Below are 474,827 nucleotides of genomic sequence, written 5' to 3'. Positions count from 1 at the left end.
TGACAAAGTAAAGTGCAGATTAATTACAATGCAGATAACAGTAAGCTGAAGGTGTTGATTGATTGCTTTAACAGCACAAGCTCAAGAGGTTTGCGTTGTTTACATTACTAGCTGATGGACAATAAATTTGTGGAATTGTGAATATGCTGAAGCTTTTATGAGGGGACATTACTTTACAAATTTTCAAGGGGCGATTTCTATTGACACAATTTCCCATCATTTTTTCGTCTTACAAGAGAAAGTAAAAAAAAAAAAAAGAAGTAGAAATTGGCTGATTATGTCACTTCTCTTTATAACTTAAACAACTACATTTGGTAACTGTTATGTCACTGCCCAACATGCTTATTGATTCTTTTCCCTTCTTTTACCTGCTGTGTTTTATTCCTTACTCACCTCACAAGATAGTTTAGTTGTAACTTTTGACCAAATCTGTATTTTAACAGTGAATTATATTATGAATGATTAACATTAACGAAACTGTTACTTTTTAAAGTCTCTAGATGTGCACTTGTTTAGTTTAGAGAGAAAGAGTGCTCTGTGGATGCATGCCATGATGTGGATTTTAAAACACAAAGCCAGCAGCCAGTGTCAGCAGTGGAAAGAGCTTTTTGGAAGAAGACTAGTTTACTTTGTTTACTTAGATCTGTTTTTGCAGCATTTTCATGCAGAGATTCTGCAGCTGTTGTTTTAATGCATTTGGCACTAGGTGGGGCTAGTGCTGTAGAAGAGAGCTGCCCGAACTCCACTCAAAGACTCTCACATAGGCCGAAGTCCCTTAAGAAATCATTTTACACTTTGGTAAATGTAACATGGAATGTGGACTTGACCAAAATTTTAAGTGTCAAGGTTCTGTCAAAAGATCCTAAATATGCCTCATTAAAGCAGCCCCCATGGGAGATGTGTTCCCGTAAATTTATGCTTATTCAGACCAGGTGCTTATTCATGGACATATTCATTTTCTCTGCTTGAGCACAAATTCTGCATGGTCAACCCAACCAGGTACAAAACTGACACTTTTTCTGAAATTCCAACACCTGTGCCAATGACTGTAAGAGTGAAATCTCATTTACAGCCTTGGTAAATGGAAAGCAGCATTCAATATATGACCCTGAACTTAACTAATTCTTATGTTTGTTATAGTTTAGTCAGCCAATCACTGGAATCCTGTTGGAAAATAGAGGACCTATTGTGTGGACTATTGAATTCTTCAATAGCTGGTGCAGAAACTGTGGTCATGCCACGATTGCGATCTAAAACCTAAATCCCTGTTCAAAATCCTCGTGCAGAGGCCAGAAGGCTCAGACTGGGCCTGCAGTGTGGCCATTCCTTAAGTGGATCAGTCCATTAAGAAAAAAGAAAAGAAAACGTTGTTGTTTACATCCTCCACATGACCTCACTTCACCTCTTCTTGCTGGCATTCCTGTCATAGTTTTGACATTTAAGCACATGTACAAGAGTTGGACAGGGAAAACATTGCCTAATCACCCCCAAAGGGCACAGGAGATAATAAAACCACCTCTTAACCTGAAAAGTTCATGAACTGATTAAAGGCTTTATATATATATAAATGTATGTATAAAACCCTTGTTTTCTGATTCTGGTTGTTTATCAAAAGTAATTTCCCCTGTTTTACTTTTGCTCTTCTATTCAACAGCATGTGATCACTCGAGATAGCAGGAATAAATCTCAGATCCATTTCTGAGCTCATGTCAACATCACTTAGGCAAGAGTTGAGATCATCTGTGTATGCCTATCAGGCTTGGCTAAGTCAATACTCAAAACAAAGCACAGCTTAAACTAAAAATAACTACTAACCTATAAAATATTAATGTTAATATTCACTTACCTCCAAAAACACACACACACATGCACACCATTTGTTTTCCCTGTGTGGCATGCACACATTTATGGATACTCCAGAATACAAACATTACATGTATCACTGAAGTGCATCATTGTAATTGAAGGCAGTGTTCAGTTACAGCCATGTGAGCTTAGTTTTCTGGACTGCGAGCTTTTTTAAATCAAATATTTTGCTGTTGATGTCTTTATATAATAATGTGTGTAAAGTTGTGTTCTCAAAAGCACTGTATCATGGTGTGTCTGCATGTGTGTATACAAGCACCTGTGTTTGTAGAAAACTGTTATCATCATATGCATAATGTTTGTTTAGCTTACTAGCTGTGAACTTTGCCTTTAGAGAATTGGATAAAAAGGCGTTATGTGTCACAGCCTTGTTTGGAGAACTGTCTTTCCACATGGGCTCAGTTCTACATGGGATCATATTCGTACAAAGTAAAGCAGACATTCAGCACTTCACCACAGACTTCTGTTGATAGAACATGTTCCTGAGACCTTCTGAAATGAAAGCCAATAGGGGTAGTATACAATGATTCTCCACCATATGCCCTGTCCACTTAAATTAGCAGGGTCTTGCATCCAACAGCATCTGTTTCCAATAAGGAGCAAAAAGACGGAAGGGTGGGTACTTGGCTTTTCAGCGGAAAATACAGCCTACTGTACTTTTAAATAACTCACGGGAGACACAGGACGGATGTGGGCCATATCGTCTTATCCCCATATCTGAACTGCCACTTCTTCCTCCTTTGTACGTCAAATGTACAATTACGAAGGAATGCGTGTAACACTCTTTCTCAACAGGGTGGCACTTTGTGACGTGACCGTTTAGTGCGCTGCCCACAGGCCAAACTGACACTGACTCAGATAAAACACATACCATTATTTGAATGCTTACAATTTTTTTTTGTGTTTAAAAAGTTGCTGTGTTCTGTTTGAAGAATTGCTCATCCCTATGACTAAGTGCCAGCAAAGTTGGAGAAATAACTCCCTGCAGATAAGAAGCACCATAGCTCCACCATAATTCAAAGCTTTGCCATAATTCACACTGCACAGCTTTAACTAAGGTGACTGTCTGTTACTGAGGCCAATTGTGTGTTTGTCCTCAAAATTGCTGGTGCAGCAGTGAATCCAAGAAAAAAACAGAGGCTAGCTAACATAATGATGACCTGCTTATATATAGGCGCATACAGGGCTTTTTTATACTGGTTAGATATTCCTGGTTGTCAAATGTCAAATTCAAAGATGCAAGGCATGGCATTAGAATATTCACACAGTCTTCAACAGGAGCCACATTGTGAAGTCTATTTAAACATGTTATTTGCCCAGAGAAAAGAGGAACATTGAGAGTTTTGTTGCCTCTAACAATGTCCAAGGCTTCTTTATTTAAGAACATGCTATTAAGTTGTATATCATTTTGAACACTTAACACCAAAGCACTATCACACACATTTGACTACTAATCTCAGATTTCATAACTGAACAGGAAAAGGGGGTAATTTAATTGTTTTTTTTTACTAATAAATTATTGAAAGAAACCCAATGGACTTAATTATTTCACTATTTTGGAATACCACACTAATCCTTGGGTTTGAAAAAGTACATTCACTTGACTACCTTCAGGTAATCTATACACATGTTTACACAGTTAGCACATAAATACACAAATGGTGAGTTAGTTGCAACAAAAGCTCTTTACATAAAAAATGATTTGTTATCTTATGTATCTCAGGGGGGCTCTGTGAACAGAATGGCCATATTGAGGCATGATCATAAATGCAGTGCTGAAACGGCACTGTGAGGTGGTGTGTGAAACCATCTGGAAGAGATCTGGCATTTTTCAGAATCCATTTTTGTTTAGCCAGCGCAAAGACACACATACAGCTAGCTGCCATGCACTCTCCTAGCTGAATGAATTCCATTTTTCCATTCACGCCAGAGAAGGAGATACTGCGTTAGGCAAAGCAGAATCTGATAAGGCCGATGACAAACCGAGGGGATTGTTGACAGGCTCCTGACGTTTTTGGCACTACTTCCCTGACCTCTTCAGTGTGCTGAAATGTGGATCACTTGAACAGACTCCTCTTAGCTCTGAGATACCGGAGAAATGTGCTAAAGATAATGTTTTAACAGCCAGTGCCATGCTCACCTTGTTCTGGCCAGAGTTGCTTGCTAAAAGGTGTTTGCAAACGTTTTACTGCGGGTCTGATTTCAGCAGGGATTAGATGTACATGCAATGCACACTAGTATCTTTTTCAGTATCAAGCAACAACGATGTGTATGTTTATATTTTTACTGCACTACCGCAAGCCTGTTTCTTCCATTCTAAAGCCATGGTTAGGGCCTGCTAATCCGAATAAACTTTTTACCATTCCAAGTTCATGGTGAGGAAGTCGGGTTTCACACACATGGAAAAGGATTTCAAGCTATCAAAAAATCCTTGGCTGCCCTTGTTTTGAGATGAAATATTTAGATATATATTCTAATGTGCTTGGTGCAGCCCTATAGCAAGGCTCCCCACATGCTCTTGCAGGCTGGCATGCCAAAGCCATTTGTGGTCATTTTCAAACAAACGAGCCCTGCTGGCACACCAATGTATTATTTGAAAATAATGTTTGGTTATTCTATTTAAACCACCATTATTAAAAAGTTGTTATGTTCAAATTTCACCCTCTATATTACATATGGACGTCGAAGGTCAAGAGGATCTGTCAGCAGTGACATGAGGATTATCCCATTGACATTCCATTTCCAAGCTTTCTTTGCTCTGCCTCTACTAAGCAAGGTCTTGCTGTGTGCTGGCAGGCCAGGCATTGAGGAGCAATTACTGTCGCATTAGTGATGATCAAGCCATGTTGCTCAAGTGCACAGAGAAGCTACTGTTTTCTGCTCATTCTTTTTAACTCCCATCCTCCAAACAGCAAAGTTCACACTGCCTTAAAATCCCCTTATGAACTGTTAAGAACAAAGGTGCAGGTGTCCTTCAGCTGAACCATCATAAACGATTTAACACCTCTTGAAACGACACAAGAAATATGGCTACAGTATATTTTGTTTTTGGGATGTTATCTTTGGCTTGTCATAGGGAAATGACTTAATTTTTTCTGTCCACACTGGATCATTTCTTGGTTAATGAATGCTCTTAACTGGTTAATGAATGCTTAAAATAAATCATGACAACATGCCATGATGTCGTTAATTCAAACGAATAACTACTCATTCAGTAAATGGTATATGTCATGCAGAATTATACCAAAACAATAGTTTTAACATCTCTTTTTCTCTAATGAAAGAGTAGAATTCTTCACATTCCTGTTAGAGCCAGAGCAGGTAATGGATCTTAAGTGGGCAGATCTGCTTTGTAGCTGCTTTACTGGGATGGCCTGGTGTAGCTCTCAGCTTACAGGAACCTCTCTGAGAACAGCCTCAGGTGAAGGGATTACCGCTCTTGTGCATGTGGAACAAAGACAGCCTGAGTTCTCTCTCAGCGTTTACTGCCTTACCTGAAATTCTATAGTGGGAGTTTACACTGTTGCCACACGAAGGAGTTCAAAACAATGTAAAAAAATAAAAGCCACCTGACTTTACACCTTCTGGCTGTTGAGTAACTTATATTTTGTCATTTCATATCTAACCAAATAAGTGTTGATCTCTTGTGATATTAGGATATCAGTGAAATGAGGTTTGAGTTTACTTTTCATTGTCATCAAGGAAACAGGCATAGCACAGCATGGTTTAGCATTGGTGATATAACTCTGGGAAAGTAATTCTTAAACTCTGATGTTGGTTATACAGAACGTGTTAATTGGGCATTTGATTAATGGTTTATCCTTTATAGTGCTTTGGGTCTCTGTGGTCAGACTGAGTGTGTGACTTTATAGCAAAGCCTCTTGAAACCATTTCTTTTCACACATGGCAGCAAGGGAGTCTTTGGTAACAATTAAGCTTTTAAAGATTACTAGACCCATCTATGAACACAAATTAAAGCCCATCTCTCACACACACACCAACCAACCCACAGTGTTTGGAGCTGGAGACCCTCACCCCAGCCTTTCATCTCAATTGCTCATCATGTGGAAATTGATTAAAGGCCTTTAAGATTACTTCCTCTTCACAAAAACCTCAGATTGGGGACTAGCTAACTGTTGAATCCCACTTCTTATTTGTGTTTTTTGTTAGAAGCAAATGAAGCGGCTTCCCAGTTTGTCTAGTTCGTCATCAGCCTCCAATACGGGAGCTGCTTGTGTAACATTAGACTGTTCATAAGGCATAGCACACCAGACCTGTGACAGCTCTGAGTGAAGCCAGTCACCCTCCAGACTTTCACACAAAGAGCTTGGGTCACAAAAGGTTCTCTGGACGTCTACTGTTGTATTTAAATGCTTTTGAAGTCACAAACAAGAGGGCTCGGCAAGATAATGGCGCCCCCTCATGACTTTGACCTTTTGGTGACATGATTCCTCTGGTGACTGTAGGACTCCTTCTCACCATCTGCTCATCACTCAAGAGTCATGCTATCCCTTCCGGAGATTATGAGCAAGGTCAGCGGGGGTTAAATGATCAATGCAATTTTTCAGCCATTGATTCTCCAATACCATTGGAAGATAAAGGACATGGAAGTGAGGTAGACATCTCCTATACATGTCACTTGATTAGCTTTACCACAAAGCCAACCTGGGCCTCTGAAACATAAGGATTAAAGAAGTCAACAACATTATAATGGTATATCAATGCTTCAAATTTTGTCACACATTGTCAAAAAGAGGCAAAATGCAGTATCTGTAGAACTATGATATATCATGGTGCTGATATGAGTTGAAAGCGAAGCGGAGCTAGAAAAAAACAGCTGGCAGACACAAAGCATGAAGGTGAAGAAATGAAAAGATAAGAGATGAGACACTTTGATTTTGAGAACACAGGGAAGGTGCTGAGCGTTTGATGCTGTCTTTTGCAAACAGGATGTTTCATGCAGTACCTTCAAATACAGCAGTTATCCAAAACACACAAAACACCTGCTTTATCTGCTTGCACTATCAGTGCAGGAGCACATTTTTCATTCTTGATCATTTGTGTATAGCCACCTCAGTCTATTCATGTCCCACCGCATGAGGTGTCTGAAGACTTGCTGTGGATGAATTGACTCTGAGGCGAGAAAAATGGGGAGTCTACTTGAAGAAAAAATCAACACCAGCCTTATTTTGGCCAACATCAGTAACAGTACATATGTACCTGCAGGTGGTCCCAGACACCCTATCCAAACAGTAGTATTTGATTGAACTGCAGTCTGTTTGGTTGAACATATTGGCTTCTGGTACATTGCTTGCTTTAATGATTAATCTGATAGAGACTGACTTTTATCTTTATGATTCTTCACTGTCCAGAAGCTTGGAGCAAGTAACAACAGGTGCTGTTGTATTTTACACCTTGCACTCCTTCTTCTTCTAGTAACATTGTTTGGACCTGACAACCACGATAATGCACATGGATCTACCCTTAGCAATTTCTGTCTTCTAATGTTCAGTTCATTATGACAAAGTTCTTTCTGGTTAATATTTCACAGTGTAATGCTTAATTTTTTTTCTTACAGAAGCACTGCCATTTAAATACATTGAGTTTTAATCAAGTAAACTTTTAAATAAATCCACACAACTCAATAAGCATGTCATGTAGCACAGTGAGACATTCTCATTCATTTTTGATATGCATTACATATATATATATATATATATATATATATATATATATATATATATATATATATATATATATTCTAAAAACTCACCTGCAAAGTGATTCTGTAGGAAAGCAAATCTTCCTCTGAGGTGGGAGATGGGACTTTCCTCTCCCAAGTGAACCTTTCATCATCGATTCGAACGTCAAAGCAAGAGCGAGCTTTAACGAGGAACCACAGCTTACTATTTGACAGGAGTGAACAAAGCTGGCTTTTGTGCGCCTGTTCTGGGAGGCCAGTAGCTCTTGTCATGTACATATGAAATTAATTATAAGGAAATACTAAAACACTCGGGTGGAAATTGCTTTTCACCAGATGTTCCACATATGAGGATCAATTTAGTATTCTTAGTGTAGTGAAATAGCTCTATAAGTTTGAAGCTGGCCTCTTTGATGAAAGCCAATCTGTCACTCAAGGCACATAAAAAGAAGCTAAAGTTCTATGCTACTGTTTGTTCCACTTTATAGAGCCTTAGGTAACGTGATTACTTAACCAGGTTAAGAAAATAGAATGTTTCATTCTTAGGCAAAATTTGACGTTGTGACAACGAGTCCAGTGTTTCTCAGTGATCCATACATAAACCATGTGAGGGGCATTTTTCAGCTTCTCGGCACTAGTAAGCGGATTGTCAAATGAATCAGAGACGAATCACCTTCATCATTGAAAAAAATCTCATGTTGTGAGTAGGTGTGTGCTGGTGTGTGTGTGTGTGTGTGTGTGGGGGTCAAACGTAAGAAGAAGAAAAAAAGAGAGAAACCTACTCTCTGCTGTCTTGGAAATTTCCCAAGCTCCTCCATATATCCTTATTAACGGTTGTCTCTTTTGTATGTCTACTCTAATTTGGAGTAGCATAGCCAGTTGTGTTATGATACGGGTCCAATGAGAGAACAGTGCTCTTCTTTGACCTAGGCAAGTCATTCATCAAGTTTTAGTATTAGAGAGAAAACATTTCAGTAAACTGATTGCCTCATTTACAAGTGGAAAACAGTATAAATCGAGTGTATGGGATGCAGCAATTCAAAAGTCTTAGCTGATTTGCACTTTATCTAATCTGCCTGGATGTGTTTGGTCTTAAAACTATGATCTTGAGAAACTGCATTACAGTAGCCAGTTATAGTTATATGAGAAATTCAAGAGCAGAACAGATTGAGGGTTGGTCTCTGAACCTGGATCAAAGAGGTGTGCTCTAAGCCATCTGGGGTTTGTTTACGACAACCGTAGTGGCACATCACGGTAATGGAGTGTGTGATGAGAGAGAGAGAGAGAGAGAGAGAGAGAGAGTGAATTACAGGCACACTGTTTACCCATGCAGATGAATGGACATCAGCCTCCATTTGATTCACTAGTGTAATTTAAGGCTGCGTTTGATCGGGCTGATTATTCATTACACTCCTCACTTCTGCGCCAGTTTTAAAGGAGATAAATAGAGGAAACAGTCAATTAAGTCACATGAGTTAAAGACACTTTAGGGTTAGTGAGAACATAGCAATTCACTCAATGCTAATCTCCACTCATGCATCATATGCAGCTTCATGCTTATTGCATGGACACCAAAATTAATACCAACATTTACAAGATGCTTTAAAGGTTTCATTGACTGGGCTGCTTATGAGTGAGAAAATCAGTTATGTGTAGCTCTGGAATCCAATTTGATGAAAACATCACGGTCAAGGGTTAAGTCAATAGCAGAAGAAAGGTGTACACGTGGAGATAAGCGTTGATATGACCACACAATTGCACCAAGCAAAAGACACAGTTCAACAAGAGGATCCCATATCGTGCCACAAGAGGCGTGCTCAGTTAAATGTTTACACAGCTGCTCTGGAGATTATTATTATTGTGAAACCGCACACTTTTAATGTTGCTGTGCAGATGCCAAAACACGTCTACCTCCTTCCAGAGCTCGCACAACTGCTCTTCATCTAACATACAGCTTAAATACAACGCACAATGCCCACGACATATTTTACAATATACTTTTTTTGTTTGTTTGTTTGTTTTTGTTTTTTAAAGCAAGTCTAATTTTACTTAACAGCAGCATATATGAAATATCGTGGGTCAACTTTGACATAATATGCCAAGGTATGAAATGCATCTGCATTGAAGATTTGACTATAAATTGTGTACCTTTTCATAAAATAACACAACCTTTCCACATTAACCCACTTAAATCTGTTTGACTTTCCCTTGAATGCAGTGTTTAGGTTTGGGTGTCTGTGGTATGTATACTGAAGATTGCATCTCAAGTGTAAACCTACGAATCAAGAGATTGAGCTCATTGTGAGTCGCTTCGGAAGAGCATCCTCCACCAACACACTTCCAGGTAGTTAGGCCCGTGTTTAATACATATTTTTGCAGCATCATTAACAACGGACAGAGTCGTTTATTCTGATCTGTTCATATGCACTGTTGAGTAGAACGTTTGTTAGGTAGCTAATAAACTGCCCATTTAGTGTGTATCCACTTGTCAACACTCTGCCTAGAGTAGGCAAGCTTAATATGCATCAAGATATTTCAAGTAATGCTTTAAATATTTAAAGTATAAGCCACCAATTGGGCCTTGTGATACAGTCATTAAGGCCCTTTCTTTAAGCTGACACTTTGATGTATGCTGAATGTTATGACTCTTTCCATGTGTACACGGGTGATCAGCAGCCATGTTTTCCATAATTGACATTTAATTTGACATCGCACCCATTAATCTAAATGAGTCTCTCAGTGTGGAGTCTTTTAGCTCTATGTATAGCAGAGTCTGCTCGTTCTCCAAGGGAAGCTATAAACAGCTGCTTGTGCTTAAGCGGTGAAATGTAAATCTTAACGCGGGATGTTTATGCAGCCCAAGCTTCTAATCATGCAAACGTATAATTCAGTGACATGTGGTGTCTTTACGAGGCTAGTTTGATTCAAAGGGCAGATCCCTGTATTTACCAGTCTCACTCCAAACTAAAACGACATTACATTTCTCATCTCAATCTCTTTATTTGAAATATTTATTTACTCGAAGCACTAACGTTTATTGCAGCAGCACCAGCAGAAGCAGCATCAGCGGCAGCAGCCGCGGCGGCGGCAGGGCATCATTAAAGCAGTTAGGCACTTATTGCTATAATGTTGCAGCCAAATTTACAAAGGAACCCAAATGAAGCTTTTCTAGCCCTCCTAATCCTCTAATTCAACCCAAACCAGTATGTGATGCATGAAGGTTATTGCACTTAAGGGAGAAATATCCAACAATGTTCTTGGCAAAGTAGAGTGGGTCAGACCTTATTGCCCACTGTTAAAATGTCAGGAAAAGCCCCGAGTATAATTTTTCTTCCAAGGGCATATAACTTTTGTTACTCATTATAAAGTATTTGTGTAGGTATGTATGACCGGAGTGACCTGCTGGGTGCAGTGTAAAGGAATCTGAGTTTCAATAAATGACTTCTATTTTGATCTTAACCTTAATTTAGTTAAAACCTCTTTCATATTGGTCTATTTTATTAGTGTTTAAGACAAAAATTGACATTACCCAAAATGCATTTTGACTACCTGCTGATCTTGACTCCCCAGTGGGAAATGGCACTTTCTCTATCTATACCAAAAGTGAGTCTCTGCTGTAAGAGGAGAATTATCATCTATGTCAACTACTTCTATGTTTGTTCTATTTTTATCTGAATATGACTCGGTTCAATATTTCAGTTTTAAAATATTTAATGTTTTTTTAGTCTTGCTTGTAAGAAAAAAAGTTTATTTAGCAGTTTTGCAAAGCTCGCCATTTTCATCATTTTCTTGACCTTGTTTGTAAAACCAACACTAATATAGCTGTCAAAACAAGAACACCTTTGGGTAACCTTACCATCACTGGGGGACCACTAGGAAAGTTGTCCTGGGTTCAGGCCAGGAGGGGGCCAGGGGGTAAGTTGGAATAAGATCATAGTTCATTCCCCATAAATTGTGTTTTTGCTCATATTATACAAAGACAAAATAGATTATGATTCTAACATTATGCAAAGAAAGCTTTTCTGGGCATCTATATGTCATAGTGTACAATTTGTAACAGGTTTCTTGAGGGTTCTTTGAATTGATTAGTTCTGGCTTTCTACAGCAAATATATCAGTAACTTTTCTGAAAGAAAAGTTGTATTAGTCAACATAAAATCTTTAAAGATTTGCCCAGAGAGTCAATCTGATGAGCCAAATTGAGTAACATGAGAAAGAGTGTTTTATGATATTGTTATTATGACAAACTAGGTTATATGAGGACCACAGAGGACCACATAGCATGAATAGACAATTATTTACATATGCTTTATAGCAGTCCATCTTTTGGTCCTGACAAGAATTTGCAAAATATTTATTTTTCCTATATTTGCTGGCCTTGATTAATATTTGCAACACATGTATGGTAATTGCTGCATTCCCCAATGGGACACGAGAGGGAGGTCTGGAGCTGTATTTGACCAAGCAGCAATAACGTACTTGATCATAAGTGGAATTTGTGTGTACCATACAGCCAAACAACTGTTAGCACAGTGTAAGAGGGCTCCGTCTACAGAGTCATCTCCGTGTCTTGTTTCCAGACAGTCGGATGGAATGTGGGCGATGACAGGAACACTACTCAGCCTACTGGAGAATACAACAGAGAAGCAAAGACGCTCTGATAGCAGCACAATAATGCCTACTCTTCATCAGCTACCTGTGCTGTGCAATAAATTGTGGCTTGTTTCAGCCATAGAGACAGATCCTTGCCAAAAGTCTACGTTCTCCGATGACAGGGACTTGGGCTTCAGACAGGAAGGTTTAAAGCTAAAATCACAGGGCTTACATGTGCATAGTTTTGTCCCAAAGTTATGTTGAAATAGCCATGATAATTGCACTCAAAGAAGCCAAAATCTCTTTGTGGTTTTGCCATGGTTTGGTAACAAATTGGCAGCCAACTTGAGGGATTTGTTTTTGAAATCGGGAAGTGAAAAGAAGCAGCCAATAGATGCATCGCAGTGATTCATAGTATGTCTTTATATACCCATGCAGTTTGCGAGTTTTATTTGGTTTGTCTCTAAAAAAAAAAACTGGATTTTTCAACAACTCATGTCTGCTTCTGTCTATCTTTACATAATAATCAGAAACAGAAAATACTTTTGTAAAATGTTCACAGGTGCATCCTCATATTTTTGTTAGGATCAGATATACCTTATTTTCACACTTCAACTTAAGAGAAAACAATATTTATTTTAATGACATACATAAACTTAACATAAAACATTTTTTATTGTTCTATTCAGTCATTGATGTTTAAAATGATGTGAATGTATTAATACTGTTGCCCATTTAAATTCAAAAGATTGATCAGCAATGGCTGTGATCTCTAAAACTCTAAATATCTGAGCTATAGAAGATACCTAAGGCAAAGTATGGGCTCTCAAATAAGAGTTTTTTGACACTCTGTGTCAGTTTCTCAACAGGGTCCTATCCAGGAAAAGAGAAAGGAATTAGCTTTGAACTCGGTGGCCCTAATGCTAACAGCTTGGTGTAAAAGACAATCATAGATGAACCAGATAAGTTTTCATCCCATCAGCAAGTGATCACATCAAGTACATCTGCATTAGATACAACAATTTTACACTTTTTAATGAGTATCAAAGTGCTATTAAATCATATGCACTCACCATATGTACACAACCTCACCCACGCGCATGCGCACACGCACACACACACATGCACACTCTCTCTCTTTTTCTCTCTCTCTCTCCCTATTTATCTATCTCTCTTTCTCTCTGCACAAAGACAGACATGCAAATGCATTGCGGTAGAGCCTGTGAACACATTCTCTACCTAAGGACTCAGGCCCCGCCAGCAGATAATAAAGAGAAGATAAACATTCTTTTCACTCTCCCTAATCCCCTTGTTTTTGGTAATTAAGGCTACTTAACACGTATTGTGAGGTGTTATCCCTAAATCTAAAACACCTTTGGCCGGTGGAGGGTTTAGAGCACCAAGTTCATGACCTGATGTTTTCACAACAACCGGGCAATCAGTAAAAAAAAAGAAAAAAAAGAAAAAAAAAGCCTTGCAGAGAAAGAGATCAGACCAACAACTGAAGTACGCTTCCTGGAAAACTGCTCATGCTATAGTGTGTCGGTAAAACAATACATGCACCCTGATTGAAACATTTTCCTGTATTAGCAAATGGTTGGTCAGTCAGTGCCCAGACCAGCGACTCCCACTAGTAATTTCATTAATTTAGTTCAAAGTGATCAATTGATCAGAGCATTACCTGCTGATTTCTGTGAGACAGTGAGGCTGAGAGTAGCATCACCTCAGGAATGGAATGCATCAGTGTATTTTAATTGCTAAGTGGATGATCCTGGATTATCCCTCATAAGATGTTATTGTCTTGGAAGTAGACAAAGATATCTTTTGATCTCAATGGAGTTTAATCTGCTGCCATCTCTCTCAGCCCAATAGACCAGCTGCTTTTGTCAAAACAAGCCTGCTATCATCACATAATTGAAATGAATACCTATAATCAATGAGGTGTTTTCATATGCTGATTCCCTCAACATAAACATTGTTTACTAAGCACATGTACGTTTTCAATATCAATGGCTTTTCTCCTTTCTAAACCTAAACCTCTTTACTGCGTGCACACACACACACACACACACACACACACACACACACAGAAACACAGAAACACAGAAACACACATATATGCCTTTTACCATGTCACAACCTATATAACAGATTAAAGCATAAATAAATCTAGCTTCCTGGTATAAAAGAAAAGGAAATGTCACAATGTTAATAACAAAGAATACTGCTGATTTTTCGAGGAGTTAAGGGGGTTGGTTTGCAGAGATAATCCTGTCCCCCCTCCCTTCTCTTCTGGATCTTCACTGACAAGAGTATCAAACGTTAACTTATCCACCTCTGTCCTCGAGTTTGCAGTGACAACAGAATGAATTATCAGGGGACTAGAAATGACCGGTCACTAACACCCTTAATCCCCTTAATCCCTAGAACCAAAGGCATTACATTTGCCAGCAATGTGTCAATCAATGTTAATCCAGTTTGAAAACATGATTCCCTTGAACGTAAATTATAGGTCATCAGAATAGTATCCATTGACCACATGTACCTTCGCATTGATCAGAAGTGTATAATTAAACAACAAACATGTAATAAAGCTAAAGCAAGTAGTGGACATGTTTTTTATAGTTGTTTTATTTGCTACCATTTGTATTTGTTGTTAAAATCATACATTTAATCAGCTAGAAACTGGATTTGAACTAAAGACTGAAAAAAAGAAAAAACAAATGTAATTCTATCTAACTCAAAACTTGAACACTGTGTAAATTATTTGAGTTCTGTAAGTCTAAAGGTTGTGCTTTATTTGCCTAAATATATTTCTATAATTTATACGCATTATATTTAGAATTTAAAACGTGATAGTAAGGAGGTTTGCTGATCGCCCATAACCCCCCCCCCCCTTAACACCAATCCTTACAAGTCAATGAATGTGTGAATGATTGAGCGTGTGTGTGTGTGTGTGTGTGTGTGTGCGTGTGCGTGTGCGTGCGTGCGTGCGCGCCCATGATGTCCATCTAGGGTGCTTTAGACCCTGTGTCTGAGAAGCCCTGTCCCCTAAACATTTTGGTGTGGCTGGTTTCATATCTACATCTTTGCATTACCTTCTTGTTCACGAGCTTTTTTCATAAGGAGAAAAAAACTTCCGTCTTTTATAGTTTTTATAGTTGTAAAAAGTTGCAGGAGCGAAAGGGCGCAGCTGAGCTTGAGTACGCACCGAAACCGACACGCTCTCTTGCAGGACACATGACGGATGACAGCGTTCACTAGTGACATCATCCGAAAACAAGAGGTTCGGAGCTGCAATCTTACGTTCCGATGGGGGAGTCAAGCACGACCCTGGACTTAAACACTGCTATGCTAAAAAAAAAGATCTCACCTGGCTGACAGGCTACATCAAATCATGATCGAATAAGAAGGTTTTTAGCCCCCGAATCACCGCTCACGTTTGCGCAGACGCGTGTGTCTGACCTTATAATCACGTTATAATCGCGAGGTCGGACAGCGACTGTGGTGCGGGTTGACGCGCATTTGGCGAGTACGCGCGCGGAGACAAGCCACAGGCCTGCTTTGCGTTCATGTATGATGCAAAACGTGTGTTTTTTTCTGGATTATTGTGAAATTTAAAGGACACCGCCACGGGACAGAGGGGTGACTGATCAATCTTCACAAATAAAGGTTGGGGGGTTCCAAGTTCTTGTGGCATCTAAAGATCACTGAAGGTGGTTTGGACATTCGGGTTTGTCTGTCGTATAGGCGTCTATCACCTGTAGCTTAAAGTCTCTCTCTCTCTCTCTCTCTCTCTCTCTCCAGCTGTAAAACTGGCACGCGCTCTCAGAGCTGCAAGACGTGAAACCGCACCGAGTTTCTTTTTAGCCACTCGGCCCAGAGTTCCCCGTCTCTCTCTCTCTCTCTCTCTCTCTCTCTCTCTCACACACACACACACACACACACACACACACACACACACACACAGACTTTTCCTTTTATGCCTGGCTTGATGTAAAGGTCTGAAGGCAGAGCGTAGTGTAGACATGTCGCATTCAGTGGACACCCCCCACCCAGACCCTCTTATCTCAGTTTAATTGCAGCCTCGATGTCTGCTGTCTTCGCGTCTCCTTTCTTTTCAGTTTCTTTGATTCACCGTCTCTCCTCGTCTTCTGCCATCGCTACTCGTCTTCTGACATCCTTTTTCACGCTTCCACTACAGAAGGTGATCGATCTCGGTGAGGATATTGTTATAGCCCGCGGGCGGGGATAATATCCCTTAACTTTTTTTTTTTTTTTTTTAATTGTTGTTCCTCGGCTTAAATTGCGCCATCTACCTTCAGAACGCCTCCAGATCAGGAGATCACCGGCAAGAGAAAGCGAGAGAGACAGCCATAGAGCGGGCTGGAGGCTGGGCGCTCGCGCGGCTCGGGGTCCATGCGCGGTGTCGCCGCCTGACGCGAGCTCGTCCCGGGAGCTCTGAGGCCTCCTCCTCTGTGCCCTCTCTCTGATAATGGTAGTCGTGCTCCGCTCGGTCCTGGCGCTCATGCTGCTGCTCGGTCAGGTGTGGCTGGGCGCCGCCGCCGGTCTGATACCCGACGTGGAGCGGCGGAGGCACGCGCCCGAGCACTCCGAGCGCTTTTTGCGCGACTTCGAGCTCCGACTACTCAACATGTTCGGCCTCAAGCGGAAACCCACGCCGAGCAAAGGAGCCGTTGTGCCCCAGTACATGCTGGACCTTTATCACATGCACTCGGAGAACGGAGATCAGAAAAGCGTCCGGCGGCCCAGGAGCGTCATGGGGAGGCACGCGGAGCGCGCGGCAAGCAGGGCGAACACAATCCGGAGTTTCAATCACGAAGGTGAGAAACTTCTTTTGCACCAGTCCAGTCCATCTTTTCGGTTTCAACGTATGCATGTATATATATAAAAAAAGAAGATTGATACTATTATGTCCTACTCAGTTGTTGTTATGCAAAACCGTTCTTACATTCCACAAATGATGCTTACTACTAATAAGGATGCAAAAAAGTATCCTGATGGCAACATTAACGAAAATAATTTACAGAGTTAAATATTTTCAAACTGAATGCACATGTGTACTTGTACCAGGTTTTTTTATGTGTATCATGTACCAGGTGTGCGTCAGGAATCTGGTCATTACACTATACAATCATGAGAAAGACGTTGCTTTTCTACATAGACTTTGACATGAACCTTATTGCACAAACCTTTCTGCATACACCCTGTATGTTTTCCTTTATAACCAAAAAAACAGTGACCTGCTTACGTTTAGACTTATCTAGACTTATCTGGTCCCATCTGATTTGTTTGTTTAATTTGTGTATTAATTAACACTGTACTTCTTTATCTGTTCTGTTCTTTTGTTATTTGCTATAGGTCTAATGTCATACGAGTTTTATATACCTTAGTGGCACACTTCGATTAAAGTGCACTGCAAGTCATCTGAGAGCTTTCACAAGTTTGTTTGAAGGAACAGAGCAACTCCATTTGAGTCACAAACTTTTGTCTTGCATGATGTATTCGTGTTTTCTTGTAGAGGGTGCATAATCAGTTTGATTGAGAGTCTGTGGTAAAATAAATGGCACATGGGGGTTTGAAGGAAGTATTCCTGAGTCATCAGGGCCACATGGAGGCTTCAGACAGTGTTATGGATTTGCATGGATGACACCCAGTGGTGGTCCTGACATAGTGCAAACAACAGCTTTGATCATTTGTCAGCATCTTGGCTGGTGGGCTCGAATATTTATACATAACATATTAAAACTGTGTGATTTAATAAATGCATGACACTAATTCTCTTCCATTTATTGTAAATACTGTTAAAACCTTTTATTTCATTACTACACTTGCTTGTGTTTTCGAATGAGTACATTAATCGATGACAGTGAAGTTTATCTTGCTTTAACGATATTAACATTAATAATTTTAAGAACCATTCATTTAGTTGATCTATACATTTATGTAAAGATTCTTCATGAAAAAAATACAGTCAAAATCATACAACTGTGGGTTTTTTTGTGCAATTTATCCCAAATAAATATATCTGGGTATTGGTATTGATATTTTGTTTCTTTCAGGAGGATAGTATCTGTCTGATAGCATCTGTTTCTATAAGCACTAGTGACATGGAGAGCTGCATAGTCTAAAACCTTTGACTTGTCATTAGCTTGTTTAGCCACAAACAGAAATTAGGAATGTTGATACACTCACAACTGGGGTTGACTGCTCCAGGCAGGTCCTAACAAGTTCACAGAGTTACTCCTCCTGTGAAGGGATTGACTAAGAGAGAGAACAGAGAAAGAAGAAAGACAGCAAGAAAGAGAAAAAAGATGGAAAAGGGGGGAAAAGCATGAAAGAAGGACGTGGGCTTTTCCCACATCAAATAAAATATGCTTGTCTTTTTAGATGATTATGGAGCAGATAGGTTGGATTATGAAGAATGGAATTTCCAAAATGTTTCTTTAAAAAAGAGATTAGAGGCTTTTTGTGTAAGATTACCTTTTGATTCGTTAAACCTTCCAAGAAAAAAGTAGCTTTTCATGTGATGATCACAGCCTTTTTATTAAAGGTGTTTGAAGCATCCACATTTGCTTGAATACAACCTCTGAAAATTGCTCCACCACACTTAGCTGCCTAAATGTCTTTAAATGCCTTAACACCTGGTCCAACTATCACTTAGCGCAAGCAAAGACAGCTCTGAGGCAAGCCTAAGAGAAAGATCAGACTTTCAGGTTAAAAGTGTGGATATAGAGAGCAATTCTATTAACATAACATATTCAATATGAAGAAGTGATTTTAACAATGGGTGAAATATTAATTGTCTATTTTAACAATGCATCTTTTTTCTTACAGAGGCTTTAGAAGCCCTGTCAAGCCTGAAAGGAAGGACCACACAGCAGCTGTTTTTCAACCTCACTTCAGTGCCGGCAGAGGAGCTCATCACGGCTGCAGAGCTACGCATCTTCAGAGACCAGGTGCTCAGTGACTATACTCAGAGCAACACCAGCCATGCTGGAGCCTTTCAGCGCATTAATATTTTCGAAGTGTTTAGGCCAGCTAATTCCCCCTCACAGGAGCCTCTCACCAGACTTTTGGACACTCGACTAGTGCAGGACTCACACTCACGCTGGGAGAGCTTTGATGTGAGCTCAGCGGCAGCACGTTGGTCCACACAGCCACACCACAACCACGGACTCATGGTGGAAATTCTGCACCCAGGAGGGGCCAGCGATGGTGAGGAGGCCGAGGCAAGCAGGAGTAGGCATGTGAGAGTGAGCCGGTCCCTGCATTCGGATAATGAATCTTGGGCTCAGGCTCGGCCGCTGCTGGTCACTTACAGCCATGATGGCCAAAGCACTGCAACACTCCACAGAGAAAAGCGTCAGGTGCGGCGCCCACAAAAACAGCGCCGCAAACAGCAGCGAGCCAACTGCCGCCGTCACCCACTTTATGTAGACTTTAGTGATGTGGGCTGGAACGTTTGGATTGTGGCACCCCCGGGCTACCATGCCTTTTACTGCCAAGGCGAGTGCCCCTTCCCACTGTCAGACCACCTGAACTCCACCAACCATGCCATTGTGCAAACCCTTGTGAACTCTGTAAACTCTAATGTACCACGGGCATGTTGCGTACCCACAGAGCTCAGTCCTATCTCGCTGCTCTATCTTGATGAGTATGAGAAGGTTGTCTTAAAGAACTATCAAGACATGGTGGTGGAGGGCTGTGGCTGCCGATGAGAATTAAACTCATCAGAACTTATGAAGACTTTTTATTTATATGAATGAACTTAAAAAGAGTTATTTTGGAAAAGATATATATATATATATATATATATATATATATATATATATATATATATATATATATATATGATTTATATTTATGTCAACTGAAATGGAAAAATAAATATTTTAATGAGTGTTTTGCTTTTCCAGTGGTTTTGAAGATGTCCAATGTACATTTCACATGAAGTATGAAGCTCAGATTTTTAATATGTATTTATTTCATCATAACCACTTTATTTGTAAATGAATTATGTGTATTTATCATAAAAGATATATGATCTCCCATTGTGGCTTTGGGAATATGTTATTTGAAAATGTTTATTTATGTATTTACATGTATTTATATTTTTTACTTATATGCTACGTCAAAAAAAATGGTGCATTGGTTACATTAAGAAATGGACAAGTACTGACTGGGCAGTGGTCCGGTTGCCTGTGAAAAGCTTATGTCTTATACAGTACTAAATTGTTCTCTGAATGGATTTTCCTGAGTGGTATTTGAACACCTTGGTTCTCTTCCTTTTCAGTGGTTTGGATTTTGAAATCTGGCACTGCCCTTTGCTTGGCTTCTCTAAGAGTTAATTTTTTTCCCACACAAATTAATCCTGATCTGGCACTAAATCACAGTGTCACTGGAGGTTCTTTACTGAAAATCCTTTTTAGTCTAAGACTAGGCTTAAGATATGTCTGAGCAGCTGGCCCTACAAACTAACTTGTATAAGCTTTAAATCTACACCCAGTTCATATAGTTTTTAAAGGTTAGATCTATGTAAAATGTGTAATTCAAACATGTCCTGGTGAGAGCGATCCATCATTCAGACAGTTGGAAATGTGAGCAGTTGATAAAGGCAAAGTGGAGGGCCTGAACCCTGCCATAAGTGAGCACTTCATTAATAATCCCAGAAAGAAACAAAGGAGAAGATTGGGCCTGCTGCGATTGTTCATGCAGAGACACAATTGCTATGCCATCCCATGGCAAAATTCCTGTATCATTGTTAAATCATATTGCTGTTGGAACCACCATTATCAGCTTAGCACTGAGTGCATAAAGCACGCTTGATTAATGTGATAAAACAGTGACCATAATTATACACCTTTTATATGCAACTAGGTTGTAAGAATAACGGTTGTAACATTTAACTAGCAAATCCTTTTGTTTTAGAAAAAGAGTCTGAGATGACTTGGTGATCCTAGAGAAAGGTCTGTCTTACCCACTCGGAATCTAACAAATGTAAACTTTTCCAAAATGATAGAAATCGTCATTAAAAACTTTGTTATTATTCTCCCATAGTATGTCTAAGTCATATTGTTTTCTTTAAATGATCCTGAAGCACATATGGTATGGTGTATATATATTTTATATTTTACTGTTCTCCCCAAACGTAATGCATAAAAGATGGTACATGCATTATATTGTTATCGTATAGAACCAACCACTGTACTGCATTGTCTGTGGTCAATGCAGATTAATTTACATCCAGGGGGAACTGTTTTGGTTTAAAACCCTCAAAATGGACGTCTTTAATGAAAATTACATTTCATGCAACAGTAAAAACCTGCGTTTCTTCATGGAACTCTATTTGGGAACCAAGAGGGGAAACATGCTTTGGGAAACTTTTTCGATTTAATGGTTGGCTTTTTACTGCACCGAGTCCATAAAGCTTTAATTGAGTTGTGTGGGAATACGACTCCCCTGCCATGTTTCACATTTAGCATGCATTTCTCCTGCTGCCTTCCCCTGTACTACCACATTAAGCCGCACATTTCCCACCCTCCACACTCTGCGTCCGCTTTTTTCAGAGGGAATGCCATGGAAGAGGTCAAGGTCACCCCAGATAGTCCCAAAGGGCACAGTCCTAAAACCACTCTCTTGTAACATTAGCTGAACTACCACGTCACTTCAATATTATTTTATGAATTCTTCCCAGGGAGAATTTTTATGTGCCACACTGGACATTTAACGTGTCCTTAGTAAGCTAATGACATCTTTATGGTAGGTGGTTGCTGAACAAACAGTGATTTAGTTTACGTTGTGAAAACAAATAAGTGAATTTTACCTTTGTATATTGATGTGCAGGATCACAGTGGCTGCAGCTCAAAGGGTGGGTTTTCTTTTTTAAAACATGAAAAAAAGGCTTGAATGAAATACAACCATAAGGATTTCCACACGTCAGGCTTAACGTTGGTTGGGAGTGATTCAGTTTGGAAAGGAACTGTAATTTGATTCGTCTCAGTAAGTGCAAACCACACTGAAAGTATCTGTAGTTCCTCTAACCAGACTCATACAGCAGCAGAATCAGATTTCCAGCTTTCCAGATTTCTGGCGGTTGATGTTTGGAAAATATGCAGCATGAACCTTTGAAGAAGTGAACCCAGCCTGGGCAGAATATGACTTTTGGCCACACTCCAAGGGGATGCCGGCGTTCGGATCAGGTCTGCGGTTGATCGGAAGGCCTTTGTTATCCCACAGCGGCGTGCTAATTTAAGGTGTGGTTTGCTTGGCCTCTCAGAAAAGCATCCGTGTTATGACGTCCAGCATACTTGGAAATGCGGCATCTGTGAAGTAGTTTAAAACACATCAAAAAGGCTTGTATCCACATTTTGGTAAGAGAGGAAAACACACACAAATTACTTTTCCAGAACGGCCAAAAGACCTACAAGCAAAGGTTCTAATTCTTATATCCGTTTGAACCACCCATTATTTTATTAAATTATTAGTTTTATGGTTTGTGTAAGTGTGTAGATGATTGATGGCAAAGGGGGAAGTCTACCAAGCTGGAGGAAATGTTAGGAAATGATTCAGTATTATTTATGAAGTCTAATGTTTGTTTGTGCTTTTCCACTTCACCCTCTGAAAAAGCAGATTATTCCCTCATTAAGAGTTTACCTAACAAAAACAACCAATGACAGATTCATTGCTTTTAGCTGGGGCAGATGGAGCTGAAACTTCTTTTGATTTGGATGAAATCTTTTACAGTGCCACTGGAAAAATCCCAAATCACCTGCTGCATTTTCTAAATCAGTAGGGGAACACGAGCTGACAGACAACGTGCAAAAAGCAGAAGCCTACATCAATCATGATAAGAATTTATGGCAACTGAATACATCTTCATATATATGTTTTTAAAGATCTGTCTAACCGTTAACATTTTTAAAGCCCAGTGTTTTTCACTCTCTTGTAAGTTCCTCTTAAACAGTTTACACTAAATACCATGGCATCCACTCAGAATAGTAAAGAGTAATTTTGTCTTCCATACGCAGACACGCAAACACACACACTCCTACACCCACAGAGCAGGTGCCTCATTGGAGGTGAGTCAGAGCACTCTCTCAGGCCCTTGTGGTCAAATGCAATGTTTGCTTTGATCTCATTCCAATCCAGTTTGACTCATACCTCTAAATATGTGTTTTTGGGACACAGGCCTTTCTAACTCCCCAATGAACCACATCCCTTATGTTCCCAAGGACCCCATTTAGTCAAGTCTGGTTTCATTTCCTTAAATCCACTGGTGTATGGTCACCATAGCAGCGTAGTGAGTTTGCTGCATGAAAGCAATTTGGACTTTGCTTGTAAAAGCCGTGCCAAGCGTGTCTCTGTTAGGACAGTCAATCTGTAAGAGGGTGCAAACAGATGGCCAGAGCATACAGTCTTTAGGCTGTTTGTTCCTACAGGGCAGCTGGAGAGCAGCGCTGAACATAGTTGGAGGTCTAGCTAGTGTGTCTGTTCTGTGTCTTTAAAAGAGCTTTAGTGATATATGTAGGTTCTCATGAACAAGTAGGTATGGTATTGCCGGCTCTACATATGAGACCATTCATAACATCTTTAAAGCTCTGTGTGTGTATATGTATACACTATGGCAACAAATGAGGATCAGCTGTGGATGTTTTGAGGTTGTTGTGTCATAAGTGAGTTGGGTATGATTCACCTTTTCCCTGTTTACGGTTTTTCGGAAATCAGTGGACATTTTTAGTAATGTATTGATGACCTCTAGTTCTCTCACCTGTAATCATGTGACTCAACCACCTCTAATACTCTAATAGCCGCCTCGTAATTCAAAGTTTTTTTAGTTTGCCCATCAAGTGCTCATCTTACTGGAAAATGTCCTCCACAGATCCTACCAGCAGATGGCATTAACCAGTCTCTCATAGAAAGTGTTTCCATATATATTTTTTTGTGTTACGGGAGCTTTCACACAACTGGTAGAAAGTGTTTTTTTTTTATGGCTTAGTATGAGTTTCAATTATGAACTCTGATATTCATAGTTTAAGACACCAGATAATACAAGTATATACAGCGAATAACGTGGATTCTGTTTTTGTCAGGCGTTTACCAATGTGTCACTGTGTTTAGCAGAAATATTTCACTTTACAGTTTGTGCTGAAATAATCATGTGAGCAGAACGTTTCATTCACTGTCAGTTTGAACATGCTGCTTAGACTTGATTAGCATGAGGTTGCAGGCAGCTGCAAGGCGAAGGAGGGGGTCTATTTTCTTGGGTGGTACAGTGCTAATTTCTTCCCCACACGTTTTTCATTAGTTTAACAGGATTCATATGAAGCACCCAGCGATGTTGGTCAAAGACACACGCCATCCCAGACCTGGCTGATTCATGGCATTTGTCACTGCATGACAGCAGGATTCACATTTCACTAGGCTTCACTATGAGTAAGTAATACTACTGCATATCATGCCATTGGTGAAATGTTACAATGGATCTCCTGGGTCAAAAAAGAAAATTAAATAAAAACATTGGCATAGACATGACCTAAGAGATGTGTGTAAACCTGTAACATGTTAATCATCTTTTTTTATATTCTAAAAGCAGTACAGTCTGTGGATGTTAATTGAATCAAGGTTAATCTGTTAAATTCATTACCTCACAATGATTGCTCTTGAGGGGAAATGAACTAGGAATTTCTGAGAAGTTCTAATGCCTTCTTCAGATCTACTGGACATCAGCACTGAAAGTGTGTTTATATAAGTATGCATCTGCTACACCAGTGTCCACATGCGAGAATGAGTGACTGTCCCTGTGCATGTGTGCGGGGTAAGAGATAGATGGCCACCTGCTTGCCTAACATCACCTTACTTCCTCTTAGTCACTTCCTGTCCTAGGCCCAGAGCACTGTTGTCGTTTGAGTGATGTCATGGCAGCTTTCCACTACTGCCTATGAAATACAAACATCTGGCTATAACATCATAGGCGCACTGAGCTTGGTGCCAGCGCTCTCCTCCAGCCTCCTCAATCAGACCAAATATAACTGAGTGCTACTGCATTCTGCTGCTGAATTTATTGACTTTACACTGAGCGGATGGCTGCCTTGCTCGAAAGAGTGAGACTTTTTTGTTGTAACAGTGAATGGTGCAAAAATACATCAAGAGGTTCTACTGTGTGTGTAGGAACAGTTTAAGCTCAAGAACGCCAAAAATAACACAATAAATAGAAAAGGGAGAAGTTTTTAAACCCACAGGCAAATGAAAATATCCTATGGAAGCAAAATGTACTTTTTCAATATTTTCTCTTCCTTTTTAAGGTTTAAAAGTAGTCATATATTAAATAATACATATTTGCCCCTTTTTTTTTTGGCAGGAACCACTGATAAAGATGATATAATTCATGTCGTAGTTGAACTTGACATGTTTAAGTTGACACTTCAACGGGTATGTTTGTGAGCAGGCAGGAAATGCCAGAGAAAAGCTGTCAGTAAATGAGCAGGAGAGTATCAGTGGGTTAGAGGTCAAAGGTGAACATGAGGGGGCAATGGGTATACTTCAACATTCATTTCCCTTCTACTTCATCCACCGAGCATGGGGAGCATCGTTTTTTCATTTCTCCTCTTTCATTTGGTTCCGCCCCATTTGTCCGCACTGGGCGCCTGTTGACAGCAAGGGCGGCAATAACAGTCTGGTGTGGGAAAGTTAGCATTGTGTCTGGGCCATTCTGCACATTCTGCAATCTATTTGACAGAACTGTTGAAAGATCACATATTCATACCCTGACCTTACAGAAAGAACAAAAATGTTTGGATAGGACTTAGCAGCGTGTCCTCTTTCTCTTAACTTTACTGAAATAGCCAACCTCTTTGCTTTTATGGTTTGGTTAATGGTCATTTTAAACCTTTAAATTAAAATGTAGAACACTGACCAACTCTCTGTGAAGCTGCCATGTTCTGGGAAGGATGGTCACAAATCCTAATAGGTTGTGGTCTCTGGACCTTATGAGTATATGCCATGCTCAGATCAAGAATGCCCACCACGCAAGCAATGTCTCGGTAGGGAAAAAAATATATTTATCTTTAGAGCTATTCATTTATTTTTTTACCCTGAGAAAACAGTGGACTAAATCTCTTCATACACTTTCATTCTTCTTCAGCAGGATGTACCAGGACTTCCCACATCCCATGCAATTGTACATCATGTGCTGAGTAAGGTCCACTTACATTCTTACAAACATTTAGAGCAGATTGACACGCTTGTGTATGGCATTAGAGAACATAAATCCTATAGGTCAATTGAGACCTTCTTGTAAACAACAGAGCTTTATAACAGCAGTGAGTATTTGCAGTGGTTATAAACAATTTTGGCCATCTTGGCCTCAGCCTGTGCCCTCACTGCTCAAACACGTAGCATTTGTTGACTGCGACATAAAATAGTTCTGTTGGGTTTTGGGTTTCCAGAGAGCGAGCAGGGCTTGCGTATATTGACTCCATGTGGGGAGGACGGTTTTAATCGGAACGTTGCCCATATGTCTTCCTGTTTCTAATTTGGAGTTGTGGTGGTTTTGTGCCCTGGCCAGCAGCCTCTCATCCACCGAGTGTCCATTTCCTCTGAAGTGAATAGTAGCAGGTGTGTTGGCACGACTATTGGAGAACAGTGTTCTGAATGGGCTGTGTAATTCTCTCTCTCTTTCTCTCTCTCTCTCTCTCTCTCTCTCTCTCTCTCTCTCTCTCTTTCTCTCTGTCTTCTCCTTTCTTTTCTTTCTTTCTTTCTTTCTTTCTTTCTTTCTTTCTTTCTTTCTTTCTTTCTTTCTTTCTTTCTTAATTAATTATTTTTTTCCTTCCTTCCTTCGTTTCTTTCTTTCTTTCTTTCTTTCTTTCTTTCTTTCTTTCTTTCTTTCTTTCTTTCTCAGAAGTAATTTAAAGACATGGTAAGTTGCAACAACAAAAAGTAAAATGTGAATAGACTCACCATAAACAAATCACTCAAGCTACTTTATGGAGCATTATGTACCTTTTGCTCTTGTCATTTGAAAGAGATTCATTTTGACAGGAACTGCCTGGTGATGACAGATGTAATAAAAGTGCTTCCATTTAGCATCTACACCCACCTCCACCCATCTCCACTCCATGCATGACTTCAGAGCTGGGGAGGAGAACTCATCCACAGTGACAAACAGCCTTGTCATCTTCTTGTTAAGAGGTGAACTCTGCTCAGGAAAAGCAAAACAAATTATAAAATAAATAAACAAAAAAATAATTAAACCTGTTCAAGCTCATTACAGCCAGTAAATTCACACAGATGACTTCATCCAACCTCAGCTCTTCTGTAAGCACTTCACTATTGGTACTCTTGATTAACCAAAGGGAATTAACTTCTGTGACCTTGTTTTTAAACTCTACTATGTTTTCCAAATGCTCAGTCCTATTGATGGACCTCTTTTTGTGGACCACTTGCCATTACTTTTAATCTGGATTCACAGCTGTTGTAGATCCTATTTAGTTACTGCACTGAATCACTTCCTGTATGTCATGGTTATGGTGGTAAAGGATGAGTCTGAGGTGGGTCTAACATCCTATGAAACTATGAAGTTTCCTCTTCGGGGGTTCGCCTGATCAAGGTTAGACAAAACATTTCCTGTTTCATCAGTGATTTTGTATAATTCATCACATATTAAACTTTGCAGTGTGGGAATATTTTGCTGCTTTAAGAAGGGTAAAATCGTTTTGTAGCTGTTTCTTCCAAATGTAGCATAAACAGTGAACTTGTTCCACATTCATTCAATTGAACAAACGAACACACCAGGAGTGATTTAATCTTTCCCATGATTAGTGGTCTGCTTTACTCACAATCTGATAAAGAATTAATTTTGCATGCAGAGTGGGCATCCGGTTCAGCCGTAAACATAGCCAACTTTTCTTTTCATCTCTGAAAGATTCCAGGTTTCCCTTAATGTGTTGAGGCTTAAATCAATAGGGAATATGGAAACACATTAATCTTTCTGCTAGGTATTTCACAGCTTTGAAATTGGAGCTATAAGCAGGACCCTCAGAGGAACCTTATCATGGAGCATTTTCAGGTGCGTTTTAACTAGGCCAGCTTCGATTATAAAGTCCGTATCGGTGTTCTCCTTCACTTGGTCTCCTTCAAAGTAAGTGAATGTGATGAAATAATCTCACTGTTGTTAAACCAAATTCAAGCCATTGCTTAGAATATTTCTTACTAAAGACCCAAATTTTATTCTCCTTTATGGTCATATCAAACAGACAAACTTTGGATACAGTTACTCTATCACTTGCCCTGAGTTCCTCTACTTTCATTCGGCACAAACTAGACCTGGTGGCTGTCTGCTTAATTGTACGGCATTGCCTATTTATTGTTCTCTGATCCCACAGTGAAGAAAGCTTGCGGAAGTTTCATCTGCCACATCACAGGACCCTATTAACCTCTGACCTTTGTTTTCGTGTGTATGGATCCTCACAACGAACCCTGGGCCCATTAACAGGTTGTGGCAGTACAGAAAAAGCTATTTTAATGGACTGTAATTGCTGCTAAGTGACAGTGGACAAAGGTGCTCTTTGTATGTAGGACAGGCAGGGCAAGGCTGAGCACTCTTGTGTTAATATTTTTAAAATATTCTACAGATAGACTTCTGCAACATCACTGCATTAGCACTGGGCCAGGTTTGCCGCAGCAAATGTTTGAAAATGTGAGATAATGAGATGTGGATTTTGGAGGACAGCACACAATTATATGCTCCAGATGGATGTGCTAGGCCATTGTGACACCAGCGCTTTCCCTTTTCAGAGCCTCGATGAAGCCTCCCCTGGGCCGAAAGTGCATAATGAGTTTATGTTAACTACAAAAAGGTCAGGGGCCAATACAGGCTGTGGCATTTTCTTTAAGGCAGAGTGTTGCAGTGCAGGTGCTGCCATGAGGTCATTCAGCCCCGGCCTGCCAGCACTCAGAGTACAGCCCTGTCAGAAAGCTAATGGAAACAAGGCACTGTTTGTTCTCAAAGTGCATCAGACTTGATTGATTCGGTGAACCAGACATGTCATCTTCTTGAGATATTGGCAGCAAGGGAGTAGATATACTTCAGCAGAGCTAAATATATCAGTATGTGTGCATAATCCCCTGTGTTGTTTTCATTTTGTGGTTATGCTGAAATTAAATTCTGAGGTAGACCTCTGTTCCGAAAGGTTTCAAAGGCTTGCGTACAGGATACATTAGGCTTTAAAAATGTCTTTTAAAAAAACTTAAGCTTATTTTTGTTTGAAAAAGTATTCCACCTCATAAAATTCCATCATAATAAGGTTCTGTTCATCACAGGGGGGCCTCAGCAATGTTGGTTCGCCGCTGGGGCTGTTTCCTGTATTTCATAACTGTGTAAACGGGCAAATGATAAGAAGTGAACAACATGAATGCCTTAATATTCCGAATCAACTCACTCATTCAGAATATTAATTTTCAGACTGTGTAGCTGACAAGTTGCTGTCATGTTAATATTTGTACGATTGACGTCAGGGGTGTGTGGCATGAAAGTATTTAATGCAGATTTGTTGCTTTGTGATTATAAGTTTGAAAACAGCCTATCAGAAGCAGAGTGAGTGATGTGGCATAGTCTGGCCCTCTTGCTCTGTTCTTCTCAATAGCTAATGGGAAGCATGTAATGACATCACCACACTTCCTTGTGGAAAATCCTCATTGGCAATAGACAGCAATGGAAAAAACCTCCAATTAATTACGCCTGTACTGTGGAAAACTTTAACTGCACTTTGTTGCTTTTACATAGGCGCAACATAATAGCTATAATGAAACAGAATTTCACATGTTCCCATAATTTAGCTGTTGCGTTTGCTTGAGGTTAGTGGTTAGCCATTAAACAGGAATTTCCTTTTCAAATAACATGTGAAAACTGCTGTGGATATATCCACTCCATCTCTAGGCCTAACCCTAACCCTAACCCTAACCCTAACCCTAACCCTTACCCTATACTGTTTACTCTACTATAAAAAAAAAAACGAGAATTAATACAAGTAGGCTCCTTTACAGGCAAAATTACATTCTCACAAATAAAACACTGTTGTTCAATGATATTCTAACAGGTCATTAAATAATTGTTTTCCAACTGTCCTGTGCTATATAATGAACCTAATTTAATCTTAGATTTAATAGACATTGTGTTAATCATTAGGGCAACACCTGCAGCTTAGTCACAGCAAGTGTCTTTGTTCCCACACTCGGTTGCCTCTCCTGCTCTCATCCTCACAGCATCAAGCTTGTGACTTTGTGGATGAACACCTGCAAAACACTGTGAGATTGTTGGGCAATGAGAGACCTCTGAACCTAGCAGGCGGAGGAGAACCAGGCCCTAGTTTGGCCCTGCTCGGTGTGGTATCACTTTGGTCAATGGGCCTGTTTTTGGCCGTGCTTGCTTACTGTTCCATGAAATGCTCCTCTGGAACTGTGCAAACTGCACTGAAACAGACCGGACACTGTTAGGCAACAGTGCTCCCTTTGTGTAGAATTGTCAAGGCTTGCCTATTCCTGATGTTCCTCCCTTTCTTCTGAACTTCAGCTGTGAGCAAACAAAAGCACACTCCAACACTGTGTGTTGCTATGCAGCTAGCCATTTTGGAATGTATGGCTACAAGAGTTGCCATTTTTACTTGTGTTTTCATTTATGTAAATAAAACTCTGACAGCAAATGAATAGCCCAAGATGACTGGAATGAAAATTATTATTGTTGAAAACAATATATCACCCATTACACCAGATTTAGTTACAGCTCATAGCTTTCAGAGCTCTAATCAAAACATGGTGTATATTCATTGTGTTCAGATATTTCACATTTCAACTTCTCTGAGAATTTTTTTTGTTTAACCATCAAAATGTTGGCCTATTTCCACCATTTTTACCACAATGGGAGCTAACAGCGGAACATGAAATTATTTAAAATCATTGTTCTTTTTTCTATTAAAATTAAAACATACTGTGACTTTAGTGAAGCAGACAACCGCTAACATCTAACTTTAAGAAAAAAAATAAATAAATAAATAAAAATAAATAAATATATATATATATATATATATATATATATATATATATATATATATATATATATATATATATTTATATTTATATATACAACATATAACGTAAATTTAAATATTATACAATGTATTGAATTTTTCCTCTGTGTTTAATCGTATTTAAAATTCACAACAATTTTAAGGTCAAAATTATCAGTATACATGCCGTGATCACAGGTTATAATATGGATTTACTATAGTTACACTACATCTGGTTGGATGACATTTTTTTTTTTTGAATGAAAACCAGTAGCACTTGGTTTTAAACCTCTTTTCACTTTGCATGATGGTTCCTGAGGTTGCTGTTTTTATTTCTTCTTTTTTTATTTCCAAGCACTCAGTGCCAATATAATTCAATTTCTTTATCCAAGTTAAATATTTGCTGCATGGCCTGTGGATCCAAATGCATTTTGAATGTGCACTACTGCACAGAAGACTTTAGCAGCGATGCTTATATTGTGCTGTACGTGACACTTATCTGCTATGGTGTAATTTATTTATTTTTTTATATTTGCTTGCTCGTGTTAAAATTTGTAATATAATAATACATTCATTCATTAGTTTTGGTTGAATAACTACTTACTTTTAAAATTTGGACTGGAAAAACTTGCCTGCAACAGTAATAACTAGTGTTCTCTAGAAATACATGAACACTCACAATAGGATTATTCTAATAATTATTATAATTGAGGTTTTAATGCTCCGGCAGTGAGATTTTAGAAGGTGGCCCATCAAGCTCCATAGATGTTCAAATATATTAGCTTGCATTAACCCACATCTAAGTGTGGGTATATATTAATCAAGCATTATAAAAAAAAAAGAAAATATCAGGTCAGACAAAATGTCCAAACAAGGGTGCAGTTAACAATGATTAAGCAAGAAAAGATGAATCTAACCATAGTGTAACTTGTTATGTAAGAAATAAAATGAGATGCAGTGCACTGTTATTTGTCGGATCATTACCACATTTACTTCCAATAACAGCTCCAAAATGTGTTTATTTCCCTTTAGACCACAGCAGTTTGCCAACAGTTACAACCTTTTACTGATTAACAAATGACACATCATCCATTTTATTTGCTGTTTCCATTTAAAGTTGTTGAAGGTTCACAAAAGAGGTTTGTGACTCATGAAGCTTTCTCTTAAAAGTAACATGACAAACAAAATGCAGATTATTACTGAGAAACTGAAAAACACTTCACCCTGAAGTTTATGAAAAAAAAAACTTCAATGTACAGAATTGTCTGATCGTTGTAAAATGTTTGAACTGGAGACTCCTTTCTTAAATGTTGACTAAATCTCACCATATCAGTGATTACAAACATATTTACTACATTAAATACATTTATGTAAGTTCATCATGCAAGTTTATTTTGATAATATGATGATGAATTACAGTATAATGAGTAGATTAATTTACTGTAAGCCTTGCAGCTGGAATAACAGTGAAAGTCAAGATTTAATACAAAATATATCATTATTCTCAGACCAATCAGAATTTTGTTTAGGTTTGTAGCCTACATATTTATGAAATATATATAATAAGTGAAGCAGTGAAGCAGATTTTCCTATCCCAAAGTAGGTCAGGCAAGCCATGTGGCAGGTGAGAGGGATTCTGTTTGTTTGCTGTTGGTCAGTTGGTCATCTTTTCCATGTAATTACAGGAATTTTACTCCACAGGCCATTACAGAAGCAGCTTTCTGTCACTGAGTTGATGTAAACCTGTGTATTTGTCCTGCTACTTGAACCTGGACTTTAAGCTTGCTGTGGCCTCTTATAGAAAAAAGTGTGCTCTAAACCTGGAAATTCTGACTAAAACATGGGGAACACCTCAGTCGACACACTCCAACTCCCTCCTTGTCTGATTCATAACTGCATCATGAAAATGCAATGAAATGTGTCACACCACAAAATGTCATTTGGAGACATCGTAAAACACTTGGGTAGGAATCACAACACTTGTTACATATAGACGGCTATTTATTAAAAAAAAAGTATATGGCCAATGTACAAGGACATGTTTATAGATGTTTGAGTTTGTTACGGTTAATGCCCTGCACTGTTTTTTTATGATGTTTCCAAGAAACAACTTGCACAATTTCCTAATTATATATGCATGTGTGAAAAAACCAAACCAAAACAAACAAAACATCTGCAATTCAACAGGTGCTTATTGGCATGAAGACTGTTCCATGCCTGAAAAACATCTGCATAGGTGGTCTTTCCCTCTCCATCTCTCTCTCTCTCTCTCTCTCTCTCTCTCTCTCTCTCTCCCTTATCCATCTCTCCAGGGCTGAAGAGAAGGAGCAGTTGATTATAAATACTGTGTGCTTCTCAGAGTTAGGGAAAAAAGACTCATATTTCTGGAGCGGTTTTTACCAGAGCATATTTTTATCATTGAAAGTCAACACAGATAGACCAGGCCTGCACAGCTGTGCCTCTCATTTGTTTAAGAGTGTACAAATAGGCCGACCCACACAAGCCATAAAAAGTGAAAAGAGGTTTTGCTCAACATGGCATTTTTGTCTGACCAGAGAGCAGCAAGACCACATTCCTAAAAGCAAGCACATTTTACCAACAAAGTAATAATAATAATAATAATAATAATAATAATAATAATAATAATAATAATAAACAAAGAAAACAAAAGAATGAAACCATGAGATTGAGAATTTGGATTTTGTTTGTTAAATAATGATGGTATATCATCCGACAACATGTATAAAACAACCTGTTATACATTACATTACAATTTTTTTGTAAATTAGTCTGGTTTCACCTTACCTACATATACAGCCAATAACTCTTTCCTATTCATGTCTTTCTAGATGAGTCACGACCAGGTTTAGCTTAAGTTTCTAGCTTTAAGCATGTAGTATACATCATTTGAGAAATGGACATGAATGACTGATATCTTAACCCTGAATGAGCTGAAATATCTATTTAAACATGAACAATCAATGTGATCCAAGTTGGGTTACTTAATTAAAGATAAAACATTATATTATAAAAAATAATGTATACTACATTATATACAGTTAATACACCACTTCGCTATTACTCGGAACACCTTGTCAGAAAACATTATTAACAGAATTTTATTTACAGAAAATAAATGTTACCAAATTATAAAATTTAGCTTTGCAGATTAAATGCATAGTATGAAACTCGCAAAACTTGTTGATCAGGGTGCAATTCCTGAGTCTGATGTGAGTTTCATACCACATGTGGACTTTTTTCATCTTGATCAGTATTCTGTCATTTGAAAAACATTGCACAATTCATAAGTAATATCACCTTGCATAATGCTAATAAGTTAACACATGCATTTGTTGTTTCTGGCACTAATTGCTGTCATTCAGTGTTTATTGGTTTGCCAAAGAAGCTAATGGACAGGCTGAGGCTTTATCAGAGCACTTCAGCCTGAGCTGTAACAGTTACACACAAGAGAGACACCTATCCTGGGAATATTACACTGGCTTCCAGGCAGAATTTAAAGCTACTAGTTTTTAAACAGATTAGCACTAGCATTTATTATGGATTGTCTCCATACGTTCCAAGCCGTTTATGAAGATCTAGTGCTGCAGGCTTGATCCGTGTATCCAAAGTCAACAAGAAAAAATGTGGCAAAGCAGCAGTCTGCTTCTAGGCAAATTAAAATGGAATGATTTACTAAATGTGATCAGAGAGACATCTATAGTACATACATAATTTGTGTGTGTACTATTTTATTTTTTAATACATGCTTTACGTGTGTGTATGTGTGTGTGTGTGTGTGTGTGTGTGTGTGTGCATGCATACACATGTATATATATATATATATATATATATATATATATATATATATATATATATATATGTTCTTCTTCTTCTTTCAGCTTCTCCCATTAGGGGTCGCCACAGCGGATCATCCTTCTCCATACCACCCTGTCCTCTGCATCTGCCTCATTTTACCCCAACCACCTGCAAGTCTTCCCTCACCACATCCTTAATCCTCCTCTTTGGCTTTCCTCTTTTGGTCCCTCCTCCTGGCTCCATCCTCAGCATTCTCCCATATATATATATATATATATATATATATATATATATATATATATATATATATATATATATAAAGAGAGAGAGAGAGAGAGAGAGAGAGAGAGAGAGAGAGAGAGAGAGAATATCACATGATAAATCAGATGATAAATAGAATATAATAGGTCAGATTTGGCTCTAAGGAGCACTCAGAATGGAAACTCTAAGCATTTGCTTTTCAAAAATCAGGAAACAGGTGCAAACATGTTTAACTCTCTCATTTCTTACCCTCTCTTTCTCTGCTCCCCTTTCCTTTTAAGCTCTTTCTGTCTCTCTTTCACTCTCTTTGCACATTTTTGCTCCTCCCTTCGCTTCAACCTTGAGAGTCATATCACTGCTTTAACCTGCCATTGTATCTAACAACATGTGTAAGTAAGTAAGTAAATAAAATGGAGTTGACTTTTGTAAGAGCTGGACATATATTTTTCAACAAATGTTAGTAATAAATGTAATTTTTTTTTTTTTTGTATTAAGGAATATAGAAATTTGTAATCAGGGTTTGAGGCGATTTTAGACCATTCTTTATTCATCCACCATGTTTTATTTGCTCCTGAGTAATTTGCAGTGGAAATCCCCCTGTCAGTTCTACAGCATAGAGGGTATATGTATATATGTCTAAATGGGGTTTCCCCCATAAGCCTTGTTTAAACGACATGCTTTAAACACTAAACTAGGTGCTAATGAACTGGGTCCTGACAAAGTTTACTTTCCTGGGTTGAGTCCCACTGTACAATGGCTTCATTCACTGGATCTCAGCCGTGGAAAGTGTCTGTAAGGTAATCCCGCAAGAGTTCGTGAGACCTTTCCGAATTCTCAATATGTCTTTCTCCTGACCTCCCTTTTGGTCCGTGCCAAGGATAACACTAATATACCTCAGCTGATACTAGCAGGCCGCATGAAGATTTGCATGCAGGAAAATGGCATCTATTCACGAATAGCTGGCATATTCACCGATGGAGGAAACAAACACCTCCCCTTGTGTGCCCTATTACTCACCCAGTGCACTTACAGCCTAAACATCAGAGTCATTGCCCTGTTAGATGTCTCCCAGGGCACCAGGCCTAAAGTATAATCAAGCAGCTTTTAAGTTTACTTACACATTCAGCCCCTGGGTTCAGAGTCTGGGGATGAATTATCTTAAAGTCTTGTCTTTCAATGAGAGGAACAGCTGTATTGGGATATGCTGTCTGTTTTGGAAATCTGTGTGAATTATGAATAAAATAAAACATGTTGAATGTCATAAGGGTACACAGGTTGTTTTTTCACAGCAGTTTCAGACTGGCTTCAGTCTAGTGGGAGCTGATTCACTAGCCATCTCTAGCTGAAACAATGCATCACCACTCAGGGGAGGTGGTAGCTCAGTGCTTAAGCCTGTTTACTTTGGATTGGAAAGTCACAAGTTTAAATCCCAGCATCACCAAGCTACCACTGTGGGGCCCTTGAGCAAGGCCCTTAACTCTCAACTGCTCAGATTGATAAGGGCATTTGCCAAATGCTTGCCATTAGATCTACTTTTTTTAATATGTAGATTTAATGTTCAGTAAAAAATGACTGAAGTTTCTAAATAGATGCTACTTTGTAAAAATAATGTTATTTTATTATCAGGTTAGTGAATAAAAATCTACACCTAGTTCAGTTATTTCATGAAGTAAAGAAGTGTTAGTGTTTTGTCTTGTAATAGGTCACCCAAAGGGTTATTTTGGTATCAAAACAAACCTTGTATATGAATGAGCAGTTTCTCAAATCATTTCCACATTTCATCTGTGCCATTAATGAAAATAAACACAACAAACAGAACAAAAATACATGCAAAGTCATTTGCTTTTGTGGTCAATTAACAATAAATCAAACAAAAATAACGGAAATTAAAGATGAAATGGTGACAATGCATGATGGGCACTTGTCCGTTATTAGTTACAGCAGATTTAGAAAGCATAACTAAACTGAAAACAAAGACCGTGTTTTGAAGGCTTTTCCTGATGGAGAGCACGTTTTTGCATTTAGGTTTAGCAAAAGACTGAGTTACCAGCTTACTCACATACTTTTTGTTCAATATCAGAATACATAAGAGTAAAATAAGAGTGAACGCTTACACAATTAAGATAAAAAAAAAGAAACAGTATATATTATGAGCTTTTTGCTCTGAGACATTTCATGGAGAAGTAATTTAATAGGTAAGATGATATCTTTATCCTTAAGGACAACTTGAACTTCACCTTTGGTATTACACTGGTTTTGTGTTTAGATGGCATTTCTTCTTTGTAGATACTGGTAAAATAAAACCTCTCCCCTTTCAGCTATCAAGGATTACACCTTGGTACGTCACTAACGCTTTACATGCAGGTGGCTGTTGAGCTTTATCAATGTTGGATGCTTTTGCTTTTCATCAGGATTTATTTTCAGCTCACAGGAAACATATGTAATCCATGGAGAGAGCAAAAAAGAGGGGGAGACCACAAACTATCTGGCAGATGACCTTTATCTAAACACATGAGTCTATTCATCTATATTTTTTATGTGCACGAGTTGTAGAGTGATAAAACACTGAAGCTCATATGTAGAGCTCCACTGTGTAATGGAAGTTGTTATACAGTAGCTGAGCTTCAAAGCATGTGCTATTTCAACATGTGATATCCGGTTCCAGAGGTGCTCTCTGTCTCCTGGAAGGATGTGGAAGGTAAAACTTGGGGTTTGCATATGGCAGTGGCTGTATTAATAGCTATCTAACCTTACAGGCTGCAACTGCTTATTTATATCAGATGTTTCCATGAGAGCAAGAGCTACAGGACTTGGCTGATTTTGATGGAAATTTAAGATCTGCGAGTGAACACGAAGATAATTGAAAATGCATGCTGCTCTTGGTTTTTTCTTACACGTTTTTCTTTCCTCCTTAAACTTTGCATGTCTTTGTGTGAATGTGTGTGTATTTTTTTCAGCATTACCCTTTTCGCCACATAAGTTGGAAACACAAACAAGCAGAAACATGGGTTGCTAAAGGCACCTTTTAAATGTATATACAATAAATACTGGAAATATAAAAGACATTAGTATTGGGGTTGTGTACTGGCACAGATATAGTCAAGTCAAAGGGCTATGTGTCAGACTTACTTTACTTTCTATACATTATATATACACTTCTATTGACACAGTGCAACTATTGCCAATATACTTATTCAGTGAGTCAAGTATTCTTTAAGCTCAAACCAACATGTGTTGCTTTATAGCTCTGGTTTGTGGAAATCTTTTTTAGCATTTAACCAGGCCCCAAATCCTGAGTTTTCTTTGGAAGTGGAGCATCTTATCATCAAAATAAAGCTGCATAGTAAAAAAAAAGGAGCTTGGTCAAAATAAAGCAGCTTGGTTAAGAGTGTTTAAATGTGTAGCTGGTGCAGGATGTGACACACCAGAACTTGAGTTCCGGTCTTTGACCTGAAAAAGCAGTAAAGTGGACCTGCACTCAGGTATGGGATAAGGTCAGATTGGAGCTGCATTCATAAAATAAAGGGAAAGGGGGAAAACAGCGGCCCGGCTTTTATGAATGGAGCATTGTGATGTGTAGCAGTCTTGTCGGTAAATGTTTTCAATTGCATTTGATCCTGTAGTGGGGCTGCTAATTGGTGAAGCATGTTTCCCAGGTCAGCATGGGGTTTTGTCCTCCTCATACACACACTCCTGTGTAGATGGCTTTAATAGTGTAGCCTAATAGGCAGCAATTCAGACTTTTACTGTACATTATTCAATCTCAGCTGGACAGCTATAGATTAGACATTGACTTTCTGAGGTAAGTCTTACTCATTGAAATACATTTGCAACTTAGCGTTACTATGAAAAGCTAATTTGTTGTGTTCTTGAGGTTATCGTTTACAGGATACAGCCAGTTAAATCAATACCTGTACCTAACCTCTTCTAAGACACCAGTCTTTATTTTTAGAGCCCTTCCGGTGCTTTTCTAAAGGGGTAAACACACAGATATAGTAAATCACTGTTTCAACAGCCCCTCTCTGAAAATGCACACACTGCACATACTTTTTCATCCACAATCAGGAAGTAGGAAATATTCTTATTAGTACCTTTAAGTGTTCTAATTATCACTCAGCTGAACACATACATCGACGTGTGTATAAGTTTAAAGACATCCTTTAAGTAGACTTCAATAAGGCTTGTTGTTCGGTCCAGCCTCACCCACAGATCTATACCTCCATCGTGTGGTTTCACCATGAATAACATCCAAGCATCACATTTAAAATATTCTGAACTCAGCATTTACACTTTTCTAGGAGCAATAGTAACAGATACTGCAGATACAGAAAGCTGTCAACTATTTAAGTCCTTCCATGTCACCCAATTTCTGAATTCTGTCCACTGTCTTCCTGTAGCTGACCACATCAAATTTAAGAAACTCATGCATGCCTATACAGCTAAAATGTGTCAATTATCACATTATACCCTACACCACCAGTTTTAGCATCGTGCAACTGGACCATTTCTAGGTTACGTATGTTAGCCTGGTTTCCTGAGGAAACGAGTCGCTGCATCAACAACGCTTTTGGAACGCTTCCACGTTGTCCACGCTCTGAATCACGTGTGTTATCAGTCCAATGGAAAGTGCTGCGTCACCGACAAGGTGGCGTCACAACCAGGAAGCTATAAACGCACATGGAGTGAAACTGGCGCTAGCTTCTAAAAACATGAAGACGCAGCGGCATGGATGGGCACAGCTAGGTTGAAGGACTGAGAGGCCAGGAGTGCCACTAAAGTCAAGGCTATAAACCTCATAAAGGTCAGTGGGGTGGACCAGCCCGCAGCGTTGCAGATGTCTTGGACATAAACAGAAAGATGGGGGGGCAGTGCGTTGTCTCTCGAGTTGCAAACAGAGACGCTATTTCCCGGTCCTCGTCCCTTGTCTCAAGAGGGTGTCTGCTTCCTCGTTTAAGTGGCCTGGGATATATGCTGCCCTCAAGGAGAGCAGCTTCCCCTGGGCCCACAGGAGGATCTGACATAACAGCTTGTACAGGAGGTAAGATTGCACATCCCCCTGGTGGTTAAAGTAGGAAACCATTGGCGCGCTGTCCAGACGAACACATGGTGGCCCTCGAGGTCTAGAAGGAAATGCTTCCATGCATGAAGCACGGCCAGCATCTCTAGGCAAATGATATGCCATGTGTGATGGGGCCTTCCCCAGAGAGCTTAGGCGGAGTTGCCACTCATGACCGCTCCCCAGCCCATGAGGGACACATCTGTCGTAAGTGTCATCGATTTAGCCAGTATCAAACAAATGTTGATATAATTTAGAATGTGGGTGCCCTGAAGTCTCAGCTGGGTCAAGAGTTTTATTCTATTTATATGTATACTGAGGTGCACAGTGCCCCTTCCTGGGGGAGTCCCCAGATAGCCTTGTATCAGGACATTTTTGCCGAAGCTCCTCTATTGTGGATAAAGGTCCCCAGACCTGTCAGATCACAGGGCTTTGGGTTTGAAAAGCAGAGCATTGCGACTTGCATTCCCCCCAATAGGGATCCTGTGTGACGCAATGCTTTTTTTTTGCACCTCACGATGCCAGAGGTGCAGGGTTGTGGATGTGGTTGGGGCTGTGCAGCCAATGAGAATCACCTGGGAGATACCAGGTGACTTTCAGTAGACACAAGAGTGGCTATGGACCGGCTAATTTGTCGTAGCAGTCTCTTTAGCTGCCATTAAAGCTAAGTCTGTGGCACAGCAAAGCTCTGGCTTCCTGACCACCCGTCGGTCTCTCATGTCTAACTCCCGTAGCGGGTCAGCCTGATAGCCCTGCAGCACAGCCATAGTGTGCAGACAGCCTGAGACTTGACTTGCTGAGGCATAAGTCTTGCCCACCATCGCCGAGGTAGTTTGCAGAGACTTTGTCCTTTATTTCTTAGGAGCTTGGTGGGCAGTGCCGAGGCCTGAGTGCTCTCTGCGAGTGGAGCATATGCGATAGCCGACTGAGCATGCTCTGCTCCCAAGCTAGTGACACACAAACTGTTCTTGCTTTTCATTCATAACAAATTTTAACCCCACCTTACCTTTTCCTTAGAACAGACACACACAAAGCGCTTCCTGAACAAACAAAAGCTAGCGATGGTTTCACTCCATATGCGTTTATAACCATGCATTCCATTGGACTGATTACCCACGTGATTCAGGGCGTGGACAGCGCGGAAGTGTCCATGTAAGGGAACCACCTTCCATCAAGACAGAAGAAAGACATCCATCAAGACTCTTCTCTGTTCACTGACCCCAAAGTGGTGAAATAAACTTCCCCTTGCTGTGCAAACAGCTTAGTCACTGGTGGAGTTCAAATGAGGTATTTAAACCTCTTCTTCACCAAACAGTTGTTTTGAGTTTCCAGTTATATTGACTACCCTCATTCAACAGTATTTTGGAAAAGTCTCTGAACAGGGGTGTCTACTAAAAGCTATTAATTTAAATTTTGCATTAATGTGAATATTAGCCAGTACAAAAAACACAAAGATAAATCCAAAAATCCCAAATGACCCCTTATCAAATGATTCCAATTTAAATGTAAATGTAAATTGTTTATTATAGTTTAATCAGTAATATTTTCACATTATTATAACAATAACAATTTTACCTTTGTGTAGATTATTAACTTAACTGGCTAATTTCTGTTTATTTTTTTATTTATTTTTTTAAGACAGGTGGACATAGAGGGTAAACCTGTGGAGCTTATTGTGGCCAAAGACCTCATACTTAGAAATAGAAATATAAACAATCACAGGCCTTATGCTTTAACCTGTTCGTAAAAATGTGATGTCATTTTTACTCACCATATAAATTCTTTGTTTGCTATTGAAAAGTCAATAAGATTACAAGCTTGTAAATTTGCACAGGAAACCTCAAACATTGGCAAGAGATCTGAGACTAAAACAGGACCACCCTGCATTTATATGTTTAAACCTTTATATCTTTCTGATGTTTTTCTTTTGTTCTGTTAAATTAATTGATCCTCACTATTTACATTGGCTTGAAGATGTGTAGCACAGCTTCATATCTGGAAAAAGGTCAGTACTGCTTGTGTATTATTTCAACCAATGCTTCTGCATGTTGTCTATATTTAAAAAGCCCACATCCACATAGATCCCATTTCTGTTTTGACTTTCAGGCCTCTGATATCTTTTAAGGTAAAAATAAAAAAAAAGGTAAAAAATATTTGCTGAATGCCCTTGAATGCTGAATGAATACTTACAGGTGAGTGCTCCACATCATGCATTTTTTTCTTTTCTGAGCCAGACTATTTTGTGTGTGTGTGTGTGTGTGTGTGTGTGTGTGTGTGTGTGTGTGTGTGTCTATATATATATATATATATATATATATATATATATATATATATATATATATATATATATATATATGGGAGAATGCTGAGGATCTAAAATGTTTTTATATTTTATCAGTATTAAAACATTAGTACTATTTAACAAATTTAGTTTTATAGCTAAAAAATAAATATCTTTAACAAGAATGCATTGCTACTAGTTATACAGTAGATGGCGGTAAATCATTATATAAGTTACAATTTAGGTTTCATACAAGGGTGAAATGCAGAAAGTATTACTCCAAAGAGAAATACGTTATAAAGTGACCCATTCCCAATAATACACTATATGCAATCACTTTTATCACTCTTTAATCTTTAGGATGGACCCGGCAACCCTGCAGCTTTGCGGTGATATTCAGATGTTTACATTCATTAATAAGGATTACAATCTTCTATTAGTAAAAATAATTAAAATCAGTACATTATGATGCTTTAATAGTTGTGTGTATTGCCCAATTTGCATATACAACAAATTAATCCAGATGGGTTTTTTCTTGGCCTCAAGGGTAACGGCTGTGTATAGAAATAATTAAACTTTCTATGCAGGATTGGTTTTATTGATTACATGTCAATGCCAGAATAATCTATTGGAGCTTTTTAAACATTCAGTCAGTCAGTCTGTCAGACAGCCAGATATGATAATACATCCCTTTTTGAAGAAAGGAAAAGCATAATATTTGAACTCTGACAGCTATGATACCACATAAATCCATGACAGTTGTGTTATTGAAATGGTAATGGGAAGTACTATAGAGATTATTATTACAACTGTAATTTAAGAAATAAACATGATAACTAACCAGACAGTTAAATAGATTATCTTAGTGAATATATTGAAGTAAATTTCATCAGCCTTAATCAAACTGATCAAGTCTGGACAATTCCATTCTGGAAATACTGGCTAGGTAAGAAACAGACGTGTTTTTTTAAGGTTATGTCTGATCAACAGAAAGAATCATCAGACAGAAAAAGAAGTAAACATGAGAAACATAAAGTGAATTGCATTTGAAATATTACCTAATTTCATGAGAATTGCAGAGAGCTTACCAACATTAATCATTAAAAATTCTCTTATTTAGGCTTTTTACCACTTTTGTACATTTTCCCTGAAATTACCACCTCTGCGTAGGTATCATTTGTGTAGTGGTCTATTGTTAAGTAGTGGATGGTTCTAGCATAAATGTAGCACATGCAGCAGCATTTTAGGCTTCTGAGTATTGTATACATATACTGACATTTTACTAATAAACAATTAGGAACCATGTAGCCCAGGATTTCTCTTCTCTTCTCTTTTAATATATAAAATTTATTTTATAAGTGTAAAAATAATTCAATCAATGAATGCAGTGTCATCATTAATACTGTGACATTAACTGATTGAATTACTCATGGTTCCTTTAATGACATACAAGTGAACAAGTGAACTAAATAATTTTTCATGCCTAAAAGCTTTCTTCATTAGAGTTTCTTAAAAGCATTTAAAATGTACAGACAAGAAAATGTACAGACAAGAATATCACAAGAATAAATTAATAAATACATGCAATGCAGGAAATTGTATGTTTTGTATGTACAGTGAGGAATTTGTAATACTTTGTTTATGTCTTTAACAGTGACTAGGCCCGACCTTTTTCTCCAAGTGTCTACTCTGTGGGAAAGAGCATTCTAACAATAGTATTACATCAGCTTTTTTTAGAAGACATTTTTTTAAACTAAACTTGAAAATGGGGCCATAAAAAAAAACAAGGCAGATTAAAATAGTAACAGAAGTTGTAAATGAGCAAAACAACCCTTTTTAACAACAGACAAAAGATTCACGTATTGTTAATTACCGCTTAACGATTCCTGGAGTAGAAATGGTTTAGCTAACACAAAGGTTGTGAATGCCTGCTTTAGTGTTTTATCAGTGACCAGTTACACCACTGGTTGGTTGGATGTTTTCAAATTGTGGACCCACATGCTATTATGTCAGTGTCACCACCACCACAAAATCAATATCTGGTCAGCAGTGGTCCTGAGATTTCTTTTCTTTTTACAAGGGGTGACAAACTGCATAGAAAAAAGATGGGCTACAGTCAGTAACTGTACTCTTCAAGATACTTACAATCCACACTTTCATAGTAGGTTTATGTTATAAACTGGCCACAAGGTCTATAAAATATACAGATTCCCACAAAACCTTTCTAATGAAGTATGCCCAGAGCACATACTGAACAATTTAGGATTTTTACATGATTAAATTAATAAATAAAAATATTTACCCAATTATATACATACAATAATGTTCATTCATTCATTCTTCAGTAACTAATTCATCCTAGACAAAGTGGATCAAGCATCTGTTTTAGGACACTCGCTGGATGGTGGGAGAATTCAAATGATGATTTGGACTTGTTTTACAGAAACAGAACCTAAGCACCTTGCAGTCATTGAGTTGACCATTAACTCCCCTCTATACCAATGTATTTTAGAGTCAAACATAAGGCCACCTGTTCAACAGCTAAAGCTTGACAGTGTCCCAAGCAGACTAGCAAATCTACAACAAAATGGCCGAAGAAGTACAAAATCAATGTGTTCCAAAAGCCCAGTCAAAGTCCAGAGCTCAACTTTTGAACTGAGATAAAATGAAATGTTGTGGTGGGACCTTAAGAGAGCTGCGGATAAACAAGTGCCCCAAAATCTCAATAAACTGAACTACAAGGATGTAAATTTGAATATTGTATATTTCAAGTATACAGTAGGTTTACTGGTCGGCGCTATCTTGTGTTATGTGTATTGTCTTGTGTTGTCTGTCTGTCTGTACTGTTGTCTGTCTGTTTGTACAGTTTTTCGTCTGCACTGTTTGCACTAGGTTGCACTTGATGCACTTTATGTAGCTTTGTGTTGTGTTGTAGCTCTGTGTTGTTTAGTGTAGCACCAGGGTTCTGGAGGAGCATTGTCTCATTTTTACTGTGTACCACTGTGTATAGTAGAAATGACAATAAAAGCCTCTTAACTTGACTTGACTTGACTTGAGAAGAGTGAGTAAATTTCCTTCACAACAATTGTGAGACACTGAGAAAGTCATAGAGTGCACGATTATTGAACTTTATTGCTGCAAAAGGTGGTGCTACAACCTATGGTTTTTCACACATGGGCTTGATTTTTGTAAAGAAATAAACAAAGACAAGGTTTAATATGTCATGTGTTGTTCATCTGAGGTAGTATTGACCTAATTCTTATACCTGATAAGGACCAAATGATTATGTCCTACAACAGAGAATTCAAAGAGGATGTACTTTCATTTTCACACGACTGTCTAAAAATAAAATACAAAAAAAAAAAAAAAATTATACAAAACATATTTTACACATTAACGCCAAAACATTAACCTGTGTAACATTGAAAGAAATCAATACCAAATAAAAAAATATATATTTGCTGGTTATTTGTATCAACCCAAATCTGGACCTGCATGAATATCTGTAGGACCGGGATGCGCTCGTTCTCACGCGGGGCGGCGCCACATCCCAGAGCGCGCGAGCCATGCGACGTTGCCTCTTCATAAATGGAAGCGCGCGCACATGCACTCACTCTCTCAATTGCTTCAGTTCAGCTCTCGGAGCTCGAGACAGCGTGCGAACCCCCCTGTCCAGCAGACCTGCGCACGAACCTGATGCATTATGGACACTAACGCGCTTCGGTTTCACAAGACTTGGCATTCAAACCCACTTTTTGTAATGCCTTAAGAGTTTTCGGGTGTTTTTTTTTTTTTTTTCCAGTGGACGATTAACTGACAGCTGTGCTTTTGCTGTAAGTGTCGGCGTAATCAGATGGCGGGTCCACAGCCGGGGGTTCACGCGCTCCAGCTCAAACCTGTGGCCGTACCGGAGTGTTTGAGGAAAGGAAACAAATTCATGAAATGGGAGGATGTAAGTACAAGCCACAGACGAATGCTTGGCAGTCTGAATACACTCTCATCTGTTGCACTCACATCTGTACGAGTTGTGCCAGTGTTCTCTGTAGGCAGATCATGCAGGCTGAGAGTTGGGGTAACTCAAACATTTTGCAACTTTAAGCATATTTGAGAGTAGATGCATTTAAAAAAAATTTGTAGTATGTCAAAACCTTTATAGTAGTACAAGTTGCTCAGCTGCTGGGTAAGAGCTGGAGGGTGTTCATCAGACTTTTGTATTTTGTTTTACCTGATGTGTGTTCATTTATTAGTTTGTGCACAAAAAAGCGTGTGTCAGTTTATTCAATGTCAATACATCACATCTGGGATTGAAAAAAAAGCATTTATGCAACCAGAATATGTTTTATATTATTATTCATAGTATTATTATTCCCCTGTTGTCATGCTGCAGCTGTAGAATTTGGGAATATTTTATGATCATCGTATCAAAATCGATATATGACATGCCTTCCTTTTACAGATGTGTTCACTGCATTAATCTAAGTATAAAGTCAGGGTTACAGGAAGAGTTGTGGTTCAGAAACACATTTACTGGACTGATTTGTGTTTTACTGAATGGAGGGACTTATTTTCCCATCACTTCCTTCCTAAAGCGACGATAAATCAGGTTGGAACAGTGCTTTCCTGTTTCCTCCCACTGGTATCCCTACAAGTCTGACTGGTTGCTCAAATTCACTGTCTGTTGAAGGATAAAATACTATCCATTCGAAGAGCTGTGAGGTGAGGACACACTCACAGAGAATAGTGATCCATCATGATTCGTTTGTGCTGTCTAATTGATAGTTATACAAAAGGCCAGTATCTGCAGATGTGTAAAATCAGGAGAGTCAGCAAATTCTGGAGAACTGAAAATAAAGATATGGAGATGCAGCATCATGTCATTCATAGGTTGAGTTGTGTGGTCAGTCTGCAGCAGTGTCTCAAGATTAGATTTCGGTGGCGCAGTTTGACATTAATAAGGACAAACAAAATTGAGTTGGGAGGCTATGCTTTCATTTTTGATGACGCTAAGATACTTCTTAAGTTATCCTCTATTAGGGTAACAAACAGTACAACCATCCAGCATACAGTCCAGCAATGACTTTTGTACAGTTTTAGATGTACAGCAGGTGCATTTCTTATCATTACCAAGGAACACACGGAAGAGCTAATATCATAAACCGTGGTTGCCAGGTTTCAACACATGATCTAGCCCAACTACATCACTAAAGGTCCTAAAACTAACCAAAAAAAGTCAGGGGGTCAAGTGAGACATCCAGAATGTTCTTTTTCTGATTCTTCTAAGTTTTTGCAAGGGAAACAAGGTCAAAGTGGGGAACACACATTTCTGATGTACAGATATTTTCCAATCCTTAATCCCTATAATTACCTCTTGCAATCTATGCAATATAGTAATTCAGTAACCAATTCATGCTCTTGAATCAGATCTTACAGATTTTAAAGATAATACCGCATAACGGAGGGGACGTCAGTCCAATCACAAGGCACCATGCACAAACACATGCACATATTGACACCTAAGTTTAATTTAGTGTGGTCAACCCAGTTCATTTTACATGGAGGTAAAATGGTAAAGAGAAAACCATTACTATTTCCAATAGGAATCTTTTTGCAATACAACTTACTATTGAAATGGTTCTTACAATCACTGAAACACTGTCTGCATTTTGCTTGTTCATACAGCTTATTTAATATGAAAAATAATCTTGGGTTGAAAAAAAGGTCCTATCATGGCAACCCAGTTTTCAGTAATCCCACATGCACTGGGGCAGCCTGATTCCTTTCTCAATGGGCTATTACATCTCTTGTTGCAGTTTTCATTCTTTACAATGAAGTTAAGTGGATCATAAAACATGATTGTGTAAACTCTAGAAAGAAGAACAGATCAAGAAAGCACCAGCTTATATTTGTCAATTAGAAGGAAGTTGTTATAGGCTTAAAAGAGGTCGTTAGTATTGTAGCAGAATTTTAAATATATGGATTTGTAAATGTGGTCGTTATGAAAATCAAAATTTAACAATCGATAACAAATGCTTACCATTGCAACCAATACAACCATTGGTTGTGTTTGTGTTGGTTTTTTGTCTCTCCAGTCAGTGTGTCTATAGAAAGGTTTATTATTACCATGTCGCTCTGCTAGGAGAGAAAAAATATGACAGAATCAACAAAGCACATAGCATCAATCAAACAGACAGACAGACAAACGAGACAAACCATGAACCTCCTAACTTAGGAAGGGATGAATTTGTTTGCTGATTTTGGTTCATGAACACAAATAAAATAAAAAATAAATTTTTACGTGATTTTAAATTGTCATTTTAATTCTTAAAATGACGCAAACACATTTGCCCTGGGGAATGACGGCTCAGTATCTGCAACCATATTTCTTTTGTTTGAATAGAAATCTGATAGAAATGTGGTTTTATTTTCGAGGTCAGAATAGCAGTCTGGCTTCACCTAAACATTTCCTTTCCTATTAATATTGGCTTGAGCTTTCTCAAAGCTCTTTGAGCAATGTTGCCAAGTTCTGCATATAATTTAGCAATATATTACAAATATGCAAATCAGAAATGCACTTCTGTTCACATGTTCCCACAAAACGACTGTGAAAGAAGAAATAGATTTTTTTAAATATGCTTTTGGATAATTTAAGTTATTTTTTGAGTTTGAGTGTGTTTGTTGTAGTGGGGAATATGTTGTAAACCTGGCAACCCACTCTATAAGCATTAACATAACAGCAAAATACTTGCGCAAGTGCTTTTTTGGCTTAGTTTCATTGTTTATTTTGTTTTAGTCTGGTGTGATCTTACTTTCCAAATCGGGCAGTTTTTAAAAAAAACAAAACAGAAGCTAACAGAATACTCGTCCTACTGAAAATATTTATGTTCATCATTTTTGGTTCAATATGAATTGTTCTTGTACAAACATAGTCATATATATTATAGACTTCTTCAATAAATGGCAAATAAGCATCAAATCACAGGAAGATTTACACTATCGAATGTTTTTCATTTTTATTAATTAAATAACTTTTTTGTGTTTATTGTTATAGTCAATGTAAGTCATTCAGCATCTGAATTGTTGTTACTATAAGCAAAATGTATCAGAATACATGTATTATTATATATGTATATTAAAAAATACGTTGTTTGAGTTTCAGTCAGAACTACCAATTAGAGTTTCTGTTAAAGAAAATAAATCAGCATCTTCTAAACAGTCATATATAACACTGGTGTAACAGTGTTTATACAACAGTTAGTTCTGGTCCACTGATTTGATTGGTCGAGCAGTGTTCCGAGAGGGATTATCTTTAGTAGCACTGCACTGAGAGGTTTCTTTGTGTGTACGACTCCTCTTGTCTGTTTTCTTTGCGTAAATTTCCATTTTAGCAGCAGTCCCACTGAAAAGGTTACTACAGTGGCGTTAGTGACATCATCATCATCAGACAAGGCGAACAATGCATTTTACACAAATATAACCTGTAATTAAAATATGAACGCTAGTCACATAAAGATGCAATGGAGGAAGGGAAGCTAAATTGACCAGATGCACCTTTAATGAGAATAAAGGTTTGTGAGCTAACCACCTGGCTAGTTCTTAAACCAACAATGAGTGTGGACCCTATTTTCTTAGCAAAAGAGACAAATTATATACATATATAAACTATATACCTATTCTGAAAATCTGCATTACTGGGTTACCTGTGCCCTAATCATAGCTGTGAAGATACTCTATTCTAGCAAGGTTGGTAATAAGCTAATAAAAGCTTAGCTGCTAAGAAAATGGATTTAACTTTTGATGGTCAAGGACACAATTGTTACACAGGTAAGGTTGCTGTCCTACAACTTCAGAATTACTGGATCAATCTTGAGCTTGGGTTACAGACAATCCTGAGCTTAGCTTTGTATCCTCATGGATTTCTTCCTAGTTCTCTGGTTTCCTCGTCTCCAAAAACATGCTGGTAGGTGGAACGAATACTCTTGTTTGCTTTCTCTGGAACCCTCATGGGAGGAGTGAATGAATAAGGCAGGTCTTAAACACTATCAGGAGGTTTCATAGTTGGTGAATTTGAAGAGGATGTTATAATGCTGCATCTTGTAACTGTTAGAGCATTTTTTTATCTCATGCCCCCTAGAGTTTTTATAGTTCTGTGGGTTTTCATGTGTATGATATATTTTTTACATTTCCTCTGTAAAATGCTAGGAGGATATTTCGTTTTTGACCGAAATAGAAATCATTCAAAAGGAAAATTGTGCATTCATGTTCTTTTCTTTTTTAGTGTGTGTATCTTTGTACATGTGTGTATGTGGAGCTAGGTGTGTGTGTGTGTGTGTGTAGATCTGTCCATCATTTGATGGAGCTCGAGTGATAGAACGGCATTGGCTTGTTTTGAACCTTGGCAATCGGCTCTTTCCCTTGTTTTCCCATTATGCCATGGGTGTGGGCCCTCAAATGGCACCAATCCAAACCACATATCCAGCTACTTTTACAAAAATTTCCCCCTATTCAAATGTTTGTCCTGTGCACTTTTTCCTTCTTTGTTTTTTCATTGATCAATGATTAAGTTTTTATTTTTGCCTATTTGGTATGTGAAAGGTGCGTTTGCTAGATTTTGTTAGCTGTACCTGTAGTGTCACATGTTGCTTCATGTCCAGTGGAATGAAGCACATAAAATGATTAATAGTGGTAAAATAATTGGGTGATAATAAGTTATTCATTAGGACAATTGCAATGCGGTATAAATTTTCATAATGTAATTGCGTTTGTTTTGGAGATTTCTCAGCCAGAACAGGTAGTTTTTTATAAATATGTGAGCCGACAGTAATGCCAGAGGCTGCTTGACATGCATCATGGAGTGTGTCATCTTATAATCGGAGGATGTTAATAATTGTCCTACACATCCCATTTCAGTCTGTTCCCAAGGGAGTGATTATTCATTGCACTATGACGTCTCTGGGGCTTTGGATATTCAGTGCCACCCCAATAAGAAGCAGCCATTCTAATTGCCTAGTGCTTGGATTTCAGATAGAAAGATTGATTTTCTATATGGCTGCCTACATATTGGAACCCCTCTAGCGAAAACAACTGCAGCTTGCCTCTTTGAATTCCCACACTGTATCAGAAGGATCAGTTAACTCGACACTCTCTCCGTCGCCAACTTTATCTCTCCCTCCCTTGTCTCATTATGGATGTGTGTAAGTGAACCGTGCTACCCAAAATAGAATCATTCAGTCATTGTTATCTGTATTTTAATGCAGGAAATTAAAAGTGAAAAAAGCTTGAGTTGGAAATCTGCTTAGTCTACTTACTTGCCTGCTTAGTTACTCTGGTGAATAGAGCATACCAGTAAACATTAGCGTACCTCTCAATGATCCCCTGTTTTTCATTAAATAAATATTGTAGAGAAAACATTGTAAGTACAGATGAATTTTACAACCACAAATCTCGTTTAGATACAGTTTTTTACAGCAAGAGCTCAGTGCTGTTAACTATTCTCTGTTTTGTTCCAGCAGATAGATTTTTCTGTCTGTCAGTAACCAGAATATTAGCATCACATTAGCATCACATTGTTAATGGCTAAACCCTGTTACTAATTTTGGAACCCAGAAAATGAAAAGAAGTGTTCATTTTTTTATGGAAACATTCAATAATATTTTTGGATGCCATTTAATCATGTTCAAGCTAGTAAAGCAGTGTGGTATGTCTTAAAGTAAGATCTTAGCTCTGATGTAGGTTTCATAGGCTGGCAGAAGATAAAGGTCACACTAGGATGATTCATTTTATTTAAAACATGCTTCCTAGCACTTTATTCCAAGCTTCTCTCTCAGTGTATTCCTACTTATAATGATTCACATACAAACTGGTTTATTTCCTTTGTCTTTCTAAGATTACTTAATAGCAATGAAGTCAACTATAACTTAATAATAATAATAATAATAATAATAATAATAATTCCTTTTATTGTAGAATAATATGTTATTGTAATTGTGGTTCTGTCAAAAAAGGCTCTTCATTTTTATGTTCACTCTGGAATTCAGATTCTATGGATATTGAATAATAAGCGTATAATTATACGTATCTATTATAAATGTATAATCACAGACTGCACTATTAACATCTACACATTTACATTTTTTATGTCAAGGATAATTGCATTGCTGTAATTTGCATATATTGGTACTTATATTTCATGGCACAAGAAAACTTTTCTGTCACAAGGTAAATGCAGACTTCAATAGAAAATCTAAATATTGTCCAATAAGACGGGTAGACATCACATTTCTTTAAAACATGCAAGAAAGTTGGTGCAGAATTGCTTCGATTATTACTTCGAATTGTTTGATTTCTTAATTAATGACCCTGCTTATCCTTAAAACTTACTGTTTTCTCTCTGGGCTTATAGGACTCTACCACTGTGACTCCTGTGACACTACGGGTAGACCCCAAAGGCTACTTCTTGTACTGGACTGATCAGAATAAGGTAAAAGTATAAAAATTACATTAGCTTTGTATGATTTGCACATAGTTGTAGCTCACAACTATCCATTGATAAAACCAACCTGCCTTCACTAATACAGTTAATTACCTGTACATTTCTGAGTATCATTGTCACTGGTGATAAGCAGAGAAGATAGTTCTAGGCCTTATCTGAAATTCACTGTTTCACAAGCCACTAAATCTGACTGTCCTGTTTCTCTTGACAAGAGTCTGATCGTTTAGGCTATTCATCTCTCTAGAGGTAGTAATAGGACAGGTTGCACTAGATGATCAGGTTGCTGAAGCAGAGACCAAATACAAGGTGAAAATTTGCTAATAGAAAGGGCTTTGTAAAATCGTGTTTACAATCCATCATAACAGACAAATGTGTAAACCAGCTTTATTCATCCACCTGTTTGTTCTTTGCTATAAGCAGTGACTGGCTGGGAGAAAGACTAATTTGTTGACAGTGTAAATTAATACTGTACTGTCATCAATATAATCATGTTTATGAGAAATTATTTGTGAATCAACACACAATGCCAATGTTTCTGAATATCTGGTGGTACCACTGGAGGGCTTTCTAACTGTAATTATTGCACTGTTGTTGTACAGGTTTTTTTTTAGCAAATTACATATTGACGTTCCAAATATACATATGTATTTACATTAACATATACTATGTTTTATATTTATAATTTTTAGCTGTTTACTTATTTAGGTATACCTGATTCCAATTATGAGTTAATTTGTATTTTTTAGACATTTAAAAAAATTTGTGAACTAAAGCTGAGCAGCTGTATTCTGGAGGAACTGTAGTCATTGTTTTACTTGAAACTCAAGGTGCTGGATCACAGAGCTAGAATAATAAGATTGTCCGTGTGAAGATATTTTTGAACTGCACATTATGTATTCTGATCAAAATAATGATGTGCATTTGCTTTCAAAGAGGCATGGCATGCTGTGTGTGGTTATCGCAGAGATATGGATACTAAAAAATGGGGAGAGAGAGCAAGAGAGAAAGCAGAGAGAGAGAGAGAGAGAAAGAAAGAGAGAGAGACAGAGAGAGAGGACAGTAACATAGTGCACTCTAAGACAATGAAGAGGCTGCTAATGGTTTTAATGCTACGTGGTTTACTCTTTATTTCGACAAGAAATACTTTAATAAGTAAATAAGTAAATACAACATGCTGTATACATAATGACATACAATATATAAGACAATGCCTTCTAATCATAAGGTTGTAAGTTCAAACCTCAGTAACACCAGGCCTTAAGCAAGGCCCTTATTCCTTAACTGTTCATTTGTATAAATAAGCAAAAAGAGCTTTTTATGAGATTAATTTAGCTGTTGCAGCATTTCTAATTAACTGTGTTTGATTTAAACTCTGCATCACAGTCAAAGCACCAGTGGAATCCAGTTGGCAATAGTCTGAAAAGGTGGAACCATCTGGAAATACAGACTCCAGGCCAGAAAAAGAAATCACGTTTTAATCAATTGTTTATGGTTATTTCTCTGTTTGTTTACAACTTCACTATCCAAAGAAGTTTGTAAATACAGGAAACCTCAATTCTTTTAAACATATTTTGTCATATTTTTGCTATTTGTCATCTCTTAGACTTATTTTACTTTAACATTAGGATCTTTTATCTTTAAACTGTTCTGCGTTTGAGCTGCACTGCACATTTCTGTTTGAATGTTAGCATTAGCATCAGTCAGCTATAGATCAGATATTTGGCAAAACTTTCTTTCACTCACAGTCACATCTTTCATTAGACAACATTTCAGATTTTGGTAAATTGGCGAACATACAGATTTGCACTACCTACAATTGCATACTGTTTGGAACAATAGCGATTGCCACCAAAAATATGTTATACAAACAAAATCATTATTTAAATTTTTTCAAGTTTTTTTTTGCCATTTTCATTCAAGAGCTACACAGTTTATTTTTGGAGTTTCATTCAGTCGCTTTTAGCCTGTCAGGGTTGCGATGAATCCAGATGTTATCATGGTAGCGCTGGGTTAAATGGTGGTGTAATCACCCCTTATGCACACGATGTATACGCACTTTTAAACTTTAATTTACACCTGAAAGAAAATTAGCTGCTTTCATGCTCTACTAAACACTATGCATGTGCAAAATGATTGACAGGTCTATATTGATGTTCCATCCCACTGTAACAACACACCAGGTTCCTTTTTTTTATGTTTACATACTGTAGGTTTCTTACTGTTTAATCTTCACCAATTCCAACCTGCTATATGAGCTTTTTTTTTTTTTTGCTTGACACCTGCTTATCTGGTATTGGTAAAGGCAAGAACTATTCTGTGTTTTATAGTGTTATTCTGTTAAACCTTGTGTGATTAGCTATAATTACTCTGATGAAAAGTGCAGAAAAACTGCAATCCCACTGACAGATGACAAATGGTAAAATATAGCATTTGTCCCTGTTGTCTTGTAAAAATCTGAGTTCTTGTTTACTCATCATATCGCACAACTGTGAATCATTTTCAACAAAAACTGTTCAAAGTTACTAGTGATCATCAGTTTGTTTACGTGGATCCGGCTGGACTGAAGTCAATCCAAGCCATTTAGATCACAAACTTTCAACATTCCGGAGGATTAAGTTAGAAATGTATAATTGTATTCCTAGATTGTAAAGCAGATTCCATGTTATTCTGGGCTCCTGAAGGCTGTGATATCATTGGAAAATAATATGTAAAGAACAAGGGATAGTAACAGTGATTTTTAAATCACATTTTTGAATCACCTTTAATAGCTGTATAAATTGTAAGTCTTTAACACAATTCATTTAAAATAACATAATGCAGCTTTGCTGGCATAAGTGTAATAAACAGACTTTGATGATTTGGCCCAGAATTAAGGGCAGTGTGTCAACAAGCAGTGAAGAAACATGCATTTCTTGCCATTTTTCATTTCTATATGTGTGTATATATGTATATCTATATATCTGTGTATGCATATATTTGTATGTGTTTATATGTGTGTGTGTGTGCACACATGTAAAGCAGTACTATAGCCTTCAATGCAACTACATACCACAGATTCCTCAGAAGCAGGGCTCAGTTCCATGCTCTCTAGGGTGTTCTCTAGGCTCTGGCCTGGATAGCCCAATCACATTGCACTTTTAACAGCCACAGCATGAATGTCCTAAAAAACACTGCTCTGACTAACATTTAGTCATGACTCTGTGGAAATGACTAACCTCGCATTTTAAATGGAAAGGAAATGTTGGGGTACTAATAGAGTAGATGTGTAAAAATGGTGCTAAAATGGAGCAGATTTGTTGAGTATATGATAAAAAAGAATAATAAATCAACAAACTAGCAACCAACCAAAAAAAAAATAAATATGCTAACAAATCTTCTATATGTGATTTGAGAATCTTGTGTAACTAAGGTGGTCCGGGCATGCTGCTGGTCACTAAAAACAGCATGGTGGTGTGTTAACAGCATGGTGGCATGTGTTTGAGCTGGAATGATTGAAAATGTTTTATGACACTATCAGCAAGCTGCAAAGCAATGCCTCATAAACACTCGTAAGGCGACTTCCAAATTTAAGCTACTGACGACTGCAACTAATTATGTATCCAATTTAAGCATTTTAATTTAGAGTGCATAGTGATGTAAGTGTACTATAGTACAGCCAAACTATTTAATGATTCATCCCTAAGGCTGTAGAATCAATTAAATATTAATCAAAATTACAATTTGGTCCTTATGTAATCACTGAATCCTCAGTGCATTTGGTGCATAGTTGTATTTTCACTACATCCCATGAGCTGTGATTGTATTGCTGGAAACACTACTCCCAGAAATCCATGAAGTGTTGTTAGTCCTGCTTTTGCTTAAAGAGTTTGTTGTGGTAGGTTAATGCAGTTTTCCTGCATCTCTGGGTCTCATTCGTTTTACCTGTAAATGTTCAGAGAAGTCTGTACTCTTAATAGTACAAAATCTGCCAGTATAATTTACAAGTGCAAATTCTTAATAGTTTGCCTGTGTTTGTTATTTAGTTACTTGCATAAAGCAGACAGAACTTCCATTTTGCTTAAAACTATTATCAAGAGTATTTTGCATGAATTATTTGCATAATGCCAAAACCACAGACAGATAACTGGAGCAACAACCAAAAAAAGTCAATAGATGCTTGTTCAAAAACAAAAGGTTCCTACTACTTAAATTTACTTAAATAGCAGTGAGCAGGCCAGAGGCTACATCTGCAAAAGAAAGTGCGGAACTTAATGGGCAGAAAGCAGTATAATTATTTGTTAATAATAATGTAATTACCAGGTCAGTACCTTATAGCCTGAGCTGATATGCTAGCAACGGTGTTCACTGATATATTCAACCTTTTCTCAACATGGTCAGTAATCTTCACATACATGTTATCGTTCCTGTCCCAAAGAAACTTCTACCTGTGTGCTGAATTACCGTCACCCAATAGTCCTGAAATGCTTTACCCATTACAATGCACATACTGTCCAAATCACTCTATTGATGTCCATTACATATCTCCTACAGTCTGGAGCCATCTAGACAGCAAGAAAGGAAGTGATGTTACCCTGCTCTGTTGACTACAATTCAGAATTTAAAACTATAATTCCATCCAAACTCATCGCCAATTTGGATCACCTGGAACAGTCACAGTGTTTGTGCATCTCCAACCTGTCATTGTCTGATTACAGTCTGAACTAGGTCCATTAACATCTTTACCCCTTTGGACAATTAAGGGATTTTAAACTGCTTCATAATGTGTTAAGAATCTTTTACGTTTGCCACCCAAGAAATATTTCCTTGGACCTTGTGTTAAAAACAAACAATAGAAAACAGATATTTTTATGTTTTCCACTATAAAAACTATTACAAATCATCAGAGAAAGAAACAATTTTAGAAACTTTTTTTACTGCTGCATTTAAATCTGAGCTGTCACATTAATGACATATTTTATATTATGTCTGCTCTCTGTCGCCTAAAAAATAGAGTAGCCCAATTGACAGGCTTCATGAAGTGTAAATGTTAAATTTTTGTTTGGTTAAGTGAACTGGTATAATCACAATATGATATTCTTATTAATCAATTCAGTTACTCATCCTAAGTGATTTAATATACGAGTATGATGGAACTTTTCTAAGATGCCCAAAGCAAAATGAAGTTAATAGACTAAAAGAGCTGTGAGTAAAGTAATGAGTTTGATCTGAACTAAGCACATAAACCCAACAGTTGGATGAAGAGCAGAAAGTGTTTCGAAGTGCTGCTCAACACTTAATGCCTCTTATACATGACAAGAAATTGGACATGAGCCTCCTTTAACTTCTTAGAACTAATGAGTGTGCCCCAGCATCCTCCTCCGCTTCCTCCTTTCGTTTCTTGGCCAGCAGTTGAAAGTGTTGCATTTGCCCAGCTCTGCACTTTTTTCACTCAGCATTATTTAAGTGGACAAAGTGTAAGTCCTTAGCCAATCTCTTTAACTTGAAATGCATTCTGTGCCAAGCCAGGGCTGGTGGTCACCTTTCCATTAATAGAAAAGGAGGGATTGAGGAGGAATATCTACTCAACAGGCTTTGGATTAGACAGAAGAGTGAGAAAGAAAGAAAGAAAGAAAGAAAGAAAGAAAGAAAGAAAGAAAGAAAGAAAGAAAGAAAGAAAGAAGGAAAGAAGAAAGAAAGAAAGAAAAAAGAAAGAAAGAACAGATTTATCTCTTTATACTAGTTCCGTTCCATTTCCTCTCCGATGCCTTAGTCACCAGATGTGTCATGGTTCATTTGTTAAATGAAACCATCACACTGCATTACTTCAGCTGATGAATGAAAGGCACTGTGTTTTGATTGCTTTCTGAAATCTGACCTTTCTCCACAGCTGATTGTGGTGATCAGACAACATTAATAGAACGTTTGATTGTTCACTTGATTTCAGTCAACTCAGGTGAGATGAGGACAGGTATGATAAAAAAAAGCTACTGCTTATGACATTGAGACTGGACAAGTGTAGCAGCATCATAGCATGCTTTATTTCAGCGTCAGAAAGTAGATTGGCTGGATATAAATATTTTCAAGCTGGAAAGCTTCAATGTTGACAAGGTTCCAAACAAGTCTTTTCTTTCTAGAGAGCTTAACTCATTAGTCAATCTGAACACCAACCCTATGAAAGATTTTATTCTGCCCCTTTCTCTGGCTCAAGGCAATGAATTTAGTGAGTTACTTGGCTTCCAACTTGCACTGGGCACTTGGGTATGGGCAAATGTGTTTAAAATGCAAGACACCACTTTAAACCAGACTCTTCCTGTGAAGTTCAATGAAATGGATTATAAATAATTCTATTAAAAGCCATGTCCATATCTGAACTGTACTCTTGTTTGTGTTTGAAGTCTGTATCCACCAATCACAAATCATGCTTAAGTTCCTCTGATTAATGTGAAGCTGAAAAGTGTTGTCCTGAAAGGTGAGAGATATTCACGATTTCCTCATTCATGATTATTCAGATCAGGCCACATGGAACACAATGTCTTCTGTTTTTTTTTTGCTCTGAAAACTAATGCCATGCCCCAATCATGAAAAAAGGAAAGAGAAACCGGAACGTGAATACAGCTCTGGTGTCAAATTACGCACTACACCCTTATCCAGTCTGGGTCTTCAGGTTAGAGTTTCACGCAGCATAACAAACCCTAGAAGTTTCTTTTGGCATGTTCAATAAAGCACCTAGCAGAGCACTGTAATAAATTGAATGTTAATTTTTGTGTATTGGGAGCCAATGGGGAATATTGCAAAAAGGAGATCATCATCTTATTTATCTGAGTAAGAAAATGTTTAGATGCTTTTGCAAGGAAATAAATCAGCATTTAAAGATGCCACAGGGACATACAGTGTATGTGCTGCATTTGTCTATTGGCCAAAGCCTTGTCAAGTGATTGCTTATTTTGAGCCTCAGTTAACTCAATTTAGCAAAATCTTTAAAATCATAGTGTTTAATATATGTTTACATCCTCAATGGCTTCTTCCTGGTACAACATTTGCTGTACATTTAAACTACAAAATGTTTCTGTTGTTTTCTAAAATTAGTCAGAAGAAAACAATGGATGACTGGCAAGCAATCTGTCACAAATGACTTGTTGATATAGATGTTGTTCCAAGGTAGGGAAATTGCACTGAACTCTATGAAAGCTGACAATGCTCTGTTTTTATATGCTCAAGTCAATTTCAAACCTCTTTATGGGCTGTCAGTTTTACACTGTGTTTCAGAAATGTCACTCATTAATGCCTTTTTAAGAACTGAAATAATTATTGATGCACTTTCATATGCTGAATGCCTGGTGTGATGAAAATGTGATGTCTGGGGGCTTGAAAAGGAAGCTTAGTGTATATCTGTATGGAACAGACTGTCGATGTATACGCCTCATCTACCATGGTCTTGTCAGACTCTTCCCCTGAGGCTACAGCTGTGTGAGTGAGTGTGTGAAGATGCATGCATGTGTAATACTTCACAGATGTTTATAAGGATAACAGGATTATTCTGGCAATTTTTTACCATTTCATTGCATAATCTAGCTTCCTTTAATTCACATTTTGATTCAGTTTGATCAATGTCTTGAAAATTGCAAGAAATGAATTAAAGGAAACTTAATTCATTTTCAGTGCATACTCACAGGGGACTTTGATAGGAATTGGAATAGGAACACTTGTACAATCTTATAAGTCATGCAGATCCAGGTAAAAAGCTTCAGTTAATGTTCACCTCAAACATCAGACTTGGGAAAAATGTGATCTCAGTGACTGACCTGTTTAAATTGTTTCACCAATTGCTGATCGCCTATGAGTTTCATGCAAAAGATTTTCTAGTGTTTTATACAGAATGGTTAAAAAAAAGCAAAAACATACACAAAACCAATTACAAAAGGATGCTGTGTAAACTGTAAAAAAAACCCCAACATACAAGGATTGCAAATCTGGTAAACCCATGTTTTATTACATAGAAATTTATAATTTCAAGGAAAAAAACAAGGTATTTTAAATCGAATGGCTGCAACAAGCCTAAATGAGACCTGTTGCTGGAGAGAATGTCATTCCATTTGTTTCTGATAGAGGATTCTACCTGCTCAACAGTCCTGAGTCTCCTTTGTCGTATTTTTCCTTTTCATAATGCACCAAAGGTTTTCCAGCCATCAGAGATACAGGCTTTTGAACTGGGTGCTGATGATAAGTCAAATGGTCCCTCTCCTCTTTAGTATGGATGACTATGAACATTTTTTATTTGATTTTACCATAAAACAGTTTTCCTTGTTGCTTTAGTCCATTTTAAATGAGCTTTTGCCCAAAGAAGACAGCAATTTTTCTGGAAAATTTTCACACATGGCTTCTTTTTTGAAAGACACTAACCTGCAATTGTGGATGGCATGGCGAACAGTCAGTGATTTTCATTACAGAAGTATGTCTATTTTTATTGCAGTGCTGCCTGAGGGCCCACATATTACAGGCATCCAATGTTAATTATTGCGCTTGTCCCTGGCAAATGAAGATTTTTTTTTTTCAAAGTCTTCACAATTCTATTCTATAACATTATTCTTAAGCTGTTCCACAATTTGTAGATGTGTTTTTCTTACATATTGGTGAACCATTTATTTCTATGAGACTTTTCCTCTCTCTCTCTCTCTCTCTCTCTCTCTCTCTCTCTCTCACTGCCTCCTTATACCCAATCATGGTACTACCCTGTTGTCAATTAACCTTATCAGTTTCAAAATGTTCCTTCAGCTGTTCCTTTTTGTAATGCTTACTTTCCAGCCATTTGTTGCCCCTGTTCCAAATTTTTTCTTTAAAATGGTACATTTCCTCAGTTTAAACATTTGATGTTTTCTATGCTCTATTGTGAATAAAATATCAGTTTATGACACTTACAAATGATCTGTTTGTTTTTCATATTTTACACATCGTACAAACTTTCTTTGGCGCCTTGATGATAAAAGAGCATAACAAATACACAGTAATACACTGATGTTGCAGATAAAGTTGAATGGAGCATCTCAGTGTTGATGTCTGATACTGCTTTGGAAACACAAAGCTTTACTTATAAAACAGTTCTCAATTTCAATAGATGCAAATGTGTACATCAGTAAACAGAAAGTGGCAAACACAGATTTGCATATCATGCATGCTGCTGGCAGGTGCTATGCTTGTTTGTTGATTAATGTAATGATTAGCATTCTACAGTTACATATCACCACAGTAGCAAGGAAAACAAAACCATATAAGAGCATCAAGATACACAGCCACATTACCTTCATGCAAAGGTTGCAGGGAACATGTAACATTAAATAATACATGGCAACATTTAACAGCAACCCAGCAGCATTTATCAAATACACACGATTGCAAATATGCTGAAATAATAATTATTTTTTCGCTGTAATTAGTGATAGCGAGCTGATGTAGACAATATTGGCTTTGAACTAGTACATCAATATAAAAAATACTAGAAATCTTATCTAGACATTTATACCACTACCTGGAAAATATGTCTATATAATACGAGGTGTTATCAAAAAAGTCTAGTTTTGTAACATGCCAAAAGATGGTCTTTGTTGGATATGATGGAACAAGCATATTCCAAAGTTGACAATAAAAGGACCGATTAGACTGATTGTCAAAGGGTGGTTTAGAGAGCATTAGGCATTTTTAGTCCAGACCTTAACCCCATTTAGACTCTGTGATGTACTGGAGAAGCTTTCTAACTCTGCCATCGTCAGTATTAGATCCTGCTGAAAAATTAATGCAACTCCGGACAAAAATAAATGTAGTGAAACTGCATAAGGTTGTCAAAACTATGCCATGACGAATTTGCTGTTAACCTGTCAAATTGAATGGTTTAAAGTGTTTAATTTCTGAATTCTTCTAAAAACAACTCTATAAATGAATAGAGAGTATTATATTATGGACAGTCAAATTAGCATATGTTCAGATAATTCAGTTAGGATGTGTGACTGCAGAAAAGCTACTTGAGCTACTTTTATACAGCTGGTTTTAAAGGCTATATTGGTTAACAAAGGACCTTGTGGCAGGCAGAATTGTTTTAACTGTTGTCACTAGGACAGAGTGACTCCCTTTCATGTTTAAATATTGATATCCAACACATTGGTTATCTATAGACTTGTGAATGAGAAACCACAGCTTTGTACAAATGTATAGTGAGATTAGCACCCATTGGGATTTAGCCAAAACAGCAAAGATGTCTTTCAAAAGCCTTTTCTGTTAAAGTGTTGATTTTGTATGAAAATGTGCCCTTGCATATAAATTTAACTACTATCATAACTATCAGCTGTAGTAATTTAATCATTTTCTCAGCAGCTTTTAGAAAGTGAAAGGTGACCTTGTTATTTTATAACAGACTGTCGGCGTCAGGAGAGAAGCATTAGCACCTTCGGTAGGAGGGATAATTATGAACAAGGCATGCAGAACACTGACACTCTTGGAACAATGCCTGCAGAGGGATGGGGGATCAATGCCTTTTTACTGACTGAATTGTGAAGGAACACTGTAGGAAAGAAATTATATCTGGTATTTTTCTTGGACAGAGAGCTACTGGTTAGGAATTTATGAACATAAGCCATAGACAGCAGCAAAAAATATATATTTAGCAGATTGATTTCATGTTTAATGCTGTTTATTTCACATCAATAAGAGTTTTTCTGACAACCAAATGTTGCCATTTTACTAAAAGCTAATACAATTTTCATTCTGACCTGCCTGTACAAGATCTACACTAAGTATGAGGTCTTAATGTACATTTAATAAACTAAATGGGCTCTTCCTTTTTGGGAACCTGCCTAGAAAAACAGCTGCTTGTAACAGCAGGATGTTGCTGTCAATGTGTGTATGGGTCTTCTTTTTTATCCTGCGTAATAGTGTACGACTTGCTTGTGTTCTTCCGATGTTGAGTCATCATTTAGCCTGCTCTGAGACATATTTTATGTCACACAGCTCTATCTATGCTGCCATGACGAACAGACTCACTGTAGTTCTTAGCATTGATGACAGTTCATCCACAACGCCTTGAGATGAATAATGAATTAATTAAGGATTTGAATTTTAAAATGTGGACAGCAATTTATGCAATTACAGTTCAAATCTGTGAAATACAAACACATTGATGGTACTGGTAAGTGTATTTAAAATGTTCAGCCAGCTTTAGCTCTATGTTTTAAAATTCAAAACTGGACCAACTGAAAGCTAGTGCAATAGAAGGAGGTTTCTGAATTGACTGGCAACATGCTTCACATGCCTACATCTTCTGTTTGCTTTTTGGGAGAGCAGGAATTCACAGACAGGCTTTATTTTATGCATTTTAATGCATTTAACAGCTATTCAACATGCAACATGCTTTATGAATACATAGATTGTTTGAGTAATGAGCAATAATGCTGGGTGCTTAAAATTCATTAATACATAAGTATAAGAATTATATGTCAAGTGTCACACATCAGACCTAACTGTTGAATTAATTATGAATCTGAAATTTTTAATGAATCACTGATCCTGTCTAATTGTCTAAGAAATATAATTTTATGGGTTGTGGGTCCTGGTCACATGGGTATTTCCTTTCACATTGAAATTCATAAAACCTACTGAGATTGAAACTGCACAGTGGCATGGCTCAGTTTTTCTGTTTCCCAGGGCTGTAAAGTCTTTAGTTTCTCAGCATGTTTCACAAGCACCTTGTTTAATTTAAACAAGCAAAGAAAGAAATGGATTTATTGCCCCTAATAAAATGGGCAATGGGCAAAACAGTAAATGGCTAAACCTGTATGGATATATTCAGTTTTTTAAAGAGTTGGAAAATTAATGCCATTTTTTTTTTTCCACTAGTAAATCTGTGCTTCTTATGTAATGATTAAGGTTGATGTAAGTGTTGTGTTTTGTCCATCTCTGCATCCCCTGCTTGTTCTGCTTCTCAGCTCCATTTCTGCCTTCACTATTAAGTGTGTCAGAGATGTAGGTCACTTGTCTTTTTTTCTGTCTTCAGCCAATTCAATTTTGGTAAAATGATAAAACAGTATCAAATTTAAACGCCGCTGAAGTGCTTTGAGGCAAGAAGGAGACACAGGAGTCTGCCATACTTAAAATACCGGCTCCCTCGGGTCAATGTTCCTCGAGAGAGAGAGAGAGAGAGAGAGGTAGATCAAGAAAAAAAAAAAAGAACAGGAAGTACAAATAGGTTGCTGATAGATTAGAACAGTGGAGAAGGAAAGTTTGCTGACTGTATGTTAAATTTTGAAAATTATTGATGACATCATGCCATGTTATGTTACATGAAAGTGGTAGCAATTTTCTTTTCCTGGATTTATACTCTCTAATTTATAATCTCATAAGACGACCAGTAAAGAAAGGCCAGCTATAATGAACAAAAAATTGACATTTAAAATTACTTTGGTTAAACTGAACATATGTCTACATTATTGAATAGATCATCATTATAACAACATATATTGAGTACATGCTAAAACTTTCTAAAACCCTCTACATTGCTATGCTTCATCTCAAAAGTTTAATTATGGTGCATCATGAACATTGGGTTGATAAAACTGTAAACCTTTGGGGATTTTTTTCAGCTTTTTATCTATTATTGTTCAAAGGAGTAAGCTCTCTGTGTTGAAAGTGATTTTCATATACGACTTTGATTTGATTTTTATTGTAGCAGTGAACTGAACAGTCTGTGAAATTACTTTCTAGTCCCTTGTTATTGTCCTAGTTTCCAAAGACCCCTGGATATGAATATCATTAAAAAGGAAACCTGGATAGTTTATTTGATGGAACACGCTGCATGCTCCTTTCATCCAAAAGTACAGTTGGAATTTTGTACCCTTTGGTTAATTTACTGTTCATTTGTACTTGATAAATGTGTGATGTCTACAAGCGTTCTATCTTCTGCTTTCACAAATATTTAATGCCATTTTATAAATGATTTCAGAAAGATCTGTTGGAAGTGTGGTTTAATCACTCTGTCCTGCTTAATCCTATCTCCATTTAAAGGTTAATAAGCTTCAATTTTCATTTACTATTTTCAAGTTTAACCTCTGCAAGTGAATTTGAATACAAATGTCTGCTAACTACCACAAATGCAAATCCTATTGCATGCATCATCACAATTGTGGTGTACAGATGGACCAGAAAAATTAAGTATGCATTCATATTATGTAGATCATTCATAGAGGCCCTGACCTAAGGGAAAAGATTACTTATCTCTGTTGGCAAGGGAATAAAAAAGTGATGTCTCTCCTAGGCATCAAGGCTAAACTGGAAGATTGGTCTACAAAATGAAGTACCTGTCCCCAAGGAAGAGCCAGGCAGAGCAAATGACTGATAAGGACACGCTCTCCCTGAGAAGGAAGACCACTTCTAGAAGCTTCTCACCTCTGGGGAATTTCTGGCATGGATGTATGATCTCAAGGCCTCATATTTGTGCTGAGCTTATTGTTAGCTTAATAAAAGCAAGATTCATCTGTAGACATCTATCATTTGGAGAGGTATGCCATAGGACAAGTCCATACACTCTTTGAGTGATGATCGTATGTAATTGCACCATCAGTCGTCTGCATCACAAGACTGTTGTCCAATCCTCCTATCTTTTGCTCCTGTCTGCAATGGGAGACATTGCCACGAAACTCTTATATGTCACAGGAAATACACAGAACTTGACACAAAATACACAAAATGGCTATTGAACTGCAACCATGGCATGACTGCTCTTTTTATAAGAACTACAGTGGAGAACCTGAGATTAGTTGCTTGATTTTACAACAAAGCAATATATATATATATATATATATATATATATATATATATATATATATATGAATTATATCATGTTCACCCTTCAGCTTTTGACGTGGCTTGTGACTCTTAGGAAAGAAAATCTGAGTGCATGCCTTCAATAACGTTCTGAACTGCATGAAGTCTACTGCATCAGTGTCCCAGATTTGTGTGATATACCAATTGATTTACTGATGTAACAGATGGAAGATGTCACCTCATCCAGAGAGAATAAGACTGTAAATAGTTATTGTGTAAACAAACATTTGCACTGTTCATAAGCTAACTTAGCTTGATGCCTTCTTTGGGTTTATTCTTGTTTATATTATGTATGTAAGTATATCTGGAATTTGTTTTTCTTTATGTTTTTGAGGAAAAGCAATATAAGTATAAAGTCATCTCTATTTCTCGCTCTCTCTCTCTCTCTCTCTCTCTCTCTCTCTCTCTCTCTCTCTCTTTCTCAAAACATGTTATGGGGAGAGGCCTAGTGTACATGATACCCTGTTTGACAAGGTTTATTTTGGACCTCTAAAGGGTGAGGATCAGGGCCATATGTCATACCTTTCTAGCCTAATATAGACTTTGATACATGGACACGTCTGCTTTCTTTCTGTCTCAGACCAAACCCATCCTCACTCCAAGACACTCGTGAACTACATTTGTTAATTCTGTTACATAACAAGTCGGGGTTCCAGTAAAGTCTGGTTTGTGCTTCACTAGAAACACTTCAACTGGAAGAAACAAACTTTTTTAAAACATAGAACATCGGTGGTCTTTTAGAACAGTAAACATTTCTGTGCCATTTGCACCATTTGCGGACTGTGCATTAAATAAGCAAATCATGTAGTTAAAGTGGGTTTTTACAAGTTAAATGCATGCTTAGTTAGGAGGCAAGGAGGTTCTGGGATCCCATCCAGGGTGTATTCTCAACTCATGCACAACGTTTCCAAGATAGGGGATTCACTATAACGCTCATCAGCAGATACTAAAAATTAGTAAATGAGACATTTTGATGTGTCATCATTTGCAGATGATGATATAGAATAAGACTGTCATGCTAAAGTTAGGGCAACTACTTTAAATATGTGGTTAGTCAAGTTAAAAGCTGCTACAAATGTACGGTATGCCCAACAGATGCATATAAACATGTAACTTAAAGGGTTAAAAATATTAAGTAACACATTTTGAAAATGAAATATGTAGTATAATTCTATTCAATATTTTTTTTTTTACAAATTACAAATTTTTAGGGGTTAAAATATTTCCTTAATTTTTACAAATGCACTTTAACAGCCCAAAGTCTTGAATCGGACAACAGCCAGGTCAAACGAACCACCAAAAACTCTCTCCATACATGTTTATCCTTGAAGGTCCCCTGGTGGTCTAGTGGTTAAGACGCAGTGCTCCCACCGCTGCGACCCGGGTTCGATTCCCGGTCAGGGAACCATCCCCAGCCACTCTCAGCGGTCCCATGCCCGGATAAATTGGGGAGGGTTGCGTTAGGAAGGGCATCCAGCATAAAAACATGTGCCAAATCAAACGTGCGGAGGATCCGCTGTGGCGCCCCCTAACGGGAGAAGCCGAAAGAAAGTTATACATGTTTATCCTTGAGGCCATGTGCATGTATTGCATCTGTTTGTAATGAGAACGGTACTATAAATAGACATTGACATTGATAAAGCAGTTCATGACCATTTAACTACTACTATAATAGTAAATACTGCTCTTGCTCCTGCTGACTCAGTCTTGCTATTGAGTGTATCCTCCCTGGTGGGCAATGATAGATAGTGGTGATAATGAATCTAAATTGATTTACAGTAAGGTGGAGCACTGCTGGAATGTACAAAGCTTATGGTTCAATTTTGGGCCAGACATAAGCATTTATTTACTTTACTTGCTAAATAGTTTGGAAAGCATAAAGATGATCCATGGCAGCTGGTATAGATGGACCAGCAGGGCTAACAGGGTTAAACAACTCTTCCAACTTCCTTGCAACCACCCCACCCCCATCTTTGTATGTAATATTTAAGAGAAACACACTTGGTACTCATTGGATACTACAATCAGATGCAAAAACTGTATGATACAGCAGTTTTTTTCCGTGCTGCAGTTAGCCTCACATTATATGCCATTGACTTTTCACATTTGTTTTATTAAGTGACACTCAACAGTGACATGAATTTTATAAAGAGCTGAAAGTAAATGTGAAAGAACTTCTCAGTTATGAAACATAAAGCCAAAATGCTAATGTATTTGTTGTTGATTTCATCTGGAGTCTGATCTGTACAGCAAGTCAGCACTAATGATTATAGATGCACAAACCAGCAGTAACGAGGTTGTTGGTTTAAATGCAGTACATGTCTACGCTAATGAGGGGCAGCATGTGATCCACAAAGTGAGTGATTAGTGCCAGAGGGGTACAGGCCTCACTGTGCTGCTCTTTCCTGAGGCTTCGTAGCTCTCGCTTCACACAGTGTGGCATCTCTTTATACGCACACATCAAAGAGCAGCTTTTATATTGGAGCTGGAAATGCTAACCTTTGACTCAAAGCATCTCACTCTGCAAACAGGGAGTGTTAAATTGATTCCAGGAAAGAAAGAAAGCTACATATTTTTAAATAAAGCTCTTAAATGAATTCTCCTTTTGCAATGTAATCTCTAACACCTATCAGCACCATATATCTCATTGCCAAAATTAAGAATATAGACACATTTTTTTGTACTGAGAAATAATGGGAAATTCCACAAGCATTTTTATTTCTTTTTTTAAGTTTTGTTAATTGTTAAAGTTACACGTTAAAGTAAATTGTTGTTAACATTCAAACATCAACACAGATATAAATAAAATAAAGGATACTGATTATCTGCCTGTTTCTTATAATGCCCTGGATATCGCACTCAGTCATGCAGTAACATCTCATGGGCTATTTGAATTAGCGAGATGTCGTGCTTAATATAAAACTACTGACTGATGAAGTCGTGACAGTACCTTAAAAGCTTCTGCTCAAATGTTTATTGTTGCCCTAACAGCTTACATTAGACTTCTGTTAACTCAAATCAATCACATCAATAGTCTTATTTTATTTCATGTACATACTGTGTCTAAGTGGAAGACTTGCACATATGTCATATGGTGCTAGGAGAAAATCTCTCTCTCTTTCTCTTTTCTCTCCTCCTTTCTCTTTTAAGACCACAGACCACATATAGTGATGGCAAGCAGCTTGGCCAATACTGAGCTCAAGAACTGTGACAGGTTAATCATTAACATTATGCTTTAATTACTGAACTTAAAATGCTTGTTAATACACAGCTGGATTGTATGTCTATGTCAGTTTGGCTCTTCAACACAGATAAAATAAACAAAATGTAAAAAATGTGTTTAAAAAGTAAATATTGTGTTACTAGGATGCTGAAATGTGGCTTGAGTTATAGCAGTTAGTTTCCTGCCCTAATAACTAAGTGTTATTTTTCAGTCTAATGTTCTAATAGATGTAAGATCTTTTTGTCCATGCAAGAGTCATAGTGTGAGAATACACACTACAAGAGTGTGGGAATACACACTAAGCAGCCATCTCACTGAACCATATGTTCTGTCCTGTGCAGCATTACTCACACATTTTAGTGAGAGATCTGTTATGTAATGGAGATTATGTTTATGTAAACATTTTCTGCACCTTCTGATGATTTATTAACTTAAAAACAACTTGGGGAACTTGTGGTGTGTCAGCAACTATTTTGCTAAATATAACTTGTTTATTTTAAAAGTAAAAATGCAATTTCAAAAACTAGCTTTGGGTATCACTGTACACCTTACAGCTCCAGGGTCATGATTTAATCCAGAGCATGAGTTACTGTCATTGTGATTAGTTTACTCTGGGTTTTCTGGTTTCCTCTTGTTTACACAAAAAATAGCTAGTAGGTGGTTTGGATAAGTATGAATGAGTTAGATGTAAGGGTGTGAGTGTTCATAGCAAGTGTGCATTCCTTCTTCATGCCTTGAGTTTTCATGTAAGGCTCTGGATCTACTGTCCTCCAAACCAGGATAAAACGCTTTCTAAAGAGGAACGAATGAATGAAAAGTAAGCATTTCCACTCAGCTCTCAACCCACAGTTTACTTGGTCCATGAACCATTAAAATGCCATGTTCTTTTCAAGACTCACAACAGGATTCATTCACCCATGAAACAACTGGAGCTTAGCAAATGATTTAACTTTCTTAGCGTGAATGTTTAAAATACTTTCAGGACTCTATACTATGAGAAAATGCAGACACAGTACATAAATGTACGACTAGTGTGGACAAATGTGAACATTTGTCTAATGTGTAAGTAGGCCTGCTTAATGTTCTTAGTGGGATAAACATGTACACTGTTACAGCTGCAAGATGTGAAATATAATTAGAAGCAGGTTACTTTGTATCTACTTTTATTACCATTTCATCGCTTTTTGTCATCTAATTCCTCAAACTTTATCATCACTGCTTATTCATAGCTGCCACATTTATCAAGGTGACCAAGAATCATAGGGTTACAACTGACAACCAGCTTGGCATAACAGACCACATCACTGATTTTGCAGGTTTGCTCTTAGCTCTCTCTTGGCTTAGCTGCCAGTTTGGATGTTGAACTACCACAATTGAAATACAACTTTGCTGATAACTATTGGCTTCTAATAATCAGGGTTTGTTATTGCTTGTGGCTGACATTTTTGTCAAACTGTAATTTTACCATAGACACGCAAAACTAGTTGTGTTCCCATTTATATGGCTAGTGTTTAATAATAAAATGGTTTTCAAGGAATGTGACACGGGAACATTCCTTGAAAACCAATTTATTATTAAACACTATAACTATATTCTTCATAGGTTAATTGATTGCACCGTGACCAACGTTTGTCACATAAATCCAGGTATGGTGTGTTTAGCTGATAGATCAGTTTCTCAACACTTGGTGTAACTTCTGCAGTGGTTGAATTGCTGTTTATTTCTGTAATGGCTAGTTGCCTAGATTACACATTGGGCCACTTGTAATTTACTTTGGATAAAAGCATCAACCAAATGCATAAATGTAAATTTGAACCACACAGAAAACTAATTAAAGTCTCCAATACATTTCTTCCTCTGTCTCTCACTGTCCCGCATTAGTGTTTTAAAATTATTTACTGTCGGGAGAAGCCGAAAGAAACACCACCACCACCACTGTATACTGTGGTGTGATCTACCATTTGGAGTCACATTGGAATTTAGAAATTGGCTTTAGTAGTGCCTTGTTTGGCCAGAACTCCAGCTATATTATCTTAAGATAACATCCTGCCATTGCACACTAATGCAGATTTTTTTTTTTACTTCTCCTGTTTCTCTGAATTTCCACTCATTAGTGTTATGCTATGCTTATTTTCAGTCAACTCTTGTCCCCAGTATGCGCCATGTTAATTATTTTCTTAAAAAAATAAAGATTTTCTGTGTCATTAAAATTGTATTTCTTTTTAATTTTCAGGAGACAGATCTTCTGGACATTACTTATATCAAGGATGCTAGAACTGGTAAATTTTCCAGGATACCCAAGGTAAGATGAAGTTTTAATCTTGTGTGGTTGAAATTTCAGTTTCTCAGACTTTTACATCTCTACAAACACTAACTTTACTGCTTTCCTGATGGAAACGCCTTATGATTTTTTTTGAAAGTCAACAGACCTCTATGCTCAGTAGTAAAACAAATATTCTTGTAATTTTTTTCTAGACAGGAACATTTTGAGAAAAACCCACAACTGTTATATCTGCCAGGAAATTTTTACTACCTCCACAAATTCATTCGCAACTCTCACCTTCTAGTGAGCCATGATAAAGTTCAACATTGTGATTTACACAGAGAGATCCTTCTTTGGACAGATGAATCCTAATAAAATAAACAAGCTGCACTCATGGTATGTGGTGTGAGTGTTGTTGAAAGCAAACAAAGTTAGAGTAAGCATAAATTATTAACACTAACATTTGTTACTGGACCGAATGCTCTTTTTCCTGTTATATGAGGTTATGTCAGCTCTTAAATCATACTTTTTGGAAGCCAAGGAGATCAGATAGAGGAACCTAAACTTGAATAGTATATTATCTACTCTGAAACGATTTCTCAATATATAACATTTAAATGTGGAAGTATTATAATAAAGAGCAGAGGCTTGGGATCAGCTGTGCTTTTCATGTTGAAGGCTATTAAGAGAAGATGAAACCAGACCTTGCAGAACAAGCAGCAATAATGTCCCAGTCAACTACAGTTTTCAAAAAGAGGGCTGGCAAAAAAGCACATTATTTGACATGGCATGGTTTCATTATTTTGGATATGCAAAAGCTGTGCTGCTTTTCTTATGCTGCACACCTGTTCTCTGAAGCAATATAAGAAATCAGCCTTCTGCTAAGCACCGACTGAACACAGCAGGCAGAATGTTTAAAGGCATGCTTGCTCCAAAGGCCAGAGAGACAGACATGCCAAATGACTAACAGTATCCATAAACACAACTTAATCCATTTAATAAAACCAGCGAGTCGCAACTAAACATCGTTTTAGCTTTAAATATAATGTCACAGATACACTTCAAACTTTATTAAAAGTAATCTAATCATCAGAAAATATAATACCAATGCAAACAGAATGCATAAAATATTAATAATATGTATATGAGCTCAACAAGATATTTAAATAAAATTGTCACTTACTCATGTTGTATATTTATTTACAATGAGTGGCTTTGTTTTCAAACAACATTGCATGTCAATCCTGAACCTACAGCTTTTACCTCTTGTAGAAGCTGTTATTCTTACTTTTCTTGTTTGTGACTTCATTAGAATACTACTGGACTTTGTAAAAGCCAGTGGTTGTATTAGTTCAAATTAGTACCCATGCAAGTAACGACTACAGGAGCAGAATGACAGTATCAATGTTCAGCACAACGGTATCATAGAAAACAATTACAATAATCAAGAAATAAATCGAAATCTCTATAATCTAAAATAGGTCAAAGGTAAATCTTGTGAACCTTCAGTTGGCAACAGAGCAAAGCACAGAATTACAATTTTATGAAAATTACTGAACATCCAAGAAACAAACACTTATACATAATATATACTGTCTGGTCTCATGCAATCAATATAAATCAAATATGCAATCAAAGAAATAAATTTGTGCTGTTAAAATTCATAGATGCCATACAGAAGAAATTCAACTTATATCAACGTATTTTCGATCATTGTAACACAAACCGTAGTTAATTTCAGGAAAAACTGGAACTGTCTGACTAAACATTTGGACGACTTGTCAATGTAATGGCAGTGAGATGTTTATTGACACAAATACTTACTTTTGAGAGATGAACTTAAGATTTTGAGAAAAGTACATTATTTTGCAGTAAAATATAAAGAATGATTCAAGAAATGCTCCAAAGCAACTAAGAAAAACAGTAATGTAACATTTATGGAAGCAGTCTCCAGTGCTGGGAAAATTAGAGATAGAGAGATAGATGGATGGATGGATGGATGGATGGATGGATGGATGGATGGATAGAAAGTCCTACTGACTTTCATTCCCCTTCTCTCCAGCACGTACCTCCACCTCTCAAGGCTCTTCTCAACCTGCTCACTACTCTCACCACAAATCACAATATCATCCGTAGACATCATAGTCCACGGAGACTCCTGTCTGACCCCGTCTGTCAACCTGTCCATCACCACTGCAAATTGGAAAGGGCTCAGAGCCGATCCTTGATACAGTCCAACCTCTACCTTGAACCAGTCTGTCGTTCCTACTGCATACTTCACCCTGCACCACCCTAACATACTTCTCTGACATACCAGACTTCCTCATACAATACCACAACTCCTCTCTTGGCACTCTGTTGTACACTTTCTCCACAAACACACAATGCAACACCTTCTGACCTTCTCTATACTTCTCCATCAACATTCTTAAATCAAAAAATGTGTCTGTAGTGCTCTTCCTCAGCATAAAACAATACTGTTGCTCACAGATGGTCACCTCTTCCCTCAGCCTGGCTTCCACTACTCTTTCCCATATCTTCATGGTGTGACTGATCAACTTAATTCCCCTGTAGTTACTGCAGGTCTGCACATCTCCCTTATTCTTAAAGATCGGTACCAGCACACTCCTTCTCCATTCCTCAGGCATCCTCTCACCTTCCAAAATCTTGTTAAACAACTTGGTTAAAAACTCCACTGCCATCTCTCCTAAACATCTGTATGTCATCTGGTCCAACCGACTTTCCACTCTTCATCCTCTTAATCTCTGCTCTCACTTCCTCCTTACTTATCCCATCCACTTCCTGCTTCACCATCTCCACATCATCCAACCTTCTCTCTCTCTTATTTTCCTCATTTATCATCTGCTCAAAATACTCCCTCCATCTTCTCAACACACCCTCCTCACTAGTCAACACATTTCCATCTCCATCCTTTATTGCACTAACTTATAGCACATCCTTCCCAGCTCGGTCCCTTTGCCTGGCCAATCGGTAAAAATCCTTTTCTCCTTCTTATAGCAACAGACCCTTTTATATTCTTTACATAATACCCAGCTTGGACATTTTAAACTTTTGCATTTTACACTTTTAATGAACCAGTGCATTGTTCTAAAAGGATATTCAGAGACTTAGGGAATTAGGGAAATTACAAAAGAACACAAGTCCCTTCTGTCCTTAATCTTGTCCATTTTTGCCATATCATTTAGCATATGTCCTTCCACTCCTATTTTATGGTAATTAGATGTATCCCTTATGAGAGTGCTGCATACCCTTTAAATTAATTATCCTAGTACGTGTCAGGTGTGCAAAACAATCATGGAATAACCATCTGGATCTGCATATTTGTTTGTGTGTGTATCTGGTTGTTGAATTTCAGGTTTTTTGTTTTTTTTTGAGTCATTGATCATATTAGCATCTCTGTGTTTGCATTATCTTGTGCTTGTATTTACTGTCACAAAGTTCATTAAATCTGCTGCATTTTTGGTAATAATATTGGATTTGCATTGAGGCAAATTCCTGCATTTTCCCCCATAATTAGTTTTTACTGGGCCACTGTCTCCTAAAATGTTCACAGTTCCAGCTACTTCTTACATTTACAGACAGACCACTGTTTTTTTTGTTCTCATTAACCCCATTCGTTCTACCCATTGTTAAAAGGTAAAGAAAATTACCAGTTAAATGCAGCCGGCAAGGCTCCGTGTAACAAGGAATTAGATACCAAATTACATTTAGTATGGTACATACAGGCATGTGATTTAACATGAAAAAAGCCAGATCAAGCAAAATAACTGCAATATAATGTTCTTAAATATAAAGAAGGATACTGTTATTACATTTGGAGTGCAGAATGACGGTGCTTAACAAGATACAATGAAGATAATCCAGATACGGATGTTCAAGACTCTTTTTATGATTTGCAAACACTGTAATACTGTAATTTCCGGACTATAAAGCGCATATATAAGCCGCACCCACTGAATTTATTTTTATTTTGAACATAAATAAGCCGCAGGTGTCTACACTGAAACTAATTAACTTTACACAGGCTTTAACGAAAGACAGTGTCTGTTGCACGGTGTAACGGGTGAAATATGTTGTGGCTCCTTTAAGAGCAGATCGGCATTTGGTGAATAGCCTGCCACCGCATTTTTCCGGTATCACTGCATGTGTGCAAGACCGAGGAATATGTCCTTATTATTTTCTTATGCTCATTTCTAAGTTTCTTTGACTAACCCGTAATGCTGTTGCCAAGAAAAATAAAAGAGCACAAGTTTTGGAAACCTGTCTGTGCTAATATGATTTCTGTTGCAACTGGAGTTCCCATGACCCAGACTCAACGTGTTACAACGTCTTGTATCTAAACAGTAGCCTACCAAGAAAGTCATTGTTCACTGTCTTCTCCTTCCATGGAAGTTTTTTCTTCTGATGCCGTGCAGCTCAGAACACAGGTGAGGTGTGTTTTTTCGTTTCCGTTCGGAAATTTCATTATTCTAATGTTATGTATCTCAATTTTTTGGCTTGAAGTTTGTGAAACCGGGATAAACCCAGGAAAAATCCATAAATTAGCCGATTCGTTGTTTAAGCCGCGTTGTTTAAGCCGCGGGGTAGTCCGAAAAATATGGTATATAAAAATAAAAATAATAATCACATTTTTAGTAAACACCTTGTAAATAAACAATATGAAAAAAGGGGGTTCATTTATGACCACTATGACCATAGGTTGGTGCGCACCTGACCATCACACTTCTATGCGAATCTAATAGACATAAGCATGCTCCAGCATGACAATGTGTCTGTGCACAAAATTGTGTTCTTTATGATTTGCCAAGGTTGTTTTAGAGGAAATTGAATGGTCTGCACAGAGCCTTGACCTCAACCCCACTGAACACTTGAAGCACTGTATGCACCCGAGGACTCTTCACCCAACATCTGTGCTTGACCTGCAGTAGTGGCTAAGTGAACAGGTTATTATACTAGTAAAAATGATTCTACATCTGAAATGTGATGCTAACCCTAACCATAACACTAACCTTCGGCCATATAACCTCTTCTAATAATAATAATCTCTTCTTTTAGCTGCTCCCATTAGTGGTCACCACAGCTGATCATCTGTTTCCATACCACTCTGTCCTCTACATCTTCCCTTTTTCAAAGCAACTACCTGCATGTCTTCCCTCACCACATCCATAAACCTTCTCCTTGGCCTTCCTCTTTTCCTCCTTCCTGGTGGTTCCACCCTCAGCATACAGTACTTCTATAGATATACCCCATGTCCCTCCTCTGCACATGTCCAAACCATCTCAATCGGGCCTCTCTCACTTTGTCCCGAAAATGTCTTACATGCGTGGTCCCTCTAATAAGATCATTTTTAATCCTGTCCATTCTCGTTATTCCCATTAAAAATCTCGGCATCTTCAACTCTGCTACCTCCAGCTCCTCCTCCTGTCTTTTACTCAATGTCATTGTTTCTAAACCATACAACATCGCAGGTCTCGCCACAGTCCTATAAACTTTACCTTTCACTCCTGCAGATACCCTTCTATCACAAATCACTCCTGTCACTTTTCTCCACCCATTCCACCCTACCTGCACTCTTTTCTTCACTTCTCTAACACACTCTCCATTACTTTGCACTGTTTTTTCCTTCTTTAGTGTACAACTTCTCATACAACTCCTCTAACCCTAACCCTAACCCTAACCCTCGTATGCCTTTTCATCCATCACCTCTTTACCACCATCTTTTGACTTCTTCCCTGAATCTCACCCTACAGGCTTCCTATCTCAGTTCCAACCATCTTATCATTTTTTCAGTCTTCACTCTCCTCCTCTTCTTCTTTACCTCCAATGCCATTATTCAGTCCACCATCCGATGCTGTTTAGTTACACTGCCAACACCTTACAGTCCCCAATCTCCTTCAGGTTGCATCTCCTTCATAGAACATAGTCCACCTGTGTGCACCTTCCTCCACTCTTATACGTCACCCTATGCTCCTCCTTCTTCTTAAAATAAGTATTCACCACTGCCATTTCCATCCTTTTAGCAAAATCATCTGCCGTTTCACATTCCTCTCCTTGAGGCTATACCTACCCATAATCTCCTCATCACCTCTGTTCCCTTCACCTACATGGCCATTGAAATCTGCCCCAATCACTATTCTTTCATTCTTAGGTACACCATCTACCACTTTATCTAACTTCATCTACAACTCACTTGTGAAGCATAGACACTGATGACATTTATCATCACCCTTTCAAGTCCAGCTTCACTTTACTCTTACTGTACTATTCCTACACAATTTCTCTTTCTATCCACATCATGATAGAACAGTTTGAACCAACCTTCAATGTTCCTGGCCTTACTCCCTTTCCACTTGGTCTCCTGAACACACAACATATCTACCTCTCTCCTCTTCATCATATCAGCTACCTCTCTTTTTGTACCAGTCATAGTGGTAACATTTAAAGTACCAACCCGAACCTCCACTCTTCTCCACTTCTCCTTTCCTTGCTGTCTCTGTAGATGTCTTCCTCCACTCTTTCTCCTCCTTTAGCCAGCAGTAGACCAATTTCCACCAGTACCCCGTTGGCTAACAATACCTGTGGCGGTCAGTGGTAACCCAGGACTCGACTGATCTGGTATACAATTCTGCTTTGTGTTCCGCATATTTGATTTGGCACATGTTTTTCGCTGAATGCCCTTCCTAATGCAACCCTGCTCATGTATTCAGGCTTGGGACCCTAGTGGCTGGGTTGATAATAACAACAACAACAAAAATAATAATAATAATAATAATAATAATAATAATAATAATAATAATAATAACAAAACAGCAAAGAAATAATTGAGAGATGTCAATTATCACCAGATGGGTAGCAATGGTTAAACCTTATTTAAAACATTCTATTCTAAAGACATATGACATAATTCAGTCTGATATAAAGAGTTGTGTAAAAAGGGAGAAAATAATTACTGACTTCAAAAGAGGTGTTAATCATGTTATGTATTGCAATGCTGAATTAAACCCCTGCATTGAAGTTGTTAGAGCAATGTGATCACAAGCATGCTTGTGTGGATATCTGATCTCATTTTCTTCGAGCAGTCAATCAGTTTAATTGCACCTTATCTGTGTCAGACTGAGCATCCAGGCTCACTCTAATGTCTTATCAAGGCAGAAAACCAGTGGCAGCAGATATAGCAGGACACCAGAGAGGGCTTCTAACCATGCTCTTCACCGGGCTTATCTGGATGCAAATCTTTCCTCACATTCCACACAATACAGTAGACCCTTGTTCAGGTGCTGTCTGTTTGTGATAGATTGTGTAACCTTAGAAAGGGTATATGCTGCTTCTAAAATAAAAGTTAGTAGAAGTTTGGATTACATGTGTTCTCTGGTGCTTTGGCTTCCATCTCTGTTTTGGAATTCGTGTACTTAATTTCTGCAGCATTGAGATGTGATCAGGGAAGGTTCTGTCATCTTTCTAGTGAGTAATGTGTGAAAGCAAAGTTAACCAAAGTGAAACACAGTAATATAAGACATTTAAGTTATACAGTAACATGTAAAACATTTAAATAAGAACCCTAGAAACTCATTTTGCATTTCATTATAAAATCTAAAATTCCAGATGCTTAAAAGTACAGTAAAAAAATCACATCCTAATTGAAAGCACCAATTGCCAAGTTGTTTAGTATAGACAACTTTACTTGATATTTCCCCTACTTTTATGGTGGGATACATTTTTCAGCCAATCAACCAGAAAAGAAAATCACATGCTGTAGTGATTTTAATGTAAATAGCATTAATTCAATAGATAGCTTTTATGTCTGACTTTCATCTTCACTGTCACTTGCCAAATTTCTACATGATTTAACTTGTATCTTGACTTGTAACATGTAATGTAGTTACATGTTCAGCAAATTTCTACATGATCTAATGTCTGTGTTACATTAATGCAACTGCATGATCACTCTTTGCTGCAAACATTAAATTAGATTAGATTAGATTCAGCTTTATTGTCATTTTGCAAGGTACATGTACAGAGCCAATGAAATGCTGTTAGCATCTAACCAAAAGTGCATAAGTGGCCAATGTACAGTAAATAGCAGTATGTTAAATAAGGGTATGGGTTCGATATGTACAGGGGTGAGAGTGAATAATGTACAAAAGGGGAAGTAGGTAATAAGATATGGGATATAAAGTAATATACAATATATCTATGCAAAAGTGATAACATGCTTAAATGACATGATATAGATATGTACATGTATGAGTGTATGTATTTTACAGTAGATATAGAATAAATATGGGTGGAATATTCAATAGTGCAATGATAGCATTAGTCATGGATAGTACAAAAATGCATAGTGGATAAAGCAGTGCAGTACAGACAAAAAAGTGACAATGCAGTAGTATATTTGTGTCATTAAATGATCAGCTGTTTGGTGCAGTAACAGCCACAGGAAAAAAGCTACTCTTCAGTCTGTTTGTGCGTGCTCTGAGGCACCTGTAACATCTGCCCAAAGGGAGTAGGGTGAATAGTCCATGATTAGGGTGACAGGTATCTTTGATAATTCCCCTTGCCATTTGCTAACAGCATTTCTGGTAAATGTCCTTCCAGGTGGGTAGCTGAGTGAGAATGATTTATTGGGCGGTTTCACCCCCCTCTGAAGGGTGAAGCAGTGTAGCTGCTGTAACACACTGAAATGGAGTATGTGAGGATGCTCTCAATGGTACAGCGGTAAAAGTTTTCCAGTATCCTGTTGCAAAGATGGGACTTTTTAGTCTCCACAGGAAATACAGGTGCTGTTGTGCCTTTCTGGTCAGGAGAGAAGAGTACAGCGACCAGGTGAGATTCTCAAAAATGTACTCCATTCTTCGCACACTCAACAGCAGCTCCACTTATGTGAATGGGTGTATGTGTGATTGCCAGCTCGTCAAAATCCACAATGACCTCCTTTGTCTTGGTGTTCCAACATGTACTGTACCATGTTTTTCTCACTATGTTTTAATAGTGTATATTCATAAAATATAAAAAAATAAAATAAAATAAATACTGGTCAGATGGCTTTGCTATATGATTTCAAGGTGTGTAAATGCATGTGTACATTGTACCCTAAAATGGACTAGCATTCTGTGTCCTAGTCAGTGTTGCACACATAGTGTCCACATGTTTCTGGTCACTAAAAAAGCAATTAGTGAAGGCGACTGAATAAAAGAATAGATAGATTAATACAAATCCAGTCAATTTTATAACCTGGCATTATTGTAACAGCAGGGTAATACTTCCTTCTTCAAAATGTGTGAAATTGACTAATGTTTCTTGGTAACCAAAACATGGTACTAAGTGCTGGATTCTTCACTGAGTTGTGTTTTTTTATAATTGATGATCAACTCCTGATACATGTTAAAAGTGTCTTAACACATGTTAACAGTTGCTACTGGGTATTTATATGCTAAGTGCTCTAAATTATTTGATTAAGTGATTTTTTTTTTTGTGTCCTTGCAAAGCATTTTATTTTCTTCATGCATTAATTTCATTTATTTAATTCATATGATCATATTTAGCATCAGATATCATAAACTTCAAGCAACAAGTAAGAATAACTGATTTGCCCCTGCTGAAAATGATGATTTTTTTCTGAATCCAGCATGACACATCAAATGATGGTGCTTTACACTCAACCCACCCAAAGCACTTTCTCCTGAAATTGCCTGTAGCTTACGGCTTATTAGAGCCAGTCCACCTCGACTATTAATTCATTTATTTTCAGCACACCATATTTCACAGGGAGAGAGTTAACTGTGAGATGGTCGAACTGCTGTATTGGTGTAATGAAGGCAGAAGCATGACCTTTCACCTTTTTCCATTCTTCTATCAAGCTCACTGAAGCAGAGCAGCTAGCCATTGCCTTAATTCAATTCCAGTCATAAATCTCACAGGGCAAAAAGGAAGAATAGGCACTCAGAGAAATGGCCACAATTCTGACTGAATCAAACATCAGCCTGGACCTCTTTCTACTGGGCTGCACTCACCATTTTGATAAACTAGTATTTTTTGTTAACAGGTGGGAATTCTCAGCCGAGAAATAAAAAACAGCACAATAGTGCAGTTTGAAACATCCTGGGTTCAATGCATAAATCAGTTAATCATTAGTGGTGCTTTTACGTGTTCTCCTAGTATTCATTTGTCTTTCATCTGGGTTCTTCACTTTCCCCTTGCTTTCCAAAATATGCAGGTATGCAGATTATGAATTGCCCCTAGGTATGAACATACTCATACCTTGTGACCAATGTTACTAGAACCAATTCTAAATGAACACTGACAAATTATAGTGATTAGTGAATATTCTTATTCATGATATTTGTAGAAAGCTTAAAACTTTTATTAAGTTTAATAAAAAAATATTGTTAATAAAAACTACATAATGTCCATATATTATGGATAAATATTTGTTTTTTTAATGTGGATGTAACAAAGTAGAATATAGGTAGAAAAACAATAGCTGCGAATATAAATGATGTTCTGTGGGGACCAGGGACAATCCACCATTGTTTAACACTTGGATATGGTCTTACATCTGTGTAGTTATAAAGAAGTATGACTCCCTGTGAGAGCTGGAGCATTTTTTCAGCATTTTGCAATGTCATCTGTGTTCAGGATTTTTTTCCCATATAAGACCCATTGTTGGTTTCATAGGAAATAAGCTGTTTTAGAATGTGAACACACGTCACACTATGGACCAGAGCACATGTTTCTGACCTTTCTGCTGCCATATGAAAAAAAAAAAGATAGATTGAGCCTCACAGTACAAATTGTGTGTAGTCATATCTCTAAACAAACTTAAAATTCTTGGAACGTACATTGCTGCTAAATTGAGGGAAGGCAACAAGCTCAGCAGAGCTGAGCTTTACATAGATTTGAATATAAGATGGGGGAATAACATCCGTCACCTCTCTACATTCAATTTATCTTGCTCTCTAAATCCTTCAGTACTCTATGTACATCCAACGCATTTGCAAATCTGAAAGCTAGGCAGTTGTTTATGGGCCAGTAATAGAGTTCAATGAATGTGCAGACCAGGGTTTAAAAAACTACTTTGCAATACTTGTCAAGCTACAAGCAACTTGTAAGCAAAGCTAGAGCCAAACTACATTTTCACTAAATTATTAGGCTGCACAAGAATCTATCAAAACACCCAACCACACTGTTTTTTTGACAAACTGAGGCGAAACAAAATTGCTGTCATTTGTGCAGAGAATCTATGGAAACCTATAGACTGAATTTTGCTTTTCTTTTTCTAAAATCTTTGGTAGAAAGAAGCGGATAGCATTAATTATCTGTACAAACAAACTATAATACAAAATGACATTATATACATTTTTGTTTTTACATTTTATATAATATATTCTTCTTCTTTTTCATCTTCTTCTTCTATTATTATTATTATTATTATTATTATTATTATTATTATTATTATTATTATATAGAAGTGCTATACCCATCCTAATGTGTCTACATAAAATCAGTGCCTTTTGTAATATAAAAATAAGTTATATTCCTCTTTGCGTGTTACAGCAAATGTGTGCCAATTAATGTGTTTAGCTTTTACATTCATTAATAATGATAAGTGTTACAATAGAAATTATTATTCCTTTGGTTTCTGATGGATACAGTACACATTTTGCAATATGTTACAAACTGATTCCAAAAACAACATTGAGCTGGTTTTGTTAAAAATGAAAGTTAGGGTTGTAGTATGACCATAATGAATTATAAAATAAAATGTACTTCTCTACCTATTAATATTTATCCAGCTCAATTTCCAGCTCGATTTATTTCTCATGATCACACTAGGACAGTTTGCTACCAATAGTTATTTATTGACAAATTTGCTGATGAGATATATCATCCCATATGTTGCATCTGCACCTCAGTTTTATTTGCAAGATCAGTTTCTTTTGGTCTTTTTTTTCACAGATAATTAGTTCACTGAATGACTATGATCACAAAGGCTCAAAGAGAGACTGTCATCAGGCACAAGTTCACACACACACACACACACACACACACACACACACACACACACAGATGTCCCATCAAGTCATATTCAACGTTCATATGTGTGAAGCTGGCATGTCATACTCACAGATGGATGTTCTCTCTCAGAACAGACGGGTTGCTAGATTATTAGAGCTAATAAATATGACAAAATGATAAAAGTCATCAAAAAATAACCTTGAAAATTTACATTTTGGGTTTGGATTTAATTGTACCATATATCAATTAATCATGGTTTAATGAAAAGCATAATGAAAAAGTGGCTGAATTTTTATTACACTTTGGGGGAACTAATAATGGTTCTGTAACCCTTTGGTCAATGCAGTACAGATTGTTCCGCATTTGGAAGGGTTTCAAACAAAGTGCCCTTAACTGTCCACCGAACCCATGAGAAACATTGCTATTCTTAAAGTGTATATATATTAAATATAAGTAGGAAATGTTTATGATAATGCATGTCTGCTTTTTGTGTCAGTTTTTAGTCTCACTTCTTGCTTGCATTTTAGCAAAGGTCATGACTTCCAAATTCCGGCATTCAGCTTTAAGGTTTTTCTCTCCGAATGACAGCAAATTTATCACAGTCCAAAAAGCACACGAAGGTTTTTGTTTGTTTTTAAATTCATTTCCAGCTTCTCCTTTAAAAATTTCTGTTTATACAGGAGGTGGGTTTAATAGCTATCCTTAGTAGTAAAAAGATTTTGAGCAGCAGCAGTCGTCCTCTTTATTGTGATATTATCCAGTTCTTGCATGTTATTCTGTATCTGTTTCCTGTTTTTATCCATTTCTTCCTGAAAGAATTTCTCAAATAAACCACAGTCATTTCCAAAATCATTTAAACTATCTCCTGAGGCTGGAGTCTGTAACAAATCTCAGTAAGTATTTGGATCTGTTTTATCTTTTGCTGAGCAAAAATAGTGTGTTGGGGGGGTTGGTGTCAGCTGTTCACAGTGAAACTACTGTACATAAATGATTTCTCCTTCAGTTTCTTCTACAGATTTGAAATAGCCACCAGGTATCACATTAGAGGACACATTACAACCTTACTCTCTTGGATATTGGCAGTGGTTTAGTTTTCAACAAAGCAACTAATTAATACTCTGTAGCTAATGTACTTTCCTGCCACAAATTTAGGTATTATTATCCTACGCAAGTTTTGGGGTTACATCCTAGTTGTTTTGCAAACAAAATACTGTTAGACTAGCAGTCACAGGTTAAGGCAGTTTGTAAAGATTCAGGTAGACAAATCCTACACGTTAAGCAGATTCAAACTCACGACATTAGCATTATTCAGAAGATCAGTATTGACAAGACTGCAGGCAAATAACGTAAAGCAAAACAGGTCCAAACCGAACAAATATGCTGATAACAGGCTTGGTGTTCTCAGGTGCACAAGTACTAAACAGCGTATACTTTTTAAAGAATGTATGAATGAGAGTCTATTTATAATGAGTGTCTGTTTATGTTATTGTGGAATGAAGTTAGATGATTGCAGGCGCTGAGTGTGTGTGAGGTCTGGGGACTGTAGTGTATGGTGTCCATGTTTGACAGCTGCAGTGTCTGCTGGTTAGTTTGTGGAGTCGGTGTTGTATTTTGACCTGAGAGCAAACTGTAAAATATGCAGACAGTTAGCTGGACAATAAACATTGTATGAGAGTAAAAAATTTGCTAAGTAAATAATAATAATAATAATAATAATAACATTTTAGTGAGTCTTGTTCACTGAACATAACTTTTTCAAACAGGGCTTAATAGAAAGAGAGAGAAACATGTTTTCATAACCATAACATTATAAGTTTATTGTTATTGTTATTTATTAATTGGTTATTGGCCTTATAGTTACAGAATAGTTAAGGACACTGTGCAGTATGATTAGCAAGTAAGTACTGTGGGGCTGAAATGTGTGACTTTGTAAGAAAAAGCTCTGCCCTTGCTGCAGGCTTCACTAGCAATCTAAGGTACCAACAAATAGCCTGCACCTTTTACAAGAAGTAATCATGGTAGATCGTAATTGACCAAAAGTTTGCTCAGGTACTGAGGCATGAGATTATTTAATGCTGTATACTGTATGTAGTAGTCGTAAGTAGTATTTTCAAATGTTTTAATCAATGTGAGAACTGAATGGAAGCCAATATAGAGTGGATTAGGGTGATGTAGTCATATTTTCTGGTTCTGGTAAGGACTCTTGCTGCTGCATTCTGGACTGAATTTTATTTATGCACTTACTGGAACATCCAGACAGCAAGGCATTGCAGTAGTCCAACCTAAATGTAACAAAAGCCTGATCTAGTTTCTCTGCATCATGTAACATCATATTTCTTATTTTAGCAATATTTCTGAGATGAGTCTGATTTTTTGTAAAGGTCTAAGTGTGGCATTTGCAGTTGGAATCTGTTGCTGTTAACTCTCAATATGACGTCTTAAGAGCTGTCTCTGCCAGTAAAGAAAGCCATCATTAGTCAAAAAAATGAACAAACTCATTATAGAGAAAGAGATATATATTAACTACTACCAATTATTTGATGCATTCTACAAAAGAAATAGCAGATGTGACAAGTTCAGGGACAGCAAAAAGATAAGAAGACCATGGAAAAAGACATAATAGATGACAACAAAATAAAGTAGTCTTCACCAGAGTAAATACAGAGGTTTACGCACAAGATGCAAGCATTAAAGCCACAAAGTGCAGATTTGAGTTGCTTACAATATTTAAAACAAAAGAAAAGTTTGTACAGTTCTTGAACAGCATCCGATGAACAGATAAATATATCAACTTGTTGAAGAATGACGGGAAGAGAAGAATATGGAGAAGGGTAGGAACTGAACATGTTATCTTTGGAATGGGCATTTATGACTGCTAGTTAAACCGAGCTTTTTTCTATTTTTAGAGGAATTATGGAATATGTTCATGTTCAAGGTTTTTTGAACAGTGGAATTTTCTGCATTGTTAAAGACAAATACCTGATATGTATTAAATTAGCCATGCATTTCAAATGCTGAAGGTGAAACTAAAGACAAAAGAGACCAAAAACAAACAGTAACAGAGGACAGCTATAACAAAGGCCAAGTGTAGCCTAACCAATAAAGAAGTACACCATCTGGTGATGTCTATAACTATCAAACACAAAGGATTTGCATTCATTGATTATGAAAGACAATTTAGTTAATGGTTATATTTATTCGTCTGGTTACTACATACAAACATAGAAAGAATGATTTGATTTCAAGTGTCCACTTTTTCTATAACATTTTCTATAACTGCAGCTTTCATTTTATGTCTGCCTTCAAAGCAAATCACAGGTAAATCATTTCTATTGTGACAACAACTTTTTTTCTGTATATTGATTACATTGATTGTGTTTATAGTGGTTATAATGTAAGTCATAACAATAACTTGTTTTGCAGACATTCCACAACATTAAAAATCCAAATTAAAATCGATTGGGCAATGTACAAATTTAAAACTGGCTCTGTTGGCCATTGCTGTGGTACAAGAGGAACAACAATTTTTTTAGGGTATGCTGATACTGAAATCCTTTTTTTTTCCCCCTTGTAACAGCATTTCCTGTTGTGTTGTAATTCTTACATAGTCAGATGGATAATTTATTTTGTAGGTCCAGAGCAAACAGGGTTATGACTTGGCATAGGACCAGGCTGCTCACTGTAGGAGATGTTCTAGCATGGTGTCCTGAGGACTGAGTTCAGCATTAGCCACTGCTGATGCTGCATGGTTAATGATCAGTCAGCACATTGCCCTCTCATGGGTCTGGCATTTTTCCATAGTTTTCTCTGTTGGGATGAGTTTTCTCACCTCTACCTTTTTTAACACATTTTATCTTCTACCTTTCCCATCACCCTAATATTGTTTAGTCACTGTATGGCACCATATAATACACTTTTTACTCACAGGCTAGCAAGCACTGGTGACAAGATTCATTACTAGCGCATAGGTTATCTGCAGTGCTCATTTGGACATATAGGGTACTGCCGCAGTGTGCATTCTTCCTAGCATAATCACACTAAGTATACCCACTATGTCCACTAAGTATACAGATTTTATGTACTGAATTTAATTTGGCCTGGTCTTCTGCCTCTAGCTTAAAGTTTATTATGTTTAGTGAAGTTAGTCTAAGTACTACTTCCAGGATGAAATCCTCTTTCAAGCAAGTGACTTATTAAAGACCCGTAGTATTAAACACTTAAACATTCTAAATAGAAATTGATGTGACAGTTCTACCAAAATTGTATTAGACTGCAGTTAATTGCACAGACATGCATAACAAGAAGTTTCCATGCATACAGATTTTTCTCAATACACACCCTCATCTTCTCCTGGCAAACCTGCATTTCCATAATGGTGCATTATATCCTTATTTTAATGACAATAAAATTAGTATTAAAATTAGACAATAAATTTTTTTGGAGCTTTCAAAACCGTCATTCATCATTCAGAAAGAGGCATGTTTTATTGGCACTTACAAAATTACAGCTTTAGATAGAAAGATACTTTTGTCTGTAATTTTTAAAGAATGGTTACAGCAGTGGTAATTGGAATGATTTATAGATAGCTATGATTTTGGTGAAAAACTGTTGCTTCAGTATACTTCAGGTGTGTAGCATATAGATTTTTTTTAACACTCTCTAACTATCTCAGTGATGCCTATGCCAAAAAGAAGGGTTAGTTTTTTAGTGTTCTTTTAATTATTTCACTAGAGACTTTCACCCAGAGACTGGAAATATACTGGTAATGGATCTGCAGTTTGTCAAAATTAGAAATGTATCATGAAAATTACTAATTTGAGGTTGAGGTTAAATTGAAGCAATGTTAATAAGTTTTTCAAAAGCAATAGATCACCACCTTTAAACACATGTACTCACCTATATACTGTCACTTACAAACAGCAAAAAAAAAGGCAGGGAAATATATCTAATAGCATATTGCTGAAAGAATAGTGCCAGAATTATCACTGCAATTTATTTACTTGTGCATGAAACTTAATGAAGCCAGGAGTTACTAAATCAAACTCATGAAACTGTAATATGTGTATGGGGTATATCTTTTTATTTATGCTTTTAATTGGCTTTTTAAGTCATCACTTGTTCATGATTTTATAACTTTTTTCCTCTCTTGTAAATAAAATTTACTGATGGTTGGAAGGATAAGCTGACTGAGAACTCTAAGCTTTAAAATAGACAACTAACATGGATAAAAGTTCATTCATACTGTAACTTCACCCAGAAGACATTAAGTGTAATTAAGAGAGCAGTGTCTGTCATAAAGATAATGTTAAATAGGAGTCATATTTGTGTATTTAATATTGGCTTCAAAAGGCAATCTATTTTTTAATAAATTCTTTATAGTGCCCATACTATACATTTTTGTGGGGTATATTGTGGTGTCATCATACAATCAGACAGTGATGTTGGACTGGAAACCCGATATGCAGAATGCACAGAAAATGTATATTAAATCTCCACTGTGCATATTTAACTCAACTCTGGCTATAACCTCAGGTGCATAGAAGTGTAGTGCATGGTTTTCCAGGCAAATGCTAATGACTTTGTGTCAGACATCTTGCTCAACGCAAATGTTTGGATTATATTTTGTAAAATTTGGATTATAAGATACTTTGAGTTACTAAATGCAATTGATTACTAATTTATAATCTTATATATGAATCTTTGCTTTTACTATCAAAACAAATGTTTAATGGGTTGCATGAAGCAACTATTCATGTGCATAATTTCTTAGGCTTCTAGCCACAACCCTCAGTTTAATTAAACATTTTAAATGAAGAACACGACTGAGAAATCCTTAAGCTATCATTGCCTCCCAACTTGCTCCTTGGTCAGTAAAGCTTCAGCTGACAGATAACCAATAAAGATTTGACCTTTTCCGCAGTGCTGCAGAAACTGGCCGTGTGCACTGTGATGCTTTTTCGCCACACTGCCAAACTGATTAATGCATAAAGAGCAGGTCATATGGTCAGCAAATGGCATTCAACAGAGGCGGAAAAAAAAATGCTTTCATGTGTGCTCACCTTTAAAGCTTGTACCTTAGAGCAGTTTGAAAAACTGCTAATTATTTCCATGCAATAAAAAAAATTAGCTACCTTGGCTTGAAACTAATTTTGTTACATGTGTTGGTTTTTAAAACAAGGGTCCAAACAATATACTTTAGATTTGATGCATTTTGTCTGCACAAAAAAAGGATTTAGGTGGATACATTTATAATCACATTTGTATAAAATACCTTCTGATTGTGGGTTGTAAATGTTAATATAATGGATAAAGGAATTACAGCTGGAAAAAGATCGGCTGATATTTTGTGATCTTTTTTTGGTGTCTGTGATTCAGATGGTGGAAAATTGTCTCCATCTGTGCACTATTATTGGTTTAGTTAAAACATATTTGGAAACAGAAGAATATTTTAGGCTTTTATTGAAAGTACTGTAAAAAAAATAAAAATAAATAATTGACAGTCATGCTATTACATGGCTATAATGGAATAGAATAATAGAGTAGATTCAACTTAAATGCTAAAACTGAATTTAAATCATCTAAAATGGAAAGATGTGATTCTTTCATGACACCATGTCCTTTGTTTTATACTGTGTCATATAAAGTATGCAAGTTATTAGAGCAAGAATTTGGGTTGTGGAGTCATCCTTAATTGGCATTTAATGTAATGTTTAATGATGTCATAGTAAATGCTAATCTATAAAAACATGCCTGATTTAGAAGTGCAATCTGCTGGAGGGACTGATCCAAAATGAGGGAATGGATCGTGAGCTTTCACCAAAATCTTTGCGCTCACTTTCTCTGCAGGGCTCTAATAACTTTCTGTAACTCCCTTGTAGATGTAATAACATGATATAAATTATGTAAATATGTGATGCAGAAAGTAATGATGATGTTGTGGTGGAGTCTGGTGAAATGGCGGATACTCCACTGTTAGTTCTAATATAAAGTCACGATTCTAGGACCCAAATTATTACTTGAAGACAGTATATAAAATAGTATTTTCTTTACCATGTTTCATACACAGTGTAGAGGGTTACTCTTTGAATGCTATTACATGTGATGTTTTGTGTTTGTGTGACCTGCTGTAGTAACTGAGTAAGCAATTTGCTTAAGCAAAGCAGCAAATCAGCTGTTTGGAGCACAAGTAAGCACCAGTGTCCCTTGTCCACTCTAAAGATTACACACTTGACTCATTTGGGGTAATAATTAAATCTATACACATTTGATGAACTGAGTGACTCTGTCAAAGGGGGGCGGGTTGTATTGTGTGTGTGTGGGGGTTACACTAAAGTACTAAAATATTCCAATAAAATGTATCTTTCACAATTAAAAAATGAATAAAAATTAAAATGACTTTTTAAATAGTAGAGTAATACGTTTACTACCAAAAGACAAAAGTTGAATTAAAGCCAGCACTATTTTCTAACACTTCAGGACTTTGGAATTGTATATATAAAAAAATCATTAACATCATACAGTATAATCAGTAACATCATATAATCATATCATATACATAGATTTAACCCTAATGTTAACCTCGAAAGCATGGTCAGTCTTTGAAGCATAAACAGAATTTTTTACCAAATGTTTTTTTTTTGCTACAAAACCACAGAGCCAGAGAGTGCCTGTACTGCTATAACCAGAGTATTTTCTAATGAGATCTGCTATTAGGGCAGTGACAAAAATTTATAGACATGAGCAGTCAGGCATGATGCCGCGGGTTTACTCACATATTTCCTTCCTTGCCTCACAGTCATAGACAAATCAATAAAAAAAAATTTTTGTGAAATGCTAATGCAGAGGAAGAAGCAGTATGCTCATGGTGGTTTTGAGCAGCACTGCTCAGAATCCTTCCATTAGCAATAAATAAGTGGTAATTTTTTTCATGTTTTTTGCTCTTTGTGGGTTTTGATTATTATCTACTGGAAATATCATTTCTGGCAGCCACTCCCATTCTTTTTCTCTCTCTCTTTAATGAATTTGTTTTGATCTTCTTTTCAAGGCAGAAATTGATGTGAATCCAATTTTTTTAGTACAAAATTATGTGATTTATTGGCATATAAATCATTAGCTTGTTCTTTATTGATTAGGCATCTAATACCTGCTAATTTTTACATTCTGTCAGGTTATAAGCTGAGGCTTTGCAGCACAGCTCTGCTAGCAATGTTTCTAGTATGCAAATGAAGCTTGGTTCTGCATCAAAACCTCTGCAGTGCCCTGCTCTGAGATGTACCATCAAATCTATTAAAGCTAAGCTATATTCGTCTTCTAAGTTTGATTTACATATAATTACAAGGGTTGAGAAGCCACTGCCACCCAAGTGTTCAAAACCTCATGTTCAGATTAAAGTCATTGTTTGAGGAATTGTTGAAATGTGCATTCAGTGTGTTCTGTAGTGTTTCATTAATAATTAACAATTTATTATGGACCATTAATACTGACACACCACCCACTAAACTTTGGTGCAATCTATATTGGTAAACACAGAAGACTCTGCAGAATAAAAAATAGAGGAAAGGGGAGAAAACAGGGAGGGGTGAGGAGAAGATTCATATGGAACCCACATAAAAAAAATGTTTGCCTAAATCCAACTTTTTCATAATAAATCAAATCAAATCAAATTTATTTGTCACATACACATACATACAGAGTACGACAAGCAGTGAAATGTTTTTTTTTTTTTTTGAATTCTGGTTTTATTTCTCGCATTTCCGACTTTTCCCCCGTAATTCCTCTTTTTTAGCCAATCGGGCAGCGTCACCCCCTCTGTTGTGCCAGAAAGATTTACACATTGAAAATTAAAAGGCTATAATCAATAGTATCGTATGGTATCAAACTAAGCCTCAGAACCCTGGAGAGAATTCTGTCTAACAATCAGCTCTTGAGGAAGCATAACAAGACAGATGAAGCAGATGAGCCTTGGAATCAGAAGCAGAGATTCAGATTCAGGCCAAAAAAAATAGAAAAAAAAGTTTGGGATCATTTCAAACTAAAGGTGAAAAAAAAAAAAAAAACGTACAGTACGTTTAATTTTTTTTTTTTATAATCTGAAATGTATTTTAAAAAAGATAATTGTAATTGTAATTAAGTTATATACAGTGGAACCCGGTTATGCGATGTCCTAGGGGGTTGCCAAAAAGCATCGAGATAACCGATGATCGGATAAAAGAAAATCAAAATGGCGGCAATATATTAACGTGCTTGAAATTTCTTTATGTACATGATGTGCGTTAATAAATGAGAATGTGCATGCACGTGTTTTTGGAGGTTTTTTTTACACAACAGCGTTGCCGCGATTTGTTTGATGAAGGCATGCTATAAAAATACATACAGTACATGTTTGTTAACTGTCAGGAATCCACCTGCCACGCCCCCTTCGGCGCCCCCTTCGGTGTGGCAGGTGCTTTCTCGGCCGCTGTCTCTGAAGCTCCGCTTCAATCGCGCACATATGGTGCTCGTTTAGCATCATCACCAGCTCCTATTTAAACTTCCACACTATCACTGTCCGTTATTGTTGGTATATGTTGGTTCACGGCGGTCGTTGTTATTGCGCATGCGTATCCCGGTACGTGTCTTCCACCGGCACTCTCTCAATGGCTGCTCTTTTCTTCCCAAAGCGCATTGCGGATTCCCCACGTTCTTCTGCGGCTGCACCGAGATAACCGACGCTAAATGGCAAATTTTTCCCCCCTTGTGCTCGAGATATCAGGGTTCGGCGACATAAAAGAATCGACATAACCGATAAAAAATGCTTAGACAAAGCGAGAATTTGGCGGTTCCACTTCAAAAACGTCAACTTAATAGGGTTGTCGAGTTAACCGAGGTCGAGATAAGTGGGTTCCACTGTATTTGTATTTGCATTTTGATGTAATATGGCAATTAAAAGTTGTTAGTTTTCTACAGATATTCTTGCATGCAACAACAACAACAACAAAAAATGGCATGCATATTTCTGTTTGATCATTTATATAAAAAATATAAATAAATAAATAAATAAATATGAGGTCAAATTAAAACTTCCAACGCAAAACACATTTATTCACAACTTTCTTTCTTTACTCAGATATATAAAAATAGAAACTCTGAATAAAAAATAAAAGAATTCACAAAACATTTGTTTTACTGATGCGTCAAGTCTCAACTCAATCACCAAAATTCGCTGTGATGCGCACATCCGACAAATTAAAGCGTCGTGTGGAAACATAGCAAAATGTTCCGTTTGGTCTCCTGATGATTTACGTAATTTAACACACCATAATCACTTTAAAACATTTACAAGAATTTTTTGTCTTTATGCTCTATGTTGAGTTTGGTTTTTACTAATAATAAACATAGATTTGCATAAAGTGTCCATTTTTATCCATGGCCATGTTGATTAGAGTATTAAGAATGTGAAAAGTATTAATTTAAGGTACTATTAGAACAGATAAAAAAGGAGGTTAATAAACCAGCATAAAGGTGTGGATGTTGAATGGGATGTTCAAAAAGCAAAAAACAAATCAAATGTTCACAAACTACAATGCTAAAAAAGTTTGGATTCTAGTTTAGAAGTTTGGAATCACACCTGAGACCTTGAAAGTGAGAAAAAGAAAACTAAATAATCTCCACCTGCATAAAGTTCATGCTAATATAACAGTGTGCCTTGAAGCTAAAGGCTGACGTGATTGGGGGCACACAGAGGACATTTATCACTATGGCACAGCACATCAACGCTCTTTGTTTGATTAAGAAAATTAGTCAGAGCTAATTTGCTTCTACTCCTGAATCCTTCTCCGTTTTTTTTTTTTTTTTTTTTGCGTGTGTTGATTAACACAAGAATTATTGAGTATGCTCCATGGACACAGTTCAAGACAGAGGACAAAAAGGAGAGGCAATGTTATAGAAAACAAAAGAAAACAAAAACTATACATATTAATTTTTTTCTGGCAGTTCAGTATGACTTTGTTTTTATTTCTTTTATTACTCTGTCATATTGGATTTCATTTCACAAGTAACAAGTCAGGCACAACTAAATTCCAAACTCATCATTACGCTTATTAAGACATTCACATTCATTTCGTATCCTCGGATTTAAAAGTAGGCCTGGTGTCTGAAAGATGGACCACGCATTAGATGTGTCTAATGGTATTAAATGGCTCATCACTTGGTCATAGAAAAAAAAAGTCGCTGTCTGTATTCATTACCTTTCCCAATGAGAAGTATCATATAAGTCTATGGAGGAAAGAATGTTTATTACAAGAGAGAAAAATATATAGTGATTATATGACAATAGGCAGTTTTGTTTAACTCACTTGTAAATTCTCTTATAGTGGCATATGCACGCATAAATAATAAATATTTTCAAGACTTTATGTTTCTTACCTTGATATCTATTTATTTAAAGAACTTTTAATTCAATCATTATTCATCATGTCTATAATTCTGTTATTATTATTAGTAGTAGTAGTATTTTTTATTATTATTTCCTAAACATTATGTTTCTGCTGTTTTGATTAGAAAATTTTCACTCTCCAACACACACTTCAATTAAGGGGGGAAATGTACCAATCACTAAGCAAGCTCTGTAAGTTTTCACCAGCTTTGACATGCTCTACTTAATATATTTGAGTCCCTCATTAAGATGTCAGAGCACATTAACATTGTAAAGTGCAGCCTGGTTCAAACTCTCAAGGAATTCTCAGTGACACAACACCTAAAACTGAAAGTATTTCCCCTTCGTAGGACTAAAGAAGCATACAGTAAGATTATCAGTGACAAACATAATTGGAATGTGGCAGAAGCACACCTACAAAAGACAACCACTGCAGAACTGATGAAACTGCAAGAACCATCAGCAAAACAAAGAGCATATGACCTAAAGAAGCCATTAGAGGCAACTGCCATTACAGAAGGTCAAAATTAATTTTTATAATACATTTTCTTTTGCTGTTTTTTTATTAACATCATAACATACACTCTTTGAACAATTCTTGTTCATTAAGATAATGAATGAAACTATAAAATTGTTGGTTTCATTATTGTGTGCAAAACCTTTACACTGAACTACGTGTATGATTCAGTTTGTTCTGTTTTACAGGATGCTAAAGTGCGGGAGCAGCTAGGGGTGTCCGGGGTGGCGGGAAAGTTTGAGAACAGAATTCTCACAGTGGTAACTGGTCCAGATATGGTCAACATCACCTACCTGAACTTCATGGCATTTCAGGATGAGGTGGCTAAGGTAAGCATTGCATAACCAAGTTACATGTAAATGCGCACAAATGGTTTTTATTATTTATATGTTTTTATGATATCTCTATGTTTTATTGACATTCATGAAACTTTTGCAAGGGTACTGAATCAGATCATGTGAAAAACTTCTAAGTTAGCAATTCATGTTTGTGCCTCAAAACATAAAGTCTCTGGGAAGTGTTTTGTTTATCTGCTGTAGTGTTTTCTTTTTGAATTCAGTAAAAAAGTTATACATTTTTCTGAGAGACATCTTTTTTTCCTCAATATAAGTAGTAGTAAATGTTGTTCTATAGTGGGAGATTTATCTCTAGGCTTTTCCTTAGATATTATTTTGCTCACTGTGGTCTGCATTTCCTCATATCTGTGTGCTCCTGATTCTGAAAAGGTTGCGTGTAATCTGTGCAACCTCACTGCACAACTTAATGTCATCCATGCAACCCAAACAACATAGTAAATCTTGATGTGTGTAAAGCAGCAGGCTGGATTTACAGCATCTTAGTTCATAGTTATAGTATTTCACCATGATCATCACACCACAAATATATGCATTTGCATATGCATATATAACAAAAGTAAAAGAAAACTTTGTTTTTGTTAAAGTCAGTAGTGAATTAAATTTTCTCTTTCTTTAGTTGTTATATGAAAGAGGTAAAAATTAAAACAACAATGAAAAAATCATAACCCAGTCATGAAATCTGCTTGTCTGAGGGGTCTTGTTTACTGATTGTTGTGTTAATATAAAAGAGTGTTTTACATGTATAATAATTAATAGAATAACAAAATTTATACTATTCAAGACTTCTGTAGTAACAGGGAATAAACTGATTGCTAACAGTGTTTTGTTTAACGTGTGAAAGTAATTGTTACAGATACAGAACTGTTCAATGCTAAACATACTGTTGTACACCAACATAAGTTTTATGTCTTATATGTAGGAGTGGTCAGACAAACTCTTCAGCTTGTCCTCTAATCTCCTGATACAAAACTCATCCCGGGAGTCCTGTCTAGAAAAAGTGTAAGTGTACCAGTTTCATTAACTAATTTTCCTATCTCTCTATAATAATTATAATAATTATTTTTAACCAATATTATAGAGAAGCACCTGTAAAAATTAAATGTTGGCAGTTAAAATAAGCTTTATTGCCCCCTTTGCATCTGTCTAAAATGATGTGCAAAAAATTGTGGTTGCTTTTCTGGAAATCTATTATTAGGACAGAAATATAAGGGGATTCATGCCTGTGTTAAATGCTCAGACTTGTGGGGAACATTTAAGCAGAAATGCTGACGGGCTCCAGCTGATAAGAAGAATAGGGTTAACTTAAATAACCGCAACTGTGTTGAACAGAAACGGATCTCAGAATGAAAAATACACTGAATTTTGAGACAGTGGGGCTACAAATCAGGTTCTGCCCCAGTCAAAATGTATTCTGTTCTTTAATTGATTAGTTTCGATATGCCTTTGCCCACTGTAGCCTGATATTCCTAATGGCTAGGTAGTGCTTGTAACCCTCTGCTCAGTACCTTGCTACATTTAAGTCTGTTTACATAAATCACAATTACACTGATGTCCAGTAAGTATAGTAGTGAAAAAGAAAGTCACTGGGGCCTGAATAGACTTTAAGTTATTAGCTTGTGTTTTAAACTGTCCATGCTTTTTTCCAACGTATTCATCTGTAGAACCAAGCCAAAAATATTTGCATTCTAGAATAACCAGTGCAGGAAATTCCAGTGGGTGTCTTGGAGAAAATGTGAATAAACATAACAATGCCAGATGTCTAGCAAAGTTTTTAATGACTAACATGTGTACATAACGGATGGACCATATATGTAATAAACAATGTATGATGAGATTTAACAACAATAGATTCCAAGAACAGATCAGCTACCACTGCCATTTTCCAAAATGGATAATTGAAGGAACCTGTCCAGTTCTGAAATCTTTTTAGTCTTTACCTTCATTCCAAAGTGTAACACATCTGTGAAACATGTGGGAAGGGTAAAAGTTTTTGTATACATGACAGACTCTAGGCCAACCTCACCTTTTGTGCATTTAGTTTGTATAATCAACTATATGTTTGAGTAAATTTAAAGTGCCCCTAAACCAAAAGCCTTAAAACTTATTAATTATTTCTGTTAGTAACAGCAAACAGACAACTCTAGCAATAAAATACTATTTTCTAAGTTAAAAGAGGAAGATTCCTTAATGTCAAGTGAACACCTCATATAAATTCAATTGTGTGTGCATTTTGCACTCTGATGAAAAAGAAAGTCTGAATAAATAGAAAGGATTGAAGAGCAAAAGCTGTAACACTGATGTGGAATACCACACATGTACAGTACAAACGTACGTGACTGTTTATCAAAGTACTTTTTACTATCATAAAATGAAAATATGTAAAATGTGCTGAGACAAAAAATGGCTATGAAAACTAATCTTATAAGCATTTTTTATTGTTTTTACTTAATAACAATGCGAAACAGAAACATCGCATTGTATTTTTGCACACATATGTGTGTGTGTGTCTCTGTGTGTGTGTGTGTGTGTGTGTGTGTGTGTGTGTCTGTGTGTGTGTGTATTTATACTGTACATATGTAATGCTTATAAATGCTACTTATCTATTTACCTAAGACACTTTTTCTTCCCTTTACAATTCTCATCACTGAAATATTCACAGAGCCACAGCAAAAGCTCATCTGTTGTCAAGATCATCTGTTGAAGTCCATGCAGAAGCAGTTTGTGATGTTCTTGTGCTGTTGGCTAGATTCATCATGTAGTGTGTGACCAGGGTTGGGGTTTGACAAAACTTTGAGTTCAGAACCTTCTTGGTTAACTAATACCAGCAAGACTTTTGCAGTATTTAACACTATCATAGGCAGCTGCATAATGGTCATTAATAATTTGCAAAGAAAAAAGTTTATAAAACCTATTGTCCATAACAATAGCTCAAGATGCATGTAGGCTATTTTTAGTGTGCCCTTGTGGTCCAATGCTGATGCAGAGCATCCTGCTCTAAGTGCATAAAAATGTAAATACCTGCAGTGTGGACACACATACACACACACACACACACACACACACACACACACACACACACACACACACACACACTTTCACACTGGCTATAATTAGAAACACGTGGGGATGTTTATGCACTGCTGCACACACAAAAACAAACTCTGACAGAAGGCTTGTTGAGGTTAGGCAAATGAGGCTGGCTGATATTCATGCACATGGATATACAAAATGTCAGTAATATTTATATAGTGAAGCAACACATGCCTCTGCAACTTTTTGCTTTTGTTCAATGGATAGGACAGTTTGGGATTTGCATAAAGTGAGAGATTCTGAAAGGAATTCATTTCCTTTTACAGGTATACTAGACTAGTGCTGCAGGTCACTCCTGAAGGATCTATTCCTGTGAAGAAGTAAGTAACACAACCCAAACTAGGTAGCTAATATACAATAACTAACACAACCTGCTTGGGTGTCTGTTTACGGTTGATGCTCACTTACTGAATCTTTAACTAATTTAAATGCAGTTGATAATCTTTTATTTAGATATCCATCTGTGTACAAACTTGGAAATAATGTCACATTTTAACAGTTAAAAAATAACCAAGTAGAAAGTTCAGACATGGTCTTTGCTGAAAGCCTAGGCACAATAAATAGAAATGTATAAGGGTCAATACACTGTATGCTATTAGCATTAAAAAAAAGATAAGATAATTTGGTAAAAATCAGATTTTTTTTAATGTTACTTTTGGCTCTTTGCCAGAACATCATCATCCAACATGTTTCCTCAGACTACATCATATATAATATTGCCTGAAATAAGAATAGCATAAGTATAGTATACATATATATATATATATATATATATATATATATATATATATATATATATATATATATATATACATATACACTGCTTTATTCAGATAGATGTAGATTGATGGAATATGTTGCCATGTTTTACACTTCCCTAAGAGTTCCCTGTGTGTTCTGTTCTAGCATCTTCCGTGTGTTTTCGGCAGACAGGAAGCGAGTTGAGAATGCACTGGAGATCTGTGGTCTTCCGTCTGGGAGAGTAAGCCCTTATTTATGTCTGTCAATGATCCTAAGTTTGTTTACTGGCATTGAGATAATGTAATGTTTAAATGTGTAATTATATAATTAGAATGTTCAGCTTTTATTATGCAGACACATTATCAGATTATGTTCAGTTTGTAGTTAAAGTTGCAAATGACACAAAAAAACTAATAGCGCAATAAAACTTAATTAATTCATCAAATATGTCTAAAGATTTAAATCATTTTGTTTGAAATTAGATTTCCTCATAAAGCCTTTTAAAATGGTTTATTTGTGATGTTGTCATAAATTTTGTAGGAGAGCCAAAATCATACATTTAAAATATGTAAAATAAGTAAAACAAACAAACAAACAAAAAACCCTGTAAACACTTTTATGGTTAAACTATAATGGGTTGCTTAACAAGAATTCATGCCAAGGAGATATATATATATATGTATATATATATATATATATATATATATATATATATATATGTGTGTGTGTGTGTGTGTGTGTGTGTGTGTGTGTGTGTGTGTGTGTGTGTGTGTGTGTGTGTGTGTGTGTGTGTGTGTGGTTCCTTCAGAACTATACGATACGATACGCATGTATCCCATATGCAACAACTCTAAATTAATATAAAGCCTGGGTGTATACATAAACACACAATCTATCTAATAATCTAATATCTCTCTCAAATAGAGTAGTGCATTGTGTTAGAGGCTGACTAGGATTGTTATTATTTGTTTGTGTTTGCTGTGGTTGTTGTTATTGTAATTTTGAGTTAATTAGCGCTAAATGTCAGCAGTGCTAATCCCTCTGCACTGTCTTTAACCCTGCCGTCTGTATGTGTTTGTATCCGTGCATCTGCTTTTGCTCTGATAAAACCTTGCATGGCTGCATCATCATATAAACAGTTTATAAGTCCTTCAGTACATTCTCCAAAATAAAAGAAGGTACTATTTTACAATGAGTAAAGCAATTGATGGTTACAACCTAATTCTGTAGATTCCATTAAGTTATAGTTTTAGTCTAGTGTGAACCAGCTTTATTTAGTTTAACTGCAGTGCTAAAAATGTAGTGTTCTTTTAGACTCTTAATGAGTCAGACAGAGGAGATGGTGAGAGTTGCAAGTTAAGTTCCTTTATTATAACACTGCAAAAGAAATCCAAATAGAGAAACAATGCAAAGGTCAGACATTGTGCAAACAGAGTCGCTTGAGCAAGAGACAAAGACATAAACCAGAAACTAGGAACCTAGTCACCATAAACACAACAGTGCAAAAATGGGCTTGGTATAGCCAGGTACATGACACTGAGCGTTACTTCACAGAATACTAGTGGCATTGGGGTTGGTGTTATTTTTCTCAGCACCCATAATTTGTAGGCATCCCTGGGTTACATGATCTGGACCTGACGTGACAAAAAATGCTACTAAATAAAAACTACAAAACAATTTTATATACCGTTCATGTGGCAATGTAAGCAATGGCAATGCTAATATAATCTATCTATCTATCTATCTATCTATCTGTCTGTCTGTCTGTCTGTCTGTCTGTCTGTCTGTCTGTCTGTCTGTCTGCCTGTCTGTCCGTCCGTCCGTCCGTCCGTCTGTCTGTGTGACAGTACAGTGGCTTTGAGAATTTAAATGCAAATATAACATTTATTTAAATTTTCTGTTCTTCACAATGGTTAAATTCTATCATATTGGGAATATAAATCTTTTTTTTATTAATTCCACTCATGCTGCTCTAGAAATTGCATGTACGTGCATTTATGATCTCTTTTCTTCTTCAGAATGATTTAATGTCCCAGGAACAGTTCACTTCAGATATTTTCAGAGTTTTCCTCAATAACATTTGTCCCCGGAAGGACATCGATACCATCTTCTCTGAAATGTAAGCCTATTTTCATGTTTCATGCTGAGTCCAGTTTTATTGATATGTCCCTCGAAATTGGGATGTATAGTCAGCTGGGAGGCTGCAGTAGCCCAAGAAAGAAATGCAGAAACTCCCATCAGTCTGAACAGAGCAAGCTTGCAAATTAAACTCATATATCAAATTGAGCATTGGATGAAAGATATGATATGAATGAAAGTAATGCGTAAGATTGCATGACTAATTAGAGGTGGCAAAGACCATCCCGTCTATCTGATATCCTGCTTGGAATCAGTTATTGCTTATAAGCAGCTACAAGGGAACATGCTGAATGGTGAATTAGCTATTCTACAATTTCCCTTGGTATGAATTACTGTGCAAGGAAGTGAACAATGTTTCTAGTCAAGGCCCACCATGACTCTGACAGGAGAACAATCGCTGATAAGTCACTGTTTACCACCACAAAGTTTACTTTGCAATGTCCTCATGTTCCATAGTGTCTTCATCTTATACATTAGCACTTTACAACTACAATTAAAAAATTGAATTTACTAATGCACAAAATTTACCATTTATTGTTACATTGTGTATTGTGGATCTCTCAAAGGAGTAACTTCCTGATATCACTTGTTACAACAAATATAAGTCATTCACTAAAAATTCACTCTTTTTGAGATAGAAAAATGAAAAGTTACAGCAAAACCAGAAAGCAGAGTAGAGTCATTTGTCCTGAAATACTCTACATTACTTTATAAAGTCATACACTGGGGAACGGATAATACAGAAAACCTCACCATATCAGAAATAACACATATATAAACCATTTATTAATAGTTATGTGGGGAAATTGCCATACAAGTTCATCTTAATAGGCTGTTGTTAAAATGATAGCATATCAAAATTAATAGAATATCCTATGAAACTATTATTTAAACTGCATCTATGACAAACTAGTCAACATATTCTTAGTAAACTGAATGGTACATTTCAGACTAATGTGACATAAAATCTAAATTTTAAATCCCTTTTTTTTCTTCTTGAGCAGCATTTTGTCTGACTGTGTTTCATCATCTCTATTGACAGCTCTCTGTTGGTACTCTGCTGTACTTCAGGCACTTTGTATTACTTACAGTATCACTCTACCACTTATTCTATCTCTGTAGTGGTGCTAAGAGTAGGCCATACCTCACAGTAGATCAGATGACTGACTTCATCAACAACAAGCAGCGGGACCCTCGGTTGAACGAGATCCTGTACCCTCCCCTGAAGCCCGAGCAAGTGCAGGCTCTGGTGGAGAAGTATGAACCGGACACCATGCTCTATCAAAGAGGTTAGAGTTGCCACCTGAAATAATAGTATACCCCAGAAATACTTTCATGATATAATAAATATCTGCCACTAGGTATAAGGCAACATTTATTAATAATATTTTGTAACACACTAAAACTCAGACACAAACATAAATGATCACCTGTTGAGAAATCATATCCTAGTAAAGAAAATTAATTTAGCACACACTAACACCACATACAGTAAATAAGAAGAATCTTTTTAAATAAACTGGGTTTTTCCACATTGCTCTTTCCATATATATATATATATATATATATATATATATATATATATATATATATATATATATATATATATATATATATATATATATATATATATATATATATATATATATATATATATATATATATATATATATATAAAACATTTTATTTTTTATTATTTTTTTTATTGTGTTGTATTTTTTATGTAGTAAACAGTGAAAGGTAGGTCTGAGAAAATACTGAGTCTGAGTAGCTGAGAACCTACTCATCAGCCATCAGATGACTGTCTAGGCAACACCACCTGAAATGACTTGCCTTTTAGATCTTTTCAGATAATCCACCATTTTCAACCATGTTCTTTTTGGTTTTGGTTGGTGTAATGACTAGTATCTTTATGTTCTCTAATGTTATGTAAAATGATGCATGGATTAAATTTGTATAAACATTTGTGAACTTTTTTAACATGTACAAGGGCCAAAACTATTTAGAGCATGCATCTGATTTTATTCTAAGTAGCTGCCAAATCCAAAGTTTATTTTACATAAATGCAAACCCATGGAAAATATTGTAAAATATTGAATATAATAATGAAGAATATTGTAAACAAAACTTTCTGGTTAACACAATCAGTTTTTGGCCAGAACTACATCACTCACGATGCACAGAACTGTCTGAAGCCTGTTTGCATGTTTTGCTCCTAGAGGCACTGCAGCTGCCATCTCTGTAACATTGTTCTACATGCTTGTCTTAAATTCCTGTTAACTCTTTAATGAGCTGGTACTTTTATCCATACCTTTGGAAGAAGCGTTTGTAAAACTTGTGTTCACATAGCACATAGATGAAAGAGTGCAAGTAAGGAAAAAGGAAAGATGTAAGGAAGAAAAGGAAATATGCACGAGTATTCTTTATTAGTTTTTGACCAGACCTGAAGATTGGTCAACCATAAAGCTTATGATAACATGAGCGGACGACAGTTGGAAGTAACATTTTATTAACCTCCTCTTCTTCTTCTAATGGCTGCTCCCATCTAAACCATACAACATAGCAGATCTCACCACAATCTTATAAACTTTACCTTTCACTCTTGCAAATATTGCGTCCTTAGTGCTCTTCCTTGGCATGAAACCATTCTGTTGCTGATAGAAACCTCTTCTCTCAGCCTAGCCTTCACTGCTTTTTCCCATAACTTCATGGTGTGACTGATCAACTTTATTTCCCTAAAGGCGAATCGTTACCAGCACAACTTTCTCTTTTCCTCTCACCCTTCAAAAAAATTATCTTACCTTCTAAAATATTGTTGAACAATCTAGTTATAAAATTCCACTGCCATCTCCTTCTAAACATCTCCATGCTTCTACCAGTATGTCATCTGGTCCTACCAACTTTCCACTCTTCATCCTCTTAATCGCTGCTCTCCTAATCCTGTCCACTTCCTGCTTCACCATCTCCACATCATCCAACCTTCTCTCTCTCATTTTCCTCATTCATCAGCTGCTCAAAATACTCCCTCCATCTTCTCAACACACTCTCCTCACTAGTCAACACATTTCCATCTCCATCCTTTATTACTCTTACTTGCAGCACATCCTTCCCAGCTCGGTCCCTCTGCCTGGCCAGTCAGTCTTCTCCTACCTTAGTGTCCAACTTCTCATACAGCTCCTCATATGCTGTTTCCTTTGCTTTTGGCACATCCCTCTTTACTGGTTGATACATCTTCTCATACTCTACTTATACATATTCTCATTTCTTTCGCCAACCTCTTTCTCCTTATGCTTTCCTGCATTTCCTCATTGAAACACCACATCTCTCTGTCTTCCTTTCTCTTCCCAAATGTCACACCAAGTATCTTTCTAGCAGTCTCCCTTATCACTTCTGCAGTAGTTGTCCAATCACAAAGCACCTCTTTACCACCACCAAACCCGTCTGACCTCTTCCGTGAATCTCAGACTAGTCTTCCTCCTTCAGTTTCCACCATCTTATTCTTTTTCTGTTCTTACTCTTCTCCTTTTCTTCTTCACCTCCAAAGCCATCCTACAGACCACCATCCGATGCTGTTTAGCTACACTGTTACCTGCCAACACCTTACAGTCCCCAATCTCTTTCAGGTTATATATACTACACATCAACATATGTACCCTGTAGATGTCTTCCTCCTCTCTTTCTCCACCTTTGGCTAACAGTAGCCCAATTTCCACTGGTACCCTGTTGGCTAACAATACCTGTGGCGGTTGTTGGTAAACCGGGCCACAACCAATCCGGTATGGTATTATTTTACAATTTAGGATTGTGATCCGCATATTTAATTTGTTACATGTTTTACGCTGGATGTCCTTCCTAACGCAACCCTTCCTATTTATCCGGGCTTAGGATCAGCACTCTGGCTTGTGCAACCTTAACTGCATTGTTGTTAAATTTAACTAAGCAAATCAAATGAATTTGTTCCTTGAATGTTCCTAATTTTGTAAAAAAAAAAAAAAAAAAAAGATTTATTAAGTAAAAATGAGTAAAAGACACAATTTTGGACACAAAATAGACATATATCCTGTTAATTTTTGCTTACCAGCAGAAATAAATTATAAATTATTTTTTATTTACATTCATATTTAATGGTTTACAAAACTACTAAACTAATTACAATGAATTCAAATTCACTATTGGCCTCTCAAGCCAGGCCTTTAACCTTTAGATCCATCTGGATAAAAATCACACACAACAAAAAGTGACTCTCTCTGTGTGATCTACATCCTCGCCTTTTACTCTCACAAGGCTAAAAAGGTGATGTTCTTCTGAGATGAAAGTCATCCCCTATTGTCTCATTATTGAGACTGTGTTCATATGTCAGAGGAAAAACTTTGTTAATTAGGCTGTGGAAGTCTTCCTGAGTGCATGGCACCATTAATTAGTGTGAAGTGGCCAAAGGGACTAAGGAGATCTCCCATACACTGGAACTCTACCTGGAGAAACTTGAAGGTGAGAGATGTTGAGAACCAGCTGCTTTTTTCTTCCCGGGAGCTGTCACTGGCTGTCACTGACCATCACACTAATTGGTCTATTACTTGTGTTAGATTTCTGCTAAGTTGCTTTTGAAGTGTTATCAGGTTGTGATTTAAGTATCGAGTGGAAACTAAACTTTTTCTTTCCTTAATTATTTGAAAGTACAAGACGTTTTGTCATTGTTAGGTTATTATAAAGTACATGATGCCAGCTTCCATTTGTGTTCATACAAAGTGAAGGATCTAGAAATCACAACTATTTTATATAACGTCCCATCATTTCTCACCAGTCCAGTCAGGTATTCTTGTCAAAATGATTAGACCAAAGATAATGCTGCCTTTATATCAGAAACATGTTGCATGTAAGATTGTCATTGGACTTGACTCTCTTGTCTTGATAATTTGATATTAGCTACGATAGCTGGATGCATTCTGAGATGGTTTATAATTCCTTATGTTGATCTTCTTTTTGGAAACTAATCAAGAACTGAGAACTTACTTTTAAAGTATTTGTTAAGCATCTTACAATATTATCAAATTTGGAATGTTCTTTGTGAGCTGAAAGCAAAAAAAAATGGCTACTAAAATTAATCCAGATATTAATATGAAATACTACTAAATACTACTAAATTAAAGTTCTGCACATGAGCTACACTGATTTTAATAGTTATTTTGTTGCAGATAGTGTTGTAATAGAGTAAGTAAAATTGTTGCTTTGTTTCTCAGGGCAGATCTCTGTGGAGGGTTTTGCCAGGTATCTAAATGGAGAAGAGAACAGCATCATCCCTCTTGAAAAATTGGACCAAAGTGAGGACATGACACTTCCTTTGTCTCACTATTTCATCAACTCCTCACACAACACTTACCTCACAGGTCAGTGAAGCAGACTATGTGAATCTCTAGCTTGTCTCTCATTCTCTTATTTCTATTACAGGACTGAATCATAAACCTTTTAAGCCCAGTAAGCAGTACAGGATACATGCTAAACAACATACAACTAAATTGCATTTAAATAATACTATGGGTATTATAGATCAGTGAACATTCACAAATGGTTTATACTGTATTGAATCTTATTTCATTTTCATTTTAGGTTTCTTTCTAATTGCAACAACTTTATTGTTTCATTGTAACAGCTTATTTGCAGAGTCATTAAAATCATACAAATTGAATTTGTCCCGTTTTGTAATGAAAGTAGTTATAATAATAGTAGTAAACATTAGTAAACAATAATTAGACAGTAATTACACAGAAGTATGATTAAATTAAAAGCTGGACATATTGGCCTAGTGTGTGATTAAATAATGGTCATAATATCTTAAAATTGTAACAATTTTAAAAGATCAAAACGTTTATTGTATTTACAGGTAAAATAATCCAAAAATTACTTAAGTACATAAATAGGTGAAAAATGTTCCTGAAGCTAATTTTAAAAATGATAATTTTCCTTCTCTTACATTTAATAGAGTAATAATAGAAAACATAAATGCCCTCTTTTGACTTTATGTTTTGCCAGAAATATTTGTAGCGGAACGTCGAGTTGTGGGCGTTAAATTTGATTTTCCATGACATTAAAATGACTTGACCAGAGCTAAGATAAGTTTTTAACTGTGTCTAGGCCACATCCCTAAAACTGACACAAATAAATCATTACAAAAGCAAATCACATTTCATGCATGGAAATGGACAGCTAAACATTAAACATTTTATAATACATTATTTTATATTTGCAAAGATTTTTATGTGTTTTAGATTTTGTATATGTAATATAGATATCTACAAGATAATAATATACAGAATATGTGTTTTAGATCTTTATAGGAAATATAGCTATAGAGGGAATAATATAACTAGAAATGAAAAAAAAAAAAAATGAGCTAACAGATAATATTCAACAAATGATTTTTCTAATGGACTGAGTCGTTAAATACTTCATCTGATTGCCCTAATGGACTGATTTTTTTTCCAGATAAAGACATTAAAAGAATGTGCACTTGCAAGCAGTTATTAGGGGATAATGTAGATCAAACATTACTTGAAACGATGGAATGTGTTTTCCGAGGAAAAGGAAAAAATACTAATAGGCTTTTGCCTGAAAAATGACCTAATATCTCTCTTAGGCTTCATCTTCTCTGCTGAAGTGTTTTGCTTCTAATCGGGAAATAATTGCTTTGCTTACGATGATAATGTGGCTCCATTACTTCCATTCTTTTTACGAATTGTAGCATATAGTCTATTTGATTGAAAATTATAGACATTCTACTTCTTCATAGCAAATAAAATTGAATTTGAATTTACAAACTCAGCTAACTTAACCAAGCCATTTCAAAATTCTTACAATGTTATCTGCAATGTATAGCCCTGCATATTAAACTTAATGGTATTTCTTTTAACAAATTGCATATTTCCCTCAGAAATGATTTTTCTTGTAATAAATTGAATCAGTCTTGCATACAGGTGCTATAATGTTACACTTAATATGTGCTCCGGTGGCTTTGCTGGGTTCTGAGTGTCAGTGTGATTTATGCAGCGGGGCAGTTGGCAGGAAACTCCTCAGTGGAGATGTACAGGCAGGTGCTGCTGTCAGGCTGCCGCTGTGTGGAGCTGGACTGCTGGAAAGGACGCACGGCCGAGGAGGAACCCATTATCACCCACGGCTTCACCATGACCACCGAGATCTCCTTTAAGGTGAATTAACATTAGCAGTGAAGGTGGGGACACAAACCATATGGTTAAAGCTTGTGAGACAGTAAGTGAGGTAAAAGGAAGGTGCATTTTTGTGCTGGGATATTGGGACAAACGGCAGAGAGTATGCCACTATGGCACTTATTGGACTAGAGGATATGTAATCAAAAATAGGTCTGACATGCGAGAAATAACCCCCAATATATTCAGTTGAGCGCAAACATTTTCCTACACTTAATCTGTTTTACACCAACCAGATCTTCAATGTTTTAAATAACAATTCTATAATAGCTTATAGACTAACATTATAGCTGACTTCAATGTCTTTTGTTTACTCTGAGCACCTCTTTTTTTTATATATTGCCTTTTCAGTCCAATTTTTCAACTACCAGTAATGTGGGTTTTAAGGTTTAAACAAATTTAATGGATATCAGTCAGCAAAACATCACAAATGAATTTGTTGACCATAGAGTGTATGTTCTTGCATTATTTTGTTTAGAAATGCTAGTTTAATACATACACAATTTATATTCAACCAGATATTAATTGATGTTTTACCATATCTGTACGAAACCCACCTTGTTGCTCGGGATGACTATATATATATATATATATATATATATATATATATATATATATATATATATATATATATATATATATATGTGTGTATATATATATATATATATATAGTATAGCCATATTGAATACAATATATGAGTTAAAAAAATCAAGCAATACAGTGGCAAAGAGGAGAGTATTGAGAATGATGGGGAAAAAATTGTTTGAGCACATTCAAACCCGGCAAAAGCAAAGGTTTGGGGGGGGCTTTGAGATCATTTGCATTCTCTTATTAGGTCATCATAGCTAAACTCCTTCTTCTGATTAGACAGCTAAAGCATTAAAGATTGACTTGTAATAAGAATGCATTTCCATCTGGAGTGGCATTAGAAATATCTTGTTATCAGCATTCATCATTGCAGTACTGGGTCCATGGTTGGTCTGGAAAGGGTTTTGCGGCTTGATGATGATTGTGCAATGCCACGTCTTTTTCAGGAAGTGATTGAGGCCATTGCTGAGACTGCTTTCAAGACATCTCCTTTTCCTGTCATTCTTTCATTTGAGAACCATGTAGACTCGTAAGTATAAGGCACTCCCACCACTAAGGCTACACAATTCTCATTTTCTCAGACCATGATGTTCCTCTGAAATCATTTGATAAGGCACAAGTAAGCAATTAGTAATGATTTCATTGATGCGACTATGGTGCACATAGTTTTCCAGGTCAGAGTTACATAGAAAATATATAAAAGATTAAATTGTTATAGAAGACAGGTGCACTGGTCATGGGATGCAATTTTGAGAGCAGATGTATAGCAGACGTAAGTTTTGTCTTGTCAAGGTAAACAAATTGAATTGTCTTTTGTCAGAAAGCGGGAAGTTAATGTAAATGTATGTGAGGTCATGGCTGTGTTGTCTTGTTTTCACAGCCCCAAGCAGCAAGGTAAGATGGCTGAGTACTGCAGATCAATATTTGGAGATGCTCTGCTTACAGAGCCACTGGAGAAATATGCAGTGAGTTCACAACTTTAAATTTACTTAACGGATGAATTTGGAATTTGTATTCATTCTAGAAGTTGTCTTGATGCACACTTATTTCATCTATTACCAAATTGGCCACCATACTTGCATAAAATGCCTTAATAGCTTTTCTCTCAGTTCATACTATGTATCTAAATGCATAAATGAATGTTTAAATCTTCAAAATCACGAAACAGAAATCATGACATTTATTTTAGATCTGTTTTCTTTTCCAACCAATCATACACTCCCTGGAATCAGTGTACTCAATCAGCCACACGGTTATCACAGTGCAGTGGACTGTTTGCTTGGTGCAGATTAAATGGAAATATGCCACTAGCTGATCTAAATGCTAGTGCTTGGCGAACCTTTATCTATACCCATCCCACCCCTCCCACAGTTGTCATAGTGACCAGTCAAAAGCTTGCTTTGTGCTCCTGTAGAGGAACTCTAAGCCCCCGTCACTTGTCCTTACGTAACTGCTTTCCTCTTTTCATCCCCATTCTTTCTCTCGTTAGAGAAGGTTGTGAATGACTTGCGGTAATACACTCATTGTGCTGGTAGATTTATAGCAGTAGGAACGGCCTGTATCTTGGCTGCACTGTCACTGTGGCCTTTGTGTAAGAGAACATGTGAAGTTCGCTTGGTCTGCCAGAGCCAAGCCAACTGTCCAACTGTGAAAAGCGTATTGGGCTTTAGATCTAAGTTATTTTCCTTTTGCCAAGAGCAAATGGAAAGGCACAAACAGCATTTTGTAAAATCTGAACTGAACTGAAGAGACAGACATTTGTACCTGATTATTCCCTTAGAAAACAACACAGAATGATCTGGGAATAGGATAAAGTTAATTGCTTTGAGTCTCCCCTTACACACACCTCTTAAAATCCTCTCTCTCTCTCTCTCTCTCTCTCTCTCTCTCTGTGTCTGTTTTATTATACTATAAATGAAGTTAAACAAAAATGTCATTTAAATGTGAATTTATTTACTACTGTGTCCAAAATACAGACCTTTTTCATAGTAACATATCTAAACTCAACTATACAGTGCCCTGTGTCCTATACCTTGTTATATATATATATTAACCTTGTTAAGACTTGCAGCCCAAAGTCTTGGGCTTTGAACCCTTTCAAAATGCTAAAAATGAATGATTTATTTTATGTATATTGAAAAAGCAAACATATTAATGAATAATTAGGCTAAATGGAAAAAAAGGTTCTTGGTCAATGAATTGAACAGATTTTCGCTGTTATGTGGTAATAAAAAGAACTAACGAGCCTGTCAAAGATTCAAATGAGTTCATACATTGATGTAATATGATGTATAAACTGCTAGACTATAATTGTTAGATTGTACATCTATTGCTTGTTAATTATAGAATAGTTAGTTAGAATAGTCAATAACATTCAGTAAGTCTTACACACCTCTGTTTTCAGCTGGAACCAGGAAATCCTTTGCCGAGTCCAATGGACCTCTTAGGGAAAATTCTCATCAAGAACAAAAAGAACTCCCACAAAGATGAGGGCAGCGCAAAGAAGAAGCTCTGTGAGCAGACCTCTAATACCTACAGCGATTCATCTAGTGTGTGTGAGCCGTCATCTCCAAGCGCAGGTATTTATACTTTTTATTCCAGTTCACCTTAAGACCTACCTTTAGCTAATGGGCTGATGACATAATGGCATCTTTAATACTGGAACAGCTATATAGGTTTTACATGTGAAAATATAATGGCTGCTTTGTGAAACTGTTCTGTAAAACAGGACAGAAATCTTATTCTGAATACCATAGATCTAAACAGAACCTAGGTGAGTTGCTCCACACTCTTGTAGTTAGGTTATCTGTATTTTGGCTTCCTCAATAGAAAAAGCCTGTAATTACTTTTTAGCAATGCATTTTGCTTCTTATCCTCAAAGGGTGAGTAATAGCAGGCATGTTGGTCGATATTTTCACCGTTAGCTTTCAGCCACAATCACAAAGATCTATCAGCAGCATCGATGAAACTCATCATCTGCTACACTAAAGTGATACTGCCCTCTGCTGGACAGACAGCTTTAACACATAACCAAGAAGCATCCACTCAGATGGAATAAGAGTCTCTTAAGTATTTCAGTATGCACTAATTAAAGCCTTCCACTGACTTTAGTTAGAAGAAGATCAGTCTAGTTTGTAGACTGATTTACATTGTGGGTTTTTTAATGTTTTCCATACTCTTTTCTCTCTCTTTTAGTTGCTTTATTTTACATTTACATTTGCGGCATTTAGCAGACGCCCTTGTCCAGAGCGACGTACAAAAATGACTTGAGTCTCTAACATATAAAAGTATAATGCATATAAAGCAGCATATAAAAGACTCTTCTGAGTCTCTCTTGAGTCTCTTTAAGTCTTTAATAGTGCAATGTCTACTTATGTATTTGTTTGTTTACTTGTTTTGTAATTTATTCATTTATCCTTTTTTGGTTTCTTCCTTTTCTTTTTCACTCTCTCTTTGGATTGAAATTAATAAAATAGTAAAATTTAAAAAAAAAATTAAAAAATGTACACCATGAGCATGTACAACTGCCTGCAGAAGTTATATCCCCAAAAAAGCAATTCTTTCCTAATTTTACCAGTGATATGACCAGTTAATTTTATGTAACAACATATGATGATTTAGAGATAAAAAAAATAAAGGAATAAAGTTTATAAAATCTATCCTACAGGAAACATTAGCAGTATTCTAAGGGAAAGGGTTTGGCTTTTTGGAAAGGTTTTGGTCTTTGCATTGGGAATGACCTGGAATTTTTTTTATAGGCTCTACAAATCATGACATGCCGGACTCCAGTCAGCCAAACTCTGAGACAGGCAGTGACAGCAGACTACAGGGGAGAAAATATATTGGTGAGTAAACATTAGTCTACAAAGAGGACCAACACACATGAAAATAGCTATACTAAGAAGAGTTCTCTAGAAATTGCATTATTGAACATTTTGCCTTTGGAGTTCATTAAAAAACACAAGCTTCATATACTTATATAATTTATACAGATATAAGGTTTATTAGAAGGGTCGGACACTGTGATACATACAGTAAGCACTAGAAATCAAAAAGCCATTTGTTATTAAAATTTATGAAGGTTTGCAAAGGTTTCAGTCACCATGTATACAATTTATGGTGGTGGTCTGTTTGCATCAGGATATTATTATAATATGCAACTTATACAACTTTAACACAAAGTTAAATCGTATTTTTTGAAAAAAACTGCACACCTGCTGTGAATTATGTCAGGACTCTATATGTCATCTGAATAAATAAGAAATGAAAATAATACTATAATTATATATATTAGCATTCTCAAGCAACATACCAGTAATGATCATTTACATTCTTTCTCTTTTTTCATGCTGCACTTCTAAAAGCTTAGAAATAATTTATTAGGACGCTGTGTTGGTACAATGCAAATCAACCTATGGGTGAATGTATTTAGTTTAAAGTTTAAAGTTTAGGATTGATGTGTGAAAATATTTGTTTTTTTTAAGCTGTAATTTAGCGTTATGATATGCATGACATTCAGATCACAAATAAATGTTAACGTTTAAATTCATTTGTCATCAGGTGAGGTTGATGCAGAAAGTGATGATGAAGATGACGAAGATGATGACTGTAAAAAGTCCATTGATGAGGTAGACACCGCTGTCTGTGTATTTAAATAGCTTACTAAAGATCTTAACATGTTAAGATGCAATATGTACTAAAAATGTTACTGTTGTAAACAAACTGTATACTATTACAAACAATACCCTCTCCTGTCACTCCCAATTATCTGACAACTCACGCACTTAATAGGGGATATTCATGCACTCAGCAGTCTTTTGTAAACATGGATTAGCTGTGTCAGTATTAGGCAATATAGGAGCGCACTGCTAATATGCATCTTCTTTAGGGGACAGCGGGAAGTGAAGCATTTGCCACAGAGGAGATGTCCAATTTAGTCAACTATGTCCAGCCAGTCAAGTTCAGCTCATTTGAAGCTTCTAAAAGTAAGTTGATTATTAAGTTGATATTAAGATAATAATCGAATATACTTAGTATTGTACATCATGTGCTATATCAGGCACACAACAGGCTTCATGCTGCAAATGAACTGTGTCATAAGCCTAATATACTATCTTATTTTACAGAGTCGAATAAAAGTTATCACATGTCATCATTTGTGGAGACAAAGGCACTAGAGCAGCTGACGAAGTCTCCAGTGGAATTTGTGGAGTATCCTTTTTGCAGTTTGATTACAATTTATTTTATTCATTTACCAATATGAATTAATATTTATTTATTAATGCATTTATATTTTGTGACTGCGGATGTCAAGCTGCTGCTTCACATTTCTAGCATCATGGATGGCATAAAGCATGCGATAAAAACTAAACAGAATGTGTAGTTACAGGAAAATGATTATTGACAAAGTGCTCTAATGCTGTATATAGTTACATTCTTTGTTATGGAATGTCCAGGGAAAAAGTTATCACTTGTGTTTTACTGTATTTCTTAAGAAATCTGTTTCTGCTTAAATTAGTCTACGAAAATCTGTAGCTGCTGGGCTTTATGTTGCACATTGGACACAAAAAATTGAAACACTTATCAGTCAAATTTGTGATTTTAAGAAAAATGGCATAATAAAAATGAGTCATTTAAGAATTTAATGCTTGCTGTTCCTTAACTTAGATCACACAGGTATAACAAACTACAGCTTAGTCGAATCTACCCCAAAGGCACAAGAGTGGACTCCTCCAACTACATGCCTCAGGTGTTCTGGAATGCTGGATGTCAACTTGTGGCACTGAACTTCCAGACAATAGGTACATTAACTGTAAAAGTAAGCAAATAGCATTCAGGGCTTTACTAAGGTTATAGTAACAGAATGCTCCTAATTCAGTTAAAGTTTCTTTTTCTTTTAGAGTCAGCCAATGTAAATGTAAATGTTTATAAAATAATATTACACATCAGATAAGTAGAGAGGCTTTTTCTTGCCCCATATATATTAAAACACAGCGAAATTCTTTCTTCACATAACCTAGTTTGTTAGGACGCTGGGGTCAGACCGTAGGGTCAGCTATGATAGAGTGCCACTGGAGCAGAGAGGGTTAAAGGGCTTGCTCAAGAGCCCAACAGTGACAACTTAAATAATGCGCTTGAAATTAAATGTGCTTGTAATTTAAACATGTTAATTGTGAGCAAAAATAAAATATGTGCCTTGGGGCAATAAGGATTTTTTTTAATAATAACATTGTTTGGCATAATTTTCTCTGAATATAAGCAGGTTACCAGCTCCTTAAATTTTTTTATGTAAGGTTTACATTTTGCTTTACAGTAATTCCTCGATATAGTTGATCAAGCAACACTCCATCATTATTATTACATGAAAATTGTATATGCATTTACATTTACATTTATGCCATTTTTATACAGAACGACTTACAATTAACTCATGTTTATATACTGAGCAAATGAGGATCAAGGGCCCAGACACCCAGCAGTGATCTTCTGGTCCAAAGTCTAACACCTTAACCACTTTCCTTTATTCAAATAGCATGCAAAGGGTTTGTGTATTTATGTATGTACAGTTATGTCAAACATAAAATGTTATAATCAATTATTAGGGGTCATATTTTTGTGGTAACTTATTAGTGGGTGTCACAAACTTTGCTGTATGTGTGAGCATAGTTTTAGATCTTGGATAACAGTCCCTGTGCCAATTTATTTCCCCTCAAGCCTGGGATAAACTTTACTGACTTTTATGATCTTATTCCAGATAGGGCACAATCTGTGAGAAAATGTGAGTCCAGTTGGAAATATGTCATGGCTCCTTATTCTCTTCTGTTACTTGATAGATCTGGCCATGCAGCTGAACCTGGGCATGTATGAGTACAATGGAAAATGTGGCTACAGGCTAAAACCCGAGTTTATGAGGAGGCCTGATAAAAACTTTGACCCCTTCACTGAGAGCACAGTGGATGGAATTGTAGCTCACACACTTTCAGTAAAGGTAATACTTTAAATGGTTGTAGAACAGAGCATGCTGTGTTGTATACTTTTTCTGATTTCACTACTGATATCAGCTTTCCTGGAGTTTATGCTGCTCTGATAAACTGCTCTGATATAAACTTTTCATATCATATTGTTCACATCAACTCATCTGTTTTGGGTTGGTAAGATAGATGCTTACAGGAAACTTGGATTTCCCAGCAGGCACATAACTTTAAAAATATCAATGAAATGTTTGGATGTAGTGTAGAAAAGTGGATGCATGTGTGCTATAATTGCCCACTATTTCTTCTTGCACTGACAGGAAGAAACAGAACATTTGCAGGATTATTAAATAATCTTTCTAAACATGAACTAAATTAATATTTTAATTAATGAATTGAACTATATATCTTCATGTGTTTAGTGACCATTCAAGAAATTCTTAAACAAATAGGAACTTAAAGGCCTGGAACATACCACTGTCTCTTGTTCTTATGTTGTATTGCATGGGCATCCATATTACTATGAAATTATAGAATTTCACCTCAGAAGTATGAGCTCTTGACAAACTTTTTTGGGGGAAATTTGATTTGAAGGGACATTAAGAAGGACTTTTCCAAGACAGACTTCAGAAACTGGAAAACCCATTTCCTATTAAAATGATTGCATGACTGCATGATTTAATAACAATATTTGTTGTGATAAAACTGTTCTTACTTAATAAGTCAAAGATGAAGAAACCATAAGGTAGATTCCCTGAGGTATTAAGTGCAAATATAAGACATGCAACTAGACAGACATTATATCATGAGTGTCTCACAATGTATCTAACAGATCATATCAGGACAGTTTCTGTCTGATAAAAAAGTTGGCACCTATGTGGAGGTGGAAATGTTTGGCCTCCCAGTGGACACTAAAAGGAAAGCATTTCGGACAAAGACATCTCCTGGCAATGCTGTTAACCCTGTGTGGGATGAGGAGCCCATAGTCTTTAAGAAGGTAAATCAAAAGCCTGTTGATGTTTACACACTTTTATTTTTAGTTCCTAGATATATAAACATTTTTCAAATCTGTTCACTATTTTGTGCTTGCTGGTTTCTTCAAGGTGGTTCTTCCCACACTTGCGTCTTTGAGAATAGCTGTCTATGAAGACAATGGGAAGATTATTGGGCATCGCATCATCCCGGTGAACGCCATCAGGCCTGGCATGTAGCTTTGTTTTTTGCTTTAATTCTGCTCTGCTTATCAGGCATGATTAATCTTAGGCTATCACTGTTTTAAAAGTTTTTAGTATTGTTATTAATAGTAAATAGCAGGGATAAACAGTCTGTCTCCTTGCTCTCACTCTCTCCCACTCTTGTTTCAGGTTACCATTACATAGGGCTACGGAATGAGAAGAACCAGACACTAACACTACCTGCTGTCTTTGTCTACACTGAAGTTAAAGACTATGTCCCTGACACCTTCGCAGGTATGAGTTCAGGCTGAAACTCTGCATTGTTTGCTTTCCTAAAAATCCAAAGCTTTTTTTAAACATCAGCTGTCCTCAAGCTTTAAATCACGGTCTGATATTGCCCAAACAGATGTTATTGAGGCGCTGTCCAATCCTATCCGCTACATCAACCTGATGGAGCAGAGAGCCAATCAACTCGCAGCTCTCACTGAGGAGGAAGGAGGGCAAGATGTGAACAACAAAGTGGTGTGTACTGTTTAAATGTGATTAGGTTTATGTGGCTGTGTCTCTGTTATACTGTGTGTGTGTGTGTGTGTGTGTGTGTGTGTGTGTGTGTGTGTGTGTGTATAAGCCATTCCATCTATTTCTCCAGTCACCAAATAGTTGTCAGCACTCACTCACTGAAGTGTAAGCTGATTGCTTGACCTGCGGGATCTCTTCGTCCTGCCCTTCCGTCTAATCAAGCTGATGTAGCAGTGGAAGAGCCAATTAATGGTTACCCCGAGCTATTGCTATGGCAACAGTTTTAAAGGAAGTTGTAGTATTCCCTCAGTCGTTTAAGCCATACCAGTTGCAGTTCAAACAAACAACAACCACAGCAGAGTAAAGCCAATGAGACAGGATTAAGGACTAAAAGTTGAAAACTATTCAGGCTTTTCAGGCTTACAATTAAGAATGATAAGATTGGGGTACCAGCGCTATATCTACAAAGTCTGCTCTGGGATGGAGGTAGTTTGAGTTTTGATATAATATCTTCAGGGATGTAGCACATTTCAATGTTCTAAATATGTTATAAGGAGCAACTTCTATTTAGTATTTTTTGGTAATATAAAAAGCTTTCAATTGGCCAGATGACTAAAAAACAGGTTGTTTTTTCCTGAAGCTTGCCAAGATGTCTGATTTCTTTGATTTTCTTTGTCTTTTGCAGATAGATGCATGTGGGGAGCTTGTATCAGAGTCAAACTGCGAGGCCCAGCCTCCTCCAGCCGAGAATGGAACGAGCCATACTCCTCTCATCTCCCCTAAACCACCTTCACTGGTCAGCCATCATGCTCACTCCACAGGTATACATTCTGTCTTAAAAGCTTTATTCAGTTATTTAAATTAAGAAATAAATGTTCACTTGTATTTTATAAAAGGCTCTATTTTATGACATGTTTTTGTTCAAGTTGTAACTTGTTCAAAAGTACAATTAGAAGAATGAAATTATTAAGTGGTTTGGTTAAACATTAAATCTAATTTAATTTAAATGTGCCATTGACAGTGACATTTTACATGGTTACATTTTACCTATAGATCTTATAGAGGATTTAGTAGGAGGTGCATTATTTAAACGCACTTCAGAGTGTTCACTATACAGTATGTGCATCACCTAATTCCTTGATGGCAATAAATTTTGTATGTTAGACATTTTATTGATTCCGTTCATGATTTTTTTGCATAATGCAGTGTCAGCCTTCACATTTATCAGACAGTAGTGAGTGGTATATTCTTGTTACCAATAAAAAAAATTATTCAGTCAGACATGTGTATAATATTTAATAAGATAAGAGTACTTGTATAATATGATAAGGTCGCAAAAGGCAGTCAATTCAAGAAGTTTTGGACTACCTTGTTGCCTCACTACTGTATAACATCAGTACTGATGTGTTTCATCTATTCACAAAATTGTCATGGCTCATTATAAAAATGTTAGCGTTAGCAATTACTAATATGCCAGTGTGCATTTTAGCAGCATTTTCATGTGTGTGTATATACAGTTTGTGTGTGAGTGTGAGTGTAAGTGTGAGTGAGAGAGAGAGAGAGAGAGAGAGAGAGAGAGAGAGAGAGAGAGAGAGATTTAAATTTTTATGTGATATTTATTCCAGGATCTGTTAAACCAGCCGTTAAGAATGAAGATGTGATTCAGAGTGTTTTGACAGGTACCATAGCTAACAAATTCTCTCAGAAAATGTAACAGTTTTCTGCAACATTTTGTAATTAATAAAAATATGCTGTGTGTGTGTGTGTGTGTGTGTGTGTGTGTGTGTGTGTGTGTGTGTGTGTGTGTGGTAGAGCTGGAAGGTCAGACACTGGAGGAACTAAAGCAACAGAAGGCTTTTGTGCGTGAGCAGAAGAAACAATATAAAGAGCTGAAGGAGCTGGTGAAGAAACACCATAAGAAAACCACAGACCTGATCAAAGATCACACAGCCAGACAAAATGAGCTGCAGAGTGAATATCAGCGCCGCCACAAGAGCGCCAAACGAGACGGTAAGAAAAGGTAGGTTCCCCTTTACTAACTCTTTCTCTCCCACTTTTTCTCTCTTTCACTCTGCAGTCTTGTTTTTTTCTTGTATTACTTACTCTTTAAATTTCTGCATAGGATTATTATCATAATATTTCCTTATGATATCTTTATTACAGTATGTGTTCCGTATTTTTAGTTTTGAGAATGTGTAGTTTTGAATATTTCAGAATTCAGTATGAAGTAACTCAGATTGTGTGTGTAGTAGATCTGGTTCAGAGCAAGCTCTGTCTGCTGTGGATCAGGAGCTGGTGTCACTGGAGGAGGAGAACACGCAGAGACTAAGTGAACTGAAGGAGCAACAGCAGCATCAGTTGCTTACTCTCAGACAAGACCAGTACTACAGTGAACAGTACCTCAAAGGCAAACACATTAAACAGGTACATACAATAACCTTTACCCATCACTGCCTCCACACATAGCACAGGACTGACAAACTCATATTTTATGCTATTGTCATTTAGAAAATAGAGCTAGCTTGCAAAAAGAAGCTAAACAACAGCTTACCAAGTAATAGACACAACACCTTAATCTGTGGTATTTGCATCTTAGATCTTACATCACAACTACATCCCATAAAATATGTATAGTAAAATTCAAATGCTCAGATACATTTATATGGAGAAGTTTCCACACTGTCACTTGTCCACAGTTATTCAATTGTTATTATACATTTTTACCATTGCTATATACCATTGTGGAAAATATATAACATTTAGTGTAACTTGCTAGAGATTGCTTACAAGCTGGGCAAAGCTGAAGTGAAGCTAATTATCACTTTCAGCTTTATTGTTGAAAAAAAATCTATAGCAAAAAATCTATAGCAATGGTAAAAATGTGTGACAATGTGAAACTTCTCCATATAAATGTATCTGAGCATTTGAATTTTACTATACATATTTTATGGGATGTAGTTGTGATGTAAGATCTAAGATGCAAATACCACAGATTAAGGTGATGTGTCTATTACTTTTGTAATTTTTCCCATGTGCTTAAATACAGTTCCAGTATTTAACATTGGCCACTTTCCAACCACAATGGACATAATGTTCCACAAAAAAAAAAAACAATCCCAACTGCAAGACAAGCTTATCATATTTTTTGGATAAAAGCTTGTTGAACTAAGCAGTGCAATATATTCTGCTTCACAGCTGAGCAACTATTGCCGTATGTGTGTGACTCACACAGTCACACAGGGACTGACTCAGCCTTTTAACCAGGTCTTCCGTATGATATGTGATTTTACATTTATTCCTCTATAGGCTTATGATCAGTTATTTATGTACTGTATTTATTTGGTAAGAGCAGAAACATCAATACATTTTGTCAATAACAGCAGCAGTCTCACTTCATTTCCTTATTAAGAGCTGAGAGAGTCCCAAACTAATGAATGTCCTTAAGCACCAGGCCTGGAAAGTGCAACAAGCAGTCAGGCTGGACAGCTAAAACTTGGATTACTATTACATGAAATGTATTGCTTGTGTATGACTCACTTTCCTCATCTCTCTCTCCCTCTCTCGCGTTTTCTCTCTCTCTCTTTCTCTCTCTCTCTCTCACACACACACACACATACACACACACACACATACTCTCTCTCTGTCTCTTTCTGTGTGTGTGCGCATGTGTGTGTGTGTGTGTGTTTTATGTTTCTGAACTATGTCTCTTCCAGCTGGTGGAGAAGCTGACCACTGTAGCTGAGGAATGTCAGAGTAACCAGCTGAAAAAAATTAAGGAGTTGTGTGAGAAGTAAGCTTTGCACAATTAATAGATACAAATAAATGGATGCATCAAAGTTGTAGTAGTTTATATTGTATCATTATTGCATATCCCCTGTGCAACACTTTTCTGTGTTTTATCTGTAGAGAAAAGAAAGATCTAAAGAAAAGGATGGACAAGAAGAGGCAGGAGAGGATACATGAGGCAAAAGCAAAACAGAAGAATTTAACAGAGGAGTAAGTCATGCACTGTGTTTGAAAAAGATCTCTACTACAGTATTACAATGGTCCTTTGAGACATACAGTACAGTGCAGTTAAAGTAATAAGGCCCTGACCTATTTTTTTGTTGTTGTTTTGGTTCTCTACTCCAGCAACAGTTTACGTTGCAATACATTTGTTTTCTATCCAATCTCATTGTTCCCTATTCCCAACTTCTCAACTTTTTGTATAAAAAGGTAACATGTAGCTATAAAGATGACAAAAACTATTAGGGTGTTAAAAAAGAGAACGTACACTATTAAATACTGTATATTAGATTAGTTTAGATTCAACTTAATATATATATATATATATATATATATATATATATATATATATATATATATATATATATATATACTGTATATAATTTCATTTATGATTTACAGTATTTATTTACTATCAAAACTAGTCATTGACAGAGATATGGAAAAATAGCAGTCACTCACTCACATCCACTTGAGTACCAATAAATACATTATTTTAAAAAATTTAAACAATATGACATAACCAACACTTGCCCAGAGAAAGTCCACTAAGTCAGTAAACAGATTTAAATGGTAAAAAGAGTAGCAGTCATCAGAAAATCCAAAAACTAAATGACTTAAAAAACATTAAAATATTCCCTTTTTATATTCCATTTTTAAAGCTGCATCTACAATTATATTAACATTTCCCAGTATTTAAAATAGGATTAGTTTCATAGTTACTCATAAAGTTGTTGCATGGTGCTTTAATACATGTTGTGTTTTAAATAGTATTGTGTCTGTTACAGAGAGAAGTTAGAAATCAACAGATCACATGTGAATGAGGTTGTTCAGTATATTAAAAGGGTAAGTTAAAGAACATTATGACACAATGCACAGGCTTCAAACAGAACAGGAATTTTAAACACATGGTGTGCGATTAGCTTCATCTTCTCCCTATTGTTTTTATTTTCTTTAAGCTGGAAGACGCTCAAAGCAAAAGGCACGAGAAGCTGATCGAGGCACACAAACTTATTCGACAGCAAATCCTGGAGGAGAAGCCGAAGGTAGGAGAGATTCTGTTTTTCTTAACCATAACAATAAACGCGCCATGAAATCGCTCTGCATGTCACCCAAAGCACACACACAGACAGTGTGTGTATCACTTCATTGTCACTGTTATTTTAGGATGACTGTTCGCAGGATGGAGAAGGTAAGACGCTTTGCATCCAAGCATAGAATAAATAAAAACTTTAATACTAAATGCAATCCTACCAAAGCCTGCACTGCTTCCTAGGCTCAAAATGAGTGGAGGTTTTCAGTTTGTTTGAAGTAAACAAAATGCCAATTCCACTAGCTAACATCTAGCAGTAGTTTCACATTAACCCAGTGATGAAAACTCTGCTCTGTTAGGAAGCCATTCTCTAAAATGCTTGGCTATAGCACATCTGTGACATCTGGGTGCTGCCATTAGCTGGGCTGTGTCTGTGTGGTGCTGGTATGTATGTGTGTTGGGTTAATCTGGGTTATATAAATATCCTGTAACATACTAACGTACAGGCATATTTAGATTATAGATAATCTAGAGTGCTTGTTTTGAAACTTTCTGCAAGACCAGTATTTGTCCACTGATGAGTTTAACCTTTAATTTGTCTTCTTTTTTTATCTATTGGTTCCCTGACTGTAACATTATTGACTAACCAAAGCAAGGTGAGTTTCATGATATCATGTGCTCCTGCTGGCTAAATTCTCCATCGCTTGTCTCGTATGGATTGTCTAAAGTCATTTTAGTGTATTTTTTATGGAGTATTTATAGTTAAGTCACCATGTTTAGTTTAATACTTGGTGCATATTATGTTAGAACTCTATTTTCATGCAGCCATGATTTATGGTATAACTTGATAATTTGGCTGCACATATGTGAATTTCGGTAACACTTTTGCTATGAAGCCCATATTCATAAATCTTTATAACAGTGCTTATACTTTTTCTTCCAAGCATTCTGACAAACCCTATCAAAGGCTCATAAAGCTGTAATAATGTGCTATAAATAATAAAAAAAAAAAAGAATGTGAGCATTCATTATAATGCCAAATACAAGCAATGTCAAATATGTAACAGTAAGTTAACACCATATATAAATAATTTGTTGATATGTGAAATTAGGACAGGTACATCCTAATGCACTGAATCTACAGAAGTTACAGAGTGACTTTACATGAGTACCTGAATATAACCGGGTTCATGTCAACACTTGCATTACAATAGCATTATAAGTTATCAAGGAATTATTTTTAGCCATAAATTAAATAATTACTTATAAGATTTACATAGTCTATATTTGTAAAATTATAGCTAATGAATATTGGCTTCATATAAATTTTAATAATTTATTATTTCTTCCTTCTTTTCATCCTCTTGTTATTTTTGTGGACACAAATAAAAAAGTACCTTGTGTTAACCTAGGTGGAGCATCACAGTAAGAGCTTTTGGCATTTGACATCTGTGACCACAGTTGCATTTTCCAGTCCACTCTGGTCTAAAATTGAGCTTCCGCGTAATCTCTGCCTAAAGTATAAATAGGCTATTTTACTCGATTATGGCTCGGTTATGTGACGCAGATGATGTGTCATTTTGTACAGAACATGCAATTAACAGACTGAACAAAATGTCTAGCAAAATGAATTCATATTAGGCTTGCCAAATCTATCATAATAAGGACAAAAAATATCTGAACACTGAATATATAAACACTGTGACTTATGACTGAACAACTAGTGCACACAAGAGGACAGAATGTATTTGTTGTGTTGGGACAGCAACCATAAAAAAAAAAAAAAATCTGGATTCATTATGACATTGAACAAATGTCAGTCACTAAGTTGATGGCACAGTTTTTAAGAGAAGTTGTTGATTGCACATTGCAGCTACATGTCCAACCACACATTTTCTGCAACTTCACAATGGTTACCACATGTTCAGGAGTTCATGAAAATACTAATATGTCTGGCAAAGTTTACATGCGCTAATACCATCATTATTTGCTTGAAATGTCATTAAAATAGGGCTGTTCATTGCCAATTAGGTTTTCTTTGGCTCATCTTAAGCTGCAGTATTTCAGCATCTAGTGCTTTTACACTGCATTCTAAAGGAAAAGATGAGGGCCAGTAATAATGTCAGCAAGCTCAAGAGGGCACCACAATACAGCGTTGGTGCTAAAGCTTCTCTTCCTCCTTTCCACAAGGCATCAACACCTTCCAGCAGTGTTTTAGCAACTGAAATACTGCACAAGAGCAGGCTTTTAGACTAGTATCCTCTGATTTTACATGCAACTGTGATTCCCCATCTTCTGATTAAATGTGGAAATATTATTAAATATTAATAAAATATTATTCACATTCACTCAGGTTTAAAGTAGCTCCTTTTTTGTTTTTACAGCAGAAGCTTGTCACCACAGGTTTTGCATGACTGAATGACATAACAGATTACGTAGACATTTAAGAGCAACCTCATAACAGTCATTTGGGAGCAGACAAAATATAGTATAATCATCTAGCATCCTACATTTGTTTAATAAAGTATAGCAGGTGTGTTTCTCATTGCTATGTCACAGTGATTAAAAGACTGGAAACTACTAAAGATTTATCAACAGAGATGTACGGTTATATTACATTCGATAATTCCTTTGCACTCTCTCAGTCTTTGCAATACACAGTATGTTACAATAGAAATGGTTCTGTACTTTACAGATACACAGTCACCGACACTTAGATTTTGCCTTTGTCTGCAGAAATGCATTAGTTTTCAGTCCAATTATTTGCTGTAAAACTTGACCTTCATAATGACTATCATTACCTGTCTTGTCTGCTGCTCCTACTCATAGAGTGAGCATGGGAGAGATGATTCCTTCTACATTGAGCCTCAATAAGTGCTCGTGTATTTCCATTTCCATATATTCTGTTATCTAGTGGTTTTGCTTTATGGCAATTCATCTATGTACAGTTTGAAAACTTGGGGCAGTATATCTTTAGCGAATAGGGGGGAAAATATTTATTTGTAGTTGAACCCCACATCAGCAGGCAGAGATAGATGGGGTAAAAAATTAATCAGGGCAAAGCTAATATCCTAAAGAGAGATATACGTTCTGTGTGTGTGTGTGTGTGTGTGTGTGTGTGTGTGTGTGTAAGGGGAGAGCGAGAGAGATAGAAGTAGTCCCGACCCATTTTCATGCCTCAGAGAAGCCACTAATGGACAGCTATAAGCATCCCGGGGTCTTTGGAGACATGCTGGAGAACGGTCTCTGGACTCTGCTTGCCTTGAGCTCACCAAGGAAAGCATATATGAAGGAGTAGAAGAGGTTGGAAATGCGGGTTTTAATTGGGCTTTAGAGAAACTGCACACTGCAAATTCTTCAAAAGCATCTTACAGATCAATTATATGTTCGCGTTTGAATCTCTACACCCGTTATCACACCTTTAACCATGTGGTTGCGGGTATTGCTCAGTGCTCTGACAGAGTAAACGAAGAGGAGGAATGGGGACCGCAGATGAATGTTGTCACACCTCGGTGTGTGTGCACACAGGTGACAGTGTCCTGCTAACGTTCCAATCAAAATGGCCACCAGGGCTCCCAGCTGCACAGCATGCAGCATAAACTAATGAGCAACGACCTTCAGCGCCACTTTGAAAATTTGAAAGTGACAAGGGCAGGTTGCGACAAGCTGAGCATTTTGATCCTCATTAAAATAAGACAGTTCAACTTACAAACAAATTAATCGGATCCCAGGGATTATTAAGCAGATGTCATCTCTTTATTGGTGAGCTAGAGCGCTGACTTGTCATTTTCTATTATTTTACAAAACATGACTTCCCAAATGAGCATTATTGGAATATTTGACTAATAAATTAGCCCCAGATTTACTTCTAAATATGAAATAAAATTTCATACATTTGACTGAATTTTTCCTTGGGATGTCTTTCTCACGAAATACATAAAGTATGTTCTCTGTTCTGGTTTGTTGGTTTGTTTAATGGGCAATTAAAGTTCTCCTGAGTGTGATATGTCACACCACCAAGACTTGTTTCTTTTTTAATGCCATGGTCCTCTCAGCCCTATTCTGTAAATCAGAGGCAAGACACAAATACAAAACCTGATACAAAATGGTTGTGCGTCTTCACACACAGCAGCTCTGTGCCATCTCCATGGCAACACTCATCCTGGCCCCGAACCCCTCTTCACTCAGCAGCTTGGCTTCTAGGACAAGTTACCACACACCATGACCTAAGTTGGAGATAGAGGGTAGAGACAGCCCGTACATGGACAGATAGAACTATACACAGATTAAGTCGTAGTAGACGAATACCGAATAATACACAGGATAACACATAGATAACCATGAAGACATACAGCCTAACAAAGATAGATCAGCTGAGCACAAACACAGCAGGATACAGTGCAGACAGATATAGACTAGTACACATACTGAGCTCAACACACAAATACAGAAAATCACATCATTCCAGCCCAAACAAATAAAATTAATGCACCCATATATAAGTAACCCATTACAGTGTTTAGAACTGCTGAACTTCAAATCCATATACAGAGTAGAAAAGGAGTGTGTTTCAATATGAATAAAAAACTAAAAATCACAGACCAAAAGCACATTAGCAGTAATAATAAAAAAAAAAAAAAAACGGTTTTTTTGTAAACATGCAAATTAAGTGAAGCTGTAGTTTTATTTAATTTTTCAATGGTCAGTATTTTACCTGTTTATCCATATTCATACAGGCTAATGAAGAACTCTTTATTTCATTTTCCCTGTTTTTCTTGCTATTTTTCTTGCTGGTTATCTATTAGTCACTCTTTATCAGATTAAACAAATAGTGTAAGGATCTGCATTCCAGTGAACTTTCAGTGCTTTATAACCTAAAAAAAACAAAACAAGTTTGTACAGGAGTGGCATAGGTGTTTACAAGTACAAAACAGTACAAAAATAACCAGGCTGAAAACAATATACATAATATATAAAATACATAATGACAACCATTCGGTTATAGTTTAAATTAATAAAAGCTACTGGTATTTAAATTAGAAACCATTACAATTTCTTTAAAGGTTTTTATTGATTTAGATTTTTTTCAGGAGGATGATCAGTATCAAAATAGATTTTACCATGTTTGTTTTAACCTAAGAGAAGAACATGTCAGGACATGTTAAATCCCATCTAAAGCACGGATAAATTCACTTTAATTTCTTAAGTTCTGTAAAGCTGCTTTAAAACAATGTCCATTGTGAAAAGCGATAAAGAAATACACTTGAATTTGATATTTGTTCTGCATCAAGAGACATTGGATTAATACACAGATATGGCTTATATGGATATCGAGATAATCAGATCTCCCTAATATAGGGAAATCATGTGTGGAATTTTTATGGCATGACAGTAGCAAGATAGACAGATGGAGTGTACTCTCACTGCACAGACATGGACACAGAACAGCTTGTGACCCCTTGCATTTCATTGTACATCCAGAAAAACAAAAATAAAGACTGGCACACACTTCATATGATTTCCATAGGCCACACAGATTTTCTGGCTAGCAGCTAAAGTCTTCTGTACTGCCTCGACCATGCTTTTCCTCAGTGGTGCTCACCAGGCTTGTTTCATGTGAGCTGGTTAGCATTAATAATGCACATGGCCTACCATCCTCCTCACACCGGGGGAACCGCTGTCATTCGATAGATACCAGCAGAACCAAACCCTTGTGCCAACCATGATTGGCATTCCCACAGAGAGAGAGAGAGAGAGAGAGAGAGAGAGAGAGCTCTGGAAATAATTTGCTTTCATTCCATTGCTTGTGAGGCGAGCACTCAATCCCTTCCTTTTGTAGAGAGGATTTTCTGCCAAGACTCAAGTGGATATTTATTTGAAAGAAAGATAGGAATTGACATAAGGATCTAGACTGAATTTTTTTCCCCCATTTATTTTCATATCAAAGACTTTTAAGTTTTAACCTAGTCTTATGTTGGATGTTCTCACATGTGGTCATTCCAATATACAGTCCATGGATTTATATGAACATCTCCCTCTGCTGTGTTGGGATCAGCACGAAGTGAGAGAACGTATAAAGGCATGAAGGCTGTTGATTTAGAAGGGAATAATACACAATTTGCATACATATCATCAAATCAATCCAGATTGCTTGCACATGCAGCTTATTTGCATAGCAATAGCTGTAAATGTGGTTGCACTTGAGGTTTAGTTGACAGAGCTTAATGAGTGCCTTGAAACTTTGAAGAGGATAATTCAAAAAAATCATCTAGTCTGATGTAAAATAAGAAATGTTTGTCAATCATTTTCATACACTATATTTGACAGAAAAAGTATGACGTTCACACAAAATATGCGCTTTTATAACATCCAGACTTAATTCTCCTTTACTATTACAACAACCTCCATTTTTTTTGGTAGAAGGATTTCTACTAGATTTAGCTGTCTGGTTGTAGGGATTTTCCTATTCAACCACAATTTTAATAGGTTCAGGAACTGATGTCAACTGAATAGGTCTGGGGTGCAGTCAGTATTTCAGTTAATGAAAAGGTGTACAGTGGGATTGAGGTCATGACTCTGTGCAAGCCATTCAGGTTTTTCCAAATTAAACTTGGTGTACCATGTTTTTTTTATTGATTTTGCTTTGCACACAGTCATTGTCATGTAGTGCATCCAAAGACATTCCAGACTCTTACAGGCATCTATTTTTTGTGGCAACAAATTAGTGCTGTTGTCAGCATTTTTTTATATATCTTTAGGCTACCAGTAATTAATAAAGAAATAAACCATCAGTCTTTTTCTTTGAAGGCCTTATTTAAGGCCTGCTCCTGTGCACTGTCATAACTCAGACCCCATGTCCAAGTAGACATAACAATTAAGTGGCTAAATACTCAAATTAGTTTTAGCTATTCACTAATCAATTACCAATAAGTTTCAAAACTTTAAATAATGCATGAACAAACCAAATGAAGACATCTTCCAGTCACGAATGAGAAGGAGCAAATCAGCTTTATTGCAGTCAATTCAGACCTGTCCCATGAAGCTCTCGGGAGAGAATTTACATGTACAAAAATATCTTGATAATGACCTTTTTTTTTTTTAAATCTTGCACTTTTGCACATAACAATGCAACAGATCATCCACCACAATATTCCCCCCTTTTCTAAAAATCTCATCTGGGTTTTTTTCCTGTGTCTGCAAATCATCCTTTGTTTTGTTTTGTGTACACTTTTCTAGTTTTATAAATCAGGGCTTTAGTTTTAACACACCAGCTCTGTTCTCCAAATGCTTTTCCTATTTTTCATAGCTCCCGTGTTTTACTTTATTATCTGACGATGTGTTGTGCCTATTACCCTATTCTCAGTTTTTATTTGTATATGATTTTTTCACTTAAGTTTCTTCGTGTGCTTTGAATATATATATATATATATATATATATATATATATATATATATATATATATATATATATATATATATATATATATGTGTGTGTGTGTGTGCTGTTTGAGTATAATTAAGGCATTTTGCCTGCTTGCTTATTTTACTATTTTATTAAAAGTGCTGTTTTTTTCTAATCCCTAACCTAGTCCATCATTCTTATCTGCTCACTCACCTTTATAACATGTATTACCATTTTGATTATATGCTGTATGCTAAACTTTATATATGATCAACGTTACTCTAAAGCATGATTATTTAGTTTTGTGAATTCTCTTTATACACGAGTTCTCTGCAAAGCTGAGTACTATACTATAATATTGCTGAGTAAAGTTTATATGCATTAAGCTTGGAATAATATTTAAACTAATATAAGCAATGTTATATGTTTTCTGAAGCATATTGCTAAATTATATAATATAATACTAGATTCTACTACTGATAGCTGAAGCTGGCCTAAGCTAAGAACTTTATGCACCCTATGATGCAAGATGAGTCAAGAGTTCATGCGGTCTCTCTGTTTTCTCCGCTTAGCCAAGGTGTTTAACCACATAGGCAGCAGATGTGTATCAATATCTTTGTCTGTCATTTACTGAAATCTTCTAGTATGTTCCATACATGACTTCTGACTGAATTTTGCACAGTGCATGATGCACCTGCACATGCACAGCACAAAGCATGCTCATTTAAGATAAGGGTTGCAGTGGAAGATCTCAAGTGGCCTGCTCTAGAACTCGGACCTTAACCCTTATTAAAATCTATGGGATAAATTGGAACTCTGACTGCACCCCAGGCCTAATTACCCTATATCAGTACCTGACTTTACTAGTACCCTCGTAGCTGAATGAGTGCAAATCTCCACAAACACACACTTAAATCCAGTGGAACTTCTTGTTAGCAGAGTCACAGGTATTATAATATCCAGTTGGGACTAAATGTGGAATGAGATGTTCAAAAAACACATACAAACCTTGGTCAAGTGTCCACAAACTTGTCCATATAGAGTAGTGTATGTGATGTAGTACAATAATATGATTTTAAATTCAGCCATATACAAACAGCTTTCAGTTGTTGCCAAATTTTTTTTTAGGATAACTGATTCATAATAAAAACAAAAAAATAAGCAATGCTATTAGTGACGAATGATTTTTAACCATAAAATGTGTTTTGAGGTACATTTTATGGTATTTGCAAATCTATTAGTCCATTTACTTGTTGTGAATCAAAGGGAAAAAAAAGCTTTTTCTTGGGTTAGGGTTAGGGTTTTTCTTATTATTTGGTGCTGTGCTAGGGATTTCTTAGAAAGAATACGAGGACCTTTCATCAGGTGGACTGGTTATTTTAGATCACACCCGCATTTTTGAGAGTTTTAATGTCTTTGCTAGAATAGTCCCATGACAAAAGTCAGTGAATTCAGCTGCAGTTTAGTGTAGTAGCCGTTTTTCACTTACTGGTATCTTAGAATTAGGACAGATGTTGAAGAAGGTCATTTTCCTCTCAAAGTATTTTAAGCGATATGAAGAATTGGATCTGAGGCTGGTTAGTTGACAGATGACAAGTCTTTTGAGGGAAGACATATTTAACATCCCCTACTCAAGAGGGAGTGGAAACTAGACTGTGTCACGCTTTCATCGCTCGAGATCACTTTAGGTGAGCCAGTTAATTTGGTGCACCCTGTCCAGAACACAGCACCCTGCAGACTGCTGTCTCAGCGCTGGGCTTTTTACCCATTGGCTGCTATTTAACAGCTGCTGTTTCAGGATAGAACTTTTTATTCATTCATGTGACCATGAAATGTTCATTACACTGTAGGAATACAATAAGAGCATGCAAACATATCAATTATAGAAACCTGTCCAAATCTAAATGCTTTGGCTTAAGACTTTTTCAGGGAAGTAAAGTCCAAACCCACTTTGAGCTTTCTGTAAATATGAAACAGGTGGACGATCTGTTCTGTGTTTATCTAATGACTACATGGATACATAGGCTAACTTTCAACTTAATGCATATTTAAACTGAATCGTTGTTAAAACATTTTCCTTCAAGCACCCTGGCTTATATGAAATGTTTTTATTGTAGTTATTATTCATATCAAGAATTTTCACATTAAATTTAAACAGGGCATTTGTGGTTCTTGTGACTCATAAATCCCCAACACAGTTATACTCTTATGTGAGGTCACTTTACACTTGTGTAATTCTGTTTGAATTATTGATGGTTTTGAAGCTGATTGCTACCTGTTGTGTGATGTAGTTCTATGTTGTTTTATGTAGCAACAGGGTTCTGGAGAAATGTTGTCTCATTTCATTGTGTTCTGCGTCAGCTTTGTATGGTTGAAATGACAATAAAAGCTTCTTGACTTGATTCGACTTACCTCACCAGTATTGACATATTGTGCATTGTATTTTTTTAAGTATAAAAAGTGAATACACAATGCTTTTTAACTACTTATAGTTACTGCATTTTAATTAAATGTCCACAAATGGAAAGTCCTCTGTCTTGAACATTCACATGTGGTGGAAAACCTACTGACTGTGAAAAGTGATGTCATTATTTAGATAAAAGTCTCTTCACTTATTTTACTTGTAAGGAACAAATTGTCTAAACGTGTTTATTACTAGGCTTAGATTCCACAACATGAAATGTAACTAGATAATTTTTTATCTTAACCTTTAATTAAAAAAAAAAAACTAATTGTAAGCAAATTGCTGTGGTTTATTATTAATTATGGACTTTGGAACTTAATGTTTTTCATTGTGTTCTGCGTCAGCTTTGTATGGTTGAAATGACAATAAAAGCTTCTTGACTTGATTCGACTTACCTCACCAGTATTGACATATTGTGCATTGTATTTTTTTAAGTATAGAAGTGTGCAAAGTAGAAGTAGATTAGCAAAAAAAATAAGCAATTTAAGTATAAAAATGTTGTTGTGACGAAGAGTTTGTACCATGGCATTTATAACATAGATCACTTCTTTCCCATGCACGCTTCCAACATGGTTGTGAACCTTTCACCTTACTCTGGAGTTTTAAGTACCTCTGCTGTCACACAACCTTCCCAGGCGATAAAGAGGTGGCATGTACACACATACACACAAACACACACACACACACACACACACACACACACACACACAGGTACATGCAAACGCAAAGTCTGCCATGGACAGCCAAGCCTGCAGGTGACTCAGCTTACCGTCAAACACAGTTGGCATCCTGGCAGTCAGTTGTTTCACTCTGTTCCCTTTCTTCACACAGGCACATCTCATGCATGCACACACATATGCACACACACTAAGGAGTGGATAAAAGCAATGAGGTGGCATTTTTAATCTGAGAGTCCTTGTGCCCAGGCCGGCAGGGGGACAGCAGATGTCCCTCACCTAAGTAGGTCACTCTTTGTGCGGGATGTCTATGTGGAAGCTATCTACAGCCATCTGGATGCTCCTGTCATTGTCAGCTGTGTGAAAATATGATTTCCTACAATGCAGCTTGAGCCATAAAGGGGCCTTTGAGGATGAGAGACCAATTGATGCACATTCGGTGGTCAATATTGTAATCATTTCTAAAAGCATAACATTTTATAGCTTTGTACAGTATATAATACATTATATAGGGGGTAAAACACAACAGACCATGCTGTTATAGACAAATAATCAACAATGATGGGTTTGTGATGTAGCCTAACATTAACGGTATGTTACCTCCTTGAAGTGAGGCTTTGTTCCTGTTATATCTTGTTCCAAAATGTTTTATTCTTTTTTTATCGCATCCATTTGAAACAAAAATATTTTGTTATTGTCTACACAATGCTTTTTAACTACTTATAGTTATTGCATTTTAATTAAATGTCCACAAATGGAAAGTCCTCTGTCTTGAACATTCACATGTGGTGGAAAACCTACTGACTGTGAAAAGTGATGTCATTATTTAGATAAAAGTCTCTTCACTTATTTTACTTGTAAGGAACAAATTGTCTAAACGTGTTTATTACTAGGCTTAGATTCCACAACATGAAATGTAACTAGATAATTTTTTATCTTAACCTTTAATTAAAAAAACCTAATTGTAAGCAAATTGCTGTGGTTTAATATTAATTATGGACTTTGGAACTTAATGTTTTTAATAAATTATCATTATGGTTTGTCTCAGGCTGTATAAGACCACCCCATTGTTGATCATTTTTGCTATTACATCATGCACTGTTTATTCTTAACATAAGTAGTGTTCATAGAGAAGCTCAGCTGCAGCTCCTCACTCTTAGTTGGTGAAAAATGTAAATTTCTTAGGTTCATTGGGTAAAGAATTATTGAACAACTAAGCTACATTAACTATATAATAACTGTAATTATTGCAACTACTAACAACTGTCTAGTTTGTGACTTGATAAATGTATTTTAAATGATATCTTTGGAAATACTGTGGTAAAAATAAAGCGTAATGGTTTAAAGCATCACTTAAATAGAACACAGAAACTCATGTTAGAAGTTATTACAGTTAATTCCTCAGCAATCTACACTTTTAGATGATTTCAATAAATATTGTTGGATGATGCTTGCAAAAATGTACATCAATCGTTATTAAGTGGTTTGAAACAGACAGGTCTGCACTTAGTATGTCTACAGTTAAACACAATGTATTGGACAAACCAGGTTTCTTTCATGTAGAATGACATGATGTCTCCTGAAAATTGCATTTATCATAATTGATAAAGTTATAAAATGTACTATTGATAATTATCAGCTACACAATTTCTACATTATTTCTACATAATTACACAGTTGATTACTGAAAGTGCTTTTTTATACAGACACATACATAAAAATGAGAACATGTGAAAACCTTAGAAAACCTTTTTTTTTTCTTTGATGAAGTTTTAAAGAGCAATAAGCACAGTAGTAGCTCCACATTCGCCTGAAATTTCAACTGAAACATCATTTAAGATTTGCTGATGCTGACGACATTCTGAAAAAGCTAAAAGAACAGTGAGTGTGCTTCACAGTGACTGCCGCTGACACAATTCGTTTTTGGTGCTGTTCTTTAATTACAATGCTCCCAGAAGACTGAACAGGGTAGTTAACTAGTTGAATAAGCATTAACACAATTATTGGGTCAGAATGAATACAATTTCGTCATGTTTAATCATTAGGGGAGTTTATGACTGGGAGAAAAAAAAAAGATTTTGCAGAAGTGAATTTGGCACAGGATAGAGAGATATAGTGACACAACATCATTAATTCAATTCAGTTTGATTTCTGCAGCTCTCTCAGTGCTCTCCAGGAGGATGCCTACAGAACCCAGGCACCTTTTGTGCTGTGTAACTATTAAACTGCTAAATCAGCCCAACGATGCTGTTAGACACCATTTATAAAGCTTTTAACGTTTTGCTTCATGCTCTCTGGGGATGCTTAAAAACCCACTCAGGGTGAGTTAATCTGAGTTAAAGATGTATTTCACACTGTATGGATTAGGTTACAGAGAGTGAGTGTAATCGTCTGCAGGAAATGAATAGCGTCCTATAGTCTCAAATCGTGTTCTGGTTATTTCCACAGCTTCAAAACGAGCTGGACAAGGAATACCAGGACAAGTTCAGACGACTCCCATTGGAGATCCAAGAGTTTGTCCAGGAAAGTGCTAAAGGTAAACTAAGTAACGAATGGGACTCGAGCTGCCTTAGCACGTCATCCACCGCCGAGAACCTCAACCGCAAAGCAGGCCAGTCGGAGGAGGAAACAGAAGAGGATTTTGCAGAGAAGGTGTTTGACACTTCTCTCTGAACTACACGCTGGGTTTCACATCAGCATGTGCAAAGATTTTATTCCTAAAATCTGTGTTTTCTGGTGTTGGTTCTTATTTCTTATCTTTGCACCGGTCTGTAAAGTTTTCTGACTTTATTAACAAAGTTCTCTTTGTCATTTATTCTTTATGCAGATAGTGCTTTATAATACTACGCTATACATTGGACAGAATGTTGAGATAACTTACTTGAACAACAGCAAGAGCACTTCTGGCTTTTTAATGAAATGGTTTACTGTAAACTGACAAATTGGATTACGCTGCTGTTTGGGTTTAGTTAAATATTAGGGCTTATGTCGAAAGTTTCATTAATAGTGAGCCCCAATCTGGGCAATTATTTGCAAAGTGAACTATGAAAATCATTTCAGAGTATGTCTGTATATAAATTGCTTTAAACTGTAGAGGCTTTGAGAGCTTTGTTTCATATTCACTACAGCACTACAATATCTGCTACTGTTTCTTTTAAATTAGTAACAATAGTCACCAATGTGTTTTCCAAAATGAAGTTTAATATTTTATTAGTTATTTTTTTCTTTTCTCTTTTTCTACTTATAAATAGAACCACAAACACCTGTTATTGTAATCCTGGTCAGTTGCATGATTTTGTACACTTGTAAATGTTACTTATGTAGCACAGAGACTGAAAAAAATGCATACTCATAATGTAAATATTCCTGCATTTTATTAGCTATAAAAGAACAGAAAGACAGTTATGTTAATGTGACCACAGTGATAAGAAGATCATTTGTTTGCACCTTGCGCTTGGATAGAGTGTACTGTAAAAGATCATTTTGCTTCAGTTTATAATTTTTACAAGAGATTTGCTTTAAACATGATGTTCTCTGGTCTGCATCAGATAAGCATATAGTGTTGATCCTCTGTTAGTCATCAGAAAGCACAAAAAAAACTGGCAAATGGTAGAGTAAACAGGTTGTGATGATCTTTACTTACAGTGCTTTTTGGAAACTCAGCCCAGGTCACCTTCACAAGCATGGACAAAATAGAGGTTGAAATGCTTCCTTTTTGTGGTAACATGTTTGTGCCAAACAAAGATAACCCCGCTATATTCCCTCTGTGTGTGTGTGTGTGTGTGTGTGTGTGTGTGTGTGTGTGTGTGTGTGTGTGTGTGTGTGTGTGTGTTTGTGTGTGAGACTAGAAGTCTTACAAACATATTTGTTAAATGTAACTTTGCATTGAATGTTGTTATGACTTAAACTGTACTCTGGTCTATAATCACTGTTTATATATAATGTTATTACCACTGCAAAACACATGCTCTGAGAGGCAAATTGCATGCCCATGCCCCTGAAAATCTTCAGGAAATCTTGAAAAAGAAGGAAATATGTGATATCATTTAAACTTTCTCCTGTACAATATACAATGCACAATTCTTTTATATATACACATAACAGTTGTTATGACATGTCGATCTGTCAAATACAGATAACTTGGAGTAAGTTCAGCATGACCATGTATATTAGTATATTTAATACTAATTTATAATTTATATTTATTAGTAAATTTAAACCGAAAGCATTACTAGTAATAAAAAATGTTATGATTATAATTTGACATGACTCATGTATTCAGTCTGAATCATGACAAGGTTGATCATGACTAATTGACAAGGCTGAACTGCTTGATTTTTTTTTTTTTTTTTAAAGCTAACCTTATCCTTAAAATTGATCTTCATATCTTGTTATATGACTTGAGTCACACATATTGTTTAGGCTCTGCAAGTGAAAGGTCTATCTGATGTCAGATACTGTCGGTACTGATGTCAATGCTATAATTGTCCTTTCATTTGCAATTTAAATTGAATCTTTCAGGATTATTAGGCAAAATATATATAATCACTTTATCTTAGTTCATTTATAAAAAAATACATATTCAGTTTCTTGAGAGGTACACAAGAATACACACAAAAATAAATCAACATGTGTATCATTAGTTGGATTCCCAAAACAACATTTCAGATGCTCTGTAGTTATTAATCTGTATGATTAATAATTGTTATACTATCCCCCAGGAAGTCTTTTGTCTTCCTAATATAGAGTAATAGCCTGTTGTGACAAAACACATTTTATAAAGTTTGAAACATTTAATATACTTGAAATTACTTAACGAGTGTACAATAATGATTTTATTTTTTATTAATATTATAAATTACTTTTGAGAGATTATTGCCATGATGTGAGTCCTGTGCTTTTCTATATATGTTGACCTAGTTGAATGAGTGAAATGCATCGTGTAATGTCTTTATAAGGACTGTGTTGTTGTGTGTCTGTATATCAACTGCTAAATAGATTATGTGCACTTTGTAGTACCATAAACACTACTGAGTAAAGTTTGTGACTAGCAGTATTCCAGAGGAATGTTCTATACTTAATGTGGTGGACTTTTGTTTTGTCTATGCTACCCATTTCTTGTATTAGACATTAAGGTACTGGACATACTGTATACATTTGGAAAATGTGAGCAGAAAAATACATGTTACAAAATGTTCAAATGACAAAAGTAGAGGGGAAATGCTTGTAAATAAAATAAATGTTGGTTCAATATGTAAATATATAGTTTTGTACTTGTTTTTCATTGAAAATTGAAAATTTACACATTCCTAAAAAGTCAAACTTTTTAAATTAAACTAGTATGAAATTGATTTAGACTTCTTGTCACTGCATTAGTGAGAATATATATGGAGGACTATGATCAGGGAGTTCAGTTTAGCTGCTCTGTCCTATCAGCCATAAATCTGTAAATGAGGTGAGCCAGAACTAATCCCTTTGTTTGGCAATCAGACATATACACCAGGTTTTTATTAAGAAAGTGCTGGCGCTGTTGCAGCTGACCTTGATATGTTAGTGAAGCTGAAATGGGACATTCTCTTACCAATAAATCATACAGTCATATTTCAGATTGCCTTGTCAACGTTAAGGTGAGAAAAGTTAATTGTCTATGTGTGGCCTGTAAATATCCTCTATGGATCATTGCTTTTAATCTCAAGTGTTGTCTACTTTTCTTATGAGGAATGGGTTATTTTGACTGCATGACCTATTTTGTCTAATTTTATATACCGTATCTCACAAAAGTGAGTGCACCTCTCACATTTCAGCAATTATTTTAGTATATCTTCTCAACAGACAATACTATAGAAATTAAACTCAAATATATTTTAGAGTAGTCAATGTGCAGCTTGTATAGCAGTACAGATTTACTGTCAGCAATAACTCAGAAATTATGAGTAAGTACACCCTAAGTGAACATGTCAAAACTGTGTCCAAAGTATAAATATTTTGTGTGAGCACCACTGTTATCCAGCTTTGCCTTAATCCCACTGGGCATCGAATTCACCAGAGCTGCACAGTTTGTTGCTGGGATTATCTTCCACTCCTCCATAATGGAGCTTTTCCACCTGCCGCTTGAGGATGCCCCACAAAAGGGTTCAGATCTGGAGACACACTTGGTCACCCATCACCTTCAGCTTTCTCAGTTGTCATCTTGGCAATGTGTTTGGGGTCGTTATTGTGTTTGATAATGACAGTTCTGAAGGAAGGGCATCATGTGTGGTTGATGTGTGCAGAATGTCACAGTACATGTTCCATGTTTCCCTCAATGAACCACAGCTACCCAGTACTAGCAGCACTCATGCAGCCCCAGACCATGATGCTACCACCACCATGCTGGACACAATCTGAGCCAAACAAGTTTATCTTAGTCTCATCAGACCTATTGACATGGTTCCAGTAATTCATGCTCTTAGACAGGTTGATTTCAGCAAACTATTTTTGGGCTTTCTTGTGAACCAGCTTCAGAAGAGGCTTTTTGTCTGGGACCACAGCCATGCAAACCGACATGTTGCAGTGTGCGCCATATGGTCTGAGCAATGACAAGCAGACCTTCTGCTTCTGCAACCTCTACAGCAATGCTGTCAGCACTGAAGCATCTGGTTTTTTTTGAGCAGCTTCTGCACCTGACGCACATCACAAAGACTCATGTTCTTTGATGGACCCTTGCGAGGCCTGATCTTGGAAAACCTCTATATGACCCTGGCCACTGTACAGTAACTCAGTTTCAGGGTGCTACCGATCTTCTTATTGCCTAGGCATCAAAGCATGTACTCAAAGCACCAAATTTTAACTGCTCTAATACAAGATACACAAATTTGTATGGTCCCATCAAGCAGACAAAAATATGAACATGATGAATAGGACATGTGGCTTTGCATGGTTAAACTACATAGAGCTATTATCACTTAGAGTGTACTCACTTTTGTTGCAAGCTATTTTGACATGAATGTCTGTATGTTAAATTATTTTTTACAGGACTGTAAATCTGTACTGATATACAAGCCTCACATTGACTGCTCTAAAATATATCCAGGTTTAATTTCTGTAGCATTGTCCTTAAGAAAATATACTAAAATGGTTGCTGAAATGTGAGGGATGTACTGACATTTGTGATATACTGTCTATATATATATATATATATATATATATATATATATATATATATATATATATATATATATATGAGACCAGAAACTTTCATCCAGTCATTAGGAAGTTATAATTGGCTGTCATACAGAATTTATGTAATGTGTAATTATAATCACATCCTGAACTGTTAATCCAAGCACCTGACATTAGTGATTTAAGAGGCTGTGGATGTACGGTGAAAGCAAAGACCTGAAAAATGATAGCTAGAAAAAGAAGGGATGTAGGGAGACATAGAGACACAGCACACATGAAAGAGAATAATTCAAAGCGAAAGCCGGCTGTGATCACTGTTCGGCTTTGGCCTTTTGCTCTGATATGTATCAAAGCTCAAACCGCATGCGTCTATCCACTAGAGGTGAATTCTCTGTTGCTTACATACAGTACTGTTTTTTTTTATGTTGCAATAGTTTTCCTTGTATTTGTTTTTTTTTTCTGCAATGCAAGGATAATCAAGCTTGGACAGAAAATAGCATGATTACCCTAGTTTCCGTCAGATGGTCTTTCATGATTTCTTGGAATGTGAAGATAAACTGTGTAGTCACTGTGATACTGTATGGTGTTGAGCCTTAAGGCATTTTGGCGTTGGGTCTAAATGAAGAAAATAAACTGGAGCACTGAATACTACAGGTTTTGTGTTGTGTGTAATCTTTGTTGAGGGTTATGTGTATGCACAGGTGTGTATCTTCTTTTTTTTGGCAACTTTCTGTCATTAGATAAGGCTTTAAACTGAGGAGAAGCAGACAATGTCCAAGGCTTCATGCATTCCAGCAATCAGGAAGTGGGCTAATTAACTCTGAGCTGTACTCAGAGAAGATATTCTTTTAATATCTATCACCCTGGAAGTTACACAAGCCGTGGCCATGCCTCCTTCTCTTTCCTGGGAATATTTTGCTTGCATTAGTTTAGCAGAGACAGGAGGTGTTAGATAACTGCTCTAATGAATCCTATCTTCGTAAGGTGATGGTGAGATAGTGTTATGTTAATATTTGCAAAGACAATATACAGCTGGTCTCTTTTTCCATTTTTACAGGCAATAGACATCCGGGTAGTAGCCGACTAAACTCTCAACAAGGTTTTGAAGGGCCATTAATTAGAAAGCATATTTTAGGCAGTGGAGGTCCCAACAGGTCCATATTTGGAATCACTTCTTAACTAGGCTAAAGATTTCACTGCAATGATGATTACTGTATTGAGCAGTGGAAATATATATATACATAAATACATATGTTAAAAATGTGTTTGTTTTTATTTGGTAGATTTGACAGTTTGCCTACAGCTAATTACACTGCCACTTTTACACCCACACTGTTGTAATCACATCTGCTGTGTTGGCTGCAGTCTCTCACTCTAGAGAACATGAAAAAAGAAGAGAGAAAAAAAATAATAATGTAACATTATTACATGTAGCATCAAGTTAAATGACATGCATTCTAACAATCAAAGCATAAATCTTCTTGTTATATTATGTTTGTTGTACAATATTTTCTTCAACTTATTGGACTAGGTTGTTAAATAAAAGCATATAATTTAGTAACTACTTTACCTTAATCTTGAGCTACTTATGAATGGAAAGGAAAAAGAGAAAATTGTAATACAAGTACTGCTCAAAATTAACAAAATGCTACTTTTATCCCCATTGTTTTTTAACCCTAACCCTAACCCTAATCTAACCCTAGATTTCTTTAACTCATCTCCAGGAAATAATACCTTTATGTGACTTATAAATTAATTTTGGTTATTCACGTACTGGGGGAAATCTAGCAGCTAACTGAAGATTTAATAAAAGCTTACAAAGATCCATCACTTGGTGAAAAGTTTTTTAATGTCACATATACATTACAGCACAGTAAAAAATAATTTTCTCATACTTCAGTGATATCAGGAAGGTAGGGTCAGCCATGATACAACATCCATGGAGCACAAAGAGTTAAGGGCCATGCTCAAGAGACCAAGAGTGGCAGCTTGGCTATGCTGGGGGTTTAAACCCTGACTTACCTCTCAGTAACCCTATGCCAAAGAACTGAGCTAGCACTTCCCATTTATTACTTATACAGTATTCCATAAGCCCAGGAAGAGTATTTCAGAGATAAACAGTGCCACCCCTGCCTGCATTTGATTATTATTATTATTATTATTATTGTTGTTGTTGTTTTGTAACAGTAGCAGTTACAGTAACTGCAGCAGTGCAGTTTGTAAATTGAACAAGCATGTATAGCTACCTTTCTAATGGTACTTATATTGTATGCATGCATTTTATGTTAGCCCATATACATGTATAGATGACTGTAGCTACAGTATATGATTTTAGATGAAGATTAATACAGTGTTTATAAGGTACACCTGTGCCTCCATGCAGTTGTTAAATTAGGAATGCAAAAATGTATGCAGAAACAGTTCAAGAGCTTCAGTTAATCAAATCACATCAAACATCCGTGCAAGAAGAAAATGTGATCTCCACAACTTAGGCATGAAAGTTGGTGCCAGATGGGCTGGTTTGAGTATTTTAGAAAATCTCCTGGGAATTTCACATGCCACAGTTTACACAGAATGGACTTACGCATTGTACTGCTGTTACATGATCTAATGATTAGGTAACTGCATAAATATTCTGAATATAATGTATAATAAATATAATTTCCTAATAAAGTGAACCATAAGTGTATTCTACCCCACTTTAAATTGACAAAGCGGGTATCCCTGGCCAGCCATTGTAAAAAGTAGAGGGTCTGGATTTGGTCTATAAGGGGAGAAGGCGATGTTCAAGCTCAGAAAGAGCCGTTGCAGTAACATGACATAAATGTGACATAACCCAGTTTCTGTCACATGGCTTTAACTGAGTTCTTGGAAAAAGCAGGCTTGCAGCTGATTAGTCGACAGCATTCAATCTTTAAGTTCGTCTGTTTGATAGGTTTCGGTGAATCCTTGCTTTTTACTTGTGTTTTTGAGTTGCTGGAATAGCTGCATTGGAGGGCATAGAGGATATATACTTCAGCATACTGTTGATTTTTTTTCCCTCCTCCTTCTCCTCTTCCTCCTCATCCTCCTCCTCTTTAATTGCTGTAGTTGCTGGAGGAAGGGCATTTGTGCATGACTCACTCCCCCTGCTAACCTTTCATTCATTCAGCAGAGAAGGAGAGAGAGAGAGAGAGAGAGAGAGAGAGAGAGAGAGACAGACAGAGTGAGAGTGTGTGTGAGAGAGAGGGGGGGGTTTCTGTAGCGGCTCTCCACTGGAGGGCGAGAGGTAACGCAGGAGTGGGCAGCATTATCAGGAGGCAGGGACACACAGACAGTACAGCAGCTGGACAAAATCCGGCCCGGGGATCTGACCAGCTCCGGATTTACAGCAGCTCCTGAAATCAGCAGTTCACGTAAGAAACAGTGATGTGTGTGTGTGTGTGTGTGTGTGTGTGTGTGTGTGTGTCATTTATGTGCTGGTGCCTGAGCAGATTTTTTTCCTCTTCATTTTTTGGTGGTGTGTCCTAGATGTTGCTGGTTGACTCGGGAGGTCCGAGATCGAGTGAAGGGAAAATCGGTGGTGTGTGTGTGTGTGCATGCGTGCGTGCGTTTAGGAGACGACGGCGGAAAGGAGAGCCCTGGATAATTAGAAACACACTGTCTTCATCAGACGTGTGTTTCTTTGTTTGTATGTTTGAAGTGGCTTCCAGTAGCCAAGGGTACTAGCTGGAGTCGTTTGGCACTGGATTTGTAGGGATGAGGGCAGGAGAAGGGGGAAATAGTGCAGGGCGCAGCTGCAGCGCCTCGTTTTGATCCCGTTGCACAACGCGACACAACACAACGCGCGCGTGCTCACGTGCTATTTAGGTCTAATTTGCATCGGTTATTGCATTCAAATAAATGCTGTGGATGGTGTTTGCTGCTAGCTTCTCGCCTAGCTTTCTGGCTGTCAGCTAGCACTTACAGGAGCACCCGAAAGCAAAGCCGGGCACATACATTACAGACTCAGCCTCATCCTGCCAATGTCACACTTATCCTCCATAATAATGTGCTTCCCCACTATTATTTGTTCTGCTTGTGTTTTGGTTTAACCAGTTCGAAGTTGATAACAACCTATTAAAGATAAACTACACACGAAAACCAGGAAGCAAAATAAATGCATTAGTTGTCTGAATATTTATTAAAGTAATTCATCTTTATACAGTATATATCTACGCCATTTATGTCTTATAGAGCTGCATAATAGAAGTAAATGTAACATAATAAAGGAAATGTTACACAATGTTTGTTTGTTTGTTTATTAGTGCAACATACTGTAACATTAGTGCATGTTTTCACAATAATAATTAGACCTACTGTATGCAGTGTTCACTTGTCACTTCAGGTTTTAAACATACAAGAATTCAGTTTAAAAGTTACAGTGGATTCAACTGTGTGTTGTGCCAAATTATCGTGCATTTCTGTGTGTCCTATAGTCATGGTATCGTTTCATAAGAATTACAAACTCAGTTGAAAATACAAGTGCATTGCATTCACTGGTTTTGAAGCCTTTTTTATTAGATCAGATGGCCAACATGAATCATAGGGACTAGTATCAAACTCTTTAGGTTGCACCTGGACTGGTATATTTACTGTATAGTAAGATTGATGTTATTCATAACATATATTTTAGAATTCTCTTTGCAATTATGAATTAGTGAAAAAATAACAGGTGGCACATTTTTTCCAGGGAACTTGATCTCTTTTTTTTTTGTGATCAGATGAGTGATAACACTCGTCCTATTGTTTAGTGATTCGTGGTCAACCCTTTCAGTTATTATTGTAAATTATTAAGTAAAGACAGTGACACTAATAGGAAAAGTGTCTCATTAGAGTAAAGAATGCATGTCTGACTGTCATTGAAACATGGATTGCAGTATTGACAGCACAGCCTTTGCGTTCTATTGGATAAATATACTCTCATATTTCCGAACTGAAGATGATGTCATTAATCTGCATAAAAGATGTGTAAAAAAATGTGACACATACTCTTGTTTCTATTGTCAGATTAGAATGATCTTAGGTGATCTTACAGCCTGAGGTCTTTGCTCAGCAAGTTGACCTATGGTTTATGGACACCTTATTTCAGGGGTCCCTAAATTACAGCTTGCGGGCCAAATACTGCTCGCCCCCACATAAGTAACCCCATCTGAACAATGCCCGAGACATATTTTTAAAATTTCATTTTAAATCTATGTTTTATATCACATCTGTATTTGATAATAAAAATTGGCTTGTGCTGTTTGGTTTTACACAAGAGACTGTGCGCTGCACAGAGAGCGCTATATTATATTTATTATTTATAATGTATTCATTATATAAATATATTAATGAATTAATATATTCATATTTTTTCTCTTTAGCATATTTTCATGATTTAGTACTTTTTTTGTAAATGTTTTTTTTTTTAAACTTCTGTACTATTTTACATGGAGTGTTATGTTTGTTTTGATCAAGTATCCATATTAAAAACTTCCGGTTGCTTAATCGGTTATTAGCCAGTGTGATTCAGCTCAGCTACCGGGTATCGGTTGACCTCTAGTTATTAACATAGCCTAATTATTTGTTAGATTCACCCATTAACTTTATGCATATGCATAAGTAAATGTTTTGATTTCAATAGCAATGAATTTGAAAAATGTCTTTATGAAAGTAATAATGCTCTTTTGGTGCATAAGAAAATAATAAACTAATCTAGCATTAGGAGGCATAATGAATACATTTAAAATCATAAAATCTCCACAATAATACTGGTAGTTGAAGTCCAGCCCATGTCATTGTCTGTTAAAGACGGACCCGGCCCCCTAATAAAGAAAAGAAAAATGATGTGACCCTCATAGAACAAAGTTTGGGGACCCCTGCTATATATAAGCAAACGTATTATTAACAAAATAATGAAGGTGAAGCAGATATTATGAAAAGTGCGAAAACGAGCGTCTACACAGTCATGCAAACAGTGACAAAAGTGATAACTGCACTCTGTTTTCTAGGTTACTGAGCACAGCTTTACCAGTTCTACAACATTCAGGTTTCTATTTGCATCTTAGATCTTTGTGAAGTGGCTGCAAGTCCTAACACATTTATCTGTTTACCAAAATAAAATGGGAACAGAATGCTTTAGACAAGGCCTTGATAAACACTGTAAGGGTATTTTTTTATGTGATAGATGAAAACAGGGTGGCTCTCAGTGTTTCTTGGTGTCGTTGTCACAGACAGATGTTTATGTAAATGACTCTCGATACAGTCATTTTCTGCCTATTGTTCTTGGATGAAAAGCAATCCAAATATAATTTCATTTAAAGCTTATTGATTATAAAAATGAAATCTTCACCTTTTTTTAGTTTGAAATTGTTTTTTGGTTTATTTGAATTTTTTTCTTGCTTTATTTAGATTATGTTTTTAAGATTAAAAAATGTATAACCTTTAATAAATGAATCTATTATTTATTTATTTTCCACAGGACAAGATATGCTGTTGTCCTGGTGAAACACTAGATGCAGCACTGGTGAGTTTGTTATTTTCTTTCTTTAGTTTTCATAAATGTAGCCTTTGCCCCATAGAATGTGTGAAAACGGGAGAGAAAATGAAATATATTTCCAAGTGCTTATCTTTGTTTTGTAATATAGAGGTCCAACAGGTATCCATGTGTGTCAAGTAAAACTTTCACTGATGTTGGTTCCTACGAAGAAACTGGAAGAACTCTGTAGAAGCAAACCAAAGAACGCTTTAGGATGCCAAATGTGACACTTATTGTCCGAAGGGTCTGCAAAGTAATATTAATTTTATAAGTAGAGTAAGAACCAGTCAGTAAAAATAAAAAAAAATAAAAAATAAAATAAAAATCATCATCTATGAGTAAGAATTCTATGCTATACAATCCTGCATTTATCTCAGTGAGCATACAGCATTTATATAAACTTAAAAAACGTGCTTTTTCCTTTTTTGTATGTGCTTACATCCAGACAAACTAAAAATAGACCTCGCATAGGTGATTTTCAACACAACATGAAGGTTTTAATTGAATGGGTTATGCAAGGTGACATGGCTTTTAATCTGTCCAACAGTTCTTTAATATATTTACTACTTCTGCAGCAGCTCTTTGTTGGTTTCCTATCCTTTTTTTGGGGGATTGGTTAATGCAAAAGCACTAAAACGCTGCTGATAGATTGTGTGCAGGTGTCTCCTGTTCTCCTGTCTTACTTTATGACTAAACGCAAGCCTTGCTCTAATGCTTGTTAAAGGCTTGGTGTTGCATACCAATCGCAAGGCCTGGGCTGTCGTGGGCTCAGTGCGTTTAAGATGCTGCTGTAAAATGTGTCAGCTGCAGGGTTGCTGAATGTAATGTGCGGGTTTTGCATGTTGTATGAGACCTTGTTAGTCGAAATGACAAACTGGCTTACATTAAACTGCTTGTGTTAAATTTATAGCTTTGCAAGGCTAAGTTAAAGGCCATTTCTGTTCGCTTTCTGTTAGTAGTAAAAGTGTTGTAGTATGGTCAGACAAATTGGATATTTATTCAAATGCAGTTTATATATATTGATACATATACATAAATATAAATATACATACATATATTTTTATAGACCTTCTTGTTTTTCCAGTATTGGGGAGTGGGTTAAAACCCAGTCTTTTTAAATGTCCAGAAAAATTAGCAAATTATACAACAATACAAAAGGGTACAATTAATATAATATCTTGCTGACATTGGTGGATTGATTTTTACTACTCTAAATAAAAAATATCGGGAGCAGAGCTGCGCTTCACTTATCCACTGATTTAACAGCAGGAATTAAATTAACAGTTCATTCATTCATTGTATCTCTAGTAACCATTTTATTCTGTCTGATCAGGGTCTAAGTGATCTGGAGGCTATCACTTTTACAAAATGGATGAATTTACCTTTGTTGGGATGCCAGTCCACCACAGAGCATTGTGGGCATTTACACACTTATTCACACATAGGGCCAGTTTTCTGTAGCCAGTCCAGAAAAACAGAGAACCCAGAAGAAATCCTTATAAAACACAAGGAGAACCTGTGAAACTCCACACAGACAATAGTCTATCTCAAGATTGAACCGTAGAGTGTGGAGATGTGAGGCAGCAACGCCATTATGTCATCCCTTACTTAATTAAGTGTTGATTTCATCAAATTGCTCATCAAGTCGACATTTGACTTGTTTTGTATAAAATTAAAATGTTTAATAAATTTTGAAAGAAGAGAACGGTCAACAGGTCTGAAAGTGCTTTTGTTTATTTTATGGTACTTTAATTTCCCCAATGATCTCTGACCTGGAATACCCTCCATCGTACCAGTACATAGTGTTCAGGACTCATCCCTATTAGGGAACATTAAAATCTACCAAACGAATTCCGTTCCTGGACTGCATATGTGAGTCTAAAAATACTTAGGAACAGTGCAAACCAAAAGCTATTATCTGCTCTTTCTAATTCCATCCCCCACTGGAAACACATCCCTCTGTTCACATTCACTCAACCTGGGCCTCAAATCACTGGTGGCAAGGCTGCATGTGAACGTAATTTGCACTTTCAATTAAACTGTTGACCTTTGTTTCATAACACAAAACGTGACTACCTTAGATCTTTACTTCTGTATCCACTCATTTTTGAGACTAACACAGTGAGCTCTTGGTGTTATTTTCGTAATTTTGTAAAAATTTGAGAGTAGGCTGAGCTTGTTTAGACAGGAAATGAAATATATGAGAATCTTTTCTGTTCAATAGCAGGGTTTGAACATCCAAGGCTGTTCACAGGTGCATAAAAGACAGATTATATAACCAATTATCTGCTTTTTTCTGAATCCATACACACAAATGTATACATTAATAACATTTATGGACTTTAGAACTCTCAGAGTTTCTCACACATAGTTTAACAAGACTCATAGCCATACTCAAAAACTCTCCCTCAATTTACTGCATTATTTAGGCAATCATGGGTTGAACATTCCCTGGGGTGAAATTAATAGAAAACAACACGTACCCCAGGTGTGCTGCAGAAACCTCCTAGGTCCCCAGTTTGATCCTGATCTTGGGTTAATGTCTGTGTTACTGTTGTTTATAGATTTTTTTGGGTTTCTTCCAAGTTTCCTCCCAATTCCCATTAACAGGCTTGTAGGTGGATTGGCTACACTAAATTTCCCCTGCATATGAATGTATGAGTGTGTTGGTCCCCTGGCATGGGTGTATTTTTTGATTCATGCCTAATAGTCCGGGAAATGGCTGCATGACTGTGATCAACATAAAGCACTTAGTGTAGATAACTGAATTTTTTAGTAACATTTCACCTAAAACAGCATTAGGGTAGAGGTTCATGCACAAATATAAGTGCTGATTTAATTTACCTAAATTACTCAAATGGTTGTATCTGCATTAGAGCTGTAGCTATCGAATATTTTAGTAATCGGGTATTCTAGCTATTAGTCAATTGATTAATCGAGTAATCGGATAAGAAGTACTTTTTGTTTATTAAATAGCAATACTAATTATACAAGACAGAATAAGACATGAACAAGTAATTTGTTTCCTTTTTAGAAAATTTTACATTTTATTTTGCATACAAGAATATCTGAGAAAACTAAACTCATTAAGTGCATTTCATTGCCATTTTACATCAAAATGCAAATACAAATATGTAAATAAAAAACATAAATAAAAATACATTTCAGATTATACTCTAAAAAAAAAAAAGTAATCGCACGTACAGTGTTTTCTTTATGTTTTGGTTTGAAATGATCCCAAACTTTGGAAATTTTTGTCGTTTTCTTTGGCCTGAATCTATGGAAGCCTATTTCCACATAAACAAAAAGTTTGCCTAATTCTGACTTTTTTTTCTCACAATTGCGACTTTATTTCTCGTAAACATCCAACATTTCTGGTGAATCCACTGTTAACCATGTTGTCGGCCTGTTTGCAGTTTGAAGCTGTTGGTGTATAAACGAGGCCTCCTCTGCTTCATCTGTCTTCTCCTCCAGAGCTAATTGTTAGAGTTCTCTACAGCAATCGAAGACTTAGCTTGAAACCATGCGATTCTATTGATTGTAGCCTTTCTAATTTTCAATGTGTAAAGCTTTACACATGGCTAAAAAAAAGTTTGAATTGCGAGAAAAAAGACGGAATTAGGCAAAAATATTTGTGGCGTAAACAGGCTTCCATATGAATCCTCTCCTCGCCCCTCGCTGTTTTCTTCCGTTTCTCAATTTTTTTTAATTCTGCAGCGTCTTCTGAGTTACCTGTCCAGAGCGCTCTGGAGTTTAGTGGGTGGTGTGTCAGTAATATTGGTCTGTGGGGAAACATAATGCTTTGTCTGTGGTTAAGTAGAAGTAATTAGTCTTGATGATTTTCTTTTTGTATTTGAATTACTTGAGTAACTTGAGGACTCTTTTCAGCCCCAATCTGCAGTCTTATTGGTTACTGCATTAAATAGCATGAAACAGAGTGAAAACAATGACCTCAGGAACTCCACAAGAAAATCACCATCTCTATTTCTGCTTCATTTCCTGAGTTCATGTCCACGCTAATACACAGACATTTGGACTTCCTTCTTCCAATCTTGTGATCATTGGGAAATTGTTGTGGTATAGAGGAATAAAAATAAGGAATACCTGACTCTTGGTATAAAGATATTTTGTGAACTACATATAAATACTGGCTGTCTTAATGATGCTGTTGTATCATAGAAATATATCATAAGAATAATTGTATATATGTATTTATAATAAATCCATAGAGCCATCATTAGTGCTGTACCATTGTGCAATTGGATTTTAAAATGGTGACTTTAGGCTGACATCATATTAACACTACTGTGGCTTGGCTGTACGTGGCAGAAAAGCTGCAGTCAATAGGGGGTGTGCATTCTATGAATGTGAAATTCATAGATAAGAAAACCACATGACATGAGGACCACATGACATTACTTGTAGGCAAATCACATTGCTTGTTAAATTTTGCTGTGCTGATGGAAACTTCATGACGCATTTCACAGACTGGGCTATTTCAGTAGTCTGCTATCACACCATTTATTATAGAGCAAAGTATGCATGGCTGTGCTGCAGAATCAAGTGAAAGGCACCTACCTGCCACACAGTGATGTGTGAAACCATTCATAAACGTATGATTGTCTAAGCACAGAAGAGAAGGTTTTTTTCCATCATCACTACTGCTCAAAAACTGATGTACCCTGTGTGCATGGAGTTGTACAGCATAAATATCATTTGGGTTAACATTTAGCTAGGTAGTGTTTATATTCATACTGAAAAGTACTTCCCTCTCCATAACAATTTATTCTGTTTTGCACTTGAAAGTGATTTCTTAAGTCCATTTGCTTTGTGCATATTGTGGGTTGTTTTTAACCTATCCACACTTTAACATTACATTATGTAAATTTAGAGTAGAACGTTCTGCAGACATGTATGCTGTGGAATTTAAAGAAAGTGCCACTTCTTGTCCCTGCATCTAGTATTCACTGCAGAAAAGCATCAGAAAAAGTAAAATAAAAGAAAAAACACACCCTTTAACTTTTTAATAAAGTGTCTTATTAAATGTAGTTTTATTGTTTTCATGTGATATTTGTGTGTCTGAAACAAAATGCAAATTTTGATTATTGCAATTACCTGCACATTTGTATTATTTTTATTATTGTTGTTGTTATTATTATTTATTAATTAGAAAACTATCTGTATTGTTTTGAATCTTAAAGGTAATAGTGTGCAGTTTGGAACATCCTTTTCTGTTAGTTGCGTATATACAGTATATATAAAACTGGTATTGAACCTATATTAAACTACTGATTAGCTGTCAGGGCTCAATTTAAGCTCACAGTAAACTATTTAAAATGCTTCTTGTCATGCACTGCACTCAACGTCCTTACATGTTAATTAAAGCCATGAACCAGTTGCATTGAGTTTTTCGAGTGTATCTTGATTCGTGCATTTGAACACTATTTAAAGGTCGGTGTAGTTTTTTTGTCTCTGAACTGAAGACTTAGGAACAGATTTCACATTCTTTCACATGGTTTGTCATTTTCAATCATTCTACATGCAAAACTATTTTAGGAAACTGAATTGAGGAAAGGGAGACTACATTACATGGGTTTGCTCATCACTCTGCAACAGCAGTCACATTCCATCACATAAAAACTCACTATTCACATTTATCACATTATACACCAATATCAAGTCCAAGGAGAAAAAGTAACCAAGTATAAACTGCAAACACACACAAACATCATGAAAAAGAAATGACAAATCGATTTACTACTGTATGAGGACAAAAGTACTGCTATCTTAGCTCTTTGTGTTTTAGTCAAGGTGAGAAAGATTTAAACCAGACAGTGCAGGATGTTATGGGTTTTCTATTACCAATAAATAATGTATATGCTACCTATAGCAGTACATTGATTGCACTAGGTATTTTCCACTGTGTTTTCAGATGCAACAGCAAATGGAACATGATTTTAGATAAAGTGTCAATACTGTATTTCTGCAAACTTCTTAAAATCAACAAAAAAGTCTGTCTGAAGTTTTTAATTTTCCAATAACACGATGTACATATTATTCTTTATGTAATAGGTACATCGTGTAATTGGTAAATTTAAAACCTCAGACACATACCACCTATTTATAGATTATTTCAATAACTAGTGCAACCAGTATGTTTATGCCTCCTATACCACGGAAATTTGCCAATAATTGCAATATTGGATTTATTAATGAACTACACTTTGTTGTAGAACTTTCACGAGACTTACGTTTATAATATCTTCTCATTCTTTATTACCTGTTATAGTGTTGTTCCTTTATTCCTTGCACAAGACAAATAGAAATTGTGCATTTGTAATGATAAAGAGATTGCAAATATTGATGCCCTCTCTCTCCTTTTAAAACGGCTTTTTTTTTGGTAAAGAAATATACTTTTTTTAAATCTCTCTATTAGAAGCTTTCAATTATTGTGGAATGTCTGTCCTTTGTGTTAGTACCCAGGTAGCAAAGACTTCTGGCTCTATAATGGCATTCAGTCGGCACTGGCATATGGCATGTGAACCAAACATTGGTGGAAATGGAACCATTTTTAAGGTGGCAAACAAGATATGGGCCAGTTGTTAAGTGTCTTATTTAGCCAAGAGGTAAAATCTAGAACTGTGGGCCTGATATGTGTGACCAGTCTCAGCCCATAGTTAAAATGTAATTTTAGATATTTCAGATAGTAAGGTTATAATATTTTCATACACACAGCTGTTTCCTCTATTCCTGTTTGCAATGTGGGTTTATTGCTCTCTATCAACAAGGTTTCATCAAACAAATAATTTTGGTAAGTTTAGATAGAAAAATGTATGGTAATTTAATTATAAAACTCTTTATAATCTATAATAACATTAAACTTATTTCATATTTTCTCTAAACCCTTTCATGTACAAGGCAAGGCCAATGTTCACACATATTTTTTCTCTCCCAAAATGTCCTATTATGGCAAAAAAATAAAATAAAATAAAAAAATCGAACAATTAAGTCGCATCTAGAAAAGCACAATGGTTTTGCAATCAGGTTTTCACCTGATTGTAGTGTCACACACTTGTAAATTTGTCTTTTTGTTCTATTTTCAAGTGTTTTTTCTTTAGTTGAAAGTGTATAATCTTGCGATTTAGCTGGTTGGTTTGGTTAATGGTTTAGGACGCTTTAACCAAGATCAAAAAAGAAAATGAGAAAACTACTTTCGGAACTGTTAAAGAAGAGGGTGGACATTAATGCACTCTTGAGGCTGCACTTCACTAACGGTTGTGGCCTTCTTAACTCTGGAGCAGAGCGTGCAAAGTTTGGTAAATGATCATTGAAATTTTATATATACTGTATGTATATATATATATATATATATATATATATATATATATATATATATATATATATATATATATATATATATATATTAGTTTGACATTTGTTTTTTGGGGTATAGAGTTAGTACAGTATATGTTAACAACGTTGGAAAGTAAATGTTACATGTATGCTTCAGTGGCTGTAAGGCGTAACCACCTGACATTTGCGGCCACAGAAAAAGAAATCAATTACACCAGTAAAAGATGGCTATATTTGGCCCCAGATAGGGACAGTGGCAGAACAGAGAGGATTAAGAGAAAAAAGCGTCAGGAGAATACAACAGGCTAACAGACTTGTGGCTGGTTTGGATGTTGTATTGTGTTGTGTTGACTTGTGTACACACTGCTGCTTGTTCATTACCTGAAACAGATGTTCAAGAGCTTTTTGAAACACCACATTGACATTCAAGCATTATAATTTTTTTCTTTTGTTAAAATGTAAAATGTTTTGTTTAAATGTAAAACAATAAATAATTGTTTCAGAATCCTGTGGTTGTTTAGGCATTTTTCATCTGGGCCAATATATCTGTGTATAAAGTGGCTAGAACACCTATTGACCAAAAAGATTCGAGAGACATATTACAGCATTATGGTCTAACTGCTATTGTTTTAGTTAGTTTAGTTTGATTAGTTAATAGGAAAGCATGAAGGAATCCCCACAGAATAAGATTATTATTTTAGGCAAACATGAGTAGTTTTAGAATGAGCCCTGTATCACTATAGCAAATTGATAATAACATTTGGATAGCTTGAATATTTTGCTTTTTCTTTAAAAAAAAAGGAAGATACTAATACATTTTAATTCCTCATTCGTGTCTACACAGCATCCCTCAACAAACACAGAAGGACACACAGATTGATAGTGGTTATGCCTGGGCTTAGTCACGTGTGCTGGCGTGTGTGAGCAGAAATAATTGCCACTGAAGCTGGCCCTTAACGGCACGCTTCCACCTGTCTAATGAAATTTGCTAATTAGGCGGTGGGGGAACGGAGGTGTGTGGTGTGGTAAGATTGAAAAAGGCACCAATGCAGATTTAGACAGCGAGCAACAGACCTCATTTCTGCTGCACAAGGGACGTACATAGTGACGCAAGCACCCGGAGAGCTTGAACCTTTCTGTTTCATACACTCAGTTGTGTTCAGACATTCTCTCTTGCATCCAAAGTCCATCCTGTTGTTTCTGTTCCTCATGAGCTCTGGTGTTCCCTCAAAACATCAAGCTGTGTACCGAGGTTAGAATTCACCTCATGATTACTAAATGGGGGGTTAGACCCAAATAATTTTTGGAGTCCTGTGTTGAATTTTTTATTATTATTTGTATTATTTGGTTTCCTGGGTTTAATCACTGTATCATACAGCATTCATACTTGTACATAACTATGTCATGTCATTTGAGCATGTTATCTCCCAACATCTATGCACAATCTTTGCACAGAATATGGTATATTACTATATATACAGTACATATATTATTGCCTACTGCACCTTCTGTACGTTATCACGCTCACCCCTGTGAATATGGACCCCATACCCTTATTTATCACATGCTATTTATTTATTGTAAATAGGCCACTTGTGCACATCTGGTTAGATGCTAACTGCATTTCATTGGCTATGTACATGTACCTTGCACAATGACAATAAAGTTAAATCTAATCTTATCTGATCAAAAATGATGTAAGCAAAGCCCAAGTTACTTTTATGAATACGTCCACAGTTTTAAAGTTTTACCTACCTATCAGCTGCACAGTGCTAATAAACTTCGAATGGAATCGTCTTAAGTCGTCTTTCTGGTCTCAGTAGCGTGATGAATATGAAGGTGGCTTTGGCAACACATCTTTCAGGAAACATCATTCACTATACAATTACTCCCACTACTACTTCTATAAGTGCAGCAGCTTTTCTGCCCCCATGCTATTTTAAGAACTCTGTTTGATATTTGTATTTATTATGCCTGGAAACAGCAGATGGTTTTAACTTTGGTAATACCTAAACCTGGTCAGGGATACACTGCCATGCTAATATCAATTTGAGAAGTTGATGGTGGTGTATTTTTCATGTTGACTGTGTTTTGTGAATGTATAAGTTTCAACTCCAGTGGTTAAGGATTGCAGCATATTGCATCAACTAATCAAATTAGGGGAATATTTGTGGCCACATACAGTGTTTCCTAACACAATCATTTCTGGCTAAAAATAAACACAACTCATTAATGTTATTTGCATGCTGTCAGGTGGATAAAAACATTTACAACTGAAGACTCATTCAGATCATTTAGACTATAAATCCTTGCTTAAATCCGTGCTTGCTTTGATAGTCTGTGGACTATAAAATTATCAAGGAGTTTAATGTTCTTTCTGTGTCTCATTAGAATCCACCAAAAATTCTGCTAGAATGGCATTTAACACTTGAGACATTTTTATCAGATATTCTTAAATCCAAGCATATGCATAACATGGTCATGCGATATTCTTATTTACTTACTTTTTATTTCATTGATGATCAAACTTTTTGTCTTTGTTTACAGAACATCCTCACCCGTTGTCCTCAGTCGTCCATCTTTCCCTGACACAACTCTAACATCTTTCTGGTAAGACTGAAATTATTATGTCTTTGAATTCATTTTCAGAATTAATTTGGGGAGGCCAAACCACTCACACAATCTATTAAAAATGTGGAAGGATACACTTACCATGAGTGGAATTCCTAATCGTCTGACATTCTTGAATATGTGCTGATGCATGCCTCCTGCATTTCCTTTTGTCTCATGTCTAGACTTTTTTTTCTATGGGTATATACACAAAATTTGTTCATTTGTACAGTAATTATACCAGATTAATAAAGCAAATAAAAGTAAATTAAACCCAATACTGTATAAGTACAATGATTATTGTACATAAGTCGTGTTTTTCATTTGTAATTTTACTGCATTTTATACCCGGGCATATTTAATGAAACTCCCCTTGAGCAACATATAATTAGCTGACTGCAGTGTGTAATGCCATTCCAGCATCAATTCACATCAATCTTCACCACATACTGCTGTAGGCCACTAATCAGTTTGCCATTTTGGGATAGAGTAAGCTGTGCTTGCAGAACTGAGACAAAATTGTTCAGTGAATAAAAAAATATTCATAGCTATCCATGAAAAATATCCAAAAAAATTAAAAGTTACTAAAGTTTGTGTTTTGTGGAAGGTCTGTAAAACAAATTAGATTTTTGTCACTTTTAACAATACACCTTTTTTGTCAGATTTATTTTATATGGATCATCCCTTATATAAACCCATGTTATTGAATTCTAATGAAATCGACAACATATTTGGAGGGCTTTAATATGAATCTAAAATGTATATATATTATTCTTTCTAAAATGTATCCTTACAGCCTATACTATGTTCAGCAGTGGTCTTATACAAAAAATAAATCAACACAGTTTTTTAATCAGATTTGAACATTCAACAGTTATTATTATGTAGGTTACAAGTAATTATTTATATCCAGCATAATTATTTATATGCCTTATTTTTCTACAGTTTATAGCTGTAAGCATGTTGATTAAAATCACAAGGCACATTATAAACAATATGTCATGCATTCGTTTACACAGATATGCGTAGTTAGTGCAATTTGTTGTCCTAATCGTGTAATTGACGGATGTACATGCTGGGGTTTATATTGACGTTATTGAGCGCCATTTTCATGGTGTAAATGCATTTGCTCTCACTACTCCACACTTTCCTACTGCTGCTGATCATCCTTGAAAGTTACAGTATTTTAAACAGAACAATAAGACATTGGGAGATTTGATTATAGTTATGCTTCATGGAAGTAAAACCCTCAGGTGGCTAAACACGGGCACACACTGGGATCCCATTTGGACAGTAAAGTGCTACCAGGAGACGAGTGCAGCAAGTCACGGTGCGTTGATGCAACAGAGCGCTGGCTATTACGGCCAAGCAGTCCCCTGGAATAGGGTTGCCATGGAGATGGACGATGTCAGAGCCGAGCAACATCTGTGTTGTGTTTGTTTGTCAAGAAAGGTTTTCTCTCTCTAATAAGATAAAAGAGAGAAAGGAGGAGCAAGCCAATCAAATGAAAGAGATCACAGCTCACCCCTGTTGCAGCATCCACCTTTTCTTTGCATTAGGCCTTCTTAGAAGTACTTTCTGAAAATTACAGCTTGTTCTTTTTTCCCTGCAAACAGCTTTTATAGAATGGGTATTAAATGAATCACATTAACATTAAGTTACCGTTTAGACTATCTGACTGATTTGGAAATGGAAGGATTAAATAAATAAATACCTCTCCAATATAATCTGAATAATGGAGATGTCTACAGCATCTGCTACCTATGCATGCTACCTGTTAAAGAGCATATGTAGTTTTTATTTAAATCGTGTTTTGTCCAGATATGTGACTGTGCCTCATATTATTGCTCGCTTCATGGGAAGTCTGGGGATTTGTGCAACCCCTGCTGCCCTCTGTTTCCCTGCCGCTCTATAAGGCAGTGTTCTATTTCAGTGAATCTGGAAAATATGCTCACTAATTTTCCTGCTGCCTTATCTGTCAGGATTAGAGAGACAGAAGCTATAAATTGCTGAAGCTTTCCTTATACAGGTAGGTACTTATTTCAGGACTTGTGGAGATTTCCCCTGTTTCTGGTCATGCTTGTGCCTTGCTTTGTCTGGCTATGCCTCTGTCTGTCTCATTGCCCTCCTCTTCATAAAAGCTCACAATCAACTCGGAAATGAGGGAAAGAAATTGGATGAACCTGCGATTGGTCAAAACATTCCAGGCTATTATTAGCTGCCACAATAATATTCTCTCCTAATATTGCATTCCCTTAATGTTTTTGCTGAAGGGCACACGATTCTCCAACTGTCTCTCCATAATTGATCTCCTGATTACATTTGTACTTTGCTGGGTTGTTTCTAGATAGTTTTAGGCTAGCAGTACAGTGAGCCATGCCAGCTGCTCCATCTCTTGAGTTTTTGACCATGTTTGGTTAAACCTGGGCTGGTAGAACTCGAGGCCATTTGAAAAAGACTAAATTTATCCTTTTGTCCTGCAAACCTTCAGTACAAATCAATTCTGGGAAGTGGTTCAGCAAATAAACCTTACACAAACTTTAATTATATTCTGTACACAGCATAAATGATATACAGTAGACATGTTGACTAGGCAACAGGGATTGACCTGACTAGCTGCAAGGCTTGCATTATGTCAATAAGATGTTTGTTCTTAGGTCAGTGTCTTAAGCGTCATTCTTTAGAATTTTTCGTTGTTTAGTAATCGAGAAGTTTCTGGAATTATCAATGCACTACTGATAAAGTCAGTGTCCTTCAAACTGTGACAACTGTGTTAGTGTTACAGAACAGCAAAGCACCATTGAACATGTGATTTTACTATAATACTAAGTACAAGGCCATTAAGAGGCCAGTCGCACCCAACCCACAATATAATACTCTCTTTTAGCATGGTGAATATGGTGAAACCTAAACACTATTGGCTATTACACAGTTATACTGTAGTTCCTCTTTCTAGACCAGCCTAATTATAAATGAACTTGTGGATTCACAGAGACAGCTGTTTTCATCCATAATAAATAGACCTGCATTTGAGTTGGACAATATGCCAATGTATTGTTAATGGCACAATAAATAGTACCACCATGTTCTGAACTGGTTACTGGTGTTGTTTCTATTACAGGAATCAGATGTTTAATTAAAAAAGGAAAGCCTGTTGCCAGCAAATGACTTGTATCTCACTGATTGCATAGAAACAAGTAGCTCATCAGATGTTAACCCATTATGCCAATAGTTTGATTTTATGCCAGTGCTAGCCCGTTATGCCAATTTGATTTAATGCCAGTCTTGGCCTATGATGCCAGTCTAATTCTATGCCAGTGTTAGCTCACTGTGCCAGTTGTTCATATCTGTGATATCATATTACCCACCCCTACTTTCTATTCAAAACCAAAAAGGGTGGACGTGTAAATTTGGAGCTGTTAGTCTATTCAAATTTAATGTCTTCCCTCATTGATACTATGCAAATGAGCAATATGTTTTACTTAGTCCAGGGACATGACATCAGTAAACAGCAAAAAAAAAAAAAAAAAAAATATATATATATATATATATATATATATATATATATATATATATATATATATATATATATATATATATATGTGTGTACCTCTGCAGTGATTGCGTAAGTACTGTAGGTTATGGAAAAATAATCGTTTAATGAAACTAATAATTATTCTCACTTGTGTTTATTTATTAAATCTCGCACAGTATCGTGATGTGGTTTTTGTTTTTTTTGTTTCCAGAAAATCTGCAATATTTTTTATGAACTTGATCCATGTATTTATTGGCAGCTAAAAACATGCTCCGCTACTCTGCTCTACACCGCTTTTTGACCGAACTGTATATAAATAAAAATAAAATATAACAATCAATTTCAAATGACTAAAAATAGTATAAATACATATATATACTAAAACTTACTAAAAGTGCTGTGCTATCAGTATACATTAGCAGTGTTTACATAGCACTTTAGTGAGTTTATAATTCCTTGGGCTTCATTTGTCTCTCCAGCATCTTAATACGTGTGTGGTTTTTTCAGTCTGAAGACATCCCATATGTATCGAGGGAGTATGTTTGCCTGAGCGACAGCTGAAGCCTCATATGACAAAGTCAAACAGTGGACAGTTTCGTTCAGTAGAAATATTTTGTTTACTTGCCAGCTTCTGTTTTTTTCTCACATGCCAAACTGGCTCATCTCACGAGTAGCAAGGATGCCAGTGCTGATGGCTATGACACACATGGTTTGTGGAAGCTCTAAACCTAATACAGCATCTTGATGCATGCAAAAAACTATGTACTCTGGAGCTTGTTCATTCACAGTGAGAGCAGCCTTTCAATCTTGTCAGTTTGTCTGCTTATCTGTTTGTCGGCCTCTCTCAACCATGGACACTCACTTTGATCAAACAGAAATTAGTATCTTGGGTCATTTATTAGAGACTCCTGAATGTGATTTTAGCAAGTTTGAACACAGAGATTATGTACCTGTGCTACTGGTCATTGTTGTCAGGAAATAGGTGTGCTGCTTTTTTGTGGCGTTAGTGTGTTCTCATCTAATTGAGTTTTCGTGACCCCGAATGTCATCATTATACTATGCATTGAGCTGTATGGTTCTTATTTGTCTCACTCACACACTTGTGTTTGCTTGGGCTTGTATGCACATGTATATATTTACATTACAATGTCACACAGAAAAAAATAATACTATGTGCACTTTAGTAGGGTGTAGTTTGTGTGTGTGTGTGTGTGTGTGTGTGTGTGTGTGTGTGTGTGTGTGTGTGTGTATGTATATATATATATATATGTATTTGTATTTATATATATTTGTTTGTCAGTTTGTTACCTTTTAAATTTTTCAGGTTAGCTAGCTAGCTAAGATTGAAGGTACTGCAGATCTTGATGTTGTCACATTGTGATGAATTAGATATTGGAGGTTCAAGCCACTAAATTCATTTCCTGAAGTTAATATTTTATAGAGGTTCATGAATACTTGTTTAGTTTAAATATAAAATGTATTGCATTGCATTTAGTTTTGACCCAAACACAAATGTACATGTACAAATGTAGCGTTTGAGCTGTAGGACTGGCCTGTGATTATTCTCACCAGAATATTTATAACATGGATTGCATGCAATAAATGCCATGAATAAATAAACCAATAGTGTTTTTGGGTTGCAGGTTAGATTTTCAAAATGCATGCTAATTGCACTGCAAACATTATAAAAATTATTAACACGTTATACTGTACATTTAACAACCCTACCATCTGGTTTATATTTGTTGAAATATTAGTGAAATATTAAGGTTTTGCCTTAAAACAAGTGTTAGTCATTAATAAAATTATATTATCTTGTAACATAAAAAGTGATTCTTTCAATGCACTACTTCTCACAAAAATTTACTTTGACTGTGCATAGTTCTGTGTGTGTGGTGTGTATTTGAGTGTTTGTGTGTTTTACAAGAGGTTACAGCAATAAAAACAAGGATGTGTAATCTTATTGACAAGGATACTTAAGGTGTGTCATGTTTGCAGTTTTAAGGTATATATACACACACACACACACACACACACACACATACACACACACACACACACACACACACACACACACACACACACACACACACACACACACACAAACTGCATCTGTGTTAATCCAGATCTGCAGGGTAAACTAGCACTGTTTACTCGTGCAAAGTGTATAACTATGTCATAGTTAGTTTGATCATTTCTTATTATGTAAAGACCATATAAGGAAGGTTAGCAATGATTGAGATCGTTTTAGTGACATCCACTTGGTCTTGATGTCTGTTTACAGTGAGTCAGCATAATTATATAGTAGATTACAGAGTTTATAGAAAATCATTTTTGCTGTTGGCTGCTGTTTAAGACTCGATGGGCTGTCACGAGGCATGTATTGAAGAATTTGGCAAGTTTATTGTGTATACTGTACATAGATATAATTTCCAACAAGCACTATAAATTGCCACAAAACTCTGGATTGAATGCTTTGCATTTCTATTGTCCCTTTCATGAAAATGCCACGTGGAAAAGTCTTAATTGCATGGGTGAGTGTACTTGAAAGCAACATTGTTAAAAGCCTAAATGGTAATTTATATACAGTTTGCACACAAATATCTGAACTAGGCTTGGCTGATAATGATTGTTTTGATGATTGATTGTAGCAAACAATATCAGATAAAGTGAGGATGGGAGGGCATGATATTTATATGTATGATTTATATGTGTATTGTTTGAATTTTTAAGGTCAGAAACTGGTTTTTTTTCTTTCTTTTTTTTTTTTTTTTCACCGAACTGCTCAGTAAAAATCTTACAACTAATGTTAACTATGTTCTTGTCCAGTGTTAGCAAAGCGACCATACACTCATAAATTATACCTTATGCCTTATCTTAACAGAAAGTGTTGTATGCGGTAAATTGAGAGCATGTGCGATGGTGAAGGGAGGGGGTTTTCCAGGTGGTAAAAACATGAAAATAGTATTGCAGATTTTTATGCCTCAATCAACATTTTACTTGTAAATGGCAGGGTTGCGAATAACCTATAGTATATATTGCGACAGTATAATGTGTAAGATTAATTAGAATAATCCATACAGCTTGCAAAGTGTTTGCTAGATAGTTTACTTTTGCGATCACCTGCTAGTTAATATTAACTACTTGGTTTTTACTTGGTTTTTTGTCTTTTGTCTAGTCTTGTGTTGTCTTGTGTTGTCTGTCTGCACTGTCTGTCTGTACTGATTTTTGTTTGCTCTGTTTGCACCAGGTTGCACTCGATGCACTTTATGTTTGTGTTGTAGCTCTATGCTGTTGTTGTTTTGTTGTTTAGTATAGCACCAGGGTTCCGGAGGAACGTTGTTTTGTTTTTACTGTGTACTGTGTACCACTGTGTATAGTAAAAAATGACAATAAAAGCCTCTTGACTTGAGTTCTATACAGCTTTATTACAAGATATTCCCCTCAGTGATTTATTCAATTTTTTTCAAACGCTTGCTATTAAAAAAGGCATTCCATTTGACATAATCTCTGATTTTGAAGCTACTGTTTAGTTTGGTAGTTCAACCTTCTAAAATGAATAAAAGTGTAGGAAATAGTTTCCTTGTTTCACTGGTAATGGGTAAATAGCACATCATATTTAATGCAATGGGAAATTTTAACTGTCAAGAAGTAGCAATATTTGAAAATAACAATACTATTGCCCTGGACATGAACTTCATCTGCTTGAAATAGGTGAGTTCGGAGCCCAAAGAGCCTGACCTGAAGCAGTCGATCAGTGTGGATATGTTCTACCATTAAATTAGAATTAGACCTTTCGGGCAAGCATTGAGTTCAAATGAAAGTCAGGCATGAAATGAATGGAATGAATGTCAGGCACTCAGTTTCACAGTGCAAGTGCACTGCATACAGAAATTATAATCAGGCCTAATATGTGATTTTTATATTTTTCATAAAGGGAGTTTTTTTTTTGCTTTTATGCTGTGTGTACATTGTGGTTACTGATGTTTTGATAACTGTAATTGATAGAGTCTGACTGACTGAGGAAATGAACGAAATGAACACAGTCTAAACATAATTATATTAAATCAAAAATTTGTTTGTTTTAGGTAATTGAGTTAAATGGCAAGTGCCTTGCATTTGAATGATGATAGTCTTGAAATATGTGTTTTTTTAGGGATGGCGATTCTCAGCATAATGAAATAAAAATATAATTAAAGCCATGATATGAATCTTCAGGAGAGCTAATGTGAGCTGGGTCTTAGAGATGGCATGGCTATTAGAGATGGTCAAAGAGTCTATAAGTGCATTTTAGGTTTATTTTTTGTTCTGTTAATTAATATTTTAGAATAAATAATAATAAATAATTAAAAATGAATTAATATTTACTAATGTAAAGTGTTTTTGTCATTTATATAAGGATTAAAACAAAAAAGCATGCTGTTATTAAATATTTTTTTTCAACATTTGAAAAAAAAAAGAATTAATCTTTTATTCATTAATGTTGGGCCATTTGTGGTACATTAAACAGAAACCCAGATCATTTCCTTCAGGATATGATGCTGTGATCCTTGAGCATTTCAGATATGCCAGTTATGGACTAGAGCTGTGTTTTTGCTTAGAGCTTCCAATTGAGCCTTTCTGTCATTCAATTGCAAGATATGATGAAGCCAGGAGGGCTGGATATTACCCTAGAGACAGTTTTAAATAGCACACACCAGGGGACTATGATGTGCAGCCTCAACTATGCTGTGTTGTTGCATTGCATGTGTTTGAACAAAACAGGATAATTTTAATGAACTCCTTTTTCCTTCACTTCTTCTTTTCTTAACTTCTTTGAGCTACTTAATATAACTATTGATAGGTCCAGACATTACATTTCTCTTCATTAAAAAAAGCCTTCTCCTGCTGCATGTTAAGCAGAATGCATCGGCCATCTTATAATACATATTTAGAATCCAACTCTTATTACATGTGTATGACTGAATATTGAGATTTTGTTCCTTACTGCCTATGTGTTCTTCTGAGAGCAACAGTAATTTCCTCTCAGTGTTCTTTGATGGCACTGTTTGTGTCGGGGTAAATATCATGTTGTGTCTCTTGCTGTCTCACATTCTATGTTGTGCTATGTCTGGTTGTATCAGTCTGTCTCTAAATAGAGGCACATCAGAGACTAGCCAGGTGCTGGTGGCATGTGAAATCTGGAAGGATTTTATTTTCAATTACAGATGATCGGTAGTGTCTGATCCTGGATACCCCCTTACAACTGAGCTCGGATATAAAAACAGGATGCATCAAAGAACACAGTGTCACTATCCATTAAAATCAAGGCCGTATTATGCACCAAGTTAAATTATTCAAGCAGCTGAGTGTCTATATTACACTATTTGTTGAAATTATGCAATGGGCACTCAAAGAACAAAAGAGTTTTACATATAGGAGTAGCTAGATGGAGTTGATTAAAACATATATATGTATTGTCTTTTTTCCTCATGGTGCTTTTCACAAAGTACGTATAGATAGATTGGTAAATACTTTATTCATCCCAATAGGAAATGTGAAATTTTCAGCTTATAAGTATGTGTTTAGAACTAAAAGCTTCACAGTTTAAATATGCAAGGTGTCTCAGTACAATAGTCAGATTGATGGAATGGAGAACTGAAGTTGTTTATACCAACGACTTAGTGAAAAGACTAAGGCTTTCTGTTTTGTCCTAAAAGGTTTTTATCAGTTCACAAAAGACACAGAAGTATGTGAAAAATTATAGACAAAAGGGCAGTTAATGAATCCATTTTGAATGTGTGACTTCTTCTTATGTCAACCTTAACATTGAAGAGGAAGAGAACAAGAAAGAAAAACGACTCATTCTGACACATTTGTGCTTTGATTTATTTTAAAGCAATTAGAGGAAGTTATCTATTAAATATGAGTGCTGCTGTCATGCAAAACAGGATGGATAGGATTCTTATTTTATGTAAATGGAAATCAATTTCCTCTACCAGGTTGCTGGACTTTTTCACCCCAGTGTATTGAAGAAAGGAGATTCCGCTTTGCTTGACTGGTATTGTGATAGTTGCTTTTTAGTTTAGAATCTTGCTATTTAATTTAAGGCTATTAATAACAAGATAAATAAAACATCATTTTTAAATGTAAAAGCAAAACATAATCCATCAATAATCAATTATAATAATAAACAATGGCAAATGTTATTGAAAATTAATAGTTGTGTGGTAATGAATCACACCATTACATTGGTTATATTTTTGTATTATATAATGTTTTATATGAAAGTAGAGGCTGAAGTGGTTAGCTTTTTTTTAAGGCACTGACAGGCAAAACAAAACATAACTTAGGATACATAAACAGCGACCAGGCAGAGGTCAGCCAATCAGCAAACAACTGTAGTACTGACTATCCTAATACAAAACAACAGAGATTAGAACCGGATTAAAAAAATATAATGTAGCAACACAGAATAAAGGCTTGGTAAAACCATGCATGTTTACATTGAGCGTTTACTTTATAATCAGTGTAGGTGTGTGAGTCCAGTATACAATGCCGGCTGTGATTAATGACAGGTGTGCACGATCAAAATCTGGTGACTGAGAACGTGATAATAAATGTGTGCTTTGGGAAGTGAAGTCAGAGTGGCCATGGTTGTAGGCTGCAGTGTGTTTAGGAAACAGATTTTGTTGCTGGTAACTGGGTTGGATTGACATTGTTACATTTTGCCCACATTTATGTTTCAGTTTGTGCATTTTACCAACCAGCTATTACATCGACATTATTATAAGTTTTTAAATCTGCGTTCAGTGTCTATTGTAGAAAAGCGTGCAATATGAGAAGTGTTCTTTGATCAGATTTCAGAAGACAAGGAATAAACAGCTTAGCAGTAGAGCATTGGTTGTGCAAATGTAATAGCCAGTTAACATGCCCAAGAAAACTTGCAACACAAAAACTAGGGTAAAATGTTGTTGTGACTGAGAAGAAATTGCTGAGACTGAGTAGATAGACCTTATGTTGTCTTGCAATTCACGTTTGCCAAATGTATCAATTTTTCAAACTGTCATTCTCATTGTAATTGTTGTCTACCCTAATACTTTGTTACATCTCTTCCATATGTCAACTTCTTTCTTTTATTCTAGATTTGTGAGCAGCCATGACGAAGTCATATGAATTCAACTGGCAGAAGCATGTCCCCGGTTTCCTGCAGGAAGGCGCCGTATTTGACCGAATTGATGAGGTAAACCAGCATGCCCCTCTCTGTTGTCAGAGCACCAGCAGTGTTCCTTACTTTTTTGCCAATGCAGACAAAATAAATTCTCAGTTTTTACCCACCAGGTCCAAAAGCAGATGGTTCATCCTGTCTGCATGCATCAGAGATAATTTAGGTTAGATGCCTGATTACTGCCTTGAGTTTGTGCGTATTAGAAAATCACACCAGACTTTGTCAAATCTTGTTATTTAATAGCATTTCCTAGTTACTGCATTGCTTATTTGCACTCTGGGGCATTAAAAGCTTCATTGGCTTACAGACATGAGGCACACATCTCCAGGGATAAGTGCCTCCCGTGTCCCCCTCCCACGGCCTTTCCTCATTTCCCCAGCTAACTCAATCAGGCCACATAAAAAGGCTGAAATGGGATTGGGCGTTGCTCTGCGCTATCCCAAGGACAAGAGTAACATAAACATCCAAAGACAGATACTCATCATCCGAGTAGGGGATTCCAGCTCAGCAGCCAGGCACAAAATACAAACATTTTTAGATGCAACAGGAGGATTACATCTTTTTATTTCTTGAAGTAAAGATTTACTTAGTTCTATCTGTGTCAGTGAGGAATCAAGCAGAAATAATGTTCCACTTGGAAAACATATCCAGCATTAAATCTATATTTATCTGGGGTACTTCAGAAAACTCTCACACACGCCAGCAGGTCTTGCACTCTTGAGGCCAGTAGAATATCCTTGCACCCTGTTCTGCACACATATCAGACACCAGTCATTTCCAGGTGATTAATTACATGCTGAGTTAAATAGCACCGCAAGCAGGCTGACACAAACTGGAGTCTGCTCTGTTAGCTGAACAGAGCTCATTTCTGTATCTCAAAATAAATGAAATCTCTGAAATGTGGAAGAATAATAAAAGCCGTGTCTCATTACCAGAAATGCCCTGCAGGGTATGAGTCTCTTGATTAACACACAGATGCCTAGCCCAGGAATGAGGATGTAAATAAGACCAGGATCTCGTGAAAAGCAGTTACTGTTCATCCTGTTCCCACAGGGCAGCAGACGGTGAAGCTATGGAACCGGCCACCATTTTGGCTCTGGCTGTTGCCTTAAAGGGCATTCACAGCGTGGTTATTATCCTTGCTCATGGGTGTCACGTCACTTTAATGATACTTGAGTTTATTAGCACATAGGTAAATAATAATTTCAAGTGATCATTGTGTGTCATTTTTATCAGCAAAGAAGTTCACCTGGACAAATGACACACTAAAGAGTGAGGCGGCCTGGTGTCCTAGAGCAGTGAGCATTAGCAGAAGCAGCATTGCAGTGGCACAGAGTGTGTAAAGTGCCTCAAAGGTGAAGGAAGAGCAGGCCTGGATTCTTTTTCTCCACATACCTCTCCTGGCACTGGCTCATCTAATTTGCTTTCATCAGGAGGAGTATTCCAGAGCGCAGGAGAGAGGGACTATCCACTAGTTTAGTGTCTTTCTGGATGAAGAATTATAGACTCTTCTTCCTGTTCCTGTTCTTGGTCTGTTACTGAGAGAATTAGACACACATTCATAATATGCGCAAGTTGTGCAGTATCACTAGAATAGTTCTCCCGCTCAGATCCATCACCCTCTCTTTTCCCTCTGGGGAATCCTATGAAGAAGTGACAGCATGAGGTGTTCTTTGTAATCTCACTCAGCTCATTTAGACTCTGTCTGTCTGTGCACCCCCCAAGCAATCTTCTTTGTACAGCTTTATCACTCCTCCCTACTCAAGGCTGTGAAAAACTAAACTAAACTAAAAGCTGGTAAAATAATTAGACAAACTTCTTATTTAAATTGCAGCTGCTAAAATATGACCTCTATCTGTTTCTCTCTTTCTTTTTCTCTCTCTTTTCCCTTAACTTTTCACTCGGACTCTACATGCTGTGCATTAAAACAACTTTTGGTTTCGCCGTAAAGCTAAAATGTGCATCTTGAGCAGTACAGTCAGTTCAACAATTATTGACAAGAAAACATTATCCTTTATGTGAAGTATTAACAAGATTTTTTTTTTTTACTTAGTAAAACATGTTATAGCTATTTGCTATAGCTATTAGCTATTTGAAGTGCCATTTCTCCAAAATCAATGAATCACATAAAATCTTTAAAAACGCCAGTCGTAAGTCTTCTTTTATCAACAAACAGACCTAAACTTTTATTTGCTAATTTCTTCTTTTTGCTTTTGTTTGGCTCTAATGAAAATTTGAATGGAACTGGCTTGTATGGTCTAATGATCATCAAATCAAATCCACTGTAATTGTAAAATGGTTAAATAAACACTGAATCAGGCTTTTGACATGGCTATTCAAGTTGACCAAACCCTGCAGGGCTGAGCTAAAGAAAGAATCTCAGGACATGAAGGATCTAAGAGTAAGATCTGTGTATTAAGGAATTGCCTCAGTTTCCTTGCTCTATATTTCCCCTTGAAAACAGGAGTTAAAGGTGTGCCACATGGGTTTCAAAATCTTTATCTTAATCATAATCATAATGGTTCTATTAATTTTGGAGATGACTATACATGGCTAGTTTGCCTTAGTCCTATTTTAAAGGGAAGCCTAAAAAGGCTGAGAGGGAAACGTGTTTAAACGTAAAACTCTGGAAAATCTGCATGTGTAACCCAGCTTTTAAATAGGAATACATTTATCAACCTTGGCCAAAGTGAAATCAAATGCGACCCACTTCTGCAGCTCCACAGCCAACTGCTTTCATGCCACTGGGATAATCAGCTACCTATACTGCCTGTAAATAGACCAAACACTAAACATTGCCACCTCAGTGGCTGAGCATGTGGATAATGTGGATAGTATAAATATGTCAAGGCAAATCGATTGTTGACTAATAGAATTACAGTATATTTATAAAGCCAAATTGGTGTTAGGTGTACTTCTGCTGGCTTGACCTCACCTTAGGTTCTGTACAATGCTGCAGATAACACAACCTTGATCATTCAGATCGCCATATAGCCAGAGTGCTCTGCCAAAATTTGCCTTTATCTGTGGAAATCAATCCATAGCCATAATAGAGGTCCAAAGAGGCATGTATTTAGGGCCATTTTACAGGCAATGAGTGAAGAGATGCCCTCTCTCCAGTGGCACTTAACCCTCCAAATCATTCTGCTCCTCATATTTTTGGATCTCTTATCACACATCAGTGCTCTGTTGCCATGCCACGTAATATAATCCTGATCTTCTGTCCTGCTGCAAATAGCATTAGGAGTTCAAGGTGACCCTGGTATTCTTCCAAAAATGAGCAAATAAAATGAAGAGCAGTTTGACTTTAGAACTGCAACTGATTCATTTGTGCTGATTTTAAAGGCAAATTGTTGTTTCAGGTGCTTTTCAGATATAAAGCAGGGTTACAGTATGTATATTTTAGCAAAGATTTATTTTAGTGTAAAAAAAAAATCCCCTTAACCACATTTTTCTTTTAGTTTTATTTATTTGTGAAAATAAAACAACACTAAGCTAGACAAATACATGTTGTTTTCCCATTGGAGCCAAAACGAATTCTTTAATTCTTACACTTTTTCCTAAAAACCCATATGTGGTTCTTTCTCAAACTGTTACCATAAAGTTGATAGCACACAATTCTTAACATGCCTTTGGATGTGGTAGCATTAAATTTTCCATTCACTTAAACTAGGAGGCCCAAACCTGTTGCTCCATGAAAATATAGTTTATATGGGTCGGAGTGGAAGATCTAGAGTGGCCTGCTATAGAGCTCTTACCTCTGCCACTGACCCTGCTGAACCCTATTGGGATGAATTGGAAATTGGAAAACTTTTGTCCATTTAAAGTGTATTACATTTTTTGCACTTAAATCATAGGATTAGTTTTGGTTGTTACAAATACTTTGCAACAGTCTAAACCAAAGGCACCAAGAACATGGGCTAAAAATAAATGCTTCACTGCAGTAAATATCATTGTCTCTGCACTTTGAGAAAACTGAAGTATGTATGCATGTACATTAAATAGCCATATTCACTTATGCCGTCTATGTTAAATCTTACATTTTTTTGCAGCTTAAAAACAAGCAAAAACAAAAAATGTTATGTTAAATTAGAGATCTCTGCAAATGGGAAAAATGGGATTTTTTTTCTCCTCTTCTCATATATGGCATGGTGGGCCAAATGAAGGGTCACCACGGGCCTACTTTGGACAGTGGGCTCTTGCTCGGACATTTCTGGTTTAAATAGTATGGTTGGAAATAAAAGCCATACACCAAAAAGGCACTACATTTGGTTGTAACTAAAAATCTGTATAACAACTTCATCAGCTCTTGTTTTTTTCCCTCATTACTACAGGGACATAAAAAAGAACTTCATCACATTACATATTCTTGTATTATATTGGTAATAAAGAAATATGCATCTAGGAACCTTTAACATTTATACCAATATGTGTTTGCTTTGCGTTTGACTTCTGTTTATCACAAGCTAAAAAAATAGGATGAGCTTATGTGTCTGAATATAAAGACTGAGCTGTTCCAATTTTCACCTACAAAGCCCTGTGATACACATCAGTGTTGGTGTTTTTGTTCTATAGACCATCAAGTATTTAATTACCCTTTCTGTTCTGCAGGATCCATTTGTCTTTGAATCCAGCTGCCTTATCAAAGTTGATGAATTTGGATTCTTTCTCACATGGAAAAGTGATGGCAAGGTACAAGGGTTTTTTTCTTTTGTATGAATGCTTGCATTTGTTTTTAAGAGACGTGACTTGCCGCATGCAAACCTCAGGCCCTCTTACTATCATTAATTGATAATGGGTATGAACCATTTGTCATTCAGATCTGCTTAACAGCACATATTGTTTTCAAAATAACATATGACAATGCTATGAGCACAATATATGAACTGTTACTGCACAGCTGGCACTAATATTACAGCCTGAGCTGTAATCTATGCTAATGTATAACAGGATGAATCTTCTCACAAATCTAGATGTTTTTCATTCTGCGTTAAAATGTCCCTTCTTTTTATTTGTCTTCTCTCTTTTTTCTTCCTTCAGGAGGGCCAAGTCCTAGAATGTTCTCTCATAAACAGTGTCCGCACTGGTTCAGTGCCAAAGGTGAGTCTTAAAAGAAGTGATTTCATTATGAACTTGTCCTGAAGAGCTCATCTTAGCCATAAAAAAATGTCTTTATTACTTATAGATGATAGAAAATGTTTCTCTGGAAGAACAATCACAAGAGTTGTCTTTTAAACTGATGAGAACCCTAAAGGTAGCTGGAACAGCTTTTCACCGGTTGCTTTAATACATCAGTGTTGCTGCTGTCAACGGGAGCTGTATCTTTATTATATTCTGGCTATCACCCAGAATTACGTGCATTCATTTTAATCCTTTTATTCAAGAACCGTAAAAATAATACGTTGGATTATTTTGTTCTGCAGACAGTAAACACGTCCCTGTTCAAAGGAAAAGGGAATTAGGTCCAGTTCTGTTTGTTCTGGCACTCCCAGCTAATGTTATCATCCATCAATGATCCTGTGATCTCCTCTGAGCTGCAAATATTGACCTATCCCAGGCATTGGCCCTTCCTACTTCTCTCTAGCATTTGACCCTTTTTTTTTAAGGTCTGATTAATGGAAAGTACCTAAAAGAAAGAGAACTAAAATCAGATGTGTACCCTAGAAGCCATTAAACAGTGTTTGGGTGTCAGTGCAAGTGTGCGTGCATATGGGCGTGTGTTGACTTGCAAATATAGACCAGGACGTGGCATATGTCATGCTTGCAGAGAGGGAAGTGTTCTGTTTTACTATCATCTGTCAATCATTTGGATACATGTTGTGTGTCTGGCTGTAACAGCTCATAAACAGCAGAGCAAAGGCAGATCAGAAGCGATTGTCTGTCATTGGACATGACTGCACTGCTCAGCAGGTCTCTATTGTAGTCCTAAGTAGATTAAACTTTTATGAAGCTCTATTGTTCTATTGTTCATCAACCAGCAGTACAGAATTAGAGTTGAACGCTTAAGTTTTTGACTCACAGTCGTAGGCGCTTAGCCATTGTTACTTGAACAGTTTTGTGTGCTGAGTTTTTGAACATGCTATTAAATGAATTTGATACAAATAAGTTTTCATTATTTTAGCCAAAGTAATTGTGGTAACACGATGGCTCAATATGCACAACACTATTAATTTGAACAAACAATAAATGTTATTTTAAAGTATGTGCCAGTGTAGCAACAAAGACATTTTTAAGCCACTAATTTATATGTGTATAAAATATGTGTGTGTGTATATATATATATGTATATATATATATATATATATATATATATATATATATATATATATATATATATATATATATATACTGTATGTGTGTGTGTGTGTGTGTGTGCGCGCGTGTGTGTGTGTGTACTACCGCTCAAAAGTTTGGGATTACTTATAAATTTTATTGTTTTTATTTTGTTTTTGTCAATTTTTCTAAATAATCTGATGAGATTTCACCCCATGCTTCCTGGAGCATCTCCCATAAGATGAATTGGCTTGATGGAGTCTTCCTCTCTACTATACTATAACTGCTCCCACAACAGCTCAATAGGGTTCAGCTCCGGAGACTGTGCTGGTCATTTCATTACAGTCAGAATTCCAGCTGACTGCTTATTCTTTAAATATTGCTGACACATTTTGGAGGTGTGTTTTGGGGAATTATCCTGTTGTAGGATGAAATTGGACCCAATCAAGTGCCGTCCCCAGGGTATGGCATGGCGTTGCAAAATCTTGTGATAGCTTTCCTTCAACAAGGTACTTTCCACTTAGTACAAATCTCCTAAGCACCCCCAGACCATCACGCTGCCTCCACCATGCTTGACTGAAGGTATTAAGCACTATTCTAGCATCATCTTATTTGTTCTTTGTCTCACAAATGTTCTTCTGTTTGATCTGAAGACCTCAAGCTGTCCACAACACCTTCTTCCAGTCTTCCAGTGGACCAATGTCTGTGTTCTTTTGCCCATCTCAGTCTTCTGTTTTTCTTGGCAAAGTCCAGCATCCTGAAGTCTCCTCTTCACTGTTGATGCTGACACTGGTGTTTGATGGGTACTATTTAGTGCAGATGCCAGTTAAGGACCTGTAAAGCATCTTTGTCTTAAACTGCACACTCTCAGATATTTGTCTTTGTGATTAACTTGAATTAGCAGCCATACCAGGAGATTGATACAGATGACTGACAATTGTTAATAATCGGCCTCTATGCAAAAATGTAAATCATTCTTTAAAAATCATCTGACTAACTTTGTTTGTGAAATAGATCAAATTGTTTGTGAATTGCATGTATATGTGTTTGTCTTTGAAAAAACAAAGAAATTTGCAAGTGATCCCAAACTTTTTAGTGTGTGTGTGTGTGTATGTGTGTGTGTGTGTGTATATATATATATATATATATATATATATATATATATATATATATATATATATATATATATATATATTAAACAAAATTAGAAATGCAACACTTTTGTTTTTGCCCCCATTTTTATGATCTAAGACTTTTTCTATGTACACAAAAGGCCTATTTCTCTCAAATGTTGTTCACAAATCTGTCTAAATCTGTGTTAGTGATCACTTCTCCTTTGCCAAGATAATCCTTCCACCTCACAGGTGTGGCATATCAAGATGCTGATTAGACAGCATGAAATATTGCACAGGTTGTTGATCAAGTGAATGTTAATCCACTCCTCTTTAATGGCTGTGCGAAGTTGCTGGATATTGGGAGGAACTGCACCACGCTGTCATATACGCCGATCTAGAGCATACCAAACATGCTCAAATGGTGACATGTCCGGTGAGTATGCTGGCCATGCAAGAACTGGGATGTTTTCAGCTTCCAGGAATTGTGTACGGATCCTTGCAACATGGGCCGTGCATTATCATGCCGCAACATAAAGTGATAGTCGTGGATGAATGGCACAACAATGGGCCTCAGGATCTCATCACAGAATCTCTGTGCATTGAAAATGGAATCAATAAAATGTACGTGTTCGTTGTCCATAACATATGCCTGTCTATACCAGAACCCCACCGCCATCATGGGCCACTGGACCCACAACGTTGACATCAGCAAACCGCTCACCCATACACGCTGTCTGCCATCTGCCCTTTACAGTAAAAACCAGAGAACACCTCTCCAAAGTGCCAGATGCCATCAAATGTAAGCATTTGCCAACTCAAGTCGGTTACGACGACGAACTGCAGTCAGGTCGAGACCCTGATGAGGATGACGAGCATGCAGATGAGCTTCCCTGAGACGGTTTCTGACAGTTTGAGCAGAAATTCTTTGGTTATGCAAAACCGATTCTCTGGGTAGCTGGTTTCAGGCAATCTCAGAGGTGAAGATGCTGGATATGGTGGTCCTGGGCTGGTGTGGATACATGTGGTCTGCAGTTGTGAGGCCTGTTGGATGTACTGCCAAATTCTCTGAAATGTCTATGGAGATGGCTTATGGTAAAGTAATGAACATTCAATTAACGGGCAACAGCTCTGGTGACAATCCTGCAGTCAGCATGCCAATTGCACTTGTGGCATCTGTGGCATTGTGCTGTCTGATAAAACTGCACATTTTAGTGTGGCCTTTTATTGTGGCCAGCCTAAGGCACACCTGTGCAATAATTATGCTGTCTAATCAGCATCCTGATATGCCACACCTGTGAGGTGGAAGGATTATGTTATGATTAAGGAGAAGTGATCATTAACACAGATTTAGACAGATTTGTGAACAATATTTGAGAGAAATAGGCCTTTTGTGTACATAGAAAAAGTCTTAGATCTTTAAATTCAGCTCATGAAAAATAGGGGCAAAAACAAAAGTGTTTATATATATATATAACACAGCATGTGCAATTCACTGACAAAACACAGTGAAAACATTTAATAACATACTACTGGTGCTCTATTGTTAATCATTATATCTAAATCCCTCTTACCCTACCAGCACCCATGAGCTTCAATTAAAAACATCCCTAAATCTATGCTTAAGTAATAACCGGTAGCAAATTATTAGAGAGATAAACGCTAGAAAAAGGTAATTTTATCAGGCACAATAAAGATGAAGAACTCCAGTAGGGTGCGTTTTATTGTGGTCATAACAAGTCTATTTCACACTTTTATTTTAGGAGAGGTGAGCAATAAACTAAAAGGACAGTGGTGAGAGAGTGTCCCTGTCTGTGGCTAGAGAATGTTGATGTGTGTGTGTGTGTGTGTGTGTGTGTGTGTGTGTGTGTGTGTGTGTGTGTGTGTGTTCGCTTTTTTGATGGTCAGGACCCAAAGATCACTGCATCTTTGGAGGCAGCGGGGAGGAGTGAGGCTGATCTGGAAGGCTGTGTCATCTGTGTGTGCAGTGGCCCCGACCTGGTCAACCTCAGTTGCATGTACATGGTGGCTGACAGCGCCGACACCGCCAAGGTAACCCTTATCACTGGATATCGCTATGGAAATCTGAGCTGTAACTTGCCCAGTGTGTAAACACAGGCTGATTTAATACCAGTGTGCTAGACAAAGCAATAAAGCAACAGAAACGTTGCTATGATTTACTATTAAGCACTAAAAGGCTTGGTCAATTATAACATTAATAATAACCTTTATATAGTCAAGTGCAAAAGTTTTCATAACCAGATTTTGCTTTATATAAGTTCCTGATGTGTGTAATTTGTTTGATTACATCAGAACTTTGAGATCTTATGTTTTACATGTCTAGTGTCTAATTTTCTCATGATTTCATCTTTTGTCTGGATTGTTGTTTTAAAATACAGCTTTTCACTTTTTATTTCCATACTTTGCAAAAAGGTTATATTTTGTCAGCAAAAATAATATAAATAAAAATACTAAATCCTTTTGTATGCTTAGGGATTCTCCTGATGGTAACCTTCAACCAGGAGATGAAGGTCATGTGACAGGAATTAAAACTGTTTTTCAGCAGCGGCCATAGTTTCAAACTGTGTTCCAAATTGAAAAAAACTTTTTAAATTATTCGAGACAAGATGTTTTACAAAAAGTAAAAAAAAAAAACTGAGCATAGTGTGTTGTATAAAAATTATTGTAAGAAAATAATTCATTAACAAGTTTTGCAAAATAAAAATGTTATATTTGGTACCATGTTATACCATGTTTAGTAAATAAAAAAAATATTTAAAAAAGGATTCACACAAAAACAAACAGCAGTTTAAGGTACTTTAAACAAAAAGAGCTGATGGACTGATAATTAATTTCTGTATACGGTTAGTCTCTGGAGGAGCCCTTTCCACACACACGCACACACACACACACACACACACACACACACACAAACACACACACAGGAAATCCAAGCCTTTCTTTATGCTGTTTGCAGTGTGTGTAGAAGCAATCCTGCTTTAGCACTGACAGGCCTGTTGCAGGGCCACAGGCATCCTCAGAGAACAGAGAAAGGGCTTTCACCAGTGTAGCCTGGAGTCAGTGTGGCACACACAAGGAAAAGCTTTCTCTGCAATCCTGCTCCAATTCTGATCCGATTGATGCCTGTTATGGCGAATCTGGGGCACAGTGCCATCTTGTGGCTACTGATCAAGGCAGAGTGGTTTTTGTATTTTTGCACACCTTGCTTAATGGATGGAAACATGATTGTGTTTTGTTACATTATAAAGCGTTTTTCATAGAGATGAACTGCAAAACAACCCTAAGGTCCTAAACAACATATTATCCTTCAGCCGGCTGCATACATAACACAAAAGTTTTATTTGTGTCATTTATTTTGGTGCCGTTATTATATCAAAAGAATAAGTGCTGTTCATTCACTATATTACCATTTGAAGCACTATTATTTAGAAAATGTGAACACATTTTAACTGCAGAAATGTTTGAATTTAAGTGGCTTATAGAAGAGCGTGTTAGTTATTGTGCTCCCTCAGATGCACAAACATTTGTTCAAGGGCATTCAGTCGTCCTTCACACAGCCAAAGGCTCAGACTACCCAAGCCTTCGGTAAACACTAATGCTAGCCACATGGTCTTAGTTCATTTCTCCCCTTGCTAACAGAATGTCTGTTCTGTACTGTTTGCGTTTGTTTTTGTTATTGGCGGCCACTAATCAGCGCTTACATCACTCGTGGTTAGCGTCCTGTGTAATACCTGCTTCTGTTTGCTTGCTTTTTCTCACAGAAATGGATGGACGGGCTGAAATCAGTCATTCATAACTTCAAGGCAAACAATGTGTGTCCAATGACTTGCCTTAAGAAGCAGTAAGTAGATGTTTAGCAAAACACACACACACACACACACACACACACACACACACACACAAATTTCTATAACCTGGCCAAGAGCAGATCATTTTCAATATAATCAAAATTTTATTCTGCAAAGTAAACATGTACAAGGAGTATGCCACAAATTCACAGCATAGACGTACGCTGTATGTTGTACACAATAAATAATGCATTACGCTACACAATAACACAACGCAGAAACAATTGAGTTCTATTATCAACAGGCAGTGACTCTGACAGTATGTTTGTTACTTCAGCTCTTCACACATAATATTCTCATGTGTAACGCTTTAGTTTATTTATTTTATAGGGAACGAAAATAAAAAATTCCTCGTGCAATAGCTATTCTGTTATTTAAGATTGAACTGTTATTAAAATTGTTTTACTTTTCTTAACATTTAAGATCAGCACCTATCTATGACATATAAACAGTTATTAATGGGAAAATCCACTGTACATAGCCTTCAATGGCATTCAAGATTTATTTTTCTAATGAAATAGAGTTAGCCTTTCATCTGTGTTCATTCTTTTGGCCTTGGTTTTTTGTTTTAGAAGCTAACAGAGAGACCTGACCTTGACTGGCATAATTGACATTGTTTTATTTAATTTTTTTTAACTTTGGTAAAAATGTCCTCTTGTGCTGACAAAGTGACAGACAACTGCTAAACTTTTACAGGCATAATGAAAGTATGACACCAGCCAATAAACATTCGCTCAAACTCTATGTACATAACAATTGGTATATATATATATATATATATATATATATATATAATGTGTTTTAGGGTGGATCTTTATTAAATAAAACATTACTAAGGGATAAAGGGTACTCTAAACCTTGTTCTGAGAAGTTTATGGTATGTACCTACTATTGTGCAGTTGGATAAAGATCTAATTTTAGCCGCTTTAGGAATAACAATGAGCTTTCCCCAGACTGCAGACAGTCACTAATTTCATCAGATCATCTCGAGATGAGACAAATGTGAAGACCATTAATGTCTTTCCATTCAGACAGCGGAGCAAAATTGGATAAAAGCTTTTAAGCTTTAAATGAACACCTAACTACATAAATTAGACAAGATGTACCCACTGAGTCATGACATTTTTTTTAAATTCCTTTTTTAGTTGGATGAAACTGAGCTTTCTGACCAACATCAATGGGAAAATCCCAGTTCGAGGGTAAGTCCTTATAGACATACATCTGTGTGCTACAGACCGGCTCGTTCAACTCCACTGATTGTGTTTATATAACAGCAGTTTTAGTCACTAAAAAGATAAAGCAAATGAAAAAGTCTGTGGACCTTGTCCATGTTTTTCCCTCCTGCAGCATCACAAGGACTTTTGGCTCAGGCAAAACCGAGAAAGGAATATTCCAGGCCTTGAAAGAGCTCGGCCTCCCCAGTGGGAAGGTAGTTTTTCTTCTTTATCGCCTTTTAACAAATGACTGCTGACTGTTCCACATCTACAGACTGTTTATCAATGTACAGTTTCTCTATTGTGTTATAGACCCAAACTTAATGGAGCTTTATTATTTCTCTTAAGATGGTGATCAATACAGGATTGTCTTTTTCTCCCCCCTAAACAGAATGACGAAATTGACCATTCTGTGTTCACCTTTGACGTCTTCTATGCGCTCACTCAGAAAATATGCCCGCGCACAGATATCGAGGAGCTCTTCAAAAAGATGTAGGTCAAAAAAAATTAAATAGAACCTTGTGGCGGTTTGTGTAGATTCTCATTGCCAAGTCAAATATGTTCCCCCTTATTTACATTAAAGTGTCAGTTTGTATTAATGCTTGTGATGTTCATGTGAACATGTTCTAATTACACTTCTCTGTATTTAGCATTAAACATTAGGCATTAAGGGTTGAATGTCTTTGCTGTGCTAACTTTCTTAAAGGAACCTAACCTGCTTCAACAGTTTGACATTAATCTTTAATGTTTTAACTTATGTAACGTGAAAAAAAAAAAAAACACACATTCAAAATCAAGTATCAGTGCTCTAAAATCTATGAATATATAGTGCATTGTGATGACTAATCCTTTCTTCATTCATTGTTCATTTTATTGTAAACAATTGTCTTTTAATTAATTTCTTTGCAGCAATGGGGACAAAAGTGATTATTTAACAGTAGACCAGTTAGTCAGCTTTCTGAATGAAGTAAGCTCTTTATCATTCATTAACTTCTCTGTGTGCTCGCTTTTGCAGCTTTCCTTGCTTCCTCATTTCCTCCCCGCCAATCCGTCAACTTGTCTTATGTAGCCATGGCTACCGTCAGGGCTGGACTGCTCCATTGTTCCAGATGCTGCCTTTGCTTTCTGTCTCAGTGTTTGCTTACTCCCTGGCTGTGCATGCATGCATTTTTTTCTATCCATGTTTCTGCAAACGCATTAGCCCTTCTACCCCTAAATGTCCTTGAAATGGGTTACCTTAGATCATGGGTCACTGGCAATGCTCAATTCGCTCTAAGTAGTACTGTATAACCTGATGTGCTTTTCCAATACTGTACCTGTGTTAAGTGTTGGCACTACTTTTCCAAACCAAACACCACCCAAAGTTCCTGTACCAGTATCCATCTGATAAATCTAGCTTTCCAATTAGGTAGAATATTTATGCCATTCTAGTAGTGTGTATATAAGTAGCTTGAAGGTTGTAAATCAGTTTAATGGCTCATAAAGCAGGCTATGAGACGTCCTCACGCTTGAGGAGGCAATCGTAATAAGACTGCACTATTCTGTATGTAGAACCAGCGGGACCCTCGGCTGAACGAGATCTTATTCCCCTTCTACGACCCCAAACGAGTCATGCAGATCATCGAGAAGTACGAGAGAGACGAGGACCTAAAGAAGAAAGGTGACTGTTTTAAACAGAGAAAGGCTGAGAGAACCTCTTGAAGAAAAAAAAAATGAAAAAAAAATGATACATACATTAACTGTGCGTCTAATGAACTTAATATGAAATTGATAATATGCTGCCACCTTGTGGTAAACTAAAGTATTAGAAACAGACCACATGCAAGTGTGTGCAGTGGTGAAGAGGCAAAGTAATGAAATCTAATAAATGTAGATCAGTTAAACAATTAAGCCTTTTTTCGTTTTTGAATGCCTCGCCTCCTACAGGTCGGATGTCCAGCGATGGTTTCTGCCGGTACCTGATGTCAGATGAGAATGCACCTGTGTTTCTGGACCGCCTAGACCTGTGTCAGGACATGGATCAGTCTCTAGCACACTACTTCATCAGCTCCTCACACAACACATACCTGACTGGCAGACAGTTTGGGGGCAAATCATCTGTGGAAATGTACAGACAGGTGCTGCTCTCAGGATGCAGGTAGACATCAGTGTCAGAGTTGCATTATTCAGACATTTATTTTTAGAAGAGGACTTCAAATTTCATTACACAATTTATAACTTCTAGGATTAATCGATACATTTTTTCTTAGTTAAAATAAAAGCAGATTTTTTTCCTTAAATTTAGCTTAAAAAAATTAATTAGTTAGTTATTTAGGTTTTGTTAAAATCAAAATACAGAACATATGCAAATAAGCATATTAACAAACCAGTTTGTCCAATCCTCTCAGATCTTTAATCATGTATTAGGCAGTCTGGTTTGTTCTGATCACCTTATGGCATAGTGTGTCACAGTATAGGGGACAGTATCATGGGACGACAATTTTTTTTTTTAAAGGCTCCATTTGATTTCATAAAGGTGCTTTCATCCAACTTGTGGAGTCAAAGTACTTCTGAGTTATTTGTGCTTTAGTTTGGTTTGGTTTGAACTGCACATTATTAACTGAACCAATTAATACCAGTGTACCATGTACAGCTGATAACATCCTCATAAAACTCACAAAACAAACCAATTAAAAAGTGCAAATAGAAATTGCTGCACACTTCTAATTTCACTCCTCATGGCTACCTTCTCACTGCAAAGCTTCAAGACAGACAGAGCACCAGTTCATTCTCAGGCTAATCAGTGGTAGTGACTCTCATGCAGTGTCCATAGTAACAGTAACATCTGGCTTAAAGATGTTTGAGATGTTTTTATAATAAATCATAAGCAAAGGGTGCAGTATTGTGTAATGTTTTATGTAATCTCTTTAATATTTGTGTGTGCTCAGGTGTGTGGAGCTAGACTGCTGGGATGGTAAAGGAGAGGATCAAGAACCCATTATTACCCATGGGAAGGCCATGTGTACTGACATTCTGTTTAAAGTGAGAACATACGCACCACACACATCGCAACCTTTAAACAATGCATGATGTAACTACTTAGCAGTAGTTATTAATATAGAAACCAAATGGCATACTTATTTATCATAATTTAGTGATGAGCAAGAACAGGGGTAATATACAAGACAAATACTGTATAGTTGTGTTTGGTGACGTATGAGGTGGTACTACATCAGATTTATTGCTTACTACAAATAAAGGGGCATCCAGGTGTGGCCTGATCATATTCCGTGTGAATAAATAAAGGATAATAAATGCTTTGGGTACTTCACCTTGCCTTTTGTATTATTTACAGGATGTAATTCAGGCTATTAAAGATACAGCTTTTGTGACATCGGACTTTCCTGTTATTCTTTCATTTGAAAACCACTGCAGGTAAGTTATGCCCAGTGACTTCAGCCAAAATAATTATTTTCAGGTTAATTATGTAAGCTAAGTATAACTTTGAGTGGAAAAGTATAGCTTTTTAATGAACTGAGCAGGGAATGATATGTTAAACCGAAATTTTCTGTCTGTCACATGACCTGTTGTGATGTTTCAGTAAAACCCAGCAGTATAAGATGGCAAAATACTGTGAGGATATCTTTGGAGACCTGTTACTCAAGCAGCCACTGGAGGGCTTCCCAGTACGTGATCTTCTGAATCAGAATTCACACACGATCTATCAAAGAACTAGAGTGTGTGCAATGGTACATTTATAGAACATTTATTAGGGCTCTACAATGGAGGTATAATCGTGAAACAAAATTGTATTTAGAATTCGCATTTCTTTTTAAAGTAACGTTTATTTTGCTTTCTAAAATGAAAATCATTGTAGATTTTTTTTTTTATATATACAATTTTGAGTTTTTTTTGTTTTTTTATTTTAATCATTTTAATTTAGCCAAAATGGCTGAAGACTTCGAGTTTTCTGCAGGGGCCTTTCTATCAAATTGAGTATAATGGATATTAGGTCTCTTACTGGAATCTTTCCTCTATGGACATTTTAATATTTTGAATTTGTCATGTTTGTCTGAATGTGCAAAATTAAGATGACCATGTCTACAAAATAAATTAATTTTCTGTTCTTGCATTTTTAGATTGAGGCTGGGCGCGCCCTACCTTCACCAAACGACCTTAAAAGAAAAATCCTCATTAAAAACAAACGCTTAAAGCCAGAAGTGGAACAGAGTATGTACCAGTGTGCTTTTAATGCTTGTATTATGACATGTTTAGTGATTTTTCTGTAAAAGCTTCTTATCTTAGAATCCTACCATCCAAAATAATTTACATGTCTGTAGTAAAAACAACTTTCCCACTTTATATCTTTCCACATGTTTGTGTTAATGGTAACAGAGCAACTGGAATCATTTAAGAGACACATGGAGGCAGGGGAGATAAGTGTACAGGCAGGAGAGGATGACAATGAAGAAGACTTAGAGAACGGTCAGCTTCTGCACTATTCAACACTCTGTTATTTTGAACTGGAATTTATATTTACACACACCTCAGAATGCCAACATTTTATATTCTATAATTTTTGGCTTTATAGTAATGCATTATGCAAGTAATACATGTGTTTTGATGTTAATTGCATGTTGATTACATAACAAGAATACTATGACCAAACGTTTTATTCTGCTTGAACCATATATTACTTTGTATCTGATTGTATATTTAATTGTATTAAATATGAGTGCATGTTAGAGAAGCAATAAACAGACTGTTTTTTTTTGTGTGTGGGGAAAACAATGTTACAGGTTTACTCGTGACATTACAAACCATTGACATTGAAAACTTCTTTCAGAAATGATAAAAAAATAATAATCTCCTCCCACAAAATTTAGCTATAGTCAGTGATTACACACAGATTTTTAATCCAATTATATGAAGCATCTAGTGCAAGTTGCTAAACAGTAACATCAGAACGAGCATAATGATAAAGCTCAGTTTGAAACTACAGACAGAACTCCTATCTAAACTACTGTTATCTTCTGGCAAATAAGACTTGACAATGAAGCGGTGCTGTGGTTTAATGCCATTTACTGTGGAAATCTTAATAAACTGTATACTCAGTTAAATGAGATCTTACACTTTCTCAAAACCAGACAGTAAAACAGACTCAGATACAAAAACCCGCAACAACATCTCCTCAGAAGAGCCTAGTGAAAAAGACACACAAGAAAACAGTGTCAAGAAGTATAAGGTGAGCTTCTTTCTGGCCATCCTCACCTAAGTATTGTGCAGGTGAACCTTATTTTATGAATTCTGACTTTATACTTAATGGTCTTTCCGCAGATTTCTGATGACGAGACCACAGAGGTTTCGGAGGCAACAGAAGCAGATGTTACTGATGTGTCAGAGGCTTTAGAGCTCGATAACAAGAAGAAGGTTGAACTTTTTCCATTTTCCTGGCTGTTTATGGATTAAAATATATACTGACATGATACCATTTTGCTTAGAGGCAATGTTTATAGGGCTGCAGGGACTTGTCTTGGATGTTAAAAAACACTGACTGTGTGTGTGTGTGTGTGTGTGTGTGTGTGTGTGTGTGTGTGTGTGTGTGTGTGAACTAGCATTCCTAGTACTAGCACTTATTCCTGCTCTTACATTGTGCTGTGTTACTTCATCCTACTACTGTGGTTTTGGGTAAACTTCTGTTCTCAGATTGCATTCTGCTTCAAAGTCACTTTGTCAGAAAAACATCCGCTGAATAAATAAATGTAAATGACTTTTGCCTCAGGGTGTGGATACAGCAGAGGATGCGGATGCTGAGCAGCAACTAATTGCCTCATATAAGTATGAAGGAGCCACAACCAACATCCACCCTTATCTGTCTGCCATGGTAAACTACGCCCAGCCGGTCAAGTTCCAGAGCTTCGAGATCGCAGAGGGTAAAAATTAACACAAAGCTAAAAAAAAAACTTTTGTCATAAAAAATCGCTCTTCTCATTTTTAAATCTCTTATGTTTTTTTCAGAGAAAAATATCCATCACAACATGTCTTCCTTTAATGAGTCTGTTGGTCTTGGCTACTTGAAAACCAATGCCATAGAGTTTGTGAAGTATCCTTTTTGTTTCTACAAGGATCAACTGTACCTCATTTTTCTTAAGCTTTTTTCCAATACAAACTTATGTTTTCACATTTGATTACTACACAATTATTTATTTTCGATAGAAACGAGACAGCAAAATAATTAAATTATTTGCATCAATTTACATCCCTGTTTTTGTCTTCTAAGGCCATTTTAGTTCTTTCTCCAGCCAAGCAAGTCAAATAGGCTGTTTTTTTTTGGGTTTTGTTTTTACCCATATTTATATCCATAAGGCCTCTCTTTAAAGCTTTTTTTTTTTTTTTAAACAAGCTTGTTCTCTAGCCGCCAATCTCTCCATTGGGAATACTGCTCAGGCCCCTGTTGTTCTGGATTATAAATAACTCTTCTGCCCATTTGCATGCACCTCCCTATGTGTCTTTTTCTCATCGGCCAATGTACAGCTACAACAAGCGGCAGATGAGCCGGATCTACCCCAAAGGAGGCCGTGTGGACTCCAGTAATTACATGCCTCAGATCTTTTGGAACGCTGGGTGCCAGATGGTGTCTCTGAACTTTCAGACTCCAGGTACGGCTCTGTCCTGGGGCTTTTCCACCGCACCCCCACTACTGAAGATGCAGCATGAACATAACACATACATTATGTAACACAGACAGTGAATTTGTATGCTTTAACTAAATATACAAATACACTATCTCAGATATTTGTGAAATATAAGAGATCAAATGCAGTATGCACACACTTTTAATATATTCATACAGTACATTTTAAAATATAATAGGTTCAGTGGTTCATTTGTATTACTTGGACATGCATAAAGAAAGTAAACAAATCTGTTGGCAGTCTAGCCTAAGGCATTACACTTGATGCATAACACAGAAGGCAGCTTGCATTGTTTACATTTTTATCAGTGCATTTTGTCCATCTGGAGGATTGCAGGAAACTTTAGAATTATTAGCATCTTAAGTAAAATGTGTTGTGGGGGAAAAATGGCAGTTGTTTACTAGTTTTATCTCCTTTTGAAAATACAAAACATCTAATGTGAAGTAAATAAAAAAAATCAAATCTATAGTTTTTAACAAGCTCACTGTTTCTTCCTTGGACAACTTTTGATAGATATTGACAACTACAGACCGCAAACACCCAAAATGTGCTGCAGTTTTGGAGATGCTCTGACCCACTCATCTAGCCATCACAATTTGGCCCTTGTAAAACTCACTCAAATCCTTACCTTTTGCTTTGCATGTGATTGGCATTCTGTCAGCCTCATGAGGTAGTCACTTGGAATGGTTTTCCAACAATCTTGAGGAGTTCGCAGAGGTTTTGAGTGCATGTTTGCTGCTTTTTCTTATAGCTTCTTTTCCCAAATAGCTCCTGCATAAGCTACTAAGTGCAAACCTGATGGGATAACATTTCACTGCAAAATGCTGTGGTAGCCATGCTGATTCAATTTTGAAGTGTACTTACAGTACACTTCCTCCTCCCTTTACTTCACAGAGGGAACCAAACATACAGGAACTGTACATTCACCCTTTCTACGTCTAACAAAGACACAATGTATAAAACCAAAAATATAAAATATGGACTAATCAGACTAAAGGAATGTTTCCATATATCTATATAAATCTATTTCCTATATATATATATATATATATATATATATATATATATATATATATATATATATATATATATAAAGGAAATTTATAACCCAGCCATTAGGGTTGCACAAGCCAGTGCACTCTTAGTGCCGGTCCCAAGCCCGGATAAATGGGGAGGGTTGCATTAGGAAGGGCATCCAGCATAAAACATGTGCCAAATCAAATATGCGGATCACAGACCTGAATTTCATACCGGATCGGTCGAGGCCCGGGTTACCAACGATCACCACAGTTATTGTTAGCCAACAGGGTACCGGAAATTGGGCTACTGTTAGCCGAAGGAGGAGAAGGGGAGGAGGAAGATGTCTACAGGGACAGCAGGGAAAGGAGAAGCGGAGGAGAGTGGAGGTTAGGGTGGGCACTTAAAATGTTGACACTATGACTGGTAAAGCAAAAGAGTTAGCTGATATGATGGAAAGGAGAAAGGTAGATATGTTGTGTAAGGGAGTAAGGCCAGGAATATTTAAGGTGGGTTCAAACTCTTCTCTAATGGTGTGGATGGAAAGAGAAATGGTGTAGGATGATTCTAAAGGAAGAGTAAAGTAAGAGTGTAGTGGAGGTGAAGAAAGTTTCTGATAGGGTGATAAACATGAAGCCTTTAAGTTGAAGGGGTGATGATAAATATCAACAGTGCTAATGCTCCACAAGTGGGTTGTGAGATGGAGGCAAAGGAGTTAGATGACATGAGTGAGTTAGATGAAGTGGTAGAAGGTGTACCTAGGAATGAAAGATTGGTGATTGGGACAGACTTTAATGGGCTTGTAGGTGAAGGGAACAGAGGTGATGAGGAGGTGATGGGTAGGTATGGTTTTAAGGAGAGGAATGTGAAAGGGCAGATGGTGGTAGATTTTGCCAAAAGGATGGAAATGGCAGTGGTGAATACATTTGTTAAAAAGAAGAATGAGCATAGGGTGACATATAAGAGTGGAGAAAGGTGCATACAGGTGGACTATATACTATGAAGGAGATACAACCTGAAAGAGATTGCAGACTGTAAGGTGGTGGCAGGGAACAGTGTAGATAGACAGTGTTGGATGTTGGTCTGTAAGATGGTTTTGGCGGTAAAGAAGAAGAGGAGGAGAGTGACGACTGAAAAAAAAATAAGATGGTAGAAACTGAAGGAGGAAGACTGTAGTGTGAGATTCAGGGAAGAGGTCAGACAGGGGCTCTGTGGTGGTGAAAAGGTGCTGGATGATTGGGCAACTACTGCAGAAGTGATAAGGGAGACTGCTAGGAAGTTACTTGGTGTGACATCTAGAAAGAGAAAGGAAGACAAAGAGACATGGTGGTGGAATGAGGAAAGCATAAAGAGAAACAGAATTGGGATTGACAGAGTGATGGGAAAAGTAGACAGGAGTACAAGGAGATGTGACAGCAGGTAAAGAGGGATGTAGCAAAAGCTAATGAAAAGGCATGTGAGGAGCTATATGGGAAGTTGGACACTAAGGAAGGAGAAAATTATTTATACTGATTGGCCTGGCAGAGGGACCGAGCTGGGAAGGATGTGCTACAAGTTAGAGCAATAAAGGATGCAGATGGAAATGTGACTAGTGAGGAGAGTGTGTTGAGAAGATGGAGGAAGTATTTTGAGCAGCTGATAAATGAAGAAAAGGATAGAGAGAAGGGTGGATGATGTGAAGATGGAAAAGTGGAGGTGGATAGGATTATTAAGGAGGAAGTGAGAGCAGCTATTAAGACGATGATGAGTCGGTTTGACCAGATGACATGCCAGTGGAAGCATGGAGATATCTAGAAGAGATGACAGTGGATTTTTAACAAGATTGGTTAACAAGATTTTGAAAGGTGAGAGGAACTGCATCAAGGATCGGCTCTGAGCCAATTTCTGTTTGCAGTGCTGATATACAGGTTGACAGACGAGGTCAGACAGCAGTCCCCATAGACTATGTCTGCAGATGATATTGTGATTTGTGGTGAGAGTATGGAGCAGGTTGAGAAGAGCCTAGAGAGGTGGAGGTACACGCTGGAGAGAAGAGGAATAAAAGTCAGTAGGATGAGACAGAGTACATGTGTGTGAATGAGAGGAGGGCAGTGGAGTGGTGCGGTTGCAGGGAGAGGAGGTGATAAAGTTGGATGAGTTTAAGTACCTGGGGTCAACAGTGCAAAGTAATGGAGTGTGTGTTAGAGAAGTGAAGAAAAGAGTGCAGGCAGAATGGAGTGGGTGGAGAAGAGTGGCAGGAGTGATTTGTGATAGAAGGGTATCTGCAAGAGTGAAAGGGAAAGTTTATAGGGCTGTGGTGAGACCTGAGATGTTGTATGGTTTAAAAACAGTGGCATTGACTAAAAGACAAGAGGTGAAGCTGGAGGTAGCAGAGCTGAAGATGCTGAGATTTTTATTGGAAGTGACGATGATAGACAGGATTAGAAATGATTTTAGGGACAAGGTGAGGGAGGATCGATTGAGATGGCTTAGACATGTGACGAGGAGGAACATGGGGTAAATTGATAAAAGAATGCTAAGGATGGAGCAGCCAGGAAGGAGGACAATGACAGCTATAAGAAAATGCAGCTATCAATATAGTGGTATAATTGATACAAGAATAAACACACAGCTGGCCATAGCATGCCAAAAAACATCACAAATGAGGAAGCATGTTTTTTCAGCAGATGCTGCCCTGTGGAAGGACATACAGCTCCTGTAAAGCTGCTGTACTGACAAAGAAAGAAATTATGAAAGGGCCACCAAGAGAAAAATACTAGGAAAAACACTAATCTCCATTTAAGTCACAGAGAGCAGGCAGTGCCTGTGGGAACTAACATTTTGCATACGTCCAATAGTATTTCTTGGATCTAAGAAGACTTTTTTATTACAGGAGGTTATCACATGGTTTTGTTATTCATGCAGGCGTGGTAATTCGACATTACTAAATTTATGCTACAGTTAGGTGCACAGATAGAAATTTGGTAAATACAGCTTTTCTGTTTTGGATGCTTATTAAAATATATTCACAAAAAAACCTTTCAAATGAAGTCCCATTGATGGCTTGTTGTACAATTGCTAATTAAATAATAATTTTGACACATTAAACAACAGAGTATTAAATGACGGTCTTATCTCTACACTGCTGTTGAATACCAGAACTAGAAAATTTGTATGTAGAGAAGTATGTAGAGAATGCTTATTTTGCTATTTTTAATTTCTATATCTGCAGATTTGGCTATGCAGCTGAACCAGGGGAAGTTCGAGTACAACGGTGCGTGTGGGTGAGTGTAGCGCCCTCGGCCTGGCAAAACTCATCAATTAAAGTGTGTCACATACCATTAGCTGTAGCCAAGGGCAGACCATATCCACAATCCGCATTAGCACAAATGAGCACTTTCTAAATGTTGGGCCTCACACACATCTGGCCATTCACTGCGCTGAGATCCTCCATTTACAGTAGCTGCCTGGGGGAACAATACTCTCACGGTATTACAGCCCACTCTGTGGCAGAGTTACATGCTGTTCTCGTGGGCCCCATTTTCCTCTGCACTGCAGAAATGTTGAGAAAAGCACCCAGCATTGGGAACAAGGATACTGTCAACATGATTATTTTGTGTGTGTGTTTGTTCTTGTGTTTGATTCACGGGGTTTATAATTGGAAAATCTGTAATCATTAATCTTCTCCATCCAAATAATTCATCTGCCAAATAATTACCACCAGCCTTAATGGTTGTTCAGCTTGTCATTCCTGTAAACAGTGTAGCTTTGATTTGTGCTTTACATTTATGTGGATTTAATTGTATATATGTTTATTCTATGCTCGAAATTCTTTTGTACAATATATATATTTGTTAGATTTTCTTAAACAAAGTAATGGTCTACATCAGGATTTTTCTAATCTTTAAGACCACAGACAATTTTTTACTTTTTTACTTTTTTTACTCACTTTTGCCTCACCGCTTTCCTTTTCCTCAAACTCACACAGAGACACACACGACAATGCTGTGTACACACACACACACACACACACACACACACACACACACACACACATAATTTCTAGCCTTTTGGAACTCTGGGCAGAATTCTTATTGTCACCCCCTCATGGCTCCGAACTCCCACCACAATGCTCCACTCCAACACCATAAAAAACACATTTAATAATAATGATTGCAAAATTGCCTGAATTCAAGAATGTAAACATACACTGTATTTTAAACTTTAGCAGATAAACAGGTAAATAATTTAAATGGGCGCAGGGCAGTGGCAGGGCTTTCCCTGTATATTTGGACAAATGTTTCAAATATCTTACTTTTGTGAAAGTGTTTATTTGTTGTTTTATTTAATTTAGCTGTACTTTTATGTAAAAAATGTTAAATAATTGCAAAAAATTCTTTATTTTGGAAAAAATTATGATCAAAACCTTTATAGTTTCACAAATACACATTTCAGCATTCTCATCATTATTATTATCAGCATTTCCTTGATAACTAATGAAATGGACTCATAAAACCGTTTATTGTATCGCAATCGCATATCGCAATATTGACCACCGTAATCGCAACATGACATTTCCCCCAAATCATGCAGAACCTAATATAAGGGCACTTTCATTAGAAACATTATACTAATATTATGTAAAGCCTCCCTTTGCTCTTAAACCAGATTCCATGAATTCCACAAGATGTTGGCAAAATTCTTTTTGAAAGTCTGTTAATCGCCCGTTCTACCACATCTCAAAAATGTTCTATTAAATTCAGATCTGATTCCTGAAAAACTATTTAATAACACTTACTGTCATGTTAATGAAACCAGTTTGTGACTTTTACTTTGTGACATTATCAAGCTTGAAGTATCTATTAGAAGATGTGTAAATTGTGGGTATGAAGAGGTTTACATGGCTGAATGCCACAGCCTATATTTGAGCAACTGCATGCAATGATTGATTAGTACTGGATGAAAGACCTACATCATTTTATGCATTACACTACTGCCACAAATTTGTCTGATAATTGCATGAATGAGTATTTGGGAGACTTGTTTAAAGTATTTAAGTGCTCTGTGAGTGTTGTCCTATATGAAACTAGTTTTATTTAATAATGAAGTTATATATGAAATTACATTAATTAAATACTTGAAGCTACCAAATAAATAACATAACATGACATAATAAACATATTCCAATTTAAACTATTAATGAGTTAGTGTGAAATGTAGGTGAAATGGCTAAAAGTGTGGTAAGAATACTTTTTAGCTAGAGCTAGTGTTTATATGTGTTTGTTTGTGGGAACAGTAGCAGTAAAGGATGTTTTTGCTATGTGTTCATATTTAACACAGGTACCTATTGAAGCCAGATTTCATGCGCCGCTCTGACAGGATGTTTGACCCGTTCTCTGAGACACCAGTGGATGGTGTCATTGCTGCCACCTGCAGTGTTCAGGTGAAACCTTATGGCCTATAGAGGGTGCTATACACTTACAGTAAACTTAGAGGCAATAGATCACTCCTTTTTTGAGCTCCTTAAATGTCTACAAATATGTTCATGTTTCAGTTCTTGGATCAGACGTTAGATCTTGTATGCATTCCAAATTCTGCTAACTGTTGTATATTTTGCATATCTGCCTCTCTCAGGTATTCTCAGGTCAGTTTTTATCTGATAAGAAGATTGGCACTTACGTAGAAGTGGATATGTACGGCCTTCCCACTGACACCATCCGCAAAGAGTTTCGTACGCGTATGGTGATGAACAACGGCCTAAACCCGGCTTACAACGAAGAGCCTTTTGTTTTCAGAAAGGTAGGCTGACCGCACACCCACTGTTACAGGGAGACAGACTCAGCAATATGTAATTTTCCCAAAATTCAATTAGTGTTACATAATCTAATTAAGCATCTCTTTTGTCGAGGGGTTGGAGAGTGTTTACTCACAGGGCCTCTTAATAGCTGTATTTACAACTCAGATGTAAAAAAGAAAAGAAAAATCACACTACAGCATTTTTGGTAGGATAATGATTCTGATTATATATTCTAAAAGTTTGTTTCTATCCCACATTTTGTCAATAAGGTTTTAAGATAATATATTATTACCTTTATTCATCCCACTGTGGTGAAATTTCTGTGTTACAGCAATGAAAATTTAAAAAAGTTGAGACATTATTCAAGTATATACATTACAGTGTATAAATACAAAAGAAAAGAAAAATCACACTACAGCATTTTTGGTAGGATAATGATTCTGATTATATATTCTAAAAGTTTGTTTCTATCCCACATTTTGTCAATAAGGTTTTAAGATAATATATTATTACCTTTATTCATCCCACTGTGGTGAAATTTCTGTGTTACAGCAAAGAAAATCTAAAAAAAGTTGAGACATTATTCAAGTATATACATTACAGTGTATAAATACAAAAGAAAAGAAAAATCACACTACAGCATTTTTGGTAGGATAATGATTCTGATTATATATTCTAAAAGTTTGTTTCTATCCCACATTTTGTCAATAAGGTTTTAAGATAATATATTATTACCTTTATTCATCCCACTGTGGTGAAATTTCTGTGTTACAGCAAAGAAAATCTAAAAAAGTTGAGACATTATTCAAGTATATACATTACAGTGTATAAATACAAAAGAAAAGAAAAATCACACTACAGCATTTTTGGTAGGATAATGATTCTGATTATATATTCTAAAAGTTTGTTTCTATCCCACATTTTGTCAATAAGGTTTTAAGATAATATATTATTACCTTTATTCATCCCACTGTGGTGAAATTTCTGTGTTACAGCAAAGAAAATCTAAAAAAGTTGAGACATTATTCAAGTATATACATTACAGTGTATAAATACAAAAGAAAAGAAAAATCACACTACAGCATTTTTGGCAGTGTATGTGACCAACCTTTGCTAGGATAATGATTCTGATTATATATTCTAAAAGTTTGTTTCTATCCCACATTTTTCCCACATATTATTACCTTTATTCATCCCACTGTGGTGAAATTTCTGTGTTACAGCAAAGAAAATCTAAAAAAAGTTGAGACATTATTCAAGTATATACATTACAGTGTATAAATACAAAAGAAAAAGAAAAAGAGATCACCAATAAGTAGTTACGCTTTTAGATATCTTTAAAGTTTTAAAGTGCATCACATCCCATTAGCTGTAGCCAAGGGCAGACCATATGCACATTAGCCCAAGCATTTGCATGAACTCTTGCTAACTGTCAGCCCTCAAACACACAAGACCGTCCACTGTATGAAGATCCTCCATCTCACCATCAGTAGCTGCCTGGGGGAACAACGCTTTCTTGGGATTATAGCCAGTTGTGTGTCAGAGTTACATGCTGTTCAAAATGCATTGATTAGACTTGTTTGTTTCACTATGGCATGCAGCTATTAAAAAACATGATCAAATAATGAGAAAAATAAACATAGAGAAAGGGTTTTGTCATCTTTAGGCAGACTTTCTCCTTACCCACTGTGATTTTCAGACATCAAGTAATGTTGGAAAATAAATGAAAACATTTCTGTTAAAATGTTTGTAAAAATTTATGTTAGAGCTGTCATAGTATATACCATTAGCAGAAAAACTCATTTAGATTTTTAGACTTATTTAGAAATGTATATATGTTATTCATTTGATAAGAATTCAGCGGTGGTGACTTCTCAAGGTTTTTCTTAATTGTTCTCTTGCTATGTGCTGCATAATTTTGCAGACTAGTCTTACTAATAAAATCAGCTTATGTGCTTATTCATTTGGGTTTTCTTCTTGTAGTTTCTTTGGGCAAGTTTTCCTTTTGTCTTGGTAGCCGAGAATGCAGGAATGCGAATAGAACTACACGGGCTTCAATTTTTGAGGATCGTATAAAAAAAAAAGCAACTGTTGTTCATTGACTTACAAGCAAGCAAATGAAAATGGATCCTTTTGTGTAATGCTTCTTTTTTTTTGTCATATGAGGAGCATAGCCAGAGCAGTATGAAGTGACAGAATAGAGAATGTGAAGATTGGAGAAGAAACAAAGCAGTAAAACACAGGAGTGTAAGAGCAGGAAGCTGGTAAAATTAAATATATGCTGTTTTAACCAATAAATATAATTTGGTGATGATTCAGAACCGCAAGTTGTTGTAAACATTACCATTGTAGCATGATGTTTCGGTCAGTAATTGTTTTATAAGCATTTTTATTGCTTGTAGGAAATAGGCTGCGAATGAACAAGGGATAGAGAGAAAGCAAGGCTATTATGCTGAGAGCAGCAAAAAGGCAGAATCTCCTCAACCATGACACTGAGACTCCAGCACAGGCCATAAATCACTGCTGCCGCAGTGCTGCCCCCTCTCTCTCTCTCTCTCTCTCTCTCTCTCTCTCTCTCTCTCTTACTCACACACACACACACACACACACACACACACACACACACACACACACACACACACACACACACACACAGAGACTGCTGTGATTGCTCTGCACACATAGCCACACATGCACACCCACGCACACCTATACAAACCATCAGCACTGCTAATATTTTCAGAATACACTACTGGATTTAACACACACACATACACATACACACACACACACACACACACACACACACACACACACACACACACACATTATTTCCATTATCCCACCATACACGTGTTCAACCAACATTGCCACAAAACAGCTAAAAGGTTGAACACAGATACACAGATCAAACACCTCAGATATGCTTTAATAGCACACTCAGTAATATTTACTTGAACCTATAAACACACACACACACACACACACACACACACACACATTCAAACATCTCCCTTCCACATGCACTTTCCTATTAATACTCTTGTAATCAACACTATGACTTGCACCTAGATTAAAGGAGGTCATTCGGGATATACATGTATAAAAGTAATGCATATTGAGGTGTAGCAGTGGATTAAATATTTGTAATCTAACTAAGGGATCTTATAAATTACCCACTACCAAAGCCCTTTGCCTTGATTAGTAGCATGTGATCTCTGTTCTTCAGTCTTTGAAGATTGTTGAAGCCATTAGCCATAAATGACATGGAAATCGTGTATATTGTTCATTTACCCTGCGCTGGTCTGTTTAAAGATGGTTGGATAGAGAAATATATATTTATTCTTTCAGGTTAAAATACAAAATTATTGTGCTCATAATTCATAGCACTAGTGAGTAGTATTGTCTTATTTATAGAAATCATTATTAATTGTTTAGCATGAACAAGGGATTGTCTTTTTACAATCTTGTTTGTTGCTTAACTGGACATTAATTAATTTTATTTAGAAACTGATCACAGTCAAAAACCAGCCAGATCAGCTGTGTAATGTAACTGAACAGTCTACCTGATATTTTAGCTCCGTCTCAAGAATTTAATAATAAAGCTCAGAGTGTAGCACAAATCTTTTTTTTTCTTTTCTTATATTATTAAAATAGATTTAGGATAATTCCTCTTTTGAGGATAGACAAATTGAATCTGAAATTCTATCTGTTATACAGATTTTTTTCAATATTTGTTGGCACATAAAACACTGGATTTAAGCTTTCTGGACCCCACTAAACATCTGTATATTAGAACACCATGCAAAAACGAAATCGAAATGGTGTCAGGATGGATATTTAAGCTACAATATCAGTTTTTGGTTTATACAGTAGTCTTCTTGGAGAACAGAGAATAGCGTTTTCGCTGACTGTTACAAAGTGCTTGCACAAGGTGGCCTTTTAGAAATTTTACACAAACCTATTATGTGGTAAAACATGCACATGCTTTTATTGACGGTTTTATTTAGTTCATGTGGTGATCGTATTTTACAGGTTGTTAAGCTGCTATTCAAACATTAATTAAATATTGGATTATGCTAAATGCAAGAGCATTTGTATACATCTACAATTTGAATTACAGCCAAAAGTCATGCCAGAGATACTGTTACACACAATTAGTCAATACCTTCTGACCATTCAGAATAGTTAAAAAAATCATTAGTGCTGTGTTATATTCCATTCATAGCACATTTTTTATCTGAAAATCTTTAATTGGCTTTGGCCCATCAGTCACTGTTGCCATCCTGTTTCTCAGTACAACTAAAGCCATAAACATTTAGACCAATTCCTTTGTCTCTGTTTCAGTGTGACTCTGATAAATGACCGATCAACACCATTCACAATCTCAGCTATATCCATATCCTTTCCTTACCTCTTATTTTATTATCTATACCTTTTTCCTCTGCCATCTATTACTAACAATGTCCTCTTATCTGTCAACAGTTTGTACTGTGTACATATCTGCAACAGTGTAATTTTATTGCACTTGTCCTTGGCCTGCGAGTTACTAGTTAGGAAGAGGAGAACGCATTGTTGAGTGGATGTGTTGAGTGGAACAGTGGATGTTTGGATAAGGGGGCTGTGATCCTGAGAAGAATTACTGTTTAGCTGCAGATAATATTCAAGTATAACTATTTTGTTAGAGTATAAGGGCCAGTGTTTACTCTAGATTTTAAGTACAGGCACTTACTCTCATTGTCAGTTAATTAAAACCCTAGAATTAAAACTACATTGCATGCATCAGGTTTTCTTGTTGCATTTTTAATGCAAGACAAATTATCCACCAGTATTAACATCCTTACAGCATGAGGGTTTACGGCATGCATTTATGTTTATTTGTCTCAGACCTAGTGGTTACAGTGTTCTTCAATTTATAATCCATTTAAAATGCTTCAGTGGTGCATTTACACCTGCATTATGCAGATTATTCCAATTCATACATAATCATGATACTCAGGCTGAAGGAAGCAGTCAAATGTAAACAAGCTGTCTTACACTGGGATTTTCCTGTAAGATATCTTGCATCCATGAGCCATGGGCAACATGACTTGGGCACCTCACACAACATAGTCCTATATTACTAGCTCCTATACTAAGGCTGGTGTCTTTCATTTTCACATCACAAATAATGTTAACATGCTGTTTTTGTAATAATGAATGTCATTTATGTTTTTTTCTTTGGTCTGGCCCAGGTCATTCTGCCTGAACTGGCTGTGCTGAGAATGGCAGTGTATGATGATAACAATAAGCTGATTGGTCAGAGGATCCTGCCACTGGATGGCCTGCAGGCTGGCTATAGACACATCTCTTTGAGAAACGAGGGTAACAAGCCGCTCTCCCTACCCACAATCTTCTGCAATATTGTCCTTAAAACCTACGTGCCTGATGGCTTTGGAGGTGAGGAGGCACATAATGCACACACAAACACACATGCACACACGCACGCACACACACACACACACACACACACACACACACACACACACACACATCATAGTAGAGATAGATGGCTCAAACACTGCCTTCTACATTTTGTTTAAAAGTTACACTATAGTACATGGACAAAAGTTTTTTGACCTTCAGATTTGTATGTGCTTTTCGAACATCACAATTCACAATTAGTCCCTGTTTGCTGTTATAATAACATTCACTGTGAAGATGCTCCACAATATTTTGGAGATAATATGTCAGGTACTGATGTAGTTTGTTGAGGCCTGGGATGCAGTTAGCATTCCAGTAAATCTCAAAAGTGTTCAGTTGGGTTGTGGTCAAAGGTCTATAGCAGGCCACTCAAGATCTTACATTCCAAACCATGTAAACCGTATCTTCAGGAATGACATCGTTTACAGTTGTTTGGGAATGAACAATGTATTGCTGGAAAGTCAGTGTCCCAATACTTTTGTCCATATAGAGGTTTTTGTTTACATTTGATAAAAAATATGAAAAAAAAAATAAAAACAATAAAAACAATATTCTTCCAAAAATGGAGCCTGATCTTACATAGAGTTTTGTAAGTCAACATGGATCACTGGCAGACACTGAAGCTGTAGAAAAGCTGTATTAGTGTCTTTAATGCAGTTATAAGATAAGATAAGATAAGATAAGATAAGATAAGATAAGATAAGATAAGATAAGATAAACCTTTATTCATCCCACAGTGGGGAAATTTCTTTGTTACAGCAGCAGGAAAAAAAATAAATAAATAAATGCAAATATATAAAAGAATAGACGAATAAGACATACTATAATATTACAATTATGTACACAACACAATATATAAATACAGATGAGGGAAAGTACGTATTGCAGGTTGTATTGCACACAGGTGGTATTGCACGTATTGCAGGTAATATTGCAGGTATTTCAGGTGATATTGCACATATTGCGGGTAATATTGCACACAGTAGTATTATTAAATAGTAAAACAGTAAGAACAGTAACTATTACACCATTGAACAGTAATAGCAGTGTGTATTTTGGTTAATGGTTTCACTGGGAGCAGCTTTTATTGTACAGTCTAATAGCAGCAGGGAGAAAAGACCTTCTGTATCGCTCCTTCAGACACTTAGGATGTAACAGTCTGTCACTGAAGGAGCTGCTCAACGAGGTAACAGTTTCATACAGGGGGTGGGAGGCGTTCTGCAGTAATGATGATAGTTTTGCTACCATCCTTCTTTCTCCCACCTCCTGTACAGTGTCCAGGGGAATCCCCAGGACTGAGATGGCCTTCCTGATCAGCTTGTCTAGTCTCTTCCTGTCTGCAGTAGAGATGCTGCTACCCCAGCAGACCACTCCATAGAATATGGCTGATGCCACAACAGAGTCAAAAAAGGTCTTCAGTAGCTCTCCCTGCACTCCAAAAGACCTTAGTCTCCTCAGCAGAAAGAGTCTGCTCTGCCCTTTCTTATAGATTGCCTCAGTGTTGTCTGTCCAGTCCAGTTTGTTGTTTAGGTGAACACCCAGGTATCTGTAAGAGTTCACTCTCACAATGTCCTTTCCCTGAATGTTTACCAATGGAAGTGATGAAGTGTGTTTGTGCCACCAGTTCTTTGGTTTTCCCCGCGTTTATCTGGAGGCAGCTCCGTTGGCACCAGTCCACAAAGTTCTGTATAAGTCCTCTGTACTCTCTGTCATCATCATTCGTGATCAGACCGACGATGGCAGAGTCATCAGAGAACTTCTGTAGGTGACAGGTTGCTGAGCTAAACATGAAGTCTGCAGTGTAGATGGTGAAGAGAAACGGGGCAAGAACCGTTCCCTGCGGGGCTCCAGTGTTGCAGACAATCATGTCAGACTCACAGTCACGAGTCCTCACATACTGTGGTCGGTCTGTGAGGTAGTCCAGTATCCAGGCTGACAGATGATGGTCCACTCCCATGTACACCATCTTATCCCTCAGGAGCACAGGTTGGATGGTGTTAAAAGCACTAGAGAAGTCAAAAAACATGACTCTCACAGTGCTCCCAGCCTTTTCCAGGTGTGAAGTAGCCCGATTTAGGAGGAAGATGACTGCGTCTTCCACTCCAATGCCAGGTTGGTAGGCAAACTGAAGTGGATCCATTGATGGGCTCACCAGAGGTCGGAGATGAGTGAGCACCAGCCTCTCCAATGTCTTCATCAGATGGGAGGTCAGTGCTACTGGTCGGTAGTCCCCAAAGTCTTTTGGGCGCGACGTCTTTGGAACAGGCACCATGCAGGATGTTTTCCATAGCTGTGGCACCTTCCCCAGCTTCAGGCTCAGGTCAAACATGTACAGCAGTATGCCGCACAGCTGGTCTGCACAGGTCTTTAGTAGCCTGGAACTGATGCCGTCTGGGCCCATAGCCTTCCTCGCTTTGATCTTCCTGAGCTCCATTCTCACCTGGGCTTCTGTAAGGGGCAGTGTGTATTGGATGGAGTGTTGGCTGGAGGGAATCAGCTGGGGGAAGTTAGGTGTGTTGTGAAATGACTGTGAGCTGATAGCTGTGCAGAGAGAGGTGGGGCTGGAGCTGCTTGCTGTGAAAGCAGAGAAGGGGGATTGCAGCAGGGGGGACTGGATGGGGGCAGGGGAGGGTAGCTGATCAAATCTGTTAAAGTATAGATTAAGATCATTCACCCACTGCTGGTCACCCTCAGCCTGAGAGCTGGACTCCTTATGACCAGTGATGGTTTTGAGCCCCTTCCACACACCGCTGACGTTGTTCTGCTGCAGCTGATCCTCCATCTTCCTCCTGTAGCATGCTTTTCCTTCCCTGATCTTCTTTCTAAGTTCTCTCTGGAGGGTTTTCTTCCTTGTTTCCCGATTTAAAAACCCTCTTCTACTGTATATATCAAATAGTTGTACAATAGTACAATGTACCATTGTCAAATACAAAAGCAAATATTGTATGCAGTATAATCACATTTATGCACACACATCTGCAAGCCCAAATGTAAATTTTTTCTTAGATTATCAGCTCAACCAAAAATGTGGTGCATTTATTCAGGTCTTAATTTTAACTGAGATTTTTGCTTAGTATTGACAAATGCGTTCAAAACAGTGTTTCAAACTCATGGAAAACTCAACTGCTATATCGATAGATAAAATCAAATTCTACTTTAAAGCACAATTTAGAAATATCTTTTCTGCCTGAGTCAAACAATAAAAAGGATTAAATAAAGGAAAACTGGAAATCTTTTGCACCAATGTTACCTAATCATTATATATAAATTCTTCATTTACTATAAAGATAATTTAACACTTTTGCTTCTTTCTGCATTAATTGTATCTAATTCATATTTGACAATGCACATTTTTTCCAGCACCCCATCTCATAAATTACATCATTAGTGTCCTTGAGTAATCTATTCAAATTCTGTACTGGGTACTCGAAAAGGCCAATAATAACCAAAAATAACCAAAAAAGTGTACATAGATTACAAACTTCCAACCAATAAGGAATTGAAAGGGAATCCATTAGAATTAAAAAAAATTATTTGACTTGAGAACATAACATTAGAGAGCAAACTCATGAGAGTGTGTGTTTGTGTTTTGTGTATTCAAAAAAGCTAGCTTCAAATTATTATTATTATTTTAAATAAGAGAATTGCTGATTACACCTTTTAATTTGTTTACTCTGAGGAAATAAAAATAATTATACTCTATAACCAGGAGCCCCCTCTGGCATTTGGTTGATACACTACATGTCCAGTCTGCACTCAGAGCACATCTTTGCCGTGTAGCAGTGACCTAGATCTTCTGTGTTTGAGAGCCAGGCATCTCTGTAGACTTCCTCTCACCCCCTAGTGCCCTTCCGTCCTTCTGAGCACCTGCTCAGTGTGTGATCTTTTACCAGAATAAATGGTTTGGGAGTTTTTTTTTAATGTTTAATACATGTAGAAAACTTCAGGAGGGAGATACATTTACACGGGGGAACTTGTACGTATTAGTGACATAGTATTTTGTCAGGGAATGTGTAAGAAATTTATTGGCAAAACTGTGACATATTTTATTGCAGGTCATTTATTGCATGTTTCAACTACATGCACTTGCACATATTATAAAAAGAACTTTGAATGTGATTTTAAGTAAAGTTCAGTTTGTCAAATAATAGGGAAATTATTTATTTTATTGGGGGGGGGGATTAAATTCTTGTATTTCTTGTCACTTATCACTCTTAAACTTGATATTTGACATGCTTTTGCTTCATATTTATTTGATTATTAAATTAATTACAAAATTAGCTGTTGTATGTTGAGCTTTAAAGTGTATGCTTTACACTATTTCACTTGTAAAATAAAGCGAATCGTTCATCATTTGCCTTTTAAAAGGCCAAAGAGAATATGTAACTACTGTCCCATTCTTGGATTTTCCTCTTTGTTCTTCCAGCCAACAGCAGATTGGGTGTTGGAGGTTCATGATCTCGCCTCTCCTTTGAGATGTTTTAATAAGATGCATGAATATGTGTGTTTGATTAGCATGTGCTGAAAGGCAAGTGAGTCCTCTTTCTCTTCTGTTTGTTGGAAGAGGCTTATTGCGTGTGTATTTTTGTGTGTATTTTGTGTGTGTGTGTGTGTGTGTGTGTGTGTGTGTGTGTGTGTGTGTGTGTGTGTGTGTGCTTATGGTTATTTTTCTTTCACCTGGAGCCTTTGTGCTGCTGGTCTCTAATGAACAGCACAATTTATTCATGGAGGTGCTGGCTGAAGACAAGAGAAGGCAATAAACTGCAATAATAACAATAAACATCAGTGACATTAGAGCAAAGCTCCATATTTGTTCATTTTCAGATTGAATTATTTTTGGGTATTTAGGACATACTGTCAGAAATAAGACCCATGAGATGTTTTTTTGCTCACCCCACTGTACTTTCTGTGACTGTCCTGTTTCTAGCTATTGTGGATGCTCTCTCAGACCCAAAGAAGTTCCTTTCCATAGCAGAGAAACGCGCAGATCAAATGAGAGCTCTTGGCATTGAAACGGTATGCTCATTATATATACACTTTGGCTGACTACTTTTAATGGTGCTGCTGTCTGTACTGTATGAGTTACAGAAAACTGTATGTAGTTCTAATTAATGTTGTCTTGATGTAGAGTGACATTGCAGATGTGCCAAATGAAATGTCCAAGAATGATAAGAAGGGCAAAGTGAATCAGGTGAAGGCAAACGTGACACCTCAGACCAGTTCAGACATGGGACAGACCTTCAGCAACACGCAAAATAACAGCTCTGAAAACAAGAAAGGTGAGACTGTGTGCCAATAACATGCCAAAATTTCATATAATGTCATCAAATGCTAACACACGTGTCTGATGTCATCCGGTGTTAATGCTGTCCAGACAATAAAAAAAAATAATCCCACATAATCCAGAAAAGAAACTGTACATTGTATTGCATGTACGATGTTAAGGTCTGTTATGTTGGTAATAAAGTACATTTTGACATATTCTCATAGATCCTGCTCTGGTGAACCAGGTGACAATTGAGGACCTGAAACAGATGAAGGTACAGTAAAACTTACTGCTTCAGCACATTGTTGTAAATATGTGGATTTTACTACTATTACTACTACCACCACTAATAATAATAATAATAATAATAATAATAATAATAATAAATGACGATAATAATCATAATATGTAAAAGTAGCTAGAAGCAGTAATTAAGGGGGATAAGCACTTTCTTGTCCACAGACAAGCCACAGAGGAAGACTAAGTGATTATACTAAATTTTAAAGCAAAACATTAAGTTATTGTTGAGCTTTTTCATGACCTCTTGCTTTTAGTAGCTTTCCCAAGTTGCAAATGAATTTTAAGCTTTTTATATAGCTTAATTTGTAATATGTGCTTCTCTTCTCAGACCTATGTAAAACTGATAAAGAAGCAGCAGAAAGAACTAAACACTTTGAAGAAAAGACATGCAAAGGTTAGTATTTTGTTTTTTTCACTCTATGATTATAGACAGACTTCACAAGACAGCATCCCATTAATTTCAGCAAAGAGCTTGCATCCATGCATTGCCAATCAAACAAAAGCTTGAAGCATGTCCATGTGTATAAATGTAATAGGATATACACATATCCAAAAGGTGCTTGGTCACTTGTTTTTTTTTTTTTTTGTTTGGTTTTTTTTGTTGTTCTAGTGCTGTTTGTAGTGTTTTTCAGAAGGCTGTTATAAAGGGATGATAAATGTTTATCAAATACTGAAACGCTTTTAATTAAACCTTGTGTCTATATATAGATGACCTATATTAGACCTATTGTTTTTATTATTTGACCTAAATGACCTTGTATAGCATGTCAGTGTAAAAACAAGCCTGCAATGATGATGCAACAAAAGTGCATTGGTCAGTTCTCTTCTACTAACACGCTTCTTCATAACACCTACTTTTAGTTTTTTCAATGAAAAAAATACACCTTTGTTAGTTGACCAGAAACATATAAAAGTCCATCTTTGATCCCATGTTTTGCAGTTGACATTCATTAGAATTGGTAAGTTGCTAGCTCTGTCAGTGTGTGGGGGTGGGGGAGCAGGGTGAATGGGAGTCTGTGGATAGAGAATATATTGCTGTTAATGCAGCAGCTTATATATTCCAGTTATACTCTGCCCCGCTCTTTTTCAGGCTTCTTGTGAGACTTTGAATTGTTGGAGCTTGTTGTTTTAAATAATAAGTCCTCTTAATAAAATGTATACAACTATATATACATATATACTCTTTTTTTTTTTCTTTTTTTTTTTTTAGGACCACAATGCCATGCAGAAATCACATTGCACCCAAGTGGACAAGATGGTCGCTCAGCATGACAAAGAGAAATTTACGCTGGAGAAGCTTTTAGAGAAAGCAATCAAGAAAAGAGGGTAATTAAACTTACTTAATGAAAAATACTGGGAAATATGGGAAATGCCTTATTCATACAGATACACTTATTTATTTTCCTGTTTTTATCACCACAGAGAAAACAATTGCTCTGAGTTAAAGAAAGAGATTGCAGTAAAAGTGGAGACCCTAACATCAGACCACAAAGCAAAGGTATCTAAGCAAAGTTATACATATTGTCAGAATTATTTGTCACACAATATTACACACAATAGTTTGTAATAGTGAAGTGCAGGGCAGAGGTGGCAAAAGTACACACCACACATTCATTTAAGTAGAAGTACAGATACTCATGGTTTAAAAGACTCTGGTAAAAGTTGAAGTACTGACTATTTCTAAATTCTAGGAACGATTGGGTTAGATTTCAATAAAATCTAAAAGAGAGAATTTATATATATATATATATATATATATATATATATATATATATATATATATATATATATATACACATACTTTAAAGGAGTTATAGGAGAATTATTGGAAATGATTTTAAGTATGGTTCCAGTGTAAAAAAGAGTGCAACCAGTGTGTTGTCCTACAGGTCAAGGATATCGTAGCCCAGCAGACGAAGGAGTGGTCAGAGATGATCGACTCTCACAGCACAGAGGAGCAGGAGATGAAGGATGCACATGTGACACAGCAATGTGAGCATCTGAAGAAACTACTGTCTACCGTCCAGGAGCAGCAAACCATGCATCTCAAACTAATCCATGAAAGGTTAGTGTGTGACAGTTTGTGTATGTTGGCGCATGTGCCAACTCAATACAACTTGCCGTTTTTGATTTGAAGTGGTGAATTATTGGTTTACTGGAAAGCTATATCTCTTTACAACTTTTTTATTGGAAAACAAAACAACACTGAAATGTATGTAACTACGAGCATGCACTTGTGTCCAATGTGTTTAGGGGCTTATTTTTATTGTGTTCCTTTACAGTTTCTAAAGCAACAATTATTTAATCATTAGCACTGCCTTTATTACTTTAACTAAATACATTGTGCCCCTGATTTACAATGAGCTTTAGACATATTGTGGTTTCTGGCAAACGTCCAGCAATGCTAAATAGGCAATATAAACCGACAGTGACATATTTGGCACAGATTCTACACATCCACAACTTATTCCCTTTACGGTTGTTTTGATGATGTGGTGGTGCTGAGCGCTGTTCAACAAATCATTTAAATTCCTCAAAGTTGTTCAAGAGGATTGATGTCTGGTGACTGTGAAGACCATAAGTTACATTTACAGCAATGAACCCACTTAAAGTCAGTTAAATCTGTAACACTGCCATTGATCCAGAATTGAGGCCAACTGCGCCTGCTCAGCATTTCTATATGTGTCACAGTGCACGATATGATGGTAATTTGTATATTACTCCATTCTTTCTTCAGGTTTTCACATTGATTATTCATACACTACAACTGTTTTTAAACATTCTGTGATACCTTCATTTATTAGCATAATTTATAAATCCAAAGAGATGATAAATATATTATTGAGGGAGATATCCTTTAGCAAATGATTGATTTTGGTCTTCTCTTTTTCCTTACACAGACAAAGCAAAGAAATGAAGGGTAATCAGGCTAAGACATCCATGGAAAACAGTAAAGCCATCAGCCAGGACAAGAGTATTAAAAACAAGGCTGAGAGGGAAAGGTACATGCTAAATACAGTGTGTGTGTGATTAAGTACACAAATACAAGTCAGAAATGTGGTCATGGGTTTTCTGATATCCGTTTCTATTTATTTTTTTATAGGAGGGTGCGGGAATTGAACAGCAGTAACACGAAAAAGTTCCTTGAGGAGCGAAAACGGGTTGGTTGTCTCTCTGATATTTACAAAAAATATATTATTTTATATATTATCAATGATATATAATCACTTGTGCTGTACAAACTGATACCGGCAGATATAACAATAATTCAATTTGAGAATGAGAAACTAAATACTATACATTTTGGGGACCTCTAATGTCCCTCATTTTGAAACGAGTTGTGTCTTTAACCCTGCAGTTGGCTATGAAGCACTCCAAAGAAATGGAACAGTTGAAGAAATCACAGCGTGAGCAGCTGGACAAACTTGAGAAATTCAACGAGCAGGTATGGAGGTTTTTTAATAGTACAGTAAGACCACCTAGACAGATGTATATGCTTAAGTCTCTTTCAAATAAAACACCCTCATCATTTCATTTGTTTTGCTTTCTGTTTGTGTTCCATTGCACACATGTTCTGCTCCCATCCGTTTACATACAATTTACTTTTTTTTACACAGCTTTTGAAATCACACCATGCAAACTCTCAGAGTCAAGGTAGGCTCACACATTACTCCATTCTCTTAAAACATGAGCTGTAACATCTGTTACGCCACTGTTACTCCAATTTCACACTTTTACTTTCTGATTTGTTACTTGTCTGAATCTTTTTTAAGTCCTTAACTGAGGCTGTTTCTGTGTGAAAATAGTTTAATAGATCAGATATTTTTCATCCTAGCGCTGAAGGACACGGTACTACCCTAAAAACAAACCTGATATCAGCAGTTAGACATTGAAAATCCCTTGCTCAATTAGTCCTCACCCACCTCAGTCCACATACATTTGTAATCGTGTTTGCAAATAATACAAAGATAGAAGGACTTTCTTTCGTCTTTTGAGAAAAACAAGAGGGTCCTATTTAGTGAAATCTGTGCTGTGATTATTTTTCAGTGATGAGGAGGAAGTTATATAATTGATAAATAGAGGACTCAGAAAACCCCATAGATTAGTTTTGAATATATATCCATTTACTCATTTCACTCCTAGTGACCAAATTTTGCACTTTTCACTTCCACCCAGCTCCCATCTCTCCTTTAATAAAATGTAAGGCACATCAAGCAGCTGTCTGAACTTCATTTATTTCATATGGTTTGTCTAAAAGCTTTTATACTCTTTGTGCTTTTTTGAGGATGAGTTTTGCATGGCATGGAACAAGTATGATTGTTGTGCAGTTCAGTGCTTATTGTTTTCTGTGTAACTGTGAATCCTTTTTTTTTTTCTTTTTTTTTTGTACGTTTTTCTGCAGTTCTTTTAGAGTGACCCTCTCTTACCTGTCTTATCATTAGTCTGAGAGCACATTGTTACAGGTGTATGCTACACCTGCCAGGGAGGATTCATTGTTGTTCCATCAATTTTCCACCTGCATATTATCAAATCAACTGTACTGACAGGGCTGTTTATGATCTTTGCTGCTTTTGCTCTATGTCTCTCCATTGGAATGGATAAAAATGTTGTCGCTGCGAACCAGGATATTTCCTCTACTTTCACCATGATTGCCCCTTGTTTTGTGAAATCTTTTACAACCAGTGGCAGGATATATTATTATTCACCAGGTGCAGTTTTGCTAAACATTTCTTTATTTATGCATATGAATACATACACTATATGAACAAAAGTATTTGGGCAACTGACTGTTCCAGCCGTATGTGTTTATTTGCTTACCTGTTGTATATTATGCCTTCGGATGCGGTGGAATTTGGGCCAATTAATAGAACAGCATATTCAAGTTGGAGATTAGAAATTAAGTATATTACACCTATAATATGTGTTACACACATGTATTTTGCTGTAGAGTACACCATGCAGTGACCTTTTTTTAAAGAGATATTGTGTGTCCATGTGACCCTTCCAGGCCAAGGACATGCAGCAGATGGTGAAGCTGGAGGCGGAGATGGACCGCAGACCAGCCACAGTAGTTTAGCTGCTCCATCCATCAACTGAGTAAAAGAGAGAGACTCCTTCTCTACACAACTGTCCTGAAATTCCTGGTTCTGTAAATTCTATAAACTCTGAACACTTTTTCTTCTACTCCTCATAGTCCTCGATTGCTCTGAGCCTCCTGCTACATTTTGTGGATTTGTAGGGACTCCATCAGGCATGGAACAAGAAATATGGCTCCACCGATAATAAAATTTCCTCCCTTTTGCTCAGCTCCTCCCTGCTGCCAATATACAGCCACCCCTCTAACATCGACCTCTGTTTGTAGTCCGTCCTTGCTGCTGAGGTGCTCCTTCTGCTAACTCTTTGCAGGATCTAGGCCAATGCTGGACACCCACACCCACACACAGAACAGTGTTTTTTGGCCATTGCAAGTGCTCACAGTATCAACCTGAGTGCAGTTCTGACCTGGGGCCTCAAGGTGGACATAATTCAAAGGTTTTTTTTAAAAGCCTTTTAAATTATGTCTCTGTGGTACTAGATTATAGTAGCAGCAGACATATGAAGGCATAACTGAAAAGATTTTAGTTGTTTTTTTGTCAGCACAAATTTGTGAAAACAAGTTGAAAATAATATCCTGAGCACTTTATATGTGTTAGGCTGTCAAAAAAAATTGTAGCAGTGTAGCTGTTATACCTGTGCTAAGAATAAACAGTTATATGTCCAAACACTGTATTGAGGACGAAAAGGTCTGAAGTGAATGAAACCAAACAAAGCAGGAAACAAAGTAGTTCTTACACATTTTTTTCTTATGAAATGCATTGCTTTTGTTTTTACGACTTAATTCTGTTTGATTAAATTCATCAGGTAAAGCTATTTTTCAGGTAAAGATTTGTTTTTGCAGTGTTTGGTCTGAAATACCACTATGTTTTTTTATTTGCCGATATATATTTTAACACTGTACTGTACTTGTTACACTGTTTGTTCACATGTTTATATCTAATGATCGTTATGGTGTTGACATTCCATGATGGACCTGAATACCCATGTGATCCGAGTAATAAGGGACAAAAAAGGATTCCATGCACTACAGGAAATTTGCTTGGAAATCATCCATTTGCTCCCAGCATTCAACAATCACAATTTTATTGGGCAACAATTATTGAAATTGGCTGAGTGCAATAACAATTCAGTGTTTTTTAGGAAGAGGTACTAGATGGCAAAAGCTTTTACTTTTAGTACTTGGGCTGTAATTTTATAGTCCAGTCATGTAACTTGGTTCCTCATGGATGAAAAAAGGCAGCTCCTGCTTTGGGTTTAGAAGCAGGTGACACAACAGTCACTTACTGAAACATAAAAATGTTTGCCTTCAGCAATAGAATAGGCCTCTGCAGTGAAATATAATGGCACTATTTGTTGCTCTTAATAAACAATTTCCTGTTAAAAATCAGATAGTAAAGACTGTACGTAGTGGAAAATATGAATGTAGTTCAATTAACAGAGGGTTTAAAAGTACGCTTATTAAACAAGGGCTCTGGGATAGTGTGTACATGTTAGTTATTGGAATGTGACCTAAAAAAGTTATTTTCTGTGCAGTTTTTCCAATCTTTAAAATCCAGAATGCTACCTATATTGTGCTTTCACTACATATCTATTATGGAATAATGAGCAAAGTGCTTTTAATCTTAAATCCATTGCTTACAAATGTGCCACTCGATGTCTGTTAGGATGTTTAAATTATTTTACAAATGGAAAAATGCCAAAATAAGGGGTTATTTATATACAGATATAAATATATAAATATACATATTAAAAACATAGTGTGTAGTTTAAGAATATATTTCATGTTAGAGGCTATTTGCACTAGTTGGCTGTTCCGTGATTTTAAATTTATTCTTTTTTTTTTTTTTTGCTATACATTTTGCAGAGAAAAGAATATATTTTGCAGATTAACGTTGCTTTGAAATTCATCTGTTTGTACTATTTTTTGTTGTTTTGTTTTTTGTTATATTGTTATATTTGTTATATTGTTTTTTTTGTTTGTTTGTTTGTTTTTTTAGCTATCTGCAGCTAGTCAATGGACCATGTGGGTGTTTTTGTATTTATATTGTATTTGTCAAACTTTTAGAAATGGGAACTACTAAAAAAAAATACTGTTATCCTGCTACTTTAATACTGTTTTATAGTATGTGTACCAATAAACCATACAGGTGTTAAATGAAACCCAGTTTGTGGCTGAACTTATTCTGTGAAGGCAATCAGAAGGTTAGAGTGAAAAGTTCTCATGTTATTCTCTTATTGTATGAAAGTGAATGTACAGCGTTGCTTAATTAGGAATTGAAATGGTGCATATCTGAGTAATGCATGAGCTGAATATGTTAAATCCCTGGCCATCTGTTTCTCATTTGATATTTTTTCCCACGTTTCCATGGCTTCCAAATGTCTTGCAGCTCATAAGCACGTTTACATGCCAAATGTATTCAGGTTCTCTCTGAAGCCCTTTTGCTAATTACCGCATTAATGCCCGCGTTTCCAAACTACAAAGTCCGCAGATGGTGTCGTCGTCTCCGTGGCAACGGCACCACGCCGCGGTTATAAAAAGGAGCGTGAAGATGCCCTGATCTGGAGGTAAGAACTTTCTTTCCTTCGACCCGCTGCTTGGTTTCGCCTCCTTCTTTCAAAACAAACGCGCCATGCTGAAGTTGTCTGAGAAGTCGGACACAAAAACCGACACCAAAATCCTCCTAGACGCCATCTCAAAGGACAAAATGCACCTGGCAAGATTTATCCTGGACGCTCTGGACGGTAAGATCGTGGACTCAAAGAGCGACGGCGAGCTCACGCCACTCATCTCGTCCGTGTTTTTGCCGGATTCGCGCGCCAGGGCCAAGTTCATGAACCTGCTGCTGCAGAGAGGCGCTAACGTGAACCAGCAGGACGAGTGTGGGCGCACAGCGCTTAGTTACGCGTGCGAGAAAGGCTACCTGGATGCCGTGAAGATGCTGGTGAAGAACAACGCCGATCCGGAGATGGTGGACACATGGGGTAACACCGCGCTCATGTACGCTGCCGTCGCTGGCCATTCGTTGGTCGTGGAGTTCCTAGTGAGGGCCTTCAAACGTCTGGGGCTCCAAATCGACCGCCAAAACAAAGTGGGAAACTCAGCATTAGAGGTGGCAAAGCACCTGGGCCACACCGAGTGTTTATCCGCGTTAATGTGCAACTCCAGAAAAACGCAGGAGCAAGACGCTTTAGATGAAAGATTTGCGCTTTTGCGCGCCAGTGATGGCGAGGACACACACACCGAAAAGGTACTTTCAGACATGCACCAGAGCAAAAGCTCGAGCAGGCGGAAATATCCTAATTTATGGAGCAGAATGATGTCCATGGACTCAATCGAGGAGCTGGAGAGAGAAAGTGAATGCGAGAAGGATAGACGGCCATCATCTCCACACGGCTGCGCTTTCTCCACTGTGCTTACTCCAAAACCGCTTCAGCGATGCCGCGTTTCGCAAACTTTAAAGCAAGCAGAGGAAAGCTGCCTGAACAGCCTATCACCATTACCCCGAGGGGCAGAGCCCCCCAGTCCGGTTCCACCCAGGACCCCCCAAATCCTCCTGCACACATCCGGCGGTCTTTCCAGCGCTCTCGACATCTTACTCACACCTATTAGAAAAGGAAACAGATCGGATTTAGATAAAGAGGCTGTAACCGCGATGAGCTTTAATGACAGTTATTACCGGAAGCGGTGCAGTTTGCCCACCAGCGCCCTCGGACCAACACCACCTGAGCGATCACTGCTGAAACCTGCGCGTAAGAGCAAACCTGCTTCTAAAGCTATCGTGACTTCGCCACCGCATGTCGAGACTGCGGACTTTTCATCCACTGCATTTTCCGTGCTGGGCAACAGGTTGCTGAGGCGCTTCACTTTGCCCGAGTTAAAAAAGGCTGGAAAGGAAACGAGAGAAAACGGCGGCGCACATGGATGTGAAACGGAAGCACGGGGCATACCGAGGTCCGAGACCTTCCCTCTGAGCACCAACCACCCGCAAGTAGGAAGCAAGCCGAGTATAGACAGCATCAGCGCAGTGAAGTGCGAATTTGACTTTCAGCTTCAAGACAACTTTTGACCGCGCTGCTGCGTTTGCAAGGAATCACGTGATGCGCCAGAGGACATCATTTGCTAACGCCGGGGATCCGCGTGGTGGACGTGTGCAAGCTTCGCGTCTGAGAAGGCGTGTTAGAAACTGCTCTCATCAACGCCCTTTGTGTCGTTGTATTGTCTATAGGCCAAATATAGACTCAGTTAGACTCAATAGATAAAAATCCTTCTATAACCTGGCTGTTTTATTTTACACTATAGTGTATGACTTGTCAATGATTAGTAAATTAAATAATAAAAAAAACCGTTTACGAGTGTCATGTTTATAACGCTTCGTTGCGCACGGCTGAGCAGTTTAACACTTTTGCGTATCCTTTAATTTGCTCGTTTTTCTGTGATGCAGTTCCACTAGGGATGTGTGTGTGTGCATGGACCTATACACACTTTGTCAGCTTTGTCCTCGCACAACTGAGTTCCCATATTTACAACCCCGACACACACACACACACACACACACACACACACACACACACACACACAGAGACGCAGGATAGCAGCTGCAATCTTGCTTCATAGATGTAGTGAGGAGGGAGGGGAGAGTAAAGGAAGAGGTGCAGCGATTTCCTCCAGCTCCCCAACTGGAAGCCAGATATGAAAATAGCAGCATTGCGGGAGTAGTAGTGCGTCCTCACCTGGCCAACTTACCGGAACTGATTCATTCTCTCTTTTTTTGGTAATATATGTAGTGTAGACTACATTTGTAGCACTTTATATATATTTAGATTTTTTTTTCTTTTTAATGGTTTTAAGATCTCTTTCCTTAATGCGCTGCGTTTAGAATACCCCTATTAAGCGAGTTGGTGCGCGCAGTGACCGGATGCTACCTCACTCAGGAGACACCCGGATTTTGCTGCATCCGCAATGATCTGAGTGTTACTCCAGAAAGTCGTGCAGCGTGTCCGCGGTTCGTGTTTCCACCCAAATCTTCAGTTTTATCTGTCAAACACTGTGTGCGTGTGTCAGCATGGAGTCGCTGAGGTTCAGCACCCTGGTCAGCGCCGGGTTTTTTCTCTGTCTCATAGGTAAGTAGCGCCTAAACTGCAGTTGCGTCCCCAAACTCACATTTCCATAGAATTGTGTGTGTGTGTGTGTGTGTGTGTGTGTGTGTGTGTGTGTGTGTGTGTGTGTGTGTGTGCAAAATATATAATAAATATGCTATGAACGGTTCAACAGCGCACTAAATTTTTTATTGTGCTTGGAGATTTTTTTTTCATGGATCGTTTTTAATACCTAGTCTGCGTTTCTTTAGAGTGCTTCGTTCACACTCAGATAAAGTACAGGTAAAATGTCCTCTTAGAGATACAGCTCCTCATAGTCAAATGTGTCTTAATGATGTCCCTTTACAATTATGTGCCTTCAACTAAAGTCACCCCTGATGTCTATACCCTACTCCTGAGCGTTTGTAGATCCAAAAGTCCCACTTTCGTTACCTATTTGCATGCATAGTGTGATTTTTTTAGAAAAGAAAAGAAAAGAAAAGAAAAGAAAAGAAAAGAAAAAGAGTGATAGTTTTGGTGCTGTTTAGAGATCAGTAACGTGAACATGCTGAACTGCAGGCGCTCTGTCGTGGGTTTCGGTTGTGGCAGAGCAGGAAGTGGAGAATCTGTCCGGTCTGTCTCCAAACCCAGACAAAGACATTTTTGTTGTGCGGGAAAACGGGACGACTTGTTTGATGGCAGAGTTCGCCGTGAAATTCGTGATTCCCTACGACGTCATCGCGCTGAACGGAATAGACGTAAGTTTCCTCATTTATTAAACACGCCATGTGATTTTTTTTTCTCTCTCATTTTTACAAGCTGGTTTGGCAATAATAAGAGTTTATAAAAGCACGTGCCATTGTGAGCAGCTTCTTCAATGACCGTGTGGTTGATCCGCAGCTGATCACGGAGCAGGCGTCTCTCTCTCTCCCTCGCGGTGCGCAGATCGCAGGCACGTGCGGAAGCAGTGAGGCAGAGCTGCACGTGTCCTGGAGCAATAACGCCTACACATTCCGCCTGTACTTCAGCAAGGTGTGCAAATCCGACCTGCGTGTTTGTGTGTCGTAAATAAAGGACGTTTCATTTACATTATCACCACTCTCTCACTCGGGGGTGTAGATTACAAAGTCATTTAGATATGCGCCATGGGAGTTGCGCCCATAGTGTGCGCGCGCGTTTGTGCGCGTTCACGGGCATGTTTTTGGATTTGGATCATAATGAGCTAATGATACATGTCCATCATGGAAACTGTGATAATAATTGGCCGGTTCTCGCAAAAAGAAAAAAAGAAAACAAACATGAAAAACAGGTTGGGGTTAAATAGGGTTAAAGGGGAAGGTACAACGATAGTACAGTGTGTGTGTGTGTGTGTGTGTGTGTGTGTGTGTGTGTGTGTTTAGGAGAAACGCACCGTGAGAAGAGATGGGAAAACGAAGGAGAGTGAAGTGTGGAAGATAAGCAAGGTTCAGCTGATTTATGACACCTCTGAGACAACACACTTCATCAACGCGTACAACCGTGAGACAACCTTTTTTCCCCAATGTGTCATCAGTCTCTGTTTTTAATTGTTTATGGAAAAAAAACTATGAATATTATAAGAATATAAGTAAAAAATAACAATACTAATTATTATTGTTATTATTATTGTTATTATTATCTTTCTACCTCTTCTTCATCCACAAATCTTTTATGCGTATCATGCGACATGATGCGCAACTTTGCTGTGAGCACTTTTTCCAAATCCCTTTTGGACAGTAAATGCATTTATGGTCTGTGGACTCTCTATTTTAAAATTCTGTAACCTTCAGCATTTTAGATTTACATTTTAGAGTTATTATTATTATTATTATTATTATTATTATTATTATTATTATTATATATATATATATTTTAATTATTTGTATTTTTTTAAGTGATCCAACGAGTTCTGCTCAGTGTTCTTACTGCAGTGCACTGCGCCATTCCTGTGCATCTGTGTGTGATGTGTCATTAATTGTCGACTCTTTTTCTCACATAATGAGTCCACACCCTTCATATAAAACGATATATATTTGAACATTTATTTGTTTTGGTTTTTTATGCTTACTTTTGGTTTTTATTTGTATGCAGGGTTATTTTGAGTGCCATGCTGAAATCTTATAATCTCTATAAGACTATATACAAGTTTTATACAGGGTTAAAGAGCATGCACACATAGGTGCTACAAATACAGTCCAAATTTAAGATGAATCAGGAAAAAAAAATACACACACACACACACACACACACACACACACACACACATATATATATATATATATATATATATATATATATATATATATATATATATATATATATATAGGACTGTAATCACAGCACCTAAGTGTGCATGCTATTTAACCCTGTATAAAACTTGTATATAGTCTTATGCAGAATAGATGAACGTAGTCGTATGTAGTAATGAGTACTGCAACACTGCTACATTTAATAGACATCGTATTGAAATGACTGGTGTATAAATGTAAATTAGAAATTCAGTTGGAGACTCACCCACACAATATAAAAATATATATATATATTATCTATTTATCTCCTTGTGGGACCAGATGTTCCCATGATGGCAGGATTACATGAACATTTTGATATTGTGTGACATTTGTCTGCTTCCTATGCAGATTTGTATACATTGTTTTACAAAGGATGCAGCTTATTAGATATAAATACCACGGAGATGTGTGTCTACCTGCAGCTGGGAAACACACTGCCAGCACCCATCATCTCTCTGCCCTGGTGACGCCAGCAGGCCACTCATACATGTGCACAGCTCAGCAGACCCTCACCCTCATCTCCAGTGACCACCAGAAAGGCATCACAGTCTCCATGTCTGAAATCCAGATCCAACCTTTCGACATCAAAAGCGATTTTGTGTTCAGCGAATGTAAGAACCCCACACACACCCACACACACACACACACACACACACACACACACACACACACACACACACATGCAAACAGAGGTTTTTTTAAGCATGAACATGAAGAAACTTTTTTGACAACAGACAAATTATTTATAAAATATATATATAATATCATAAAATATCATATTTTATAGATTTATATGTAATTTATAAACAATACATGCAAATGTGACATATTTCTCTCTGCAGGTAGTCATGAATTCCTAATAAACCTCTTTTCCCTCACTTGCTTGATAAATCAACTTTACAAGCAAACTAAATCTAATCTGTAGATTTGCAGGGAGCACTTACTGTATAGAAAAAGTTGTCAAATAAAACATTCTATTTCTCCAAAGTGCTTTTTAAACCAGCAGTTGAATATATTTTTTTTAAACGTCAGCATTTCATCATCTCATGGGAAACTAGGGAGTTGTGGAAGAAAAGCTCCCTCTTCACCTTGCAGTGTAATAGCAAGAGGAGATTAGCCGAGTGTGAAGAGCAGGACTGTAGCATGAGGTCATTGGAAATGTATCGTCATTTCCATCTTCTTCAGTTAATGAGACCGTCAGCTTTGTCCCCTTTCCGCTCGCATGATTTACAAGCCTAGTAAAAAAACCTGGTGAACCAAGCCACCTTGTGCTGATCATGCACAATGCGGATGTGAGCGTGGCAGAACTAGCTGCTGATGTTTTCTCTTTTGGTATTTCTGTGTGTGTGTTTGTGTGTAAGAGAGAGAGGGAGGGAGAGAGTAACACATCTTACACAGACGCATTATTCATTCAGAGGTCAATGAGCCGTTTCAGATTAGGCCCTTAATTGCTTACAGGATGACTTGTGCAGTGCAGTAATCCTCTGTATGCACAAGCAGAGCTGTTGTAAAGGTAATCCTCTTACCACAGAGATCACAGAGGGGTCTAAACGGGAGGAATTTTCTGGACTTCACCTCAAAAGGCAAGGGGCGCTATTTAAAGATGGTTTCCGAAGCTCCACTGAAGGGTGAAGATGTGAATAATGGGATAGGTGTAAACGTTGGAGTTTAGAATTAACCAGCAGGAGCAAGAACTTAAAGAGAAACACACAATTTTACACAATAGACTTCTGTGGTATTTTTATGCAGTGTCAAAAGTCTACAGTTATTCATTAAAAGTGATTATAAAGAGATTTTTTTTAAATATACAAAAACAAGAGATAAATGGAAACAATAAGTCTACAATCTTGATAATATAATAAATAAATGCATTAACTTTTAATTTAATTAAATGTTTGTTCATCTTTAAAATACTGATAGACATGAAAAACAAAAAAAACTGAGATGATCAAGCTAAACAGGTACAGATTTTTGTATTATTATTATTATTAATTTTTTTTTTGTTTTCAGAAAGGGTGGGTTTCAAGAGATCTTAGGAATTAATAGCAGGCTTGTCTCAGCCTATAATATATTTTTTTAAAGTGATGCATTATGCATTTATATGCATTCTAAGCAAATACAAAAATATTATAGCTTGAAAACACATTATAATTGAAGAGTATCATTGTTCTAGATACGCTTCAGAGAATAATCTTTCTGCTTTACTAACGTACTTATTCATTCATAACTGTGCACTAACGAGTGGTAACATTTTCTTCTACTGCAGCGTATAAGTGCCTCACAGACCAGCGTGAGCGGCTTGAGGAGACTCTGCCGCTGGTGCTGGGGCTCATCCTGGGCTTTATCATCGTCATCACCATCACTATTTACCATTTCCACCTCAAAATGACAGCTCAACAACCCCAGCTCCCCTGTGACCGCTCCCTCTACAAGCACATGTAGAGACTCTTTATGCACTGTGACCAAAGCCTGCCACTGGGGGGAACAGAGCAATATCTGCAAACATTTTGCTCAATGCTTGTGGAAAAACTTGATGAGTTTTTCCATCATTAATGTCCGCTGCCTAATAGTCTGATCCCTCGCATTTGAGATTCGTTCATTTTTTGATTATTATGATGATGTTGATGATAATGTTATCTAAAAAAGATATATTTGGCACATTGTTCAAAGATCTCATGTCATGCCATGTTGTATCATTTGGTGTGTGTATAGTGGGCTAAACTGAAGGTATTTCTGTTCTGGTGAAGTCACAGCAAATACATAAAGATATTGTAAGATTATATGGATTATATGATATATGTTAATATTGGTAAAAAAAAAAAAGTTGAATCATGCAAAACTACTGGGTGCAAAATTCAATTGAAAAATAAACTATTTTGTGTGTCCAGTTTTCTGGTTTTGATTTTGTGATGTTGCAGTTACATGCGTTTACACAACCTCTTTTACTACCATTCATATTTCTTCAGAATTTAAAAGGAACAGAAACTATTTATTTAAATATATGTTCTAATGAATGACTAAATCTATTAAACAAAATAACTAAAGTGACAACATTAAATAGTGTTTCAAACGTCGTGTGGAATGAAAGGAGTGACCAGTGCAGGATTTTGAGGTTAGAGGAAATGGAGTATTGATCTGACTCTTTGGCTCTCATGTAAAGAAAGTTAATGAAAATAGATAGATGATGACGTGTTTTTGCTGCATGAGCTATAGCACCATCACTCATCTTAACTACACCATATGCATTACAAACCGTCTCTATCCACTGTTTAAAAAAAACATAACTGAATTTCAGTGTTTACTGTAAATAAAATAATTACGGTATATAATATATAGCTTTGTAGCAATAAGAAAACAGGAAACTAAATATAAGAGTTGTTTATGTAAGAGTAGTGTATTATTTCATTTATATAAAGACAATGTTGTGCTCATCCCAAGACTCCTATTTACAATATCCCCATACTGAACAATATTTTAACACGTGAATTATGATTGTGCCCCTCTAATATTGTTTCAGGGAGTTGTGCCACTGCTGCCTCTAGTTTGCACATTAAAGACCTAAATCTACATCTGTATTTCTATAAAAGCTGCTTTTTGACTATCATCGAAAGAACCAAGCTAATAAAATTGAATTGAATCTACACTCTCTAAAGCTCGCTTGAATTAATTTCTGGCTGTTTAAAGCATAAACTGATTGTGCCTTTTTTTGTGACTCACTGCTGTGCATAATAATTTGACATGCTAGAGCTGATTTAAAATAAACACGTCGTTTTCAATAGTGCTCTAAAGAATGCTGCGGATATTTCTGTTTTCCTTTTTTTTATTGAAACCAGCTTTACTGATGACACACATGCAAGATCACTGTACAAAGCGGCACGACAGTTAGATGTACTCATTCAAGTCCGACCATTCATCAGGCTTTGCCAGAAGCAGACACACCGTTCATATTTACAGATCACAGTGAGTAATGGGAATAGAAACAGGATTGCAGGCTGAGTCAAAGATACCATGAGCCACTTACAGGAAAGATCATTGCTGAGATGAAAACGTGTCAAGAATTGAAGTATTGCTAGGAGTTTAAATGACTGCTTCTTGGATGAGCATCAGTTCTTAAAGGTAGTAGCATTGTGTCAGAGCTTTAAGGAGGAAGAGTTTAATAGTAATGTTTTTGTTTCTCAAGTAAGAAACAGTTGCATGATCAGTGAAAAAATAACTGGTGATTATTGCTTGTCTGATACAGCCTGCTTTCATGATATAGCCAACATCGCTTTTTATAAGTATTCAAAAATGTGAAGAAAAAACAAAGCAAAAAGGCCACACTACTGAAAAATAAAGCTTCAGTTCAAAAATAAATAATACTTTAAAACCGCATACAAAATTCTGGCAAGACCTCTCCCCACACACTCTGGAAGTTCTGTCTATAAATGTAGGGTAAATAAATATATTTAGGTTTCTTTGACAGATAAGGGTGAGTTTAGTGTGGATATCTACAGTTCTTAGTCAAAAATGGATTATAAACAGTAGGAAAGATCTTTTGCAGAAACTCTTTAATTCTATTCAATACTGCCCATATCACAACGGTTACATCACCATAAAATACTGAAGATTATCAAAACTGTACAGAGAAATCTTACAAGTCCTCTAAGAGACATGAAAAAGAAGATGCTTGTCCCTCAATAGTGTAACAGCCCTATTTCCTCTACATCTTTAGTGCTTTTGCATTCAGGGCCAGAAGCCGGTGATCGGCCGTTGGTCGCTAAACAGTCACTCAGCTTAACAGCTTCGCTGTTTCTTCCCACTGCATGAACTTAAGTCTGCAGCTACTACAGTACAACTCTCAACAGGGAGTCAGGACACACAGCACACACATCACTCTCACAGACTGTTCACTAGCTCTCTAATAAAGGTCCAGACACCCACCACTAAAGCCAGTGGCACTACTAATGGCCATGATATTCACTTTCATGTGGTGTTCATTTATTTATTTTGTATTAATAGATAGCGTTCTTGTTCGTGTTTTCTAATCTACAAACGGTTACAAGTGTCAGTGTGGTTTTTCCACAGGTTACATATGACTGGGTAAATAGTATTGTACTGCATGTGTTGGTCAGCGATGGCGGTAGTGCCTCATCAGAGGTACAATGCAAGAGGGAGGGCCTGAGAGCTTAAGGAATGGGTGCTGGAGGAGCTCCTGTGCTGTGGCCCGCTGTGAAGGTTCTCTCACCAGCATCAGGTCCAAAAAGGCTCTGAGCACTGATGATACCTGAAAAAGCAATGACAAATGTTACGCACTGACTATCACCACATTATCTGCTTTGAGACAATGTTTATTGTTAAAAGCACTGTACAAATAAAAATGAATTGAATTGAATATTTATGTTCTACTTTGTTCGATATAATATGTGTTACTTCTTTTATGTACAATATATACAAAAAATTACAGTTTATAGTTAGGCTGTTTTAGTAAAAGATAAAGTTTATGTTTTAGTAAAAAGCTGTTTATATAATGCATTTTAATCAAACATGCATAAAGTATGTTATACAGATTGTGGTCAGGTTGCATCTATGATTTGTGAAATGTGCTGTATCATCCGTCACATTTCCCCTAATCATTTATTTACACACAGTATAATGTGAACACCCAAAATCTCCAAACATATAAATAAAGACGCACTGTGCATTTTAAAATACATATAATTAAATACAATTATTTTATACCAAGTAAATAATCTGTTAAACATAATAATGCTCTTCTAAATGTAAAAGAAATCATCTGAAATTTATATTTGTAATTGTTATATTATATTTATAAAGTGCTATGCAAATTAAACTGGAAGAGAAATATCACATTAGCTGGTGGAATTCAGTTTAAAATAGAAAGGGCTCTAGATCATCTAAATAGTATCCTCTTGAAATATAAGAACTTCTACACTATTCAGTTTTCACTTACATTTTGATCATTTATAAAGAGAGCATTACATTACATACTCCAAAATTTGACAGAATCTACAAATACAAACCCAAAACACGTGGAATTCAGAAGGAATTCGCTTTAAGCGAACCTGTAGTATATTTCCCAACTACAGTGGTACCTTGACCTACAAGTGCATTAATGTACGAGTATTCCGAGGTACATGCGGTCACTCGGTCGATTTTTTGCTTTGTTACTCGAGCAAAAAATTGAGATACGAGCTCGAGACGCCGCTGCTAGATGGCGAAGTGAAGCCAGAAAGCGAAGATTGTGACGAAAATTAAGATAAGCAAAGAAGAAAAAGTAAAAAATGTAAAGTTTAGGGATACGTAGTGTACAGGAGTGATAGTAAAAAATGAGTTTTCCCTCCTCCTCCACTTATCGCCTCTACCATACCCCCGACCCCCCCCTCCACCCGCGTTTTCGTTAGCTCAAGTCGTCTCAAGGTAAATACAATGCATGAAACCTTATTTTGAGGGTTGGAACGGATTAATGCCATTTTAAATATTTTTAATGGGGAAAATTGATTTGATGTGCGAGCAAATTAAGATACGAGCTCGACTAGATACGATTTAAACTCGTAGGTCAAGGCACCACTGTATTCTATTTAGCATTAAGTCTGCTATGGGTTCACCTTATGTGATTCTTTTAGCCGAGGAGGAAGGTTGTCTCGGATTCTCCTCATGGCCTGCAGTGGAGGCTCATTGAAGTAGGGTGGCTCCCCATCCACCATCTCAATCACCATGATCCCTAGCGACCAAATATCAACCTAGAACACAGAATTAAACATTAGTCACAGAAAAATGAAAAACCCATCAACTACATGAAGCTATTTTGGCTTTTAGCAGTATGTACAGTAGGTTCATTAATGTTTAGTATAAATATAGCACAGAATTATGAGAAACAGATTTTCCATCACTAATTACCTCAGTGCCATATGGTAGCCTGGAGATGACCTCGGGTGCCATCCAGTATGGCGTGCCAACCAAGGACTTCCGCCTAGGCACATCTTTTGAGACTTGAGCACAGAATCCAAAGTCAGAGAGCTTTATCTAAAAAGTGGGAAAGAGAATAATAGCTATATTTACTGAATGTAAATATTGTGCACTAATAAGTGCGCTATTGTGCAGTGTTACTATCTTTTTTAGATAGCTTGATAGAAACTTTCATTGGGAAAACTCATTGGGCACAGAGTCACACAACATGCAACATGTCACGATTGAACGATTTTTAATTTTAAGGCTCTGGAGAATGACACATTCATTTAAGATACATCTTTTGCTCCACATAACCCACACAGTCCACATATTTCTGCTGTAGTCTCAACAAACTAATTATATAATTCATTACAAAATATTACCTTGTAACAATATGTTTAATATATGTTACATAGTTTTTATAAATGCTCCACTGATATTAAATAATAAAAAAATGGTGTTAATAGAAATATCATGCAAGATTGATATAAATAAATGCAGTTTTCTGATATTTCAGCAATGCAACAAATCCATAAACTAAAGATACTTAAGCACTTCCTTGATTTGCAGAAGACTCTGTTATTAAGAAAGATCACAGTGAAGTAGCTGAGAAACTGTACAGGATTAAAAATTGAATCAAATAATGTTCTGCAAATTGCTAGGAGGAAGCACAGTGATAGGGTTCACATACCACTGTATTCATATTAAACCAGAAATCACCACACACGTTTTTAACAAATGTATTTAAATCAAATACATATATAGACATTTTTAGCACCAAACTCATAGAGATATTGGATAATTAAATGCAAAATTATAAGGTTCCAATTTATGAAAGTACAATTACAGAGCATGTTTGATAATTGAGGTCACATACAAGGCACAATTCACCAAATTATTAGCACATAATCACTCATGGTTTTATATCCTTTCCACTAATTAGGTGCAAAGTGACAATATTTAATTACTCTAGTAAGAATTAGTCTTGATTATGTTTCCTCTGTCACTAAAAGGAAGACACTGAATAGACAAAATAATCGGTTCTACTGTAGCTCTCTTTAACAAGTTATACACTATCTCAATGATCAACATCTGCTGGTTTCTTCACTTGTCTGAGAATGGGGCTTCTCCCAAACACTCCTAAAGTAATCATCTTCCCACAAAAGCTTTAGTTGTTGTTAGTTATAATTAATAAAAGAGAAAATTTAGTATTTATGGCAAGATTCATTTTCAAGTCTAAAATTCATCAATTTCTATACATGTTTTTCTTTCATTACTATTAAAAATAACTATTATTATTATTATTATTATTATTATTATTATTATTAGCAGTTGTACTATTACTATGGTAATAATAATAGTAATAGTAGCAGTAATAGTGGTAGTAATAGTAGCAATAGTACTAGTAATAGTGGTAGTAGTGGTGTTATTAATAGTAGTAGTAATTTTAATAATAATAATAATACTAGAGGTAGTAGTAGTAGTAGTAGTAATAATAGTGTTAGTAATAGTAGTTGTAGTAATAATAGTGGTAGTAGCAGCAGAAGTAGTAGTTATAGTAGAATGGCACTGTGCAGCCAGGGCTGAGAACAAAGTGATATCTGAGAAATGCTGCTGAAAACATAAACTCACCCTGCCATCACTTGTAAGTAGGATAGAGTCACTTTTTATGTCTCTGTGGATGACACCCTGCGTGTGCAGATATGAGAGGGCTTTCAACACTGACAGACACACTGTAGCAATCTGCTCCTCATTCATCCTGCCAGGAAAACACAGTAAACCCCATGAGTTTCCATCTTCACAGCAAACAAAAATAACCCACTAAAAGTTCAACATTACAGTGTACACACATCTAAAAACATACTCATAAAAAAATACTCATAAATATAAATGTCTGGCAATATGTGTAAAAATATAGAATATCGTATTTTGAAAATATAGAAATACATTTGGTATTTGGACAAAGCACATGTGGCTATTTCATGTATGGTAATTTTGGTAATGTTCAAGGTGGCTGAGAGCCAGTGCTAATACTATTTTCTGTGCAGAGATAGAAAATCCATTGGTGGGCTGTACTAAATCATAAACTCCTCCACCTTACTCACTAGAGTCAACCTCACTTACTAGCATCCAGTTTACTCCCTAACATTGACCATAGTAATTAGCATCCAGCTTTCTTAAAAAGCCTCTATTCTTTTTATGGACTGTTGGCAAACTGGAGCTTTTTTTTTTTTTTTTTTTACAAAGAACAACAAAGGATGCCAAATTTAGAGCTGTTCTCAATTATTTAATTCAAATTTGTTCATTTTAGAGTAAATAACACAAGCATCTTATACAAATTACCTACCAATTATTACAAGAAAAAAAACACAATGTATTTTGTAATTTGTATTTCAGAAGATGCATTTAATTTGCATCAGAAATACACACACCCACACACACACCACACACACACACACACACACACACCTGCAGGAAGCAATGTATTTTTCAAACCTTATCATTAACAAAACATTTACAGCACAATAACACAAAGACAATAGCAGTCCTGTTCAGGCTGCAGTTGTTCAGATGCAGCACGTCTGATTGAGCAGCACATTGGCTGTAAGAGCATGAACATGAGGGCCAGCTGTCAGGGCGGCTCCCTTGTTCACGTCTTCTCCCTGCCAGCAGCGTTCCCACTGCATTGAAGGGGAACAGTTTGTCATACATTTGTTTGTTGACGCCCCCACACTTTGAAGAAACCCACTCCCTCTCACAGATGAGGGGTTCAATGATCTACAGATTTAATGTATGTGCATGTAATTACATTTCCTGCATAGACAGTGGTCACGAGGATGTATCTGTAGGCGAATCTATTGTCAAGGACAAACCCTAATTATTAGTTCGGTAAATGTGCAAATGTGCATAAGAAACAAAAAACGAGCCACTGCAGAGAATTAAAAAAAAACTCTTTTTTTTCGCAATCCTTCAATTTGTTCTCTGGCTCAGACTCACATACAAACATTACAATTTATCGCCCACCTGTGCAAAATCTACTGCTGTCACGAGTTTTATTTCAGCCTGGGTTTAATTGGTATCTGGGTGCTGTTTGAACATCCTACACAGTCACGCAGTTTGGCAATGTGCACTCTGTCTTGGCAGCACTAGCAAACGGTGTAGAAAACAGCTGGAAAGAGCAGCACACCTCCAAACAGAAAAAAAATCTCAGCATGTTTCCCTGTGGCCATAGTCATCAGATCTAAAATGTGCTTCAATTTTCATTTCAATGCCACTTTTTCATATAAACCCATAATGTAATGTAGCAGCACTGTGAACCCTGAATGAAACTGACGTGGTAAAAATGCACTGGACCAATGCTTCTGTAAGAGAGAACTTTCAATGCAGAGAACCTTCATGTATTTTATGTTACTCACTGTAATAAAGGATTAATCCAAGTGTACTGTTCACCTACTTCGAATGCTCATATTTCTTTCTTTGTAGGCGCTTTTGTTAACCCTGCCTCAATTGTGAAAGAGTTCACATTAGCATTACACTCACAGAAACCACAGGCTTTTTCTCCACAGCTTTCCATTACCAAGTCAAACAGCACGTGATGCATCGAAACAAAGAGACTTTAAATTGAAAGCAGCCGAGCTAACACCTCCTCTATGACTAATGAAGAGCCTGCTAGTGATCTCAGGACTTCACGCCGACGAGGGCACCCACCCTCCTGAAAGCCTGCAATTAGATCTCAACACCGTGCCACATGAGACTGATGTACACCAATGACTGTAATTATGAATAAACTCCAAGTGGGTGTAAACACACAGCGTGTTTAAAACCCAAACTCAGCAAAAGCACACTTTGAAAAAATATTTAGTTTGTATGTAAAAATGTGCACCTTACTTTCACAAACTAATTGTTGCAGTTGAGGGTCTTCACAACTAGGGGTAATTCTGCAAAACCAATCCACCTACCAGCATGTTATAGAGAGGTAGGAGCAAACCAGAGCATATTCAAATGGACATGAAAAGAGCATGTGCAAACCACAGGTCACTGGATACACCTGAGTATTTTACATGATAAACAAATGCAAATTAAACTGGAACAGTTAAATGTGAACGCAATCAACTGGGATAAGGTCTGGTATGCTGTACCATGTGCATTTGAGATGACACTTTTTGAGATGTTTTGGATTTAAACATTAGCATATCGAAACAACAACAGGAGAAATCATTCATTACCTGGTGTGCGTGACAATATCGGTTAAAGCCCCGCCTTCCAGAAACTCCATCACAACCCAGAGTTCATCTCCAACCAGGTAGCTGTTATACATGTCCACCACATTTTCATGGTGGTAGTCCCTCATAATCACCACCTGCGGTAGTGATCAATAAATTTGCAAAACAGGACTGTTTAAGACTGTATTAAAATTTATATATATATATATATATATATATATATATATATATATATATAGATTATAAAACTATGTGATTTACTAAGCATAGCAATGAACATAATTATGTTCATATGTATTCTATATAATGCAGGATTTGGACAGTAACACTAAAGTTATTCATTTTAAGTGCAATATGAAATATTTCAAGCGGTGTAATTACATTAGAAAAAAAACCAGGATAAAAAGAGAAACATTTATATATTTTGAGTAGATGCTCAGAAGATATAAATGTAAACATAGTCAAGATTCTTTGAAAATTAAATTCATATTTTAGGTTCAGTAATCCCTGTTTCTATTAAGACCTAATTTGTAAAAAAAAAAAAACATGAATGGTTAACAGTGGTTATAGTTTATGCATTTGAAACATTTTATTAATCTGAGGTTAAGTAGCAGCCAGGTGCTGCTAATCAAATGTCTTGATTAATTGATCATCAGCAAGTGTGACCACCTTTATGAAAAGCACACGTTTTAGTGTTATTTGCTGATAAGAGCAGTATACAAGAAGGAAAGACATCAGCAATTATCTTAGAAAAGCAACTGTTCAAACTGAGGTATGGATTAAATTAACTATTTTCCTCACAATTCTACAAGCAATACCCCATAACGACAACGTGAAAAAGTTTGTTTGAAATCTTTGCAAATTTATAAAATAAAATTATAATAATCACATGTACATAAGTATTCACAGCCTTTACTCAATACTTTGTTAAAGCACCTTTGGCACCAATTTAAGCCTAAAGTCTTTTTAAATGCCGGTGCACAACCATTTTCAGATCTCTCCAGAGATGTTTAATCGGGTTTAAGTCTGGGCTCTGGCCACTCAAGGACATTCACAAAGTCGTCCAGTTGCAACTTCTTTGTTATCTTGGCTGTGTGCTTAGGGTCGTTGTCCTGTTAAAAGATGAACCGTTGCCTGCTCTGAAGCAGGTTTTCATCAAGGTTGTTTTTGCTGCATTCATCTTTCCCTCGATCCTGACTAGTATCCTAGTTCATGCCACTAAAATACATCCCCACAGCATGATGCTGCCACCACCATGCTTCACTGTAGGGGTGGTATTGGCCAGGTGATGAACGGTGCCTGGTTTAATCCAGACATGATAGCGGCACCTCCGAGTAACCCGCTCTAGGAAGAGTGCTGTTGGTTCCAAACTTCTTCCATTTACGGATGATGGAAGCCAATGTGCACTTTGAGATCTTCAATGCTGCAGAAATGTTTCTGTACCCTCCCCCATATCAGTGCCTCAATACAATCCTGTTTCAGAGAACTACAAACAATTACTTGGACTTCATGGCTTGGTCTGTGCTCTGATATGCACTGTCATGTCTAATCAACTGGATTTTCCACAGGTGGACTCCAATCAAGTTGTAGAAACATCTCGAGGATGATCAGTTGAAACAGGATACAACTGAGCTCAATTTTGAGTGTCATGGCAAAGGCAGTGAATACTTATGTACATGTAATTTTGAACATTTCTGCAAAGATTTCTTTCACGTTGTCATTATGTCATTATTGTCATTGTTTGTAAAATTATAAGTAAAATAATTAATTTAATCTATTTTGGAATAAGGCTGCAATATAACCAAATGTGGAAATATTGAAGCCCTATGAATACTTTCTGGATGCACTATACTTAGTTTTTCACACATGGGTTCCCCATTTAAACTTTATTTTCATAACATAAATAACAGCACAATAAAATGTGTTGTTGTTCAACTGAGCTTGTATTTTCCTAATTCTGGGGCCTACTAAGGACCAGATGATTTTAATTGTTATACTGTACATAAAAAAATTATACCATTTATTATTTTGCTAAAAAACGAATTACATGGGATTTTAACTGTCCTGTTCCCAAGTAAAAAAAGCTATAAATGAATTATGGCAGCCATTTTTTTTCATTCTTCCTCACCTCATTGAAGAGCAGCTCACGCCGCTGCTGTTTTCTTAGGTCCATCTTTTTGACGGCCACCTGCTTGCCACTGTGCTTCTCCGTGGCAATGCACACAATGCCCGTGGAGCCCTCACCAATCTTTAGGAAGTTATCCAGGTACTCCCGTGGGTCGCCTGGGTTTACTACAAGCTGCAGCGCAGCACGGAACTGCTCGTGAGAAACACGTGAGGGTGGTGGAGGCTCGCAGGCTGAGCCCCAGTATCCCGGGGATGTAGGGTGAGGAGGGCTGGGAGTGAGCCCCCTGAGGGGTGTATGGAGGACTAGGCTGAGATGGAGGGTGGTGGTATGGAGATGGCTTATAGTGGAAAGGAGGTGGGTACTGAAAGTTTGGTGGATAGCCCATCTTGGCATGACTCTGAGGTAGTTTGAAGGGGCCACGCGGGTACGTCTCGGCTCCTGGCACCTGCGGGCTTCCATCCCGTGACATCCTGTCATAGTCACCCTGCTCAAGAGAATAGCAAACACAGAACATTTTTAATAGATCTATCAACTATATTTGGCCACATATAACAGAAAAAGACTGTTTTTCAAATGTTTTATATTTAAAATTACTTAAAAAATGTTTAGTACATAAACTTAGTAAAATCCAGAGCGAAGAAATTTTACTTTCTGCTGTAATGTTATATTACTATAATCATAATTATTATTCAAATAGAGGATATACCAAAATATATTGTATGATAAATATGATATATGATGTATGATATGATGGTAAATATCTTATATAATTATGTTAATGTGAGGGAATAAAAACCCCCTGAGAGTTTATGCAGGAATACACTGATTCTGACATATCACATCACAGTACACACACACACACACACACACACACACACGGCAAATCCCACAAGACCCTTTTTCCTGCCTCGGTGAGGTCAGGATGGACGAGAAATTAAATTATATTAAATGTGTCAACCCCACACCAGAACACACATTTAGGAGGACAGGAGGGGGACTCCTTCAAGAATCCTGTTATGCTGTGTAATTATGGCCATTCAGCCAATCACATTTTGCTGATATGCTCACGGGATGAAGGAGCCCCGAGACCCCCTCATATGGTGCTGCATTCATTTCCCGGCTGGCTGTCAGCCAGGGCTCTCCTCACCCATGTTCGTTAAACGCACATTAATCTGAATTTGGCAGTATAATCAACAGCCCAACTGGACTGTGAAATTGAATTCTGTGGTGGAACATCACACGGGCCGTTTTTACGCAAAGGCTGCAGAAAACGACTGTGCCACAACGTCAGCCTGTCACAATGAGCCCCCCAGTGTGTGTGTGTGTGTGTGTGTGTGTGTGTGTGTGTGTGTGTGTCTGTAAGAGTGTATTTCCCCAAGCTCTTCATTATTAAACAGTGGTCCACAACAGCAGGAAAACACTGCATTGCCTGCTGAAATGTCTAAGCCTGAGTCAGAAGACTAAAATGGCTTTTTTCTAAAGCATCTGATTAAATGGTCAAAAATGTTCTACTGCAAATCTTGAAATGTACAATAGTGAATCCTTTTCACAATGCTACTCATAAATCCTTTATAGCAGTTAGAGTTTATTCATCTTTAATAACTCCTTTATGCATGAACAGCCTGAATTGGAGGTATCACAGCCGTCTGCTGTATCACCGTACCACCCCAAACTGCCGTAGTCCTTTACAGCAAAGATGGCACAGTTAATGGCACAGGTTAAGACCACTAGTAAACAGATGATTTAGACATAATTTGAATTAGTGAATTCAGATCAAAATGAGTGCCAACTGAATTCAATCCAATTTTATTTGTATAGTGATTTTAACAATAGACATTGTCCCAAAGCAGCTTTATAGAATTAAATAGAATGTGATTATAAATTCTGTTACATTTAATTTAGATTTAAAAATATAAATTTCTATATGTTTGTTGCTAATGAGCATGCCAGTGACAACAGCAGCAAGAAAAAACTCCCACAGATGGTATAAGCAAGAGGCCTTGAAAGGAACCAGGCTCAAAAGGGAACTTATCCTCATCTGGATTGTCTATTCAAATGTCTATTCATTACAGTTCCATCATTGTTGAGGTTATCAGCTATTTACTGATGGACACTTGAAAAGAGGTACCTAAAGGTAATGTATTGGTATTTAGCCTAAACATATTAAAAGCACCTAAAACTAAAATAAAAACAAATTTGCTATTTTTTGCTTTTAAACACTATTCTAGAGGGACCACAAAAAAAAGCTCTACCGCCAACTGTTTTTCTGCCTCAGCAGAGAAAACTGGATCGCATGTAATGGTTCAAGAAATCAGCAAAATGATGATGATCAGCAACAACAACAACAATAATAGTAATAATAATAATAATAATAATTATAATGATAATATGTACAGCATATGCACTTAAATTTTTTCTAAGCGACAAATTCAATTACAGAGCCACAAAAAACGAAGCTCAGTTATATGTGTTTAAAGCCTTCCAAGCAATGTGTAGCCTTTTCTCAAGTGTCTCAGATGAATCGCTGTTATCTGTGAGGCTACTGGTGTTCCATTAATTGATTTCTGCACTGCACTCCTAAAAGTAATTGTGTGTCTATGGCAACCCAGTACCCAAGTAGATTAAGCTGTGACATGAAATCCATCACCCACACGGTATGTTAAAGAACATAGGCATCATAGGCATGATTTGGCTATCTACAGCACTTTAACAACATCACAGTGAGTGGGAAGAGTGACACTGACTCATCACAGTGTCAATACCAATTTTAGTTTTCTGTAATAATAAGAGTTGAAGATTAAAATACCAACAGATTTAATTGCCTGACAGACCGAACATTTAATCACAAGATAATGGCGGCCCTGCGGGCTCTTCTCAAAAGCTCTAACGTTTTAGTCATGCACACAAATGTATTGTTTTATTTGGGATTTGTATAGAAGCCCTGATTTGTCATGTTTTTCCCTAAAACTATCACTATAAATAACCATCTGGAACGTTCTTATTCAACTTGGAATGTTCCAAACTTTCTGCTGCTGTCACTGGTCCTTAACGATTCATCCTTATTCTACTAATAAAAATCTCACCTTTACAGTGTAAATGTATGATTTCTACAAAATTATGGGGTGTAAACTTAAACTGCCCTGTACTAGCCATTATTTATATGATCAAGCTGAATGCATAGGTTAACTTTCAGAACCTTGATTTCCCTTTCAGGAACTGGAGCTGCATCGAAACGCTTTTTAGGAACGCCCCTGAGTGTTCACGCTCTGAAATAATGTGTAATTAGTCAAAAATGATAATGATAATAAGTGTTATTTTCGGGGGGTGTGACCTGTGCTGTGTATGGCATTTTCGGGGGTTGTGACCTGTGCTGTGACTGTAGCCAAGCTATATAACTTGGCTGACTTATGAGCAGAAGTCCCTCCATCCAGTAAGCTGGACAAGCGCTCTCTGACACCAGGTCGCAACCTCCATGTCGAGGTCTCCCGTTCTTTCCAGACCTGCATACTGCGGTGTCATGGTCATGGGCCCCTTCAGGCCCTTCAACGTTGTATTCACACGTCATGGGGTGGAAAGTACATGGGTATGGAGCGATGCAGCGGGTTGAAGAGACGCTTGCAAGCTATCTCTCGCCCAGGATCGCCTCCTCCCACAAGACCCCGACATTTTCCACGAAAACCCTGCTTAATACGTGAGCATTCGTTGGTAAGGCTTATGCCTCAGCAGGTTAAGCCGCTGCGTCCCTGCACACCATGGCGGTCCTGTAAGGCATATCAGGCTGAACTGCTGCATTAACTGGATGTGGAGGTGCCCTGGGCAGCCAGTTCATGAGCTTCGCCGGAAGGCCCTCAAAACCACTAAAGAGACCGCTAGGGCCATTGGCCAGTCCATGGCCGTACTCGTCTCGACAAAGAGGCACCTCTGGCTTACTCTCTTGGATATGTACGAAAGAGATAGGGCAGTGCTGCTGGATGCCCCACTTACTCCTTTAGGAGTAAGAAATAGGCGGCGGCATTCCAGCAGTACCTCCCATGCCTTTCTCATGGGGCTGCTTGGCTGCCCAACCCCAACCTGTCATCTACAATAAGAGGACTATAAGAGGACTGTCATCTTCAATAATTTTCTGTCTTCAAAAATAATTTTTCCAGCTATGGCGAAAAAGTCCTGACATAGGACGTTCAGGGGATCTGACCGTGAAGGAGTGCACTGCACTGCCCTGTCCCGGCCCCCTCAGGGACCTGGTCCATTAACCCTGCGACTGTATGTGCTTCAGGCCACGGCCAGCTTCAGCGAGCATCCTCCTCTCTCTCCACCCAATCTTGTAGTGGTCCAGGAGAACTCGCCGCCTTCTAGAGTCGCTTCAGGGCACTGCCCCGGCTCTAGGCACACCAGAGGTCAGTCTCGAGGGACTAATGCCCCTAAGAGACTTCCTGGCAGAGTTCTCTGGTCTCCCCGCTCCATTCGGGGTCAGAGTTTACTCCACCCGGAGTGTGGCTGCCTCAAAGGCTTAGTCCTCTGATGTACCCCTCCAAGACATTTGCAACGCTGCGGGCTGGTCCACCCCGCTGACCTTCGTCTGGTTCTACAACCTGGACCGCAGTGCCACTCCTGGGACACTCGTTCCCAAAGCGTTTTGACGCAGCTCGAGTTCCTGAAAGGGAACGTCTCTAGGTTATGTTTGTAACCCTAGTTTAACTGCATCTCTGATCGCTTCCTTCTTCCTTACAGAAGCTGGCGCTCGCACTTACTGTGCGTTTTATACTTCCTGGTCGTGATGCCACCCCGCCAATGATGACCAGCATCCAATTTTTGACTGATTACACACATTATTTCAGAGCGTGAACACTCAGGTGCGTTCCCAAAGCGGTTTGATGCAGCCTCTCGGTCCCCCTGGGAACTAGGGTTACATACATAACCTAGAGACGTTCTACTTGATGTTTCAGAGAGTTTTTCTCTTCCAATGTCACCTCTGGCTTGTTCATGAAAAATTTAATTCAATACCCAGACCTCCACAAAGCTGTTCAATGAAACAATAAGTTGAAAAATTATATATATTCCACAAGATTCAGCTATCATTTTCCATTAATATTTAGCTTCTTGGACATGTAATCCACATACATATTTATGGCTTTGATGTCTATGCTAATGGTGGAAAATTATACTTACCAGTTCATTAAATTCATCAACACACTTATGAAAATCAAAAAGAGTAACCTAAAAGCTTAAAAATATAGAATTTATCTACATTTTAATTAAACTAAATTGCTGATGCTGAAGTTAACAGAAAAACTGTTCACATCAGCAAATCAAATCAGCAACCTCTTTGTCCTTAAGTTAAAATTAGATTTGATTCCCATGTTAGTAGCATATGTAAAAATGCTTTTTGAAAAACACATGCTTTCTCCACATGAAACTAAAATATGAGAGCTTGCTTTCTTGATACTGGACATTTGCAGTGAGTAAGTCCTGCATCTTTACCAAGAATAAAGACTATTAATAACAATATTATATACTTCTCGTCTATAAATGATTGAATTTCAATGCAAAAACTTATATTTAACAATTTAAGGTACAATATAAGAATCTAAGAAAAACATAAAGATGACTATATTTGAGTGTATTACCTTGCCAATGATCTGGGAGGCTGAGGTGTTTTCAGAAAGGCGAGGGTAAGTATAGGAGCTGTAGGGGCCGTGCGGTGCAGCCTTGAAGGCACTGATGCCATAGGGCAGACTGGGCTCCTGTAAGCCAGAGCCTGATCTGGAGCGCTGCCGAATGGCTGGTTGGGGGCTTGTCTGACAAATGTATGATGACTTTGGCCTCTTTTCATATTCATCTCTCAATGCTGCAGTATAAATTCCTCCCCCCCAGTCACCATCCGGGTAGTTGATCTGCTCACTGTGTAGGGAGACCCGTGATGGCGTTCCTAATGGCTGCTCACGGTAATCCTGACTGGATCCTCCCAGAGAGGCCCTGTAATAGTTCCTAGTAGCACCTGAAGCCATCTCATCCGTGGACAGGCGCACTTTGCTCTCCAAGTAGGCATGGTAGTCTGGCGGCATCTTGGCATATTCCGAGGACTTTTGAGGCATGGCATCTGGATAGAAAGGGCTGCGAATGGCATGGCCGTTCTGTTTGAAAGAGAAACGATAATGGCGCCCCACAGCCCAATCTCCATCATATGCACCTTTGTCCCGCTCCAGTGGGAAGTCCCTGCTGCTGTCCAGATCACAGGAGTATCGGGCAAAGTAGTGGCTGAAGCCGTTCTCTTCCGGGCCACTGCTGCTGGCGTTAGCCGAGGCTATGGACAGCTGCTTGACTGAACTGGCCTGGTGGGCTCCTGGTGGGCTCTCTTTGCGCAGAGAGTTGGAGCGTGTCACAGAAATGTTGTCAAATTCTTCAAGTAGTCCATTGATGGAAGCATCTTTGGGTGGCTTGCTCCCCCTCACAATGGTCTAAAAATGGAAAGGTTGAAAAGAGTAAGTGACCCACTGGAGTAATCCCTGGACTTAGATGGTGCAATGATCACAACCTTAACAGAAGGACAAAGATGCTTCTGTCATCCAACAATAAAAAGAATTTCATCACACAGCACTACAGGGTGCTCGCTGCAATTTGACCCAGAAAATTTACCATAAATATCAGTGGGAGTCTGACAAGAACATGCTATAGTTATATATCTCAGAATTCGGCACACTGCGGCTTTGAGCAGAACAGCTTTCATACTAAACAAATGGAGCCTCAGCTCATCCCATTCCACCCCTACCGAAGAGCATTTAACAGCTATGACTCATACTAAGCTCTTTTACTCTCAGTGTAGGACAATTAAACAGTGAAAAAAAACAATTTTACCTTATCAGGAGCCAAATTTGTACAAAAGACAAAGAGTAGAAAAAAGTGCAGACTTGATATGACATGAGTCAACATACATTCTTTGTGAACCAAACAGCTCTTTGGATACTACTGCAAATGGTAGTGTCCTGCAGATCAAGAGGTACATTTCACAATCTCATAATTACATACCCTGAGTGTTTGGCACAATTATTATTAAAAATATTTTAATAATCCATGGTCAATTTTCATTTAACTAAAACATACTGCAAAAAGGAACAGAGCAGCTCTATAGTGCAAGCCGAGGCATCAAAACTCTGGTGTCAGATGTTGGTCAAGTGGAACTGATGGTGTAACAACCGACCGAACACACATAATTTAAGTTCAGGGGAAAGACATTGAGACCAGCAAAGTTAAACTGCCTGTGGGATCCTTATCCAACAATATCAACACACAGTCATATAGTGTAATAAATGTTTGCCTTTTTGTTTTATCTTTTTAATTCACTAGACATAAAATACAATTGTATATAACATGACATATCTGTTGTTGTTCACGAAGCACTGTACTAACAATTTGTACTTTAGAAAAATGTAAAAGCACAGTAGCAGACAGCCAAATCATTTAAATAAAGGATCCATTAAATATTTATTGAATGCTGTAACTCAGCTGGTATGGCTGATATGCTCCAAGTGTTGATTTTAAGGCAGGAGTTTATAAATCTCTAAGACAGGCCCGTCACATCACAACAGTGTCATTAAACCAAGTCCTATCCATCTCTATAATGCAGTTGTCACTAAAAGATGGGGTCACACACCAACCCAAGCCTTAGGCTTTAGATCAACAACAAGCTCACATTATCAGAACAGAGTCAGTCGACTACTGCAATCGACTACAACAGCACTTCTGTCTGAAACAGGACCTCATTAGCATATCTATCCTTCCCCATCCATCACTGTCACTCTTGCTAATTTACATACATTTTCATTAACCAATAATAATAGGATTTTTTTCTTACTGTAAATTCTGAACTTACTATAAAACAAACATCACATTAAATAGCGGCAAAAACGTTGACATAAATTGTGTAAAAGCACATTGTGTTGGTAATGAAATACTTTAAAGTCTTCTTAATAAAATAATTGATCATTGGTAACCAGCTTTTAAAGATGGAAATACAATGTGTGTTTGTTTCCCCTGAGAAAGTGCAGCAGGTCCTATAAAAACCATTAAGAATTGTACCAAACAAATATGAACATGAATTGTAACATTATCTGCTTAATTCACCTGACACTAAGCAAGAGAAGATGGAGTGTTTAATACTGAAGAGAAAAGAAACTAGGTCTGGAGTGAAAATCAATAAGCACAAAGAAGCACAAAAGAGGAGAAAGAAAAGGGTGAGTGTGTGAGAAAGAGAGGAAGGCAAAGGGAGGAGGTAAAGTGAGGTTAATTGTGTGCCAAATCAATGTCAAGCTCCACAATCAAACTTAGTTTTTGAAAACTGCCTATTCATTTAAATTAGGTGTCTGATAATGGTGGAGCGCCAAGTACTACTTCCACATACCACTCTCTCTCTCTCTCTCTCTCTCTCTCTCTCTCTCTCTCCTCCTTTTTTAGCGAGAGTGGTAAATTCAGCACTGTACTCTCTTCCTCTCTGCTGGCTGCTGTGACAGGAGCCATATTTTACCTGGGCTCTGTCTCTGGCCTGTCCTGCTGTGATAAGGTGTAATAGATCCACTCTCGGCCCGACACTGCTGTCGTCTCAAGGTAAGTGAGGGAACGAAATGAGGGAACATGAGAGCAATGAACAGGTGGAGGAGGAGTGTGAGAAAGAATGGGCTCGCCAGAAGATAAGCAAGGGATTAACCTTGAATGTAATAAAGTGTGTGTGTGTGTGTGTGTGTGTGTGTGTGTGTGTGTGTGTGTGTGTGTGTGTGTGTGTGCCCAAGGGGGGTGTAATTAATGACACTGCCTCTAGCAGACCTCAGCATTAGTACCTTTTCTCAAAACACTCAGTTGAGGCCCATAGATGAAGGCAATGTGTAGGTCAAAAGCAGTGCACACTAACAAAGTCACATTCCTAATTGAGCAAATTCATGTTGGGTTTCCCCTCATGGTGCTGTTTCATAATAAACAATCAACTACTGATGAGGAGTCCAGTCCCAATAACTGAATTGTGTAAAATTTGTCATTAGGTTAAAAAAACTGAAACACAGCTAGTGTTTAATTATTATGTCATTACAACACAATCTTACAGCATTTCGTGATATAGTCACGAACTTTAATCTATTGATCCGTGTTCATGGACACGAATTTCCGTCTTTTTCCTTGTCACCAAACACAACTGCTAAGGATCATGGGTAATGCTGACAGAAATGTCAAAATTTTTTTTATAGAATAAGGCAGAAAATATACAGTAAGGTTAGTGTTAGGATAAGGGGTTATACTGTAATAAATGTGTGTCTCAAATTAACGCAGTCTCCTTAATGAATGGGAGAATATATTTACTGTATTTTGACTGTAAGGAATCACTGAAGCACCAGAAATACTTCCTATTAAATCACATTACATAGAAAGTCATCCTCAGTGACACGAAAAAAAAGAGAGAAATTTGTGTCTATGAACACGAATTAATATATTATATTTCGTGACTATATCATGAAATGGTGTAAGACTGTGCTAGTCATTATGTAATAGCAAGACTGTGGCCACTATATCAATACCTCATATACTCATTTCATTAAAGTATTGCCTATAAAAAAAGAAACAAAAGCAAAAAATTAAAAAATTCAAGCCCAGCTTACAAGCAGATTGCACAATAACAGAAAGTCGCAGGAGTGTTGACTTTAAACTAGAACTCTGGCTCCACCTCCTGGTGAACAGCTTTTGTGCTGATCAAGAGAGTTTTTTTTCACTCAGTATTTCTAGCTGAGCAAAACCCTGTTTAAAAAAAATATTTTACAACACAAGTGAATTGTGGGATTCAAGCTTTGACATTTGCACGATAAGATTATTAAATTCAACCTTAATGATGTGCTTAAATAAGTAACCTTTAAAGGTCAGTTGCAATGGGCTTTAAAGCCCCCTGAAGTGTGACAGTGAAGATAGAGTTCTTCTTAGCAATACATCAAAAACTCATCTTGAATCATGTACTGCAGAACTCCAGGAGGAGAGTAACTCATGCAGCACATATGCACTCTGGAGTTTATGACTCCAGAAAAAACTGAAAGCAAATGGGCACCAGAAGCACAATTATGTTTCTGACCCAATGGGAGTACAGATTGACCTTTACACTTCAGTAATAGTAGGATCCCGTGGCCTTAATAAATTAAAAACATAGGTCAAAGATAAGAGTACAAAATATAAGAAATACTACCAGAACTGAGAGGTTATTTTCAGGGACACCAAGTTTTTTTTCCACACAAAATCTGACCAAGACTGGAGATAAGTCTAGATGTAACGAACAAAGTGATTTAGTTCACAGAATCTGTATTTGCATGATTACAGACTACCACATGACTGACTGTCAGGTCAGCTGCAAGTTTAAGCCATAAGAAGGAAGATGCTGTAGTTTATCCTCTTGGTACCTCCTGGTATTCACAGAACAGTTTACTCATTAGCAACTCTAAGCTGATATCAGATCATGGAGCCTCTATTACATGTACAAATTCAAGCACAATACATACATGATACGTGATTAGTATTGGTACTAATGCAACCATTTCAACTGTAACATTATTTACTTACATACTCATTATTTCTTCTGATAGAAGTGTATGGGCAGACAGGCTATTAATAGTTAAAGTGATTGGGATGGCCACTTTGTCACCTATGGTTTATGTTCATTTGAAGAATGTCCAAGAAATCAATTTAAGTATCTTTAAAAAAAAAAAAAATGAACAAACAAATACATACATTATATACATTAAATACATAAAATAAACTGCTATACAGTACTCCTATTGTGATGTCATGAATTTTTTTTTTTTTTTTTTTTTGTAAAACAGACTGAAGAGTTTCTTTAGAGAATATGTGGCAAACTTTGTTGACAATTTAATCTCTGTGCTGTCTGCTTTGTTCATTCATGCAGAATTAACCCACAAATATGTGTGAGGTAACTATGTCACCAACATGCAGAGATGAAGTGAATGTAAATTAGAAGGATTACAGAATGTTAGAAACCAAACCTATTTCAGAGACATTTATACTGGCCAGCAGATGGCACCATTCTACTAATATGTTCTTGATTATACACACATACCACCAATGTAAATACACCAATGAAGACAAATATGCTTTTAAGGTAAGGTGATGCTTGCACATATATAGATAGTTTTTGCTTTTATTTGTGTTTTTCCTATTTCTTAATGATAATTTTAGATAATTGGGGATTTTATGAATAATGTTTTTTGTCTTTTGGGTATAAATACAGCTACAGTATATTCTAGAAATGTATTTAACATTGTAGTGATCTATTCAACAGCAACTTTTCAAACAGCAGCAATATTACAAAATATTCATTCTGCACTAATGTGCCTGCATTGAAGTACAGTATGTTTTTTTATTTTTGCAAAATGACACAACCTTCAGTTCAAATTGAAAGGTCCAAACACTATATGCCTATTTCGAAGGCTTAAAGGTCCTGTCCTAAATCTTACACCAGTTTTGTGGATATTTATACTTACCCCTCTCATCCTTAAAAATAGATACTGATTGAATTATTTAACCAATAAGTGCTTCTAATTGTGCATCTCATGTAACATAACACATAGCTGTTTGCTGAATCCATGACTGGTTAATGTAATGCACTCATCTATCCTGCTGCATTTTATTAACTACCATGTGCTGTTTAAAAAAAAAAAAGATTAAAATCTTATAGCAATTTTTTTAATATTTATATTTTATATTTATTTTATATTTATATTTTATATTAAGTACCTTAAGTATTTATTGTTTTTGAGAAAATTGGACAGTGAGTGACTGGAAGAAAGTTCTGTGGATAGATAGAGTCTATAGATAGAGTCAAAATGTAAAAAGATTTAACAGAAAAACTTATGTAAGACAGAAAACAGGAGAGAATATATATTACCAGACTGCCTCTCACCCACAGTCAAACATGGAAGCTAATTGTTGGGGGTTGTTTTGGAGCAGGGAAAGTTGGAGACATTTCAGGAAACCTGAAAAAACATGGCTACTATTCGATATTTCTACAACAGGCAATTCCATCTGGACTGTGGCTAATTGGAACCAACTTCATAATACAGCAAGATAATGAACTAAAGCATACATCCAAGTAATGTAAATGTTATTTAAAGAACAAACATTCTACTGGAGTGTTGTCTATCATAAAATGGCATGCTCATTTACTGCACCTGAATCCTATTGAACTGCTTTTAGATGAACTGGATCGCAATTTCAGAAAGAAATCTCCAACTAGTAAAGAATAACTTTGGCAAGTTTTGCAAGAGGCATGGCAAAGTATTTTAGCTGAATATTTTGAGAGAAAAACTATCCAGATGCCAAAAGTGTGTAAAGTTGTGAATCATGCTAAGGGAGGATTTTTCAATTAAAATAAAGTTTAACATCTGTACATATATATATTATTATATACAGTATATATTATAGGGATGCACCGAAATTAAAATTCTTGGCTGAAACCGAAAAAGAGGAAAGCAAGGCCGAAAACCGAAAACCGAAAACCGAAACACTGAAAGAACTTATGCCAATTATTATTACCATTGCATTTATGGCTATGACTGTGTACTAACCTTACTAAAATCAAGGCATTTCTATTGCATACATTAATATTAAAGTCTCAAAGAATTAATCAATTACAAATTATGAAAATATTTATTTATAGCACATTGCAACAATGCACAGGATAAAATAAATTAAAATTCAAACTTAAATGTTTAACTTAAATGCACTCATGTGTACATTAAATAATAATGTACAGGCCCTCTGGCCTGCTGAAAGGTTGTAAAATTAAATATGTTCTTTCATAAAAACAAAGTGCATTCAGAACAAGTGCAACTGCTTAAAGATACAACAATACAACAGTATCACTGGGAAACTTCCTGCCTTTTCAAAAACGTCCGCCACAGACGGAGTGCGCGTGCTCGGAGGGGTTTTACTTTTCTGTGCCGTGTTCCTCTCATATTCAGCATAGCGATCGGGATGTTTGGATTTCAGATGATAAATTAAACCCGACGTGGAGAAAGTGTTTGCAGACGCACCCCCTCTTGAAATTTCGGCATTACATGTTTGCAAATCGCTATCCGGGGGTCTTTCTCAGATATACTGAAATACGTCCACAACGCAGACATGTTGCTTTAGACAAGCACGTGCAGGCAGCGGTTTCTGTTTGCGTCATCACAACAAACTGTTTTGGCCATGTTTTTTTGGTGATCAAAGTCTTTCGCCCGAAAACCAAAAATGCACTTTTGGGCCATTTTTGGCCGAAAATTTTCGGCGGCCGAATATTCGGTGCATCCCTAATATATTATATACAGATTATATTATATCTGTTTGGTCAAAGTGCATCTAAGGTTAAAATACCTCGTTTTTTATCAAATATATAAAAAGAAACATGCATGTGTCTCTTAAAAAATTGAAAGACAAGGTGTTTCCAAACTTTTGACAGGCACTTTATATATTTTTATAAATATTAGACCCCAGACAGTACTCCTGTTCAGCACATGGGGCTGCTCAAGTCCCATTACTGACATACTGAGTGGTTTGATGGTGAGCTTGTGTTTTCTCCTGAGTCATGGTGTTTGGCTGCTTTGTTTATGCTTTACACTCTCACAGTCCCAGCCATACTGCCGTAATAACATGTACACACACACAAGCTGCGCTGCACAGCTTTCAAGGACAGCAGCACATCAATCAAGAGCCAGAGGTTGAACGCTTTCATAAAGGTTATGTGATGCAAGAGACAATATGATGAATGTGTGTGATTATACTTGCTATTCCACTTAAACAAAAATGTTAGGCGTTTTTGGTTGTTTTTGAAAGATCTATTCCAATCAGAGACAGCTGAGAGATGGAGAATAGTTTGGAGATTTTGGAATGACATCCTGAGGTACAAGAGCTGATGAGAGAGGAAGCGAGAGAGAGAGACAGGGAGAGGGAGAGAGAGAGATAGAGAGAGAGAGAGAGAGAGAGAGAGAGAGAGAGGCAAGCAATCAGAGATGGAAGCTGACTTCAATTGCTGTCTCTGATGACCTTGACTACAGCAAGCACCATTTATATTCCTTAAAATCAAACATGAGAGAAATACGTCAAGCAATTGCCTGTGTACAGTCTTTTTTGTGTAACGTTAAGCTGATTCATAGTGACATAGCACAAATGTGAATGGAAAATCAAATAAACTATCTATTTTCTAACAAATAAAACACAGTAATTTTGTGGCAGTAAATAAGGATTAACAGTGGGATGTGATGTGGGTTACTGTTACTATACTACAATCATAAATGGAATTTTAAATAGATGTTATCTGTTTTTTTTTTTTTTATGCTTTAAATATCCATTTATATTTATCTTGCAGAAGGTCAAGTTAGTTCCTGTTATCAAATTCATTCTATTAGCAATAAACAGTCATTTACTGACCTTCTCTCTAATAGTTAATAAAAATAAAATACAGCTTGTTAATGAAGAACCATGAATGCACAATGTCTGCTCAAGCTGACCAGAACTTTACTGACCAAGACAAAGTGCTGACAATTGGAAAAAGATCATCTACAAAACATCTTAAACAAAGCTTCATTAGATCATTAATAGAATAATGTGGAACATCCACCACACAAATCGCTCTGAATCATCTGTTTCAAGGACGTTTAATATACATGGTCTGAACTGAGAACTTAGCAGCATTGTGGTATAAATAGCACAAGAGTGGTAATGAAAGTATTAATTAATGTATAAGTGATGTTTCCCTAAAAAAACAGTGAGTGCTGCTATATAAAGCAAGACCCATACACTATGCCAGTCAGCAAAGCCAAGGAACACTAACCCAGTGACCAGAAAATTTATGTCACACTTAGCTTCCAGATTCTGAGCACTCACACACACACACACACACACACACACACACACACACACACACACACACACACACACACACATACACACACACACACACACTGGCTGCCTAAAATAACTCTATCCTCTGTGGAGATAAAGCTAAAAAAGCACCACTGCTGCAACCTGAAAGTTGTGCATTAACAATTACAGCCTTTACATTAATATCACTGCATAATTACATACGAACCAGAACAAAGCAGGCCAGATTTAACCTTCTCTAATATAGTGTGTGTGTGAGAGAGAGAGAGAGAGAGAGAGAGAGAGAGAGAGAAAGAGAGAAAGAGAGAGAGAATGAGAGGAATCACTGATCTCTGTGAATAACACACCTGTGTGGCTTTGGCTTTTTTCCCCCTTCCCCTGAATTCAGCCTCCGCCAGTTCAAGCAACTGGCCTTGCTCCGTCTGCCTGGCCCAAGTCAAGAGTCTCTGCACCTGCTGCTTTTCGCTGCTTCTCTCTCTCTCTCTCTCTTTCGCTCTCTCTCCCTGGCACTCCTTCATTTGCCTGCATTAGCTCCATCTGCTCACATCATATGTACTGTAACCTCATGCAGCTGCCATCCCATCCATACTGTGTTGGGAACAGAGGCCTACTATCAGATTTCCCTCAAATCACGTGACAGGTGTGGTTGCCCTGCTATTACTGAATCACTGGCTAGGAGTGCTCTGTATTACAGAGAGTAAAGTGCTGCTGTGGCACTAATCATGCTGGTACATGGACGAAAAACTCTAAATTACCACTTGGTGTGAATGAGCATGTGAGCACATGTCTGTGATGCACTGTGATGGACTGGTGTCCCAGTTACGGTGTCTTCCTAACTCATCTACAGTGTTCTAGGGACACACTCCACCATGACTCTGAATAGGATAAAGTGCTTTCTGAAGAATGAATTAATTAATAATATAGTTTCAGTTTTAGGTTTAGTAATTTGAGACAGTCAAGTTGGTATAATTTTCCCTACTGACACTGGTGCCAGGTTATTATTAGAATACAGGGAGAGTATATAGAAAACCCACTAAACTGTTTGGACTTAAGTGTTTAGAAAAGACAGAAAAATTGGGGTTTTAAATATAATATTGCATTTGATCGATTATACAGAGTTCATGAAGATGTTACAGTTTTTATTAATCATAGATTTGGTTATTCATAAACTACTTCTAGCAACACTCTAAGATATAACTCGATTGTGGCTTGAAAAGGTACATCCGTTAGTCACACGCTGCATGTGGTAATCCAGAGCGCTCTGTTCATTTCATCTCAAACATAAAACGGCACGATTTAATGGGCCGTATTCGTAGTGGAGTTGCACATGTAATGAGGATTTACTTATCAAGTGAGACTGTATACAGTTTTTCTTACCTTGCTGATGAAGATGAGCAACAAATCAATATGTAAAAATCTCTCCAAAGCAAAAGGCCAGCAGTGCGGGTAAAACAGGTTGTGAAATCTGTTCATCAAGCATCACACTTTCTCTAGCATGCAAAAACCCTCATTAAATAAAAAGACCAGTACTTGGAATATTCTCCTCTAAAAATTCATTACCGTTCTATTGCTCTTAAGTATAAAATGGACCAAATGCTACGCAGTTCACTAAATTCGCTGAAGATCAATTTGCCAGCCGCTATATTAATAAACAAACAAAGAAGCTTATAACTTATAACAAAGTAATTCAAAGCTTATAGTGTAGTATCAAAGATCAGATAAGGGTAAAACAAATAAATCTTGATACAGCAATTTTATTTTAAAGTATTTCTCTATTAACTAGGTTCTTAGGCTAAATCTGTCTATCAAACTGACATCACGCCTACATAAAGTTAGAGTTCTGCCAGGAACCTGGTTTACCATGAGCTCTAGAGACTCTGATAAGTGCATACATTGAAGCACACTCACCTTAGCAATCATATGACAGGGAAAGTGAATTATGTGCTATGTCACCTGCAGCACAATAGAGGAAAACACAACTAAACAATGGAAGTTCAGACAAAAATGGAAAGCCCAAAGGCCACAACTATTAAAAAGGTAAATTAAAAAAGGGTACTGAGCACATCAGGGGTGATTTGCCGATAGAATTGATCTTTCCATGAGAACATGATGAACACTCACGAGATGGACACTGTTTTCCCTGACATTCTCTTTACTTCCTTATTACCCCAGGAACGGTGGACAGACAAGTCTGCCAACTGCAGGAATGAGCACATCATTTATGTGTCACTTCAGTGAGTGGAAAAAGATGGGTGGGGGTGGAGGGTTAGCTGAGCCTTTCTAATATTATACACAGCTTAAACCCAGAGACTTATTCCATACTCCTGAGAAGTGCTTCAATCACACGCATGGAATTAATACTGATGTATGCATGGTTCTTTCTTTTTGAAAGGTTTGTCATTTAAAAATATGTCACATAGAGAAATATTAATGTAATGAGAAAAAAGCTACAAAGCTTATTTTTCAGGAAAAAGCTTTAAGAAGAACTCACTACCAAATTAGAACTATTACATAACCAAGAGGGAACACTTTTTATTTCAACACCATACAGCTGTAAGCTTGTTTTAAACTTTACTTAAAATGTTATTTAACAAATATTTTAAAAGGGTCTTTTTGGAATTTTGTGAAAGCACACAAAATGGTATAAATTGAGGCTGTCGGTTAGACGTAATTAGTCCAGCCAATCAGTGATAGCTGGTAAACAAAGAGTGGTATGCCGCCTATATTAGCTCCATTTAGGAGAATATCTCTTTATCTGTTTTGGTGATGTTTCCATTAAGCATTATCAGCCATCAGTGTTATGAACACACAAGGTACAAAGTGAATTATTTACTCTGCATTCCCATTTCACCAATAGAAATTTATAGATTATTGCTATTATTACTACACTAGTTTAATTGTTATCCTATTGATAAAAATTTTACTTTAGACCTCCTTTATAATTATCCTCTAGCTGTAGACAATTTAGCAGCTGCCACTGAACTTATATTGAGAGAATATTTAGGTATTACTTAATTACAAACATCTTTAGGCTAGTACTTCCTGATCATAAGCTACATTTTCTGTGGCCTTCAGTTCTTCTTTTCATACTTCTAATGCTAATAGTGGTTTCAGACTGAGAATAAGTTAGACATAGTGTACTAATAAAACCCAGTGTCACATTAGAGATGCAACCGCAGTTAAAGGAGTCTTAAAAATCAAGGCAGACAGATCCATAATGTGGAACAAGATCAAAGTCATGTGAAAGGCAAGCAGTACAAATGGCACAGGAAGCAGAATATAATGAGCAGGAAGCAAAGAACTTTCAAAAACCAGGATAAGTGACAATGAACAAAAGCAATGCTAAGTTCAGGTAAGGCACACTGAGTTTTTGATGACTGAATTGAATGTCAAGGTCTGTTAATACACACTATGGGTGTAACAGGTGTGTATGATTAAAACTAAGGAGATGAACCTGCTAAGTTGAGTGTTGTGCTGGGGACTGCAGTCCACTGCAGCCATGTTTGTATGCTGTGGTGTTAAAACCGAGAAGAAAAAAACACTTTTGACCTTTTAGTGGTAGCGTGCTCCAGCTTCAACAGAAAAGGGAACCAAAAAGTGTTGATGCAATTGTGCTTTAGTGAGACATTAAGTGAGACAGTAAGTGTTTTTGAGTTCATGTAATGAAAGAAATACTGTTCAAACCAAAATCTTATTCTATATATTTAAAAACATCACATCATTTGATTGGAAAACAGTGTGGTCCTGGAGTTTACCTGTCCTGAAAATTTGCTTGCTTTCACCTGTTCTAATATAACAATATACTGTACAAGCAGGATTTATTCAGATTTATTCAGAACCATTGCTATAGGTAACCATTTACATATTTTAAATCTTTAATTTTTATTTTCATTCTTTTTTGTAATATGGCTTGCTATAGCAAAGCATGCACAATAAAACAAGCTTAAAAACTTAAAAAACAAAATGGTCCATGCCACAAGAAGAACTTGTCATGATGTTTATCATCGCAAAGTTTCATCATGTGACATGATTATAGCAAGCCATATATTATTATGAAGCATTCAATGAGAGGGGGTTATAATTCCATAATAAGGTACAATACATAAAATGTTGCTACACATTTCATGAGCTTAAATATGCGACTACATAAATTGAAGAGCATGCATTTTAGTTTCCGCTAGTGTATAAAGTGGTTCCTCAGGCCTCTCTGGTCACATATATTTTAACAGTTCAGCACAATCATGTAAAAACTAGATCTACCCAAAATGCATGTGGCCAAGCAGTCAAAAAAACAACAGAAAAATAAACAATTGGAGGAATAGTGTAGCCAAAGGAGATAAAATAAAAAGGATCAAATAGGGTAGGAAAAAAGGCATACTTTTCGCAACGGTGATTCAGATGACCGGACAATCTTGGGAGATGTCTGTGAAGAGATCAAGAGAATTAATATCTTGTTGACTGCTCTTCAGAGATATCTCCTATGGTACTCAAGTCGATTACAAGTGTCAGTTCATTTTCATTGTGGTTTTTCTTTTTACCCGGCCTATATTCTCGCAGGTTTCTGACAGGCTCAAAGCCATGTGTAGCCATCCTCAGTCCTCATTCTTTGCCTTACATCCTGCACCATATTTAGCACACAATTAGGTACTGAAAAATGAAACGCAAGTTATCGGCTATGCATTTTTGATTAAAGTTCACTTGCTTTTTTTTTTTTGCAGGATGTTTTTATAAAAAGCACTTGATTGATTCTTTTCCTGGACCATGTCCTTGGTCTTCATGAGGCATGTTCTTTAACAAAATTTTGTGCCTGAACAGGTCAATTTATTTTAACTTCAGGTGACACGTTAATTGCACACGGGTGAACTCAAAACCGTGGATATCAACAGCTTATACTATAAATAATTTAATTTGGTTTCAGAACAAAAAAAGTAAATACTGGAAACTACACTGTCCATCCATCTTGCCACACATATCCTGAGCTAATTTGGTCATATTCAAGACATGCAATAATAAAAATCTTTTTCTTTTTTTTTTGTGGTGAGTAAATACATATGAAGTCACTTTATTACACTAAATAACATCTGTATTATGTACAAAATTGAATACAGGTATATCTAATCCATTATTGACACAGTATTCATAGAGAGTTTTACCATTGCTATTTGAACATTGTTGGACAGAAAGACAAAAAAAATGCGTACAGGCACAGGACAAAAGGCAAAGCTGCAGGACAGACTGCAGAGACAGACATTAGAGACAGCGGAAAGGGGTTAAGAGATGATGGCTAAACTGATACTGCCTATGAAAACACATTAGAACAATGACAGTATATGTATGTACTAAAGGCCTATACAATCCCCTGTGCTGAAATTCAGAACACATGTAAATACTGACATTCAATATACAAGAGAAGCAGGAAGGAAATATAAGGTAGAGAAATTCTCCTTTTGGACATTCATACAAGCTTATTCTGAAATTCCAAATGTTGCTTTTTACAAGAAAAAAAGGTTATAATAAATAATGTACACATACAGGAAAGAAAGCAGAGTAAAAAGAAAGATTTACAAAGCACTAGATTTATCATATACCTTCATAGGGGCCAGCTGAATGGGTGTAATGTAGGACGGGTCCACCATCGGTTTGGGTCGGTTGGCCGTGTCTGCCAGGAGACTCTGCCATTGCTGAGGAAGCCCGGTAAACTTCTGTTCATGGGGGTCAAACCCTGTGTGAACACGATGCTCAAAGTTCGAGGGGGCCGAGATTTCCAGCCTTTTCTTCTTCTTTCCAAACATGTTGGAAAAGCTGGACAGACCTAGAAGTACAAAAGGCGGAATGTTAAAATACGATGTATATTGCCGACTCCCTTGCATTTCAAATGTTCCATTGAGTTACTTAAATTCAGTATAAAACTAAATGTTATAATATGTTCTGATTGCTCTTTCTGTGTTTATTCATACCATGGGGTGCAAAATTACACTGTTAACTCAATTTAGCCACATAAGTTCTTATGCAACTACCCAAAATATTATATATACTATATTTAAACCAAAGACCTTGTATCTCTGAAAAGACACAAACTACAATTAAACATCTTTTTAACTTCCAGAATAACAACATAACCATATCATTCCAGTTATGGAGACATATAAATACAGAAATCTATGCTTGTATTTATAATATATTAACAAAAACAATTGAGTAAAAAGTATATTTGCATCATCTGAATAAACAGTATTAGTATGTATCTTTAGTATGGGAATGAATTTGTAATTAAGATGTGGATCAGAAACTTTTAAAATGGAATAGAGCATTCAGGCCACTTATCAATCCCTTTGTGTTTCTACTGCTAAATAAATCTTAGTTTATCACGACCATGCTTCACTTTTGTTGTTCTGTGTCATTCAGGGACACAATAGCATCCTTTTAGCCAGACACTGAGCTGTACACCGTGCCTGGCTGACCTATGCGCTGCCAGTTGGGCTGCCAACATGTGCACATGGACAAAGGGACAGGCGGCATGTGTATGTCTGAATGTGTTTGAGAAAGAAGGTTGTGAATAAAACCGGCTAGGTAAACACTACTACATCATATGTAAATACAGCGTGGGCAGAACTCATGTTTTACAGTAAAAAAATAAATTCAGTTTTTCTAAATCAGGACTGATCTGAAAAGCAGCTGAGATTCAGATGGTGTACTTAAACCAACAGTGTTATTTGCATGAATGAAGAGCTCTGTCTCCCGGCAACAACCAAGAGCATCGAATGAAAAATAACATAGATGATCATAGCGCTAATTAATGGGATCATTCTCATTCAATTTCCTTATTTTAGCTCCAGAAGAAAGAGAGAGAACTACTGAGAAAGATGGGCATTCTAAACAGGAACAAGTTACAATCCAGAGACAAGATGACAGAATGATCAATCAATGTTCAAGTTTAGATATACAGTTAAATGTTAGAATTATTGTCAACTTTTATTACAATAAAATCAATATAGTCTAGTAAAATAGGACACTAACAGCAGCAGTGGGATGCCTTCACCAGCAAGTCTAATCTTTTCACATATTTGACTTTGTAGTGACCTTGATTATTTTCGGATAAAAAAATAAAAATAAATAAAAAATCAATTAATATGCTGATTCCAATGCTATGTATATTTCCATATCAATCCTTAAAATATTATTTCAGCGTTCCAGAGATATGGACCCACTAAGAATTGTGGACAGACATAATGACAAACATTGGGATATTTTACATTTCATTTTGAAATTTTACATTTCAAATTTTTATAAATAAATATTTTTGTTACATTATGTACAAACCAAAAAAGAAATACTGTTCTACTACCCAGCCCTACAACCCAGTGTTCTAATTGATAATAATCAAATATTTCAGGCACTGTCAACTTAGACTTTGTAACAAGGAACTCCAGCACTTGGATTGACACTTGACCCATGGGTCTATTCCACTATTAAGGAAGTGCCATCCTATCAGACAATTTGAAATTGTGCAGATTGAGAGACCACTTGTGTCTGCACTATGGGGCTTTTACAGAGGCCTCGCTGTCATAAAACGCCCTGCTCTACCATGCTAACTAAGTAAGTGCCAACACAGAGAGAAAAGTCCAAATCCCCTAGCATATTTACACCTCTCAGTGGTCTATAGCAAAGCCAAGTCAAATTACCACCAGCCAAGAGTCTGTGCTTTCTATCCTGATGCCTTTCACCACTGAGGCAGAGCCTTCTTTCAGAGAAAAGAAAAATGAAGTGTCAGTTAGGCCTTCACCTTTATATTGACTATATTGAATTTAATGCAAGTATAGGTGTCCCTTGCCACTAGTTCCCTCTCTCATAATATCCATGAATATCTAGTCATTAGGTATGGATTGATCAATAATTCTTTTATTGCCCAAACCAATATCAGTGACACACTGACATTTCTGAATCGTTTTATTTTTTATATGTATTTATTATTGTACCAACAGACCAATATCATATAAAACGTTTATCAAGTTTGTCTCTACTCTCCTCAAGAATTTAATGTTAATCTAGATAAATGTTTCACCCGCCATCCACAGCCTTCCTGAGGCACACCCTTGATTGTTAGGAGCTCAAGATGAATGAAGCCAATTTCAATGCACTCACAGAAAGGCCACTATCCTGCGTAGTAAGTTTCAAAAATTGGATTTTTCTGTTTGAAGACATGTAGTGTTTGTATACAGGTAGTGTGATTATGTGAACAGGGATGAGATGTGGTCATAGCTGCATTTTTTCCTGATGAGCTGTTGACTCTTCATTGTTTATAGAGAGATCATTTAAAGTATGCCTACTTTTGTCTCGATCTTTGTACATGCTTCATCTGCTGAAAATAATTATCCTGTGCACAACATTGCATTCCTACATCTAAATCAACATATTGATTGCTTTTCTGCTGACTTGTCAATGAGCTCACAATATCCCCTATGCAATATAGGCATGCCAACATTCCTTTTCACTTTAGGTCTCATGCCCACTAATGTTTATTGGCGGAATATGTCTGTGTGTATCGCTGTTGCTATTTGAAGTTACTGTCAAACACAAAAGCAAAGCACACCAGTGAATGTGAATAAAATGCCTATTTGAGTGTAAGTGATTTTGAAAGAAGGTCATTCTGTGCAGGTTGCACTCTTCAGAGGCTTTGGATCCTCTTTAATCCAAGGCTACAGAGTAAATTATCAGACCAGACTATCCTCCTCCCACTGTAATTTAGTTAATGGACAGATGAAGGACTGAATGAGTGCATGAGTGGTCTATTACCTGATTTATCAGGACACAAACAAGCAATTTTTTGATTTATTATTACAGAGCAGAGCTTGCATAACATATAAAAGGAAAAACAGAACACATGGACTTAAGAATAAAGTCTAGGTGACCCTCTGCTCTATGTGTGAGAATCGGTATTTATCTTTCTCTCATTGAGCAGAGAACACTGAACAATGTGTTTATGAGTTTAGGCATACAAGAGTGCACATTAGCGTTTTTCTCCAAGTACAATAAGCTTATCTGTAATGGTTTATGAGCAGCAGACTGAAATGATCCACAGCAGAGCTGTAGATGTCTCAAAGGAAGCACACCTCCCAAATGGATGGTGCTATGTTATCTGTAAAACTAGCCATTAAGTGGAAAAATTAGAAGAAAATTGAGAATTGAATCTACTAGCATCCAACCAATCTGGACAAAAAGCCCTGTGCACTCCCCTGCAATCCTACCCACCAGCCACCCTTCCCCCAATGATCGTTTGAAATCTTTAAAGCGCATTATAGCAGCCCTGTCAATCATTCGGAATGTCGGAAAGTCAAAGGCATGATCTCAACATTGACAAATCTCTACATACTGCATTCTTATATCATGGTATTAACAGTGGGCCTTGCACTGTTCTGTATGTGCGCCTTCTCACGTCTCAAAACTGAGGAATTGGGCTGGATATCAGGCAGTGAGTGAAGGGGCTGTTAACAGTCGAGCTCTATTTGAAACCTAGATGATTGGGAATGTCTTTCAAATAAGATTACTTAGACTGCTTAGGGCTTAAGACATTCTGGGGGGAAAAAAGGGAAATGTGGTGCAGAGAGAGTGCAGCTGTGGCCTTTTCATGAAGTTACTAAAACCGTACTGAAAATCTAATTACATATGATCAATTTGTATGTGATATAAATTAAAGAATATTCATCCAGCATGGGTTTAATTGAAAAATTCTTTAAAGTTTTTGCATGAAGTGTAAAACTGTAAACTATTCATGAAAAAAAGGTATATATGTAAAAAAAGGTAAATATGTAAAAAAAAAAGACCTTCTGAAATGAATAAATTGTGATGTCACCTTACGTGTGCACTGTACACCAGCACTCTTACAATACTGGCCACTAGTTTGTGCCAGTTCTGATCTGTGATTTGTGTTTGTCTATGTGCATGTGATAATGCAATTAAACAGTTAAACATGTACATATATATATATATGGTTCTACCTATGATATGCATTATCAGGAAAAAAATATTAAGTGCATACAGCAGTAGCCCCAGGGACTGATGAAATCAGGGGCCATGGCAATGAAAGAAGAACGCTTGCACTCGACCTGAAGCTCTGTTTGTCCCTGAACCATCTGTCACCATCTGAGGGACGGCATGCATTTCCCGCCCGGAGCAGTGCAGTGGCAACATGGGGCAGAGCGAGGCCTGGCCTTTCCCCAGAAGCCCTGCTACCAAAACAGAACCAAGCGCTATTTCAGGCCCTTGTACACATGTGCTGTTAAGTTACTCTTTGCAAAGCCAACTGGCTGTAGAACCCCTGCGGCATGGGGCTTAGGGGCATTTTTTATACATAGCACAATTAACTGACTTATGACAAGCATCTTGTACAGGCAGGATGTTCTTCGTGTTAGTAAAGCAAGACAGTAGAAAGAAAAAATTGGAACAGCATAGTATGCTTCTTTGATTTGGAAGTAGATTTCTTATTCGGCCCCTAAATTAGAGTTACAAAGCAATGGTAACAACATATATCATGTTTCTACAACACTATGTGTATGGTCACTCACTCACAGTTCACTCTAAATGAGAGTGAGACGTGTCCCTCTATACAGTGTGAAGGAGCGTATGGACATGTTATATGCAAACACAGTTACATTGAATTATTTTAATTAAATCAGTTTTTAATAAGTCCCTTTTGGGAATCCCTTGGGTTATTTTAACACACTAAATGTTGAAGCTGATTCTATTTAATTTCTAGAAGGCAGGCAGGAGGACAGAAATTTCACCCAAATACAGATCGAAACAATCAAGCATGCTATGCATTGAGACAGAGAGATTTTTCTTTATTGGATATCTGGATGTAAAAGACAGAACCAGACAGAACATGAAAAAGAAAGGAAAGGTAGGAAAATGAAAGGAAATCAAAGGAAAGCTTTGCTGACCAATGAATAAAATATTATAAAGTTTTCAGCCCCATCCATTGGTTTATTAATGCTATAGGAAACCAAATCAAATGAATGCCTAATAAACCTAAGGTCAATTTTAGAAAAGACTGTTCATTGGAATCAACTGAGTGTGGTTAAGTTTGAATCATATCATTAGAGACTAGCTCTCTCTAACTCCAGGGTACGGATTTTCCATTATTAACAAACTATGGTAACTGAACAAGGACGGCAATCTAAATTGAATCACAGTAAATGTAGCATTGATTTTAAATTTAGCTCATCTTCTATTTAAAAATAAAAAGACACTTGATATTTCAGAAATAAAAACAATTTTGTGGTTTTGCTAAACAACAATGTAAACTCTTTTGCTCTCTGTAAAGAGTAAATATATTTACACAAAAGCACTCTGGTGTAATAATTCCAGCTTACCTGGTATAAAATTCATTCGTCCTTTTTCATTAAATACCAACTCAAAATTTTCATAATATTCCCTTCTATAAAAAAAGTCCATTAGAGTATGTAATGTTGAAAGCACATTCCTCAGCGCTTCACTGTGGCTGTAACAGAGGCCTCGCCTTGGGCTCATCCATTCACAGTCCTGTAATGACCAAAGAAACACTGTGCCAAAAAAAATGCCAACGATAGCAACCTAATGCAGACAGGCTAAACCCGGGGCATTGGGATGCGGGACAGCAGAGACTGTCCCAGGCTGACACCATCCTCCTGTGTGTGCTCTGAATTCCTACTCCAGCACTGCCTCTCATCTCTTTGCACACTGTGTCACCTTGTCTCGACTAATTGACACACAAACAGGCACACACAACATCCGTAGTGTGACCACCGGCTGCCATGGACAGAAGAATCAAGGTCTATCACATTGTGTAAGTGTGAATGAAAGTGTGAGTGTGCAGTCGGAGGCACCCAACTGGGAAGGAAGAGTGAGAGAGAGATAAAGATAGAGAGAGAAGCAGTGCTCACAGCTGTTACAAGTGGTGAGTACATAGCCTGTGTCATACACACAAACATAAACAGACAGCACTAAGATAAAATACCTAGTTTGGAAGTTATTTATTTCACTGAATTGCTCATCCACCACCCCAGGGTCAGAAACACTTCTCAATGAAACATGCTGACATAACTCACTATGTCTTTCAGGAGGAAGTGAAGAAACTACCAGAGCCTCAGGAGCTGAGTGTGAAGCTTGTAGAAGCACCACACCCCATTCACTCCACACACTATTTTTACCCACATCTCCAGCCCTAGTGTGGCATGCTTATTAGGGTGAGGGCTGCAGGGGCATCTGGTCTACCAGTGCAGATAACACTGTGGTCCACAGCTCCAACATAGAAACACACCAGATCAGTCAGAAACTTGAGAACAGCCATCTTAAACATCTGAAGTATTTTTGCCTGGTACTTTTCACTTTCTCCTGTGCTTAAGCTTCACTCTGAAAGGCATCTCTCGACTCCAGTTTTTGACTCATGGTTTTGTATTACTCAGTGTTTAATAATACTACAATTCATTGTCATCTCCTGCATTTTTCATTATTACCAAATAATATGTTGGTTTCTTTTTAATATACGTACATTTCAGTTGCTTTTAAGGCGTAGGAACTAATTTACCAAATATTTTGTTAAGTAAAAATCATTGCATAAAAAAAAAACATTAAAAAAGGGTTTCATTCTTTTGTCAGTTTAGCACTGATTGCGCACATCAGTCACTGCACTGTGCATCTTGAAAGTATTCACAGCGCTTCCCGTTTTTTCACATTTTGTTATGTTCCAGCTTTATTCCAAAATTCTTTAAATTACATTATTTACCTCAAAATGTTACAAACAATACAATATAATGATAACATGAAAAACGTTTGTTTAAAATCTTCGCAAATTTATAAAAAAAAATTAATAAAAACTAAAATATTACATGTATGTAAGTATTCACAGCCTTTGCTCAATGTTTTGTTGAGTGTTACGGAAAAGTCCATGAATACTGGTGTACATGTGTATATATATATATATATATATATATATATATATATATATATATATATATATATATATAATAAATTAGCAGATTTGAAAATAATGATTTTAATCCATTTTGGAATAATAAAAAAAAATAATAATATAGAAAAAGCGAAGCGCTATGAATACCTTCCGGATGCACTGTACACCACACAGCACACCTTAACCTAATTTAAGCAGAATAAGCACCAGTATGTACATCAAGATTGTACAGCACTTCTTTTTCAGTCATGATGTTAACTTGTGTATATATTATATAAAATATTCCAAGATCTCATTTGACTCCAAGCAATATTTCAATATCAGCCATTATTAAAAATTCTGCCAAATGGGATATTGTGAAAGCCTGTTTCTTAACAGGGAAAAAAGAATTCCAGTAAGTCTGAATACTGATTATTTATTAAAAAAATATGTATTTTTTGCCCTATAATGACTTATTTTTGGTTTTGTACAAATCACTTTTTACCTCTTACTTATTAAATAAGGTGCAATAAAACAAAAAAGTATATTGACATTGAGCGAATATTAGAGAAAATAATATACTATAGCATATCATAAATGTATTTATCAAGGAGGCTTTTACTTCTAACAAAATGTACAAAATGCTTACTGTTGATGAAAATTAATAGGGCATACATATTTTTTGCTTTGTATGCAAACCTACCATTACATTTAGTAGTTGCACATTTTCATGCAATATTTACATTTTTTCTATACATCTCACTGTTTGTAATCACCATTAAACTTTGACTATAGTTTTAGTTTGATTGAGTCTGTTTGAGATACCAGTGCATAGCAGCCTTTCGAACAAATTACACACACAAACATTTAACATTTTCTTTACTGTTCATAATACAGTTATATTAAATCTGAGGTCTTAGTCACTTGGAGCTGGACTGTAAATGTAGACACAAAGTGCTTTGCTTCACTGTGTAGTTTCCTCAGGCTCTGCTCATAACTGTTACACTATGTAACAATGAGAACCTTCATTCAGGCCTTATAAAAGAATCAAACACTTCCTCACAGCATACCCAGCAGAGATGGAAAGTTAACTTTATTGAAACTCTAAGACACTTTCAAATTGCCTTTGTCATAGCCCATATGGAGTGTGTTACTTTGCCTAGAGGGAGACATCTGTACACTGTCACTGTGGCTGATGGGTAGAACAGCAGTACTTTACTCTCATGAATGAAGGGCTAAGCTTTCTGAGTCAGCACTATGTTTTCAGAAATGAGAACTGAAAATCTCTGGCCATGTCTGACCTCTGAACATCTGAGTCATTGCCCAAGGATACACCCAGTAATGCTGCAAGCAGTAATGCACCATCTGACAAAATGTCTGTTGGCTGAGGGCTATTAACACCACTACACAAGAGACAAACATTCTAGCAAGCACAAGCATTGCTGTATTTTCTTTTAAATTATTTTCATGATTCATGTTCGGAGAGACCAAATCCTTATGTCTCAAGGCAATCCTTGTATGCTGACATTTTTTGTACTACTATTACCCTTGGCGAACACAGTGCACAAGCAAATGTACTGTCAGATTACCAATACACCTGACTATTTGCTGTTATAATAACCTACACTCCACTGGGAAGATGTTTCACTATATAGGACTTGTACAGACTTGTAGAGATTTGTGCTTCGGCCACAACGTTTTTGGTAAAGTCAGATACTGATATAGGGTGAGGAGGCCTGGTGTGCAGTCAGTGTTTTAACTCATCCCGAAGGTGTTCAGTATGGTTTAGGTCAGAGCTCTTTAGCAGGCCACTTCAGGATCTTGGGGTTTCCTAGCTAAAGTTAATATATTATTTTATATTAAAGAAAATCCTCATTTTTTTATGTCACAATGACATCTTGCATGCCATGTAGGCACACACAATATAAAAGATAATTGAGCACTAATCACGTGCTACAGGGCTGCAGTTTAAGATTTAATCATACCCTGTCAGTCCATTATTAAGCTTTCAGTGTGAGACAGAGGTGTTCTGGGCAGTGAAGTTAAATTACAGTCTATCTGACTGCTGAGCAGCTGAACACACTTGCAAACTCACTCACACACATATACATGCTCACACTCACACATCCAATGCACACATACATTATTCACTCAAATATGTAGACACTTCCGAGCACACACACACACAGACAGCAGCACAAACAGCATAGATTAACCTACTGCTGTAGCTTTTTGGTCTCAAAGTGCACTCTTGCCTCTATGACCCTGTTTCAATCGCCTTGTGTGTGCAAGAGAGCACTTTGCAGGATCCTGTGAGAATCCTGACGAAATCCCTGCACATGAATCATTTAGCAGACACCACACAACACACAGCCGACTGCTGGATTAGCAGAACACGCATTTATTTATTGCTGAGTGTGTGAACAAGACTTTCTCTTAATGTTTTACATAATCACAATGTGTCTTTGAAATGGAATTTAAATTCACTTAGACCCACCCCATATTTTAGATTTGTTATCATGTCATTTATCTACATTTCTATTCTCATCAGAAACGCTTGTTGTTGTGACACAGCTTGTTTAAGTATTCCAGAAACTGCTGATCTCTTGGGATTTACACCCAAAACTACAACAACAGTCTCTAGAGTTTACACAGAACAGTGTGAAAATTGGCAAAAAAAAATAAAATTAAAGTGTTAGCTCTATAGGCTAAAACACCTTGTTGAGGTCCAGACTGATTAGAATTTGCTCAAATAATTATTTTTTACAACCAATCAACAATAATGTTTTCCTTTTTCTGATGACTGATGAAAGGATTAAGCTCTTGACCTTTATCTGTATGAGTTTATGAAATAGTGAGAAATGAGATTGGCTGAAGGTGTTAATACAAAAGTAAACAGCGAGTAAATTTTTTTAAAATTACAAAACTACATATAATAATGTTCAATACACAAATTCCGTTTACCATAGTTGTAAAAAGAGATTATTTGAGCTAATCAAACCAGTCTGGACATTCTTTTATGACCTTGGCGTTGGTCCACTGAGTTTTATCGGGTAAAAGGTCAGCTCAGCTGTCTATGAGGAAGTTTTAGAGCACTTCATGCTTCCCTCTGCTGACCAGCTTTATGGAGATGCTAATTTGATTTTCCAGCAGGACTTGGCATCTGCCCACACTGCCAAAAGCACTAATACCTAGTTCATGGACCATGGTATCCCTGTGTTTGATTGGTCAGCAAATTTGCCTGACCTAAACCCCATAGAGAATCTGTGGGGTATTGTGAAGAGGAAAATGCGAGACACCAGACCCAACAATGCAGAAGAGCTGAAGGCTGCTATCAGAGCAACCTGGGCTTCCATAAACCCTTAGCAGTGCCACAGACTGATCGCCTCCATGCCACGCCACCTTGCTGCAATAATTCATGCAAAGGGAGCCCAGACCAAGTATTGAGTGCTGTATATTTTCACATTTTTCAGCAGTCCAACATTTCTGTGTTCAAATATTTAAGTAATATTCAAATGTTTTGAGATACTGAATATTTCATCAGCTGTAAGCCATATTCATAAAAATTCTAATAAATAAACACTTGAAATATATTAGTTTGTGTGTAATAAATCTATATGATGAGTTTCACTTTTTAAATGGAATTACTGAAATAAATCAACTTCTCAAGCACCTGTATATATTGTGAGTTTTATGGTATATCACCTGCTCCATTCTATAAGTTCAGCTCTGTTGTTTACATCAGTCCTATTTATTAACAGATTTGGGCAAGAGGTTTCCAATATGCTATCTACTAGAACTTTACATGTCTGAGCACATAATTTTACATTGGAGTTTGCAATTTCCGCCTCTGCATTTCGGACATCGGCCAGATCTTAATGGCAGCTTCCCAAAGACATTATGCAACTTAAAAACAGGGTTCTGTATAACAGCAGGTCAGCAGCCTACACACAGCAGACAGACAGGCAGACAAATATACAGACAGACAGAGAGAGAGAGAGAGAGAGAGAGAGAGAGAGAGAGAGAGAGAGAGGGGACTGCTGAGGTAAATAGATGACACAGTTGACATCATCTTTGCAAAGTATATGATTTGGCTGGTGATAATTAGAGGTGTCCAGCTCTATGAGTGCAGCTTTTGAGAATGTAAGCTGATCTAACAACTAAAAAATGTCTCGATCTCTGTAGTGCATCTCCTAAAACTTAATCATTTGGAGCTGATAAAATGAAAAAGAGTGCCCAGATACACTGTTCACTCACTACACAGTTTTTTTTAATAAGATTGCCTGCTATATTTAACTAGTTAGTAAAAGAGAAATGAAGGTCCAAACAATGAAATAAACTTACGTATCAGTACAAATCAAGGTGGATGTTAGACAATGGCATGGTCTCTCTCCAGGGTCCCCAGTTTAATCCTGAGCATGAATTACAGTCTATTTGTAACCATTGCATACCCCCTCATATCCATTGGTGAATTGTCTACACTAAACTGCCTTTATTTATGAACAAATGTGTAAATGTAATTTACTGGAGTCCGGGGTATATCCTGCATCAAGCCAAGGCTAGAATAAAACAGTTATCTAAAAAATGAATGAATGAATGCATGAAGGATCAGATTAAATACAGTTCCACTTTCATACGCTTACTGTGACATTTACAGTGGCATTTCCATCTCTACTGTTAGACCACTGAGATATGATGCTTTGCTGTTGAGGTCTTTAAGCCAACATTAGCAACAAATACATTCATACAAACACATCCAACAATTAGATACAGAAAATGTGTGCACCAAAGATTAAAGCAACAAAAATACATGGTTTAATGAAATATGTTTAATAAGAACTAGGTAACTGGTACCTTTTGTAATAATTTTATAATAGTGTCAAAAAAACAACCTTGGAACATGCTTTCACATTTAGTCCCCATTTGCTGTATAATAGTACAATTAATTATTATTGTGAAGTTGTAAATCTTAAAGTTGTTAGGTAGTGTTGAAATCAGAGCTCTATACTCAAGATCTTCCACCCCAATATATGTATCTTCAGACCTGGCTTTGTGCACAGGGGCATCATCATGCTGGAACAGGTTTGGGCCTAGCTCTAGTGAAAGGGAAATGTAAAGCAATTATGTGCATCAAACTTCGTGATAACAGTTCAGAGAACAACATATGTCTAAAAAGCTGTTAAATATAAAGCATATTAGTTCACTACAATGTATTTACCAAGTGTAGAGTAGATGAGATTACAGAGCAGAAACAAACAATACGGAGGACAGATAATAAGCATACAAAAAATATTATTTATTATTATCATCATTAATAATTATTATGTAATTTTCTCTTTTATTATCCACAGACCATATTAACACGTACTCATTAAGAATAGCAGTTTATAACTAAACTTCTCATACAGATGCAGAATCTGACCTGTGTATGACAAAGAAACCTTCATAGGGTGTTGTTTCATCTGTGAAATCTGCATTCCTGTCTGTCAAATGTTATGGTATTGCTTTAATTAATGAGCTCGTGTGCATCATTCAAAATATAAGACTAGTAGAAACAAACAAAGAACACAATTAAACCTAAACTGCTTCTCAATGACAATGGAGAGAGCAGACGCAGATTCTTCTTGTTCTGGCTTGGAACCACACAACAAGGATCTGATTATTTCTCCTCACAGGTTTAAGCTTGACAGAGAACATCACATGGCAATTGCCTAGAACAGTGCTGTCATTTAATTAAACCTTAACTGTTTATGCGTATTTTTAATGGAATAAAATAGAGATGCACACAGAGCACTGTGTTTCCCAACGGACTGTTATTACTGATGCACTAAACTGTGGAGTGCTCTGAGTTTAGTTATTCAGTAATGGAGGAACAGGGAGAAAACAGTGAGAGGCAAGGAGAAGATTCAGGACAACAAAAGAAAATACATTTTTATATTTTTACTCATATACAGTGCGTTCAAATAGTCCCTTCACGGTGACTGTTATATACACACACACACACACACACACACACACACACACACACACACACACACACACACACACATAAGCAATTATATGGGTTTTTTTTGCAAATCAATGGAATACTACAAAAATTTGATTGAATTCAAGAATATAACAGGGCTATTCAGGTGTGAATGCAATCGATGGTCAGCTTGTAAGTCATTACACTCTAGTCTCCTTTATCATGTCGGAAACAAGTTAAAAGGTAAACTGGGGTTGAATTGTAAATCCGTGTGGCTGCTTCTCTGAGTGAATTTATGCTAGGACTGAACAATTCATTTGAATTTGTGATAATATTGTGATATAAAAAAACAAGATTTTTCCACCGCAGAGGCTGCGATTACACTCTCTGTAAAAGTAAATCAGTCAAGTTGGCATCCTACATTGCACCTTGATTCGTTGTTCAATAGTACTCAAGTAAAAGTCGAAATACACAAGGTAAAATATTACATCAGCAAAAGTAAAAGTGCTCTTTATAAACCTCCACTTGAGTAAGAGTACAAAAGTATTTGCCAGATGTACTTAAGTATCCAAGTACTATGATTTATTATGGCTATAACTTTCCTATTATAATTTTTATAACGAGACACCAATCCGTTAATAAAATGATATTAATGAGACAAAATCTGATTGATAGCTAATAAATTATTATGAGAACAAAACCTTTTTACCGGCTTAAAAAAAATCGCACAATTAAGGACATAAGTGTTGTGGCAAGTTAGAATTAGGTATTCCTTCCAACATTTATTCCTCTCAAAATGTTCTGCTTGATGTTGAACTGACACTGAACGATATGTTTGTGCTACGTAGATACCACCAACCGGCGGTTCCAGCTTGAATGAGGCCCTGGGTGAACTAAACCATGACCCAACGTCTTCCCCATTGATTAGTTTCAGCTTTGAAAAGCTCCTCTCTGCTTCAGCTGCCGTCACTGGATGAGTAAGACATATTCTTACAGTTCACAAATTTGGATGCATTTCTGAGAGCTCCATTAAATTTATAAATATCACCCTAAATGCAGTAAATGCACAATTAAGTACACGTGACATTGTGCACAATTTATCAAACTCTCAGAACCAAGTACCAAACAACACCTTGGCTAATTGTAGCAATAAGATACATACAACATCTGTATCCTTATAATATATGCCCGGAGATTCCCCTTTACTAAACTTTTCAGTACAATCACAGAAAACCTTTATGACATCACTCTTAATTAAAGGTAAACTACATACTATAAATTATAATGTTATGCAAGCTAAAAGTAATACTATTACTCTATGAGTATTTTGTATTTTGCACGTTTTCCCCCTACTTCTTTCGTCTTTTTTTCTAAATTGGGCTCCTGAGCGTTTACACCTTTTTAATCATCCATAATTTTAATTTGGCTTCAGCTCACCTTACTGACTTACCAACTTCCGCCTCTCCTTTTTAAGTGAATGACTGAGGGAACTTCTCTGAACGATGGTCGCAAACTCCAAATCCTGAACAGGTTCATTGACTGTTAAAGTATTTTATCAACTCATAATTAAAAAGGAACGACTGATTTCGCTAAATGTAGTTAAGAAAAAAGTATGATATTTGAGAGAGTACCTGTGCATATTTGCAAGAGTTCTCACAAGGTCAAGAAAATATGACCATATAACCCCAATCTTATCGTTCCTGCACTGGCTTCCTGTTAAGTTTTGAATAGAGTTCAAACTATTGCTTCTTACTTATAAAGCACTAAATGGTTTGGCTCCCATGTATCTCTCCCGTCTTTTAACACGCTACAATCCGCCACGCTCCCTGAGATCTCAAAACTCTGGGCTTCTATTAGTTCCTAGAATAGCAAAGTCCACTAAAGGCGGTAGATCATTCTCACATTTAGCTCCTAAACTTTGGAATAGTCTTCCTGACAGTGTTCGGGGCTCAGACACACTCACCCAGTTTAAGTGAAGATTAAAAACATATCTTTTTAGCAAAACTTACACATAACACACATCACATATCATAACCTTGTGCTCCAGAACATCTGATCACATGCACATTATCAACTTGTGCTGTTAATATCATGAACAGCAGCTACGCTAATTTCTCTCCACTGCTTCTCTTTCTCTCCTCATCCGGAAGCATCCTGAGGTTTGGCCAGCTCCAGTCACGTCCCACCTCATGAAGATTATGGACCTTTGAGGAAGTAGATGCTAAACTCGCAAACATCCCAAACCATCTAGAGACGTACCAGTGCCAATCAGATCCCACTACATGTGTGGTTTTGACATTGGACCTCCTGGAGTGTTTAAAGGCTCTGGCATAGAGAAGCTGATGCTGGATCTGTGATAATCACAAATGTTGAGCTCAGTAGCTACTAGTTTTATAACCATAATGACTGTGTAAGACTGTTGAAAGAACATTACTTATAATCTTATACTCCAGTGCTCATGTTAGTTCTCACTCTCCAGTGTTCTGTATTGTTAAAAGATTTATGATCAAACCCTTGATGTCACCCAAATGAGGATGGGTTCCCCTTTTGAGTCTGGTTCCTCTCAAGGTTTCTTCCTCATAACAGTTAAGGGAGTTTTTCCTTGCCACATTCGCCACGACTTGCTCATCAGGGATAAATGCACACCGTTTACCTTGACTGTTGATTTTGGTAAAGCTGCTTTGAGACAATGTTTGTTGTGAAAAGCGCTATAGAAATAAACTTGACTTGACTTGAAGTTAAAGTAAAAGTCTCCCAAACAGAAATACTTGAATAACAGATACATGAAAAAAAGACCTAAGTGCAGTAACGATTTACATTTACTTTGTTACTGTCCACCACTGGGCTTGACATAACCTGACATTGCAGAAACCTTACTGTCAAAGAGGAACAGTACGTTGTGTTGAACTATTTTGGCTTTAAAAAACGATGCTGCTGCTCAGAATCAGGTATTGTGCAAAATCTGCCTTGCTAAGGTTGCAACCTCAAGGGGCAACACTACTGATTCAGCACTTAAACACCACAAAGCCATGAATGATAGTTGCATAAAACTTGAACACCAATGTGTCAAGTAAACCAAATAGCACCCGACAGGGATCACTGACCAAAATGTTTGAAATTATAACTCCATATGAATGTACTTCAACACATGGAAATTACTTAAGCAGTAATGTGAAATATATGATGCTGTTTAGGTTGGTGGCCAAGCCTGGGTTTGCCAGCTTTGATAAATACACTGTATAACATGTAGTGTTAACTGTATAACATGCCCTCCCATATTTTAGCCAGGTCTCCATACACACAAAATGCTAACAGAGAGTCGCACTGGAGCTGAAAACAGCGTTTTCCACTGCTACACATGACATGATAAAGTTTACCGCAGATTTTTAAAGAGATACAGGCAGATATTTGTTCTCCTTCATTTTTCTGCACTTTGTGTGTTACATTACTCACTGGAGAAAGATTTGTGATCAACATTTGAACAGTTTACATTTTTAAAACAACTGAATTAAAATTGTTGTTATTATTGTAATTAAAACATTTTAATTAAATAGTTTACATTTGTAAGACCCCATTTGGGTAATACAGATGTGTATGTAAGTTTTTGTGTGTGTGTGTTTTGTGTGTGTGTGTGTGTGTGTGTGTGTGTGTGTGTGTGTGTGTTTTACATTTAATATTACATTTTCTAAAGATATGTTCTACTTAACTGTTCCACTCTTTTTGTACCATATTTTAACAAATGTCTTCATTCCATCGATCCGTCATTCATTCACTCCCTCGATATGTGGAATTTAAGATAAATTCTTGAAGCTGGACATAAAACACAAAACAATCTATAGCGCTAGCCACTTCCTGATTAGCAGCTAACGCTAGCGTTGTGGATACTTTAGCGTTTTCATGCATGAGCAATACAAGAGTTTCTTTATTTATGATTTTTTTTTATTTTATCCCTGGCATTGTTGTGTATGTTTTCAAGTTTAAGAAGAAGACTTGCGGTCCAGCACTTAAAGAATTTCATTCGGTATTCGTGTACCAAACCGAAAGCCCTGTACCGAAGAATTTCGGTACAAAAACGTGTACCATTACACCACTAATATAACATATATTTGATTATTTATTTGAAGACTGTCTAGTAAAGTTCCCAAACAGTGTTGAAAAAGTGCAATCAACATGTTTACATATCATGTTTATTGCAGTGACTTTGAATTACCTAAATAGTGAGTGTGGTAAAAGCACAGATTAGATTTTTTATTTCTGCAATCTATACTTTATTTTGTGTGATTTGCTACTAATTTCCAAATTAATGTTTACACCAGGCTAATTTGTAAGTGCCTTATGTTGTCATAATTATTATGACATGCTTACAAGTCTCAAATTATTCAAAATACTACTGTGATTGTACTTATTAAATAAAAATGTCATTTATATCAGTTCATACATCACCAAATTTCATCGTAACATATAGGTCTGGCCAACAGAAAAGAAAAATGTTTCCTTAATACAGTATATCTAATATTATGTTGATAATTTACTGCTTGTCTTTGTTGAATAATACAGAATATAAAAATAGCTGTATATTAAAATCGAAATCGCAATATTGGTTAAAAACAAATCGCACTTAGATTATTTTTCTAGATCGTTCAGCCTTAATTCATGCTATTTCATACCTCCATTCTCCATCATAAACACCTAGTTTACAAACTTGTATTAATTCAGACCAGAATGATAATGTGGTTGCAAATCCTCACACACTAAACTAGCATTACTGTAGTGTTATCTTTGGAGTTCAGTGCAGTGATGATAATAATGGCCCTCCCCATGCATGGCTGTGCTCTCTGCTCTAACCCATCACTCAACAGAGGGACTAATCTCGCTGATGGTAAAGCAGAAAGAGCCTTACATTAGGCCAGTGTTTTTATATCAGAGACATCTAGCCAAGCGTTAATAAGACCACCTCAGAGCAAAATGGGGACGTGCCAATGACTTGTATCGAGAGCTCAGCATTGTGCTCAGTATTACAAGCGCGGGAATATGAATAAATATCACAGGATCTGTGTCCAAGAACAACAGTCAACTATTACATAACTGTTAAATCCTGCCCTTCTTACATGCTTACATAAATGTTTTGGTTGCATAAATAATGGTACTTATTCAAGATAAACGTAGATGATATGATAGACCTAGATGCTGTATTTCAAATACAGGCACTTTATATACAAGTTACAGACATACGTCATATAAAAAGCACAAACAAATCATTGATATTTCATGGATATGTTATAGATATGTAACAGATACATTATATTATGTCAAACATAAATATAGACAGTAGGCTAAATGTGAATTTTTGCCAGGTTTTTTTTACATTTTTAAAAATGGCAATGAAATATTTAATTGTCCAAAACCAACTGCCTAAAAAAAAAGAAAGCAAGCCTTTTCACCATTTTAGGTTAGAGAGTGTGATAAGATTGCCAGCTGTGATATCGGAAACTGAACGCTGGCATTAGAAGAGCACAAACGGCACATTTATTCATGTTTTAACTGTCATCAGTCACATGTCTTAGAAAGCTGGGTTTATGTAATCAAAAACTTCATCCATCTTTCTAAAAAACAATAGCACTGAATACAATTGGCCAAAACTTTTCAATGGAATCAGTAACAAATAGAAACCTACCTGATGTTAAAAAGAATCATGTATGGTTCTACAATTTAAAGATAAAATAAGGTAATATATAATATAATCAGAGTGAACAGCACTGGATTTCATTGCAGTGTAGTATTGTGTATAGCACAAATAGCACAAGCCTTATTATAAGATATTAATGATGTGTATAAAGCTGAGACATCATACAGTCTCTTTGCATCATAGAAATTTACAACCTATTTAATAAAAATAAAAACCAGCTGCTAGACCAAGTGTTGGTGAACTGGCAATTTTATACTATATATTTTTATATATTTATAAGTAAAGAGGCTAAAGAGATCCAGACTTTGATCCACATCAATATAACAATTTTATAAATCTTTAAAGCAGCAGGCTAGAAGGAAGGTCGTTTTTTCAGTGCCAGTTTAATAACAGCATGAAACAAAAATCTTAATGTAAGTATCTACTGTGGTGTGATATTTTGCGAGTGACACCGGCTCAGCATTTTCCCTCGAAGATAGCTGTGAAGGGTGAGCCGAAACATGACAAGATATTATTAGCACTGTTTCTCCCTGCCAGTATATTATGTCTCTTCTTTTTTGCATGTTAAGATGAAATAAAAATGGCAACAAACTATACTATTATTATGATTATATTATGAACAACATTCATTTGTCACTATCTTAAGGGACATTTTTACATTCAAATGTGGCGCACATTCCATATGTGGATGTGACTATAAAAAAGGTTTAGAATTTTTTTTTTGAGAAACTCTTTATTGTGTGTATGTTGCTACATATACTCAAAGGCTTTGACAAAAAAAAAATGTATATATATACAATTTATTGATTGAGTTACTGTATGTTTGTTTATGTATTCTGTACAATTGAGTTGATCCCAATTAGCTCAAATAATCATGATCATCTTAAATAACTGCAAGAGGGCTGGCTTGTTTTCGGTCCATATGTACTCAATTTGCTGATTAATAAAAGCTATATAATATTATTTATGTCTATCTTTGATTTTTGCTCCATCTTTAATTAGTGGCTCTGTTCTTTTGGAAATTATATTTTATGTCATAGAACTAGTGATAGCTGGTCTCGATGAAAGCTAATATCTATCACAACACAGAAACTATTAAGATTAAGTAATGCACTGTGTTAGAAGAAGACAGACACACACATACACACACACACACACACACACACACACACACACACACACACACACATACAAACACACACACAAACACACACAAATATGCAGCTGCCTTTTCAAAAGCTGCCTTTCTCTTAACAAACAAAAGATGTGACCATTTATTTAAATTTAAAACTATCTATAAACTTGTAGTTTGTGAACTGAGTATGGACAACATGGGCTTAGTATATATGCTTTTAATGTCTCCTAAGGTAAAGAGAAGAAAGTTTGGGAAGAAAGTATGATGGAGTAAAAAATCCACTTCATTTCCATTCATTACAACCATAACCATAGTTCATTTGCATTTTGTCAGTCCCTTCTAAAATGCAGTGTCTAAATGCATCAGCAGAATGTGCAGAAAGAAATATCACTCAAATGGAGATCATTTAAGGGGGAGGTTACAGTCACACTGTTTAATCATTTGATGAATCTACAGTCTGGGCTGGAAAGAATCGAGCCTGTGGGTGCTTTTTTACACCATTCTCTTTCCTTTATTTAGGACCAATAGATTTGCAATAGATTTTTACATTTTCTTTCTTATAGTACTTCCACACTGGTTTATCTTCCTACCCTTAATACAAATGAACAATGATGACATGTAAGATCTCCATTTGCAATAGGGCCGAACCGATTCAGCTCAGGACTGTGCAAAGATTACATATCATACCTCTTCTTAGAAGCAAGTTTGACTCAAGCAAGTCACTGTTATGTGTTAATTGTAAATAAGAGATTACAACCATTTGCTATGGAACTGTCCTGTAATCAGAGTTTATTGGTCAGAAGTTGTTGTTCGCATGAGCCGTACGTTTGGGCTTGAGCTACAGACACTTTATCTTGATTTTGGGTCTTCCAGTTGGACTATTGTGGAACAAATTTAATAGCTGTCTATTTGATATTCTTGCTTTTGGTTCCCTGGTGGTCTAGTGGTTAGGCTGCGGCGCTCTCACCGCTGCGGCCCGGGTTCGATTCCCGGTCAGGGAACCGAACCCAGCCATTAGGGTTGCACAATCCAGTGCACTCTTAGTGCCGGTCCCAAGCCCGGATAAATTGGGAGGGCTGCGTTAGGAAGGGCATCCAGCGTAAAAACGTGCCAAATCGAACATGCGGATCATGAATACGGATGATCCGCTGTGGCGACCCCTAATGGGAGAAGCCGAAAGAAAGTTTTATTTGATATTCTTGCTTTTGCTGCCAGGAAACACTATATTTTTAACGTGGATCAGTGAGAAACCCTCATTTTTGAGACGATGGAACAAGATTATTAGGGAAATTATTCCCTTTGAATTTTTAACTTGTGTTAAATATGTTTTAACACCTGTCTACTGAAGCTTTTCGTCAAGTCTGGTCTCCGTAGCTGGATTTTATTGATGTCTCCCTCTAAGCAATATTTTGAGTTTTGGTATGAAAAATGCACATGTATGTGTTTTTTTTTTCCTCTAGCTCATAAGCATTATAAAAGATGGGCTTTGTTTGTTGGTTGGTTTGTCTAGGTTTGTTATAAGTGGTTAAAATGTTTATAAAAAAAGATGCAATAACTAATAATTAAAGGAGAAATATAGGATATGATAAGAACAAACGAGCAGTCCATGAAAATATCAATTTGTTACCTATGGCAGTGAATCAGACATCAGGACAAATCTGTAGGAGTGATTGAGAGCTTTCTACAAACACCATTACCCTTAGAGATACTGGATTAAGATTGCCAAAGCATGATGAGTGACATGGAAATTACGCCATTGCTGACTCATCGCTTCCAGAGCGTTTATTGGATAAAAAACGAGGAGGAGAATTGAATGAAATAGGGCAGAAGGACCAAACAGGATTTGAAAGATCAAGTGGTGCAAGATGTTTCTCGCTGATGAATATCTATGCCAAACACTGATCCAGTTATTGTTTGCAAACCTATTTTATCTTAATAGCGTATTTCAGTCAACTAGCTTCAGAATGAGAGGCATTATTGAATTCAAGCTTTTGTTTATAGTGTGCTTCAGGTGCCAGACCCTGAGGCATAAGAGGAGAGATGAGATCTGGGATCTGGGTATCTAGGTCTCTAAAATCTAAATCTGTCCTTAGAGTGGGAATGTTAGCGACATGTGTGCAACCTTCTAAAGCTATGTTTGAATCAGAATTTAGAAAAGAAGGGTGCTTTGACCCTAATATGCAATCTGTTGTGAGAGTGTAGTCTGTAGCACTGTTCTTCACAGGCCACATTTTTAGAACAAGTTTCATATTGTAAAGGGAAATGAAGCAGTAAATTACAGCAAATAGTACAAAGAACTGTACCTTCTCCATACTGTTGTTAATGGCTGTAATTTTACAGTATGTAATTTAGTAGTAAGTGTATCTTTATTAAATATGTATATTTCTTTGCAATGTTTTTCTGGTATATTTTAAAAAATGGCTTCTGTGATTGTATATTGTGAATGTATGTTGACATTTTTATTTTGAAACAGGGAGACAGAGAAATGGCGTGTTAAACAGCCAATATCCTTAAACCAATGTGACACGCCCCACATTGAATATAATTTTTTATTTTAAAGCTAATTTTAATATGTTTATATTGTTATTATTATTATAATTATTAAGAATATATTCATGAATTGATCACCAGATTAGTTTAGTGAATAACATTAATTATTTAATTACTAACTCATTCATCACTGAATTTTATTATTAGGTAATTATTATGTTTTAAAACTACAACAGTATCGCTGGCAGTTTGTATGCAAACCAATATATTGTGATGTGTATGATTATAGTGTGTTGTTGAAGTGTCCTTGAGAATTGTGGTGTGATATTTTTGTCATACCGCCCACCCATAATCCAGAGCCAATCCAGAGCCAATCCAGAGACACCAATCCACATAATAGCATGTGAAAGGAAACCAGAGAACCCGGAGCAAATCCACATTAACACGTAGAGATCGTGCAAAACTCCACGCAGACAGAAACCTGAGCTCAAAATTGAATCAGGGACCCTGGAGCTGAAAGGCAGCAACATTAAACTATGCCGCTCGATATATTGGGTTTTAGATTAACTTTATGCTTCTTTGAGCATATAATTATTATTATGGTTGGCATATACCAAAACCTTTAAAATGTTCAGTAAATATTAAACAGTCTAACTGATACACAGAAAACACCTATTCTCAAATACACTGGATAGATCATTCCGAGCACAGGGTGAAGCCACATTAATGCATAATCTACATAATATTCTACATCTTCACCTCAGCAGTGAATAAGAGTTTGAAATTAAACCCACATCTATGGGTGTGGTTCATTTCACACTATGCATCACACCCACTATTACAGTGGCCTACATTCTAATGAATACAGCAACATAATGAACTTGACATGTGGCTTTGGGATTTGGGCAGCCTGAAAAAAAAACAAAGTCAAGAAGCACAATGTAGAGCCAAATAGAATAATCTAGTACACAACCAACACTGATGTTTAGGACATGCTAAAATAATAAGACCCTAGTGCTTTTAGGTCTGTTTCTTATTCCCTAAAATGTCATTGACATCAAAAGCAAACATTTGAAGCATGTTTTAGTACTGAGAGAACACTTCCTATGCTATCAGTTGGAGTGTAAGAGCGAAACAAGTTATTTTTAACATTTGGGATGTTCAAAATGTTAAACCTGGAATAAACAGTGAGCGTGAGGTGAACTTAGGAAGAAAAAAAAGATAAGCTTAAAATTTAGAATTAAGAAATATCAATTATTGCAAATTATAAAGAAAAGATATATTGTGATATATTGTTTTTGCTACATGCCCATTCCTATTATCCTGGACTGCAAATTTCCTATATTAATTTTGTTAAGATTAACATTAATGTCCTTTTTTATTTGTTAAATTATTTGGAGAAAATTTTTGCACAATTAATTTTATTTCTAGCAACAATGTCAAAAGTAATACTCATAAATGTTGTCTCCTCCTACTAACTTCTAGTTCAGAATGCAAAAATAGACAAAGTTGTTTTCATATATGTTTAATAGAAAATTAATTTCAAATAATATCACAATTGCCTTAAATATTCAACACGTTCTATATAAAATTCTCCTTGTAAAATAAACATCTGTACACTAAACACTGACCCTCGATTGGATCCTGATTTGAAGGCAGTGCATCATCATATTATAGTATGCACCCTCTTAAAAGCTACAAATCCTCACCACCACCACCACCACCACCACCACCCCTTTCCCACACATCAGTCAGTGAGCTCGCTATGTTAATCATAAAATAAACACACCACAACCAGTGGCCTGAAACAAATCAGTAGCCAACCATGTCTTTTTGCCCCTACTGTTATTTTAATACATCTGTCATTGTACTGATGCAGCACTACAGCTCATACTGTCCCTCTGGTGGGCTTCCCTCCTCATTAATATGTTTGGTGGCTTTAATAAGGGTGACCCTGATCGATCTGTCAGAGTCAGGTCACATTAAAGTCTCTAAATGGAGTAGAACAAGTGGAGAAATAAGGAAAAAAGGGATGTTTGCTTAGTGGGAAATATGCAATAAATGTGTGCATAGTTCAAAATCTGTTGAAATGTTCTTAAAATGATTTCACAAGACACTTCATGCTGTCTTGATGAAGCTAAAATTTGGATCTAGTCTAATATACATGTGCACATTAAAAAAAAATGCATATTACAAACATTTTGAGGTTCTGCAGCTTAATAGAAAAGCATTATAAAGTTAAAAAGCTAAGACACTGTCAGTCTTGAAATCTTTTTTGAAAATATTGTATACCGTAATATAAGCATCTTTCCTTCTCTTACTACCATCTCACACACCTACATACTCTCTCTCTCTCTCTCTCTCTCTCTCTCTTCTGATTGGCTGCTAGCTCACATATCCTGTTACATTGTAGTCAGATTTCTTTTCGTTCACGTTGAGACATGATGACGTGCTGTTTCTGAGACGGCGTGTGATATACTGATACAAATGTCCAACCACTTCCAACCCACCAGCCATTGTGATTTACACATTACATGATTGTCAGTTACTCTGAAGACGTTACTTAGAAACTAATCATCATGATATATTTTTTTCTTCATATTTTTCAACATTTGTGTTTATTTATTGTAAATATAAAAATGCACATACACTGCAATGTTACCGTAAAAAAAGATACATTTCACATACATATGCCCTGCTACATGACACCAGATCATTGTGCATCTGGAGTGAAAACATTTCCAATCTCAGTTGCTTAGGTAGCGCCATATAGTAACAAGGACACTAAGTTATTATGAACATCCTCATTGTTGATATCATGTGATCGATGCTGGTCGTTTTGCCTTATTGCCTTTTGTTTGCACACTAAAACTGTAGCGCACAGCTATAAAGCGCCATGCATGTGCATGTGCATGTGCAATGACATGCCTAAGTACATGCAAGAAAATCAATGTTTACTTCCCATGAAAGGCAACAGTGTTTCTCCTTGGTGGAAACTGCCAGCCATGATGACACTCCATTTCTCTTCCTAACGCTTTGCAATCAACCACAAGCACAAGGACACCTGCAGCAGCATCTAATCAGAGGATCATCCAAATATATCAGATATAACGCTTGTGACATCCTCGACATTCAGCCAGGAACCGGGGAACCGGCCTGAGATGTGATGTTCTGCTCTTCATTGATTCATTGATGGCGCTATTGTAACACCATATTTGTGCACGATGTCTTCACTCTATTTAGACATTCAGGACACAAATCCGAGGTCATGATGTCAGGGACATGTGTTCATTTCAGTCTGCAGTGTTAGGGGTGAAGCTCTCTGTGAGTGGAGCGTTTCTGGGTTACAGTGCTGAAACACCGCGTCACGCGACGGCCTGTCGCTAGGCAGAGACTACAATAACACTCCGCTTACCTGCACCCTTCCGACAGCCTGCTCACATTTCCCGTGTCCCTGCGCGGTGCTTGTTTACCGGGAACGATGCACCAGCGCCATGTTCCCTCCGCTCGCCGCGGGTCCGATCAGGTCCGGTCCTGATGCGAAGACGGATGGCAGCCTACATTACAGGCTGTTGCTACGCAGCGCGAGCGCGCGGGGGAAGCGGAGCACCTGAAGACGCGCACGGTAACACAAATAAATAAATCAATCAATCAATTAAACAAATCACGCCTCCTGCACGGCAACGCGCAATCCCGATCTCACGGGGGGAATCGGGCTGCCTCGTGGAGCTATCGCTAAGTCACGGTCACGGTCACCCACACCGCGAGACACGGACAGCTGTAACCACGGCATCATTGGCAGGTGGGGCTGTGTGCGTGAGGCCACGCCCATCGGTCGTTACAGTCACGCCCACAACCACAGCCAACCAAGACTACAGGCCATGTCACATCATACAGAATGATCTTTTAATGTGGGTTTTTTTCCTGTGGGTTTCAATCATTTTATTCAGTCATTCTAGCTACTATTTAATACTATTTATACGTGTCATACCCTTTAGCAACTCTGTCTGGTTTACTAAATGTGAGTAAATTAGTAAGGCCTGCCCATAATAACACTATAGTACTAGCTTTTGTGTACATCTCAGTACAGTAGTATATACAGTAAGGCTTATAATAGGCAGTGCAATAAACAAGTAGCCACACGTTGCTTATTTTCCTATTTATATTATTATTTCTATTAGTATGCAATATTTAGTGAATCCAGGTTACTGGGTAATTAAAAAACATTTAACCCAGCAGCAGCAGTTCCTGTCATTTACATGTGAGTATGATTGTAGCCACTGTGGGGCAGTACACACAAATCTGTCCAAAGCAGATGTTTGTTAAAGGTGTAGGATCCTAAACATTAAAAATGCCTTGGCAGATGGGTGATTCCAAAATAGCATCAAATATATATATATATATATATATATATAAAAGAAACATCTACAGAACTTAACAAATTTTTGCATGTATGCAGCGTTATAACTGCATTTATTTATCCTGTGTTATCATATCTTACCTAAACACATTTTTTTTTTTTTTATAAATTGCTTAAATGAAATGGTTAATTGAAAGTTTCACTGTCTGAATTTACCGAAGAAGGAATTCGTTCTTTTACTCTTATTTATGTACGAATGTATATTCTACAGAAAACTAGTGGTTTCTCAGCATACAGAAGCTTTAAAGTTGACAACCACCAGCCTACCATTCTCTCTATATGCCTGACAGGATCCCTTCCTTTGTTACCCTGTAATGAGACATAACCGGCTAGAAATGTTTTTATACATTAATATCAATAAACCAACACATTACTTACTGGATGTCTGGCACTCAGTACATATGCATAAGTAAATTTCTTTCCTATTCTTATGTAATAGCTACTTGAAATGTCATACATTATATAACTAACTGTTGACATATGAGCACAAAGCTTATTCGCATCTGTCAGGTTTGAAACAACTACAGACATGCTTCATACTTAGATATGCTTTTCTGAAAAAAAAAAGATGTTAAAAAAAAGTTTTTAAATCATGATGGTTAGAGCTAGTCTAAGTTTCATTTTAGGTGCTCAAGAGCAGCCATAAATCTCTCATTGTCAGATTTAGGAATATTCTTTAATATAGAAATTTAGAGCATGCATTTTAAGTAATAAGGTACAGAATTACTGGCTTACAGAAATACCCCAGTGTTATTTAATCAAATATCTAGGCATCACATGAACAAGTACTGTATCTTATCTACATTTTCTCACATTTGTTTATGTATTCTTTGTGTATACTCATGATCTGCATTAAATATGGCATGTATGAAATATGAGATAAAAGATATTTAAAATTGTAAAAAAAAAAATGTATGTAATGTGGCATGTACAGAATCAATCTTAATCTGTTCTTTCTAAGAAATCATAGCAATTTGGTGTTTTTTGTCACATTTATATAAAAATCAGCACAACAGTGTAGTGTTTTTGTGCATGTAGCCCACTTCCATTAAAGAAACATAACCATGACACCTTTCAGCAAGTTAATTTATATACAATCAAATCACCTTCTGGTTTGTTGTTAAATGTTAAGGTTTCCATGGATGGGTGAAATGGGCTCAGGCCGGATAACAGATTTTTAGATAGTATCCAACAAATCTGTCCAATTCATAGCAGACGTTATTCCTGCTGGTCAATATGAGAATGTAGGTAGTCAGGGCTCAGTTTCTGAGTTTCTGTCTTGCTACACGGTGACTTACTCCTGCTTGCGGGAAAGGTTACAGGAGAGACAAGGACTGTCAAACCACCCAACATAAGCTGACATAGATAAGGCTCAAAATAGAAGCTCACCTTCTCCTCACAGCTGCATTTCACATAACACACATACCTTAGAGAATCAAACAGCCGGAATAGACATAACAGACAATATAATTGACATGGGTTTAAGATTGTAAATTCAGCATGTAAACATAAAAGCTTTTTTTTTTTCTTCAAATGAGGTTCCAAGTGGCAAGAGACCAAATCTTTTTTTAAACATACTTAATGTTTTTCCCAATATTTAGTAGTTGAATCAAACTAAAAAGTTGTTCAATAGGCAGAGTTACAAGTCAAAGCTTGCAATTTGCTAAAAACCCTGAAAAATGAGTGGCTTAAATTAATCTATGAATCGATTTCTATTAAAACTCTCACTTTGTTTGAGATTTCTCTTTTTTGACTGCTCATAATCCAGAAGCAAAATTATTTACAGTATATTGAATCATACATGTCTTATACCTTGTGTGGCTTTACTAAGATCCATTATACCACAGGAAATAGATAACATTGTTATATAGGAAATGTCTTTTATACAAGAAAAAAGCATGTGTTATAAAAAGTTGCACTAATTTAAAGATCATTTACAGTTAAGAAATTGGCAGAGAATTAGTGCAGTTTTAGCAGCTAGATGATGTGTTTTAAAGGATTTAGGAATCCTACATAAATCCTACATATATAAATCCTACATAAAACCTAAATAAATACATAAATCCACTGGCAGCCCAAATACAAATGTTTACTAAGCTATTCGTTGAGATGTTTACCACAATTGTAACCAAAAATAATTATTTGAATTAGCATAGCTTCTGTCCAGCTCAAACTAACTTTGGCAGTCTCATCTGACCTCTTTTGTGAACAAGCTATTTTTGCCTGTAGAACTGATATTTACTTGATGCTTCTTTTTATTCCCCACTACTCCATGCAAATTTTACAGAAATTTAAATCTCATGAGTTTCTGAAATTTTTAAATGCCATCAAAAATCATACCACTGGGATCAGATTTTTTCCCTATTTACATGTATGATCTGAATCTTAACTGAGATTTTTGACCTGTAGCTGCTTTATTTTCTTCAATGCACTGTTCAAGTCAGGTCAAGTCAAGAAGCTTTTATTGTCATTTCAACCATATATAGCTGGCGCAGTACACAACGTTCCTCCAGAACCCTGGTGCTACATAAAGCTGCAAAAGACTGTTGCCACATGATTGGCTGATTGGATATTTTATTAAATGCATTCCTAATAAAGTGTCCAATGAGTGTATATGTATTAGTAAGGCTGTAGGTTCAGTGCACCTTAGCACAGGTTTTACAAATGTCTGGACCTCTACTGGATAAATAAGTACCATTTTAGCTTTGATTGAGTTGGTGGTTAAATCGGATAACTGTGAACACAATGGCATATGATTTACATGATTTTCATAGTCATCAAACACTCAGGTAATCCTAATGCTTTGTACATTCTAGAAAGTTTACGATAAATGATAACGGTGAACATTAATAAATACACAAATATATATTTGTGTTGCTACTCTCTTTTACGATAGCAAATAGATCCAAAGCATATTGATGTTGTTCCCTGGGTCTGGGATTAAACTCAAACCTCCACTCATTACTCAAAAAAATAAATACAATTTAAACACAATTATAAGTAATACAGATGTGTGTGGGGGGAAAAAACCTAGATATATATATTTTAAAAAACGATAGTGGAAATGTGCTGTAGGAATTTTAGAGTGTCATTATATTTAACATTATATTAATATTTCACACTTAAGTCAAGTCAAGTCAAGTTTATTTGTATAGCGCTTTTCACAACAGACATTGTCTCAAAGCAGCTTTACAGAAATCAGCAGTTAAGGTGAATGGTGTGCATTTATCCCTGATGAGCAAGTCGTGGCGACTGTGGCAAGGAAAAACTCCCTTAGATGTTATGAGGAAGAAACCTTGAGAGGAACCAGACTCAAAAGGGGAACCCATCCTCATTTGGGTGACATCAAGAGTGTGATCATAAATTTTTCAACAGTACAGAACACTGGAGAGAGAGAACTAACATGAGTACTGAAGTATAAGATTATGAGTAAGTCTTGTACAGTCATTTGTGGTTATAAAATTAGGAGCTACTGAGCAACTCATAAAATAGCTCAACATTTGAGATCATCACAGAGCCAACACCAGCTTCTCTATGCCAAAGAAGTCCAATGACCAAATTCCACATGAAGTGGAATCCAATTGGCGCTGAACAGAGTGCCATTAAATAGTCTCTATATTGCAGTGGTCACTGTTATCCATTGTACTGAATAACAGCTTTAATAGAGATGGCAAGGTCCTACCCAGGTCTCATTGTAGTCACATGCATTCACACACATAAACACACACACATACTTAATAATAGCCCAGTAAAGCAGATCTTTGTGTGATAATAGAGCTGTGAGTGATCCACAACCCATCCACATTCTGTATTGTCCACTTATGACAATAATATCATTCTTCAATTGGCTTGGCTTCAAAACTATAACCTATAAGAAAAGGGGGAAAGTTTACCTTGTCCCAAAATTTTGATGTCGATAAATAAGACACTTGTTGAGCCACATAATATTATGTAATAAAATATGCATGAGAGCAGGTGACATTGTAGCCTCACAGCTCCAGGGTCCTAACCTGGATAAAGATATGTAAAAAAAAAATGAATGAATGATTAAATTATGCATGTTTGGTTACATGAACTAAATTATGCACACAAATTTCATACAGAGAGATTATATAATACATCATGACAAGTTTTCTTGAATTCTCCTGCCTCCAGCATGTTTGAATGTTATGTACAGTATTCATGTAGCAAGTATTTGATCCTATGATCCTATGAAACATAGCAAAATTTCTGTTTGGTGTCCTGATGATTTACGTAATTTATAACATCATAATTACTTTCAAACTTTTCCTGAATATTTTGTTTTCAAGCTCCATGTTGAGTTTGGTTTCACTAATAATAAACATACATTTGCATAAAGTATCCATATTTAGCTAATTAATAATTAGCTAATGCTAATAGGGAAAATCGTAGTCGGGTATGTAACAAGAACCAATAGACAAAATGGCCCACTGTTAACAATCAACCATTAACCATTGCTGTTGTTCTCACGGCTTTTTACAAAAAGGAAACTCAGTAGACATTAGATATTTTTTTATTTTACAACTAAATTTTAAAGAAATCATTCATAAAAAAAAATGTAGTGACGAATCCTGTAAACTAAACTGTTTCTTATGCTTTGCTTCTCCATTAAATATGTGTGGAGAAAAAAAAAGATGATTATTTAAATACCTACCTACTTTCTATAACCATGGATACTCCAAATTAGTTTGCTGAAAGTTGACTTCTTTAAAATCAGAGGATAGCAATGAAATATTAATCATTTGTTATATTTTCTTCTGTTCTATTTTCTTTTGAGAATTCTTTTGAGACTAAGTATAAGTATAAAACCATTTATTTTAAACCTATAAAGATTTTCTTTTTTTTTATTAATTTATATAAATGAACTTTAGCTGGTTGTGACTTAACCTGACCATTGACCTCAGGTATGTAAAACAAGAAGATTATTTTAATGACTAAACTGTTTTGCTTTTTAAATGCTACGCTATTGTGAGATATTTGTCTATCCCAAGTGCCTTTCCTTTCCCAACCTAAACAACAGGGCTTTATAGAGCACCCATGTTGACAACAGCTTAGCTGTGCCACAGTTATTGCATTATTTCACTCCTGACTACTCAAGCACATTTTAAACAATTAGCATGAGTCTCATGACTGCTCACAATAATGCAGTATCATTTACTCAGGTACTGCATGTATCACCCTGTAAATGGTTTGCCCTAAATCCGTTTATAATAAAGCCTTGTTTAACTATACTGAGGAGAATTGTGACTTTCCTTTAACGGGTGTGGTTTTCCCCAAAGATTTGCAAACTGAGAAGGGGGAGTGGCCAGAGTACAACGTATGTACATATATGCATGTAGATATGCCAGGATTTTTCACATCCTGCCTGAGACCTTTTGCAGTTGTGTGTCTTTGCACTTTGTCAGGTATGTTTATGTTGTATTTATTTCTTGAGTTGTGTGGAAATGCATGTGTGATAATCCCAATTTAAATAAAATGTGTTTTTAATGTACCATGTCTTCCATTTATTAAATGTCAAAGAGGATATAAATGTCTGCATTGCAAGAAATTACAGAATATAAAAAAAGTGAAATTATGGGTGGCAATTTAATGCTCTAAAAACACCCATTAAACCATATGAATAAATGTAATAAATTATTCACTAAAATATACTCATTCATTTTGTTACTATATGATTGGACATGATTAAAGCATTTTGTATGTTTGACATAATATTTTGTAGCATCTGGGCTGTTATATTAAACACAATGACTTAACCTGAAATAGATAGTGTTAACCTTGCAGCTCACATTGCATGTTTAGATGTGTAAGTATGTCACCACTTCTATATGCTGTTTGTCTATATTTTATTGTAAAAAAACCAACAACCTCCCACAATCAACAATTTCCAATATTTTCTCCTGATCCACAGCTTCCAGATATGATGAACAGCTCATCATCTGGACCCCAGGACAACTGTACATGGCCTTGCCAGAGCACTCAGCAACCAGGGGCCCCAGTGTGGCCCAGCCAGCCATACCAACCTTGCTGGCCCTATCAGCCCAACCAGGCTAACTGGCCTGGGATGCAGCCCACTGTACCGAACTGGCCAGGTTACCAGCCAGCACCACCCACCCAGCCACTTTGGCCAAGTCCTCCATCCATGGTACCTAGCCAACCAAACCAACCAATTTTGCCAAGTCAGCCTAACCAGCCGTTTTCCCCTAACCAACCAATCCCACCAAGCCAACCAATCCAACCCATCTCACCTAGCCAACCAATCCCATCAAGTCAGCCAAGCCAACCAATCCCATCAAGCCAAGCAATCCCACCAACTTGGCCGTCACAGACCCCCAACTCCATTCCCTCATCATGGCATGGAAACCCTGGGCAGCCAGGATGGCCTAATCAGAGCCCCAAAGGAGTTCAACAACATTCATGGCCACCTGTCCCACCCACAGGGCCTGTGGTATGTCACTAGACTTTGTAGTAAATACTTATGTTTCAGTAAAATATAAACCATATACTTCAAAGAGTATATTCATAATTACATGACAATGTTAAAGATTTCAAAATGATCAAATGTTGTTCAATTCACTGTTTAACAAAATGCAACCCTGAACTGTTTCAATTTGTTTTGACCTTAGTCAGTGCCTTTTAACATGAATTTTCCACGTGGCATCTATGATAAGATGATGCTTACAATAAGAGGACAGGTGAAGCCTGATGCAAAAATGTAAGTGGACATGACAAGGTCCAGATATTTTAAACAATGTGTTAAAAAAAACAAATATGGTATATACTGTAGTTTTAAATAAATACAAATGACTGATTAAGATTTGAAGTAGCCGTTGTAGCACTTTTATATATTCTAACATTCATTTGGTCTCTGGTTTACCAGGTTTACTGTTAATTTTCTGCGTGGCAATGATATCGCCTTTCATGTCAACCCACGATTCAATGAGCAAGGAAAGCAGGTCCTTGTTCGCAACCACAAGCTAGGGGACCAGTGGGGACCAGAAGAGAGAATTCTCCTAGCACCATTTCCCTTTGTGGCAGGACAGTACTTTGAGGTAAGAGACTATGCAACCAGGAAAGACCATAAAAGTTAAAAGCTGTTAAAAGGTCATCACAAATAGAGGTTTATGCCATTATATTAAAAAAAAAAAAAAAAAAATGAGTAACCCTTGAAAATTGATTAACCCTTGTTGAATGCAGACTTGAGCTCTGCATATATTTACAGGATCTCCTCTTCCTCTATAGATGAAGATTCTCTGTACAATCAATGAATTCAAAGTGGCAGTCAATAACACAGCTGTGTTTGAGTTCAATCATCGCATCAGAGAGGTGAACCAGATCGATCGTCTCAACATTCTCCATGACGTCAGTCTTATATCGGTCAATGTGGACACGGTTTCTTGAGATAAACTGGTCTCCATGTCTTACCCCATCAACCCTCCATGCAGACAATACTCAGGAACTAACATTAATTCTGCTGTCCCTTAACACAGTGTTAATTAATTTAGGTTGCAATGCAAATATTTCACTATAGATGTGTAAATCCACAGAATGTTTGACACATATACTTGCCATTCTTCAGTTCAAAGTGGTCTTCAAATTAAGACCATCTGAAGGGCTTTTTGTATCTCTTTCTTACACACACATTTTTTTCCTTAATAAAGTACACAGTGATGTGGTCTTAAGATAATCTATACAATTGTTATTCTAGTATGTAGTCTATGTAACTATGCAACAAAACTGATGTAAAATGACTACAGTACAGTATTTAACCACTCATTTTATTTTAAGACCATAAGCAACAGCATGTGAAATTAACTCTGCAGTACAGAAGTTACAACCAAAAACACATCAATAAACACACAAACTCACCCTAGTTTCTTAAAAACACTTAAAAACTCTCGTGCTCATAACATTCTCCCTTATAATTTGAATTGAGTATGTGGAGTGTATACGATGTTTAAAACTTTATTAAAATAAAAATATATGGCCAGCATGTATTAAAAAACAAATAGATATACATAGAAAACAAAGACATGTACAATACATTATATATTTGTATAAACCTCTCATGTCAAAACACACTAAAACTTGGTTCATTTTAAAACAGTGTTCGGTAAGTGAAGAATGAACACTAAAAATAAAAAAACCTTCATTTTATGTATAAAATGTTGACAGTTCACAGACAAATCTGCAAAACTTGAATTTACTCCCTTCACTGCTTATGTCATCTTTGTGGTTCAATATTCAGTGCATACTTCCCATCTCCACTACCACATACTATATTAATGATGTCAGGATATTAGTCTCATGTAGATCTGGAACCTAGATTTTGTGTTCAAGCCTCTTCTCTACAGACTGCAATAGAAGCTGAGAGTACTGCTCCAGCAGAGCCAGTGTCTTCTCTTCACCTTCACCAGATACAGTCTTCCCTGACACAGGAACGAGTCCTGGAACGGCCTCCAGCTCAGAGTGCGTCATGAACAATGCCTTCATCAGCACATGTGCCATCTTCTGATGCTCCAAATCCATATTTATAACAGAGGAGCTCACCTAGTCCCACAAACACACACACACACACACACACACACACACACACACACACACACATACATGCTTAAATCATCTCAAACACTTGGACACCCACACACACACACAAAAAATAGGCATGTGTGCGCACACTCACCATGCTGTAGAGCTGAGTGACTTTCTTCACACTATTGTACAGCTCTGAAGCAGCTTGTCTGCAAGTCTCCAGGTTCATCAGGGGCTCTGCTAGAGAACAGCAAATCGAGAGATTTGTCCAGGGGATGTGTATTTGAAATAGAAAATCCTTTCCAAGGTTGACCTCTATAATGGAACAATTTACAGCGGTGGCATGGACGATATGGACCAAGAAGAAAACACGGACACTACATTGCTACACATAGTGGTTGTGACTGGTAGGCTTTTAGAAGTTATGAGCTTTTCTGTAACAAATTCCTTGCTGATGTTAAAATCGGGTATCGACATTTGATTAAAACATACTCAAAAACTAATGTATGCTGTCTACAATATGTGTTATGCTGCCTTAGTAGATCTGGGTGATTTTGCAATAACAATATACTCTGAGAAACATATAATTTTTTCAGAGTATTGCTGGAATTGCTGGTACTTTAACAAGACTGACATTTCTCATAGCAAATTAGGTGAAATTATTAATGACGTTTTATAAGCTACTGTGGCATGGATGTTCTATTAACAATAATTTAAATATTATTATATATACTGCATATCCTGTAAAACAAGAAGGGGAGAAAAAAAAAAGCTGAATCTTTCTAGAATAATTAAATGTTACATACAGTACATAAAAAAAAAAAAGAATGAAACAAGGGATAATGATAAAAGTAAACAGTGCAAATACCAGAATAATGAGGAAACAACTCAAACCTTGATCAGACCGACTCATGCATGTCACATTGTAGGCCTGAGTATCCACTAGGGGGCGTTGTGGGGTGTGGGATGAAGTTTTTGCTCCCAAAGTGTCTTCTACAGACACAGACGAAAAGATAGGAGACGCAGACTTTGTAAGTTCCACGTGTCCCTTTGTATAGGATTTATCAACATGCTGAGCTCCAATCTTAGCAAACGTGTTTGTGACTGCAGCAGAGTTTGTACTGGGAGTAAGAGTGGACCTGCTGGGATACTCAGACAGTGGGTTACTCATCCTTGCTGAGGCACGAGCCTTGGTGATTTTAGCAGTAGTGTTTGGAGGACATCCATCAAGGCTCAATCTTGATTCTGCTTGGTTGCATGAACCAGAGAGAGGAGCAGACAGAGATGGTAATAGTGGTGTGCTGACACGTGATGGACTGCTAGGTGATGACCCTGAGCAAGGAAATGTTTGACAACTTGAAAGGTTCAGGTGGAGACCTTCTTTGAGAGACATTGAGCGACTGACTTTAGCTCTGGAGCTGGTGGTGGGACTCATGTATGAGCGAACTTTAAAACGTCTGATAGTGTTTGGGCTTTCCCGTGGCTGGGGAGATGTTGAGCCTGTTGGAGACGGGTGCTGGAAAATCAAATCATTCCTGTCTGCGAGAAGCTCAGGTGTGGAAGGTCTAGACGCTTGCTTCAAAAGGGACGTAGTTACACATTTTTGACCTTTAAAGAAAAAAAAGTAAGTGTTTTTAACCTTTGAATGAACAAGTATAACCATTTTAATAAACGAATAAACATACTATTAGCTGTAAAGCTGAGTGCCGACATGGGTTTTAGTAGTGGCATGTCTACAGAGTTGAACACTCTGGAAGTGTTTGTTGGGCTGGTCACATTCTGCAGCTTGCAAATTTTCCTCCTCTTGGAGGCAGAATGTATCTGCTCAGAACTGCATTTATCTGCTCTCTCCTCCAAGTCAGTCCCATGAGCATTGTCTTTCTGCAAGGGATGTACTGTGGACACTAGGGGTTTGAATACAGCACATTTTTCAGACTTCTTGTCAGTCTTGGAGAGGAATTGGGAACGCCTCCTACAAACAAACGCATACTGTGAACATTAAATATGTGCTAAATCATCAGGTATGCAGGTAAGCTAGTGTGTAATGTCAGTCATACCTGGGGTCAAGGAAGCAGTCAGACATTCTTCTTGGAGGTTTGGTTTCATTACATGCTCCTTACACAAAACAGTAAGAGCATTTACTTAAAATTACTGGCAAAACACAAAAGCATCCTAATTTACACACATTCAAAAAAGTAAGAATTTCTACCAGTGGTTTTGGAGTCAGACATTGTCTCACAATGCTTCATAAAGAAACACTCCTGTTCAGGGCTCTCTGGTTTGTGAAATGGCCTTCCTCTTGCTGACTCCTCATTGTCCTCATCAGTGCTAAGAAGCTCCAGATCACCTGAGCCTGAGTGCATGAGGAAACAAAATCAGTTTTTTACAAATGCACTAAGCACTACAAAATACAAGTAATAGAGGTTCACTCATTTAGTTTTATGGACAGTCACTATTACATTAAAAAAAAATCCCCCTAACTGAATTTTATACATAATATCTATAGCATATTATTCAGCCAGCTTTTAAAACATTGCAGCCAAAACAAAAGTTTTTGTACTTGTCACTACTTGATGCTGTATGTGGTCTATTCAAATAGAAATCCTGTGCACAATCACAGGACTGATGCCGAAAGATAAACTTTCTAAATTAATTTGAGAATGTTCTAGAGAAATCTGAGAATAAGGAACACACATTGGCTTTTTGGTAAGAAGTATATGCAAAACTTTCACAATATTCTAGTGCAGAAAAAATACACGGCCAAAATAAATACAAGTTTCTTTGACTAACCACACTTCATACAAATCCAACAGAAAACCTGGTTCTTTTTAACCATTTCTTTAATGCCATAATGTTTATTTTGGTAAGCAAAGCTCTGGACATCTGCTGTGTATAAGGACAGAATAAATATCTACAAAGAGCTCGCAGTTTTGCTTTGTGACATATGGTAGCTAATAACAGGGTGTCTAGAAGGTGGTTGCGTGAGTGGTGTTTTAATGTACAAGTTTCTTATTACTTCTGTGTTTTTTCTTTGTAGTTGGGATTCTGACCTTCATGGCCCAGTTCTGGACTGGATCCTCCACTGGCATAACCCATGGAGCTGCCTCTATCGGGGCTGTGACTCTGCTGGCACTGCCTTTTCCCCTCCTGTAACTGGTATGTTACAGGATAACTGCCCGTGCATGGGCAAAGTTCTGAGCTCTGCACTATACCCTCAAGTTCAGGAGAAGAGGCAGGTGTCGACCAAGAAGAGTCAGGAGGAGTCTGCTGCTTCTCACTCAGCTTCTGTGTTAGTGAGGAAAGCTATTATTAGTTACATATACATAGCTCTCTCTAGTAAATCAGACTATTCAGTTCTACAGAGTTGGTGTTCTACATGTCTTTACATCCTCAGCCCTAGCGAGAGATTAAATATTTTATTAAACATTCCCTCATCCTCAAAAACCCATACACACTCCATTCTCTTTATTAGGAATGCATGTACACATGCAGACTAATGCAGAAATATAATGCTGACACTTAAAGCTTCAATTAAAGTTCACATTAAACGCCTGAATAGGGAAAGATCTGATCTCATGGTTGTTGATGTCAGAAGGGCTGGTGGAAGTACATCAGACATTGTTGATCATAGATTTTTACACACAAAGGTCTCTACATTACAGTGTGTGTGTGTGTGTGTGTATATATATATATATATATATATATATATATATATATATATATATATATATATATATATATATATATATATATACACACACACACACACACACACACACACACACACACACACACACACACACACACACAAATAAAAAGAATCATATCTGTGAATTAATGGACAGTTTAACAGTTAAGATGTGTCCACCATGACAGCCTTACAATTTATATATGTACTATTAATAACAACATTTTTTTTAATAAAATCTAGCACTGGATTTTGGAAGCAATACTATAGTGCACTCACAGTGTCTTTGGGCAGGCTGGCAGTGCTACCACAGGCCTGGTTTTTGAGCTCAACCATGGACCCCCTTCGAGAAGACCCGGGCTTGGGACAGGAGTCAAACTGCCGAAGTTCCAGCATGGACTTCACCATCAGCTCGAAAGAGCCCATCCTACAGTTCCAGCGTTTTCTCCTCCGTGGAATTTCGGGCAAAGATGTCTCAGATGCAAATGACCCTGTAGATGACTCCTGCAACTATAATCATACAAATCAATAGAAACGGAACAACAAATAATCAGTGTACTGAAGCTGATTTTCCGAGTCTTTTATTCCTTTTCATCAATTTGTAGGTTCTTTAGTAAATTGATTTGTTAGGAGAAACGCAAAAATTATCATGACACTTGACAAAATAATATCACAGTAATAAGGTTTTCTAATAACGTGACAGAAACAAAGTGGTCACATTTAATAACAAAAAAAAAAAAAAAAAAAAAAGTCAGACCTCATTGGAGTCCAAGTCATTCGCATCATCGGAAGCACCTGTGACAGATCAAATCACTAAGAATCACTAATATTGAAAGACAGCATTTAAATATACAGTGTCGGTTTAAAGCTTGAATGTATTACCCTGATCCTCTTCTAATGATGTTTGGTACATGTGGTCATCTGGGGTCTGGATATCCTCGGATCTTTCATCATCATCTAATTCACTCTCTGAGGAACAGGTTAGTAGAGACAGGGTGCTGTGCATCTCTAAGCTACTTGTAGAGGCCCGTCTGAAATGTACCAAGGTTGTAAGCCACAAAGATCCAAGATCAAGCTTATTCCTGTTCGATTAAAACCTGTATTGTGTACCTGATCATGGAATCTTTAAAAACCTGGCTGCGCTGATGGTTCGTGAACCGATCCAGCCGTTCTCTCATTTTAAAAGTCAACTCAGGAGCAAGGCGCCAGATAAAGATACACCTATAACACACAGCATACATCAAATCTGGCACACACATGAAGAGGCAAATTGTAGATGAAAGATAGCCACCAAACCCGCTGTCCTACCCATCTCCTGAAGCTGAGATCAAATGCCTGCAGTCACTTGTGAATTTGATGCTCGTTATGATTTCTGCAAGCAGACATGTGGACAAAACATTACACACTTTGATTACAATTTTAAGATTGCAACAAAGCAAAGGGAAAAAAAAAAAAAAGCACGCTAAATCGGAAAATCTAATTAAAATCTGATAATCCTTTCAACCTACATTTAGTCATACAGCCCATTTTGCTACTTTGGCTAATTCCAAAGTAATATTATAATACTAGAAAAACTCAGTTACATGGGAATGGAAAATTGCATATATTTCTACTAAATTGTTACAGAAGACAACTCATAAAATTAGTCCACCAATTAGTCACAGATTTGCAAAAAAAAAAAAAATAATAATTCAAAGCAACCATAAAGGTTAAACTGCTAATCTGGTCTTTACCTGAGTGGCCATACATGGTAGCCAGACATTCTCCGGTTTGGAAGTCAAACAGGCTGAGATTCTTATCTGAGCAGCTGGTTGCCATGTACAAGCCGGAGGGATCCAACTGAACCTAAAACACATACTAAATTAATAATCTCAAATTTCAAAAGTAAGTAAACTGAGTGATGTGGTGAAGGCAAACATACCCTAAGAAGGCTGCCATCCTCAGCCTGAGAGCCCTTAAAGCACTTTTTCTGTTTCCCACTGCTTATGTTAAACACTCTGCCAGATGAAATCACATTTGGATTGAATGCCCAGATTATAGGTAAAGACCAAATGTTACAACATGCTATAAAATGTCAATAGAAGCAGATTTTTCATTAAGGGAAAAAAAAGTATAAATAAACTAATTTACCTGACGTTTCGGTCCTGACAGCCTACAGCTGCATACTTGCAGGTGGGATCTACAGCCATGTCATGAAGAGTGCTCTTTCTCACCACGTGGTGTGTGCGTTTAAAATGTACTTCTCTGAAAGTCTGTTTGTGGAGGAAAGAAGTGACAAATGCAGGCAATACATTTTCCAAATAATTGATTAAATTGTGTCAAGTGTTTGTCAAGTGTTTATTGGCCTAGACTGATCATATAATTCTATAAATATTTAGAAAATAAGTATAGTGCATAATGTCCTCAGAATGATTAGACCTTTTGGTTAATACCATTTAAAGGAAAATATTTAAAATTGAAACAATTTGGCAGTATTACAGCCTTAAAATAAATACATAAATAAATAAATCCCCAAAAAACAGGAGGACTTCTGGAAATGGAACAAGAACTGAAAAATCTGCATTTACTAATTAAATATCTCAGCAGGCTACAAACTACTGTTAAGACAAAGTCCACTCACCCAGTGGGCAGTGCGAAAGTATACACTTTTATCAGCTCCACAGCTGATCATCCTCACTTTCCCCTCACTGGCTGCAGAGGTCAAAAAGCACAATAAGAAAATAATGAGAAATTGAGCTAGACTCATAATAATACTTGCTTGAATCATTATAGACAAAGGTCTTTGGGCACATGTCTTTTCCAACCAAATGTGGTTCTTTCCCAAACTGTGGTCAAAGTTGGAGACAATTATATAGGATTTATTAGGTGCTGTAGCATTATATTTTACTAGAGTTACTTTTTACTAATGCACTTTTGTCTGAATGACCACAAAATCTCCAATATCACACTCCGAAATCTAGTGGAACATGATCCCAGAATACAGGAGGTTATTCTAACAGCAAATGAGGACTAAATGTGAAATAAGATGTTCAAAAAACACACGATTTACGATAGTCAGTCCACAAGCTTTTTTCCCTAAAGTGTACATCTTTAATAGAGTATTTATAAGAAAATGAAAAATCCTGAGCAAATTTAACTCCTGATTTAAAGTCAACAATATATGACAAATATAATTGCCTCACCAGCAAAGCGGACAGCTGTGATGGAAGACGAGTGCTCATCCAGGGTCTGCAGTAGACTATAGTCTCTCTCAACATCAAGTATATGAATCAGGCGATCTCGACCTGCTGTCGCCAACAGTTTCATTCCTAACACATCCCAAACACACACAGGTCAATCCTAGTGATACTCAACACTGCATTGTAGTGTACACCCAAACACAACCACCACCATATGCATATAGACCTGTCTCAGGTTTGGAGTACTCCAGGCACAGGATCTCAGAGTCATGCACTTCTGCCTTTAGGGTTTCCTCCATAGTGTTAAGCTCATGAATTCTACAAGTCACAAAATGCTTGATTTTAAAAAGGAACAAAGTGTAATAAGGATTTGTTATGTAATGCAATTTAGAGTAGGTCTTTCAAAATCTCATTAGGGGTCGCCACAGCGGATCATCCGTCTCCACATCACCCTGTCCTCTACGTCTGCTTCCTTCAAACCAACTACCTGCATGTCTTCCCTCACCACATCCATAAACCTCCTTCTTGGCCTTCCTCCTTTCCTTCTTCCTGGTGGCTCCATCCTCAGCATTCTCCTACAGGTATACCCCATGTCCCTCCTCTGCACATGTCCAAACCATCTCAATCTAGCCGCTCCCACTTTGTCTCCAAAACATCCTACATGCGCGGTCCCACTAATAAACTCATGACTAATCCTGTCCATCCTCGTCACTCCCAACGAAAATCTCAACATCTTCAGCTCTGCTACCTCCAGCTCCACCTCCTGCCTTTTACTCAATGCCACTGTCTCTAAACCATACAACATCGCAGGTCTCACCACAGTCCTATAAACTTTCCCTTTCACTCTTGCAGACACTCATCACAAATCACTCCTGCTCTTACTCTTCTCCACCCACTCCACCCTGCCTGCACTCTTTTCTTTACTTCCCTAAGACACTCTCCATTACTTTGCACTGTTGACCCCAGGTACCTAAACCCCTTCACCTTCTCCACCTCTTCTCCCTGCAACCGCACCACTCCACTGCCCTCCCTCTCACTCACACACATGTACTCTGTCTTACTCTTTCTGACTTTCATTTCGCTTCTCTCCAGCGCATACCTTCACCACTCCAGGCTCTTCTCAACCTGCTCCCTACTCTCACCACAAATCACAATATCATCTGCAAACATCATAGTCTATGGAGACTCTTGTCTGACCTCGTCTGTTAACCTGTCCATCACCACTGCAAACAGGAAAGGGCTCAGAGCCGATCCTTGATGCAGTCCAACCTCCACCTTGAACCAGTCCATCATTCCTACTGCATACTTCACAGCTGTCACACTGTCCTCATACATGTCCTGCACCACCCTTACATACTTCTCTGCCACACCAGACTTCCTCATTCAATACCACAACTCCTCTCGTACCCTGTCGTACGCTTTCTGTAAGTTCACAAAACACGCAATGCAACTCCTTCTGACCTTCTCTATACTTCTCCATCAACATTTTCAAAGCAAATAATGCGTATGTGGTGCTCTTCCTCAGCATGAAACTATACTGTTGCTCACAGCATTCACAATGGATGAAAATGAACTTTAAAATGCAGAAGCAGTCATTAATCAAAAGACAATTTTTCTGTGATTGCATTTTGACATTTTAAATGAAACCAATATCAAACTGGGAGACCTACTCCTGTCAACCAATGGAAATTTGATGACCAGAACTAAAATGATGTTAAGTTCACTACCTTAGTGTGCCATTCCGGTCTCCCGAGGCCAGATGTTTGCCATTTGGACTCACACAGATGGTTCTAATGCCTGTTCGGCTCTCTACTGGCTGCTCTTCTGGCTTCTCTGAGCAGCTGGTGCCTGTTTCTTCTGTGTCCAGCAGGCATGCACTGTTACTGGTTGTATAAATCACCTTCCGTAGATCCTATTTTACAGGAAGACAGTGTCACACATGAGAATTTTAAAAACATTTGGCAGTCACTGACCATTACAGGACAATAGAAAACCTGTTTGTGTATACGCTTATACCTAAAAAAATGCTGTCCCACTTTCAGCAAAACTATGGAAAGTGTAAGAAAATAAGATTCCACAATTCATTGTTTTAAAGCTATAGCACCACCTTCTGGACAAAAACACTGTTGAAAAACATTTGTTACAGGTACACAGTGAATTACAGGACTAAACAGCAGACTCACATTACTGAGAAGATTGCTATTGGCTGGGTTGATGTGTGGCTCTGTGCTCCATATACGAACTGTGCTGTCCGAGGAGCAGCTGAAAAACAGGCCTGAAGAAGAAAGTCCTGTCAGAGGTTCCTCTTTAGCTCCAGGGAATATCTGAAGAACAGAATTGCCACATCATTCACACATGACCAGAACTTACAATGTTGATAAGCCACACGGCACATACTGTATGTTTTAGTTCGCATTGCATTTAAACCAAGCAAGCACCCTAACATCTTAATGAACAGTGGACTACAGGTTTAGACCACTGTTCAAAAATGTACCTGCACATCCCACACACAGGCAGAGTGGTAAAGACCAGAGTACACTTTTCCCACTCTCTGCAGATCTTGAACATCCCACACATACAGGCTGTGGTCATTATACACACACGACAGCCTGAAGTTAACAGGGTCATAGGTCACCGCTACTGAGTCAGGGTAACGGGCATCTGGTTTGTTGAAAAAAAAGTGACTGAAAAATAGAGAGAAAAACAGACATTTAATCTTTCTTTAAAATTGAAATTTATTCATTCATTCATTTTTTGTATCCTGGCCTTATACAGTGTTGGATTTAACACTAAAGGTGCATTATATTGATGAAGCTTAAGAAGCTATCCCATTTTCCCAGGTTTGTTTGCAAAAGCCATGAGAAATAACGGTAAAAACGTGGCATCAGACAATACGATCTATTGCAGTATGATATATATATGCAGTGATTTCATGGGCTAAGAAAAATATTTTTATATTTGTAAATGACATTTACATACAAGACCCATGCAATATTGCCATAAGATTATTTTTTTTATGTCTATTTACATGTACCATGTATAAATTACTGCATATTTTGCTAGATTTAAAAAATCCAAGCTGATAAACAAATGTATTTTCCACTGCAATGATTGTACTCTGCTCCCTGTAAGCTAATTGTGCTTAAATGTTTCATTTTCATTGTAGTATTGAATCATTTATTACTATTTAGCTATTCAGAATTTACTATGCTTTTTGGATCACCAGTTAACAAAAGAAACGCGTCACATTTTCTTCTTACGTTCCCCAATGTGAGCATTAAAGCGGCTGTATGCAACCAATTTTGTTTACATAGGAATATATGAACAAAGCAGATGCTCCTGGTATTTCTTTCGCATGACAGCAGAAAATGGCAAATAATCTCTACAACATCATGGTTAATATTTAATAAGAAGTCTCCCTGATAAGACTGTCGGATCTAACCTGTCCTGTGTGACAGCAGAAATGTCGATGCCCAGGTGATGAGGTTGAGGCAGTGTGCAGATGAAGTGCAGGTCAGTTGGGCTGAACACACGTACAGTTCCCTCAGCACATGCACAGAAGATCAGTTCCTCTGTGACACATAGAGCACTCGCAGTAATGGTCTAAAGAGTCCAATAAATAAAAGAGGGAGATCACCGTGAGGTAATTAGACATTCGGATGAAGATTTTCCATAAATTCATTTGCAGTTGAACAACTAAAACTTTAACAACAGGCTCATATGTGCAGCATGTACTTTTGACAATCTTGATAAGAGTTATTTATTAGTAACTTTGAAATTAGCATTAATTTGATATGAGCACTAAACTTGAACAGCCATTTAATTCTAAAAAAGTCTCTTGTGCACAAGAAAACAATTTAAGTAATCCTAATGAGAAGCATAGAAATGCTGTTTGGAGGAAGAAAAAAAAAAAAAAAAAAAAAAAAAAAAAAAAAAGTGGTACTTTTTTTTTTGAAATAACAAAAAATAAAGTCGTGGAAACAGCAGATACATTTTAGTATTTAATGTCAATTAAGTCCTCTTTTTATAAAGCTGCATATAGAAACAGCAAACGGATTAAAAAAAACAACAACGAATGAATTATTGACAGAGTTACTGATCTCTGTAGGGAAAATAGAAAAAGGTTTTTCTGGCACACACTTACCCGTAGGTCTACCCACTTATCCAGCATCCTCTTCTCGTTGAACTCACAGAGCAGCCCTGAAGAGGTGATGCAGTAGGTACTCTTAGACTTCTCACCCCGGCCACAGGCTACGTCGCAGAAATTGTTGTTCTGTAACTCCCCCAAGAGGCCCGAACGGCCAAGCAGTGGAACAGGGGCTGTGAGCTGCTGTGAGGGCGCAAAGTGGAGAAATAAACAATTGGGCACAGAAAATGAAGAAAATACATAATTATGGTATGATGATACATGTGTTGGCTTGGTGACTGAACTGTACATCTGGAGCAACAGGAAAAGTGTAAACATTTGGTAGCAAGCAATAAAATGTGTAAATCAGGATTAAGGGGAAAGTGTTACAATGCAATAAAATGTAATGTGGCAACTCTCAGGAATGGAACGAAGGCCACTTAAACATTACCCTTCAAATTAAAGAGGTTGAATATAATGAATTAAAGATTTAAAAAAAGTACATTGTAAAATCTGTACTAATATAGTATATGAATATTTTCATTAACATTTTTTCCTTAATGTTGATGTGTTAGTAGCGGGAAAAATGGGCACACGTAAGGATTTGAGTGAGTTTGACAAGGGCCTAATTGTGATTGTTAGACGACTGGGTCAGAGCATCTCCAAAACTACAGCTTTTGTGGGCTGTTCCTGGTCTTCAGTGGTCAGTATCTATAAAAAAGTGGTCCAAGGAAGGAACAGTGGTGAACTGGTGACAGGGTCATGGGCGGCCGAGGCTCATTAATGCACGAGGGGAGCGAAGGTTGGCCCGTGTGTTTCGATCCAACAGACGAAGAAGTTAACGATGTTAATGCTCTATGGGTCAGGACTATTTTTAGCAGCAAGGGGGACCAACCATGGGAAGGATATTGCACATTGATAAATAAGGGTGAAGTTAAAAATGTCAAGGCTTTTATTATAGACATACAGAGGAATCGAAATACTGTAAGAATCGAAGTGTACTGTAGTACATTTACATTTTATAGCAACAGGACATAAGACAGTTTTAAAGAAGTCAGTCTGTAAAAGCCATGAGGAACTGGAGAAGGGACTGAAAAAGGGAATGGAAAGGTAATCAGGGGGCTAAATGTGTGAAGAAGCAGCTGAACTTTTGTCTGTTTGTATGGGGCCTGGTGCCATTGTACCTCTTGCCAGGCAGCTAAGGGGCATATTTTCTGTTTCTTGGGTGGGTGGAGTGGTTGATTATAGTGATCAGAGTAATGATTTAGAAATTCTATGAGTAAGGGGGATAGCTGTATAAATTTGGATTCAGGGGAAGTGTCTAGGCTGGAATACATAAATTCAGTGCAAGATGAAAGTGTGTACATTTTGGATTAAGAAAAGCGTGTAAATGTAGGAACTGATGATTTAATGGACTTAACAGACTCTTTCAACCTCATATACACACACACACACACACACACACACACACACACACACACACACACACACACACACACACACACACACACACACACCTAGCCGATAGAAAAATACAAAAAGCACATTTCATGGCAGTACAATTCTCCAACCAGATGCAATCAGTAAACTATACCTTGTTGGATCTGCAGGGTTCCAGATACCAGTATCTGACATGTCTGTTCCCAGATGTCACAAAGTAGGAGCTGTCCTCGGAAAAAGACACCGCCGTCACCTTGCTGGACACCTTGTTAGCAGCTACCAACATGTTTTTCTAAAGAGAGACACATCAAGCACAGCCTGCAATTATCTGAGCTCTTCTCTGCCATTTTGCAGAGCTTGAACACAGCTGTTTTGCAGAGCTAGTCATTTGTTTTTACCTTCCAGGCCCACACGTTAACATGCTGGTAGCCAATGCTAACTATGTATTTGTTGTTCGGAGAGAAGGCCACACAGGTCACCCCATACTTGTGCTCATGTAGCTCTGCCACCTGAGAGCCATCGGCCACATCCCAAACCCGCACAGCAGGCAGGTGACCATACTGATGAGAAGAAAGAAACGACTGTGAAAATGCTGTTTCAGTGATTTTCTCTTGGAAGTCATGGCCTGTTCATGTTTTGAGACCAATAATAATCATCATTTCAAAGAAGCTTTCTTAAAACTGGGACTCAACACCAATAAAAGTGTTTCAGATAGGACTGTTATAATGTGCCTCTTCTCTACCAGTACACAACCCAAATCCTCACACAGCTTTACAGCCATGCCGGATTATTACTTAAAGGATACGAGCACATCAAAGATTAGGTCATTACAATGAGATTGTCTCAAAGTTTACCATTTTCAATGTGCAAATATTTACAATGTTATCTGGATTAAGATAAGTTACCTCTCCCGTAACAAGATATTTGCCATCTGTTGAAAAGGCTAAAGCAGTTATAGTTTTCCTGTGGAAAAAGAAAAACACATTCTTCATGTAGAAGTCATCATTGTTGATCATATCATCATTCAATCACTGTGTAAGTTCATTACCTGGATGTGTTGATTATGTGTTTGTGTCTGTTCTTTGTGGGGTTCAGCAGCACTATTACACACCTGAAGAGAACACACACACACACACACACACACACACACACACACACACACACACACACACACACACACACACACACACTATCAGCAGACTCGCTGTTTCTTTGTCATTAATAGAGCGCGGTGTGGCAGTGTGTCATTTTGAACAAAGCTTTTCCATTTTCTTTCAGTAGCTTATTTAGGAAAAACAATCATATTGTGGCTAAGCTTTGTGATTATGATAAAGCTTGAATGTGTAAGTGACTGCCATGCAATATTTCAGCCGACACTCCATTCTGTGGAATTTGAAGAAAAAAAAAAAAAAAAAAAATTCCTTCCAATATAAAGTCTTACACTTACCCGGCTGGATAGGCAACAACCCCAGAGCAAGGATCACATGTTAATCCACTACTTCCTGAAGTCGTGATACCGAGTACTCTCTCCAAAGTTAACTGTAACAGCAGGAAAACAAACTGTAAATAAACCTGCCAGGATCATAAACATAATAGAAACAAAACTGATATTTCACTTGGTATGAGGATATTTTTACATGTGATGCCCAAACTACTTTTAATTAATGTTTCTTACTGTTACAAACATTATAAAAAACAATAAATAAGGTTTAATCAGTTGCCATATAGTAGCATTAAAATAAATAGCACTTTACACATAACACCATTTACAGTGATCACTATGATTAGTGATCAATCACACAAGCAAATGTGTTGGTGAACCATAAAAGCAACTGATCAAAGTGATGATAACATTAATAGACTGAGGGGGATGTTTGCACAACACATTAGCACTGCTCCTCATGTATATATGCTCGAATTTCAGTGAATTTGGGGGTTTTTTTCTGTCTGTTTTTCAATCAAGGCAAAGCAACAGTCATTACTCTTGACTGGTTGATAAAAAAGACCAGAAGTGCTGAAATCATTTATCAGCACTGAGCAATCAATGCCATTGATCATGTACTCAGTGAGCATTTTCAACAGAGGTACTAGGTCTCCTAATGCTTTTAGCATGTTGCTCGGTAATTTGTACCGTTACTTGGTTTTGAAGATGCGTTTATGCTTTTATATTACAGACAACGCTTATATCACGCATGCAGGGTAAACACAGGGACAGCCCTCATCAGTCCTCATGCTCCAAGTGGACTCGTGCTGATCTCATGCACAAATATATGAGTAGTATCAAATACACAGTATAGTATAATTATATTCAAATTTTTTTTAACAAAATCAATAATTGTGATATTGTTTGTGAAGACCGAATCAAAATAATGGCAGGTGTATATAACAAAAAAAAAATCAAAACATCTGGATGACAATAACGGTTAACTATGTTCTCACACCAGGATACAACCAACACTACTAACTTTATGGAAAACACTAAAGTACATGTTCTGCAGGAACAAAAAATGTTTTATTAATGAATTTTCTCAACACAACCTCAGATATAAAATTTTTTCAATTGTACAGTCCTTATCTCTAAGACTTAAGACTATTGTTTTAAAACACTTATATTATTCATCTGTAAAATCTAGCTGAACTTTATTTACTTCAGGAACGAGGCATAACTATAAAATGACAGCAACATTTTTTATCCTACTTTACTAAAAATGTTTTGACAGAAAAGTATGCAACCGTTTCTTTTGGATGGTGGTTTAATAAAGAGGTGCCATTTAGTACTTATACATCTGAAATTTTACTTTATTTTCCATTCAGTCAACATTAAGTTTCAGAAAACATAATTATGAAGAAAATATAGCATCTCAGCCAACAAGAGAGTTTTGTCAGTTTTCTTTGCAGGCAGCAATGTTGTACTTTCAAAGCAACTTCCTCGATATAGATATCACAAACCAGAACACAAAATAAACAAACAAAACAATAAACTAAATAAAAATAAACAAAATAAAGCAAAATGTTAGAGACAACAAACTTTTCTTCTTCAGATGATCTTCAGATGATTTACACAATGCAATTTGCTGGTGAATATGTGAATTTTGAATAATCCATATGTTTTAAATGGCTGAATGTGTTGATGTATTTAGGGGACATGTTTGTTTGGATTTTGAGATGAAATAACAATGCACAAGTCATGGAAAAGGATGTTTTCAAGAATGAGAGATTAAATAGACATTAATACAAAACAAAATCATGGGTGGGTGTGTATATATATATATATATATATATATATATATATATATATATATATATATATATATATGAAGATAGGGTTTAGTGAGTATATAGTGTTGTGATGTGCTGGAATGGTTTTCTTCACTTTCCTATTTACAAATATAATAAATGAGACAAAAGAACCCAATAAGGCTTTTGTTTTTCATGATTTAAAACAAAGCCAATTGATGCAACCTGGATTGAATAAACTGTCTGCATTCCTAAATAAATAGCGACTGACCCTGATTTATCTAAATGATAATCATTATCAGGTATTGATAATGAAAATACTATAAAAAGATATACCTTGGTAGTCAGGTTGTCTTTGTCCACACGCCGATTCTTCTTCAGCTTCACAGACGGCGACCGCAGGAGATTTTTAATTCTGTGTTTAAGTGTCGAGTTCTCCATGATATATGTATATCAGCTGTCTACAACTGATCTCACATTATCTTGCAGCAACTCAAACAAACAAGAGCGTGTGTTTCTGCAACTCTCTGAGAACCTTCTGAAAACGCATCCAGCATGCAGCACGCTGAAGTGTGAACTGATTGGCGATGAGGAGCAGCGCGTATAGACTGCCGGTTCAGGGAATCACGTGACTGTAAAGCTTTGATGTATTCTTTTCACCTGGGAGGTACCATAAAAACTCACGAAAGGGGGCGGGGCCTGATGATGGGGCGGGGTCTGCTGATAGAGCGTCACTTTTCTCACGTGCAGCAAGGAGAGGCAGTGCCCTAGCTGTTATATTCCAATAAAAGGTCCATGTAATAAAATGTGCATTATGTACAATTATATGTAAAATTATAGTTTTAGGGTTTTTTTTTATCTCTTTGATCTATGTTATAAATTCCATTCACTTATTATTATTGTCGTTTTAATTGTCAAAATCGCCGAGTTGTGTTCCCTACCATGCACAATACAGTACACAGAGTTTTGCCTCACGGATTGAGCAATTGATTCACACTAGATGAACGAGTCTTTAATGTGACTCAGAAGAACGAGTGATTCGTTCATGTTCTACTGGACGCGCATGAGCAAAGTATCGCTAAATCCCTGTAGGTTTGGTACCGGAAACAGAATTCTGTAGTTCATCTCTCGACTCTTCAAGTCAAAGTCGTGTGTTCGGTTATCACGTGACTCCCACATACGCTAGTCAATGCATTACACAGGCAACAGAATTTAGTAAGTCACATGACTCCCACATGAAGGTGATTAAAGTGAAATAAAAAAAAACTCAGAAAAAATGCAAAGAACCAACTAACTTAAAATGATCTTCCCAACACTAATTCATCCTGAGCACGTGGAATAAGCGTTGTGTAAATGTCATCAATATCCTGTTTGTAGACTGTTTATTTGCACGTCATCGCCTTCTACAGTGTAGCTAACATATCAGATATCTGTGGAAAAGATATCTAGGCTTGTTGCATAGATTAAACTGCAATGAAAAAAAAAGTAGCATGAGAGGTAGCCATTACCCCTGCCGCATGGAGGCGTGTCAGAGCCCGTTTACTGATTGTGTAACACCAGAGTAAAACTACCTAATTAAACCAAGTTATTGAGAATTTATTTAGGGTTTGTATATGTGTAAATCTGTCTGTCCAGAGCCTCACTGCACCACACTGCACTGTACTCACTGTGATGACAGGAGAAAGCGTTCGACATCCCTCTCCCCCAAAATACATGAAACAAGGACCCCCAGCCACGAAAGTTTGTGGCATAGTTGAGAATCAAACTTTTGATCTCGGTATAAAAATATAGGTACTTGGGCTGTTCTTTGAAATTTGATCATTATATTAAACTGGACATTCTTGAGTTAAAAAAATGCATTCAGTTGAAAAAGATTAAACAAATTGAAGAAAAACATCCACACAAGAATGCTTTCGTTAAAATGTTTTTATATATTTAATGTCATTTTTATACACTGACAGTCCCATATACTGATGACAGTCATCTCCTCACAATCTGTTGGTCATGAGTAATTTATACCGGCAGATATTAAGCAATATTTTTGTGACCCAACAGGATTAGCTTAAAAAAAAAAAAAAAAAGGCATGATTGAAAAAACCTCACACATTGGGAATTCATTTTTTAAACCTCACTAGCAAATAAAAATTCATGTAAATTGAATATACCAAAATTAAATGCAGATTAGTAACTTTACCCCAATATGGGTCTCCTAGGAAATGATAACCGGCAATAACCATACATTAATTTAATGATTTCATTTAAATGATACTGTATTCTTGACAATTTTGAGTCTGGGCACAAGCATATACCGTATTTGCACTGCCCTCAAAAGACATAAAAATGAAAAGCAGTCACTTCTAACAGGTTGGATCAAATGTAGCAGGCAATCATAAAATAAGAGGTATAACTTTTCTCCTCTACGTCCTTGAGTTCTGTGCAGATGCTGTGCAACTACAGTTTCTTTCAAATCCTGTTTCTTTAGAAATAAAAAAAAAAAAAGGAAAATCAAAGGCACATTATTTATGAATGGAAAAAGTGAATACACTGGAGTGTCAAAACAACACATCTAAATAATCCTTCTTCTTCTTTTTTTTATACTCCCCCATGTGGCCCCTCCAACTACAGGTGTTCTTTGTCTTAGCTGTCTGGGTCCTAAGACCTCAGAGTTGGATAAATCCTCGTCTATGACCACATCACACTTTGCTCTTTTTTTTCTCCTTACTTTCACTTCTGCTACAGACACTTGTTCGTCCTTTTTCAGCTCCCATGAGGTCGTTTTGACGCCACTCTCGATGATTGCTGAGGTTAAAATTGGACTCTCTTTGTTCGAGTGCTCAGATACTGGAGTATTCAATACATTAGCATCTCTTGTTGCATTACATTTTTCTGCTTCTTTGTTTTGGTTTTGCAAATCCAAATTACAATCCTTTATCAGTTCCGCAGGGTCGGAGACTTCAGTAGAACTTGGTCTAGGTGTCCGTATGTCATGCATGAGCTTTACAGCATCAGTATTGCCGAATGACTGCAACACAATCTTCGGTAATGATCCCATTCCTAAAAAGGCAGCCAAAGTCAATATGTTGTGATGTTGTTAACAGTGAACAGTTGCGATGTTCAAAATTGTTTTATAGAAATAGAGCTTGAGGAAACTCTAGTTGTTACAGTACTATACAACAGTGATTAGTAACAAAACATTTGAGGGTCATACCCTGAGACATCTCGATTTAACCACACATTTTGGATAATTTGCTAATTCAAAAAAACACCATTTGTAACTATTAAAAAAAATAAATCACTGCAAAAACAAACTGCAATAAGTCAGAAAACCTTCTTGTAGAAGTCCAAGATCCACTAGCACATACAAAACAAATTGTCATTGGTCACATACTGCTGTTTACAAAGGACATTGATAAATCCCCTCGCATTGTAAATACCGTAATTCCGGACTATTAAACGCACCCAAATATAAGCCGCACCCACTGAATTTGACAAATATTTTTATTTTGAACATAAATAAGAAACTAATGAACTTTACACAGGCTTTAATGAAAGTCTGTTACACGGCTTGTATCTAAACAGTAGCCTACCGAGAAAGTCATTGTTCACTGTCTTCCTCCTTCCTTTCACAACTATTTCTCTCGGGAGTTTATCTTTTGGCATCGTCGTGCGTTTAAAAATCACCATCGGTGAATCTTTTCTCCCAATGCCGTGCAGCTCAGAACACAGGTGAAGTGTGTTTTTTCATGCCCGGTTGTTTTCAGCGTGACGAATGATTCACATTTCCTGTTTACAGTCTGAGTGAGCGGCAGGTCAAACGTCAGCGGAACCTCATCCATATTTATGATGTGGTGCGGCCCGATTCAGTGGGAGCGCATCTGATTTAATATAAAGAGTTTCATTGGTTCACCTGAACCCGTTCCGCAATTTCATTGGTCTAATGTTATGGAGCTCAGTTTTTTGGCTTGAAGTTTGTGAAACCGGGAGAAAAACAGGAAAAATCTATAAATTAGCCGCTTCATTGTTTAAGCTGCGGGGTTCAAAGTGTGGGGAAAAAGTAGCGGCTTATAGTTCGGGAAATATGGTACCTATGTCCCTGGATGGTTACATACATTTACATACTAAAAACACACAAAATAGCCACTATATTTAATAAACAACTTCCCTTGAAAAGAGAATGGGCCTGTGGCTAGAAAAAACATCTCTCAAAATAAAAAAATATATATTTATATTGAATGACGAGTCACTCATAACTTTCAGCAGTGTCTCTAAAAACACAATTCATCCATATATTTCAAACCCTCAAGCAAAGCTTCAGCCTAATCAATATTTAAAGTGGTCAGAAACTACTTTGCCAATTATGCTGAAATGAATGACTAGGTGGGATGAGGGCTTCTAATAATCACTTAACACTTGATTACACTTTCAATTCAGATTTAAAAACCGCAGAACACAAAAATATAACTGGATCGGACACACACCTGTTTTTTTAAGTCTCTAAGAGACTTTTCTGTTGAGGGGTTTTGCATAATGAAGGTAGACAAGTGGGGTTCTGTGCAGTAAGTGTCCATACTAAGTTTTCTAAAAGATTTCATACAGAATATATATATTTGAAGACAAATCTAGTAGGGGTGTAATGCCACTTCATTAAGAAAGACATTATCCTTGTACATATGTAGTATACTTAGCAAACAAAAGCAGGTTATACTCTGTATTTACCTGTTTTATCCAAGGGCAAGGGTCTGCTCACAGTTTGGCTGCCTTGCGTATCTGGACTTAGAGGCGAGTCTAAATTCTTATCTGCAACCACTGTAAAAATCCCATGAGCATAGTAAATTTCAGAGAATACATCATGTGTATAATAAAATTGCTAGCAAGGGTTTAGAAAACCACTGTAATTATTGTACTCATTCTGAAATCATTGTGTTGTTACTGGCTAAGGAATTAAAAATAAGCAGTTTTTGCACTTTTTCCATTTTAGGCACTCTGTATGATAATAGACCAGTATATCCAGCCCCAGAAATATCAACTAGGGTTAAATTAGGTTAAAAAAGTTGAGTAAAGGTCTCACACTTGATTTCATTAGTAATTAATTGGAGACTCAGTGATCACTGAGGTTTGGGTGAGTCGACTTGAATGGCAATGGCTTGATTCTGTGAACACAAATATTTTTTGTGTGGAATTGAAAATCTGCTTTTGATAAATCCTGCTTGACACTCCAACCATGAATTGGGTGCACATTCTTGGCAGGAGCAGTCAAATATTATTTTTATTTTCTGGTACAGTATGTAGCATTTGGAGGAAAATTTTCTGTAACAATCTGTACAAGTTTCTGTAAAACTATCTGTATTACTATATATCATATCCTATTATACTTTACTATAAACCTATCTTAATTGTAATTGTAAATGTAGAGACTTGGCAACCCCATGCTTCCATCTTTTACAAATCTTCAAATACAATCCCAAGAAAATAAATGTTTTCCCATTTAACAATTCTTCTTAATTATTGCCCTAACAATGCATATGGGCATTTTTATGCATTCAGCTATTTTTATAGATGATTTATAAAGTTCAACAAACCTTTCTCTTATTTCATTTGAGAGTCCCTTATATTCTGTTTATAGATTCCTGACAATTCAGAATCACATTAACAGCTTCAACATGTTTTTAAATGAAATTGCTACTTTCCCATTTTTTAACCAACCGCTAATAAAACAATTTTGCACACATTTTCCCACAAAACTCAACAGTATTTTGTGTTGAAGTTATGTTAAAGCCACTGTATATAAAATTGAATATGACTTTTTCTGTTCATGTGTTAAACATTCACCTCCTCACCAAAATTCTAGGTGGAGAACATATCCAAAAACATGTCTTTGTAATAAATTTTCTGTCAAGCTTTGGCCTATCCCATATTGTAATTAATTCCAGACTGACACACCTTTTAAACACTGGCCTGATTCATACCAAAAGGCTAACTAGACACCATGCTTATCTACAGTACTGTGATTCCACCAACTTTTAGGTGAACACTGACTAGTTGGCAAAGAGCCGTGTTTTGTTGCATACCCTTCCTTCTGTTGGAATCAGAGCAATACGGTTCTAAAAACCCTCTAGTTTAAACAATACAATTTAAACAGTAAAGTGCAAACTATAGCATATTTAATGCTCTGTATCTTCTTACTGAAGGCTATAAACATGCTTTTGCTGCCCATCTGTTATTTTAATGTGAACTCCTGTTAAAAATCTGCCACATAGTAGACTGCAGATATTTTGCAGAGAAGACATATATAAACTTTCAGGCACATTGAATTTCTTAGGCCCAAAATGCACTACTTCTTATTCTGGATAGTTGCTAGCCACAGAAACAATGGATGTAAGTGTGTAATACTAACCTGTAGTGGTAACAGAAGGCTGCAGTAAAGCCTTTCTGGCTCTTTTGCGTATGTAATTAGGGGCTTTCCAGCATCCAAGACGAGGCGGGAGTCTGTTGCCATCACTGTCTAGTCGTCGAAGGTTTACCAAAGGACCTGGAGCCGAGCTTTGCAGACTGTGTGTGGACTCTGACCACGTTTGCTGTTTGCAGTTTATTTCAAAGCATGCACTGTCTTTACCACTACCACTCTTTTCTCCTGGAATGAGGAAGAGGACATCCATTAACCTTTTGCAAGTTTGGAGCCATGTTAAAACTTCAGTCCTATAAAAGGTATGATGATTTGCATTTTTATTTTATATGCATGGAAGAACTTTGTGTGATTGGACTTGTGCTTAAAAGAAAGCCAAATAATAGTTATGTATAAATAAACTAACAACTGGAGGCACAGTCCAAATACAACTGGCACACATTAAGGAACAACTGCTGATGTCTTAAGTGATGCTGCCACATGTCTTACCAGATAAGAGTAAAATCCTGCTGAGATAGGCAGACTGTCTCTGATGTAGGATTTTTTTCTTATTCTCCAAGTAATGGCCCCGATTCTCAAGAGCCCGGATCACAAGTCGAGCCTGCAAAGTCAAATATGGTAATATATATATATAAAAAAAAAAAAAAATCAGTAATAAAAATAATGTCTTTGCTGAGGTGAGGTCTTTGAGGTGAGATTTCCAAGTCTAAATTAAATATATTTTTTAATTATAACCCCTGAATATGCTTCCATGACACCACTGGAACATAAATACCCTAGTCCAGAGTTGGGAAGTAATAAAGTACAAATACTTTGTTACTGTACTTAAGTAGATTTTTTTTTTATATCAGTACTTTACTTCGCAATTTATTTTCTGACAACTTTCACGCATTCCTTTTTTTTTTTTACACAAATGTGTACTTCTTACATTTTTAAACCAGACTCGTTACTTATCTCACGCCGTTTTCAGCCAATCAATCTAATTCTTTTTATTGCGCTGCTTTTTCAACCTAATACTGGTGTTTCATTTCCTATCCCTCACAAACCACAGACGTAAACTAGCCTACGAAGCAAACAACGAGTAAAGGCAGAAGGCAACAAGAAGTATAGTTAACAAGGATGAGACAGAGAGAGTCAGTGATGTAAACATGACTGCGAACAGAGACATTTCTGATCACCTGATCATCACCTTGTCTCTACTTGTGTTCTATATGGTGGATGTTCAGCTTGGATGCAATCTTTAGATAATAAAATGTAAAATACTTTAGTATTATATTAATATGATGTGAGGTCCAATTACCAGCGTGACACTAAAACAGGTAGTAGTTAATGGCTACTTTGTATTTAAGTACATGTTAGAGCGCAAACTTATTTACTTTAACTTTAAAAAAAGTGTAGTCAGTATTTTAACTTTTTCCAGTCTTTTTAAAACACGAGTATGTGTACTTCTACTTGGGTGAAGGATGTGTGTGCTTTTGCCATCTCTGCCCTAGTCAAATAAAAGCATAAAGACTTAGAGAATACAAATGCACAAAGAATAACAGTCAGTTTGATTGTAATATTTTAACTTCTTACTGTATTACTAGCTTTATTCCCCTTACAGCATTATGTCGATATTACAACCAAACCTCAATGCATGTTACTAACCTGATTTAAAATGTCATGCTTGCACATTCTGACTCGTCCGTCAACATTTAGTGCCTTTTCAAGTGCACTAAATTGCTGACGCATTTCACTGCGGCGAACACGCTCTTTTTCTGTGTGATTTTGCCGTTTTTCTTGCTCACATATTGATGTGCTAAAGACGCTCGTACAATGCTTAAAAACAAAATAAAATAAAAAAAAGACCAAGAAAAGATTAATTGCTATTCGTCAAATTGTAACATGTGAATAACTCAGCAGACATAGTCTTAATATTAAAACAACTGGCAACTAAAACTTTAAGCTTAAATATATGGAACTATATATATGAACTTAGTTTGAGGATCTTTTGTATGGGTAAGCTTACCTGTTCTGTTAATTTAGCTGTTGTCCTTTTGTCTCTGTGTGAATATTTTGTACATAGAGCAATTATAAAATCATCACAAAGCTTTTCATTATATCGCAAAATATAAGCTGTATTAAATATAACAGTGGGAGTATTTAAGAGAAAAATCTGAAAACTGAAAATAAAGTTCAAACTAAGGTCTTACATTTTATGTCTGGTTTGGCTTTTCATCGTGTTTATGATCTTTACGTCACTGTCCTCAAATGATTCAATGTCAATATCATCTTCACTAGACACACCCACCTAGGAATTAGGAAGGAGAAAGTATATTTCAATTTTTTTTACAGTTACACACAGCTAGAACATAGCATCATGAGATCTGTAAGCAAATAGTATATTCTTTTATTATTTTTACACCTGGGCCACTTACAGTGTCACTGTCACTGGTGGAGACACTACTGGAATCCTCTTTATCACTGTCTGAGTCCTCCTCGCTATCATCACTTGAAGTGTCCGTGTCTCGGTCAAACTTGTCAGTTGGACCTTCATCTTCATTTTCACTCACGTTTATCACATCCACAACAATGTCTTCATCATCAGACAACTCTCGCAATTCTGTATTAGACTTAAACCGCTCGGTCCTAATTGTCATTTCCCGCTTTTCCTCTTTTAAATCCTGCTTTGTATTTAACAGATGTGTTGTAGATGGAGTGTTCATCACAGGTGTCTGACTATTCAGTAAGGGGCATAGAGCAATGTCAATATTCTCTTGACTGTCTCCAGCATGCAGTGAAGCCAAGGTCTTGACAGGACTATAATTTTCCTTATGATTTCGAATTTGAAAACTATTTTTAGAGCCCAAACCTTGCTTCTTTAGGTCACTGGAAAATTCTTCCATTCTCTGACTTATACTGGTCTCTTCCTTATTCATAATAGGTAAAATATCCTCTGAGCCAATATGGTGCTTAGTGACCTCATCATGAGAGAAAAGCTTTTGATCCTTGGTAAGAAAGTGATCGAGAAGTGTATTCTTTCCTGCTTGTTTGCTGTACGCTTCTATTTTACCAATACATAAAGTGCGATGTCCTACTTGGTCTTGGTTCTTGAAGTCAAGCTTGTTAACGGACATATCCATCTCTGGTGGTTCACTGTATGGCTCATTTTTAATGTCAACTGGAGGACAATTCATTCCTTGAATCATATCTTGTTCTACCATTTTAGAAGAGCCAAAGGATATATGTGATAGTTTAGTATTGGCAACTGTTTTATTGTAGGTTTGCTCATGTTTGTTAATATTTGCAGTGTTCAAGTTGTTTTTAGCATTTACATTCAGAGCACAGGCGTTTTCTAGGTCATGATTTGACATGCTAGACTGACTTTGGTCAACATCAGAGCTTTTAGAACAAGCGTCTTCACTTGGATCCTCTGCTGCTGAACTTTTAGGAGCAACATTCAAATTCTTTGGCTCTTTATTCAAGCCGTTATTCTCTTCTTCATCATCAGAGTCTATCCACAAGATTCGCTCTGTTTCATTTTGTGGCCAATCATCCGTAGGTTCCGATTTACTGATGTTTTTGTGCACCATCTCAGCATCTTCAGATACCCAGTCATACTTGCCTGAAGGCTCTAAATGTACTGATTCAGAGAAGTGTTCCACAGGCTCATCTTTATTAGCAATTTCTAATGGAAAGTCATTGCTGCTCTGGCTTATTTCAGCTGTAGGCTGTGGTGCAGAATTACAATTTGATGGGAGAAATGTACTGCTAATGCTTTCTGAGACTTGACAGTTTTGTTCACGGCTCGAGGAGAAATTCTGTGAGAGAGATTTCGTCATACTGTCGTGGTTCTGTGGTAATTCGGTACGATGAGAAGCAGCTGAAGTGACTTTTGCAGGAACAGCTGGGGGAAACAGTTTTATCAAGGTAAAACCTCCAGGAAGTGCCAGAGTAGGACTGTAAACAGAAGCGTCGGGAGGCTTACCATCATGCTCCGATCCGACAGATTTAACCTCACTAGTAGGGGGACATATTCGAAAAGAGAACATCCCTGTTTTTCCTGGAAAACTTGACTGTAAATTAAAAGCTGGTGTGCCACTGGCAATGTTTATGCCACTTTTTGCTGACAAAGAAAGCACTTTGGGTGGAATGACAGGGAAGTGGTTGGGTAACATTTGTGTCAAAGGATTTTGAAGAGATTTGGTTTCTTTTGGCAGAGATGTATTAGCTGTTTGTATAATCTGTGAAGTACTATCTACACAGCCGTTGCAGGAGAACAGAGGGGTGGGAGAAAAAAATATATATTTTTAGAAAACAGATTGGAACAAACACTATTACAATAACAATCTATACCTGCCAATCAATGTGAAACCACTGCCTCCATTAAATACATATTCAATAAATCAACTACTCTTTATTTAAAATATATAAAAAAATCTTCAAGCACGTTTTCACAGGACTGCTAACCACTAATTGGTTATTTTATTGGTTATGTAATGAATAGTTTATTTTACCACCTAATTCATACTTCCCATTTTTTCTTATTTTCACTTTTAAAAATACTATACAACTGAAAAGTACATAAAGCACACTGACCTTCACTGACAGAACTGGGCTGAGCAACAGGCCCAGAGCTGAGAGGCTTTAGTTGGATCATTTGGCCATTGTACTGACATATAAAGTGTGACCCCGGCATTCCAGGTGCAGGCTGTAGAACCACTTGCTGACCAGGTGGAAGGGTGGAACTATTAGCAGTTTCTGATGAAGGAGCAGGTACAAAGTTGGAAGGTGATATTGGTACAAGTAGAAATCTTGAGCCATCAGGCACAACGGGAGGTTTACCTAAAGAGACCAAATAAATTGTTTCTTTCAAAAGGTGTCATGTGTTCTTAAGGAAAAATAAATATGATTTATAAGCAAATTACAGATTTGGCAAACTAAATTTGTTAGTACATCAAAGCATACTGAATAAGTATTAACAATTCCATACTACAGTGGACCTTCTGAAGTCAAGTAAGCATACATAGTATTGAGAGCACGATGTATCATTTTAAATGATGTCATATGCATGAAAAGGTGTCATATTTCTGACTAGGAAAATAAAGCTTTTCTACAAATCAGCTATTTGGCCCTATAAAATAGAGAAACATTACATTCTATTATTTGTGTTGTTCCATACAACTTTACTTACCAACTAGTTTTGGAGTCGCATTCAAGGGAGTTTTGATTGCTCCTTTGTTCTTGGAAGCATGGTTAGGTCCAGGTGCATTAGCTAAAGGAGGTCTGCCTACAACACGATTTGAAGGTGTTTGATTTGAAACATTTCCCACTTTCGTTAAGAGGCTTGGCTTGCGAGGGGCTTTGGGAGGACAGGCTTTGCCTTTTTCATCTACAATTTTATCTTGATCTTGAGGTACAGACAGGTGCCTACCAGTGACAAAAGCTGCAAAGCGATTCACTGGATGTAATGCTCCCAACTGGCCCAGCAGGAGTTTTGCTCTATTGTATGTTTTGCCATTTACCTGAAATTAAGACAGAGTACTGCACTTAAAACACAATTTAATCAGCAAACAGTCAAACATCTCAATACTGTAAAGATTTTTTTGTTACCTTAATTAGACCTTTGGTGTGTATTCCTGGTTTGCTTTTAACTGCCCTGAGATGGCCATCATGAGCAATATGGGTGAGGGAAGGTACATCCCGTAATAACCTCTTATGGGGTGACGGTTTTTGTTGTTGTGTTTCCACCAAAGCACTTCTTATCTGCCCAGAACCAGTGTCAGCTGTGCAAGAAGTAACCAACATCAACATCATTTACCAAAATCACATAAGTTCAAACAGTCATTATTTAATTATAGACAATGGAAGCTTTATGTTAACCACAATACTTTCCATATTGGCATAAGAACTGTCACCTTTTTGAGTTTGCGTTTCACAGATTTTTGAAACTTTGTTTTTAAAACCTTTTTTTAAACATTGGTTTCTCGAGGTCTTCTTCACTTGCGGCTGCAAGTCGTTGGTCATCTCTTTTTCATCTGCCCGGGAGATGCACACCTTGTACATAATTGTAAAGCACCTGTCTGCTCCTTTGACAGTAGTAGAAAGAAGTCGTATTTTGTACATTCCAAAGCAGAAAGGTTCATAAAGGAGGTCGCTGTTCATGTGCCGGAACAGTGCATTTAGCACCAGATTCCGATGAGGTTCCCAGTTACACTCAGACAGGATTTCCAGCAGTTTAATGGGTTTAGGCTCAGCTGGATTTCTTTCTAAGTGAGGACAAAATTGTATGAAAATATGAAGAACATTTTCCTTTTCGCCAACTGATCTACAATTCACATCGACTTATTAAAGTTTCCTCTTGTTAGAATTGTATGGTGTTCATATAGTACTTTTTATGTGTTCTATTGAGCAATTCTAGTTCTGTCAGTATTGGTACATGCTTATTTAATTTACATCATTAACAATATTGGCTAAATAAATACGGTCACTGGAAATTAATATCGGCTTAATTTTGCTCAAGGCTAATTTTACAAATACAATGTGAACCCACAGATACCAACCTGGTGTTGTTTGAGATGGTGGTTTATTTGCATCAGCAATTTCATTCTAAAAACAAAAAAGCACAATGTCATTTTGAATCTTAATGCAAGCATCGGGGAAAGTGTGGAAAATTGAAAGAATGATAAAACCCATTTATTTAAATTTCATATAGCCTAATACTTACAAGCTGTTCAGGTTCTTTTATTTCCTTTTTGGTTGGGAACATGTGAATCTGAGGTGGTGGATTACTGTTGTACTCTCTCACCCGAGCGCATGTCATCATACTCTCAAAATACAGATACACAAAACCTTTATCTTCCTCTTGCACCTAAAACAAACCAGGCAGACTGTCTTAAACAGGAGATCACATTCCAGCAAAAAATACACCCATTAAAACTACAGGACTTTATTGATGATCCTGTTAACTTTTCCTTCAAATTCAACTTGTTTTCAATAGAGCACAAATCATTCAGAAACCACAATCATTAGCCAGATTTAGTATTCACCTGACGAGACACATTTTTAGAAAAAATGGGGGAGGCTGGAACAAATAATGGTTCCGGGTCATCATTTCCTTCAGTTCTTTTCCATAAGGTTGTGATACTGGGTGGTGGTGGTGGTCTAAATTCCCTCTCTGGGTCTGCAATTGCTTTTGGGAATTAAATGATTCATGTTATTAATTTTCACTTGGAAGATAAAAAAAATTAAATCTTTCACACTCCATCTGTTGTATTCAACCAAAAGTTTAACTTCAACTATGTACTGATAATCACCAGTAGTGACTTGCATTGGCCATAATTTGCCAAAGTGTACAAGAGGACTTACGAAAAGCCAGTACTGCTCTCTTCCTTCCCCGCTGAATATTTGCTGTCTCTTTTGGAGGGTGGAGCAGAAGAACTTTGTGCTTAAAACAGCTGCAGTCAAACATGCACTCAACTCTCCGACAGTGTGTAGGCCCTCGGATTTCCCTGGCCAAGCTATCACATATGCAGCCCAAAAGACAGACATCCTTAGGACATGCATTCTTTTCTTTATAGTAAAACGGGAACCTCCTTCTACGCGGCTTCTAGAGAAAGAAAAAAAAATAAAATTACAGCACAGAGCAGAACTCATTTACACGTACTAATGATGTATCGATTTAGTAGCAATATATGGCAACATTTGGTTACAAGTATAACTTACCTGGAAATTAAACAGAGAAGTAAGAGCAAAGTTTGCTCTCTTGGTAGTGACGTGTGTACGAACTTTACCGAGAAAGATTGCTTCTTCCTCGATCCTCTGAAGCATCGTGCCTTTTTTTGCAGATATCACACGACTCTGCACACTATTGAGGTGGCGTCCTGTCCCTGCACTGGAGTTCCATGTCAGCTGAGATTTGCCAGGTTGTTTCCTCATACTACTTTTAGAAACAAACCTTGTGGATCTCCTGCCTGGCAATTTAGACACTACATGTTGATGTGCTTGATATGAATGCACAAACTTTCTTCCTTTTTCTCGGCTTCCGTGTAACTTCTGTTGAAACCCTGCTGAAGACAAAGGTACAGCGGTGCTTGGAGACCTTTTAAGTGGAGATTTGGGCAGGATTTCGCCTGTCGGTTTGCTGTACACCTTGTTCGCCGAAATAGATCGATTCTTAAGTAAACTATCCAGGGTGACCACATAACTGCTGCTTTTTGAAGGAAGCTGGTACGATACTGGCGATGCAGAACATTTGGAAAACACAGCCAAACGATCGCTGATCTGCTGGGCCTCGTTTTTAAGATACTCATCCAGCATTTCACTGCAGAATGCTGAACTGTTTTTAAAGCCTACTGAGGGGAAAAAATATGAATCAAAACTGTACCGCTCACCAGAAACATACTGTTATTAAAATACATGACTTCCTTACTTTCTTGTGCATTCTGTACTGTGTTATCCTGAAATTTCTCTCTCCAACCTTTTATCTTTGTTGGATCGTTTGTCTTTCCAGTCCGAGACACAAAACATCCAGCTGCATCTAAACAAGAACAAGCATTGTCAATATTTGCTGTATTTGTATTAATAATTATTATAATAGTTTTGACATAACTCGTATCTAAACATTAGTTTTTCCCTAATGCTTTGGACCAACACTAAAGGAAAATGGCCTAGAAATATTCTTTTTATATTTTTTTCTGCACGACGACACTTTAATCAATTTAATCTCTGGACTTGCACGGCACAGTGCACTTTATACCACACCATACCGCACACGGTCACTTTAAAGACAATCACATCAACCACCTTAAATTTTTACTGTTTTACTGTTTACTGTCATGAGCATCCTGTATATACACTTTTTTCCTCATATATATCTTTATATATTTTATAATTTATATAGTATATACTCTTTATTTATCTGCCTTCTTTTTTTTTCTTGGTTTATTTTTCTCCCCATCCTATTCCCTCATGCCGGACCGTCGTAAAAAGCATTTCACTGCATGTCGTACTCTGTATGTATGTGCATGTGACATAAAATTTGATTTGATTTGATGTGTTGGCAAAATGGGCCAACAGAGTAATCACAGTAAAAATAGACAATATTCAGTCCAAACTTTGTAAGAGCAAAGTTTTGCCCAACAGCAGTCTCCCTGCACAAGTTTAATGACAACATGAAAAACGTTAACAGCAGAGTATGTTGTCTAGAGCAAAATTTCCTAAATGTACAATGTTTGCCTCTCATGTGCAACCCCTTGCATGATGCATATATAAGACGAGTTTCCTTGTACTACCTGGTTTTAAAAAAGGGTATGCAAATAAACAATCTTTTTAAAATACTTTATTTCAAAATACATTTATCTAGAGTCTCACTTGAATAAAGAAAGTTAATTATTTAATAAAATACTTGCAACACAAGTTTACACACTGTGCAGTGACAGTATGTAGTGTATAGCAATTCACACTTTTGTCCAAAACTTGTTTTTTTTTTTAACCTGATTCAAATACACTCGGCCAGGTAAAGTTTAAGAATATAAATCCATTTGTTATTTTAAAATAGTGTGAAATCAATTATTTGTTCTGAAATGACTTCAAGTACACAACTCCACCACTCAAAATGTTCATCCCTAGAATCACTTATCCTACAGAAACATGCGTTAACAATTGACATCGCAAACTAATATTTCACTTACCAGGAGAAGATGAAAGTTTCATAGGATTAATTTGATCGAAATCCTCATGAATAGGCGGAGGAAGGGGTAAGTGCACACCAAGGTACTGCAAGTCTATCACTGAATTCAGATCCAGAAGGCTCAACTTCATGCCAACTGCAAACATAAATACAAAATCTTCACATTTTAGAACATTAATCCAAAAGCCCTTAATACTAGACACATATTCTCTACACACCATCTTGAAGGCATGGGTGGATGACCTGTCTATGCTTTTGCTGTTTTAGATGACACAGTAAACTTTTCTCCAGCGTGGCAATTTTTTCATTCACAGAAAAACTGACATCTATAGAAACAAAAGAAATAGAAAACACAAAAACTTGTTTTGTGAATTATATTTTGAACTTTCATGTAAATAGGAGACCAGACTACTTATCTTGCTGTAATGAACAAAATTGAATTCAAAAGGTGCAGATCTGCTTACCTTCACTTTCATGATTTTCCGACTGGTCATGTGTTGGACACAGTAGAGGTGGAGCTTGTTCACTTTCTTCTCTGTTTTCAACAGGAATATTTAAAGCTTCCTTTGGAATAAGAAACAAGGAAGCACATTGTCACAAATATAATCAAACCAAATATATTCGCTCACACAACTATATACACACACACACACACACACACACACACACACACACACACACACACACATATTACGGCTGTCAATTTACGCAAATTAATTTTTATTAACAAGTGATTAATGCAGTGCACATTTCTGTTTGAACATTTTTGTTAAAAATATAAATTAACAAATATAAAAGAAGCGAAATTAAAACCTTCAACATAACAGACATTTATTCACGTCTTTTTTCCTCTTTATATTTGATTTACTGATGTGCCAAGTTTTAACTCAAGCAACAAAATCTGTGTGTAAATCATGATTCACACATCTGGCAATTAAAAAAACGTCCGTATGGAAACATGGCAAAAATTTCCGTTCGGTGTCCTGATGATTTACAGAATTTAAAACACCATAATTACTTTAAAAGATTTACATGAATATTTTGTCTTGATGCTCTATGTTAAGTATGGTTTCACTAACAATAAACATATATTTGCATAAAGTATCCATATTTGTCCATGCCTTTGTTCATTACAGCAGTAAAAACTTGAAAATCATTAATGTAAGGTATAATTAGAACAGATATAAATGTGCGATTAAGTTGCAATTAATCATGAGTTAACTCATGACAATCATGCGATTAACTATTTTGATTGATTGATAGCCGTCTATATGAACATACACACACACACACACACACACACACACACACACACACACACACTCATATATACATACATACACACACATTTTCAACTAATAAAATAAAATTAAATGAACATAAAATCATTTTTTGGTACAACTCTTTGGCTTTCAAATATTATTATAGCATTTTGTATACTTGAAGTCAGGGGTTGTGTACGATTAACTAATTATACCAAGCAGGTGCTAATGATCATCAATTTCATATGTAGGTTCAAGCAAAGTCATTAAATGAAACAGAAACAGCTGTGTAGGAGGATTAAAACAGCATGAGGAACAGCCAAATTGTGCTACTAAAGTGAGGCTGTTGAAGACAGTTTTGTGTCACTGGTCATACACTGTGGCAAGACTGCACAGCAACAAGACACAAAGTAGTTACACTGCATCAGCAAGCTCTCTTCCAGGCAAAGATTTCAAAGGAAAGTGGGGTTTCAAGATGTGCTGTTCAAGCTTGGTCTTTTTGTAACAGAACAAAGAAAAGGACAATTTAAGGAAAGGAGTTCCAGTGGTTGGCCAAGGAAACTTAATACAGTAGATGAAAGACACATCAAGCTTACTTCCCTTCGACATCGAAAGATGTCCAGCAGTGCCATTAGCAAAGAACTGGCAGAAACCAGTGAGACTCAGGTACACCCTTTTCCTGTCTTGAGAAGTCTGGGCAAGAAATGGACTTTAGAGAAGATCTGCTGCCAAATAACCTCTGAAGTGAAAACAAGACTAAGCAAATCAAAAAGTATATAATAATGAGTGTCTGCAGGCAACAGTGAAGCATGGTGGAAGTTTCTTTCAAAGTATGGGGGCTGCATTTCTGCAAATTGAGTTTGAGATTTGGTCAGGACTAATGGTGTATTCAATACTGAGAAATACACCAAATATTCATTTGATTTGGATTTCTGTTCTGTTCTGTTCAACTGATAAAAACAAATTGACAATTTTTAAAACATTCTCATTTTACAGCATAAAATGGTACCAATCATCATACCTTTGCAACAAAAGACACAAACAACATTCCTTCCACATCTTCAAGGTCTGGCTGCAATGGAGCTTTAAGTGGCACAACTGCAGGGAGGGGTTTTGCATACTTTGTTTTTGACCACCATTTGGCTTTAGCTTTTCTTCTCCTACGATTATATTTACGTCTACACAGATGGCCCGGTTTATGCACCTGTACATGACTATCATTAAGGTAAGGTGATCTGGGCGGGGAACCTGCATCATTCATTTCAGGCACAGAAAAATGTGTAGGTGATTCGCTGTGTGTGTCATTTATTTGAGTGTTAACAGCATCCTCAAAAGTCTGAGAAATATTTGGATTTTCAGTGCTGCTTATAGAAGGTAATGGCTCATCAGTGCTTGACAAGGTTTCTTCTAAAGTCTCAGTCACACATGGTTCCACATCCAAGGGTGCCATGTGCACATTATTCTTATTGTAATCAGTATTCTCTTGGCACAAAGGTATATTATTTGGGCAATTTAATTTAGTGTCATTTCTTATTTTTGTAAAGATCCCCTCTCCCTCTTCAAGAGATACCGATCCTGGATAAAGATCTCTTTTTCTGAAAGGAGAGAAAGAGGAAGGAAAGAAAAGGAAAGAAGAAATATTCAAATATCAATTAAAACTGTTTAATCCAACACTATACTTAACATTTACTTAAAAAAAAACTTCTAATCAGGTTTCAAAAGAAATTTCTTGTTTGTTTAAAAAAAGTAATGTAATTTATTATTATATAATTTTTTTACTACCTGTTGTTCTGAATACAGGTTGAGGCTGTGCTCTTCACTGCACCCTCTTTTCGCTTTAAGCCGAGACCCCGGGCCAAACTTAGAAGAGGAGATTGGAAGGGTGAACCCACAGAAGAGCAAAGCCCAAGTTTGTCTTTCAGCAGACGAATGCTCTGGGTGTCTTCTCTAAAGGCCATTGCAAAAGGGTTACAGTCAATTTTAAGCTGAGTGATCTGGGGATTCTGGTAGCTGGTGACTGCATAAAACTCCGTTTGGGGAAAGCTGAAGATCTTAACATTTGGACCATTGAGTGCAACAGTCTTTTCAGATTCCGGATCCACAGGAACAATATGCAGTCGTGGTAAGTATCGGCGCATTGGACGCAAAAGCACACAGTCCTCTTGGTCAATGGAATCACTGGTCAGCTTTACCTTGTAAAAGGACACAGGACTATCCATCCATTGCTGGCCCAGGGCTGGGGACTCCGGGTGAACACTTATCTGAGCCAGCACATTTGGTACATCCACTGCAACCGGCTCCCATCTCTTTCCATTCCATTTGTGCGTAAAATCATCTAAAGGCATGATCTCCATAACCAGAAAGTACTTTTTTTGTAGATCTAATCCACTCAGTCTAAAACGACAGCAGGGGAACATGCGCCGACCCTGTTTTGTGAGGATCATCTCTGTGCCCAAGCTGTGAAACCGACTCCAAACCGATTCATTCTCCAGAGTAACTTGAACGTTACTGCTCGTGTAGTTGTCCTGGGTAGAGATTATGGTTGGTGTAACAGAGGACACTGTAACTTGTTGGTTTGCCTGATTGATGCCACACTCATTCATTTTAAATGGCTTCAAAACCACAGACACCGAGTGTGAAATGGAGGTTAGACTAGCCTTTTCGGTCAATTTCTCCATTTCTAGCATCAGGTCCTTTCAATCTGCCTCCCAGGTGTAAGCAATATTAGGCAACGATCAATCTTGTAAAACAGTCAAATTCCCGTACCCTGGAGCCAGAGATTTTGCTGGACATCATACTGAAAAAAGATTAAAAACAAAAAACCATTATGATTAAGGAAAGGCTTATCAACAACAACTAAACAAATAAACAATGTCAAACAATATCTGTCCCCTGGTGGAAGGTTTTTGTCCAATAATTTAGGCTGAAATTTAAAGATTGCATATACTAAAAGTATTTAATTTGTCAAATGTGTTGAGAACAAACGCTTAACTAAAATCCCACAGGTGACAGCAGTTCCACATTCAAAAAAACAATTAAGGCTGGAGCATGATTAATGATGTATGATGAATTAAAAAGTCATACAAAGTGACTATGAATGCTTTCTGAATTGTGTTTAGTTCACAATACAGCCTGGACTATGCTGTACTTGACAGTACACGTCAAGCAATCGATCTCTGGAATAGGAAACTTCAGATTCGAGGATGCATTTGATAGATGATATGTTGAAAAATAATGTCACAGTTTTTGCAGCATGCTAGTTTACAAAAACACAACGGCTAACATGTGCATTACAGACAAACTCTATACACATGTCTGGACCTCTGTTAGATGTGTTCCAAATCATGTGATCTGCATGTTATAGTATGCATTCAAGTCGTTTGGACTTTTTCAATTATTTGATTTTATGTGCATAAAATAAGAGAAAGACAGCACACACTAAAAAACATACATACATAGAAATCCAACCTACATCAGACTCTTGGCATGCTTTTGAATGAAGACTTTACAACTAATCTCTGTGCAAAGCAATCTAAAGTCGATCGTATTCAACTTGGGGTTGATTCTGCGATTAATACAATAGGCAGAACCACAGACATTCCCTGTGTACAGTTCTGCGTTAGTGTTTTGGTAACACTAGACATGTGAATCAACACACAAACAACTTCCGGTACAAACACAAACTGACGATCCCTGCATTAGAAACGGAAACAAACAAACAAACACGAATTCATTGTACACCGCGGCAGTGTAGCTAAATACACTATATAATACGGATTTGAATCCGCATTCTTTATCGACCTAAACTCCATCAAAGAACTAGTTTTAGCTCCATGGTGAGTTAGTTAGCGAGATAAATAAACACATAGCTACCGCTAATTAGCACCGATAGCTAGCTGCTCTTCGCGAAAACAAACAGACCTTTGCGCACAGCTACATGCAAATAACACAACTTCTATAAATTTGCCATATTTTCACTTTTTTTGTGTGCCAGTAAATGAACCGAGCGAAACCCCCGTGTTATCGTGCAAGTAGCGCAAAACCGAGCAACTTCGACGAAGAATCCAGACTCACCAATGGTGGCTCGTTCGCAGCGATAGACCGCACGGGCTCTGGAGAGAGCGCACTGCGCATGCGCGGAAAAGGAAAAGGACGCCGCGTGCTTCCTGCACCGGCTTTTGAGTCGAGGCGGGAGTCGGGCGGTCCCGCGCTTTGGAGACGGAGGAGACGGCGCGCGTGAAATAACGTCTACTTTCCGTCTGAGCGCGCGCGGGTCTCGGCTACAGCTCACGCGCCTTTTCGTCGTTTGCATTGCTCTTGTGTTAAAAAGCCGCGGCCCGGCATCATTTTCTCTCGTAGTACCGAACTGGTCCGTGCATCGTTTGCCGTAACACACACACACACACACACACACACACACACACACACACACACACACACACACACGTGCGCTGCCTACAGGCGTGACGTCAGCGGAACCATGGCGGCTCTCACGACCGCACATGATCCCAGAGGAACATATGCGCTTTAATCAATTCGCATTATTTCTTTTTTTTTGTTTCCAGAACATCCAGAAGTTCATTTATGAACGTGTGACATTCACTATGATGAGAACTTACTGTAAGACTTCTGTCTACATAGCGAACTATGTATTGAGACTACATTTTAGGTTTTCAGCTCACCATTATTTATTATTCTTCATTAATTTTTTTATTTTATTTTTTGCTTTTATTCCTTCAAACACAAGAAAAGCATGTAGAGTTTTTTATGTAACCAATACATTTTATGTATATTTTAAGACAAACTACACCATAACTACACTACAACTATTTTAAAATATATAGAAATACCATCTCTGGATATTAGGCTAGTGTTTTTGTTTTTATCTTTGCTATCTTCATTAAATAAATGCATATAGGAGGTTTCAGCCTAAAGTATCTTCAAGCACATAAGAAGACATTACTTTCCAAAGTCTATTACTCCCAGTTAATATGGAGTTAGTCCCTTTTTGTCACCATGAAAGCCTTTATTGTTTTTCCATTAGATTTTGGACCCTAGCTGCAGCAATGAATATGCTAAGATCTGCTGAAGCAAATAGTTGTATTTTGGACAGCTGTTGCATGACTGTTGCACTGTGTACCGGGATTTCTTATATCGGTTCATCTCTTGGGTTGTTCAAGCTATAAGTACCAAATCTGTACTTTATTAGTCTGCTCATGTTTGATTTTCAGCCACTGTGATTAAATAATTTGCCATGGCCGAATAGCACTGCATTTTAGTCCGTGCTTGGGTTTGGCTTCCCAAAATCGCATGTAGTTAGGATTTTCCTGTACACACATCCTTATTATCCAATATCCTTATATCCATTTATTGAGTACACTTGAATGATGCAAAACTATCCAATATTTCAGTAGAATGAGAAGGTTTATTTTATATGGTTAATTAATTCATTCAATTTTAACTTAAATTTTGTTGTGTAGCCTGCTGTTGTTCACATTTTTACATCTGATGTTAAGTAAATAATCAGTAATTTTACTGTACAGCATCACTAGTAAGCCATATCCTGATCGTTGAATCAAAGCTAACAGATCATTTGTGTCTTGCTGTTGTAAAATGAAAACATACATACGTTATCAATAGTAATAAAACTGTGCTAGCAAAATCTGTATTATATACACTATAGTATAAATAATAGCTCAGGTGTATCATGATTGAGGTCTCAGTGACATTCTGAGTGTTGAATACGTTGAGTCTCATGGGAAAAACAAGCGCATCAATTGCTTTGATCATCTCATGTTAGGATGAGAAAGCTCCAAGGCATCAATTATATGACTACCAGTCCTCTATAGGTTTTTCAGCTTTTCCTCAAGTCCCAATTACCAGTCAGCAGCCAGTAAGTTTCTGAAAGTCTCCTGACATCAAGCTCTCTGATTCATTGAGGCAGAAAAACAAGCAGAGAAGGCAAAAGAACTAATTGTGCTGCTTCACTCTGTAGTTACAGACCAGAGACTGACAGGGATTTGTTAGCACATTCCTCTAACACAGTAATCGAATGGATCCGAGTGTTTTTGCTTTGTTTTTGCTGAGGATTATTATTTCTGCATTTGGTGTAGTAGGAAACGGGATCTTGATCATATCAATACTCCACTTGAAACGAATGAAGACATTCGAAGTGTTCCTGCTTGGACTGGCTATCGCCAACTTTGGTGAGATTATGCATGTTGACATCTATGACGCCATTGTGCAATCTAGGCAGACCCTAAGCATTTGGTATTGTGTTGTTTTAAAATTTTTAAACATCTGTGGAGAAAATACCAGCATTTTTTTCACAGTGCTTATCAGCATCTACCGCTATCAGAAGATACACAACGCTGCCTTGAGGATAATCACACCTATCTTTATGGACAGTAGGGAAGCTGCAATTGTTTTTAGTCTGGGATGCGTTTTGGCAGCTGTCCTTTTAGGCTTGCCGACTTACTTCATAAATCAGAACACTTGGCGTATGGGAAATTCAACCGCAGAAGACTGTCCGACAGATTTTTTTCAGTGTTCAGAAGGTCATTGTCCAACTATAAATGGCATTTACAAGTACCTTTTTATCATCATCTGCCATGTTTTGCCTCTCATGATTGTCACATGGACAAGTGTCTTAATTATCAAGATTTTAATTGTTCAGCAGAAGGCGGTGGATGCACATCATGAGTCAGAGCCACGTGCCACAGTTGACCACCATCACGAGCATGATCTGTTCCATCGGAGCACCATTGGAATCCTAGCTGCAATGTCCCTCTTCCAAGTGGACTGCATTTTGTATTTGATTCTTCACTTGGCGTTTAGCCCATATGACTTTCCTGCTTGGTCAGAGCTGGAGTTCTTTATTACAACGTTTTATACAGGTATCATCCCTTATATCTACGGTACAGGACATAACTTCTTCAGCATGAAGCATTTCTTGAAAGAGTAACCCTCCCTGCAGGTCTCAAAATAGAAACTGCCAAGTATAATAAAAAATGCGACAATTGTAATGTATTATTTAAACATTCTGCTATTACACTTACATTTAAGTAAAGTTAGTTAATAACAAATTAGTTGTTTTCAGGTATTTTAGTCCAATATCAAGGAAAATTTAGATAGTATATTGCATATATGTGTGTATGTATATATATATATATATATATATATATATATATATATATATATATATACAAGGGACAACACTATAGAAATAAAACTTGGATATATGTAGTCAATGTGCAGCTTGTATAGCATCGCAGATTTACTGTCCTCTAAAAGTAACTGAACATACAGCCATTATTGTCAAAATAAAAAGCCATTATTGCCGGCAAAAATGTGAGTTATGACTTACAGCTTTACATCATGTAACCATGCAAAGCCACATGTCCTATTTGTCATGTTCATGTTTTTGTCTGTTTGACAGGACAATACAAATATTTTTTATTTTGTATCAGAGCATTTACAATTTGGTGCTTTGAGTACAGTTATCTCATACTGAACACTGGATGTCCAACATGGCACCTCATAGCAAAGAACTCTCTGAGGATTTGAGAATTGGAATTGCTGCTCTCCACAAAGATGGTCTAGGCAATAAGAAGATCGGTAACACCCTGATACTGAGTTACTGTACAGTGGCCAGGGTCATACAGAGGTTTTCCAAGATAGGTTTCTCTCGGATCAGGCCTCGCAAGGGTCCATCAAAAAAGTTTAGTCCTTGTGTTGTGCGCCAGGTGCAGAAGCTGCTTCAAAAAACAGATGCATGAGTGCTGCCAGCATTACTTTAAAGGTTGCAGAAGTGGAAGGTCGCTAGTCAGTGCTTAGACCATACTTCACACACTGCAACAACCAGTTCTGTATTGTTAAAAGATTTAAAATCTCACTCTTGATGTCACCCAAATGGGGATGGGTTCCCGTTTGAGCCTGGTTCCTTTCAAGGTTTCTTCCTCATAACATCTAAGGGAGTTTTTCCTTGCCACAGTCACCATGGCTGCTCATCAAGGATAAATGCACACCATTCACTCAACTCTGTTTAAATCTGTAAAGCTGCTTTAAAACAATGCCTGTTGTGAAAAGCGCAATAGAAATAAACTTGACTTGACTTGAAACAAGTTGGTTTGCATAGCTGTCGTCCCAGAAGGAAGCCTCTTCTGAAGCTGGCTCACAAGAAACCTTGCAAATAGTTTTCTGTAGATAACCTACAGTGAGGAAAATAAGTATTTGAACACCCTGCTATTTTGCAAGTTCTCCCACTTAGAAATCATGGAGGGGTCTGAAATTGTCATCGTAGGTGCATGTCCACTGTGAGAGACATAATTTAAAAAAATCCAGAAATCACAATATATGATTTTTAAACTATATTTTTTTTATTTGTATGATACAGCTGCAAATAAGTATTTGAACACCTGTCTATCAGCTAGAATTCTGACCCTCAAAGACCTGTTAGTCTGCCTTTAAAATGTCCACCTCCACTACATTTATTATCCTAAATTAGATGCACCTGTTTGAGGTCGTTAGCTGCATAAAGACACCTGTCCACCCCATACAATCAGTAAGAATCCAACTACTAACATGGCCAAGACCAAAGAGCTGTCCAAAGACACTAGCGACAAAATTTTACACCTCCACAAGGCTGGAAAGGGCTACGGGGAAATTGCCAAGCAGCTTGGTGAAAAAAAGTCCACTGTTGGAGCAATCATTAGAAAATGGAAGAAGCTAAACATGACTGTCAATCACCCTCGTACTGGGGCTCCATGCAAGATCTCACCTCGTGGGGTCTCAATGATCCTAAGGAAGGTGAGAAATCAGCACAGAACTACACGGGAGGAGCTGGTCAATGACCTGAAAAGAGCTGGGACCACCGTTTCCAAGGTTACTGTTGGTAATACACTAAGACGTCATGGTTTGAAATCATGCACGGCATGGAAGGTTCCCCTGCTTAAACCAGCACATGTCTAGGCATGTATTAAGTTTGCCAATGACCATTTGGATGATCCAGAGGAGTATGGGGGTGGTAGCATCATGTTTTGGGGGTGTTTTTCTGCACATGGGACAGGGCGACTGCACTGTTTTAAGAGAGGATGACCGGGGCCATGTATTGCGAGATTTTGGGGAACAACCTCCTTCCCTCAGTTAGAGCATTGAAGATGGGTCCTGCAGTGGGTGCAAACCTGGTGAAAAACTACAGGAAACGTTTGACCTCTGTAATTGCAAACTAAGGCTACTGTACCAAATATTAACATTGACTTTCTCAGGTGTTTAAATACTTATTTGCAGCTGTATCATACAAATAAATAGTTAAAAAATCATACATTGTGATTTCTGGATTTTTTTTTTTTAGATTATGTCTCTCACAGTGGACATGCACCTACGATGACAATTTCAGACCCCTCCATGATTTCTAAGTGGGAGAACTTGCAAAATAGCAGGGTGTTCAAATACTTATTTTCCTCACTGTATATAAGAGCATGAATTACTGGAACCATGTCCTGTGGTCTGAAGAGACAAAGAATAGATGGCTCAGGTGGTGTCCAGCATGTGTGGCAAAGCCCTGGTGAGGAGTACCAAAAAAATTGTTTCTTGCCTTCAGTCAAGCATGGTGGTGGTTGCATCATAGTCTGGGGCGGCTTAAGTACTGCTGGTACTGGGGAGCTGTGGTCTATTTAGGGAAACATGGATTCCAACATGTACTGTGACATTCTGAAGCAAGATATATACTGAACAGAAACTAGGCCGAACAGCAGTTTTCCAACATAATAATGACCCCAAACACACTGCCAAGATGGTAACTGCCTTTCTGAAGGTGTAGGTAATGGAGTGGCCAAGTATGTCTCCAGAGCTGAACTCTATTGAGCACCTGTAGGGCATCCTTAAGCGGAAGAAGGAGAAGTGCCATCTGTCTAACATTCAGCAGCTATGTGATGTCAATATGGAGGAGTGGAAGAGGATCCCAGCAACAACCTGTGAGGCTCTGGTAAATTCCATGCCCAGGAGGATTAAGGCAGTGCAAGATAAAAAAAATGGTGCTCACACAAAATATTCACACTTTGGACACAGTTCTGCCACTTTCAATTGATGTACTAAATTTTGTAAGATAATATATATATATATATATATATATATATATATATATATATATATATATATATATATATATACAGTATATATATATATATATATATATATATATATATATATATATATATATATACACACACACACACACACACACACACACCGATTTTATTAGTTTTTCTTATGCACAATATTGCATGTTATTATTTTTAGCTTATTTTGTTTGTTTGTTTGTTTGAGCATGATGTCTTTTTTCGTGAATTAATAACTGTCAATTTTCTTGGTTGCATAAGTGTATGTGTGTGTGTGTGTGTGTGTGTGTGTGTGTGTGTGTGCGCATGACGTACATGTGCGCAGACATGTATATATATATATATATATATATATATATATATATATATATATATATATATATATATATATATATATATATATATATATATATATATACATGTCTGTGTGTGCATAGTACCTTTTTATAAACTTGTGTTTCATTTATGGTGTATTTCTGCCTTATAACCATTGTTCCTAAAAATGGCTACAGATCCACCACAAACCTGACTATGTTAAATTACTTACTAAAGATGAATAAAAATTAAAAAGGATTATTTGTGATAATAAATAATCAGTCTTTATCAAAATATTGATGATTTTCCCTAAAGTTAATAACCATTGTATTAACTGTAATAACAATATTTTGCCCTTTCTCATCTTTCTCGTTCTTTAATTAGAAAAATAATAAATTAAATTAATTTCCTGCCTGAATGTATTGTGTGTGCTTTCATGTTTCAATGCCAAACCTTTTAGTCTTAACTTGTAAGAAATAATTTTACCATGCATAATAAGGTTCAATGTCATAGGATTATTATAGATGGTAAATCGTGACACTTTCTTTCTCCAAATGCCACCTTGTGAAATATTCCAAGTAATGCTGGTTACTTGGAATTGAAATAAACCTGCTTAGCTCTAAAATGGTGGGTTGTTGGTGCTCAACTGCTAGCTCACGGATTTGAAATCTTAAAGCTTATCATCGACAGGCTTTTCATTACCATAGTCTTTAAACAAGTGGAGGCTCTGTTTTATGAGTTGCTTACATAAACATCTCAAAACCAAGATGCATGGTGTTATAATGCATAGTGTTATAAGGCTTTCATAGCTGCCCTAGACAAAACAAATAATATAACAGAGACGTGCTGTTGCCTGCTGTACTCCATCATTAAATACAACGTTGTCAAGAAAAAAAGTTAGGATAAGTGGCAGATGAAAAAAATTACTTGTTTGCGAGAATTTAATGAAAGACTTACAGTTTTGCTGACACCAAAGATAAGTGCAAAGTAAACAAGGCAGTATTTATGGTATATGGAAAATTTGAAAGATAAAAAAGCATAAATGGTTCTCAAATCTCCAGTAATCTTGCTTTAGAAGATGCTGAGCTTTTTACAGTCTTTAAATGGCACTCTTTGCAATGAATGTGTATTTGTAGAGATTTTTTTTTCAGCGAATCAATTAAAAGGGACCACTTTTCTATGTTCTATACTCAACACAGGAATGACATTGCCATGGTATTAACATGATACTGTGCTGCAAGGTTACGATTATTCTGTGAAACAGCCCAGAGCAATTTTTGAGAATGATTCCAGCATTTTTGGGATGGTCCTAAAGTCAGCATCTTTTAATGCCAGTGAACTTTTAGAAAAAAAACAATAAATAAAGCAGCCCCACACCTCCAGGGTTCCTGGTTTAACTGTGTGTTTGAATCACCTACTGTCTAAAATTCAACCTGTATCCACATTGCTTTGTTAACCCTGACCAGGATTACTAAAACTATTTCTAAACACTAAAATATACTTCCATGGATCATCAGAAGTCTTTTTTTAAACTTCCACAAATTTTATACTTTTAGAAAATATTTTTAGCTGAGAGCTCATTTAAATCCAGAGTATTCTGATCAGCCACCAGGTATATTTCTTTGCCACCTTTTATATGCTGGAGAGAAAAAAATAAATAATTATAATTATATTTTCAAAAAGGATCTCAATATTTTTTGGTTAAACAGTAAGGAAGCTCAAAAACCAGCCTGGCATGTGTTTTCGGAACCTACTAACTAATCAGACCAAACTTGAACCCCTTTAATGTTTAAGAGTGAACCTTACTAGGGTGTTTCTCCTTCCCTGGATTTCAAGAAGAACGCATTTTTGAAAGGTGGAAACCTGTAATGATACCCACTAAGTACCCAATAAGAGAACACTTTATTTCCTATAAAGTATCCACACACATTTAATGTTCAATACAGCACAGGAAGACAGTTTGAAAGAATGGCATAAAGGTTTTAAAACAGAAACGACCTATTATGAATAAAATCTCTAACTTATATGTAGGTGTTGTTATAGGATGAAGTAAAAGAGACTGAAAGCCAATCGGAAACGTAGAAAAGAGCTTTAGGGAAATGAATTTCATTTTTCAAAACCACCAGCCTGCCTTCTGTGTGATTATGGTTATTAGGATTATGCAGCATGTCAACTTTGGTCTAGGTTTGACCTTTATATTAGAAAATATGAGATGAGCTGCACTTAGTAACTACACCTGCCAAGAACATTTTCACCAAACAATCGTGGTCGAACTGAACTAGTTAAGAGTAACAGATTTTTATTACATTTTATGAACTTGTGTCAAGGCTTTACATTGGAACCACGTGGTCACGGAGTGTCTGGGTGTTGAACATAGGAACTGTGTCCTCTGGGCGGTGCGAGTCTTTTAAGTTATTTGGAAATTGCGTTCTACACTATACCGTGGTTGATCTTTAGAACTTGAGAAGACACAAGTATGATCATTTGTTAGGTTTTTTCCCCCTCCCGCAAACTCAGTCGTGTCCCTTTAAGGAACATGTGATCGGACATCGGCTTCGGGGTGATGCGGTTATGAAAAATAGTAGGCTGAAAAATGCGTCGGGTTTCCAGCGTCAGGAAAGACCTTTAACGCGTATTATACAGTTTGCAGGATAAATACACTCCAGGATCAGTGATCTGCTGCTCTTCTTCAGTCTTCAGCCACTGCTGGAAGGTAAGAGAACGAGAGCTACTGCTGATCTTCTAAGCTGCCATGGGTTGGATCTACTGATCTTGACTTCTGGAGAATCACTATGATCACTAGTCTCCAGCTCATCTTAAAAAAAATGTTTTAATGTGTACCAGTATTTGTGTTTCAGCTCTGATCAGGGATGTTCTTAAAGGGCTGTTGAGTTGGGGTTTTTTTTGGTTGCTGAATTATTTGGAGGCTTTAACGGGGGCAGAGCGGAAGACGCCTGAACACATTGCACACACCGACGCAAGTGTGTTAGACTGGGGTACAGTAATAGTCTATTAAAACGCATTTGTATACACATGACCCACCCCGACCCCCGGCTTTTATTACACAAACTACTTACTTCGATCATTTCAATTATCTCATCTGTAAGATTTTATTTTTATTTTTAATGCATGCATTTAGTTCATTTATATTGGATTTCAGATGCTTGAATTATAACTAGTAATCGGTCGGATTATTTAAGGCTCGTGCCCTATATGTCATGTGTCAGCGTGTGTATGGGGAAAGTGGGAATGTGACAGCTGATCGGTGGAAAAGGGGCTTTGCAACCCACTGCAAATGAGTTCCAGAGAAGAATTTTCGCGCTTGTGGTTTCGTTGTTTACAATGACTGTGTAAATGTTTCCATTCGTGCTTTAAAAACACACGTGCCACACGTTTCACGATAGCACGCGCGCATAACGCGTGTGTGTGCACACGGCACGCGCAGGGCGCAGGGGAGGGGGCGCGTGGTGTAAAAGAAAACACCCGTCTACCTCGACACACGTATCTGAAGCTTCGAAAGTATGGAGCAGAAATTGGGCAATGTTTCTATGCGGTCCTGAGTGCCTCTGTCTACACCTGTAATAGTGCATGTGGAAATGTATTTACCATGCAATAGGTCTCTGGTGACGTCATTGCTGGTCAGACAGTGGGCGCCTGCGTGCTGACTCATAAAATCTATTTATGCTTTGAGAACACCATCTATTGTTTAAGCAAGTTGGAGCTGTGCAATGTTTTGTAATGTTTGGTCAAATAAACTTTTCAGACCACCATCCTCCAAACAATCATTCTACTGATTGATAATAAATGATGTATAATATTGTGTATTAGGGACTGTTATCTTAACAGATGGACTGGACTTTTCTTTCAATTGTAGTTTAATTAAAGGAAGCAAGTACTTTTAGTCCTAGGCTTTCGGTGGTGTTTTACATGAATCAATCCACCTCTCGATAACATGATTGCGATACCACGAGTATAGAAACTATCAACTTGACAGAAATGCTAATGGAGTGCTGCATAACAGAAAGGTATCTCGTGCAGCGTGCATGTGTACCATTACTAAAGTGAGAAACCCAATGAACATAATTCAACAAGTCTTCTTTCACTTCAGTCACAGCTGTGCCACAATAATCATCTCTAGCAGAAGTATTCATATTAACCTCATAAAATGACAGTTTTTTGACCACGGAAATCTCATGCAATACGTTTTTTGGGGGGTATTTGAAATTAAGGCAAACTGTGTGTTTTTGTGCAAATACTATAAGAAAGAAAAACACAAAGCTATTAATGCTATATAAACTGTTCTGAACTGCTTTGTCTGACCTATTCTCACTAAGCTTTTCTTGAAAAGTCAGTCTTAAAAATGGCATTGTACTTATATCTGTTTAATCAGTTTCTTCTCCTCTGTCAGCCATTGTAGAAAGAAAAACAGCTATTGCGTGAGTAGTGTGCTCTCTGAACATTTAATGAAAGGATGGGAAAATGCTGACATTATTGTATGCATGCTAGATGGCCCTGGTGTCATCAACAGAGAACAGAACATAACATAACAGAACAGAACAGAACAGAACAGAACAGAGCAGAACAGAACAGAACAGAACAGAACAGAACAGAACAGAGCAGAACAGAACAGAACAGAACAGAACAGAGCAGAGCAGAACAGCTCAAAGTCTGATTGTTTAAAAAACGTGCTTAAAGCTATGGCACTGTTGATTTTGAAGGCCTCCTTCTTTATTTTCTGAGAACATAGTCTATTGTTAAGTTGGAAGTGTATAATATTTTGTCATATTTGGTAAAACAAACGTTTTGGACCACCATCCTACAATGAGTCATTTTATCACATAGACAACTTTGCATCTGAAGCAGGAGGAAAATCAGCTGATGTCTGCTCTTACATGCTTGATTCTTTAGCATGTGGGCCCTGGGCCCCTATACTCAGGAACCCTTATGTTGATGGCATTTAGCAGGTGACCTTATTCAGAGTGGTCCCCCCCCCCCACTTAACAAGGAATCAATGCAGGGAGGACGGACAACACATCAACAATTCAACTGCCCCCAAAACCACCCATCTATTCAACCCAAGTAAAATGGTATGGACACCTGATTATTACACCTATATGTAGTCATGCCCAAAATTGATTGGCTTTCTTTTGACTAAATGGGCTAATCCTACATGCCAAAATCTAGCAATGTTCCCAGAACAGTGGAGGTTGTTATATAGAAGCAAAGGATGCAGTTTGTGTGGTTGTTTACTTATTGTTTATTATATCCACAAAAAGAGCACAATCGGCCATTACTACTCAATGTCAATGCTCATAGATTTGGAATATTCATCAAACACATGAGTGTGATAGTCAGGTGTTCATATCCGCTTATATTCACACACCATGTTTTATACAGTATACATTGAACTTCCATTATGAATATTTAATTGGCCTCATACAGAATGCTTATCTAAGGTGACCTGTTTTTTTTTTGTTACCTGCTTTTTTACCTTGCAAACTCATCTAACCAACTCCAAGTCAGGAGCCAGCTAGTCGTGTGAGTTTATGAATATCCATGGTATCTGGCTGCCGCCACATCTGTGATGAATTCCTCCACCTTATATTCAGTGTTTCTGAGACAGGCTCTGCATCCACTGACTCTTTTTGCCAAAGTAATCTGCATTTCTTATATTTTGATAATATACATACAATCATCATTCAAAGCAAATCTTATGAATATTTGATTCATTTGCCACAGCCTAACACATCAGAGCCAGTTCTAGTGGGAATGGTAATGTGTTTGCCTCTCTTTGGCAGCATGAAGCTCTGACTGCACTGCTGTTTTTTTATAACTGATATATAATATAGTGCATCAGGGCGGAGACCTGTTATTGTAATAACATATGAACTGGAATTGTCTTTAAATTGTAGTTTATTGAAAGTAAAGAAGCACTTCAGAACACATTGTTGGTTTTCTAATAATTGTAAGAGATTTGTTACAAAAAATGCAATGCCTTATATAATGAGTTAATCATGGCAGAATGATGTTTTATTGAACATTTAAACATTAAAATGCACTTTGTGTTAGGGAAAAATTTGCTATTTGTATTGACTCAGTGATGAGAGATGACATTCTTATCACTACTCTGGCAATGATTTCTCGCCTAGCGTCACCAAAGTCGCTCTATGTTCCTCATTAGTGTGTATGTCTAATCTGAAATACTGCTGATCGCCCTGCTTCCTGTGTTCAAAATCTTCTGGCAGGTTGCATACAAACTTTAGACTGGAAGCCTAAATTTAAAGCTTTTACAATTCAAACATTAATTTTAATAGGAAAACCAGTAAGTATTAATGCTCAATAAAAGTCTAGTACATAGGTATTAGATTTGATCATTAGTTTGTTTAGCCAAGGTAGCAGAATTTCTCAGTTTCTATAATTGAGCTATAGTGCTGCATGTCAGGATAGTGAACAGAAATAAAATAAAATAAAATAAAAAAATAAATGTGTCTTATCTGAATGAGACTCCCAGTAACATTTTAAAATATAAGCACACAACATCCTGCTTTGATATTTTAAATATTCATTTATAAAACAAATTATGATTCCCTGTGTCCTTTTTCACACCCCATATGTAAATCGAGCCAATCAAACCCCCTCGTTTGTGAACCCCCTGGATTATGTTAAAATGGGCTGTTGTGTGTTCTGTGTATTACTGCAGAATCACTTAAAAATCCACCATCCGGCAGTTTTTGTGATTGCAACAGCTCCTGCCTGCACAGTTGGGAGAATTATTAAACTCCAATTTAAGCTTTTTTAAGCAAAAATGCCAAAAGTGCTTGTTTCCGTGTCCTTTTTAGTTTACCGGCCCTGGTTTTTTATTTTAAATGAGAAAACAGCCATATTGAAAAACTGTCAAATGACAACTGTCAATGCTAGGGAAAATCTATATTGTAACTTGTACCTCTTGCAGGGTGTCGGTATGAACATATTGAGAAGACAGTGTTGTAAAGATAAATGCATGGATACAAGCTTTTCTAGATATCTAATTTATACTTCCCTCTTTGTTTTAAATTATATAAAGGATTTTTTTCCTTATGTTTCCAATTCGGAGGAGATAACATCAATTTTTAATTTAAAATGTATTCTTTATATACAGTATAAATCTATAAAACATCTCCCTGGGCTTACAGATGGAGCACCAGTTTGTTGTAGATTGTTATGCAAAATTATTTTCAAGAAAAGAAATGTAAGCAGAGAAAGTGAAACATTTCCTTAATGATTCTGTTGAAAGACTTCTGTGTGTTTTAATTAACTGATTTAATTTCCTTTTCATAGTAGTGTTTCAAGGTTTTGTTGTAAATACCCAAGCCATAAATAATATAGTATAAAATATCTATTTAGGTGACTATATGCACATTTGAGGCTGCACAGATATAAGCTCTACTACACAATAAGTGCTACAACATGATTACAAATGTGACTTTTTAGTAAGCAGGTCATAGGTAATAACAATAAAATGGACGAAAGTGATATATATAGAAAGTAAGGGTAAAATCTAAATTATTCCAGAGACAATGGCTCACCACACATGTAGTACCAGATATCCCAGACTTGTGGATATTTCTGTTTCTCCTGCAAAACATTTGACTCAAAAAAGCAAACTTAGTTATAATCTACAGTAGATATTAGAAGTAAACATTAGATTAGTTTATTAATCTTTTTTTTAAATATTATTATTTTTTGCAGCATATGTCCTAGAGTGAACCAGGAACATTCTTGTTGGAAAGCATTACCTGGTTTGGCTAGTCCTACGTATAAAATGATCTTGTTATTTACAAATGCAAAACAAATGTGCACAATAGCGTTGCCGATTATCTGGTTGCAAAAGCACTGAGCAGCCATTTCCCAAACACTCCCTTCAAAACCAGTGAACATGATACAAATGTTTAACTGGTTAATACTGGCTAGGGAAAAGTTGCGCAAACATCTGCCATTGCATGTATTCATTTAGCTCTGGGTGTTTTCTTACTGCCCTTTTAACAACCACTTTTGCAGTTTTCAGGCTGGAAAGAGAGATCATGATGTTAATGTTAAAAAATGCCAGTCGTGACATTTTTATCAACGTGCCTGAATTCTACAGTTTTTGTTTTTTTCAATAGTTTGAAGGATATGTTTTGCATGCTTTTCTAAATAGAATACATTGGTTTACCATACATTTCACTCAGTTAGAGTTTTTATCCAAAGTAATTTCTGATAGAGCTGCATAAATCAAGATCACAGGTGCCGAGAGTGACAGCTTACTCACAGCCTGCTAAACTCCGGCCTAAGGCATTAACCGCTGAACCACAGCTGCCTTAATTATCTGTAGTTTAATGGCTTTATTGTAAATAATAATAATAATTAAATAAATCAGTAACTGTACACCATGCTTACTACTTCATAGCATTAAGGTGAAGTTACACACCTTCTTTTGTTGAGGGCTGAATGTATGTATAATCCCTTAGACAAGTAGCAAAACACACATCATTAGTCAGATTCAGATCTTTTAAGAAAGATTTTAGGTAGGAGAATGTTGCCAAAAACATATTTTGCTGACTCAGATGTCCATGACCTGGACTGTACTCCATAGTGTGTTTCACAATATTTATATATTTTTCATTCAAATATTTGCAGGCCATAAATATATAGTAATCCCATTTAAGCCAATTGAAATCAACAAATCATGTGTGTGTGTGTGTGTGTGTGTGTGTGTGTGTGTGTGTGTGTGTGTGTTCATTTTCCATTAAAAATCTTTGTATAAAGGAAAACTATACAAGTGAATTTCCCTGTTTCTTTCCTTCCCCCAAACACTGCAGCCAAAGTAAATGGCAGCACTGGCAAACCTCAGCAGAGCATTTATATCATTTATTTGTACTAATTTTCTAGAGATTTGTTAAAGCTTCATACTTGGCATCCATTTAGGGCCAATTTCTTTAGCCTGTAGTGTATTTTAATATTGATTTCGATTCAATGGAGGTGTGTGACTGTATAACCCACTGGGACTTGAACAGGTTTGAGTGCTGTTATGTGTTAAAAAGTGATAAACCGAAAGACTGTAAAAACTGGAAGTACATATTTTTAGTTGGTATGCTTGATTTTACTCATGAAAAGAGCTTTAAAACTCAGAAATAAAGACATTATGAGGTAATTAAGCAATCAATCAAGGAAAGTATTCATTTATTTCAATCTCCTGAGAATTCCTGGGATGTTTAAACATTCAGATCCGACCCTTTCCTGGACGATTTCCAAACTCATGATGTTATATGTTGTGCATTATTTACAAATAGTTCTAGCTTGGAAACAACAGCTGGCGCCGCTCCTGATTGGATGCTGAAAGTGTCAGGCTGCGCGCGCCTCCGCTGTCATTGGTGCGGCTGAAGTTGCGAGCAGCTCTCGCTCGTGCCGAAGCAGGAAGAGGACAGCGGGCAAGCCAGCATAGCGTCCCTCCGACACATCAGCCCTCTGCCTGGCCTTTTAACCACAAATCTTAACCTAATATACACATCAGCGTTCAGCGGGATCGTGTCTGTACCTGTGAGTATGACGTTCGAGGCAAAACTCGACTTGAAACCATTCGTATCTGTGTGTTGCTTTTTTTTCTTTTCGTGAACTGCACGCGACCCTTCTCGGGACGAATTGGTTTTCTGTTTCGGTGTAACAGCGCGAGCAGGGCGGATTTGGCTGCGTGCTGGTGTTATTGTGCTTCACCCCCACCACCACCACCCCCCCTCTTGGTATAAGGCGTGTTTCTTTGGCCATGCTGGACCGCGGTGCACTGATCAGCTCGGTTTGCACCGAGGAACATCGCGGCTGCTATTTTATTTCTCCTCCTGATGGAGGCTGACGTCAAGAGAACCGTGTGTCAGCGCGCGACGCAGCGCAAACGCCGTCCTCCTCTTCCTCCTCCACCATTGGTTTTAACTTTAGTTTGCAAAGATGTATCATTAGAGCCGAGCTAATGGTGGCATTCAGAGAGAAAACAAACCAAGATGATCGCAAGACGTCGAGGCGCCGCGTGGGGCTCTGCTTCAGCGTGTGTGTTGTGTGTTTTTTTTTTGTTACATTTTTTTTCCCCTTTTTTCTTTTGCTCCGAAGTTCGCGCGCGCGCTGCGCTGCGTGTCGGAAGCTCGCGCGCGCGATCGGCCTCATTAACGCCGAGCGCGAGCTCACACGGGTCAGGTGCAATAGCGCGGCTTTTGCTCCGCTAATGATGATGATGGATTGTAACGCGGCGATTGCTGTGGCGGCTCGAAATCATTAGATGAAAGCTTATTTAATGCATGCATGAGCCCAGAAGGCGGAAAAGCCAGACACTTGACAATTTACACTTCATTAAACTCCAAGTGTTTTTTACTTCTGACGATTTTTTTTTGCAGCCCGCAATCTGGCAAGAGATTAGAGGAGTTTAAATGCAGTGTGAAGTCTGCAGAAACGGGACAGGACAGTTATTCAATATGCACAGGGCTTTATTATTATTATTATTATTATTATTATTATTATTATTATTGTCGTAACAACACAATTATCTAATTTCACCCGATGTATGCATTGGTTGTCAGTGATTTATATCGTCTGTATGTAGTGATACAGTGTGAAATATTAATTGTGAAACTGATATTCTGGTTTTGCTGTCTTCGGAAATTTCTATGACAAAGTACATTTGGATTTTTTGTTTATTTTATAGGACACTTTGTCATTTTGAAAGCCCTTCTGTTGGCAGGCAAGGTATATATATTTTTTGAAAAGAATTGTAGAATTGTTCCCTTTTCAGCCTGGTTCCTCTCAAAGTTTCTTCCTCATACCATCTCAGGGAATGTTTTTCCTTGCCACTGTCGCCATCGGCTTGCTCGGGGATAAACCAAAAAGGGATCAATTTCTAGACACTAACACAAGTTCACACCGTATAACTTATTTAACTCTGTGAAGCCGCTTGGGGACAATGTCCATTGTTAAAAGCGCTATACAAATTAAACTGAATTGAATTTTCACTTTGTAACTGTTTTTTCTGCAAATGCTATTATACAAAATGTATTTGCAATCAGGAGAGAATACAATGAAAGAGTGAGACTTCATGATGAATGCTCTACACAGAACCAAAATGTTAATGTACAAAGTTCAGTGCAGTTCAGTCAGAGCAGCGCAGAGCCTTAACCACTGAGCACCACTGCCAGAGCCTTGCCATTTTCCCTCAACCAACAGTTACGATCTAATTGATAGTTGGTAATAATAGTTGTTTACTTCTGCTCACAGAAACACTAAAAGAACAAAGGTGAAGAGTGGGAGCGGAGCACATTTCAGGGCTGGACATTTTTAAATATTTTTTACTTTACTGTTAATGTATATTGAAAGCTTTACAGTTAAAGGTAGGTACAATGCAGTTACAGTCCTGGAAATAAAAAGGCCACCCTTCATTACTTATATGTTTGTGTTTATTATTAATATTATCTTAAGATAACAGTTAATTGATCTTCCCTAACATCTATAAACAAACAAACAAAAAGAAAAAATAAACCCCTGGTGACAAATAATTTCAACAAAAACTGTCATTTTTGGCAAAAGGTAATCCAACATTAAGAAACCAGTTGGGGAAATATAATACATCATTTCTAGTTTCACAGTCAAAGTAATTAGCAACTGGGTGTTAAATATGAAATTCTCAGGATTAGTTATTGATCAAGATCTTTTGCTATATTGGTGTTCTGGAGCAGTCAGGTGTACGTCTACATCATTCCAAGATTAAAAAAACTTGATCTCTGAGATGTAACTGTTGCTTAATAGTTAATTTATTTAATAATAGGTAAAGGGTAATAATAATAATCGGGTTAGGGTTATGAGGTGGTGTAAGGGTGATGATTTGGGCTTGTTTTGTACTTCTAGGTTCTGTGAAATGTGAAGTCATTAAAACAGTAATGAACTCAATTGAACACTTCTAACAAAGGACATTGTCCCAAAGCATCTTAACAGAATTAAATAGGCTAGAAATATAACTTTTTATGTATAAATCAGTCCATATAAGTTTATCTCTGCTGTTTAAAGAAATATATTTAATACAAATGTAAGGTCATTTGTCCAGCAGCTTAAGATGGCTTAAATTTGGTTGTGTGACAGGACAGTAATCACGAGCAGCTTTAAATTTATCTCAATGACTGAAGAAGCAAAAAAAGTAAAAAAAATAATAAAAAAAAAGTAAGAAAAAACAAGAAAAATTAAAAGGTATCGAATAACTTTTTGGAGTTTTCATTATTATAATACTTGAGGCATTACCCTAAAAATTTTAACTACAACTGTAACATCTGTATATTGTATCACTATATTAACATTTCTATATTTGGTATCTACTACATATTAATTAATAGTTTGTTATTTAGTTGTGTATGTACATTCTCTTATTTAAAAGTTAAATGAATGTTTGTTAAATAAGGGTTTCACACTAATCTATTATTACATGCCCTAAATATCTGAGCAGTAAATTGTTAGTCAGTAGTTTGTTATATAAACAAGCTCAAATATTTGCAATGCCATTGACACATTCTAGTTAATTTATCCAAATAGACCTCATCAAGGTGTTTATTGACCTAAAACAGTCACAGATCAATTTAGAACTTGCTATGCCTCAGTCAGGCTCAACAACAAGGCTAAACCCAAGAGCCAGTGGTATCTGAAGAACAGCCCTCAAAAAACATAATACATTGTGTAAGAACACAAGAAAAGTCTTGTTGGCTTTTTAATTATGTATAGAATATTTATCTCTAAAATGTACGTAAGTGAAAGAACGGATTTAGAAGGACTATCATTTTAAAAAGTAGGAGTGGGATTTCGCTTATGTGGGTGTTTTTACTTTTCCTCTTAATCATAATCTTATGATTAGCAGTCATAAGACATGTAAAGTCAGAGACCTGAACAAACAGATCATGTCTTTTTATTATTTCATTTCTGGTTCATATTAAACTAAATATTTAATATATGCAGTATGCAATAATACATATTGCAGGATTTCACTACCAGTAAATAAGTTGTTTGGGGAAGTAGATCAATGACAATCCAGAGCACAATTATCTGAAAAAAAAAAAAAATGTGTTTAATATGCTTTGACATTCTGGCTGCTAAATTTATATTAATCTGTCTTTTTTGAATGCAATGCTGTCCTTTTTAATTGTAATTTTAATGTTATTCAAAACATAGTGTAAATATTATTTCATATGCGGAATGTTGGGGTTCTTGCTGTTAAGAGACACATTTTTAAAATGTATGCATCTATTATTTATTATTATCCAGTCAGGTGCTTACTTGAGTAACTGCCTGCAGTCCAAGTGTCACAATTATCCTTTGAATGGAGAATTCCTATGAAATGCTATGATTACAGTGTGGCCTTGTGTTGTAAGAGCATGGTAAAGCCTGGATGGTTATAAACCATCCAAATATGCAGTGGGAAGAGCCAAATAACTAAATATAGTACTTAGCAGCTGTATTTAGCAATTGTGTTTTACAGGTTTTTGCAAATAATTTTATGAAATCCTGTTTTAGGATTTGAATAAGCAATCTTTATTTTATAAATTCTTGTTCTTTTATTACATTTTGTATATGATTTTGTTCTTAATTCTTAAACAGATTTACTGATATAGACAGATATACAGTATTTTACAATAAACGTAACTACGATCGATCTGTTTCGCAAAATTTATAAACTATTTATAAACAATAAGCAGTTTTAAACACAGTGACTTTACCCAGGAACAAGCATTTACTGAAAATGAGTGCAGAAATGTTCCACTAAAGGAACCCACAGCATACAGATTTCAGCAATGTTAATCAACATGACCTTTCCTTGCCTACATGAGAGTAAATCTTGCCTGCTTTTGTGCCTTTTTGGTGGGTTCTGTGGGATCTCAGTCTGAGTACACCCTTTAGTGTGAACACATATCGGGTGTTAAGCAAACAGTCTAGCCACAGTGACAATACCCTGAATACTTTATGTGGCTTGTTACAGCTTGATAAATTTTTCTAAAATAACGTTTATATTTCTGACCCATTTAGATTCTCTTGGAAAGCATGTAATGAGCCAAGCTCAGAAAACGGTCTTCCTCAGCCAGAGCTGTGGCAAGGACTGTAACCATGTAGATGGTTGTCCCCATGGTAAAACCATGGGTAAAGCTTGGACTGATCATTTTCTGAAGGAGGCCAAGGCACTAAAACATACAACCTGTAGAGGCAAGCAAAAGAAACAACCCATGGAAGGATGGTTCTATGAAGGATGTAAGACAGGAGCCAAGTTAAAGAAGGGTGGGACTTTGAAGGTTGTGGCCATAAAAGGGAAAGCAAAATTGTCCAAGAAATTGAGGGAAGAATATAAGCGGAAGCTTTACCCACTACGACAGAGAAGTAAGAAATCAAAACCTGAGGACATAAGTTGCCATGTCCTGCTTACCCGCCTGGAGGAGAAGGCCTTTGAACAGGACGGTGAATTACACGAGGAAAAGCCAAACGCAATTTCAAAAAGAAGTCAGCAGAAAAAGAGAAGCAAAGCCAACCAAAAGCTAATAAACACCAATAAATTATCACATATACCACCTAAAATTAAATATGAAGCAAATACTAACACAATTGTAGCTCAGGAGCCACGTAAACGCAGACTGGCCTCTCTTAATGCCGAAGCTGTCAACAGCGTGCTGCTGGAGAAAGCAGATGTACCCCTAAGCAAACTCCTCAAGAAACAGCACCAGGAGACGACACCTGTTTCAAATGAAACAGATAATGCAAAAATGTGCTCCCTGTCTAAAACTGCTGCTCAAGCCCACACGACTGAAATGTGCCAAAACCACAAGAAGGCCAAGAAAAGCAGGTCGGAAGAAAAAGACGACAACGATTTAAGTCTGTACACTCCTACTCCTAGACGCCTTGCCGGTCTCAATGCTGCTGCTCTGCTGAAGCTTACAAGCTCCTCTACAGGATGTAAGCAGCGAGTAAAGGCAGACAGTAAAGGTATATGTGCTGCAGGGAAGCCGAACACGTGCTCTAAATCCTGGGTGCAACAGCCTAAAAAGCAAAGACTCAAGCAGACTTTACCTCAGGGGGGTGGTACAGCAAGTAAGATCCAGGGAAGTGAGTCTAAACTGAAGTGGAATGGACCTGCTGACTATCACTGCTTAGCCAAACCAGGGTATCATTCTCATGGCATGATGGGATATCCCATTAAAGTGGTAAAAGAAGAGCAGGTGGAAACTGAGCTTGGTCCTTGCTACTGCTGTTCTGCAGAAGGTTCAATGGAATACTGTCACAGTTTGGCACTGTATCTGAGCCAGAAGTCCTGTAGTGAGACAGACGAGCACCCTGTGGCCTCAGTGAAACACGAATGCCTGGTTGCCCCATCTGCACTGGCCCACCCAGCCCTCACCCTCAGTGCCCATCCTTGCCTGTGTGCAGACCCCTGCTACTCTAGTTACTATGTTCACTTTGCAAACCACAGGCCTCGTTCAGTTTGTCTAAGTACGCAGCCACTACCTTGTGCACACAGCTCCATGTGTCCCAACAGGGTCCCTGCATCAACGCTGCTGTCCTCCTCTGTTTCCCACACCTCAGGAATCTCACACCCTGCCTTTTGCAGTTCAGTGCGCTCTTCATGCTGCAATGAGGGCTGCAGAGTTGGCAATTACACTTTCAGCACTATGCAGCCTGTCACCAGCAGGGCGTGCTCGTATGGCGCAGGCTTTTCCAACTGTAGCCATCAAATCAAAACAGGTAATATTTAAGGAAAACTTTATTGTTGTGGCAGAATCATTTTGGGGTTCTTTGGCATTATCTTTTTAGTCATACCTTTTAGTTTTTAGTTGTAAGGATTTGTGGGGTATATATATATATATATATATTTTTAATTGTCTGAAGGGCTTAATCAGTTATGACGTTATTTTATTACATTTTCCTCTGAGGAAAAACGTTTCGTGTAGCACCTTAAAAGTGTTTTTTGGTTTCGCCTCATGAAAAACACTTATTGTGTGTACTTTTCAAAACACTAAAGTTAAACATTTGGTAGAATATATTTAGGTTATAAATGTCAGTGTTGTAAAGGGCAATTTAGTGCTGAAAAAGGTATAAGGGGAGATCACAGAACAGCATGACTTGTTTAGCATTACAACTGAATGTGTTTAATAAATGGATGCTAGAATTTCCTTATTTATGTACTCTTTGTAATGTTTTTAGGTTATTGTTGGTAAATTACTAATCATACCAATAATGTAACTACTGCATTTTGGTTGTGCAGAAGGCTACACTTCACCTCAAGGGGATCAAAGTTCCTCTCTGCTTGTTCCACCAGCCCTGCCCCTTTCTGGCTGCCCATTGCCTAGGCTAAGCCCATCCTCCACAGTTCTGCCACGTCTTCTATCCACTTTTGCAGACAAAAGACAGACAGGGGTCAGACTTCGAGGGCCAAGAGAATGCCCTCAAAAGACCAAACCACCAAATGGCTCTATTGGTGCAAGACCAACAAAACTGTCTCAGAAACAGCCAGTGCCCAGCCTAGCAAGTGCCAAACAGCAGAAAAAAGTACATCGCCATCGCACCACAAATGGTTGGTGCCCTTTTGGAGAACCCACAGAGAAAGAGGTCTTTATTGCGGTGAGTTTTGTTTCTCTGGTTTGTTAGTGGTTTGTCCAACAAGAGCTTTGCCATTGAAAGTGCATTGTTTTGCAGGGGGAGGACATGACGGCACTTCGAAAGTGTTATGAAGGTGTAGAGCGAGATGGAGAGGTGATTCGGGTCAGAGACACAGTACTTTTGCGCTCCGGACCACGAAAGAAATCCTTACCTTATGTGGCCAAGATATCAGCTTTGTGGGATGACCCTAAAACAGGTGAGAAAACGTTTGAAAACTATGATTAAGTGCTTTCATTCTTTTAAATACAAATATTTGCAGGCAGTTTGCAAAGAAAGTTCAATTATGCCTCTAGACATATGATATAAGATAGAAATGAAAACTAAAACTTGCTTCCTGATAAATATGTTCCTGTTTAGCAGTTTTGTTTTTTACAAAACATTAACTGTAGCAGAAGACTCCATTCTTCAGCTCTGCTTGATATTTATGATTCATGTTCTTAGTAGTCGAATAGTGAATTTTGCTTATTCAGGCTCCTTAATGCATGTGGATTCCTTCATATGTGTGTTTATACCTTTACACATGTGGCTGTGTTTTTAGGTTTGTATTTTATTTTTAATGCCATTAAGTTTAACTTAATATTATTTAATACTTAGTAGTTTTTATTACGAGTGGCTCATTCATACATGAAATGTTTAATCGAGGGCTGTTAAAATTAACGTGTTAATAATGATGAGGACAACGAAGATCGTAATGAAGATTTAGCCTTTAAATGTACATTAGGATCAGGAAATAAGTAAAGTCCACATGTCTGGGTGATACTACTATCGAGATGGAGGTCAGCAGGTGGTAATCACCGGTATTTAAATTCTTGCTGGTGCTGCCCCCCCCAGCAGGTCGGGCAAGGGTACTGTTTCAATGATAATCATGGTCTCGGACACCTTTTGGTAATGAGATGGTCCTTGATGGCTTGCTGCCTCTCCTAGACTGATTAAATTAAGACTATGATTAAGATGAATTCAACTGAAATTCTGATCAAACTACATAATTACTACTAATATTTAAGCCTTTTTGTGGATGAGCTTATTCTAAAACATCTCGGGGTGGAATGTTTCAAAAATTCTTACAATGCAAATTCATTTTATCGCCACAAATTTTATTAATGCAGCATGCATTTCTGTTTGACCATTTGTATTAAAACTATAAATAAATACATATAAAAGAGCCAAATTTAAAACCTTCAACGCAACACACGTTTATTCATGATGTCTTTTCTTTACTCTTTTCTTAAACGAGTCATTGGATAAGAACTTTTTCTTTAAATATACAAGAGAATAAAAGACATGTCTCTTAAAATGAACAAGTAATTTGTTTCCTATATAGAAACATTTACATTTTATTGCTAAAATTGCCTAGTAGAATATCTGTGAAAACGAAACCTATTAAGTGCATTTAATTGCTATATTACATCAAAATGCAAATACAAATATATAACTAAAAATAAAGTAAAAATACATTTCAGATTACTATATAAAAAAAAGTAAACGCAAATTTTTTTATTTTATTTTATTTTTTGTAATTATCCCAAACTTTGGAATTCTCTATCGTTTTCTTTGGCCGGAATCATATGAAAGCCCGTTTCCACCACTTAAAAAAAAAGATTTGTCTAATTCCGACTTTATTTCTCGCAATTCTGACTATATTTCTCATAATTCAGCCTTTTTTTTAGCCAGTTGGGCAGCGTCACTCCCTCTGTAGTGCCAGAAAGCTTTACACATTCAAAATGAAATTGGCTAAAATCAGTAGAATCACATGGTATCAAACTGAGCCTCCGAACCCTGTCTAAACCTGTCTAACACTTAGCTCTAGAGCAGATGGAACAAGACAGATGAAGCAGAGGATCCTCGTTCATATACCAACAGCTTCAAACTTCAGGCCCACAACATGGTTACAGGTGGATGCACCAGTAATGTTACGAGAAATAAAGTCAGAATTGCGAGAAATAAAGTCGGAATCTTCTCTTCGCCCCTTACTGTTTTCTTCCTGTTCCTCCATTTTTTTTGTCTTCTCTAATACCCTTCCATAGCGCTTCAGAGTTTATCGGGTGGTGCGTCAATAATAATTGTCCGCGGGAACCACAATATGTGTGGGGAACACAATGTGATTTTTTTACATTCGAATTACTCAAGTTACTTAAGGAATCATTTCAGCCCTAACCAAAAAATAGTTTTTAATCACTAAACATTTGCACCAAGTCTTAAATCAAGCACCAAAATCCGCCATTATCCACACATCCGGCAATTAAAATAGTCCGTGTGGAAACAGAGCATAAGTTCTGTTTGGTGACTTTATTAATTACGTTTCACTAATAATAAACATACATGCGCAGAAAGCATCCATATTTGTCTATGACAATGTTGTTTAGAGTATTGAAAACTTAAAAGTATTATTTTAAGGTGCATTTAGAACAGATATAAATGTGCGATTAAGCACGAGTTAACTCATGACAATCGTGCAATTAATCTCGCATAGATATTTTATTCGATTGACAGCCCTGGTTTATTTAAGTATGTGATAAAACTGTATATGAAATACCAGCAGCAAATTTGTTTGGGGATTTTTCTTTTTTGCTTAGTTTGTGTCTAATTTATATTCTTTTTCATGTGTAAATTTGACAACTGTGTCATTCCAAACATATCATTCAGGAGAGCTGATGATGAGCCTGTTTTGGTACTATCGACCAGAACACACACAGGGTGGCAGAGATCCCAGCATGCACTGTGAGGTGAGACATTCACTTATCCCAGACAGCTCTGATGGGCAGCTTACTAATGTTTCCTTTTTAGTGTGTAGTAAGCCACAATTCTTTTGCATTCAGATTTGTATTGTAGTTAAACTAATTACTAACTATTTACACTTAAAGTAGTTGTTTTCAAGGAACTATATAGAAATTTGCACCCCCTCACCACCACCTTTACTCCCACCACCAACACCACCACCTAAAATCAAATCAAATTTGGTACTCATTATCCCTACCTTCAAATTAGTTTAAATGAAATTATCCCACAAAAATATAAATGATTTGGGAATGACTAAATGCAGTAGTTTATACTTTGTCATGAGTCCCTCAGGTGGTATCTGGTCTATTAGCGATTATCTGCTTTGAACAGTTAGAATACACATTTTCAGAAAGAATGTGGGTAAACATCAAAGCAAATCATGGACTTTTTATATCAGAAAGGGAGAAATCTAAAATGTAATTGATTTAGAATCAAACACAAACGTTGTAACACTTTTTTCGACAAAAGTTTCTTACTTGTATGAAGAAATGTCAATGAAACTTAACACAATAAATGTCTTGTTTGTATTCAAACATATTGTATTGTTTAAGGGATTGCAAACTATTACAACCCCAATAAAAAGTCACTGTGTAAAATCTAAATAAAAACAGAATGCAATAATTTTTGACTTATAAATAGAATATGGACTTATGCATAAGTCCATATTTAATTTACAATAAAACAAAAACATCAAATGTTTAAACTGAGAATATATACCATTTTAGGGAAAAATAAGGTAATCTTTAATTTGATGGCTGCAACAGGTCTAAAAAAAAGTTGGGACAGGGTCATGTTTACCTTTCACAGAGTGGTAAGGCTCTGCACATCTTTACTTTTAAAAGACTTCGACTCTTTATGATACACTATTTATGCTCAATCATTTTACTGACCTGTTGTCAATTAACCTGATTAGTTTCAAAATGTTTTTCCAACTGTTTAATTTTAATAACAGTACAGTGGAACCTCGCATAACGAGCATAATTAGTTTCAGAATCTTACTCGTAATGCGAAACAATTCTTCCCATATAAAATAATGTAAAATACGATAATGCGTTACATGCCGAAAAAAAAAAAACATTTTATATGTAACGTTTCAAAAAATAAATTACTTAGAAATTGTTAAAGAGCGTAAATCATCTTCATCTTTTCTTCTATCGCGGAACGAACCACGAAACAAAACTAGACCAAAAAAAATCTAAATAATTAGTTTATTTATGAATTTATGACACATTACCTAATTCTCTTTTATTAGAAAGCTGTCTAGAAGCATTTGTTTTTGCCGACGCTTCCAAATTTGGTAAAAATGTGACAGCATTATCAGTGAATCAATTTGTAGCCATCGTCTTATTAGGTTGATGCTTCTCAATGTATGATGCAACAGTTTCTCATGCTTTCAGCATTTGTCTTCTTGTGGCTTTTTCTTTGGGGACATTTTTTGCAAGGGTTATTAAACTTTGCACAAAAAAAATCACAAATAATTTCATACAAAAAAGTATGATCAACATGCTAGCGGAACGAGTGCTAAACACAGACTTATAGCACTGTCGCGGAAAGTCGCAGCGCACAAGCGAGTGACGTAACAAGGGGACTTCCCCTTTCCGCATCACTCGTTATGCGAAAAGTCGCTCGTTATGGGAGCCATTTTTTTTTACAAATCATTTTGCTCGTTATGCGAATTACTCGTTAAGCGAGATTCCACTGTACCTTTTTTCCAGACTTTTGTTGCAACGTCCCACCTTCTTGTTTTTTGAGATGTGTTGCAGGCATAAAAACAACTACATTTTATGTTTTATATGTTTAAAATCTTCTGTTGTCAATAAAATACGGGTTTGTGAGATTCACAAATCATTGCATACTGTTTTTAATTTGCATTTTACACAGTCCCCCAACTTTATTTTTTGGAATTGTGTTGTATAATCGAAAATTAAGCAATGGTTTTGCAGTAAAGCACACAATTTTAGGCAGAAAGACTTTGGAAGAGTTTCATATTTTGGTCACAGTGGAACTTTTGACACTGGTGTGGCTGTTTTTTTGGATTGTTCCAGAATGAAATATTCGCCTCTCGGCATCAAGATGAAAACAGCGTGGCCTGTATTGAGGACAGATGCTATGTTTTACCTTTAGCACAGTACTGTAGGTAAGATATTTTACTATTTTCTAAAGCCTTAATCCAAGGCATTATTAGAGGATCTCCACTTGAAGCCTCAAAGAATATTAGACTGTTAGTGATAATGTTTTCTGTCATTATGTTCTAGATTTTGTGCCTTGGTAAAGCGCCGCTCAGAGGGGGTGCCTGACAGCGTCCCCATGGTGCCCCGGCCCTCTGACAGTGCTGTCCCCACTCACCGACTTGTGCCCGATGACGTTGATCCCGAACTGGTTTACTTATGCCGCCACGTCTACGACTTCCGTTATGGCCGCATACTAAAGAACCTGCAGTAAAGGTGCAAGCCTGCGTGCAGTGCGTACACACACACACACACACACCTGCACCTCACTAATGATAAAAAGCCTTCATACTAAAAAGATCCCTGTGCAACCTACTGGCCTTTTTGTTCTGAAAATCTTGATTTATGGTCAAAAACATAAATGATCTGTTTTTTCTTATTATTCACTCAGGAGGGTAGACCTCAGGGAGATCTGGGGCTTTTTGGATTTATTTTTAACTCGTCTTCACATTCCCAGAGTGGCATCATGTAAAACGAGTGCTATGGAAGAGTTTTGAAATTTGACAGCTTTATTTAGTTTTTTTTGTTTCAATTACATAAGAATTGCCTTTAGAAAAAACAGTTTAGAAACAGTTTTTTATTTATCTTTCCATTAAGAATTGGAAGGGGTTTATGTTTCTCTTCGGTGATTTGTCTTCTACACTGGAGTTAGTCGCTGGCCGAGGAAATTAAATACAGCTGTTTTTTTAGATTTAGAGTAATCAAATAAAAATGTTTGCAATTTTTTTTCTAAATCGTATGCAAGTTTTTAAGATGATATAGCACTCCTTTTAATGAGAGTCTGGCTATTTGGATGAAAAGACACATTTTCTTTATAGTGTTGAAGCAAATGCTTGTTTTCTTTTTTCTTTTTTTTCTTAAGTGTAGCAAAAAGAATGGGCATGTGTCTCTTTAGTCCACTGTTGAAATGTCTGAAAGAGCAGATGCGTGTCTTTTTCGTTTTCTTATTTTGCTGTGTTGCATGCAGGTGACTCTGTAATGTTTGTCTTTTTGTTTTTTCTCGGCTTGCTTTGTAACACGTAGGTCACTCAGTTGGCAGCTAGTTTTGACCGAAACCTTGAAGAATTTAACTCCTGAACTAAAACCAAAGGTCAATTTAGCTAATCTGTGTTTTGATTAACTAAGCCCCCAGAATCTGTGCCCTATAATTTCACAGGTAGGAGAAGCTGACACACGTTTTTTAACTAAAGATGTTTAATCATGTATTGCGTGCAAGATAATTAATTTATTTGACAAGTATAATTATTTGCCCATAATTTATTTGATCAATTATTTCCCTTGCTTCTAGTCACCCGATTTAAATTGCACTAAACCATTTTCTTTCTTCCTCTGCTGCTATTTTCATTTCGGTCTACCTTTTTTATTCTGTCAACTCTCTACGTGGTAGTGATTTGGTCAGCAAAAGAAGTGCACAGAAAGGAAGTCTTTACAGAACATTCTTATTCATAGAAGAATAAAAGAATAAACAGTTAGATAATTGTAACAAAAGGAAAGGCACAGTATTTTTGCAGTTCTCTTTGACTCTATGTCGGCTTGTTAACAAAAAATGTGACAACCTTAATTGAATCATGTTTGAAATTGACACTGTAGGTTTCTCTTGTAATTTGTTTTGGTTTGCATTCACACTACACATAACTAAACAAAGCAAATAGCAAAATAAATCAAAAACCATGCGCTGAACGGTAGGCTTGTGCGATATCGAATTATCCCCGAAAGCGATTTTATGTTTAACAATAGATTAAATAGAGACAAAATTAGTTTGGATTGAAGTAGAATAGGGGATTCGCAATAATACAATCTTTGTTGTATTGTCATAAAATTGCTGTACAATCAGAAGCATTACAGCACTCACAAAAACTCAGGTAGACGGTGGATCTTTAAGCGATTCTGCATTAAATCATAGTATAGAGTTAAAAAAAAAATACCATAACAGCACTTTTTTACTCTTTTTGCCAAAATATTAAAAAACCTATCTGGTTTATTTTTTCAGTCAAAACCTTACTAATGGCATCTTTAGTAAATATAGAATATTATATAGTCAAATATACAGTGCACTTGTGTTGTTGATGATCGAGGAATTCAGTGCAGATTCACACAATCTTTCAGTTTTTTGGGGAGAAATCTAATAGTGTTAACATTTGTGCTCCTGGGAACCTCTGTTTTCTGAGAGAGCTAGGGTACATCAAACTTCTGCCATTTTGGGGTCATTTCCATATTTTTAATGTATACATGTGGCAGTATATTCCACAGACAAAAACGAAAGTAAAATACACAACAAAAATCTGTAATACTTTATACTGTCTTACATTGTAATACCCACGATGCAGTGAATTTAAACATTAACCTTTTACTATCTAACACTAGCATACAGCTATGCATATGGCATGTCTTTGGAGAGCACCTATGCAAATTGTGTTACACCTGGTAATGTAATAACATATAGTATAGTATAATACAATATATTATAATATGCTTGGATATTATGGGCATGTAACATTGAGGTGGGATGATAATATCATTATATCGCACAAGCCTACTGAAAAGTGTGTAAGGCTAAAAATGCTTTCATTCATTGGGCAGAAATATGGCAACAAAAAAAGTGAAACAAATTCTCACCAGGTGTGTGTATTTATAACAGGAATCATATGAACATGGAGAAAGCAGGGTCAGTGATTATTCGATTATTCATTAATTATATAAATAAATCATTTCAATCTTTTTTTTTTTTTTACATTAAGCATCAATTTTTCCTTTTCATCAGTGCAAACATCCATAATACATGGCATTTCTGCCATTTCTACAGCTCTGTCTTTTTGGCTTTTGACTGTCTGCATAGCTTTTGTCATCTAAACCTGAATTCTAATGACTATGTGAATCTGATTAATTGTGTTGGTCGAATCAGACTTATGTGCTTATAGATAAATCTCTTAATTATAAATAGTACCAGTAGTGACCTCTAAGCTTTTGAACAAAAATTTGCCCTTTTTTTTTAGATCGCTAGTTTATCTGAAAAGTAGTTTTCAGTGTTTGAGATGCTTAAAATTAGGACCGCTTTTCATTTGCATTGCTTTAAACATAAACCATATCCATGCTCATAGATGATGACATGTTGAACTGTTGTACAGTGGGACCAGAATTTCTTCTGTAAGGTAGCTTAGATGGCTTTCCAGCATTATTATATATATATATATATAAGTGTATGTTCAATGTGTATAAAATACCCAAAAGCTGTTTTGTTCCACTGTATCACTGGCACAGATTTTGCTGCGAATATACCTTGCTCAGCAGGTCTTCTTCAAAATAACAGTAGATATAGTAGTAAGAACAATAATGTTGTGGTTAAAATGGAATTAATTTTTTGATCCCATGTTCGTTAAAAAAAAAAAAAAAAAAAAAAAGGTTCTCTGTTTTTCAATTTCTTCTGCAAACATGAGATATTTTATTATGGCTATTTCTTAAGGTAGAATATGCAATATATTTTTGGGACTATTTTCGGAGTGTCTATTTAAATCAAGTTACTTATATTGTTTTAAAATGATTTGTCATTTCTTTTGACGTGAATTATAAAATTGAAACTAATAATAATAATAATAATAATAATAATAATAACCAAATAGGCATAAGCTAGAACATTGACAGTGTTTCATTTTGTGTTGGATTGAATTCAAAGGTATGGGACTACTTGAGAGCCATTCATGTGGAAGAAATCAAATGTACATATCTTGATTATAGAAGAAATCACCCAGTCTTGTTTCGATTTAAAAAAAGGTTTTAAAAAATTGTTGCACAATACATTTTTATTACTTATGAGTAACTATTTAAAGATGTTATTTAACATAGAAATGATATAGATATCTATATTTCAAGTGAACAAGTCATTTTAGTTTAAAAGTGTTTTGAAGTGCTGTTGCAATACTTGTCAGTGAATGCCATTCCTTTTTTTTTTTTTTTTTTTGCCTTTTTATAAATTATAAAGTCTTTGGAAAACGAGTAAAAACTGAAACTGTCGTATTTAATGTTGTACTGGGCATCAAGGGTTGAAGACCAAAGCACATTCTTAAACTGGTGTCCCTTTGTGTATATTGCATCTATGTGGGGTTTCCCTGTACAACACTGCAGAACATTTTTGTCACCAAATCAGACAGGTACTTGAATGATCAGTTTTTGTAGTCGCTTATAATATTCATTTTACATGTGGCCTTTGTCTATTTACTACAAGTTGTCTTGGTTTGATTCACAGGAAACAGGCCAAATACAACTTAATTACACTCGTAAAGTGAACTACAATTTGTTACAAACATGGCAGGTCAATAAACTTGAGAATGCTGTACTCTGAATACATTGTGAGCAAGAACAGCAAGTGACAACACTGTCATGCCACTGTTTATTTGGTCATTGTAAGATGTTTTTGTGTTTTTTTTTTCCTTGACTTTAATTTTCATCAGAATGCCTGTGCTGCTTGAGGTCTCCTGAAAATCAGATAACGAGCCTGTGGCAGGAAGGCCTTACGAGCACAAGGGTTTCTCATGAAAGCCTCTACAGCAAGTTTTTCATCACAGTAGTTCACAAATTTGGATTAAACTTTTTTTTTATATACCTTATATATAAGTTTATATAAGGAGAATGGAAGTTGGAAATAGGTTTTTGTTTCTAAATTGACAATTTTATGTAAGTCACTCTGACTGACTGCTTTGTTGCAGTAAAAATTGCTGATATGCTTTTCTACTGTTCAGAATTATTTTTAAACACAGTGACCAAAAAAACATTCTTTTTAATTCCTTACCCTGTCCAATACTAAACTTAATGTTTGTTTCTGTGTTGCTAGCTCAATGCTTACTGCTAACATATATTTTGATAGAATAGAACTGTGGTTAAACAGAGGTTATTTTTAAATGGAGCTGGAGGATGTGTTTTTATCAGTGTCGCTAGGTCATGCACTTTTTTTAATGACAACAAGAATCCCTGCTGATTATTGTCAAATAAAAGAGTATTTATAAAGATCTTTTGTTAAAACCTGTTTGAAGTGTTTTATTGCTTTTTTCACCATGACAGTGATACGTGGTTAAACTTTAAATGTCTTGGTTTCATAACCTTCTTGGTATGGACAAAAGTTTGTGTGCACCTGACTATAAGATTTGTATGTGCTTTTTGAACATCTCGTTTCCCATTTGCTGTTAATAATAACCTCCACTCTTCTGGGAAGATGTTGCACAAAATGTTGGAGATCTTTATTTGGAGATAAAGATATGGTTTCCTGTGTAAAGTATATCTTTATGGAGCGGGTTTTGTTCATAGGGGCATTATAATGCTGAAACAGGTTTGGGTGTCATAGTTCAAGTGAAGGGAAAATGTAATTCTACCGTATCCCAAGACATCCTATACAGTTGCGTGCTTTAACTTTTTGCCAACAGTCTGGGTAAGAAACATATGGCCGAAAAATTTGAGTGTCCGAATATCTTTGTGCCTATAGTGCAGATTGTGTATATATTAAAATGTTATCTTATTAACCATTAATATTACTTGTTAAGCCTTGCTAGTTACAATATAGAGGCAAAACTCTATCTATATAAAACAATCTAATTTTATAGTAAATGTTGGAGAGTAGCTAAAACACTGTTAAGATTTTTTTTCATCCCGTCCAGTGTGTTCCAGTAGTATACAGTACATAAAGACAATACACAAATATTAAAATATACAGAAAATAATTATTTAATTACATTGTTATCCATAGATGAGATGCTTGCAATAGCTGTATTGTATTTAGTGCAGATAATGCTTTAATGTACAATGATGCATGGATAGAAAAGACCACTGGAAGAAATGAGTGCTTCCAAAAAGTGTTCACCTGCATAACAAGAGCAATCCTCTTAATATACACCGTATCGCAGTGGATAAAGCTCTTGATTACTAGAAGTGATGGAAGTTTGGGGGTTTAAGCCCCAGTATCGCCAAGCTGCCACACTTGGGGCCCTTGAATCAGGGATGACTCTGTGCTCTAACCCTTCGTAACATTGCTGGGATATGAAAAGAAAGAACTTCACTGTGCTCTAAAGTACATGGAAAAAGTACGAAGCATCTTTCTTTCTTTCAACACCTTGTCTTTAGATTTTTATGGTTAATGTCCTTTACAGACATTAAATATAACACTAGACACCACCAACTCATTGGAATTTCTCATCATCCAGCCATTCACACTAAAAATCCTCAGCCTCTTTAGAGAGTAGTATAGCCTCAGACCCTTCCCATTTTATTAAAATCCACAAACCAATAAAGACCCAGGTACTTGTAGAGGTTTACTACCTTAAAGGTTTTACTTTGGATATTAAAGGTTGCTGGATGGCACTTCAAATCCACTACAAGCTCTTTGGTGTTCCTGATTTTAAAGATGGTTGTGCTGACACCAGTCCACAAAGCTGTTCAGCCACAAGAACATTACTGAGGTCAGGTACTACTTGTTGGGTAAAGAGGCCTGAGGTGGAAAGATGAAGTGGAAGAACAGAGTTGTCCTGCACAGAGCTCTGACTTCAACCTCACTGAACGTCTCAGTGAAGGGAAATTGTAACGCTACAGCATCAAACTATGTGGCAACAGTTTAAAGAAGAATGGCGTCCACAAAGTTGTATGTCAGCCACAACCACATGTATGAAGAATTATACATGAAAATATTTATAACTCGATATTAACAATTTATTCATTTCAATTTTAGCACCTTTTTGAAAATATGCTAAGTATGCTAATATGCCTAAGTAACTGCAGCACAAACTAGTGCCATTTTCACCGTCAATGCAAGACTGTTTTAACCAGTAGAGGTCAGCAGTAGCCTGAAATATCTCTAAAAAATCGTGTGTGTGTGTGTGTGTGTGTGTGTGTGTGTGTGTGTGTGTGTGTGTGTGTGTGTGTGTGTGTGCATGTAGACTGATGTGATTATTTTGTGGTGAGCCTATTGGTGTATTTTCTCTTTCAGATGTTTAATGTTCTTGGCATAGTTTCGCACTGCTCACAAAGCTCTTTGTTGCACTTTCTGCTTGTGGTATGGCAGAGAACTGTGTAACCTGTGTGTTTGAAAGAACATTCAAATCACATGTCTCGTGTCACAACAAACGTCCTTGTGTGTTGCCCTGTAGCTGGATTCAGCTTTGGACTCTGATCCTCTTTAAAGATATTAGTGGTGTGGAGCTGTAAAGAGATACCAGTGTTGACTCGTTTAAAATGTGAGGCCCTGAGCACACAAAACCTTAAAATGTGTGTGTTTAGAAACTCAAGATGACTCAATGATGTTATTCCACACAGTCATTTATCACAGAACCTTCAAAACGCAAGATCGAATAGAATGGTTTGCAACTATAGAGAATATTACCAAATTTAGAATATTTTTTATGAATACGAATATTTATATCCTTTTCACTAGTAATAAATTATTATTATAAGACTAAAAACATTGTGGGAAATATGGCCTGGGTAGCTGAGTAAGTATGAGTATTGTTATAGGGATGATCTATACAGGTCAATAATTGCTCTTGAAAGCTTTAATTGCAGGGTCTGATATCTTGCGGTTCTTTGGCTGTCCAGTGCATGAACTTGGACAAGCATCAGAACAGTTTTTATTTTTGTCTTTCATTACTGTAAGTATCATGACATTCCATATAGTGATGCCTTTTTCGATTTAGTGTGGATGGAAGAAAGTGGATAAAATGATACTGATGTGAATTTAATGTTTCGAAAACAGTTAAAAATGAAGGTTAAAAAAAAAAAGAACATTTTCACTGAAATTAGAAATTGGGCCATTTTTCTCTCACATGCAATTTTCTATGATTATATGTTGTAGTGTTTGTATTGTTGTTTTCTTGAAATAGTATTTGTATTAAAGTTATTGAAATCCAGCGACCTTGTCCTTGCTTGTGTGAATTTTTCATGAGATCAGGTTATTTGTTTTCATTCATCTTTATCTATAGCTTTTACAAGGTCATGCTTGCTGTGGATCTGGCACCTATTAATGGAATACTAGATGTGGAGTGAGATCCTCGCAGGACATTAGGGTTAATTTAGACTTGACAGTGTCTTGGGATGTAGGAGAAATCCAGCATTAGCTAATTAAGTGTTAACTAATAAATGGGTTCTTCTAAATTACAATATACCTTAATACATACATATACATTATACATAAATTGATTTCTCAGGGACTTTGTGACTGTAACCCCATGATTATTATGATACTAGATTTGTGGTGTGATGAGTTTGATGCAATTGTGATTTGATATATTTTCTAAAATCCATTAGTTTATTCATCAGTGCCATGTTTCCCTCCAACATACACAGGCAAAGCAAATCCACATTTATATGATTAAAATAAATAGTTATCACCCAGCCCTCAATATCCAAAACACACACAGACGTGCACGTAGACAGCTCATGTTTGCTCTTGAGATGGCTTACCAGAGCCAGTAATCTGGTGGCAATGACATCATTCATCTCAAATTGTGTGTATCCGAGGATTAAGAAGGTCACAAGAGAGGAGGAGTGTACTGTTGTGTGGCCTGTTAGGCTGTTTTAGTGGACCATTTCCAACAATTAGACACACACACACACACACACACACACACAGTCACACAGTCACACAATCACTAAGCAGACATTCACATTGTGGAAGGCATGGACGCAGCAACAATGGCAGACACACACATGGAGGAACTGGTGGAGCGATCTGGAGCAGCTGAAGATAGAGAAGCTCAGCTGAGAGAACTGTATCATGATGGTCCTCTAGTAGGACCTGAACCAGACTTCATAGCAGGTCAGTACTGCTGAGAGTTCTGCCCATTCATTACATTTCATTAAATTATATGAAAGCACAGCATTTGTGGAACTAGTTGAAGAATGTGTTTTAGAATTTGTCTACGTTTTTAATGTAATACTCTAATCAACATGTCAATGTTTTCCAGTTTAGAATGATATCAGTTGATTATGCTAATGACAATGATCTGACAAGGAATTGAAAAATAAAACATTTGATTAAATGAAATAATTCGAGAGCTACAGTAACTCTCAGATACTACAGATACCACTGTGGATTGTTTACTGTATCATTGTTTCACTGGTGCATTATTACCTTTCAATTTGTATTTCTGCTTCCAAGTTTGTGAGTGTAATTCTTCTCCATCAGAATGCAGTCTCACTAATTCCCTAAATGCTTGGGATTAAGCACTATTTCAGCCCCGATCTCCATATGTGTCCTCTCAAAATAACAAGTGTCTGTTGGATTAATCATGAGATGAAGGAAGCACAAGACACAAATAATTATCTAATCTCTGTGGTGCTAATACCTTATTATAGTAGACATCTGTTAAGCATTAAAATAGTTGATACAAGTGTGAAAAAATGCATTATGTTTACCAGAATTTAAGGAGAAAACTGTAATTGATGTCTCTGAAGGGCTGTTGTTTAATTTTGTGAATACATTTTAAATATGCAATTTATTTTACATTTTTAGTAGGATACAAATATGAGAGGTCTTATTAGCATGGTTTTAATGAGGTTGCACCCAGACTGTAATCTTATACGATTAAAATGTAATTTTAGTAATGCATAACTACAATTTTATTCTGTCAAATCTAATACAGTCTCTTAAAGAACTTATTTTCTTTTTGTTTTAAGAATACATTTGAATGCTCTACAGAATATAGAGTATGTAGATCTGTCCTTTGTGTAATGAGCAGATGAGCATTGCTCAGCACACAGTAACATGGAGGTGACAGACAGGCTCATGTACCTGGAGCAGCGCCTCCAGATGCAGGAGGATGAGGTGCAGCTGCTCAAGATAACTCTGGCTGATGTGCTCAAGAGACTCAACATCTCAAAGACACAAACTGCTGCTCTCACCAAGAGAGGGCCTGTTAAAGGTACCAAACTCTTTCACATATGCACTGTTTAAACAGCAACTACATTCAATGGATTCTAGGATTTTTTTTAAAAGGGTGGCAGAGGGGGGACCAAGAACCAGTCAGGGGGGCCCATGGGAAAAGTCATGTGCCCCAATACAAGTGGGACGACATAAAAAATCGCACTGCACAAGTGCCTGGACAACGCATCTCTCTTTTTATAAATAAAAAAACATTGAACAGACAATAATTGTTCTCAACTGCACTCTACATATTTTTGTCATGGTTTCTTTAAATGTATTGCTGCTGTAGCTGACTTTGTCCCCTTTCCATTTTTTCCCACAAAATCCTGTCTAAAAATAAACAAACCTTTAACTTAATCATCAGTATTACACAAATAGTATATTTAATAGCCATGTTTTCATCTGATTAAAGATAAAATAATTTAAAAGTGAAGCTGTTCTTGGACATAGCAAACAAAAATAAAGAATACAAGACTACCATGCAAAAATGGTTGTTTATTCAATACAAACAGGTATTTACTATTCTACATCTTAAAATTCCAAGTCTCAGATCAATAACATTGTAAAAAGCCCACATTTTAGCATTTATTATGTTACTGCAGATTATTTGGGAAAGTGATTGTCGGAGGTGACAAAAGACACATTCTTTATTTAAGTAGAAGTACAGATACTCATGTTTTAAAAGACTCTGGTAAAAGTTGAAGTACTGAATATCCTTTTTTACTCAAGTTAAAGTAAAGAAGTTTGGGCTCTGACATGTACTTAATTTAAGAAAAAGTAGCCACTACTACTACCTGTTTTAGTGTCACCGTGGTAACTGGACCTCACATTATATTAATAATAGGGCTGTCAATTGATTAACATATTTAATCGTGATTAATCGCATGATTGTCGTGAGTTAACTTACGATTAGTCACAAATTAATAGCACATTTTTATCTGTTTTAAATGTACCTTAACTTAATACTTTTACATTTTTTAACACTCTTATTAACATGGACATAGACAAACATGGATGCTTTATGCAAATGTATTTTTATTATTAGTAAAACCAAACTCAACATAGAGCATGAAGACAAAATATTCTTGTAAATGCTTAAATGTTATTATTTTTATTTATGGGTACATAAATGATCAGAACACCAAGCATGACTGTGCTATGTTTCCACACGGACGGTTAATGAGGCGATACCGAAAAAACTGTACCTCTTCTAACATTCATAACGGATTACATAATCAGTGAATATTTTTATTCAATGTGAATTAGTTTATTTAAAAAAATAGACATTTCAAGCTTTCTATTAATATAATAATTATGTCTGTGAGGCAAGTATTATATCACTGAGATTCAGGTTTGCTTTCTTTATTTTTAAAAAGCACAGCATTCTGTTGGTATTGTGTGTATAAAAATAAAAGTAGACTCTTTACAGATTCGAATGATGTATTGCTTTTATCTGTACGATCAAAAAATTAAGAGCAAGTTTGTTTCGACATTATGATAAAAAATGGCACAAAGAGGGATAACTGTGCGCATCAGGGGGGATTTTGGTGCTGATTTGAGACTTGGTGCATCAGTAATACAAATGTTTGGTGGGCCGGTGCCACCCTTTAACACACACACACACACACACACACACACACACACACACACACACACACACACACACCCACCACCACCACTCCTTTAGACATGTCCCTGCTGTTATGCAAAATTACTCAACACAGCATGACTACAAAGATTTGTGTATTGAACATCCCTACAGTGTAATATAATATAATATAATATAATATAATATAATATAATATAATATAATATGTTCAATCTAATTATATTATATTAAACATTTCAAACAAATCAAACATTTTAACTTCCTGAACCTCACACTTTAGAGCGGCTGTATCCTCGAGTGAGACTGGAAGGTTGGGTTCTGTTATGTGATTAGCTGATACTTTCATTAGTGCAATTCATTCAGACTTGTGCAGGGTTTAAACCAACATGTACAGGTTTCATAAAAACCTTATACATAAATGTATTTATATAATCAGAATGTTTACAGAAGTAAATGCTATTTTTTCAGCATCAAGGCCTGTGTCTTCGGCCCTGCCACCCAGAACAAACAGCAACACAGCCAACTTCCTGAAAAAGAGCTCCAGCTCTGCACTGCCCTCTTCCTCATCCTGTAAGAATTACAGCCCTTTGCCGACCAGCAAAAGGTACATGGTGTTGTTAATGAAATTTGACACAGCCCCACTATGACATAAAACGCAGTCCATATTTTATTCCTTTTTTTTTTTTACTTCAAGTAATGTAATGAATTATTTCCCACATGCCTGGTTTAGAAGTCCAGCAAGCAATACAAAAGGCAGTTCAAGTGTTCAAAGCAGTGCTCTAACAACCAGCACCGCCACAACCCCCTGTAAGAAACTTCAGGAGAGGTTAGACTTGTCATATTAATACATGGTGCAGGTAATGGTCATAATTCTGCATGGACTCTGACACTTCTGAATACTAAACATGATTTGAAATTGTTTGTTCATCCAGCAGCAAACCAAAGGAGACCATCACCAGTGTTGTAGGTAAAAAAAAACTATTTAAAACACATTAAAATATAACATTTATTTTCTCCTTGGGTAATATAATCTGCTTTACTAGCAAAACGATTTGGTATAGAATATTCTTTTATTCGTACACATTTGTAAATATACAAAAAATCTATTATTTATATCTTTCATTATGGCTGTTACACTACCCCATCATTTTTGTCCTATAACAGCACACCCTGTCATGTCCTTCATTCACCTTGAAATACTTATGCAACTGTCTGCAGCTTAATGGAACCTTTGTTCAAACAACGAGACACAAATATCACACGTGTAACCCCCCAAAAAATACAGAACTGCTGTATAACTGTGGAGGTCTATTGAGAAATTTGATCTTATTCTTTTCTCCTTTTTTTTCTTTTTTTAGGAACCCGCCATGTAACTCACTGCAAAGGTAGGCCTTATGCCACACTTTACACACACTTGACATTTTCATACAAGGAGGTATCAAATAGTTCAGACTAGCTCTGCTTACCAGAAAGTACTTTATTTATCTATGTTTATGCACTATCACCTTCAAAATAGTCTCCTTGCACAGTAGTACATTACTCCCAGCCACTTCTGGAATGTGTCCTGGCAGTGATCTTTTCGAAGTGTATCAAGCACCTTCTGTGATTCGCTCAGTGCCAAATTGGTGACCTTTGAGCTGGATCTTCAGCTTTCCAGAAGTGGGTTCACCCTCTTCTGGAAAAAAAAAAAAACAGTTTGATACCACCTCGTATCTCATTTTCTATGAGAGTGACAGATATCATGAAAATAACGCTCTGGAAACTGTGGGATAACTATTCTTATGAATCTTTGTTATTGCTTTATTTTTTATCCTTTTTCTTCCACTTTCTTCTATTTTTTATCACACTTCCACCCTTGTCTGGTTTTCCAATCCCCACCGTCCTGCACCCTACACTTAGTGACTATGCAGATCTATCTGAGCCACCCAGCAAAAAAGACTGGGCCTACTGAGAATGCAGTTGATACAGCCATGCAGCCGAGTGTGTGCACACCTGTGAGTGGGCCACCACCAGAAAAAGCAGCTTCAGACAAGAGGAAAGTAGGAGCTGGGAAGAAGCCTCCCTGTACACTATCTCTGCACAGGAGCAGATGTCAGAGCCCCTTTTCCCCTGCTAAAAGCCCCCTTTACAAGAGTCCCATCAAGTCCCCTAGCCAGTATTTCCAGATTTGTTACTAAACCCACAAAGTAGTGCAACCTGGACAATGTATCTAGTGTTCATAAGTTACTAAATAAAAGCTGTGGATGTGAATTGTTCATGTGAATTGATTATCTAATTCATTCGGAATTGAGAAAAATATCTTTGATTCTAAGAATTTTCTCAGAGTTCTTATCTAAAGCAATGAATCATTTGTGTAAGTGTATTCTATTGCATAAAACATATTTATACAAATGAATTATTATATTTGACTGTGAGATTATCTGATGGTTATCGCAGAAGACATTAATTACAATAAAAGTGCTTTGATGGTAATGACATACAGTACAGACCAAAAGTTTGGACACACCTGCTCATTCAAAGAGTTTTCTTTATTTTTATGACTATGAAAATTGTAGATTCACACTGAAGGCATCAAAACTACGAATTAACACATGTGGAATTATATACATAACAAAAAAGTGAACTGAAAATATGTCATATTGTAGGTTCTTTAAAGTAGGCATCAAGAGAATGCCAAGAGTGTGCAAAGCAGTAATCTAAGCAAAAGGTGGCTACTTTGAAGAACCTACAATATGACATATTTTCAGTTGTTTCACACTTTTTTGTTATGTATATAATTCCACATGTGTTAATTCGTAGTTTTGATGCCTTCAGTGTGACTCTACAATTTTCATAGTCATGAAAATAAAGAAAACTCTTTGAATGAGAAGGTGTGTCCAAACTTTTGGTCTGTACTGTATATTGTGCCGCACTGCTGATATCAGAAGTTACTATCTGCGTTCGAAAAAATGATACGATACGATACGAATAACGATAAACTGCACTTGGGACCATTATCATGAATCTTTATGAGCTGGATTTAATGTTTTTCTCTGTAATATAGTGAGTGTAAAAGGGATGTCAGGGAAACTCTTGCTAATGCTTACGCTAATGCTTTGTGTTCATGGGTGGGGGAAAAATGCAGCAGGCTCTTTATTAAGTTCCACCTACCAGTATAGATCTATAATCTTGGCATTTTGTGAACAATCCTACCTAATCCCATTTTAAAAGGAACCAATATATAGAATGGAAAATAATTGTAGACGGCTTGAGTAAAAGTTTGAAGGTCTAAACTTAGAAGCCAGATATTTTTATGCCTGTAAAATACAGTATAATCCCATAACATCTATCTGTGTTTCTTGTTTAAATACTGAGCTGTGGTCTAACCGTTAAGTAAATAGATTTTCTGTATTTTCAGGTGTATTTTTGTTTTGTAGTTTTGGAACAAAATCAATCTTTCATGGACAGTGCACTGTTTAAGAAAGTGACTACCAGTGGAAAGTATTATGGATGGTTTTTAATAAATCCTAAAATGGCATCCTTACTGATGAATACTAGCTTAAGTAGGATATGTCTGAATTAGTGGTTCTTAATGCGATGTCGAAAGACCCTCAGTGGTCCATGTCAGATATGCAGCAGATGTATAATTTCATCATATTTATAACAGAAAAATATTTAGAGATTTTTATTTTGCTCACAGAAATGTATTTGATTTTCTGTAGATGTCCGGTCAGCTTGAATCAGTTTAAAGATTCTCTGTCCTTTTTTTATCAACACCTTAAAGAAATGTTTTCCACTGGGCATCTTCTGGTTTTTTGCACCATTATGTGTAAACTTTAGAGATGACTACATTGTAAAAATCACTGGAGATCAGCAGTTTTTGAAATACAAAATGTACAAACATGACAAACTCAAAAATTATATTTCTTTCTTCTTCACTGCAGGATGGGACCTGATTTAGAATTCACAACTTAGTTTACAATAAAAGTCTGATTGAAGAATGCCTGCAGTATCATATACGCAATGCCCAGTTGTAGCAAATACCCTCAGGATCTGGTTTCAATTCAGACAGTGTTTTGGTTTTAGAGACTTCTCTTTAGCCGGCCCTATATGCAAGAACCACCTATTCCTCCCAGGTCAACTGGACTCAGTTTTCAGTCAGTGGCAACATTCGGGTCTTGTCAGATTTAGTGATCTTTTTATAGAGAATGTTTTTGCCTCGCTCTCAACTCTTTCTTCAAAATACGGTCTGCCAGGATCACACTTGTTTAGATATTTTCAAGTTCGTCATCTAATCCAAAGCCACTGTCCCACATATCCCTCCGTTCCTCCTAGTGCGGGAATGGATACAGTTCCAAATATTTCAATAAACTTGAGGGGAGTAATTTCTAATGTGTATGACATTTTAATGTCAGTAAAAAATATAGATCTGAACAAAATCCATGCGGAATGGACAAGGGATTTGGGAGTGGACATATCAGAGGAAACCTGGAAAAATGCATTATTCAGGGTGAATGGGACGACCTCCTGCACTCGTTTAGGCTTGATTCAGTTCAAGGTCCTTCACAGACTTCATTACAGCAAGGTTAAGCTGTCCAAAATATACACCAATGTAACTGACGCGTGTGAGCGTTGTCGCTCTGCTGGGGCAGATTTGGCTCATATGTTTTGGACTTGCCCCAGACTGTTTAATTACTGGACAACTATATTTAAAATCTTGTCTGAGGCGTATATTAGGGATATTAAGCCTAGTTTTGAAATGGCAATTTTTGGAGTACCTGAGCAAGGTACAGTCATGCCCAGGAAGTGTCAGGATGCTTGTGCTTTTGCGTGTCTTCTGGCTCGGAGAAGAATATTGCTTGATTGGAAATCAAGTAAACCACCTTTAGTCTCACTCTGGCTTAAAGATTTGATGCTATTTTTGAAATTGGAAAAAATTAAATACTCTCTTAGAGGATCCACCAAACTTTTCTATTTAGTATGGACTCCAATGATCTCATATTTTGGAAAGGGTGCAGCTCTTCCCCCAAACTGAGTTGGAAGGCTTGTGCACATTGTAACAGGTAATGCCGTCAGGTGCAATGGGCTAACAATGTTGTTCAGTATTTCCTCATTGTTTGTAATGTCATAACTGTGGTTTTTTATTTTTTATTTATTTATTTATTTAATTAATTTTTTGGGATTCGGTGGGGGGGTTGTTGAAAAATTGTGGGGGAGAAGAAAAAGGAAAAGGGGAGGAAATGTGGAAAATACTGTTGATTATCTGTCGCCTAATGTTATTGTTGTTTGTTATTGTGCTTTCCTCTGTTCCTTCCTCAATAAAAATAATAATAATAAAAAAAAAGAATGCCTGCAGTAGTTGAACAGAGCCTGACACCAATATAAAGTATGATTTATATAGACAGATGTTGACAGATCCGAGGTGAATCACCCATCAGCAGGATATTACAGCACAGCAAACTGCTCCCTCTCCCTCACTCTCTCTCCTCTGCCTTTCTCTCTCCATCTCCCTCTCTTTCTTGCTCTATATTTGTCTTCCTCTTTCTCTCTTTCTCTCTATTGCCCTCCTCCTCCTCTGTCTGTCTATCTCTCTATCTCTTTTCTCTCTCTCCGTCTTTCCTCCTCTCCTCCCACTCTCTCTCTCTCTCTCTGTCTTTCTCTCTCCATCTTCCTCTCTTTCTTGCTCTCCATCTGTCGCCCTCTTTCTCTCTCTCTCTACCTCCTCCTCCTCCTCTGTCTATCTCCCCTCTATTTCTCCCTCTCCTCTGTCTTTCCTCCTCTCTCTCTCTCTCTCTCTCTCTCTCTCTCTCCTCTGTCTGTCTCTCCATCTCTCTTTCTCTCTCTTTCAATCTGTCTCTCCTCCTCTCTCTCTCTCTCTCTCCTCTTCTGTCTGTCTATTTCTCATTCTCTCTCTCTCTCTCTCTCTCTCTCTCTCTCTCTCTCTCTCTCTCTCTCTCTCCTCTCTCTCTCTCTCTCTCTGGTGCTGGAGATGGAAAGATGGCATCTCCGAGGCTGTTGTCTCTCCACACATTGACTCACTCCACAGAGACAGCAGTGGCGGTCGATGTGAAATGGAAGTGAGGGAGCGATCGGAGGAGCGCAGACGTCCAGAAACAATCGGAAGAGCGTCTCGCGCCTTGGACGCGACACCAGGCCAGTCGCAGCAGCGGCGCGCAGCATCCGTGCGTCCCCGGCAACCTGCCACACCGCCGGCGTGTTAACGGAGAGCCGCGTGTGCTTGAAGGATAAGAGATTTAAAACAGAGGCGTGGGTGAAACGGATCCAGGGAGAGAGAAGAGGCCGGGGAGCGGTTTTTGCGCAGTCCTCCAGGCGGAGGGGAGAGGAGAAGGATGAGGTAAGCAAAATCACGCGCTCGCCCTGACACACGGTGCCGTTATCCTGCACAACGAACAGCGCGGAGCCGCTACTGCATCCGCCGCGTTTCACTGGCTTTTACACCTGAGCTCAGGGGCCACAGCTGTCTGGCAGTCGTGCCTTTACTTTTACTTCGAGTTGTCAATTAATTCAGTAATAATCAGGTGTGTGTGCGTGTGTGTGTCCCTGATGTGGTAAGGCCTTGAGGTGGGGTCTCCACACACCACACATCACTATCCTGGGTTTTTCCGTCTACAACAGATAATTTTTTCAAGGTTATGAATGCAAATAAACATAATTATTTTGTAGCACCATAAATCACCATTGTATGCTAGTGCCGAAAAGCTGCATAGAAAGATACAATGAAATTAAAACTGTTATAAACTATAATGAATGGACATTAGGTGCCACCCAGATGAGGATTGTTTCCCTTTTGAGTCTGGATGCTCTCAAGGTTTCTTCCTCATACCATCTCAGGGAGTTTTTTCCTTGCCACTATCACCACTTGCTTGTGTATTAGGGGGTAAACTTATAGGCACTAACATCTAAATTCACATTTTATAACCTATTTACGGTATATCTGTAAAGATATAAAGATATAAAGATGTATTTTGGCTAGTAGGACATTGGACAAAACTTTTCTATCCATATGTGGTCCTTTCATAAACTGTTACCACAAAGTTAAAGGCATACAATTGTTTCGGATGCAATTGAATGTGGTAGCATTCAGTTTTCCCTTCATTTGAACTAGGAGGCCTAAACCTGTTCCCTCCTGGCAGTGCCCCTGAGCACAAAGTGAGCTTCATGAAGATATGGTTTTCATGGATTGGAGTTGAAAATGTTAACTGGCCTACTATAGAGCTCTGACCTCAATATTTAGAAAGTACAGATAAATCTTTTGGTCAGGTGTCCACAAACTTTTGCCCATATAGTGCATGTTCTTCCATCATGGAGCAGGTCAACTTGTGGATGTTCAAGCTATTTGCATGAATTATAGCTTACTGTCTCACAGTGACAGTCCATAGTACCAAAACTCATACACAATTAATTGTTATGCTGCACAATCAGAATTGAGTAGTCACTATGCATGGTAGAGTATCAGTTGCTGCTGAGGATCAATACCTATACAAATTTAGGAAATTGTATAAAACTGTGGAAAAAAATCAACTTCAGAATAAACCGTAAATACCGCAGTATACTCACTTAGGATGCCTCCTTCAATTTCTGACAGGCTGTTCCTCAAAAACACATGTGGCAAATGGTGACCCATTGTGACAATTTATCAAGAAACTGAAATTAAGGGCAGTTGATTTTTTTGGTTCTGTGACAACACCATATGCTGGTCCATTTGAAATGTCTTGGCCACATCACTAGAGAAACTTGTGATTGAACCTGGAATATTTGTCCTAGGTCATATCTATACCTTTTTTTATGCAGTCTGTTGGTTGTTCCCCTAAAGAAGAGCCTGAGTCTTCATTGCTATGTACAGCACACACAGTGGCATTATTTGAACAGGACATTGATGTTTCAACCAAAAAACCAACTCTTATAGGACCACCTTTAAAGAAGAAAGAAGTGAGGGTGTCTCTTATTAAAACAAAGACTTACTAGGTGGTGAACATCATCACCTTACCCTAGAGGTGGATTTGAAGCTCCTACCATTAATTGCTAATCTACAAGGACCGTCTCCTCCTCATAGGCATTACTTAGAGGCATGTGACTCCAGAAAGCCTGGACGGCTGCTATCTAGAATATCAGCATATAACTCAACTTTCTACAACTTTAACATTCAGAAGTTTCTCCTATTTGCATGTTAGTTTCATTTACAGTTAGTTTTAAAGTAGGTTGTTTTTTTTCATGATATTCTGACATATTATTCTGGAGGTAGAAAGGGATGACATTGGCTTGTTAATTATGTCACTTTAAGGGTTCCCTATAATTGTAAATAAAAATATATTAAATACTACATAACATTGTCCTTTTTGTGACTGTTCAAGATCTTTGCATGCATGCACACATATTCAAGAGGGTTAAACAAAGTCAAAATTTTCTTGATGCTAATTAGGGCATGTATCTGTGTGTGACGTAGTTGAGACTTCAGTATATTAGTAAATGATTGTCTCTCTATGTATATGTTTTGTCTGCCACATACAATATAGGGAATTTGATATGCTGGGTGTCCTCGAGGAGCTACCGATTGCAGAGTCAGATTTCAGTCGGTCAATGTGGACTTTAATATATGTTGGTTTGGAGGTGTTGAGCGAGTTTTCTGACTATGCTACAACAATACCCCCTTATTTAGTGAATGGTCTTCTCACATATAATATATAACGTATAATATTTCCAAAACCATTTCTGGCATGTAGTTAGGAAATAATACAGTCAGGAATGGAAGCAAAAGTTTGAGTAAAATTGTAATTGAAATCTGCATAAAGTTTTCATAAAACATAAAATAATTATTACATTTACAAGGTACTTAACAAGAACCTAATGTTTCTTTCAAAATGGTACATCTAACAAAATCTAAGGGCATTAGCAGCATGTGCATTTTACTGACCTCGTTTAAAACCAGTGGGATTCGCAATTAAGCTTTCTGATATAACTTTGCTGTAGAGCAGCCAGACTAAGCAGTTACAGACCTATTTTAATTCCTCTTTAAGTCGCTGAGTCAGAATATCTTTTGATCCCTCACATATACAGATTCAGGTACTGTAAAATCTGTCTTATATTAAAAAGGTCAGATGTGTTCAAGTAGCACAGGTGGGTGGGATTGTAAAGAATCACAGTTATATGCTTGTAGTGAACACAATATTGGGTTTTTATATAAAAAAAAAAAACACAAGTAGTGTTTAGCCAAGTGGTAAAAAAACAGATTAAACAGAAAATTAAAAATGGACATGGTTTACCTTTATAGTGGAAGAAAATATGACACAGAATGCTGTGTTCATTTTCAGCAACTGTTTTATCCTGTTTTTCACTGAATAGAAATCCTATCTTGGGAACAATGTGCAGGAGGCAGGATCTAGCTATCCCATTCTCAAATCAAAGAGCATGGTGAATGCTCTTCAATTCTTAGTTCACTTGGGGCAACACCAGGAAGTCACAGTACGACCTGGGATGGGGTAGGTGTAAATTAATGGCACCACACAAATATATATAATTTCAGGGCTTTCTTTTAGATTACAAATGAACACAGGAAATATTTTGGGAGTTTCAGAACTAAAATCTAAGGCACTATAGTAAATGTATCTACATTCTGGTCAATATTGATTCTGTTATGGATCTTCCTAATAGTGTTTGCTTCGATGGCCCATATATGAGTTTAAAATAGAATAGCTTGTTCTGAATTCTTCTCCAGATCTGCTGAGATGCATTTAAAGGCAAAGGGACATGCTTACCAATGTCTTCTGAGTAAATACAGTGTGGCATTAGTGTCACACTGCAATTATTCTCTCAAGTGTAAAATATCCATCTGCTTCTGAAGGAAGTAAATAGCATTCTGTTTGGATTGATGAATACTGAGATTTCTGTTACCTCAGGTTTGTCATAGATGCACATAACAGATACATTATGTGCAAAGTAATAAAGCAAGCTTAAAAGTGACAAATCTAAGATTTATTGAAATTAATTCTATTCTTATTCTAATTCTAGTAAAATATAGTCACATTAAACAATATATATATATATATATATATATATATATATATATATATATATATATATATATATATATATACACCTCCATACATTGTTTGTCAAAGGGGTCTCATAAAATGAGTCAGAAACATTTATCTTTCACGTATTCTGCTTACAGTGCAGGTTTTTAACAATCAAGTTTATTTAAAGGTGTGATTTGCACAGTATAATGTTTAATTAGTTGCTTAATATAACTGTGTGAATTGAAATGAGAAAAATTATACTATGCAGCAATTTGATTACAGTGCATATTTAGCATGTGCATGTTTAAGTATAGTGTAGTGTAGACTGAGTTATAGTGCTTTTTAAGCCTAGTCCCTTATGACATACAGTATACATACCATATAATCCACTTTCCCTAATGGAAAACCATGGCCACAAATGTCTAAGAAAACTGATCTAATTCTGAGCCAGCTGTCCATCTCCATACGTCCAACCTTCTTGTCTCTCTGTTTAATCTGACTTTCACTGTAAGCCGTTTAGCTTTTTGTCTATGTTATATATCATTGCACACTCTGCTGTGCCATACCAACCACATCGAAACAGGCACATGGGAATTTTGTTTGTTGGCTACCACTTCATTCACACATTTATATGCGTCATTTCATTAACTTTTTCTTTCTTCATTTCATTAGCTTTTATACCCACATCCTCAACCCCCCTCACCCTCTGTGGTCATATACTTCATCATGGGTGGCTTTGCCATGTGTCTGGCTGGGCGTCTAACAGAAAGCCATGGCCCCTGTGGTGTGCTAATGGCTGTGCAGGTTACAGTTGACTCTTGGCTGAGCTCCACTTAAAGGGGCGTGTTTCCCTTTAAGGATTAAAATGCAGTCTGCAGCCATGCAGGAACCTGCTGAAGGGGATGATGATGGGGGAAGGGCAGCATGCTGCTTCCACATAAGCAGCCTCTGCTCTTTCTTTATATATGTCTATATCAAGCATCATGATAAATGCCTTCATTGACCAGGTCATTATGGTATTATATACCAAAGCATGATGTTCCTGATAGTAGCATTTACACTTTTGTTATTTTAACCTCAATAAGAAGGATTTTCATTGTCTAGCATACTGTCTCTTGCTTTTTTCCCCATATTATTGTGGAAGCCTACATATATGCATAACATATCATGAACAGTTTTTTAGGAATGGGTGCAGTGGATGGACTGCATATGTTATTATAGAGGTTGCATGCAAATTGAATGAATACTAACCAAATTCCACACATTGAATTGGCCTTATTAGACAGATAAACAGCAATAAATTGCATTGAAAGAAGGTTGGCTCTGTATTCTGAAAGTCTTACATTTGAGTGTCTGGGCTGGTTTACATTAAGTGAGTGTCCATTTGCAGGTTTTGTTCTGAAGACAGAAACAAATGTTATTCAACTGATAATAGCAGAATTAAACAATATTTTGAGACTGTTTTTGCTGATTTAATGGAGAGGAGAAGAATGATTTCTGAAAATAGTAGAAATGTTTAAAAATGTACTAAAGGTTTAGAAAGATGTAACATGATGGAAGTAGATAATCTGAATTAATTAGGCCTGTTGCAAACTATAATAAGCAAACAAAATGACACATTTTCCTGTAATAAAAAGTTACAGGTTCGTAACTCATTCGTAACGCATAAAAACATGTAAAATGCTGTACCTTTGCACAGATAGTCAACAAATTGCAGGAAATGTTAGTAATGGAGCATTCACAGTGCTTTAAATGGTCTTAGTATCATTTTATGTAATACAGGCATGTGTTATCAGTACCCAATTATCACTCGATACTTGAGCATGTCAGAATAAATGAGAACATGGGAATGGTGGTGATGATGGTGGTTTATTGGAGCTTCTGGTGACTTCATTCTTAAGCTTTGATTAAAAAAGGGCAATTTTCTGTGAGTATTTACAATAAAGGCAAATGCATTAGTGTCCGCACTGTGTGGATTGTCCTGTGGCATAGAAGATACACATCCAGCAAGTCAGAAAGAGAGAGAATGATAGGTCAAATATTGAGAGGTGAAAAAGAATTAAGGTAGAAGATAGAAGATAGGAAAAAAATACCAAGCAACAGTAGTAGAGTAATGATGAATTGGGGTCTGTAAGCTTTTTTTTTTTTATCACAGCTGAACGGAGGGAGGGTCTGAGAGATGGAGGGTTGTGGGAGGGAACTAATCTAACAGATGACGCGAGAAGCATTCTGAGGGTGATGCTTCATATGGAATAACTCTCCGTTCCATTCTCTCAGAGGAGAGGGTTTTTATTTCTCTTTTCCATGTGACTCTGTAGTGTGTTATACTTTCAGGATTGATTCAATGAGGATTTAATTGCTCATTGTCTTCCCACCTAAAAAAGACATTTAAATTATTTCATTCCATATTTCCTAAGCAAATTCCTTTCCTGGGTCATTGTTCAGCTGAGTGTCTTCTCCATCAACGTGTGATGGCAGGGGAGGTGAGATCAGACAGCTTGCTCTGCCCTTTGTGCAACTCCTGCTTGGATGAGATGCAGTTGCTCTTTCAGTCTTTGAACCGCTAACGAATCCTATTTTGATTGGAGGAAGAACGCAGCTTACAGCACACTGAACGATTCACAAGTGAACAAGAGCACCAGTTTCTCTGCTATGACCCAAAACAATGGATATTAATCTGCAGTCACATCTCATCTACTTCCCCCAGATCTACTGTGATGCCAGCACTCAGGTCATTGAGTATAAGCTCAGGTAGGTGTGTCCTCTATCCAGCTGCCCCTTGTGGTCTCTCTAAAATATTGAGATTAATTCTAATTAAGTGGTTTTGATGGGGAAAAAATGAGACTAGAGGTTGAGTTACTCTTTGCACTGTAGCTCGGAAAGCTGTTGTGACTGGCAGTGGAATGCTGTTCATGAGAAGAAAGTACACGACGATGAGTCTTTTGTTCTTTCTGCTTTGTCGGTGTTTCTACAGGATGCCTTGTGGGGCCATGTCAATGAGATTGCATTGAAATTTTTGGCCTTACACATCTTTAACTTATATGAGAGTGTTCCATGTTAATTGACTTGCTGAGCCTGAATAAGAAATGGGCTATTTTTTAAATACATGTAGTATGTAGATATAAATTTCATATCTCCAGACCACAGACTGTATATATATATATATATATATATATATATATATATATATATATATATATATATATATATATATACAGTTTAATAGCTCAGATAGGAAATATGTACACAGTGCAATGTTATTTTTATATTTCTCCAGGCTTATCAAAGAACTGAGCTTTTACAACGAGGATCACATTTTATATATTACCAGCCAATATAAACCATATACATCTATTTTCACACTCATTCATTGTTTCAAATCTACCCCTATAATCTTCTTAATTCCCCCCTTGCACAGTTATAGCTGATTTAAAGACCCAGTGAGTATTATTATACTAATCAGATTTTACTACTGTGATGTTTGTGACCTTCCTACTGAGCTGTAGAAGAACTTATAGTATACAAAGCTGCCAGTGGTGCTTAATGTGCTTAACTGGTGTATGTGTGTGTTCTGATTTAAGGAAATAGTTCTTTCATATGTGTTTAATTTGGACCTAGAGGAAGTGCTTGTTCATGCATCATGAGGATTGTATTTCTGGCTCTGCATCTGATTCAATGTCCTCTCCTGAGAGCAGAGATATTGTTTTAGCACATTCTGTCCATCTAATCCAGTTAAGATTTGTAAAAAAAAGTTATGCAGTTAAATTTTTGTAGTTGGAAAAGGGTCGGATGCTTTGTAATGCATACAGAAAAACATGATGTTCCATAGTGTTTTTAATCTGACATAAAGGTATTCATTGTAGAGTTGACTGAATTCTTAATGTGTTATTGTATCCGGGTTGTTTTTAGATGTGGTGGTTTGGGGTTTGCACTTCTTTTAATACAGTTGTGAGGTTTGTGGTCTTGGTGTACTGACTGTTTCCACTAAATGTGACTGAGATAATAGAGATCAACTGGACTGAGTGAGAAAAGCAAAGCTTCAGGATCAGGCTACAGATACAATGGCTTACATTATGATCAATAATATGGTTTGTAGGGCAAATGGGCAAGGACAGAGGAAGAAAAAGGCACAAAGAGAAAAGGGTTAAGAGAGAGGTGAAGGCCAGAACGGTTGATGGATAAGAGGAAAATAGTCAGTAATTAAAGAAAGCAGAATGAAATGAAAAAAGGTAAGCAAGCAACACATGTAAAATAGAATGGCAAACTGAATCAGATAAGAATTCATATGTGTGTGTGTGTGTGTGTGTGTGTGTGTGAAAGAAGACAATGTAAGGAAATGCATGCTACAGAATAGCTTTGTACCGCAGTAGGGATTCTGGATACCATGGAGACGTGGTGCTTCCCAGCATCCCATAATACAATTATCCAATACTCCATGGCAACCACACCTCAGAAGAGCACTCAGTGTATCCTGTCTCCTCAGACTGTGAGAGGCAAAGGGACCAACCATTTTTTTTTCTTTGTGTTTCTGCAATTTCTGCATTTATGATTTTCTATTACGTACAGAGATGCTTTTACAAAATAAATCAACCATATCTCACTTAACAATTTCTGATGCCATAGATGCCCAAGAAGAAATAAAAAAAAAAAAAAAAAGAGTGAAAACATAAAGATAAAAATAGCTGACTGAATGCTTACATGCTTTAGGGTATTTGTACCATCTGGTACTAAATTAGCTATGGCTTCAAGACTTTAGTGCTCACATGGAACATGGAATGTGGAAAATGTAGTCTAAAAGAAAATGTAGTCTGTCCTTTGACCGTTCCTATAATTTAGATATGCTGTGCCATAATAACTTTTCTGTGACATGTATTTGTGTCTGTCTGAACAACAAATAATGTTGTATTGAAACTGCATGTCTCCAAGCTTTTGTACTGGACTGCCTATATTCATGAATAGCTTCCAAATGATAATTGTTTTAGTCAAAATAATTGTTTTAATTTTTGTAGAAAATAAAAATGTATGGTAACTGCTCACATGCCGGTGAATCCTTGTAGAACTGATGACAATATGAAATGCAAACTGTAAAACAGGCTCATTGTTGTGAAACAAGTCCTTATAATATAATAATGTATTTTAATTGATTGCTACTGATCAACAACAAAGAACAAAAAAGCTAGATTTTTTTTCATCTTTCATCTTTCCATCTTAAAAAAAAAAGAGGCCTAATGCAGTTTATACATGTAATTAGCTTGAAATGTGGTTATAAGTCAATAAATGATGCAATGTGCATCCTGCTTTTCCAATGAACTGTGCACATCGTCGTATTATTCTTTCTTTGTGAAATGTAGCCTTGTGTGGTGTTGATAGATATTTACACACCAACAGAAGGGGGCTTGCTTTTTTATTTTTTCTTATGGTGTAATTCCTGGGCTTATAACAAAGCCTTTGAAAATTGTTCTTATATTAGAAAAGTGTATTTTTCTCATTTGCAGTTGTAATGGTTTCAGCTTATGTAGGCTGTAAGCAGATATTATAAGCCATCAGTGATGCATTTCGAGGGCATTATTTACTTGTTTGGAAAAGCTGGTTGAATGCAAGTGTACATTAGATTAGTTTATTCTAAATAATCATGATTATTGCCAACCCAGCCATTAGGGTTGCACAAGCCAGTGCTCTCTTAGTGCTGGTCCCAAGCCTGGATAAATGGGGAGGGTTGCATTAGGAAGGGCATCCAGGATAAAACATGTGCATGAGAGGAATGTGGAAGGGCAGATGGTGGTAGATTTTGCTAAAAGGATGGAAATGGCAGTGGTGAACACTTATTTTAAGAAGAAGGAGAATCATAGGCTGACATAAGAGTGAAGGAAGGTGCTCACAGGTGGACTATGGTATATGTAGGAGATCCAACCTGAAGGAGATTGGAGACTGAAGGTGTTGACAGGGGATAGTGTAACTACACAGCATCAGATGGTGGTCTGTAGGATGGTTTTGGAGGTGAAGAAGAAGAGGAGGAGAGTGAACACTGAAAGAAGAATAAGATGGTAAAAACTGAAGGAGTAAGAGTGTAGTGAGATTTAGGGAAAAGGTCAGACAGGGGCTCGGTGGTGGTGCAGAGGTGCTGCATGATTGGGCAACTACTGCAGAAGTGATTAGGGAGGCAGCTAGAAAAGTACTTGGTGTGACATCTGGAAATAGAAAGGAAGACAAAGAGACATGGTGGTGGAATGAGGAAGTGCAGGAGAGCATAAGGAGAAAGAGGTTGGCAAAACAGAATTGGGATCGACAGAGTGATGAGAAAAGTAGGCAGGAGTACAAGGAGATGCGGCAGCAGGTAAAGAGGGATGTGGCGAAAGCCAAGGAAAAGGCAATAGATGAGCTGTATGAGAGGTCGGACACTAAGAAAGGAGAAAAGGATTTGTACCAATTGGCCAGGCAGAGGGACCGAGCTGGGAAGGATGTGCTGCAAGTTAGAGCAATAAAGGATGGAGAGGAAATGTGTTGACTAGTGAGGAGAGTGTGTTGAGAAGATGGAGGGTGTATTTTGAGCAGCTGATGAACGAGGAAAATGAGAGAGAGAGAAGGTTGGATGATGTGGAGTTGGTGAAGCAGGAAATGGATGGTATTAGTAAGGAGGAAGTGAGAGCAGAGATTAAGAGGATGAAGACTGGAAAATCGGCAGGACCAGATGATATATATGTAGAAGCATGGAGATGTTTAGGACAGAAGGCAGTGGCGTTTTTAACAAGATTGTTTAACAGGATTTTGGAAGGTGAGAGGATGCCTGAGGAATGGAGAAGGAGTGTGCTGGTACCGATCTTTAAGAACAAGGGAGATGTGCAGACCTGCAGTAACTACAGGGGAATTAAGTTGATCAGTCACACCATGAAGTTATGGGAAAGAGTAGTGGAAGCCAGGCTGAGAGAAGAGGTGACCATCTGTGAGCAACAGTATGGTTTTATGCTGAGGAAGAGCAACACAGATGCCTTATTTGCTTTGAGAATGGTAAAGAAGAAGTATAGAGAAGGTCAGAAGGTGTTGCATTGTGTGTTTGTGGATTTAGAGAAAGCGTACGACAGAGTGCCGAGAGAGGAGTTGTGGTACTGTTTGAGAAAGTCAGGTGTGTCAGAGAAGTATGTGCGGGTGGTGCAGGACATGTATGCGGACAGTGTGACAGCAGTGAAGTGTGCAGTAGGAACAACAGACTGGTTCAAGGTGGAGGTTGGACTGCATCAAAGATCGGCTCTGAGCCCTTTCCTGTTTGCAGTTGTGATGGACAGGTTGACAGACGAGGTCAGACAGGAGTCTCCATGTGTACACTTTGATGTTCGCGGATGATATGGTGATTTGTGGTGAGAGTAGGGAGCAGGTTGAGAAGAGCCTGGAGGTGGAGGTATGTGCTGGAGAGAAGCGGAATGAAAGTCAGTAGGAGTAAGACAGAGTACATGTGTGTGAATGAGAGGGAGGGCAGTGGAGTGGTGTGGTTGCAAGGAAAAGAGGTGGAGAAGGTGGAGGAGGTTAGGTACCTGGGGTCAACAGTGCAAAGTAATAGAGAATATATTAGAGAAGTGAAGAAAAAAGTGCAGGCAAATGTCTACAAGCACACACCAAAATCTAGTGAAACATCTTTTTAGTAGAGAGGGAATTATAAGAGCAAATTGGGATTAAATGTGGACTGCAAAGCTCAAAAACCACATCCCATACTTATGACCAGGTGCCCACAAACCTTTGGCAATATACTGTATTAGTTGATTAGAGTGATTGACTGAAACCAAGTTGTTTTGTTCTAGATCACACCATAAAGCTCATTTGTTATTTTTGCTATAGCCATCTTTATATTGTTGATGCATATTCCACTCCAGCTGCCATGCCAACAGATTAATGTGCTTTTGCTATACTTTATATAATGAACTGGGTTAGATCAAATCCATCCTATTAATAACATCATTCAAATTCGAAATGATTCCGCAGTATTTTTAAATGCTTTTTATTCTTCTAGACAGACTCTCAAGCACACAAATGTGTTTTTTTTTTAGCTCCTTCACTGCCACCAAACCTCAACCGCAGGCCAGCAAACCTCTTATGTAACACCCAAAGGAAACCCATGATCATCTTCTGTGGCAAGATCACCCACTACACTATGCTTTTAAAAAATATTGCACGAGTGGTGATGTATTGTTTTGATAATAACAGTGTGCCATCGTAAATAATGCTGACTCTCCTGTGTTGGCTTCATTACATCTTTGAAGCAACTTTGCGTTATTTGATTTACGCGGATCTGCTCAGACGCCCTTGTAGACAATATACACGTCTGTTATCATCCTCTCCGAGCACATCATCTCTTGATAAAAACAGCCGCTCTATGAATCACATGCTTTATCACAACTGCATGAGTCATTGTTCATTGCAGTAGAGAATTGGATAATGCCTGTTTTACTTGTTCTGATTATAAATCATGGCAAAGCATGAAAAGAAGAAAGATGCAAGAGATTAAACAGAAATGGCATCCTTAGAGATGCACACCTGTGACCAGTGTCTATAGTCATGTATGTACTGATGTGCTGAAAATCAAGAAAAATATAAAAAAGCTTAAGCCTCATGAAGATCAGTCTGCAGAAGAATTAGACAACTGATGGTAAATCATTGACCAGGTGGGAGAGGGTTCATTACAAAGCCTTTTCTGCTTAACCCAGATCATGATGTTAATGATTGTAATGCCTGTGTTACAAATAAAGCATCTAGTGCTCAGTCAGCTGTAATTTTAACTGAGAAAAAGAAATACTGATGCTTCAGTGCATTTGAATTAACACAGGTGTAAACTGAATATACACACACTTGCCTTTGATACCAATGTATAGTTACTGTAATAACAGAACATGCTTGTGCTGTGTAATACTCAGGAACAACAATACAGTACTCTAAGCATTACTATAATAAGGCCTTGATGTGGTGGCACATTTACCCAACACCAACGCAAACACCCTGCATTGTGCTCTCTGGTGAGTAAATAGTTTTTCATTTAGTCCTGTTATATTGAGTTGGGATGATTCCAAATGCCTAAACCGCATGAACCTGTTGTATAAGAGAGAGTCATTGAAAACAACATGAAGAAGCAGAGATGAGATTCAAGCAGTGTTACCAAGTCCACTCAGGCCCTAGTGACATCTTACATTCCTTATATTCTTCTATCTGTTTTTGCAAGTGCAAACAGTGTCTCTCCTGTTAGCTTTGTGTTAGTCATGTATAATTCAAAGTATTTCCTGAAAAATATGCATGAATAATACATTGCAAACTGATCCCAAGCTATCACCAATCCTAATAATTCCCAAGGTAATCAAAAAAGACTTGACTTATATAATAATAAACAATATTTTGTTGGTCATGTATATTGACTTATGTGTTAGAAATTGTTTTGGCTGGAAAATCCTTTAGGTATAAAATGTTTTCTACTATGCATATAGTTCAGGAAAGGAGTTTTTGGTGCCTCAATTAAAAATTGTAGCATTTTTCAAACGAGAAAACACAAATAATACAAACAAATATAGCTCAGGCAGACTTCTTGGGTGACTTTTGGGTCAAACTTGAACACTTCTTTGGTCAAATGTATTTAATGATCTTTGTAAATATGAGTCTTGACAAAAATATACAAATACACAGAAAAGAAATGTTTTAAATCTACTGGGTTTTAAAAATTATATGTCCAATTTAGCATTTCTGAGCCTTCCAAGCCTTTGTTCTGTATGTAAGTTTTTTTTTTTTTTTTATTCTGGTTTTGGTGTTTACTCCAATTCTCGTCCATTCCACGCTTGCTCTCTCTTTGCCAATTACTTGACCTTTTGTCTGTTGTTTGAACTACACATTTGGAATTGCCCTTTGAATTTTTTGCCTCTGGTGTTTTCTTGAAGGAAATCCAGCATCTGTATTCAACTTTACCTTTATAGCTTTATATCCAGCATGTGGGGAACAAAAATGACTTATTAAACCTGCAGTGTGGGGAAAGTAGGTGATGAAGAGGGAACTGGTGATGATGGGTAGATGAGATGTGTGCACTGAAACACAGCTGAATTATCCATGAGAGGTTCAGAGACGAGGCTGAACCAACTTGAGATCTTTAGTGGGATGAACAGTCTGCCTCACACAGCCACAATCCACACATACAAACACACTAAAGAAACACACTCAGTACTGACACTGCTTGCTGGCTGTTTGTTTTTTCTTTCTCTCTCTCTCTCTCTCTCTCTCTCTCTCTCTCTCTCTCTCTCTCTCTCTCTCTCTCACACACACACACACACACACACACACACACACACAGAAATGTGGGGCAATGTTACATTTTTATGCAATTTTTAAGAGAAAGTTGATCATCTGAAATATACAGTATATGACATGAGAGACATGAGAGTATTTTTATAAAGGTTACTGTAGATTAAGTTGTGTGTACCACTGTACAGTCCTGGTAGATGAGAGGAGGGGATCTCATGTATAAAATCCATCCAGTCAGATTTTCTGTTTCTGTTTTATGTTTAAAAATAATTTATTAATTTCTCAGAGAACTGTGTGTGTGTGTGTGTGTGTGTGTGTGTGTGTGTGTGTGTGTGTGTGTGTGTGTATTTTCGAATTTCTAAACGATGATAGTGTGCTGTCTCATGAGATAAATCTCACCTAATTTTGAGAATGAAAATCGCAAAAAAAAAAAACTGGCTACCAAGTCCACTTATTTATAATAATAATTATATTACAGAATTCAGCAATTACTTACTGTTATGTGATTAGTCCCTTTGCTTTTTCATAATGATTGACATGACAAACTATGGAGCTGGATTTATAGAGTAAAATGTTCCAAGTGTGACTCGCTGTCATTGAACTACCTCTGTAATGTGTAGTGTAATTTACATAGACACACTTAGTAATTTCACTTGGATGGCTGTATTACACCTTTAATAAAATTCTAGTAGCTAGTTTTTCTGAAGTGCACCATTTACTGTCTCAAAATGTATCACCACTTACTAGTTAACAGGTTTAGGAATACAAATGAATGGTCAGATGGAAACTCACACAATTAAAGTCAGATGATACCTTTGTTTTTTAACTGGATCTATGTTGGCCTTAAATGTGAATATATAATGTTGGAGGGCCGTATATGTTTTGAGACCTTCAGCCATTTCTGTCCACTTCCTACATAAATTCTGGTATATTAAGCAATGCAATGATTGTTTAATGATTAAGTGGAATTTTTGAGGTAAATCAGCTGTATCATGATAAACTCTCTATTTCTTTTGTTGTAGTGAGCAGAGTATTTGCCAGGCCCGTGCCTCTGTGATGGTCTACGATGACACCAGCAAGAAGTGGGTGCCCATCAAACCAGGCCAACAAGGCTTCAGTCGCATTAATATCTACCACAACACTGCCAACAACACTTTTCGTGTGGTGGGGGTCAAACTGCAGGATCAGCAGGTCAGTGCACCTTTTTTTACATAGGTAAATTCATCTTAATTCTATTTTATATCTATATTGCTTTTAACAACAGTGTCACAAAGTGTATTTTTAGGAATCTGGCTGTAAATCATAACGATCAAGTTAGTGGCAATTAAAAACTCCCAGAGATGAAACAAGGGAGAAACCTTCAGAGGAACCAGGCTCATAGAGAACCCAGCCTGATTTAGGATTATAAGTAATAACAAAATATAGGTGTAGAAGAGTAAAGGCAAGCAGTACTATGTTAAAAAATTGATCGCAGTATTACAGATTTACAGTAAGCAGATATTTGGTAAATGCAGTGGTAGTCTTGTGATACTATTCACAGCTTCAGATGTTGAGTCAGATGTACAGAAAACTACAAACAGGGCGTTAATAGGGCATTATTAAGATGCGCCGTTCAGGCATAACATTATGACCACCTGCCTAATATTGTGTTAGTCCCCCTTTTGCTGCCAAAACAGTGCTGACCCATCGAACATTAAAATCATCTGTTGGATCAGACCACACGGACCAGCCTTCGCTCCCCACGTGCATCAATGAGCCTCGGCCACCCATGACCCTGTCGCCGGTTCTCTATTGTTCCTTCCTTGAAGCACTTTTGATAGATACTGACCACTGCAGACATTCCACAAGAGCTGCAGTTTTGGAGATACTCTGACCCAGACATCTAGCTATCACAATCTGACCCACATTTAACACATCAACTCTGAGGACAAAATGTTTACATGCTGCCTAATGTATCCCACCTACTAACAGGTGACTTGATGAAGAAATATTTAGTGTTATTCACTTCACTGGTCATGTTATAAAGTTATTATGTTTTGCTTGACCGGCGTAAATCAGGTCCAGAGTGCAAAGTCAGTCACAGCAGTGTAAGTGTATGAGCAACTGGCAATGGCATAACATCAAGCTTTTCTAAACCTTATTACTCTAGTCTTGTTTATTGATTTACTGGAAAACACTAACTAATTTCCCTGTAGACAAGGCTGTTAATGTGTGTCTAAATAAATTTAGAAATAGAAAATGTAATTTTCACTTCAGGCCACATGAAAGTCATAGCCCCCACATTGTTTATCTCTGAAAGCCACTCTGGCTTTCATCAGTTGCTGAAAACACATTTTAAGAACTTTATATTTTACATGATGAATGTAGTCCAATTCAAAGCTCATTTCAATTATTCATTTGTTGAACCTTTCACTTATGTTTCAGGTTGTCATTAACTACTCCATTGTAAAGGGGCTGAAGTATAATCAGGCAACTCCTACATTTCATCAATGGCGTGATGCTAGGCAGGTGTATGGACTCAACTTTGCCAGTAAGGAGGAGGCCACCACCTTCTCCAATGCCATGCTGTTTGCTCTTAATGTGCTCAGCACACAGGATGGAGGTGAGACTACCTAGAGGACAACACACAGGACTGCAGCATCTTACAGCATTTAATATTGTCAGTGAAAACCAAAAGCACTTTTACTAGGTAGTATTCTTTAGTTACTCAGCTAGTTCATGCACTGCTTAGCTTAGCAGATTATATGCACTATAGTACAACTATAACTATAGCACTGAAAGCTAAATTTTTTTTAAATGATGAATGAGCACCTACACAATATTTCACTAATCTTTTTAAAAAGTTGAGCTAACATTAGTGTTAGTGTTACAATATTTTATTGTTTAAAAAAAATAAACAAACTTAATTTTAATTTTGGAAAATGCAGAGCCACACAAAGGCTGACTGGTGCATCTGTAGGGAATAATCAGGAGTGGGAGGAGTCAGGATGAATATCAGATAGAGGGGATTTGTTTGAAGGATTGCCTTTCCAGGAATAGCCAAATTATTTTGACCCAGCAACATGCTCTACATATAGACATTGGATGCACTATAAACCCAATGTAATGCAAAGTTAGATGTATTTTTATTATTGTTGTTATTATGCATTTGGGTTTTATTTTAGTGGTTTTGCTGAATTCTGGTTGATAACAAAGCCAAATGAGAGAGATTCGTCTTTTAAGGATTATGCTTGTGCATATGCACCCACACACAATGTACAAAAATTGAAATTAAGTCTGTTCGGTGACGATTAATTTGAATCTATTCAGTGAAATGTTTAAAGTGAATCGTTCAGTGATTGATGATGCATGTTGTGTTTAGATGTACAACCTGATCATGTTGCCATCTATAGCAGACAATAAACATCTTATTGTAGAAAACATCTTAATTTAGAAATAAATAGCTGATTACTCATATGCTTTAAAAAAAATTATTGATGATTGAGGAGGTGCAAATATGTTTAGCATACACACATCTGCAAATTCATGTGGCAGATACATATATAAAATAGTTCTGTGTAAAATGTACGCTTGATTTAGTGATTCTAGTCAGTCAATCTTGGGTCCACAATGTGTAATTGCAATTTGCGGTTGCAAAGCCAGTCAGAAGCAACTGAACAAAACAAATAAGTCAGTGCAATTTAGTGAATGAGCCTGATTGTTTTTATTCATTCATTCATAATTACACAGCCAGTAGCAAATTAAATATGTTTACAGGCACATTAAACACATGCACTAAATCTCACTAGCGCTCTAATGTAACTACAGTCATATAACTGCATATAAACTCTAACATCAACTATACAATGAGTAGCCCTGGTATTTATTATATATATACATATACAAAAAACTATAAAATGGCTATATATAATATAGTTTGTATAATTTTTAACACTTAAATTACAGAATAAACATAAGAATTGGGCAAAAATTGATTAAACCTTCCTGTAATGGCTGCATGTACTGACAGACTGTAAGACTTTGGATCAGATTAAATAATTACACATCCATACATTTTCTGGACCCTTAGTTATACTTGATGTCATTGATGTCAGTGTGACTGTTTTCATAGATAATGTTCTTTCAGCTCTGGAAGGGCTCTGGTAAATTTTATGGATTTTACAAATGACACACAAACATTTGCAACAGACGTTGGTCTTATTAGCACATGCTGATGTTCATCTGTGGCAACTCAAGCGTTCTACTGAGGTGATATGTGGCAGGGAGCCTGCATGGCCCTGTGAGTATCAGGAGGCCCTCTAATGGTGTTCACTGTCATTACAGCACAGGTGGCTGTTAAAGATTTACTGCAGAGGAAGAGCTTAAGCGCTGAGGTAAAATGTTATTGGTAGACACATAGCATAAGGGTTCGATGTGTCTATTGTCACTAAAAATGTATAATGGGTTCGGAAAACCGTTCGCTTGCTATTATATAAGCAGTGTTTACATTAACATACAATCATTTACATACTACAGGTTTACTTTTGTTTAAAATCCCTTGGTTGAAATTTTTTTGTGTGTTTACACTAATGAGTGAAAAGCCGAACATTGATTTTCAAAATAAATCAGACCTCCATAATGTCCATTTGTTCTGCATTAACATGTAATTTCTTTTATTTCGTTTATTAAACTGGCAGACATTCAAAGTATGAACTCAATGTGGCGACAATAATGAGCATGAATGATGTGTATAGGGAGATACATTTGAATTAGGGCTGCTAAGTTATTAACTGAGAAGTATTTTCCCAGTACAGTGCTAATCTTAATTAAACCAAGTGGCTGTGCTGCGTTCCCCTGGGTTCAGTAGTAGAGTGTGTCTTTGTGCTTTTTCTTTCTATTGTTGAGACAAAATGACAGAGAGAAATAAAGAGTGTGAAGTGGAATGAGAACAAACTGCTTCCTTTGTGAAAATAATAAATGTTGTTGAGTGTAATAAGTTTTTGGGAAGATAAGAACACATAAGAAGCCCGTTTTTATATCATAGTCTCCAGGTTACCTAAATTTGTCCTGTTATGCACTGAATAAGCACTGAAAACTGAGGACTGAAAATTAGAGGGGAAGAAAGCCATGTCTCTCACATTTATTTCTGGTGATTCACACCATTTTAATAGATGTTCAATCATTTCAAAAGAGGGCCAGAGCCAATGTGACTAAAATGTAATTAAAAATACAAATTTTGAAAATAAAGCATAAAAAGGAGTTTATGCAATATATCATATTTCAAGTTAATACTGAAGCATCTATTTTTCTTTATATTGCCTGCTACACTTTTATTAGTTTACATGAAATACGTCTTACAATGTGTGGATGTGTCCATTGTTTGTGCCAAGTCTAAACTCAATGCGAAAAAATCTAATAATAGATATAAAAAAATAATAATTTAGAGCCAAAAATCCCTAATGCCCATGGGGAGAACAGTAAACTGTAAGGTGGCTGTAAAGTATCCACTGCACAACTATTCATAAAAGTATAAACAAATTTGTCATTTAAAACCACCCTAACTATTAAAAATAACAGGATTGAATGCACACAGTAACTGTGTCTCACAGTGGTGTGTGATTACACAGGACACTTTTCATGCAAGCCCCAAACTCCATATGATCACTTACTCACAATTGCATTAACATAAAACCCACATGACCCTGTAAGAATTGGTTGTGCCTGTATTACAATGTTCTTGAAAATGGACCCCGCAATTTCTGCCACAGTATTCATTTATACTGTCCTTTAATAACCTATGCTATTCTATATAATTTTATTGTAGTAATACATTACTATTTTATATATACTGTATATATAAAATCTTATTCTTCATCTTATTCATATAAAAATATGATCAGGTACATTGTTCTACTTCAAATAAATTACACTGTTAAGTTATTCATGAGAATATCAGCACTCTCTCTACACTGTCTTATTTACATCCAAAATGTGAGTAATCCCACAATTTCCTTGTAGCCGCAGTGCTCTCTGTTGGTTTGACCGTGTCTGTGGTCATGCATGCAGCTGTCCAGGGTGCTTTAGAGAAATGTGAGCTGTTCAGTGCTCGCTAGCCGGCTGCTACACTGCAGGTGTGAGGTTACCCTGTAGAGAAACAGGAGACCTGAAGCAAGGAGTGTAGAGGAGACAGACAGGAGAAGGAGGAGGAAAGAGAAAGAGAAGAGATGAATTGCTCGAGTGCACTATGATCAGCAGCGAGTTGGTCTGTGGGTGTCTGTGTATCTGCCAAGGCCGGCTCTTCTTCTTCAAGATGTCCTGTAGGTACTGCTTGCTCTCTGTCCATCTTCTGTCTTCATTTTTCTAATCAGGATGGTTTGGAGGACTAAGACATGTTGGAAAGGCATTAGATCCTGTATGGGAAGTCGAGACATATATTAATATGCTGTAAATATATAAATATAGTCACAAAATGTATTTTATATGTTGAAAAGAAAACTAGAATATTGAAATTTCTAAATAGTAACACTCTTAACCAGTCTAATGAAGATTTAATAAAGACAATGTATTGATAGACTGAATTACATGTCAAATATCACTGAAAATATCCACCAGACTCATACCCAGTGATGGTGTGTGTAAAGGCCAGCAGGATCGCTGTATGTTAGACAAGAATACAGGTTAATGTTAAAGGTCAATGTAAACATGTAATCTCACAACAACAGACAAAGAAACACAATAGCTGATCACTTTATCTAGAGCCTGTGTTTTTGCTGAATGATATAGACATCTAGATATAATACAAATTAAATACAGACCTAATTTAGTTAATTAACCTAATTGATTAATTTGTATTACTTGCAATATTTTGCTATATTGTGTCACATGATTGTCAGGGTTTTCCAATGAAAAATGAGTCAGTGCTGGTGTCAGGTTCTAAAAGACCAGATCAGGTTCTGTTGTGGTTTATTTGTTGGGTTAAAGGTGAGTTTTGATCGTAAGGAATGAATGGCATTTGTCCTTTACAGACAATATAGTTGCCAATTACCATAATTACCAATTACTCTATCAAAAGGTTTCCATGTTTCTATTTCCCTTTTCTTTTTTTTACTAAGTTTACAGTAGGTGCAGAAAGTATGCCTTTGCATGTTCATTGTTGTCTTACTATTTATTTAGTTTTGAAAGAAACCTGTGTGCTTCCATCTGTTGACCAACACTACAGCTGAATCTGGCGGACAATTTATGCCTTGTTTTTCTTTAATCAATTGTGCTAATATTCTTATTTCATCAAGAAAAAATACATATTAAAATACAAAAATACAGCACCATTTTTATGGACAGATGGCAGTCCACCATTTGTATTCATGTTATTGTTATTGGGTTTTTTTCGTCCCAGACATGCAGACATGAAACAGACTGAAGCTTTAATCTCCTGATGAATTTCTGCCAAGCCTAGATCATTATCGTAAAACACAGTGTGACAGCCAGAGGGCACTGCACCATCTGCAGGAATCGGAAATAAAATACTAATCTTGTTTGAGTCTGGTAGGGTACACAACAGGGCCATGAGCATAAAACACAAAAGCAAATAACCACAAAACTAATTATACAGTTGAACACTTCATTAAAACACATAAACATCTACTGTGTGTGTGTGTGTGTGTGTGTGTGTGTGTGTGTGTGTGTGTGTGTGTGTGTACACATTATATGTGCATGTGTTGTCAAATACAGTCAGGTTTTGAACACCCTATACGTCAAAGTTCTGTGCGACAATAATCATGATTATATTGAATACAAGAGAATCTAGGGTTATATATATATATATATATATATATATATATATATATATATATATATATATATATATATATATATATATTGTATATTATATACTGCTCTTGTAACAACAACAATATATTTTATAATTTGTCTTTTCCAATTTCACAGATACAATACAAATACAGTGGGAATTTTAAATTAATTTTTTCTGTACACATCATTTTTTTCTGTACATCATTATAGTCAAGTAAAGTAAGTAAAAGTGACAGGTATATTGCCCACATTTAGGCAATGAGTTTAGTTAATATACGGTAAATGCATTGTCTTTCCCTGGAGTGTTCAAACATTTGCAAAAGCACACAAGAAGACAGAAAGCACATTGCTGTAGTGCTAGCCCACTGGAATGTTTTATAGTGACAGCCAGTATATATTCCTACTGCAAAAATATTGACGAGATGCCTACACATAGGGTTCATTATTATGAAAAGTTTGAATTGAGTGGGCTGCCGGAGTACTGCATTAAAGGGAATTAAAGGAGCTGGTCTGAATACATATCAAAGTATATACATTCTTTTACATGCAGTAGATATTGCAAAGCCAAAAGTCATGCTCAAATGACACATTTTAGCTTAGTTTAAAAAATGTGAACTTGTTTTATAATATTCAATTTGAGAAGAAGGAGAAGAGAAAGGCCAAGGATGTGTGATGAAGGAAGACATGCAGGTAGTTGTTGTGAAAGAGGCAGATGTAGAGGACGGGGGTATGGAGACGGATAATCCGCAGTGGCGACCCCTAATGGGAGAAGCCGAAAGAAGATTATTTAATTTCTTTATCTTTAAATTTTTTTTTTATTTTTTTTTTATGTCAGACCAGTCATTAAAAGCATTTTACTACATGTCACATTAAATATGATTATGTATCATATTTAAAATTAAAATGTAATTTTAATTTTAATTTGATTTATAACTTTCAAAAGATTACATATTGATGAATAACTTCCATACCTAAAATGAAACTAAAAAAGAAAGTATGGTGATTATAGAGGAATGAAAGTTTGGGCAGATCATGGCAATTTGTAGATTAATTAAACCCTACAATTACCTTTTTTTTCCAGGTCCAGCAGTTCAGCGCCAGGTACAGAACGGTCCCACAGCAGAAGAACTGGAGGTCCAGAGAAGGTGGGATCCTATTATAACTTCTTCTTCTTAGGGGTTGCCACAGCAGATCATCCAACCCCATACCACCCTGTCCTCTACATCTGCCTCTTTCACACCAACTACCAGCATGTCTTCCCTCACCACATCCATGAACCTCCTCCTTGGCCTTCCTCTTTTCCTCCTTCCTGGTAAAGAGGAAGGCCAAGGAGGAGGTTTATGGATGTGGTGAGGGAAGACATGCTGGTAGTTGGTGTGAAAGAGGCAGATGTAGATGGGATCCTATTATAACTACAGTGTGGTTATGTGAGGCCCACAACGAGATGTGAGTGTCATGGCTCATGCAAAATAAGGGACATCGTTCTCCCTGATGCTTGTTTAACGGGCAGAACAGTTTATTTATTCACATTCAGTGGATGACACAGTCAGATTTAATGAGAAACACCAGAATAGAACATGTGTGGGTGACAGATCTGGAAGATTATACCGAAAGACTGAATATTGAAGTCCGAAGATAGAACAATGAAAGTGGGGCATAGAAAAAGGTATTCATTTAGCACCCTAAAGTATTTGGCATTAAAGAGGAACCTTTAATGGTTCTGTGTAGAACCCTATAACTGAGGCTTAGCATTTTAATAAGGATGACGGGTAGAACAGCCAAAATCCATCAATGTAAATGTAAATACGTAGCAGTGTGAACCACTTAAATGGTCCTTGGCAATCACTGTATTTATCTATTATATAACATATTCATGTGTACGTTTAAAAGGTCTTGCTTTTTTCACGGCCTCATGTTGCATTACACATTCATATTTACAGTCATTTAAATGTATACAATCTGCAATCACTGGTATTTGTGAATGTAATAGGATTCTTCACTGTTTTCTACAGCTCTAATTATAACAACTATTTTATTCAACCTACATAATTGCATTTTTTTTAATACATTCTATAATCTTTTCTTTCTGATTATCTTCTAATGAACAGATTATGGAGATCATGTGAACTATCCCTTGTAAATGTATAAGAAGTGATTGCAAAGCATCTATTTTTTGTGATTGCCAGAAGCCATGTCTATCTCAATGGTTCTGATGGTTCAAGCATTAAAAAGCAGGAATTGGTAGAAGATCTGGTGGTATGGTTGCACAGGCAGTCTAGGGTCTTGAGTTTGATCTTGGGTTACACTCAGTGTGAAGTTTTGCATGTTTTCCTTGTGTTTCTGTGGGTTTACTTTGGTTTCTTTGGTTTCCTCTCTCCTACTAAGTGCGGTGTGTAGGCTTTTAGATGTTTAAATGTTATGCTTAGATGTTATTCAAAAAGTGTGCCTGGTGCTCTGCAGCGGATGAGCAAAACCAACCTGGGTGTATTTTTTCTTGCCATTTTCCAGGATAGGTTCTAAATTAACTATGACTATCGAGGACAGAGCAGTTATTGACAATGAAGTAATAAATTCAAGTTTAGTCAAGTCAAGAGGCTTTTATTTTCATTTCTACTATACACAGTGGTACACAGTAAAATGAGACAACGTTCCTCCAGAACCCTGGTGCTACACTAAACAACATAGAGCTACAACACAACACAAAGCTGCATAAAGTGCATCGAGTGCAATCTAGTGCAAACAGTGCAGACGAAAAACAGTACAGACAGACAGTGCAGGCAGACAGTGCAGGCAGACAGACAGACAACACAAGACAATGCCAACCAGTAAACCTACTGTTTACTCTGGATATACAGAACTGTACAGTTAATTTTTATCAAGAGACAAAAACAGACAGATATGGAGGAACTGAAATCCCAATGTACCATGAGATACAATTACTCCAGATCCCTATGTAAATGGAATTCTGAACAGACCCTTACTCTTCATTGCAGAGTGAGAAACTGTGAGGTCTTATTGCATGACAGTAATTGCATAGTACTGAGCTGATTGTAATGCAGATTATATGCTCTGCTCTCTGACTCTATAAATCGCATGTGTGCTCTGCAGGCAGATGGAGATGCAGCAACAGCAGCAAATGCAGGCACATATTGAGAGAGAGCGACGCTCATCCAACTCAGGTAGGAAAATATAGGAGAGATAAGTGGATTTTAATGTGTGGTAGTATTGGGTAGTATTTAGTAACAATCACATTTCTTGCCTTCATTTGCTGCTTCTTCTCTTTTTATGTTTTCCTTATTGTGTTACACTTTTTAATGTTTTATATATTTTTCCGTTTTTGGCAGGCTCTCCATTTCAGGGACATCCCGCATTGCTCTCGGTGGCACCCCCAAGTATAGTGCCACCCGTCATGTCAATTGGAGGTCCGTGCTTGCCTCCACCTCCTCCTCCTGCACCTCCCGGGCCTCCACCTCCAACAGCAGGAGCCCCTCCTCCTCCACCACCCCCTTTACCTCTGGGAGGAGGTGGATATGGAGGTCATCCTCATCCTCATCATCATCACGAGGATCCGCACGCATCCACTGGCCTCGCCGCCATGATCGCCGGGGCCAAACTGCGCCGAGTGCAGAGGGTCTGTTTGATCTTTGAGCTATGTAAATTGCAACATGCTATATAGTCTGCTGCATTGATTTATATAAAAACCTAGCAATTTGTTTATTTTGTATTAGCACTGAAACTATTAATACAACAACAGCAGAATGCTCAGGATGATCCCTGATTCCTAAAGTCTGTTAATAGGTTCTGGTAACATTAAATGTCAGGTGTTTAAACTTAAATGGCCTTTGTGAAACCTGTGTGCACACAGTATGGTGGAAGTGCTGTGTATACTGAGGTTAGGCTGTATAATTTGCGACTGCCCTGTTTGTTTACAGTCTGATGAAAATTCAGGAGCCAAAAACGATGCCAATCGGACAAGCGGAGGGAGTGGGGGCTTGATGGAGGAGATGAACGCCCTGCTTGCACGAAGGTCAGGACCAATTCCATTCTTAAGCACAACCAGATGTGGGTTTATTTATTTTTTTGTTTTGTTTAAAAAGTAGTTCTGAAATATCTTGTTTTTATTTGTGCAATTCTAGACGGAAAGCTGCAAACCAGTCAGAGAAAGAAGGAGACTGCTTTAATGTGAGTACTTAGGTTATAGTTTGGTACTGTAGTATTACTGTATTAAATAAATAAATAATAGAAATAAATAATAAAAAAAAAAAAATTATCAATGATTTACACTGAAAGTAATTGTCTATCACCTGGGTTTTGTTTTCAAATTCCTCTACAATAACAATTCATATATTCAGTTAAATGCCTAATTATTAGGAACCTTTCATACAACTTTGCATTATTGCAGGATGATGCAAATTCCTCTCCAATGTCTAGAGGACAGAACGCAGGTATGAGTTACATAACCATGATTTGTATTATTTTTTTTAACTCCTGGAAGAGCAGATTAAAAACATCCATTTGGCCAAATCTAACAGCTGAATCATGTTCTTTATTAGTATGATTTTAATTGAATAAGGTGCAAAAGGAGGGATTACTGCTGTTAAGAAGCCTATAATCTTTTTTATTCCGGCCTGCAGATGGTGCAAAGAAGCCATGGGATCGAGCCAACTCTGCAGAGAGAGCATCACTGGTATCAAGGTGAATAATGAATAAAAGCTATAATTGCCTCATTCAAATCGATTTCCTTTTATTGACTCATTTAAATGGATTTGCTCATCAGTGATGAAAAAAAGTTTCTTGTCATGCTTAAAAAGCATATTGTACATTTACATTGGCTTTAGATAATTTCCTGCTCTTCAATTACCTGAAGTAAATCATATTATTCAGTTACTGCAACAAACTGTTTAGTAGCTACAGTAAAATTAATAAGACAATTATGTAATGATAATAAAGAATGTATTCCTTTCTGATCACGAATCTGTATGTGCGTGTGTTTGTGCTCTGTTCAGAGTTCGGCCCGTAGGCAGTAGCACTGACACAGACGCCTTAGACTTGGATAGAATGAAACAAGTAGGAGTTTATAATTACATTTTTTTTTTTTTACTGTTTATTACTATTTTTGATTTGTTTCACATGTGCTGTTTATTTTCTCTGTAGGAAATCTTAGAAGAAGTTGTTCGGGAATTGCACAAGGTGAAAGATGAAATCATTGATGGTATGTTCATGTTAAATGAATTATGATACAATTAGACCTTCCTTATAAATCTTGAATAATGAATCATGAATTAGTTTATAACTTGTGTTTTTATTTTATTTCAGCCATCAGACATGAACTTAGTAGAATTAGTACGACATAATCTCCCAGCCTCATGTGATCCCTCGTTTATGAGCCCTGACCCGTGGCAGGAACTGCTGTAGCTGATGACGGGACGACACCTAGCAGCGTTACCGCCATATTAAAGCAAATGTATCAGTTTGCTTCAATATGTAGTCTACATTGTGGTACACCTCAGATATAAAAACAAATGGAAGACACTTGCACTGACCTCTCTGTTTATATTTGGCAAAGACCTTTTCAAGTGGTTAATGTCTTTATAGGAATTTGTTCTAGATTTTTCTTCTCTTTTTAATTGCTATAATTATTATTATTATTATTATTATTATTATTGGTGGTGGTGGTAGCAGTGTTTATTTTGGTGGTATTGTGTATTTATTTACAGACATTAATAATAATAATAATAATAATAATAATATGTCTATGTCAGCCTTTTTACATTGTTTGACTTATTTTCCTTTGCTCACATTAACAATATTTGTTTCTCACCATGATTTTGTAAAAAAAAAAAAAAAGAAAGAAAAAGATTTTTTTAACTCCTTTTGGCAACAGAGATGTGTAACCACTAACAGCAAGGTGGAACATGACACTGAGGGACAGGAGACAAACTTTCTTTTTGGATATTGCAATCTTGCAAAAAAAATAAACCAACAAAAACAAAAACACTACACCAGAGTATTTGTGATCATGTTGTTAATAAAATGTTTATTGGCTAAAATGATACAGAGAGAGATATTGTTTGTTTTGAACCCCCCCCCCCCCCTCCTTTTTTATTACTTGCTTTCAGGTACATAAGATAAAATTGTGAGAATGTTTTGCATAGATTAAATAGTATGATCAGTTTGTGAGATTTGTACAGGAGTTGACCTCAACAGCGTCCCCTAGAGGCAATAACACTCCTTGCCACAAACTCTGAAGACTCAAAGAATCTGAATGGGTTTTTGAATGAGGTTTTATTCGTCGCTTATTGTGCTTTGTATTTCATTTTCACTTATCTGACAGAGTGACAGTTCAAGAGAAAATGAATTGATTCTCTAAATATCCTTTAAATGAATAAGAAATAAAAAAACCTAATATTCTGAGGTTTTGTGATAGATCTTTTCTGACATAATTGTGCGTTAAGTATTAAAAGGGCTTATTTATTATATTGCTCACCCTCCATCCGTCATAAATTGGCTGTCTGAAATCTCGCGAGACTTGAAAGTAGAGCGGCGAGGCGCCGTGATCTCGCCGAGAGGCGAAGTGGAGATATTTGTATTGCCGACGAGAGGAGGGAAGCGATCGTTTCGCTGAGGGGGTGTGTATGTGTATGTAAGTGTGTGTAAGTTAGTGGGGCAACAAGCGCTGCGCGCGCATATGTATATGTGTGTGCAAGTAAGTAAGCAAGCAAGCTGGCGGAATTTAACATGGCATCCGGCGAAACGCTGTATATTGAGACGGACGGCTCGGAGATGCCGGCTGAAATAGTGGAACTTCACGAGATCGAAGTGGAGACCATCCCGGTGGAAACGATAGAGACAACCGTGGTCGGAGGCGACGACGACGAGGATGAGGAGGACGATGAGGATGAGGATGACGAGCACCAGCCCATGATCGCCCTGCAGCCGCTGGTAACAGATGACCCGAGTCAGGTCCACCATCAGGAGGTGATCCTGGTGCAGACCCGGGAGGAGGTGGTTGGAGGGGACGAGTCCGATCTGCGGACAGACGACGGGTTTGAGGACCAGATCCTCATCCCGGTGCCTGCTCCAGGGTCTGAGGAGGAGTACATCGGACAGACTCTGGTCACGGTAGCCGGGAAGAGTTCCGTGGGCCGTATGAAGAAAGGGGGAAGCAGTGGGAAGAAAGCGAGTAAAAAGTCGTACCTGAGCGCCAGCGAGGCCACCGGGAGAAAATGGGAGCAAAAACAGGTGCAGATAAAGACACTGGAAGGGGAATTCTCCGTGACGATGTGGGCGTCGGGTAAGTTGTGTCTGCGTTCAATGTGGAAGTTTCTCCGCTCGCTGGTTTAGTGTTGTACAAAGCGCGGCCTTGCAGGGCGTTGTCTGATTGCATGCTCTATTTTTCACCGTCTGTTCCTCACGAGTCGAGGCCTTAGTCTCCCCTTTTTTCCCCTCAGTCTCCTGTGCGCGAACACGCCGAGAGTTCGACTCTCGTGTTTTTGTTTTGAAGGGAAGCCATGTTTTTGAATGTTGCTGGGCGCCGCCATGTTCCCCGAGTCCAGTATGGCGGCCCGAAAACATGGCGACGGCGCGCCCGAACGAAGATGGCGGCGGCTGGCTGGCGCGAGCGCGCTGCTCGTCCGTGCTGTAGGCCTCTAACGGCAGGCTGGATGGTTAGCATGGGGTATATAAAAACGCAAGTAAGGAAGGAAAGCAGGCTTTGATTACTTAGGTATTTACATAATAATAATAATAATAATAATAATATGGCTCAATTCTATGAGACGGTTAAAAAAAACGACCATACTGCATTATTATTGTTTTTTCCTCTCAGTCATTTGCATTTCCGTTAGCTAGCATTGTATGTAGCTAGCTGGCTAAGCCGAATAGGTTTTCCCCTTATATAGCCGGCTAACTAAATTAGCAACAGCAGCTGTCGGACTGTAGATACACTACATAGTTTGCGGTTGGATTAAACGCGTGATTTACCAAATGAGCGATAAAAATTCACTTTTTAATGCTTTCTATCACAGTCATGTGTCCGTATACTGTAACACAGAGTGATCAGACAGGCTGTGTTTTGTCCTGTCTTACTAGTTTTCAGCATTTTCTATAAACAGTTTTACGACTTCATTTCTATTTCAGAATCATAATAAAAAAAGCAAAGCCCGTGCATCATTAAAATCCGACATGCACGACGACGTGTATAAACAGTCCAAAGAGAAAACCCGTCATATTGGTGTCATCTTTTCCATTGTTATTGCTGAAACGTTTGGTTTGAGTATTTAGGGAAACTTCTGAATCTGCAGATTTCTCACACAGCAGTGTTTTGAGTCGTCTGTCTTGTGATTGGACGGTCTGCAGGTTGAATGAGCTCTGGATGAGCTTGCTTATGAGAGAAATCAGAGGAGAATGACCACAATGGTCTGAGCTGTCGGGGGAATCTAGCTTGCATAAGCACCGTTTACAACTGTGGTGAGAAAAAAAGGCATCTCGGCATGCAGAAAACGTCTAAGATTGAGGTGGATGTGGTAGAACAGCAGATGATCTTATCAGGTTTCAGGAACAGATCAGTCGAGAACACAATTCTGAGGCTGTCATGTAACCAGGCTTGTGCAAACTGCACAACTGAGAGATGGAAAGCGGCCAGGTGACTCCCCCACCGTCCTTATCTTCAACTAATCTCTTTTCACAAACATCCTGGTAACAGTTACAAATCACGGAGATCACATTTTCTACATTCTGATGTCTTTTGTTGGCAATGCTGCCACTGCATGAATTGACAGGTTTTCCTAATAAAGTGGACAGTAAGTGTGTAGTGATTTGCACAGGACAAGGCACCCTGTTGAAATGTGACTAGTCATAAAGATCACTAGATCAAATCTTTTGTTTGATTTGGCTTTTTGTCAGTGCAGAATAATTTGAGAAATTCCTGCTTTTTTCATAGATAGATAGATAGATAGATAGATAGATAGATAGTAAGAAAGTAAGAAAGTAAGTCAGTAAGTAGGGATGCACCGAAATAAAAATTCTGGGCCAAAACCGAAAAAGAGGAAAGCAAGGCCGAAACACCGAAAGAAATTATGCCAATTATTATTACCATTGCATTTATGGCTATGACTGTGTACTAACCTTACTAAAATCAAGGCATTTCAATTGCATAAATTAATATTAAAGTTTTAATGAATAAATCAATTACAAATTATGAAAATATTTATTTATAGCACATTGCAACAATGCACAGGATAAAATAAATTAAATTTCAAACTTAAATGTTTAACTTAAATGCACTCATGTGTACATTAAATAATAATGTACAGGCCCTCTGGCCTGCTGAAAGGTTGTAAAATTAAATATGTTCTTTCATAAAAACAAAGTGCATTCAGAACAAGTGCAACTGCTTAAAGATACAACAATACAACACTATCACTGGGAAACTTCCTGCCTTTTCAAAAACGTCCGCCACAGACGGAGTGCGCATGCTCGGAGGGGTTTTACTTTTCTGTGCCGTGTTCCTCTCATATTCAGCATAGCGATCGGATGTTTGGATTTCAGGTGATAAATTAAACCCGACGTGGAGAAAGTCTTTGCAGATGAAATTTCGGCATTACATGTTTTGCAAATCGCTATCCGTGGGTCTTTCTCGGATATACTGAAACACGTCCACACCGCAGACATGTTGTTTCAGACATGCACGTGCAGGCCGCGTTTTCTGTTTGCATCATCACAACAAACTGTTTCAGCCGCGTTTTTTTCGGTGATCAAAGTCTTTCGGCCAAAAACCGAAAATGCACTTTTGGGCCATTTTCGGCCGAAAATTTTCGGTGGCCGAATATTCGGTGCATCCCAGATAGATAGATAGATAGATAGATAGATAGATAGATTGATAGATTGATAGATCTAACGAACGAACAAGCGAACTTTATTGTCCTTGCATTGTACAGGTACACAGCAACGAAATGCAGTTTGGCATCTACCAAAGTGCAAAATGTAGCAATCGTGCAAAAGTGCAGATAAATATGTAGCATATTTACAGCATGTGATATATATGTAAGCATATGTTCAGTGAATAAATATAAAGGCTATAGCAGTGCAGAGATTTGTGTGGACATCGTTAAGAAGTACAGATAAATGGTTCTAAGGCTATGGCATTGAAGGGAATGTGCAGAAGTGAAAGGTTACAAGATTATTGCATTTAAGAAGTTAGCAAGCTGAATAAACAGTCTACTATAGAATAAACACTAAACAGTCTACTATAGAATGTCTACTATAGAATAAACACTTAACAGCCAACTATAGAATAAACACTAAACAGTCTACTATAGAATAAACACCAAACAGTCTACTATAGAATGTCTACTATAGAATAAACACTTAACAGTCCAACTATAGAATAAACACTAACAGCCAACTATAGAATAAACACTAAACAGTCTACTATAGAATAAACACTAAACAGTCTACTATAGAATGTCTACTATAGAATAAACACTTAACAGCCAACTATAGAATAAACACTAAACAGTCTACTATAGAATAAACACCAAACAGTCTACTATAGAATGTCTACTATAGAATAAACACTTAACAGTCTACTATAGAATAAACACTAAACAGTCTACTATAGAATAAACACTAAACAGTCTACTATAGAATAAACACTAAACAGTCTACTATAGAATGTCTACTATAGAATAAACACTAAACAGTCTACTATAGAATAAACACTAAACAGTCTACTATAGAATAAACACTAAACAGTCTACTATAGAATAAACACTAAACAGTCTACTATAGAATAAACACTAAACAGTCTACTATAGAATGTCTACTATAGAATAAACAGTTAACAGCCAACTATAGAATAAACACTAACAGCCAACTATAGAATAAACACTGAACAGTCTACTATAGAATAAACACTAAACAGTCTACTATAGAATAAACACTAAACAGTCTACTATAGAATGTCTACTATAGAATAAACACTTAACAGCCAACTATAGAATAAACACTAAACAGTCTACTATAGAATAAACACTAAACAGTCTACTATAGAATAAACACTAAACAGTCTACTATAGAATAAACACTAAACAGTCTACTATAGAATAAACACTAAACAGTCTACTATAGAATAAACACTAAACAGTCTACTATAGAATGTCCACTATAGAATAAACACTAAACAGTCTACTATAGAATAAACACTAAACAGTCTACTATAGAATAAACACTAAACAGTCTACTATAGAATAAACACTAAACAGTCTACTATAGAATGTCTACTATAGAATAAACACTAACAGCCAACTATAGAATAAACACTGAACAGTCTACTATAGAATAAACACCAAACAGTCTACTATAGAATGTCTACTATAGAATAAACACTAACAGCCAACTATAGAATAAACACTTAACAGTCTACTATAGAATAAACACTAAACAGTCTACTATAGAATAAACACTAAACAGTCTACTATAGAATAAACACTAAACAGTCTACTATAGAATAAACACTAAACAGTCTACTATAGAATAAACACCAAACAGTCTACTATAGAATGTCTACTATAGAATAAACACTTAACAGCCAACTATAGAATAAACACTTAACAGCCAACTATAGAATAAACACTAAACAGTCTACTATAGAATAAACACTAAACAGTCTACTATAGAATGTCTACTATAGAATAAACACTTAACAGCCAACTATAGAATAAACACTAAACAGTCTACTATAGAATAAACACCAAACAGTCTACTATAGAATATACGATCAGTTTCCACTTATTTGCAACATGTAAAATTCCACTTCCCCGCTGCTTCTCACTTCTTATTGTTTGCACTTCGGTGTGTCAGTTTACTACACACCAGGCTCACAGTTTTCATTCTTGCTGAATGCACTAATGCAAGTCAGAGACCTGTGTACATTTAGCAGAAAACGGATGCATAATCATCTGTATTTGCTCGGTATTTCTTAGTTCAACAGTTTTTGCAATAGCACATGGAAGCACTTGAACCAGTCTAAAGCCTTTGTTTGGATAGCTTAACGCCACTGTTGCGTTTGGAGACGAGGCAAATTTTTTTTTTATGCAAATGTTATTTGAACAGACATTTGATGTGGAATGCGTATTTGTTCATCTGTGTATCGTCAGCAAAATTTGCTTACAGTGGCAGTTTTTTTTTTTCTTTTAGAAACGGTCAGCATGAACAATAAGCATAATAAGTTTTAGTGTTGTTTTATGCAGTGTGCTGAATATCAGAGGAGTGTTTTGGGCATTGCGGTATTCATTTGTGTTAATCGAAGCGAAATGATGGTGTTGTGACTGAAATGTGTTTGAGTGATAAAACAAGCCATAACTAGTTACACGGATGTTGCACGATTTAGACAAGATTGTCATTAAAAAAAAAAAAAAAAGGTTTTATTTACTTGTCTATTAAATTCTAGTATAAAATTTGGTTTTATTTCAGATGATAAAAAGGACATTGACCATGAAACAGTGGTGGAGGAGCAGATTATTGGCGAGAACTCGCCTCCAGATTACTCTGAATACATGACTGGAAAAAAGCTTCCTCCTGGTGGCATCCCGGGCATCGACCTGTCTGACCCCAAACAGCTTGCAGAATTTGCCAGGTGAGACACGGATGAACACACACATATACTTAAGTACTCGGTGACTGAAGTTAGCTACTGTACATGATTGGGCACTTAGTTTTTCAGAATGAATCACACTTAAAAAGGTCATTGCAACCTTACAGTAATGTGTGTTTGAATGAGGACTGACCTGTCAGACACCTCTGAGCAACATATCATTTGGATAATAAGCTGTCTGCTGTTACAGAGAAAAAATGTTTGTGTGTGGTAGTCAGTAGTTTAGGTCAGGTGTTTTTCTGTCTTGGTCCAAGGCTCTGTTCTTTGTATGTGGGCTTGCGAAGTGGTTCGCTTTGTTGCTGAGTATTGCGAGTTCAATAATGAAAGCTTTCTATGTTTTGGATAATTTCTTCTTTTTTTTCCCCCTCAAAGTTCTCTTATAAAGAGAGAAAAAAAATACCCTCAGTGTGAACAAACAGAACAGTTTAATGTTTCTACTATAAAGGCTTATGCCCATGGATAGCAATTACGCTTTTTTTGATACATTGCTTTGGTGATATGCAAGACACTTTAAAACCTGTGATTTTCTGCTTTCTTGGCTAAAGCAAAGTGCACACTTATCTAAAAGGAAGCTCACTGTGGCTACACTAATCATGTTCTTGGATGTGTTTGAAGAACTGGTACATGGACCCTAATGTATGAAGACCCAAGTGTTTCTTGCTAAAATGTATTAATAAGCCTGAGCCAGACTTAACTGGTTGTTAGAGAATGGAAAAAGATATGCAAGATGGTACTCCTGTAGCAGGATTGAAAAACCTTGGGTAATAGGGGTCTGTGCGATTGACATTGTGAGGTCAAATCGGCTCAAAGTCTCATCAGGGGTCTTAGAAACCACTTTGCTGAGAGTGATCAGTGGGGTTTTTTATGCGATTTCATTTGCTCGCTGCAATTTCAGTTGATCTATATCTTTTTAGAGATTTGAACTCTGCGTTATCGAATAATGACTGGTTTTCCATGCATTTGTATTCTTTGCTGTGGAAAACATGTCGAACTATGGCAGCAAATACACGACAAAGGTAATGACATTTTCATACCATTGCATGTTTTCTGAACGTAATAAGAACAGCAGCACTCGGACATGAAGCCAGAAACAAAACGTACATGTATATTTCTTTCACAAATCACTCAAAATAATGAAACGAATCGTTTTTGTAATCTCTGCATTCTGCACCAGTATCATGCCTCCGTTGATCGTGTGGACTCTTTGCCATGCTCTGTGTCATGAGCAACTAGCAATATCCTAAGCAGGATACTGGGCTTTTTAAATGGATGCTTCTCACTATATGTGGTTATTTGGGGGCGTAAGTTTATGCAGATGAGGTTGGTCGTGCATGAACAAAGCAATTTGGAATGCACTGGAACCATCATTTATCATCCATTGTGTACAGCAGTGCACACACACGTGATAAATGCCAGTTTTCGCACTTCTTAGGCAGAAATTTCGAACTGGATAAATCAAGATCAATTTGATAATTCAGACCCCAGGGACTTAAAAACCACTCTGCAGCCCATATGTGTTCTTATAAAAACATTGGTGAAACGAAAGGCTGTAGTACAATGTAACCCATCATGTTCACCATATTAAATTTCTTAGTATGTTCTTTCTATTGTACGCTCCTAAACATTGCACTTGCTGTTCTGGTCTGTCATGTGGTGAAAGTGGTCAGCATTGCTATTGAATGTTCTGACAAACGATTGTTCGGCTGCTCAGCACATTGACTGGCGAATGCGCTGCGACTTGAAATTAATCACTCTGTAAATGCACTCTGGTTGGAGGTTTTTAAAAGGATTTGTCACAAACTAGAAATCCCGTTAGCAGCTAATTACCGATCAGCGCGCTGTGTGGAACTCTTAGGAAATCAAGACTAAAGAAATTAATACAAAGGATTTTCCCTTCAGCTTGAGCCCATTGTGCGGTTTTAAACATCAATTACAGCTCCAGAGTGAAAATCATTTAATGAATTTATATAGATTTTAGTTTAAAATATGTTGTTTTTTGTTTTTTTTGTTTTTTTTTTTAACCACCGAAGTAATTTCTACTTGAAATGTTTTGTGTGATTCATAATGTGTAAAGGCTTATTTTCAGCTGGAATAGTGATGCCCTTAGTGCATGAACTTCAGTGTAGGGCTGCTGCTAGCGATTCTTTTAGTGGATTATTCTATCGAGTAATCGGGTGAGAAGTACTTTTTCTTTATTGAAGAGCAATAAGAAATTAGAAAGAGAAAATAAGGTGGGTCTCTTAATATTAACACGTCTTTTCTTTTTAGAAAAATGTAAATGTTATCGCTGAAATTGCATATAATATCTGTGAAAACTAGTCCCGTTTAGTGCCTTTTAATTGCCATATTACATCAAAATGCAAATCCAGTGCGTTTAGAAAGTCCCTCTGCAGTGACCGTGTAGAGCAGGTTATGGGAAACTATTCGTTTAATGAAACTCGTAATTATTCTCACTCGTGATTATTTATTAAATCTCACACAGTATTGTGATGTGGTTTTCTTGTCTCTGGAAAGCTGCTTTAAATTTTCCACACACTAAATCAGTGTGTTTATCGCCAGCTTTAAAAACGTGCTCCGCTACTCTGCTCTACTCGGCCACTGCCCAGGGACTTTTAGACCGAACTGTATATAAATAAAAATATAAAAATCGATTTCAAATGACTTTAAAAACAGTAACCGCACTGTACAGTGTTTTCTTTGTTTTAGTTTGAAATTATCCCAAAGTTTGGATCTTTCTGGTGTTTTCTTTGTCCTGAATCTTCACTGTTATCTCCCCGTTCTTTCATTTTTCATTCTGCAGAGTCTTGTGTTTATCTGTCCAGTGCGCTCCAGAGTTTAGCGGGTGGTGCATCAGTTATAATGGTCCGTGGGGAAACAGTGCTCCATCTTTAGTTGAATTGACTAAACGAAGCATTTGCCTTGATACATTTTTGTACTCGAGTTATTCGAGGAATGGTTTCAGCCCAACTGCAATAAAATAAAATAAAATCATAGGTTATATTTAATTATACATGGTTAGTAAATAAGTATTAACTGAGGTCTTTTCTTACAGTTACAATAGCGGCTCTTTGGGTCGCGCCCCAGTACGGTAAGACACGGACCTGTGACCTGTCAGTCATACTGGTGTCGGAGCTTGTGTAATTCTCAATGGGTCTATAAAGGGCTAAAATCTTTACTGTTCACAAGGGTCACTGATGGTATAACTATAGAAATCACACAGCTATTATGGTCTTGGTGAATGTGCATTGCAATGATGTGTGCACATTAGATACACAGAGTTTTTATTATGAGCCATAAGTTCAGTAATATTCAGTTTTCATTCAGCTCATCAGGTTTTTTTTATTTATTTTTTTTTTTTTTCTCTCAGAATGAAACCACGAAAGGTCAAAGAGGACGACGCACCCAGAACGATAGCCTGCCCCCACAAAGTAAGTGTGTCATTTTTCAATATTTTTGTATTTAATCTTAATTTTTTTTTTTCATTTGGATGATTAAAAGCTTTGCTAATACATTATTCACAATCCACTTGCAACACAGTTCACAGGTTTATATAAATTTATTTTAATGAATAAAATAATTCTTATAAAACATTGCACTTATAGGTTTTTGGTAGCAAGCTTTAATTTGGTCCAGGAGTAACCTTGTGACATTTCTTTCAGGGATGCACGAAGATGTTCAGGGATAACTCTGCAATGAGAAAGCACCTCCACACCCACGGGCCCCGGGTCCATGTGTGTGCAGAGTGCGGGAAAGCCTTCGTAGAGAGTTCAAAACTAAAGCGCCACCAACTTGTTCACACCGGAGAAAAACCTTTTCAGGTTAGTATCCCCTCTGTCGAACTCAGAATCCCACTTTTTATGAAACATTGAAAGACCAGACAAAAAGGTGCTGCATGTTCAGTTACTTATTTGGGAAAAATAAATGTAATTGATTCACACCAGTAACTCGGCTCTGTAATTAGAATTTTCGTGTCTCTTGGGGGGGGGGCACAAACCATGATTTTAAAGGATTAATTTCTTTCAGGGATTTAGTTTAATCGCTTTTTATTGCCTACCAGCTGCTATGATTAGAAACAGGATTAACCAATCAGGATCATGAACAGTCGCCGTTTCTGTTTAAACGCTATTAGCCGGAGAGTTACACTGTAATCATAGGGATCTAGGGCGCTGGGAGGCGTACGAGCGGTAAGAGGAGAAAAAGAGACCGGGATTTATAAGGTGTTATTTTCCCAATTTCTTTCCAACTACTTTAAAAATCTTCAGTATGTCTGTCATACAGCTACTTTATGGCAATGTTATCAATACGGCAAAAATGGGTTCCGGTAAATTGTGGTTTCAGTGATTAAATATCACCACTTGTACTACTGTTAGTTGTGTGGGCATACCCTTTTTTTTTCTTCTTCTTCTTCTTTTTTTTTTTTTAAACCAGTTTCATTGTGCAGATCATGAAAACTCTAATAATTTAATTTTATATATTTTCAAATTACACTGAAATGCATCTCTGGGTATGCCATTACCAACACCCGTCAATTTTCTGAATCGTTTTTGGATACTGATTAAAATCAACACGTGTGAGATGTGAGCTTGTGAGCTTCACAGTGGCTATACTACAGATATGTGTGAATTCCAGATATAGTAGAATCATTGACTAGAAGGGTACTTAGAGTTGTTTATATATTTTTATTTTTCCAAGTTCATACATACAGAATAAAATGTGACAGCAGGCTGTATTTCGCCTGTGGGCTTTGTGTGTGATGTGTGGTATAAACATTTGGCCAAACTCGGGTTTAAACTGTGACACGGAGTGCTTTTTCTCCACGGCACATTTAAAACAAGAACACGTTCGAACAGGAGCTAATAGAGCACGAGGTTATAGTCTTAGCAAATTTCTCGCCAGCTGTGATGACAGTAAAATCACTTGCATTTCCATTGGGTGGAAAATAGACGTGAATGGAAGAAATGCTTAGTTTTCACTTGGTTCCTTTAATCTCATTGATTAATCTGTTTGTTTAACTAGCTTATATTGGCTGAAATGAAGTTACTGATGAAAAGGCTTATTGATTAAATGTTTTTCAATTTTCTCTCTGTCCCTATTCGGAGTGATTTAATTGCACACAGTGAGGTCGGGTAATGAAAGGTTTACAGGCGTATCTTGGGATTTGAATCCTGTCTGAATCTGTCATGTCAGTAATTTTTATGGGCTGTGTGCTCCTCTATATGAGATTACATTCTTATACACTCTCTATAAAAGATAGGAATATCTCCAGATAATATGCACCCACAGAGTAGAAGTGAAGGTAATGTTCGCTTTGTACCTGGTATAAAAAGAGTGTTTGTGCTTTAAGTACTTAGTTTTTTGTTATTGAAGAGAAATACTAAATAAAAGACCTGCTTAGTGCATTTAATTGCCATATTACATCAAAATGCAAATCCAGTGCGTTCAGAAAGTCCCTCTGCAGTGACCGTGTAGAGCAGGTTATGGGAAACTATTCGTTTAATGAAACTCGTAATTATTCTCACTCGTGATTATTTATTAAATCTCACACAGTATTGTGATGTGGTTTTCTTGTCTCCGGAAAGCTGCTTGAAATTTTCCACACACTAAATCAGTGTGTTTATCGCCAGCTTTAAAAATGTGCTCCGCTACTCTGCTCTACTCGGCCACTGCCCAGGGACTTTTAGACCGAACTGTATATAAATAAAAATATAAAAATCGATTTCAAATGACTTTAAAAACAGTAACCGCACTGTACAGTGTTTTCTTTGTTTTAGTTTGAAATGATCCCAAACTTTGGAATCTTTCTGGTGTTTTCTTTGGCCTGAATCTTCACTGTTTTCTCCCCGTTCTTTCATTTTTCATTCTGCAGCGTTAGTTTAGCGGGTGGTGCGTCAGTTATAATGGTCCGTGGGGGAAACACGGTGCTCCGTGTTTAGTTAAATGGACTAAACAAAATAATTTTCCTCGATTTTTATTTAAAAAACAATGCTAATATCTAAAACAAATAAGGAAGACATGCACCAATATAAGCTGTAATGCATCAATAATGACTGTATAACATGTTATTTTGGTTGTGGACCTATGCCCAATGGAAATAAGTTTTTCCTGCAGTTGTATTCTTCTAATAATATGTTTATCTCTCTTGCCTAGTGTACTTTTGAGGGCTGCGGGAAACGTTTCTCCCTGGACTTTAACCTCCGCACACATGTGCGAATTCACACCGGAGACCGCCCATACGTCTGTCCTTTCGACGGCTGCAATAAAAAATTTGCTCAGTCTACCAATCTTAAGTCTCACATCCTGACACATGCAAAAGCCAAAAACAACCAATGAGCAGCTCTGTTCTGGATTGTTTTTTTCTTTCACACCTGAATCCAGCCTCAACGTGACAGCATCTTAAAACACTGGAGGAATGAACTGTGCGCTTCTGTAGTTCTCCTAAGGAGTGCGGAAACGACGACCCAATGGATTTGCGGTTTAATCATGGCATATTGTAAAAGACACAAAGTGAAACATTGGAAACCCCTGTTTCTGAGCGTGTATCCCTTACCGAGGAGCAGAGCACGGCCGTGTCCGGCCCAGCTGCTCGTCCCACGCTGTGATGGTTTACCGCAGCCAGCAGAATGATGGCTCTCCTGGACACTCATCTGTAGACGTTGCTATTTACCACAGTAAGGAACAAGAACATTTTGGCAGTTGCTTCATTTCTTTTCACTATTACATACATTTCACCAGTCTGCATAGATATAGCTTTTAATTTTGTATTTTTCTCAAGTGTGCATATTGTACACTTATTTTTGGAATGTACTTAGTATTGCAACCATGTGATTATTCTTTATCCCTGAGGACTTAAGGTTTTGCTTAGGGTGTGTTCTTGAAAGGGTGGTTATAGTTACTGTAAGACAATACTTCAAAAGTATTTTATGTAAAAAGATATCTTTTTGTTTGTTTCATTTTGTCTTTGGTTGTAATCTAACCATTGAATAACCTTGTATATGTGTATTGTATGGATGTATGAAGATCTTGTAGAAATGGGCAGCAGTGTGATTTCAAGTGCTTTAAAGCATTGTCATCAGTTGCTTTCTTCTTTTGTTACACCGTCTCACATGGCAAAGAAACCTTCATTCACTTTTAAACCCATATATTGAACCACAATCTCACAATAAACCACAATGTGAGAGTTCATTTCTTTTTGTTTTGTAATGTATTATAAATCATGAAATATTCTTTGTTAATAATTACATTGTCATGTATTTCAGTCAACAATTAAACATCAATGTCTCAAAGTTTCCTCTGTATAAATATTATTCAAAAAGCAGTGCGGTTCTGTACGCCATCCTCTTAATGCCTTCTGTCTATCTGGCGTGACCCTGAAGTGTGTTTTCTTGCTCACTTTGGAAAATGTGCTGACCTCTTGTGGTCAAGGTATGAAGAGGTGAGTCATGCCCTTGTTTTTGTTAATGACTTCATTATTCTTAAAAAAGAAATTGTGTTCATTTGACTGGGATGGGAATTGAGTAACTGCTCTTCATTGTGAGCTGTTTCAGTGCCATTGCTTAACATTGCGGCTTGAGCCTGCTTTTGTATATTAACACGCTATCATTAAATTCATAAAGGCAGAGTGATCTTTTGATTTCAACATCAAGTCCATCCATCTCTTGTAATAGCCCGAGTCTTATTAATGCACTGTCCATGGTCCTGACCTACGGATGATTCATTCGCTGATTATATAAAATAACGCATGATACTGAGTGGGTGGTGCGATGTTGCAGTAGGAAGCATTGCCGGGTTACAGTCTGTGCAGAGTTTCACGTTCTCCCTGTATGCAGATTTCCTTTGGGTTCTTCAGTTTCCTCCCTCTGTCCAAAAAGACCCAGGTAAGAAGATTGGAACACTATATTGGCCACTTGTATGAATGTTTATGTGCAGGTTGCCTGGTTGTGGCCATTCGGGTGAATTCTCCTGCCTTGAGCCGGGGTTTCAGAGAAAAAGCTCTGTATCCACCACAAAACAGTTTAGTATAAAGTTGTGCCTGAGGATGAACGAATATGCATGCATGATATAATACAAAATAAAGCCCAAATAGTCAAGTCTAAAAGACTAACTACACCTTATTGCCTTCATAGAATATGATGCTAAATAGCAGCCAGGTGCTGCTAATTAAATGCCCTTGAGTAATTGATCATCAGCAAGTGTGATCGCCTCTAAAAAAAAAAAAAAAAACAAGTTTTAGCAGTTTGTTGGTTTGGATCATTTAGGAGTGTGTTACCACAATGTCATAGAGGCAACGCATCAACAATGAGGAGAGAAATTGTTGCAGTGCAAATTTCCAATATCCATCCGGGAAAGGTTATAAGGCATTTGGATAGATGAGACCAAATGACAGCACTTTTGGCAAAAAGCAAACATAGAATATCAGTATTAACACCTCATACAGTACCACTTGTCATGCACGTTGATGGAAGGGTGATGATTTCAGCCACAAGATCATTGAGTTGAACAGGAACTCGTTGTATACCAAGTTATTCTAGAATCATTTGTGAGGCCATCTGTCTGACAGCTAAAGTTTGGTTGAAATTGGGTAATTAAATACAAAGCTACAACTGGATGTCTGAAAAAGAACGGAATCAATATGTTGCAACGACCCAGTCAAAGTCCAGACTTCAACTCGCTTAAAATACTGTGGCAGGATCTTAAGGAAGCTGTGTATAAACAAGTGTCTGCAAATTTGTATACTTACAAAGAGGGTGTTTCATTTTCACATGACTGTATACTACATCAATACCATTGTTCCCTTAATTCAAATTATACAACCATTTCTATTCAGTATTTTTCACAAGCACATTAATGACTATGGAGACTTTTGTTATCCAGTGTTTGTTCCTGTTACATGAACTATACACATATTAAAACCAATGGCACTTATACTATCAATCATATGGATTTGTATAAATTATTAACTGTGTGCAAATGTCTCGCCTGATTGAAAAGGCACAGTTTCATCACTGTTGGCATCACCACAAAATTTCATTGTGATAAGGATTTTTGAGACGTCTTAAAAGCATATAAGAGGGTAGACAGAAATCTGAATATTCAATGTGAGTTTTAAATATGTGACAATGTATGAATCTTTTTTAAATTAAATTTTGTCTATCCCAGAACTTCATTGTAAGTCATCATATACCCACATACATTACACTCATTACACTAATTGCAATTTATTATTTCCAATCTACCTATCAGCATGTTTTTTTGGAGCTGGGAAAATGACAACTAAGGAACAAAAATTTTGTTGTTTAACTCAGGGTTTTTTTAAACCATTTTTTTGATTTCAGTTTTAATTTCAATAATTAAATAATCAAATGATTTAAATTTGTACAATAAGTATTACTATTGGTTGATACTATTTTTTGGAACTTTCTACTCACATTTGATTACCATTTATCAGCATCATTGTGAATTTATTACCGTATTTTTCGGACTATAAGCCGATACTTTTTTCCCATGTTTTGAACCCCGCGGCTTAAACAACAATGCGGCTAATTTATTAATTTCCCTGGGTTTTTCCCAGTTTCACAAACTTCAAGCCAAAAAACTGAGCGACATAACATTAGACCAATGAAATTTTCGAACGGAAACGAAAAAACGCACCTCACCTGTGTTCTGAGCTGCACGCATTCGGGAGAAAAACGTTTTTTTTTACGCACGACGATGCCAAAAGATAAACTCCCAAGAGAAATAGTTGTGAAAGGAAGGAGAAAGACAGTGAACAATGACTTACTTGGTCGGCTACTGTTTAGATACAAGCCGTTGTAACGCATTGAGTCAGGATTAATAGAGAGCTCACTAACTCCAGTTGCAGCAGAAATCATATTAGCACAGACAGGTTTCCAAAACTCGTGCTTTTTTATTTTTCTTGGCAACAGCGTTACGGGTTAGTCAAAGAAACTTAGAAATGAGCATCAGAAAATAAAAAGGACATATTCCTCGGTCTTGCACACATGCAGTAATACCGATGCGGCGGCAGCCTATTCCCAAAATGCCGCTCTGCTCTTAAAGGAGCCACAACATATTTCACCCGTTACACCGTGCAACAGACACTGTCTTTCATTAAAGCCTGTTTAAAGTTCATTAGTTTCAGTGTAGTGTCAAAATAAAAATCTTTGTCAAATTCAGTGGGTGCGGCTTATATATGGGTGCGCTTTATAGTCCTAAAATTATAGTACTTGAATTAATTTGGTGCTTTATTGAGATTTGGGTTACATTTAAAGAGCCAGTCAAACAGGCTACCAGTAATAAAAAAAATAAAAATACAGATATTTTCCTAACTCCTCTTGGTTGTTCTTTTTTCTGTGATATTGTATTTGTTATGAACAAAATATTTTTCATAGTTGAACATAAGCATATAGGAGCACACTTGTACATTTTGCACAAGGCTGGACTAAGTAGAAATATAAGGAGACCTTCTAAATAAGACCACTGTTCTGTCACATATTTGTTGCTCACCAAATAGGAACACTGCTCAGGCATATTATTATGATGGGCATGGGGACCCTGACTGGTCTGCGGCTATGTGTATTCTGACACCTTTAAGAACCAGCATTAGTTCTTCAGCAATTTGAGCTACAGGATCTCGTCTGTTGGATCGGAACACACGGACAAGAGTGCAGCCGTCGCATCAGTGATCCTGTCGCCGGTTTACCACTGTACCTTCCTTAAACCACTTTTAATAGATACTGACCACTGCAGACCGGGAACATCGTACAAGAGCTGCAGTTTTGGAGACACTCCGACCCAGTCGTCTAGACATCACAATTTGTCCCATGTCAAATCCTTACGCTTGTCCATTTTTCCTGCTTCTAACACATCAACTTTGAGAACAAAATGTTCAAATGTTCAAAAAATCGCTCCCACTAACAGGTGCCATGATGAAGAGATAATCACTGTTATTCACTTCACCTGTTGGTGGTTGTAATGTTATGCTTGGTCTGTGTATACTATCTGCTTGTGTTTGATCTTGAGCAAGGATGAAAATAGGACAATGCAGTGAATAGCTTGTAGTTTTATGATTCTTTAAGATGCTAAAGACATATATGCAAATATGCAATAACATATTAGCGCATAATTGCTGGTATACATTTGTAGTGGCTTGTGAAACCTAAAATTGATTTGTTTGTATTGTCTATTTAAACACTAGACAAACTAATGGATACTTTATTGTGTGTTCGACAGAGTGAAAAGATTAAATCTGTTGCGTTACATTACATTATCAATAGAGACTCTTTTATTAAACTCCCTTTTCTTCTGCAAACAGGCTTATTAGAAAAATGGGAAATGTTAAATTATACGAGAAGAAATGTCCATGATCAATCCATTAACCAGCGATTGTGGCCTACCCACCATATTGATTCTCATCTTCTTTTGTTTTCCGCTGTTGTGCCTGAAGGAAAGAAAGCACTGATATCTTTGGACTACATGACTGGAATGATGAATAATGATAGTAGTGCAGAAAGTTCATATTTATTTATGCACCTAATAATTCACACATAGTTGTTTGAAAGCCTATTAGTTTTGTGGATGTGAACTTGGATTCTGACAGTAAATCCTTCATGTGAAATCCACTGCAACAGGAATTTCCAATTGTCTCTGAAAAGGAGCTGCCAACAGCGAATGCCTTGTCTGCAGAGAAGGGAAGCATGTTTATGTGTCATGCATGTGTGCAGAATTTACAATTTAATACTGAGAGCAGTCGACTTCTTGTGTGTGTGTGTGTGTGTGTGTGTGTGTGTGTGTGTGTGTGTGTGTGTGTGTGTGTGTGTGTGTTTAGGTTCGAAGGGATGTTGCAATTGTTAAAAGGTGGTGGAGAGCAAATGCTCTACTTTTTATGCAGTCAAGCTTCCAGTCCAGACTAAACACCTGAAACATGGGTGTTTTCTGCCTGTTTACTATGCATTTCCCCTCAAACCAAATCATCCACATGCTTCATCGTGTTTCTGGGCATATGCCACCACAATTTGTCACCATAATGAAATGGAAAAGTGGATTTAGACAGAGCTGTTTGTTTGCCTTCATACACTAATAGACATGCTATGTTATTTAGTCTCTTCATCATAGCTGCATTATTCATTTATAAAACGTGAATGATTTATTTAGAAGCACTCACGTGGATCTACATACAAAGAAAAGTACTGCATGTATGGGTCTCTTTGGATTTGCATGTTTACGTGCATATGGATTTGTATGTACACGCATCTGTTACTGTTGGTGTGATAACAGCAGGTGATGCGATATCAGAGAATTCTAGACATGAAGAATCCTGGGTGTCTTTGCAGCAAGCAAAGCCTGCATTTCACATATAGTTATGCAGAAATATGTTGCCAAGGTAACAAAGTCATGAAGGGCTGTGTGCAGATCCCCTTGAATTCCACGGAGGTGGTGAGAGAGCGGAATAAAATCATGCATGTGCCCGTGATTGATTAATGCATTGATAAGAGGATGATTGTGTATACTTTAGCTGTTGGACTGACTGAGGAGCCATGCTTTGCTGAACGTTTATTTTAGTGTGATTATTGAAATTTATTCTAATGTCAAGCATTTAGAAAAGGCATAATGTATCCAAAGCTCATTATCATCAGGTTACAGGCCATTGTAGTGTGTTAAGTATCAGGAATTCCTAATGTCGAGGTAAGATTAAAAAACAGCTCATTTGGCTACTGAGAACCATAATTAAAATGTGAGGTATAAGGTCTTAAATTACTAATATTGTACATAAATTAATGTTTAAGACTGAACCGTTTGCTATAATCTTAAACGTTTTGTATCAAAGGAAAAAAAAAAAGGAATGGCACTGAGGTAGTGCACCACAGCAGCATTAGTTGTAAACAGTGAATGTTATAATATATTGAAAGTCAATTCACAGCTGCAGTAATGCACATAAAAGATATTTTACATCAGATATTGCAGCATTTTAGTTTTACCTGAGTTTCAGGTAAGCAGGCCATTTTGGTCTAGTCTTGAGTGTTCGCACAGCTTTACCGTTTCAATTACTCTACTGTATTCTAGACAGCACTTTCCCAGAAGGAGTAATCACATTCAATATTAACAAGGATGTTCATTCAGAGCACATTTTCCTGCATTAATAATGCATATGCTTGAAATTGCCTCTGCATATATTATAATTCTGTTTATAATCCTCCTCCATAGGTATGCAATGTCCAGTCACTGGGCACATCAAAACCATTTATTTTCTGCCCCCACTGTAGACATTTAATTGGATAATCAATAATGTAAGGAAAACAAAGTTAATGCTTTTTTTATGTGACAAAATATGATCACATCCTTGGTGTGTTTACACATTTAATGTGGCGAGGGTTCGCTTGTACTTACCCTACCCTACATCTAAGACTCTTTGGTAGTTCCATAAATGATCCTAAAACTTGCTACTTATAAGTATTTTTTAACAAAGTGCTGATAGAATGAAATTGACATTGACCCGTTAGCTGATTGTATCTCTTTAAGTTAATATTGCTTTTTTCTGTCCAGGAAAGTTGCAGCAAAGAAAGACAGAAAGCTTTCAGTCGAGTGTATCTTAAGTGGTTGACTTCTTTCTATATGAGGGTAATTAAACTGAAACTCTCATTACCTTGGCCTCGGTAGATCAGTGCTAAAGTGGCAGTGCAGCATATGGTAGGAGTAGTAATTACTGACCCTTTACGAACAGGATGAGCTCTGTTTATATGCAGCTGACTGAATCATAGCCCAAGAGCTAAGGAGCTCCTTGTCGGATTTCAAGTGAGGCTCTCGCCACTGATACTCATGTTTTATTTATGAGCCCTTACGGGACCACTTTGAGACTGTCACACAGTGTGCTAAAGTTTGCAGCATTTTAATACTGATAATGAGCAGAAGGAACAACGACCTGCCCTCCTCATGTGCTTGAATTAATCAGTCCTTAATTGACATCATAGCTTCCAGCATTCATCTTAATACCCCAATCTGTTCAACACCATACTCCATGGTTGCATTTATTGTTCCATAGGCTTCATTTAAATGTATTCCTTTAAATATGATACCTGGCATTTATCTCTCCCGAGGCACATCTAGCTAAATTGGAAGACACCATTCTTCTTACTGCTGAGGCAAATTATTGCCAATTTAAACCCATTTGTCCTTTAACAGTCAATTAACGTGATGTTTTGTACTCGGCGCTATGGTGGATGCAGGCTCGCTTGCCTGTGTGAAATTTAAGGGCTGCTTGTATAAGGATGAGCACTAGTGGGAAAGGGAGGGGAGCAGCATCTCCTGGGACTAGAATGGCCTCTTTCATAGCCTTCTTGCCATTCCTTTGAACAAACAGAAGACCTCAGAGAGCCTATGCTTGCGTGAGATCCCCTCTCCTACTCAGTGCTGCCATGGGAGCTGAAGATTAACACTTCTAAAAATAATTACCACACAACCTTCACTGCTGCAGGCTTATTCAGCCATGAAATATATTACCTCCACCTAGCCAGAGAAAACATGAGCTCATCTCTCCATACTGTAGATAGCATCAGAATGAAATAGTATTGACAACACAGCTTTCTGATCACCTCTTTGTTAGACTCCATGATGTATCGATGCCTGTCTTCTAGTCTGTTACCTCGAGTCTTGCCAACTGGTCTCATGTGACACATAGTCCAGTAACATAAATATCACTGAATAAACGGCTGTTAACATAATTTATTAGAGTGCGAAAAATATCTTTGCAACTGATGATGTTTTGAATAAAAGGCAGAATCTATTATGATTAATCTTATAACTATTCATCTAAAATAAAGAGAAAAATATTTTACATTTGCCTATAATTTAAATATTTTCAGAGATTCTTTTTTTTTTGCATTATACAGACTGAAATCACAAAGTTTTTTCCTTCCAACTGGTCTAGTTTTGTGCATTGTGCATTTTAATTGTGCCTCGGCTGTTAAACAAAATCTGTGCTGGCATGGCAAGATTTGGGTGGATTTTAAGAATTATTGCTTAATTATAAATCTAAATCTGCTCTCCACACCCAATTAGCCAATTACCAATATTCCATATGATTTATTCACATTTTTATTAGGATTGCCACACCCCATGAATTGTGCAATATTAAAACTCATTACAAGAACTTGAAGGTTCAATGTGCAGTTAATAAACAGTCCTGGCACCTGCCTACTATTAAATAAGACAATTCCAGCTGTACAGTGTACATTTCTGTAGAATTATTCAGGGATTAAAGCTGTCATATCATGTTTGGATGGCTTCAGAACAATTATTGGACAGAACACTGACAATGGAGTGTAAACAGGAGCAATATTGATTACAGGGTGATGTTTAGCAAATAAATATTTATATTCACTAAATGCATTGCCAATTACTGATCACATCTCAAATTAGTTTTATTGGCAATCTTTACTGTTTAAATATCAGATAAAAACAAAGGGCTTTTTACATTTTATTTTACACAACATAACATGTTTATACAGGATGTACTGTATGGATTACTCCATATAGCAAAGTAATATACATGTCAACTGCATTATTAAGTATATGCAGAAAATGGTATTTTGTTTTAAAAAAAATCAAAATCAAAATCAAAATAAAACATTGATAAGTCTGTTGCCTTTTTTCCCCACTAGGTAAGAGTGCCATGTCCAAGACAAAAAACAGATACTTTTAAAATATTTGAGTTTTTTACTGACCTATGATAATAAAATGGTCTGTAAGTCTACCAAAAACCAGTGTGATAAGGTTATAAAAAACCTCATTAAAGTGTGCTTTCTAGAACCCATTCTGACCTGGACAGTGAGTCTTTTCCATGGATTTTGGCTGAAACGTCCAGCTGCGGAAGATCTCCACCGCTCATGGACAGGCTACGTTTTGAGCGAAGGCTGCCAGTCTGCAGCGGGAGACTCCCATAGCTGGTCTGCTTACAGGAGTCTACATTTAAAGAGTGTCTGCGACTCACTCTCATACACCCTACTGGAACAGTCATGTAACGTGAGTGCTCGGGCTGTGGCCTTCTGGATATTGGTACCACTGTGGTAGAGTAGGCTCGTATTTGGGCAGATTTGGGACGAGCTTTGGCAGAATTGTTTTTGTTGGTGTTGTCAAGTTCCACACTTATTTGTGGGTCTTGTTTTTGAGGGCCTGCAGGTTTGTGTGAGGCAGCATGCATGGGACGTTGGGAGTTGGGAGAGGCAGGATGCCAGCTGTGACTGGCAGCAGAGGTAGTAACGGTGCAGTCAGGAAGGGCAGGTTTAGAGGGCCAAGGCCCAGGTGTAGAACCTAATGTGGGCATTGACTCCAGCTGTGGTGAAACCTTCCGAATTGCGTCCTTCTCCACACCCAGAACCTGCTTGGACATGGACTTGATGATTCCGCAGACCTGCAGCTGCTCACTCCTGGATTGAGAATGAATTTCTCCTAGCTCTACTCCTTTGTCTTCACCCTCCTGGTTGCACACTCGATAACGTACAATAAGGAAGATGATGAAAGACAAGACTGAGGCCACGATGATACCTCCAATGATGACAACAATGGTACCTCCAAGGAACTGTGATTGCATGAAGTGACACCGGAGATATTGGGGCTCTGTTGCAAAGTGAACACACCCTACCACACGGGTAGCTGTGAGAGTGGTCATTGCATCATCATAAATTGCAAGCACACAGAGATCATACGATGTCCCAGCTGCCAAGTTGTTCACCAGGATGCTCTTACTAGTTGGAGGGATCATTCTGTAAGTACATATGATTTAAAAGATCAGCAAAAGCTGAACATGGGGGAGAAATTGGAAATAATAATAAAATAGCCTGAGAGTCTTTTGCTGGAGATGTCATACACCTGAATTTACTTTCATGAACCAGTTACTATAAAATATTTTGCTGAGTTATCCATCATCTGAACACTATTTAAATGGAAAAAGAATAATTGTTTATGTTTGTTTATGGCATGTGAATAATTGCTTGAAATTGTAATTAACTCTTTGTCCTTGAAAACATCATTCTTGCATATGTCTTGTTCATGTCCTACACCATTTGCTGTTTCCAAAATGCCCTTATGTAGCACTTAAATTACAAACACACGGTATATATCTATTTGTATGCATAATAATACTTATTGTAAAACTTAAGTTCTTACCTGTAGACTAGCGAGTCATCATAGGTGCCATTGTATTGGATTTGGAACATTCGAATTCCTGGTATATTTCGTTGTAAATTAAATTTCACCAAAGCAGCAGAGGATGTAATTTCAGAAATCAATACACGTTTCTCCTGCCCAGATTTGGTGTTGCTAATGGCAGTGCCTCCATCTCCACCTGATTTGGTGGATGTAGCAATATCTGAGGAGCCAGGATCTGGTTCCTGTACCAAACTTGTGTCATTAGTGAAATGTGGCAGTTTAATTATAAATAGCTGAACAGTCTGCTGTGCTTCTCCAGAAGGGTTGGATGCCACACATGTGAACGATCCAGAATCTTTGACTGTGCTGATAATGATATCTAGTGTCCCATCAGTGTGCACCACTGTTCGAGTTGAGTTGGATACCAGTCTACCATCAGGGGCAATCCAGTGAATAACAGGATCTGGGTCACCCCGTGCTTTACAGCGTAGGGTAATATGTTGGCCTTCTAATGCCCGGGTCTCTTGGGAATGCCGTGTGATTAGAGGAGGCTCACACAAGAACTCCTCTTCAGAGACCGTCCAGAAGTATCTTCCCGAAAGGTGCTGTGGAGCAGCGCAGGTCTCCAGGTCATCCTCACGCCGTAGTCTCCTCAACCACAGCAACTCACAGTTGCAGCGTAATGGGTTCCCCCCAAAGCTCAACGCAAATGAAGATGGACCCAGAACACCAGATGTGGCCAGAACACCTGCACGCTGGAAGACTGGATCAGGTGGAAGCTTCTGAAGCTTGTTGGAAGTGACATCCAGACGTTTGAGTTTCATGAGGCCTGAAAATGTCCCCTCAGGTATATAGTCTATCATGTTGTGGTCCAGACTTAATGTGTGCAGGCTAGTCATGTGCTGGATGGCTACCCATGGGGCACTCTCTAGATTGTTGTAGGAGAGATCAAGCTCTTCGAGGGCCAAAAGGTCGTTAAAGGCTCCTATATGAATATACGTGAGCTGGTTGTTGTTCAGAATAAGATGATGGAGCTTGGACATGCCACTAAATGTGTCGTTTGTGATTCGTGTCAGACGGTTGCTGTCCAAGTGGAGGGCACGCAAGTTCTCCAGATCATTGAAAGCGTGAGGTGTGATAGAGCCTATTGTATTTCTGGAGAGTGTCAAGTCTACAAGCTTGGTCATGTTAGCAAAGTCCTTCCGTTTGACAGTTGTGATAAAGTTGTCACCAAGTCGCAGTTCAACTGTGTGTCTGTCAATGTCTGGGGGAACAAAAAGCAACCCCTTTTTGTCACATAACGTGGCTAGGTTGGGAGGCAAAACTTGACAAATGCAACGTTTGGGACATATTTGGATCTTCTGGGCTTTTACTGCCATAATCATGACCATCAAATAAACAATTAGGGTCTCCATCTGGTTTTGCAGTTATAATGCCACCCCTGTGAAGACAAATTAACCAGAGTAATTCAGGTCTGTATAGTAGCCAAAACATTGCATAACAATACATACAGTATAATTCTGAGGTACAAAACATTTCCTATTATCTTATAACTGAGCTCAAGCTATGATTAAGAATGTACTACAGCTAAATATTCTTCTTATAAATAATTAGTGTCAAAAATTACACAAGAAATACACAAGGAAATACACAAAAGTGGGCCAGGGGCAGATAAACTGAAACCCCTACTGCACTGATTCAGGTTTTTGGTATGATAATGCTTAGCCTTTCATCTTTGTATATTAATGGATGAAAGACTTCTCTGGCCATCCAGTTACTCACTGGAATTAGGCTTATGTCTCCAAAGATCATTTGAAGACAAAGAGAAGGGATCAGCAGAGATGCCACATCATGAGAGAGACATGGCTCTGCTCGTATTGATTTTCCATAGTGCTTTACTGCTGCTCAAGTTTCTGACAATACAAATGTGAGGAGGTATAAAGTATATATTTAATTACTCTTGCCAAGGATATAACCTTGACAAGGATATAATATTTAATACAACTTAAAATTATGAATGGTAAAAATTATGGACTGTTTACAAGCCCATGGTAGAACACGTGCATTATAAAGGTATATTATCTCTTCTTAGGTACCATAGTAAAACATACAGAGTGCGTTTAGTAGCTTTAGTAGTTTCAACACTATTGCTGTATACATTTTCTTTCAATTCGGATTTCCTTGATGTGCTATCGAAGAAAAACAGGGACATATCAGATCACATTGTAGCTATTAATCTGTAAAATCAGTCACAAAGCAGAACTATTCTGATTAAGACTAAAAAAAAGATTTTGTATGATAAAATGTCCTCTACAAGCCACTGTTTAAACCGTTCTGTTTCAGCTAAAGAGCTACTACTTTGCATTCCCTCGAATACATGTGACATTTTGCTACATTATGTGACCTGTAATAAATATTACAGTTCACATGAACTGAGTTGTGATGTAATTGCTCAATGAGCTGACTATTAACACTGTTTTAGCATGTCAAATGCCCTTCACATTATGCCATTTTATTAACCAACTGCCGCTGGTACTGCAGGCCAACCAGCTGGCTGCTTTAGCTGGCAGAGCTTCTGTCTGCTTGCTGGGCTGAAGTGGAGCTGCTATTACCCCCCACTGAAACACTGCATCGACTTGCTCAGAGCACAGATTTTTTTTTTTTTCATTCAGGAGAAAGACATCAAATGTAAAAAGGACAGCATCTTAAATGCATCTTTTAAATTAAACATAAGTGCTTTTCACAAGGGATGAATACCCAGAAAGAGAACAGAGAAAATGAAAAGGAGATGGGGAAATATCTGCCAAATATACACCACACTTTGCAGATTATCAACACAACGTCGGATTGCCGACAATACCTGATATATCCAACCCCTGCTTCTAAAAATACTCATAAATCAAGGGTTTTATATCTTACTTTCTGGCCCACCTTTTAGACAGCATCTGCCCTGCACCATATTGTGTGTGTACCAGGGTCATCTGGGATCAGATTTAAGGCTGCAGTAGTCAGATGATTTGGATTAGGGCTGCAAATTTATTATTTTTCACTTTCATTTATTGTGTACTTATCTATAAACCAAAAAAAATATCAAGGATCCAGCTGGATATTCTAAATGTGAGAATATTATTGTGTATTGACCTACTACACCCACCTACAAGCTAGCGGCTTGTGTGTTCAGTGACAGAAACATGTCTGCCCAGCTTCATGCTTAAAAGCCATTTCCATGACTTGTCTGGTCGCTCAGGCAGCGGACGGATACCGCTAATGGAGCAGTGGTGACTACTTGCACACTATCCCTGTCACTAAAATCAGGTCAGTAAAATCGCCAGCCCATGTATTTATCGCTCCCTGTTAGTTTCACTGCTTTTTTTTTTGCTGCACCTATACAATCAGATAAATTGTATTTCAGCCTATTTTACAATGAACGACAGGTAATTCATTCAAACACCCTGTAAATTAAGATGACCCACATGCAGATGACATCACCATAATCAGCTAGGTCTAATGCAATCTTAAATGAGATCTTACTGCTGATATGACCCATGTAACTGGAGAGCTGAAGTGAAATCAGGGTAGTATCTTGCTCTCATCTTTCTGAGGGAGTTTCGTCTCTCTCACAGCCATGGTCTCTCACGTGAGCAAGACCTGATTCTCCAGCCTTCATTATTCCCCCTTATAGTTTATAAACCCACTAATGGTTGATAAGACAGCAGTTTAGAAGGTCGATATGAGCCTTAAGGATTGTTATAGCATGACTAAGTTCGTGTATAAGAATAGATGCATATCTTCATTTGCTACATAACAAATGGAAAGAAATACGCACAGAAAAAACAATAGGATGCCTTAATGATGATCAGTGCCGTAGTGTATTAAGAAGGTAGAGGAACACCAAGGTTAGGTTGGAAGCCATGCATAATTGGTTACCACATAGCTAATGCATTCACAATGAGGCTACAAGACGATTATTGTCGGGTAGGAAAACGACTTTGCAAAGCAATCCTAGATTTCAGCTGCGATTGCAGGAATTCTGTGACCTTGCAATGTACTATCTACACTACCAGGCTGGAATCTTCTTTAGATCCGATTTCAAACAATCGACCATCCCTGGTCAAATAAATAAATAAATATGCAAGTTTCCTTTGCGTTTTCTTATTAGCGCAATGGAAGCGGCGTGCAGAAGGAAAGCGCCCGGGTGCAACGCCTTTTCTAAAAGAATTACCTTGTGTAGATATGAGGCTTTGGCTTCGTGCGGCACACCGCCCCTCTTCCCTACCGAATCCTGTTATTCCCCCCGATACAGCATGATCGCCCAGTCTCTCTGAGGACCGCTCCTTTAGGGTTGACCGAAATAGCCGAGCGGAGAACGACGCCTAAATAAAACAATACGAACGGGATCCCATGTCCACCGGAGTAACAGACGTCCAGCTACGAGGAGCCTCTGCTGCGCGAGCCTCACTTGCGCGCGATGCTTCTTCGCGTCTCTCTCTCTCCGCGCGTGTCCGCATTACGGCTGCACGCGCGCCGCTTCAGCCGAGAAAACCCGTCTCAATGGCCGCAGACTGTTGAACTCGGATCGCGACTCAGCAGGTCGGCCCAGATGTTTTCCGACTGTCTTGGCTTTACCCGCCCCAAATATGGCCTCCGGTAGTGTAAGTGTGGAGCGGCGGAGCAGGTGTCACATCCGCTGTGTTCTCCGCGCGCCGCCGCTCTCTGACATGATGACGGCGCAACGCAAGCCGCAGCTGGACGTGAGCGGCTTCACACTGGAGATCTCCGACAAATCCGTGCTGGAGAAGATGTTTCTCCCCCCACCCCTGTTAATTGTTGCTGTCGGCAGTGTGGCTAATCCACAATATTGCTGAGCAGCTTTACAGGAGGTCATGTCATTAGTCATGTATCCTCTATAGGTCTTAACACTAATGGGACCACTTAAGAATATTTAGCTGAGCTGAATCAACTGCACTGAGAACAGATTAATGTCACTATCAGGCTCTTAATCCATGCATTAAGCAGGTTAATGACAATATTAATGAATCTGAATCGCCTTATGTATTTATTAACGTTCGACTCGAAGCAAACTTATATTAGACACACACACACACACACACACACACACACACACACACACACACAAGATGATTAATACAATCTTCGTCTTTACTAAATGATCATAAAAGCCTTCTTTAAATAAAAGCATCCAACGATAAACAGTAGAGATCCACTGGTGTCATCAGAACCATCCTGTCCTTCTGCCAGTTTATGTTGCAAAACATCAGCCATAACAATAAAACCACTGACAGGTGCCATGAATAACATTATCTTGTTATTATGCCTCCTGTCATTGGGTAAGATATAGTAGGCAGCAAGTGAACAGTCTGTTCTCGAAGTTCATGTGTTGAAAGCAGGAAAAAAAATGAGCAAGTGTAAGGATTTGAGACACTTCAACATGGCCCAAGTTGTGAGGTTCGGAAAATGGTGGAAAAACTGGTGAACCGTTGACAGGGTCAGGGGTCAATGCTGACCACTGTTTATAAACAAAATAGGTATATGAGCATCAGAAGTGAAACCAAGTAGTGGAAGAAGGTGGCCTGGTCTGTTGAAGCATGTTTTCTTTTATATCATGTTGAAGGCTAGGTGCATGTGCATCGCATGGGGAGGAGAATACACCGGAATGAACTATGGCAAGAGGGAAGAAGGAAGGAGTGGAGACAGTGTGTGGGCAAATGTTCTGCTAGAAAGCCTTGGGTCCTGGCATTCGTGTAGAACTTTCTTTGAGACGTACCACCTACCCAAACATATTCTGTAATGGCAGTCAGCCCTTTTTTTGCAGGATACTCTACCCTGTCATACTCCAAAAAATGTTAAAGGAATGGTTTGAAATATGTGAAGTTCAAGTTGTTGAATAGGTCTCTAAATTCCACAGATTTCATTTCAATCAAGCATCTTTGGGACGTGTTGAACAAAAAAGTTACAACTTGCAATACTTTAAAAATCTGCCATTGATGTTTTTGTGCACAACACAGAACACCTTCAAAGGTTTTTGGAAGTTCATTTTCTCGATAGGTCAGGGCTGTTTTGATGGCACAAGGAGGAACCTGCACAATATTAGGCAGGTGGTTTAAATGTTGGCTAACAGTGTTTGTAGAATGCTAATGTGCTTCAAAACGGGTTCTATCCTGCATCTCTGAACAAGTTCTGTGATATGTGGTCAACATAATGTACACTCCTGCCATAAAAATGGGTTGCTGAATCTTGGAAAATGTTTCCAATCAAATGCCATTGCAGTGGTTTCATACCAGTATTGACCGACACTAATAAATGTCAAAGCCAATCATTATCATATAGGTGCATTCCTAGGAACCTATACATTTTTATCCACTGGTGGATGAAGAATTATTCCCAATGACACAGTATGTATTTCAGTTTAATAACTACTACAATAATGAAAAAGGATTAGGCCAAATGAGCCCAAGTTCACTACAGTCCAAATTTAACTTTAAATAGCTTCCATTAAAAAAGCTTCCACTAAATAGCAGTGTAAAACACTTAAGACAAAGAATGCTTAAATTATAAAGACAGAGCCAAGTTGTTTGTGAAACAGTAAATGTAATAAAGCTACTTAGGCAAATCTGTAAAGCTAATTAGAATTAAAAGTAAAGCTTTAATGTCTTTGGGCTTTTGCTTTATTGAACTTCATAAGTTGCTTATACTATAATCTTGCTTTCTACTTCTTCCTGTTATTGAGGAATTCCGCATAGGTAAGGGAATCAGCTTTTTTCCAGTCCTGCTTTTGACTTCCAAATACATCCCCATATCATCTCGTGGAGGATCTACAATACTGCGACTCCACAATGGCTCAGTAATGCCAAGTAGCACCCGGACATGTGCTGAGATCTCCTGCAAAAGAAACAAAGCTGTAACTGATCTCCATTTTCCTTTTAAATCTTATAGTTCTTCTACAGGCTTTTCATTTATTTCCATAGTCTGTCATGTACAGCTGATATACCACCATTTAACTGGGCACAAATATACCTTACACAAGGATATCATTAAACTCTGAAGTATTTATCACGATTACTCGTGTAATAGTTCTAACAAGACTAATGAAGTGTGGCACATGTTTGAGTTTGACTTTTAAATGCACCAGTGATCTTCAAAAGATTTAATTTTCAAGTCAGCCGACCCAGCATGCTTCATCACAGTGTGATGAATGTGGTGGGCTGTTTTATTACTAATGACAAGTACACTTTCATTTAGCCAGAGCAGACCTTGTCCTCAACTAACTGACATGTCATATAGAGTGAGTGGAAAAAAAGTGGAAAATTGCTTGTAATTCTGTATGTGGGGAGAACGCTGAGAACTTCAGGTGATTCTGGGCAGATTTGTGCCAGATATTCAAGCTCCCCCTGGGCATGATTTGACGAATAGTAGAGAGGAAACAGGGCATTAGGCACATTAACCTAATAATAAGTACGGAAACATACAGATGGGAATTATTTAAGAAGGGAAATATGAAGAATTTGGAGCTTTATGTGTGGTCTTTTTTCCTAACTTCATTTATTTAATTATTTTCCAAGTAACATCACTTGCATCCTTATAAAAACATAAATGTGATTTTTTTTTTCTGGATCGATGTTTTAGGCTTATAATTTGCATGTTGTGGTAGATGCTGCATTCTTACCTGCATGTGTCTGAAGTCTGTGATTCCTAATCGTGGCAAATTACAGCAGTTTACGTAAATCAGCTTTCTCCCTGTGATGAAGTTCTCAGTAAAACATGCCTGTGAGCAATTATGTACATAATTACATTACAATATAAAAACATGGTCTTATATAGGTTATTGCTTCAATTCATCAAATGTAAGGCTCATTCTCAAAGTAATAAGGAGCGTATTTATGTGCTCATCCGTAGCCAACCCGTGTATTTAAGATGTTTGCCTTGTAATGCAATGTCTTTGTTTTTCAGTGTATTCAATTGGTAAAAGAAAAAACACACTGCTGATGTTTTAAGAAAATATAAAGCCTGTTTTCCATGTGATGCTGGCAAAGCACAAGTGGGTATTGATGACAAAGCGTTATTATAGTTGAAATGACAAAAAAAGCTTCTTGACTTGACTTCTAAAGCTTAGAAGCTCAGACTCGAAACACAAAGCTATGGCCTTTGAAAATCACAATAGACTTACCATACTGTAGATTAATTTTATAATATAGTCCATAGAAAATGTAAAATATCTTCACTAACTCTTTGGTAAAAATCTATTTTATAGCATCTTACAGGCCTAGGTTGCGTCTCTGCTCAGTATAGACCCTTATTGTATTTTCAGGAGCTAGACTATAGGTCTAGACTAGTCAATGTCTTCAGCAATATTCACAATTCTCTGGATGAGACGTTTATAAAATAGAGCAGGGACCATTTGCTAGATTTTTACCGTGTATTGGGGAAATCCGATGGATTCTATCCACTTTGCCACGTCCTGGCAGCTCCACTGAAGGAACGCCATTTCTTTTTTGGTTGAGGTTTGTCGTGTTGCCATGGCAACACTTCGTCCAATGAAAAGTATTGCGTGCCTGTGAGAGAGAGAGAGAGAGAGAGAGAGAGAGAGAGAGAGACATTATTAGCGGTATGACTTGAGTAATGCTACAATAATTCTGAAATAATATAATAAAACCCTAGACTGTGCATGCTTTTTCATAAAGTATTGTCCATCAGCGGAAGTAACAGCACTCCCCCCCACCTAGCTGTGTTGTGGAGTCATGTTGCGCTCGCGCTTTAATTGCCTTCATGCATCACATGCCCGACAGCCTGTGGTCCGATTCATCTAACCCACATTTATAGGTAGTTATTGATTTTAGGGAATTAAAAACAAGGTTTAGTTTATATTTATATAGATCTTCTAAATGAATTCTAAATTAATATAATCAAGTCATTAGGCGTCGAAGTGACGTTAGCTGCATCAATCAGCATCAGTCAGCCAGATCAGACCAGATCAGATCTCAGTGCAGCTTTTAGTGAATCTATAGAGCAGAGAATCCATCATATAAACTGAAATTACCTTCATAATTACAGTATATGCATGAATGCATTATTATTATTATTATTATTATTATTATTATTATTATTGTTGTTGTTGTTGTTGTTGTTGTTGGTGGTGGTGTTGGTGTTGTTACTATTATTATTATTATTGTTGTTGTTGTTGTTGTTGTTACTTCTATTATTATTATTACTATTATTATTGTTGTTGTTGTTGTTGTTGTTACTACTACCATTATTATTATTATTATTATTATTATTATTATTATTATTATTATTATTATTATTTGCCTGCAGTTTATTATCTGTGTGGTTTATTTGCTTGAGTGTTTATGAACCTTACAACACTAGGTCAATGGACATACTAGAAAACATGCAGAGAAAAATCCAGAGAAAGATAATAATTCTCAACATGTTTTTTTATCGTTTTTTTTTTTTTTTTGCTTTGCTTTGCTTTTTTCTTTTGCACTTGTCCACAATATAGTTTTGTTTGTTTTACAAATTTTGTTCTGTTTCTTAAAATACAATCAAACTATAAACAGTAACCCCGTCCAGGCAGATTCTAAGAATAAATGAATGTATCATGGATCCTGATAGAAACAAAAATGTGAAATGTCATTTAATGATTATGGTCGTTGTTTGTATCACAAGTTTTATATCCCCCTTTTTTGCTTGTGTCCTGATTCTCACAATCTGTTTTTGATTTAAAATTATGAACTAAATATACTGTATATTGAACAAGAAAGGTTGTATAGCGCATTTAATATATGACATTGTGTGTATTTTATGGACAAGAAGCCAAATATGTTTATACTATTAAGTTAACACACTGTTAAGTTAATCATACATACATAAACATGCATTAATATGATTTAATATGATACATTTTAGATTGGGTTTTCAAATAATTACAGCATTTAGCAAATTACAGCTTGGAAATGGCTGGTAATTAGGTACTCAGCATCATCTGAGTGGTAAAGTAAAATATATGCTAAGCGATATCTGAACCCCTAGTGTTTTTTTATGCTTGAAATTATAGCTGTTGAAAGATGGTTGCATATCCTATTCTAGATCCTCGTCTCATTTCACACCAGATTTTATAGCAAAAATGCTCAGTCTATAGTGATCACAAGAGTTTAAATTAGTCCTTAGATTGATGCTAGATTCATATTACAATGATAGAGGCACTAGAAGTGTCCATTTATGTTGTTTTTTGTTTACCTTCTGTTTTACATCAAGAGCATTACATCACATGCTATCTTTTCATACATAGTGTTACTATGTCAACCATGAAACTCTTATAGAGCCACTTACAGAGACAATGTCTGTATTATACTGTATTGGTGTGTAATTTAGATAATTCTTTATAAATATAGTTTTGCAGACAGCTCTTCAAATCAGGAAAAGCAGTTAATCTCTAATGATCCATATAGGCATAAATTAATCATATTTATGGACCTGAGGGTACCAGTTTGCAGGTCTTGTACAAGACATTTGGTGTATACATATCTTATCTTGATGAATCTATTTCATTAATTTTGTGACTGAAACGACTGAGCAATTACTAGACCTCTGAGCGTGAAATGAACTGTTAGACAAATCATCACTTCTGAAAAGGATCAGAGTTATTTAATGATTATATAATGTTAATGTAGGATAAAATGCATATATGGCTCTTTTGATTAACTTTTGTATATTCATTAACATGTTATGTGTTTGGACAACTATGGGCAGCTTTGGGATGAGGATTAATCAAAGTGATTTATGGATTTATTTCTTTTAATATTAATTACAGTTGCTGCTGAAAATATCGTGTTCTTAGGTCTGGGAACTGTGTAGGCCAGGGCTTCCAATTATTTTTGTTAGCTGAAGCCCTTTAACCAAAATTATTCAACTTACATCCCCCCTGAGGTCCATTAGCCAAAGTCAAGTAAGAACCTTTGTAATGCATGGGACTTTAAGCAGATTCCTTTTCACTTTGTAAAATATAATTGTTATTAACATTATGAATATGTAATGTAATGTGACATTGACATAAAGCAAATCTCATGAACCCTCTTTTTATGCAAACCATTAAAGGTTCAAGGAATTAGAGTGTGTAACACTAATAACCCTCAGCTGCACACTTGTATCCTATTTAATTTGCTTTACATAAATCTAATATATCAGTGATTATACTGTGCAATTGTAACCTGTCTGTGAATGCATTGGATGAATGAGTCTCATCTCTCTTTAAGAAAATATACATATATCATTTAAATAGTTTTCAAACATTTTCATTTGTATTATTATCTGACATAGTTGTATTGGATAAAGTCTTCAAGGAGGATACTGGATTCAGACAGCCAACCTAGTAGTGGCATAGTACAAATAAATATTAAGACCATAGACCAGGGCAGCACTGTAGCTCAGGAAGAAGCTTTGGTACCTCACAGCTCCAAGGTTCCTCACAATTCTTTTTTTTTTTTTTTTTTTGAACAAATAAAAATTGTCAATAGGTGGACTGGCTTTGCTAAATTACCCTTAGGTTTGAATCCGGGAGCAAATAAAAGGAATAAATACACCCTGGCTGGATAAATCTGTTGATCCTGAGCACCACACACTTTTACTCTGTTGTCTCTCGGGTGCTACAGTTCATCCAACCAGGGTGTTGTTATTTCCTCTATTCAGCAAGTGTTCTTGGGAAATGTATCTGTATCTACCATGACCCTGACCAAGATAAAACATTTACTGGATATAAACGATGATACACTACAAGCAAAAACTGATATTTATTTATTTATTTATTTATTTATTTTTTTTTTTATTTTTTTTTTTTGAAGAGGGAGAAGGGAACAGGAGAAGACAGGAGAAAGGAAGAATATTTTATAACCCTCAGCAGGAAGGGACGGGACTCACACACACGTTTACACGTTTACATGTACAATATAAATACATTTACACTAAGACACCACTACTGGTGCAGTGTCTCAGTGTCTCCTGTTGTTCATTTTGCAACCCCATTAGTTGTGTATAGTTTTGTGTTTTGTTACTTTGTGTTAATTTATGTTGTTTTATGTAAAAGCTCCATTGCACTGTGTGCTGTTCTGTATATAGTTGGAATGACAATAAAAGCCTATTTGAATTGACATGACTCGTGAACATCATTTCCCATAAGTCCATTGGGTTTTTTTAGACGCCATGTTTTCGTCGACTTATTCGTTGTTGTTTATCAAATCGTTATTTTTTTATTGAAATTACAAAACACCATCCATTAGTAAGGTAAACATGTGTTCATAGTAAACCAATAATATATAATAACCGAAATAAGGAATGATTACAGTAGATTGGGCTGGATGAGTGGGCGGGGTTACGCTTGTTATCGCGTTCAGCTGTAACTGTCAATCAAAGCGATGAGTGGGCGGAGTTTTCGGTGTCGGTTTTGTGTGTCTGTGGCGCTAAAATTATCCACGAACACACGGAGTCAGCCACTTCTATCTTATTACCGGGATTGTAGACGGCAACGTGTCGTATATTAGAAAAGAGCGGCTTGTAATGATGCCCGAGCTCTCCATGTCATAGTTGCGCTTGATAATGTTTATAGTCAATAAACTGCAGTACACAGACCCATGATGTTTTGGTCAGTGTAATACAACACGACATTTATAAACCACTCCTTGTTCATGGTTTCGGATGACATATAATCCAGTTTGGATCGAGTTCTTGTCAACCAGTGCGATACACACTTCTTAGGAGAGTTTCCGTGTCGATAGTTTGTGTCTTAAGTGTTTGCAAATTAAACCGGAAATGCTGCGCGAGCCGGGAGACGCGAGACGCCATGCCCGGGACATCTCGGGGTCAAGTCAAGTGCACATGTCTACATCATTGTTTCACAGATTATGAGGATTACACACGGGTAAGTGCACAAAAACACAGTGAAGTATTCACTTTTCCCACTTCTTCATATGCACAGGGTTATCTCATCAATATATAGAATAGAATAGAATTGAATTGAATTGAATTCCATTAGTAGCATCATCATCATCATCATCTCTCTCTGAAAAATAAAACTACTTCAAATGCAAAGTAACAAACAGTTCCTTCTTACCAGTAAACACACTAGAAACACAGCTATGCGTTAAGGGCATGTCCCTCATTATTCATAAATCAGAATGAATCTTAAAGTTGTACATAATGTTTAAAATCTTTACTGTATCTGTCATTAATTAATTTTATAGTCATTACCCGGTTTAACTTGCTTCAAACAAGTTAGCTGGATAAATAATGTCATACTTTTGAAAGTTATAAAGCAATAAAATAAATGTATGAAAAAAATGATGCAGACTGTTTTTTTACCAGTTAAAAATATAATAAAGGAAGTTGATGTGTCTATTAGTATGATTCAGTTTGTCCCTTCATTCCACATCAGAGTTGTTCCTCTTCAGGAAAAACCCACTTTTTTTGAATGTTAAATAAAATGTAATTGGCAATAAAATCATGTTTGTTGGTTATACTCAATGGTTTATACACTATAGTTTGTGGACACCTGACTAAGATTCATATGTGCTTTTTGAACATCTCTTTCCACGTTCAGTCCCCATTTGCTGTTCTAATAACCTCTACTCTTCTGGAGAGATATTGCACCAGATTTTGTATTGTGGTTGTGGAGATTTGTGCTCATTCATCCACAAGGACATTAATAAAGTCATGTATTGATGTAGGGTGAGGAGACCTGCGATTCAGTCAGCATTCCAATTCATTCCAAAGGTGTTTAATAGGATTGAGTCTCTATAGCAGGATCCAAACCATGTAAACCATATCCTCATGCAGCTCACTTTGTGCATTGGGGCATTGCCATGCTGAAATAAGTTTGTCTGCTAGTTCAAGTTAAGGGAAATTTTAATGCTACCGCACCCAAAGACATCCTATACAATTGTGTTTGTGGTAACAGTTTAGTTAAGAACCACAAACAGAATGGCTGGAAAGTGTGGTGTCCAAATGCTTTTGTTCATAAAGTGTGACTTTTCTAACAGTGTAGGAAAGCATTCCCCTTCAGTTGTATTTTCACGCTTCACCGTTAGAGGAAGATTCACAGTTTACCATTCATGATAAGTTACCTCTGTGACATCACAGTGTATCACCTTCGACTGAGTGCTAAAAAGGCCAGAACACTGAGCCAGATAGCGATCCTTCCTCACATTTGGTCCTTCGAGCCAGATAGTAAACTTCCTAACATTTGATCCTTCGAGCCAGATAGTAAAACTTCCTAACACATACTGTTTGGTAAATTAAAAAACACAAAATGAATTATTTTTCAGAACTCAATGGTCGTCATCTTGTATTTTTGCTATTTGTTAGAGCCCTAATGTTAAATTGTCAGATGTCTAACCTAAATTAGTTTTAAATCAGTCAATTAAATGTTTCACCAATTAACCATTGCTCTACTAAACTAAATTCTTAGTAGAGATGCTCTGTGTGTTTCTGTGTTTGATTACATAATACTCAGTGACACCTTTGTGGGCGTGACTTTGTGTTCTTCTATAAGCAGCATTATACCCCGTGTGCTTGACTGCTCTATTTTCTTTCTAAAAGCTTCCCTAGAAAGAGAGTTTGCTGAAGGATTTTGGCGAGCATGTCTCGTGTGCTTCAATTGCTCCTTCTATGGCTCTTGGTGAGGGTTTCAGAGTCCCAGGGCTATGTGGGCAGTGGACTGGATCTTGTGGCAGGCATTAAAAAGGTTTTGCCCTCTGTTACTCATCGTGCCAACGCTAGCCAAATTTTCTATGGAATCATGTGTGATGCTGGGAGCACTGGAACACGGATCCATATCTACACCTTCGTTCAAAATAAGCCGAGTGAGAAGTTTATCAGTTTTCTTTGTATATTAGCTGGACTGTAAGAGAATATTAATTCTAAACTGTCATATGTTTTTTTAATGGTTTGTTTTGTTCTGTTGGCTTTGTAGACCAACTCCCATTTTAGATAATGAAATGTTCCAGTCTGTGAAGCCTGGACTCTCTGCCTATGCAGACATGCCAGAAAAAGTAAGTAAACCCTTGATGTTATGAGCTTTGTTGACTTGTTTTTTCTACTCTGTCAGGTTAGTGAAGTGAAAGTTTCAGGTGAATGAACCAAAATGTTTCTTTTGCAGTCTTAAGCAGTTATAAAAGAAATAATGCAGTGTGTGCTGTCGCACAAAAATAATACACACCTGTGGGGTGATTCAGCACAAAGTGGAAAATTCCCCGACAAAAAAATATTTGTAAAACAGCACAGTCTGAAGTATATTGTTCTGTTTATTTCACACCAATTTGGCAAAAATGTCAATGTTTAATGTATTTAATCTTTTGGATTTTGGATCTGCAAGTTAACTCCACTCTTCACCTGCTTTATAGCAGCAGTCCGAGCGTTCATTTATTATTAGTTACACGGAGTGTCCGCTGTACAAGTCACTGTGTTCGAGCTGTTAAAAACAATAATATACATGCATTAATATTAACCTTTTCAATTACAGCCAAATCATACCTGTACTGTTATGCAGAAATAAGGCACACCTTTTGACCAATTGAAATGAAAGTAATCAACCATACTGTAGTATAAAGCATAATAAAATCTGTTTACCACAAAATTGGAAATAAAGGAGTAAATATCATTTAAAGATTTGATTAAAATTTTAATGAAAGACACCAACAGACTGCCTAAAGCAAAGGCTATAAATTGATTCGGTTGCATTTCATTTAACAGCTAATAAATACAATTGTGAAAAACAAATAAATAAATATGAGCATGAAAAAAAATGTCTAACTATTTTTAGCCTGTATTTGTAGATGCATTTGTTGTGAGCTCTGGAAAAAAAATCATAGGCAGGCTCGAGTTTTTATTAAAATCTTTAAATCTGGTTTAGACACACGAACCTTAATTTTGTCACAGCCCAAGTTTTTTATTCTGTCGGTATTCGTATTCAATTGGTTTTTCCAAGACCACCACATATATTTGAAGCCAGTTGCATGACTCTCGGCCTGAGGTACACAATTTCTTATAGTAATATTGGGTTCCCTGGTCTGTTCTTCAGCTACTCAGTGGCTGATTTTTAAAGCAACAGTAGTTTTCTTGATCTGGTATAGTTAGGGATTTTCTGGTTTTACTGTTCTTTACAGCTCTTTCAAATTATTTTGCAAAGATTCATTAAAAACAGAATTAACAAATGTTATTGTATACAACAGAAAAATACATTTATTTATACACACACACACACACACACACACACACACACACACACACACACACACACACACACACACACACACACACACACACACATATATATATATATATATATATATATATATATATATATATATATATGTATTACTTTATAGGCTTTATGAACTCCTTTGACTGGCAACAAATAAACTTCTCACAGCATTTTACAGTTAATTAAAACATGACTAGTAAAGGCAGCGCACTTTTTTGTAGGTTGTGATTTGTGATCATTTCACATTTACATTTAACATCATTTTATTTATTGTAAGTGATGGTGAGTTATGAAGCCCAAGTCTCTAAAGATTAGTCAGCTTCTGTACTTCACTTCTTATAACGTGTAGGTGTGTTTTTGTGAGTCTATAAGTGACTGTTCATAAGTGACTGCCGTCCTGTTTATTTCTGGTGTAAGGATGTTGGTAGATGTGAGTCACTCATAGATGACCTTCACTGAGCAACGGCCGTCATGCATATGAGTTTTGGGGAATGACTGGAATGATTGCGTTAGTAGTGGAAAAGCCTATTTATAAATATAAACGTCTTTTACCAAAAAAAAAAAAAAAGTACCTATCAGGTGTGTCTGTGTGTCTGTATGTGTGAAGGCCAGGGCCTCGGTGAAGAAGTTGCTGGAGGTTGCGAAAAGCACAGTGCCTCGTGTGGAGTGGGAACGAACCCCAGTGATGCTGAAGGCTACAGCAGGACTGAGGATGCTGCCGCTTGACAAAGCTCATGCTCTTTTACAGGAGGTAAAGAAGGAACGCTGTGCTGTACTTATCGGTTAATGCACTGTGGTTCTATCTGTTCTTCTGACTTTGAATAAAAGGGACTGAGACTGTGTTTTTTCCACCATCTTGTACTCTGTGTTTTCTATCAGGTTGAAGATGTGTTTGATGACTCTCCATTCTATGTGCCTGCTGATAGTGTAAGCATAATGGATGGAACAAGTGAAGGTATGTTAACTCTTTGCACAACATTTTGTTTACAATCTTCACTCCTGTATTCACTTCTCTTTTACACACCGCAGTGTGTAATATACAACAGGTTTACTGGCGGCGCTATTTTGTGTTTTGTGTATTTGTCCCACACTGTCTGGTGTTGTCTGCACTGTTTACACCAGGTTGCACAAGAGGAACGTTATTTCGTTTCACTGTGTGCTGCGTCAGCTATATCTGGTTAAAATGACAATAAAAGCTTCTTGACTTGACCCAAACAGATTAGCTGTTAGAGTTTAAATGTGTGTTGTAGATGACTGATTAGAAAGGTTTTGTCAGCAAAACAAACTTGAGCATCTAATTAAATTGTTACAACAGGCTTTGCTCATGGATAAATCCTGAACATCAGCATTGATGTCATGAATACATGTCTCAGGTTTGGATTATCTGAATTGCGGTATATTATTGTTTGGAGAGCAGTTTGAAAATAACTATTAAAGTTATTGAACATTGTCTGGTTGCAACACTGCTATTATGTAAACTGGCATAGTAAGCTGTGGTTTCTGTGGCCAGAACACATGACATCTACACAGATGACATATAGTGTGATTTAATAAGTAAAGCAAGTCAGGTAAACAACTCATCTCTCTCGTAGCAGGATGTGAAATATAGATAACAATTAAAGCACAAATTAACATGAAACATCTTTCCTCTTTTTTTGCAGGAGTTTTGGCCTGGGTGACTGTAAACTTTTTGACAGGTAGCTTTCTTTCTGTAGACTCCAAAACCCTTACTGTTCACTGTAATCAAACTTCAGAGCAATCGCAGCAAAAGTGGCCATTTTTTACATATCACATTGATCTTCATCAAATGAGACAAAATACAACAAAGATTTTATGTAAAAATAGGGAATAACACACTTCCGACTGTGCTGTTATACAAAAATAATATATGAAATTGATGCCATAAAATGCTAGCTAGTGTTTCTAAATTATCACTTACATTATAAGAATAATAAAAACGAATTTCTTACGTGCACCGCAACCTTTACGTCATTACATACCATTACACATTTACACACTTGAGACCCCCCTTCCATAAATATCATCATTTTCCAACATAAAACTGCTTTGTTATACAACACTTTAGTCTTGGATCATCTGATGCGTACACCACGCACGTCCCTCTGTGTAAGCTGTTACTACAGAAACGCTAATGTATTAGGATTAGTGCATCATATAAACCTGTTCTTGTTACAGCTAGAACGACTCTTTGTGCCATAATGTAATATAAAATTAATCCACACCTGAACAATCAAATTAAAAAGATTTGACACCATTTTGCTAGAATAAAACTTGCCACAGAATGAATAGCATTAAATTATATTCATTAAAAAAATTAATTAATCTTCAGCTTTATAGACTTGAATTCCATTAAAGTCCAGCATCTACTGCTCATCGGGACCTACGTCACACCAGAGACAAGTATAAACATTTAACCCACTGAGCCATCAATGCTGATTGTATCTCAGTTGGTTGAATTTGAGCACTGGAATGCATAGGACTGGTTATGCTAAAATGTATTAAGGTACAAGTGCATGTTTTTCATGGTGCCTTGATGTGGACTGGCATCCAGTGTAGGGTGAATTTCCATTTAGTTGCTACTGATTGGAAGTAAATAATTGAATCAAATAAATGGATGCTACTCTCTGAACACTAAAATAAAATGGCCAGTTCAAAACTAAAAAATACAAATGTCATTTGAAGTAAGTATTTTATTTTATTATTGTATTAAATGGTGTTTTACTTTGAAACTGTAATTAGTTTTTCTTTTTATTACATTATGCCTCACTTTTTAAATAAGAATCAAGTACATTTTCTTTCAGGTCAGCTTTTCCCCAACACAAAAAAGTCAGTAGGGATTTTGGATTTGGGTGGAGGATCAACTCAAATCACCTTCCTTCCAAAAGTGAGTGTGCCTTCATGCATAGTTTGTTGTTCAAGATGTTATTATAGAACAATTCGTTTTGGCTCACTAACCTTTTGGTGTTCCAGTTTCAAAAAGTTGCTACAGGTATAGTAATGTCTGAGTAATATGGCACATGATAGTTAGGAGCATGTGGATCAGGATCTTGTGGATACTCAGGATCAGGAATATATCTTTTGATAAAAAAATCTGAAAACATGTCAGTTGGAAATGAAAAGTAAGAAGGTGTGCCAGTTTCACCGAAAGCATCTTTAACTGGAATGATCAAATCAATGTGACATACAACAAAGATTTTATGTAAAAATAGGAATAACACACTTCCGACTGTGCTGTTATACAAAAATAATATATGAAATTGATGCCATAAAATGCTAGCTAGTGTTTCTAAATTATCACTTACATTATAAGAATAATAAAAACGAATTTCTTACGTGCACCGCAACCTTTACGTCATTACATACCATTACACATTTACACACTTGAGACCCCCCTTCCATAAATATCATCATTTTCCAACATAAAACTGCTTTGTTATACAACACTTTAGTCTTGGATCATCTGATGCGTACACCACGCACGTCCCTCTGTGTAAGCTGTTACTACAGAAACGCTAATGTATTAGGATTAGTGCATCATATAAACCTGTTCTTGTTACAGCTAGAACGACTCTTTGTGCCATAATGTAATATAAAATTAATCCACACCTGAACAATCAAATTAAAAAGATTTGACACCATTTTGCTAGAATAAAACTTGCCACAGAATGGATAGCATTAAATTATATTAATTAAAAAAATTAATTAATCTTCAGCTTTATAGACTTGAATTCCATTAAAGTCCAGCATCTACTGCTCATCGGGACCTACGTCACACCAGAGACAAGTATAAACATTTAACCCACTGAGCCATCAATGCTGATTGTATCTCAGTTGGTTGAATTTGAGCACTGGAATGCATAGGACTGGTTATGCTAAAATGTATTAAGGTACAAGTGCATGTTTTTCATGGTGCCTTGATGTGGACTGGCATCCAGTGTAGGGTGAATTTCCATTTAGTTGCTACTGATTGGAAGTAAATAATTGAATCAAATAAATGGATGCTACTCTCTGAACACTAAAATAAAATGGCCAGTTCAAAACTAAAAAATACAAATGTCATTTGAAGTAAGTATTTTATTTTATTATTGTATTAAATGGTGTTTTACTTTGAAACTGTAATTAGTTTTTCTTTTTATTACATTATGCCTCACTTTTTAAATAAGAATCAAGTACATTTTCTTTCAGGTCAGCTTTTCCCCAACACAAAAAAGTCAGTAGGGATTTTGGATTTGGGTGGAGGATCAACTCAAATCACCTTCCTTCCAAAAGTGAGTGTGCCTTCATGCATAGTTTGTTGTTCAAGATGTTATTATAGAACAATTCGTTTTGGCTCACTAACCTTTTGGTGTTCAGGTTTCAAAAAGTTGCTACAGGTATAGTAATGTCTGAGTAATATGGTACATGATAGTTAGGAGCATGTGGATCAGGATCTTGTGGATACTCAGGATCAGGAATATATCTTTTGATAAAAAAATCTGAAAACATGTCAGTTGGAAATGAAAAGTAAGAAGGTGTGCCAGTTTCACCGAAAGCATCTTTAACTGGAATGATCAAATCAATGTGACATGCTATAAAGTGAGTGGATTCTTTGAGATCTACTTCCACTCGCTAAGTCAAGTTAAAAGAACAATTGGTCATTTTTTGCCAAAAATCTTAACATTCATTCTTAGTTTGAACTAATGTATAAAAGAGTTTTTCCCTCCTTCAAGTAAACAATTACCGCTTTCATTTTAATTCATAGAAAACAACTGAGAGATTTCCTGCCGATTACACCGCAAGATTCAGTATATTTAACACAACGTATAAATTGTACACCCACAGGTAACTACATAAAAAATTGTCTTGCTTTCTGGAAATGTTGTAAAATATGAAATAATGTGGTTTTAATAAAGTCTATTTCACTGCCATTCGTAGTTATTCCGGGAATGGAATCAAAGCTGCTCAACTTGCTGCTATCGGTGCTTTGGGCTCAAAAGGTGCAGCAGGGAAGTGGGATCTTTGGGCTTATACACTGTTTTTATACCGGTAGATGAGACAATGTGAGGTAGTGACCATTGGGTACCATTTGTACTATTTTGTAATATTGTTCCAGCTCCAGAAGGGAAGGTTTTCCAGAGCTCCTGCTTGCCTAAGAATTACAAAGGGAAAATGAGCTTTGGAGGTTTAATCTACAAAGTCAGTGGAAAGCCAGGAGGTAAAACACATTCATTTCAAATCATACCCAAAAAATACTCCCTGATATTTTATAACGAAATCCAGGATCTGTCGCCCTACTCTTCACGTTCAAGGTCCTACTGGGTACAAGAGCTGTTACAAAGAAATGTTCAAGGTTGTGAAAGGTGTCATACAGGAGCCAGAAGAACTGGAAGACAGCTGGATCTATGCCTTCTCTTACTACTTTGACCATGCTGTTGAGGCCGGCCTTGTTGGTGAGATATTTAGTTATACTGTGTTACAGGACATTCCCCATTTAAGGAACACCATACATTTTTATTATTTTCAGAAATTTAATTATTGGGCAGTTTAGATAGATGGGGCAGTGGTAACTGAGATGAATGGGGCAAAGTTTGGTCAGGTTAATAAGTCAATGGAAGCTCAGTTGAATGGGGCAGGATTAACTCCAGTAAATGGTGCAGGGGTTGATTGGGGAAGGTGTATCTCCAGTGAATGGGGCAGGTGAAAATAGGGGAGAATGGGGGAAGGGTAGCTCTGCTTACTAAGGCAGTAAGAGTACAGCTAAATGGAGTAATAGTAGCAATGTCAACATGAATTGTGAGTTTATCCCTGCTAAAGACTCTACTTTGAGCATTTCACATTGAGAAAGCCTTTCACAGTTACTGTGTTTTAGCCCGTACAGTTAGATACAAAATCTGCCAGGTGAATAATTGTAAAATAACGATTAACTGTATTAGCTGAATTCTTTGCTAAATTATAGAAATGGCTAATAAATGTTTATATTATACGTCTTGATCATCATACTCCATTTAACATGGTTATATTGCCAATTTGTATGAAAATTTGCAGTTTGAGTTCCCCTGAGTACCTCATCAAGCGCTAACGGCGAGAACGCTTTTATCCATCTGTTACAGATGAAGCACATGGCGGGGCTGTGCGGGTCCGGGATTTCAGGAAAAGAGCTAAAGAGGGTGAGCGATTAGGGTGTCTCAATTCATTTTACTGCTGTTGGGGGTTTTAAAAATTGTTCTATGGTTCATTTTAAAAGTCAACTTCTATTAAAGCTAATTGAAAAGGGACTTGCTGAATAGTGTAGTAATAACTATGAAGGCTAGGAATTAGGATGCCAAAACAAATCTTTACATAGATGGTGTTTTATTTATTTGACTTTAATTTTCTATTTTAATTGGCATACAAACGTTGTCTAAGCAAAACTCATGATCAGCTCAGATCAAATAATAAGTGTTAAGAAATCACCGAGAAGTGCAGCAGCTGTATTTAAGCAGTAACAAAACTGTCTGAACAATTAGTCACTCCTGAGAGACGTTACTTATATTTCCCCTCAGCATTCTAAAAAAAATGCAAGTGCTTTTTTATATATGCTTTTCTCTTTTGTTTCTTTTATAGTGTGCAACAAAGTGTCCATGTATAATCCTGATTATCCCTTCCTGTGTATGGATCTTACATACATAACCTGTCTTCTAAAGTCTGGTTATGGTTTTGAGGAGGAAACTGTCCTGGAGGTAATGTTATGTCAGGAACATTCAGTGAAATCCAGGTTGCCAATATCATTGCAATTTAACAGACAATGACTAATATTTAAAACATGCTTTTCTTGAAATATGATTTAAATGTTACAAAGAATAGAAGTGTTGTTCAGGATTTCAGACAGACACGTAATATAGTTAAAGCAAAGTTATTTCTATTATCAATGTTAGTTATTTTTACATTTTTATAATATAACACCAACGACTCATCACTTGTTCCTTTGTGTGTGTGTTTTTTTTTTTATTAATAGTTGACAAAAAAGCTGCACAATGTGGAAGCCAGCTGGGCTTTGGGAGCAACCCTCAGCTACTTTCAACACTTTAGCATTGTCTAAGGAAAAGCCAAGAATCCTGTCTACTGAGTCACCTGACTATTGTAGCTAAATTTTGCTTCCTACAATAACAATAAAAGTTTTATGTGAGGCTTTTGTGCCTTTTCATATATAGGAATCGTATATTTTAGGGTTTTTTTGTATTTTCACTTTTGCAGACTTTTTCGACAAAATGAAATTATATTCTTTAATGATTCTCGATTCTGGCCTGTCATACCTCCTATAGATTTTCATTTCTTCAGCCTTAGGAAATTGTAGTGGTCTTGTATGTACAGGTGCTATTATTGCTGTTACAGCTGGCATGCTGTTACTTATCTGAAACAATGGTAATAATAATAAAAATGTGATTACACATGTAGTACACGCTTTAATAGTGTAATCTGCCACTGGTGTTTTTCAGCTTTGTCACGTGGGACTGTGTTGAGAACTCAATAAATGTCATACATTTGACTTTTTTTTTAAGACACTTATCTTTGTGTGTAAAGTCAAAGCCGAGCAGGATTTTGTGTGTGTGTGTGTGTGTGTGTGTACTAGCGGTGATCAGAGGTTCGAATCCAAGCTGTGATTGAGCTGTAATAGATTTGAGCCTTTGGTAAGGAATAAGGAATCAGTCTTTTTTTTTTAATTCTAGCATATTCTAGCATAGTAAAATATAAAGCATATCCCCTTCTTTTACCTTCCAGAAGCCCAGATTAGACAAATCTGACTTCCACTTGAGTCCAGCACCCACTGCTCAGCAGGAAAGGCCTTGAACTGAGGTTCACACCAGAAATAAGTGTAGACATTTAACCCACTAAGCCTTTAGAGCTGATGTTCTTGCTTCTTTTTATAGATGGTTTATTTTTCATTAAAAGCACCTTACTTACCACACTTACAGAACCAGAGACAGGACTCGAACCATAACGCTCAGAGACAGGCCCTACACAACTAAGCAACCTTTTAAAAAGAGGGTTTATCTTTCATTTTGTACCCCTGCCACAAGACTTGATCCTAAACACAAATATCCAGGCAACTGAGCTACCAGAGATTTTAGATGTAGGGCCTTTTGAGTGGTTTTATAATAAATGTGGGAGGCGTCACTATCTTAGAACTTTACATCACGTCAACATTTGTGAGGGTGGGCTTAAACCAGTTTACATACCTGTAAGTACATGTGCCACATGGAAATTCAGCTTTTTTGTTGATTTATTTTACATCCCAGACACACAAAGATATGTTCTAACTAATATAAACTCACCACTACTGCAGTGACCTGTGGTGGTGGTGATTGCTACTCATCTTGCGTGGCTGCCGAACGTGAAGATATCAGCCAAGTTCGGGGTCGGTAAACAAATCTGTTGTTGAGATACAGCTTCACTTAAGTCATTTACGACTTCATTGGAAAACCTTTTGGATTCTGGTGATAAACTTTGCTGTTTACTGTGAAGATGTACACAATTATTTAAAAAAGCAAGAGGTTTTAACAAAATTCAGAATAGTATTAGAATACAGTAATCTCCCGCTTTACCGCAATTCGTATCTCGTGCTCCCGCTTTATCGTGGAATTGCATTTGCCACATAACTGATTAGTTTGTCTGATTTTCCCAGTCTCTCATGGATAGCACGACAGACCAAAAAAACTTAGAGAGAATTGGTTTTTATGGAGTTTTATGTTGAAATACTTAAATTTATTAATAAAAATATAATTATTCATTCTAAAATGAAGTAATGTTAATACAGAAGAGTACTGTATACATAAAAGCATGGCGTCCATTTATTACGGTTTTTCGGGGGATTACTGTATATTAAAAACAGAATACAATGAAATTGGGCCCAACTCTGACCAGGATGTTCTTTATGATCCAAATAGTGTGCAAAAGTCTTATAACCTTTAACCAGATTTACCTATGGGTTACCATAGACAACATAGACTGAATTAGAAGTGCATACCATTGGTGTTTGACCTCTTAAAAAAATTGTCTATCTCACATTTTTAATTCCGAAACTTTTTTCTTTCCTGTCACACAAGTAGCTTGTCGAGTTACAGCCCTAATTCCGTAAGACTGAAATGTTTATCTGAAAAACTACTATCTGTTGCCAGTGGAGGTGATATTTACTGCTGTTTATGGGCTATAATAAAATGCTGCATTTGGAAATTTAATTTAGACATTAATAAAAAATATTGCCGTTTCCTTAACAATGTTAAATTGTGGAATCTCTGTGCTGCATCTAAAAGAACACGGCTACATTAAGATTCTGCGCTGAAGAGAGCTGCACTTGCACTGTAAGAAAAACTTTGACAGGCCAGCAATTCAACAGCCATATCAGTCAAGTAGCTACAGCAGAGGTTATGACAAGTGTATCAAAATCTTTCAAGTTTTTTTTTTTTTTTTACACAGTGAATTTCTAACATCACACAAACGTTTAACATTTTGTGAAACATCTAGTGGCTTTAGTCATCATGAATTCATTTGCACCACTAAATGCCACACGCATTTTCCTGTGACGATGCTTGTCTGGTCATACTTTTGTATCTAGCCAGTAATGCATCTACTCTGCTGTGTCTATACTGATTTAGCCTCGTGTAACAACTGGAGAGAAAACATTTGCTTTACCTTCTATAACAAAAACTGCATTTCATGTAGATGTTTCTACTTATATGTGCTGAAAGTCATTAAAAAAAACAGGTGACCAAAGTGCAGCTTTTACTCTCTTTCTCTAGACCATAAAGCAGCAGATTACACCAAATAATGTCATGAATGCAACTGTCAATAATTATTTTATTTACAAATACTACTAGAGCAATGCCACCACATCCTCCCCATAACTGTGCGCTCCAGCTGTAATGTTGACCAAGTCATGAGGTGGAGACAGAACCACTATGGGATCTGCAGGACCTGCAATACAAAACGAAAAAGCTGAAAGGTAATAGTTATTTTATCAAACTACTAGAAGGCGAAGTATATTCAGATGGACAAGGCGTACCTTGTGCCCTCAGCATCGCATGATGAAGATTAACTGGCTCCACAGTCGTCATAGTTACCATGGAGTCAGTGGTGACACCATCAGCCTCTAGCAAGCTGCTATGAGTCAGCGCCTCGCCTGTCAATCACAACCCAGGACCACGTCTGATAAAGTGAAAAGACCTCCAGCCTAACATTTCTTTTCTTCTTCTGCAATTCACCTGCACTCAAGCAGATTAGCGAAGTGCAGCAAATATGTGGAGCAGATATCTGCCGTAGTCTGGTGTAACTGCTATGAAGACTACAGACTCTTATAGTAATTATATTGCTCACATATCTTATTACCTGTTTCTCTGCTTTCATGTGCGAGTGAGTCCTCTCCGTGTCGTTTCCTCATGTGAACGTTTCTGCTGCCGCTCTGAGAGAACAGTTTCCCACATATGGAGCACTGATGGGGCTTCTCCCCTGATAATGCAAAAGCAAGGTTATTAATCGTAAGGCAAGTCCGAAGATTAGATTATTGCAGGTATCGCGTGTAGTGAGATCAGATTTAATATGGAATTCCAGCTTCTCAGATTCAAGGCCCTGAACATAAACTACCTACACATACATACACACACATACAAAACAAACAAACAAACAAAAAAAAATTATATATTATACACACACACACACACACACACACACACACACACACACACACACACACACACACACACAAAATCTCGAGTTCAAATCTCGAGTCCCGGTTTATCACGGAATTGCATTTGCCACATAACCAATTAGTGTGGCTGATTTGCCCGGTCTCTCACGTATAGCACGATAGACCAAAAAACTTATAGGGAATTGTTTTTATGGCGTTTTATGTTGAGATCATGAAGTTTATTAATAAAAATATAATTATTATTTATAAAATGAAGTAAAATGTAAATTTTTGGGGTGGCGTCCGTTTATTATTTTTTTTTGTTTAACTCAGTGGTTACGTGGTTTTATGTATATATGAAAATCTATATAACTGCATGTTGTGTTTACTTATCTTTTACTAATATTTAAATTAGTTTGATGATCTGAAACAATAAAGTGTGACAAACATGCAAAAAAAAAAAAAAGAAATCAGGAAGGGGAAAAACACTTTTTTACACCACTGTATATGGAAAAACACCCAATGGACAAAAGTATTGGGACAACAGACCTTTCCCCAGGTCTCCTCACCTACATCAGTACCTGACTTTATGTCCAATATCTAAATCATCTTCCCAGAACAGTGGAGGGTGTTATAAGGCCAAATTGGGAATAAATGTGGAATGCGATTCTCAAAAAGCACATACCGTACTTATTACCAGGTCCGCAAACTTCTACCAATATGCTATTTGTTTGTGTGTGTGTGTGTGTGTGTGTGTGTGTGTGTGTATATATATGTAGTCTCTTTAAAGGTTTAAAAAATTACTCGGTGTCTCTACCAAAAAAAAGTAAAAAGGTAATCATTTACATTTTGCTTAAAAAGCATTAATTTCCCCTTATGTATGAGAATTCTGTGATGCCATGCAGTATCTGTAAATGCTTTGTTGAAGTTGTGGAATGTGCATAAAGTAAAAGAAACCAATAGGCATTGAAATGCAATACCTAGAACATGTATATAGCTTATTCTGTGTAATAATGTGTGTAAGAGGCCGGGTAAGACAGCAACTCAAACTTGGCCATGCATTAAAGCTGCAACGTGACAAAAATAATTGTTAAACCTTGCCCTCGACAAAAGTGTATTATGTGGCTGGGAAAACCGGTTTAACAGACAAAAACTGCTTGTGTTCAAATCTGCAATTTCTTTTGTTTGTTTTTCTTTTTCTAACGCCCCTTCGCTTCACCCCCATCTCAGTCTGATTAGAAAAAAAAAACATGGCTAAACTCAGTAACTCAATGCAGCCACATACTTTTACAGCAAACAAAAAAACCTGCTGTGCCCTGAAAAAAAAAACATAATGCCAAGAAAGGCAGTTTTTAAGGACACAAACATTACTGACATCAAAAGAGAAACAAAATAGACTGTGATGCCAGTGGCATAGCTGAGAGATGCCTCCACTACCAAGACCAGTCTTTCCTTTTACTCATTTATATACAAAAACAATTCTTAAATTAGGAAAACATCCAGTAAATTTTTTTTATAAAAGTTAACCATCTCTAACCAAATTAAAATAGGCCTTGAAGTCCTGAACGTGACCATGTTAGTAACATCTCTTTACCACAAACAGGAAGGAACATATTGAAGGATATTCAATATTTGACCCTGATTGGTCAATTCCAAATTCTAACCAGTTCATTTGCTGGGTGCAGTGATTTTCTTTTTTTTTTTTGCCTTCATCTGTTTAAATAAATAAATAAATAAATAAATATGCTTGTGAGGGAAAACTGTTAAAAGCTGTAAAATAGCAATAAAATAAATGATAATGTAAATGTAATGTAAATGTAATGTAAATGTAATGTAAATGTAATGTAAATGTAATGTAAATGTAATGTAAATGTAATGTAAATGTAATGTAAATGTAATGTAAATGTAATGTAAATGTAATGTAAATGTAATGTAAATGTAATGTAAATGTAATGTAAATGTAATGTAAATGTAATGTAAATGTAATGTAAATGTAATGTAAATGTAATGTAAATGTAATGTAAATGTAATGTAAATGTAATGTAAATGTAATGTAAATGTAATGTAAATGTAATGTAAATGTAATGTAAATGTAATGTAAATGTAATGTAAATGTAATGTAAATGTAATGTAAATGTAATGTAAATGTAATGTAAATGTAATGTAAATGTAATGTAAATGTAATGTAAATGTAATGTAAATGTAATGTAAATGTAATGTAAATGTAATGTAAATGTAATGTAAATGTAATGTAAATGTAATGTAAATGTAATGTAAATGTAATGTAAATGTAATGTAAATGTAATGTAAATGTAATGTAAATGTAATGTAAATGTAATGTAAATGTAATGTAAATGTAATGTAAATGTAATGTAAATGTAATGTAAATGTAATGTAAATGTAATGTAAATGTAATGTAAATGTAATGTAAATGTAATGTAAATGTAATGTAAATGTAATGTAAATGTAATGTAAATGTAATGTAAATGTAATGTAAATGTAATGTAAATGTAATGTAAATGTAATGTAAATGTAATGTAAATGTAATGTAAATGTAATGTAAATGTAATGTAAATGTAATGTAAATGTAATGTAAATGTAATGTAAATGTAATGTAAATGTAATGTAAATGTAATGTAAATGTAATGTAAATGTAATGTAAATGTAATGTAAATGTAATGTAAATGTAATGTAAATGTAATGTAAATGTAATGTAAATGTAATGTAAATGTAATGTAAATGTAATGTAAATGTAATGTAAATGTAATGTAAATGTAATGTAAATGTAATGTAAATGTAATGTAAATGTAATGTAAATGTAATGTAAATGTAATGTAAATGTAATGTAAATGTAATGTAAATGTAATGTAAATGTAATGTAAATGTAATGTAAATGTAATGTAAATGTAATGTAAATGTAATGTAAATGTAATGTAAATGTAATGTAAATGTAATGTAAATGTAATGTAAATGTAATGTAAATGTAATGTAAATGTAATGTAAATGTAATGTAAATGTAATGTAAATGTAATGTAAATGTAATGTAAATGTAATGTAAATGTAATGTAAATGTAATGTAAATGTAATGTAAATGTAATGTAAATGTAATGTAAATGTAATGTAAATGTAATGTAAATGTAATGTAAATGTAATGTAAATGTAATGTAAATGTAATGTAAATGTAATGTAAATGTAATGTAAATGTAATGTAAATGTAATGTAAATGTAATGTAAATGTAATGTAAATGTAATGTAAATGTAATGTAAATGTAATGTAAATGTAATGTAAATGTAATGTAAATGTAATGTAAATGTAATGTAAATGTAATGTAAATGTAATGTAAATGTAATGTAAATGTAATGTAAATGTAATGTAAATGTAATGTAAATGTAATGTAAATGTAATGTAAATGTAATGTAAATGTAATGTAAATGTAATGTAAATGTAATGTAAATGTAATGTAAATGTAATGTAAATGTAATGTAAATGTAATGTAAATGTAATGTAAATGTAATGTAAATGTAATGTAAATGTAATGTAAATGTAATGTAAATGTAATGTAAATGTAATGTAAATGTAATGTAAATGTAATGTAAATGTAATGTAAATGTAATGTAAATGTAATGTAAATGTAATGTAAATGTAATGTAAATGTAATGTAAATGTAATGTAAATGTAATGTAAATGTAATGTAAATGTAATGTAAATGTAAGTTTGCTAGAGAGCATTTGGATGATCCAGAAGAGGATTGGGAGAATGTCATATGGTCAGATGAAATAAAAATATAACTTTTTGGTACAAACTCAACTTGTTGTGTTTGGAGGAGAAAGAATGCTGAGTTGCATCCAAAGAACACCATGCCTACTGTGAAGCATGGGGGTGGAAACATCATGCTTTGGGGCTGTTTTTCTACAAAGAAAAGAATGAATGGGGCTATGTATCGTGAGATTTTGAGTGAAAACCTCCTTCCATCAGCAAAGGCATAGAAGATGAAACATGGCTGGGTCTTTCAGCATGACAATGATCTCAAACACACCGCCCGGGCAACAAAGGAGTGGCTTCATAAGAAACATTTCAAGGTCCTAGAGTGGCCTAGCCAGTCTCCAGATCTCAACCCCATAGAAAATCTTTGGAGGGACTTAAAAATCCGTGTTGCCCAGCAACAGCCCCAAAATATCACTGGTCTAGAGGAGAGCTGCATGGAGGAGTGGGCCAAACTACCAGTAACAGTGTGTAAAAACCTTGTGGAGACTTACAGAAAACCTTTGATCTCTGTCATTGCCAAAAAAGGGTATATAACAAAGTATTAAATTAACTTATTAATTAACTTAATAAATACTTATTTTCCACCATAATTTGCAAATAAATTGTTTAAAAATCAATGTGATTTTTTTCTCATTTTGTCTCTCATATTTGAAGTGTACCTATGATGAAAATTACAGGCCTCTCTTGTCTTTTTAAGTGGGAGAACTTGCACAATTGGTGACTGACTAAATACTTTTTTGCCCTACTGTACATTAGAAGATCATATGAGAAACTATTCTAGAATAAAAATCTCAAAGCAAAATGCAATCAAAAATTCAACTAACTTACAGAACACGGTGCACCTGTGTGCGTGTTTGTATTAAAAACTCACCAGAGTGAACCAACATGTGTTTACGGAGACTTGAGTACTCTGCAAAACAACGCCCACAGTTGTCTACTTCACAGAGGAAGGGCTTCTCCCCTGACACACATGGAAAGAGGGGAAAAAACGGCACATAAAATGTGTTAAAAAGTGAATCGATTGAAGTAGAACACTTTGCACTAACCATGAATAATTTACATGAAATCTATAGGGGATGAAACAGTAATCTGGACTGGTAGATGAACACAGACCGGTTAATTGAAGGAAAGTAAAAGAAGGCGTTATAAATTGTCGCAATTTGCTTTACTCCATACATTTTAACAAAATTTTGTTAATCAAATTAGATGATACGGTTCCAGTGCTGGGTCAAATTGTTGTTGTTTTTCCCCGACTCATATTTCATGTACTTGAGTTTAAACACAGATTCATAAATATCACTGATAAAAGCTTTTGACTTTTACAAAGCACATTTTATAGAAGCCATGTCTCAGAATTTGGTGTTTATAATGAACATGCTTACCAGTATGTGTACGTTTGTGATTCTTCAGGTTACCAGCTGTGGTAAACTTCTTGCCGCAGTTCTTCTCGTTACAGATGAACGGCTTCTCACCGTTGTGTGTCCTCATGTGGACCTGCAGTCTCTGCAGTACATAAAAGCTCTTCCCACAGCCTTCAGCGCCACAGCGGAAAGTGCGGTCATTCCTGAAGTGCCACACACACAGTATTATACACTCAATGGCATCAAGTTAAAGCTCAAAAGTAATTAGTGGTAACAAAGCCCTGGATTGTTGGCCAAATAATAGCTATTATAATAGTAATTTATTACAGTGAGAACACATGCACTTTTTTTTAAACATCCTGGGCCAAATGTGTAGCTTTCAATTTCACATAAACCTACAATGTCATAAAAGTCAGATTTGAGAAAAAATTAACAAGGAAATACTGAACTGGCAGCTGTAAGCTTCTCTTACTCTCATTATCTGTACAGCTACAATGCAAAATTGTAGAAGCAAGCCTTGTACCCTAGACTTAAAGGGAAAATGTTTTGGTTTTTTTGCCTGTTTTTGGTCTCTGAGACTCCTTTTTCCACCTACCGATGTGTTTTCAGATGGTATTTCAGATGAGCAGGATAGGTAAAAGTCCGTTGGCAGTTCTCATAAGGACACCTGAGAATCTTCTCTGCAGATGCACGAGTATTTCGTGGTGGAGTCTCCTTTTTGGGCACCTCTGACTGGCAGCTAAGTAGCAGGTCACCTGGTCAAAAACAACGCAAGGGGTATATAACGATTGGTTGTATGTGAAAAACGATATTACAGGATAAATACTACCAAAGAAATACTACACAAAATAAAAACACCATTGTAAATCAGAATTAAAAGGCTAAAATACATGTCTGAAGAAATAAGATATTACTGTTGCTACTAGCCCTGGCTTCCTTTGCCAGCTCGGCCCGAGTGGCAGCAATCAGGCTGTCGTGGGCAAGCTCTTGCACCCGCAGGTACCATGGCGCACTTCCGTCTGTACACTCCCCTGCTGAAATTTCCTCTTCTGCCTCATCCACGTCATCCTGCACAAACACCAGGGGCTCTGTCGAGGCTGCCAGCCCTTTACACAAAGCAGGTGATAACAGAGAGGGAGAAAGTCATTCTCATAATATATATGGAATATATGGATCCTCTGAATCAGGCCTTATACCAAAATGTACAGTACTAAAATAAATATAATGTCAGTGCACTCATCACAATTTAGGAATCTTAGTGCAAACAATTTAGTTTGGTGTAATGAAAACTATACAGATATTAAGAAAAGTTTACATGTAATGATACCTTTGGCAAGGTTGAGAAGAACATATGAGGTGCTGTCTGGTTGCTGGAAGTCTTGCAGAATTGCAGGTGGGGTCGGTGCTGGAGAGTGAGACTGGAGCTGCACTACCAGGGGGCTTTGTTCTGGTCCAAAATCTGACAGTGACGGGGAGGTTGCATGGCTAAGGGCACTCTCTAGACATACATAACCATACATAATCAAAGGCATGGTTTCATTATGCTCTGATACACAACACAAAATAAATAAAGGAAGAAAATATTCACGATATTCATGACAGTCCTCCCTAAACAATGCAAAAACATCTACCACTGCATACCTGGAAGGTCTAACTGGCTGCATAAAGAATTATCGGAGGAGGGAAGAAGTGTTAGACACTGGGTTTTGGAATCCGATTCCTCCAAACCCTGACCCAAGGGTATGGAGGCGTTCTGCACAAACTCAACCAGCAGCTTTATAAAGATAAAAAAACATAAATTTGGTCAAAAAGTGGCAAAGAGTGGCTTTCAAATAGTACATAAATGTGAGTTGGAACAAAAATAAGACATGCTTCAGTACCTCAGGTTTGGAATCAAGCTCATCAGAAAGCATGGATTCAGTCTTGTGTTTGTTCTGTAGTGAAGAAGAGAGCAAATCTAAACAATTCCAATTGGATTATGAAGATTGCACAAATTATGCAAACTCACCCACTAAAATGTACACGTAGACGACTGGATCAGAAAGAGCAGATAATGGTCATCACATCACTGCTATGGAAGGCTTTTGGTCAATCGTCCAAAGGACTAAAACTGAATCAAAGTAAAAACATATTAAATAGCCATCAATAACAATTTGTCACTCTAATAATACAGTTTAGAGGAGCAGTAAATCGTGCTCGGGGAGAGGAAGAATAAAACTGTGAACTAAAACAGAAACACTGTTATTTTTGCAGCAGCATGTTTACCTCGTTAATGCCCTTTAGTGTGCTGTCCTCCCACCTGAATGCACTATTTTATACAATGTATACCTTTTTAATTTTATTTAAATAATACATTTTCTTCTCTCATTTTGATCTTTAATGTATTTCACCTTATTGTGATTCCAAATTCTTGTAGCTTGTACTGTTGTTGTATGTCTGTGAACTGGTTGCTATAACATTACAATTTCCCTCTGGAATTAATAAAGATCGATCTAGCTAGCTATCTATCTATCTATCTATCTATCTATCTATCTATCTATCTATCTACTGTATATATCTATCTACTGTATCTATCTATGCATGCATGCATGTATGTATGCCTCTGTCTGCCTGCCTGTCTGTCTGCCTGCCTGTCTGTCTGCCTGCCTGCCTGTCTGTCTGTCTGCCTGTCTGTCTGTCTGTCTGCCTGCCTGCCTGCCTGTCTCATCACCAACATCAACACCAGCAGCAGCAGCAGTGTGAGGAAGTGGTTCGGACACTTTTCCTCCTCCGGCCATTGACACTCAAATACACAACATGTAGCCGTTTTACATAAACAAACTATTAAGTTTTAAACTAAATTTTATTCATCTGTAGCAACAAAAAAAAGCGACCAAATAACTAATCGGAACAAAACCGCTTTGCACGCACACACATGAGAACAAACTCAGGAAATCCCACAGAAAACGAAACTTCTGTCTGCGTTTTCCTCACTGTCAGGCGCTAACCTGCTCCCTGTTAGCTAGATGAGATATTTAACCTCGGGGTTTAGTGATATTACCGGTTATATCTTAAAATTACACCTTATTCACAAACTCTGCTCTGCAATTTGGTGACAGGGGAAAGAAACTAATTAGCATTAGAGAATCCCTACCTCCATTCGTCATGTTAACCCAGAACACAACAACATCTCAAACAAAAAGCGGTGCCAACATGTACTTCCGGGTTGCGATACGAATAGTGATGTGTCGCCTACAAATGAGTCGGCTCTTTAGTGAATCGTGAGAACCGACTCATATGTGAATCGTGAAATATGTAAAATGTTAGACTCTCAGCTTTCATGCCATCCAACGCATGAGATATGGTAAAACTCTGTTAAATATGTGAGGCGAGGACATAGAAATTGAGATAATTGATTGTCCAACAAGTCAAGTCAAGTTTATTTGTATACCGCTTTTCACAACAGACATTGTCTCAAAGCAGCTTTACAGAAATCAACAGTCAAGGTGAATGGTGTGCATTTATCCCTGATGAGCAGCCATGGCGACTGTGGCAAGGAAAAACGCCCTTAGATGTTATGAGGAAGAAACCTTGAGAGGAACCAGACTCAAAAGGGGAACCCATCCTCATTTGGGTGACATCAAGAGTTTGATCACACTGGGACAGATTTATAAGACAAATAATTGTTTCAGAATAGAATTGCCATACATTTTTTATGCTCTTACCCACAATAATGTTTTCTTTCTATTTTCTGCGGAGGTGACCATCTGTGAGCAACAGTATTGTTTCATGCTGAGGAAGAGCATCACAGACGCATTATTTGCTTTAAGAATGTTAATGGAGAAGTATAGAGAATGTCAGAAGGAGTTGCATTGTGTGTTTGTAGATTTAGAGAAAGCATACGACAGGGTGCAGATAGGATTTGTGGTATTGAATGAGGAAGTCTGGTGTGTCAGAGAAGTATGTGAGGGTGGTGCAGGACATGTATGAGGACAGTGTGACAGCACTGAAGTGTGCAGTAGGAATGACAAGGATCGGCTCTGAGCCCTTTCCTGTTTGTAGTGGTGATACAGTTAGATGGACAAGCTCGGACAGGAGTCTCTGTGGACCATGATGTTTGTGGATGATATTGTGATTTGTGGTGAGAGTAGGGAGCAGGTCAGTAGGAGTAAGACAGAGTACATGTGTGTGAATGAGAGGGAGGGCAGTGGAGTGGTGCGGTTGCAGGGAGAAGAGGTGGAGAAGGTGGAGGAGTTTAGGTACCTGGGGTCAACAGTGCAAATTAATGGAGAGTGTGTTAGAGAAGTGAAAAAAAGAGTGCAGGCAGGGTGGAGTGGGTGGAGAAGAGTGACAGGAGTGATTTGTGATAGAGTGTCTGCCAGAGTGAAAGGGAAAGTTTATAGGACTGTGGTGAGACCTGAGATGTTGTACGGTTTATAGACAGTGGCATTGATTAAAAGACAGGAGGTGGAGCTGGAGGTAGCAGAGCAATAGACAGTTGACGTTTTCATTGGGAGTGACAACGATGGACAGGATTAGAAATGAGCTTATTAGTGGGACCGCGCATGTACAGTAGGACTTTGGGGACAAAGTGAGAGAGGCACGATTGAGATGGTTTGGACATGTGCAGAGGAGGGACATGGGGTATATCGGTAGGAGAATGCTGACTATGGAGTCACCAGGAAGGTAGTTGGTTTGAAAGAGGCAGATGTAGAGGACAGGGGGGTATGGAGACAGATGAGTCGCTGTGGGGACCCCTAATGGGAGAAGCCAAAAGAAGAAGACGAAAAAAAAATCTGTCTTGTATGTTACAATACATCTAGGGAAACTTATAACTAACAATTTAATCATGATTCCATGCTTTTACTACTGTTGCCTTGTTGACAAATGTTTTATTGGCAATGCATGCATGATTGTTTTGTGCCTTAACATTGCTTTACTTTCTTTGCACTGGAAATAGCAATTTGTAGAACATTTCTTAAACCCCTGAACCAGACACTCTGGAACATTCGGCCACACTATCCTGTGCAAACTGTGAAGTCTGTGTGAACTCAAAAATGATAAAACATATTTCAGTTGTTTGTACAGACATGGTACAGATATGGTAGAAATACGATTTTATTTAGAAGTTCAGTGTTTGTATTCAGATACATCCCAAGTATACTTATTTACATTTACACCCTTTTATATCACCACTATGCAACATTACTATGAAGTTTTGTTAATTGTTGGTACAATTATTAAAGCCAACTAGAAACCATGATGTTATATGACCTGCTAACTTTTGGTTCATCATTTTTGTTTCATTTTCTGATCTTGCAGACTTATTTTGTACAGAACAAAGATGATTAGATGATACATGATGGAAGTTCGAGTGATGAACTAGTTCGCAGAGTAACCAATAAAACTTCAAAACCTACAAAGATTACCAGGGCCACCTTGCACATTCAAACCAGCCATATATTGAAATATTTAACCGAAATGTTGTATGTGTAAAGTTTTTAAATTAGTAGTTTAATTCATAACAAATTACATTCTTTACTCACATATAACTAAAATCTTGTTTTAAATAATCCTTGATCAGTGCACCAAATACAATAGCAGATAAAAAAAAACACTGATGCATTAGTCACTACACTGTCACTAAGGTCCTCTCGCACTTTATTTCTTCTCATTACATTGATACAGGTTACCTTGGGTCCAGAAATGTTGTGGTTCATCTCTCTGTGAATTCCAATCTGGCCCTCCAATTCTTACTGCTGATGAGTTGAATCTTGTGGTATGTCCTCTTCTTTAAAATGATGGATAGTAATTCCTTTCTGCTTGCCCCATGGAGGTTGTTGTGTTTTGAAATTTTTCTTTACAGCTCTCATTGTTTCTATCATCAAGTGCTGTTATTTTCCATATTCAACTTGTTAGATATCTGTTTTAGTACAGCAGTGGTTCCTCTCTTTTTCCAGACATTCCAAATTGTTGTATTGGCTAAACCCAATGCCCCGTGTGCAGTGGCTCCGATTGATTTTCCATCTTTTTCTAAGCTTAAAATCTTTTTTTTTTTTTTTTTTATCTGAAACACAAATGTCTTCTGTGTATAGCAAAAGCAAAATAATTGACCTTGCTTATCCAATACTTTCAAAGGGAACAGTATGACAAAAAAAAGGGCCAAATATTTGGATTGTAATTTTCCAGACATATAACGGAAGGCTACGGAGAAGGAAATGTGTATTGGTCTCACATCAAAAACGGATTGTTCTTTCCCAATAATAAAAAAAGGTAAAGAAAAAAAGAAACACTTGGGAGGGAAAAAACATGCAGCTTTCAACCTCTTATATAATAATCAGAATATTTGCATTTTGCAAATATTTATAAATATTTGCAAATATGAATAATTAAAAAAATAAATGGTAATTATTTAAAAATTGCACATACATGTACAATATGAAATATAAAAATACAATATTTGATCAGTCTTTGAGATCGATCCAGGACTCACTGATTATGACAGTTATGTCTCCCAAGGACACTGTAAAAAAAATAACAGAAGAAAACATCAATGGCTGAAGGTTAAGAGGCACAACTGATTTGTAAAAATAAAGATACTAATGCGACATTTGAAGCTGACAGGCTTAAATAAAATGAAGTTGAGTAAATATGATATTATAGCTAAATTTATAGATCATAGCAAGAGCCACAAGTACGGTAACCACCCTGACACAAAACCCACAGAACATCTCGTCAGCAAGGTGTATTTTTACATGAACTCTGTCTGTAAACAACAGTAAATACCATACTTAAAGGCAGCAGAACGCTGCTATGATTAATATGCTAAAACATTTTATTATTTATGCTTCACACATATTGGAAATGTCACAGTTTAAAAAAAAAAAAAATAGTGGTCAACTTTTAGCTGCCTCAAAACAATTGAGTATTGCTTCTGACATTTCCTTTTTTTGCCTAACCGAGTCACAGCATTAACTCCTTTGAATTTTTTTAAATCACTGCTGCTGGGCCTACAAATGATCCATCCTGTAAGCAAAAATATCTGCCATCACAATTCTATTATAAATATGAAACATATTAGTAATATGTACAGTAAGCTATGCACAACCTAATCTCAGAGACTAGAATAAATGACCAGGAATATCTACTGTATACATAGCCCATACATAGCCTGTTTACTGGTTTATACTTTTTTCTATATATTAGTTCTAATTAACGCAAGAGCTTTAGCAGAGAAATGTTAGAGCCGTGTTTGAAGAACATGTGTAAGACATTTTGTCATCACTCGCTTAAAACTGTTTAAAACACCAAATTTTGTGTGTATATATAGTTTTTTGATAGTACTGTCATACAGTACACATTGCACTTATTCTGAGTGGTCAGTCAATCACACCACCATTCATGGACATGACATAAGATGCCAACTGTATTTAGTAGTAACTTTAAGGCAACTAGTTTTATAACTAAGGACTCAACTAACAGGCTCCAACACCTGCCATTGACATTTAAAAACATACTTGTGTAATGTAATCTGATCAACTTTAATGCAATAATTATACAATTTGCTGACTTTTCGGTTTGGCTGATTATCAATGCATGCTTCTGATACACACCTGCTCCTCTTGGATATTTATAAATCCTTTAATGCTACTACATTATAGTACAAAGGTAACACAGGTAAAAGAAGCACAGTAGAGAACTGCTGCAAACAAATCCACGCTACAGGGACAGAATTGTTTCAGCACTAAGCGGATCTTTTATACATTCAATAGATTGATTACTAATTACTTTTTAGTACTATCGCTGAGGTGATAAGGTGATAAGCCTGCTGATATGTCAGTATATTTATGAGCATCCTTTTTTTCATATTCCCATATTATTAGTTTTGATGTAATGCATGCTATTTAACAATCCATGAGCATATTCACAATGTTGCTTTACTATGTTAACCTCACGATCTAACTACGTTACTGAGGTAAAAAGATAAAGCCATTACAAATGCTTTGAACACAATATATTTATATTATTGTATAGACATATTGGCTTTACTACTGTGGCTGTGTTTCTATAGAAGTGTTGATCATTATTATATATTATGAGCCAAAGTTCTAATTTATCTATAGTAACTGCACCATCGTGGTCATGATAGTTCCAGAACCTACCATTTTTTAATAAGCCAATCTACCTCTCTGCATGTTTTTGGAGGTGGTAAAAAAAAAAGCCCAGAGAACTCAGCGGAAACCCTCAAACACACGGCCAGAACAGTGTGAAACTCCACACAGATAGTCATCAGAAAGCAGGATTGAACTGGAGACCGTGGAGCCGTGAGCTACCAGCTGTTCCTTTTGTCCAATTTGCCGGGAACACCGCTATGAATAGTTGAATATATTTAGTTTGTCTTTTTTTCCATACTATTTCACGCCTTGGAAGTTCTCAAACTTAAGACACATTCCGCCATGTTGAAATAAAACAGGATAAAGGAGTAGTAACATTTGCATAACTGCTTCAAAAGTCTCTTTTATAGATTTTAGTGTCTATTTCATATGATCATTTTGTGTCTCTGATCCAGTATTCACAGTCTTCTCCTTCTCACTTTCCTCCTGCATACTCAACTGCAGTTTGCTCCAGATACACAAATCTCCTGTCTGTAGGGCCTCCATAAACAAGTTCGTGTGCTCACGGAGTTGATCCAGCTCGACCTGAGTACGCCGATTCTGTCGTATTAACTCTTTAGTGCGCAGTGTGATGTCCAGCAGCCCTGATTTACTTAGAACGTTATAGGTGTTGCAAAAACGCTTCCTCTTCTCACTGGTGTCGGAGTCCGTGTTCTGGCACACGTCATCTTCCAAGGCAGCTTGTGGTCGAGTCTGTAATGTCTTATCACAAATGTCTGTGGGTTCTGTTGCAGGCTCCAGTCTTTCAGCTGTGGGCTTTTTCACACCAGGACAACTGCCAGTGGTAGAATCAGTGAGTGGTGTATGGGGCTGAGGTGATTCTAGATGCTGCCTAGTTGGTGTAGTGTGGTTTAGAGTGAAGGAGCCAGAAGAACTAGTTTGTTCAGCTTGCTGCTGGTCTTTATCAGGAGGATCCCAACAGCTGGAAGACGAAGAAGAACTTTTCACTGATGCAGTAATAGTGGAGCTGCTGCTTCTACTGGTGCAGCTACTGTCCCCTGGGTGGGGGGCAATTTTTGGATAGGATTTCAAGATGGGGAGGTACTTCTTGTGCTTACGGCGTTTACTCTGTGGTCCTTTTGGTTCTGAAGCAGTTCTTTGCGAGATAACTGGTTGGAGGAAGACTACTTGGGGTTGCTGAACCACCTCAACAGCTGGACTGAAGCCCCATGACTTTACAGAGGGAGGGTTATCTCGACTCGGCTGTCAATAAATGAATACATAAAAACAAAAGAGTTTGTTTAAGTTTAAGCTTGCAGGATGGTTAAGTTATGAGAGTAAATGTTGGCCTACATCTTGCTGCACTGTTCTTTTTATATATTATAATCCAGAATGTACATTGAATGTTAATGTGAATTGCTTGAACACAATGACTTTTAGTGCTATATCTAATATAAAATAAGATTGTAGTTGTTGTTTTTTAAACAAACATGCATGTTTTGTTTATCCTTATTACATACTAATTTCAAATGAGGCATTTCAGGGTTTAGGTACAGTGTTCCTGTAAAAGGGTCAGGGGAAATAATGTTTTACCTGCTTAAGAAGAACATTATTCATGATGATCATCGGTGACAGACTTTGAAAAGATCCTCCTATTACAGCCAGCTGAGATGTTTGGGACCTGGTGCCTGACACAGCTTGCATTACGGGTTGCCCTGCATCCTCTGTATCTGTCTGCTCAACCACACTCAGATGCTCAGAACTAGCATCTACCAAAAAAACAAAACAAAAAATACATTTTTTTTTAATCAAACAAACAAAAAGCCCCTCTAACCACCCTGACAAAACACAGATTTATTTTAGAATACAAACCCGAGAAGCCAGAGTCCCTTTCAGTATCTGGTTTGGACTTCTCCATTCTCTTTGTTTTAGACTTTCCCATATTGGTTATGAGTCCGTCTTCCTTCATGCTCATACTGGATTCACCTTTGGTCTGCTCACACCACACTCACACTGCTAGAAAAAACTGGTAAAAGCATGATTAGATTAGATTAGATTAGATTAGATTAAACTTAATTGTCATTGTGCAAGGTACATGTACAGAGCCAATGAAATGCAGTTAGCATCTAACCACAAGTGCATAAGTGGCCTATTTATAATAAATAAACCGCAGTGTGATAAATAAGGGTACGAGGTCCATATTTACAGGGGTAAGGGTGATAATGTACAGAAGGTAATAATATATGAATACATAGTAATATACAATATACTGTGCAAAGATTGTGCGTAGATGTCAGATGCTCACATGACATGACGATGCCCCTGTTTACAAACAATGCTTCAGGAACATATGCTTTGCATGGGTTGGAGTGGAAGATCTCCTGCTATAGAGCTCTTTAGTGGTCTTCTACTGAGCTCTGACCTCAACCCTACTGGACACCTTTAGGATGAATGGGAATGCTGACTGCACCTCAGGTCTCTTCACCCTACATCATCACCTGACTTTATTAACACCCTTGTGGCTAAATGAGCACAAATTAACACAGTAGGGGTTTTATACATACATATCTTATGGTCAGGTGTCCATAAACTTTTACATTTTATTTATTAATGTATCACGTTGATGTTTTGTCCAAGATTTGTGTAACTATAAAACTCTTCCCCTGGTACCAGTCCTTAAAAAGTATATAAACATAGAAGAGATAAAGTATAAATGTAAAAAGTAAAAATCTTTAATAAGAATAATCACACTGAGCCACCGGACCAGTTCATGTAGGATTGGGGGATTTACTCGAGTTAGCCGGCTAACATTAGCAGCTAGCCGGGCGCTAGTTTAACATTTAGTGCGTGTTTGTCATCCTAAAGAGGCAACGTTAATAAATACAGAAATTATATTTACTCAGTAAACTTCCCACTTACTGTATAAGTATTATATCTGTATTAATCTCACCAGCGACGTTAGTGCTGTAGTCTACGTTTAGCAAGCTAGCAATGCTATTTAGCGACTGTCGGCTAGCTAACAGGTTTCCCACCAGTATTCAGGAGGTGAGATCTAAATGCTAAATGCAAAGAAATTTCTAAAATGTAGCAAAACTGTAGCAAAACAGAAAGTCTGTGTAACCGAGCCTACCTGGTTCTCACTGTCCCTCTGCGCGCGTGCGTGTATGTGTGCGCGCGCGCGTGTGCGTGTGTGTGTGTGTGTGTGTATATGTTCTACGTAGACAGCTCCTGTCTCGTGTACTGTATCGTGGATTGTTGCTGAGGTGTGTACCCGCAACACGGATGAGACGAGAACACACGCACGCACTCTCTCACGCGCACACACGCACGCGCGCGCGCGCACAGACCCTCTATACAGTTTTGCTACATTTGCAAACATTTCTTTGCATTTAGCTTTCAAATTTTACCTCCTGAATGCTGTTGGGAAACCTGTTAGCTAGCCAACACACACCCACACACACACACACACACACACGACAAGACTACTAACCAAAAACAACTACACGACAATATTTTTTTTTCCTTTTTTTTCTTCTCACAACCACAATTGTCGAATATTGAAATATATTATAAATATATAATACACCATATGCATATATCATATATTAAATAATGAATTATAGCCAGTGGAAAGGGGCGGTAATAAAAACATATACGTACCCGCACGAACTATCCACGCCCACTAAATCTCATCCTGCTTTCTGATTGGTCAGTTCCGCAGACGTTCAGCTATGCAACGTGACAGCTCAAAGAATCCCAGTTATCAAGTACATCACGTACTGTCCCGTGGGGGGCGTGGTACTGCGCATGCGTATAATACAATATATATTTATTTATGTACACTTAGAAACAGCTGCAGTGCCAACCTGTCTGTGCTATTAATCATCAAAATCTGTAAAAAAAAAAAAAACATTTGGTAGACTGTGCTGTGTGCAAACCTCAGGGTGTATGTAAGAGATAAGATGCTTTTATTTGTCACATGTACATTGAAATCTGGGGTCAAAGCACATGGTCTACTGTGATACAGTGCCCCTGGAGCAGACAAGGTTAAGGGCCTTGTTCAAGGACCCAATACAGGTATTCCTCTACTTACGCTGGAGATATGATCGTCGTTGTAAGATCGAAAAATCGTAGGTCGAACCATCGTAACTTGGGGACCATCTGTAATGGTGGTAATTTTAATCAAGTTTTTAATGGAGGGTTTATTATGTGAATTTATTTAAATCTATTTAAATTGGATGCAAATATCAGACAGACAATATCAAATAGCAGACTATGGTTAGGGGTATTTGGTCTGTGCACCTGGAACAATTTCTTTGAACATTGATCAATTTTTGTGGCTTGCCGAATTAACGACACTGAAAAATAAACCCTTTCAATAATGATAATTTTACTGCAAATGGCTGTTTACAGCATATAGGGATCTGCTTAATCATTTGCTCTTTTTATAATTCACAATTTTAAGGCTGTTTTTTTGTACTCAGTGACATACAAAATACTCTTATTAGGAGAAAAGTGAGCTAAGTATGGCTAACCATGTACTTATGTGTTATAATCTTGTAAAAAATGTAAAGGAAGAACAAACATAAACATAAGTAATGACTTTATTTAATAATTAAAATACCTTATTAAAGTAGTAATGAGACCATACAGCAAGCAAACACACACACACACAACAACAGTACCCACTAAGCTCAAGGTTTTTTACAGCATCCTGAAGACATTTTGGTTACTTTGTCGTTTTAAATTGCTCACTAAACCAAATTGAGAGAATTTCTTCACCTATGGCAGGAAATAAAAAATGTGCAGAAACATTTTACATTTAATGGAAAATAGCATTTACTATTTTCAGTTTCCATTGCACTTGTTTTTGAATGCATAACATTCTCTCTGTAAGGACTAAATTCTGCCATACATTAAATTGCAGTGTCAAAACAGATTAGTAGTGATCTTGGCTCAAACACAATTTGTTAACTATTGCTGTAACTATTTCATAATGAAAATACATCGTCAGCACATAACATTGTTACAAAGATTGGAAAAAGAAAAACTGATAGCACATATAATTTCATAACAGTTAAAAAGTAATGTAACCATTTAAAATAGAAATTGGAATACTTTGAATATATTAGAAAGCAAAATCAGGTACATATTTGAATAATTTAATATTGATTACATACATTAGACATAACTGGCTTTCTCTATGTACAAGAAAAATGCTATGTGCAGGACAAACATGCAAATACTGATTTGTGGAGATGAGCCCATGCACTGGCACTGATTATCATCAAAGATTATCATAATAGCATTCAGTCATCTTTGTGGTCACCCTTCTTGTCACAAAGTCATTTCTCCTTGTTATTTTCATGGCCACACTCTCCACAGCAGAGGGATTAAGCAAGCAATACAACAGAAGGGGATTACAGAGCCTTAACTGTGTTATTCTATTCTTCCCGGAGGATTTCTTATTGTCTGTAGACTGCAAAATCTTCTCTTGAGAGAATAACTCACCATGGCTTTCATTCCAAATGCAAAAAAGTCAATGTCTTTGATTAAAAGAAAAAGAAGAAAAAGATAGGGGTTTCTTAGCTGAAGTGATTATGATACCTACAATAGAAAAAAAAAACAACTTGATGAAAAGCTTCAGCCAGTGGACATCCATACAGTACACTATATAGTGGTGTGCGGTCAGGGCCAGCAAAGCCTTTACTGCTGGCCTAAACACTATCAGAAGCACTGACCTACATTTACAACCTAAATTCTAATATTTGTTGCATGAAATTGTATTAATTTATTCCCAACAATTTATTCTCTTTATTTCGTAGAGTTTCTCTTGGCTGCACTGCTTCCAGTACGTGTATGTGGATGTTAGATTTTTTTTTTGTCCAATCAGATTTCAGCCTCTATGTGCTGCCATGTCAATTTAATCTGCTCAGGGCCTGCAAAGTCTATTCCGCTGGCTTTTTTACCTTAGTATCTATTAGAATTAAATCTGTTTCTTTAACCAATCAGATTTCATATTCGCCTCACAGGGCAGCTAGCTTGCCCAGAATAGTGTCAGCATTTTTCCGTCCTCTGATTGGTTGGTCAGAGAGAAACCAAGCCAAGTTCGACTGGCAAAACATGTCTGTAGCGCTCTGCACACATGAATACATCTGAGTTAGACTTTTTATGCCTACGGAGGAAGAAAAATTGATTTGGTCTCAGACATACTTAAAAATCCATTTTTAATAAAAGCTAGACATCGTGAGGAGGTCGGCAAACCCTGAAGCTAGCTAGCTTGTTTTAGCCCGGAAAAAGGTTTTGTTCGCCACTTTCAGACCAGTGAATACGAGCGGTACCACTGGATCACAGCCTCTGAGGAGCGGTGCAAATTATGAGTCAGCATCTCTGGTGAGCAGGTTGTATTTTATTTACATTTTTATGTTTTTGTCATGTTATTAGATTATATTAGTTGATTCTCAACTGCCCCAGATGATGTAGGTGGTACAGTTGCGGTTGTAGTGTAGAGGTTTGGTGCTTGCTTTAGTAAAATGGTATTCACCCTCCATATGCGAAATGCCTCTCTCTTAATAATTGGTATTGATGTATTGATGGTTTCTATAATTGCAACGTGATAGTAGTGGTATTAAGAGGTGGATTAGATCCCGACTGAAGGCCCAGGTATCAAATGCACAGCCTGCCACTGATATATATATATATATATATATATATATATATATATATATATATATATATATATATATATATATATATATATATAATTATATACATAACAAAAAAGTGTGAAACAACTGAAAATGTGTCATATTGTAGGTTCTTCAAAGTAGCCACCTTTTGCTTAGATTACTGCTTTGCACACTCTTGGCATTCTCTTGATGCCTACTTTGAAGAACCTACAATATGACATATTTTCAGTTCACTTTTTTGTTATGTATATAATTCCACATGTGTTAATTCATAGTTTTGATGCCTTCAGTGTGAATCTACAATTTTCATAGTCTTGAAAATAAAGAAAACTCTTTGAATGAGCAGGTGTGTCCAAACTTTTGGTCTGTACTGTATATATATATATATATATATATATATATATATATATATATATATATATATATATATATATATATATATATATTGATGAGAAAGCTAATCTCGGAAATATAAAACCTGTGTATGAGCACATTTTGTATGGCTCAAAGCTTTTTTTTTTGGCACATGGTAGTAAGTAGACAGGAAACGTGTGTATTGTTTATGGTGTCCTGCGATCGTCTGGTGTCCCATCCAATGTGTATACCTGCCCCAGTGTTTCTCAGCATTGGTTAAGGATCCTGCACGTCTTTAAGTACTTAACAAAAATGAATGAATGAACTAAACTCGAATCATAACCAGCAGAGGGCAGAGCATACCTGCTACCATGTTTTGTTTTCCCTTTCCCTTTCTTCTCTTTTCTTCCCCTGTATGGCCTACTTAGCCACTGCCTGCTGTAGCAGAGAAAACCATTATTAATTCAAGGTCATAACTGGGATTACATATCAAACATGTTCCAGTTTCTGACAAAATACTCACCTCTTAGATTTGATAATATTCTGTTTGGGTCTATGAAATAAATAGCAGTGTTTTAAGATGCTAATAAAGAGTAACATCAATAAAGAAATTCACTAACTTCAATAAAAGAATGTTGTGTTTTTTTAGATGCTGTTCGATTTTCCCATACCTGCACTCGCAGGAGTGGTGCTCCAAAAATGAAAATTCTGCATACTGCCCCGTCATCTGTGCTGGGCTTATTTTTAACAGCTGGGGAGAAAAGAGGATGTGTTGAATGATAAGATAAGATAAGATACACCTTTATTCGTCCCACAGTGGGGACATTTCTCTGGATCAAGATGAAGCACTGTATCAAACATTATATGTGACGGCCATCATAAGTACAAAAATGTGCCTGCATTTATAATAATGTTTGCTTTATGTGACACTGTTTGATAGTTTCCTGTAACGCTATCTCCAGATAATCAGTACATGTAAAAATAGCTGAAAACAGTGTAATCAAAGGAAGTACACTGCATGCTGTATATCGATCCAATTATTCACACATTGATTTTTACTGCTCAGAAAATGTCAGAATTCAGTTCTAACCAGTAAGTTTCATCTGCAGGGATTTCTAAAAAGCAATATAATGCTTGCATGTTAGTACTAACTTTGAGGTTACCTATCTAGAGCTATTACTGTTCAATCATTCAATCTCTGTATGCATCCTTTTCATTGAATAATTATGTAGTTAAATATCCTGTAATAACCAGTAATTACCCCGGTCTTAACTGAGTTAGGGATAGCCTCATGTTTGACATCTTTGTCAATAATGGCTTATCCACTGTATATTCAGACACACATAGATAGCGTTAGCATTAACTGAATACATACTGAAATGTAAATATAATGTGTTAGAGCCTGGTAAAGCATAAATGTAAAGCATAGAGTTGAGTGATGAGTGAAGAACCATATATTTTTCCCCACTCAGTACACACTGGATATATATTCATGAAAGTATCACACTGTATGTTTACACATTTCTAAATAACATATGTAACATGATAAACCTGTATTGTGATGTTGTGAGTAAGGGTAGGAGTGCATTGTAATAGTTCATCATTACAACAGCCAGCACAGCGATGAAGAGGCACACAGCGAGGACTGATGATGTACTCCACAATCCCGGGATACTCCTGGTCTACCTCCACCAGCCTCTCCAGGGGGTGACACACACTCCGAGCCCACACATCATGAAACAATATCACTACACGATCAATTCATAAGTTTTATGAGTAGAAATTAATGACATGGATCACAAGCATGATATATGAGCAAAAATATATATATTTTTTTACCTTTGGAGTGGGCCATGCTTTTAGTGTCCGAGACCTACAACACCAACAATTTATAATAGACATGATCATCCTGATTATTTTCAACTCATTTCACACATTGACTCATAACATGTAAACGCACACTCACACTGACATCCACTGAGTGGGAAAATTATTCAGAAAGAGGTTTGAACAATGTCAAACTATTAATTGTTTTTGTGCAACAAACCGAGTCTAAATGTAGGGATCACAGTGATTGGCCATTGGATATTTGGCTCATATTCAAAGTCAGGATGAAACGAACACGTAGAAAGTCTCAAGTAATTAGAGCAAGTGAGGGACATTATGGGGTAGGAACAATGATTAGCTGGAGTACGTGCAAATTGTCACCACCCTAACACAGTAGCAAGATTTTCATGTTTTACAAGAGAGATAAAGTTGACCATTTTTAGATCAATCTTTAAATCCACAATGCTGTGAACGCATAAAATAAAAAGCACTCATCAATCACTCTGTTTGCTTTACAAATCGATATTATACTAAAAAAATGTATGACTCAATGGCAACATGTAAGAGACTGAAGGCAGATCACTGACATTATTCTTATTTTCAAATACAGACCAAATTGTAAGAATTAATATACAATAGTTGTTTTAGCCTACAACAAAAAAGTACAAACAAAATCATACCTCTGTCAGTGGAATGTGGAGAAAAAGTGTGGCTAAGATCTGTGCTAGTCTGACCAAACTGAACATGTTTAATCAAACCTCCAGAAGAGCTCTCCAAAGAGCTTTGCAGAGAAGAGGTGGAAAAGCATGCATCGTCACACACACCAAAAGGAAGAGACGTCATTATCCCAGACAGAATTCAACTGTCACACACCACTATAAGAAATATTCTATTATATTCATTGGTTTCAAAAGCTGTAGAATGCAATGAAAGGCACACATGTGAAAAGGATCTGAAAAAAAACAAAGAATTAAAGATTGTATACATTTTATACATTTATTTTAAAAAGGGGCATATATGGGGCATATATATCATATATGTTACATAGAATTATTTGTAACTTTTGTGGAACCGAACACAACAGCACCACCAACAGTCATTGAAACACAACAGATAATAACATGAAGAATTGATTTAGGGCTGATTTCTTATTAGCCCAGAGTATGGATTAGAGGTCAATCGATAGTGGATTTTACCGACACCGATATCTAGGTTGGATTGCACTTGCCAATAACCGATTGATCAACCGATAGTTTTTAAAATGTATACTTGATTAAAAAAACAAACATAACATTCCATGTAAAATAGTACTGACATTTATTACAAAAATAAAAACTAAAAAACGAATCTGAAAATAAAAGAAATATGAATATATTAATTAATAGTAATAATGATATAATTAATAAATAATCAAAATAATATAACGCTCTCAATGCAGCTCGCAGTCTTACGTGTATAAACAAACAGCACGTGTTGTCAGTGATTCGCCTCTAGAGGCCGCTCTCGTAATGAAAGCGGACTTTTCTCAGTTGCTCCAGCAACTTACGCAAGCCGGAAAAACTATCGGTATTGCTTTTTTGCCAATCAGAATTGTTCCAGCAAACAACTTTCGGTACCGATTAATTGGCAAAACCGATGAAACGATCGACCTCTAGTGTTGGTACATGCAGTTTATCAGTAAAGTGAAGCCCTTTACAGTATACCCAAAAAATAACACATTTATTAGGATTTAGCATTGATTTGTAATTACATTTTTCACTGGAAATAAAGTTTATTTTTGCATTTAGGAAATCCTATCCGTTTCCCTTCTGGAGCCATTAGTGTTGTGTAGTTTACAGAAAGGTTTGGGGGGGGAAAGCCAAATATTCTACATCATTTATCCAGTGGGAATAAGGAGAAAGTGAGGTTTCATAGCTTCTTGCATTATCTTAATGACAAGTAAATAATGATATGATGGCTAACAAGACATTGTTTCATCACAATTTGGTAAAACAAACATTAATCCAAATTTTACATCTCCCTCCTTTGCTGTAAGGAAGGAAAAAATACTTCTTTCAGACACACATTCTCCTCTCCTGAAGATTATTTAGGAAACAGTGGAATGAAGGAGGACTCTTCACTGATATGGTACTTAGTGTTACAGAGAAGCTGCAAGATGATAAGAAGGATTCGTTTGTCAGGGAACGCACACAAAATACCTTGGAATGTAAACAGTAAAAGAGAGGAGGAATAGGTGTACTTATTAACCTAAACTTTAGGACAAAATGTATATAGTGACATTGACATATCAACAAGACAGCCATTTGAAACTGTAACATGTCTTCTTCTTCTTTTAACCTCTCCCATTTGGGGTCGCCACAGCAGATCATCAGTGTCCATACCCCCTGTCCTCTACATTTGCCTCTTTCAAACAACCACCTGCATGTCTTCCTTTACCACGTCCATTCTCAGCATTCTCCTACCGATACACCCCATGTCAACATGTATAAACAATGTAAAGTAATCAAATGACTAATGGGGTAATTATTTCCTAAACGTCACCTTGATTCATGTAATTTCTGGTAATATATTGTTAATTTGGTGCCATGTGTTCCTGAACAAAACAGCTTAGACCCATGTGTATGACTTAAGTCACTGGGTCATGTGCAAAGCCACACATTACATTTGACAAGAGTGACATGAAATACAATTTACAACAAATCACACCCTAATCAGCAGTCTCTGATATATTTGTTCATTGGTACCACTTAAAATTTTATGATTAAAAACTTCAAAATGCAAATGATGCTGTGTGCCGGATATGAATCCAATAACATTGTGGGATTCTGCTCTCTCTTTAGTCGTATAGTTGAGAAATGGTAGGTTTTCTCAATAAAAGGGAAAAAATTAATAATAGCAAAAACTGGTTTAGTTTGCAGCTCAAAATCTAAGAGTACATTTCTGCAAAAATAATAATTTGTGTTGTAATGGAAATTATTGGATATTATTACACTGATCCTGGTCAGAGTGCTTTGTGTAGGTGGGGTAGTTACATCGCATTAAGGCGAGCACCCCAATCTGAAATAAGCATAGTTGCACAGAAAGACTTGAAACACTACGACATAAATTACATGTTTTTATCAAATGTTCTCCAACTTACATTTTATGAAATCATAGCACCAATTTTGCTTTATGATCTTTCAAATTTTTATACCTTTCATACTTTAGCTTCTAGAACTATATACAGTATATCCATCACCATTAAGTTATATATAACTCACTGGCTTTTACTTAGTTTAAAAGTCATTTCCTAACACA

The 474,827-nt window shown here is 36.9% G+C and overlaps 19 protein-coding genes and 1 non-coding gene across 63 annotated transcripts; 12 read left to right on the top strand and 8 right to left on the bottom strand.

Annotated features, from left to right (window-relative positions):
- Nucleotides 1–15,273: 15,273 nt before the first annotated feature.
- Nucleotides 15,274–19,968, top strand: bmp2b (bone morphogenetic protein 2b). Its single transcript, XM_046835645.1, has 3 exons — nt 15,274–16,379; nt 16,485–17,003; nt 19,018–19,968. Exons 2-3 carry the CDS (start codon nt 16,655–16,657, stop codon nt 19,899–19,901), a joined length of 1,233 nt encoding a protein of 410 aa, XP_046691601.1. The 5' UTR covers nt 15,274–16,379; nt 16,485–16,654; the 3' UTR covers nt 19,902–19,968.
- Nucleotides 19,969–46,286: 26,318 nt separating this feature from the next.
- Nucleotides 46,287–140,281, top strand: LOC124376731 (1-phosphatidylinositol 4,5-bisphosphate phosphodiesterase beta-1). 12 transcript variants are annotated; one of them, XM_046835957.1, is made up of 35 exons: nt 46,287–46,607; nt 53,055–53,132; nt 72,443–72,511; nt 96,627–96,767; nt 97,714–97,793; nt 100,151–100,204; nt 100,791–100,866; nt 102,644–102,744; nt 103,887–104,053; nt 108,002–108,148; nt 109,806–109,963; nt 111,017–111,099; nt 111,451–111,535; nt 112,975–113,149; nt 114,329–114,415; nt 115,131–115,198; nt 115,459–115,555; nt 115,697–115,781; nt 116,247–116,371; nt 117,404–117,558; nt 118,374–118,538; nt 118,645–118,744; nt 118,906–119,010; nt 119,123–119,238; nt 119,921–120,056; nt 120,861–120,914; nt 121,048–121,255; nt 121,485–121,659; nt 122,949–123,025; nt 123,142–123,231; nt 124,029–124,086; nt 124,200–124,286; nt 124,408–124,432; nt 124,926–124,929; nt 137,264–140,281. In XM_046835957.1, exons 1-35 carry the CDS (start codon nt 46,509–46,511, stop codon nt 137,358–137,360), a joined length of 3,627 nt encoding a protein of 1,208 aa, XP_046691913.1. In that variant the 5' UTR covers nt 46,287–46,508; the 3' UTR covers nt 137,361–140,281. The 12 variants fall into 12 exon arrangements, 10 of the variants coding, with proteins under 10 accessions (XP_046691913.1, XP_046691917.1, XP_046691921.1 ...); XM_046835961.1 differs by lacking the exon at nt 137,264–140,281 and adding an exon at nt 125,686–126,642; XM_046835965.1 differs by lacking the exon at nt 137,264–140,281 and adding an exon at nt 125,668–125,699.
- trnag-ccc lies at nt 68,319–68,391 on the top strand. Its single transcript has one exon. It is a non-coding gene; the product is annotated as a tRNA-Gly (tRNA).
- A 4,847-nt stretch (nt 140,282–145,128) lies between the features above and the next one.
- On the top strand, nt 145,129–213,440 carry LOC124376730 (1-phosphatidylinositol 4,5-bisphosphate phosphodiesterase beta-4-like). Of its 5 annotated transcripts, none has more exons than XM_046835950.1 (40): nt 145,130–145,371; nt 148,458–148,502; nt 158,415–158,477; nt 169,137–169,234; nt 173,831–173,911; nt 174,260–174,319; nt 178,513–178,656; nt 180,387–180,466; nt 181,619–181,672; nt 181,821–181,902; nt 182,079–182,179; nt 182,597–182,654; nt 183,239–183,347; nt 183,614–183,824; nt 184,615–184,708; nt 185,022–185,101; nt 185,268–185,415; nt 185,806–185,896; nt 186,062–186,151; nt 186,814–186,911; nt 187,004–187,096; nt 187,449–187,599; nt 187,685–187,769; nt 188,201–188,325; nt 192,590–192,641; nt 194,698–194,800; nt 194,992–195,156; nt 200,389–200,593; nt 205,545–205,633; nt 205,746–205,896; nt 206,108–206,157; nt 206,512–206,577; nt 207,394–207,509; nt 207,606–207,681; nt 208,073–208,248; nt 209,084–209,185; nt 209,287–209,344; nt 209,542–209,628; nt 209,801–209,837; nt 211,192–213,440. In XM_046835950.1, the coding sequence occupies exons 4-40, from the start codon at nt 169,151–169,153 to the stop codon at nt 211,278–211,280; spliced, it is 3,741 nt and encodes a 1,246-aa protein (XP_046691906.1). In that variant the 5' UTR covers nt 145,130–145,371; nt 148,458–148,502; nt 158,415–158,477; nt 169,137–169,150; the 3' UTR covers nt 211,281–213,440. The 5 variants fall into 5 exon arrangements, with proteins under 5 accessions (XP_046691907.1, XP_046691906.1, XP_046691910.1 ...); XM_046835952.1 differs by having other exon boundaries at nt 145,131–145,371; nt 185,268–185,352; XM_046835951.1 differs by lacking the exon at nt 209,801–209,837 and having other exon boundaries at nt 145,129–145,371.
- A 2,422-nt stretch (nt 213,441–215,862) lies between these two features.
- lamp5 (lysosomal associated membrane protein family member 5) lies at nt 215,863–221,552 on the top strand. The gene is made up of 6 exons (XM_046835968.1): nt 215,863–216,401; nt 216,936–217,114; nt 217,257–217,388; nt 217,757–217,874; nt 219,088–219,276; nt 220,932–221,552. The coding sequence occupies exons 1-6, from the start codon at nt 216,344–216,346 to the stop codon at nt 221,105–221,107; spliced, it is 852 nt and encodes a 283-aa protein (XP_046691924.1). The 5' UTR covers nt 215,863–216,343; the 3' UTR covers nt 221,108–221,552.
- A 915-nt stretch (nt 221,553–222,467) lies between these two features.
- pak5 (p21 protein (Cdc42/Rac)-activated kinase 5) lies at nt 222,468–258,539 on the bottom strand. Its single transcript, XM_046835967.1, is given in 11 exon segments — nt 222,468–223,928; nt 225,271–225,405; nt 225,563–225,688; nt 227,246–227,372; nt 229,840–229,973; nt 231,965–232,211; nt 232,213–232,448; nt 237,589–238,419; nt 251,238–251,282; nt 252,448–252,671; nt 258,229–258,539. Coding segments are annotated over 11 exon segments (2,418 nt in total). The 5' UTR covers nt 258,386–258,539; the 3' UTR covers nt 222,468–223,772.
- Nucleotides 258,540–284,879: 26,340 nt separating this feature from the next.
- LOC124377451 (galectin-3) lies at nt 284,880–287,344 on the top strand. The gene is made up of 5 exons (XM_046836939.1): nt 284,880–284,909; nt 285,416–285,952; nt 286,131–286,219; nt 286,385–286,556; nt 286,747–287,344. The coding sequence occupies exons 2-5, from the start codon at nt 285,425–285,427 to the stop codon at nt 286,903–286,905; spliced, it is 948 nt and encodes a 315-aa protein (XP_046692895.1). The 5' UTR covers nt 284,880–284,909; nt 285,416–285,424; the 3' UTR covers nt 286,906–287,344.
- On the bottom strand, nt 287,264–304,305 carry LOC124377450 (mitogen-activated protein kinase-binding protein 1-like). Of its 4 annotated transcripts, none has more exons than XM_046836935.1 (29): nt 304,043–304,305; nt 301,917–302,008; nt 301,518–301,580; nt 301,375–301,432; nt 300,868–301,029; nt 300,624–300,761; nt 299,048–299,233; nt 298,346–298,506; nt 297,398–297,587; nt 297,087–297,227; nt 296,631–296,815; nt 295,130–295,221; nt 294,907–295,032; nt 294,345–294,415; nt 293,855–293,976; nt 293,646–293,721; nt 293,458–293,569; nt 293,033–293,096; nt 292,835–292,945; nt 292,607–292,755; nt 292,482–292,519; nt 292,004–292,234; nt 291,087–291,321; nt 290,246–290,389; nt 290,094–290,151; nt 289,722–290,008; nt 288,931–289,644; nt 288,188–288,276; nt 287,264–288,054 (listed from the first exon to the last, which is right to left on the bottom strand). In XM_046836935.1, exons 1-29 carry the CDS (start codon nt 304,145–304,147, stop codon nt 287,827–287,829), a joined length of 4,428 nt encoding a protein of 1,475 aa, XP_046692891.1. In that variant the 5' UTR covers nt 304,148–304,305; the 3' UTR covers nt 287,264–287,826. The 4 variants fall into 4 exon arrangements, with proteins under 4 accessions (XP_046692891.1, XP_046692893.1, XP_046692894.1 ...); XM_046836937.1 differs by having other exon boundaries at nt 288,188–288,273; XM_046836938.1 differs by having other exon boundaries at nt 290,094–290,148.
- A 1,312-nt stretch (nt 304,306–305,617) lies between these two features.
- Nucleotides 305,618–325,431, bottom strand: magl (MAX dimerization protein MGA-like). Of its 4 annotated transcripts, XM_046836684.1 has the most exons (25): nt 325,116–325,431; nt 322,824–323,838; nt 322,063–322,636; nt 320,244–320,343; nt 319,998–320,105; nt 319,781–319,915; nt 318,520–318,627; nt 317,814–318,442; nt 317,457–317,697; nt 317,138–317,280; nt 316,816–316,959; nt 316,652–316,697; nt 316,007–316,357; nt 315,702–315,874; nt 315,283–315,613; nt 314,688–314,933; nt 314,077–314,346; nt 312,527–313,995; nt 312,302–312,399; nt 312,118–312,151; nt 311,757–311,927; nt 310,599–310,710; nt 310,101–310,337; nt 308,423–308,512; nt 305,618–306,760 (listed from the first exon to the last, which is right to left on the bottom strand). In XM_046836684.1, exons 2-25 carry the CDS (start codon nt 323,726–323,728, stop codon nt 306,273–306,275), a joined length of 7,203 nt encoding a protein of 2,400 aa, XP_046692640.1. In that variant the 5' UTR covers nt 323,729–323,838; nt 325,116–325,431; the 3' UTR covers nt 305,618–306,272. The 4 variants fall into 4 exon arrangements, with proteins under 4 accessions (XP_046692640.1, XP_046692637.1, XP_046692639.1 ...); XM_046836681.1 differs by having other exon boundaries at nt 312,527–314,346; XM_046836683.1 differs by having other exon boundaries at nt 312,527–314,346; nt 317,814–318,439.
- Nucleotides 325,432–327,093: 1,662 nt separating this feature from the next.
- Nucleotides 327,094–328,005, top strand: LOC124376700. The gene has a single exon (XM_046835914.1). The coding sequence runs from the start codon at nt 327,094–327,096 to the stop codon at nt 328,003–328,005; it is 912 nt and encodes a 303-aa protein (XP_046691870.1).
- A 6,010-nt stretch (nt 328,006–334,015) lies between these two features.
- On the top strand, nt 334,016–358,168 carry LOC124376969 (bromo adjacent homology domain-containing 1 protein). 2 transcript variants are annotated; one of them, XM_046836194.1, is made up of 8 exons: nt 334,016–334,187; nt 340,783–341,029; nt 345,530–347,230; nt 347,751–348,106; nt 348,182–348,341; nt 350,789–350,868; nt 352,969–353,060; nt 353,179–358,168. In XM_046836194.1, the coding sequence occupies exons 3-8, from the start codon at nt 345,550–345,552 to the stop codon at nt 353,363–353,365; spliced, it is 2,556 nt and encodes an 851-aa protein (XP_046692150.1). In that variant the 5' UTR covers nt 334,016–334,187; nt 340,783–341,029; nt 345,530–345,549; the 3' UTR covers nt 353,366–358,168. The 2 variants fall into 2 exon arrangements, with proteins under 2 accessions (XP_046692150.1, XP_046692151.1); XM_046836195.1 differs by lacking the exon at nt 340,783–341,029.
- A 3,558-nt stretch (nt 358,169–361,726) lies between these two features.
- Nucleotides 361,727–366,910, top strand: LOC124376970 (echinoderm microtubule-associated protein-like 1). 9 transcript variants are annotated; one of them, XM_046836197.1, is made up of 7 exons: nt 361,727–361,939; nt 362,862–363,044; nt 365,124–365,259; nt 365,386–365,481; nt 365,591–365,622; nt 366,014–366,040; nt 366,555–366,910. In XM_046836197.1, the coding sequence occupies exons 1-7, from the start codon at nt 361,801–361,803 to the stop codon at nt 366,830–366,832; spliced, it is 891 nt and encodes a 296-aa protein (XP_046692153.1). In that variant the 5' UTR covers nt 361,727–361,800; the 3' UTR covers nt 366,833–366,910. The 9 variants fall into 9 exon arrangements, with proteins under 9 accessions (XP_046692153.1, XP_046692152.1, XP_046692156.1 ...); XM_046836196.1 differs by having other exon boundaries at nt 365,588–365,622; XM_046836200.1 differs by having other exon boundaries at nt 366,566–366,745.
- Nucleotides 366,911–370,545: 3,635 nt separating this feature from the next.
- evlb (Enah/Vasp-like b) lies at nt 370,546–398,719 on the top strand. 2 transcript variants are annotated; one of them, XM_046835973.1, is made up of 13 exons: nt 370,546–370,989; nt 385,954–386,122; nt 387,356–387,533; nt 393,801–393,864; nt 395,828–395,898; nt 396,064–396,350; nt 396,652–396,746; nt 396,856–396,901; nt 397,122–397,164; nt 397,354–397,414; nt 397,726–397,786; nt 397,874–397,931; nt 398,036–398,719. In XM_046835973.1, exons 1-13 carry the CDS (start codon nt 370,985–370,987, stop codon nt 398,071–398,073), a joined length of 1,176 nt encoding a protein of 391 aa, XP_046691929.1. In that variant the 5' UTR covers nt 370,546–370,984; the 3' UTR covers nt 398,074–398,719. The 2 variants fall into 2 exon arrangements, with proteins under 2 accessions (XP_046691929.1, XP_046691928.1); XM_046835972.1 differs by lacking the exon at nt 370,546–370,989 and adding an exon at nt 376,898–377,419.
- Nucleotides 398,720–398,821: 102 nt separating this feature from the next.
- yy1b (YY1 transcription factor b) lies at nt 398,822–412,657 on the top strand. 2 transcript variants are annotated; one of them, XM_046835974.1, is made up of 6 exons: nt 398,822–400,013; nt 405,194–405,356; nt 408,427–408,462; nt 408,742–408,802; nt 409,034–409,192; nt 411,522–412,657. In XM_046835974.1, exons 1-6 carry the CDS (start codon nt 399,458–399,460, stop codon nt 411,702–411,704), a joined length of 1,158 nt encoding a protein of 385 aa, XP_046691930.1. In that variant the 5' UTR covers nt 398,822–399,457; the 3' UTR covers nt 411,705–412,657. The 2 variants fall into 2 exon arrangements, with proteins under 2 accessions (XP_046691930.1, XP_046691931.1); XM_046835975.1 differs by lacking the exon at nt 408,427–408,462 and having other exon boundaries at nt 398,824–400,013.
- A 7,896-nt stretch (nt 412,658–420,553) lies between these two features.
- Nucleotides 420,554–427,352, bottom strand: lrfn5b (leucine rich repeat and fibronectin type III domain containing 5b). Its single transcript, XM_046835634.1, has 3 exons — nt 426,736–427,352; nt 422,532–423,954; nt 420,554–422,128 (listed from the first exon to the last, which is right to left on the bottom strand). Exons 2-3 carry the CDS (start codon nt 423,926–423,928, stop codon nt 421,156–421,158), a joined length of 2,370 nt encoding a protein of 789 aa, XP_046691590.1. The 5' UTR covers nt 423,929–423,954; nt 426,736–427,352; the 3' UTR covers nt 420,554–421,155.
- A 1,829-nt stretch (nt 427,353–429,181) lies between these two features.
- Nucleotides 429,182–431,335, bottom strand: LOC124377080 (sterile alpha motif domain-containing protein 15-like). 2 transcript variants are annotated; one of them, XM_046836383.1, is made up of 4 exons: nt 431,251–431,335; nt 430,945–431,083; nt 430,198–430,296; nt 429,182–429,413 (listed from the first exon to the last, which is right to left on the bottom strand). In XM_046836383.1, the coding sequence occupies exons 2-4, from the start codon at nt 431,047–431,049 to the stop codon at nt 429,210–429,212; spliced, it is 408 nt and encodes a 135-aa protein (XP_046692339.1). In that variant the 5' UTR covers nt 431,050–431,083; nt 431,251–431,335; the 3' UTR covers nt 429,182–429,209. The 2 variants fall into 2 exon arrangements, with proteins under 2 accessions (XP_046692339.1, XP_046692338.1); XM_046836382.1 differs by having other exon boundaries at nt 431,201–431,328.
- A 3,598-nt stretch (nt 431,336–434,933) lies between these two features.
- Nucleotides 434,934–446,305, top strand: entpd5b (ectonucleoside triphosphate diphosphohydrolase 5b). Of its 3 annotated transcripts, none has more exons than XM_046836379.1 (14): nt 434,935–435,441; nt 437,118–437,380; nt 437,491–437,569; nt 439,388–439,531; nt 439,660–439,735; nt 440,442–440,477; nt 441,603–441,685; nt 443,543–443,622; nt 443,716–443,777; nt 443,894–443,995; nt 444,090–444,230; nt 444,891–444,947; nt 445,384–445,499; nt 445,775–446,305. In XM_046836379.1, exons 3-14 carry the CDS (start codon nt 437,516–437,518, stop codon nt 445,856–445,858), a joined length of 1,035 nt encoding a protein of 344 aa, XP_046692335.1. In that variant the 5' UTR covers nt 434,935–435,441; nt 437,118–437,380; nt 437,491–437,515; the 3' UTR covers nt 445,859–446,305. The 3 variants fall into 3 exon arrangements, with proteins under 3 accessions (XP_046692337.1, XP_046692335.1, XP_046692336.1); XM_046836380.1 differs by lacking the exon at nt 434,935–435,441 and adding an exon at nt 436,701–436,808; XM_046836381.1 differs by lacking the exon at nt 440,442–440,477 and having other exon boundaries at nt 434,934–435,441.
- Nucleotides 446,306–448,597: 2,292 nt separating this feature from the next.
- Nucleotides 448,598–457,819, bottom strand: znf410 (zinc finger protein 410). Of its 3 annotated transcripts, none has more exons than XR_006924051.1 (12): nt 457,701–457,819; nt 456,576–456,677; nt 456,448–456,501; nt 456,209–456,341; nt 455,895–456,065; nt 455,482–455,673; nt 455,163–455,322; nt 454,589–454,770; nt 454,078–454,167; nt 449,143–449,262; nt 448,820–449,018; nt 448,598–448,731 (listed from the first exon to the last, which is right to left on the bottom strand). XR_006924051.1 is itself a non-coding variant. In XM_046836377.1 (12 exons), the coding sequence occupies exons 3-12, from the start codon at nt 456,478–456,480 to the stop codon at nt 448,631–448,633; spliced, it is 1,299 nt and encodes a 432-aa protein (XP_046692333.1). In that variant the 5' UTR covers nt 456,481–456,501; nt 456,576–456,677; nt 457,701–457,819; the 3' UTR covers nt 448,598–448,630. The 3 variants fall into 3 exon arrangements, 2 of the variants coding, with proteins under 2 accessions (XP_046692333.1, XP_046692334.1); XM_046836377.1 differs by having other exon boundaries at nt 448,820–448,936; XM_046836378.1 differs by lacking the exon at nt 457,701–457,819 and adding an exon at nt 456,833–456,855 and having other exon boundaries at nt 448,820–448,936.
- Nucleotides 457,820–462,171: 4,352 nt separating this feature from the next.
- cipcb (CLOCK-interacting pacemaker b) lies at nt 462,172–466,378 on the bottom strand. 6 transcript variants are annotated; one of them, XM_046836733.1, is made up of 4 exons: nt 466,321–466,378; nt 464,533–464,686; nt 464,254–464,429; nt 462,172–463,923 (listed from the first exon to the last, which is right to left on the bottom strand). In XM_046836733.1, the coding sequence occupies exons 2-4, from the start codon at nt 464,633–464,635 to the stop codon at nt 463,081–463,083; spliced, it is 1,122 nt and encodes a 373-aa protein (XP_046692689.1). In that variant the 5' UTR covers nt 464,636–464,686; nt 466,321–466,378; the 3' UTR covers nt 462,172–463,080. The 6 variants fall into 6 exon arrangements, with proteins under 6 accessions (XP_046692689.1, XP_046692687.1, XP_046692691.1 ...); XM_046836731.1 differs by lacking the exon at nt 466,321–466,378 and adding an exon at nt 465,791–466,077; XM_046836735.1 differs by lacking the exon at nt 466,321–466,378 and adding an exon at nt 465,791–466,077 and having other exon boundaries at nt 464,533–464,676.
- A 1,401-nt stretch (nt 466,379–467,779) lies between these two features.
- pgfa (placental growth factor a) lies at nt 467,780–472,346 on the bottom strand. 2 transcript variants are annotated; one of them, XM_046836657.1, is made up of 7 exons: nt 472,211–472,346; nt 471,543–471,576; nt 471,255–471,451; nt 470,375–470,454; nt 470,227–470,256; nt 470,067–470,141; nt 467,780–468,267 (listed from the first exon to the last, which is right to left on the bottom strand). In XM_046836657.1, the coding sequence occupies exons 1-7, from the start codon at nt 472,274–472,276 to the stop codon at nt 468,246–468,248; spliced, it is 504 nt and encodes a 167-aa protein (XP_046692613.1). In that variant the 5' UTR covers nt 472,277–472,346; the 3' UTR covers nt 467,780–468,245. The 2 variants fall into 2 exon arrangements, with proteins under 2 accessions (XP_046692613.1, XP_046692614.1); XM_046836658.1 differs by having other exon boundaries at nt 470,067–470,138.
- Between the last annotated feature and the right edge of the window lie 2,481 nt (nt 472,347–474,827).

Source organism: Silurus meridionalis, chromosome 23 (assembly GCF_014805685.1).
Source record: "Silurus meridionalis isolate SWU-2019-XX chromosome 23, ASM1480568v1, whole genome shotgun sequence".
NCBI classification, from domain to species: Eukaryota; Metazoa; Chordata; class Actinopteri; order Siluriformes; family Siluridae; genus Silurus; species Silurus meridionalis.
The sequence above is the reverse complement of the archived record's forward strand: the minus strand, read 5'-3'. Positions and strand labels throughout refer to the sequence as shown.

Coding starts and splice junctions, on each gene's coding strand:
- LOC124376969 (XM_046836195.1), top strand. CDS start 345,550: ATGAGCCAAGCTCAGAAAACGGTCTTCCTCAGCCAGAGCTGTGGCAAG. Junction 350,869..352,968: donor ATCCCAGCATGCACTGTGAG/GTGAGACATTCA, acceptor GGATTGTTCCAG/AATGAAATATTCGCCTCTCG. Junction 353,061..353,178: donor CCTTTAGCACAGTACTGTAG/GTAAGATATTTT, acceptor ATTATGTTCTAG/ATTTTGTGCCTTGGTAAAGC.
- pgfa (XM_046836657.1), bottom strand. CDS start 472,276: ATGTTCAGTTTGGTCAGACTAGCACAGATCTTAGCCACACTTTTTCTC. Junction 471,577..472,210: donor TCCACATTCCACTGACAGAG/GTATGATTTTGT, acceptor TTGGTGTTGTAG/GTCTCGGACACTAAAAGCAT. Junction 470,455..471,254: donor CTCACAACATCACAATACAG/GTTTATCATGTT, acceptor TTTTCTCCCCAG/CTGTTAAAAATAAGCCCAGC.
- LOC124377451 (XM_046836939.1), top strand. CDS start 285,425: ATGATGAACAGCTCATCATCTGGACCCCAGGACAACTGTACATGGCCT. Junction 285,953..286,130: donor TCCCACCCACAGGGCCTGTG/GTATGTCACTAG, acceptor TTTTGACCTTAG/TCAGTGCCTTTTAACATGAA. Junction 286,557..286,746: donor TGGCAGGACAGTACTTTGAG/GTAAGAGACTAT, acceptor CTTCCTCTATAG/ATGAAGATTCTCTGTACAAT.
- LOC124377080 (XM_046836382.1), bottom strand. Junction 430,297..430,944: donor TCGGATTTCCCCAATACACG/GTAAAAATCTAG, acceptor AATTGCTCACAG/GCATGTTTTACTGAGAACTT. Junction 429,414..430,197: donor CAGACTTCAGACACATGCAG/GTAAGAATGCAG, acceptor TTTCTTTTGCAG/GAGATCTCAGCACATGTCCG.
- znf410 (XM_046836377.1), bottom strand. CDS start 456,480: ATGCTTTCTGATGAGCTTGATTCCAAACCTGAG. Junction 456,342..456,447: donor AGCTTGATTCCAAACCTGAG/GTACTGAAGCAT, acceptor ATCTTTATAAAG/CTGCTGGTTGAGTTTGTGCA. Junction 448,732..448,819: donor TGCGATGCTGAGGGCACAAG/GTACGCCTTGTC, acceptor TTTGTATTGCAG/GTCCTGCAGATCCCATAGTG.
- lamp5 (XM_046835968.1), top strand. CDS start 216,344: ATGGAGTCGCTGAGGTTCAGCACCCTGGTCAGCGCCGGGTTTTTTCTC. Junction 216,402..216,935: donor GTTTTTTCTCTGTCTCATAG/GTAAGTAGCGCC, acceptor GCTGAACTGCAG/GCGCTCTGTCGTGGGTTTCG. Junction 217,875..219,087: donor CTTCATCAACGCGTACAACC/GTGAGACAACCT, acceptor GTCTACCTGCAG/CTGGGAAACACACTGCCAGC.
- bmp2b (XM_046835645.1), top strand. CDS start 16,655: ATGGTAGTCGTGCTCCGCTCGGTCCTGGCGCTCATGCTGCTGCTCGGT. Junction 17,004..19,017: donor CCGGAGTTTCAATCACGAAG/GTGAGAAACTTC, acceptor TTTTTCTTACAG/AGGCTTTAGAAGCCCTGTCA.
- evlb (XM_046835972.1), top strand. CDS start 377,334: ATGGATATTAATCTGCAGTCACATCTCATCTACTTCCCCCAGATCTAC. Junction 377,420..385,953: donor GTCATTGAGTATAAGCTCAG/GTAGGTGTGTCC, acceptor CTTTTGTTGTAG/TGAGCAGAGTATTTGCCAGG. Junction 395,899..396,063: donor GCGACGCTCATCCAACTCAG/GTAGGAAAATAT, acceptor CGTTTTTGGCAG/GCTCTCCATTTCAGGGACAT.
- LOC124376970 (XM_046836196.1), top strand. CDS start 361,801: ATGGACGCAGCAACAATGGCAGACACACACATGGAGGAACTGGTGGAG. Junction 361,940..362,861: donor TGAACCAGACTTCATAGCAG/GTCAGTACTGCT, acceptor TGTAATGAGCAG/ATGAGCATTGCTCAGCACAC. Junction 365,482..365,587: donor TGTAAGAAACTTCAGGAGAG/GTTAGACTTGTC, acceptor TTGTTCATCCAG/CAGCAAACCAAAGGAGACCA.
- LOC124376730 (XM_046835950.1), top strand. CDS start 169,151: ATGACGAAGTCATATGAATTCAACTGGCAGAAGCATGTCCCCGGTTTC. Junction 173,912..174,259: donor CATGGAAAAGTGATGGCAAG/GTACAAGGGTTT, acceptor TTCTTCCTTCAG/GAGGGCCAAGTCCTAGAATG. Junction 205,897..206,107: donor CAGCTCTGAAAACAAGAAAG/GTGAGACTGTGT, acceptor ATATTCTCATAG/ATCCTGCTCTGGTGAACCAG.
- LOC124377450 (XM_046836935.1), bottom strand. CDS start 304,147: ATGGAGAACTCGACACTTAAACACAGAATTAAAAATCTCCTGCGGTCG. Junction 297,588..298,345: donor TCTGCTGTCACACAGGACAG/GTTAGATCCGAC, acceptor TCTATTTTTCAG/TCACTTTTTTTTCAACAAAC. Junction 295,222..296,630: donor GACCGGAATGGCACACTAAG/GTAGTGAACTTA, acceptor TGTGACTTGTAG/AATTCATGAGCTTAACACTA.
- LOC124376700 (XM_046835914.1), top strand. CDS start 327,094: ATGGATCCGAGTGTTTTTGCTTTGTTTTTGCTGAGGATTATTATTTCT.
- LOC124376731 (XM_046835955.1), top strand. CDS start 46,509: ATGGCGGGTCCACAGCCGGGGGTTCACGCGCTCCAGCTCAAACCTGTG. Junction 100,867..102,643: donor GTGGTCTTCCGTCTGGGAGA/GTAAGCCCTTAT, acceptor TTTCTTCTTCAG/AATGATTTAATGTCCCAGGA. Junction 124,087..124,199: donor TTGTTCAGTATATTAAAAGG/GTAAGTTAAAGA, acceptor ATTTTCTTTAAG/CTGGAAGACGCTCAAAGCAA.
- magl (XM_046836681.1), bottom strand. CDS start 323,728: ATGCTAGAAATGGAGAAATTGACCGAAAAGGCTAGTCTAACCTCCATT. Junction 317,698..317,813: donor CTTCTCTGTTTAATTTCCAG/GTAAGTTATACT, acceptor TTCTTTCTCTAG/AAGCCGCGTAGAAGGAGGTT. Junction 314,934..315,282: donor TGCGACTCCAAAACTAGTTG/GTAAGTAAAGTT, acceptor TGGTCTCTTTAG/GTAAACCTCCCGTTGTGCCT.
- lrfn5b (XM_046835634.1), bottom strand. CDS start 423,928: ATGGAGACCCTAATTGTTTATTTGATGGTCATGATTATGGCAGTAAAA. Junction 422,129..422,531: donor GATGACTCGCTAGTCTACAG/GTAAGAACTTAA, acceptor ATGTACTTACAG/AATGATCCCTCCAACTAGTA.
- cipcb (XM_046836733.1), bottom strand. CDS start 464,635: ATGAGCATGAAGGAAGACGGACTCATAACCAATATGGGAAAGTCTAAA. Junction 464,430..464,532: donor AAGGGACTCTGGCTTCTCGG/GTTTGTATTCTA, acceptor TTTTTTTGGTAG/ATGCTAGTTCTGAGCATCTG. Junction 463,924..464,253: donor ATAATGTTCTTCTTAAGCAG/GTAAAACATTAT, acceptor ATTTATTGACAG/CCGAGTCGAGATAACCCTCC.
- entpd5b (XM_046836379.1), top strand. CDS start 437,516: ATGTTCCAGTCTGTGAAGCCTGGACTCTCTGCCTATGCAGACATGCCA. Junction 441,686..443,542: donor AAATCACCTTCCTTCCAAAA/GTGAGTGTGCCT, acceptor TTTAATTCATAG/AAAACAACTGAGAGATTTCC. Junction 444,948..445,383: donor CAGGAAAAGAGCTAAAGAGG/GTGAGCGATTAG, acceptor TTTCTTTTATAG/TGTGCAACAAAGTGTCCATG.
- yy1b (XM_046835974.1), top strand. CDS start 399,458: ATGGCATCCGGCGAAACGCTGTATATTGAGACGGACGGCTCGGAGATG. Junction 400,014..405,193: donor CGTGACGATGTGGGCGTCGG/GTAAGTTGTGTC, acceptor GTTTTATTTCAG/ATGATAAAAAGGACATTGAC. Junction 405,357..408,426: donor CAGCTTGCAGAATTTGCCAG/GTGAGACACGGA, acceptor CTTTTCTTACAG/TTACAATAGCGGCTCTTTGG.